Below are 425,627 nucleotides of genomic sequence, written 5' to 3'. Positions count from 1 at the left end.
AGATCTGGAGTACAGTGTGGTACTGATACCAGAGGGAGGGAAAAGTCTCAAGCTGATACCAAAGAAAAGTCAGCTGTGGTAAATCCTTTCTAGCCAGGAAAAGCTGAGCAATGCAGCCCAGGAAAAGTAAGTACCAAGCCCTGGGAGGAAGCAGGGTGGCTCTGAGTGTTGCACAAGCTGTGGTGCTGGCTCAGAGGGCAGATCAGGCTGGCATTGTTGTTTATCCACTATGCACTATGTTTTTTGTTCCCCTTTTGAGATACACAGAAATAATGGGGAACGTTCAAAGAATAAGTGCTTTTAAAATGATATGAGTCCATTCCCTTTGGAGCAGTGTGGGCTTTGTGTGAGCAGGCGAGTGGAGAAAAGGAGCTGGAGAAAAACTGTCAGCAACAGCTGTTTTTGCTGCTCTCTGACCTCTGGGAGCCTGTCCCCTTGCCAAGGTGGCACATCCTCACACTTTGTGCTTTGAGCCTTTCCTGGCCTATGAGGTCAGCACGAGGCTTTGGTCATGTGGCTACCAGCAATAGCGTTGTCACAGAGGCCTGGGTTCACTCATGTTATTCTTTGTGCATTCGATGTTGAGGTTCTTCACCCTTTCTCTGCCTCCTCCTGCTTAATCCACAGACAAGCCCACAGGTGGAGAAGGAAGTGCAAAGTGTCCCTGGACAAGGAGAAAGAAGGTCATGAATGCATGCGTATCTGTAAGTGTTCTGGCAACTTTTGGTGAGAATCTGCATTCAAGGCTGTACACAGACTAAAGCTTTGTGCTGTTTGTGTGGCAGTGCCTGGTGAGTGCTCAGTGAGTGGCAGCAGCATTTTCACCACCTGTGGTTTGGCAGCACAGCCTGAGCATTGTTGCTGCAACACAGGCAGGTGCTCACTGCCCATCTCCCAGCTGGCTGGCTGCCGACAGTGAGTGTGGTGCCCTTCCTCCCCAGACACACCCGTGTGTGAGCAGCTGTTCACTTGGCTGTGCTGCTCTGCCATCCTGAGCCCTGACAGCGATGGCAAGCATCCCAATGCCAGCAATGCTGCCATGTGCCCACACACACACCTGCACATATGTGCTGCCTCACAAGGGCAGGAGCTTGCTTTGCCCTTGGATCTCCGTCCTCAGTGAGGCTACCCAACAGCCCTTCAGGCCACTCTGTAGTGAAGCAGTGTAGCAAGAATGAGTCAGGCAGGGGGAAAACATTTCTGCACGAGGCACCTACCCAGGAACTGGTCTGGCCTGGCAGGGAATGCTGTGACTGAGTTCCAGCAGTCACTGAGGAATCACTATGGTGCCCATAGCCACACTAGGGAAAAGCTCATCAGTCTGCCATGCACTCCCACCCATCGTGGACATGCTGGCTGGAGCAGATTTGGCTCCCTTGGGAAGGATGGAAATGCCATAGGGCCCTGATCCATGTGGTTCTGCCCCTTGCACTGGCTTTTCCCTCACACACCTGTGCTGTATGCCAGTGCTGATCTCTCCAGGAGCCGATGCTTGGTGCTTTGCAGTTCATACATGGGCTGGGCTGGGCTCTCTGCACAGAGCAGGGAGGGCTGCCAGCCTGGGCGGGGCCTTCACACCTGAACAAACTCAGGTGCTGTTCTGCAGTCAGGGGCCACGTGATGGCTTTACTGCTGAGCACTAACTTTGAATACATGACTGTGCTCAGTGCTACAGAACAGCATTACTGCAGCATTCCAGGAGGTTGGCAATGACTGATACTGTCACCACAGCCATCACCACTGACCCCTCTCTTTCCTGCAAGTCCAGCCAGTCAGTGCACTCCCGTACAGCTGCAGGTGGGCAGGAGGTGAGCACACACATGCACAAAGGGAGTTGTCACAGAAGGTCTCCAAGGTCCCTGCAGGCACAGGGTCCCTGTAGAGAGTGCAGTCCACTCATGGTTGGGATATACTTGTGGGAAAGAACTTACCTGTCACAGGCTGAGGAGTGTGCCCATTGCCAAAAGATTCTATGGCCTCTGCTTATTGCAGAAGAAACAGACAGGAAAGCCAGCTTGTATGAAACCCAATTATTCAAATTTATTAACATCAAGAGTTATGCAATGATGCTGTAGATTTTTTTATTAACAAATAGAAAACAGACTGTATACAACAGTGACCCCTACAGCACTATGCATCCACAAGGTAAAAATGAATGTGTCCTCCAACATTACCAACCCTGGATTGCTGATTTCAACGTAGCTTGGATTCTTAACATTCGGAATACATGTGATAATACAATTAGATACCCTTCCACCACCTTTATTCATAACTCAATGCACTCAAAAGAGGGCTGCTCACTCCCCATCTTTAGTGCAAGCGTGATATAATAAGGAGTATTAATATATAGTACCATTAAATTAAGTCCAGTAGTCTTGCCACATTGGTTCATTAGAACATCCTGAAGTAGCGGAAAGTACATATTCTAGTGACTCTTAACATTTGCAGGATAGCAGAAATTACAGATAAACCCAACCTCTGAAGCCATGTGTACTCCCCTCCCCTTCCCTGCAGTACCCTGCTTCCAAAGAGAGCTGGTCCAGCTCTGCTGTGGATCAGCTGGGCTTGTGCTCCTTGCCTTTGTCAATGCTCTGATGCACTCCACTGGTGAGAGGTGACAGGATGGCGCTTGCACGCACAGAACCATGGGATTAACACAAAGGGCCGTGTCTTGCTCTTTCCATCCCCTCCCTGGGGACACCATGGGACCCCCTCGCTACTCCTGCCCCCTTTCCAGCAAGACACACAAAAAGAGGTTCCAATGCCTAGAGCCCGGGATTTCGGGTCTCTCACAAACAAGGCGACGACAACTCACGTCATATCAGGATCTGCCAATACACACGGTCACTGGATTGGTTGAACACGTATTGTAATAGGACTGAACGGTTTCCAGCTGACAAAGGGACGCTTCTTCAGCGACCCCACATGCCCTCCCAAACCCAAACCTACTAAGGAAATAATGGGGGGGGGGAGAAGACTAAAAAAATAATTGGTAGCTTAGGTCCAGTTCCATGAAATTTCATATTCTACAGAGGATTAAAAAGCCTATGGGGAATGGAGATGGGCAGGAACCACAAGCCAGCTGCTGCGAATTACCAAGGAAGCTGCACTAAAATGGGCAGAACCAGCAGTGACTGGGCTGAAATAAACACAGGGCAGTAAAAAATGTAAAAGCAAAAGGAAATTAAAAAAAGAAAAAACCCAACTCCCAAAGGTTTGGCAGGTCCAGTTCTGCTTGGGCAAAACATTAAGACTTGCAAAAAAATAAAAGAAAGAGAAGATTATAAAAACCACTAGTAACTATTTTACATGTTTCAAAAAAAGATCCCATTCCACCCACCTAAAGCCTTGCTGTGAAATGCAGTCGGCATGAGAGAGGGTGAGAGATGCACATGAGCAGAAATTCAGCCAGAGACTGGAAATGCTTTTGGAGTCGGATTCCCTCATTTGGCGCTGGGGCTAAGTTCCTAAATGCCGTGGTCAAAACTGGTTGGCATGGAGGTCTGCTGCCTGGGCAGTACCTCCACCTGTACAGAAGGACTGAGGAATGGGCGGCTCTGGCTCAGAGGGACCCGTCTCCACTCCTAGACATCCCCACCGCAACTGGAGGAAAGCACTGTTACGTTGCATAGTGGTCAAAGCTGCCAAGGTACTCCAGTGCTGCTCTGTAGCACAGCTGGTACTGGTCCTGCAAGGCAACAATGAGGGAAACATGAGCAGCGGGGACATAAGGACAGTGGGCTGTAGGGTCCAACATCCAGAGACATCAGGCCCCTCCCTTCTCCCACAGATCTCCACTGCCATGCAGAACTCACCTCTGTCTGCACCATGGCCGGCCGCTGCGTCCGCAAGGTCTTCACCATCTGGAATATGTCCACCACGCCCTCATAGCGCATCCTCTCCAGCACAATGCTGAGTGTGATGAACACGCCAGTGCGCCCAACCCCAGCACTGCACAGGGAGCAAGAGGGGCCATTATGAGTCCTGCCAGCCCCAGAAAGGCTCTGCAGAGCTCCTAGCAGTGGTGCAAGCTGCTCCTGGAGCACAGGGACCTGCTCACTGGGGAGAGGCTGCAGTCCTCACTTACCTGCAGTGCACCGTGATAGGCCCATCCTGCCCAAACTGCTCCTTGGTCTTGTGCACCTGCCCAATGAAGTCAATGAAACCCTCTCCTGTCTTTGGCACTCCCTGCTCAGGCCAGTCTGTGAACTGGAACTGGCGGATGGTCCGTGACTGGCCGTCCTGCAGGAAGAAGAGTGTTAGATGTGAACCACTGTGAGGGCCTGATCCCACTCCCCTGAGCGCTGAGGGGAGCTCAGTGCTCCGAACTGCTCTCAGATGCCCTGAACCAGACCAAGTGAGAAGGTGCACAGGCCATGGATGAGCCCAGGCAGGTCTTTTGCTGCATGTTTGGGACCTGTCTCTGTTCTCCCATGTTAATCCCAGGGTGGCTGAGCTGAGCAGGGCTTTGGGTCCCTACAGGGTCCATTGGGTCAGCGTTTGGGGTCCAGCTCCAACCTAGGACCATGTTTACTGTAACACAAGGGTCCTGTGTCTGGTCAGATGCTGCACACACAGACTCCAGGTGCAGGGGGACCTGTTTTAAATGCTTGACCAAGTGAGCAGCAGAGGGAGGCAAGGCAGGGTCTGGTGCTGACAGGGATCCCTGAGCTGCTCATGGGGCTGACACAGCTGGCAGGGCAGGAACCTCTGGAGAGAGGAGCAGTAGGCAGTGGGCAGCAGCCCTTTTTGCCTGCAGGGCAAGGCAGCATTTGTTTTCCCACTTCTCCAGGTGCTGTTGCATGCTCCCTTGACTGGCCTGGGTAGGGCAGAAGCATGTGAGACAGAGGAGCTGGCGAGCCAGCAGATGGACTCACCCTGGCATCTGTCACCTTGAACTCCCGGAGGATGTACTGTGGCATGTTGTACTCTGCCATGGGGTCCACCACAAAGTACTGGTACCGGGCAGAGCGCTCTGCAGGCCAGTACTGATGGCACTTCTCCTGTGGATGAGGAGCAGGGCGAGACATTAGCACTGACAAGCTGCTGCTACTCCCTCCCACTCCCTGGGAGCCTATGTGGTTCTGGGGCCACAGTGTCAGCCACCAGACAGTGGGGGGCTCGCCCAGAGCAAGTGGTGCCAAACACAGACTGAGGTGAGCCAAGAGCGCACGCCCACACACGGCAGCCCCATAGCTCCCTTCTCCCCACAGCAGGACTCGTACCCGGCCCATCTCACGCAGCTTTGTCAGCATCACCACAATGGTGGAGTTGTGCTCCCAGAGCATCCGCCAGAAATCCTCCGTGGTCTCGGCCAGTGGTCCCTGTGTGGCGATGTAGGCCTTCTGATGCCTGTGACAAACATAATGGTGCTCAGAGCAGCTTCTCAGAGATGGGCAGCAGCTGCTCCTGGGGACTGGTGGGCTGGATGCAGGGCCCCATGGTACCAGGGAGCAAGGCTGACAATCCAGCTGTAGGAGGCAGGTCTCTAGGATGAGCCATGGGCTCTAGGAGAGAGATGAGCCTGTCCAGCACTTGTCTTCTAAGTGCTCCCCATAAAAACAGTGAGCACAACGCGGAGGATCCAGTAAAGCTCTTAGTCCTTGCTGCAGTGATGGTGTCCCCAGCCCAGCCTCTTGCTGCTGCTTGTCTCCAGTGCTGCTGTTGCACTGAGAGCCCTCTTGGCACCCAGGCCCCCACTAGCAGGCTGACGGCACCCACCTGGGCTGGAAGGAGAGACTGTGCTTGGGGATGATCCCAGCAGCACCCTTGTGTTCCTGCGCTTTTACTTTCTGCAGTAGCCACCGTCCCTCCCATTGCATGGGAAAACACAGAGCAGCTGAACCAGGTCACCTGGATTACACACACTCCAGACAATAATGAGGGCAGTGTGGAAACCACGAATAGAGTTTTGTCTGCTTTTCTAAAGCTTCAGAATTTGTTCCTGGTTCCACTGCCAACCAGAACACCTCCCCTAGTTAGCCCTGTGACCTGCCCCAGACTGTCTCCCACCCTGAAGAAAGCCCCCTCGGTGCTTTGGACTCAGCTCTGGCATGCTGGTACCACGGCTCTCTGAGCTCCCAGCCTGGCACAGCAGAGCCTGGGCTGGCTCCACCACTGCGGGGCGCTGGAGCCCGCGGGACCAGGGCCGGCTTCTTCCATCCTGCCTTCATCCCTCTACTGGTGCTATTTTTAATGGTGCTAAAATTAATGAACGTGCTGCAGGGCAGCTGTAACATGCGGGATGCAGACAAGGGCTGCTTCAAGGTGGATTTATAACATATCGTAAAAAACAGGGAATGGGAATGCACAACGAAGTGCAAAGCTAATAAAGATGCAGCATCAGTGATATCTGCAAGACCTTGGGCCAACTGATTTCTTTAGATAACTAGAAGAATGCTGGTTCAAAGCAAGGCATGGGAAGAGATAACAGAACTTGGGGATGGGGTAAGTAGCACATGAAATGGCACCACCTGCTGTGCTTGGCAGCCCTCACCCTCTCTCCGTAGCATCACCAAGAGGCAAAGCCAGTGTTGCTCTCTATCAGCTCTGGAGCCAGGACAGTGGCTGCAGTTCATTTGTCAGACTCAGGCTGCAGCCAGGCAGCCACCTTAATGAGTGGAGGTGGATGGCTCTGAACCACACAGGCTGGAGGGACTGGAGGCTCCCTTTGCTCTGTGACAGTTTTTCTCCAGCCCCTTCATCCTTCCCCATTACTCTGTCCCACCCTGAGGGAACCTGGTTTGCTGCAGATTTCCTGTGTTGGGATGCTCCCAGGGTTGTTCCCCTTTTGCTCCTTGTCCACTCTTGCCTCCATGTAGCTCTTCTCCCTGGGAACTCTTGCTGGGCTTAGCTGCTGGAGCAGCTACAAGGCACAGAGCTGCTGGCCTGGCTGCACCCACATCTGTTCCCTTTTGCTTCTGGGAGATTACCAGTCCAAAAGAGGCAGGTGGGCAAAGCCAAGCTGGAAGGGACATGTGCCACATCTATCACTGCATCCCCCACTCCAGCACTGATGATGGTGCACATGAGGGATGATCCTACTGTGATGGTGCACAGAGAGATGACAGGAACAGGCCTTTTATGTGCATCATTGTGATTTGGTTTGGATTATTGTCTAGGAATTGGTTGGGAAGGGGATGTGATCACTGGGCTGTTCTTCTCTCCCGGCATTTAGCATCTGACAGTGTCAGCAGACAGATACAGAAAACTTAAGCATTACTGCCCCAGTATTTCTTAATTTGTGCTTTTTAAACTGTGTTCTGGAGAGAGGAACCTGGTGATGGGCTTCCCAGTATCCAGCATCAGCCCTGCCTGAGGATCCGGACTCCTCCCAAAATCAAGACATGGAACAAGCCTTGAGCTGCTGCCAGAGTCAGCCACTCGGTGGAAGCACACTTCCAGTTCTAGTTACTACAAGAGGGGAGGCAGGTTTGAGTTAGGTACTGTAGATATAAAACACAAGCCAAGGGATGCTTACCAGAATATCCCATAAAACCTCCCCAGGAGCCAACACAGCCTGCCACTCCAGCCATATGGGCATCTGTCTACAGCAACACAAGCCAGCCTGGCAGTGCTCACTCACAGGCAGCCTTCACATATTGTAACTACACACATTGCAGTGTCTGAGAAGATGGAAATAGATAAAATGCAACAAAGTGGTCCCTGGCTCACCTCAGGCAGTCAGGACCAGTCCTTGGGAAACAGAAGGCAGCTCTGCCTGGGTTTCTAAGCAAGCAGGACAAGCTGGCACAGTCACCCAAGGTAATCCTTACCTGTAGCCATCTATGAAGCTGGCATTGATGTAGTCAGAGCCCTCGACACCCCGGATGGGCTGCAGGCAGACTCTCGTCAGCTCATACGGCATGATGTTCACGAGGCGATTCTTGAATTTGTTGCATGGGAGGTTGGCACTGATGAAACGTGAGGTATGTGCTTTGGAACTGGCCAGCATCTGAAAGTGAAGGAGACACATCAGATCCCTGCTTGGGGATGCAGCAGTCTGGGGGCAGAATTGAGACCCTGGCGACAGTCATGTAGTGGAGTGGAGACCCACAGCAGCTCTCTGACACACACAGAGCCATGAAGCTTTGTACCTTGCTGAGCCAGGGATGTATGCTTGGTGGCAGCAGGGAAGCAAAGCTTTTCCTCTTCCAACAATGTCTTGCTATTTACTTCTCACCCCAGAAGAACCCAAGAAAATGTGAGAATTGTGACAGTTTTAGGTAAAGAAGATCTATTTTGGGTTACTGTGAGACATTTTATGGCACTCTTTGAGTCCCGTAAACTGGAGTCATGGTAAATGTGTTACTTAGATCTGCTGGCAGATTCAAACAGGAATCACTCTTCCCCCTGCCAGGTTGGGTTTTTTTTTTTTTTTTTTTTTTTTTTTTTTTTTTTTTTTTTTTTTTTTTTTCCCCCCCCCCTTCCCCAAAAGACTCCCTCCAGCATCTCCAGAACCACCCTCCTCTTTATGAGTGGCAGCTGGACCTCAGTAGAGGCTCTGCAGAGGGACAGGGTTGCTCTCTGGGGAGCAGTGCAGCCATGTGAGGCTCTCCTATATCCCGCTCCCCAGGGTTTCCCATGCAGTGGACGCTGCCAGGGCACAGAGAGGAGCAATTTCATTACTGTTCTCAAGAGACCCTTGGAGAAATGAAAGGAAAATAAAATTTTGTCTTTCTTACAACGGAATTGCTTGGGTTGAGCACAATTCTGTGGCTCCCCTGAGGAGTTTCAGGGCAGGTATCACCATGAGACACTCAGGCAGCATGTTTTACTGTCCCAACCCCAGGATACCAGCAGCTCTGATAACCACAGGACAGAGCTTCTCAACTATTCCCAGTTTACACGGAAAGTCAGTATTTTGTCTCTCCTGCTCCTTTGTCACTTGGAGGGAATCCCCAGGGTGAAGGTGTACTGCTGCAGTTCATTTCACAGCCTGCATGGTCTGCTGCCTCCCTGTGTGAGCTATATTCCCCTGCAAGAGTTCACTGGACTAATGCACCTCATCTGAGAATATGGACACTTAACAGAGCTCACTTCCAGCTCCAAGGCTGTAATAAATATCTGCAGTTGGCATACACAGATACAGGCAGAAAAATGTGGGCTTGGCTTCTTAAAAATGGTGTGCCTTAAAACACTGCCTTCACCAATTCTAGACAGTGAGGCTTGGTGTTGAGGTGGTTAAAAGATTACAGAGCTCAGCATTGAAGAAATGAGACCAGAAATGTCTCACATATTTAAACTGGAGCTGTTTCCAGACAAGTTGTTCACAGTAACATCAATTATCACTAACACGATCTGCATCTGATTTAAGATGCAGCTCCTGCCGCACAGTGAACCTAGAGCAGAATGTGCTGCTGGGGACCGCACATCCATCTGCCTTTTATCTCCTCCCCAGAAGCTGCCAATCCAAGGGGGACCGTGGCTGACACAAGCTTTACAATTCAAATGTATTTTAAATCACTGCCTACCTGCTTTAGAAACACACAAAAGAATAACTGTCTGTAATGATCCAAAGCCCTCCTCTCCCAACCCCTGGATGAGTGGCCTGTGGAGTTCTGTGGGCAGAGACAGGGCACTAGAGAAGTGGGATGCTGGGGCTCTGCCACCAACCTTGAATTCCAGCTCCATTGAAGTAACACTCTCGCCTGGTAGCACCTGGCTCAGCTTCTGGATGTGGGCGCAGAGGTTGCGTGCAGGCACCTCAGTAGTGCCACACGTGGAAGCCTCCAGCAAGGCCTCGTGGATGAATATGTACTGGTCCTCTGTCTGCACCATGTAGTTGCGCTGGGAGCGCATGCACGTCACGTGGCCGTAGATGTCCACGGTCTTCTCGTGCTTCATCCGCTCCAGCATGGCATCAATGACAATGAAGCAGCCGGTTCGACCCACACCGGCACTGCGGGAGCAAAGCACATGGTCTGAGATGACACAGTCTCCTACAGATGTCACATGAGCTTTAACAGTGCTTAGGAGATCACCTGGACTTAGGGCACACAAAAGGGGAGTAAAGGCTACTCCCTATGACTGGAGCTCCAAACAAGAAGTGACAGGAGGAGCAAGGGAGAGAATCACTGGAGAATGTGAGAGACTCCTCAGCCTTTCTGCTGTCCCCCTTTCACTGCTGGAGTGAAAAGGACATGGTGCCACCTTGCTGATCCCTGTGGTGGCTGGAAGCCCTTCCCCAAGGGAAGGAGAAATGTATTTAACAGGCAGGAGAGTGACAGCACGTGTGTACGAAGTCAGAAGACATGAAGAGCAGGCTGGGCCCTAATACCAGTGAAGTCTGTAATTTTCAGCCTGCTTGTCCCCTAATCTGGGTCACTGTTTCCTCACCCATAAAATGAGCACAGCCAGCCTGAGAGGGGAAGCAGAAAGCTGAGGTCATGCACAACTGCGCTGAGCCCTTTGCTCAAGCACCAAATGCCTCTCCACAACTGTTGGATGGGGAGTAGCAAACCTCAGGCTACTCACTCTGAGAGCACTCTGAAAACAACAGATTCACTGTTGTGACATGTAAACACAGAGATAGGGAGCTAGGCATTTCCTCATTTATGGTGCAAGTCATATCCTTAACAGGGCTTTAATACAGCTTGTTTGTGTGTTAATTATACCCCACTACCATCTGAAACAGAGCATGAAAGAAGAGCATTAAACACTGCTGGTAAGGCGTATGCTGGAACAGCAATGATGGAGTGGTTTGTTCAGTAACAGTCCCCTCCTGGCTGGTACAAATAAATCTTGACTGGGTTAGATGCTGAGCCTTAGTAGACTAATATTTTGCCTTAAGAGCTGCCTTTCTACCCTGTGAAAGACTGCTGCTGTAAATACTGCATATGATTGTTCGTAGAGGTCACTGCATGCATTTCTGTCAGTGATGTGCCTCTGAAGGTACCACCCTCTTATGGGTACAGATAATTTTTAAATGGCACTTGCAGTTTTGCAGGAAAATGTGTTTTCTGAGGCTCTCCATATAGCAGTGCTGTTTAATCTGATACAGCAGTAGCAATAGAAATGCCACCACTGCATTATCACTGCTGGGCCTGTTCTGCTGCCAGCCCAAGCATGCAGTGCAGGTTATGCCACCATGAAACCTTTCCCGCAAGAAGGGGTGACTACACTTTCAGACAGGTTAAAGCTCCTGCAGCCAAAAGGCCAACACACAGTCCTACCTGCAGTGCACAACCATGGGCCCAGCATCTGTTGGGTTACAGGCCTTGACCCGTCGCAGGAAAGCGAGGATTGGGGTGGGGTATTCTGGGACCCCGTGATCGGGCCAAGCCATGAACTGGAACTGTCGCAGCTCTGTCTTCTCATTGGAGCCATTCTGTTGAAAACAAAGAGAAGTTGTTTTGCAGGAGAACAGACTCATCCCAGTGCAGGAACCTGCTGATGGGGCAACAACAGCAACAGGCAAGCAAAGTTCTGCGTGATGATGCACGTACTGAGCTTTCACCAGTGAAAATCTGGAGGAAAAATGCAGGTTTATTACAAAGCTCCTATAAATACAGATGCTCTGTAGAAAGGCAGTTTTACAGACAACAGACCATCTCTGTAGGAGTGGAGCAGACTGCACGGAAGGTGAAAGACTCTTTTCTGCACAGCACAGGTTCACTACTTGCATACTCACTGCATGTTCAGGGAAAATGGGCACTGGCCATGGAAGGGCTACAGCAGCCAGTTCTCTCCCTGCTTCTCTGCATCATGGTGTCCTTGGGCTGGGCGATCAGCCTGTGTCTGCAGACTGCCCTGCTCCTCTCTGGGCTTTGCTGAGTGATCTATGTAGCAAGTGGTAGGACTGGCTGGCTGATTGCTGGGGCCTTCCTGGGGGCACATTGAGTGTGTCCCCCCTGAGCACTGGGCTCCCAGCCCAGACTCAGTCACGAACAGAAGCAGCTCGCTGCAAAGCCGGTCTGCATTGACATGCTGCTGCTTGCACTGTCCCCATGGATTTCCAAACACTAATGAGGAATGCAGCAGGCAGGAGAGAAGGGTTTGTGGTCACATCAGAAATAACCCCTCCATTTGCATTATTAGTGACAGAAGTGATAAAAATCCACTGCTTCCCATGTTGTCCCTCTGATGGGAAGACAGCTGCCACCTGTACACTCACCAGAAGCAAGAACAGCCCTGCTCTGGGGTCTATCACAGAAAGCACACAGAAGAGCATCAAGTATCCTGGCCAAAGTCCAGTGGTTGGCCAGATGCACAACCTGCAGCTGATTTCCTACTAGAGCCCATCTGTGAGACATGGCTCATGTGTGGACTGGCCACATGGTTGGCCAAGCCAGGTACAGCCAGTGGCCACTGCCTGTGGGCCATGGAGCTCCCTGCAGCTTTGGGAAACATCTCTGCAATACGTGAAGCAGCAACAGCCCAGCCAGCCCCATACCTTGCACAGTGCGAAGGTGCGGACGGTGTAGGTCGCCAGCTCAACTGTATCCAGCAGGGTCACCTGGATCATCCCATAGGTTTCCGCACCCCGGCTTGGCCAGTACTGGTCACACTTTACCTGCAGGGAGGTGAGAAGAACGCGTCAGTAATTGGTTACTGGCTAGGGCATCTGGGATGAGGAACAGGGCTCTGCCCTTCAAAGGGTAAAGACAGAAATGAGTCATTGTGCAGGGGGGGACTCTAAAATCTATACTTCCTTCCCCCAGAGTGTCCCAATTACCAGCAAAAAGGCAGCATCCCCTGGACCTCTTTCTGTATGACTCAGAATCACAAGAATATTCTGAGCTAAAGGGACCCACAAGGATTATCAAGTCCAACTCCCAAGTGAATGGCCCATATGGGAATTGAACCCACAATCTCGGTATTATTAGCACCTGCTCTGACCATCTGAGCTGATCTCAATGAGTGGTTACTCACTGAAAGAGGGATTTTCTTTTTCCCCTGGAGCCACTGGTGGAAGTGGCAAAGGAGGCCAGACCACCAGACAGAGAAGCAAGAGCTACACCAGATACCAAGACAGTGAGCAGAAATTCCTAGCAGTGACTTGTGCCTGCTGTAGTTCTTCTCTGCCTCCTGTTTGGTGATATGGGCATCTCTGGGGCTTTGCTTGAACCACCTCCTGCCTGAGCTCCACCTGGATGAAGAGAAGGTTGGCGGCTGTGTGTTGATAGGAGAAGAACTAGAGCAGCAGGGAATAGGAAATGGTGTCTGTGGGCACAGCTCTACTCAAAGGACAGCTGAGGTGAATGAGATGCAGCCTGTATCCCACCAGCTCCCAGCTATGCCAGCCTGGCATCTTTGACCCACAGCTGTGGCAGGACAGAGCTGAGTCCAGCACGGTGCACAGCAACACAACAACAGGCACTACCTTTCCCGTAGCATCCGTAGCCCCCAGGCTGCCCCTGCCAGCATGGCCTTGGGCAGTAAACCACCCTGGAGACAGGTGGGACACAGCCCATGCTAGAGCTCCAGCCTGGATGCTGTATCCACCCTCTCTGCACTGCTGTAGAGTGCACTGAGCATCACCAAACGACACCAACCTGCCCCTATGGCAGGTGGCACATCCCTGATAGTCTGCACCTCCCAGATGTTTCAAAAGGCTCTACAAGAAACAGATGCCAGCTCAGATACAGACACATCCTGTTCTCCCTCTGCAACTTCTTGCACATGGACTATGGCCAAACTATTCCTTCAGCCCTTTCCTGCAGGCAGCACTGTCTCGTCACGAAAACATCTGCTGCTCCCTGGAAACCTCCTGCCCTGCATCATCCTTATCACACCCTTCCAATTCTGCAACCAGAATTCTTTGGGGGGGAGGAGGGGGGCTACTGGTCACAGCTCTTGTTGCATCCCACTTGGCAGACAGCCAAACACACCCCCAGGGGCCCATGCCTCTGCCCCCTTCACCTCCCTGCACATCCCTCTCTGCTCACATGCTGCTCCTCTCCTCTTCACAGCTCAGTGTTTGCAAACTACTCCTCTGTTTTATTGGTTTTTTTTTTTTCTGTGAAGCCCCAAGGTCCCTATTTAATTGGCACCCTGAGCATCCCTGTTTCATCTGGTACCTGGCTCCCCCACCCTGCAGAGCATCAGTGGCTGTCTGACAGGAAGAAGACTTCATTCCCACCCATGTGCACCACACCGAAAATGGTTTCCCACCCTAGGAGAGAGGAGTGAATGGAAGATCATCTGTGCTTGTCAAGGAATAGTAAACTTAATTATTAGCAGAACGTGTTTACAGAGGAATGTGTGGGAAGGGAAACAATAAGCTTAATTAGGAATCAATGAAGTTCTGCCTTTTAATTGAAACCACTTGCAGCAGGGTGGGGCTTGTGAGAGCTAAGAGCCCTCATCCTGCACTCTGGCTCTGGAGTGCAGCAACCTGGGAGTCAGAGGGATGCATCTCTCCCTGTGTTTTGGGTTCTGCTCTCAGTAAGGCCTGCCCTTGCAGAAGTGCCTGGAGCAAGGCTGCCTGATGGGGTACTGCAGGTGCCTGTACAAGCAGAGCAGCTTTGCTGCCTCCTACCCAGGGTCTCCTGCCATTTGGGCTGCTGTGCTGCCTTAGATCTGTAGCAACGTGGCAGGACCTGCCAAAATCTCAGGATTCCTCTTCCTCACTTGGCACAGAGTGTTTGACGCTGACTGGCTGCAGCACCAGCAACTTGGAGGTCACAAACATTATTTCCCAGCTAAAGTGACCCATCCTCATGAGTGGGTGGCAGCTGCAGGCTGTCTCCACAAGGCCTGAGTTTGTCTTGCCTGCTGTGGAGATGATGTGACCCTCTCTAAGGGAGAGGAGAGCAGCATGGCATCCTGAAAATGCTGGGGACAGCTGCTTGCTGTGGTTTGCAGGGGATGTTTCAGGGGAACAGCACAGCCTGTCCCTGTGCCTACACCTCAGGGACGGCAGTCCCCTCCTGCCACCCACATGCTGCAGGGCTGCGTACTCGAGCACAAAACAAACTTCAGAGGAGTTCCCTGTGTGGGATAATAGCAATGCCTGGGCTGGTAATTGAAAATTATTTATTCATGACCAGATAAGAGTCAGTCACATTTTCTGCCAAATTTACCCATAATGTTTATGCCCTATTTTCAAGCTCTGTAAATTTTATGCTGAAGCCGATGCACTGTGGCACTAAAGCAGATAAGAGATGTTTTCTTCTGGCAGTGCTTGTTTCTCATTAACTTAAGGAGCACAGTAATGTCCTGAACAGCCATTTATTGCAGCATTGCTGAGTGGCTCCTGTCCCTCCCCTTTGATGCCCTGAGCCCAAGAGCAGCCGGGCACCTCTCTTCAGCTTGAGAGCTGTGCTCTGCTCCCGGCCCTGCTCACAAGCTCCAGATGGCATTGCTGTCAGCAAGAGGGCTGGAGCATGATGTGGCTGCCAGGCTTCTCTTCCCCAGGGCCCTTGAGCACCAGCCTCTCAACACCCCTTCCTGGGGACATGAAATGCCAGGGGAGGTCAGACCCCAGGGATGGCTGCTTGGTGCTGTGGGCTGGAACAGAACAAGCCACGGCACTGCTCTGGGAGACCTCGCTCTGCCAGGCTCTTGAGGATAGCCCAGGGTAGGAGAAATCCTGCTTTAATACCTCTCTCCTGGCAACACAGCCCGGCAGGGATGCACCAGGCTTGCAGCTTCAGGAAAGCTAATCTACAATGTGTGTTTCTGAACTGCCACCAAATGATTCTGAAACTGATTGTAAAGCTTTGAAGGCAGCTAAATTGCACAATCCAGCCATTTCTATCCTTTATGTGCTTCTTACTTTGTGAAAACATGAAAAAGGGAGGATGATTTAGACCATCAAGCCAGCTGAAATTGCAGACCATAAAAGCTGATGCTCTTTAAAGATTTCTTTTTTCTCTCTGCAGCTCAGGAACCTTCTAAAGCAGTGTCACCCCCACAGGGCTGCCAAGCTGCTGCTGGTCCCGGTCGGCTTATCACAGCACTGCCAAGGGTGACCTGGGGAGCTCGCCTGGAAAGGCAGCAGAGCCTGCTCTGCACTGGGCAGCACGCCATGAGGCCTTGCTACCCACCCCAGGCTCTGCAGCTGGAGAGACAGTCCTGTGCTTGCACCAAAGCCCCTGGGCAAGGGGACTTTCAAGCAAGGTCACCCTTGGGTAATGCTGTGATGGCATGTGACTGCCTGGAGCAGTGTTGTCCCACAGCAGCATGAGCATCAGCAGGCAGCAATGCTGCAGGGACCCAAGGGGTTACATCAGATGAAGTTCGAAGGCTCTGGAGCAGAATGAACTGCAAAACAGTGACTCATGCTGAAAGTTTGGAGCAATGGGCAATGACTGGGATTAGGATCTTTGCTGGCCCCAAAAAGGTGTGCAGCCAAGAGAGCTCTAGCCATTGCCAGAAGGGCATGAAGAAAAGCAGAGCAGGAAGGTGGCTAAAAGCCATCCTGCCTTGGAAGATGCTGAAAAAGACAACAAAAAACCCCAGAGAAAATCACCTCCTGGAAGTCCACATTGCAGCCCCTCACCAGGGCCCTGCTGTGAGGAAATGCCCTGAGACACCTGTGCAGGGTACAGCAAACACATCCAGGGAAGTCCTTGCTGTGGATCACTAGTTCAACTCAGGAGTGACTAGGCTTCTCCACTGCCTCTCCTGGCAACCTGCCTCTCCCACAGTGCCAGAGAAAACTGCCCACTTCTCTTTAGTGCTGGGGATGTGCCAAAGAGGCAGCAGGACATGGACAGGCACTGCCAGGGAGTGAATGCAGGGGTCTGGGTCTGGTCAGGTCAGCCTACAGCCCCTGGGCAGTGTGCCCAATGAGGCAGGCTGCCTGAGATTCTGTGAGGGCTCTGGTCACTTCCTGCCCATAACAAGGATTCACAATGTCACCAAAAGCCTGACCACATGCACTGTGTTTGGGACAGAAACCAATACTGCAGGATGATAGGATGGGGTGTGCTGGGGGGAGATAACGCACAGCTCAGCAACACAGACATCTCAGGCAAAGACAGGTCCCTCTGGGGTCAAAAGAAGCCTGTTATCTTCAAGAAACACGCACCTTGGAGTGTCTTGCCATAACTAAGAAGCCCAAAAGTGAAGTGAGTCAGGATTCCAGGAATGGATTTATTTGGCAACCCAGAAGGGCTTTTTCTTGTTCTTCAAATATATGCTCCATCATTGAAATGTGAAGGCACAAAAAAGTCCCCATATAACTCTCAGCTGCAGAGCACAGTTTATCAGAAGCTTCTCATCTTGCTTAGCCTGTGTGCCAAGCCCTGAGCCACAGCGCAGGTCAGGATCATTTCCCTGCCTGTTTGGGCTGTGTGGGTGACAGTGACCATTGGACAGAACAGGCAGGGCTCTGCAGCAGAAGGCATAGTGCAAAGCTAGAGCTGGATCTCTAGAGACAGCTCATCTCCAAGGAATACTTTTTCCCTGCAGGCTGTAGGGCATTTGAAGAGGCCAGGGAACCCATCAACAATGCCTGCTATTTTACATTAGGAAAAGCAGATCTGTTTTGCCATGGTGATTGGTGATTCCAGCCACTTCCTCGCAGCCAGGGTGGCTAGGATACCCCTGCGAGCATTTTGGTGCAAAAGCTTTGAAAAGGACAGAAAGCGTGCAGGCAAAAGTTTTAACTAAACCCAAACTTGACCATTTCTGCTTCTAAAGAATGAGCTTATTGGGCTAAAAATAATCAGTGCTTCACAGCTTGAGTGCACAAGCCCCTTCTGCTGTTGGCATGGCAACACTAAAATATTCTGCTAGTACAAATGCTCACCGCTAAAATTTTTCTTTTAGGAACAAACTGAATCATGAGAGGCAGAAGCTGCCTCCTCCTTGGGCAGGATTTGCCCAAAGAGTGCATCTGGGCGCAGGAGCACTTGGTCACAGCTTACAAACTTCTGCTTCAGGGGCTGAGTAAGAACCTCTGTCATGAAAACTGTTTCATCTGCAGTGAGGGCTCCCACTACTTCTCCAACTCACGCCTTCCCCATGGTCTGCAGGCAGTTTTGCATTTATTACATCAGAATATCTAATCCTGGCAGTGTAAGCTGATCATTTATACATGTTGTCATTGGACAAGGCACAAATTAGTCTTGTTAATGCAATGAGACCCTGTCAGCCATTCCCCTGCATTGCCAGAAATGCCAGGGCCCTGTCGGGCTGCTGGATGCTGCCGGTAACCCCCCCAGCTGTTGCAGCTTCTCAGCTTCTGGGATGGTCCACACTCCCCATCTCAGAGCTTTCCTTTCCCCCCTTTGATGTGAGTGATGTGGGCAGGGAAGGATGGGTGCCCATGCAGACATGCAAGCAAAATAGAGGTAAATGAGCAGGACAGCAACAGGAGGTTGTGCCACCCTTTTGCCCCCAAGGGATATGCTTACAAGGCATTTGTTGCTGGGCTGCATGAAGCAGTGAGCCACATCACTGGAACTGCATCTCCCTGGGTGCCCTTATGCTGTGAAGTGCTCCCATTCCTCTCTTCTGCCCCCCAACAGCCCCAGAAAAGACAGAAAGCACACACTATACCCTGGACTTCTCCTCCAGCCTGGTCATCATGACTATAGTTGCTGTTCTCTGTTCCCACACCATCCTCCAGAAGTCGCTGAGGGTTTCTGGCAGTGGTCCCTGCGTGGCGATGTAGGCATTCTGCTTCCGATATCCATCAATGTAATTGGCATTGATGTAATCACTGCCTGGGACTCCTGTAGAGGAGAAAGAGGGCAGGAGTTACTGGGGTTGGCCCACAACCCTGTACCTACTGCTCTGCTGGGCCCCGCAGGCAGGAGAAGAGGCTGGCATGTTCACAAGGCTCTTGATAAGTCTCCTTTATGGGGTGATGTCAGGATCTCTCCCAGGGATCCTGCAAAGGACAGGGATGGTGCCTGAAAAAGAAGAACCCTTTTAACTCCCACATTAATGCAACAAGCAGGCAACACCAAAGCAGAGAGACAGCTGCCACATGCACACAAAGGAAAATTCACAGGCAGGAATATTAAGGAGCTCATTCGGCCCCAAGCAACTGACTGATATAATTGTCTTAAATTCACCAGCAATTTGTTATGGTCCTACAGCACCTTTTAAAAATGAGGCTCCTTTATTAGCTTGTCTCTGTTAGCAAGGATGTCAGGCAGGGATGTCCTCCCATCCTTCCTGCAGGGACAACTATCCCCAAGGAGCTGGAAATCTTCCTCCCACCACCACTGAAACCCTTCAGTATGAGACCCCCCTCTGCTGCCTGCCGGTAGAGGCTGCTCCAGCCCCCACATGGCCTCCACCACTTTAAGGAAAGGAATTTTTCGTATCGGCCTTTAAAATGCAAACACATAGTTACTAAAATAAATTCAGCAGAGCAGAGGCCCGCGGCTGTTTCCAACTGCCCGAGCTGCAGGGAGAGAAAGCAGCAGGAATCTCATTGTCTCTTCGGGAGAGAGCATCTGCATTTCATTAGAGGAAGGAAATAAGGCTGGGGGTCACCCCTCGTCCTTTTGTCCTGGGGAAAATTCTACAGGTCTATTCTACAGGTCTCAGCAGTCTCCAGCAGACACAAAGTGCTGGCAGCTCGGGGGGAGCAGCAGCAGCTGGAGTGCAGTGCTTCGCTCCCTTGGCATGGGCAGCATGGACCTGGCAGGGTGCTTTGGGAACAGTTCCCGGGAAGGCACAGACACTACTTACAGCAACTGAGTCAGGCTGGAAAACAGGGATTCCCCCACGTGCTCACCCCACAGCTGTCTGCGAGGGTTTGCCCATGAGCAGACGTGCCAGGCCTTCACACAGCTGCTACTACTGCTGCTGCTGCTTAACGGGGCTGCTGTCAGGGACTGTTTGGCCTCCTCTCCTCCTCTTGAAGAGGATGAATAAGTGCATTACCATTAGAAAAGGCTTTTCCATCTCCCAAAAAAGGATGCTAGTGACCATAGGGCCACTTGTGTGCAAAGCTAGGTCCCAGTTCCTTCCCCAAGCAGGGGTGCACTGAATTAGCTCTGTCTTCCTCATCCTCCACCATTGGGTTCAGATCTGGGTGTGCAGAGCTGGGTGCTGGTTTATAAAACAAAGGGAATGCGTGAGCCTGGGCTCCAGCTCCTCTGTGTGCAAGACAACTAAAAGCATGTACTAGCCCGAACTCCAGGGATGTGGGGCTGGTTCTTGGAGCCATAGGGGTCAGTGCTATGGAGGACAGGGATGTGTGGAGTCTGATGTACCACGGAAAGGAGCACCCCTAATCCTGTGCTGCTCTGGGCACTTAGTTGGGACCATATAATGACAAGTCCCAGAGAAAGATATTGGCCATACAATTGTGTTGGGACAGAGGGTGGCGGTGGCACTAATAGTGCCATGTTTCACCATGTACTAAGGAAGGCAGCTGAAGTCACACAGACAAGACAGTGGGAAAGGAGGCTGCTGGCACAGACATGTTTGTTGCCAGCAGTACTAAGAAGCAACCACACAGAACACACTGTTCTAAGGACACTGGGAAAGCTCTACAGTGCTCTTTCCCCTCTGGCCAGCCAGAACACAGATTTGATCATGGTGATGCTTGGTGTTTGTCCCTGCTCAGCTTAGAACACAGAAAAAAATGGTCTCCTTGCTACAGTCATGTTCAGCTGCTTGATGGGGTACCCACTCCAGTTACTCTTACCATCAATGGAAGTCAGGATGACACGTGAGTGGTCATAGGCTATCACGTTTGCATAGCGGTTTTTCGGTTTATTCACTTCCAGGTTGGAGTTCTCCCAGGTGAACTGCTGCCCAGGATCAATGGACTGTGGAGAGAAAGAGAAGGAAGGAATTGGCAGCGGTTACAGCACATTGGGGTGCTGCAGCACATGGGTTCAGTCAGGAAATCTGCACTGCCCTGCTGCGCACCTTTCCCCAGGCCAGACACAGCTTCCATGGGTGTCCACGGCAGTAGCGTCAAGCCAGACCACATGGAAAACCAGTTTCCAGTGGGACATGCATCCCATTATCTGCAGGCAAGGAAGTCCCTCACTGGGGCAGCCTGCTGCAGATGAGCCTTCATTTCCTCTGCTGTGTGCTCATCCTTTCCTCTGGAGCTACCCTTCAGCAGAAATTTGGTCTTCTGCCAGGATTCCAGAGAGATCTGACAGCACAGATCTTGACCTAGCCGTTTTATTAGCTGTTGAACTGCAGTCTCTTGAAATACAGCAAGCCCTGGGTGTCTTGTGCCCCAGGAGCTTTTGGTATTAGTGTCCTGCAAGACAGCCTATGAGCTTTTGCCAGGGAATAGTCATGAAAATTAATAGGTTACTATCCACTGCTCCAGCTACTTATGCAATGTAAACACCTCTCGTTTGAGTTAATAGAGTGACAAGAAACTATAAACCTGGAGAAGAGATGTGGTTATAAATCTTGGTCTGCACACTATGCAACTGCCTGAAAAGCACACTTCCCATTGCCACCTGGCCTCACACACCCAGTGCTTTTTCCATGAGCAATGTGCTGGTGTACCCAGACCATGGCTGCTCCATGGCCAGGCAGCCTCTTCCCAAAACCTTTTCTACCATCTCAGTCCATGCACAAAACAATGTGAACATGAACCATCCCCAAAGTACCCTTCTGAGATTGGGATGGTCTTGTTGTCTGAGAGAAACACAGGTAAGACACCTGCCTCATGCAGGGACTTGCTCTGCAGCCCTGGGAAAGTTCAGGGCAAGCAGCTACAGCAGAAATCAGTCATGCCTTCCCCCTGAAATTAACAACATTGTCAAAACCTTCTCAAAATCTTGCTCCAGCACAGGATCTCTGAAACTTTGTTGGTCCACAGACAAAAACACTGGGGAGACAGGCCAAGGAAAGCAATGCACGCTGTGCTCCCTGCAGGCATCCGTGTTCATCGCTAGGCAGAGCCGTGTCAGAAGATTTCTCAGGCAGTGAAATGCCTGTCTGTCAGCTCTGGATCAGCTGTGAGCAAAAGGCTGAGGTAGGAAGCACAGCTCCCTGAGTGGACTGACATGAACAGCTCTCATGGTCCCTCTGCTCAGTTCTCCCAACCACCAGCTGTGCACATAGTGACGCCCATCGATGTCCTCTCTGCTCCTGTGCTGTGGAGCAGGCACTTCCCAAGCAGCCACCACTGGGTGTGGGCACTGGCTTGAGTATGGAGCACAGGCACTGTCTGCATTGCTGCACTAGCCCTGAGGGCCTTGCAGCACATGCAGGGAACGGGCTGGTGCTGTGCCAGGTGGCAGCTGTCTGTCCCCAGGTGTGGCCCAGGCTGCCTGCAGGTAGAGGGGCCAGAGCTGACGAAAATGCACAGGAGGATGTGACATCACAGAGATGCTAATAGGTAGTTTGGGAAATGTAGGATGTAAATAGACATTTCCTACAGAAAACCTGTAATTTTCTCTTATCGGTGTAATAAGCAGGCAGCTGCAGTGCTCAGAGGCACTGCAGCCAGGATGGTGGGAGTGGAGGCTGCAAGCACCACTTCTGGCTGCAAACCCACTGGGCCTGGCTGCCACAGGCCTTGCACTCTCCTCTGCCCAGGCACAGGGACATCTCAGCACAGCTCACAGCTCTCTGGGGCACTTCCTTTCATTCAGGCACCTGTAATTTGCACTCAGAATAGGCTGCTCAGGGGATCAGCTCTTTGGATAGCCCCCACTCTCAGCCGTGTGGCAGGGAAGACTGCTGCCCACCAATGGTGGGCCTGAACTGCACAAGGGAATGCAGAAATGATCAAAGACACGAAAAAGTAAGAAGAATATAATATGAAAGGACTTCATGGTTTGGAGCAGAGGTAAGTAAGAGGGGTTTTGACATCAGTCCGATCAATACGGAGCACACTGAAGGCGAAGCAAAAATAGACAAACTAACAAGGAAAATATGGACTCACCAATGCCTATTAGAAACATAAATAACACCTATTTTTCAAAAAGATGGCCTTAATCTGCACAGACAGCCCACAGAGTCTCAGCTCCACCAGTAGTTGGTGGTAGAGCTGAGACTGGCTCTGAAGGTATCAGTGAGCATCTTCTTGCTGTGAAGTAGCAACCCAAGGAAGCAGCAGCTGTAACTGCACTCTGTGAACACTCTCAGTGGGCACAGGTGGGTGCTGGAGTGAGTCCCACCCCTGCAGCAAAGGCAAGCAGAGCTCAGTGCAGTTACTCATGCTCAATCTATGCTGCCAATCACTGCCAAAAGGCTGCAGGGCTGACCCAGCTGTGGGGTGCAGAGTGCTTTGCACAGCAAGTCTGTGTCCTGCCACAGCAGAGGAAAGGGTTATTTCCTGGGGGAGGACAAGTCTGCCAAAAGCCCCCAGAATGGAGGAGGAGCAGCAAGGTGTTGCCATTAGGGTTAACAGCTTTGATGTGCAATGAGTATGTGCAGAAATGGTCTAATCATCATCAGCCTCTTAAGAGGGCAAACAGGTGAGAAAGTCAGAACTAATACAGCACCTGAGTGCAAAGAGGCTCTAATTAAATACTCCTGCAAATTAGTGACTCATTTAGAAGTAAAATGATTTAATTTAAACTCTGGTGATGAATTAATGTACACCTGTTCCCCCCCTTTAAGGCAAACAAATGAGTAAATAAATGGGAGAATGATGGGCTGCTTGGAGAGAGTTGGAACCCTTACATGGAGTAGTGGTTGGCAAGTCTTGTCCCAGCTCTGTACAATGGTCTGCAGCTCCTGTGTGCAGTAACACTGCCTCATCTCCCCACCTTGCTCCACAACTGCCCTGGCACTAGGAGTCTGCTCCTGTTCCTTTCTGGGGCTCATGGCAATCACTGCTTCATCCCAAAACTTGATCAGAGTAACACTTCCTAGAAAGCAGAAGGGCTGGGAAATTGGAAGGAAATGAGCCAGGAGCAAACTTTAAAAAGCACCATGACTTTTTCTTTGCTTTAAAGTGATAGGGAGATGCTGTAAGACAGCAAGTGCAAATTAAGAAAAAGCCCAATTAGTAAAACTCCTCCTTCCCAGCATGGAAGTGCAAGGAACAATTTCACCAAAGCAGTTCAGGGACCCCTGCTGCTACTGCCATAAAGACAGAGTCAGACCATTGAAAAGGGATTGGAAAAAGGCTCTTTCCTCGACAGACTCTAGAGCACTTTACAAATGCCTTGAAACCGTCCCTCGGTGCCAGTTTGACTCTCAGATACAGTCCACCTCGGACTTGCTGCTTCCCTTTCTTAGTGCAGTTCCAAAATCCCTCTGCATGCTGAGGCCCTGCTGCTGCCTCTGCTGCTGGCAGGCGTGGAGAGCCCAGGCAGGCAGTGCCCTCAGGGAGCTGCACAAGGGCATGGGGACAGGAAGATGCTCAGGCAGTGAGTGCTTCCCGTCCTCCTGTGAAATCAACCACATTAGCAGGAGCATTGACCACTGTCAATCTGCGCCACGCCTCAAATGAGGACATAATGTGCTTCTGAATCAATCCCTGGCAGCACTTCAGCCTTATTATTCTTATTACCGGAACGTGAGCGCCGTGTGCCTGCCAGGCGGCTTCCCAATGAGCCCATTAAACCCACGGCAAGCCCATTAAACCAAGGCTCCCTCCGTGCTACCTGGGCCCAGCACCTCCTGGGCTCACTGGCCCCGGGGACCCAAGCACCTCTCCTGCTACCCAACCTGCCTTGCCAGGGCTGCGGGCATGGGAGATGCAGTATCCTCCGTGGCTTTATGGGAAATGTAAGCGAATACAGGGTTTGGCCAAACCACCAGTGTTTCTCTCCACAGAAAACTGTGAGGAGAGATCTGCAGTCTCCCTACCACACTAGGAAGCAGGAGCACAGCCTAAAAATTACTAAGAACTAATGTGCTAGTCAGTGCCACACTGTCAGGCTCTCACCACATGCTCTGCTCTGCTCCTGGATGTTCATACACTGGATGGACTGGACATGAGGAGCAATAGTCACAAGTTGCAGGTTGGAAAAGAAAAAGGAAAAAATCTTCCCCTGGGAAGGTGATACAGGGTCTAGCAGCACTACAAGAGAGGAGGAACCAGCGCTGGTTGGAGTCAGCCTGTCCTGTGTTTGCTAAGAGCACCAAAGGGAACAGCAATGCTCAGCTTGTTGGATCCCACAGTGAGAGTGTGAGCTGCAGTGCGTGTGTGCCGACCGGTTTGTCCCAGGGCAGGTACTCGTGCAGCACCATGGGCAGGATCCCGCTCCGGGAGCACAGGCTGCAGTGTGGGAAGGTGCCCACAGGAGGAGCTCTAACACAGCGACAGCGCCTGCCACCACCTGCACATCACTCAGGGGGTTCAGCCTTCCTTCTACTTATTTAATTCCGTTAATCCCACACTGTAAATTCGCTGTAACTTTCACTGCACACTAAAAATGAAATACTTCCCTCGTGCAGCCAGGCCAGAAACAGCTGCCAGACCCTTGTGCCCTGCTCCGCAGCTTGCTGCCTGCCTGTACAGTGTGGTGGGGCTGTGCTCTGCCCCACGCCAGAGCAGACGGCAGCTGTGAACTGTGCCTGCAGACGGCTCAGCTCCCAGCAACTGCATTTCAGCCTCTCCTGCCACACCGGGGGTACCAGGAGGTAGAGCTGGGATGGCTCCCAGGTGCCAGGGGTGAAGGCTAACCCACAGCACATGACTGCTCTCACTGCAGCCCACCCATAGCTTGCTCTGTGCTGGCTTTGTCACATGGGCTGCACGGGCACGTGGGCTGGCAAACTGGTGGGAGCAGTATTATTTATCCTCTGACCTGTGGGAATGGAGGTCAGACGGCTGTGAGAAATCTCTGCCACCCTTCCTGCCCCCTTCTCAGGCATGTTGGGAGGTGCTGACAGGTCTTGTTTCATGTCACCTGTGTCTAGGTTACCCTGCTATTGCTTGCACAGCCAAGGCAAGCGCCAGACTGATGGCTCTAGGCCAGCTGGCCTCAATGGTTACAACTGCTGTTAAATATTTGCTCTCTGCCTGTGGTGCCACTGCTCCTGGAATGTGAGCCATCTATAAACAGCCCTGCACCCCACAGAGATGTTAGGCTGACAGGCTGCTCTACAAAAACACTTAAAATGCAACTATTTCAAAGCACAATCAAACAGCAAATGGGCCTTGGGGGTTCACCTGCCATGCCTTCCTCCCTTGTGTCTCCCTGCTCAGCTGTGCTATTCCCATTCTGGCAGCACCACTATGCCATGGGGAACAGGGTCAGGGCCTTCACTTCTCAAAGTGCTGGGTCACCACTCAGCTCTGTGTAAGGTCTGGGGCTCACAGTGTCCCAGGGTGAGCACTGGGACTGTATCAATGATTACTGCAAATGCAAGCATGTGCCGAGGTGTGGTTCCTGTCTCTCAGGCTCCCACAGGGGCCGCACAGCCTGCTCTCCTCCCACCTCTACAATTTCTACATCCACTCTGCAGATTTCCTCAGTCAGCAGCACATGCCATGCCTATCCTGCCCTGCAGACCTCCTATCAAAGGGAACTGTTGCTCTGCCGAACCCACACATACAGGGACCAGGATGAGAGAAGACCCGCTGCTGCAGCAATCCTGCACAGGCAGCTGCTGTTCGCTTCCAACTCAGTCCAGGATTTTTCTCACTGGCATTTCAAATGGGAAATGATTGCATTGATCCCCACATGCCAACAAGGTGCAACCCCTTCTACTTTTGGGTCCATCCTAGTGTCAAACACTGTACAAGCCTGTCATGTTCAGCAATTTCCAGATGATGAGGAGTCAAACACAGCAGAATCCAGGGGAAAAAAATTATGTGCAACAATCAGCTACTTAATAGCTGCTTCAACATGAGAAGTACAACTGATTGGTGCTCTCAACCAGCCATGATATTCTAAAGAAAGAGAAATGAGAAGAGAGAGGCTCATGAAAGTAGCTAAGAGAATTTACTTAATGCTCATTTTTTCAAAAACAGTTCCCACAGCTCAGTATTATGCTGCAGGCTCTATTGAGCACAGGCCTAGTGTGAGGATGGGAGTGCAGAGACACTGGATCCTGCTGACTCCGCACTGTGCAGCAGAGCCACAGCCTGCCTGTAGCTGAGTGGACTGCCCTGCTTAACATTTCAGTTGGACTGGCAACAAAAAGCCCAAGGCAGCCAGATATGACTGCACACTTTGGCTCCACTGGCAGGACATACATGAACACGCAGGTAGCTTCGAGTGAAGCACATTATTCCTTTAAACATTTCCCAAGTTGCAATGTAATGCAGTAGCTCATCTCTCTGGTTCAGACAGTAGATGCAGAGGAATGCCAAGATCCTCCACTTGGCATCCAAAAGCCAAAAAAGAGCTCTGTGCCTTCTTTGGATACACACAGCACACCCTTTGAACTAGCTGGAATTCGTCCCTTACCATCTCAACACAGAGATCTGCTTTCCCTATCCTGGCATATATAATCCTACCTTGTGGGCAAATGCTCTGATCTCATCTCATGAATCAGTGTAGGTACGGTGCAGGAAGGGGTGGCCACAGGCACAGGCAGATAACAATTCAAACAGAAGTGATAACACATGCAAAGAACACTTCCCAAATTTATTCCCTCTCTAATACTAGTGGGGGGTTTATTTACAAGTCCCCTGCAGCTCAAGAGGGCTCTGCATATAAGCACAGCAAAACATCATCCTGCCATTGCTCCTCTTCATGGCTGCAGAGGAACTTTTTCAGTTCAACTTTTAAACAGTTGCAACCTAATCATGCAGCCTGGAGAGCGCCAAAAATGGTGAAGCAGTCCTCAGGTAGGTCAGCCCCTTCCCCTCCACAGGTGTACCCCCTTGGCAAGCTGCTCTCAGGGGAGGACAGGGCTGGAGGGAATTGGGCTGGGAGAGGTGCAGTGGAAGGTTTCACCAAACACCCAGCACATGCCTTTGCATGTGAACAAAGGCAGCATCAGTGGTGGATGCAGACAAGCACCTACTCAGGGGCTCCACCAGAGACATGGATATGGGTGGGAGCATGATCCAGAAATGCAGGCAAGTTTGCAGCTCGTGACTGCAGGTCACGGGCATAGAGAGGTCTGTGCAGGGAGGGGAGCATGGACTACTCTGGGGTAGTGGGACATTAGCACAGTTTCTATGGGCACTTATGCTGAATGGCACAGGCTAATGCCAGCACAGTCCATTGGAGATTAGATGGGGAAAGCAGGAATGAAAACTCAGTGTGTTTGTTGGCATCAGAGGACGGTGCAGAGAGCAAAGCTTTGAACACCGGTGGAAGTGAATGGGCACAGGATACTGCAGACCAAATTACCTCAGCCAACCTGGATGGAGCGCAGCCCTCACAGAGCAGAACAAAGTAATCAGTGACAGTCCAGGCAGGCAGACAAGAGCTCCCATTCACTCCTAAGACCGTAACAATTGTGGTAGCATGGCAGGCTGCTATGCATTCTCCTGCAAGGCCTTCTCCCTGTATCAGCCATGCTATAACTGCTCAAGGCAAGTTCCCACCACTGTAGGGTTGGCAGGGAGAGCTGGCAGGCTCCCAGGGCTGGCGTGGGGACTGGCCACACAGCATTGCTGCAGGGGAAGCACAGCTCAGCTTTCACCAGGCCCTCTCTGCTGGGGTCACGGCCAGCATCACTCAACCCTGCTGCGCGTCCCGCTCCCAGGCTCACCTCGTACTCCTGGGAGAACTTCAGCCCATCGTTGGCCTTGAGCCGTTCGATGTTGTCAGCGAGGTCGGTCACGGGGATGGGGGGGTGGTCACGCATGCCTGCAAGCGAGACAAGGAGGGAGGGAGGGAGAGGAGAATGATTACAGCTCTGCGTGGCCAAGGGAGGCTCAGCAAGAGCATGTGCACAGCAAACCCAGGAGGTGGGTGCAAGGAGGACACGTGTGACTATGTGAAGCGCCGGGCGGGATGGACAGGAAGCTGACGAGCTCACACGGCATGCGGCACACACTCCCAGAGCGGTGAACAGAACACAAAGGTGATGTGCAGAATGTGCATGACCGGGTGAGCATGCTCGGACAGTACAGCCACCGGGCACACAGAGCAGGCCACGCAGCCCCTGGCAGGAACAGGCCAAGGATACACTGTCGCTCTGCTTCCTGGGCTCCCGCTTGGGCTGAAGCTGAACACACTGATCCTCTGGTGCTCTCACCGCCAAGGGCTTAGGCTGATCCTCTTGCTTACCCCTAATAATGGCATTAGCCACAAAGAAACTGCCAGACCTGCAGTGAAACCTCTGCAGTGCATGTGCACAGCTTTTTGGGTAGGCAGATGGGTCACAGTCCCCAGGGTGTTAGAGAAGGATGAGAAGGGCCCCACAGAAGAATGGCTGATCCCCTGGTAGGACACTGCACAACGTTCTGAGAGCTGAGGAGCAGCTCTGCCCACAGCTGCATAACTCCTCAGTGATGCTCCAGAGGCAGAGCCTGCTCCAAGGCCCAAAGTCCAGCTCCTCTGGGCTGGCCCATGCAAGGCACCATGTGCAGCGATGTGCTTTCCAGCAGCTTCTGGGAGGCTGCTGCAAGTTGGGATGCAGCTCAAGCCATGGCAGAAGTCTTGCCCTGGCTAAACCAGGGATGCAACACTATGGCTCGTCCTGGGCACAACTGCTCAGCAGAAAGGCCCAGAGGAGGGGATCCCACAGATCCCACACAGGGGACAGGTACTGTGGGGGCATGCATGTGGGATTGGGAGGAGCCCTCCTGGGGCCCTGGGATTCAGAGCATAACTATCACAACCTCCTTCTCTGATGCTGAGATGTTGAACTGGCAGGAACGTGATTGTGAAACATGTCACCCAAATCCCAAGGCTCGTGACTCCATCAGCTGCTCTGTGGGTTTCCCAGAAACCCCACATGGGTAATGATGATTATTAATAGGCTGAAGCTGTTGACTCACACCCAGGGAGACAGGCTGGAGCACAGCCAGAAGCTTCATAATTGCTCAGAAGGCTGAACACTGCCACAGATGGCAGTGATGGGCCACTGAGGTGATGGAGTGGTCCCCAGGCTGGGTACACGCATTTTACATGGTGATGACAAGTCACAAGGTGATAACATGGAAGTGTTACACCTCAGACCTCTGCATAAAACATCTGACATCACTGCACACAGGCAAGACCCAATCCAACACACACCTGTCCTGCCATTACTCAGCAGTGCAGTGCCATCCAGGATGGCCTGAGAACACACAGATAGGTGGAGAACGAAATACCCCTATTCTGCCTTGTGCTGAGGTCCTCCTGCAAATGGTCCTGTTTGCCACTTCACCCATCAGGATCCCTGAGGTGGCTGAGCAGGCCCTCAAAGGGACAGAGATGATGCTGGTTTCGGCACAGTTTCCTCACTCATGCCAGAACTCCTGGCTGTAGCTCAGGAGCAGCCTTTGCAGAGCTGTCACTGATGAGCAATTGAATGACGACAACAGTGTGGGACCAAGACAGAAGTGTGGGGCAAGAAGGAGAAAGAGATTGGAACACAGTCACAGTATGTGCTTCTTCCAAAACAGTTATGTACAAAGCAGAGCCATGGACCACAGCAGAGCTGCAGACCCTCATCTCTGCTGAGAAACACAAGGTGGTCTCTCCAAACTTGTGTTTTGCCAGCCAGAGAAGTCTTGCAGCAACAAAAGAGCAGCAAGAGCAGGTGGGGAAAAAGAGGGGTTGGAATCTCATTATGGTCAACATGGAAAAACAGCCACTGACAGTGCAGGGCAAGACAAGAGATTTGTACACACTGCCAGGACTTCCACAAGCTCTTCCAATTGCTCTGGCAAGAGGACAGTGAGATCACCATGAGGCTAGAAGAGCTCAGAGGTCTCACAATGCCTGCAGGACACACATGGCAAAGCCCTTGGCTCCGCTCCCAGGGAAGTATTTATGCTACATATTTCACCCTTTCCTGTGTGCATACACAGATGCCTTGTATATCCTAGAGCAGGGTGGCCATGCTTTTATGGTTGTTTGAGGATGAACTTGAAGCTCAGAAGACAAGTGATAAGAGGGCACTTTTATCTGCAGGCTGGTACTACTCCATGCAAGCTGCTAGAGCAGTATGTGCCTCCTTTGTGCCTGGGATTCTGGTACCAACACTGTGAAGCAGACTAAATGCAGGCAGTCCAGAGACCATCATGTGTTCTGTTCTGGCTAGGACAGAGGTGACCCAGCCTAGGGAAACCAGTTTGCCTGAGGTAGGATGAGAGTGTGTTCAACCACTGAAGAGCAAGAGCACCCTTCAATTTGTCCATTTGGGGTTTTTAGCTGGCCACTCCCTCTAGAATGGCCAAGGTCAGCAGTCCTCACGCAGGGCCAGCTGCAGACCTGGCACCATGGCAGAGCCTGGCCTACCACTCTGAGGGGGTCAGAGGCCTGAGAGCAGGGGAAGGGCTGCTGAAGAAGCCTCTTGGCAGCCCATCACTCAGGACCTTCCCTTCTGCATTGTGCTGTGGTGAGCTGCTGTAGTGCCGTGCGAACAGTACCGAGCCTCACCCCACACATCATGTCAGAAAGTGAAATCACTGCCATTTTACAGTCTGCTGTGAGTGAAGGTGATCTTCATGACATTGAAACAAAAAATACAGAGACGAGAGAGAAAGAGAAAGAAAAAGCAAAAGGTGTCGAAAGATAAAAACAGGAGTTAAAACTAACTTGAGATATTCGGGCAACAGGGGACACTGGCACCTGTAAAGAAAAGAAACGGGGCAAGAACAGAAATCCCATTAGCCTTTAGTCATCATTGCAGAGGTTCAGAGATGGAAAGACAACGAGATGAAGATGAAAAGGAAAGCACCATATGCCACAGCACCAGGAGCCTCCCTCCTGCGTAGGACCGACCACCTGGCCCTGGGGGCTGCTCTGCAACTGGCTGTTACACAGTAGGCTGTTGGCTCTGGCCAGTGCCATCCCCTGACACTGGCAAACGTGGAGCTGCAGCTACTTGTAAGGGAGTGAGTCCACAGGCCTCCATGTGACACCAAGAGCTACATTTCTCACTCCACACCACTGGCCCCAGCCCCGTGCCCCAGGGACGCCTGCAGGGGCCAGTAGATGGCAGGTACAAGGAGCATCTGTGCACGGTGGCCAGGGGGACTGCACTCAGCCCCAGCCACTTATGCTCAGTGCCCCTGGGCCTCCAGCTCGCTCACAGCTCATCAGCAGCACAACTCAGTCTCATTTCATGGTGTGTTGGGACACTGCCCGGTCCTGTATCCTCTCAGTGACTTGGCACAGCAGTACATTAGTACAGGGAGGCCAACAGTGGGGAATAACCCTTGTCTGAAGTAAAAACCACAAAAATGAGAGAGCTTAATATTTAATAACAGTAGACCAATTAATTATGCATTAAACAAGTTTTCCCTGCTCAGCAAACTCCATCAGGGAGACCAACTACCAGGGCTGGTGGCCAGCATCTCTTGTCAATGCATCCTCACAGCACTACCTCGACCTTCATCAGGTGACAGGGGCAACAGCTTGGGCCCACTGAGCTTGGTGGATTTCCTGTGCCTCACTGATGAGGACAAGCTCATCAGGAGCTGGAACGGTCACTTCAAGCTGCACGACACCTGCTTCTGCCCCTCAGAGTCTCACAAGGGATGCAGTGGGGAGAAGGGGAGGAGGACAGAGTGCTGTCTCTTGGCAGGGGAGCATTGTCTGGCAGTAACCCAGGGTCCTGCTGCTGTCTGGAGTGAACTAGGCACTTGGGCTTGGTTTTGTCTCTTCAGAGAGCTCTGCAAACTTATCAAATGAGCAGCATCTTTGGCTTATCCTCACTCACAGACAGGAAAAGAAAATTTTCTGGCTCCCTATCTCTCTGATGGCAGCTCTTGAACCTTGCTACAGGTCTAGCAAGGGGCATCCTTGTTGTAAACACTCTGACCTCTCTGAAGATGGGAGCAGATGCAAGCCCGACTTGCCACAATCCTCCACGCAATGCAAACCACAAGCATACAGCAAAGATGGCATTTGTGCACACATGGAGACACGTCACAGAGGCCTGTCCCCATGCACAGCTGTCCTGGAGCAGCTCTGTTTAACACCATGCTCCTCCTCAAGAAGCTGCATGCTGTTGTTGACTGTGTGTGACCCCCCTCCCTAGTGCTGCTCCCGGTGATCTGCCTGTTGAGATGTTCTTGCTCTGCCACACGTGCCTCCCTTGCTCCCCACAGCATTCTCCTCCCATGCTGTGACACCATCCTGTGCTGTGCTGTGACCAATTAATGTGCCAGCTCTGCTGGCAACTACCAGCCTGCTGCTGCTGCCCACACGTGAGATCTGCCACTGGTTCTGCCTGGGAGATGCACTAACTACAGACCCCTGACAGCTGCCCTGGCACAGAAAAAGATGTGCTGGTGTAGCTCACCCCAGGTGCGAGCCAGACTGCTGTGAGTGGCAACAGGAAAGGCTGTTCTTGCCTGCCCCCCCCGACCACCAGACACAGCAGTTTTACATCAGGAAATGGCCCCTTCAAAACTCTCCTGTTAGATGAAAGCTCTTAGATGAATGAGCAGCAGGAGGAAAAGGAAAGTAGGTTAGAGACCAGGAGGAGCTGCAAGTTAGAAGAGAGCTGTATGTGCCTCATTTGCTGCTGAACTGCTCCCTCCATCACAAAAGCCCAAGTGGTCCCTCAGTTCATCTACGACTTGGACTCTCTGAAAGGCTCTGAACGAGTCAGGGCGAGCCTGTCTCTGATCACTACAATGACAGGTACTGTGCTTTCGGTGCCATCAGAGACGTGCAGACACAAAGCAGCAGCACAAGACCTTTCTGCAGTGTGAGGTACAGTTGCCTCCATGAGCTGGCGAAGCTACAGCCTGAGGCATCCCAGGCCAGTGAAAGCAGCATGCAGAGAACGGCATTTACTGAACTATCATCCTCTGAACTGAGACCCCCATGATCAGCAGTCCTTCAGTGGGCCACAGCACTGGCTGCAGAGCACTATTGTCTGCAGGTAGCTCTTCTCCTGACCCTTAGCTGAACAGAGTAGGAGAGTCAGCACACCAAAGATACCAGAATGAAGCTGCTGGGACACCCTCAGCAGTGTAAGAGCTCTGTGAACCTCCTGACTTCCCCAGATGCAGCCCATGTGGCCAACACCGCACCAGTTGTGCTTGGCACTGAAGCTCAGCCAGGGTGAAGCCAGTTCTGCACCTGGGAGCATCCCAGGTATGGACACTCCCAAATGCACGGAGGTTCTTCCCAGCTCAGGACAACTGTAATGAGCTTCACACCGTGTCTGACACACACCACACAACAGGCCAGCCCTATCCAGGTTCCCCAGCCTCATGGCCCTGCAGTGACAGGGCCAGGGAGAAGGATCTGCAGCCCAGAGAACAGACACCTGCACATCCTTGGTCTAAAGCCCACTCTGTGTCACTGTGACTGAGAAGGTGTAGATTTCCTGGAGGGTGGGAAGGACTACAACTCTGCTTCTGGCATGGGGGACATGGAGAAGGGGAACCAGAGGAAGTAGGATTCAAGAGGATGAGCTGTTCCTTACCTGGAGTCTGGTAGTTGAGCCGCCTCATCTCAACTGGGTCAGACGAGTGGGCCAAGAGTGAGTCCTTCAGGCCAATGGAATGCTCATCCTTGGAAGAGGGGGAATGTGCCCTTTTCCTGTGGACAGAGAGGGCAGAGACAAGCAGGTAAGTTCAGGTAGAGACTGGCATGAATCACCCTAGGAAAGAGGCTGGGTCCCTCTGCCTCAGACACCCAGGTCCATCCCAGGGCTCTGGCTAAGTCATACCATCTTCTGTGCTGTCGATTTCCCATCTATGAAACAGCAAAGATTATATACAAGCAATGTCACAGGTTTGATTAGTGAGGCCGTTTTGGGATGTGGTATTCTGCATAGTATTTATTAGAGAAAATGCAGATAGATGCAAGATGCTGTTTCCTCTTACTGTCTCTAGGAACTATTTCCTGTAGTGGAAGGATATAATAAAATTTTTTTCATGTATTAGAAATATTTAAATATAGAATGCTGTAATATAATAGTGTAAAGGCTCTTCAGGGTGTGTTTTATTGGGCCATTAATACATGTCTTGAATGGTTGAAGGCACCCAAGGCGTGAATTAATGGAACAATAAAATACAATGTTGTCTCTTCATGCTATATTTATGCCTAAAGCGATGCCACCACCGCAGGCTCTTGCTGGAACTCAAAGGCAAAGCAGGGACAGATCCAATCAAAAAGTGGACAAGTGAATATTAAGGAAAATATAATACTGCAAGCAGAGTTTCTAGTGAATCTCTAGGTCCCACTTCTAGCTCTAGATTAAAAATATGGTGGGTATACCCAAGGGCTGGAGAAGGGTGCTGGGCAGGAGCAGCACAGCAGTTCTGTCTTCTGAGCTGTGCTGACCCTGGCACTTGGCCAATGCACCCAGCATGCAGAAATACAAAGAGACTTTGTCTTTTGGCTACAGCCCCTAAATGAATTTTGCCTGAACCCTTCTGCTGACCTGATGTTTCCTGGAAGAGAGGGAGCTGCAGAACTGCTGCTCTGCACGAATGCTAGCACATTTACCAGCCTGCAAATGGTAACAGTCAGTCTCTGCTTTGGACCTCCTTGTGAGGCACCTGGAAGCACACGAAGGTTCTGCACAAAGGCAGCTGGATCCCTGGGTGGTGGAGACCCTGAGCCATGCATGATCTCAAATGCTCTCACAGGCACAGGGCACTTTCACTTCCTTCAGAGGCTCAGCATGCTGGACTGCCACTAATGAGAAGCACTTAGAGAAAATTCAGTGCATAAATCATGAGTGAAACCTGAGTGTGTTCCTTGTGTGGCCCAGCCTGTAAGCAAGCTCCATCTGCAGCCTGAGGCTGCAGCAAACACTGGAGTTGCTCAATGGGGAGAACCAGCTTGAGAGTCTTACACTACTCTGAGGCATCTCAGAAACCTTCCAGCTTCCTGGACCAAGACAAAAGAGCTGGGGGACTGAGACCACTGATAGAAAGAATGGAGAATACACAGCCAACAAATAAACCTCCTATCAGGAGCACAGCAGGATGTGCAATGTGCTACTGTGTACCAGTCCTCAAGCAAATGGGGCCATCTTTTTTGGGGAATGGGCACAGCACATAATTAAACTTTATCTCTGTCTCATTAGCCCAGTCAGGGCAACTGTTAAACCATCCTCCAGACCACAAGCTATCCACTGCTGCTCAGCTTCAATTCATTCCCACTACAGACTTGCCATTGGGAATATTACACATAGATACTTTTGGGAAAAAATGCTTCCACGGGGAGGGTGGACAGCCAAAACCACAGCATCACTCTGAGCACATGGGTGGTGCTGGAAGAGGATATGCTGCTCCTCCATGGGCTAGGATGCAGCAGGGACACATGTCAGGTCTGGGCACTGCAGGCTAAGTGCTTCCTGGTGCTCCACCCACATGGCTCCAGGACAATCAAAGCTCAGGCAAGGTGGGAATATCTTCTATGGGGCTCTGGTACAGAAATCCCCTCTCAGGCCATTTTCTCTCATTAAAAGACCAGCAAACATGTTGTTTCTTACAGTTGCCCAGTATTCCCTCAAAGCTTCCTCATTAGAGACTGCACGAATGCACCTGCATTCTTGAGGGAACAGCTCTCAGTCTGAAGTGACTAAGAAAACAAAGGAACCCCTATAACTGCCGTTATTGTTGGGTTTTTTTTTTGATTTTTAATTTAATTGCAAAAGCAATCTGGGAAGTCTTTGTGTTGGAACTTCTCCCTGAGAGCTGTGAGAGGCTGACAACTGCTAGGAGGCTGATACCTTTGAGGAAACAAAGTCTTTGTAAACTCCCAAGGCTGGCATGCTCCACACTCCCAAAAACAAAGATGCCCCTTAGTAGCTTCAGGCTTGGTTTTTAAAAAGGGAAATAGACTTGAAATTTTAGGAAAACAAAAAGATAAAATGGATTCATACCTTTCTTGCTTACTAGATCCAGGGAAAAGCAGGAACAGAAGAAAGGAGATGATCACTGACACAGAAAGGCACTGACTGCACATGCACAGCAGAACTCCATTTAATCAGATAACAAAGGCAGCTCCCTTTCCCAGCTAGAGAGACATATGTAAATAGAGAGCCCAGGAGAAGCAGAACCTCAGAGCTGAGCTGATAGAGAATGACCTACTGTAATTGAACCGGCTACACGAAGACATGCAAATGCAACCCATGGCTCCTGAGGACTAACAATCATCACACGCTAGAGTTACAACTGGAGCAGGACTGCTCTGCCAGGCAAAAGGAGATGTCTGCTCCCACAGGGAGCACAGTGCGAGAGTGGTTCTGATCCAGCAGTCAGTACTGAGAAGCCCTAAGAAGAGAGCTCCACTCTGATTTCAGCCTGTCACATCCATGCCCTGTTCTCACCACCAAGGTCATGTTCTTCAGTCAAAATTCACAGGAGAGGGGGCAGTTGCCACAGATTAAGCAGGTAATTTCTATAGAGAACCAGTACTAGAGAAGTTTCCAAGGCTGCCAATCCAGGTTGTTGTGACCAGAGAGCAGTCAGACTGCAGCTTTAGGGACAAAGCTGCTCTCTTCTGTCCCACTGTTCATATGCTTCCAGAATCCACAGCAGCTGTGTCCTGGGCTGATATTAACTACCTCCTGCTCTCTTACAAAGCAGCCTTCTGCTGTGCGAGGTAGAGACCTTCCTCTTCCCCACGACCACCAAGGACTGTCAAAGCACCCTGTATCTGAAGGTTACAAAGAAGGCCCTGAACGCACCAGCACCTCTAGTGCTCACGCTGTAACTGCCATTTCCCAGACTAGATCTCACCTTTTGAAGAGAAGTATGGCAATGACAATGATGATGATTAGTATCACAGCCAGGACGGGTCCCATCACCCACAGCATCTCTGGCTCATCCTGCTGCTTTGCTGAGGCCACTTCCATCACGATCTCATCCGAGTAGGGGCTGGCTGCGTATCTCTTCTGAACAGCACAGGAGGAGAGGGAGAGAAAAGCAAGCACCCATTATGCTCAAGCAACAGCTACATTCTTGAAATGCTGAGTTTACCCCTGAGGTTACCAACTGAGGCTAGCAGAGAATGGTCATGCTTCTCAAACCTCAGCAACATACCATGAGATACTCCCTCCCTTGGCATCAGTGGAGGTCATACTATGGCAACAGTTTCTGCCTGGCCTGACACATTCAGGGTGCCGGCAACTTCACTGGTGTGAAACAGTTCCAGTGCCAGCAACTTCACGGCTGACAAACCTGACCTGGAGGTGCAAAATGAAGAACCCCAGCTAAGAGCCATTTGCCAGCCCTGGATTCTCTGGGAGCCAAATCACAAGCTTTTGAATCCCAACCAAATGCACAATGGGGCTGGCTGATGATTCTTAAGTGGTTTACAATACCTGCTGTGCTGATATCAACACATCTCTTCAGGATAGAGTTATATTAGGAAAACCCCTGCTGGGAGAGGCGGGTTTTCTTAAAGGAATGAAATGACAGGAACATTTTCTACCTGATGTCTTTGATAAACAGACCTTAGAAAGAGGCTCATTCTCACAGGTTCCTTTCCTTTCTGCAGTGTGGCTGCACAGTGATTTATAACCTGAAGGAACAGCTTTCTAGCCCCACTAGCTAGACGGAATCAGCAGAGACCCAAACCCTTCCTGTAGAAAAATGACATTGCACCTGATGTTTTGCTGCTGTTGCTAAAGCTTATGGAGCTGTGTTGCACCTTCACAGCTCAGTGTTGCTGGGTCAGAAGGGTTAACTGCTGCAAAAACAAATCCTTTCCCCCTATTAGAGAGGGCCGGAGCTGTATCAGTTCCCTGCCTGTGGCTTTTGAGCAGCACCAGCTGCCAGGCATTAAGGAGTCAGAAAGCTCTGCTCCTGCCATAGAAAGTTTCGGTCACAGAAGAGGTGCCTGTGGATCTATAAATCTCCTGCTTTAAGGTTGGAGTTTAAACATGCATTTCATGTCTTCACATATGTGAGGAGAAGAAAGGGATAAATCAAGCCTGCTGGTGTCACACAAATGCACATCTTGATCTACTCTCACAGGTGCCCTTGATCCCAGACAGGCTGGTTTCAAATGTGTGGAGTACAAAAAATGCTCTTATCTGGGACATCCTTCTGGCAGCACGCACTAGTTCAGCATCCTAGCTGCTCTCCTCACATTTATCAGCAGAGGTGCCACTGTCTGGGAAAGAAACGTGGAAGGTGGTTGCCACTCTGTGAAACCTTTCAGCCCTACAAGACCCTTTTTCAATAATTGAAATAGCTGCCAGCTCCTGGTTTAATTCTGTTCTTAGAGGAAGTCTGCACAGGACCACCGCAACTCATCAGACTGTTCCTACACCCCTGTGTCCAGTTCAAACAACAGGGCAAGGAGTCATCTACAGCTCTGAGCATGGCACAGACAAGAATGCCTCTGACTCCCCTTTCTTGGGCAAGTGGCTACTCTGTGAGGGAGGCAAAAAGGCTTTGCCTGCGACTCCCCAGGAAGGCCAAGGTGCATCAGTGGTGGGAGACGGAAGGAACACATGCTGATGTGTGCAGCAAGGTGTGGCCATCTCCAAGGCTTTGTGCAAGGGGCAAAGATTCATATCTTTTCAGACACACTTTGGAGGCACCACCTTCCAAGGGAAGGCAGATGCAGAAGAGATCAGGACTATTATCTCAGTGGCATTTCCAAAGCCAGACTGGGAGGTGCAGGCACCCCTGCTCCCAGAGACAGTGTTTCAACCACAGTCCCTCTGCCTTTGAAGAAGGGCAATGTTACGCTCTCCCGCTGACACTAAAGACACAGCAAGAAATTTCAGAGGAGCTGGGTGCGGGAGATAGCGCACAGCCTCAGACAGAGTGCCTCATGCTCCAAGTGAAAGTGGATGTGATGCAGCAGGGGATGCAGAAAGGTGGTCTGTAGGAGCAGAGTGTACACGAGGTTTGTAGGAGCACTACTGCTGGCTGGTGGCTTACTAGAGGGCTGTGGCACGTCTGTGCTAGTGGGGAGATATTGAGTATAGTTGAGATTGACTAGTTAAGGTCACCTCTTATTGAAAGGGATTGTCAGGATAGTGCATCTCAAGGCCTCTGCATTAGCTTGGTGTTAATCTGTTACTCTTCTTCCCTCACTGGTGTGCACATCTTGCCACAAGAACACATGAGCTGGATGAGCAATGAAGAACTAAACCAGCCCTAATGAGCAAGCAAATGAGGCTGAGGAAGGAAGCCACAGCTTGGAATCCAACCAAAGGATTTGGCGCATCTCTATTTTTTCCATTATTTACACACCGGCCACTGCTACAACTGCCACCACCACTCCTGCCCTGTGTTTACAGCTGGACATTGATGCCCAGGTCTTGCTGTGCTGCTCCCTGCTGATTGCATCAGCCTCTCCCATGCCTAGGCCTCATGTGCTGCTGACTTCTAGCAGGGAGACACGCAGGAGCAAGAATCCCCACACAGCAGGGAAGCGTGCACCTTTGCCCTGCTGATAATCCACTGCAATGGGAGACAGTTTTGTTTCTCCAGATGTCATGCCCAAGTGAAATTCTGGACAGAGGAGTGCCTGTGAGGACAGGTTTGCAGGGGGAACACCCTGTCCACTGCAGAGTCTCAGCAGTCACTGTGCAGGTTAGGATTTTGTGGACTGTTTTCTACAGACATTTACTTGAACCAAAGCAGAATGAGAACCCACCCCAGCCACGTGCCAAGCTCTGCTCTGAGCACAGCCCAGCAAGCCACAACTGAGCTTGTGCAGAATGTGTGTGTTGACACTGTCCTCCACTCTCATCTGTTATGTGGAACACACGGTGCCACTTCCCTCCAAAAACACCATTTATCAAGTCAATTCCCACAGCTGCCTCCGCTCGTTCAGGCCAGCGATGCAGCCTCCCTCCTCCCTTCACAGAAAACTCTGCCATGCTGCCTTGCAGCAACTGCTCACCCCACCTGCACTGAGCCCAGCTCAGCTCTGCTAGGACAGGCTGTGCCCCCCACACAAAGTCCTTACCGTGTCCCCATCCTCCAGCGAGGCCAGCACGAAGCAGCGATAGCTCAGGTCTTGAGACAGAGGCTTGTTGTAGAAACCTTTGTAGTTCTTCTCATCCCCCAGGGTGAAGGTCTCAGGCAGCACATCCACTTGAGCAGCAATGTAGGGCTTGAGTCTGTCTGCCTGGCGTCGCTGCCGCCTGCTCTGACTCCCTTGGCTTATGGCCTCCAGCAGCTGGGGACACACAAGGTGCCATCACTATTGCTGACAGCATGACACAGCCACCTTTCTGGCTGTGGCACTCAGCAGGGGTGGAGGGAAGGGAGAAGATAATTGGGTTTGATTGGTATCTGGTGGTACTAAGGAACCAGAGGCAAGTATTATCCATTTAGGCATTGCTGGGGCATCTGTCTGCAGAAGCTCGCTGCAAGAACCTCCACTAGGTTCTCAACTTTGGAAGGGTCCTGAATCCTGGGAAGCTGATGTGGTAAATGTTAGGGCTGAGACAGCCTAGCTGTGACTGTCCCCCTGAGTTATGTACCCCCGTGGGCTGTGAGGGAAGCAAGCCATGTCCTGTGGCCTAATTATTGATCTGGACGGCAACTCACACTTTCTTATGGACACTGGATGTGAATTACAGCTGACGCCGATGTTTAGGGAGAAAGTGACATTTGCTGTGTCTTTCCCTTCTGTCAGTGCTTCTGTACCTCACCTGCTGCTGTGTTGCAGGCAGAGCTTTGTTTAAACCACACAGAATGGTAACAGATTTCATGGAATGTTCACAGTAAAAACGGCAAATTTCATAGTCACAAATTCATGAAAAAGGATATAATGCACAAAAAATCCAATTGCACTGCTAAGAATGGCTCTCAGATGTTTAAAGATCTTTCTTCCAATGAATAAAAATGAACATCAACTTTGGAAGACAAATTCTAATTCAAAATGAAGAAGAAGGAATGAAATACATTTCACACAGAAAAGTATCAATGCAACATTGTCAGGGCAGACGGGGAACATCAAAGGGCTAGGGACAGTGATGTACACACAAAGTCACACTGCTGAGCTGGGCCTACTCCCCCTGAGGAGGACAAACTGGGTAAGAAACCCCTCACTCTTTTCCCTTCACAGTCAATCCTTGTCCTCTTATCAGTACTCCCATAGAAGCAATTTAGGAAAAGTATACTTTGTCATTATACTATCACCAGGGAAAAAAAAAAAAAAAAAGGTTGGAAAAGTCTTAGTTTCACAAATGTCATTATAATCCCAAGGGGAAAAAGCAGAAAGGTATTTTTTTGGAGTGTGGAGTTTGCTTCCTACACCCATCTCCTGCATCTGGTTGAGATTATAGCTGAGCTCTTTGGGGCAGAAAGTGCAGCTCTATGTGCATGTACACAAAACCACAGGGCTCCAGTTGTGGTTAAGGTTGCTGGAGGCTTCTGCCACTTATACATGCAATACACAGCAAAAGACTGCATCAGAAAACTGCTAGGCCTGCAAAGTTCAGATTCTGAAAAATCAGAAAATTAATATTGCCTGTGCAAAATTAATTCAGCTGTCTTACGTACGTGCGTTCTGCTGCACCCTTGACTGCAGAGTCACAGACTATCTTTTCTCTAAGTTCCCTGCTTTGTTCAATACACAGGACAGACACTGCTTAATCAAAGAGCAGATATTCCACATTTTGTTTTCTTCTTTGCATTATGCAGCCTGAAGCCTTGTTTATTGCTTACTATTCAAATCCAGCTCTGAGGACAAAATTAATAATTTCCTCATGGGCTTTTCTATGGTGCTGATCACTATACTATTACAAGTACTTCACAAACATTAATGATCTTATCTTCCAAACACCCATATGAGTCAAGATAAAAGTGATTATCCCAAATTTACAGATGGAGAACAGAAACACTGCAACATTAATGTAAAAAAAGTCCACTAAACTTAAATGTCAAATTGAAAAGACACCAGCTTGTTTTGTTTTTCAAGAAAATTCAGTATTTTCTTCAGAGCATTGACTTTATCCAGCTATTGACTTTCTCTGCAGCTGCGGATGTTTAGGCTTTGCAAATGAGAGCTCCAGGATCTCAAACTGAGCACTCAAAAAATCATAATATGCAAGACACTGGTGGCTAATGAAATTTTGTCTTAAATCATTTGCCTGAGGCTGGATGAGACAGAAACTAGTTCTTTCGATAGGTTTCAACCATCTAAAGCTGAAAACCAAATCAACCTTCCTCAAGATAGTCTTCTTTTTCTAGTGACATCTGTGATGCTGGAAAACTTCTGCAATGAAAATATGGAGACCTGTGGGTGATGGTTCTCCATCATACAGCTGTACTCCATTTGCAGAACAGAACCACAAATACACATTGTGGAGCTGGAACCTCACAAAAACGACTGTGTGATCATGTAAATAAAGCCAAGGGCTGACTTACCGCTTCTAACCATCTGCCATTTCTGAGTGCTTCAAGCTTGCAACTTTGTTCTCTTAATGGATCTTTCTGTGTGTGATTTCTTGGAAATCTTCCTTTACACTTTGGGGGTGGTGGTGTGCGTGGGGAAGAAAGAGCCCACAAAGCCCTTGTGTGGGAGCCTCCTGACACCTGCACATGTTTCATGCCTCAGGTGCCAGAGCACTCCTGGCACAGAACAAGCCGCATCTTGGGGTAATGGCTGATGAATGCTCAAAGCCTTTAACAAGCAGGCGTGAAGGGAGCTTTGCAGGTTTTGTTAGATACAAGAATGAACTCTTTATCTATACTGCAGGCTTAGGTACTGTCCAGAGAGGAAAAAGCCTCCTGACAAAAAAGCTTAATAAAATGAAACCAGTAATTTTCTCTCCTAGCTTGTTTTCAATATAAGCATGGCCATTTCATCTGGAAAAGGCTGCAAGGACTGCACGACCTGTGACAGGATCTGTCCTGGCCAGAGCTCAGAGACATTCCAGTGTGGTCTCCTAAGGGGGCACATTCTGGGAGGTGGCTCCCCCTTAGCTTGACTCCAGCCTCCTTCCTACATGGTGTCATGAAGAAAGGCTGAGCAGGCACCCATCCCACAGCCCCCATCTCTGATGTGCAGCCTGCACTTGTGTTGCTGCATCCATGCTACTGCCAGGAGGCCTGGGCAAAGTTTGCTGGGCTGCTTGGGAATCACTTCCATCACAGCAACTGCTACAGCTTCCTACCTGGTCCAGCTCCATCTCATCAGGCGTCCGCCACCGAGCCGTCAGGGTGCTGGTGCTCTGGTCTGCTGGCACAACCACGATGTAGTACCACCTGGGAAGAAAGGAAGTGTAAGCACTGGACTCTGAGCCATCTCTCTGGCAGGTCACCAAATAATGTGTGCCATATCACTCAAGGATGACCTACTCCTTTCCCTGCCCTTTAAGTAGCAAAAGGGCTCAGTAAGGAAAAGGCTGGTTTCCAGCTGCACCAGAGAAGCGAATATTGCCATTAGCACTCATTAGGATAATGAAGATCTACAGACTGGGTTCCAGAGGGTGGTGTAGGAGCTGTGAGAAGGACATTTATATAATCGGATTGTAGCAAGAACCCTGGGGAAATTGTGCTTCAGCACAAGGATACCACAGTAAGAATAAGACTTCCATAAACTCGCTTTTTTAATCTCCTTGAGGCTTTAGGCATTATTTATTTAAAGGATATTATACAGTGTCAGAGAAAGTCCCTCCTGATCCTCAACTGTATTTTTGCTGGTAGCATCTGGAGTATACCCACGAGGGTGAGGGCAAACTGTTGGAGAATTGTCTTAATTTTATTACACATCAATATTTGCTCAGAAAGAGCCAAGACCGTGATCCCATGTTACGGGTAAATGCCTGCCTCTGTACCACAGCCTGCTTGGAAATTCACTCCCAGGTTACAAAACCCACATGTTGGCAGAGGTCTGCCCTGCCTTTCTCTCCCCACCCCTAGTCCCCAACCCTGCCTTCTCCACCCGGGCATGGCACCTACCGAACTGGCACAGTGGTCTGCACTTTGGGAAGAGTTAGTGTAAATTTTCCTTCCTGTATGTACTTGTTTGTGGCGATGGGTTTGCTTTGCAAGACATCAGGAGCAGTGCGGATTGAGACGAGGTGCTGGAGACCCCCTGCACTGCTCCCACGGTTCATTAGCACAAAAGAATAGTCCGTGTCTGGCTGGAGGTCACTTATGAGCTTCTTCATCGAGTGGCCATCCACCTCCACACTCTGGCTATTGTACAGAATCTGAAACAGGAAAAGGACATGTTCATGCAGCTGACAGCTGCTGCTGCAAACTCACACTCAAAATAGCAGCGCTTGAGATGACAGTTTGGCTCTGGGCCCTCCCTCAGGTGGTTTGGCTACTGTATGCTTTGTAAACAGCCATAAATCTTTAGCTAAAGAAGGCCAACCCCCAGCAGAGAGGGAGCTGTGCTCCCTGTGCCTCGTAGGGATGGAGCAGAGAGGGGTCATCTCAGCTTGGGCGGCCAGGGCCAGCAGTGAGGCTGGTGGTGCCACATGCACTGCTTCTCAGCACCTACTTGGGGGAGGAATCCAGATGGCTGTGCTTTGTCCCCATGTGGAAGTGAATGGGTCTCTGTTTCTTGTCTCACGAGGCTACAACACGCAGTAGGCTTCTGGTGTAAAATCCTGTCTGCTTTAAATTGGTGTAACTCCCATGCCTACCAGCTGACGCCTGGTTGGATGCTTAATGCAGATCATCCCCCTCCCAGCAAGGTGACCGGGGGGTTACACGCCTCACCAATGATCTGACAAATCTGGCACAGGGCTCACAAATTGGTACCCGGGATGGCGGCTCTGCAGGTGTGACACCCTGTCGTCATGACAACAGATGCTGGCGCCACACAGCCGTGGGCAGGAGGTCGGAGCTGCTTTTCTCTGCCATGCCTGCAGCAAGGGGCTGTGGGCAGGGCAGGGCGGAGCCGCTGGGGGCTGGGGGCAGCCCCCCACGCACGGCTTTCCCCTGTGGACCCCTCAGACAACAACATTTCTCAATGCCCTGTCGTAGATATGCAGAACTCCCACCTCCCCCCAGGCACAGCAGCCATGGGCACTTGCTGGATCAGCTGCACCCAACAGCCCATCTCTCCTGGGAACCTTGATCCTGATCCTGCTGGAACAACTCCTTACCCCAAAACCCTGAGTGCTGCCTCTGCAAAGAAAAAACTCACACAATTCCCAGAGGCAGAGACAAATGGGGTGTAGACAGCTAGAGAGGCCACAGATTGTGTCCCAGCTTTGAAAAATCAGCATCTTTCTTTGCACCGAGGGACTGTCCAGCATGGCAGGGGTGTACTGGATTCCTGACAGTGGTGCAGAGACACAGCATGACAAAAGCTGGCAATGGCAGAGCTGGAGCATGTTAAACCACACCAGTTACTAGGTGTTACAGGCAGAGACCACACAGTAAAATGTGCTTGTTTCAACACTGGCCTTGAAAGAGAGAGAGAGAAGACAGCTCTGTGGAAGACTAATTACTTGAAATAATTTTTCACCAGCTGAGCCCACCATTCAGGCTGACGCTGGCAGCAAGGGAGGGACCAAACTTTCCTTCAGGTCCCCATTTCAGCAGGTGGCTGAAATCTACAGAAAGCTGCCAGCTTTCTAGGACAAGAGCAGCTGATTAGCACGGCTCTAATATTCAGTGTTGAAGCTGGAAGGAGAAGAGAGGTCCTGGAAAGAGATCTGAAAGACAGTGGAGCACAAGGACCTGGCTAGGCCTAGAATTTGCAGTTCAGCTTTTGTGTTATCCAAACAGCAATACCCACAGCATTCTTCAATCCTCTTCATGTCACTTTGCATGGAGGTCAGGATAGGAAAAGAGCTTCAGCTTTTTTTCTGTTGAGAAAAGACTCCCAATAGGTAACACAGCAGCAGAGAGACGCTAGCTATGGAGAAGAGATGCAATAGATCTCATTTGTTGACGTGCTTCAGTTTTCAGGAATGAACTGCAAAAGTAAGCACCAGTAACTAAAGTAACAGGTCTGCAGGGACAAAGGCCCAGCTGCTGCTCCACCTCCAGGAAAGGCTATCAAATGCAGCACAAGAGAACAGCCAGAGGGAATTGTTTTCTGTTGTGACTGCTCTTAATGGTAGTTTCTCCTGGGCTTTAATCCCTTTCTCCAAAGACTTGTACATCAGCTAAGTGGTAAAATGAGTGAAAAATCAAAATGGAGAAATGCTTCTTCCAGCAGCGGAATATCAGGTAAGTAGTTGCTCTGACACAGAAGTAGGCACACCAAAGACAGGACTACGAGACTTCCAACCATCTCAGCAGCTTTGCCGTCTGGAGCAGTACCACCCCTTCCAATGACAATGGCATTGCAATAGTACAGATATACCAGACGCCAGTAAGGCCCAGTCAGGGTGTGTCCTGAGGGAGCAGCCAGACCTCTCCAACATGTGCTCCCACACGGATTTGAACAAAACCAAAGTTCCAACATTAAAACCTATGCTGAAAGGATGAAAAGCCCACAGAGTTCTGGTGCCTCTTGGAAAAGACTTCTCGTTATGAATTCTTCCCTAATAAAGGTATCACCAACTGCTTCTCAGTGTGCTCTAGGGAAGACACCCACCAACTGCCTGCACATGAGCATGTGCTGGGGACAGAGCCATTTTCCTCGAGCAAGAGGAGGCAGAAGAGATGGTTAGCATTTCAGTTCACAGTTTCCCTACACTTGCTCTGCACTGTAACTGGCCAGGACACAGTCTCTGTTTCAGTGCTGACACCAGATGATGATTTTTATTGCCACACACAGTCATTTGCATCCAAAGACAATGAAATTGGCATTTGCAATGCTTTCCTGAAGCATTCTCTACTATCCCTCCTTTTCCCAGCTGCTGCAGCAGTTCCGTGTCCCTTTACCTGCCACAACACATTGTCTTCTCAAATGTTATGCACCATTAGTTAAGGCCTCTACAGAAACCTTACACTAATGTAAGGGCTCGGAAACAGCCATTCATGTGCAGCTGGAAGATGCCCGGAAGCTCAAGCAGGAATGCTATTTAGAGGTTGCCTCATGGCCCACTGGTAACTACCAGAGTCAGCAGCAAATCCGGCCCAAGGGTTCTGAACTGCCAAACAGTGCTGACTAGTCCACAGATTGCTGTAAAATGTCATCTGTGCTGCTCCTACTCACAGGAAAAGATTTGCAAAGCTAGGTGGGTCCAAATGTCACTGCTGAAGGTCTCACGCTTGATTTCAAGGCAGTACAGAATGTATTGAACTAAAAGATGAAAAGACACATAGTGTGCAACACTGGGAAAGATAACAACTCGATGGAGAAGTAGACAAGGCTGGAGTATTTGCAGGCAGAAGTAATTACTACGTTCCATGGGACACACTGTGAGAAAGCACTGCCCACCATTCTCAGGGGTTATTTCCAAACCTGTATCATTATAATTTTCAAAAGGCGCCATTCCTTTTCCCCATTTCTAAAATACCTTGTAATGCTGCCTTTAACCAATATATCCTCTGTCCCACTCTTAAGCTGAAGAATATGTCTCAGTAAAATGCACTTTCCCCAAGGAGAAGGTTGTATCTATCTTGAACTTTCCATGAAAACTCCAGAATAGCTTTCTGCAGGTGGAATAAAAAAAGGAATAGTGCCTCTGCTATACCACAACTGCTGGGCAACATTTTATAAGGAATTTATCTCCTGGACCAGAAGAAGCTGTGAAAATTCCCCAAAGAGATCTCAAAACTTCATTATTGATTTGGCAGCAATGAAAAATCTTAAGGTCTCAGTTCATTCTCTAATAAAAAAGCACCAGTCCTGCCTGTGCCTCACTATTCATTGTCAGAACAATATCTACTTTAATTAAATCTGTTAAAGTAGAATATGACACCCTTTGGGACATAGATTTAGCATGAGACTGTTTATCAAGTGTAGATAATACTAATTGTTCCCATGGAGATTTATCTGCTATGCTAGTTACAGTACTAGGCTCTGGCCTCAGCATCCCATGTGCCTGAATTAGAGGAGAGAGGTGAACCTTGTTTATAAAAACACAAAATCCTGAAGGTTAAGGATTTCTTTCAACTGGCACAACCAACAAGTTAGAGCTGACCCTCTTAAGCTCCTGGCCTTGACTCACGTGTGTCTGCAAGTCCAGGAATATTAATAAAAAGAAGGCACTATTAGAGAAATATCCTTTTAACACTCTGGTTTGCATGACTGCTCTTAAGTTAGCAAGTGGCTAATGCTATCTCCAGTGTCAGCTGAGGGTTAACCCCAAGCCAGGGCAGACCCTGAGTCACCTTGTGATAGCAATCACAGCTATGCAGCTAGGAGAGGAGACAGACAGGGCATCAGCATTACGACCCTGGCTCCTGGCTACCTCCAACCAGTCCACCATCCCTGTGTGGCAGTAATGCTCCAAGGGTCACACTGTCCCTTTTCCAGCACTGCACTGTCAGACAGTGCTGTGGGCTTTGGGCCACAAGGCAAGGCAGAATGAAGCACACTGGCTCTGCAGCAGTGTGCCAAGTAACAGGGCTCTGTGAAGTTCCTTGCAGCCAGATATCTGAACACTGATCCTAATGTGCCCTACATCTGGGAAAGCTTTGAATACCACAAGGTCTTCACAAAAGCCTTGTCTGCTTCAGCTAAACTGTATGTTAACAAGTGCTTGCTATTGATCAAGGTAATTCAGCTTCAGGGTTTAAACAAGGAGAGTTAGTAACAAGGAAGGGGAGGTGCTCACACACTTTGATGTTGATGCAGTTCAAGACCTCCCCTCATTCCCCTGGCCATGGAACCCCCACAGCTCATGCAGGCCTTGTATTTGCACTTTAGGCACAGCACGGCAGGGGGCACATGCAAGGAGAAAGAAAAGTCACACTGCTTCCACCCCGGCACCTTTGCAGAGGCAGCAGATTGGTGCTGACACTGGGAAAATTATCTTCAATGATGTGACATGTTGGTCTTGTTTCTTAAGGGAGAGAAACTGCACTGAGATCTACAGACTCCAGTCTTTTACCCACATAAATGACAAGTACTGGGGGTTAGACAAGAGCAGGAAGTCAGGGTCATCAGTGTTGTCTGCAGGCTGCTGGATGACACCACATCCAGAACTGTACTGGTGAAAAGAGAGCAGCATTCCTAAGAGTTCCCTCTGTACAGACACATTTTGTGCCGCTCACACCTGTAAGACCTTCAGGAAGTTTGATGATGTTTCTTCCCGTCACTGCCCATGGTATGCATCCGCCCTGATGCTCCGAAGTAACCCATGAAGGTGATATAGATGTTTGAGACAGGACATGTTGTGCAAGGAGTTATTCTTCGTTTTATTCACTGGCTGGTTTTCAGATCACTTTGTCCTGCTGATTTCTTGTGATTAAATCGAATCTGTAACTTTTCACACCTCAGCTCCGTGTCAGGCATCAGGACAAGCTTGTGTGACCACCATCATGGAGCTACAGTGGTGAGCCTGACTGATAGGACCCAGTTGATGCTGCTATCCACTGTCCTGCTCACTGCTACAGGTGGAGCTTCCTGTCCTCAAAATCCCACTCTTACCTTAAAAGGCACTGCAGATTTATAGGAGTCAGGCACTTCCCAGCTCAGCAACACAGATGTTTTCATGACGGCATTGACACGGAAGTTCTTAGCAAACACTGAAATGAAAAACAAGATATTTGAGCCCTGTAAAGCCAAGTCAGGAGGGAGCCAGGCACCAGCTCGACTCCAAGTCTCTTTGTCTAACTCAGCAGCAGAGGTCAAAGAGTTCAGCTACAGCAGAGAAGTAAGAAACGAGGAGAAGAAAGCAGCAGCCTTTTACCAAGTCTACCGTCTCCAGAGGAGTTGTGCTTTTTGACTATACTTTTCAGCATCACAGAAAGGAAGTTATAGGCTGAACTGCAGCCCTTCTCTATCCCCACTTCACTCACACTCCCTTGGCCCTTCATCATGATCAAACAGCAGTGTTATTCAGGTACTGGATCTGCAGATGATCCTATTCAGCCACCTGCTCCAGTTCAAGCAAGAGCCTTTCATGTACAGATAAAATATCCAAGTGTGCCTGTGGATGCAATTAAGGCACCATCAACACCCCTCTCCCCCCAAATGGCAACTTTAGAAAATCCTTGCTGAGCTTTCCCTCGCTGAACTAGTTTTAGACTAAGGAGCCACACAGTACCTGATTGCAACAGTCAGAGTAGAGCGAAGCCTCATGAACCAAAGCAAAGGTCCCTGTCCTGGAGGCAGAGCTTCCTGTTAGGGTTTGTTAGAGGGGCACTTACCTTGCTCTACAGGCATGGTCCGGGACTGGATGCTGGGGCTCAGTGGCCCAGCCCCCTTATTGGTGCGGGCCCTCACTTTGATGTCGTAAGTGGTATCAGGTTTCAAATTTGTCAAAGTGATACTCGTGTCCTTGGTGATGTTAACCAGGTCCTGCTGGCTATTTATGTCCCTGTATACCACTGTGTAGTTGACGATCTTGCCGTTCCTTTCTGCCAAGACCGGGGGGTCCCAGGCAACTTCTGTGGTGGAAGTCGTGAGACCCACCACACGCAGGTTCTGTGGGAAGCCGCTTGGCACATCTTCGGCAGTTGTGATCTCCTTCTCAAACTCCTCTCCTGGGCCAGCTCTGTTCTTGGCAGACAATTTGAAGAGGTACGTGGCCCCCTTGTGCAGGTTAGTCACTGTGTAGTGATGGTCTCTCTTCCCGAAGTCTATTGTGTTCATTTTTTCCTCATCCAGACGTCTGTACTGCAGCCGGTAACCCAGCAGCTCCCCTACCATCTCCTTGGGTGGGTGCCACTGGATGAGGGCTGTGTTCATGGCTGTCGTGCTAATCATCATGGTGGGCTTCCCCGGGACTGCAACATAAACACACAATGACCATCTATAGCCTGGGAGGAGGGGAAGGAAGGACCGCTTCCGTGCTGCTCAGTCCGTGAGGATTGAGGAAAGTGGGAAAGTTCAGACAACAGGGTGAAGAGGATGACAGACAATTCACAGGGATAGAAGCAGACTGACCCTAATCCGGTGGCGAAGGAAGCTGGAGCCAGCCAGCTCTTGGTTGCCATTTTCCCATGAGCTGCCATTTAAACCGGAAATAAATTCAGCCATATCCAGCCCCAAAATTCATCCCCTTTTACAGGAAACGTTTAAGTACCTCAAAGCATCATATTTATCTCAGAGAAGATCTGAAGCCCGTCCTCCCAATCAGTGGTCTTCAGACACTCCAGTCAGTGCACAGCACCAGGCCATGCTGGCCCTGATGCACTGTACCACACCAGACACCCTGAAGCCCGATTCCAGCACCCTGGTCTGTCTGGAGGCAGACAAATTTCATCCTGAAACCTTGCAGTTTTACCATCTGCAGAGGCAGCGAGCAGAATTGGGTGGGCTGTTTGCCATCAGAATATATTTTGGTTTAGCTGAGAAGTAGATTCATGATGTCAGTGTCGATGTGAGAGGTGAACACAAGCATTCCACAGGATTTTTGCTTATGCTGTACAAGTCAAGGGGTGTTGCCGTCACTGGTCAGGAACTGATGGCTTTAAATTGATGGCTTAATACCTTGATCTCCTTCAGTTAAAAAAAGGATGCGTCTTCACATCAGCTCAGATTTGTAAACAAATCAACTGATAGGGAAGATACTCAGAATCAAAGGCATGGGGCCACAGATTTGGAAAAAAAAAATAACAAAAAAGCCAGGATTGCAGCCAAACCTAGTTAAATATTCTTGCAGTTTTTTTGAAATGTATGAGCCCACAGTCGAGCAGAAGAGAAAACCGTATTTGCCAGAATTATGCCCACTTTATGCCATCAGAGGGCGACACCAACGCTCCCCGTTGAGGTCATGCCTGCAGTCGAGCCTCTAACAAAGGCCCTGAGGGCAGTTTTGTAGGTATTTAAGAGATACAATTACATTCTCATTGCCAGTGCCATCCTCCTTGCACTTGTAATACAACGTCTAACAGCAGCTAGTATTAAGGGACACAGTATTTTCAAAGCTGATTCCAAATATTAACCTTAAAATGTTCATCATAACATGGGAAGATCCGCTGTGGTTTACAGTACAACACTGGGATGTTTAGGAAGCTCTTCCTGTTTATAGGACAGCTGTAGCAATTTGATGAACAGAAAATACATCATGGCAAGGCACCAGGGAGACAGCATTTGAGATTGTGACAGTGGAAACTACCTCTGGAGCTCCCCATATGCAGTGCAGAGGAGACAGCAAGCTGTTCCTTGTTTAAAAACACCAGGAACAAACGCTCTCAGTTTGCGCAAGCTGCACTCCCATAAAAACAAGTGGTAAAACACTGTTCCTGTGGCTGGTGTGAGGAAGCAGCAGGATTATCGGCTGTAGGACAGGCTAGTGAGTGGACAAGACCATGTCAACTAGTTGCTATCACTGCCAAAGGCAAGCTTGACCACACCTGGAGGGAAGCGCCAGATGACTCCTGGGTGCCCCTGCTCCAGGCGCAGGTACGATCTACTCAGACAGCAGAACCAAGCCGGCTGGGATCACCAGGACCTAGAAGTTGTGTCTGCAGCACTTCTATGGCAGATTTGTTGCATTCCAGGTTTTACCATGGCTCTAGGAGCAGCCAGGCTCAGCTATGTAAGCAGTATCAATGGCAGAGGGGAGCTGAGAAGCACCTCTTAGGAGCCCTCCTTGCCAGAGGCCCTTCCAGGTGGCACTGCAGTCACACAGGAAGCAAGAAATGGCACTTGCCTAAAGGAACAAGGTGAGGACAGGCCAGGACTCCAAAGCTGAGGGAGGGCCTGGACTTTCAGGCTTCCTCTTCCCAGGTCTCTGAACTATGCAGATGAGTTCAGACTCATGAGTTTCACTGCCCTCTCACCAGCCCTGGTAGCATCTCTCCATCAGTTTGCTGCAGTTTGCTCAGGTGATCCAGTGGCAAAGCCTGTTAAGTATGGGCTGGAGATCACAAGAGTTTGTACCTCTGCAGCATCTCCAACCCTCTTGCTTCCTCCTGGCCTTGGCCATACTCTCCACACACCTCTTGGGAGGTCTTACCACCACCCCTACGAGGATGTGACACCTGCTCCCCACACTCACCTGCCCCTGTGGTGGTGATGACTTTGGGCTTGCTGCGGGCACCGTCTCCTTTGGTGGTGTAGGCAGCAACTGTGACGGAGTAGGTGGTTTCTGGCAGCAGGCCTCCAATGACTGTCTCCTGGGAGTGCATTTATGAGGCAGAGAGGAGGCAAACGAGAAGAGCAAATACTTGTTACTGGAGTGAGCCAAGGGAAGGCACCAGGGTCAGTGTCTCCAAAAGCAACACACTGACAACACTCCCTTGGCTCACACTCATGCATCGTGCTCAAACACACACATGTTGCACAGAGCCAGCAAACAACTGCTACCACTCCAACACTCGCCTGCCTCATTTCAATCCCTGCCTTTAACACTTGGCCTTTCCAGGGACCCACCAGCAACCCATGTCAGCAGCTGTGCTCTCCCACGGCTTCTGCCAAGAGGGAGATCTGATCCAGATATGGCTCTGTGTGAAAGCTAAGTAAGAAGACTATGGAGCTGTGAACCAGAGCAAAAGCCAGTTCACCTGGCTATGAGAATCTCTTGGGGGCTAATTCCAGGGTTTTTAAAGTCATCACTTGCAGCAGAGCTGTGGGGAGCACAGGGAGGCAGTGCAGAGGTGGGGGGGCCCCGGGCAGGGAGCACCTGCAGCTCTAAGCATTGTGTTCACCCTCCTTGCCAGGCACTGGGTTGCAGGGATGGGATAGGTCAGTGCAAGGCCCTGGCAAGACCTAGAGGGAAAACCTGCATCGTGGGAGGTCTGGGAGAGGGCAGACTCACAGGGTGCATCCTTGCATGCTCTGGCTTCCTCTGGGCAGGAGGAGGGCATGGCTCCACACTTCAATTTGAGATCAAAGAGAGGAGCAGCACTCCTCCCTCCTGGCCTCCAGCAGCAGCGTGACTGGTGCCAAGCCTGGCTGGCCAGGCCTGCAAACGAGTGAGCACAGCGAGCCCAGCAGCTACCAGCAATTCGGGCAGGTACTCCTGAGCAGTGTTCATCTGTGGGTGCTGTGGGAGTGTCTGGGCCATTAACATTAATAACCCATTGGGACAGGGAGCAAGAGATGAGCAGGCTGGAGAAGGGGCTGGGGAAGCTTTTGGAAAGGCGCAGAGGCGCCACGTTGGTTATGTACCCCTTCAGACAAGGAGAAGAGCAGATATGGAGAGGGTTAAGTTTGAGCTGCTGAGAGCAGGCAGCATGAGCACTGTCAGAAGATGCTCCAGGGGTTTGACCCCTGCCTGGGGGATCCTTGCCAGCTTGAGGGGTGCAAGGGGTGCCTGTGGTTGCTCTCAGAGCGCAGCCACTCTCCCATCACTCACTCGCACAAACACCCACACTACTAAACCTGCTGATTTCCAGTCAGTGCTGCTGGTTCAGGTTACCTGCCCAGGCTTACTCATCAAAATCACCACGTTACCATCGCAGAACCAGCCAGCCCAGAGAAGTATCAACAAGCACCAACAAGAACCCCGCCAAAATCACCGTGTGAACCAGAGTCCAATCCCAACTCCGCCCCTGCAGCAGATCATGTGTGCGGGTGAGTGGACGCACAGTCTGATCGGTGCCAATGGACCCGCGGGGAAGCACTCTCACAAAACCTGCAGACTCTGAACATCCCAAGAGAATTCACTCCTCCCAAACCCATGCAAAGAGAAATTCTCACGCAGAAGCATGCCACCGGGAGCGAAGCAAGCAAGCTGGGAGGAGGGGAGAGAGATGAGGGATGGATGAAAGAAGGTCTGATTGCATAATGCAAACACAGTGCTGTCATGACAAAGCCACTCCGAGCAAGAATGCTCCGTTTAAAGCAGGAGGAGAAACGCATCGTGCTGGGGAAGCTCACAGTAGGGCACGTAATTGAATTGTTGACTCTAAAAAGGTCATTTTCTAGTTTGTTCCTCCAAATTTATATCTCAGAATTATGTGGGGAAAAATTGAATTCAACTGTTTAAATGTGATTGTTTTCTTATTACTATCTGTGTTCCAACCAAAGGTCATGGTTGAGGGTGTAGGTTATTTCTCATGACTACGATCAATGTGGTTTAAAGATGTGTATCTAATTTTACCACATAACTTGGTGGGCCAACTACTGCAGGATGAGCCTCCTGAGTCGATCACTCGAACCTGCCTAAAACTGCACTGCAACAAGCTGGAAATACAGATTATAGGAAATGCCAATTGCTTTTCTGCATTTAGGAGCTATCTAAATGCCAATTTTCTCTGGATTTGCTGCTTGTGGAAGGTTTCACAATGTAACTCTCCAGCCTCATTAAGGGAGTGAAAGGAATGTTTTGACAGTACTGTGTCTACAAAATTCACAAATTGATTTACCAAACCCCTCTCTTCCAACCTGGAATACACACAAGTGGTACTTACATGGTCGACGGAGTCCTCAGCTCTCCACTGACGAGGAAGAAAGGAAGGAGGAGAGAAAAATGGAGACACAGAATTTTAAGGGGCAACGTGTAGGAAAGGGATGACAATGACGACAACAGCAAGGGTTAGCAGAACTGGGTTGGGGGAATTACAACATTTATACACAGAGGGTCACTTGATACAGGCTGTGCCAAGGGAAGAAATGGCATAGAGCAATTTTTGACATGCTGCTAGCCTGCACAATGACTCTGAGATCATTCACACAAACAAAGAGCTTTCTTCTCACTTGGGTGGCGAGGTGCACTTTGCAGCCCTTTCCACTTCTGGCTTTGTTTGCATTTTTCTGCTTTTTCCATGAACAAAAGCAAGAAGGGATAGGTAGCACCAACTAGGCTCTGAGGGTGACTGCTGCCCCACAAGTCACTCACAACAGCTCTGCTGCCTAATCTCCAGTTTCTGTTCTACTGATCCTCCAGCCACCATCTCTTGTTGAGAACCAAAGACTTCAACACACAAAACAGAAGCACTCTCTGCAGGGAAGCATCAATGCACCATTTCTAGAGCTTCTTTTTCTTGTATTATTTGTAAGAAAATACTCTGAGGACTTCAGAAAACCGTAAAGTGTCTGTCATCAACAGTGAAAGAGAAGCTGAGATCTCACACAGAGCTTCACACTAAGCTGCTCCTCTCCAACAGTGGTGCGTGGCTTGGAGAGAGGTTCAAACTTGTGCATGTACTGAGGAAACAGCTTCTCACTCCCAATTACACAACACAAAATGGGCAAACACTCATTTGGCAATAGCAGCCCTGCAGGGAAAGCTTCTACACAACCTACTTCCCACCAAAAGCTCACATGAATTCCTGGCCATGGCCGTTCAATACAGACTCTGAACTCTTCTGGCTGGATTCGGGGTTGTAGTGCATCAAAGCTGCATTGGGGTGGTGAGACAGTAGATCTTGGCTGCTGCCACGCATGCCCACAGCAGCGCTCTTTGTGGTTGGTGCAGCAAAGGAAGGCTTGCAGAGATCACACAGAACTCTCTCAGCCAAGGGGATGCGTTACAGCTCACGTTACTAAATCTGCCTGGAGGAAGCACTGGTCCGTGGGTTCAAGCACAGAGATGAAAGTGAAGATAGGTATTATTGCCCCTGATTCACAGTGTGAGCCCTGGCAAACCTTGCATCTGAGCCTGACCTGCCAGCTGTGAAACTGCTCAGATACCAACTTCCTCAGGACCCTGGGAAGCTCAGCTAACACTGATGGAGTGTTTGGGAACCTTCAAGTGCAACAGAAGCACTAAATGGCATCAAAGATACAAGTTGCCTTTTGAACTCAGGCTATTTGATGCGGCTTGCGAAGGCTGCAGCCTATCACAGCGGCATAGTACTCACCTCAGCAGTAAAATACATGGCATACTTTCAAAATATTCATTATTTTTTTTCTCTAAATTCAGAGAGCTGCAGTTGGAGAAATGTTCCTCTAAGATTTTATTATAGTTCACATATGAGATGCCATAAGACTGCAGTACAATTATCCCCTAAACCATCTTAACAGTAAATTTCAATGAAGAGGTGAAGTTGCCCCTAAATACTTTTTATAAAGCCAAGACCCTCACTAAGTATTATGGTGACTAAAGGCTCTCTACCCACACACACCTCGGTGCCCTTTCTGCTGTTGCACACTTAGCTGAACCCATGTCATTGCTGTTTATGTCCCACCTGTGCCAGCCAGCCCACACCATGGTCAACAGCCACACACTCCGCCCTGCTGATCTAAAAGCTGGCAGAAGTCCTGTCACAGGAAGGATCCGAGGCCTGGTACTCACTTCTCCTACAAAAGCATGTCCCTGGTGGGTGGAAGCCATCTGGCTGGGAACACCCCAGCCTGCCTCCACGTAGCTACAGGAGCAGAATGTGACACCTCACTGCAAGGAACAGCACAGCAGAGCTGGGCTCAGGAGGCCTCTCACTCCACAGCAGGGAGTTTATCATGCCCTAGGATTTTAAACCAAGTGTTTAATGTTCAAACTCTGTTTGCTCTAATGTTTCAGTGGACTTTAATCTTGCATTAGATCAGAGTGCAAAGAAATGCCTTGAGATCTGTGCTGGAGTAACAACTGTGAAAAGCCAGGCCTGCATAAATACCTTCATAGAAATTCAGTTTCATTACGAAAATTTAATCTACAGATCAAAACATTTCCTTCCTTAAACTAGCTCAATTGCTTCTTAACTGTTTAAGGTTGGTCAGTAAGACAAATTGATCTGAAATGCCCAGGAGCAGTCATAAAGAGAACTGAGAGAGGGCTGTGTGCATGAGGCAGGATGGCTCTGGGAAGTGCTAAAGCTAACAGTGTGTATTTATGGCAGCTGCAATGCTTTAATGTTTCATTTTACACTTCAACACAGCATAGTCATGTCTCACCAGGGAATGGCTGTTTTCCCTGACCAAGGTTCCTGCAAAAGACAGATTCAAACCCTCAACAGTCCCAGCTACGGGGAGCCAATATTGGTTTTCCTGCAGGTCTTTCTCTCTGATTCAGTGACTGTGGTGCAACAGTGGAACTCCAGACATAAACTCAGTCAATGAGATGCAGAGGAGTCTGATGGTATCAAAACTTTACCCTGGTCCTTTACTGAAGTGCCTCTTGGACGATGCCTTACAGTTCTGTCCCACTTAGGAAGCAGAGAACATCCCACCTCCATGCCAGACTCCCACCTAGGCAAGTACATATGTATGAGATGTTCCAAGTACATTCAGAGAAAGGTCCTTGACGATCACACAATGAAAGAGGGAGGCTGTAAAATCCTCTGTGTTGTGCCTGGGGTAGGTACTGCTCAGGGAGAATTGAAGTATCTGCTTTCTCCTTTGATCTCAATCCAATAGCTTGAAGTGATTGCCATTTCTTCTTCCTGCTCTTCTGGAGCAAGCTGGTGGGATGTGCACTCAGTTTGCATGCTGGTTGGTGAAGTGCTCCCTGCAGAGACCACACCACCCTCCTGTGAGCCTGCAGCCCTTCTTGAGGGCAGCACATACCTTTCCTGTGCCATGACTCAGTTTGCAGAGCAGGAGGAGAAGGTGGCAGGAGTCTCTTCTCCACAAAGCCTGACCTCTGTATAGCCAGCTGTCCCCAGCCAGCCCTGCAAAGTTGTTTGGGCAGATTGGATCTGCAGGTATGGAGGGGTTCAAGCCCACTGCCCCTCCTAACATGCAGCAGCTAGCCAGAGATTGGAGACCAAGGAAATGAGGTGGGCCCCTGCCTGTCCCTGTCAAGCTTAATGCTTGTGTCCCACGGCCCTGCTATCCCTCGCTCCCTTGAGCTGGCAAGGACTTGATGTAGGGGTGGAGTGTAGCTCCTGCACTGGGCTCCTTTCAAAAGCCCTCTTTTGATGCTTGAATGTGCTTTATGCAAGACCCAGGGCACAGAGATGAATCTTCTGCCATTGCCCACCACGGGACACGGTTGAGCCGTGACAGGCATGGCCAGGGCAAGAGCTGCTGCAGGTACCTGATCCAGCTGTCCAGCTGCACACACCCTGGGAGTTCCTCCACAGGGTAGGGTCACATTTGCTTGTCCATCAGGCTGCCAGTAGGAGGTGAGAGCTCAGACTGGAAAGCACACAGAATCCTGACAGAGGTAATCAGTCACAGGCACAGGCACAGCCACAGAGGGGAGGGAGAGGCCTCAGCTCCATCACAGGACCTTCTTAACAACTGATTACTCTGCCCAGGCAGGAGGCTGTAAAATAAAATGTGATCTCTCCAGCACCAGGGCCCCCACGTCTCTGCTGATGTTTTAGTCTTTTCCGCTCAAACGGCTTTGAAAGCTCAGAATCCATATTATCTGCATAGCTAACATCTCCGTTCCCTTGCCTTTTGCCTTTCATCTTCGTTTACTCTCTTTCCATTTCTCATCTTCAATAAGGAAAAAATCATGAGTCAGCTTTAGTATCGGTGTCTTCACACTGTCTGCAGGAAGCAGATTATGTGGTACATACCTACTCCAATCAGCAGACAGCCTGGCAAGGCAGGAGGAGGGGCTCTGCCTACCTGTCCAGCGATTTTCTTCTCTGACCCCAAGGTTTTTAATCCATTTAATTCTCTCCCTGTGCACTGATATAAACGTTTGTGACTGTTTATGAGTACTGAACTGTGGCCATCTTCATCCTATGACCTCCAGGGGCAGGTTTTCCAGTGTACCTTTCTGTTTTCTTTCATAGGAAATAACTCTTCCAAGACTACTCGTTAAAGTTTCATCTGGCTGTTTGCAAAGACACGCACTGTTGTACTGAAAGATGGCAGCTCTTACAGGGTTCTTCAGCATCTGGAATAGATGTATTTCATCACAAGCACAGGTCATGCCTGGCTTCTCACTCTTTTGGGAAATAGAGATCTCTTCTGCCAAGTCAGTGAAACCTCTTCCCTGCAGGGTCATCATTAGTTTATCCCAAGAGTGACATGACTCTTAAGAATAGTCGCTTCTCTGCAACTATCATTTTCACTTCCACCCAAAAATTACACTGGATGAGTTCGGCACCATACACAGCAGGAAAACAATATCACAGAAATCAAGAACTTTCCCATATAAATGCACCAAATATGGAAGACCGGCAAGGAGCCTGACAGGCCAGGAAACTTCTAGGACCTTGCCTCCTTGTTCAGCACATTCAAACTAATGCAAAATCCAGCACTCCTTCAAAAGTTTCTGGCTCTGGCATCCTCATTCTGCACATCAGCATGGGATTTCTCTCTCTGAAATGTATGAGTAAGGAGTGAAAGCAGAACTGGCTGGGCAAGCATAAAATATTTGAAAACACCAAGAAGAAAAGCATTGCCAGCTTCGCCCACCTACACTTGGGACCAACCCATTAACTCCAAACTCCAGCTGAACAACACAGCCTCAATTGTTCTAACAACACAGAAGATCACATCCTCCTGGCGTAAGTCAAGGGCAGTAAGCAGCTTCTCTAACTATTAAAGCAACATCTGAAACATAAACAGATGTGCCCCAGACAACACTGCAAGGACCCTCAAAGTCTTTTCTCACTTTAAAGTTTCCCCTTCCACATCATTACTGAGTTTTATCCTTTGGAATATGAATGGCGAATAAAGCTGCCTCTGTGCACTGCACACCCCACTGACAAACGCATAAATGATTCACAGCTGCATTCAGGAGACAGATCAATTAATCGCTGCAGCTCTCCAGTATTTATACTGGGCATCATTCAAGCAAGCCAGCTCTGAATCGATTCCTTGTTGCTTCCAACAGCAGCAGATCCTGTTCTTCATTTATACGATTATCTTAGTTGAGAACTAAGCATGGGTCATCCAGGATGAAGGACCCCTGCTCCAAAGAAGAGTTGTATTTCGCTGCACACGGAGCACAAAAAACTTCCCCGGACCTTGGGAAAGAGGCAATTGCGCATTCCTGGGCTGTGCAGAGTGCACAGCCATGCCTGGAGCAGTGCGTGGGAAGAGGGCTGCAGCTCACAGCCAGTGAGGTATCCAGGAGATCGCCTAAGTACGAACAGATTGTTGTAAGGGGACAGCAGAGGACAAAGTCATTTACAGGGGATGTGGGCCTCCACCTTGTTTTCTTTCTTCCTCCCCAGCCTTTCCCGCACTAAGTTGGCTTCACCTACAGTTTTGTTTCAAGAAGCAAAGCAACACCAAGTCCCTGCCTTGCAAAAGCAGGAGGGAGGGGAGGCTTTGCTGAGACAGGAGTGCCTGGCATGCTCTGCCCACGTGCCTCACAAGCAGGCAGTACCCAGGTAGATGCTACCAAGAAAGACACTTTCCCCTGAACATAATCAGCATTACAAAAGAAACAGAGTCAAGGCTTATTTAAAACCTTCTGACCATTTATAAATGGACTGGCAAAGTGCAGTTTGCTCCAGCTGGAGTCTGCACAGGATGTGGCAGGCAGAGAGGTATGCATCAGAGAAGGGGTAAGAGAGGAACATCATCCAACACATCGACTTTTACACAGTAATCCTTTCCTGATTAAACTTTTTACCCATGTTTAAGCCACAGTTTAACGATAAACTGTTTGCCTCGCTCAGGCAGGCTGAGTCCCATGCTCTGGAGCTGCAAGAGGAGGCCAAGAAATACTTGGATCCAGCCAGCCTGCCCTCTGCAGAGAGGGAAGGTGCCATGCCCACCATCTGGTGGTCCCCACACTGTACCTGTGCTTCTGACAGCATGACGTCCTTGATCACTGGCTGCCCTCGGGGCTCGTTGTTTTCCAGCTTCACGTAGGTAACCTGATACCCGCGGATCTGCCCATGCTGCTTGTTGGAGATGGGCAGCTTCCAGCTCACCCGGATGGCAGTCGAATTCACAGACTCCACCTCCACCTTTCGCGGTGGGGCACTGGGCACTGCAACACACACGGGACAATAGTTAGCACCTACCACACAATCACTGTCACTACCTCGCACTCCTTCGCTACCCTTCCCCACTTCACTGCCAGGACGGCCCTACTGGTACAAGCTTCCTGTACCTGCCCAGGACAGCACACTGCGGTCTTTCAGCATGAACACATCCCTGACTACATGACCACATCCCCTTTTGCTACTCTCAGTAGGAAAGCGCGTAACTGTAATACGCAGGAGTACCCCTAATAAAAGTCATTGTGCTGATTTAGACTCAAGGTCCATCTATCCCTCTCATCTCCAGCAGAAGGGGAGCAAGGAAGAATACAAAAATACAGCACAATATAACGAATACCCCCGCAGCTCAGGGTGCCCTGGGGCACAGGCAGAGGTTTTTAATGCCTTCTTTGCATCTTGCCTCTCAGACCCATCTAAACCGAGTCCAGCAGTCCAAGGTAGCATGACTGGGTGCTGAGTCTGCTTTGCAGGGAGCCCAGGTATCTGCCACCCGCCAGAGCACACACCTGCTCCTCCCCTGTGACAGTGAGAGGTTAATGAGGGGGAAAAGCACCATCCTAAAACAATAATCCAGAGCTCAGAGACAGCAGTCACTGAACTCAGCCAGATAAAGGGCCTGTGGGGATTGTGACAGCTCTGGGGACTGTATTTCATGCACGGCTAGCTGAATGCTTTTTGATAATAAAATGAAAAATTACACTGCCCAGAAAATATCAATTTTCTTGCAAGGTGAGGCCCGTTTAAAAAATGTATTTATACCCTATTTACCATTTGGAAAAATTACCTCCTTATTATATTTTGCTCTTGCATTGACTGTGACAAAAATGTCAATTCTAAAAAATTAGCTTCTCAGTTGCTCCTGGAAAGCTCCTTCTGGCTGAAGCAGCTGGGAATAGAGGTGTACACTCTCTGTGGAGGATACTGATGCTACCCAAGTGCCCAGTACCTAGTGAAGGACCTGGGCTTCATCCTAGCACCTCATCTGCAGGACCCCTTTTCACCTTCCACTGCCCTGGGAAAATCCGGAGGTTTGGAACCTCATATGCCCCAATTCTCAACACAGCAAGAAATCAGTATTAGATAATTAGGGATGGATACCTGACAAGCAGACATAATGAGTATTGCTATTTCAACCAACTAAATGGGAAGAAACAGCTACCCAGCAGGTAAGCACAGTTTTTAAGCTGCAGGGCAATTCATTATTTTTCCCCAGATGTCCTTCGTAATTGTAGATAATTTAATAAAATAGAGAAAGGAGGAACGGAGCATTGTAGCACCATGAGGCCAGCTCAAGGTACGGGAATGGAGGGCGCTGTGCTTGAACAGTTACCCCCTTCTGCCTGGAGCTGCCTATGCTGTAATCCACAATTCACTTAGTGCAGTGACCTTGCACAAGCCACAGGGCTCTCCTGCCCTGGCAAGACACCTGCCCACACACAGAGCTGGGAGTCCAAGCGGAAAACAAGATCCTCCCTGAGAACCAGACAGAAGCTGTGTGTCAAGCTCTGCTGCCATGAGAAGGTGGCAGGACATGATATGGGGATGTTGCAGGGACACAAAAAGATGTGAATACGAGCAGACTACAGTGTTTTGAGGAACTCTGTCCTACCCCACTATGGGAAGTATGTGCTGCATCTGAGATCCAAAGAGGGAAAGTTCAATTTGTTTTCAGACTACAGTTTAGCATTTCTCATTCCTTCATCATGGCTATCTACTGAGCGTCAGCATGTCAGAGGAATACAAAATCACTCCTGACAGCTAAGCTGGAATGTCCAACCACGGTGCCCAAAAACTAACTGAGAGAGCTTGTTGCGACATTTCTGGGGTAACAGCTTCCCTTGGGCTACAATTCTGCTGAATGAGAACTGAAGCAAACAATACAGGCAGCAGGACACACACACAGATGTGTTTGCCAGCCCAGGAATGCAGTCAGCAAGCATTCCCAGACGCCACTTTCAGAGCCATGGAGACATAGGGGACAGTGGCAGCCCATTTAGGGAAACTGTAACATGTCTGGTTTCCATTTCCTACACTGATTGGGGAATGCAGAGATCATGCTTTCTTTGCCTGGACACTCCATCTCTTTCTTCTTCCATTAAATCTGCAGCTTTCTTGGGTCAGCATGAAGCCATGGGAGCTCCTACTGTCACCCTGAGCTCTGGCACTTTCAAAGGAAATGGCTTAAATCATGGTGACATAACTGACAGCCCTGCTAATACAAAGCAATTTCTCTTTAAAGCTGTCGTATCCAGTAAAGTGCTCTGTACGTGTGGTATTCTGACTCTTGAGTGGAAGAGCAGCTTTATATAAGCTGTGGCTTGCCTGGAAGCTGGAGGAGGAAGCAGCTTTCCTGCAGGATCTACAACTTTCAAATGGATTGCTTTCCCCCTCTTTAGTTTGCTGGATTTCAGGTCAACAAGTAAACTTTAAGTCCTGATCTCACAAGAGAAGCCTTTGGCTGGGAGAGCTCATTCTACCTTCAAGAAAAAGGAATCCACCACCAGCCACTATAAAACCAGAATGGAAAGCAGAGCACTGCCTCCCTGCATGCACAGGAAGCACTGCTGACGCAAACAGGACTCTGAAGGATCACAATGGGGTATCTGACACAACCTGGAGGCAGAGCAAGGGCCAGCAAAGCAATTCCCCAACCCCACTCCAGGGCAACTGTTGAGATCCGCTCCCAGGAGCTTTGCTCCTGACAGCCTCTGGTCCTGATAGAAAGGCGCTCCCAGGTCAGTGTCCCTGCTCCCTTTCCCCCCCTTTCCAGCAAACACAGTTAGGAGAGTCCTGGTTAACCCACGGCAGCAGCTGAAGGAGCTGTTCAGTAGCACCTACCGTCCTCGTCAGTGCGCACGTGCACGGGGACGCTCTCTGGTCCTGGCCCCACATCCGTGTGAGCCCTTACCCACACCTTGTATTCGGTCCATTTCTCCAGGTCCTTGATCTCCCAGCTGGAATGCTCCCGTCCAATGCCATCCACCACATGCTTGGTGTTGTCATCTCCTTCCACTGCCTGGTAGGCAATGGAGTACTGGGTGATGACCCCATTGCGGCTCTGGGCGGGCGGTGGCACCCAACTTACCCGGATGGTGGTGGAGCTGGTGCTTACACACTCGACTTCTTGGGGTGGGGCGGAGGGGGCTGGGGATAAATAAATGAAGTGGGGAGATGAAGGGAAATGAATGGAAGGACAAACCAAAATGCACAGGGAACTTTTACCCAGCCAACAGAGCAATGAACATACATGTGGACGACTGTCTGCCATCCTCACAGATCATCAAAGATGGCACCAGGGGGGAAATTTGTATTTGAAGGCCAGATGAACAGCGTGGAGACGGAAGTGCTGTTCTGCATCAGAGAACACTTCTTCCCCCAGCAGTTCTGGACACTCACTTTACCAAACACAACAAATGGCAGTAAGGGAAGGGGGGCATGTGGAGGGTGTGAGAGAGGGACTGGTAGGGAGAAGAAAGACACTTTCAGTGAAGATCCGAAGCAGATGGAAACCAGAAGAGGTAGAAAGCTGCAGAAAGCAAGAGTGGCAGAAGGGAAGCTCACACACCAGATTGTAGGAAGGCTTGTGAAAACTCACTCCTAGACAAGCAGAGGAAACGGGAGTGGCAGGTGACTGAGGCTGGAGGTAGTTTGTCCTGGTAGGGTTTAAAATCATGACCATCAGCTGTATGCTGCATCCTAGCCAGGTGGGAGCCAGGCACCATGGGGGAACAGGAGATAACGTGGTTGTGCTGCTTTGCACATGTCCCTGGAATCTGGGACTGACTGCTTTCATGCCTGCCACACTGGTTACCTGCCTCAGTAGCTCCCTGGCCTATGGATTTGTACAGTGGAAGGTAAGCAGGTTTTGCCCCCTCCCAAGCAAAAAAAGCACCTGCAGTTTGCATTAACTTCTAAGCCCTGGCAAGGTTATCTGTCCACAGGAGGAGGAATGGGATCCAGGCAACAGTTGCTTCTCATTGGGATCATTGGGAGAGAAGTCTCTCCACACAGCACAATGGGGAAAAGCAGTAAAACAAATCTGGGCGGGGGGAAGAGAGATCAGGAAAGGAGAGATGATCTGGACAAAGCAAAGCATCCCTAGGACATTTGCCTGGTTCATTCCTTTCTCCAGCCTTGCAGACGCTCTGTCTGGTTGCACCAGGGCTCTGGCAGCATGGAAGCCCTCTCACAGGAGCATCAGCCCCGGCATTTGGCCTCACTGCCCTGGGATGCTGCAGACAGCATGCTTGCACAGAAGGCAAGAGTGGAAGTCTGGAGAAGGAAAGGAGCCCACATAGTCAGGGAAGGAATGAGTGACACGGCTCCATCCATGGGTGCACATGCAGAAGGAAACAGCCCTAAGCAGAGGGGGCAGGGCATCATCACTAAAAAAAATGCACACTGTTGCTCTAAGACTAGCAAGCTGTGTGGCCAAGCAGTAATGGAGTACAAAGTATCTTGCTTTGCCACGGCAGGTGAAAGGCAGCCTCCATACTTCACTGCACCAAGAAACATAGAAATGTCTGAAAAAAACCTGCTGCCCTTCCCCATGCTTCAGTCCTTGCAGACACCAATGCAGCAGAGCCAGCCTTGCAGGGGCACAGGAACAACCCTGCCTGCTCACTGCCTGTGCAAAGGTGAACACAACATACATCACTCCACACGGCAGCAAGGACTTCAGGTAATTCAAGCGTTCAGCAATGGTGCCTTAGCTTTGCTGGGCACAGGTTGGCAGTGGCAGAAGATCTGGGAAAGCAGAGGGCAGCAGGACCTCCCAAAGCCACCGGTGACCTCTGCTTGCTGGGAAGAAGGCCCACTTGCTTGCAAAAACAATTACAGACTGCACGTAACTTTTAATTCCCACTCCTGTGCTCAGAGAACAGGGAACATTCCTGATGCTCAGGCTCAGATGCCTGGAGAGATGGAAGATGGAGGAGAGTAAGTAGTGACAGAGCTGGAAGTGACGATGCCTGAGCAGTCAGGCTGCTGCTATGGGAGCTACATTGGAGGAAAGAGAAGTCAAAACAATGCGTGGAAGCAGACAGCACAGGATCAGCCCTGCCATCTGGTATAGTGAAAAGGACACAGGGGTAAAAAGTGAATCCTCACACTCTTGGTTAATCAGCAGAGAAGTGGCAGGGAAGAGAGTAGGAAGATAAAGCACCAAAGCAACACTTACAATGGAGGGCATAATGTAGACAAAGTGTCTGGTGGCATCCTTCAGACAGGATAGCTGAGATACAAGGGGTTTGGCAAACCTTCCCACTGACACTGTCTGCAGATGCCCTTCACAGAAGAGACGTGCTTTGACAGAACCTCCACATCTTCCCTTGACAAGCAGCAGTGAGCTCCTTCTCCAAAGGCAGCTTTGGATGGCAGTGTGGGCAAGTCAAAAGTAGGCTGTTGACTGGGTAAGAGTCACACATATGATGTGCAAGGCAGAAACTCAGATTAACACTTAAAGAAAGCAAAACAAAACTTGATAACATGATCAGGATCAACTTAAAATGCACAAGGAGTTGAAGTGCCCCTCCTGGGGCTAGCAAAGAGCAGACTGGGTGGCCATCATGCACCCACACATGCAGATGTACCCACACACGCACACTGTTCAAACCTCTGCTGCCTCCAGGCTACTCACGACAGCCTCCCCCGATGGCCCACAGCAACTCTGTGCACCCATCCAACCCACCTGATCCTCAGGCTAAGGAAAAGGCAGACTTAGGACCCACCTCAGTATTTCAAGGGAGAAAAGCATTTTAATGCCGAGGCCTAATGGGCACAGAGCCGATGTTTCTCTCTTGCATCATTCCGCTTGCCTGAGGCACTGCAGACTCCTGGAAAATTCCCCCGTGCTCTTCAGGCCCTCAAAGCAGCACTGCTTGTACTTTTTGCAGGGTGCCCAGCAACTAAGTGAGCAGATTAGCAGGAAAGACAGCCTGGAAAAGCAGCTGCCTGCTCCAACGACGTCTCAGCTGTGCTGCTGAAGGGCTCAAAAGGGCACTGCCTCCCTCTGGCCTTCCCACACAAGCATGCCTACTAACTCCTGCGCAGGGGTGCCACAAGAAAAGCAAGACCAGCATCCTTCTCCAGCCCATTAGTGAGTCATTAGTGATCACAGGCCTCCTACCTTCCCCATGACTGGATTGTCAGGGACAGGAATAGAGACTGAAGAGAGGCTTTTTGGAAAGCAGGAATCTGACTGCCCCTGCAGTTTGTGTCCCACTTGAACATGTCAAGCTCCATGATCTAACAGCCTTTCTCAGGGTAACCAGATGGCAAAGTGCAGGAAGGAGACCAATTTGAAGCTGGGAGCTGTAGTATTTCTAGATTAATAAGTTCTAAGGCCAAAGGAAACCCATCCAACCATCTAATACAAGGTGTTGCTAATTAAAGATCAAAGGATTTCTGACCGGAAGTTGCGCACTCTGCACACAACTTCTCCCAAGGCAAAGCACAGCTTTCTGAAAGACCTACTTGATTTTGAGCCTCCCATTACTCAAGGCTCCACACTGCATTGGGGCTGTTCAGACAGCGGTTTGTCACCCTCACTGAATAACTCAGCAGTAACTGCCAATGGCTTCTGTCATAGAACTGAGTGCCATCAGAAATCTTTTCAAGTAGGAGCCCGTAAACCAAGACCCAGGTCACTTCTTGGATCAGTGTAAGAATTCTTAGATCCTTCAGTGTGAGGAGGGCTTCACTGTTCAAACCAAGGTTCTCCTGTGGCTAAACGCCAAATCTCCTTCAGCCTATGCACATTTCTCTGACTAAACCGATGCCAGAACCAGTCAGCTACTGCACCACTGGCCAGTAGAAGTGACAACCTTAAAAACAGACTGGTGTGAGATGCCTTGTGAGCAGACAACAGGTAGAGTAGGTCATGACAAGATGTCTGCCCTGATGAGTCCATGAAGCAAACGTTTCTCTTACTTGGACTGTTGTGAGACTCTGAAGGACTCATTTATGCATGGAGCTGTCTCTGATTAAGTGTGTTCAAGGATAAGAGCATCTACTGATGGAATTAATTTACATGGTAGGAGAATTACTTCAACCTTTGCCTATCAATACAAAAGCTATCTGACACAGGTATACAAATCCCCATATACAGAATTTGCTCAATGTTCAAATATTTATAACTGCATGATCTGATCTTTCTCCATTTTCATACCTGTCTATTGTGCAGCTCTAAGACATCATTAGCTCACTTAACGAGGTGGAGGAATGCCTGGGACTGGTATGCTAATGAAGCTGAGTTTTCCTCAAAGAGAAGGTCATTCTAAAAGTGAGCAGAGCTGCTCTTCCCTGCCAGAGCTCCCTTTCTAATGGCCATCTCACACTCCTGGTTGCTGTGCATGCTCCCGCCCTCCCTGCAGGGAAGGCTGGCTGCCTGTGCCAACTGCTCACTCCGCAGAGCAAGTAAATCCCAGACAGACGGTGCAAACGGAAATGTCTTTTTTCCCCCTTTTAATGCTCTTTGCATAATGGCAAGCCCAAAAATCGTTAGTGAAAACGAGCTTATCGCAGGGCCCTTTGATAGCCCTAATCTGCTTATGCGCAGCACTTTGAGCTGCCAATCAGAGCAATGCAAACTCCCGCTCTGTGATCACACAGGGCAGAGCCAGGATGAAAGTGATATTGCCTGGGTCACCTCATTATTGAGCCTCTCTATTAACTGAACTGCAGCTTGTTCTGGTTTCCCCTAGCACTGCAGTCCCAGAAGCAGCAGCCACACTTGCTCACACAACCCTGGCAAACAGCCACTTTTCCAAAATGACTCCTCCAGCTGCCTGACAGCCACAGACACACCTGGCCTCACAGGATGCCTCACCTTACAATCAACTGTACAGACCAGGAATGGACTCCTGTGTAAGCAAGGCAGCTGGAACGGGGAGTGAAAGGATGAAAATCCAAAGGTTTGGAGACAGTCACATTTAGAGCCAAATACCCATATGCTGCCTGTCCAGACAGCTTGTCTGCATGGGAGTAAATTCATAGAGATGCACAAACCCACTCAAATCAATCTCTCCAAAGCAATTTCCCAGCCTGTTTTACTCCTCCATCACTTTTTATGAATCTACCCTTAGGGAAAGACAGTATGATCAAAGGGACAGGAAGAAACAACTTACCCCTTGGGTGCACCCACTCTGCCAAAGAGCCCTGATTCAAACCCCAGCTGACTTTTCCCATTACTCCCTTTAGCAAACTGCACGCCAGCATCCCTGCAAACCCACAAGGGCAGAAGCACTGGGCTTCTCTGTGCCCAGGAGATGGAAACTGGACTGCTTTTGATTTGTCTCCAGCAGTGTTGAATGTCAGGCACTTACTGGATTGGGCAGTTCTGGCTTCCACCGTGGGGGTGTAAACTCCTACTCCCAATTCTGAGCGGGCGCCCAGACGGAACTTATACAATGTGTCTGGTTTGAGACCTTCCACAGCGTATGAGGAGGTTGGGTCAAACTCCACCTTTTGCTGCCAAAAAAAAAGGAAACAGATTACTTGGTGTAATTGGAGAATACAGAAAAGCTGTATGCGCAGCCACTCTGGGCCCACAAAAGTCACAGCCATGATGCCAAACCTGCCTGCAGTCCTGCAAGACTCCAAACCATAGAGCTTCCTGGGTGACACACCAGGACTCTGGAGGGAAGCAGACCTGTCACAGCCAGGCTACACTATCTGGTCTTCAGAGTGCACTCACTGGCCTCAGAGCTTTGTGGGAATGCTGGGTCCAGCTACACAAGTTCAGAGAAGGGGCACAGGACACACAAGTTTGTTTTTTCCCAACAGACAGTGTATTGCCTGTGAAAGAGGCAGTAAAGCCCTCATCCTGGAGCAGTCAGGATCTCTAATGCACTGAAACACTGCTGGAAAAGGGTTTGTTTTGTTGACACTTCACCTGAAGGGCACTTACTTTTGGCAGCTCTCATGCCACTATAATAAGAGGAGAGGGAGAGGACCATGGGACACTGTGATGCTGTCATGGCACAATTCTTGCTATGCTGTCTAGAAGCCAGCACAACCTTCGATGTATTTTGAACTGGACTTCCTTTAGGGACCTGCAGTAAATGTGGAAGGCCTCTCTCTAGGCCACCTTCAATCTGCTTTTTACATCTAACCAGTCCTGGGGCCAGAGACACACGTTGGAGGCCATTTCACACCTGCCCAGAAATGCTACTGTTTACAGGCACCAGCAGTAAGCATGCCTCAGGGATGCTGTCATGGCCCTCTGAGCCGTTCCAGTCCCAAAACAGTCACTACTTTTCTGGCATCAACAAGCACCATTGAAGTGGCTTACACAGAAACCAGAACGCCATGCTCCTATTGCATGCCACTGAGGCAGAAGAAACACGAAGAAACGGTACTGTTACCACCCTGGCTCAACCACACACCCTTCCCAAGCTCATAACTTGCCATGTTCAGCCCCAAGAGCTGTCAGGCAGGATCCTCACCTGAGTGCCATCCTCCCCTTCCCAGTACAGCAGCTCATATTTAGTAATGCGTTCCTGAGAGGCAGGCAGCCATGTCAACAGGATGCGGGTATCAGACTCTGCTTCTGCCTGGAAGTCAGCTGGCTGGGCAGGAACTGGGGAACAAACACGTGGTTAGTGCCAGACGAGCCAAGAAGAGCTGCATGACTTAGCAAAGTCAGCATTTCACCTTGTGAGGATCCTCTTTCATTTCTGACAGAACATCCCTTCTCCCCTGTACTGCACTCTTAGAACATCTCAGGCCACAGGCAAGCACCTCTGTCACTCAGGTGGGTGACTCTGGGGATCGTGCTCACTTCCAGACCCTGACTACATCCCAGATCCTTCCTTCCACATGTATACTCAGACCCCAGAAGGGTCCACAGGTACCAACATCCATGTCCAGGCCTTTGTGTCACATTTTTAGCTTCTGTATCTCAGAGAAAACTGTGGGCTGTTACCTGTACAGAGATTGACACCAACTCCCCAGGCCAAGCTGACAGCTTAAATCTGATGGCTGTGGGGTGGGAATGCCCCTCCACTCCCTCTGACATGCAATCATTTGAGCACCAAGTGCAGTTGTGATGCCTGGTGCAGGTCAGACAGCTGAGCCTCACACCGCAGGGCTGGCCATGGAGCCAGGCCGCCTCACTCCACACGTACCTCCTTGCTGTGTTTTGACCTGGATGATGTCCGAGGGGGGTCCGTCGCCCACGGAAGTGAAGGCCAGGACGCGGATGCTGTAGGTGGTGCCTGTGATGAGGCTGCCCACGGTGGTGAGGTGGCTGTCGTCAGTGTTGTGTTTCTGCCACATGCTCAAAGGCAGGTGCGGGTCGGTGGTGTAGTACACGCGGTACCCCCGGATCTGTCCGTTGGGCTCCTCTGGCTGCTCCCACTGGACCAGCATGGTGCTGGCGCTCAGCATCCGTGCCTGGACTTTGAGGGGTGGACTCGAAGGAGCTTGCTCTCCTGTCCGGGCCTCAACCAGTTCGCTGGGGGGACCCCTGCCGATGTTGTTGACTGCGATGACCCGGAACTCATACTCTGAGAAGGGGCTGAGACCACCTATGCTGTAGCGGGTGGTTGCCACACCATCCACCTCCTGGAACTGGCCCTCCAGGGATTTGGGCTTGTACTGGATGACGTAATATGAAATAGGGTCAGAGTTGCCTGAATCCCAGGTGAGGGTCACGCTGGTAGCTGTCGTTTCAGTCACTAATGGCTCTGTTGGAGGTTTTGGCAGTGCTGCAATTGGAAGGCAGAGAGGTGTGATTTAAATAATTCAGTCAGCTCAAACCTTGCAATGTGCACAGGGATAAAAATGGAGCTGCCACCTCCCATTAACATTCTTCTTTAAAAGGCAGAAATCATTTCATACTCTATAACATGCATTTTTATATTACCATATATTGCTTGAAGTGGTTCTTAATGGAAGGATAAACAGAGCAATCATGTTATTAGATGTGCTTGACGCACTTACCAGCAGCAGGCTAAATAAAAGTAATTCAACGGGGATGCAGGAATGTTTCTGTCATGGGGGTTCACCCAGCAGCGGGAAGGTGCTTGCTGGCGTGGGCTGGGCTGGCCGCAGAAGCCAGGTGCACAGCTGATTTACAAAGGGATACAGTAAAGCAATCAGAGCACCAAAGCAATTTGGAGTTATGCTCTTGCTTCCAGAGAGGCAGTATCTTAGGCCACAGGGAGTTCACGGACAATGCTGTTAGAAGGGTTGATGGGGCAATGCTTTGTAAGTATTACAGTACATGCAGGAGAGATACAACCAGAGAAATTACCAACTTTCATATCCACTATTTCACTGCGTGGTGTGTCAAACTGCAACCAGACAATAAACTGTTACACAAGAACTCTGACAATGACACCTCTGAAGTGTCAATGAGAACGTAACTACTGCAAGCAAACGTTTCCAGATTCGCCATTTTACCATAAGAACAAAGAAAAAGAATGAGTGTGTGTGAGAGAGATTTGCAGAGTACACAAATACTTTAGTACAATGACTGAATTGAAGTCTACAGTAAGTTTAAGCCTCCTACAAACCACTCTAAAGTCGTTAATGACTTGTAATGCAGCCATGCTTGACAAGGAACTAGGGAAAATGCTCAGCCCAAATTAGGATCTTCAAGAATTGCATTCTTCGGCAAAGCCATCAGGCTTGTAATTTCCACCTGGTTCAGCTGAGGAAGTCAAGCTCCTTAGCACAGGGCATTCCTGCTCTACGTACCAGAGAGAATGCCCTCTCCAGCGCTACTGCAACATGAATACTGAAAAGATCATCAGGAGCTGAACTGGCATGGGAGGGGAGGGCACACAACCCACAGCCAGACACCCCACCACTACCCATGGAGGACTCAGGGAAGGCAAACCCAGCCTGTACAATAGTATGGCCTGAAGAAACATTTCCTACAGCATCCTAGAAACTGGCAGCCTTCCTCAGGCTTTCAAGAACAGATGAAACTCCTTTTCTTTTAAAGAGCCACAAGTTTGACTCTTGACAGCTGTTGGGTGTGCAGCCTCCATGTGAGCAAGGGCAGGTCTGGTACTTTCAACGTACCTAAGTGCAATCAGTTCCGTGTAATCTTGTTTCTCCTGTCTGAGCTGAAAATGGTCTGCTTGCCAGCAAGCACAGGAGAAGCAACACTGGGTGAAGGAGTTTAGGACAGAGGCAGTAAGATATCTGGAGTAAAGGTGTAGAAAAAGCAGACAAGGACACAGGGAGGAAGGTGAAGGACTAAAGGAGCTGAGGAGATTGCTCCCTGTCCAGGGGCATCACTTCAACCAGTGAGGGAATGAGGCAAAGGCATTCCAGCTATGAAGAGGTAAATGTTGCAAACCAACAGTGCAGTCCCCACCTCTTCCCTCCAAGACCAAGCCACCATCCCATCATGGCCCTTATTTCCCACACACTCCTGGGTATCTACTATAGCAAGGCAACCACTGTGCTCTGTATGAAAAGAGAGGCTGGAAAAGGTACTGACGAGCAGATGTTGTGAGTAAAGGGAGCTGGGTGCGACTAAGGCTAAAAGCATCCTCTGACTAGCCAAGAGAATTTGCTGTTATCTCCAGGTCAGAGAGGGCTAACACTCAATTCTATGATTGTTCAAGCAGGAACTCTCTGCTAAAGGTGGCCTTAGTGCAGGAAGGGGCCTGCGAGAACAGACAGACTCAAAGATGACGCAACTGTGGTAATCTGAGCTACAAATCAACTGCAAGCAGAGAAGGAAAGGGATACTGTGGCTTCCAGACAGGAAAGGCAGGACACCTTCAGCCTTCTGTTATTGGGTGGGCTACCCTACGGTCAGCAATTAGCAGCAATATCCTCTTAGGGGCACAGCTACTTGTGAAATGTCAGCAGAATGTACAGCTGAAGGACAGCAACACAAGCAAAAGAAAGGGAAAGAGGCAGAGCAGTAAGAGAAGACATTTACAGAGGATTTTGTAACAAATTTCAAATGAACACATAGCTCCTCCCTGCAGGGAGGGAGAATGCTCGTTTTTTTGAGGCCCATGGACACTTCATATTGCTGGGATTAACCTTCTTGCCTCACCGTTACTGCAAGAGGACATCTGTGCAAACAGCTCTCTGACTGCACACATCCACAGACCCTGCCCCAAGACAGCCCACGGCCCACCACTGTGCTGAGCTGATCCTGCTCATGCACAGAACAAGCCAGACATTGCTGAGATAAACACAGACTCAGTGATGTTCTCTCATGGCACAGCAAGGACCTGGCCTGACACAAGCTTGTCTACTACGCCACTTGCAGGGAGAGATAAAATGACCTTTAGAGCAAATATCATCATATGTAAGCAGGAAAAAACAAAGTTATGCTTTTGGGAACCTCCTTTGCAAGCTGGAGAAGCCACAGAAGACAGCAGTCAATGGGCTGCAGCCAAGAAACTTTGGCAAAGGGCTACATTGTTGAAACCCAAGTAGGAGCACTACAAGTAATAATTCCTTACCTTTGACAGTGATCTGGGCTGTGGCTTCGATCATGCCAAGGGAAGAGATGGCCACGCAGGTGTAGTTGGCAGATTGCATGATGTTATTCAGCTCCAGGACATTCCTACCAACAGGCATCTCATCTTCTTTGGTCAGCTCCTCCACTCCAGCCATCCACTTCACGTAGGGCATTGGAGCACCTACTGCCACGCACGTGAGGTTCACGCTCCCCCCAGGCATCACCTCGTGGTTGCTCGGAGGGATAGAGAATCGAGGAGCAACACGCCGCACTGAAACAAGGAGGAGACAGCTAGTAGGGTCACAGAACCAGCAGAGAGTACTGTGGGGGCACATGAGGGGCAGTCAACGTTTTTGCCTGTCTATCCCTCAGGACAGATAAAATGAAGTGCAAAAGCTGTTCACTACTTTGCCAAATTGCACACACTTTGCTCTCCTTCCTTAGCCACTGGCATCTTATTTGCAGAACTCATTAAGAGATGGCTCAATCCATTCATAGCCGTTCCCTCCAAACATAGCCTTTTGAAATCATATTACTAACATGAAACATTCCTCCATTTAAATTACATCCTTCTAATTAGAGAGCATGCACAAATGCCAGTCACACACTTCGCGCAGGGCCCACTGAAGCTCTGCAAAATGGAATCACCTGCTCAATTTATTAGCTCTGGAGCCAAGCAGCCCATTCCCTAAACCTCACAGGGTTTGGGCAGGGGCAGCAGAAGCGTTGCTTTTTGAATTAGCACACGTGTGCTGCTAAATAAAATATAATTCCTTTCAAAATGTAACTCAGCTTCTACCTTGGCTCAGAAAAAATAGTCACCCGAGCTGCATGACATTGTCAGGGCCTGAAGAGATCACCTTGCTGGGCAGGAGAGAACTAATCCTGACAGATGTGAGATCATATCCATTTTGACAGAAGAGAGCTGGGCTGGCAGAACCTTTCCCACCTTCGTGGCAGCTCTTTGGGAGATGTATTCCTCCTTATTGCATTGCACAGCTTCTCTTCATATCAATCCCTTGCTGGGTATTTCATTCAAGACTTATTTGTAAGCAACTTTCAGCTACAATAAAGCTCTAAAGCTGCCTGCCATATGCATTCCCGTCAGGAAAATGACACTGAGAAATGAGGTCCCTTCTTCAGGGTTAGTGTTATGGGCCTATTTAAGCAAGGGTAGAGAAACAACTGTGCTCAGTAAGTCTTTGTCTCCTCCGGGCAAACTCATTTTAGTCTGTAGTTAAAAAGGGAAACTGCTTGAATGTGTCTTGCCCAGCAGCTCTGCTCCCCTCTGGCCTGCTCCACTGAAAAGGCAGACCCCGAGCAGCGGCTGGGGTCATGACTGACCGGCTCCAAGGAGCCTTTCCCTGCCAATTATACTCCTCCATCAGTGCACTGGGCTGGTGGGGCAGCGACTGCTGCAGTGCTGGGGACAGGTGGGAATGGGGCAGGAGCCTGAGCGGGGCCAGCTCACAACAGGCCACGGTCACAGCCGGCCCCAGGGGCGATGGGGGCCTGGGGACTCACAGCTCTGCTGGCCTGGCTCCTGCCACCGCGGCATCTCCGCAGACAGTGAAGCTGCTGACAGCCCCGTGAGCCACAGAGGTGTCAGCTCTGCTTGCCAAACTCTACCCAAATCAAATTTCACTAGTGCTCTCTTTGATGATTCATCCCCAAACCATCAGGATTGCAGAAATATACTGAACACAGAAGCCCCCACACTTGCATGTACAGCAGAGCTAAGACTTTGTGATAAATTGGACAATACTGTCAACATCATGTGTGTACTACACATCGCCTCAGTGACAAAACAGGGCTCATTAGCTCCTTACCAACCAGGGTAAGGATAACTTAAGGATAACTTCCTTTTTTTTTTTTTTTTGAGAATATAAATCCAAAGTCTTGCTGGATGCTTCTTTTAATCAATTATTAAATCTGAAATCGATATCTACATGAGCAATCACCAGTGAGGTGTTACCTGACCGATAGGGCAGTGCTCCCCAAATGAGACAGAACTGAAAGTGTACTCAAATGCTATACAGTCATGAGAATACAGACTTAACCTGATGGACATGGCAATGGTTTAACATGATGGCATGTATTTCCAACCAAAGCATCCCAGCACCATTCATTAAGAGTCAGGTTTATTTTCCAATGAACATGGCGTCGAATTATTCCAGGTAGAAGCTGTTCAAATTCTGTCCCCGTCATAGGAGCAAACCCACCCACCCAAGCTGTATTAAAACAGAAAAAAAAAGGCAAACTTTGAGGATAATGCCATGGGTATGCACTGAACACTCACACACATGCACAAGGCAAACAGGCTGGCAGGCACTGGAGGCCACTACAGAGTCAGACAGACAGTGGTGGAACGGCAGGACACGGAGAGGGAAGGCACACAAGTACTCACATACAGGGACCTGGGAAAACAAGACATTGGAGGACACAATGCCATGCAGAAAGGTCAGAGCCCAGCATGCACGAACAGATTTTAACTTCCAGCCCTGTGAGACCAGAGGCAGCACAGCCTGCCACAGATTCCCCTCTACCCCACACTGTGTGCCTATGTCAAGCACCTGCTTTCAGTGTGCTCCTGGGGCTGTGCGAGTCCTATTGGTGCCACGTCACCCTTGATGTGTCCTGCAGAGGCAGGACCTATGGGGGCTGTGCTGTCTCTCCCAAGAGATGTCAGCAGCTGGCCATGGCTTGCTCCCCTGCAGGGAGGGGACAGGCACTTCCTTGGGGCTGGGGGCCCTGCAGCAGCGCTCTGCAGGGTGATGGGAAGTCGCTCTCCCCTGTGCCACACACACGGGAGCAGCAGAGGTGGGTGGTTCCTGTGCCTAAAAAAGGGATGAACGTCAAGGAAAACTCTCCTGTGGATGCAGCAGTACGAGACCCCCTCACCAGCCTCGGCATGGGCTGTGTCTCCCGCACACCACAGGAAATCATGCGGAGCCTCAGCTCTCCAGCCTGGCAACAGATGAGTGGTTAAACAGGCACTTCTCTGGTGCATTTCTGCAACCCAGAATGGCTGAGCCGTCTTCCCCTCATTTGCACACCGGCAGAGCTGCTGAGCTGGGCTTGCTGCTCCGCACCAGAGAGCAGCAGTGCCCACGGCACCCAGCTGCTAAAAATGGATGCCCTGTGTAAGGGTCAGCTCTCTACATGGGAGGTGGGAGGAGGTCAGGGCAGTGCCTTCGGTAAGAGATCTGGCCCAGACAACACTCTGTCAGGCGTATGTGCAAAGGAAGGGACGGGTTCCATCAGCCTCCCATCCTCTTGGGGGATAATTGGCAGCTTCTTGTCCCAGTCAGTTTGGAGGGAGAAGGGGAGATGCTGTCAGTTAGCATTAGCAAAAGCTGGCACAGCTCTTACAGCAGCTTGCAGAGCACCATCAACACATTCCTCAGGCTCAAGCCAGCAATTTAAGTTGCTTGCTTTTCCAGCATAAGAGTTTGGTAATAATTTAAATCAGTGTAAATCCTCAAAAAGCAGCATTCTTAGAACTTCTGTTCAATTTACAAGTCAAATCACATGGGTTAGCACAGTCCATGATTCTACCTTAAGTGCCCCAGAAAATTTTGTTTTTTGCAGCAATGAAATTTTCCTTTTAATTACAATTTTCTTGACTAGAATTTTCAATAATTTTTTTAATCCTCTTTTTGGATAAGGATCAGAAGAAGGTGGTTTGGAGGCTCTGCAAGTACAGCACAGGGAAAACTGCTGTGAATATTAAAACTATTTCAATGGACAATACTATAATTCTAGGGTTTAGTTAAACCTGCAGACTGTCAAAAATGAGATTCATTATAATGCATCCCAAGAACAGGCATTGTCAGAGCTCTGTGCTAGTCCACTATTCCGCCTATCTCCCCATTGAGAGCATTCCTTAGGAAGTGAAGTGAAACTCGGAACAGTGAGCAGTGAGTGCAGTGCAACCTGAGCGCAGGCCCTGGATCTCACAGGACCAGGAGAAAAGACAGTGTGGAATCTGGTTTCCCACTCACAGGGGGAACTGCTGGGGGGGAAGGAGGGGAGCAAGCAACACTAGAGCCACAAAGGTTGAGAAATGTTAATAATTCAGCATGCACTAACATGCACATTCCTTGCCTTGAGAGCAAAGAGCTTCAATCGATTGCCTGGCTCCTTTCAGCACAGGAGTGGCTGTTTCCACACGTCTCAGGTTCCCTCTGAGGGTGAAGTTACCTCTTTGGAGAACCAGGGACACCCTCCTCCCTGCTGCTGTCTGCAAAAGCTGTAGGCTCTAAGCTCAGGGCTCTCAGGCTGATGCTGTTAGTCCCTCTCATGTGCTGAGACACTGCTGGCATCCAGTAGTGCACAAGAGTGCCAGGAGGACTGCCCAGGCTTCCAAAGTCATGCAGTGCTGCTAGGGAAGGGGAAATTTTCCTGCTGGCTGCCTTGGCCACAGTACAGCTTAGCAGATGACAATGCCAACACCGCTCCCTCTGGTTTGCAGAGATCCAGGCACCTCTACTTGCCCGCTCCTGCTTAAGGGATTCCTTTGAACCATGCCTACCTGGCATCTAATTCTGGGCCTCATCTCTCCCCTTCCCGGCACCCCATGGCAGGCTCACTGCGTGCTGCCCCATGGTGATGGAAAACTGTGCTTGTGCTCTGCATGCTTCTCTGCTCTTCTCTAAGGCAAATCCAGCTGCTCAGGTCCTGCACCATTGTCCTGCCATCCTCTCCCCTTTGCTTGTCCTCTGCACGAGGGAACAGCAGCCTGAAGTGAAGTCCCTTCTGCTTTGAAGGAGAGCTAGGACTGCCTGGTTTGCTGCTCCTCCCCAGTGCCAGCACAGAAAAGACAAGGTCAGGGGGCTCTGCTCTAACCTCTTAACTGGGATGAGCAGCAGTGTGTGATGCAGGGGCACATCTTGGAGAGTGTGAGACTGTCCAACATCATTACTCGAGTCAGGCAAGCTGAAGGATCTCTGGTGCACAGGGTGTATTCTTGCCCTCGCCAGACTGGTAACCTGCCAAGACTCCTGCCTTTCTCAGGAACCACCTCCTCCAAGTCAGGAAGGAGTGAATTTAGGAGCTATCCTCAAATATGATCATTGGTCTGCATGGTTTGCTCATGTGTAGACAGCTTTCATCTCTCCTCAATGCTAACACTTTACGAAAGGACTTCAAACAGAAAGGCAGTTGCTGAAGTCTCACAACCTATTGACAGAACCAACAGAAGGAGAGGAAAAATTGGAACCAGAAAAAAATGCATTTACAGTCTAATCTTGTGCTCAAACAATGCTGTACTATTTATGCTCCCAATGTATCCTTGAGTGCTGACATTTTATAGACAATTTCCAAAACAGGGCCTTGCCATTTTTGGATTATATTTCAGCTATAACTTTTAGGTCTAATTATTTGTGCTGACAACCACATATAAAAGAGGATATATCATTACAGTGGTGCAGCACTGGAGACACATCAGCATTCAGCATACTGACACACTAATAGCAAAGTAAGGGAGTGCAAGATTGTGGAGCTCCACAATTTGCATTTGCTCCCAGAAATTTCTCTGATGAAAATAACACAACATTAAGGAGGGGAATAAAAGAAAAGATCCACTGTATCAAGATAAAATAACTTGTTAATAAATAACCTTGCAGCAGTCACAGAGCAATAATTAAATGCATGGGTTAGCAGTACATAGTTTTAAGTAAAGCTGGAAAAATGTACAATGTAATTATCGGTGCCAAACAAATTATAATCATGGCAAATCCCAATGGAATATTTAGAAACTAATTTCTGGCTTCACATTAAATATTTGTGTATGTAGGTTTTTTGGTGGAGTGGGAAGGAAGGGTCGACACAAAGAATGAGAAATTCTCCACCCCTGCTGGTTTACATCCATTCTCAGCTGCCTCCCTTCAGCCAAACCATGTGGCTAAGACATTTAAGTGCCCTGTCAAAGGTTTAGTCTCCAGAGGTGTTTCAGCCATCACAGTAGTGCTCCAAATTCACTGAAATCTGGGAGACTTTGGGCCTTGGCTTTGATTTCTTCTCTTTTCTTCCTTGTTCTCATTTTTCATCATTGTCTTGGGATGAGGTAATTTTATCCTCCACAAAATCTATTTTTAGAAGGTAAACAACAAAGGTCCCGTTCCTCAGTACAATCTAAATGAGAGCATGTTCCAGGGAGAGAAATGGGATTGAACTCAGTGTACTGGAACAACCGCTATGACAATTTGTTAAAACTTGTTCCAGTGATGATTGTAAGAATTCATCCAGCTGCCTGATAGTTTGTGTGAGACAAGCCAGAGTCTCTTCCCCATGTCACCTGGGGAGCAGTGTGAGCATCCCTCACCTCCAGCATGTGTGAAAGGACAGACCCCCACAGAACATGTTCAGTGAAGGAATCATCTCTGGAAACTAAATCCAGACTTCTGCCAGAAATACCAGCTTTCCTCAGCATGAAATCATGAGCGCCTCGAGCTAGGTCTGGAGCTAGATTTAATTTAAAGGCTGGAGTTGCCTTTCACTACTGTCCTTTATTCTCCTCTGGCACTGAGAGCAGCAGGACAGAGCAGAGCAAAGCACCAATCAGGTTCTACTGAATGGCTATGAGCTCCTGGGCATGTCACCATGGTCCTCCCTAAGCCACCTTTGGTATGGCTGGGGCCACTGCCAGAGCTCCCTGCTCTCCTGCCCACAGGAGGAAGACCAGCTCCAGAGAAAGAAGGAGAGGCAGACCTGCTGGTGCAAAGGGCTCTTGTCTCAACATGGACAGAGCATGGAAAATGGGCCACCCCAGAGCAGGGACTGCTCAGGAGCAGGGAAATTGCCTCAGCACAAGGGATCTGGATCTCAGCCAGCTGCCCCTGCTGCCTTGTGGAGGGCAGCATGCTGGGTTCTCCTCCAGCTGAGATCAAAACGTAAGCTTTTTGCCTCTAGAGAAAGTTAAAATTTTTAAAGCTTCAGGAGGAATTAAGGAACCCACACTCTCTAGCAGCTCATGAGGGGACTGACCGTTCTGATCTCAGCTTCCAAAGACTGTTCTTGATCCCCAGCCAGAAAGCAGCAGCACTTTAGAGGTATTACACTTGCACCTAGCACGAATATAGGGTTAGAGAAGGACCCCACACAGAGCAGCATGCACTTCTTCCTACCCTGCCTTTGACCAAACTGCCCTGGCTGGTATTTGCATGCAAAATATATTCTGTGCACTTTAAATCTCAAGCAACAAAGGCATGCAAGCAAAGTATCAATGCCATCACCAGAGTCACAGCAAACAGTAAGCAGATTTCACCAGGCACACTGTGGCTGTGCCTGGAAAGGAGCCAGTCTGCAGGGCCCCCTCCCATTTTGGAGATGGCTCTCCTCTCCCTACTGGAAAAGTCCCATCTGACGAGGCGTACTGTAGATGGATAAGAAGTGAAAAGGACCAACCTTCTCGCTGATCTGAGAGATGAAAGTTTGTTTTGTTTGATGGCAGAGTGCGATGAAGATGAGGAGGGAATAAAAAAAGACAAGGAAAAACACAGAGAGTAAAAACAGGCCAAGCTTCATCTGTCCGCACACCACTGAAACGACAAGACAAGACTACAGAGGTCAGCCATGACTTCCCACCACGCACACACCACTCCACGGCAGGGACAAGAGAGGCCACACTCGCACTGCTCTGGCCCAGAGCAGGGCCAGCCCCTCTGCCTCCCTGACCCGCTCACTACTCCTGGAGGCAAGGCAGAGGGGACTGCACATCCCACACATCCCCACATGGAGGGTGCTTCAGGGACGGCCCTGCTCTGGGCCAGATGCTGGACACACAGACATGTTTACATGTGCAGAACACTCACACAGAGCAAAAGACTCCAGCCATCACACATATGCTCCCACACACCCACTCCAGCTACAGAGATGATGGCAAAGGCACTTTAAACCCATTGACCACACACTGGGAAGACCATACATGTAAATTCGAATTTTATAAAGTATGAAAGAAATGCTGCAAGTGGTGAATCGAGAAATCTTCTATCATGAAGAGCTGCTCCCCCTCTCCAAACAAAGAGCTAAAGGCAGCAGAGAGGTATTAGGCAAGTGACAGACATGCGCAGTCTCAGCTGGGCTCAGTTTTGAGAGCTTTATTGGTATATTGTGCTGCGAGTGAGAGATGGACAAGAAATCAGAAGGACAAAAACACCCAGAGAATTGAGCAGGTCCCAGTTTTTGTTCCTGCGGGAGAGACAGCAGAAGGTTAGTTGCATTTTCCTTATAGACAAAGGAGATCTTATTTCTCTAGCAGGAGTGACCTCACTGCAGCTACAGATCTGTGGCATACCAGCTGTAATCGAACCCTCGCTGAGAGAATACACAAATGGATTTGATAGTTAAAGACTGCTTATGAGTCACATTTTTGATGGGGGAAGGAGAAGGTGGGGGAAGGAATTTGCTTTCCAGCAGAAACACTGCAAATTGGAGAATAGCATGTGGCATTATACAGTGCAACAGTACAGTAAGCCATTTCCAGCAATCAGAGGACAGGATTTTAACCAACACTGACACAGTACAGGCAAGGCAACAAGCTACCAATAACAGCCACTACAGTGGCCTATGAAGTGTAATGGAGCTTGCTGGAGAACAGCAAAACACTGATTTACATTTTTTTAATTGAACTGATACCAGGGAACTTGAACCAGCCAACTCAGAGCTTAACCGGCCCGTAAGTGAGGGCCACATCCAGTGAGGAGCCCCACCAAGATTATCTTTAAAACAAACAGTCCTAAGCTTAAAGTCCAGGTTTCCTCTGTCCTGCTTTCGAAAGGGGATTTACCTCTTGGTCTACAGAACCTTAGCATAAGGCTCATTTGATCCTGTGAGACCCTGTGATGGGAGGGAACCTCTTTATTGCTGCTCCCAAGCCAGCACTTTATTTCCTAATCTAATGGAGTGTATCACATCTGCATGGCTTCAGCAGGCAATGAGGGGCCCCTGCCTTCTGCTCAGCTCTTCCCAACAGGGAGGATTTGTTTCCTGCCCTTGCTCAGGAAGGACAGTGCTTCTGGCAAACCAGGTGTGCCCGTGGAAGGCTGTGTTTCTGGAAATCAGCACTAACATCTCAATAGGGCAACACAAACTCCAAGTGCTGCCAGCGTGGACCAACCTACTGCACCCACTGGGACTGTGAGACTGAAGGGCAAGAGGCTGGTGAAGGGTGCGAGACTGAGGGACAATGCTGGAACAGCTACAGGAGTACCTGCCCTTGCTGCTGAAGCCCTAGAGCCAACCCCTGCCTTGATCTGAGCCATACCAAGGGGACTCACTGTGGTGCCACTTGGCCTGCCTGGGGGCAAGGGGAGGGGTGCTGCTCCAGCTGGGGGACAGCCAGCAGCTTTGTTTTGGGGAATCTGGCAGAGAGACCATGCTGCATCAGTGGGCATGGAGTAGTACAGGAGTAGGTTCCACCAGTGGCTTTCCACAGGTGTTGACACTTCAGATTAGAGCTGGAAAGGTGAGGAGACACACGTGAAACACACTAATTCAAACAGATTACTTTCTGGTTTGTCAAACATGAACAAGTTTAGGACCTGCTATTTGTCATTAATTGCCGGATTATCTCTTAATCTCATTTATATTAGTGTCTTATAAGCAATAAAAACCAGTAGCAGGCTATTTTGGAACAGCTGTAAAGCAGGAGGGAACACATGGGCAGAAAGTTCTCTCTGCTCTTCCCTTAGTTAAGGCTTAAACAGCTGGTGCTTTATCTGAGATAAACCTGATAAATGGTAAATTCAAAGTTTCATCTCCTTACAGGTTCCATTCACATGGTCCCTTATCTCCAGTTCTCTATCCATGTCACTCCTAAGGTAAAAAAACATGTTTTATCAACAGTTTTTCTGCTTTTCTGCAGAACAAATGACTGAGCAGCGATGGTAAATAACATCTGCCTCCCCACCATGCAGGGACAGAGGCAGAGGATTTAAGCCTGGGGTTACCCACAGTATCCCCTGTGCAGAACACCACAGCTCACTAAGCATGCTACTGTGTTCTCACGAACCTGAGCTGCCTGGCAGCTAAGCTGAACACACCAGTCTAAGTGCAAGTTGAGCCACAGCAGAAAAGCCATCAGAGGATAGCAAACTCTAGAAGGTAAAAATGGGGCTCCATTTGAAATCCAAGCTGGAACAGCAAAGAAGCAAAGAGCAAGGCAGTATCAGACATATGTCTGCCAGTCCTGACTGTCAGACAGCTCTCATGCTCTATAGGCAGGAATTCCTATGCCGATTGAACTTGGCTTTTACTCTGCCACTGATGTGCTTGTCTGTGCAGTAGCAGCAATACTCTAACCACAGCAGCTTGTTGCAGAAAGAATGAATCTGGATTTATGGAGGGCTCTGCTTCTGAACAGTCTTGTTCATTAGCTACCTGAAACAAGGCAGGGGACTGTGGCCGGGATATGAATGCGTAGGTCTAAGAGTTTAGATCACTAGCTCAAACAAAGGAACACATTTCCAAAGCTTTTCAAAGTGGGAAGCTAATACTTCCCTAAAAGCATCAAGAAAGTTCATTATCCCAAATGGTATTGCAATTCTACTGGGAACTGCCAGCATCTGTCCCGTGTGAAAACCCTCTGGTGCTATGCAAGGCATTAATATAAAGGCCAACCCAGACACTCTGGAATCCAAAAGACAAAGAGGTTAACAAAAACCGAGAGGGGGATGAACCTGTTCCTGCTTATCTCCAAAAGCACATCTTGTGTCTCAAGGATTCCACATAAATCAAATTTTATCCTTTACAGCTTTTAGTGGTATAGAGGAACAAAAGGACAGATTGTCTTTTTTATGCCAGATTACATGAGAATAAGACAACCTTCCATTATACCCGATGAACAATGTTCTCATGCCACAGTGATAAGTATATTCCATCCTAGAGAGACAGACAGGATGCTCAGGGTGCCCAACCATCCTTTCCCATTCATAGTGCACACACATGCATGCATGAATTCAATTATGAGCAGAAAATCTCAGAGCACCAGAGACTTATTTCTTAGTCCTTTGTGCAAGTGGATATGGAAGGGGAGGAAATGGACATTTAGTTGGCACAGATATGCAGGCCTAATTGTTCCACAGATGTCTGTGCAGGTCTTGTGGGGAGGAGGGGGAAAGAGGTTTTCAAGTACATTTCTGTCTTGCATTATCATACACTGAGCCACCACTCAGTCTCCTTCTATTTTCCATAAAGGTCATTTTATAAATAATAAGACTTGAGCCTTGCAATGCACTTTGAACCATCAAAGGACTTTGCAAGGAATAAAACTGTTAAGCTTATTTAGTTGAGTTCTATAAAGCACATTGGAATCTTTAGACAGAATGTGCTAGTTAAAGGACAAAGAACTATTATTTATTAAACCATGATCATTACAAGTATTACAGCATAGCAGAATGCTCATAGAAACACACTGACAGCGAACACGCTTCCTTGCCAGGAGAAAATACGACAGAAATATTCATAGTAATATTTGGGGAGGAGAAAACTTGGCAGAAGCCTCCATGTGCTTCTCTGGCTCTGAAGCCGGGCAGCTGCGGTGTGAGGACACACAGTGACAGCAGCAGGAGCCACAGCGCCGGTGTCACCTGGCCCGAGCCTGCCCACAACCAGCCGAGGTGCAGCTGCCCGCAGCACAGCTGCTCCGACCTGGTCACAGCAGCCCGGCCACGGCTCCAGCGGGGAGAAGCACCCGGGGGCAGAGGGAATGAAACTAAAATCACTGAAATTCCATGAAAAGGAATGCACTTCCTTCAGCAGTGTCCCTGGTCTCTGCTGCCCTGCAGCGTTATCCCGAGGTCAGGGCTGTGCAGAGCGCACACAGGGACGTCGCGGCCCTTCAGGCCCGCGGCCTCCTCGGCCACGCAGCAGCTGCTGAGGGCTACGCTCTGCGGCCTCCAGCGCCGCCTGCCTTTGCTTCTCCTGGTGGTCCAGGGCAGACATCTGTCCACTGCAGCGGTCAGGGTCAACCGGGCTGATTCAGCTGCTGGTTCATGTTTCCTGTCATCCAGGCATCTCCCCTACAAGTCTCCCCAGCCCCTGCTTGCCTGTGATCACTGCCAGGCCCTCAAACACTGGCAGTGCCCCTCTCTGGTCAAGTGTTGTCACCCTCATCAGGCCTGAGGAGAGGCAGGTTTAACGGAGCACATTGCCAGAAGTGTGCATACAGCTGAGCTGTAAACAAACGTATTCCCTGGTTATTTAGCTGTTTTTCAGACAATCTCCAGTTTTGGTTGCTGACTGTTCAACCACTGTCCTCAGCTTTTACTCTTCTCCTGGCAATAGCCTTGAGCTTTGACTGCTGTTGCTATTTTAGCTGCTTTAATATTACATAAGCAGAAAATGTTCTTTTTAAAGGCGTCAAGTCCTCTTGCTCCAGGCCCATGTCAGTCATTCAGAATTATTATTATTTACACAAGGTCCCTGCTGCAGTAAGTATCATATAGCCACAAGTAGCCATTTCAGTGAGCTCCCTCTGTGTCTGAGCCTAAGCTATTGCCAAATTCTCAAGGGTAAAACCCTGCAGAGGCCAGAGAATTGCTGCTAGGGACAGAGAAGCAATCCAAATTTCATTTTAGGTGATGGCTCCTTGGTGAAATTTGGCAAATAAAATTTCAGACTCCAAGTAGGGTTCCCTGCTGCCAAATGAAATACTAGCCTGGCCTTTCAAAAAGCAGATCAAGAAAGCACAGATTTTTGCAGTAATACTATTTCTATTTACTGCACTCTGATTTACTACTTTGCAATTTGGGGACAAAGCAGATAATTCAATTTTAAATGATCTTTCTTTTTTAAAGTAGCAGTGCAGCTCCTTCTCTACAGTATGTATAGCATTTTGGGCTAGAGAACTCACTGCACTTGCCCCACTGGGCTGTGCCTTGAAGGCCTGAAAAGCAGCACTTAAGAAGAGAAAACTGGGCAGCAGATTTCTCATTTGATGTCAAGTAGGCAGCCAGGGCTCCTGTAAGTACTAGTCTAATAGCACTGGCATTGCTCACTGCTGTAAGTAGCACTGGGCAACACTTCTAGTGAACTCCACAGTTCATACATACATACAGTCTTCCTACCCATCTGCTTCATATGTAGAGAAAGGAAAGGGCAGAAAACCCCTTCATATAGGGAAAGAGGAAAACAATAGTGCATCTATTGTGGGGTGCACCACACAGGCCACCACCTTCACAGGCATTTTGTAGGGCAAGGCTTGTGGCTGAAAATGCATCTCTCCATTTGCCTACAGCTTCAGGGGCATCTGCACCAAAAGTGAAGTGTGTTCCTAAAAACCCGGTATAGGTGAATAACATAGGTGAATCAATGCAATTACACCATACCCCCAGTGAGCATGGCAAAATGACACCACCTTTTTTTTTTTGCTTCCATACCAGGTCCAATCTGCTTTCTACTCTTAAATCAATTTCTTCAATGTCTTGAATCAACGTCTTGGATCTTTTGCTGCTAAATTAGACAGCAAGCTCTCTGGATTAGAGGAATCACATCTTCTGTGTCTCCATTCCCTTCCCTTCTCCCTGCAGCACCATCAAGTCCCAAATCTAATCACTGTTACAATATACTGTGGTGGATGTAACCACAAACGGATGAGTGTTTCTTCATGGTGGTAACGATAACATCCAGACCAGCACTGGCAAACGTGCTTGTGGTGAAAGGCAGGATAGGAATATGCCAGTGTGCTCCCTTCAAAGTCCCTGCTATGGTCCAGATAGCCATCTTGCCCTGGCATGCTCCCTGCTCTTGCTTTCACCCTGTTCTTGCCCCTCTGGTGGTCAGGATGTTTTGTGCCACCCTCCAGCAGTGGGAGGCAATCAGCTCCCAGTGCTGATCCCAGCCCCATCCCAGCTCAGCAGCCAGATAGACCCATCAGTCCAGAAGCAGAAGGCTTATGAGGGTTGCTTTCCAGCACACTTAGTAAGATGAAAATAATAGCTTGAAGGAAAATGCATCCATTTTCCTTTACAAATCCCTGGTGTGGAAATGTTTTAACTTTTAATGAAGTCCATCTGTGCAGAAGTGCTGGCTCTAAAGGATTTACAGAGACAAGACACTGGTGTAGCCTGCTCCTTCCTCCTCCTGTTTTTCCATTGATATAGAAAGCCCTGAGCGGTGCCCAGATACTCCTTCTCAGCACCCAGTCTCTTCCTTTGTTAGCATGAGAATTATAAAGATGCTAATGAGCCTGTGCTTTCTAACACAGCCCACTCACAAAGGATTACCTGGGAGGCTAGGAAAGGGGAGAGAATATGATCAAAAACATAAACCCCAAGAGTCAAGAGACAAACAAACATTTGAACTATTAGAAAAGCAATAGGCTGTAAATGGGAGCAGGCAAAAGCAGTCCCAAGAACCGTACAGACTGGAAATTAGTGCTGCTGCTCAGCACTCAGCCATGCCTCCTGAGAAAGTGGACAACTGCTTGGGTATTCACTACAATGAGGGCAATCATTACAAAACCACCAAGCAATGGCGGTGCAGCCCACAGACTTAATTTTCACCGTAATTCAGCATTAATTAATGTCCTCTCTAGTAAACATGCAGGCACTTTCTAAAGATCCTACTGCAAGTCACTGATGTGTCTAATGACAATACTGTAGGACTATCACAGAGAGAAAAAATCAGGGATTTCTATCCTGTATCCCAGAGCTGAAAAAGCAAGATATTTCTCTTTTTTTCCTTGCATTAAAGAAATAAAATACTGTTCTCAGTTTGAGTAACTTTTTGAAGTCTTTAACTAATGTAGTAACAATAAGACCTTTTTTTTTTTTTTTTGTAGAGCATTTGCTATCAGAAACTGCAAGCAAAACACACCATCTAGAACCTAGTATGCACAGGAAATATCATTTGATAACATCATCATAATTTATGGGGTGTCATGTCTTAAAAATACAGAAGAACTTTATCAGAATCACATAAGATGGAGATTCACATTGTAAATATTATGTGCAAGAAAAAGGCTTGTTCCAAACATTCATGTGTAAAAAAGTGACAGTTAAGAGCAAAACACATGTCAAAGAACATGCTTTTGTCGGTGAACATGAGGATCCTCTCACATGTGCAGACCACCCACAGCCCATGCTCAGCACCAACGGGACATAGGAACCTTGCTGAGCACAAGCCAAGTGTAAAATCCAGTACACTCCTCAGTCCTCTGGGATTCATTTGCTAAACAAAGAATGTTCATTAGTAAGAAATTGTAAAGTTATTAAGAAGAGGCTTTTTCTACCTCTTGAAGCTTTTGTGCCTTTTTCAGCCACATGTCTATAGAAAACAGAACATCGACAGTCTGAGCGTGTCACAGGAGGCAAAAGCATCCCAAATACTGCAGCAATACAGCTGAATGAATATCCACACAAACCTATGCAAGAACAGCCAACCTGGTAACTAGAATCCTTTCTCTGAGAGAGCAAAGGGTCAATCTGGGATGAATTTTAGTACAGCTTGCCTGAAAAATGAAATTGCAAGAATACAGGGAATTTAAAATCATCCATAAATACACTGTGAGAGTGAAATGAGTGATTCCACTGCATAGATATAGCTTCATCTTCTGAATATGCTTAATTGGATACTTCAGTCTTCCAAAGACTCTTATAATCCAAATCAGGCTGCAAAATAAAAAAGGCAGTCCCCCGTAATAAGCAACAAAAACAATGCCAGAAGCCACCCCTAGACGCAAACACACAGCATGTGAAGACTTTATCATTCTCATGTCCTCTTTCCATACTAACCAATGCATATGCAGCTTTAAGACTGTATTTTCTTTCTTTAAATCAGAGGAAGGAAGAAATGAATATGAGATTTTATTATTAGTCTGTTGATTTACTATATGGAAATAAAATCTGGTTCTAACTTCCTAATAAGCAGCAGCACAAGAATGTTCTTTCTTTTCTTGGCAAAACCCATAACTACATTTCCCAGGGGCTCCTGATCAATGACTCTGGTTCTACAGAGTTTCATATGAAGCAGCACATTTTTTTTCTTGCTGAAATTAACAGAAAGTGTATAGGGAATTTAGCATTTGCTTCTCTCCAAGCTATTTCAAACACCTTCAATGTAGACCAACAAAACTGCCAGGAGACTATCCCAATATAAAACCTAGTTATTTTGGTATGTTGAAAAGAGGTTTAAATAGGCAACATAGCATAACCATTAGAAAAATTGCTTTACATGAATTGTGGCTAATTTCCAGCAGGTTCCCAGTGCGAGCCATTAATACCCAGAGGCTCAGTCACTGATGCACATAAGATGGATTGGGACAACTCCAAAAAGCTGTTCAGTTTTTAAAGGTACACATACCAAAGCAGAGGCCTAAATATTGGCTCAGTATGACTGAGCACTTCCGGCTGATCAGAGCATGACCAGTTTTACAACACCCCACCAAAGGTTAGTTTATACTGAAACAATTAAGCACGCCTTGATCCCAGTCAAGATAACTATGACACAGAAGTTAAGGGGCTCAAGAGAGAAAGGAATTCCCATTCTGCTCATGTTTCAGTATTTTACATAACACCATATAAACAGCAAAACCAGATTTGTTTTGTGAGTCAAACACAATGTGGATCAAAGATATCACTGAACTTGCTGGTTTTTGATCAAAAAGCCCCACTGCACAATCCACAGTGTAATCAGGGCATGAAGGCAGGGAATGTTCTCCCCTCACTGAAAGCCAAGGAGATTTTGGGAAGGAGGAGAGTGACCTCCTTGGGTGGAAGCTGCTCTTACCTCGAACATAAAGGTTGGCTGGGGCAGAGTAGCGGGTTCCTGCGCTGTTGGTTGCAACACATTCATATTTGCCTTGGTCTGACTCCTCACTGTTCTCTATTTGCAGAGCTCCTGTACACAAACAAGATGAAAACACACAATTCAGGTTATGGCAAATCTGGTAATCAAACCAACAGCCTCTGAAAAGGAAGGCCATGTCCCACACTTTTAAGGTATCTTCCTGGATAAGTATTTCATGGTGTTCCCTGGACCCACAAGGTACCAGCATGCAGCCAAATGTACCCAGTCTGCTGTTAGAAACTTGTGAAATTGATTATTGTTATTTTTCTAATGTGCAGGGAACCAATTACTGATCTATTTCTAACCATCCCAACCACTTCCATTTTTTTGCTTCAATAAAGGAGGAAAACATACACATACACATATATTAATTACAGCTTCGTATGGGACTCCTGCCTAATAAAAAGGACCTTTAATAAGTCTTTAATCAAAACAGGCAAGCACAAAGCACACTTAACTGCAGCTGTTTCTTATCTGATCCACACAAAGCCTAGCAAACACTCAACAAATTACAACCTTCCTGCAGAAATTGGCAGAGTCCCATCCCTCCCACCTCACCAGTCTTCCTTGGTGATGTCTCAAAAAGACAACTCTTTTTGAGAAAACACTTCGCCTTTCGTCAGCTTTTTCCATGTTAGTGGTCTCTGTATTTTTTCAGATTTCATCATATACAGTATTAAAACATTAGAAAGTTAGTCTGAGACATGAAAGATACACACCAATGCAACACACCCAAATTGCTGCACAGTGCTCAAGTGAAGGCCACCCTCCCTTTGTCCCAGCAGTGCCTGCTCCCCCAGCTTTGGGTCAGGAATAGCTGCTTATCCCAGGCTGCACCTTCCTTGGGACATGACCTGATCCCATCCCCAAAATGCCAAATGCATGGGTGGCACAAGTAAATAATGACAGTAATTGGTCAGGGCACACAGAGTCGCAATTTACATGGGGAACCTGTACAGTACCAGTGATGTGGAAGTGAGCGACGGTCTAAGCCGGTTTTCTCTCATCTACTCAGCACATTCCCCTGGAGTCCCGCAGCACTCAACCTGGCAACCTGGCCTTTCATCCAAATTCTTGCCCAGCACAGGTGACCACACAACTGGTCACACCTAAACTCCCTTAACTGCACTCCACATGCAGACTAGAAGATGGAGATGCAGAGAAAGAAAGAAGCTGGATGCATGTGACAGCAACCTGGCACTCACTGCAGGAGTCTGTGGCCTTTGGCCAGATACTGAAGTGGCTGCTGCTCAGCCTGCTTTCCCCAGGCATTGTGGGAATAATTTTTTAAGTGCCTCCAAGTGCTCAGATTCTGCTGGTTAGTATTGCCTGCAAGAAGGGAACTCTGCTCACAAACCATATACCAAACTAAAAAATGTTAACCCCTTTGCTTATAATGATCTGAACTCATTTCTGCCCACCACGGTTCTAAATGACCACTGAGAGCCGCACTGAGAATAGCTGGTGAAATTGCCTTCTCCCTTCTTGCTAGTTCAAGCTGCAGAGGTCAAACACAGTTTTTCATATCATCAGAACAGAAGAAAAACTAATGTGAATCAACCACTGCCACCTACATTATTTAGAAGGATAAATTGAGACTGTAGCATAAGCCTATATGTCATGGGGAAAAATGAACTTCCCTGGGTTCTGCCATGTAATAAAAATGATGTACAGAGCCCTCCCTATTGTTGCATTAGTGCTGGAAATGAGGCTTCAGCTAGACAGAGAAAGCTCGTTTGCAAACAGTCTTTCCACCTACTAACAAAAGGACCTGCCAGCTTGCCTGGCCACAGCACTCTCTGGACACCCGCAGGCCGAAGCCTACAAAGCTCTGCTGCTTAATTCAGAGAGAACAATGAATTTCTACACCCTGTCTGGGAAAAACATCTTCAAGCAGACAGCAGCATGATAGGCAGTGGAGCAGGACGAAGTTTCCCAGCATTGACAAGATACAGAGAATCAGAGAATCTAGAAATGGAAAAGACCTATTAGGTAACCTCGTGCATCCCTGGGGGCCAGGGCAGGATTGCTCCCTGTTGTAAATGTACTTGTCTTGTGTCCAATCCCATTTTAACTGTGCCAAGTGATAGGTCTTTCACCACTTCCTCAAGGAATTGATGCCACTGCCTGGTTATGCTCTCTGTCACAAAGATTTTCTTGGAACTCACCATATGTTACCCCCCCGCTTTGTAATTTCTGCTCATCATTCCTTGGGCATGCATGTGCTGCAGAGATCATTCCAAGTGCTTCCATCAAGCTTGTCTGGGAAAAGTTGTCTGTTGCAAAATATACCCAAGTTTAACAAAAACCCCAACTGGCTGGACTAGAAGCAGAGCCAGCTTCAAGTGACAGTAGTGTCTGCCTAGAAAAAAAGTAAGACCCCTAGATAATTCTGCCATAAACACAGACCTTTTAATATGACCCTTTTTGCCATTTAATACATACCACTGGTATTTTTTTACCCTTTTATACTCATCATCACCATGCCTCTTAAATGTCAATCAAACTATTTTTCATCTTTAGGGACCTCAGTAGCAGAAAGAAAAAAGAGAATGAAGAAAATAAGGGGAGTCTCAAAAGAAATGCTGTTATTGCTGGTCAATATGGGCTGATTTCTAGAATCATTCTATAAACATGCAACGTGTCAGCAACTGCCTACAAACTGCTCAGGGACATTGGGCAAGGGACTCTGGGTTTGTCTGGGTTGGCACAACTATTCAAACTATGATGTGTCAGGAGGAAGACAAGAACCCAGAGCAGAAGGAAGTTAACACAAACCTCTCCTATGAAACAGAAAAAAAATTAGGTACTGCAATTAATCATTGTTAGACAAACATACAGATCCTGCAGCATAACTGACAGCCAGCAGAAACTAGAAGGATCGTGGTAAACTGATTGCAGTCAGTGGGGCTGTACGGGTTTTCTTGAAGGACAACCTACAACTAAGTGATGGAACCAGTAAAGTGTAGGGTGTCTCAGAGTATAAAGATTTATAAATAAAGTTAAGAAGCTCAGGCATTTCTGGAATCAGAAAGCTGGAGATAGACATGCATGTGAGACTTGGGAAAAAAATTCCTATAAAATGCTCTCAGTCCTAGCTTAATGATCCCAGAGAAAGAAAGACCTCCTCTGTTGGAGGGTTCATGTCTAGGCTGGACAGGACACATGGAGCACGGGAATGTTAAGAGCTGAGTTCCGAGTAGCATCTTTCCCTGAAATTCAAGGAAGATGCATCCAAAGATGCTCAAAAGCGCAGTGAATTCTCTGCCTTGACAAGTGCAAAGGATCTGATTTCTATTCCTAGCCCTGTCAACATCTCATAATCTTCTGCGCCTCTGCAAACCAAGGCTAGGAAGGCTGATTTACTTTTATTCATTACTTTGGGATTTATGTTGCATAAGTCACTGAGTGAGGTCTTGTTCACACAGGATGTTACTGCAGACTTCTCACATGGACTCCCGCAGTGCTCCTGGTGCCAGGTGCCTTGTTCCCATGTATGTGGCCAAGTCCTGATGTGCAATCAGACAGCAGGGCTTTGGTGGATGCATGAGGACCATCTACCACCAGGACTACATGGATACAAGCATACAGAGGAGCAGTGAACCGCTTTTTTGGGATCTTGGCGGGCTCTGTAGCAGCACGTGCACATCAGTGTGAAACCTGTCCCTGCTGAGCACCACCCAACTCTCGCTGCTCCTCTGCAGCAAGGCTCCAGAGGAAGAGGGGAACAATTCCTCACCACACTGCCATGTTACACCAGTCTTGCTTGTGCCTCAGACCTGCTCCTGATAACACATCTCAGCTTATCACAGAGCTGACAGCTCCTGAGAAAAACCCCTGGCTGCTCTCCAGTGCCAGGGAGAACAGTTACAAGGCAGAGTTTTCTACGGCTGAGGGCAGGAGTCAGCCCTGCTGACTGACAAGCATTCCTTATTGTTTATTCCTTATTCCTCTTTACTCTGTGCTGGTATCTCCTTGCCAGCCCCTCCCTTTCCTCTCCTAGCTTTTCTTTTGCTCTTTAACTTGGGCACAGACAACAGCCCCGTTAGCAGCTTTCCAAGATACCTATCTATTCAAATATACTTGTGCTGAGGCAGAATCATTAGTTGCAGTGACAATGGTTAAAAGAAGCATTTAAAAAGTGCCCTGCACAGAGAAAGCATGGGGAAGGCAGATCCTGATAAGGGATGCTTTTTGGCAGTGCTGGGTAGTGTTGTGCCATGGAGGGCTTGTCACTCTCTTCTCCAGGTGACAACCCAAATGTAAAAGGCTCTGAGCTGTCATAGAAATTGATCTCTCTGAAATCCTGCTCCATAGCTCATTGGGAGCTTGTGCTCTCTCCTCCCAGAGAGCACTGCATGGAGCCATACACCACAGGTCCTGGGGCAATGCTTTTCTGTATCAATTTAGGACAGAGCTCCATCCCCAGCAGTGGGAACTGCTCTTTTTCTCTATCAGGGCATTCACAGCCTCAGTCCTCTGAGCTCACAACTGGGGGACTGACTTTTTTTTTCCCTGGTTATAAGAGCAGACATGGAATTAAACACTCCTGTTAAGTACCCAAGAGTCAGAGAAACCAGGCTGCAGACACAGCACTCATCTAAGGAAAGGGCTTGCAATGCAGATGCAATGAACCCAGCTACCTGACCAGGGCCCTTCCTCTCAGCAAAGAGGTAAATGTAGCCCACCTGCACACTAGAGCACATGGCTATCCTAAACCCCTCCCTTTTCCTTCCCCCTGCTTTCCATCAGCTTCCTTCACATAAATACTACCTGACTTCTCCTCCAGCAGTATTCTTAGCACCATCTTCAGCCAGTTCCCTCTTCAACAATTGCTCAGGTCCCAATCCCTTTTCCTAAAAATTCCTTCCTAGGGAAGGAGAATTTCTCTAATAAAATCCAGAGAGCTGTGCAGCAGGGTCAGAGACAATCCCAGAGCAAATAAGGACTCATTAATGTGAATATGGTGGACAAAGAAACAATGTGAAGTCCTGACAATGGAAGAGTTGGACTCTGACATCCTGGCTGCTGCCTGAGATAACAAACACTTGCCGTGGGAGCTGTGAAAAACACCAAACCATGTGAGAGTCACTAAAAATGAAAATAAGCATTTCCCATATTCACTATTTTTGGTAATTTACAACAGCAGCATCTCCCAGCTGTTACAGAGGATTGTACCTAGCCTCCAGAAGCTATTGGCACTGCCAAATATGCAAAACAAGGTAACTACAAATGTATTTTCATTGATAGTGTTCATTATGGTTATTATGCCTGCGAGGATGGGGATTGGCATACAAGGGGCCTGTTCTGGATGGCAGCACTGCTGAGAAATCACTCTCTTAAGCACCAGAGGCAGCTGCTGATAGTACCTGACTGCTGCCAGGAGCTGGACTCAGGCAGAGAGGGAGGAAAGGAGACCCAACATTCTTGGCAGCGTGAGACCTCCCCTAAGACAGGAGAGTTTCAGGATGCTCTGATCTCTCTCTAGCAGGTACAGGGAATCTCAGGGGACTCTGCCTCAGAAGCAGAACTACAGTACTGTCAAAAGAACAGTAACACCTCTGTGTGCTTCTAAAGGGACACGAGTCAATCTGAATGTGACAGTAAGAAACATGGCATTACAAGCATTTCCAGGCACTATCCCACCCAACCTCCCCCTGACACGTCTCCTGCAAGCAGATCTCGTTTTAAAATTGTTTTTCTTTCGCTTTCTTTTGCTGACTGGAAAAGCTCAAGAAACAGGAAGAAAATCCTATAATACACAAAGTACAACCAAATGTACAAACACATACTCAAAAAGAGACAGCAAAATTCTTTTAGCTTCCTCTAATCTCTTTGGATAGCTTTACGCTCCAGCTCGCAGGATAGCGTTGAAATAATGGAGCTATATTTAAACCAGTTCACTTGGGACTGGAAAAGGTTTAGCTACAGCTACACAGAAGTCAGTGCAGGTGTTTACCTGGCTTCCCAGACAGCTTCTGACACCCAAGTGAGCTGATCTAAAGTTAATTCAGACAGACCTCTGCTACGCTGACGTCTGTAAGGAAGAAATACTCTTATGTATAGGAACCTCTGATATTTCCTGTGGTGACAGAAAAGTAACAAATAAATCTGACTGGAAAGGGATAATGCCTGATATGATGATATTTCTTTACCTCCTCATGTGTATCAAATCTAGGGCCTGCTCAGTCCAGTACCCACTAGAAACACAACTGCATTTTGCTCTCTCCCAGAGCCCAGAACAGGAAAATACAGCCAGGTTTCACAAAAAGTTGAGAGAGTTAAATTGCAGAGAAATGCTGGAAATGAGTATCATATACTTTCAAAATATTAATGGGGCAGAACTTGCTTAAACATGGATTTGCTGATACTATCTGTGGGTCAACTTAAGAAGCCAGCTCTTGCCTAATCTGACAGGCATTTGCCAGCTCTCTGTCTTTCTGATGAATGAACAGGGATTTCAAGATTAAATTACTATCTGGGGCAGTCCCAGAGGGGTAAAGAGTGAAGCTACAAATGAAAATTCTGAATTATGGATGGGAGTTCCTCCCATTTCAGGGAAGCCAGAGATGTATTGGACAGAAAGGACCAAATATGTATGGGTATGGTCACACGAGTTTAATGTTTAGAGATAAAAATCTCTTCTTGTTTGGAGGGGTGCATGGTAGAATATCTCAGGTCATCCTCTGTCTAACCAAATGCTGTTCCCTCCAGGTGGGTTTGCCGCTGCTCTGGCAGAAATGTCTTGGATACCAACCCAAGAACTCCAGACACACAACTCCTAGCGACACAGTCATAGCAGCAATGAAATCAAACCAAAACCACCCCTTCCCCCCGAACATTATTACCAAAAGGGTTCATTAAGAGTAATTAGTTCACCCTTCCTTTCAGACCAAATTAATGGATTCCAAAGCATCAAACTTACCTTAATGAGGAACAAGAGTGCAGCTGGGTATAGAACATGGCAGAACAGTCACTTCTACATGGACACAACCTCACCATCATAAAAGCACTTTCATCTAATCTGTCGTTATCTTTAGAAATTCAATGACCTCCATTTTAAATAAAAGGCATCAGGCTGACAGAAATCCTCTAGGAGAAGCCAGAGTGCAGCACGTGGCTTCTGTTTGCTCTCACAGAAATGTCATCTTTGACATTCAAACAGGACACATATATTTTAAATAATGTCAAGAACACTCTCAAAATACCTCATCAGGACTCAAACGGGGGTGGGAAGGGGGTGGGGGGTGTGGGAAACGTATGTTTTATGAGATGGATGGTTCTTTTCACAGAGATGCGATCGGTTCCCAAGCAGGACGTATGGAGCATCCATGTGGTTCTGGTGCTGAGTCACTAATGTCATCAGCTAGGACGGGCGTGCAGCAAAGCGTGAGGGGAGACCCTGGGATGGCTGCACACTCAGCGTGCTCGGCCGGGAGCTCAGAGCGGATGGCGAGTTAACATTCCATCTGTCACTTCATTTTAGCATTTGCAGTAGAAATAGGAGATGAAGAAATAGTTTTAAGGAGTTTGTAACATCACAGCTGTCAATCTCCAGTGTTCCAAAGGGAGGAATGACAGATATGCAAGCCCATTCATACAAAAAGAAGGTTTGCAGTCTTTTTCCCTGACCCAGATTTGCTACAAAGGCAACTTAATGCAAATACGTATCAAACAGCAATTCACATTTACTCTAAAATCACTTAACAGGAGCTGAAAACATTAACCCCCAGCAACAGAACCAGTTCCGAGAGTAAGATTATTAACTTCCAGCAGTGATTCGGGGAAAAGGGGGAGGAAAAGGGAGAAGGGGGAAAACTGAACCAACGAGGCTGTGTTGATTTATAGGTAGTAGTCATTCTGTCAAGAAATTCAGAGGTCAGTCAAGAGGAGTAACCAAAATCACAAGAGAATTCAGAAGGGCCTTAGCACCTAATACTGATTAACATGCTAAAGTTAATCTAAAGAGACAGCTTTGAATGTTTAGGCTGGCAAAAACAACACTCCAATTGGAAAGTCATTACTGGTGCACACAGGCTGTGAAAACTACCCAGGGACTGTGCATCAGACTGGGCTGGGCTGTCAAAGCAGGGGAGGGTTTAATTAATGAGGGCCTAAACAGCCAGATAGGCTTCTGATTTATCTATTTAAAACAAACCTTAATGATGTAAAACAACATCGGAATGCCCAGCTCAGAAAGGGGGGTCTGGGTCAGTGGTTTTCCACTATGCCATCACATTAGAGGGTGAGTGCACTTAAAAGAGAAATATGAGGAACACAAAGGTGCTCCTTATCCCAGAGTCACATTTGCTCAACCTTTCAAGAATTTTTCTCCTTCCATTTCGAGTTTCATGACCATCAACGGCAGCACAGATGAATTTGACTATTCTCTTGTGAAAATGTTACCTCCATACACTTACACCAAAGCAATCCATCTAAAACCCCGGAGACACAAGACCTCAGAAGGTCACAACTGTATGGGAAGTTCAGGGACTTTCAGGAGCTGCAAGAGATGTCAACTCTCCTGTGGGAGCATTTCCCAAACTTTCGCAAACTTTCCGTTGAATAAACCCCTTTCAACAGTGCAAAATTGCAATGGATGAGCCTACAAGAAATCAGGCTAAAACCCAACTGAAATAAACACATTAGTGGAAGAGTGCAGATGAGCGAGAGCACTGGCAGAGTTAGGGCTGAGAGTAAAAGCTGGAGATGAGAAACACCAGAGGAGAAGGGACAAGGCAGACAGGAGATGGAGTGACGTGACAACTGGAGGCACATTTCAGCATTCTTACCTCTGATCGGTGTACCACCTGGTGAGGTAATTTGAATGCAAATAAGATTAGAGAGAAGCATTAGTACAAAGAGGAAAGGAAGAAAATTATAACTAAAAAGCAGAAAGTTTGTTTAAAGCTAGAATTTGTATTAGCGCGACAGGAATAAACAAAAAGAAACTGATGTGCAATAAAAGTCAGAGTGACACTCTCAGGAGGTTAGTAAAGCTTACTGCTTTCAGGAGTGCAGTATCCAGCCCTGCATCTTGCCATTAAAACCCCCACCCTCATGAACAGGGGCCGAACTAAGCTGCCGAGGTGGCACTGCTGGCTGGCCTCACCACTTGCATTCACCCACACCACTGTTCAAGCAGTTGAGATGGAGAACACTTTGGGGAGATGGTGCAGTGCCCCTTCATTCCTCATACAGAACAAGGAGGGTGTGTCCTGGGGCTGTGTGACTGTGAGTGTGCTGGGCAGGAGGGGTGGAAAGCGCATGGTAGCGGGCACTCGGTGCGATTTGGCTTTGAGGTTAGAATGACCAGTGGGACAAAATCTGCTCGCTTAAAGACATTAAACTAAGAGGAAAGTGTAATAAATCAGTTTTGAGTCATTCTCCACATTCTCATAACCCTTGTATCAGGTTCCCTCTGGCAAAGAAATTGGTGTCACGCAGAATTAACTTTACATACAGAAATATTCTGAAATGCAGTGGTTTCTGGTAATGTAACAATGGCATGCTAGCCAGACCTCTGTTGTTCCTGTCTAATTTGGATGTTAGCAGAAGAAAGGGATCCCTACCCTCTTTATAAGGCACTGTAGATAATTTTACATGCTGTAATGAAGAGTATCTTATAAGGAGGGCTTCTCTGGGAGTAAGGTTAAATTATCCTATTGCAACAATCTATAAAGGTTCATTTTATGAGGTCAAGGTATTTAGCAAGTGGAGGCTTCACTGGTCAGCATCTTGAGTTCAGTGTACAATCAATACTGAAGCATGATGGAGAAGCTCCAGCTGGGCAAATTGGCAGGGAACCCTTCTAATCCCCACTTTTGTCCCCTTGGTCTTAATTTGCACATATGAAGGCTGTTAGTATAAGGGAGAGAGATTCATGCAAATTGAATCTGTAGGCAGTTCATGGTATGTGTTGGTTTTATGCAGATTTGTAGGATCTGAATACCAAGCACTTACCAAAGAAAACTGAGGAGTTTAAACAGACAGAAAAATAGGGTTAAACAGGACACAGTGTGTCAAATCATGTTCAGTGTATTGATTAATAAATACCAGTATGCATACAAGAGTGTCGTGTATCTCAGATTTACAGCTCATTCCATTATCCACAACAATGATCACCCAATGGGAAAGAAAGACAGAAAAGAATTTCTGTAAATACAAAGAAGGCATATTTTAAGCACATTTAACTTGCCTCTTAAAAAGTAATTACAATATTTATACTTTTTCTTTTCTAACTACCCTTCCTTTAGGCAGAGTCCCTTTTTTGAAGTAGGAGCGCAATTCAAACTACTCATTTTAGCATTTTCCTCTGCCAAGACGACAATATCCCATCTTAACTTTATGTCTTGTTATATTTTCTGATGTCTTCTATCCAGAGATACTGAAGCACCAGGAAAAATCTTGCAGTGACTGAAGCTGTGGGTAATCTTTCTCTTGGAATAATAATCTGCTGCTTACTTATGTATCTTAGTAACTACTGCTACCCTTAACAGAACAGTTATACCCAGAGATACTTGCATGGAATAGCACAACCATGGAAAACAGGGTTATTTCTCTTTGCCTGTTTGGAAAGTTTGCCAAGTGGTATTTTTGCCCTGTTTGGTCTAGGGCATTCCTGCTCTGGTGTACTGAGTGTCCCCCAACCCATCCCTTCCAATTTTCAGAGTAAAGAAAAGCATCACCACCAAGTGTCACTTCCCATGGGAATGGTGTAATGACTTCGAGCACAAGCCCAAGGGGCTGAAAACATGACTTCCTTATCTCTCATCTGTATCTATCAGAAATAGGGTCTGTTGCTCTGTCCTAGAACTGAAAAGATTTGCAGGATATCTTTTTATCTACTGCCTGCAGAGGCTCAAACCTTTCTCTATTGTGCAGTTGTCTATACAGAGCATTAGAAGCAACTGAAAATTTGAAGCAGATTCCCTAAAATGTTAAATATGGCCAGCTAATCTTTTCATTAGTTAAATCCCAATCCTCCTGGCTTCTGAAAGCAATCCAACCTTTGTGGGAGCAACACAGAGGCTTGCTATATTTACTGCTGTGCTTGTCCCACGTCTCTCTCACCTTTGCCAAGTTAAGACATTCACTTTTCACTCAGAGGACATCATTACAGAGTTTCAGTCGGACCCCAAATTTCCTCACCAAAACGAAAGAACTGAAGTTTCCTTTTATCCATCACATCATAAAATGATTCATCTCTGGCTGTTGTCCTTTTAGGGTGTCCCTCAAAGGGACAAATCACAGCACACAGGCCACAGAGTGCCAACGTAACAGAGTCCATCAAGTGATGGAGGTGTCATCACTCAAATGATTACTGATGCCAACTTGTGCCCTGTGATCACCAAGCTGCTTTATGCAAAGGGCACCCCAAGATCAAACTTCAAACCCAATTCCTTGTGTTTGAAAGGTTTGAAACACTCATAAAGAAGGACAGTTTATTTCCTCTTCATGATAACAGACAGTGAGTAACACCCCATACATTCACCTCAGTCAGGAGCAAGTGCTGATCCTGATACTCTCTGTGTACTGGAAGCTTCCAGATACCCAAAGCAAGGAAAAACATAGGATGATACACTATAAAATCCCCTGAGGTTATTTGTGTCAGTATTTCCCAGCGTGGAGAAGTTCTTTTGGAGAAGGGACTTCACTCTGCTGACAAACTCACCACAGGCTTTACTGACATACCACTTCCTTGTAGGGACTTAAACCACCAAAAAATCACTCCAAAGCAACATCAGAAGAGAAACCAAGGCTAGTGCTAGCTGCAACTGAGCACTAGAGCAGTGCAACACTGAATCCCAGAGAACTCTCAACAGTGCTTTTGGCTACTTCCTAGCATAGGTTATGGGGAAACTCTTATCAAAAGTGGAAGATTATTTGCCACCAGATGCCACAGGGAATGTGAAGGTATTGCACAACTGCTGTGTGCACCTCACAGAGCAAGACCCAGGCGTGCAGTTAGGCTCTTTCAGGAGACAAAACTTCAGATGTCGACTGGCTGTTGTTGGCCACTATATTGCTTCAACGTTTTTGCAGTCAGTCCTTCTGAGAGAGCATCCATCCTCGTGTGGGTTCCCTGATCCTTTTGGATAAAACTACCCAATCTCCATTCTTTCAGGCTGTCCTTACATCTTGTCCCAAGTCAATGCCTATCTGATGTCTGGACTAAAAGCTGATCCTTGCTGACAGCTGAACATCTTCTGGATACTGACTAACTGCTGGGTATTACCAGCGAAACAGGGTATGGATGGACATCATGGCCACTTCACTGGGACAAAGAGGCATGTTAGCTCTGTGCATGTTGGGTATTCCTTTTGTTTCCAAGTAAGCAGTGCTTCTACTGATAGGATCAAACCTAAATGAAAATGCTTGCTGGTAACTCTAAGAGCACAAATGCAGCAAGGTGATATGGTGAGCCAGCTCCCACTGCTTCTGTGTTAGAGGCACCTTCACTTTTCCAGAGAGTGACTCAAGTCACCTGCAGAGTCCTCTCTAATACTTTACTTGCAGTTAATTGTCTGAAAGTTGCACTAGGATCTAGGGCATGGTTCTGTAACTCAGTTAATTGAAAGTGATTAAAAGAGAATGATACTTTTTCTAACACCAGGTTCTCTATTAGATGAAAGATAATGCTTTCTGAATTTCTGAAGTTTCCTTACATGGCAAAGACTTATGTTAACAGTCAGAATAGCTATTTATTCTGATTTGACATTTTGTTCATAGGTTTTCTGAAGAGCAAGGTGGAAGGGCAATTCTTCAGCTATGAAAATTACTGGAGACATTCAAGAGCTTTGAGAGTATGAATTCCAACTGAGTTGCTTTGAAGTCCTCAGGAACTTCTGATCCAAAAGTCTGTACAGAAGAACTGTAAAATATCAGCACAATCTGATCTATACTGAGAAAGCTTCCACCACATCATTAACTGATTTTAAAACACGGTTACAGGTGCAGCATTGACTCTGGCTGCCAGAACTCATGTGTGTCATTACCTGCAATACTACAGTGCCTGGACAGTTTTAAAATCAGTTCGGCCAAACAAATTTTAAACATGTTAGCATGCTGGGGAGGTTTCCCAGCCCAGAGCTGCCCTTAGATCCTATGTCACTGAGAGGCAACGAGTGAAGCTACACATCCCAGGGGGAGAACAGGGAGTTGTCCTGAGTCACTGCACTTGCAGAACAGCAGCCTGCCCACAAGAGGTGGGAAGTATGAGCAAGATGAACAAGGGAGAATTTGCTACAACCAGCATGAGTCAGAGACCTTGCTTTTGCCTTGATCTGGGAAAACAGAGATGAAACCCTGTATTTATTTGTGTTCTCATCTCTATAGCTGTTAGTGTAACATTTACCTGCAAAACTACCCAAGAACTGGACTTAGAATTTAACTTTACTTGGGAAGAAAAACCTAAGCAATGGTGAGAAGTAGTTTAAAAAGCCCTCCAAATATAAAATTATGCTATCAGAGGATGTGATAGGAAAAGTGCACATACACACATATAGATATAATTACTAAATGAGGGAGAGTAGGATACAAGGCAGATTTATAAACTGTCCATTTGCTCTGACAAAGACACCATTTTGCTGGGGTTAAAAAAGCCTATGATGGTGGCTTGGATATCCTAAACCTTGACAGAAAATGAACAGAACTCTAGAAATTGATGTTCAGAGCCCCCTGGGGCACAGGATCTGACTGCATGCAAGTTCAAAGACCTTCCTGAAGCCCTCAGAGCACTGCCAGCCCACATAACTGTGAGTGTCAGAAGAGAGCACCTTTCCCAAACATTCTGCTTCTTTACCACTATTTATACCATACTAGGAGCCTGAAGAAACAGAATCATCCCTCAACTCTCTCTCTAAGTCAGACTCCAAAGCTGCTTTGACCTTCGTGACCTGTATTTCGTACATCTGAATACTAATATATTATTCATTGAAGGTTGGACACTATATACACAGTATTGGGCTCACAATGTGCTGCAGCTATTTTAACTATATTACATCTGTCTCGCTTTTATTGGGTTTTAATTAAACGAAATTAAATGAGCGTATATTTAGATTGAGATAGTATAAACTGACATTCATGCAGATATGCCAGCCTGACTATAAGATATGATCTTAATGGAGCAGAGACTTTGCAAACTATTAAACTCTACCATATAATGAGGCATCTATTTAAATACTCTTTTCTTTGAAAAGCAACTCTGCCCAACTATGGTGTAGTGTTGGAGAGCTCAATTAACACCTTGCAGAACGAATGGGAAACTGCCCAAGCCATCACATTGCTCATACAGGTTGCTGCAGTCACCTCAGTGGGAATCAGGCACTTCAAAGTGCAGGCCTTACTTTATGTCCACTACAAATACAGGAAAAAGCCACAAATGCAAACAGGGGTTGAATCTCTGGCCCATGAGAAGCTACAAACTTCATGCTCCCCACTCATGTCAGGGTGGAGCAGAGCCTTGGTGAATCTTAGCAACATAGCACCAGATCCCCAAAAACAAAACATCAAACTCATATTTGGAAGTCTCTTGCACTGAACTGTAAAAACATTGCATACTACATTAGAGAGCTAATCAATTTCTTTTGTGAGTCTGAGGATGTGTGCTGCTCATTGATTTCTAAAAGGTTCCCTTGACACCTCCCTTGGTAATTACTGTGACTTCTGCAAGCAGCCAGCTCTAGAGTCTGAGTCCCAGGTGAAATATTCAATTGAGATGTTGCTCAAGAACAGTGAATAGGAATCAAAACTTGGACACTGTGACAGGCTTTACTAGTTTGTTTTTAAACTTTCTATCTCACCAAACTTGTGAAGCAGCTGGTAGAGAGGCAGCCAAGTGCCTGTGAAAAGGAGGCTGGAGAACGTACAGCAAGTGCATCAGAGGCTGCCTTGCTGCTCATTTATGGCAATTTCTGATGCTGATTTAGTCAGCTACAAAGTGAAACACATCCATGTGCACTTTCCCATTGCTGCTTCCTAAAGCTTCTCAGAATAATTAACAAGTGTGATATTTTCTTCCAGCACAAACAGATCAAGATTAAATCAAGTTGTGGGGGAGATAAGCTAAAGGTCACTGGGAAATTTCATAAACTATAAATGCATTATATAATTAGCGTTCACTGGTACATCAAGGTGGGATCAGGAGTGTCAGGCTGGGTTCTATTTTTGCTGAGAGTGATGTCTCACTTACCCACTTCTCCAAGTACAAACCTACTTATCATCCAAGCATCATCAAATGTATGCAGAGGGCTCCTGCTATGGGGAAACGTTTCAAGACGTTCACCATGGTTAGAAGAAGATGGTGATTCCCTGGCAGCAGCACTCGTAACAAATGGCTTTTGAGTGCCCAGAAGTAAATGTGGCCAGGCAAGGCAGTCTGCTTCATATTTAAGCATGAGACCTTGCTAGACCAAAAATGTTCCAGCTCTGGTCCCTTCTGTACTTTGTGTAGGGCACTGGGGGCTTTTTCCCCCAGACTAAAGCTGCTGTGTAGTCGTGCTGTGCATTCTCAAACATCCACTCGAATTCACACTGGGGAGCTCCATTGCATCAGTGAATAAAGCAACATTTTATTTTCTTTAATTCTCTAATGGGCCTTACAGTCCTGGGAGACTGAACAGTGCAGTAGAAAAACAAGAATTCCTTGCTAAAATGAGTTCACTCTTAGCCACTCTCAAGAAATAACCATCTGTATTTCAAAAGTTAGTGTTTGGACTGTCAAACAAAAGAATCAAAAAGAAATTGTGTATTTCAAAACTGTGTCCACCTTCCTTTGAAATCCACCGAATTGCTGCGTTTTGGATTTTTCTTTATTTTTGTGGTGTCACATAGTGAGGATGGCAATGACCTCAACAGAGAGCAGGGCACTGTCTTGCAGAGTCTGTATAAAGAGTAAAGTTGCATATGACCACTGACTGTAAAACCTCAACCAGCATCTCATTATCCTGATTTGCACTGTGCTCCCATCAAAAAATAACTGAGACCCACTGAGCTGGTAGTGAAATGTCTGAGCCTACCAAGGATTTGGGGCAGTATCAAGCCAGTCTACTGAAGAAGATATCCAGGTGATGTTCCAAAAGGCACGTTCACTCTAATGTCTCCTTTTAACAAGCCACAATATCCTGCCAGAGAGGATCAGCTCCAAAAACTGTTTTTACATCGTAAAAGAAACAAGCTCAGAGCAAATTGACATTTGGGGTTAGAATTGCATTTCAGGGAAAAAATAACAGCAGCATGTAAAGAGAAAAAGGAGGAAGAGTGAGGAGGCTGGGAAGGCTTACTTGCTTCGCTACCTTACCCGAGCGGAGTTGCTTGATTCGCCCATTGCTGGTTGCAGTGTCGACGGGCAGGAAGTCCTTGAACCAGGAGATTTCAGGGTCAGGGTTACCACTGGCAGCACAGAGCATCGTGGCTGTGCGGGCCTTTTCCACCACCTTCAGCTGTGGGCCCATGTCAATGGTTGGGAAGCCAGCTGGGAGGTGGTCTTCTGCAAGAGAAACAAACACACAAGGTTAAAGAGAAACACTCCAGCCTAGCAATGGGACACAGTTGCAGTGACAGCAGTGCCATGGTACAGCATCTGTGCCTCTGCTGGAAAACAGCAGCCTGACTTCCCTACTGAGAAAGTTATCAAGTCCTTAAAGCACATTAGGCTCTATAATGAGCATTCATTACACCAATAGAAGCTTCCACTAAATTTAACTCCATTTAAATCAATTGCCTTGGGAAACGTCTATAATTTTCATTGATACGTAAGCTCCATCCATTGTTGCTACTAATTCAGTAAAAGCAGGTATTGAGACTTTTTGTGGGAGGACTGAGGTGAAGATAACAGAAAAACACAAAGCTGGATAGTTTGAGGCATCTTGAAAAACAACAACTAAACAATAAAAGCCCTTAGAAAGGTCCAGAGAGGCCCATTTTATCTTTTTTTTTGACTAGCAACATTCTGTCACATTGGTAGAATAGACTGTAAATTTCTTCCTCATGCCTCCAAATCTGATTCCAAAGGCTTTTAGAAACTAATGAATGTAAAGCTAATGAGCCACACTCTGCTCATGAGCCGCCTGGCCAGACTGTGCTGTGGCAAGCTCCTGGTGCATTTTCTGGGCTGTAGAACGCAACAGAGGCATGTGAGAAATGGCCAGTGCATGCTCTGGCATGGCTTACTACAATACTGTGAAACAAGCCCCCCCCTTAACTGCTGAAATCATTCATACAGTAGGTAGAAAAACAGTTAATTGGGTTTCTTGCTGCAGAGCATGCTCAGGTAGGCTGGGTGGAATACATTAGGCAGCCTTCACTGATAAGCCAAGGCAAGCTCCAACATCGTCATTCAATAGCAGCTGCAGAACTGAGCTCATTTATTCATTCTGTGGTAAGATGTACTGTATTCTGCTAAGCCTGAACTGCAATCAAAAGAACACACTTTTGCAGAAGAAAAGAACTTGAAGAACATTAAGAAGCTTTTAAAGCACCAGAAACTCAATTATTTTCAGTATGTTTCTTTTTTCCCAGTTTTAAGTAACCTTAAGCAAACTTCTTCTTTGGCAAATCTGATTCTTCAAGGCTCCCAGCTCACTGCAGCATTTAAACAAACAAGACTTTAGCATCTTCCAAAGTCCCAGAGGAGTCTGAACTTGCTACAATCTGATTTTTCCTGCTATCACTGCACATCTGTACCCCTCGCTCCTCACAGGAAGATACTAGCAATAGGTCACCCCAGGTGCTTCCTTCTACCTCTACTGCCACACCTGCAGCACAAACATGGCCTATGGTAGCTAATCTAGCATATGTCTACCTAAGATCTTGAGAGAATTCCCAAGGCCCTTGACTTGTTTGCAAATCAAGACTGTAGCAGAAAGCAACATCTGCTAGAAACAAAAAAATGCCTGGGAATATCATTTAGATGAGAGTGACTATGAAGCATTCAAAGTTTTCTACAGGAAAAAGGGTTCCTGATGTTTATTAAAAGCACAAACTGTATTTTGTCTCCCAGACTGACCTCCTGAGAAACCTCTCCCATCATGATCAAACATAAATGGGATTATATTTTTTTAAAATGAAAGGTACTATGAAAACTAGTTCTTTTTAAATTTGCTCTCCATTGATTTTCAGAGACAAAAGGTACATAGAGCTTAACTGGAATGACACCAGCACCAGCATTCAATAGCAAGCAACAGAAGCACTCAATACTGAGCAACCACAATGTATACTCCTACATGGCTGAAAAGAAACAAAAGAAGGGTACACACAAAAGTACAACATGCTATAGACTTAAAAGCAGAAGAAGACACATAGAAAAAGCAGTAAATAATAACAGTCTCTTGGATTAAGGCCAGTTTGCCTATAGTGCAGCACCTTGCCATTTAGGGTATTGAAAACAGATGTTTACTCTGGGGAGGCTGAAACCCTGAAGTGATCTAATCTAATCACCACGGTTACCATTGACAATCTTTTCTGGTTTGCACAAGATTTTACAAAGAATGCACTGAGCTAAGTATCACCCAGTTAACTTCCTCCGAAGTCTATGCAGAGGCTTAGCACATAGCTAAAAGCAAACCTGAAACCAGCATTTGTGCAAGAAATTTCTTCCTGTCTGCAATGATCCCTGTCCACAGACAGGAGAGAGACCAAAGAGTCCTTCACAGTGTCTGATCCACAGGTTACATGACCAGTCTGCTGCACTGGAGTGACTGCTCAATCAAAATTAGCAGTTTGTGATGAGCCATAGACCAGTAGAAATTACACCATCTAACCTTGACTTCACTGAGTACCACAGAGAGACACTGACTACAAACACCCAGCAGCAACGCTGCCTCCGCTGTACTAGAACTCTTGGCTCAACCCTTTTCTACACTCTGAAGTTAAATACTGCTGCTCCCTGCAACGTCCACCCCCTGCAAGACCAAGTCATTACAGAGCCCAGGTGAGAACATTGGGCACTTATCAGCTGAACAGAGGGCACAGGCTACCTCTACGTCATGATCCTCAGTACCCACACCCCACGGCATGCTGGACACAGACAAGTACAGCCAGCCATACAAGGTTCATGCAGTGCACAGTCTTTTCCCCCTTAACTGCATACAAACGCCAAAACTATTGTGGCAAATGAAAGTAGTAGAGAAACGGTGCATCCTTCATAGTCGGCCACAGCACATTTCCTGGGCTAGCACTGGTACTGCTACAGACCAGTTTCCATGCATGCCTGGAGATTGAAACCACCAAAACTCCAGCAAGCAGTGCTGGCATGCCTGCATCTACCAAGCAAGGACTTGCTTGTTCCTTTGTCAATCAAACACAGAGGCAGCACTGGTGTTTAAGAGCAGCAGTGTGACTCCAGGAGGCTGCAGTCCCAGGCCACATCATTGCGTGATGAGATGCCTAGGGAAATCTGACAGCTGGTCTCTGACGACACCTCAGACACCCAGAGGTTGGAGTTCACCTGCTGTTAGTTCCATGGTAGCTTCAGGGGACATGCACTGGGGACAAGGTCAGAACATCTGGGGATCCAGCTCAAGAGAAGGACAAGCACCTTCTCCAGAGGTGGTCCAAGGTGTACCTGCACAACCATAAAACTGGGAGTCTCAATCACTCCAGGTCTCCCCTGTATTGTGCGGCTCTGGCAGCCCCCCAAAACCCTCCTGGAAAAGAGTGGCTTTGGAGAAAACCTGAGCTGGTCACACCGCAGAGCACAGCCCAGAACAAGCCCGCGCCTGCCCCGTCAGCAACACTCCTGTAGAGATAACAGGGCTTCCTTCCAGCCGGGCTTGGCACTGCTGACTTCACTGAGACTGCGAGGGATGTGTCTGTGTTCAAACACTACAGACCACGATAGGAGTTCAGAGCTGTTCTTGCCGTGCCTTGCCCCCAGGCAGAAGTCTAATCTAGGTATAATTATGAGGCTCAGTCATGCCTCGGCTCCTTTCAGCCCTTACTCGCTGTACTAACTTGTCTGCACACGGAGCTTGTCAGTAATAGCCAGCCTCCTATTCCAGCCAATACGAGGATACTCTCATTTGAGAAAATGAGATTGTCAGCACTTGGTTTCATTTGAGGACAGCCAGTGTGCCTTCAATGCACATTAGAACAGCCTATGAATCTGCTTTCAAGAGCATACCATCGAAACCAGTTTTTATTTCTGGGTTTCAGGTACTTTCAGAATGTAGACATTAGGTTAGAGCAAGCAAAATCTAGGCACAACAGGATTTTTGGGGGCACTGCAAGCTCTAACTGCCTCCATGGATTAGAGTAGCAGTAGCAGAAATGAAAGATGAAAGCAAGAATAGAGGAGAGAAGCAGGAGGAAAGGAGAGGGAAACAAAAAGAGAAAAGAACAAACGAGTGGGGTTTGCAGTTACAAACTGAAACTTGGAAAATCCTCAACCAGGCTAAGGTCTTGCTAGCAGCAGTCACCAAGGAGACAGGAATGTCCCTCTGGCATCCAGCATGACAGCATGGGCAGAGGATATCTCCTCTCACTTGACAGCTCCCTTTGCTAATCTTCTTTCTGAGGTGACAGAAATCTAACCCCTGCTCTCATACAGCTCTTTTGTGCCACACGTTTCTCATCTTTAAGGGAAAATCCAAGGTAAGAAACCTTTCCCACAGCCCCAAACTGGAGCTGAGACCTCCTTTAGAGCAGCTACAATTACACGGCTTGTTCCCCAGCTCCCCAGACAACTACCTTTCCTGAGGATGCTGCTGTGAGAGACATACCCCTCGGTGTGTCCTTATTTTCTGCATCACTCGAAATATCAAGTGATGATAAGGGACATAGAGGCAATAGCAATTTACGTCTTACAAGCAGCATGGATCAGTCCCAGCACGGAATGGTGTGTAGATAACAGCTGCTTGCAAAAAAAGGCCTGCAGAGGAGTCTGTGGTGAGCACAGCTGTTGACAGCTGAATCCTGCAGGATTACCCCCAGGATTTTGCTGAAAACTTGTAATCTCTCACAGGACAGAAAAGTTGGAGGAGCTGAATATCAAATTGCTACCAGCACAAACACTGTACAGCACTCACTGCTCTTGCAGCCAAGTAGCTGTGTTTTGGGGGGGGTCATATCCTGACTTGGCACCTGTAAAACCTTCCCCCTACCACTGTTTATTTCCTCTGTGTCAACGTAGGAAATGGTATTTTAGAAATGATAGTGCAAACTGTAAACACGTTTATGGAAGTTATTTGTCACATTCTTCTTCCTATAAAAGCCAGGCTTGCTTACTATCATGAGTCCAATTGTTCAGACTGCTGAGGGAGAGTTAAAAAATGATACAAAATATAATTTGAAAATAGGAAAAAGTAGCTTTTCTATACATTACAGCTTACAGCTGCGAGGGTAAATCTCTTACAATCTATCAAAACCACTGCCACACTGGAAGGGGTGTTCTCAACTCCTTTCAAGTGAGATATTGGGCTTTATCCCCATACAGGGCTGGAAATGGCTTATCTGGGCCACCGGCTGCCGCCAGCCTGCATCAGCTGAAGAACTTCCAGATCAACATCAATTTTAGGGTCTCGGTAGGGATGATTAAAACACAAAGCTGCTTTGTTTTCAGTTCTACCAGCTATCTGAAACCACTCAGGAGTGTGTGGTGCTAGGGACAAGCCAGGAAATGGATTGAGGGCAGAGAGATCTCTGATAAGCGTGTCTGACTGTGGTCAGCATTGCACAGGAGCAGGATACACCAACCAAGAGCTATTTCACATGTTCCCTACTCACTCCATGAGGCAGGCTGGGATCACACCCAGTTCACGTCACCAGGGCTGAACTGATCCTGCCCAGATGTGATGGTGTGATGCACTGTAGCACAGGATGTTGCAGGGATAACCCTTGTCTACTGACAAATTCTTGCCTGATGGATCAATGGAATTACGTTGCAAATTTTGCAAGCTTCCAAATCCCCCTTTGCGACACGGAAACGCATTTGCAAACGCAAAATTATCAGTGCAAGGACGATAGCCTGGGTAGTCACCAATATTAACTAATGAAAGATGCAAGCCAGCAACACTGTAAGCACAACCACAAAGCAGGACATCTGTTTGCTGAATAAACAGCCCAGATTCCTTCAGCACAGGTTACACAGCACAGCTATTCAATTACCACAAGACAATCAAAAGCAGTCGAGCAGTCCAGCGGCCCAGAAGAATGGCATCACTTTACATGATAAGAAAACCCTGACATCGCTCTGTTCAGGTTCACCTGAAGCTGCACAAAGAGCATTTTATCAGCCATTTTGAGGCAATGCTCTCTTCCTGCATCCTTCTTACACAAGTCCCTAAAGAGGCGCACCACAAACATTATCCAAATTCATGGTCTACAAAGGCTGCCCAGCGTTGGGCTACCGCCCATGTGGGGAAAGGCGGGCGGCGCGCATTTGTGTGAGCTGGCTGTGGGAGCCAAGTCTAATCCAGGCTAATGAACCCCCCCTCGACATTAGCACCGCCTTGTAATTGCCTCAGGAAAAGGTGGGGCAGTGAAACCAACCTGTTTCAAAGGCAGCACAGCCTTAATTACTGGGTTAGTAAGCATAAAACAGTTTCAGGCAGGCAGAAAATACAAACAGTCATCTATTGATGACAAGGCTGTTAATGACAAATCTGCTGGCTTTGTATGACATCATGCCAACGTGACATGCTGAAGCCGTGTACTGAAAACGGGGAGAAGGGCACAGATGAATGGGTGGGTGTGGAAACAAGCTCCAGAAGGACTTCTCCGTTTCACGGTGTAACCACATGAATTGCCGCACAAGAGCTTACAGTAAACAAAGTATTTGCTATCTCTTAGAAAGATCACAGCACCAGCAAAACAGCTCACAAAAGAAGGAATCTGAGTCAGTTCAAAACAAAGTACTGTAAAGAAAATTCATGAAAATACGAGATGAGACACGGCAGAAGAGGATAAACTGTCAAGCAGATTCCTGCTCCACGGGCTCACAGTGTGGGAGCGCACAGGACCTGCTTGTTCCAGAGCTTATGAGTCCATAAAACACCTGATGGACACAGTGCTACCCTTCCAGTGCCACAAGGGCACTGCTGACATTGTCCTCTCATGTCTGGACAGCAATTATCTTCATTTACACGCGACCAATACTTTCTCAGTAGTGTAGGTGGCCATTTCCAAGCACCTGTTTATCTCAGAGGAGACCAGGATGGCTTTGCAGAGGCAGGTGCTCTCAAGAGAAAGACAGAGCAGCACCTCCCAACTTGCTCTGATGAGGAATCAAGCTGTGCTCCTGCCAAGTCCCTGCGCTGCTTCTCTCCACGCGCGGTGCTAAGGTAACACACAGTCACTGCAGCAACCTGTCCCCTCCCAGGGCTGAGCACTCCACACCTGCCATGTTCACTGGCACCGCTGAACAGGCAATTCCTCTCCCTCCTTCACAGATAACCGTGTGCTTGACAGAGGCAACACAAAGATGATTATCAGCTCCTGAAGCTGACTCAGAGCAGAAGTAAGACACAAACTTGGCCAAATTAAAGGTAAGCACCCACAACCCATTGTTGCAGTTCTCACTGTGTAATAACAACTTCTGCCCTGTACTGTGTCAGCTGTGGAGTCTGCTGCCAACTAGGAGACCTCAACCCATCCTGGAAGAAAACAATTATTTACAGCTTGATCAGATTAGATTGCAACAGTCGGAGGTGGCATTTACAAAACCCCTACTACCACAACATCCTGTCAACCCAGCTACCTCTTCTGGCTTTCCATTCTGGTTTCCCCATAATGGCAGTCAGCCTTGGTCATAAACTCAAGTTTTTCCAAGAGACCAAATATATCTAAAAGAATTTAAAAACTCCAGAAGGAAGATCACAGCAGAAGCTTCTCTGCTCAGGCTAAACAAACTCTATGCCACAGGGCAGAGCTTCTCCAAGCTGATGACACAGCCTCACAGAGTACTGGGAAGTGTGATACAAAGCCTTAGGATGTGAGGAACAGCCTGGACCTCTTGCTCCAGGCCTGCTACTCTGCCACAAGTGTCAAGTAGTGTCCACAAACAACTCAAAGCCGAAGACACATCAAAACAAGCATTTTCCTGAAAGACCAGAGAAACTAGTTGGTCATGTTAGTGAAGTTCTAAAAAGAGCTTACGCTGTATGGCACTGACAGTCATTTAAGGGTTCAGTGTACAGTACAGCAAAAACATCAAGAAATGTCAAAAATGTGGACGAGGAAGAGCTTGCACAGAAATAGAACATGTCTGCAAGACGCCCTGGCTGAGCAAGCACCCTTTTTAAAATCCTTGTTTGGCAAGAAAAAAAAAAAAAATTCCTCCCTCAAAATTACAGCATGATTTCAAGTAGGTAAAAATAGAGTTTTCTGGGTCATATCCAACAGCTGATAAATAAGGCTAGGCTCTTTCAGTAACTACTACAAAAAAACCCCTCATCAGTTGGAAGTATGCATTGAAAAAACTCACAAAAGTTCTTCAAAAGCATGAATTCAGAAGGGTTTTGCAGCCAGCTATTAAGACTCCATAGTAAAGGAACAGTAAAAGTCGACCATGCTGTGCTTTCAGGCAGGACTGTGCCATTTGTTGGTACCAGCTGTTGAATACAACTGCCTGTAGAACTGTTTTCAAAGCATTGTTGCTTTTTAATATTTTCTACTGAGAAATACAACATAACTATTGCTACTGCACATTTCCTTGTGGCAGAATATGTAAACGCACCCCCACTAAAACACACCCAAAACTTCAATCTTTACAGGAAAAAGCATGGCAACAGCTCTTACTCGTAGTCAAAGTCATTTATTCATTCACTGCATTTTTCATACTACCTGCCCTGATGTGAGGTGTTATTAGCATAAAGATTTTCGGTTTCAAGATGTGCAATCAATAATGCATTACCATATGCCATTAAATCCAACATGTGGTTAAATTAATAGAGCGTTTGACTTTTGATCCATGTATGTTTGGTTGCAGTTCAGTGCAGGGAAAAGTGCATGAGAACCGAGTTAATCTGACAGCAGAGCTCTCCCACGCTTTCTAACATCAAGTTTCAGATTAAAGCAAAGCATTCCTGTTGCCACTCAGCTGGAATATTAAATCTGTTCATTTCCACTTCACAGGCCAGAATGCAAGATTTTCGGTCACTTAACTACTACTGAAAGGGCTAGATTGTGCTAAAATCTCATTTACTTCATTTCTGCAGCCTGTTGCATCATTGTCAATCCAGTGGCTTCTCCTTCTCTGGGGAACACTGCAGCCTATCAGAGCACCACTGGCCACCAAGTCTCAAGCAAAAACTTTGATTAAGGATGTGAACAAGTTGTGTGTTTTGACAAAATGTCCTGCTGGAAAAGTCTTCTTTCCCAGCAATTGTTCCAACATAGGAAAGAAAAAGTACTGCTTTTCCTTGCACCTAAGGTATTCAGACAACACGGGTGAGCAACCACTGCTGACTTCTTAAGGAGAGAATGACCTCCCTCTTGTCTTTCACCCTCCCCAGGACCCCAAACAAAGACCCTTGAGGTACCAGGTAACTGGAAGTCAGTAAACAGCGCAGGGATTGAGGGTACCCTGTCAGTTTGCAGACCACACCAGGCTGGGTGGAAGTGTCCATCTACTGGAGGGTAAGAGGGCTCTGAAGAGCGATCAGGATAGGATGGATTGACTGGCAGTGGCCGATACTATGAGGTTCAGCAAGGTCAAGTGTTGGGTCTTGCACTTGGGTCAAAACAATACCATGCACAGCTACAGGCTGGGGACAGAGTGGCTGGAAAGCTGCCCAGCTTGCAAACAGAAACTTTAAGTTGTGCTGGGGAGGAGCTAGAGAGTTGTTAGAAAAAAGCACAAAAATACTCTATCTCTGGCATTCACAACCAGCCAGAGCTTTAAAGGAAAACAAGGATTCCCTCTGCTCTCAAAGAATGTCCTCCTGAAACACCTTTCCGTTCTCTGATCTCAAGGACTAAAACGAAAGTTTTTGGAGTCAACTTCCAAAATTGCCAAGCTATGGGATGGAGCTGCTCTGTGATGCCGTGAGACTTTGAATCCCAGAGCCAGCAATCAAGGTGTGTGGGTGTGGGAAAGGAGGATGAACATGATTCTTACAAAAGCAAGGCTCCTCTGCAAGCCAACAAGCTGAAAAGCATCAGCCCAGGTGCTCAATAGCCTGCTCTGCTGCCTCTCCATATTGCCTCTTCCCTTTCTACACCCTTCCTCCAGCACCATCCCTTCCTGCCTTATCAACAGATTCTCATGCAAGTGGCTGCGTCTGCCATTTCCTTGTAGCAAACTGTGTTTTGAGCAAATGCTCATAAATCATATAAAATAGCTAGCAAAAACAGTACATAGAACCAGTCCCAGTAAAGGCCAATACAGTAAAACACAAATTAAATTTATAGTCCAAAGCATTATTTCTTTATTGTATTCAGAAAAATAGTAACCTTTAAAAATCTTTTAAGAAATATTCACATATTGACATAAGGTAGCTCTGTGATGCTGATAAAGTTTCTCTGGTACCTTTTTTTCAGAGAAATTCTTCAAATGAAACAATGAAAGTGAAGTTTCAGTGGATTTGTTCTGTTGCAGCCAGCTCAGGCACAGGGGGTCTGCAAGCATGGAAATCACTTCAGAACTGTAAAAAGAGCTTTAATTTAACCTCAACACCAAACAGATCAGTGACTTGGCATCACTGCTTTCCATGCAGAAGTTTTAAAATACTCCATCACAGAAAATATCTTGGGTAAATAACTTTATTTATTGGTGGGGTACTGATCTTTATAAAAGGGGAAACACAGCAAGCCTTGACCAGAGCCAAAGACAGAAATATTCTCTTACTATGAGTTTTATGTCTTATGTTAAACCATCACTTTCTAGAAAATCCATTAATTGCACTGTCTCCAACATCACTTTAGATGGAGACTCTGGTTACCCAAACAATCTTTCAGAGACAGTAGAATGTAGAAAGGCCCACAGCCAAAGACCCACAGTAAACCAATGACTACATGCAAACACAAGAAAGACATTGTTGCCAGACAAGTGATGGCTTTTAATGCTGGGATGATGTAATTGCGCAGAGTTTAACAGAGGACATACTCTTCTTTTTACAGATAGCAAGTGTTGCAGAGGCTTCAATATCCTATTTACTGCTTTGCCACAACACCCATCTTTTCAGAAAGATGTGCAATAAAAGGAGTGGCTGACAATTTCAGCCAAGGTTTTAAACAAATCCCCAGTGCAGGCCCTCATGAATTAAAGAGCACACAACAGATAAATGGAAAGCTGGCAGTGAAATCACATCAAGACCAAGTGGATTTAAAAAAAAAAAAAAAAAAAAAAAAGCACCTCTTGGCTCCTGTGGTACTCATCTTAATATAAACAAATGCAGGAAATCAGCTGAAATTCCTTTGCTGTTCAGGGAAAATGCATTCCCTAACTTTAGACATATTTGCTGGTAGTCAAAAGCTCATTTTATCAGATGACTACTACAGAAATTGTGGGTTTCCCCTGCTTTTCCCTGGCAGATGAGGAGGGCTGCACAGTTTAGTGGCATGGAATTCTGACTTGCCAGGTGGATGGTTGTGTTTTCTTTAAATATGATCCCTGCCTTTTCCCCCAACATGTAACATCTGTGAAATACAAACCAAGAAAGTTATACAGATACCTGGATTTCAAGCTTCAGCTTCACTGTGCTGGAAAATTAAATTACGGGAAGCTTTAAAAAGGTTTTTCCCCCTCTCAAAAATGGAAGGATTGTTGGCCTTTTAAGTCTTAAAGACAACCTGCTATTTTGCAACTGCATTGTCATTCCAGCTTTCTTTAGGAGGATCCCTGCACTAGCTCCATACACTAGTGACCGGGAGGAGCAGTTTCCACAGTAGCTATTAATGTTTCCTTAATTCTTATTCTTTTTGATTTGGGAAATCACAAAAGTGGGTAGGGAGGAGGTAGCCACTGTGACATTCTTGGGATGTACTCACGCAATAAAGTCAAGGTTCAGGATAAACAAAATTGAGAACAGCTATAAGGGGATGCTGTACTCCTGCCCTGTCTGAGAATTGTTTCATTCCTGACTGACTGGCAGGCAGCATTTGACAGACAGGGGCTAAAGCTCCACGGGGTTGCAGGTCTCAGAAAACGATTACAGAGGGAATTGAGTGCATGCACTGGTTTGTCTTCCTTGCTCTGAACCATCTTTCCTTCTGCCCCTCACATACACACTAGCTACAACTGCTCCTGCTAGCCCTTTTTCAGTGTTTTGATGGAAGCCACACACAGTCCGGCTTGCAAGAGCTTGCAAGTCCTAAGGACTCTCCAGGCCCACACTTCCTTAAAACCCTCAGATGTTTACACAGGGGTTTACAATAAGGGTGATATTACTCTGGTTTTTTCCATTTCCTGGTGTGTATGAAGTAGCCAGCCCTGTTGTGGGACAGGAGGTGGCCCCTCTGTCCCACTCCTCAGGTACATGCAAGGGTGACTGGCTGGCCATGGCTGGGCATTCCCTCATGCTCTCCCACATTTTCAGCATGGAGGTGTTGCATTTGGAGCCACGCAGTCGCAGTACCTGCTTTTGCTGCTGCTGCTAATTCAGGAAAGTGTTGCTATATCTTTCTTTCAGCCAGCTCAGGTTAGACCAGATTTTCCAGTACAGATAACAATTGCACTATTTACATTTCATACACCTAAAGGGCAGACACCCGGGCTTTGCTGGAGCAGATGTCTTAGGAGGAAGCTCAAAGACCAAAAAAACATGTAAAAGCCACAGCAGCCTCTCTGACCTGCTCCAGCACGGCCCAGGTGATTTTGTCTGCACAGCCTGCCCAAGCAGCTGACACGCAGTGAGCAGCTCACTGCAAGGTGTCAGAAACGATAAAGCAATGGCAGAGTTTGATTTGCTGCCGGGCAAACACGGGCTGGCAGTGACCACACACGGAGGGGTCGGGCAGGGCTGTCCTTTATTAGCATGGCAACCATCGCTGTGCTAACACACTCACGGATTAGACTCCCAAAGCTGGATATGTGAGCATGCTTGGGTATAACTAATTGGAAATAGGCCCTGAATTCCTAATAACTTAAGTTACGGTCCCTGGGATTTATGCCAAATTAAAGACAATTAATTCTCCTCTCTTGATTATTACACACCTTAATAGCTCTGTCCTTGAGTCAGTTCCATCCTTGATGTGCAGAGCCCGTTAGCTCAGTCTCTAAAATCTGATGAGCATGAAGAATGGTTAATAAGAAAATTCTGTATCAAATCCGAGTTACTGTATCAAAATCTCTCATGTTTTACAACAGCAAAAAACACAATTGGATTCAAAGCCGACTTCAGATCCTAGATTATAAAGGCATTTGCTGCATAGCCTCTGCACTGTAGTCTTTAGAGGCCTTAAACAATTCCACGTTTCCCTTTAAGATCTTCTTTTAAAATACCACACAGCAGTATATACAGATAATCAGGACTGTTTTCATTAAATGATTTCAGTGAAGTTCACTGGCTTTATTTGATATACAAAAGACTATTTAACCTTCTCCCAAGACACTCTACTGATGTAATTACAAGCAAGAGATGAGGCATGGCTTTCCCAGCTGCAACCACTAACAGAAAAGAAAACTTTCCGTAAGCAGAGGCCGCTGTAAGTCTTTCCTACAGGATGTCAGAGGCAGGTATCTCCTTGCAGATAAAAATAATGTGAATCCTTATTTCCCCAGCTCACTATACAGTGCATAGGCCACAGGTGTCAGGACAATTCAGCTGGAGGAAAAGTGCTGGCACTTCTGCCTTAGGCATCCTTCATGCACCAAGTAAACAGAGACCGTGTGTCCCTTTTCAGAGTATCAACAGGAAACTCCGCAGGGCAAACTCTACTGCGGCCCTAAAGACATAGATGGGATTTTCAGAGCTAATGGGATGCCAACCTCAAGCTTGCCTGGGACAAGAGGACACCCTTTCCGAGGACAGAAGTGGAACTGGCTGAATCTCAGCTGCTCATTTTTACTGAGCCAACAACAATACAAAATGCCAGGAGGAGACACCCTGCACAAGGAGTCTCTGATGGTGCAGACGATCACGGGGGCCTCAGACTCCTTGGGAAAATACCATCTTTCCTTTCAGACAGCGGTTTTTAGACCCATGACCTGCCTGAGGGAAAACAAAGCAGATCTTCATCCTACCTATGAAAACCAACCCAGTCCCAGTCTTCTCCACACCATGCTCAGCTCCTCATGACCAGACACGTGGTTCAGCATCTGGAGGAAGATCTCAGGGGTTTCTTTAGGAGACAGAAATGGCAGGGAAACCACAAACCCATGCAATCTGACATAACTGCTCTTGAAGCTCCTCAGTGCAGACAGGGCTCTCCAGCAAACAGACAGGCAGCTGTGGGAATTTTCACCACATCTCCTCAACAGCAGACCTGAGGCAGATCTCTACAAAACCCATGCATTCATTCCCCGTGACAAAGCAAGATGGGAATGTCCCAGAAAAAGCCATGAATGTTGCTGTGCGAGAGCTGAAAAACCCAAGTTTCATACTGCCTGTTGAGTCCTTGTCCCAAAGCTAATATGACTGTCCAAAACATTTAATTTCCTAGGTTTCTTCTCTTTCACTCGTTTTTGCTGAACTCTGCTCAGCAACATAACTGATTCCATGCCTTGTGACAGAAACATGCATCCTAAAATAATGGAAAGAGCTAGGGAGAGAAAATCTCTAAGGTAATGTGAGGCAGGGGGAGCAAGAAAGCTCCTCTTCAACTTGTGGCTTATGAACAACCCTGGTTTGTTACAGAATGGCAAATCAACAGTTTGCCTGCCCACACACTCAAGCACCAAGCGAAACCAGAAAACTAAATGAAGCACGTTTCATAAAAAAATACAATTTTTATTTGGTACCAACATTACACTGGATAGTGTAAATTTTTTTTCAGAAAGGTCAGAGAGCCTGCTGATTAAAACACCTGAGAAACCCTGGGTTGGGAAATAGGGTCCTACCAGCCTGGAAAGCTCAGCCACCCAGGCACAAACTTTGGACCCAAACTGTGACACATTGAGCACAAAAGGGTTGATTCTCCCCTGCAAACCACCTGCAAACAGAATAACAGCATCATCTTACATTTACACTGAGAACAGAAATTAAATTAGCAAGTAGATTTTGATCATGAAGTGACCTTTAAAAATGACTGAGAAAAAAACATTAGCCACCATTATTTGTTCTGATACAGATCCTTCCTGAAGGCAGCTTTGTGTGCAAAATATTATTGCTAATTTTATTTCATGTTTTCAAAGTTCTTTTAAGAATCTAAGATAACTCTTATTTTCTCATTTTTTCATAGAAAAGCTTTGCTGTCTTCTTTTTTCATCTAAGCACAAATTGGGAAAAGTGCTGTAGCTGGACTTAAAGAAACCTGGTCAATTTTACAATATTTAATAACATTTGTAGCTATAAAGGCTAAAAACACTAAGGGTAATGAAATCTCACACTCTGGTGCTTAACGTATTCTCTCTCCCTTGTGCCACACGCTGAACCATGGAAACAGTTCATATCAGTATGGGAAGGAGAAAACACACTCTCCTTGGAGAGACACAGAGGGGCTGGCCAAGGCTGGAGGTCAGCCTGGGAGTCACAGCCGGCCAGACTGAGGGCAAGTGGCTACACCCTGCAATCTCCTCTCACTCAGCTGTATTTATGACCACCATCAACACATTCACAATTGCGGCGTTCGTTGCACAAATCTTTACGAGTTTTCCAAATGAAAGTGGGCTTTTCTTTCGTCCTGCCTTAAGCAGGTTTACGGAAAGACTGCCAAAAAATTGCACCTGGTTTATGGCTTTAACAACATCTCTTTTTGGCACCCTCACTGTACTTCTTCCTCACTTACATAAAACTGCAGGGATTATGCAGAATTCAGGTTTGCCTTGTGACAAGCTCTTTGAAAAGTCAATACCATTTGGAATCTGCTTTGACCTTGCATTTAGACAGACATAATATCATGTATAACTCCATCCTGCACACAAACTCCCTTATTCACATGTCAAGAAAGACAAGATTCTGACTGCTAATGCCTTCTTGTGTTTGCATGCGAGCCCAGTTTTGCTTGTATCTCAAATTAGGGCAGGCTTGTGCTTACAAAATTTGGTAAACTCTTAAGGTAGCTACCTTTATTTTAATTTAAAATTTCCCCAAATTAACAGTGTAATCACTGTGCTGTAGACCAAGAACCATTTATGAGCACCATCTCTAAGCCGTTTTGTCCTCGCAAAAGTTTCAGACACTGGATGTCCCCTGGCCACTCATTCTTTTGCCTCCCATATGTGATATTTTAAGTAGTTAAACCTGAACCCTATTATGAGGGATGCCACACAGAACAAGATGACAGGTTGTACCAGATGAAAGAATAATCCTTAATGAATCAACGAACATCTCAGTAGAGATCTGAAGTTCCAGCAGTTTTTCCTATACACCCAGTTTCAATTCTCTGGGGTTCTATTTTTGTTCCACTGCCTAGCTGTATCTAGCCCAAATCTCTTCACTCTATTGGCCCTATGTCCATCTCCACAACAGTTTTGTGAGATTGTGGAATGTCAGTGTGGTCCACTTTTGCTGGGCTGTGTCTCAGGAACACATTCCTGCTTTTTAAACAATCCTGCTCTGAAAGATATTATTTCATCTGCATTTGCACCTTTCTGGACTAGTCCTTCTAGCTATTTATCCAGTCACTTAGCACCAGCTGCATCAAATACCAGCAGCCTGCAATGAAAAAAGGCATTAAAAATACTGTCCAGTCCAAACCATCTGCCTGTAGATCTCACTACAATCCTACAATCATCTCATTGCTGTCTGTATTTCAGTCAACAGACCAAGGACTGAAATCTCATATATTGTCACTACCCCAACCAACAGGAAACACAGTTCCCACATCCATGCACAAGAGGCAGGGAGCAGCCCACAGGAATGTGGAGCTGTTTATCTGGGGCTGTGGATGTGGGGATGGAGAGCACCCATGAGCCCATTTGCCAAACTCAAGAGGGGCTGGAGCCCTTTGGTGGAGTGCAGGTTTCTAGAGCACCTGGAACTAAGGGGTGTAAAGAGAAGTACAAGCAGGTGGGGAAGATTAATTGTCTTGGAGGGTTTGGGGACATCCTGGGAGCAGAGAATGTGCTCCACAGCTCACAGGAGTCAGGCAGGTCACCGTGCACCTCCCAGCTGTGCTGAAAAAAATCTGCTGTTCCTGGTGTGGAGTGGAGAGGTGGCAAACACTACTCTGAATGTTTGGAGCAGGTTGCAACAGGCTGTGGCTCTGGTGGGACAGGTTTGTCAGCAGTGCCTGAGCTGCCTTCCCTGACAGCTCCCCGCAAGGCTGATCTCCTGAATGTGGGGGTGTGGAGATCCGGGAAGGGAGCTGGTCCCCCGCACGCCCTGGGGCTGAGGAGATCAGCAAAGGCAACCAGCTGCAGCATGCCACAACCAGGTGGCTGCCAGCACTTTGTCTTGCCTTGCTTTGTATTAGCATTAGACCAAGTGAGCTGATCAGGTGAATGATGAGCACCATTTGTCAAGCCAACCTGCCAAGCGTGCCGAACCCCCCAGGTATGGAGGTGCTGGAGGCTCTTCCCAGGAGCGTGCTGCAATCCCGCCCTGCTGCTGCTTTGTGAAGAGCTCCTCGTAAACTTGCCCATTTGCAAGCTGCATGCAGCACAAGGCATCGCTGCAAACTCATAATTAAATTCATTACTCCATACAATTTTAAGCCATTCTTCAAATAATTACAGTAATTTGATAAGCAGAAATCACATAAACCTGCTGCAGTTTTATCTCTCCCATTTGCTGTCTGAAGGAAAATGTGAGTAATTAGTCGGATGATAACAGTCCGGGTTATGCAAGCAAAACAAAATTAATATGATCCTTACTCAAAAAACTCTAAAATAAAATGAAACTGATGACTCCTTAGGCAGCGTGGGGTGGGAGCGATGGGAATGGCAGCAGCCAAAGGGGGCAGGAGGATGGCCAAGCTGCATGGCCACACTCCCCACGCCGCTGTGCAGGCGGGATGCTCTCGAGAGGTGCTCGCCGACCTGCAGCTATCGCTCCTCTCTCCCGGGAAAGTCACGTCAGGTAACCTTGGTAACTCGAAGGCAGGGGAGGCAGGAGGCGAAAGCTTCCTGCAATATTCACGGGACCATGACAGAACATTCATTAGCACTCTAATGTCAGGAGGAATCAGCAGCCCGGGTGGCCGTGCCCGCCCCACTCTGCTTCTCACCTTGTTTATGAGGTTCCTGACCTTTCCTGCTACGAAGCAGCAAACTGCAGCTCATGGCACACCGGGGCACAGGGCGGACAGAGCCATGAAAAATTCACACCTGCTGGCATCTCCAGTGTGCTTGAACTCGCAAATCAGGAGCCAGGAGATGTACAGCATGCAGCATCTCTCAGAGGCCCTGGCTATCCCCCTGCGCTCATCTACCTGCCAGGCTGCTGAGGCAAATCCACTGTAGTCATGAACACAGCAAGTGCAGGGACTCACCATGATGTGGCCACAAGGACAGTGCCAGCACCTTTCTTTGCAGCAGGGGAGAAAGGGATAAAAAGAGGTGGAACTGGAGGCTATGAATATGCTGTGATTAGCACAGACCCCAACTCCTTGGGTGGCTTGTGTCCTGCTCTGCCCACACAACCGCAATTCAGAGCTGGAGATGGCTGAAGTCCTCTCAGTACACCCAGACTCTCTGAATCCTACAAGACAATGTCAGGTGACTAAAGAGTTAACAAATCTGAAAATGCCGGGGATGAGTTTCACTAGAGATAAGGAAACGTGGAGTATATACTAGGCTGAAATAGAAATGTGGCCCGGCCGCAAGATCAATAAAGAGGAGAAGGCCAGAGCTGTGGTTACTTGGTGCTTGGATTAAGAGCTTCCTTCATCGGGTTTCTGCAATCAGATCTGATGATCCCACCAAAGGAACAAAAGGAAGGCTCCAGGCCCTCATTTTAGAGAAGTAAACGAAGAGTCATCAATTTTCTGAAAGTGACTTTATGCCTCGTTAAGACCCATCTAAATTATATACAAGATGACTTCCAAGTAATGGAAAAATGAATCTGCAGACAGTTTTTTTTTTTCCTTTTATTTCCTCAAGGATGTGTCTCCAGCCAGCCTGAAACCAAATACTTGTTTTGGGGAGAAAAATTCCCATCCTTACAGGAAGATATTTCAAAATGAGCACTTTAGTTTAAAATGCAGCTGCACCTTTCACACTCCTCTTCTTCCCCTAGAGTTTTTAGCACCCTGGCCAAGAAAAGCGATTCAAGACCTAAGCACCACATATAATGAGCAATTTACAAACTGAAGCAAAATTAGCTTTAAATACCATTCTTTCCGGAAGAATCGATCTCAGTGTGGCAGCCCCATAGATATTTTAGTATCTTTTTTTAAAAAAAAGATATTAAAATGAAAGGAATCTCACCTCCTTAATTTGGAAAAAAAAAAAAAAAAAGAAATTCATGAGTAAACCAGCTCAGTGCAACATCAAAAGGAGAGGAACAATATGCTGGGGCAGAACCTCACATGTTCTTTTAGCCTGTATTTTATCAGCTGCTAAAATTAGAGTCAAATATGAGGACGTGAAAGAAAAACGTATCACAGAGACTGCATCTCCTTCCACCACACAGCCACGGCCCACGACCCGTGACAGGATGCTGGGCCAACTCAATGGCTGTCCAGGCACTGGTGTGGCTCTGCTGCTGCCCTCCATCCCCAGAACCACATAACACCCTGGGGACAGGCATCAAATCCTCCTCAGAAAGCTGAGTCAAAACTGAGTCATCATCAGGAAGGATGATGGATTCACTGCTGCTTAGGGATTTTTCAGAAGAGATTAAAAACAATTACAAAGGGTTCCTTCACTGTTGGAGAAGCTGCATCCCTAGTGCACGTGTGTAAAAGAAGTTTGGGCTCCTGGGCAAGAGTGTGCCACCTGGGCTGTGAAGCCAACACAGCACCTGAGTCACTGAGTGGGCTAGAGGCTTCTCATCAGTTCCTGTAGCCCAGGGCTTCCAACAACTGCTTACCTTGCTCAGGGAGGAATTTTTTTTTGTAGTATGCCCAATATTTTGCTTCCTTCCCAGCTTTCCTTGAAGCAGCAGAGAGAAGCCATAGCTATATCATGGGGCTGGGAGCAGTTGGGGTGGCATCAGGAATGATCCCATGAAACCTGCAGAAAGCTGAGGAATCAGAAATAGTAACAGATCTCTGGGAAGAAAAAGCAGATGGAGCCTGTGGGATAGGAAGGGCTGCTTCCCCACCACAGCAGCCCAGTGCAGCTTACAGGGATAGCATGAGCCCCTTGCAAATACCCCCCTTGCTTCACAGGAACCTTGGTAAGAGCAGCTCCCCTGAGCCTTCCATTCTGCTGCGATAGGTTCCTGCACAACAAGAGGCCTGTGTGTAACACAGGACTATCCGGTGACTGTCTGAGATGTGAAGACATTGGGATAGATGACCTAATCTCCCCTCTGATCTCACGCTACTAAAATCACAAGATTCTGCTGATGCAGTGAAACCAGCAACAAACTCTGCTATTTCAGCTGCGGGTTTCCAGTGGGGTCTGTAATCAATATGAACGAATCAGGCAGCAGGAAACAACTGCTGCCATTTGGGCTGCTTTCACCAGATCTGATCCTGGGTGCCTGGCAGAAAACAGTTAAAAGCCCCAGCCCGGGTGACAGCAGCAAGTCCTGGCAGCCCTGGGACAGCGCCCCACGCTGCTGGCCCTGTCGCTGCTGCTGGGCTGGCAGGGCAGCTGGCAGAGCATTGCAAGCCTGTGGCACCTCAGACATTTGTCACAATTATTAGGGATTTATGAGAGCAGGGATGGTGTCAGTTGTCTGTAATTTCACTCTGAATGATACCCCTCTCCATAGGTGGCACTCTCTGAATTAAGCCACTCTGTAAGGAGACAGGGAGATTGGACATTGAATGCCTCTTTGATAGACACCTCACCTAGAAAAGCTCTTTTATGCCGCTCCCAAATGGTGGCTGGGGACCTTGGAATAAGTCAGTGCCCAGCCCTGCCAGAAGCCTCACAGCCTTGTCATGGGATGGCTGCTGTCACCAAAGACTAAGCCCAGCCTACTGCAAGTGAGCACAAGGCCCCATCTTGGCCATGCTGGGGGTGTGTACAAGTACTAAAGCCAAATGAAGAGCACAGGAATCTGCCCTAGCTGTCTGTCTCTGCCAAGGATTGGCATCTGCAACTACTGGTTGAACAGGAATAGTTGTCCATACAAACCTCCAAGCCAGCAAAAGCAACACCTCCAAAAGCACAGCATAAGGCACTTTGAAGACGAGGGATACCACATGGTAACAGACACATTTAGTTGTGACACTACTTGCAGCTGCCCCATGCACACACAATCCAAAACCCACACTGTCCTGTTTCAATTTGCCTCAAACCAGTCTGTACCACAGCAACACAGCAAGTGCTCAGCTCCCTTTCCTAATTACTAAGACTTAGCTCTTGGAATGATACATGATTGTAGGCAATGATTTTTTGCAAATATAACAGCTCATCTTACCCATATCTGAAACCCTGAAACTCATCCAGAAGGAAGCACTCTGGGGGGAATACATAATGTAGTAGGAGGCATGGCATGCACCTCTTTCTATGAAACTGCAATCCTAAGGCTTCACAGTTCACACAGTTTCATTTATTGCACTATAGAGAGACTTACTGCACTAGCAGAAATCTGGTGCAATTCCTTTCATAATCATCAAAAACCTCTTGATATTGGTGTTTTTAACAGTCGTATTAGATTTTCTAACGTTTTTGTTATATGGCATCACGGTAATTCTTTCTGCAGGGCTACATACTGAGGAACAGAACAGCACTACTATTGCTACTCTTTGGATCATTAAACTCCTGTCTTTTAAAGCAATCAATTCTTGCTGATTCATGTTTAACTTTTCAGAAGTGATTATATGAATTCTTATTACCCATTATTTCATGTGTGTTTTCAACAGTCCTGAGTTTTAAGAGGACATCAGTATTACCATAGCCTCCCATGGGATACTCATTTGAGGACATTAATTTTGAATGTTCTGTATCACCTACAGCAATCTCAAAATTCACAGATTGCATTTCAGTGGTACGTATCTACCCATGGCAACTGGCCAGTGACTGCATATTTATGACTAATTACCAGCACTGTTTTCAAGTGGAAAAATCACCTAGTACAAGGTACTAAGCAGAAATTTTGAAGAGATTCTGAAGTCAAAGAAATACTTATCTTGGAGTTAGAGAGAAGGCTGCAAACTCTCACAGCTTTCCTAGAAAACTATCTCAAAGCATTCTCGTTGAATTTTTCATTTAACAATCTGTATTTGAGTACTTCTAAGAGACTGGCTGTCTATATTTAAAAATATTCCTGACAACTCTTTTTTTTAAACTGAAGGTGCTCCAAAGCATCCCTGGCAGAGAGAGCTTATGAACTGCAGTGAAGACACAGAGAAAGCTTGAAGAGTTCACAGGGCAGGAGAGGGAAAGCTGCTGTGCCAAAGCAGCACATGCAGCTTATTAACCCCTGCACATCCAAAGAGAGTGGGCAGGACTGCCAGCCCTGAGCAATGCACAGCTCTGTATGAACAGGGGTTTAGGACCTAAACTACTACTACTGCCTAACTCAGCTTCCACACATTGCTGCTGTGTGTCTGCAACAACGCTGCTGCCTTCTCCTCACTGAACGTATCCTCAAATGCCCAGGGAAAACAACTGCCCACTATGCAGGCTCATAAGGAAGCTGGGGCTGTGGTTACAGTAGATATTTGCAAGCATGGCTCTCTATAATATAATAAAAAGTAAGTCAGTTAAGTGTGTGCTGTCTTTACTGACAGATTTTCTTCTTCAAATTCTGCTTGAGTGGCACATGGCTCTGTAAAAAGCCCTTCTTTTCTAAGCATCCAGGCTTTGACAGCCATAGCCCAGATTTTAACACTGCACACAATTCAGCCAACACAGAATTTTGTGCTAATGAGGAAATGTGGCACTGAAGTGTATCATTTTAAATGGGAGAAGCAGGGAGAGGAGGGAAGATGCAGGCAAGGCACCAATTGAAAGAAGAACTCGTAGTGACAAGCAGGCTGGGCCAGATGGCTCCTGCAGGCCTGAAGTCCACAAGAGTCGCAAAGATACTCCTCAGCTCAGAAGGCGGAAATGGCCATAGCTGCCAGTTTGCTCCCCACGTTCTCCTCAATGGGAACAGACTGGATGGGAACACAATTGACTGGACTGGTTTGGCAAGTCTTTAAACATCTTTCTAGAGATAAAGAGTCTGACTTAGGCACCAAGCTGAAGTAACTCAGCAGCTACACCATCCCAATGACTATGCACAGATAAGCTGATTGTGATGCCAGCAATGAGGGAGAAAGTCTCACCATGAATGCAACCATCACCAGGCACCCCCCCCCCCCCCCCTCAATTACACTCACCACATCTGATTACCAGAAAGCATTAAGTCATTATGGAAATGCAGACAGAGGTATAAAGTAATAGGGTCCTCACAAGCTGTTTTTTTAATTTTGGTTTGGTTTTCACCTTGGGGGAAAAGGACAAAGACTTATGGTCAGGCAACTTCACAAACACAGTATTTGGAAGAAAGGATTTTCATGTTTCATCTAAACCCCTCTGGGCAGAGCTGGCATTAGGCTCAAGTGAAGTATGCCACATGCCTCAATGGGAAAAAAGCAGATGGTGATAATAAGAGGTGGAATATTTCTGGTTCCCATCTCTGAGTGCTCCATTTACTCTTAACTAGCTGTTTCCTGCTCAGTGCAGCAGATACTGCTCATGCCTGAGCACAGTCAACCGACCTGAAACACTCTGGCAAGTTCCTATCATGGGACCACTGGGGTCTGGGTCTTAGTTCCACCAAGCATGAAAATGACCCTAACATCTTTCTGTGTTATTTTAGCTATAGATACAAGTAATAGGAGACATACAATAATTTGATGGAAATAGCCCAATAGTGAGTAATGACTGCAGGAGACAGGGTGAGCTTTGTGTTCTTAACCTAAAAACAGAACAGTGACATGGTAGTTATGAGCCATTACCAGAGGAAAAAGGGACATATCAAAATCCATACCTGACAAGTGAGGTTACTGACATGCCCAACAAGGCAGCCAGTGTCAGATACCCTGAGAACAACCCTGCTGGCACAGGCTTAGCTTAGCCCACAGCAGAGCTCCTACAGGCCACCTGACTCAGGTGAGCAGCGGTGATTTGCTAACTGGAGCATGACCGGCAGGAGCCAACGAGCAAAGTTAGGCTGCTTGCACCATCTGTTACCTGTCAGGTTTTCCACAGAGTTTGTTCTAGGATAGTGTGTAACCAGCCAAGCTGGAGGATGGATCCTTTAGTTAAACCTTTAGTTTATGCCAGATGTGCTGGCAGCTCTGTGCTATGTTTTCTTTTCCTAACTGACAGTTGGGGAAACTTGACAGCATTTTTTACCAGCTGCAGCATTGCAGCTACACCATTCCTCACTCTCAGGGCTGCCAATTTCTCTCCAGTAACCTTGAAAAAGATTCCTTTTCTGGGAAAATGATGACATGTGAGCCCTGCATACATGTATCCCATCTATCCCTGCTATCCTTTCCTGAATGAGCTGTTTTCAGTTATGTTCCATGTCAACGGGACGAGGATAGAGGTTTATTGTTAGTGGTCAATCTCTGAAAAAACATGGTCTCAAAACTCAGCCCTTCTCTCTACTCTGACTTTACTGGGAAGTCCCAAAGCAGCACTGCACACTGTCTGTTTTACAGAGACCTCCCAGGACCACGGCTGAGCCAGTTCCATGGCTTACTCTCACCTGAAACAGGAACATCCACACTGGATATCCCATCAAGGCTGAGACACGCTGATCCAGCAGCATGAGATTTTAGCACACAGCTACCATCTTTCTGGGACCTCAGAGCAGGGACCTGCACTTTTACTGTTGAGGAATTAAAGTTGCCATCTGATGCAGAGATGAAATTGCATGACGGAAAGACCTAGTTAACCTTGTGATCGAAGCAGTGTGCCTGCAAAGATGGAAAGAAGATTTGCTGCTAATTTGTATGATTGCTTTCTGGTTTTTCTCCATGCCACCCCATCAGACGTTACTTACTGATAAGCACAAATTTAATTTCGTTGACACTTCAAAATAACCCAAGTGAAAATCAGTTCTTTGCTGCTTTCAAGGAGAAGATCTGACGAGAAGCACAAAACTAAGTTAATCCAGAAACTACCTGCTGTATTTTCAGGTAAAGATTACAAGACCAGAAAAAGTATTTGGTCACCTTGCCTGACCCACCATGGCAAATTTCATGCAGCAATCCCTCACACTCGCCTTGTGCTCTATTTCCACGTATGCTGGGCTGAAAGGTCTTGCAGAAATGTGTTCAGCATCAGGTAACATCAAGAGAGAGAAGCCAATACTTCCAGTGGCAAATCAGCCTCACTGTTGGAGATTTGAGCCCCATTTCTGCTTCACTTTCTCTGGTTTCAGCTTACAGTTATTGATTCTTGTTCTGGCTCTGTCTGATAGATTAAACAGCCATTCCTTGCAGCTAGCACCTTTTCTCACTTTAGGCACTCATACTCCACAAATGTTTCACCTCTTGCTCCTCTTTCTGCTAAGTGCAGCACACAGACCTTCAAGTCTTTTGTTGCATTGAATATTTTTTCATTTGCAGATTACTTTTTGTGGCCTTTTACATACTCCATATTGTAGTCAGGGCCTGCATTCCTCATTATCTGAAAAAAGTGTGGGCATGTGAAACATTTGTTACTGCATTTGTCCTTAGGGTAACTTTTGGCAGTGTAACAAAGGATAAGAACCATCTCCGAAATAAGATCTGTACTCCCAGGAAGAATGGCTGACCTCTCACTCTCATTTGTGCTTCCTCCTTTCCCAGCAACAACTTAGCTCTTCTGTCCCCATCTTCTACAGCTCCTACACATACTCAACATGCACTTCATATATAAATGAGGCTCATTCAAAGACTGGGATGGAGAGCAGTCCATGCAGGAAAAATCAATTATAAATCTAGGTCTATTTCTGACAGTTTGGTCTTTCACAGAAAACGTTTAATGAGGGTATTTTTTATGAAATACAACAAATGTCATTCTTCCTACAGCGATTTTGGTTTTTATATTACCAGTCCTGGCAGGATTTCAGGAGTGGCTAGCCATGGCCATGGTGCCAGCTCCTTGTCCTTGTGAGGTGAGGAGTGGCTTGTTCTTGGTTGTCATTACTAGGGCATAATGCTACATTGGTGTAAGTAGCATGAGAGGAGCTCCGTGTTTATCACTAACACCCATCAGGCCCCAGCAATGGCTCAGGTGAGAGGGCAGTCTGACCCTGTTGCCCCCACTGGAGACCAACAAAGCACCCGTGCAAGGAACCCTCGGAAGGTGCTGCTGCGAGGTGGCTCAGCTCCTGCAGTGCTGGTTACAGGGGACATCTAAGCATGGGCATGTTTGAGACACTCATATATAGGAAACTAGCTACAGCCTCTGAAGATTTTCATCCTGTCCCAAAGTTACATCCTGTGAAACATAATGAAACCCCAAACCTCACCCCACGTGACAGTAACACAGCATGCTTAGGAGAAGGAGGGACCGTCCTAAAGCAGTAGGCTTGGTACTTATAGGTTTCAGAGAGAGACAGGAAGGGCACCCCAGGTGTACAGCAAAGTGTAGGGACGTCAGGTAACCTCTGTGCCCATGACACCAAAGCTATAGGCAAGATCTACACCAGTGAACAAGGCAAAGGCTGATTGTACTGGCACAGCCAAAGAACAGTAACTTTTTAAGAAAGTAAAAGAAACAAACTAGTGGAGAGGAGAAGTTGTGTGATACGTTTGAGTGCAGGGCCCAACAGAGCAAACTGCATGAGAAAGATTAAAGAGAACCAGGGCAGGATCTGAGGAGGCACTGATGACCTCCTGACAGCAGGGAAACAAGCCTCTGCTCCAGTGATATCTTGATTATAATGGCAACTTTGACCAAGACAGACTCTTAGTCTCACTTTCACGCACATTTAGCATCTGAAGGAAACACTGATTGCAGAAAGACTTAAAACTGTTCATCTCCTCTCCAACTTCTTCTGTTGAAATTAGCCCCAGGTTCAACAGAGACAATGATGGAGACAACATGCAAAAAGGAAGAAGGAAAACTCTGAGCAAAAGTCTAGCAATCAGGATTATGGTGACAACTTCAGCCAGCAATTAGTAAAATGGAATGTTAATTACTGTTACTCCCCTCTTCCTTTCACCATGGCTCACACAGCTGTTCATAAATTGATAAGCATAGAAATGAGCATGAGCCAAGCCTGGGTAGTTGGTTGGTATTCACACAGTATCAAAAGAACACATTTGCATTCTTTGCCAGAAGAATCAATTTACCTTGATTGATGATTGAACTTCAATAAGTTCTTTAATATTTTGGTCATTAACTGTGATGCCGTAACAGTGTCACCACCAGAGTGCTGTTGTATTTCACACCATAGCTCTTATTAGCTGCACTCTGTAACATGCTTGAACTTCTAACTGAGCCCTTCTAAATATTGATAATCAACGTATCTCAAAGATGAATCTTCAAAACAAAGCTCAGGCTGCCCAGAACACTTTATGAACACAGTGATTCCTGTCACTGCAGAGGCTGGACAGTGCAGGTAGATGCACAGGGTGCTGCTAAAGAAAGCAAAGGCCTCCTTCTTACTGTTGGTTTTGTCATCAGTTCAATTCCCCCCAGTAACACTGAAGCATTGCTTCTGACTACAAACCCTGCTTCTGCTTCAAAATGACCTGCAGTAATTTCATTTTCCCTCTTAGTAACATTTCAAAATGAGCTCAGCAGTAATACCACTCTTTATGCATTGGGCTGAGTGTAGGCAGACCTAAAACAACCTGCCTGATGATAGATACATGCCTGAAATCAAAGAGCTAGAGGCACTTAAAGGTGCTATAAAAGGAAATAAAAGGCAAAAATAAAAGACGTTGTTGGTATTTTGCAGTTGAAAAATGAGCAAAGAAAATAAATAGCAATTAATGCAAACAGCAAAAAGAATCTTCAGGGCACAGGCAGCTCCACTTGAGTTACAACAGCAGCCTCAACACTGGAATCCTGTCCTGTCCTGGCTCTTCCGCTGCTGAGCTCTGACACATGGACTGTTTACTGTCACAAGAAAGCATAAAACTGTTCCTGCTACAGATACGAATGCCAGTGATTCAGAATCTGTCCCAGCAGAACATCTCCTCTTTCTCCTGGCGCAGCATAGCCCAAGTCTATCAAAGCTGAACCAAGGTCTAAAGCCATGGAAGATAGCTCAAGTACACCACTGCTGAACTGGGGTAACTCATAAGGAAGGTAAATTAGCCCACACTTATCTCCACATCATCAAAGCAAGATCCTATTTGAGAGCCAGCAGAGCACCTGCGTACTGAGCCACACCACGAGGTGCAGGTGTATCCTCAGCTTTACAAGGATACAGCCAGCTCGCTTCCAGCCGCACACGAGCATGGCAGGAATATGAAAGACCAAGAGAAAAGCTGATAACATTTCAATGCTGTGTTCAGAGGTGAGACGACTAATGAAACTGAGATAGTACTGCATCTATTAAAGCCAGGGGACAGTGGGAACCTGCACTCTGCTCCTGCTGCAGGAGAACTGTCTCTTGGCTGGCTGTTAAGAATTAAAATTGTGCTGTCAACAGTCTAAGTCTCGCATGATTACACACCTTTAAAGCCAATCAGGAAGAAAATAAATTCAGATGTGTGTGGCAGGAGTTGAATAGGGAAGATACCACAACAAGTTTCCATTACCTTTTAGGAGCTGGTCAAATATTAATCACTATGAAATCTCTTGACAAAACCAGCGGTATAGTGCAGCCTTTCCAGATATGCAGAAATATAGAACATGTATGAGGATCACAGAATCTTCCCATCTGTGCCAGGCAGTGTAACAAAGCACATCTTGCTTCTCCACTGGCAGAGAGTTGATACACTGTCCTCAGCAGAAGTACATCCACTGAATGTGGATCAAGGATTCCCTGGCCTGAGGACCTGCTGCTGAGGTGACTCTCATAGGAGAGCCTCTGCCTTGGCGCTGACCTCCCCAGTCCTGGCAGCCTGCTCACAGTACTCAATGCCTATTGCTATAAGCCAGAAAAAGAAAATTCTCCTATTTTATCTACATTTTCTTCTACCCCTCTGGAATAGTTCTAATTCCTCCCCTACCCAAACCTGCAAGAAGCGATTGATTATTATTTTTTTTTAATGTCTTGTCTGTGGTATTCTCTGATGAAAACGTAAAGATGCAAAGAAATTCTTACCTTTGCATCTTTTGTTTTTGCATCTCTGCATATTAACAGAATATTCAATGAACTCATTTGATACTTCTCAGTGATCTACAAATAATCCTTTGTGGGTTTGAAATGTGGCTATAGGCAAAAAAATGACTGTATCATTTTTTTAACATAACTGTTCTGTTCCCTGTGTGTAATCAGTCATGTCTGCTAAGTATATTTACAAAAATGAAGCTAAACATCTTCCCATCCTATTGTTTTGCAAAATAAATGTAGCTCTAGGAGAGAAGGCTGGCATCTATTCTGGTTCATACATCATTAAAAGAACTGCATGCAAAATCCTGAATTGCTGTACTGCTGAAGTAATATCCCAATTTTACTCCGTTTTTTACGGAGCCTGCAGTGGTGGTAGCAGAGAGACTACCACCAGCAAACTTCTCATTCACACGTCAAAACCTTTCTTCTTCCCTATCTGGAGTGAAAGATGGAAGTAACAAACATCCCCCGCCCTTCCAAATAAGATGAACTCTGTAGAAATATGACAGTAAAAAAGCAAGCTTTCCTAAAGAGCTGGCATGTATGTTCAAGCAAAATGCTTTAAATAGAGCCAATGGATTTAGGGAGATGCACTCCGAATCCAGACACATCTCCAAGCACACTGACATGACAGTTTCTCTGAAGCAGCTTCCTACCAAGGTGTTCTCACACTGAGGCAGCTGCTGGGATGACAGCAAGATGGTTCTTGATTCAGCTTATTTTGGCTGAGCCTGTAGGTGACTTTGACCATATTTTCTCCCAGGTGCTGCTGCATTAACTGTATGAGGAATGCACCATGCACTGAAGCTGACAGAGACTTATAGCTCTGAAACAGAGACAGTTACAGCTGCCCATACATGCTTCCTTTCTTATTAAGGAAGAAAAAAGTGCTGCTGTTCATCCTGTTAGGATCCCTACAGCAATTCCTCAGCCTGAATGTGGAAATGCTGCCTCTGCTGTGTCCTGCCTGGCCCTCTGAGCTGCACCAAACCCAAGCAGCACAGCGAGTGTGCCCTGTCACTGGGCTATAAATTAATCTGGAGAGGTCACGATTGGGTTCCATCTCCTGTATACCTGTGAAACCCTCTGGATTGTCTCCGCATCTCGTGTCCAGTTCTCCTGCAGCTGGTCCCTGGAGAAAATGAGCTTTTCTGTGCTAGGAGGAGGCTCAGCACAGATGCAAAGCCACTGGAAGGGACAAGCTCTGCAGGGCTGTGTTCTGACTGCACAGAGAGGGCAGCCCAACTCCAAGGGACCACCCCAGCAAGGCAGATCAGCTTCAGTAAGCCAGGCAAAGCCAAATGTGAGGAGCAAAGATGCAGAATAAAGAACTGAGTTTTCAAATGTGCCAACAACAGCAGTGACTTGTTGCCAAACAGAACTGTGATTTATGCAGCAAATTTGCTTTTACACAGGCAAACTCAAGCATCTGCACAAACTTTGGCTGAAAACTGGTGGGGGAAAGACCCTTTGGGTCCAGCACGCATATGAGTAGACACATGTGCATGCATGAGTGTGACAGTGAGAAAAACAGCTATACTCACAAGTGAAGATTTTATCCCTGATTCCTTCAGCTGAAATCCACCACCGCTTATTTTCTCTTTTGGTAGCATCAAGCTTGGCATTTTAAAAGCTTGTTTTCTAGTTTGGTGGGTTTGGTTTTTTTTTTTCCTTTTTTCTTTCTTTAAACTCAGTGCTATTTTGAATTGAAGATGAATGTTGCTTTCATTCCCATCCCTGGTTCCTAGACTGCATTTCTGAGCCTCTGCTGCAATTTCACTACGTTTAGCACTTACTAGGCAATTATCACTGAGTCAGGTAGAATGACAGCATTTTTTTCAGTTGAAGCACACAATTCCGTATTTCAGTGAGCTGATTTTTAAACTATTTAAATGTTAATAGCATCCACATAATTGTACAGATCAGAATGTCACCAGCTAATCCTTGTGCCTTCCAGCTGACTTCTGTCAGCTGCTCTTTTGCTTTCGCTATCAATGCCAGGATATATTTTTGATCGCAATTACTAAGGTGAAGTCAGAAACACTTTTATTTGTATTCCTAGGTGCTTGCATCTTTCTGCTCTTAAATCTCACCAGCCCATCATTTCTTACACTAGCAGAATCTCAAAGTACTGCTAAGGCATCACAGGGTGGAATTAGTTTTTACTGCAATCCTCCATTTTCAAAACAACCAGTACATGATTGCTACAGTTCTCAGGGGAAACCAGCTTTAATGTGTGTTCATATTCTCCCCGCATTTCAACTCAAAACGTTTTAGAACATCCAAAATATTGGAGCGCGAGACTAAAGAGGAATGTCCATGTGGGATCACAGAAAATAAACCACCTTCCTCTGCCTCCTCCCAGATTTTCCTTTGTATTTGTTAAAATGGAATTTAGACTTAAAAAACCAGTATGGAAATCTTCAGACAGTTTCAAGGCACATGTAGCTCTGTTACAACACTTTTGCAGTACAAGTAACTGTTTCAGCAGAAGGGTATGAGCAAATCCTTATAAGCTCAAGTATCCTGCTGTAATGGGAAATGATGAGGGAAAATGGTTTCAAGGAAAATCTATTACCATTCCCCTGTGACGGCCAAATAAAAGAGTACATGCTATTGCCACTGAGTCACAAGAAAAGTGAAATTACAGAGAGTTCTGGTAATGTGCAGATTTTGACATGCAGCTCTTCCAAAAGGAAACGGTACAGAAATAGTAACTGTCATACAGTCATTTATTAATAGCTAAATTTGTTATACATATGCTCTGTGTAGACAGATTCTCCCACCAACTCAGCCAGCCTGGTCTGTGGGAACGGGAAGGGCAGCGTGGCTCCACCACAAAACAAGCAGTTAAAAAAATCCCCAAGCATGACAGAAACAACACAGGATCAAAACAAGAAAAAGCAGCACAGTCGAGTCAAGAAAGTGGAAAATCCAGAATGACTTACTGCTGCCATGAAAGTTGTGGGAAATGAGAAGATAGCTGAACTAAGTAACAGAAAAGTAGGTCTGGTAATAAAGGGAGAACAGAGCTTCATTTAGGATTCAAGTGCTTGAGCTGCTCAAGACTTAAAAAAAAAAAAAGGTATAGGAAAGAAAACTCAGCTTTTAGTTTTAATGCCAACATGTTATGGGAATTAGCTAACAAATTTACTACATTAATTGAAACTATTTTAAAATACGTACAGAGGTAAGTCATATGAGAATCCAAAAAGCAAAAGAACATGCTGCAAAAAGAAGGAAAAAGGGTGATCCAGGAACCACTGCCCTGTAATGACAACACTGTAAGAAGAAATGTGAGTGACAAACCTGCCTACCTTGAAGTGCTAGCAGGAATGCAGGACTCATTTGGGATACAAAAACAGCAGGTGAGGAGTCAACCAAGCTTTTCCTTCTGGCTGGATTACAGAGTCAACAGAAGAAAAGTGTGCTATAGCACTTCTTTAAAGCCATCCCAAAACCTGAAGCTGACTGGGATTAAATCCTGGTGGAGATGGCTGAAAACTTACTAAATGTCCATAACTAAAGGGCAAAGATGAATGATAACACGCTACCCCTGAGACTGGTGTTAGGGACAGATCTTATTTAACATTTTAATTAATCTAGGAATAGGGAAATCATTGCTAGTCACATGAGGAAAACCCAAGTGGCAGGTTATAATTAACCACTAACCCACCCAGAGACTAAAGGAGGAGGAGGCACCAGAATCTTCTACGCTGATAACCTCCACACCACTTATATTTTCCTTAGGATTATAAAATGCTTCAGACTATATTGTATTTTCACTCTGCTTGTTCGGATCACAGCTCTGACTTCCACTGTCAAAATACACTGCAGTGAGAAATGAGGCAGCACACATAGCTCACTTTGTGCCTTTAGCTGGCGTGTAGCATTGATACAAGGTCTTAAAAGAATTCACCAAATTGGTCAAACGTCAGGATACAGCAACATTTGTATCTTGGATTTGTGAAGATGCGGGGCTTCTTTTTTGATGAAAAGCACCTGTGAAGTGCAGGGTTATTGTGCTCCCTTTTGCCATTTCTTGGATAAATGTCATCATTTTTAATGCTACCAATCTTCTTCTATAGCCTGCAGGAAAGATTTTCTAAGGCAAAAAATGACTTGTAGGTGCTTAATTCCCATTAAAATCCACTGGGGAGATAAGTACCAAACTGCTATTGGAGCCTTTGGGAAAGTCTTCCTCTAAACCATTGTTACCTACCCTTTCAACACCTGAAATAAGTCACTCATTTAAGATATATTATTAAAACAGGAGATGTTTGAATCTGCAGTGAAATCACTTTGTGGCCTCAGAAGAAGTTTTTTGGCATCCCCATGCAAGTATGAGACAAGATGCCCTCGAATTCTGCTTCTAAAAAGATCTCTGTTTTAGGCAATGTAACGTGAGAAGGAGGATGTGTCATCTATCAGACTCAGCACAATTGTCTCATTTGAAAACTCCACGGCAAGTCTTGACTGGTATTAATGAATAGTTGTATTTGGTTCAGAGGTGAAATCCTGTGTACATTAAAAAAAAAAAAAAAAAAAAAAAGACCATAAAAGAACAAAAGAGCTCTGGACAAGAGATCTGCTATTGCCAATATTCTTGTTGGTTGCCTCTCTTGTGTTTTCAAGGGACCACTTTTTGCCCTGGATGCATGGGCTCTGGCATTGATGATGAAGTACGGATGACTTCAAGAGAAGCTGTTAGCCCCCCCACTCCCCATCCATGGGGAATATGCTCTTTGTCAGGGCATTTCACAAGTGGCTGGTGCTGAGGACCAGATACAAAAAAATGCTAGAAAATACACTAAAAAGGCATGTCATACAGTCTGACCTCTGCACTGCACTGTCTCTACACTCCAGGAATCCCTCCCTACTACCTTCATGTTTCTCCCATGGCACTATTCTTCAGCAGAGCTCAATGGTTTGTAAAAGAGGACGCACCGAAGTCCCCTTTGACAGACCTGAAGCCCTGTGAAAGAAAGTAATTTTCTACAGTCACCTGAAAGATCTCTTGTGGAGCCATGGATACCCTTAATGTCTCTGGGGACCCAACCCCAGAAGAGACAAACAGGGTTTTGTGTCTCAAGCTGTCTGCTGAGTCTGCTGGGGAGACGGCAACTGTGATGGCAACTCTTACACCGCAAAAGGCCGAACCTGCTGGAGCAAACTCAGGTAACAAGTTAATTTCAGACAGCTAATACAGGGAGATTCACTGCTAACTTTTAATCAGCAGCAAGTTAAGACAAATTGGAAGCCATGACCTACAAAGCAAGGCTCTGCAAATCCCCCTGCCAGCCTCCTGAGGATGGCAGCTCCCCCAGTACACAGCTGTGATAAACGGATCCTTTTACAAGGTCTAACTCATTTAATCATCCCCTCTGCTTGCATTAACTACTTCTGCAAGGGTGTCTTTCCCGTGTGGATTGCTTAAGTTAGGTCAAAAACCTGGTCTTGTTTCCAAATCCACATTCATGATGAAAGCCTCCAGTTTAAGACTTCTATTCTTCTGAGACCCTTAGAGTTACAAGCACTGTGAATAATTCTTTTGCTTCTTCTCCCAGCCTGCTATAGGGCTGTCTCCTGAAAGCACAAAACACTTTCCCTTGTTGAATTCTCTCCATGTGTCTCCTCTGTACTCAGTGAAATAGCCTGACATGATGGGCTGGGTCGAGGCATACAATAACCAGTCTCCCTTTGAGCAAGAAGCTTCTGTTCCCAGCAGAAGGGCTGAACCCTGGGTAATCCATTCACTCCCTACCTGGCAAGGGAAGCAGCAAGAGAGTAAGTCACGGCACTTCTGACTGAAAAACTGTCACAGAAGAAGCAATCTCAGATTTGAGCCTTTAACAATGAACTTTAATTTGAAAATGGCACCAAGGTTTGACCTGAAGTGAACAGCTTCTCTTGATGAGGCAGACAATTACGAGAGGAAGGAGCAACCTCCAAGCCTTCACACTGCAGCCAGCCTGAGCCACTCCTTGGCAGTGGCAAAGACTAAGCTGAGGCTTCAACCCCCTGAGATGATCAGCTCCAGGGCAGTCACAGGGCAGAGTCGTGAACCACTGGAGCCTCATGAGCGTGACAAGTTTTGGGTGGCTCGGAAGGCAGAGGCAGAATGATTGTACAGCTCCCTGCATGGCAGGAGCCTGCCTGACTTGCACAAGAGCCAGGCTGGCAGCAGCGCTGCTTTGTGCCTACATGCGCTGTCTCCCCTCTGATCGCACATACCCTTGATTTTGGCAGCATGTCTTCTAACCCTAATGGCCCTTCCTAAATGGAATTTTCAGATGTTTATGTTTCCTTCTTTTCCCCACAGTAATTTTCGGTGCTTTGAATGTTTCAGGGATTCAGCTACATAAATAGATATCCTAATCTTGTAACAACACACTAGATTACATAATTGCGATTAGGATGGGTAATTACACAGTGCCCATGTGAAGCAGACAGCTTTGACACTCCACATCACAACTGTGTCAAAATATTTTATTTACAGAATACCAGAAGTAGTAACTCCACAGGCTACCGTAAAACCTTAATTTTTTTTTCTATCATTATACAAAATAATTAGGAAAGTCCTTCAAGTGCTTCCATTGGGTTTCTATTTTGCTAAGAAAAAACACACTGTTGGGGTTCTCCCTACTACAGAACATTTCAGCAACAAGCCAGTTTTCACAACCCTAGCAAGATTGCTCCTGTTTACTGTAGAAATGTTACATATTAGAGACTACTATAAAGCTATCCTGAAGTAAAGCTCACAGAAGAAGTAAAAAAAAATGACCCATGGTAGATATTTTTGTCAAGGTATTTAGTTCTCATTTTGATCTACTGATGACCTTTTACTTGAGTGAATCACAACTACGTCCTAATGCCAGAGCTTATTCACCAGCTATGAAAACAACCTGGAATTGCATGCAGATTTTATTTTCGTTTTCCGTTATGACCTCAAATTTATACTACTTAGTGCTCCATCACAGAAATGTCAAAAATCACAAAGACCCTCTGTAAGACAGTGAAGCGTGCAGAAAAAGCTCTCTATCGGCGGGAATTACATAGCCAGCATTCCAAGGGAAGAGATGAGGTTAAATAACACTCCAAACATGACCCAGGAAGCCTAAGGAAGGCTTTAGGCACCACAGTCCAATACTGTAAATGTCACAATATACTGCTCCACAGAAAAACACAAAGCAAGTGCTTGGTGACTGCAACTGACCTGAGATGGGGTTAATTGTATGTTTATTTCACATATAGAACAGGTGAGATTAATATTTTCCATATAGCTAACTTGGAACTTTGTTAAATAATCATGAAGCTGCATGAATACTGAAATGGCAATCCTCTAATCACTGTCACATTCAGTGTATCACATGAATTTTTGAATCGACCATGACAAACACACACTAGAGGTTCTCACAGTGAACTGCTATTACGTTAAAATACATTTTTTCAGAGTTTTTATGAAGTTTAATTGCATGGGATGAAACATGACACCTAAGCATTTGATTTATTACTAAGCATGACTCTATATTAGCGAGACTGCAGAGCATACAGTGTTGTGGAATTATTTTTACTCTGTCATGACAGATGGAGTCAGCGTTCGGTAAAGACTGCGTGCAAGTGTGCAGACATGCTGCAGGTGGGATCCTCTCTGCTGCCTCCTCCAAGCCAAGCTGTTATACTTGAAAACAGCACATTTCAGATGACGAAGAAATCATCATCTATGCTTTCAAAATGGCAACACAGATTTTAATCTTCTCTGTATGAAAAAAAAGTCTGCCTTGCCTAGAAAGAATCACAGAGGAGAGAGATGCAAGCCTTAATGATTTGAGGGGATCCATGGAACAAGAACCTTTGAGCATTGGTTATAATCCCGCCCTACGACAGGTTTACATTGCTCATGCTGCAGTGGTGCACACAACTACCCTGTGGTAGCAGTAGATGCAGCGAGGTGACAGACTGTGATTTCAGCTTTCAGCACACTCATGCTTTGCTTTTTGTCCCCTCACCCACGCAGCCGGGGACCTCATTTTACCCTCTGCTCTCTACTCAAAGGACAGCACCCCATGGTGCTTCCACTTCTAGAAGATGTACACACTACAAAAGGTGAGTTTCCCTGCCCAAGCCGGACAGCACAGCTGTCCCATACCAAGGCAGGACTACGCACTGATTTCCACTTTGTGCCTTTAAAGCCGGCACACTGACAGAGCAGCACCCTGCCTGCAAGGGCCCCGAGGAAGAGCCTGGATGTGTCTGCAGGGGGGGGCACAGCTCTACTGACAGCTCCTACTCTACCGATCACCCCACCTACTGCCATCTCCACAGAGAGGATATTTGGCAGCTGCATTTCAATCAGCTTTTCTGTCTTTGTTACGTATTTCTCCCTTATGGAAGATCCTCCGTGACCTCCTCTGCAATGCCCCAGCATGTACTGGTCACACAGTCCCTACAGAGGGGGCAAAACCCAAGTCACCATTTCAAGTAAGCTTTCATTTAAGATTTCTTCAGCATGGCCTGTATATAATAATTTTGAACTGTTACTCCATGATTTATGAGAAAAGTGGGTAATACTTGAAAAATGCTTTAAAAACTGAATTCTCACATGACACTTCAAACATACTGTTGAAAGCCAGCAATACCCTCTTCTCCACATTTCTTTTCCACTAAACTTTCCTACAAAGCTAATTATATCACCACAAAAGGCATCTGACAATGTCCAACAGGCTTAGAAATGGTCTCAATCAAGGCCTCTGGCAGCAAGTTCACATTCTTCTGAAGAGAAACTTTACGTTAAATCTCCTTGACATCAAGTGCTTTGGACTGGCCCCTTTCCAATAGCTCAAGATATCACTGCCCAAACTTAAGGAGTGCTTTGTTCCAGCTGGAAGCAAGCTTACAGCTAGATCAAATGGAGGTGGGAGTAAATCTCTGTATTTCAAGAAAACAAGATGACATCCACTCTAACCCCTACTATTAAGAGAGGCCAAAAAAGGGCATCAATTCAACAGGATCAGAATCAAGCGTTCTATTGGAAAAACTATTGTTAGCTAGGATAGTTCATCCTTGTATTCAGCAGTTTTACCAATTCAGTGTACTCTGGTGTGACTAGAAAAAGCTGTGCTCCCCCAATAACTTGTTTCTGGGCTATTCCGACAGAAGGGGCCTGGCTTTCTGCCTGAAAGCAAAGGTGCAAACTACACCAAGAGCCAGGAAAAACCACTGAAACAAATGCCCATGGTAATCTTTGAAGCCCAAGTAAGCTCTCAAGCTCTCAGGGCATTTCAGATGCTTACTGTTCTTTGTTTAAGTGTTGAGCTCTTTATGGTTTGGCTTTGTGAATGTTTTATACAGACGCTGACAAATACTAAACCAGCATTGTAACATTTCAAGGCTGATTCACTGATAAAATGCTCATTCAGAGGACTCCAGGGGACTAGATGTCATGTTCCCTTTCAAAAATACGGCTGAAGTGAGTATTCTGTAAAAATTCAAAACAGATCTTGGATACAAAGAGCAGTGGAAGATAAGCGGCGCATAAGGGGACACTGAACAGGTCATGGAATCTTCAATAAATATTACTGGAAGTATTGAGGTTCGATTCATAACATCTCTAAGGACATTTATCATTATTACTGGCAGATTACATGCTTTGTTTTAGGGGAAGCTGACAGAGGACTGCTGTTATAACTGTTCCTAATAGCTGATTACACATCATTACGGATACTTCAGCTTTGATTCTGGCCAACTTCTGTTGATTTATAAACACCATTGCCTACTTTAAAGCCTGCAATCAACCACATTATGCACTAGATAATGAATACACTCCCTAACTTCAGGTAATAGGCAGAAACTCCATTAGACAATAGCTGAATGAAAGGGAGTTCTATATATATCTCTGTCTTCCCAAGTGTTCTGGTGTGACATTCCTACTGTATTTCTAAGAATGGGGTTTCCTGCCAATCACTCTGAATACGAGCCTAAGTCCTTGTCCTCCCCTGAGATAGAGCCTGTTCTGTTCACAGCTGCCCAAATCGTGCTACACAGGTGGACAACAGGAAAGCCTTAGTGAACTGCTTCCAAATTCTCTGCACAAATAGATGCTGGGGCAGAGCCATGCCTATACAAAACCAGAGATGAATTAGAAAAAGCTGCAGAAATGCAGCACAAAAACCTCCTCCGCCTTAGTTTGCCATAATTTAAAATAGAGGACAGAATAAAAACAAAGTAATTGAATGGACAGACGAGAAAAGGCAGGTCCTCAAATCTCACTCAGAGTGGCCAGAAAAAGGGAGTCAATAGTAACAATCACACAAAACTAAAGACCTCCACATTTCTCCCTTCTCTGATGTTTTCCTGCACATCCCTAACCTATTAGTTCATCTTGCCAGCAGTCATTCTCCTTTTCGGCGATGTACAAGGCCAAGCACATTACCAGTGCTTAACAAGCTATAATAATGATTGATGATTACGTATGGACAAGACAAAGTTAAGATGAAGAACCACATTAAAACAGCATCAGAATTCCAGGCAACTTTCTCTGATAAGTGCTTAGGAATAAGAAGAGTAAAGAAGAGTAGCTACAAACACCACTAAGGAAACCCTTTTGCATCCATCAAGGAGAAAGAGAGATACACAAAGAGAATTAATAAAAAATGGATAAGACCAAGCACTGTATATCCCCCATAATCCCTCCTGCTATCAGGTTACCTGCAAATCTGTATAGGCATAACATGAGCCAAAGCCTCAAACTACTCTTTGAAGCAAAATATTGTTTAGCCTTAAAACATTGTTTCTCATTTTAAGTCACTACTTCTCAGAGGTTCCACTCCTTTCTATTCAGACTTCTGCATTAAGAAGCAGTGAAATTACACAGTTCCCAGTGGTGTGAAAGCTGCAGGCAACACACCTATGACTCGCCCAGCACAATTCCCTCAGAAGGAACGGAGAACCCATTTCAGTTTACTTACTTGGTTGCTTACACTATAGCTTTCTGGCTGATGGGGTGATATTAAAAGATGACCCTTTTTGGTCAAGGACTTTTTTTAAAGGTACAAAGCAGCCAGTCTTAGTATATTTCACATAATTTCAGGTCTTCCTATGTTAACAATTACTTGATAAGAACTGAATTCCTAAAGATGAAAATCTGTTTCCAAGATGTTTTCTGTCCCAGTGAGCATCATGGGCAAGAACTAGAGCTGTAGGTTTTTGGAGTTTGTAAAGCAAACAGGTCTTGCAAAAGATCCGAGTTTCATTCTGTTGAATCCCGTGTGCATGAAAGGACAAAAATCTCTGCAAAAAATGTAACACTCCATAACGGAACAATTTTCTCTTTTCTGTCCTGTCTTTTCACTCCTCAGTGTTTAACATGAGAGTCGTCTAAATCATGGCAGCATTGTCAAAAAGTCAAAGAGTTAAAGGTTTCATCATACCATTTACAGACTGCCAGATGCTACAAGCTTGTTATATCCAACTTTGATTAGCTGTAAAATGAATCTACAGACAAATTACTGCTGTTTGCCCAGATAACTTTTCCTTTTTTTGCGTTCAGGATTTGTATCTGCCATTTAGCTAAGTAGCAGTCAAGATTACTGGCAGAGTATTCTCTTCATCCCTCGCCCTTTAGTTTCTGATAACTGTGGTGTAAACATATTATAACACTGCAAGATCCCTACTGACTGACAGCCACCATTAGGGGCATTATATGGTGCCATATTTATTCAACACAACGTCTGCAACCCCTTTCAGAAGATACAAACAACATAGCAGGGGAGGCAGAGGGTCTGCGGGAATCTCAAAGTTCTCCCTGCATCACATGGCTGGACTTCCTTCAAAGCCTTTCTTTACAACGCTCTGCCTCGCTGTCACTCAGCATCATCTGATGAAGGCTGAGCAGCCCATCTTTCCCAGTTCTCCTTTTCCTCCTTTCAGTTTTCTTGACAGTTACCAGTATGAGTGCTGTCCCTGTTGTTCTGCCTGAGGCCCCTCTTCCTTGGCCTCCCAGGCTGCTATGCATTTCCTACCCTATATTACATTAAAATCACTCCCTTTTCGTCTCACCTTTGCCCTGTGAAGTTACTGCACTGATTGTCTCCCAAAGAGTACAGTAGCTCCTCTCTTGATCTTCTAAATCCACCCAAGAAACCAGCAACTAATCCTCATCCTTACTGGTTGCTCAGGTTTTTGTGAGCTCTGCTCAAGCTCCTTCCCACAGGAAGCACTGCACCATCTTCTGCTTTTCTTACCCTCACACATTTAAGATCTCCGTATTTTCCTGCAAAGCCCTGCCTAAGGCTGTCACCTGCATATTTCTGTGTGCTGACCTTCCTGAACCTCCTTGAATTGGAAACACTGCCAGATTCACATGGGTTTTTTCCTCCCAGTTTATTCAATATACCAGCCAAGGAACACAAAGAAGAGGTGTATACCCAGATACAAAAAGAGATTTTAAGGTCTTGAGGGAACACGAGATCATCAGTCTGATACCTTGTTTCATCACAGACTGTAAAGCAGCACAGTCTTGCTATTCATACAGAAAATAAATGCTTTAAAATATCTCCAAGAATATCATCCAGGCATCATTAAAGCCACATGGAGATGGAGAATTTGTCACTTCCAGTGCTGGATTGTTCCACCTTGACCACCTTTGTCTGCTAGAGACCTGTGCTTTCCTTCCATTTCAATATGCTGTGATTTAAAGTTTCCAGCTATTAAGTCCTTGTAATATGGGTTTTTTTTTTTTCACTTGATTAAGAAACCCTTAAAAAGTCCTTCTTCTCCCCGTGAAATGATTTATAAGCCATAATCAAATTCCTCATCATCTTCATATTAATAAAGCAAGCAAATTGATCTCCTCCAGTCTACTATTACATCACATTTTTCTCGATCTCAGATTACGTTTGCACCTCTCTTACCTCCACTTTCGTACTCCTTTTAAAACACTGAGAACTAAATGCTCTTTTGATCTTCCCCGTACCAAAGTGAGGTTTTTTCCTCGACTTTTCTGTCTAGGTCCAAGGACACACTGTAGTCCATTTCACCTGGCTGAAATGCTGAGCAAATCACAAGGAAAACCCAGCTGCAGGCACCACATCAAAAAGGGCTGCTTCTGTATGATGGAAAACTGGATTACTCTGTCCAAAGACTGTGCAGCCTTGTGCATGGCTCTGGAAAAGCTTTTAGTTATAAAGCCATGTGAAAACTTTACCCTCTGAACCAATCATCTCCTTACATTTGTCATCCACAAATACTAGATTTATTTCCCATCTCTCTTTGATGGAGGAGTTGCCTAGCATTGGAGTCAGTGCCAGTCCCTGCCAACTCCCACTAGAAAGATCCCTGTTTGGTGACTGTCCAACAAGAACAGCTTCTTAGTTCTGGTAACTGATCAAAGGTGACACACTATCTTTCAACACCACGAGATCCAACCAGGTGCATTAAGTCAAATGCCTTACAAAAGTTAGTATGTCACTACTGCACATTATCTTTATAAATTAAACTTGCAGTGTCAACAGATGGAAACACTTTCCATAAATCTACACTGACTGGAATTGGCTTAGCAGCACCCTGGGTCTTCATAGGAAAAAATCTGTCGCAAAATAAAAAAAATATTTTGATCTAACACAAATATTAGGCTTAATTAATTGGGTCAACCACTTGGGTTTTTTTAACATTAGTCTATCAAGACCTTCCCTAGTATCTTAAGTTTTATGAAACAGGAGCCTCCACTTGTTAGAAGTGTAAAAACGCACAGCCTTTGTATGTGATGTCTACCATCCTTCATTTTAAGAAAACAGCACTGATCAACACTTGCACACAATACAAACCCAGGTCCTCTTGTACCCTTATCAAGAGCAACTGAAACAGTGAGTCAAGATGTTGCAGGCTTTTTGTCCATCACTTTGTACTGTAGTGGGCCCTTCCCATCAGGGCAACCGGGGTATTCAAGCCTAGCTAGTCCAGCCTCACCATTATGTGATAGGAAAAGTGAAATTGTGGGTGAAAAAAGACAACAAAGGCAGCTTTAAGGAGACAGGAGGAGGCCATGACAGATAGACAAAAGCACCAAGATGCAAGCATGAAAGCCTTGAAGGGAAGGATAAGAAGTTCAAGCTTGCTAGGCAAAGACATGAATGTATGAAATGCAGGGACTGGCACACAGTGACAACTGGCTCAGCACACTGGAAAGAGATGTTATCAATATTCTGTGGGTGAACTCACACATGCACATACTTTTCCCAATACGCTTGGGCTTGGCAATTTCTCTCTTCTTCAGTTCTGCCCTTTCCAGAAGTTTGTCACACTGCCATGCCAACAAAGTGTGCCGAAAGTCTCGCTTGGCAGTGCTTTCACAATAAGATCTCCTAGCTGGAGGCTATCCAGACTTCCTTGGCTCCACAAATTAAGTGAATTATCACAGCAGTATCATTTCTCTCTGCAGAAGTACATGATTTAGATGGTTTGAAGATGCCATCAGCAAGCTTCTCTGCCACCATTTTACATTTACCTGCCTGACATCTGCATCCCATCACACAAGCTGAATCACAGATTGAAGAACCAAGAGCTGCATAACAAACATAACATAACATAACATAACATAACATAACATAACATAACATAACATAACATAACATAACATAACATAACATAACATAACATAACATAACATAACATAACATAACATAACATAACATAACATAACATAACATAACATAACATAACATAACATAACATAACATAACATAACATAACATAACATAACATAACATAACATAACATAACATAACATAACATAACATAACATAACGTTTGCTTTTCTGCTAACCTTGGGTTTCTGTCCTCATGTTCTTGTTGCTTGCCATGAATCGCCCTAAAGCCAACACAACTCAAGCTCAGCAATGCCATCACAGGCTCATTTCATCCCAAGCAGGGTACACTTCCCAACTCCTGCTGTCACTTCTCCAGCAACACTCTGGAAAGATAATTTTCCTTTAAGCATCCAAGATCCAATTATTAATTGTCTTAATACAGGTTATCCCTTGAACTGCGCACAGGGCTCCATAGTGAACAGCATGCAAGGGGAAAGCTGCCCCTCCTGAAGTTCAGTGTGGTTGCAATTGCTTAGCTTTCCCCAACAATCTTGTGCTTTTTTCCTAACCTCTGAGTGTGTTGGAGGACCTCTGTCATCTTTGTTTTCAGGAAGAAATTAGTGCTCTAGTTCTTTTTCAGAGTTTTGGGGTCTGCCAGTTTTGAGAGCATGGGCTAATGACATGTAAATCTCTGAGGATATTTGAATGAAAATTATCATTCTTTAGCTTTTAAATAGGAACTGCTATCCCTTGAGAGCTGTTATCCCTCACTGGGTTAAGCATGTGGAGACAAGCTGCCTTGAAAATTTATTTTTGACAAGTGATGATAAAGCTCCCTTCTAAAGCACTAAAATAAAACCTTCTCAAGGTATGTGGGTTCCCAAATTGTCCAAGATGTAGGTGCGCATAGACCACATGATGAATTCAAAACAGAAGAGGATGACAGGACAACACTAGAGTCTTAGGACTCTCTGTCAGCAGAAGCACTGTGGTAGCACAGCTCCTCGTCTTCAGCTCCCACTGAAGGGTAAGTGCTGTGAGGCACAAGCAGATGCCAGGAGACAGGACGAGAAAGACAGGAGAAATTCATCTTCTTTGCATTTGTTTGGTACTAGTTACTAAGCTAAGTGCAGGGCTGGTGTGGATGAGCTCTCAAACATGAGCAGGCACAGCCCTGCAGTAGATGGACTGATGGCCTGATCTGACACGGCAGCTGAGAACAGAGAGTAATGAGAGCAGCACGATCCTACAGCAAACAGCCAAGGGAGAGGAGCAGATGTTACATCTCTTCTAGGGAAAGGCTGAGGAGCAGAAGCCTTCATGAACAGCATTCTCCCCCACCCTGTGTGCTGTTCCTTTAAAGGGTGAGTTTAGGTGATGTAGTATATCAGGATCAAGCTAAAACTGTTCCCCGTATAAAACTGTATGACCCATAACGCACAGACCACACAGCTACTGACCGGGAGGATAAGCCTCAAGCCTTCAGCTACCTCTTCCAGGCACGGGTGTGGTTAACCATTGATGCAGAACATTTTATTAACTACAAGGTTAATATCATCAGGAAAAAGGACCACTTTGCTTTGGCCTACTTCAGACAAATATGCAGACTTACAACATGCAAAACTCACACCTTTGTCAAACAATTCGTCCTGCATGGGACCAGCCTGGCTCGGCCTGCTGTGATCCAAGCACTACTGGAAAGCCCCTGCAAGCACTTCCTACTGCATTCAACAGGGAAATGCAGTGCACTGGTTATTGACTTTCCAAAGCCACACTCACAAACTCCTGTGAGCACCCCTGCTAATTCCACAGAAGCCAATATGGTAAAAAAAAAAAGTCACGGCAATAGGACCACCTCTCCTTGCAGGGAAAACTGATACAGAGCAACACGTATTTGAACCCCAACCTGTCACTCCAAAAGTACCAGTGAAGCCAATTCTTCACCTGGAACACTTCTTCTGCAAGTCAAAGAATTGTTTACAGAACGATCCATAACACAGTTTACAGTGCTTTGTCTGCCTGAGTTCCAACAGCAAGGTCTGGTTGCTGCAACGAAACCAAGGATAGACGTGGTTTTCTGCCTTTAAGCCTGAGTTTGGACTGTGTCTCTTCATCGACCTCAGGGATAGCAAAATTCCCAATTCAACAGTGCTCGAACATGACATGCACCTCACAGCAGGTACAGCACATGCACTATCTGTACACCTGCTAGGAATCCTCAGGAGGAAGAAAGCACTCAAGCTATCCGTGCAGTCAGTCTTCAGTTCCATTCTCCTAGGTCACTGGGCAGTTGTGATGAATCATAAAGCCTGGAAGAACGTTGCTTTTACAGCAGAAGTCCCAGCAGAAGGTTAGGGCCTACCTCTTCCTATGGGCTAGCCTCCAGAAGAAGACAGTGAACACAAGCCTTTATAAAAATTCCTTTACCTTTCCCTTTATTTATTCTTACAATTCTAAATGTATGGCTACTCCGAAGAATTACCCAGGGTTGAGGACTCCTCCTCTGTAGGAGAGGCAGCATGTATGGTGAAGGATAGAAGAGTTATTCCACAGCCTGAGCTACCGTGTGCCATAATACAAATCCAGATTCACAAAAACCCATTCTCTGTCAGTACAACTGTGTTGGGTTATCATGTGATTTTTTGCACCAGAAAAGCTGCTGTTTCTTAGTGGGAATGCAACATGAAAGAGCAGACTGGAACAAAACATGCAACCCACAATCGCTCGATTCATATAATTAAAAATTAAACAGCAGACATCTCCATGTGTCTGTGTGGGTATTCAGTTTTCAACAGAAACATCTGGTGCCTGAATAAGATATTTCATTCAGCAAAATCTGTTGGGTAAAAGTAGTTTCTAAAATATTTGGGTGCCTTGAAAAGCTCTGAACACCTACCAAGAAAGAGTTTTGGAGACTGAGGCATGGTGCCCACCACCAACCTCCCCACATCTCTCACCACAGCCTGCATGAATTGTAACCTATGCAGAAATACTGGCTGGGGAGAGTAGTTCTGGCAGCTATGTGCCTGTAATGCCTCCTGGTTTATACTTAAAGGATAAAACCCTGTATGGAAGGCACTTCGAGTATTGAAGAGCACAGGAGAATCACTGCTATTTACATTTTTTCCCTTTTTAAAACAAAGCCAGGCTTCAGCTGATTGTTTTGTTTACAGTAGAAGTAACAGAAGAGAGTTTTGCTCCTTACAGCCCATTAAACCTGTTTTTCTCCTACTCCTGTTCTCCTCCCCCTCTTCAAGCATTTAACAAGCCACAGGAATACAAATCAGAAAAAAACCCCAAAATCTCTCTGCTGATGAACTGCTTAGAAAAGGTTTCAACTCGGCTGGTATTAACAGTGCAAATTTCCGACCTATTTATATCATGGATAATTGGTGACTAGAAATATTTGCATTGCTAATTTCCCTCCATTAAGAACAAACCCAGGATCCCAATAATACGACTTAATAGCTGCATTTAAGTTACTACCCCTTCCCCCGTCTTCCTTTTTTTTTTCTTTTTTACAAGGAGTTTTTCCCCCTCTCCACACTTGAGTTCCTAAACAAAGAGTTCATTCTTTCTTTGCTGCCATTACTACCAAGTTTGCTGTTACAACAAAAAACTTGACTTTCTCCTACCTAAGTGGAAAACAAAAGAGACAGAGGATGGATAGGACGAATGGTAATTAAAAATCTGTTACTCTCTGTGTTACCATTTCCTTACTACGAATTAAATAAGAATAGTAATAAATAAATCAGCACATTTTTTTCCAACACGTACAAAGCTGAGTTCTTGTGTTAGGTACTTCAATTTTAAATCTGATGCTCTAGAAACACACGAGAGATTTGAACAGAATGGTTAAACCAGGCTTTCATTTCCATTAATAAGGGGCAGCATCACCCTTTAACTGCAGCTCCCCGAAGGCTACAGATGGCCACTCGTGGGGATGGCCCTGCACCCAGAGGGCTCTAGAAGCTGATTAGGAGGCTGATACGGCAGAGTTTGAAGTCTTACAAAAACGCAATCAGCCCAAGTGCCCCCAGGGAGAGGGAGAGCACAGAGCAGAGTGCCTCTGACTTCAACCAGCAGCTCTGTTTCACATAAAGGGACACTGTCAGGTCCCCTTAGAATCACGTTAAAATAGATGAGACAGATTTGAGGGCTAAGAAGAAACTTTTCTTACGGTCCACTGAATCTGTATGCAAAGCTCATTGAAAACATTTGAGATACATACCAAATTAACTGTACCGGGCAACCAGAATTAATTGTGTCCTCGACAGTGTGGCAGCCGATAACATTTGTTATCCTGTGAAGTCACTCAAGCCACAAACAAATCCCTTCTCTGCCATTTAGGCCCACTGTGCTCCCATAAAGCATCCAGAACAGGTACCTACACCTATTAATAACCCTGTCACCGCTGCCACATTACAGAGGAACGTGAGCTATCGTGGTTCGGTGACATTTAGCTGATCCCTTGTCCTGCAAATTCAGCTGACCAATGCCACATTTCAGGAATGAGTTTTGCAGTGGTGAAAAGAGTTATATACTGAAGCAGACAGCAGCCCAGCAAGCAGTGGCTGTGCTGATTTACTGGGGCTGGCGACTGCATTGAATGGCACTGTGGCTGTGCCTTGACAGCCCAGCCTCACGCCATCCTGCTGGAAATAAAGGCTGCTGCCCCCCGCCGCAGCACAGAACTGCGGATGTGAAACGCTTCTGAGCACAGGTAATTCAATCCTTCCTGAAAAACAGAGCCCTTTTCAAAGAAAGCACCTGAATTAACAGCTAATCAGCACAACTATAAAAGGGGAAGACACTCTTCCAACTCAGCCAGGCGGCAGCATAATCCAGAGCTCAGAGAGATAGGTGGCAAACATTTAGCAGTAGTGCCAAAATCCAGAAGGCTGGGAATTCTTTGAGAAAATCAAGAGGAATCCAAGCAAGTAATTCCAGCTGAGCTAAAAATTGTAGGATGACTGCCAGTCGAAAACCAAAACCTAGATAAAGTCACAAAGCCTGCAAGAAGAAACCAGTATGAGAGGAAGAACACAGATTTTTGTGTGTGTGTCACTGCCAATACCACAATATTCCCCACCATATTTATGGAAATATTCTAATCTCCCAAGAAAATCAGTTCTTTCTACAGATATTCTAAACCCAGAAATGACATTCTTTCTTTGCTACAGTCAATAGCAAGCCCCATAAAGTACCTGCATTCTCAAGAGGTGAATATATTTTTCTGGTTTAATACTGATAAAACCTTAGCAGTATATGAATATATATTATAATTTGAATTCTAAGTCCCCTGAACTCAGAAATTACCTTGCTAAAAAGTGACTCCCGTGACCTCTCTGTCCTGCACTGATGTCACACTTCCCTTAACAGAAAAAAAACCCCCTCAAAACTGGAAAGATGCTTTCCAAAAGCATCTCACCAGAAAACACCATCTTTGACTGCAAAGCACCCAAGCAGCAGAGCCAGCAGGGCTGGTGACAACACAGCCACACTTCTCCTGATGCCACAGCTGCCAGGGAGAGGGATCCACCGAGGGCAGGCACCATTGTGGCAATGGGAAAACCATCAGGAGCAAGACACCACGACAGCACAACACTACTGCTTGTGATAATCGAGTTGGCTCCACTCTCTCCCTGTCTGTCCCAGAAGAGCTGCTGTTTATTTCAGTGGGGCCCCATGAGTAGCACTGGTGGAAGCAGAGACCATGAATACCAGCCTCTTAAAATGATTATAGATGGATTTGTTAGTAATACATAACATATAGCTGAGTCCCTCTAAGTGATATAGTGCCAAACACAGAGAAGATTTTGTCCTGATAAAGTCAGACATCTTGAGTACGTAATAAATATGATATTCCCCCTCTGTCTAATGTAGGTTATGTGAAGCTGCTAAGACTGCAATTTTTAGGCTATCACTGTCCTTAAATTATTAAGCAATATAGCATTAGCAAGCTAGACTGAAGGCTGTGCATTGTAGTTTTGTTTTATTTTTTTCAATGTGTGCCTAAATACAAACGGTGACTTTGGAGAAGGCATTGTGGTGCTAGCATGTATCAGGAGGATGCTTGGAGACTGACACTGTGTCAGGTGTCACTGTTGCTTACATTTATATCTTCTTTCCTTTTTAGTGCTTGTGTGGTGAAGAAAAGCACTTTGTAACCCACACTGTAAGAAAGCAAAAATTCTCTGTCTTGGCAATACGTTGTATTAACTGTTTACATATTTTAGCTGGTTTGAAGCCAGCTTGGTAAACATGTCAACATATTTTAGTCACCTAAAAACAAGCCTGTAGTTTGGTTCTAGTTTATTTAAAGCCTGAATCAGAGATCTCCACGATATCAGTATCCTTCCTATGAGAATAATGAAACCAGTATCTAAGAATGCCTCAGCACACCCTGTGGCACCTCTCCATTTGATTCAGCAGGCCCTGGAGGCAGAACATGTAGTTCACATGCATTTCTGTCAAAAGACTTGCGGAAATCCAGACGTTGCAAGTGCTTGTGTGCAGCAGCAAAGTCTGGTCCTTGGTTGTTTTCTCATCTCTCTGTCCCCTGAATGCAAAGGGCTCTGGAAGAAGTCTCATTTCATATCCCATTCCTAATCCCAAAGACACTTGGGCATCCTGTTCCTCCTCCCACTCTGCACCTGAATAATGCTCTCTTCCAGCAAGTTCTTCTGTCCACAGAAGAACTTTTCAAATGACGACAGTAAATTCAGGGCAGCTTCACGTTCCAGGAGATGTGGCTGTCTTTCCTGTACACATAAACTCACTGAGCAGAGACTGTAAAACTCAGGTGCTTAATCCATACTGAGCCTCTTCATTTTTTCCTAATGAAAATGTAGTATCAGCTGCTTTTTACGAAGCTAATGACTCCTATTGCTATCACTGTGTATTATTCAGCCTCCAAGACAGAGATATAGAGTAACCTCGTTAAGTCTGTTCACAAAGAGACAGCATTAATCTGGGAATTACCTCTTTCTCCAAAGGAAAATGAAGTAAAGCTGCAGCAAAAGAAAATGTGGGGGCACTGAGGACTTCTTTATACACCTGTGGTGTAATGGGGTGTTTGTCCCAAAAGCCTCTTGTGGACATGCTATTTCATATGCATTTTGAGACAGTGAGATGCTGTAGGAGAGAGAACCTGACACTACTCTAGAAAGATGGTAGCTTCATTTTTCTTTTGTTGTTTTTACCATGTTTTGAATTCCAAGCAGTCTTTGTTACACAGTGTATTTTAAAGCCTAATTTAACCATTAAAGGCAGAATTGTGGTGGCTGTGTGTGGGGGTGGCCAGGCTTTTGTAGCAGCTGGCTTTTTCATGAAAGGAGCTATGGGCCACTTTTCTCTGGGGTCATTCTGAGACACCTGTAACTGAGGGAGACTGCACACACAGCCTTTCAGACTTTTAGCTTGTATGGCCTGTACTTTCAATCATGCTTTAGGAGCTAGCTGAGAAATTTTACAGTTTCTCATGCTGGCTTGCTGCTTATACGAAGCAGTAAACACACATTCATCTGATGCATGGTCAGAAATGAGCTAGAAATCCTCTGGGAAGAAAAGGGAAGAAATCTAGAGACTTTGCAACATTTATTTTGGGAACAGCTGTCTGCAGAGATGTCCCAGCTAAAGTATATGGTAGCCTTTGCAAAAGACTGGCAATAACAGGGCTACTTGTTTCCAAGGGGCTTCTCCATCAAAACATGATGAGCCCCATGAGTCCTCTTCCCACTACAGCCATATACCACAAAGACAAATACACAATGGTGCCCGTGTTCGTGAGCACACATTCACGTGTATATACCACCTATGCAAGCTGCTCCCAATAAAGAGAAAACTGGATTGAAAGCTAAACATCAAAACACACAAGGGGAGAAAAAAGAAAAGGGATCATTCCCACCCACAGCTCTCAAAACTCTGCTTCCCTGCAGGCCACAGAGGGAAGGAAGTGCGTATGCAGAGAGGCGAGTGGTGCGCAAAGCCCTCGAGGCACCCGTTTATCTGAGCTGCTTCTAAACCTCACTAAATAAGCCTATTAGTTTCTGAAACCTGGCAAATGAGGGAACAGGGCCCAGAAGTATGAACTGAGACAGACTGTACTGTTTCAAGTGCATTTATATGCAGTACCAACTTCTCTGTTGACTGCCCAAAGGTCATCTGACAAACAGTGGTGAGTTTTTTACACCATGTCAATTTTTGATCCAACACCACTTGCATACCAGATGGTTTAAAAATATGTATTCGCTGCCACTGTTTCTGCTCTGTTCAGCAGTGCCTGCCAATGTCTCGAGTTTATGATGTCTGTAGCAAATGTTTTAGTGTTGACATCTTCTGCAATGTGAGTGAAGATAAATTGCATTAAACGCTAAAACATTACTTACAGATGGAAAATAGACTGACTTCCCAGACATTTCCAAGCAGGGCATCTCCAATTACGCTGTGGCAGAGGCTGCAGCAGAGACAACCCAGTTTAATAAGCAAAAATCAATTGGCATTAACCTGGGGAAAAAAGCCACCTTTACCTCCATTCCCACTTTGGGAAGTGCTGCTCTACCAACACAGGGTGCCGGAGAAAGACTGCTCTCTTTGTGTACACAAACAGTGCTGCACAGGAGCAGAGCTGTATTGTGTCGGAATATGCAGCTCTAACACACTGCATCCTGGTGATACTGGAAAGCCACCCCCTGCTCATCCCTACATTTGTGAGAAAACATACTTAAGAAAAATACTGATAAATATTTTCTCCTGTCCCAGTTTTAAGCCTAGCTATTTAGCGTGGAGCACAGAATGGGAACTCCACATCCTGTTACTTCCACCGCATTCCCTATTCCCCTTCCCCATTCCCTTCAGTACAGAGGTTCATGATACAAATGTAATTGCTCTAATTTTTTCCACATCCTTTTGGGAGAGAGAATATTTCTTCTTTTAAAGGGTATTAGTAACCCTCTGGCAATTCCATTTATCTCTTCAGCACAGTGAATCTGAAAGAATCAGCCAGGCTCACTCTTCCTTTCACCCGCTGCCACGGCAGAGCCCAGAGAGCACCTCTGGAGAGGGTGGGAGCTTCACATGTGTGCCACACACACAGTCACAGCACGGATGAGGCCAACACAACAACAACACGACAGCTTCAGAAATAATGAGGGGCAGCTACTCTGTAATAACGACAAATTAAAAACATACATATTTTATTTTTAGAACTGACAGCAAGAGATGTGCTTGTTTATTTGACAAAAGTAAAAGATTTCTGATACTCATGGGGTAGCTGAGCAGGGAAGGAGTTAAAGCCAGGGTTTCAAACGTAAAACAAACAAGGCTAAGCCTCTCTGTTTCTCCAAGGTCTCCCTCCTTCCTTGCCCTCTGCAGCAGCTATAAATAGATTGCAGAAGAATGAAGTATGGGTGGGACCAAACTAGCCAGTCCCTTCTATTCTCCCTAGGGAAGGGGGAAAAAATAAAAACACCATTTGACTCAATTATTCTAGATTATGAAGAAATTAACACCCCATGAAAAATCTAGAAGTGCTACTTCTAACTACAATATGCAGCTTTCTGATTTATCATCCTACTGAATATTTGTCTTTGAATTCTCCTTTCCTTCCTTTGCATCATTTTTGTGCACAGCACACATTTACTGAATCTAGCAGTCACATTTCTTATAGCCCACAGATTGCCTGTAAGGAGGAGAGGTGTGCATAGACAGGGACTGTAGGTGGACAGCATCATCTTTCCAGTGCTCTGCTTTGTTAATTCTGAAAAAAACCCTACCCCACTATCCTACCCCTAAATAAATCTGAAGTTTAAGAAAAATGCATTTTTCCCATCACCCTAAAGCTGAAGTGTCATTTCTCCAGCAGTCTTGTGAATTAAAGGCAAAAGGAAATACTTAACGTACAACCTTGTATGCATCAAGGTAATCCGTCCTGACTTACCTTCCCAAGCTGCCTCTTATAGCATCACCAATTAGCAGAAAAGTTCAAGAAATTAAGTACTATTTGTTCCTATTTCTGTTTATACTTGAACTCAAAAGGGAACTAACTGTTGCCTACCCCCTGAATCTCTTTGAGTGCAAGCTGCTCTTAATGACTGGTGAACACAGCACAGGCACCAACACTAACTTCCACAGGCACCAACTGCTACCTCCAGGCAGGACTGAACTGCTGGGGTGGACTGGCTCCATCTCTATGAAATCAGGGTATGCCCACCTGCAGCTTCCTCAGAGTGGGAGCCATGAGAAAAAGACACCAGGAAACACCATTCAGAAGTTAAAGCTCAGGCTTCAGGTAGTGCATCTGGAGATACCCCTACAATTAATACTAGGGAAATACTTCTACTTAGCACCAATTAGAACCATAGTGAGGGTCAGAGTTTCTGTGAGATTTTAACCCACTAAATTCAAAAAGTGGTTTGAAACAGAGGATGAGTGGAGGTTATCCTTCTTCTTATACTCTTACACAAGGACCCTGCAGTTTGCATTTGCTGAGCATTGTCAGCTGGTTCAAGCCATTCAGCTTTGCAAGAAGGTCTGTCTTTGCAGGTATGTCTTCCTTGGGAGGAAAAACCAAAATGCTCCGGGTAGTCAGCACCTGCATAAGCACTCTTCAGTTGCAGCACTGGAAATCTAATGAGCTGCCTTATACCTCATGCATATAAAGAACACCTAAATGCTAACTTATCCTAAATTTCTTTCTTTTGGAAAAAAATGTTCCATTCTTACACTCTCAGGCTCCCTTTTTTTAGTATTTGGCTTTTTTAAAGCCAGTCACCTCCCTCTAATATCTGCAGGGAAGAGCAGGCATGAGCACCTAATTACAAAAAGGCAGAAGATTCATTACACATGCAGAGAGGAATTTGCATCACCCCTTCCTGGCAGATGTCTGTGCCCTGGGAGGCTGCACGCACCACCCAGTTAGCAGCAGTTCTTGTCACAGACCACCTGAAGCTGGCCCTGGCCTGAGCAGGGGGCTGGGTTTGGTCACCTCCAAAGGTCTCCTCTAACCTGTTTCCTCCTGTCTCCCCCCCCCCCATTCCAGACTTACAACAACAAGCTACAAAAAAGGAAAGCAAACCTGACACCTTTCTCCCAGGAAAGGACCTGTGTGGCAGCAAAACTCCACTTATGGGATCCAGATAAACTAAGCTGCCATCCACAGCCTGTCCTGTCAGAGCACGGAACCCTCATGACAGAGGCAAAAGCAGCCAGGTTAACCATCTCCTGCAAATCCTTATCTTGACTCTCCAAGCTGAGTTTGCATCAAGTTTTCACTGTCCAGTCTCTGTGGGACTAAAGGGGAAGTTAAACAATGCTGGGTTTATGTGAAGCATGAGTACCGTGCACATTATGTTTTTATAATGCTTTGATAATAACTTGTTAACTGCAGAGGAGGCTGTATATAATGAAGGCTACAAGAGCATTTCTCCATGAAAGTTCGATTTTTATAAGCACTCCAATTAATATGAGTTCATTTTTGTTCAGCCACATCACACTCGACCCATGACATCTCTCAAAGATGAAGTTCAAACCAATAGGCATAAACTTGAGTTTTCTGCCCACAGGGAACTGTGCACACATGCACTGACACGTGCAGGCTGCTGGGAAGCCTGGCCACTGCACACATGTTTTGCACTTCAGTCTCTTGTCCACATGTTAGAAGCAGACAGGAAAAAGTGATGGGCACCCATGCAAACAGCCCAACAGACATTACTGCCACAGGCCTGTTCAAGATGTACAGAGCCATATGCACAATTCATTTTGTTCAGAGGTGCTGTGAGGGAGTGAGCCAACATCACAGATAAGCAGGGCCACATGAAAAAGAAGAGAAGGCATTATTATCTTTAAGGTAATATAAATCCCAGTTCCTTCCTCCAGTTCCTTTTTATCATGGTTGTCATGTTTTTCCCACAGGCCACTGTCATAAAGAATGCAACATACTCGCAGAACAAAAGCCCTGAAGGGATGTGGAGAGCAGAAAGCACACCTGGTCCTATCTACCCAACAACACAAAAAATCAGGGAGGCCTAAAAAGGTGGGATTCCTGTTTCTCACATGTGACACTCCCAGTTTCACCCGCTCCTCAGAATATCTACTTACTCACCCGCTGGCTCTAAACTTCCAAACTGGCTCTTCAAGGCAGCAGGGAGAAAGCTGCAGAAGCCAAAATCCCCATGTAACAAAAGTCAGTACTGCTCTGCCCAGCAAAGGACACCATGTATGAGTACCAAGTGCTCAGTGGGAGATAGCAGCCTTTAATTCAGTAACTTCTCTGCCTGATTGTGCCAGGCTTCTCCTCTGCTTTTTATTTCCAGCCCAGGAACAATTTCCCGTAAGTCTTGCATTCACTGCTCCCAGCCTTGTTTAAAGAAAGAGCAGGTGCTGGTCTTGCCAAAAACACCTGCAGGATGGGAGGGATGAGACTGTATCACAACTCACAGAACTGCCTTGCTTGGAGAGGACTGAGAGGCCCGTAAGAGCATCAATATCTACAGCAAGCAGCAGCATCTCCACCTCACCTACAGAGCACAATGGGCCCTGAAAGAAAGGCTGAGTGACTGAACTTTGATTACAGAGCTCAGCAGCACAAGTGCTGCTGTGTCTATAGTCAAATGCAAAGAACACTTTCCCAGGCCAGGGACCAAGGAAAGCAAGCACACACAACGCTGTGAAGAGTCTCAGCTTTGGTCCTTCTACCCTCCTCTGCAGCCTATGCTTATGAGAGACACACTAAGCAATTCTGATGTCTGGAAATCCTTTCGGCTATAAATACGTATAAATACATATTTAGGTAGTTTTGAGAATCTTCAGGATGCAGAACCATGCAATCAGAAAGGAAGTGGAACACAAAAAGGAGGTTGGTTGGTGTGAGATGCTTGAGGGAGAACAGAAAGATTATGAGACAAGAAGTAGAAAAGAGACTAGTTTCAAAGCATCACTTCCATGTAATGTGAAAGTCATGCCAGGAGATACCAGCATAGGAAAAACGTAACATTTGCTCTTGCAATGTTTAGATTTTGAAAGAACAGAATTTTTTTAAAGGAAGTTACCAAGATGTTAGACACTTTCACACAGACTTTTCTTGCATATACTTCAGAGAGACTGGCAGTTTGAGATCCTCTGAGTCAGAAGTCCAAGTGCAGCCTGCCCAGTTCCCAAGATCTCTAGTGAGCGCTGTTTGCTTGCACAGGCAACTGCCCCCTGCATAGAGGGGGCTACTTCGCTGTGTAGCCACTGACCTCGGCTTAAAGCAGCACAACAAACTGCTACAATGCATCAAGCGTCTGCTCCAGAGTGTGAATGTTTGTTGTGTGTCAATATCAGAGACCTCTTTTTTAATCAGGAAGCTCGATGAGGCCAATTTAACTGCAGAGCAAATACAACAGCTGAGTAATTTTCTTTGTGAACTATGGCCTCAAACTTGCAGTTAGCCAGGAATAACCAGCCCTAACTTGTCTGTTCTTTTTGTCTCTCTGGGAAACCAGAACATTTAGCAGGAATCTTCACTCTCATTTACAGGTAGGAAGCCCTGGTACAGAGAGATTAAAGAACACAAAAGCAGGCAAAAGCACTGGCAAAAACCCCTTCAATCCCTTTCCATCCTAATGGCTGAAGTTAATACCGTAGCCTTAAACACCTGCAGTTCTTCTGACATCAAGTACTTCCTAGCTCTTGGTCTTTGACTGAAAACACACACACGAATAGAAGAGGTTGTAGACTTCTGTATAATGATGTTTTAAGCTCACTCTTCAGGTAAACAGCCCCCAAAAATGTATTTCTCTCACTTAGAGCCCTTAATAACCTAACTGCCAACACAATGAAAAAAGCTTAAACTACTCATTTCATTACCTACTGCTCTCCAGATTAATCTCTATTCTGTGCTGCACAATGACAGGGTCACCATAGGGTTTCCATGCCACTGGGGCTGTGTAAGGAAGTATGTGGTCTGTACAAACAAAAGCAGGGGAATTCTTTATTCTTGTTCTTCCTAACCTGTGGTTTAATTCCCTTTCTTTTGTAAAATGAAAACCAGTCTTTTCTCAGAACATAAATGATCAGTGCCAGCTTTCCCAAAGGAAAAGTATTACAACTGTGTACAGCTTCTGCCGAAGTTAAAAACCTTTCCTAGAAGGATCCTGGTTTTAACAGTAAGCTCTAAGTTCTCTGAAATAGTCACACTCAGTCTAAAAACGAGCAGGTGCCTCATGAAATGAAGATTAAGATTTAGAGTCCAAATCTGGTGCCTTTCAGGTAAAAGGATTCCTAAGACAGGAGCTTGTAAAGTGGTTTTTGTTAAGGTTTCATATAAGTACCAAAAGATTGTGTCAAAGACTAAGGAATGCAATTGTAACCCTTATACCTCAAACAGCCCCCACTATTCCCATCTATTCCACGAACCTACCATGCCTTCAAGCAAGCACTTACGAAGAAGCCAACACCACTTGAGTCGTGAGGGATTTATTCAGAACCCTGAGTGGAGAAATCAGGCTGACACTGGGTACAGCACAGCTCAGCAGCCTGGGGCAGCACAGGAGCACAGCTTCTCTCTGCTGGGTCCTGTCTGGGCTGGGGAGCTGGCCATGTATTCCTGGTGCCAAAGGGATTATACTCTACAGGTATGTGCCAGAGGCAAGTCTTCTCCTCGGCCTCTTCCCACCTGAGCAGGGTGACATACAAGCCCATGATCCCAACATGACCTCCAACTCCTCCATGACATGCTGGTCAAGACAGAATCTGAGCATGAACAAACCAGCTGAGCTCAGTGTGGTACTGCTCACCTCTCTCCCACATCTGGGCGTGCACTGCTCCACCTGAATGAGGAGCCCTCGTGGTCCAACCATCCCCTGCTCTGGGGATCTGAGGATGAGAATATGCCACATCTCCCCTGGATGGCTGGGTCCCCTCAAAACTCCTTCAGGGAAGGGCAGATTTCCATGCCCTGTAGCAGGGGATGAGCCTCGCTCCTGCCTCCCAAAGGAAGGGAGGGGAGCAAATCCAACTTCCATTCCTGCTATGGGAAGTGAAACGCAGCAGCACATCAGCCTGCCCCAGGCTGGGCCCATGACAGGCACATAGCACTGGGGCTCCTGGGAAACTCTTCCTACTCCCAGCCTTCCAAAAACTGAGCACTGGAAATGCTAATGGCTTAACCGCCCAAGGATGACAGTGAGCTGCCCGAAAGGCACTGAAACAGAATAGAAGGACCAGACATGCCGTTTTTTTCCTCTCCTCATTGAAATTTATTGCAGCTAGAACCGAATAAAACAACTGAGATCCAGCAATAGAGATAGCATCTGAGATTTCTTGCTGTCCCTGTCAACAACTTGCAGACATTTGAAAGCACAGCCATAATCCCCCTTTCACTGCAGCAGAGAATGAGAGTGAAACACACAGCAGCCATCATTTTCACTAAGAGATCAAATCTGTTCCATCCCAAACCCTCCCTAACCCACAGAGCAAGGCCAGGCAAAACCTTGAGAGCTCACTGAGCCCATCAGTCCCGTGCTGAGGAACTGATGATATTTCCTGGGACCATCCTTCTGCTTAAAACACCAGGCTGATCTGTGATAAAGCTGTGTTAATACATAGTTAATGTAGACGGGCTGGTGGAACTCAGTCCTTCCCAGAATACCTGGTTCAGAGCAACTGTAGTTTGCAAATGAACAAAGTTAATAAACACAGGCAATTTTACTTCTCATTAAGTGTCCTAGCAAATTTCTAGAATTCCCACAATGTCTATGTTAGCTTTCAGACTGACATGCATATAGATACTGTCAAGTCCAGGCAGAACCTGGATCTATAACCCCCCCCATATCCCATCCATCTCCTGCCTTCCTGCAGAGAAACCCCTCGGCTGCACCATCCTGAGGCACCCCAGGTCCCTCTAGGCACAGACTATGCCATTCCCTTGAAAACACACAGACAGCCTGAGCTGTGTGTCCCACCACACAACCACACCTAACCAGCATGACAAGCCCTGCGTTGTTCCTCACGGCTTCCCCTTGCTCAGCCTGGGATCAGCCTCCCCATCACCACAACAGCCAGGATGGGACACACAGAGACGCACGTAGGTTGTGTAGTTTAACGCTTTGTTTCTAGAGGGAACTTGCCATTGCCAGCTTCTCACCAGCAGTTCCTTTTCTGCACCACTGGGTGAGATTGAAGATACTACTTCATCATCCAACACCATGAGGAACCACACTTTCCTGTGAAACTGCAAACTGCTTATGGGGAGATCTCCAGGAAAATAACGGCAGCAATCAAAAAAAGGTGATGGACAAGCAGCACCAGCACGGTACAGAGGCAGCTTCTAGACAGAGACTACAGGCCTGAATGCAGGTTCTCACACTCCTCCTCCAAAGGGAAGGGTTACGACAACTCCACTCATCGCAGAGGAACTGCCTTCAAGGGGAAATAAAAACACATCAACAGAGACCTGTTCAAGCACACACCTACTGTGGAAAGACTGTCCTGACCTGGCCTCTGGTAAAAATATTCCATCTGCTCAGGATCTCACCTATTACAGAAAAAAGGCATGGATGTTTTCACTTCAATATTTCTACACTTATCACCACTGGGAGAGAAAAGAGACAGAGGACTCAAAAACATTTCAAGTGTGAGGTAGCTATGTTATGATTTTCCAGGGCAGCAGCTAGGTGTCTGAAAAGTCACATCTCCATAGGCAATCAGTGACCCAATGATCATCATGCCTTCTGAATATGTTGTGGCATTTACAGCTCTGTCGAGGTTAAAATCAGAGGATGTCAGCTTCTACAGACTGTAACAAAATATGATACAAAACACTTCCATAGGCTTCCTTCAGAAATAGAAGAACTCTTATTCTTAGGTCCCTCTTACTTATTTTCACTGTCAAACCAAGCACATGCTGAGAGGTAAGAATTGCCCCAATCTCTTGCTACATAACCCAGGGGAGTTTCCTCTCATCACCCACAGACTCTTCCACATGATCCTTGCTATTCATGCACTGAAAACAACTAACAGGAAGCCTCACCTGAGAATTCTTGCCTTTTTCACTCCTGCAGAAAAAGCTAGCATAAAGCAAACTAGTCCATCACCTTTCCCTACAGCATATAAATATTCAACACCCACTGACAGCCCTGGCTAATGTTAAAATCACTCACATTCTCACAGGGCAAGCATCTGTTCTTCCCTAATGTAAATCTGATTTGAAAAAATTTGGTGCTCATGAAAAAGACTAGAAATGGAAAGTCTGAGTCCTTCTCTCATTGTGTCTGCTGGAACACCTCTGGCTTTTCCCTTGTGCTTTCTGGAATTAAGTAAACAATACCAAGATTTTTCATGCATTTACGTTTCAGTATCAAAGTTGGAGGTGAATCTCCAGGGTGTGGTGGAGGGGTGTCTGCAGCCCTTCCATTCAGCCCTTTATTCCAAAAGGAGTTTCTGTGAAGAATGGCTCTGAAATTCCTGTGCAAGGGGGCATCTCCTTTGTAGGTATACAAAGTACTGAACAAAACTACAAACCAAAGTCATGGTCCAAGTACTGGTAAGCCTATAAAAACAACAGCCCCCAAGGAACAGAGTTCATCGCGTCATGATGGCCCCAAGAACACCTGAAGAACTACCACCAGTATCCCAAGGCTACCTAAAGGCATAAATACTGGAACAGGCCTTTTTGGAAAATAATCAATCTTAAAATGCCATGCATCGATTATTCCAAATACTGTATTTCTTTTTTTTTATTAATACATGCAAAACAATCAGATTAGAGCTACGGGAGGTAATGAAAAACCAGCTAAGAGATAAGGGCCTTTTTCTGTGTTGTGCTATGCATGTTTAGTTCCTATTTTAAAAGGAGACCTTGAGTCGGCTTTTGCTGTGCTTGGAGTGAATGTCAACTACAGAATTTTCAAGGCAGGGAGAACTCCAATCCTGCAAAAGAAATATCATGATCCCTAAAATAATGCGAACACCTGACACGATGAGCCTCACTGCCAGGCTAAAGGTGGGGCCAGAAGAAGCCTACAGCAAAAGGATAGCATGAAGACTGAAAACAAAGGTCAAAGCATTTGTCACCAGTGTTGGTATAACCCAGCAGCTGAAAAGATGCAAGGAAAGCTAAGTTTGCAGGGGTGGAGGAGGATCTCTTTTGATGAAGGGCCTCACATTCATTTTTTCCATCTGTGTTATCCAGGCTAATAAAAATGTTATCTCTTCCTACAGACGTTGTGTCTGAAAAGCCTCTCTGTGAAAGGGAGCTACATGTTTAACACAACACGTGATGCTGTAACCTGGTCTCCACGGAGAAAACCATAGGAGACGGCTCTGGGCTGCACCCAGACAGTGGCAAGGAGCAGACACACTGCACTGCTTTCTCTGTGTTTGGTACCACTCCCAGAAAGATACTGCCAGCACTGAGGCTAGGGCTGTGAGAACGGTGTAAGTGTGGAGAAACACAGCACTGTATAGTGAAAAGTTCCAGAGTCTCAGTCTGTTCACCTTATCAAAGAGAAGACTGAAAGGTAACAGATCAAAGTGACTAAATGCCACGACAGAAAGAGAAATGTGATTAAACTCTAGAGAAACTTAATAGATAAAAGGCTGAAAGGCCAAACTTTTAACAGGTTCATTAACAACTGAAACAATTTTCCATGAATTGCAGAGGACTGCGCATTGCAGACGACTGTCAAATTATGATGAGATGCATTTCTAAAGTATTTTTTCAAGTTCAAACAGGAATAAATCCAGAGAAAGCCTGCATGAGAGATCATAGCTTTCTGACTTTTATAATCTCCAAATGCAGCAGAGCAGCAGTACTGTATTTCAGGACAGCAAAGCCAAGTCAGTTCAGAAAGGAGAACAGAATAACTTTCTAATATCAACAGGAATATCTGCATGAGCAGGACTCCCCTCACATTGAGGAACATCCAGCCAAGGGGCTTAATTAAAAGTGACAAGCACAGAAAATTAGAAGGAAGAAACCTACAACCTAACAACATTAAGGTAAAGTAGGATGTTTATTTAGGAAGAAAGCTGACATGTCTGAAGCAAGAGGTGGCCAATGGAGCTTTCATACAGACCAAGTGAAGCAGGAGAGAATAAAGAGGTTATAGCGTGTTAGTTTTGTTCTGAGGTAAAAAACCAAGCTCACTATTCTGACTGGCAGATGCCATCAGCTCCTGCTGCAGGCCCTAATGGGAGCGACTGAACCCAGGTGGAGAGCTGGTACCGCATGGAGCCATTGCTTTGTAGACAGTGATACTGTGATGCACATTTTAAATAGTCATTATGTAGTACTGCAAGTTTCCCAGTTTGATTTATGAATCAACAAATCTGAAAAATGTCAAGTACCCATATTCGACCACAGAAAAAGTTTAGGCTGATCATGAAAGAAAAATCCAGGCATTGAACCCTGTTTGCTTTAACACCTACCAGAAAAGTTGCTTACCAAGCAGCCCCCAGGGAACAGTCTGAACTCCAAAAAGAAACATCCTAGGAGACCCAGGACTGAAGGTATTCCCCACTGTCCTCTCATGAGATTTGCAGACCAGATGTTTGGCAATGATATTTCTGTCTGTATCCTCTACCTGTTCTGAAAACAACTGTGGCTTTTTCAATTATCTGGAAGTTGATTTGTTGCTTTAAAAGAAGCAGCTGCCCCATAAGTCTGTCTTTTTCACTGTGCTGCAAACATATGCAAGATGTTTATGATAGCAAACAGCAGGAGTGTAGAGGAGTCTCACCAGCTCTAATTAAAACAGGCTCATCCTACAGTTTTACCCATGTAGAACTGAGCTTGCTTATTTGTATAAGTGCAAGGCTTAGCTTGCAAATACCAAAATACAGGTGTCAATATATGACAACTCTAAGCTGCTGAGACGGGAGTTTTCTGCTAATCCTTTCGAGCAGATGTGTTGCAGCAGATCAAAGAACACAAGCTCCTACAGGCTGGACTGGCACATATCCTGGGGACACAGCAGGGAAACGCTCGTTGCTCCCCTTATCAGGGACAACAACATTAGGATGAGCATGGTAACAGGCACACCTGGTCTCTATCACCACCAGTCCAAGTAAGTGACTTGGGGGACACCAGGATAGGGCTCAGAACAACACAGCCGGTGTCCCACAAAGACTCTGCTCCTTTTCAAGGGAGCAGAAGCTACCATGAGCGTTATGAAAGATGCTTCTGTGGAATGCAGTGCAAAGGAAGGAGACAAATTCAGTCAGGCAATGGACAACCCCTCCCTTGCTACTTGGTGCGGGAAGCGAGCAACAGCGTCTCTTCACATAAGCCCCACAGGTGCATGGATGAGACAGCTCTGCAGGGAAATGGCAAGGATTATAATCACAATTTCACTTTGTTGCTACAGGTGAACAAATATTGCTCTGGTAGGAGTCCAGTGGCACTGCTGCCTATAACTAAGCCCACAGCACACAGGCTGCTTCAGCCAACAGCTGTGTTGTCAGCACAAATAATTACCAAAGGGGGACCACCAAGCAAACAAGCCTTTCCAATGAACCACACATTTCCTGTGTTTGTCAGAAAAAAATGTTCCAACAGTGAGATCTCCAAGCAATACCAAAGCCATCCTCAGGACAGGTACTCCACGTGAAACTCAGCCACAAAGAGAGCTCAGGATAAGGAGTCTCTGTCCCATACAAAACAAAAAGCACCAGAGGTGAGTCCTAATACCAGCCTGTGCACTGTGCAGTGCCTCAAAGATTTGAGCCTTCTTTATAATATTAGAGATAGGGAAGGTGTTTATCTTCCTTCACATTAACATGCTAGTTTTAAGTGCATTTTAAGCAACCTCTCTCTGGAGTCTCTTGAAGGTTCACAGGATGGCAGTGGATGACTTCCAAATTTATGGTCAGTAGTCTCAAAGCTTGCCTTTAAATTTCTCTGACAGGAAACTTGGATGTTTTGAAATGGAGGGCTGAGTCCTGACTGGCTTTCTGCAAAGGACAGATTCTGCAACTACAGCAATGCACTTTCCTTTCATTCCACACTAAAAACGAGACCCAGATGAATGTGCTGGCCGTGAGGAAACAGAAAGGACAATGTGTATTCCAGTTCAGCTTTTTCAGGTTCATGTGTAGTTCAATGACTTCTGTGCTGAAATACTCAATTTTCTAGGGATTTCTCCACCTACTGCAAAAATATTTGAGGGTTTTTTTTCCTCTTCCACAGCCAATACAATCCTTGTTATTTAAGGCCTCTAAATCTTTCCTAAGCCAATACACTCTCACAATGGCTTACCAGTCTCCAACATTTCCCCAGAAATATTTAGACTCGACAGAGAGAGTTTAAGAAATGCAAGCAAATGAGACTTCAGTATGGGGTAGCCAAAATGACACCTGAATGACAGTCTGACAGTGAGGTGGAGATGTGTGAAAACATCCACATTCCTACTCACTGTGCTAAGACTGCACGACGGGCTTGGTAGTGTAAGACAGAGAGGCTGTCTTGGCTGTGCTAACCAGCCATGGGAATGCACCATTTGCACAACAGGGTAGTGAAACTTCTACAAGAAGAAGATAAGAATCTCCAGAAAATGATGAGACTCATTCTTGGAGAAAAGGTAAAGAGCTAGTACAAGCTTTGTTCTGCTCCGAGCAAGCATTTCTACACAGACGTGCTACTCCAGAGTAACAGCCTGTGCTGTTAGACCTCCTACCAACAGTTTGCATGGGGCTTTATGGAGTTAAACATGAAGCATTCCTTCTCCTCAGGGTGCTTGGAGCACAAAGCACACCAATCATGTGGATAAATTAAAACCAGGACTTGGGAAAATGAGAGGTATGAGATAAATGTTTCATTTTATATGATCAGCTACGCATCAGCGTTGTGCTATCAGTAAAGCCAGTGAAACCAATCTTTGTGGTAGCAGAGACTAAATCTCTTGTTTTGCAGAAGGATGGCATACGTGGGCTATGAAGACTGCGAATGGCTCCTCTAGTCTTGGGACAGCATATCGTGAAGGACCTCACTTCCTGCAAGAAATGGCAGTAAGATTTGCAAGCTGCTATTAGGGTTATGTCAAATTAATGAGTCTTAAGGGTACAAAGTTCCTCTCATGAATACAATAAACTGCAGCTATACTGATATAAGCTCTTTCCAGTTCAAATATTGATAGAGGAGCTGTGATCTACACTGGCATTACAATTTATGTCCAGTCTGGAGACATCCCTTGCTTTATAGACATAAGGCTAACAGGTTGGTTAGAGGTCAAAAATGAAGAAACAATTTTCATCATTCTTGATTATCTTTGAGAGATCCTGAAGCAGATGGAAGCTGCTCAGCCATTCAGCCAGTGTTACATATTTCACTCTGACAAGGCTCTGGCACCACGAGCAGAGGGAAACCTGAGCAAGACTATTTCCTCCCATTTAACCTTCTTTATTATTAAACCTTTCAGTCATCAGCAGAGCATTTCTTTGGTGAGTTGAGGGTTTTTTAAAACAAAATACAGAGTTTAAGGTACCTCCTTTTTACATACTCAGATCAGAGTCTTGAGACATGTTCTGGTTTTAATTATTAAGGCTGCTGGATGCTGTGGATCACTGACTGTAAGACAAAACTAATTCCTCTTCAGCCAAGCACTGCTAGTACATAACCCATATATCCCCAGGTATTTGCTAGTGGAATGAAAGCTGGTTACAGCTATCTGGCTCAAAATTAACTTACAGCATCACTGCAGATGCAATTCATGACGAGCTCCATCTTTCAAGTCAATAATAATTTTACTAGATCGCCTGGTTTGCAAGGTAGCCCACCCTGAGCTATGGCCTCATGTCACAACAGACATTTAAATAATAAATGGCAGCTCTGTTTTATTCAGTAAGGCACAGTGGAAGCTTTGCTAAATTTAACCATCCAATTAGCCTAGCAATATTCAGGATTTGGGAGTTTTCAGAGTTCACTACTTCCGAGGAGGAAAGCTCAGTTACACCAATTAACATTCTCCCTCTCATTTGTACAAGCAGCTACTTCCCCAGTCTTCCTGTGGTTCGAGAGGCAATGAGAACAACCGGGAGTCTAGCACCAACTTTTTAAGCTTCTCAGATAAAGAAGATATTCTTCCAGGTAATGCCAACCCCCTGGCTTGCTTTGGGCTCACACACAAAAAAAATTAGACTCTACTCCATTGCTTTACCAGTGCTGAGAAACTCTTGCTGGCAGAAAATAAAACAAAATCATTTTCAAAGACGAGTTAATTCTCTATAAAATTAACTATGATGTCTTAGCCCAAATCTTTTCATTAGCTGCAGCACACAAAACAGTCACCATTTCTTTTTAACCTTAGGCTAATACAAAACACACATATCTCCTGCTGGCATGACTGCACACATTTCTTCTGCAAGCTCAGTGCAAGAGACAGTATGCCTAGAGATGGGCAATGGAAATTCTTCAGGTCACTTCAACCCAACATAAATATACGTCTACAGTATCTGAGCAGCAATCACAGTGAATCCTGTTACATCCAGCTGGCTTTTCCTCTCTATTACACACAAAGCTGTCTTTATAGAAAGAGCTAGCTTGTAGCATCTCTCCTTCTATTTATGCAGATCATACTGAAGAGCACAGGAGTGCTCTGAATATTAAGCTACTGCGTCTAACTTTTAAAAAAATAAATACATAAGCTGAAGAGGAAAATTAGGGGAGACTTGGCAGATGCTACTTGGGTATTTTATTCCAAACCTCTGGTGTATCCTTACTTGTCTTTGAAAGTGGGACAGGAACAAGGCACCTGCCCCTAAGCAGTGGGGTCTGAGCAGTCACTTCCCAGCCAACACAGCTGCAACAAATTCAGAGCTTTTGCCTTTCAATTACCTGTCCCCAAGAACTAAAATACAAAGGCTATCAGACCCTTAAGGCAGCACACAGAAAAACTTTCCCAAATCCTGCTTCAAAATTCTGGGAATTTGCAATGGCTTTTAAAACACATTCATCCCCAGATTTCACAAGGACAGATTCTTTCCTAGACCTCTACAGTTTAATCTCCTTAAGCCTGGAAGTTAAATCTTCATCTAGAGTGAAAACATTTTACCACTGTAATCTAGTTACGACTATTTACACAATTTGCCCCAAATTCTCTCATTACAGCTGCCATTCTCAATTATTCACAGGTAGTGGTACATGCAGTTTCCGTGGAAACCTGCAGATCACAACCAACTGATGTGCAGTCAATTGCGGGCAATGGGCACTCGAGCAGAACTGGTCGGCTGCGTAATTGTGCTTATATTTGACCATTTGAAAGCTATGGGTAGCAAAGGACTGGTTTACATTTCAGTGTCTAAATTTCAAACATCTTAACTATTCCAGGGAGCAACCAAGACCTTGTATCTCCCAAAGCATAATAAACTTGATGAGGAGGCTGTAACTTTTATGACATCGCATTTTCAGCATTTCACTATCATTTTCTGTATTTACCATTGAAAGTAAATGTCAGATTACTCTACCGTAAAACTGGTCATAAGTGATTCACTCCATTACACTTCAGAACCTTCCTTATTTTTAACTAGTGAAACTCTGCCAGTCATTTGCCTGAGACTGTGCTGCCTCTTTTCTCCTTTCCTTCCATTGCTGTTGCTTTATTTTGTTGAAAATGTGAATATTAACATGATAAAATTTCTTGTTCCTTTAAGGTTTTTTTCAGCATTTAACATTCTGAATGTCACGGAGCCTCAAAAGCAGTTATCTTAAAAAGGTTTCAGAAGCTCTTTGGAAATTCTCTTCGGATTACACTTATGCACAACAGAATAAAAGTATATCCTTGTCAGGCAGAGCTGTGAAACTATCCAATATTAAATTGCTGAGGCCTGACCATTCAGTGCGGGCTGTCCTGAGCTCTCTAAGACAACAGACTCCACTATTTTTCTGTTTGAAAGACTAATGCTTCTCCCTGATATACAGCATTTCACTGAGGTGCTGACTCTCACCAGGCACCTGCACTGCTTCATCACCCACACTTCATATTTTCACACAAGCCCCCTCACCATTTTTTCCTGTGCTAAGACAGAGCCCCTTCCGGAGCACATTCACCAAGACACAGGACTACAAACCCTTCTTTTCCAATTGGATCTCTTCAGGATTCGAGCAACAATCATGCTGTAACCAGTGATATTCCAGGCAATCATTTGTTTCTGTGTCATCCCATGTCACATGCACAGGTTTGTGTGCACCCACCTACTGTTCTGTCTCCTCCCTGGACTTTCAGACAGCTGTGCAGAGCTCACTGCAGCACGCTGTGCCTGCATGGCCATGCTGGTACAGGGGCTCTGCTACGAGGCCCCACAGTCCCAGCCTTCATTACTCTAAAGACACAGTCAACAAAGGCACGCCAGATTGCTCTGCCCTCTCTGTGAGCTGAGCCTTCTTCCTCCACTGCCATCCAGGAAACCAACCCAAGTTATACAAGTAAGATGGTGCCAGGCTCACTTTTTTTATCCAAAGCTTTTCCACCTAGCATAGTCTCAGAACTGGAGTAGCAAATTATGTTCCTGGTGTAAATCAAGTACTGAGTTAACCCCAAATGAAGAAAAGTCACCTTGGACATAATTACTCAGGTAGCATCACCCAACTGTACCTAGTTGCTAGAACAAAGAGCACTTCTACAATGGGTGGAAATGCTCAGCACCAAGAAATTAAGCTCTAACTGAAGAAAACAGAATAAAAACATCTGTTGCACCTGCATTATTCAGAATTTAGGGTTTGCCAAATGTAATTTCCAATTTATTTGTTTTGGAAAACACTCAGAGTTGATAGAGGCAACCCTCTACATGTTACTTAAAAAGGCAGACTGGTAAAGCACTTGGAAAGTATCTTTATGAAAAACAACAGATCTATTGAGAAAGCAGCAAGTAGAATGCCTACCCTGTACTGCTGCACAAAGCAGCTGACATGGTAACACACAAATATGTACTGAAAAATGGCACTCAGTATACTTCTGCTTCCCTGAAAAGCATTAGCAGATCATATGCAGACTTATTTTATAAAAATATTATGGTACAGGAATAAACAAAAGCTGCTTTTAATTCTATTGTGGAAGTGAAAGGTTATCATCTAAGGCAGCTGACTGGTGTACTAAAGATAAGCACAGTCAACCTACAGAGCTGCACCACTATTCTAAATAAACTTTGGACTTCTGCATATTCTCTTAAATGCTGCTTACTGGAAATGCAGTAGCACTTAAATTAGAAACAATGTTCACTTCCCCCTCCTAACTGACAATGAAAAATAGCCAGGTGATGGGATGAAACACTGGCAAAACTTCCTACGGTTTAGCCAAAAAATCTACTGAAACTTGTACTTAACTACAGAGCTTCAGTTCTAAAGATCCCAGTCTTCAATGAGTATCTGTCAGGAATGCCAAGAAGATAGAATGGCCTTCTACAAGAAATGCCAAAATAAGTTAAAAAATACTGAAAGGGTCACACTAACAGCACTACACAGTCATTGTTAACTGCATAACTGGAATCTGGGTAATTTCTGCTGGTGAATCTTGTCTGCACCCCTCTATCTGATCCTCCATAGTAGCTGTAAATTAATGCCACAAGGAGAATAAGTTCAAACTCTGTTATTTGGCAGTGAGGTCCAGTTTCCATGAAATTCAGCATGTCATATCTCAAACTGAAAAGTTCATAAAGTAATGAATCACCAGGTTATATCCAGATTCTGCAGACTCATTTTTCAGCCACAGGAAACCAGCACTTGCCAGGCTTAGAATAGCAGCACTGATCCAAAGGCTAACAGTGCTGCTATTCTAAAAAAAAAAAAAATGTATACCATAAAAGAACAGGTTAAGTGATAAGAGAAGGCATTTCAATTCTGTGCTTCAATTAGTGTTAGTGACACAGTCATTAGGAAGGTGGAGAAGATGAGCTGTCAAGTTTTGTGACTTATGTTTCAGACAGTTCTGTTAAACATGCCATTTTTATATTTTTCATGAACACTTTATGTATTTGCCATGGTCAGATAAAGGCCCTACTCGGCAGCACAGGACTAGATGGGACACAGGACACTCCCGAATTCTCTTGCCTGTCTGCATATAAAAGGGGAAGAAAAGATCAAAAGAACCTGCTTTGTCTGACTCAGCTCCATTCCCCAACTTAGTCCAGCATTGCTTAGGACTTGTACACCTCACAAATAACAGCTCAGTTGTGTTAGGCTTAAACATTCTAAGAAAAAAGGGGAAACTGACTTCAATCAAGTGTTGATGGGTGACTGTCATTTACCAACCTTCATTAGCTCAAAATCTTGAACTGGGGATCCTGAATTCACTGATGCAGGGCTGAATTTTTAATGAGGTAGGGAGTGAAAAATTGCCCTAGTACTTGATGGCTTTTGAAATTTGCCTCTGCTGGGTAAAAGCCCTTGGTCAAGTGTGGAGATGGGGAATGTGCATGCTTCTGCTGCCAAAATCGACGCAAGGAAGACCAGGATATAGCCCTCCACAGCTGCTCAGCCCTTGTATTAGAGGGAAACACCCTCACCATAGCTACTGAGGCAAAATGCAAAGCACATCCACCTCCAACCTGCCTCACAATCATGGAGCATCTTGCATTATAAATAACAAAGACAGGCTACTGCTACAAACTGTGCAGGATTAATGAGGCAACATCCAACATATTACATCTGGAGAAAAGAGGGTACAAAGTAATCTGAACACAAAAAAATTGAAAAAAATACCCTGAGTCACTGAGGCAAGTTCCCTCCTCGTGCTCTTCACAAAACCCCTCCTGAAATTTCATCTTTTGTGTAGTCTGACCCTGTACACTGAATCACTTGGACCAAAGGGGCTCCTGGAGTTTTCCAGATGTGTACTCAGTTGCCACAGGAATGAGCAAAACCATATGCTCAACCTGCAAGATGGAAGGAGTACTGGAAGACGGCAACTGAAAGGGCTCCCAATATTCAATTCAATTCAATACTGTGCCAGATAAGGTAAAGCTACTCCACAGGGCTGCCAAGCCGTGTTTCTACCACACAAGGACACATAATTTTGCTGTTGCAAACATAGGTTAAATCATAACTAAATATACCAGCACTTTTCAATATGAAGACACAAGCATGGATGCAGAGAGTCATTAAATCCAGAGTTCCTTCTGTTAATAATAACAACAACACACTACCCCTTCTAATACAAAAACTGCAGGGCATAAATTATAGCAGACATTGAAAGGTAATTTTTTTCCACAGATCACACTGTGAAGCAAGGAAACATCTTGCTATATGCAATATTATATGCATACCAGAAGTTAAAGTTCAAAGCATAACTAGATTCTTCTTTCATTAGTTTGACTAAACCCACTGCCTTTAGTTCAAAAATGCCTGAGGTACACATCAGCACAGAGAAGCACGTACTTGAAGGAATTGTTGCTGCAAGCATGGTCCTTACAGACTTCACTGGCACTCATAATTGACTCCTGGCAAAAAAAAAGGTGGCATAGACTAACCTACAGTTCAAATCATTGCAGCTGTTTCTTACAGCAGCAAAATACAGTGTGAATTGCAATTCATGTACTTCTAGAAAGGCATAAAAACAGCAGAGAGAATTTCAAGATGATCTAAAAAGGAAGCCAGGTGCTAGAAAATAAGCCAAACAACAGGGGCTTACTGAGCTCAAATGTTCAGCCTGTTGAAGAGAATTTAGAGAAGCTTACATGGAAAAAGGGATCTCAGAGACACCAGGCAGAGAAGAGGGTTTATAATCTCAGGAAGAGACAAATGGCTTGGATTGGAGTTGAGATTGTACAGTTTCAACACTAGAATTACGTATAAATTATTGGAATAAACTGACCAGTTAGCGTTGGACTTAACAGTTGCTTTGCACTTTTTTTGGATAGTACAGTATGTAATTTCTTAAAGATAGCCTTTAGCCTGCCTTTAAGAAATGTCTGCATGGCTGAACCAAAGAGGATGCAAGTGAGAGATACCAGACATGGACCCTCTCACCACAGAGCCTGTGATAAACTGGAAGTGGACACAGAGCCAGGTACATCAGCTGGTACGTGTTTGAACAGATGCAGTCTGTTCTCCCTGGGTGCTCCCTGAAAGGCTTGAAGTGAGAGAAGTCTTCAAGGGTTTGGCTGCACTGGAAAGTGGTATTAGAGACAGACTGTAACCACAAGAAAATGCATTAACTACACAACACAGTCATAACCTTACTATGACTTAATAGTGGGTATAGTTTGCTTCATCAATGCAAAGCCACACTCCATTACAGACAACTCCTCAGATTTCTGCTTGGATCAAATGCAAGTCTCTAATAAGGGCCAGTCTGAATAGTGGTTTGAAGTAGGGGAAGAGGCTAGGGATAGGTTTAACAGTTAAGACATTTTACGGTTGCCACACATTCTTGAATTGCTGGTGCCAATCAGCCTTTAAGTCAATACACTGAAAGTTTTTGAGGTCTTCTCAAAAACCAACACCACCTCACACAAACTTTAAAAATTAGAATTGAGAATCCTGGGAAGTCAGTAAACCAGAAAATCCTGGTTTTGAGTTTGATGTATTCCCCATGATTTGGTGCAGGAAATCACTCCAAATGCTGCAAGCAAACACCAGGAGAAAGGAGGTGACAATGAAAAAGGTGGCAGCTTGCAAAGGGACAGACATCAACTTTCATGCTGCAAGGCCAAGGTTGCTGGGAAAATCAAATTCAGCTATCTGAAAAAACTGAGAAAAGTCACAAAGAAAGTACAAGAACCAAAAGACTTTCCCTCTGCCAACCACAACAAATGGCTCAGTAATCCAAAATGTCAGTTGGCACTCGAAGCACAGTGGATGGCCAGAGAGAAAGTGCATTTTTAAATCATTAACACATTGGGAACACACAGATGTGCAGTTCAGCTACATCTGTGCATTGTAATTTCTACAGTAGTCACAACTTAATGAATCATCAATTGTGACAAGATCAATGAACCGAACTGCACTACAAACTAAAGCTAGTAAATTCGTGCCTGGGGCAAGAGCTAAAGGTTTATTTTATTATTTTATGTTAGTACTTCTATAATTTTTAGTGTCTAATTAGTAAAAACATGAATCCTCCATAACCCTTTTATTTTTTCCTCCCTTTTGGAAGTAGTACTGCAAAGGATAAAGATTTCATTCATGTTTGCTAAATTCAAGTCTGGATACTACTCATCTGATCAGCAATTTCTTCCTCAGAACCAGGAACACATGGCAGCAGAAGTTACAATGCTGGGATGTGCACTACATGGCAATCAGGTGGACTCTGATTGAGCCTACCACCTCCAGGCAAAACAACTGCTGTTTTTTCCACAGGGCCAGATTACTCCTGCAGGCAAAGCATCAGCTAAAGTTCTCTGCAATGCTACTTTTTGAAGAGACAAATTCACATCCAAATCAAAGCAACCAAGTAATTTATTTGCAAAGAACACACACAGAGTTTACCCCTGGCCTCAACCGTTCAACAACTTCAATGCTGAGTTTGTCGATGACATGCATAATCCAGACAGGTTTCACATCAGAGATATTCTTACAGAAAAACTGTCCAAATTAACCAGGAGGCAGAAGACAGCACCCCATCTTCTAACAAGGCAAAGTCCATGCAAGCAAAGGCTCTTCCTGCTGACCTCTTCACTCTTCCAGGTAAACCATTTTAATCTCTACCATATGTGAGCTTTCAGTGTATTAATACCTGCCAGGGGTTCAGCTGGACTCTTGTCTCCCTTCCAGACAGGCTCCAGGGAACAACAAGCTCTGCTTAGCCTGGCTTGTTTGTCACACATTCAGAGTGGAGCTCCATCTGGAAGGCACTTCCATGAATTGTAGCACTGCTGGCATGCACTACTCTCCCTCCTAGGACTCAAAGCGAAGGAGATGCAGGCTCTCTTTAGAAAGCTGATTCTGTTCCAGCTCCTGACCTTCTTTATACTGGATGTCTTGTCACCTTGGACTGTGCATTCCCCAATTCATTACCTTCCTCTGCAGCAGCTTTTGTTAATACCACCCTGTGCGCAGCTTATGCATTTTTCATCATTATATTTATCATTTCTGTTCTCTCTCCAAGGACTTTCTCCTCACTGGGCCCAATCATGGCATTGTCTAAATCAAAGAGATACAGAAAAATAAATTCCAGTATTGCCTTGCTTGTAAACAAAACACCATTTTGGAGCTGTAGTACCAAAAAACAGGGCTCGGTGTTTCTATGGTCTCCACCAGGTTAATGTTTCCAACACCTTCCCAGTAATCTCAAAGCTAAAGTATCATAATACCAGTTCCACTGCCTGTAGCACTTTGTGCAGCCAGTTTTACTCGAAGCATTCTGCATCCTGTGCTGACAGGCATTCTTACAGCAAGGAAATTTTCCCCAGTTCCCCCTTGGAACAGCAACACTACAGTGAACATTCACACACTACAGCTGGAAAAAGTTATAGCTCTGATTGCTATTTAGGCTTCCCCACTCAACTCCTAACATCCAAGAACGTGGAAAGGTTTCATCCAGGCTGGACCCTTGTGATAAAAGGATTGAAGGAACAGAGCACAGGATTAGTACGATAAATTAATACATTGCAGTGTTTTCCCATTGCAACATCCAACCTACCTCATCAAGGCACTAGATAATCTTGAAAAGACAGATCTTATTATACCTCACACCTGCTGGTTTCCTTAGGATAAAGGATTTGAAAGAGCTATTCTGGAGCTCTGGGCAGAGAAAATCTGAGCAGGTGGGAGTGCCAGAAAGAGTCACTTACTTTATTATCCAACTGAAATAATCACAAGAATAAACAGCTGTTAGAAAACTCTATGGGGAAGGTGGTATTTTACTACTACAACACTGGGCTTCTAAGACAGCATGTAGAATGCATTTATTTTAGGGTATCTTGCTTGATACCAAACATACTTCAGTCACCAGCAGCTCAAGTTACAAATTAACAATGAATGTTCACAATAATTACTTCTTGCATCCAAAATTAGGGCAAATTATTCCTTTTGCTCATTATCTGGGCACTGCATTTTAATAAGCATCACAACCATAGAGCCTTCCTGACATCAAACTGTATATAAACTACACAAGACCAACCAGAGATCATAAGGATAACCAGATGTGGGACCTGTGAATAAACATCATACACAGAAACCAGATGTTGGAATGATCAATATTAGAGGTTTTCAGTGCAAAGCCTGTTTCGTCTCAGACCAAGACCAAAAGGCAGCCCATCAGCAGCAGTTATATGATTTTCCTTTTTCTACAAGAAAGTTAAAATACCTGTTGAATGTTCTCTTCCACAGGTACAGTAAGAAACAAAAGTGCTCCCTACATGGACATGCTCTCTTCTGAATAGCTGTGCTTGCGCTTGTATTCCAGTTTCACATTTTTCTGGCTTACATTTTAAATTTTTGATTTCTCCAAGAATGACTTAATTACTGCTGTGACTTTATTTTTTTTAGTGAGAGGAAGAAGATAAGACACCAAACATAAGATGGTTGGATGGAACCTCCCCTGCACGCAGAGTTTTTGCTTCTGTAGCGGTAAGCACTGCATTCCCCACAGTCATGGTTATCACATTCTGCACTCTCCAAGCTCCATTTTTCGTTAAAGAACTTACTCTCCAGTTTTATCAAGGGAATATATTCTCCCGCTTTTGCACAAGAAGGAACAGAAGATCACCATCTTAAGTGACTGTGTAAGCCACGGCATGCCAGTAAATGACAACAGGTCACTAGGCTGTCAGCAGTCGCTTGGTTATGAGCAGATCCGAAAGATAATTTCACAAAAATACTTAAGGCCTCAGAAAGGCTTTCCAGACAGTTTGCTCTTGCCCTTCTGTTTTTTCCTTGGAAGAAAAGCAGATAATCCACGTGGCATTATCAAGCAGCATTTCCGACTAATTTCCAGTAGTTAAGCAATGAGTTACTACTTCTTTCAGAAAGCCATAACACAACCTAACAGACTTCAAAGACTCTACAAATACACACCAGCAACAAACTTTATTAGTCAGCAGGAGACAGCAGCAGGACTGACATAGCAGCTACAGAGAGCACATCTGTCAATAACAGGTTGCCACAGACATTCTCAGAACAAGGTATCTTGAAAGAGATCCAGCAATAAGAAAGATCTTTTGAAACATCCGATGATAAAGACCTATTATTTTAGTTTCTGATGGTCACCAGTAGATGTTAAATGTGACAAGAAATGCCTGTGCAGGTTATTCTGACAAAGTTTAGTTACCCAAGTTATCTAAAGGAATTAAGTTCTCATTTACCTGTTCCAAATGAGTTAAATAAATTTCCATTAAATGCCTTTTACAATAAGAAAATTATTAATTTATAATTATGGGGTTTCATGTGTTTTTTTCTCCTTCTCTGAAAGACTTCTAGAACCCTGCACACACAGTTAATTAATAAAATAATTTTCTTCTGGCAGCCAGTCCTCCAAAATAATTTTATCATCTGAGAGTCACCAGGTCCATCCTCAGACTAGTTATTACCAAATAAACATTTGGAGAGCCAAATCAAGGCTCACTGACACCTAATCAACTCCACTCTCTTGTTCGCTATTTTTTTATTAGTTGTGCAATAATGGTCTCTATCAACAAGTTCCTTGAACATCAGTTTTGAAATGATGAGATTCATTAACAGCCTTTGCACAAAAGGTGCGTCTTAAATTGACAGTGCTGTGGAGATGCTGTAAATAAAGGTGACAGTCAAAAAAATCAAGTCAGAAGAGCCAAATCGCCTTAGAGTGACAGGAATGATATGAATAAAGATAAAAACATAATTAGAACTTTTGGAGAGGAGAGGGAGAGGGAGAGTGGGCACATCAGAGAAACGCAGAGAAGTTATGCTAGCCAGTGACCAACTGAATCAAAAAAGCAGCTATGATCCTAGAGTCCATTCAAAGCTCTATCTCCGAAATTCACCAGCGCTTTTGAAAAGGCCTTTCCAAAACTGCTTGTGTGCACATCTCTAGTAGAGTATGTTCATAAAAGTCCCTGAAATCAAACAGGAACAGGTGCAGAATAGGAGGTAGCACTGAGGCCAGGAGAATCAAAAAGAAGACTAGCCCCCATGAAACTCATGCAGGAATTTTACAGCAAGGCAAGGCTTAGTTGGGTACTTTCTGGTTAACTGGGACCTAAACACTCATTTTCCCAACAAAATAATCTGCTTCGAGATTCACAATATTTTAATTACACCTATGTTATTTTTGCCTTTTCTTCCTCCAAAATATCCAGTACAAGAACTTCACAGGACACACATCTCCTCCTTGGCAGCCTTCACTTTTGCTGCTCCATTCTCCTGCCGTTTTCGGGCTACACTCTTTTTAGCCTATGGCATGTTTCCCCCCTGGTTTTACTGCCTACTGACACCATCAAAATCCCAGTGCTGTCAAAGCTTTCCAGACATGGTTGTGGCCATGGGGGGTCGGGGCACATGGGAATGCCAGCCTTTCTGCAGGGACATGAAAGGCAGCACTGGTGGTTGCTGCCTCCCAGCTGGGACTGATGATCTGTTCCAACAGAGAGTCAAAACAGATTAGTTTAAACCACAGACCATTTAATCTAACCTGTCTGATTTCAAACTGGAACAGAGAGGCTGAAGCAGTCATCTGGCCATCCCTGGCCTCAGCTGGGATATGGCAACCCACAGGGACACCTCTCCAGCAAGACAGAAACCTGCCTGCATGAGCACAGCCCTGCCGGAGAGTTAAACTGATCTGCTTGTGCCTCATTTACCTATTGGAATAGGCTGAACGTTTTGACAGCAGAGCGGCACTAGAACAGCCTGACACACTTTTCATGACAATCTCTCAGGAAGCTCCAAGGTAACACAGAGTGAGAAGCAACCTGTCTCAACTCCCTGAGCCCAAGAAAAAAGAGAAAATAATGCCCAAGATTCCATTATTCATTTTCATAACAGACAGAAGATAGCAGTGGGTTGCTACAAGGCTCTGTATAAACATCCACATTTCTGAATATCTTCATGAGGGACTTCAGAAATGGAGCAAATAAAAAGGAGATAACCACTCCTGGCAACAGAATTTTTTAGCTGAACCCAGTACCAAAGTCAGAACTTATAAACTGTAAAATAAAACAGGAATAAATCAATTATGTTAGACAAGAAGCTCTGAGAAGTCTTTTACAGGACATAACTGCACAATTACAACTTCAAGCTACTTGGCAATATAAACCCTGTGTTACAGCTTTTGCAGAATTCTGTAGAATATACTCCTATTCTTGTTTGTTTGACACTTCAAGTTCACTTGTTTTTATCTGGAAAGTCCTTCCCAAATCCCAGGTGCTGCTTTTGGGCACTGAAACCTGCTGCTAAGAATGTGACAACACCCCATACCATTAGAGATGTCATCTCATAGGACCTCATTTGAGAGGTAATATGCAGAAACAGCCATTTGCTGCAAAAGAAAAACGTTCTCAAGATTAAGAGGTCAGTACCTATTCAGACACAAGGTTTTATGGGAGTGCACAGCTCCAAAGGGTTCAGCTTGGCATTAACAATGTGATATTTCATATAAAACTTTTCAAAGGTTGTATTTCTTGCTTCATAAACTTGTGGAATGAACCTGGATGTTAACCTTAGTGCATGGCAGTCTTCTGAGGGAACCTGCTATCACAGATACATTACATGGTTATGTGCCATTAGTTAATCATTTAAACAGAGATAAGAAATGGAAATTATGGCATTTGGGTCTGATACGTTCTAAAGATCTGCTGACTCTCCTGTTTGAAGGAGAGACCAACAACAGTTAAAACTTTTCTTCACCATTCTTTGTCTTTCACTCACAGCTAAGAAAGTCTATCTTGTTAAATATTATAAAAATAAACTCTAAGAGCGGGATTCACGCTGTTACTGAATCTAATCTTTGACAGCAAATAAATATAATATGCATAGAACCAGGAGTTTCACAGCTGGATTAAAATGATAGGTGCCCTATAGATGCCAAAATTTAAGTAGTTGAAACAGTTTTTCAGATACCATGGCAGTCTAAGTTTTGGCAGCACGGCACATAATGGTGATACAAGTAAAACAGCCTCTGTAAATTTTCTTGGTCTAACTGAAACTGATCACAAATTCTCCTCAATCTTCTGTATGCAGTGGATCCAAGAGACCACCTCTAGCCCCTTGGAGGATCCTTTTAGCCACACTGGTCCGTACCTGGGAAATAACTGGAGTTGTTAGCACGATGACAGGACTCCTGAATTGACCCAACCAACACTAGGCAACCTGCTGTTAAGCAGCACAATGCTTCCATGTGAACACTATTTACGCCTTAACAGCACAAGTCCACGTGAGCTCAGATTTAGGTTCTTTTAGGTTACAACCTGAACTTTGCAATGAGGCCACCATGAGCAGCTGGCTTAGTGTTTCTCTTTTCAACAAGCACAGGACATGCCAAGACCCAATGAAAAGCAGAACGACTCAGATTTCTTCACTTCTCTGTGCATCACTGCACGGTAGGACATTTCCCTAAGCAGGGAAGCACGTGGAGTCTCACTTCGCTGGAGCTCTTGGCAAAGTAATAGTTACAGAGGTCCATGAGCTGCCTGCCTCCCACAGGAAGGATGTGCTACTGGGATTGCCTCTGTAGAGAGCTAAAAACAGAAGCAGGACTTCTGCAGTAGGATCACAGCAGTCCTTCTTCCCAGGGAGAGACCAAAAGACGCTGGAACAGATAGTTAACATGAAACACGTAGAAGAAGAAAGACCTGTCCTTCCTTGACCAGAGCCATGAAGAGAATAGCACCAATCCCAGGTGCAGCAGAGCAGAGGGAGCTTTAATTCATTTACACAATCAGAATGGGAACATGCAAATAGATTCAATTTCCATTCTGTAATTGATTCAATTTTACAACAAATTGTAAGAAATTCTTCATAGCAAAAAGATGCAAAAGCATTGAAACCAAAGTACAGTGATCCGACGGATCCTTTCGTAACTAACCAAACATAAACAAGCATTAAACATGGCTAACTTCTGTTTGCTATTCCAATGACAAAAATCACTTTTAGATGGATGTTTACAAAAAGGGCATATCGGTTCAAGCCTTCTGAGATCTAGCTCTCTGCAGAAATCATTTGTAATAGTCAAATGTTTACCATTTACAGCATTTCAAACAGGGTAACCCCAGGAACTGGAATGCAGCTGGCAGATGGTGAAAGAAATTAAGCTCATGACATGGTTCAGTAAACAGCAAATTATGATATGCTAGAAGTGCTTGCCACCCCAGGACAACTGCTGCACTCAGGAACTTTCTAGGTGTGCTAGTTTTGGCTGGGATAGACTTACCTTTCTTCATAGTAGCTTGTACTGGGCTGTGTTTTGGATTTGTGCTGAGTACAGTGTTGATACCACAAGGACGTTTCAGTTCACAGTAAAACACACCAGGGCTGCAGTGAAATGTTCCTAAGCTTCCTCGACTTCTGTGAGCACAAAGCCAGCCAGCAAAACTTAACTTGCCAGGTTACCCTGAAACTGAAACCCACTGTGCAAGCAACTCTTCCTTGGCTGTCTGTCCTCTTCACCAGGAGCTGCTCTCCTGTGGAGCCTGGCAGCACTCTCCAGGCAAATAACTACATGCCACATGATTAGGAGTCTGGGATAGAGGCATAGGGGATTTACATAGAACTAGAATGGAAACTGGAGATGGTATTTTCATTTAACCTACTTAAAAACAAAAGGAAATGAAACTGAATATATTTAATGTCACTTGGATAAGACTGTATGTTCTGGTTTACAAGGGAGTGAAAAAAAACCTGCTTGTACAGCATTAAAGGACCAATTGCAATTAACTGTTTTTCCAGTTCTGGAAACCAAAACTGAATGCCCCAGTTGGAAAGCCCCAGGAGAAGGGACAGATAAAATACTTTGTACTTGAGTTACCTTTCTCTCCCAAAGAATCAATATACTTTCCCCCTGCCCCTTGAAGACCTTGTTTTCCACTGCTTTTCCTTATCTTCCTGTTGGGCGGAAGCTGCTGGAAAACAGACTGAAGGCATCCTTTGGTGAACAGGCTACCAGTGACAAACAGAGTTACCATCACCTTTCCCAACACAGCTGCAATGCAGAGCATACAAGGAGTCTCACAGAAGGACATCACAGACTTCTGCATTCCTGCCACCAGCTTGTGGCTACGTTCTTGCACACTGGCATCCTTCCTACTTATATTTCCTATCACCTCCCTATTTAAAATTGTTCTGTAATTCTCAACATTACCACTGAATAATATATTTATTAATTTGTCAGTGCCACTAACTGTCCCCGAGGCTTTTCTTGAGAATGCGTGTCAGCTTATTGATTCTAGCCTTCCCCCTCCCAGCACTGCTTTCCTCCTCTGCCAAGCAGGAACATACTTCTGTGCTGCTTCAGGTCATAATTGGAAAAAAGATAGAAATGTTCAATATGACTCATACATAATTCAGCTTATCAGCTACCCAGGAGAAATGAGAAGAGAAGGTACACGCATGTCTATTTCTTCTACTATCAACAGGAGAAATAATTTCCAGTTACACAAAGTATACGTAGTTTGGTCACAACAGGATCTGCAGTTAAAAGGGAAAAATGAGAGACATGGAAGCAAAGAATAAAAGGGCAGTAGGGAACCAAACTGTTAAAAGCGATTCACTTATGCGAGAATTCCTGATTCCCCTGGAAGACTGGACTCGTGCTTCTCTCTTAATATTCAGAATTAAATAAGTTGGCAATTAGAAAGGATAACCTGCTTCTGATCTGTAAAACACCGCAGAAATATAAATAAAATAAAGCTCCAGCTTAGTTGGCCACAAAGACATCTAATAGCAGCCTGCTAAATCCTAACTGTGACTTCTGGATTTAATGTTAAGGCCTATGTTCTACAGGCAAATTGTGAAGGAGCATTAAAACTTATTGTTATAAAGGACTTTTAATGTAAAAATCAATACATGCTGTGTATTTAGCAGCATGTAACCACGAGGACGTCTATGATAAGCTTTGTCATGCACCAGGGACTACTGCATTAGTCAAATTCTTGAAAGGAAGTGCAGAATGTCTGTATCATTCAAACTGCCATCTGAGACCAATTACAAAAATTATTTTAACCCCAAAAGCAGAGGGAAAAATCCAATCCTAGTTGACAGTCTTGAGAGTATCAACGGTTCCACATGAAATGTGTAATTTTCAAATACCTCTACAAAACTAATGTTAGAAAAGTGATGGCGTAACAGAGAACGTGGGCACTTATCACTGTTTTTTGGAAGCCATTGAGAGTAAACAACCACAACCAGGGCAGTAGCTACTTTGCCAAAGTGTAAACAAAAGAATATTAATAGTAATTAAAAAAATCATATTCAAAAAATGCAGAAACATCATAATCTCTATCAGACAATGCAGAAGATTAGATAAAATGACTGAAAAATTACAGAACAGTCCATAGAACAGTCTCAGAAAAGGGAAATGCAAAACATTTTCTCTTAAATAGAAATACATCATAACAGAATCCATCTTTGTCAGTTAAGCCAACGTAAAAGGCACATGTAGCTCTTCATCCTTGCAGTCAAGCTCACAGCTCTATATGCATGAGCACATACAGATTGTTAGGCAGCAAATGTTTCTTAATTTTGCCCATTACAAGAGTGCCCAGCAAGGGGTCGATACTCTACAGTTTGAGTGGAAAACACAGCCTCCCCAGCCTGCAGATCGTTTTTGACCTTATGGGATCATGTTCAACTATCATTACTCCCAATTAAACAAATTTTCCAAACAGAAAAGCAGGCTTGGTGCTTGACTGCTACTGACTTTTGCTTCTGCAGCTCTTAAATTGTGTGCCTGCATGTCTTTTCCTGTCTGTGGTGTTTCCTAACATTCCCTATTTATGTGGTGGTCTGCAAGTTTTACCTCATCAGGAAATCAGCAGGAGCACCATGGAGCTAAGAAATACTGTTGTGCTCCTTGATGCAAGGCATGTCTCTGTGGGCCTTTGAACACTTAACACAGAGCAAATAAATTATTAGCGTGTGTCTGCATGTGCATGCATATCCAGGATACTTAAAGGCAACTACAACCAAAGGAAACAGGAATGTGCATGGAAGAGTGGTATTCAGGCATCCAGTATCACAAAAATCCAGTTGCAGGAAGCATTTAAATGCAGACCTGCACATAAACTGCTGAAAGAGCTCCGCTGAGCTTTATGCACTTGCATACGCTGCTGCAAAGTCAAGAAGTAACAAAAAAGAATGTGATTTTTGTCCCCCAATAATTTTCAGGTCTATACCACTTGTTATCCTATTCTTAATAATACTATTACTGGAGAGCAAGCCGATCTTTAAGATGCCCCACCTCCAGAAACAAGATACACAATCACATCAGGTACTGAATGATTTCTATGATTCCCATCACCACGGTGCCTGAGCACATTACAGTTGTTTAATGTATTCTTTGTCACAGAGCAGAAAGGAAAATATGATTACTTCTATGCTATAAATGAGGATGGGAGAACAAGGAACAATAGGCAACTTGTCATGTGTGGCTGGCACACTCACCACTGGGATAACCACTCTCCTCTGATTCAAAATCCTACAACAGTAAACACTTTCCAGTCTAGTTTTTTCATTACTTAGAAGTTTCTGCATCAATCTATAAATAACAAGAAATTTGGCTAAGCCTTTTCCTGCTTGTAAGGGGTAAAAATCCATTCAGCCAAATGCCCCAGATTTGTAATACCTCAGTACATTTACAAAATCCTATATATAAACAAATGATAGAACACATTGATGTGCTGGAAAATCCCCATCTTTCCTTAAAAGCAGAAAATAATTCTGACAATTTAAAATTAAAAAACTCAAGTGTTCACAGGCCTGTTTATATCTAATGAACTGTTTTTCCACAAACATTTGGCAGAAACAACATAGCAAATGAAATAAAACCTGCTTGTATAGCAGACAAGGAGGAAAATCTATTCTTTAACAGGAGAGACAGAATTAAAAGTTGTGAGTTCAGTGAAAAATAAACACAACTAAAATTCACATCAAATTAAAAACCTGAAGAGTAACCTGAAAAATCTATGTGCTGGTTTAATCCAGAAGGTGCAGCAACATAGATTAAGTTTCTGATTGTCAGATACAATAGTTGGAAACCCCGAAGATGGGTATCACATGAAAACAAACAGATGAGAAAAGCATACAAATGTCTCTGTAGATAGCCCTCCAAGTCAGAAATGACACCGCTCAATCAGGCAACAAAAACACTCTAAAGACAATTCAGAATCTGCAATCCTTCCATGATTGTCTCAAAAATATGATGTTCTATTACAGGAGAAATTATAGCAACTACTGCAGAGAAAACACAGCTTTACCAAATCAAGCTAGAATATCACCATGCCATTTAAATGCAGCACATCAACACGTAGCTGCCAAAGCCACATTTCCTGCCACTTAAGGCTTGCAAAAACTTCCCCCTTACCTTCTAACACTGTTAACTTGGCACTCGTGTTTATCTCCCCCACACTGTTGGTGGCTGTGCACTCATAGATCGCTTCATCTCGATGGACACGCAGGGGCTGTATCCGCAGAACTGATCCTGATCCATCATCAAACTCAATAACCTTTGAAAATGAAAAGGAAGCACTTCATTACTGGTATCTTCCGCAACAAACGCTCAAAGTCAAAACAATCCAGGGGTTGAAGAACAAAAGCTAAAACAAAACAAGCCCTGTAAGCTCTAAAATACCAAGCAGTAAGTTAAGTGTTCCAAATCCAGTAGCACAAAAATTTCAGTGTCGAGAACATACTTGTCCTCTGAGGAGGCCAGAACACATGAAGATCCAGTGAGGTTCTTTATGGATCAATTAAGGTTGACAAATTATCAGCCTGGTAATAAAGATGTGAATCTGATGATTTAAAACATCTGAGCCATATTTGCACTAATGATTTTACTAATCATTGATAACAATTTAGTGCCAACTTTCACCTTGATGGAAGAGGAGAATGATATACTCCTGTGGGATTGCCAGGGAAACGGTAACAAAACTTGAATAAAACCTGGAGCACCTACAGCGCATGCTAACTCCAGCAGAGTGAGGGGTTTTAATGTCCCTCAGCACTGGGTACTTTGCAACTCTGGTATAATCAACAATGATGTAATTACACTTCCTTTCCCAGCATAATAAATTAAGTCTTTAATAAATCATTGGCTTTCCATCCATCCTGCTAAGCTGCAAAATGCATTCCTCTGACTTATATGTGGAAGAAAAAGGTATTTATTAGTTTGTAGCTGGATCACTATTTTGTAACAGCAAGGCTGTGAAGGCACAGCCTCAAGCCACTATTAATGCCAAACTCACCCTTCTCCTACTACAGAACACAGGAAAAAATTGGAAATATTACCTGATTTACAGATAGTTACAGCATGAGGGACAGGGAGATGCCACCCACTCCTGTCCCTTGGGAACTGAAGGGGAGATGAAAAGACTTAAAGGATTTTTCATTCCAGACACAGATGTCAACCTAGGACTGCTACCCCAATGCTAAACTTTCACCCTATTTTCAAGGGCCTGTTTAGGAGCACTTCCCACAGCATGAAGATCATAAGAGAGAGAGCAGGAAGAGGGAAAACAATGCACCACAAGACTCTGCAGTGATGGGAGAAATAGGAAGAAATCCAAAGGTAACCAAGACCACTAAAAAATCTGCTATTCCTCATGCTGGAAGGAACAGCCCTTCTCTTTCAAGAAGAAAACCCTAATACAGTCAGGTAAAGAAAGAGAAATACGAATATTGCGATAATACACTTTAAAGAATTAATTTTTTAAAAATACTAATTTTTAAATTAAACATGAAACTGTGACAATATACTAAATCTTTACACAGGACAGAGCTACTGCAACATTTTAAAACAAGACAAAGTCAGCTACAGAGATTAATTCACTTCAGTGATAAGGACTAAAAAGCTAAGAGGTGAAACAGCAGAAAAGCTCCTTTGGCCTCACTATCCTTTGAACAAACACTGTGTCATAGGAAGAGACCTACAACTCCTAAAGGCCAGACAGACACTGAGACCAAAATGTTGTTAATTTGCTAATGATGGATAACTCTTCTGTGTCACAGCTTAGCATGTGTACATCAAATTTGGGTTTTTTCTCCATTTAAACTTACTTCTGAATTTTCCCTAATTAAGACTAATAATGAAGTAAAATTAATAGTTACTTACGAAAAAAAATTATTCACTATCTCCTGACACAAGCTATGCATCCAAACTGATGTGAACAAAGGTATAAAATTGCTCATATAAATGCATATAATAAGGCGTAGCCTTCTGGTCAGCTGCAACAAGCATCAAATTCACTATAAAGGTTGTATCTACTTAGAAATTAGAATGTTTAAATAGCTAGTATACAACAAAACCTTTACCAGGGAAAAATAACAATGTAAAACAAGATTAAAATTGATTACTTTAATCAAGGTTTTCTGCTCACATACGAAATCATGATTAAAATTGGTGACTTGAATCAATCCATTCTGGGCAGCAAAGTCATCTTGTGCTCCAGTCGGGAAAGCAAAAACATCAAAGACAGGGGATTAGAGGAAAGGCAGCTAAATCGTAGAAGGGTCACATTTGCAAGGGCAGTTTTAGAGAAGGAAGCCCAACACCAAAACAGGAAAGCAGAGAAAAAGGTGGAGAAAGTCAGTGAAAATATATTTGTTATGTAAAATATAAACCAAATTGGACCCTTATTCAAAGATGTTTCTGATACCTGCTCTTCGCCCCTCCTTTCTCTCTTTAGCTCACTGGGATGTCAATTAACTCTTCACCATTTCCCTTCCAAGTACCTTTGTGGGAGGGATGGCAGTAGCCATCACTTAGAAAGATTTCCAATAGTGTTTTGGCATCTCACTTTTGAATTCCACTGGGGATTGTAAGTCAGAGAGGTGCCTTATAAATCCTGACAATGAAAACACAAAAATACTGCTAGATCCAGCTCTTATCAGCCATCCAATACTCTGCAAGTCTCAGTCTCCCATCTGAAGGAGGATGTCCTGTTGGTGTGTTTCCAGCATCATGCTCAAAGGACACCACCTGCTCTACAGATTGCACCGCTGCAGGGAAGGAAACTTGCTTTACACTAAAGCTTTACACTCAGTATTGTAATGATGAAGAGATACCCAGGTTGCAGTGATGATTATTGTGCAATTAAGACCTGTGAGGATTAGATTGATTACTAAATTTTTGGGTTGTGGGGGTTTTTTTTGTTTTGGTTTTTTGTTGGTTTTTTTTTTTTTTTTCTTTTGGTAATTACCTCAAACCGCTGAGAACTGACTTTCTTCCCCTTCTTCATCCACGTGATACGAGGTTTGGGCTCTCCTGTAGCCTGACACACAAAAGAGGCCACTCCTCCAGAAATCCCAATCTGATCTTCAGGAGCCTTCATAAACGTTGGCTTGCCTGGAAAAACAACCAAATCACTCCCATGAGGACATAATATCAGATAAGCATGGAATGTGTCATGTTAATCTAAATTATAAGATAACTCGTGCTCTTACTGCAAACCCAGGTTGAATGGCCTCAGCCACACAAATTCAGTGCAGACTGCAACATGACAAGGACAGTTTCTGCTTGAGTACCTTTTTCTTCTAAAATGAATAAAGTCCATCTGGCTTGCCTATAAATGAGGGCAATAGAAGGCTCTCCCCTGCCCCCCCCCAGGGATTCATTCAGGTATATGACGATTTGGAACCATTTTTACGGTTTATTCTTTAATAAATGAATTTTTGCAGATCTATTCCATGGCCATAGCACTGGAAATTACAGAACACCTGACACACCAAACCTGTGAAATGCACCACACCTTGACGTTAGTTTTACTGAAAGCTGTTAACACATCCATAAAAATTAACAGATACAGTTTTAAGTATACAAATAACAATTTTTAGTTTCATTTTAAATGTGGACTGACATAAAAATCCTACAGTTTAAGTATCTGGAAACCTGCAGAGGCTAGCCTATGCTTGTTAAGGAACTAATCACTCGAAGTGCAAGTCAGCAAAGAAACCAAAGTGGCATTCAGACATGAAAGATTCAGAAAATGAAAAAAAAAAACCAACCCCATATAACATTTAAATAATCAATTAAAAATCTCATGAAAGTACAGCTGTGTCTTCAAGATTTGCATAACAGATTCAGATGGATAAAACTATGCATCAAGGCTGAATAGTTGTATTTTTCTTCTGTACTTGCTATATGTGAAAATTTTGCACTATGTGATCTGAGGATCATCTTGAAACACTGCTTTGTCCTCGTGAGAAGTATTTGATGATCCCATATTCCTATAAAGTCCTAAAACGTTTAACTCCACAGGGAGCGTTAACAGAGTCCACTCATGATGCCATTCCACACACCGGTCACACTATGGCTGTGTTTCAAATACAATTCTGATCAACCACCTCAAAGATGAACCTGACCTTTAAACAGGTCAGAGACAGTTGCTGGTACGTAGAAAGGAGCCTGAGTAAAAGAAGAAATCTGTTCAACCCCAAGATAACAAGCCAATGACCCCGGCAGAACTGCTGGTGGTTTCACACCTTCACATTCTAGACATATCTATGAGTGTGTCCTTGAGGGAGAGGAACAAGACATCTGTCAGCCCAGATGCTTTGAACTCTAGACAAACTGAGGGCTGAATTTCTCTGATTTAGGAAGGATACAAATTCAGCGACCCCATAAGAAGACAGCCTTTAAATGCTTTTTTCTAACGTATGAGAGATTTAAATTCTGTGGGCGCAGTTGCAGTTCCAGCTGAGCCAGGCAGGCAGTGGCAACTACTGAAGAGGGCAGGGGCAATGCTCTGCTCCTCATCCCCTCGCTGCCTCCAGACACTGGCACCTGAACCCCTACAAGGAGCTCCAGGGACATCAAAACCTCTGTGAAATCAGATTTGGTCCCCTAATCTGGCAGAAAGATGCTTTTTTCTTCTTTTCCAAGCAGGGCGTGGAAAGCAGTGACTATGGGCAGGATCAGGCAGAGCTCAGGAGACAGTGCCCCTCTCTCAGCAACTGTAATGCACAATTTCACCCCTAAACTGCAGTCCTTGAAGACTTGGCTGAAACTGTGGCACATCCTCAGCCTTAGTTCCACCTTCTGCTTTAGCCCACACTAACTGCTTATGCTGAATCCTGGTCCTGGCAGCGCAGCATGGTGTGACCACACACACGCACAGTCACTCAACCAAGTGAAATACTTCAATCCTCCCTGCTTTTGACAAAGCCCAGAGGCCAGTGCACGTGTCCCAGGCCAGGGAGACTGCCAAAGGCCGAGGATGACGCTTGCTTTTCTCACATGGCACCACTACCCATGAGGGGCATGCTGCAAGATGGCCTTTGTGAAGAGAGGTCAGGGCTGCCTCTGTGCTGGACACAGCAGTCCTACCATGGCCCCACAGCATGGCACAGCCAGGCTTGTCATGGCAGAGCCTCTGTGCTAACAGGTTAAGAAAGGGCCGAACACCTCACAGGTGTGAGGAATGAGGTAAAAAGTGAGAGAAGCAGCCCTGTGAGCACCCAGGCAGAGGGGCATGAGGAGCTCCAGGTGCCTGAGCAGGTATTGCCCTGCAGCCCATGGAGACACCACAGTGAAGCAGCTATTTCCTGGCAGCCCGCAGCCAGGTCTGCGGCTGGCTGAGGTCACCCACTGGTTTCAGAGTGAGGGGACAAGGCCAGACCAGTCATCACCACCTGGAGACCCAACCAGCAGCTGAGGCCACACATGGTGGTCAGCCACTGTGGAGGCAGCAGGACAGCAGAACCCTTCAAAACCTGCAACATCCGATGCTCAACAGGGGCTGCCCTCGTGTGCTGGGGAGCCACCAAGCACCCACGTGGGGACGTGCCAGCCCCAACCCCAGCCAATCTGGAGGTCACGGCTGAGACACCACAATGCAGACCTGGACCTCTGCTACTGCTGCTCGCTCAGCCTGATTTCCGAAAGGCCCTGGCGGACGGCAGATCCACCAAGGGCAGCACTGCCTGCGCAGAAGTGGGTACACATGCCCTGTCCTCAACAAGCTTCTGTGGAGGAGTATCACAGACCTGGCCTCACCACAGGAATTACTCACCAAAGTGTACTGAATTTTGCCGTCCTTGGTGAAGAGAGCCCCAGGACTGTGCTCAAAACCCAGGAAATGTCTTTTAAGACATGATGGCTGCTGTCTAAAGGCTTTGGCACATTGTCCTGACATGAACAGCAAGCAATTATTAAGTCTGCTTGCTTAACTGATGCTGATTCCACATATTTACTCATCTATAATCATGTCTATTTCTACTTCGTTTGTATTTACATATATCTCTGTTTATTCACCTCTCATCTATTCCAGAGAAATGTTAATTTACCATTCAGGCTGCTAGTGATGGCATTGTGATTGACTGTTTTGCTATGCAGTATGCTGAGCTGATGTCTTGTATTGCACTTCAGCAGCTGATTTGGTTTTCTGATTTTCTGTTATTTACTCTGCGATCTTAGTAAAATAGTGTAATTTTTTTTTTCAAATGGCAAATACAGCAGAATCCAGAAACTTTTGTCCTTGAAGAATACAATGCAATTAGATCTCTGACTTATATACTTATTCCTCAGCACATACACTGAGGACTGACTTTACTTTTGTATGCTTAAAAAAAGTCAATACCATTAAGTCCAGAACAAAAGGAAACTGAACGTTCACCTGCAGTAAAACCCAAAAAACCCCGCTGCCTTGATTTTACATTGTTGCAATGAGTCTTTTCCCCCTGCACATTTAATTGAGCGACACTGATTTCTGGAAACCATCTAAATCCTCTGAGACTGGTCACAGAAGTACACCTGTATATAAACCAAATTTCCAGTTTTAGAAAGGGTATTTCTACAAAGACATTTCAAACATTTCTTTGCCCTGAAGTTTTAAAATGGAAGGAAAGTACTAATTAAGCAAACCTATAATCCTGAGTCCTGTCCCCAGGACAATAGAGTTGAGCATGAGCATACATATTTTTATACTGCTTGGTAGCTGTTACAACAAATCCCAAAACTTATCTCAGTGAGAGCTAACACAAGTGCAACAGAGCATCCACTAAACTCTTGGTGTCTGTGAAAAATGCATGTTAAGTGGTCTAGACAACCTCCACATCTCCCCTCCAGCCAACATCTCTGCAACTCTACCACCCAGAGGAAGCTGCCATGAGACTATCACTAGTTATCTCCAAGGGGCAACACTGGGGATAGGGCCAGATCATGGTACAAGCTGTCTTTTTTAGCCCATTTTGAGCATTTGCACCCTTAGGGTACCCCTAGAAACACAGTCAGAAAAAAATAAGGATGTACTGAAAATACAGAAGTAACCTATATGTTGTTTTTTTCCTCCCCTTAAATTCAAAATCACCATAGAGTGTCCACAGAAGATTATGCATGTAGGAAGCTTTAATTTAACTGTTTGTTGCTCAAACACGCTACATATAAATACAAGTAAGTGAAGGGTTTTTTGCAGTGAAAACCTGTCCTTTCCCTGATAACCTATGGACCAAAGCTGAAAAACTACTGTTGAAAGCTTAAGGGGTGGGGGGAAAGGAAAAAGAGCTACTGTATTTCAAAGACAAATCTCTGAAATACCAGCCTGAGAGAACCTCCTGAGTAAGTCTTGGATGACAGCAGGGAGAGGTGCCGGATGGCTGCGTGCCCATCACACCCACCTTCACTTACTCCATCACACAGAGTAACAACTCCAGACTGGCATAGTTCCCCTAAGTCCAAACTACTCCAGACTTTCTCTCCCTAGCCTCTCTGCTCAGTGACAGATCCCTGGACCACATTCAGGCTGAGCCCTCTGAACTAATTCTTGCTCCTCACTTCAAAACCAAGATCGTATTACTCCAGGAGAAGAAGTCACTGCTCTCATTTCTATTCACTCATAAGCTTCAGGCAGGAGAATGGGAAAACTTTCACCTTCTTGGCTGAAATTTTCCCTGTTTGGTCTTTGCTCAAAACCAAATCATTCTGGAAAGCTTACGGGAACAACACAGTTCTGAGGAGGAAGACTGTAAAAAATAGAGTATTTGTTTCTCTTGTAAGAAACTGGCTTCATTTTATTTGGCTTGGGGCAGAAAAATAACAACTCGCTCAGACATGCTCTCCATTGAGAAATTAAAATAAAACCAAAAAGCAACATTTCAGAAGAAAAGGACTTTCACATTTGGTAGTGTTAAAAAGCCACTTTGCAAGCAAGCACAGATTTGTGGATAATCCCATAAAGTGAATCCCAAGGAGAGCCTCATGGCACACACGAGATGCTTGCAGAGATTTAGGCACACACTGCTCTACTGAACTATTCTGAAAAAATAGCACAAAACTCATGCAGTGTCCTGAGCTGGGTGTGTGACATGTCCAAAACAAAAACTCCTCTGAATTATATTTTTAAAGGTCAGCAAGAACATGCAAAAAAAGCCAGAGACAGTCAGCTATGCTCTAACCAATATGGCTGTTGTCAGCCGTTCCCGGCAAAGCAAAGTGTGGTGGATTTGGGAGGGGAACCTGAAGCCCTCAAAGACAGAACCTCAGGTTTCCTGGAGAGCCACTGACCACTATCCTGCAGGGCACCTCAGAGCCAGGCACAGCCATGAAGATGCCTCTCTCGCCTGTATGTTATATGTAAAATCACTGTTGCTCCCTGCTATTCTGGAAAATTTGTTGTCAAACAATTCTTATAAATCATCAAACCATCTCAGCACTGTTTTAAAATCTGCCCTACCAAACATCTGTAGCAGAACAGGAAAATTTCAGTTCCCTTTTCCAGGTTTTCCTTTCTTTACCAGTGTCACTTCATCACATGCGCTGTTTTTAGACTCTGCATCTTCTTAGTGAACCCAAAGGACTTTCTCAGGGAGAAAAGTATCTCTTGTCAGATTTCCTTCAAGGCTGAGAACAGAGGTGTAGCCTCCCTCTAACTTGGCAAGGTGTCTTTTGTAAGAACCATGGTCTTTGAGGAGTAACATACGATCTGCATTACCTGACTTGAATTTGAGCCAGATCCTTGTAAAATAATGCTGGGTCCTGCATATTTAGCACAGATGCTTGCATTTTGATAAGCTTTAAGCACACAATTGTCACATAAAATATCTTTTCTTGTAATTCTGTAAGAGCCAAAATTTTTAAGTGGCTGAAACCTAATATTTGCCGATATAAATATACGTAATATAACAAATGTTAACTTGTTTCATTTCAAAGACTTGTTTTATCTCTTTATTTTTAAGACCATTTTCTTAAAATAAACGGGAAAATTAAATGGAAGCCTGATGCATTATCAGTATTTACTACCCACATCAAATATTCCTCATCCAAAAATTTTAATTCAAGGACTGGCAACATAATGTGTCTTCTGTTCTTGCAGATGCCATTTTTCCAAAGGGTCACACAAAGGTTTGAGGAAAAATGCATTACTGAACATGTCTGCAATTAAGTGCTCTATGAACACCCACCTGCTGTGAGAGATTTTAAAGGAAAAAATCTCTGTCCTCATGGTACAAGTTCTCACTACTCTAAATAGACGGGCAGCCAAAAATAAGACTTGTGTTGTAGGAGAGGGAAGTTTATATTTTTATCCAAAAGCTTTTACAACTTGAGCTAAATTAAGATTCGAAGTAGACTCCTCTGTGAACAAAAAAATTACAGTTGCAATATAAGATGAACTGGATAAGGACATACAATAGGCATGGGCAATCTTATTTAGGTGCCTGGGCTAAATGAATAAAAAGAAATTATTGACACCGGAATGAACAAGACCACAATGAAATCAGCTCCTGAGCCTGGGAATTGTGAAATGCAGGTTTAAATCCCTGCCTTTAACCTTCCCTGTCAAATACACAAAGGCACGACTGTGCCTCACCTTCCTCTGTAAAACTAACCTGCTGTTCTCACATGGCTGCTGTCAGGACAAATATGCGAAAAATGATGATGTGGCTCAGTTATAACACTGGGAAGAAACCAACCACGACACAGACTTTCTCATGTTCATGACTAACTTTGAAGTGGAAATAAAGTGGTCTAGAAGACAGAGGTGGCCCATGCTTTTATGTACAACTAAAGTATTTCTCAGTTTCCTCTGTGATCCTGGATGATTGAAATCTGCACATGGGTGGATGCCTACTGGAAGGATATTCTGGAGAAAGCTCATTGGTGATTCTTCTCCTAAGCATCCATTGCAGGGCAGGGGACAAGTCAGGGGGCTCTCCAGCTATCCTTATGTTTAGTATCCTTATGCTGCCCTTGCAATATACCCACCATTGTTTAAACGTAATTCCTGCCCCTTTGTGATTAGCAGGAATGCCGTTTGGCAAAATACATTTTTTTAGACTTGCACATTTTATTCTTGGATAATTTATACGTAGGAAGAGCCTGTTTGAGCCTTGTAATAACATTTCTTTAAGAATAGCTTAGTAAAGCCTCTGTGGGTCTCAGTGAGCACAATGCTAATTCATTCCTTATTTCTCCTGTTTTGGTTTTATTTCACGAAGATGATAGCACTTTGTAAATGAAACTTTTGTCCTTTATTGTTTGGTGCAAAGTACTGATTAAATAAATGCAAATGTATGTGGTTGGGTGTTGCATGCTTAGATACTTACACGATTTTCATTTTATCCAGGGTATGGATCATAACCCTTTCTCCTATCCACTTAAAAAACCCCACTTAACAGCACCCCAATCACAGAAAATGACACTCCAAATTCAACATATTCCTCAGATCAATCTGAATTACAGGTTACCTCATGCTACCTGCATATTTCCTCTTTTTTATGGTCTTATTTTATTATGTTTTAATGCTTAAGAGATTCCCAACAGCTAGGACAAATGATTCTGCTATTTCAATCCAATTTTAGTGGTTGGGTTTTCCAGCTTCAAGTGTGAATGTCCATGATAATCAAATCTATAAACATTATCTCAGAGCAAGTTGCATTTCTCCTCGCCGCCTTCTCCTGACTTCCATGAAGTTACTCAGAGATAACTTCTGAGTTTGTACAAAATGAAATCAAATAAAGTGAATGATTAATATCCAAAATTCCAAGAAGCAGATCTTCTAACATGTTCAGTGACCTCTGTAACTTTCGGTAAAACAATTACATTACAAAAATAACAAAAGCAGTCATCCAGCAGAAGCTGTGCTTCTCCCTAAACACCAGCAGGAAACACGGTGAACTAAGATTCAAGGCATTCATTTCAGCAGGCAAGACCAACTGTGCTTTGTTTGTCTGGAGTAAGCTTAACTAAAGAAGAATGCAAGGGTACATGTAAGGTTAAGCATATACTTTTATCAGCATTTGTAATGACTTAAGCTCAGAAATTCTGGCAATCTTCAGCTCTTTATTCTTCACCATCTTGGCAAAGAGGGTATTTCCTGAGCATAAGCCCAGTCTAAAGGCAAAGCCTTTGACAGGGCTGAGGTGACTCTGCAGACACACAGCAGGAACTTCCACACCCAGACAGGCATTTTCAAGCCCTCTTTCCCCTTTTGCCAACACAGGATTTATACTCACAAGTTTAAGTCGAAATCAAGTATTTTAACATTTCTTCTTGAAGAAACATCTTAGAACCTCCTGTGTCCTGTGTACTTCCAGTTCCAGTCTGGACAGTTACACATAAATCTACCCCCTACCGGCAGAAACTCAGCCTTCCCTGTTAAATGCTGATGTTTGGATAAACCTGCTTATTCCACAGCAATATGGGTTAAAAGCCGTTAGCTCACTCAAGTGTTAAGGCCACGATTACTGGATACTAATAAACTACAGCAACAGCCTGTCATCATAGTATTGCACTTGAGTAAATTTCTAATTCTGTCTCTTTTGAATCATGGAAATCGTTGACAAACTTTAAACGCCTAAAATTAACTGACGATACTGAACCAGAATTGTCTCAGACAGCCATCACACGAGGATGCTGTGCGAGGCACATTCCGGGTGCTGATTTATTTGTGGAGTTTTATGCAGACAACTCAGACCTTAACACAGTGGGGAGGTGGTTTTCCTCCATATCACATCTGCAGGGGGCCTACAGATTTTGCACACAGGGTGGCAAATTTTCTCCGTTATTTTTCCAGGCTGTTGTAATTGCAATGTCTTTCTCAAAGTGCCTGGCTCCTATCAGTGTGAGCTGCTTTACATCTTAGTAAGAAAATCCCTAACTCTGGCTAATCCCTGGGCCTTGACTGACTCTCGTCCATGGGAAGGGGGTGGGGGGGGCAGTAAATCCATCCCTCTACTATGACATCATTGTTACTTGCTTCTAATACCTGAAATAACACGTAACCAAAAAAAGAAAAAAATTCCAAGAACCATAAAGCAGTCCTGCATACAACTGAAGAATACTGATTAAAAACAAAGCAGAAAAACAGCCCAGTAAAACATCCTTCTAGAACCTGAGGTTGCCTTCATTTCCCGTCTTCTGCTTTTACGTTTCCCTAGAGCACTCACAGCTTGTGTGTGCAGCCTGTTACGTATTTTGGGGAAAAGCCAGAACTATATATGGGTTCAGCTTTAACTTCCCAGCATTTATACTAAGCATTACACAGAGTAGAAAAACAAAGGAGAGCAGAGAAGCGCTGCTCTAACTGCAGACCTTCCAGCAGCCTCACAGAATGGTTTTCTGCTTCAATTTAAAACTGAAACCTGAAGTCAAATTTCCACCTGGTAATAGCTTAAAGGCACTTCCAATTAACTTGGTAATACACACTTTCTGAGTTAATAAATTTTTCAGCCTCTGTGTTTAATACAATTAAGCATTTGGGCCTTTGGCCTTAGACCTTATTCAGCTTGAGAAAGGATTGCAGGGAGACAGCCTCCAATTATCACCATTTACATAACATTCACTTAAGGGCTTTCAAATGCATACATATAGAACATCCATTTAATCATACACAAAATTCAGTACCTGAATTCAGGCTGCCTCTCTCTTGCATACAATATGTACAAGGGACAAGAGAATAAAACCCCCAAATAAGGGACTCTAAAATCAAGTCATCACCACACTGCCTAATGCACCACAGAACAGCTGTGCCTGCTCCTAGCAACTTATTTTTCCCTTGCATATCTGCATTTTGTTATTTGTAAATTTCTTCAAAACTTCAAAGCTAATAAAGCATATTGCATAGTGTAAAGAACCCGCTAAGATATGCAGAACCAGGAAACAGACAAAACTGAAATCTTGTGCTTGAAAAAACATGAAAATTAATTTTGCCAGCATGCCTACCACATTAAATATAAACTTTTTTTTTCCACACAAAAGGATTAAAAGATTTTAATCCTTTTTTGCAGGCAGCTAGTTCTCGATTCAGCAGTTCGAAAGCCTTTGCCACGTTCAGGTTTTTCCTCTGCTTTTAAGAATTAAAAGCGAATGCAAACCTTATTTTGTAAACAGATATCATAGTACAATGATTCTAACAGAACTGGGAGGCAGAATAAGTGACCTCTTCAGAATATTCGTTACTAAAGTAAAGGCATTCTGGGCTCCCAGGAAGGGACCTGCATTTCATTTTAATGCCACTGTATGTTGCTCTGTCCTCCTCCTATAGTAATGAACCAAATTCCTGCCTCATCTACTGGTAAAGAGGAAGACTTTCTGCTTAATGATAGCAAGTGCATGCTGGCACTTCTGTAATACAGTAATTTCTTTTTTCTATTTGTGTCAACTGTTTTATCATGCAGCAGCTGTAGTACAGTCTGCAGAAAACCAAGAAATATAATTTTCACATTTAAATGTTTACCAGAGCACAGAGCTAGGTACCCAAGCAGAATACTCTCAAGTGGAGGAAAGAAAAAAGAAGTAGATCACAGAATGTTCTGAGCTGAAAGGGACCCACAAGGATCATCAAGTCCAACTCTTAAGTGAATGGCCCGCAGAGGTATTAAACCATAACCCTGGTGTTATCAGCACCATGCTCTAACCAACTAAGCTAATCCCAGGGTCCCAGTCATTTTGACTCAGTCTTTCCTGAAATTCCCTGAAAAACAGGTCTATTTCCCCATTAAAAGGCTTCCTCCAAATCAGACTCCTTGGAAGCTTGGATAGAGGTTCAAAAATGAAGGTTTGAACACTTCTGGGAGACACCATCGAACATTTTTTACCCAGTAATGACGTACTTTTGCAATGGCCAAACGAAGGCACAGAGCCTCCTGCAACTGAAAAGCCCTTTGAGCAGATGTCCTTTTTTGATGTCAGGCCCACCCCCTCCACCTGGCAGCCAGACTGTGCTGACAGGGGGCTGCTGAGCAATTCCAACCCTCCACATCAGAAAGACAAGAACTACTCAGAGTGTCACAGCCACGCTGCACAGTGCCCAGAGGCTGCAGGGAGACAGAGATGTGGTAAAGCCAGGAAAACTCCAGAAACCACTGTGTCCTGTCCAGGCACCACCCCTGAATTCTTCCAAAATGGCTCCATATGTGCGTGGAAAACCTCTGATTTCATATAACCTGATGGATGGCCAAACCCCACAGTAAAGAGAACCAGTGACAGACACAAGAGATTTAGAGTTTTACAGCTGCCACAACCCAGCTCTGCCCTGTGCAAAGAGCAGGGCGGGTGCTTCACCCCAGGAGGTGCCCAGTTCCCTCCACCACCTAGGGCTTTCTGTTTCAGAAAGGACTGAGTTCTAGAAAAGCATCAAAATTAATCACCTTCATGTTAGCTGCATTCTTGATTTAATTTTTCTAGCATCCATTCCTTGCTGTGTTATGAATTTAACAGATAAAATGAAAACCTCTTTTCACTTCTATAACATTTCTTTGTGCAGACAATCAGCTCAACCTCTGCTTCTAAACTGAGTTTCTTAAATCTCCAGCTACCAGGCATGGTTCCAGATTTTATTTTTCTGTGGCCTTTTACTTGCAGCAAACTTTAACATGATTTCACCCAATTATGCACAGAGCTGCAAGAAATGTAGAAAGCCAAAGTCCACATGGAGAAGTTTCCATTTGCCACGCTGTAAAAAGTTGCTGTGGCCACCAGGTTTATCCCGAAGCCTAGCAGATCATGTAATGGGACCACATGGTGCTGAGTCTGAACTACCAGAGCTGGCTGAGGATGCGTGTACAGGTTGGAGGGTGTGCTGCAGAGGAAAAGCTGCACACAGGACCTGTGGGAGCCACCCCAGCGGGTGGCACTGGGGCTGCTGGGGAGCCCAGCTATGCCACGGGCTCCACAGCAGCACACGGCTCGGCAGGGACTGCTCTGCCTAAAGGAGAAAAATCTTCTATGTCATGAATTATCTCTTTTTCAGCACCTCTGACAATATCTGTATCTCTGGGAAAAGGGAAAACCAGTTAACATCACCAGTGCAGTAGGTATCTTGGCAAGGCAGCACATATATTCCATCAAGGAGGGGGTATTTCAGACAGTGTACTTCATTCTCACCAAGCCAGAACACTGCTTGCTACCCAGAAACAAACTTCCCTAGTTAAAAACATGAGAAGTATAATCCTCATTTGTTTAAGAGTACAGGTTCCTTGCTCACCATGGAGTCCTCCAGCAAGTCACAGACCTCACTGTGACACCAACTCCCGCAGTACCAATTCCTAGGACATTAGCAGACCCAAATCCAACAAAGCGGTGGCAGGAAGTTACAGCATATGACTAAACTCAGAGAAACTGGCATTCCTGACATGACCTTCCAGGCTGGGTACCCTTCAGTAACTGCTTTCCCTAAGAAAACCTTACTGCTCTGATTGCACTCAGAGCCGTGTCAGCCGGCAGAGTGCCTGAAGAATAACGTACACCGAGCAGGAGCTCAGTACGAAGACTGGAATGTCTGTGAACAATGAAGAGCATCCAGTAGCTCCTGCCTTTTTTTGGTTTGCATTCTCTCATGCACTGTAGCTCATTTTTATATTTTTAGCCATAACCTACTTGCAGGTAGTATTCCATTTTCCCTCAACCCAGACCTCCAGCATCTTCCACATTTCTCATGTCAGCAGTAACTCCCAGTTTTGTGCATGATTCTCATGATCACAGAAGGCTGCCATGCATTATGAGAGGTTGACTCCTTGCCATACATTCAGCAGGGTAAATACATCAGCGAGAAGCCAGAACTGAGAATACCAGCTCTCACACTGACTTCTGCAGCCTGGAAAGATATTTGTGCGTCTCAGGTTTAGGGATGAACATGTGGAAGGTTGCACATGCCATGAGAGCCAGAAGACAAGTATGCTGCTTATAGAGATTTGCCATATTTGTATTTGCCAGAAGTGTATTTGCCTACACTACTTAATTTCATTCTCACTGCCGGCCAAAACTATCACATGCTACACACTTATGGGAAACACACATGGATATCAAAACTGCAAGGTTCAGCTTGTTTTTAAGCTCTTTGTGGAGATTACAGAGGATATATCTAGAAAACAGATTTGTCTCCTGGCGTGCTGTGTCTAAGTCTCCCTCAACCATCACTGCTTTGTTGACTGAGTCCCAAGATTCCTGGCTTTACACTCAATTTGCTGAACTAAAATCCAGACCAGCAAAGAGGAGGACAAGCTACCTCAGAGCAAGTCCACTGCACCTCTCAGGCTTTACATGCAAGAGAAAGAAGTTTCATCTCGGGGATACGGCATCCCCGTATGTTTTGTGAAGGACATACACTGGGGTAAAACACAGATCTCCGTGTGAATCTAAGGCTTGAAAGAACGTCAGCCTTTCTCACCTACTGCAAGTCAGCACATTGCTAAACCATAATGCAGCCCAGAAAGAACAGGATGAGATGAAAGAGCCTGTCCAATTATGCCTGCCTCAAGTGAATTTTATTAGTCGCTCAGGTCTATTAACAGTGAGGACAGCATACCTTTATATAGGCAAATGGATCTTGCTTAAGAATCACCCATGCAGGAATAATCCCCTGCCTATCACCAATCGTTGATTTTCATGTTGTGTTTTAAAGTCTGACTTGAAGGTAGGTGCCTGCCAACTCTGCTTGTGCTCTCCAAGAATAAATGTTTATCAAAGGGGGGCTCCCCATTTGCTGAGCTGGAATTAGTTACACCAACAGGTATCAAATGGGTTGTTGCCTGTCACTGCTATCAAAGAGGAATTTGAAATACAAACACTAAGCAGCAGCAACTGAGCACTGAAGCTTGTCAGAGCAAGCGTGATATGGGACAGCCAAAATGTACAGACACAGAGGGCTGGAAGAGGCTCTCAAACACAGTCCTGTCCCACGGCCTCCCCAGGGTTGCAGTGCACAACCTCTTCTGTAAAGGGATCATGAATCAGCTTAAAATAGGTTTGAATTTCAGCCACACTTCTCACTGGAAACCTGTTCCAAAATTATGGTCATGGAAACGTTCTGGGCAAACAGACTGATTTTTAAAGTCATTTGTTGTCACTCATATTCACTTGTTTGTGTACTGAACACAATCCTTTAGCTGAAAAAGGTTATGTTCCATCTCTGTGCCTTTTCTTCCCTTCCCCCAAAATGTACCTCAGATCCATTTTTACACCCTTCTTAAAACAGTAAAATGTTTCTGTCTCACATAACCCCTGAGACTACATACACTAAAGATCTCATTTTAAAGAAAGAACCAAACAACAAAAACAAAAGAGGAAAAGATACTGTGTGCTGATTCTTGCAGAATTCTTTGAATTTGCTTCATACTTCCTTCTCACAGAATCCATAATACTTCATTCACCATCATCTTATTAAAAACATGCATTTGGGGTTGGGCATCTCGAGATCACCATTTATCATCTTACCACCACCTTTTTTCCTCACTCCCTCTTTTATTCTTTTTTTTTGAAATTAACTCATGCAGCTGGATGTCGCATCTGTTAATTGTTTTGTACAACTTAAACTGAACCAAGAATCCTTCAGTCTTAGTTTAATTTATAAAATCACATTTACAATGTCCTCATGAAACACCATTCCAAGCTTCAAGAAAACTTGCAGTTCTGCTGATCATGTGCAAGACGTGTTTGTTAACAAGACTACCTAGAAACCCACCCTGGCACTTCCATATTCTAGTACATGTCCAGATCTCCATTTTAACCATGGTTATGGAACAAAAAAAATTATTCATGACTCGCTAGCAGCCTCAAAGGCATGGTTACTGTGCAAATTCAAAACTATGCTGTCGAGTCATACAGAACATGTAATTCAGCATTGTTAGAGTATAATATCAGATAATTAAACGTGAGATAAAGGTAGAAAAACAGATGAACAGTAATCTGGGAGAACAAGGCCAACAGCACAAGAGCAGCTGCCCACGTTCTCTGTGCTTAGACCATAAAACCAAGGCTGACAACATGACTTGCAAAATGAAGAAATCACCCAAATGCACCAGTCATAATCTGAGATGCACATTTCCTTCAGCCAAGCATTTTACCACTGTTACTAGTGATAAAGCTGGCACATGAATTAAAGGCTTGAGAAAGGATGATGACAGTATGGAAATTAATCACACATTAATTTAAAACTTCTGACTGTCTTGTTGTGAAGTCATCACACTGCCACATCCCAGAGAGAAGTAACGCACCGGTCCACTACCCTAATGAAACAAAGTCTCCTATTCCAGGCATCTTAAAATCTATTCAGTGTTTTCACTGAGTTGCACCAAATCGTTTTGGCGGGTGATGTTTCCACTTTTGTTTTGCTAATTTGGCGCTCCACCTATGAATAACTGAACTGCACAAAATTACACAGAGCAATATTAGTGCTGTTCTTACTGTATTGACAGGCACCCATGTATGTAATTCATGCAGAGTGGTTTCCAACTATATCCACACTGCCCATGATGCCATTAGGCACTGATAGGCTGGCTTGCAACCAAGCTCACCCTTCGTGGAATCCCTTCTGGATAGCAGAACAGCTCAATGGTTAGGGAACTTAGGGCAGAAGGACAGCAGCTCTTTAACACCGACCTTGGAACTCCAGAAAAACTCAGGAGGTGCCCTTCTGACTCTCATCTCCTTCTTGGATGCAGAGATCTGGTGTCTTTTTTTCCTTCTTGGAATAATGAATCTTGAATATATCAATCAGAACGCTGACTGCTAAAATTAAAACAGCTTAAATTGAATGCAGGACTGTCACACATTGTGAAGTGTGCTACAGAAAGGAAGGAGGACAGAAACAGCTCCATCGCTGCTTCATTGCTGCCCAAGTGTCAGTTTGCAGTTGCACAGGAAGGAGAAACCTGACTTTAAGACTTGACAAGCAGGATTAAGGAGAAATGCATATTCTTTTTACACCCCTTCTCTCCTCCAATTCTTTGCTCATCGTTTTATTGAGGAATCAGATCTCAACTGTTCGGGACATCTGCTCTGTAATTCCTCTTTCAGAATTCTGAACTTTCCTTAAAATCCAAGTTTGTTGCCGTTTCGGCACAATTTAAGAGACTGAATGTACCAAAATGACTCAAGAGTACTGCAAACCTTTTGTGTTTCATTGTGTTGTGGTTTTTTCTTTAACACTGAGAAGACCATTCCATTTATGAAAGAAACAAGGAAAGTCCTGCATTATGAGTCTTAAAAGGGCTGATATCTGGAGGAAGCCACAGCAAAGCAGTAGTAGTTCACACACTTCCTAAAACTTGCTTTTTTCTATCCTTCTACTAACTTTCTATATAAAATCATAGAAAATTATATTATTAACATCTTAGCCAGTATATTCTAAGTAAATACTAGATGCTTGCTATTGGATTTTCAAGTTTCTTCATATCAGGAATTTAAGAGGAGACAAGTGGGTTTTTTCTATCTTTCATTAACTTTGGGTGACAAACAGCCAAGACCATGCAGCTGAGATAAATGCTCCCTGAAGGGGCAAAATATTCACTGCTCCAAGAGCAGCTCAGCTCTTGCCATTCACCACCAAGAATCCAGAATGTATTCTCCTTGCCAAAAGTGACAACCTGAACCCTAATGTCCAGTGCTATAGGCCAGGCTGAAAAACAGAGCAAATGTTGAAACAAACTTGACTGTATTTCCTCTCACCTAAGCAAGTGACAGTTCCTAAAATATTCTTGCCCTAGTACTTGAGAAAACTGTGTGTTTTCAGATACTTTCTGACCGGTGCACCTGCAAAGGGTGGAAAAATATGCAGCATAAATAAAAGTTGGATCAGATATAACTGTCTTCATGGAGCCAGGAACCACTTCTGCAAAAATATAGGTGAGAAAGGTGAACTATTTTCTTCCATTCTTTATAGAAAAGACTCCATGCAGTCATAAAACCATAGCTGGGAAGGGACCTCAAGAGGTCTCCAGTATAACCTCTTGTTCTAAGTGGAACCGTCACCAACACTAGGTCATTTGAGCGGTGGCGATGTCCAGCTGAACCTCTGGAAGCTCTGAGGAATGAGAACAGACCACCTCGTTAAACAGCCTCCTCCAGTCTGCTCTGCCCTCCAAGAGGAAAAGCGTAATTCAATTATTAATAGTGAACTTCAATACAATCTCCTCTGTCTCTCCACCTCATCTCTGCTAAACTCATCTATTACGACAGATATTGAGCAACCGGATGACTAAAGATGGCAGACACTCTGACTGCATGCATCCATCAGAGCCCACGTTTAAATAAACAAACCCACTGTTTTCAAACATGGCTAATCACCACATCAATAGACTTATTAATTGGATTCCTTGACATGGTTGGATGCATGTTGCAGCAGCAGGGACTGGTTTCAACACACACTGAGCTCTACTCCATCTGTATGTCTCATAGATAAAAGAAAAATTGGAGTGCAATCAAATGCAGTGGATTAAATAACAGAAGAAATTAAACAAAATGGACATTGAATTTGTTTCATCGTATACATTCTGTGCACACACACACATCCCCCCCGCCACAGTTTTGAGCGTGTCAAGAGCTTATGATTCATACACCAATTTGGTTTGGAAGGGACTTTTGGAGGTCATAATTTCCAAACATCCACTCAAAGCAGTGCCAACTTCAAAGCTGGACTCAACCCTGAAGCTGGATCAGGTTTCCTGGGGCCCCATTCAGTCAAGCTTGGAGTATTTTCAACGGTGGACATTCCAAAACATTCCTGGGGCTTTGGTATGATGCGCGGCCATCTTCATGGCAGTGAAATTTAAAAAAAAATATAGTTATTACAGCTTATCACCATTTCCCATGCTGGAGCTTATGTCTCTGTTGGCTCTCATCATATCACCATAAAGCTGCCAGAAGAGCCTGACTACTCCTGCTCTGCACCCTCTGCTCCAACCCCTCCCATCAGGCAGCTGAAGAGAACAGTGAGGTCCCATTTCCATCCATCTCATCCTAAGGCAAAACAAACCCATCTCCTCCCATCTTGCCTGGCACATCTGGTGCTCCAAAATCCCCTCAACCAAGCTGGTACCACTGTACTGTGTGCCCAGACAGCAGTCCATGATGCTGCATTCCTTTTCTCATCAGAAGACAGAATTTTTTGCTACCTGCCTTTAGCAGGAAGGGCTACTTTTAGGAGTCATTCCACCTCTCCAATGTTTCAGTGTGTTCAGAATCATATACAAGCTCTCAACTCTAAGCATAAAGTATGACCATTGCTAATGAAAGATGACTTCTTACAATAACTCCAAGACCAGATGAACAGTGCAGGTTATCAACCTGCAAATTTATCTCTCTTACACAGAAATATTACTTGACTTGAAGCTACATTCCTTCCAAATAAACTTCACTTACAATTATTTCCAATGTATTCACATCTTGCGACCCCAGCTCAAGGAACGGCAAGCCCCCTGAAGATTATCATCAGGTATCCCTGAACAGTGTTATTCCCTGGTGTTTCTCATATTCCACACACCTTTGGCAAGACAACACATCTTCTATTTATTTTTAATCAGATTTCTGCTATTTACTTTCTCCACTCTACTGGCTGCAAGACAAACAATTCTTCTGCCGTACTTCCCCACACTCACCACAAAATGTGCACCACAGAATGTGCACCACAAAATGGGGTTACAATTGTTAAAATTTCAGAATCCTTGTATGCTGGCACTGCAAAGGAAAAGTGGTTCAATGAGGCTCCCATTGCACAGGACTGCTACACACACTACTAACATTAAAACACTTGAAAAGACACTTCCCACTTCTGTTTCAACACATCACCTCCATTTACGTCCAGTTATTATGTTAACTCTATGCACCAAATGAATCCCAGTTGCAACTTCCACTAAGTAATCAAGTAACTGAGCATTTTAGAGCCACAAACAATAGATTTTGCCTTTTTTGGATATACTAAACAGCCCTTTGTCACTGCAAAAAGAGAGGTTGACATCTGAGATATAAAATGCTCAAAAGAAGGCTGTATCAGTTAATCAAAAGTGAATGATGACTGCAACAAACTTTATCAATTCTGACATGAAAAAATGAAAGCAGGAGACCACTACCCCAGACTGGCAATTCCATTAACTCTTTGCATCTGTGTGTTTTTATTTATTTTTGACTGTTCATAGACCATCAATAGCCATGTGGTGAGTAAAGAGCAGCAGCATACAGAGGCCGGTGCTGCCAAGCCTCCATTTTCAGGAAACTGCTTTTAGCAGCTCCCCAGCCCACTTAATGTGACCATGGAAATAGGGAAAGACCAGGTTCCGCTGCCAGCAGCAATCACAGCAGACAGCCTTTTCCCTCTAACATGAGAATTACTTTAATTTTGCCCATGAGAAACTAAACTATTTAGACTCTGGCACCATCACAAGCATTAAATGCAATAGGAAATACATTGTATACGTTTTTCATATACAGAGATCTTTCGTCTTGATTTCTCAAGTGCTCTTTCATTTCCCATTGTATCCAGCTCTTACAGACATTTCTAATTCTCACTCACACTCAGGTTCAAGAGCTAATTCATGGACACCAAGGAGTGAACTTTCAACACCACATTTTTTACCACCAGATCTCTTAGTGTCAATCAACAAAGCAAGTGAGCAATGACAAGCAGTTGCTGGTTTCTCACTCTTTTATACACAGGGCATGCGATGTTCTTGCCAGTTTAACAAGTAATGGTGTTGCTGGCCTGCTAACCCCAGTATGGGGGAGATTCTAGAGAAACATTTGGAGGAGGATGCACTGATGGGGGTTTTCAGACTGCATCAACAAAAGCAAAGCATCATTCCATCTTTTTTTTCTCCCTGCCTTTGAAGAAACTGCATTAAATGGTCAGGACTCTAAAGTTCTCCCTGGAGAAGCTGAGCTATTAATACTTTTCTACTTGGTAATGCCACTTTGTTTTGCATGGCAGAATGGGAAAGTTTAGCAGTTTGTGTCACACACAGTACGGTACAATGGGATCTTTATGGAAGTTTGTGTACAAGTCAGCAGACAATGATTAGACTGACAAGGACTCAAGTCTGAGCACTGACAAGAGAAACTGTCAATGTGTAACCACCACCTGTTCTAAGAACTCTGACTTTTTCCTGGCAGTTCTGCAATCCTCCGATGTTAACAAGAGGCAGAATTCATCAAGTCTGTCATTTGTGGAAGGGTCCTCCTTGATTAGCCATCCATCAGGGTGTACAGACAAGGGTATTTGCTGTCCTCTCGTAATGGCTAGCTCCTTGCTCTTTGGAACATGGAAGGGGTTCTGCAGAGACAGCAGAAGTGCCCATCTGCAATCTCCAGGTAATAACCTACAGGCTGGAGGAGGATGTATGTGCCTTGCTTGTCTGGATTCTTAAGACAACCTGCTTTGTGTGGTGCAAGTGAAGAGGTTATTAAATCTTTCAGGTAGGGAGAAATGTTACTGAGACTAGCACAGCAGCTAAGACTTAACGTCTTTGAAGCTCAGTCTGGGAGCTCAGACTGAGAACCAGCTGGCTGGAGAGGGAGCTGATGAATGTGTTCAGGCTGGGCAAATCCTTTTATTCTAGTACTTAAACACCCAGGACATGGCATAAAAAAGGGGCCTTTCTCACCTGCTGCATCCTCCTGGAGAAGGAATGATCAACTGTCAAGAAATATGCCCTCTCAAAAGAAAAATACTAACTGTAGAAGCAGCATAATAGCTTCACTGGAAAGTCTGGGAAATGAGGGGGACTGTTCCTACCAATAGCCACAGCAATACAACCTCTGCACTGAGGAAGTACCCACCATGACAAGTGATTCCATCTAGCTATAAGGTCAGCCACTAGAGAAAGGCTGCCCACAGGATGCAGCTAAATACAGCAACTAACATCCATTAGCAGAAGAGCACAGAGCAGCAAGGCAGCAGACTCTGAAGGTGGGAGGGATGAGCAGCCAGGCTGGGCCCGCTGGCCCTCCTGCAGCTCTGTGGAGGAGGGAGCAGGTGTGCAGTAACAACTCCAGACAGGTAAGAGTCATGGACTGTCACCTTTATGCAAAAGGAAATGAACAACATCTCAAGGTGCATAACTGGCATAGCCCTCTGAATTATTTCCTATCAAGTCAGTTGTTATCTTCCTGTTTTTTCCCTGTTTCTAATGAAATTCAGTGTCTCCAACAGTAAATTGCATCATACTGACTGCAAGCACACATGGTTTTCAGGAATACTACTAGGAACTGTCACAAACCCTGTGTATTGCTGGGAACCTTGGCTACTCTGAGAAAGCAAATGAGGAGAACAAAAACCACCCAACAACTCCAGCTGAGTGGGAGACAGCTCATGTGAACCATGGGTGAAAGAACCAGAGAGGAGACTGTCACCGAGAGTCTCAGCAGTCAGGAAAGGCTGGAGGAGAATGGAGGAAAACAAGGTGACAACAATGATGGAAGTTTATCTTGCTTACAAAAAGAAAGAATGAGTAGTGGCCGCAGGGAGGATGAAATAGCCTTCAAGGATCTGGAAAGAAACCACAAGATGAAAAAAATCTTTTTTGCTTTTTGTTTTGCATGTCATGCAAATGGTCAACAATTCATAGCCACAAAGCTGCTGAAAGGGAGTTTAAGGTTAGGATGTTTGGGGTAAACTTCTATACCATACTCCCAAGGTATAAATATACTGACAGTTAGACACTGGAACAGCTTGCTGAAGAAATGGTGGGCTCTTCTCTCACCAGAAGTTTTTAAGGACATGCTAGACAAACATCTGTTGTGAACAGCTTAGAGCAATCCTGTCTGAGCAGAAAAAGGCAGGATGAAATTCCCTTCAGCCACTATTTGCTGCAAGTAGAAATCTTCTATTCCTTTTTGAAGTTCAACAAACTTAGGGTTTTTTTCAAATTCTGCAGAAAATCTCAGTCGTGGTCACAGCTGTAACCTCTGGGCTGCAATATACCTGGCAGGAGGACAGCTGAAGACAAGCAGGTTCAGGTTCCTGCAGCTACAGCACTGCCAGGTACTCCCACATCCCTCTGCTCCACAGCAATGAAAATATTTGGCACTGACAAATGGTAACCTCATATTATCAAGTATTCCTTTACTGTAGACATATTTTACCTGCTCCAGAAGACAAGAGAGCCCCAGCCTGGAACCAGGCAAGCCCACTGAGCACATAGGCATGGTCTGCAGGCAGCCCACCTCCTTCTCCTAACTTAACCAGATTGCAGCCAAAACCACCTCAGATATATACCAGATTACAGGAATGGTTTATGAATTCATAGCTCTGCATCAGACTACTAAATCTATAAACAATACAGGGAAAACTCCTGAGTAGCATAAGGGATTACTGAGCTAGAGGGGAAAAATTTCTAATGCAAGGAATCCCATTAAGTCTTCCATGTATTTAAAAAAAAACCCAAAACATTTAAACAGTAATATTTTGAACTACTCATTTAATAACTACATTAATTCTAAAGTTATTTATAATTTTAGCTTGAAACCAGCAATAACCTAAACTTTTAAGGTGCAGGAAACTGGACTTTATACAAGCTTACCACCACCAGTTTCTTAACAGTCTTGTGTTCAACACAGGGGCTACTGAAAAGATCCTCCTTTAAAGATATTTAGAAACAAAACTTTGCACAAACTTTGTTTAGGTGTACGCCGTATGTCTGAAGAACATTCACAGCATAAGTCTCAAAGTTTAGGGGTTTTTGTTGTTTGGTTGATTTATTACTTTAGTAGTATAGCTGTTCTTCAAAGCAATCATGGAAATCTTTGTTAAAGAAATAAATTATTGAGTGTCAGTTTTCTTCACTAATCTGTTTTAGACAAGACAGCAGCTTAAAAACCCCCCAAAAATCCCAAACAGCCCAACAAAGGACTTGGCTCTCCTAGCAGCTCCTCCTGTTTGAGCCCCAGCAGCATTAGTTCCTGTTGTGTGCTGCATGACACAGCACTGGTTGCTGACACTGCGGCTCTGCCCGGCCCCTGGGAAGCCCTGCAAGGCTCCTGCAGACAACAGGAAAACCATCTGAGGAAGTCTTAACCATAATGGTTGGCAGCAACACATGATGAACACCACCCATAGGAAGTGACAATGCCCACATCAGTGCTTGTTTTCAAGGCTGCCAAGGCATAATCTCAGCCTCTGCACTGATTTGGGCACTTGGGCACAAACTTGGGCACTATGACCTGGGTGAACCACTGGCAGTTTCCCACGGCAGTGAGCAGCCAAGGCTCGTTGTCATCTGAAGCTGCCAGGACAAAACTCCCTCCCACTGGTGCCTAAGGGTTCCCCTCTGACAGACCTGAGACCCCTGCAAAAGGCACAGCAACATCTGTTTCTTGTAATGATGTAAGAGTAGCCATTTTCTCTGAGCAGTATTTCCACAAGGCTAACTCAGGGCCTGTTTGCTGCTTGGTGAAATTCCCAGTACAATTTGATCTACTTAATTTTTTTAGCACCGCAAAAAAACCAGCACTGTAGAATCCCAAATTCTGACCTGAGACCAGAACTTATTACTCAGTTAGGAAAAGTGGATGAGCACAAGCCAGTTCTCCAAGATGGAACTAAATCAGAAACATAACAAAGTAGTGTGTAACCCATGTAACGAACTGCATAAATGGTCAACGAAGGCGGATGAAGGTCAGCATTGTCTAATTTAAGGTAACATGTTTTGTAGAGAACAATTTAAACCAACCAAACACTTTCTTGGATTCTAAACTAACTGTAACCATTCACAAAGGCACTGGATATAAGTGCATAACCTAGATGGTTTCAGTGAGCCGCTCTGTGCAGTTGTGGTCATGAAGGTACAAAGAGCATAGACATGGACTTGGAAGAAGACAAAACTACATTATTGCAAAAAAGTGAGAGAATTTTTAAGGCAGAATATTCTAATACCTACATCAACTGTGACTTGCCCTTGGACAGCAGGGTTGACAAAACTTTAGAGAACTGTCTGCGAGAAAAGACTGAGATGGGTGATCCCATTTCATACTTGCAGAAGAAACAGTAATTCAGCTGAACGTAAAAGTGATAAATTTGAAACAGTAAGTCTTTTGTTTTAATAGCCACACAACAGATAATTAACCTCGAGTCAGTGAGGTGCCCCAGAGCAGCAGCAGAAGCAGGAGGCTTGGAGAATCCCCTTACAGGACAACGGCTTAGGGCACGAATGGCATTAATCAATGACCTCACTGTACTCTATACTATAATAGATGCATATTAATATTCATAGATTTTTAGGACTGAATGGTCTACTCTATCATCCAGCCTGACCTCCATTCTGACACAGGACATGCTTTAGCCATCTCCTCCAGCCTCTGGTTCCTGTTAGGCTTTTCTCTGCTAGGTCAAAAGAGACTGCTTGTAATACAGAGGCTCTAAGGAGGTTGTAATGCAAATTTTGGCTCAGCAAGATCTGGTGATAAAGTACTGAGCTGAGATCCAAGTGTCAGGAATTAAATAAACCCTACAGTTGTGTCAAATAATCCAAGAAGCAGGAAATGGAAAATGATACCTGAGTGTGTGCAGTAGGTGAGGAAAGCACATTCCCAGCCCCTCTCCAGACCCCTTTCAGGGTGTGGCTGCACCTTTAGGAGCCCACCCACAAATGCAGTGTGGGGCTTTCCGTGATGTACGTCAGCAATATTTTTATGTTACAGATGATGGAATCACACTATTCCCCCTTAGCTAATGTTTTTGGGACAGCAGTATGTTCAGGTCAAACATACATTTGTTTTTAAGCAATTCTGGACCAAAAGTACCCTGGAAGCAAACATTTTTTTTTCTTTTTTTTTTCTTTTTTTTTTCTTTTTTTTTTTAGATTATTCTCACCTCTCTGACACTGAAAGAAAAAAAGGAGGATTTGTATTCCTAATTTTAGAAGGGTTCAGCTTTTGGGTGACCCCTTCATGGAAAAGGTTAATTCTTATGAACTGCATAGCTTAAATACGTTTCAATACAAGCATTAAGATCCACCCAAAAGGGAACCTTTCAGAAAATAAGAACCTAAAACTTAGTGGTTTATTTTTTTAATCTATATAGCTTCCAAGACTTTCTAACTCACTATGGGTTTTATGGAAATGAAGAGCAATAATTTCTACCCAGACGCACTTTCCTTCAGACTGATACCTCTGTGACAGAAACTGTCAAAAAATAAAAAAGGTCTCCTTACCTGTCTAAGAATCAAGGAGTAACTGAATCCCCTACAGTGAAATCCAGGAAGGGAGGAAAGAGAGGAGGAGACTCATTCCTGTATCACAACCCCAGAGCTGCAGAGAATGTGCGCCTGCTCTGCTGCTCCTGTGTCCAGCCATGGTGGAGACCACACACGGGGACATCCATCACTTTTACACCTCTTGGTCAAGAACAAAAGCAGCCACATTGTCATTTGTCAAAGCAAAGCTCCTGCCACACCAGCAGCAACTGCACCCTCAGATATTGATGACAGCTGACAGACAAATACAGAAGAAAAGTATACTGCTTCAAAATGCTAGCGCCCCTCTGGTGCCTGATCCATACGTCTGCCTGGCATTCCCTGAGCCAAAGCATGGAAAACCTCACTGGAACCTGACAGGACACAAGTCCAGTAAAAGCACTTGGTGACTACAATGTACAACCAAGTGATTGCACTGCTCCACTTGTACCCCTACATATGCCTTGTTGATGGAAAAACTAAGTGTCAATGGGCACAGGCAAAAAATTTGGTTCCAAGGAGCTTGGAACAGATCAAGTCTGATCTCTGAAGCAGGAACTGAGTCCTGCTGATCAGGGCAGGGCATGTCCCTCCTCTCCACTCTGTTGCCTCTGAAATGCTGAACTTCCTCTCCAGCTCATTATACACTTCTGTAAGGAAGGGCCTCAGCACTTACTGCCAGTTCAGGAATATATTACCAGTATTGGAAACCCTTTTCATCAACAACAACCATCTGTCCCCAGAATTACAGATGCTCAAAAATGCAGTTCAATTTAAAGGGCAGCCACTTAGGTCAGAGATCTGTGGTGTGGAGATGAGTCTTGGCACTGTGAAGGGACAAAAGAGCAAACACCAGCAATCCATAACAGTGGGGTTTCCTACAGAAACTGCAGGCTGGACTAGCTGAAGTGTTTAAATAAATATGTATGGGGTATGTGCATCATGAAGTGCCACTTGCACCTTGTGTGGAGAGGTCCTGAGTATGAAACTTGTGTCCTCGTTCAGGAGATCACACTAGGCTTGCTGATTTTTCTCCTACTGCTCTTACACAATGAAGGTGTTCATAGACATGGGTAAAAAAAGCTCCAATGCTGGAGGCACCATGACTGGAAACCCCTGACAGCATTAGGAAGTCCATAAATCCAGTACTTTTTCTACCCAGAGCCTTCCACTACTTTTTTCTTTTGAGGCCTCATTTCCAAGTGTTCACTACTCTGTTTAAGCCCCACAAAGACATGCCTAAGGCTACAAGGGAAAAAGAAGAAAAGGATCCTCACACCTGTGAGAGACACTGAAGTTTCTTCTATGCCGGCAGAAGTCAGCACAGACAGGCAAGATGCTGCTGCTGCTCCAAGAGAACCTGCATCAGTCTGTACTCAGGACTCATAGAACTAGAGCCTGACACCAGCACAGGACTTCTCCTTCCGCTCTAGAAAGCACTGAGGCTTTAGCAAAGGGCTAGACAGTCAGTTCAGGCTCTCTACACAACTGGAAAAAACTAACAAACTCTAAGATCCTATGAAAGACTGCAAACAATTTAAGTTACATCCACCAACACAAAGCTGGCATCATTTCAAGGGGAGATGACAGCAGGTAACGTCTGTTTAATAGCAGTGCTCCTCCTCCCAGCAATCCACACTGGGTTTATCTGAGCATTATCATGAATTACCAACACTGGTAAGCTTTCTCCCACTTCAGACAAGTCTGCAGCAAATGTGGGGCTCTGTGTCATGGTTGCACAGAGGGCAGAAGTAGGTAGTACAGGATACATTCAGCAAAGCTTTCCGGTTAAAAACCATTTACCAGTACAAACAGGGCTTTTGCAACTTTGGACTCTGGTAGCCAAAACTTTTTTAAAAACACAGTTTCAATCTGCGTAGAGATCTAAGCTATATTAAGAGCATGACATACTTCTTCAAAAATGAAAAAAAAAAGCAAAGGTATTTTATATAGAAGGAATAGCGTTCTAAATACTCTCACTGCATGTGCTGGATGTGCTTCAAAAATACATAGTGCTGCCATACTGATTCTTCTTACAGTCACTTAAACAACTTTTTTCAGGCTGAGAAGTGCTGTGCTGAGTTTCAGTACATGGCATGTTGCAGACAAGTCAAACATGCCAACACCTCCAATTTCTGCAGTCACAGAGTGGATTTTTTAAATTTCTCTTATCTCTCATCTCCACTCATTTCCTTCTTCCCATCAAACACACTTTAGAACTGAGCTCGGTCACAGCACACCAGCAGACTCGTCCCAGTCCTACTCTCTGTGACATCTTTATAGCCACGTCCAATAATGCTGGCAGCCCACACCAGGGCTTTCCAGGCTGGAGGAGTCAGGGAGACAGGTCCAACTGCCATTTCCAAACTGCCCAAGCCACCTGCACTGTTCCTGGAAACCCAAGAGCCTCTGTCTCACAAGTGAGCAACAGGAACTTGTGTCAAAGAAAAAACTGCAGTAAAAAACTTAAAACATGGACCAAGGACAGATCCTCAGGCCTATCATCCAAGCTAATTCCTTTTAGCTGACTTTATCTTCACACACACACTGACTGCGCAAAGCTGTAATAGAAATTGCCAGAACAAGCACACGCTGGACTCAAGTGCAGGAGCAGCGAGACGCAGCTGCAGCCTCCGAGCGACCTCCACCAGCCCCCCACAGAAACCACAAGGACCAGCAAAGCTGACACCCAGGGGCTCAGAAGGGAATCAGATATTTAGCAAGATTATGCTATCTGCTAATCTGATTAGCCCCAGAGACTGCAGATAAACATAACAAAGAACAGCCGGACACCAGCTGTAAAACCCATCCAGTCAAGCAAATAACACAGCTGCCCAGAAAAGCTCAGCATCTGGGACCTGTCGCGTGTAATGCTTTTAGGGAAATGACAGACTCGCTGCTCTCACGTTAGACATGGGAAAATGTGTTAATCTGTTTACCTTAAATGGATTTAACCTCAATCTGAAAAAGAGAGGACTGACTCGGATTCACACAGCCAAGACACTCGGGCAGCAAGGCACAGTGAGCAGGAGGCAGCAATCCTCAACACCACTTACATGGGTTCAAAGGATCAGGCATGACACAGGTCAAACAAGAAACGTTAAGAGATTAAACAAGGACATTTGTAATTAGGTGTAATGTTGATTGTCTTCTGCCCCTGAAATGATAATCAGGTCCCACATCTAATCACTGCAGACACCTGAGCTTTAGGCTGATGGTGATAAGTCTCTGTAGCCAGCCCCTTCCCAACACAAAAAACACGCAGGGCTAGGGACTTGGGCTGGAGGTGGGGACAGGGATTTTAAAATGAATACTATATTCTTATATGAATACAATAATAGCAGAGAACTACCAGAGAAGTTCTCATGCCTTCCTTATAGGAAATGGGCTGCTGAAAGACCAAAAGCCACCCAATTCACTCGCCATACAGTAGCTGCTACTTTCACAACTGCAGAAGGGAAGGCAAGGGCATTATTTAACATGTCCACTTGACGTTTTTAAACACAGGAAAACCAAAAGCAACTCACTCAAGGACTGTATTCATCACTGCCTGCCAATTACAGAAACAAAACTGATCAGTCAGGAGGACACAAGTGGCACAACGACTCAGCTCAGCGCCATGGAAGCACAAGCACTCTGAAGTGTTCCGTCACAACAACGGGCATTATGGATCTCCAGAGGCAGGTCAGCAGCTTTTCAGTCACTCTTTAGCAAAGCACTTCCCTTCTTTTCTGATTAGCAAACACTGCAGTAACCTCAACCTTCCCTACAGCTCTCACTTGAACTGTTGGGTTATCATGTCAGATCACTTTTTTCACAAATTTGCTCCAAGATTCTCCAAGACTGAATTCTTACACACATTCACCTATGCTGAAAGAATCAGACCAGCATGAAAGAGGAAAACCTCTATTTCAGGGTGACTCAAATGAGAGCAGAAATACCGGGGCCAGATGACTCCCCCACCACTGGAAGCAGTGTCAGCTCCGTGGTATTGCCACAAAACCTGGCACCAGAGCCAGGAGAAAGCACCAGATCACCAAAGACAAGGATCCCCAAGAGGGCACAGTATTTCACAATGATTTTGAGATGTAGGACAAGAAACAACACTTTTGGGGCCAGCTCAAGGCCATGGGTATCCCGACAGTGCTGGAAGCTAACTCGGGAAAGCAGCTATCACTTCAGTGCAGACTGGGGAGAAGTTGGGGTCTAGCTAAGTTCAGAATGACAGGGACACCCAAAGAAAAAAGATGAAACACTTCTAAAGAAATTGTCTAAAATATGCATTTTCTATTTTTATGGCAAACATGACTAGTTGCTAGTATTCAAATGCAATTATGTAGAGGCTGATCTATAAATAATGCAAAACCCAGAAAGGAGAGATCCAAACTCATTTACAGCACACCCCATGCTGTACTGAATAATGTTATGCCCCAGCTTTCAACATCCCCATAAAACAGAAATGCAGTCAAAAAGCTGAGAAAGAAGAGAACCATCTCCCCTGCTCCCCAGCCAAAAAGGAAGACAACATCTGAACCAAGGTAAAATTTAAGGTCATTCTATTCAGTACTACCTTCATAGATAGAAAGCTTTATTTCTGCATTTCTAGTTCACCTGCTCTTTCAACACCAGTGTCCCCAGAAGCTGCAAACAAGTTATCATGGAAATACATCACCCCTCACCCCTCTCCAAAATGCTCTGAGTAGATCCATACAGAAGCTCACAGCATCAACGAAGTTGTGTCCCAAATTTCTTAAATGAACTCTCCTGCACAAAGTAGTGAATAATTTAAGTTGGAAGGGACATGTGCAGATCAGCTACTCTAACCTCCTGCTCAGAGAAATACTAATTTTAAAGCAGTGTTTAAAGTTTAAAAAAGGTATCTCAGGACCTTGTCCTGTTAAGCTTTGAATAACCCCACAAATGAAGACTCCCAAGCCTCTACTGTTCCTTGTTCCAACTGATAACCACTCTCATCATGAAAAAGTTTCTCTGTGTATTTTGTAACATCTGGCTGCAAACTGTGATTTTTTGACACTTGTTTTTCAGTATGCACCTCTAGGATCAGAAGCATTTCCAGTTCCTCCTCAAAAAAATTACTTCTTGATTGCAACTACTGAATTTCAAAACAGTTCTTTAATTTTTTTTTAAATTTATTCATCTAATATTCTTACAGCAACAATACCTTCCCACACATCCTCTCTGCACAACCGAATTTATGCCATTTACATTGAAAACCAAGGGGTTTTTTTCTCTACTTATAGCTCAGTTAGCTTTGTTATAATGCAGTTTATAAAATTGCATTTAATGGAGAAGGGAGCAGGTAATTTGTTTATTTCTGAACTGTGATGGCTAATGGATGGGGTGGGAATAATGACGGAATATATATTATGTTATGGTCGAACAATACAAGGAGAGAATGAATGACCTGACAATTTTTACCCTTCATTAAATGGTCTGTTGAGCTGCTTTTCTCCATATCAGCTTTTAAAGTGGAAAAAACCACTGCAAAAAATAACATGTTACTTCAAATCACAAGATTACTCTTAATTAAAGCAAAAATTACTCATCTGTTTCTTAAATTCATTAGCAATAGCTGAAAACACACCTAAAAATAAACAAATCAGCATAAGGAGACTAACTGTAACTAGCCTTGTTAACTACCTTCCCCCATAAATGCTGAGGCATTTTAATTCCCATGTCTGGAAGGACAAATAAAGTCTGTGCCACTCCGAGCATCCTTGCCAAGTCCTTCCTCCAACCAGCAAGCCAAAAGCAGAGTGTGAAGCAGAATCCAAAGCTGTCTGCACATCCAGATGGAGAAGTGTCACCTAAGCTACATCTGCTTTCAGAGGCTCTTTGTGGCTTTTCCAAGAAGAAAAGGGGTCTTTACAAAGACATATCATTTGAACTGACAGTCCTGGTTTTCATTTACTTTTTTCAAAGAAGAAAATAGATGCGCTACCAAGGGTTTATCTGTGTTTGATACAAGGAGCTGTAATGCACCATGAGCATGTGCCTCGAGCCCTGCCTAGGAAAGAGCAATGAGGGAAGAAGTTACAAGGACATATGGAGAAGGGTTCCCCACCACGCAGTCCTCTGGAAGGGGAATCCCAACCAAAACAGAACAGCTTCTGAGACTGATGGGTTGAACCAAGTTTTTGGGAAAGTCACCAGTGTGTAAAAATCCACAGGAAACAAACAGGTTTGCAGGTTATGATAAAACCCAAGCTGTATGGCACGCCAGTAGTCTCAAGTGCAAAGTAACACATGATGGAAATATGGATATAAGGGAGCATGATGAAGCAAACCCGATTAGGTCCCCAGCCTAATGATGGAACACTTTCATTTCCTGTAGGGAAAATGCCTGATATTGGTCAGCATCAACTGATAAAGGGCTGGCTGTTATGGGTTTCAAGGGAACTTTGATCTGCATCTCACATCCCATTAATAGAGACAACCATGACACAACATGCAGAAATAAAGCTCACATGTTCAAATGAGACAGAGCGTCTTGATGAGTAAGGGTGCTAAAACATCAGCAACACTTCAAAACCACTCAAGTTCATTCCAAAAGAGCAAAAATTAATACCACTGAAAGGACACGCATTCAGTTTTGAAGAAGTCACTAAAAGAGAGAATTTCTTCCCTAAGAAGTCCCCTTGTATTCAAGTTCCTTCTATCTTTGCCAAGTATGCTCATATGGCAACTGAAAAAAAAGCATTTGTGGCATTTGATTCTCAAAGTCCATATGCATAAAGAAAAGTTTTCCCAGAAAGTGCTTAGATAAAAGTCCGTTTCTGTGATTTAAGCAGGAACACCACTAGTCAAACTGAAAACATGGAGCTGGCTGATGTGCAAAGAACCAGCACTTTGAAGCACTGCAGAGGTCACATTGTGGCAGAGAAATCCTGCTTCATAAAGCTTTGATGTAGAGCAGCTCATAGAAATATCTTCGTTATTTCAGTGGAGTACATTGCTGCTAAAGTCTCTTTCTTACTCAGTGTTAAATAAGCTGGTATTGTTCTTTAATATTAAAAAAGAACATTAGTTTCTCTGTCAGCATTTCAGGCAAATAAGCAACAGGCAATAAGGAAGGTCCTAGGAGAGTCTAAATTGAGTTTGTGTTCAATAGTACCTCACTGACTTCCAAACAAAAATCCCCAGTCAAAACCAGCATAAGTTCAGCTCAGTCACACCTTCCACAGCAGCAGCACAAAGCTGGGGTAAGGCGCCCAGCACCCAGAGATCAGGCAGTGATGTGGAGGGACAGCAGCTCACCTTTACACTTCACCACCGTTTGCTTTTGACTAAAAAAGCTTTCTCTTTATAGTGTAAATGGTGCAATTTATATGTCCAGAAACACACACTGGGGTGGTTTTTTACATGGTGTCTCTAGTGAAGGTTAAACATTGGCACGAAAGTCTTGTTTTGGTTTTAAAATACTGTGGAGATCCCCATAAAAGAGTTTCTGAAGAACGCCACTGCAGTGGTTTGAATATCCTGAATGCTCAGAGTTAAGAAGGAAGAACATCTGCACGCATTTTTATGGTCCACTCAAACCTTAAGTGCTTCCAAACACACAACAGCTACAACAATGCCTTCGATTTAAAAGACAGAAGCCTATAAACAGCCCACATTATGAACTCCTCAATTTATCTAAAATTTCCTCCACTTGAATTTACCTCATCCAGTTACAACAACATACCCTTCAATTTTCCAGTCTCTTCCACCCTCCATGAGAACAAAAGCAGCCAAAGAACTAAAACCCTACCAAAACCTGGAATAATCATTTGAAATGAGTATGTCCTAATCCTGACTGGTTGCCAGCACAGAGCCGCCGAACACCACCTGTCCAAACCAGCCAGATTCCACCCTGCTCCCTTAAACTCCTCTGGCTCATTCTTGATTTTGTTTCTTTTCACTGAACTTGTACAGCTGCAAATGCACTCCTATAATGTGATGGCTGAAATAAGATCAGGAGAGGTTTCCTGAAACATGAAGGAAGTTGGTGGGGGCACAGGAGCTGCACCAGCTGCCCATCAATATTCAATGCATGCAGCTGCTCTCAGTGGCATCCTTGGAATTCAGCTTGGCTGGGGAAAAAACAACCGTCACTGCTTTTTTTTCTGAAATTTCACCTAACTGTTGTAACATGCCTGTGTAGTTCTGCCCAAATTCTTACATGTGTTTTAAACACTTCAATGAAACAGTTAAAGCCCAGTGTTTATATTGCAGGAGTGCCTTGTTTGTACCTTTCCCTTTGTTGCCATCTGTCAGACCTCCTCATTGAAGCTTCTCAAAAGGAAAACATCAGGAATGGCAAAACAGCAGGAATTTCAGCAGCCAGCTACTTCCTCCTCCAGCCCTTAAAAGGTTTGATGTTTGTGTCTGTGGAATTTTAATAGAGATCCCTTTTTGCTCCAACACAGCCACACAGACTGAGCACAGCATCAGCCAGAACCAAATGGTGCCAGTACTTCAATACCCCACCTTGCACTTTTTTCCCCTAACCAGTCTAAAGCTGCTTCCATTTTCCACTTCCTTCTAATCACCTACCCAGAACCCCCATGGCTGAAGGAAGAACGTGAAATCCAGTGCTACAAGCCCAGCTGGTCAAGCAGAATGCCCTGAATCATACGGGATTGCAGGGAGCACCCTGTTCCCACATATGTACAAACATTAGTAGACTCATGAACTCCCCTGACTGCCCATAAATGTGCTTAGGAGAAAATAAAGGGGTTAAGAGCATGTGTTACCTCAGCTTCTTCTCTGATTCAGTATCAGTAAATGGCCCCTGCCTCCGTCTCCCTGTTTTGGAGCCAATCCTGCAGACCAGCCTCATACACCATTTCAGCACAGTCCACCACAGCTCTTTCCCTCTTTTTTTTTTCTTTTTTTTTTTTTTTTAATGGAGAGACTTTGAGTAGGACTGCCTGTGTTACAACTTTTCTGAAGTGCTAAGCACTTCACTTGAGCTATGAATCATCAACTGTGACAGTAGCAGAAACATCTTGTCATAAGCAATGAAGAAACTTCAAATTAAGTATCCCACCAAATAATTTATGAAGATTGCTTATCCACAGTCAAGAGGGTTTGCTTATAAAAATACTTTATAATTTGATAATTATTACAGAGACAAAAATGTAACTACCCAAAGAACTTCAAAAATGTTAAATGACAAGAAGCAAAGGGGGAGGAGGGAAGTGAAGACAGGAGATGAGCATCTCTCAAGCACTTTTCAGGGCTCTAAAATGCAAATCTTTCTCACATACCTATAAGGTGATCCATCTACAAACATGTTGAGTAAAGGTATTTAAGTTTCCCCAAGCAAATGCAGTTTTTCCCTCCTGCCCACCCTTTTTGCAGCTTAAAAACTTGATGCTCACAGCCTAGTCTCAAACTTTCCATAATTGTAATCAACTCTCAGGACAGAATGAAGCCCTTCACTGTTCTTCCAAAGGGACTTGCAATATACACCTCAGCACTAACATTCACACGACAGCAAGCACTGGAGACAATCTGGAACTCCTTGTAATCCAAAAACTGATGCAGTTTTGTTCTGCTAGTAAATGCTCTCCTGGTGTAAGATGAATAGCACTATCTTCTGCATTTAGGTTACATTTAATTACTTTTTTAAAAAAATTACTGCTCTTTGACAATTACAGGCAGGTCCATGCTTTCTGAAATTCAAACCTCTGAGATATCAAAACTGCTTTAAATATGAGACTTTTCCCTCCCAGAGTCCCCAACACACTCTTTCCAGCTTCTTCAGCTAGAAAAACTGGCAATTCAGAGCACCTGTGTCCTTCCCTGCACACAGACCATTCACTGCCAAAGCCCTTCGGTCTCAAACACTGAATTAGATAGGTATTACCCACAAAAAGGAGCTGCTATCACATACTTATTGTTCTCAGATTGTTCAAAAAATACAATTAAGCTTAAAATATGTTGGCTTCCTTGATTTCACTGCAGCCAGCTTACACACATATCCAGACAATGCATTCTACATAATTAAAAATAATTTTCTATACACATATCTTGCTGCCTCCGGCTATAATCCAAAACCAGATGTTGATATGCTGACTATTTCAGACCCAATAAAAGTATCCCTCTGGTTTCTGAGCCCTTTCACCTACTTTCAAACCTCCACAAAAATCTTGCTCCTGCTGGTTTTGCCCTCATCACCTCCCAGGAAAACATAAAAACCCACCTGTGTACGGTCCTGGAACTTGAATCCTTGTAAAAAATGTTACGTCTTGAGAGAAATATTTTATTCACTATTCAAAAGATACAGTTTTATTTTTTAGTAACACTTGCAGGTGTAGCAGGTGCTAAAAGGCAGCAGAATAAATTATTTTAGGCATGTGGGTGTGCATGCACACTGACCTTCTGGTACACAGCCTAATGAAGATCAGAAACCATCAAGTGCACCGATACAAATAACCTAGATTCTCATATGTATGCTTAGTAAAGCATTCAAGTGACTTCAAAGACCTCTATCAATACAGAAAAGAGCTGCATTAAAATTCTGAGCCTCCAAATCTATTAAGCATTTCCAAACACAGGAGAACGAGTACCAGGATTTGTTCAGCTGCCCTCCCTGCGTTGTTCTCATGGAAGGAATCTGGGCTCAGTCAGACAGCATGCAGTGACTCAGCTCCCTTCCATCAGCTCAGCAATTTAGAAGCCAGTAAATCTAACCTGTGTTTTCAATCTCACTTGTAAAAACACTGTTTTAGCTTGGTGAAGGCCAATGAGTTACACTTCTGAGGGGCACCAGCACTGAATGGATCCTTCCCCAAATGATACTCCCCCAAAATGCAACCCTGCACTTTGATGCTGGACACGGCAGAGCCAGGAGAACGTCACGCAGCTCCCGGGATGCACCAGCAGTGGTAGGGATATCCAAGGCAAGCTCTGGCTTCTGCACTGGGGTCGTGACCCACCCAAGGTGGTGAAAGTCCCACCCTCACCATGGTGGCTCACGGTCCCAGGCAGAGCTGCCAGCAATGCATGGTGTGTTCAAGCAAGGGCTGTCCGGGATGACAGAGCTCAGCAAAGGGGAGCAGTGAACAGACATCCAGTGTGTTCAAATGGGATTCATTAATCAGGCTCCAACTGCTCCACTTCACTAGACGGAAGCTCTTTATAGACACTGCCTCATTTATTTATTTTTTGAATGCCCACATTAGTTTAGTGTGAAGCTGTTGAGAGATATAATTTGTCTGAGCAGATCATCTATAGATCACCAAATGAACAGTAAACAGGCTCTTGCTGTCCACAGAAAAAACACACTGTGCACTCTCCCATGGCTGCAGCACAGGAAAGGTGAACCCTTTTTTGCTGAAATTTAGCCCCCAGAAGTCTGAAGGTTAAAGAGCTGGCACTTATTCCAACACGCTCAGCCCTGACTGAGGACAGAGCTGCAGCTTCTGCCTACAAAGAGCAGGACCCTCAAATCAGAGGGAAATCAGCAAGTGATAACTAACCTGGCATTATGCTGGAGATAGGCTTTTCTCACACAAACAGCCTTTTCTGTTCACATCTGTGAATATATGCATATTTAAAAAATAAATTATCTTTCATTCAGATTAGTTACTAGAATATCTCTTTCCCTGCTGAAGCAGATTTGTTCCTATGGTTGTATCTACTGCTATTCTGGGACTTGGTATTGTTTTCCCACTATTGCTGCAGAAAATGTTCAGCAGCTAATTGCACAGTCAAGTCCTTTCACATAATTTTCACTTTGACAAGAGTAATTAAAAAGCTAAACGGCTCAAGAACCAATTGATTAGGTCTGGAAGCAAAGCTCTGTTTAGGCAATCCTGAGATGCACGTGTACAGAACAGCAAGCGTTTGCAAAACACAATCAGGAGCGTGTTCCTCAGTGCTGATGGTTTAGTGTGATTCCTGCAAGATCTCCTTGCCCAATTTGTATGAAATGTTAGATTCATGTATGTGCTGCACATAGACCATGCTTTCAAGAGTCAGGAAAATTAACCTTACAGGACAAGTTACAGAGTATTTTCCTTCCATCACCTGTATCTGCAATCACCAAATAGCCAAAGTTTGCAAATAGATTAAAACACCTCCCATCACAGGAATGAACTACACAAGGCTATTATATCACTAAATTTCATTTGCTCACCTTAAAATTGCTCTGAATTCTCTATAATAGGACTTCTAATATCATTACGTTTCAAACTACATAACTGAAATTATAAAGTAAAGGGCTCCAAAATTACTACATATGTTTCAAAATAATGAACTTATGAACAGTAATAAATGGAAACTCTCGAAAGCCTGAGGTTACACAAAAACCTAAGAGATGCTCCCCATAACTTTTATAATAAAGCTAATATTTCTATTCTTGAAGGAGAAGTTGAAAGCATGTTTAAACCACTTTCTTCTCAGTGAATTTTGGTCAGTCGCTGACTGCCTATTTGAAAAATTGTCATGAAACCTGCAAGGTTTAAAGGTATTGGGAACTCGGAGCAGCACTAATGAGAAACTCCCTCTATGCATGCAGAGAGCAATCAAACACCAGGCTCCTCCTGTGTCACTTGATGACCAAGAAAGTGCTGGTGCTCCTCAAAGCCAACAGCTCTGACCTCTGTGTCAGTGTGGGACATTCAATACAGGTTAGAGAACAGGTTCACGGCACAGGCCACCAACACACACCAATAAACCTTTGAATAAAGCTACAGCAGCATCTGAAAGAGAGCTGGGTGCACGTGTGACTGCCTGCAGAGGGGTTTCAAACAATGGAAACCCAGTGCCAGCAGATGGGCCTTGGGTCACACTCTCTGCAGCAGCACTGCACACCATTACTCCAAGCACAGCAATACCTCCAGGACACGAAACACAAACCCCAAACCTCCTTCTTTGGTACAGAAAGCCAAAGGTTGACCTCAATTCTTCTGCACAAGTAAAATGTCAAATCTTTTCAGGGAAATCAAAGACAAAGAGAATTATGTCATTACGTAAGCAGATATGCTGAAAGAAGCCATAGAAGGTTCCACACATTCACAAATGTGATAATTTAGATGACAAATGTAGCAAATTAAATCCAACTTGTTAGCTAATAGAATATTTAACTATGTACTATGAACGATCACTTGCATATCTGGGAATTTAAACAATTATTTCTGAAAGGGGGGGAACAATTCTGAGAACAAGGGGGTTTTAGCATCTGAGAGCTTTTCTACTGCATTGCCTTCCACCTTACCCTGTTTATAGCTCTATTCAGTAATAGTTTTAACTTGTTTCCTCGATGTCTTAATTTCCTGCAATAATACATCTGCCATGAATAATTAAGCAATGCATTTGCTGCTTGCTGAAAGCTGAACAAGTGCTATAAATCAGTTCTGGGACCCTCTGCCAGCACAGACACAATCAGAGATCTGCTAATGTTGGCATTTCTTTCTGCAGGTGAGAGGAATGGAGCACAGAAACACTCAAGGAACTGCTCGGCAGTGCCAGGCCCCCTCACCCTGGAACTGGCATTTCGGGAATGCTTGTATGCATTTTTTCCCAAGCATCAGGACTTCAAAGACTGTTTTGATGCAGAACAGTAAACCTAAATGTTCTATATTCTTTACATTTACTTCTTCCTCATATTCCTAGGTTGTTCCCTCTTACTCTCCCACTCCACAGTCAGCAGAAGGAGAGCAGAACATGTCCTGAGTGTGCATTATTCCCTTCACAGCACCAAAACGATGGACTGCTGTTCTTTGCGGTATTTCCACCTTATTTCTCCTGCTGCTTGTGGTTCAAACCAGGACACTACCAGATGGTAGTGAAGAGCTGAATGATCATCTCTAGTCAGGCCCATTACAGCCAGTGAAGGTTTATCTTGGCGAGTCACACTTGCTCTCAGACAGCTGGGCAGGCCGCATTTCTCACTTTTTTGTATATGAAGATGGAAGATAACAAGCTACAAAAGCAACAGCGATAACGCTTCCCTTCAACACTTCCACTCACATCCATATCAGGGGAGAGGAACAGTAAAACAACTTTCCACTACCAGAGCAGGATTCACCTTTTAATTGGATGAGGTTTACAGTGCAATCACTTCGAGCACAGCTGTGCAGTGTATGAGCCTCTCCAGCTTGGCAGTGCAGGTACACTAGAAAACTGACCAAGACCAGGTATCGAGCCAGGCCTAGGAAATGTCAGGGTGACCATCAGAATTCCACACGTCTTAATTTGAGCATCTCCCCAATTCGCTAGAAGGTGCAGAGACTCAAAAAAAATTTAAAGGTCAAACTGTAGAACAATTCATCACTAAATTTCCCTACAAAACAAACCATGTAATGTTCCTGGTTTTAATTCTGTTGACAACAGATTGCACATATTTTAAAAATGTAACGTTTAGCAGCTGTGCTGCCAGTCTGCAGAGTTTGCATATATAGCTGTGATATTACCATACTCTATTATTCATAACAGGCAACAGACTTCATTCTTCATCTTGCGAAAAATAATTGCAGTTTGAAGTCAAAGTCTGATGGCAAAGAAACACCCAACATAATGGCTAGAGTTTCCAGAATTCAGGAACTTAGATAATGGCCTGCATTTTGATTTAAATCAATTCATTAAAAAGACAAATCTCTTCTGATCTGTACTTCTTCAGCAAGAAGTACACGGCTCTTTTATGAAACCCAGGAAAGCAAAAGTCTAGGTGGGTAAATAGCTTTTTCTTATCCACAACAAGCATGCAATAAATTAACCCTAATCTTTTAACATGAAGCATGAGATATTCCCATCTCATACAGCCCTGGGACCTCACTCAGACAGAAATTCATGAGTTGATGTATAGCTATTCATAGCAAGAACGACTACTGGAAGGAGAAGGTTAAAAACCTTACCCATCTTCCCTTCCACTACCATTTCATTAAGTGTTCTATACAAATACACGCTTTTAATACATTTTCCCTTTCATACACATAAATAAGCATTTAAACATATTTTAATCAAAAGGTCTTGCAAGACCTACACCATCCTTTGCAATTGTTTCTCAAAGCATTCTGTGCTGCCAGAAGCTGTTTCAATCCCCCCCCAAGAGCTGCTGGTCAGTGCTGCTCTGGACAGCAAAGCAGCATTGTTCGCCTAGAGTGGTCCACACGCAGACCCTCCAACCTGCTCTGCGTGCTGTGTTCTACGGGCTGGCACAACCACACTGCCTTTCTTAGGAATATCTGACAGTCAGTGATTATACCTACAGATACCTACAGTATTATACCTACAGATAAATATGTAACATGTACTGAGAGGAAAAAACAAACAGAGAATTACCTGCTACAATATGCAGAGCTCAGTTAACTGTGCAGCTTTAGAAGATGAGCCACACATTAGAACAGGCAGCTGACCTTTTGTCATGCACAGACGTGAGCAAAAAGATAGTAAATCTACAAGGGTGCATGAGAAAACTAGTGGATCTTTACAAGTCTCATATTCTCTGATTTTCACCCACTAGCACCTTCAGAGCAGAGCTACTAAGTCAGAGAAGGGTACTGAAGAGGACTAAGAGCCAGGAAAACACTTTCACACAAAGCTACGTAGTCAGAGGAAAGACAGTGATTGTCACTTGAAAGGAGGATAAAAAAGGACAGGATAAAAATACAAGAGTTATTAGGTGACCTAGAGAAGACAGGCTACGAGACTGCACCTTTCCTGGTTCATAAATAAAGACAAAGAAACGTTCATTTAAAAAGATCGCACTGCCTATTCTGATCATATCTCAGGGAACACTTTCTGTTTGCATACAAAATTCCAGAAATTCTCTGGATATTCAATTCCACACCCAGCAATGCTGCATGTCTGTGAGCGTTGCCTAGTGCCTGACCTGAACTTCCCAGCTGCAGTTCAAGCACATTATTTTTTCTCCTAGTAGTGAGCAGGAACGACTGGCCTCCCCCAGTTAATCCTTCCATTCTGGCAGTGGGATGCTCAAGATGAGATGTTTCACCGGAGCCCTTACCCATGTGAGCAGAGCAGAAAGACTATCAAATGTGTCTTCAGGATGGTATTCTCATTTTTGCCTGTCACTGTGATATCTGCCCCCTTCAAAAAAGCACTGCTCTGTCGGCTCCTGTATGGCTTATGATCCATTAGCACTGCAAGACCTTTTCTGTATACCAGCTGTCTAGGCAGTTGTCTCTCATTCTGTATTTATGTAGCTGATTACTCCTATTTTCAAACATCTATCCCCATTTTTCCTTATTGACATGCATCCTCTCAGACAGTTTTGCCAATTTGTAAAGATAATTTTGAATTCTAATGGTGTCCTCCAACATGCTTGCCTCTCTTCCCAGCTTGTTGTTGCCTGCAAATTTAATAAGCATGTTCTCTATTCTATCAGAGAGATCATTACTGCAAATGCTGAATGCTACCAAACTGCCAAATACCCACCCTATGAGCAGATGTTTCACAGGAAAAAGTCTCATGAGGGAGCACTGAAAGCTTTACTAAAGATAAATGACATCTACTGCTTCTCCATTCACAAAGCCTGTTAGCCTGTCATTAAAGGAAATTAGATTGATCTGACCTTGACAAACGTACATTGGGTATTAGTCCTTTGCCCATGTGGGTAAAACAATATTTAGAGTTATTGCAATTAATAAAGCTCTACAGAAGGAGTAATACAAGTCCAGTTTCTGAGAACAACTTCTAAATTTACATAGGAAATGGGAACTAATGTGGGTGGGGAGAAAAGGCAAGAAGATGAGATGATCTTTTTTGTACCTCCTTAAAGCATCTAGCTAGCATTTGTTGGCCATCACTGGAGGTTTATGTTGGGATAATTTTGGTATAAATGGACCTAGAGTTTGACACCATCCTGCAATTATTGTAACACAGAATAATTCTGCAATTTGACATAAACTTGGAAAACACCACATAGTATACTGCGTGTAACTCTTTATATGTTAAGTGGGGTTTCTTAAATTCCACAAAATTACACAGGAAGCTCTTCTCACACATAACACTGCAGATGATAGACAATGCCAGAGTATCAGAGCTAAATTTGCCTCCAAAATAACCCTTTATCTGCAACAGAAGGCTGAGTGTCTAATGGAAAAGATGTTGAGCACTGCATAGATGCTGACTGAACAATATAGGGGTTTTGTCTTAATGTGTAAAAAAACCCCAAATCATACTCTGCTCCTAAAATAGGGCACATAGCTCTACAGACAGTGATGTATTTTAGCATTGGGGGGGGGGGGGGGGACACGACCACCAAAACCAACAAAAATTTGGCAGTTAAAGCTGTTAAATGCTCCATGCCTTTACTAAGAGAGAATAAAGGTTCAACAGGCATTGCCAAGAAATACAAAACCAAGCCCCTGTGGCCTCTGTACAGCCACAGAGCAACTTCAACAAAAAAAAACCCCTCTCTATTTCCACAACTGTCTCAAGAAATAGATGCACTAGAAGAGAAACCTCGTGGTGTTGGTGCGAATTACTTCTCTCTGCCCACGTCCCAGGCTGGGCGCTAGAGGACCTGGAGGACGCCTCTGCTGTGCACCTCAGGCTCTCGGGAAGGCTGAGATCACAGCAGCCCTGGCTACAGGCACAGAATGAATACACAGGCAATTTAGTTACACACCAGCTCACACAGCATCTTTTACACAGTGATCCAGCATGAAAATTCCCTTTATATTATTCGGCAGTTTGTTTTTCTATGGGTCACTCCTTCCACAAACCAGGTTCCATTCTCTCTGGATGTTACTACAGACGTGCTTTGGTGGTCAAATGTTTCCATAGACATTTTAGACTATAGATCTATAAATACTACCACTGTGAGCTTTAAGGGAACAAAAGTATTTTTCCACTCTTTTTGTTTTTAAGAGCATTCAAAGACAACTTTTGCAGAAAGAACCAAAAACAAATGTCCAACTCATAAAATACAGTCCCTCAACTTGAACTTTGCCTGAAGATCAAGCAGGGCAGATTTCAGCCATGAAACAAACTCATAAAAAGCTGAAAAGAACAGGTTATAACTAAGGAACTTCATGGTAACCCCTGATAAACTGTGTGTAATGGAGCATAAAAAAGGATATTAGATGTTAGATACAGCAAGTATAAATGACAAGTCAGCAACCAGGACCATCACCTGTTACATCAAACAAGAGTAAAGGGAGCCTTTCCAGGTCTTGGACTACCCTCATCATCCTCCTGAGAGCCATACTAAACTCTGTACTCAGCATGCCAAGACTGAGAACACTGTGTCAGAACCAGGCAACCCAGACCTTTAAACAGGAATATGAAAGTATTTGCTTATGAGGTAAGTTTGCTTCTCTAAGGGTATTCCTGTGCCCTGGAAAAACTGAAAGCTTCTGCTTGATCCTAAATAGGATTAAAATACATAGTCATCATCATTGGATCAGTATTTTAACCATTTTTAGCATATAACAAGAATCTCACTACTCATCATTCTGTTCTTTCAATGAATCTTCCCTTTCGCAAAACACTCTGTAAGTACAATACACTATAGCTGCCTTACTTCCAAAATGTCTTTTTCCCCCAAACGCAGAGATTCAAACTCTTTCAGAAATCAACGCATGGTAACTCTTGCACTTACGTCAAAAGACAGAATTTCTGTTTCAGGTTTGAAAACCAAGGCGATGCCCTGTCTTAGGAACAATGCCAAAGGTGGAGCTTTGCAACTCTGTCTCCGACTTGCACAAGTCCCCAACTTTTGACAAGTGGGTAAAAAGGAACAGCTCCACCTGCTAGGCACAGCTGTGCTAATGCTGAGGCTCAAAATGGTTATTACAAGTGGAGTTTTTCAGGGGCAAAATCCCTACATGTGTAAGGCTGTTGAGTATTTCCTGGCCTCTTTAAAACCCCTTTTCAAAACAACCTTTAACAGAAATAATACAACAGTGGAAGTAGATTTGGCTAAAAATAAACACAAAGGAAACACATAGGTGTTCCTCACCCTTGTAATAAAGAGCGGAGGCTCAACAGTCACTGTCTTCTCCCTGTGTGACAATCAACTGCCGAGGGCTTGTATCACTCACCTCTGAGGTGAGCCAACAAAGTTATCAATGTAGACAGTTTGTAAAAAAAAATTTAAAACTATTTGCAAGAATAGCAGCAAAAACAAGCAAGAATTCTGAGTGATTCCTTTTAAATCTGCAGTATGTACCAGTGCTAACAGTGGACTGATGATGGTCCTTTTTGTGAGACCCCGGTTACTTACAGAGAATCTACTATCAGCTCAAGTAGAATAACCTTATGTAGCAAAGACAAACCAACTCCAAACCTGTTCCTAACACGTTGACTTTATTTAAAACACCAACTCAGAACAGTCATCCCTGGTGCAATGAATGTCTGTTGGAAAATGGTGGAATTTCCATTTATTTTAAGATTTGACTAGGTACTACCTATAGATCTCAGTCCCATCTTACAAAATACAAATTTCCTGGAAATTCTACCATTAATTACTGGGGGGGGGGGGGAAGAGGGGAGAAACATGAATAATATACGCAGTGAAGGGGCATCTGAAAAGCACAGCAGGACTGCAAAGTCATTCCAGTCCATACTACATAAAATGGAATATATTCTGTAATTATTTTTTTTCATGCCATGTCAATGCCCCGTATTGTGATGGCCTAACGTACGATGCAAGAGAAAAAGACAAAACTAAGCTCTAGCATTGCAGGCTACAGTTCGTATACAAATGTAAAGCCATCATCCACTATAAAAAGTGCTTTGATTTAATTCAGTGATCATATGTCAGTAAAGTGTGCAAGGCAAAAGACATTTCTATGACTTAAAAGTTTCAGTAAGCACCCTACAGTGTTTTCACACCAACAAAATAAATGAGATTTGTCTCTGGCACAGACAAAGCACTGATTCTCACAAGGGACTAAACAGAGCATTCAATTAAGAGTACACCACTGCTTCTCAGCTCCTGATACATAAAGATAGACAACTTACCAGAGAAAAAGCACCCATGAACAGATGCTTTTTTCCCACTCCTTTTTAAACCAGGCATGTTCAACATCAAAAAAGATTGACTAACATTTTGAGCAAACAAATTTCATACTCTTGGTTGTTCACAAAAATGAGCTTGATCATCTTATATTACAGTATCATTCTAAAGCACCAGTATAATGAAGAGATAATCAAAGAAACCAAAAAAAGCATTCCTATTACCACATCATTGCTTTTTAGAACTACTCAGCTAAAACACTGAAAGCTCCAGCAGATCTTGTACGTTTTCCCTTTCTGACATCAGTACTGGTAATAGCCACAAGCATCACGACAAACCATATTATTTTATCGGTTTCTTGGCACTCCTTTCCATCTGCAAAGAATGTTACCATCACCACTATAGGGTATTTAAAATATCTCCTTAAAACAGGCATAGCAGCCTCTGCAAATAGCCACAACTGATTAACATCTGTGAATGAAGTGCGACTAACTTGCAATTAGATTCAGAAAGTAAAGGGTAAGCTTTACCAAGATTGGTAGTCAGCTACAAACAGAAAGGGAAAATTACCTTAAAGAATTACTCAGATGACTAAATGAGCTGGGATCCAGCAAAACACATTTTAATGTACCTAGGGACAGATATTCATGAGCAAAAAGCCAAGTCACACTAATGAAATACAAGTTTGCATCCTGGGAATCAGAGGTCCAGAAAGGAATTCAGAGGTCACAGTGGAGGACCACTTTCCCAGCTGAATGCTGTGGGTAAAAAAGCTTAAGTGCCATTGTACTGTTGGAAAATGCAGCCACTTACTTGTCTTGGTCCTGGTCCCTTGACTTTAAAAAACTGAAAATTTAAAATATTCAAAAGTCTGGAGGATTAGTGAAGAACTATAAAAATTGTATCTGGTCAGTAAAAAACAAGACAAGTCCACTTCTCTACAACAAAAAGGACAAATTTCAGGTTCTCTAACTCCGCCACTTCAAGTTGCTTCTCCAGAAGACTGCATTACGTAGTAGAAGTCTCCAGCCTCACTGGATATTCTAATATCCAGTGTCTAAACCCTAAAAATGCATAAAGGTAGTTTGAAATAAACACACATTTGGAGAAGTAATGATTACTTGCAATTTTTACAGATCATATAGGAGATGGGTAAATTCTCTGTCATTCAGTTTTCAAATCATGATTGGACAGCCTCCCAAAAGCTACATGTTAGCTCATCCACAGCTGTTAAAAGTAGATGCAGAAAATACTACTGAAATTATACAGCCTGTGCTACATAGGTCAAAGACTGCTCTGATCTGATTTCTGGCCTTAAAATCTATGAATCTACACTGAAGATAAAACTGTAAGCAGGTAGTTTTATCAGTTTTCTGTATCACCAAGCCAATAAGCGCAGGCGCTCTCAAAGAACAAGCATTAAATACATCATCCCCTCAACATTTGTCAGTGTGCTGGATAATTTACATGGATGCTTAATCACAGGAAGCCCCTTGTGAAGGCAGGAGAGGAACTCTGGCTGCACAACCGAGTCCAAATGGTGCAAACGGCGAGTGGGGATGCTCAGCCCTGCACAGCAGCAGTGAGGGGCTTAAACAACAACCTGTGGATTAGAGGCAACAGTCAGAGCCTACACCTTGGTCTCTACGCAAGCCACTGCCTCCCAGATGTCCCTGCAGACTGACCACATGCTCAGAGCTGCCTGAGAGCAAAACCCAAAGTAAGCTTGGCTACAGTTACTACAGCACCTCTCTGGGTTCAGGAGCCACCACTCACTGAGGCCTCCAAGAAGACAACAGGAAGAGATCACTATATATTTATTCTGCTTTTACATCCTCCATTGGTCTTCATACTGACCACTACTGGATGAGGGATTTGGGGCTAAGGAGACCTTTGACCTGCCAGATGGCATTGACGAATGCTGGTGGCTTTAACAATACATAAAAAAAACCCCAAATCACCATGCTGTGATTTGTTGTGGGTAGCAACCCAAACAAATTCACAGTCACTGCAAGTGCTAGAGCTAAAAAGGCTATAAACGCAGAAAAAGATCTGTTGTCTACTCTGTACATGGTGTTTGTCCTCACTGCATCCCTTCTACCTTGATGTCTGCAACACTTACCTACAAGCAGGCAGCATTTAGGTATTTTACACAAAAGTGCAGAATCCATTCCTACCTAAATCTATATATTTATATATATCATGAGTAAGGATACCAAAAATAAACACTGCACAATAACTGTGGTTAATATTTCAACCCAGCCCTAAATGACGCCACCTCAATGCCTCAGGTACAGGGGTTTTCCTAAACAGTATTTTCCATGTTCTTTTTGCTGATGGAATATGTCAAGCTAGTCAAGGTAGAATTGCAGAAAATTAGTATTTACCTGTGCTGCAATACCTGGATCCAATCGCATCAATTACACATAATCACTAGATGCAGTGTTTGGGGACAGACATGCAAACAGGAAACCTGGAAACAGAAACTGATGCAAGGCTGTAGTGGAGAAGCCTCATGTCCAGCTTTTGGAAAGGAATCCTGCCGCCTAGCCCTGCAAAGTGGCCATTTTCCAAGCTTGCACAACAGCAAGTCTGTCCTACAGCGTGGCCTGGAGCAGCTGTATTTGGGGTTGAGCTGTTGTTGACGAATCATTCAGGTTATGAAGCAAAGGTAGCAGAGCTGAATCAGGGGGTCAAAATGAGCCAAGCTGGTCTTGGGAGCACAAAACAGTAAGGGCAGACAGCAGAGTTAGGGGACAAGGAGAAACTAGTGTCATAACAAATGCTCCCTCCAGTGCTCTTCTACCCAAAATCTCTGGACAGCACATCAGGTACACTGCAAAATCCCTGGCAAAACAGAGCTCTCCTGAAGCTAGAAAGGCCATCTTACCATTCTTAGACTCTGAGACATCACCATATCTAGAAAAGCCATCTTAGTACTCTTTCTTTTCCCAACCTTCACAAGCATCAGCATCCTATCTTTTTATTTTCTTTTTTTTAATGTGTCTTCTCAATTCAATTAGCAACCAAGAAACATTGCTTGGAAAAAAAAAAGCCACCAAAAAACCAACAATACCACAACACCCCCACACCCCACAATGTACGACAGGCACATTGAGATAGAAAGTAACTCTATTTCAGAGGCAGGGCAGCCTTGAGACACTTCATAGTTGCGGTTCCTTCTGGCCAGGGGTGGTGGGAGCCCGAGCTCTGCCTTAACCACAGCAGCTCACTGAGGAACGTTTCATCTACCTCCGGAAAGAAAAGGCAAGTTTGCTCTACCTCTAGAAATCAAAAGGTGCAAATTGTTTGTTTACCACGTATCAATTCACAGGTAGTTGGCCTAATTCTGCCTTAGTTCTTTCCCTCTACAAGGTCACTTTTGAAGTGGTTTTATTCCTTAAGCCCTCTGAAATTCTGTGCAAGACAAACCAAAATATACTACGGTTAAAAAAAGCCTAGGATGGGTCACCTAGTCTCTTCCTTTGGCTAATGGAACCTGTGCCCAGGACTTCAAAAACAAAGCCTAATTTTTCAAAACCCAAGACAACAAAAAAAGACGTTGCTGATGATTTCTCATGACAGTATTGATTCTTCCCCATTTTCTCTGCATTTTGTTTAGAGAGGGGATTTTTTGGGAGTTTTTTTTTTATTTTATTAGAACAAATGATGCATTTTCAAAAGCGGAAAAAAGCATCTTTTAGTTGACAATTGCACTGAACATTAACTGAAATCTGCAAAGCCATTTTTCCCATGCACAATCAAAAGCTGACAGACAGGGAAGCACAGAGTGTATAAAAAAACCCACACAAGCAAGCTGAGAGAGAATGGGTAAATCAGCCATCCTGAATCAGCTCCGAGCTGCTCTAATGGAATTAGGGTCACCCTGACAGAAACACAGTCAGATCACAGAGAAAATTTAATAGTTTCTTATTGCAGTCTGTAAAAGCTGGGGAGGATTTGAAATAGCTGTCTGCCAAATTAGCACATCTGTATCCACTTCTGTTCGTGCGCATGTGCCCCTTCCCACTCACCTTCTCCTCCCAGCACCCCACCAGAGCAGCCAGGAAACCACCACTCTCCCCCTGCTGCCAGGGAGGCACCCAGAGAGCCCCTCTCTTTCTGACACTCTGCCACTCCGTTTAACCTTTGGATGCCCTTTCAACTCCTCATCGCTGACATTCTTCACAGCTCCCGTGAACTCGATTCCAGGGAAGGCACCGGCACTGCCCGGTGCTAATTCCACCAGGCAATGCACACTAAATCTGCTTTATCTCAGGCGTTAACATCCAGCTTTCTGCCGGCTGCCTTAGCTGTCAGGAAGCTACAGCAGCGACACTGAGCTGTGTTACAACAGCAGGTGGGGAAGGTAGGGAAGACCCAGCCACGGCTCCTCCCTGAGCACCCAACCACAAGCCACGCTACTGCCAGGAGCGCATCTCCAGCAGTCCTTTCCTGCCCCTATAAAAAGCAATTTGGGGACTGACTCCAGAAAATCCGGGGATAACTCTGCTCCCACTATCCTGCTGTTCTTAGTGGGGGAAATGCAGGAATGCTTTGCACATACAGAGCCTGCCCATCCCTTCACTGACTCCAAGCAGCACTGCAATGGGGAGAAGGAAGAATCAGTGATTTCTTGGGAACAGCCATAACCAGTGCAAATAAATGCTCTTTCACCGAAGCCAACAGGATGCTATGGGGACTAAAAAATGGAGAAGAGTGCACATGGGGTGCTCCTTTCACAGCATCCCTCTCTAGCTTCTTCTGGAAGCTCCAGTGTACTTATATTGTCGTATCTTCCCCTTGCCCTTCACAACTGTCCTGAATCAGGACTCTCCAATGCCAGACTCACGACTGCATCACCTGTCTGCATCACTGAAGGCACGTCCCATAAAATGCAGGGTTTGGGGCTGACATTTTACCCCTGCAGAGGTACAGAGCAGACAGGTCCTATCACACAGCTCCCAGCCTCTGAGGGTCGGTGGCAAGGTTCAGTGGGTAAGATGATAGAAAAACTCTAAGTTGTTAAAATACACAGAGCAACACTTTCCATCCTAGGAAACCCTTGATTAATCCATGGTGGCTGTGGTGGTTAAAAGGTCGGTGCCCTCCAGAGCTGCCTTCCAGATTAGGAAAAAGCAATTCTGAGTCAGTCTGCACCAGAGAAAAAGACATACATACAGATAAACCTGCTGCTGAACACAGAAATATTCCACATCTGAGACACCACACAGAAATGGAGCCAATTTTGTGAAATCTAAGACTGTGGAAGTATTCCACAAAATTAGCAAACTACCTCCACAACAAGTTATCCTCAGGCCAAGAACTGTCCTAGGACATCCCAAGCTCCACCAGCTTCTGCACATCTGCGATGTCAGTGATGCTTCTCTTCTTTGCAGGAGCCAATATGAAGATAAAAAATTTCCGGGAATTTTTATACACCCCAAACACTAAACCAATACTTCTCTATGCCAGATTCCAAATGGGCTACAGTGCTCAGACAAAGTGATCTGCATAAGCACATTTCAACAGCACCAGCAGACAGCCAAGTAAGCTGAGGAAGGAGACAGCTGCTGCCTCCAGTTTACCTGGGCAGCTCAGACTCATACAGACCCATATTAATCTGCTGCCTGTGCAAGTCATCCCTAATGACAACAAAAGAACTGAATTTGTATGTTTCTTCATATCCCTCCTTCACTCTTCTGTATAGCTTCTCTAAATTTAGGTCTTTCTTTCAGTCAAGGACATTTAGGACCCCCTATCCCCCTATCCCCCCCCCAAGTCTGTTTCCTACATTCAGCCAGGCTCCTACCAACATGAATCAAGATCTCCTTCAACTTTCACAAAACAACATCTAATTATAAGCCTGGTGACTAAAGCTGCAGTGAGAAAGAGATGACTGCTGGCAGCTCAGGAGGTGCATCATGGTAACCTCAGCTCCAACTCAAGCATCCCAGGAGCCCTGGGTACTTTCAGAGGCAAGAATATTCACAACTGCCGTAGTCTGTGATGAATGTGCAGACATTTAGACACTGAGTATCTGGGTACAGGTTTTTAAAAAAAGGGAGGGGGTCTGCACAAATACTTGAGGATTGTTTAACAAATACACAACCCAAGATTATGCAAAAAAGCCATGAGGTTTCCTGTTCTCTGCATAACCCACTTCATAAAGACATTTCCACTAGAAGGTGTTTTTAGTAGGCTACCATTAGCCATGTTTTTCTCCTCTTGTCTGTCCAAACAGCATTTTGTGCACGTATTTCCCCTTGGCTGGACAGGGCTAATTAAAGCCAGTCACAACAACTCTGTGGGACTACCAGGACAACAGAGAGGACACAGCAGCTGAAAGTATGACCACAAGGAAACACCGTACCCAAATTCTGCCAAAATATAGGTGTAGGAGAGCTACACCAGAAGGTAAGAACTTGCACCCGCTTCCACTACAGCTTTCTCCAACAGCAACTGCCTGCTGACTCAGGAGAGATGTCTCAGTGCTACACAAATTACGAGAGCTGGCAAAAGAACAAGGAAAAAGTAACAGGGATTACTGTGACCCCAATACTTCTTTCTTCCTCCGCCCCCAATTTTCTTTACTCATCTGTGCGTGTTAGAAATCAAACTGTCAGGTTTTGATCTTGCAGCTACTACAGAAATTTCTTCTGCACTTGAATAAATTTTGTCAGTCTTTTTAGTTCTACTTGTGCCCCTTCTCACACACCCTGTTTATCTGCAATGCGCACATTGGGAAAAAAGAAGACTGGAGAGGGGGAGTTGTCTCTTAGCCCTCAGTTTCCAGTACAAAGAAAGTTTAATATTTCTGGAAGGAAATTTTGCAAGACATTCAAGCTTTCCAAAACCAAATGTTACTTACTGTCTGCTCCCGCTAAAGGCAGCATCAAGCAGCAGAGAATGGCTGCTGGCACAGTGAGTACTGGGATGCAGAAGTTAGGCACCATATTCCAAAGTAGAGCAAGTCCTCTTCAGTCTGAGGCAAGTGGTCAGTACATCCAGTGTTACAGACACAGACTTACTCCTGCAAACCAAAAGAGGAAGAAAAAGAAAATTATTATGACACACAGATTAACTGCCAGTACACCAAACTGCATTGCAAAGACATCATTATAGATACTCTTGAAGAGAAATTTACCTATCTTCCCTGCATGAGCAGTAGAGCACCACACCTGCCTCTGAATTCAATAAGCTGATTTCAAGGGTCAGCAGGTATAAACGCATGTGTCTCCGAGTTTACCTTCATCTACAGTCTGGTTTATGGCGCATTAATGCATCCTTTAGTTGCTGTTGTTCACAACAAATAGTTCTGAAGCTGCACATTACATACAAGAAACAGTCTTAAGCTCTTGTAACTCTCCTTCCATGTGCACTAGGACAGATGTGGTTGACAGCATATGTAGGGAGGGTTTGCGATCAAATTGCATGTGAAGCACAGCTTGGACCATCCAGCTGGGATGGTGCACACCAGACAAGTCTCAGCAGGTTCAAGCAGAAGAAACAGAGGCTGAGTTGGATCAGCTGACAGTTCAGGGCCACCAGAGTTCCAGTAGAATATTATTAAGGAAAGAGTCTATGAAGAGAAGCTCTACCCAAAGCAAACACCTCAGCTCCAAACTCCCCAAAATGGAGGCAATGACTACCTAAAAGGATTCATGATTGGATATTCCCTCTCCTAAACAAAGCAAATTATCTTGCAAATTGCCTTAACTTGTGCATCTGCTTGAATACTGAAATACAGAAAATTCTTGGAAAACCAACAAAAAAAAAAAAAGGCAAGTATTTAAAATGAATACAATTTCTGTCTATCTGCCTTCTTTATCTTTTAATGAGAATATACTCATTGTACTTCCATCTCAAAGTCTAAGATCTAACCATTAAAACAGACTTTAAAAGAGCTAGTAATCGCTCACACTTTCAGTGCCAGGCATCACAGTGCAAGCCCAAAGGTTATTTAAAAGTAGATGTGATTTTCCACTATACTGCAGAAGTTACCAAACTTGCCAACACAGCATTATTACTGAAAAACTCTCATGCTGGCAGATGCCAGCCGGAGTGGACCCCGTAAGTATCCCTGAAGCAAAGTACCTGCAAATGTGCACACTGCTCATGGCCCAACATGCCACTCTTACTCATGTAGGCAGACATTTCAAAAACATCTTCAAGAGTGCTCTAACAAAGATATTTCTGAATTTTGCTAGGTTTGGTAGTGTATTGCTTTTCTGGAAACTGCTGAGCTTTTGATGGAAGTATCACAAGTTACAAACACATCTACTTCTGACAAAAACACGGTGCTCAAAGAATGCCAGCAATGATCGTGCCTAGGGAAATCCACAAGAAATCTCAAGAGAATCTACCTTGGCAAATATTTACAGTGCATAGTACTAACAAATAGGAGATCATGATTCTTCTCCATTCTGTTACTGTATTTGCACAGTAAATCTTTTCACATGTTATAATATTGCACAACACAGAGAAATCTTTATTTATGCAACATCTTCTGCAGCCAAGACATCTGAAAATACTTTACAAAATAACCTAGTTCTAACCTAGATGCAGAGAGAATACTGATCATCTCATCCTGCTTTTATTGTCTCAATAAGGAGGCATAAATCGAACTAAGTTCAGCAGCAACATTTTGAATACTGCAGAAGAGGCTCTTTGTACCAGCCACACACTCAGTTATCTTTGCTGCCTTCCAACCTCCCCATCCTCACTCAACTCTCACCAAAGGATTACTAAAAGTACCATGTACATGTCTTACATAGCAAAGACAGAAACAAATAGTTGCATCTTTATAGCTGCATAAGCTCTATTCCAACGACAGAACAGTTCGGTCTCCGAGCAGTTGGCCCAGTGTTAGCCAGCTCCCCAGATATGGCCCACACAGGAATGGGAAGAAATGTCTGGATTGAGAATGATGATTATGTTTCTAAATTCTGCATGTACAGAGGTACTTTGGGCTGCTTGGAGAAGGGAATCCACTGAAGCACTTTAAGCAGCATTATATCTGGCTCAACAGCCACCAGAACCCTATGAGGCTACTCTTCCCGGGGAGGGGGTGGGAAACACCAAGGGTTGAAATTACTGTGTCAAAACTAATGATGTGTGTCAAGCTCCATAAGATTAGGACAGAAAAGGAGTTTTACAGGTGGTGCTGAAACATCTTAGGTATTTGTCAGACCACATTGGGAATGAATAGCTTTCGGAGAGCTTTTCCTCTTTCATTCACTTCCATTAACAACAAAAGTGTCTCGTCTAACGGTGTATCTTGAGCACAGATTGCTCGGAGTCTTGTCAATGGCACCTCCACAGCCTTCATTCAGAAGTAACTCTCAGAAACACAAAAAACTCAGTTAAAGAATAGGTCTGTCTTTTGATTTCTCTCTTTTTTCAGTAAATGTGATCAAGTTTCTATCCAGTTTCAACAGATTTATAACTTTCCTCTCTAGCTCACGAGATACATACCCCATGCACTGTGAAAACTGATGAATTGTCAGATACCCTACCAGATGCCTCATAGACTTGATCTTTTTCAACTGTTTAGTGCTCTAAATAATTTACCACCAGGTAGAAAAGCCAGATTTTCTTATGCCAGACTGCTGTCTGTCCCTCCAAAGTTAATAGACCACCTTTGGCCTTTAACAGGATCAAAATTTCCCAGTTCCTCTTTCCATGGTTGCTCTGGCTATGGAAAAGTTGTCTGCATTCAATAATTAAAGAGCTTTAAATTGGAATGTTTTAAAATTTTATAAATCTCAGTAGCTGTTATCCTCTTTTGAAAGTGAAAATATTAAAAGCTTCTCCCAGTGGTTCAGCTTTCACATTTTTTAGAAGGGACAACGCTCTCTCCCAACTAGACAACACAATACTCAAAGCAAGGGTGTCAGCTGAAGCTCAGTTAACCCTTAGAAGGGCCAGTGTTACTCTGACAGTGTTAAAGAGCAATTCTGAACCAATGCTAAAGGCTTCCTTTCCTGGGACAGAAGGCAGCCTAGGATGGAAAGGAGCTAAAAAACACATAAACAAAGACAAAGTCGGTACTGCTTTGGCAAAATCAAGTACAACAGCAACTGACCAAATAATGCTCTTACAATTCTTAATGTGTCTTGTCCCCAGCAACCGCGTGCCTCTTCAGGCTGCTCTCTCTTGTTTCTGGACTAATTTTCTGAGCACCAGATGATCTCAGTCCCTTCATTCGAAGGCCTCCTTTAATCTCACTGCTTTGGCCAGCATCTCACAACCAATATTGCATTTGGGAGCCCAGACACAGTACAAGAAGGTTTTTCAAAAACACACGTACATTCTCATTTCTTCTTCTGCATCTGGTCCTGGCAGTATTATAAACTCTAGACTACATAACCCAAAATTAGGCGGAGGCTAAGCACTCCAGATGGCTTTGTAAAAACAGCTTTGAGTTTAGCAAGCTAAACTCCTGCCTCTGCTCCAAACCCAGTGTTAGAGCTAGCGAGATCTAGTTTGGCAGAAAACTACAAAGCAGGAAAGCACAACAGAAAACTAGCAATATTCATTTAAATATATCAGTTTTTTGCTGCAGGGCAGGTGGATAGAAAAGAAGTGGTCTTGAGGACATTTTTTGAAACCTACACGGTTAGATTCTTTCAGACAGGCAGAAAAAGTTGGACTCATTTAAACAGAGCCAAGAATACCAACAGCTCATATGGTACTAAGAAATTCTGGCAATGAGTACGTCTCACAGGAGATTGCAAAGAGATTAGAAAAAGCAGTCAACTTTAAAGAGTCAAGAGGAATTTCAAACCAGCACTGAACAGTTTATGTCCTCTATGAACTCTTCTGTAAGATAAACTGAACTGAAACAAGCGTCACGTGGGTCACCAGCCAAGACTGGCACAGTGAAGAAAAGCATCACCAAAGCAACTCTGCCCATTCCATACCAGGAACAAAAATACTGCACTAAAATCGCTTTTTAGGTTAAGCTACTTTGCAACTCAAAGAATCTAAAAAGTCAGCACAAAAAAGTTCCCCCCAGGAACCCCTGTACATCCACGGAACTGCCAGGTTTTGTTGTGTGTGTGAGTACTGACACTGCCTTTGCTGTGAAACATTGTTAAGAGACTGGAGAAACTTACAGGGTGGGAAGGTGAGCCCAGTGCACAAGCAATGTCCTTATCTGACCTGGGGATGTAACAGTGTCTTTTCAAAAAGGAACCTGAAACAACTGAAACTTCCTGAGCATTCTCAAGGTGAGCCCAAGGATGCAGGTCAGAAAATACCAACAGGGCACACCCAGATTTTGGTAAAGACAAGGCTGAAACTACATCAGCTTCTCCCAGTGCTACTGCAGGTGCAACACAATCAAGTTTTCCTTCTGGACCCCTTCCTCTATATTTTACACAAGTACCTGAAGGGAAACCAGTGCTCCAGAGGGCCCCAATCAACACAATACCGCCTGGTCAACTGTGGGGTGTCACATCTGCAATGGCGACCATGTACCACACAGAGCAATAAGGCAGCTCTTTATTCTCTTAGAAGTGAGAACAATAACTGGCTACAGCTCAGCTGCTTTGCTCGGTACATAATGCCTCATCTGTGCCCAGAAGGAGGGAACAGGAAAACCATGACACACCATATAACTCAAGATCATCATATTGCACACATTAAAAGTTGTGGAAGCAGTTACACACAAGCTAATGACTTTTCAATGTTTCACTTCGCTACATCAGTATTCCTTTAGCATAGATTTCTTTGTGCCTTTCTGTGAGAAATATAATATAAAGAGACTTGGGGAGTACAGCAATATGGCCAAAAAAGACAAAATGAGTCTCATTTCACTCCGAACTCCCACATGCAGGGAATGTATTAGAGAGATTCAGTGGGGAGATATATGACGATGGCGACAATGGCAACACTAGAATAGATTTAGGGAGGAACTTCCTATGAGCCTGCAATACAATAAAAAGGCCAAGAGCTAAAGAAATCGCCACATGAGCAAAGGTACCACCTCTGGGACCCAGGTGTGAGCAGGCCCAGAGCATCATTCTGGTGCTCTCAGCTGCAAGACTCTCAAACCGTCTGGAGAAGAGGGATGAGCGAAGCAATGCAAGAACGAGGAAGGATAAAAATCTCTGTCGAGTCATAAGCACTAGACAGATTGGCTAAGGATTTGGTAGCTATCTGTAAGTACAAGAAGGTTTTAAAACACCAAGAAAGGAGTGGAGAAGTGTAACTAGCCATGGGCACAAAATTGTGAGAATGAGAAAAAGCAAACAGAAGTCTATGCTGAATATTCTCAGTCAGTAGTCAAAAAAAAAAAAAAAAAAAAAAAAAAAAAAAAAAAAAAAAAAAAAAAAAAAAAGAGGTAAACACACCCCTCCCCAGAAGTATTTTTCCCAGCAGGAAAATGTTCCATCATCTGTTTGTAAAAAAAAAAAAAAAAAAAAAAAAAAAAGGGTAGGAAGAAACAAAAAGAAAACCCCAAAATATCCCATAATCTGGGGAAAAAGCCCAAACCAACAAACTAATACAGGCAGATTAGTATGAAGCACTGTATGTAACAGCAAGAACAACCCAGAAGTACTTTAAAAAGATTCCCCTTATTTTGATAAAGCACAAAAAAGTGGGAAGTGTTTAGGCATAAGCTAGCTCAGCTACAGGTCACAGTGATCCTGAACATGCAATCCCAATTTGACCCAAGGAGAGGAGCAGAGCCACTTTTAAGCAGAATACAAGCACAACTTGAATACTCCTGGCAGCTTTATTGGCTACATTTGGTCCTGAAGACATTAATTTCTGAAGGTGTCATTGCCCGCAGACAATACTAGATAAGAAAGAGGAATTTTTCCACTGGAACAAGGATTATGAAGGACCACGTTAAATAACTATGGAGATAAGTTAAAACATCCACTTAAAATATAGATCAGCCTTGAGCCTCAGAAGCCCAGCTATCACTCACAGCGAGCACTAAGCACAGACTGCTGTAGATCACCATACCCAAGTGTAAAGGCTCCTAATGCCTGTTGTAAAGTCTCCTTAAAAGAAGTAAACTATTGAATATCGGCCTTTCAACAGAGGTCTCTTATTTACAGAATAGGTCCAGCATTGCATCCAGATACATGAATTACAGATCCAGGGCAGCAGAAAGTCCCACAGAAAATGAAACTAAATTCACCTATTCCTTAACTATCAGCAAACTCCACTAAAGTGAAGAAACATGCTCATGAGTCAGACATTCCCACAAAGCAAGAATTTCCGTGCTTCTTCTACAAATTACTGTACATGTGACAATATACTCCTAATAAAAACGACTGCACTATAACAGGCTTAAATGAATTCAGCACAACAGAAAACAGTGCAAAGACTAAAATCACTAGGCACTCTCCTCTAAACCCAATGCCAAGGCATTAACTTCTGCACGGGCAGGGTGCAGACAGGTGATTTTAAACTAAAGAGAGGGAGAGCAGAGAAACACAGTTCTGGGCTTGCTGCTTACAACACACCACAGCTGAGTGCCATTGACTGTACAGCTGTGGTCCTGTTATTCCTGCACCTGGCTCCAGCAGTGCCAAACACGCTGGGTTCTGCATCTCTCAGACTGACAAAACACGCAGGGCAGGGCAGACCTAAGATCCACTGAGCACCAGAACTAATTTTAACCAAAATGGCAAGAATGCAAATGATTTACCAGATGAGAGATAATCTGTCCTTCCATCCCTTCAAGGATTTGCATGATGCCTAACAGCTTGAAGCCAAACTAAATTCTAAATCAATTCTAATTCAAAATAAAAATCAGTTTCCTCTTTGCAAGAATGCTTTTACTCTATCCACATATCTACTCAGCTTCTTTAGAGGCCCTGGTGTCAAAATTTTTCAGAGATCTCTCAGAATCTGAACAAACCCTTTCTCTGGCTTGGAGATTTTGAGCAACTTTAGAAATTTTCCTTTTTGCAGAGTCCATCAAAGTTGGACGCTGTGAGAACATGACCTTCAGGTATTGTGTTATTTTTGCAGTAATTTTTGCTTCAACTAGAGTACAAAGTACATAAAGAACTTTTTTGGGGGGGGAGGGGGAAAGTTGTTCTTTTTACCAAAAAATACCTTACTTTTGCTGGAGGTTCAGTTATATTTTATGTAACATAGCATACTACCGGGGTCTGCTCACTTAATGCCTTTCAGATTAACAGCTTATTCTAAATCTGCTTTTGCCAAGACCTCAATTTCTGGAATTTGCTTAGCTTTTATATTTAGAATTACTGGGCACAATACTAGTACAAAGTCTTCTACAATATTTTCAGCGGTTAAAAACTGATGCAAAGTAATAATTTTCCTCTTTGGCAGCACACTCCTCTTCCTTAACTGCGTTCCTTAACCTCCCATTACCCACCAAGACAAATGTTCACACAAGACAATGGCACTGATTTGCCTAAATTATTTATCTTCTTTGTATAGTCAGCAGTTCTTCAAAGTCCACCTTGGATCTTTCAATTTTCCTTTTATACTCATTTTACTTAATACATTCTTGTACTGATAAATGGGAGTTGGGTTTCCAAATTTTCATCTCAAACAGCTTCTCAAGCCTGCCACCTACCTAGAGTGAATTACTCCCAGTTAACTGCTTGCTAATTTAACTGCTTTTCCCAGTTTGCTTTCTTATGTTCCTCTATTGATTTCGAACCACTTCAAGGAACTGACTCACTCCCACCTTGCACGCTCCCTTTTTCTTTTCTACTCTTACTTTTCCCCACTATGCTGTTAGGGAAGTTTTGACTAACTTGTTCACTTTCTTGTAAGTTAGCCTTTCTAAAGTTTACTATCATTCACAACATTTTCACCTTCTTCGCCCCTCTGAGCTCAATGATATATTCATTCCCTTCTTTCACCACAACCATGACCACTCATGAAGACATATGTGAGGAGCCCACAAACACCTTCAACCTTACTGATGCTGCAGCATCTTGACAATTGATTAAATAATTAAATACTCCTGAGCAACTCCTTGTGTCTGCAGCTATTTTAAGCCAGGCCCTGGAAAGAATGCACACGCTGGTGACAAACCCCCCACCCAATGTCTCGCAGCCACTGTCACACATGGAATGGGGTAAAAAAGGACTTACTGCTTTGATCCTGCTCACAGAGACAATAATCCTTTTCCACAGGCCCACCAAGCACACACAAAGTGCCAAGTTCCCAGATACAGCTTAGCTGCCATCCTTTCTAGACGTGAGCATCACCAGCTGAGGAGCAGCACGGCTCCACCAGACGGGATCCCCGCCTGTCCCAGCCACCCCTGTCAGCCAGCACTAACCCATGCAGGAGAAGACAGCAGCAGGCTGCCACAGGGCTGGCTTCTTCCTAATGCCATCATTTAGCAGACAACTTACGCCCTACTGGAGGGTTTATGTATCCAATTAAACTTCCTGTAATTCTGATCCTGTGAAACTATGAACATTTTCAATGCTAGATTTTGGAATTATTCTCTCCCAAAGGGCTTTGAAGTTAATTATATCATAGTTGTTATTACTGTCTCAAGCACAGATACTGCTTGAACCCCATTATTGTGTATGTTACTGAGGGCTAAAATAAGAATAGCTGCTGTTTCCGTGTGCTCTGGAGCTAGCCTTTCCTGCAAACTGCTTCTATAACCTTTGCCCAAACATTATGTATGCTCGGTTTATATGCAGGTAGTTAACAGAGCCCAGTAGGGTAAATGGACTTATTACATTTATCAAACTGAATTCTCTCCATGCAGAACGCCCCCAGAATCCTGCAGTTCGCTGGCTCTGGAGGCATTTTGGCATTTGGAAGACAGCACCCAGAAATTCCCTCCACAACTAATAAGCAAGAACTATGAAAGCACAAGTTTCATGCAATTGCCTTCTGTATGAAAAATGAAAACTGTTTCTGTAACCTCTAAAGAAACCAAGATGCAATCAAGCTTATTGTAATAAGATGCTAAATTTATGATTATTCCTTTTTATATTTTCCTTCTAGTAAGGGCTCCTAGCTTTGCTGAAAGAAAACAGCATCTGAGGTGGCACATATGACATAGCACCTAAGCCATATTAAAGAGATAGAAATAAATAAAAAGCCCTAGGTGTAACAGAATGCTTACTGAAGATGAAGCAGCTAAAGGTCTGCAAATTGTCAAATCCTGATTTAATGGTAGCAAGTCAATCTTAACTCTTAGTACAAGAATTTCTATTCCTAAGTTTTTATTCCAAACGACTTCTCCCCTTCAATAGCACCTCAAGCTAAAAATTTAATTCAGGTTTTTTGCATCACATTCTGTACAGTAAGGCACACAGAACATATACACATCAGATTTTGTCTCACTCAGATCTGAGGCTGTGTGCTCAAAACTGTTTGATGAAAGAAAATCAATTAATATATTTTACAAGTCTTCTTTGTTTGTCAGATCAAAGCAGCAGTTTCCTAGTTACTTTCTGTCCAGAGGGACTGAGGTAACAGCTGCATTAAGGCTGCAGCAAATCCAACACTTTCTGGACAGACCAGCCATCTTCCATCTTTCATGCCACAAACCAAATGCCAGGACTCTTCAAACAGGCCCCAAATCCGCTTCCACACACACATTCTGCAAGTCAGTTCTTATGTGGGGACCACACACAAGTGGCTGAGCACTTACAGGCAGCAGACAGGAAGGCTCCACATAGCTGTGGATCCGTGCTGCCTGACACCTTATCAAGGATGCACAACACTCACCTGTTTCGGATTAGAAAGATGAGAAAAGATGGGAAGGCTAACAATATTCTGCACATGTTAATGAACCTGTAATGATTGCCTCTGCCGACCTCAGAAAGAAAACCAAAACATAAAGCAAAGGTAAACATGACTACCCCTCAGGTAGGTAGGGTACATCACCACCCCTACACAGCACCTACTGCTCCTCTGCATCTTGCGTGAACCTGAACCTCCCACGGACCCTCCTCATCCACCATAAAATCCACACTAAATTTATCACAGATCATGTGTGACTTTGCTTTTTATATCCAGCAATTTTCTGACTCCTAGAAAAGGCATGCTTTGCTAACCAAGGGTATTCAGTGCATGGCAGTTATGTAGCTACTTCCAGTGGCTTTTTTTATTTCTGCACTGGAGAGGCACCAGGAGAGACCAGTTCTCTTATTCATCACAGCACACACGTGGCACAGACAGAGACATATGGGACATTATTCACCTCTTGGTGGTCCTCCATTACATCCTATGGCTCCAAAAAAATTAAGTTTTGCAATTCAACCTCAAGTGAAGTATTCAAAGTAAAAATGGGAAACAAATTTCACCACCACAACACATCTGGTTCCACAACACAGTAGCTTGCTTTTGATTTTTATAATTCAGTCTTAAAAAGCTCCTCTTCCTCAGACTTTGAGAGCATTTCCTATGTAACTCAGGTCTTATAACTTCTGTGCATTCTGTCTACCAGGAGAATGGTCCCATGCTAACAGTCTGAAACCTGAATTCTAATATAAGATCAACCTGAAAAATAAATAAATTATGTACCTCACACAAAACTGCCCTTTTCTAATGGAGACCTCTGCCAATAGCAGATGGAAAGACCTTTGAAAAATAAGACATCCCATATGCCATCTGCAGCAACTTTGAGCTTTCCTATTGAAATTATTCACTCTTTCCTTCCAGGCGTCCACCTTTACATGACCTTGAGCAACACATAAAGAGGATAATACATAATGTGTAGCTTCTTGGGATGCTATTCAGTAAAACCTAAGGAAAGAAAATTACTGCTAGCTGTTTTTTCAATCCATTCGTGCATTAGTGTGCTGAAACGCATACTTGGCGCCGTTGAAATCAGATTCAATGTACGTTTTAGCGTACTTAGGAGGAAAGCTATTTTAATTTGTTAGTTGCCAGAATGTTAAATCCTGAAGAGAAAAAAGCTTCCAGCAGAAAAACAGAACAGATCTTAAAGGGGAAAGATATTACCTAGCTTAATGAAAAACAAAGGAAAGCTTAAGATGGACCAGGTTATGTATAGCTCCAAGAAATGGAACAGCCCCTTCTTCCTCCACATGGTTGATGCTGGTGTGGGGCTAACAACACTTAATGCAGCCCCCTGTTCATCAACACCAAACATATTAAAGTAACAGCAGCACAGCAACTCCTCAGCTGCCGAGAAACAATGGCTCTGAAGCTCTTTCTGACGTATGGGGAACATGCTCCAAGTTTTAAGCATTTATTTTGGATATGCAATGCCACCAGACGCCCAAGCTTTTTCTTACCTGCAGACTAACACATCAAAGTGGCTTTGATGACATTCCCTCTGAAAGCTTGTGTGCTCCAAGTCTGCAGCTCTGTGTCCATCACTTCTAGATGTGTGCCCAGCCCATTAAAGTGGACCTGAGCCAGGCATGAGCAGAGGGGTGGTTTAACCCAACCAGCAAGAGCACACAGCACCACGTTCACACCAGTTCTATGTTTAGTCAGGCTACAGAAAAGCAGGACAAAGTCATCCAATGCCAGAGCTCATATCCCTGGCTGCCTGACCTCCAGGCAGTGCATGGATTCTGCATCACTCAAACCTGCTTTGGTTTTACCCTTGTGGGTTTTAATAATTATGCACATACACAGAGAGCTTGCAATCAGTGTACTCTGAATTAAATTTTAACCAATAAATGAAGTATTAAAAGCCACAAAAAATTTTATAACATTTTAATTGTGTATTACAGAACTCATCTGGTAACACCTAATTATAATTCTAAATGAGCAGCAATTAACAAGCTATTTTACGGTGCCTAAGTCCAAAATAAACAAGGTCAGGACAGTCCTGCAGAAGGAGCTGCTAGTATGCACACTGCAGAAGGGAGGCCAGTCTATGCTTGGAATATACTCATTCCCCAGTTTCTGCATCCAAGCATTAAATTTTAGAAAGTGTAGGGAATATCACCCATCATGTACAGGACATCCTGTATCACTGGATCCTTGTCAAGAAATGGACAGCTCTGCTCCTCACATACCACCCACAACGCCAGTGTTATGTTCATGTGAAGTGACACACGCCAACACTGTGTCACAGATGGGGAAGGTCGGGGCAGGTGCAGTGGAATCAAGTGTTCTCATCCACCTCATGTAGCAAAGACCCCAAAATGGGATGGCTTGAGGACAGAGCAATGAGGAAGTGTCTCTTCTTCACACAGAAGCCATAACACCCCCTGTAGTAAAGCAGCCCACCTATTGCTTGAAAAAATTAGCTAATCATTCAGAATCATCCAACACTTCCAAGCAGGAGAAAGGTAGATACTGTAGACAGAGCCACAGATTTCATGTTAGAAATTCTAGACATTTCCCACTGACCTGATGCTCTCTCAGAAACTTCTTGGAAGAGTCTTGCTTCTTTACTCCATAGCTAGTAAGCCAAGTCTTTCTACCTGGTAAGCATCCACGAAGTGTTCCAGAAAGAGCTACAGCAGAGAAGTATCCCACTAGCAGCATTTTAGGGGTCAACCAGCAAAAGTTCAAAGCCCAGAGGCTTTATTTCAGAATGCATTACCCTTTACTGACAGGTAGGGTTTAAATTTTATTTTTGTATTTTATCCTTTAAAAAGAAACATTCTTTGAGAGTTGAAGTGTGAGGAAAAAACCTCAGCCTAAATAATATGCAACGTACAAGGTAATTTTTATGTTTTCAGAGGGTAGACAAGGTTTCTGAAAAGGGCTTTGAGACAGACTCATGCATCTGTCTTTTGGTTTTTCCTTTGCCACTTTTTCCAGGTCTTCTAAAGAAAATGAATCTCAAATCTCTTCCACAAAGAACAGGGGCCATTCCTGACTCTCAGGGAGGGGGCAACAGAACAGGAACCTGATGCAGCTGGTATCCTCTCTTTCTGTAGGAGCAATGCATTAGATATTCTCAACTAACATTAAAGACATGGAAACATTTGGAAAAGTATTAATGATCAGCTTCTTAAGCAAAAGAACAAAGTACCCAAGGCACTGTCAGGGCTAGATCAGCAATCCAACTCTAGGAGATGCTGGCAACAGAAAATGTGCTTTATGAATGCAGGTGGTTTATGAGAAATAATTTGTGTACAACCCTTTAAAAAAGAATACATAAAGGAAATTGACTAGTTATCCCTCATGAAGCAGTGCAGTTCAGAATAAAGCTTATTCTGTTCTCCAGGCTCACAGACAACATAATTCCTGACAGATTAACCTCCTGGGTCACACTGAGGACACCAGCAGTATAAGTCTGCTTAAGGTGCTGCAGATTCCCCACCGCTCTGGTGCGCTTCTGTCCTACCCCCAGAAGCATTAAAGCCTCACACCAGATGGGTCATAGTGGTGTAGATCTCTGTGAGAAAATACACTGGGCTTACTCTTCCACCAAGACTTACAGGCTTCAGACAGTCAGATGAACCTGCATTTGCCCAAATGAGTGTGCCTGAGACCTGGCATCTCCTAAGGAAGCCAGGCTGATTTGTTGCCCAATAGAATTATTAAAAATAAAAAATAAAAGTATGTCTCTCCCTTGACAGTATCCATTAAAATCCAATTAAGACTCAGAGCTCCCTGAACCAAAGTGACCATCCCTGGCAAACAGGACCCTTTCAGAGCAAAGGCAAGATGAGAGCTCCCAAGGGCTGAAATAAACAGTCAGAGCTTTACACATGCAAGCATCCCTCTTGTACCTTTCTTTGTCAGCAAAAATGGAAAATCCTTATCCTTTGATTACATGACACAGCTTTCGGATATACTGTGATGTCTATCACATAAAAGTCCACCACTGACCACCAGACATTTAACCATTGCCACATGCCTGCCCCGACAACCTTCCCCAGGAAGGGATCCACAGCAGAACTGGGCCCCAAGTCCTGTTTCGTGTGCAGCTACAAGATCAATCCTGACTCTGTACCATGGCTGGGAGGAGGGCACCCTTTCAAGGGCCTGGCAAACTCCATCTCACAACCTGCAAGCACCTGACCCACAGCCTCCTCCAGAGCCTTCGCTGCCCAGCAGCACCAGCACTACAAGCGGAGCCAGCAGGACTTCATTTTTCAGCTGTGCAAACAGGAAAGGGAAAGCTGATCAAACCACTGCCTGAAGGGAGGATGCACAGGAAGGCAAGTGAAACTACAGGCACAGCAGACACAGAGGCAGTGGCCATCGTTAAGACCAAGACTAAGTAACAATTGACAGTCCTTTGCATGAACCAGACAAAGCTGATTATTTTTTTCCAGCAGACCAACTACCCTGGGAAAGCCCACCATCCCCAAAACCTTTTCCATCAACTGTCCAAGAGAGTTGCTTGCAAATTACTGGAGGCACAAAAGCTGCAGACACTTGGCTCTTCATCTTCGAAAGCATGCCACTTGAATTTATCACACTACATGCAAGCCAAACTTTATTTTAGCTGAACAAGAATCCTATAAGCCCCCTTTTCCTCACCAGAGAGTGAGAACAAGCAGAACAGCTAGTGCCTTCTTGCTTTACTGAATTCATTATATTAAACCGAAAGCAATGTCATCTTAACTTGAAAGGACTTTTAAAAGAGCTTGAAGCAATTCTGCTGCTCTAGCATTTTTATATTTTGGATTAACTACAAGCCCTCTTAACCCCTCTAAGTTTGTAACAGCACGTACTCATATCCTCCCAAGCTTTCAGTGCAGCCAGCAATCTCTGAGCTGTTAGCAAGCTGAGAGTTAAAGCACACACCATGTACAACTATTGTAATTTGACTCCTCTACAAGTTAAAGAAGTCCAACTTTTAGGTATTTTTGTCCACAAGAAAGGACCTGCAGAATCTGGTAAATTATCTCAGACATTCCTCATGTCTCATGTGCAATTTCCCTGATTAATAACCCAGGCTCACAGGGGCAATGAAAAGGTCAAAATCCTACTACAGGAGACAGTGCTAAAATATTACTAAATGTTACCTTTAAAACATTTCCAATTAGCATTAATATAGAAAGATTTCTATCAAGAGATGTTCTGTAATTTCATGATTATCATCACTGACTTTTTAAACTGTTTTTCAAACAGGATTTTTTTACTTGGGTTTTTTTTTTTGGCCGATAGAGTGTATCAGAAGCTATAGAAAACACCTTAGCAGCAACTTTCTTGAAATTAAATATTAAAAAAAACACCCTGCTACCAATAACTGGTTCTGTTTGATGTAGTTTGTCATTTTTCTGGACAGCTGAGAGCCTTAGGCAAATGTGCAGGGAAAAACAGTGAACCGTCTCATCCATCTTTTGTTTATTAAACCCTGAGTTTATTCAAGTGGCTTTGAATCCTGAACTACACAAAGTCTTCTGAACCATTTCACGCTCAGCAATTGAATCTAGGGGGCAGAGAGAATGCTAAATGTTCTTTAGGTTTATTAACTTCTGGAGAAAGCATCAGATAACAAACCCTTTCATCTCAGCTCACACAGCTGAAGAACAGTGAGGAAACAACAATGGCCACAACACGACCCACTCCAGCATGGTGCTACCAGAAAATCCTCGTCAGGTGCTGATATAATCCCTGCTGAGAGCACCTCTGTCACTCCTGGGCACTCTTACCCGGCCTGTGGGGGAAACCATTTACAAAAAAACCAAAGAACCATTAATAAGCACTCTCAAGCTTTTTGCTGACTCTGCTCTCTTTTCAGAGCAATGGCTGCATCTCAGGGACAGCCATACGTGTGCTGGAGATGAAAGGTTGCCAAGCAGTGCCAAGTTATCTCAGACTAATCGTATCTAGGAGATGGATGGAGTGACAAGATCAAACTGCAAACACTCCCAGTTCAACACTAGTTTGAAAAGTGCCATCTTTACTCTGTCCATTCACAAAAACATGGGGAAGAGAAAAAGCATTTTTATATACAAAATCGTATTACAAGAGTGCCCTAGAGGCCACTGTATCATTCATTTTCATACTAAATTCAATAAAAATACACTGTTCTAATTTAGATTAAACAGGTGCAGCACCAAGGGGTCTCGCAGCAGCATTTAAGACCTTGTTGAGAGCATGGCCTGCCCTAATCGAGGCAACCAGCCTAATCAGGAAGCCGACATGGGCAATTTGACTGCAGTAGGTCTAGCCCCAGAGGTCCCATACATCACTGCCTATGTCTGCATTTCCCCTCCCTTTGCTCTCTTTCCTCACGCATTTCCTAATGCTTCAGTGTATACCAAGACAGTTGAGAGGATGCAATTTGTAATCTCAATTAGGCACAACATGAGGTAGCCAAGTTGATTAAGAAAGAAGGGGCCTAAATTAGCTTACTGCCCCTTCACAAGAATTAATTTCTATTCCAGCAGTGCCTATGGCGGTGTGTCCAGTCCAAACACATAACAAAGTAAACAGATGCACTCAAGAGAGACTGACGTTTTTCATGTGGCTTGGCAGGGGAGCTGTGTGCCTGTGAGGGTGCATGCACTTCAGCCTACCTGATCCATTAGCGCTTGCTCAATGACAAGGAAAGTACAGCCTTTCCTTCCCTTAAGTAAGACACTTATCTATTACAACCGTACAAGCCAGGGTAATTAATCAAAAGTCTATCATACCATATAAAATGAAAATGGCTCAAAGATGTGCCTGTTCACATCAATTAATTATTAAAGGAGCATTAGTTGAAGCTTTTCACCTGCCATTTAAAAGCTCAGGCTAACATGATATGACACGCATACAACCACTAGAGCACAGTGGACACCTCCATTCACCCACCCAGCTAGCCCAGTTGGGCCTGTACCTGCTCTGGTTCTGCAGACTGGTTCCAGCAGCCCCCCAAGAGCAACCACAGCCTGCCAGCTAGGATGCTCAGTATGTACAGCTGGGGAAGAGTCAGCAGGTAGCCCCTCCAAACGGCAATCACAACAAGCATTTGCTCATGTTTGCCTGACATTTCCTCTTCTGTTTCAAAATAAAGTCCTCAAGCAACAAGGCAAGGGTTCGGTAAAGGTAGCGCAAGCATTCCTAGAAACCACCAACCGTGTTGTTTTCAGCTGTGTTCATGCTGCTGTAATCAATGGAAGCACTTAGCAGTGATGAGCACATACCAGCACGAAAAAACAACCCATCCTTTATGCCATGGTTGTTATCTTCTTCCAGACCAACCAATGAATCAAGATCACTGACTGCACTAGGAGGCGAAGCACTGGGAGGGCTGGTGCTTAATTAAGGTGAAGTAAATACACGCTGGCTCAGGAGCAGGCTAGAATCACCTCTGCAGCACATAAACCAAGAGCAGACAAAAGCATAGCAGCATCAGACCTGCTCATATTTCTACCACTTAGGACCCAAGCTTTATTCTAATTGTAGAAATGGAAGAATGATTGTCAGTTGTGTGGACATTAACTGCCCTGCTGATGTAACCAAAACAGATTTGCATTATTCGGAACGATTACATAAGGCCATAGCTGTGAAACTAGAATGAATCAAAACAGAAATATACATTAAAAACACAAAGCATCACCCCATAAACGAGGGGGATAGCCAAAAGGCCTAAGTAATAATTTAAAAGCCACACTCTAACATCATGCTTTCTAAAACTGGAGATGAAGGCATCTTTTTCATGAAACACCATAAATCTACTACAGTGGTGCTCTCATCCTTTACAATCTCTAAAATTTACTTTTATGGATATAAATACTAATAAAATTCACCACACCCGTGTTTTGCACCAGGCTTCTATGTAAGACTGCATATCCAATTTTGTGATAAATTTGTATTTCTGCTGAGAAGTGTTATGCGCAACTCAAGATCAGCAGAAATACTGGGTCAAGTTGGACATCAGCTTCCATGAGCCGTGGGAAGTGAGTGGTAAGTGCAACTCCGACAGACCACAGCTGCCTGTGCTGAAACAACTTTACAGTACGCTCCTGAATAAACTACCAAACAGGCACCAGCACTCCTGGTGTCATTTGGAAATTAAATAGTAAGATACAACTTGAAACATTTTTGCCTCACCTCCCATTTCTCACAGATGCTCCTCTTCACAGCTTATCTCCAAGTGGAATGGTGAGAAAAGAGGGGACCCCAGACTGGCTGCCAGCCAGCCTTTTCAGGCTTCATTTTTAATACCATTACCTATGAATACATTATATTACTTGGCCTCCACTCACCTCATTAACCCTGGCACCAAAGCAAGTAACAAATACAACTAACAATATCTACTTGGTAAGAAAGCCTCACATTTTTCCTTTGCGCTCCATCTGAAAAGATGAATCTCGGGAGGTAAGTTTGCAGATGTTAACCAGCTATTTCCCTCTTCCCACAGTGGAAGAAATAGTGTTTTTCTCTGACAGCAGCAATATATGATAGTACTGTCATTACAGCTGTTTTATAACAGCTTTAAACTGCACTTGTGTTTCACAATTACCTGCCAGAGCCTTTGTTCAAAACTTTCAATATATTGTTTCAACTGTCCAAGTCATCAAGTATACAAAAGAATAAGCATACTTAAAAGGCAGAGGATACAAACCTGTTCACTGTATTCAAAATACAATTTGCAAGCTCCTTCCCTGGGCCCTTTCCAGACTGGATGACCAGATTTTGTCCATGCTATGAGACAGCAGCACAGGGCTATAAAATCCCAGAAAAGGCTCCCTAAAAGCAGGGATGAGCCAGTGCACAAGATCTTATCAGGTTTCCTCTGCACTGAGATAGCAGCCTCAGATGCTGTGACCCCCCAGATTTTACTTAACCAGAAGATCTCACTTATTCTACTTGACTCCGATAGAGATCTTCTAAGAGTTTCTTTCCAAAGGAATTTTAAACATGATGTGAACACACATTCACACATCATTTGTTTGTATTGTACATCTGTATGCATATATTTCTATAAAAATGACACCATGCATTTATTTTATGGCGAATGCATTGTAATCTTCTTTTGAAAATCTCCAACACCCCTGTGTGCTTTGCTTTTCCATCTGATACAGTGGAGCAGAGTGCCTGTTTTCACAGAAGCCAGGCAGATCCAGAGCTCCAAACCCTGCTTTCAAGTGCAAGGACTCTCACAGTCTTGTCAAGAGCCTTCATCTCTGCATCTTGCACTCCCCAACTATAAAGTGATAACACTCTGCCTCCCTGACACTATTTAGTGATAGCAGATTTTAAAAACCAGAAAAATAAACAAACAAAATCCACTATGAAACTCTGAAGAGCAAATACTGCTATCCTGAAAACATAGATGCTTGCTCCAGTTACCAGGCTTCTATAAAAACAAAATTACCCTGCAAACATTTTCTGGACTAATTTTAATCTTAAAATTCCACTAAACCTTTAGTTTTAAGTGCAACAATTTATACCACCACTTTGGAGAGAAAGGCTGCAAACCATTTGAATTCTGGTCTTCTACCTTGAGAAAAGCCTAAAAATATATTTTCTCTCTTCTAATCCTGTAGCAACAAGAGGTTTTACTCTACCAGAACAATGAGATACAAAATCAAAATAGTCATCTATCCACTGATAGTGCATAAACACTGTATTTATTAGCACTTCCACATACTGATTTTAGACTAACCTCTTTCTCACAACCGTAACAGCATAAATGACCATTTCAAGAACACTGTCATCCAAATGTCACAAAACAAAAGAGAACAAATGATACATCTACTTCCCCGTGTCTCCTCTGGCATTTAGAAGCTGGCACGTGAGGAGAATAATCCAGCTCCTGTGCCTCATCTCACCCTTCAATGCCAAGGCAGGCTCTGGGATGGAGTGAGCATGGGAGCTGCACCAGGAGGTCCTGCCAGTACTCCCCATCTCTGCAGCAGTTCCTCCATGTTGCAGAACAGGGTCCACTCAGCACTTATCCTCCAAATTATGCACCAACAATTAGCTGGAATCTCGTTGGACTGAGCATGTCACCTGTTAACAGGGCCCTGTGAAAAAGGGCTAAAACTGGATGTGGCAGATGGAGCTATATATCCTCTCCATCTCTGGAGAGCAGATTTGTAATGCAAAACACTGAATTCAAGATGAGACCCATGGATACATGGAAGTAATCAGAACCAAACTGATTAAACAAGACCCAGGTCTCAGCACAGTAGATAGAATTCTAAACAGAAACAAAGATACCTCAGAGAGGAAAACAAACCATGCATCGAGTCACACACCAGCCTAATCTTCCCTGAACCACATGGCTCCCTCTTCAGAAAAATCAGACCATTCTCCTAAAAACTCACCAAGGCCAGAAACATCCACATCCCAGTCATTCCATTTCAGGTCCACACCGAGGAAAACCTCGGTTTCTTGAGTTGCCTGATTTATAATGGGGAAGTCCAGGGCAGTGCTGCTGTGATCCACATGGCCAAAGACAAGTATGCTTGTTGCACAGCCCTCCAGTTCAGATTTACAGTGCCCCAAGTCAGAAGACTAGTCTGGACTATTAGCCCAGCCTCTCACAGCTTTGGGCACATAACATTTCATGCAACTACCGCTCTCCTGAACCCAAATCCTTTTTGACTTGAGCAAATCTGGACTCCATGTCTTAAAAGAGCAACAACTAATTTGGTTTTTTTTAATCTTGTCTTTTTTGGGCTCTTTTAAGTACTCTTTTAAGACTCCCAGTATGGGAGGAATCCGGACTGATGCCCAGCACAGACATCACAACATGGAAGGGATGCACTACTCTGTATCTGCCCTGTCCTCAAGAGATGTGCTTTGATTCCAGCCCAAGTACTGCTGGCTCCCACACCCAGTCACACCTTCTTGCTCAGCTTTTCATGCAGTACTAAAGAGAGTTTTTAAATCTTTGCATTGGGAACTGTGTTTTCCCTCATCAACACTGATCTGGCTTCACAGACCTCCCACTCGTTTTGCTTCATGGGCTAATGGAAGAGAAGAAAGAACTAAACAGACCTCTGAGCTCCTGCAGCCGCTCTCTTACAAATACTCCACTGACACACACACATTTCTCAGCAATACCCTTGCTCAAAAGAGTGCTCTCAGCAACACCCTTGCTTTTCCATCAGGAGAAGTGTAATTTAGACTTTTAACACTTTCTCCAATGAAGCACAAAAAAAAACCAGCCACCCTTAAAGCTGGTTTTGTTTCGCTTTCTCTCAGCAAAATGCTTACCCCTCTCTGCTGCAAACAACCTCATACACTATTCTGCTGTCTTACACCTCCCTGCTAAGTGGATGATGTCACACAGCTACACAAGAATAAACCTATTCCGACACTCACCAAAAATGAACCAACTAAGCCATAAGCAAAGACTGTTTACGTGATGCTTCGCAGGCACCTTTACACTGCCTGGGCCTCACAGCCAGTTTTGTTTTGAGCTTGTTTTTAACCCAAGATTTAGAAAGCAGAAAAAAAACTTTCAAATGCCAGCACAATGCTTGCCCACTGACTTGGCAAAGCACATACTGCCAAGCTGCTGCACAGCTTGAATGCCTCAGTGACCAAGCACTTTTGGAAAGTTCTTGTTATATGCACACAGACACACACAAAAGAGCAATCTAATCATCAAAATATTCAGAGACACGTTATTCAGAGACACTCATATGGCCTCTAGAAGCACACTTCTTGATCTGCATGAACTGACTTCAAATGTAAAAAGATTCTGCGCCTCCACTTCTCCTCTCCTCCCCTGCAAATCTCCTCAGGTTTTGGGGGTTTCATTTTTTATTTATTGCCTTTCTCTTAGCTTCACAGAAAGTTTGTTATTCCACCAGATTTCATCCCTTTCTGTTTGGCAAACGTTGATTCTCCCCCATCCTCCTACGTGTCTTACATGAAACTGCTTCAGCCACCTTTGTGCAAGCAAAAAATATTTTTCTTAAATTGTGTACCTTTATCTAAACCCAAAATCTGCTTGTTCAACAACATCAGCACTGCCTGGCCATTAGAGTTCAGCGTCTAAGTGAACCAAGGAAGCTGCAGCCCACTGTTCCTCACAAACCAAGGTGCAGCAGAGCCCACCTCCGTCGGCTGTGCTGGTGCTGAGAGCGTGACAGAGCCCCAGGTCCAGGGGCTGGGAGCGATGGCCTCGTGCCCACCCCAAGCACATCACTGCTCCCACACCACGTACAGAATTTGAAACTGATGCCCCTACAAGCTCTTGGCTGAGGTGATTGTAGGGGCATATAACAACACAGCCTTAAAATATCTGACAGGCTCCCCCTGCATCTAATGAAGGGGAAAATGAAGGAAAAGCAACAATAATTCTGCTCATGACCTGCAAACACTAATGCCTAATCTTTCTCTCAGAGGGATGGAGCAACAGCATGGAGAAGAGAAGACAGGCATTGGTGGTGGTATCTTTACTCCACAGGTTTCTCCCAAGTAAAGCATCATGCCTTTGTGCCAGGCACTGCCTCAACACTACAACCCCAAACAAGACAAGATTTTAAAAAAAAAAAAAAAAATATATATATATATATATATATATATATATATATATATAAATATATATATATATATAAAATTAGTTGATTAGTTGTTGCTCTTTTAAGACATTCCTTAATACTGAACATGCTGCTCCACTTCCGCATTCCAGAGCTCTGCTACCTGTAAACAAGAGTTAGGACCAGGACTGTGCAATGCCAAGTTCAGATCTTTGGGTGGAACGTAAAAACGTAAAAAGCAAAGTAATATTACACAGTACAGCATGATATCTCTCATATAAATAAGTTAAAAATCACCATTTAATGATAAATCTTGTCATCAGGAGCATCAAGCACAACATGACTGTGCCGAGGGAGTGGGGAGCTGATGAAGGTAAGATATCTTCTCTTTCTTGAAATTTTTAATAAAAATGTAGCAATGACACTGAGTTTATTTTTGGAAGGAAATCTGCAGAATAAAATGATTACTATTACTATATCCAGACGCTTTACACATGTATGAGTCTAGTCACTTGAGATTCAGCATAGATCTACTCTTGAAGTTAAAAAAGCATGTACCTACTTCTTCTTCAAGAGAGAGCACAATCAGCCAGCTTCCAGTTAATATGGACAAATATGACTTCAGCTTTATTCATCACTCCAATTTCAATAATGAAATGAAAATTATTCCGCAAGCTAAAAGTTTAAAAATCTAACTACCTCCCATTACTTTCTAGTCCTCTAGAAGTTGATGTCCTCCAAGAGATTTAACGGACAACAAAACACTCTTCACAGCCCATCTCAAAACATTAAGGCACTATTCCTGTAATGACCAGTTGTCTCCTTGGACAACACTGACAGCAAGATGCAAATGTAGCCACCAGTGTATACACTTTCTGGAAAAAGTACCTGCAAGATCTCCAAGTTGAAAATTTTATCAATCACAAGCCTTCACTGCAGAGCCTGTATATCAATCTGTTTTGAGGTTACATCTTTCATACTTCAAATATTTTGAACAAAAACCTAGAGTTCCTTCAAAAAAAAGAGCTTTAAGCGATTGTATCACTGGCAAACCACTGAGAACATTACTGAAAGCCAACTGCCCAATATCTACAAAGGAGACGGGGAAAACAAAAAAAAATTTTTTGAGACTTGACTTCATGGTGTCAAAATCCTTCAGTAAGATAGGTTAGTACTAGCATTGATACCTTTGAGAGTTCAAACAGTAGCTTTCAGATAGTTTAACTTTTACTTCAGTGCTTTCAAAACCCATAGCAGGTTTCTTTAAGAGAAACAGAGGACTCTTGGACGTCAACAAGGCTCACTGCTACCAGGGCACATAGTCCCCAAGCTTTCACAACAGTCTCTAGTGTAACAGCATATTCATCTCTTGTAATGGAGGCAATAATTTGCCAAACACATCTTTCAGCAACACTGAGGGCTTAAGCAGTAACAGTGCCTGAGTCCAGTCACCTCCCCAACTGCATCAACAGTTTTGTGCCATGGACAGGATCGGGGAACCAGTCCAAATTAAAAATAAATAAGAGGGAGAAACAGAACACAATTCTCTTTGACCTGAAGCATTACTATTATCCTGACTTATTATCCTGCTGCTAGTGACAAAACAGGTTTAGAGTAAGCAGGAGGAAATGGGCAGAGATTGGTGAAGCCCGGATCATCTCTGCAAGAAAGGTTCTATCTACCACCGCAGCCCAATTACTACATACTGTAAAACCTGTAAAAAAGTATTTCAAGGCAGTGTTTTGATTGATTTTCCTTTGCAAAACAATCTTCCACCTAGGGTCTATGGTTACGTTTCAATAACATCAGAAAAAATAATTTAAAAACCATGTCCCTCTGCAGAAAACAACCTTTAAGGAAAACCCCAGCACTCTTCCACAGCTAGAACAATGCTCTTTCCTCATCATCAACACTGCCAGGAGGTTACAGCCTTTGCCAGCTTTTCAGAGGGAGAATCTTCTGGTGAGTGTTGTGTTCCAGCAAATCACTTTCTAGTTCTCTTTCAGACCAGAGTCGCTGCCACATGCCTCCTTACCTTATATGAGAAACTTAATAGAGACTGCAGTTTTCAGAATTCACAGCTCACCAGGACCAAGTTCCTTCAAGCAGCACATATGATAAAGGTCTATAAAAGATACCTTTGAGGATTTGTCTCCTTTCTCAGTCAGACCAAAGGCTGTGTCTGTGCAATGTCCTTTGACCCAGGAATCACAACTGATGGCAGTGCAGAGGCAAGACAGGACCTGTAGTTCCCTAACAACTGGGAAAAACACGGAGAACAACCCACAGGGAGTGGATTATACTCTCAAAAGTTCTTAAGACATTTTCCCATTTATTCTGGGAAGTGGTTCACAGTAAACTGTTCATCAGAAAACTCTGACAAGAACAACACCAGGTAGCACGTAATTCACATCTGATGCTTAGATGCTGCTTTCTAGACAAGTGTTCAAGGCAACAAGGCCACACCCTACCAAAATGCTCACTTTTACAAACCTTAAATAAAATGTTAAGTCATGATAATTAGGGCTCCTATCCCATTCTCAGAGCCTACAAATTGCTGGTCAACATGCAAAAAAAAAAAAAGTATTTTTTAAACTAAATAATCTGGAGAATATTTTATTCCTCTCTTCCTTTACCACATTATTAAATAGAGAGATCAAAGGCTCAGATTTCAGCAACAGATGTTTTATTTTGAAGTCTTAATTCTTCCTGGCAAAACTGGTATTCTACAAGATTGGCTTATTGACCAAAACAAGGATATGTATCCCAGGTAACTTTTGCTTTGAAATAATGAGATTGCAATCTGACTTGCAACATAGCTGTTACTCCTGTATCACCAATGAGCACAGTCTTTTATCATCAGCTTCTGAAATCCTCAGCACAATCTGGTTCTTCATCACTGTGTGGTTTGCACTCACAGTGGCACCAAAGTGTCTCCTCCTAAAATGCCATTCCCAGTTCAAAACTGTTGCAATGTATTTAAAAACTATTCAAGGAAAAGAAAGTGAGTTGCACTGTAAAGCTTTCTTGCAGTCCATAATTGACTTAACAATTTCCATAAACCCCAGTGAGAAGTCACCGGTTTGTCAATCTGTACTCTTCCACACAGCAGGTTTTGGGAAAATGCTTTGAAAAGCCTGATTTACTAATTCTGCCCTAGCTACCACTTCAGTAGCAGATGTCATCTAGCCCAAGAGAATCATCTCATTTAGAAGAGCAAAATGCAGCTACAAAGCTCGTCTAAAATTAGATCCACCACCAAGGAAGGAACATTTATGAGGACATGGGAAAGTTTGTGTTTCTGGTATGGATGAAACCCAAATATCTCATCTACACCAACATGAGTTGCTACTAGGTGTAAAATAAAATACTGAATTACAGATATACACAGAGCCTACTATATCTTGGTATGATTGCTAGAAACTCCATTAAGGTCATAAATAGAGAGATAATTGACAAGAAGCTCAACAGGAGGATAGATGTTCTCCCAGTAGGAGAAACTGCTCTTAACAACTACCTGTGGGATTATGAAAATAGGCTACTTAAGTATCTGCTGCTATTAGTGATGCTGTTCTGCCTGCCAGATCTGTGAGTTTTCATTTTGAATGCATGCTTGGAATGCTGCTTCTTTTATCAAGGGAACACAAACACCAGTCTTTGAGGAGGACAAAGCAAGCATCTCCCCAGCATGGACAGCAGACACACTCACAAGACGAGAAAGAGCATTTGTGGTGTCAGCATGTTAAAGAGGACACAGTCACTAAATCACTACAATTGTCACTTGTGAGTGCAAGTGGCCTGGACAGGGGTGTCTGAATACAAAGGCATCTCCAATCCTGGGACTTCTCCAACCACACAAAGAAAAGGAGATTAAACGTCCGGGGAAGCAATGAAGGAGTCCTGCTAACACCACTGCTGAAGGTGCTCAAAGAAAGAAAATTCTGCCTAACCATCACGTGATTCTTTTCCCTAAAATTACACATTTTTCTTGTATTTGTACACTAATTTGACTTTTTTTTTCCTCCTTTACTTGTGAAGGAACTACTATAATCAAGTGTTTACAGAACTTACCATTTTCCTCACTCTTTCACCCCTGGCATGTCACTTTCATAAAACTCCCTTTTGATTCCAAAAACACTTTATACAACCTTGTTGGGTTCACATGAAGACTTTGAGGACCATCAATAAGATAAAGGAGCGCAAGACACATCCACTACACCATAATTACAGACTGCATCTTAGGTTTCTAGAAAACAAAGGTTTGAGCGATTAACACGTAATGATTTCTAAAATTAAATAATTGCAGAGAAACAGTGCTGCTTAAAGAAACCGAGAATTCCATGCTAACAAAAATTAGAGGTAATTATAATGTGTATGTAAAGGGCACAGCATTCTGAGTGTTAAATCACCTTTAATTATGTTTTCTGGATTTGTAACACTGACATTTGAATTCCTAACACCGCATTGATACACCACGTTAAATCAAACATGCCAACAGCTCTATTCTGAATCACCTTGAAGGCTTGCAAAACAGAGCTGTGTTTGAACACATTTATCTTTTTCCTTACACTCTTTCAGCTATTGAGTGAGACCACAATGTATACTTCTGGAGTCATAATTGGTCACCAAAGCAACAGCTTGGATGCCAAAAAGCAGGATTTCAACTCGACTGCACAGGGTGGTGGAAAGAGAAAGGTGATCACAATACCTCCATTGTAGCCTTGATCCTGTGACTCAGACCCCCGGTGAACTACAAGTCATTCATGCGCTGAATCCAAAATGAATAACTGAGAAAGCAACTGAAAACAAGACTTTGTTTTCTTTTAACTTCTGTTCCTTGTACTAATGGCCTTTAAAGGGTCTGGGCATTAATCCTGGACCGCAACAAGAGAGATGAGAAAGATTCCTGGCTAGATTTTCTTCCAAGTGGGCCAAAAAAAAAGTATAAAAAAAACTATTTCCTCTTTAATAAGTTCTCTGGAGGGAAGTTGTCCATTTTCTATTTATTACCAGCCCTTAGAAATGGAGGTCTGCACCATAGTTAGTGCACGGCACTGACAGTAGATCTGGAGCTCTCTTACCACAAGTGAAACCCAACATTTACACACCAAAGGCCTTTTCTCATGTTGTCTGCAAACTGTGGCTATATGGATGGTGAAAAAATACCCACTTCTCATAATGTTATTGCTTTACCTCTTACAAAGAGCTTAGGTTTCTTTCCAGCTCATATTCTGCTGTAAGAGGACTGAGATGGGATATTTGTTTTCGAGTCTTTTCCCCCTTCTTAGTGATTCCCTTTTCCTCCCATATGCTAAGGCAGCTGTTTAGCGAGTTTCACAATCCAGCTAAAAGAGGCTAAATAAAGAAATTTACTCTGCTTGCCTCCTCTGTTTTAAAGGTGCTACATTACTCCCTTTGCAGTTTGTGGTTCAAGAACTGCAGCTGTTAGAAAAAAATATATTTATGCACATAAACACATTATTGAAAATATTTATGTTAATTAAATTGTGAAACAGAACCCTGTCCAGCTAGATCCCTGGTCACTATGTCTCAACTGTTGCAGAGCTAGCAAGCCCAGGGCTGAGGATGGGGAATGCTTCACCAGCACTTTTCCTGTGTGCCCATCCTGCCAAAGCACCAGCACACTTGAACCACGCCAAGTGCCTGAGCAGCAGCGAATATCCTTCTCCATCAACCCATCCATACGCTCTGCTGCTGCTGCTGTTAGGGAGTAAGGAAGGATGAAGGGAGACAGCACTGCGAGGGCAAAGCGTCCCTCCAGGCACAGGTCAGCAGCAAACTGGGCATGCAGAAAGACAAGAGCAGCAGGGCTGGGCAGGGAGCTCCAGCAGCAGAGAGGCCCTGCCAGCCCCGGTGCCCTGCTGCCCGTGTTCATCACCGCCCCGGGGTACTGAAAGCCTTCCTGTGGACCTCAGGCTGACAGCACAGCTTTGTGAAAGGTGTCTAGCACATCAGGTTTGCACTTCCAAAACCTCCTAGCAACTCCCAGCTGCTCCTTTCAAACCTGCCACGTGGCATAGATTTCCTCTGTTTCCCACCTAAGAAGAGGGCTGCAGACACAGCATCAAACACACCAGCAGCAAAAAAGCCCTTGCTGTAACTCAAAACAACAGAGTAAGAAAGATGGTTTGTCAACAAAGTGACCAGTGTTAACCCCGACTGCCACAGAAATTTCAGGCATTGAGGAATGATACGAAGAATTAAAAGTCTATCTTTAGGGATTTCAGAAGTGAATTGCCCACAGCTTTTTCTCTCTGAGGTTTTTCACATGTTGAAAGCACACAGCCTTTACTGGCACTCAGCCTTAACCAGAACAAGACAAAAAAGCAAAACCTACTAAATATCTCCATAACAAATCTGCAAGAGTCATGGCAAAAGGCAGGTTAGGCCGGGATTTCTCAGTTTTCACTTTGTGATGACCTAAAAAAGATCAGAGTTTTACCTATATAGATAAGACAACAGGCAATTACCTCACTCGTATGAATAACACTTAATAAAGATTTGATTTGACCTCATTTTAGCTGCATTGGAGAAAGGCATCTCAACGTCAATAATAGCAGAACAGTTAACACCAGCACTCACTGAAATCTTCTGTGTCTGTCAACCTAAATACCTTACAGTCTGCAAATGGGATGGTTTTATTGTTTTTAAGTACACATAGGCATGTATTTCTTAATTATACTTTAAACCAAGAACAAAGGTCGCACATATGCTCTAGGAAGAGACAGCTATCCACTCACTATGTTCCGTAAACAACTCCCATCACTTCAACCATTACCAGTAGACCTTTAGACTTGTGCATCTCTTGGCCCCTTTCATATTGGAAAAACATCATTAAAATAGATTAAAACTGCTATTTCAGTCAGACTGCTTACCTAAAGCTTGAAGAAAATGTGTACCTGCAATGCTCTCCTTCAAAACAAATTATAAAATCGACTGTTATTTCAGACTCTTAATCTTGGAGAAAATATTCTCTCTAATCAGACACTACTAAATCTACTCTCTCTTCTGTTAAAACTATGTATTTACATAATCACAGAACTGCTTCAAAGATACATTTTTAGAATGGATACACAGAGCCCTCATATGTGTTCATATGTGCTGAATTAGATTAAATAACTTCAATAAGAAAAGAGTGTACATAAAGTACGGGTTTACAATTAACATCTGCTTTATCTCTTTTTTGTAAGATGACATTTAAGCTATAAGCATGTATCAGAGCCCTTTATCTCACAATGCCATTTTCCCCCAGAGCATTCATGTCTCACTTCAATAAAATATCAGCACGCACGAGCTTGAAACTGGCTTTACCTGCAGCAGAGACAATTCCCAGACTATCAATTTGTAAAAGCATTGGAAAAGCAGTAAGAACAATATTGACAGATGGGCTCTCCCACACTTTCCCTGCAAAAGCCTCTGCTCTGGAGCCACCTTCCCCACAAATTAGTCTTTGGAGAGTTAATAAGATAACCATCCATTTCAGTCTTTGAGACTTTAAAAAAGTGGGCATGGGGTATTTCGGGTTTTGAGGTAGGTTTTGTTGTTGTTGTTCCCCCCATCCCCCTCTCCCTAAAGTAAATTAAACTTAGAACCATGCTTTCAGGAAAAGGTAAACTCAGCCACCAGCGAAATTCGTTTCTTTCTCTGGAACTGCATTTACATTCAGGGTTTTTACTCTATGTGTAAGATGATATCCAGAACTGTTTCCAGAAGTCTGAAGATACAACCCCTGGGCAACGCTCATCCACAACCAGCACCTCGGGTGTTTGCCAAGTCTGGGGACCTCATCATCACCAAGCCTACACTTCTGGTTTAAATTACTTTCATCTCATTTGCTTTCCCTCTTCATATCTGAAGGAACAGACATAGCTTTAGGTCTTCTTGCAAAAAGGTCCTGCTGTAGCACTACAAAATTAAGGACAAAAGAATACCAAGTCAGTTCAACAGGACAGTATCTATCCTACTTACAATTCTCAGGAGGAAGCCAGAGATGTACTCGGGGAATGGAGCTGTCCACTCCCACCTTATCTGTGGACTGTGGTTTTAACCTTGAGCCTATATTTAAATTGAGGGCTCATATTAAGCAGCAATGAGCACTCCCAACCTCAGGACATCAGTGTCCTCGGCAGCAGAAGGTACAGCATGTCTGTTGTCATTACCAGGTGTGCTTTAATTACTGCTATTACCGGCAGCCAGGGAAGGGCTGCAAGGCAGCTACTCTTCAAAGAGAAAAGGCAGAGCAGGGCACAGAGATTACTCCAGCAACTGTAAATACTTTGCCATCTGCAGAGTCACTGGAATTAAATAACAATTTTGAAAATGCTCACTTATTCCGTGGCCACAGCATGCAAACAGGCACCTATGCTGACCATACTCCCATGGTATCCTCAGCATCTCCACACCTGCCTAATCCATGGGCCACACAAAGTAAATACAAAGAAATGTAAGCAGAGGCATACCCATGGGTGGAGCAAAGGCTCATCCATACATAAAAACAAACAATACTTCAACCAGCTGTTATTTTTTATCTGTATGCAAACAGAATCCCACAGAGAAAGTAAATCTTCTACCTTGTTCTTTGCTGTAAGACTAGGAGAAGAGAATTATCTAGTATGGCAAAGGAAAGTAAATATCTTAAAAGCCGAGCTGAAAATCCAAGTCCTGCACAGAAGGTGAGCTGAAGCACACCAGAGCGTAAGATACCCAGCCACAGAAAGGGCTTCTGCAGATACAATGATTTCCAATCAATTAGGCCATTGTATAATGGATACAGCTGCCAGTGTCTGCTCTGATGCCAGGAAGCAGTATAGAGTTCGGAATCAACACCAGATCTCTAGGCAGTGCTAGGGACTGCACTGAAAATGCACATGGCTTTCAAAAAAAAGGTTTATGAATTTCTGAAAAATTCTACAGTACGGTACCAGGATTAACAAATTCAAAGAGAAAAAGTCAGGACAATTCAGTATTTTGGAAAAAAATTCCACTTTAGTCTCTGTCCTGGCAGTGGAACAAAAGAGAGCAATGCCAAGTGCTGTCTGCCAGGCCAGGAGATGCATGACAACCCTTCCCTACTTCATGCTTGAGGGCAGCAGGAACCTGAAACGAGCAGGAGCTGGGGAAGAAGGTGCCATGGCCAGGGCAGCTCCAGGGACATCCAGAGGGGCAAGAGCTCCTGGACCTTTAAGGGAAGCCTTGCTTTTGTCACCAAAATTAGTACATGTTAGAAAATGGCAATTCAGAGACTCTCTCCTGTTTCAGAGCAGGGATCAGGGGTTTTTCTCTTTACTGGACACATGACTTGCTCTGATCTGATTCAGCTTTTGGAAGATAGTGAAAAGCCCCGACTTTCAAACAAGTAAGTTTAATAGATCTTCTGTGCTTTAACATAGGTGGGTTAAGCTACAAAGAATTATTCATTCTCCATAGTTACCGGCTACTGCCATTCCTTTAACAATGGAATATCCATCTAACACATACAGACATCAATATACATAATTTAATCCACAAGTCCTCTGCCCCTGGATAAAAGGTCAACTTTAACCCTACGCTACTGCTGGAAGGACAAGAAAGACTCTGGAGGAGCAATGGAAAGAACTTGTTCTCCACCTGAAAGCACCCATAATTAGGAAGTGATGGATGTCGCCACTAAAAGTGAGTGATGTTTTTCAGGAGGTCTCTCATCTGTAACGGCACTGTTTTCAGATAAAATAACCCTTTCTGTCAGGCAGTGTCAGGAATGTCTACAGCCGATCAGTCACTGCTATCCAAAAAAAAATATGACATTTTTGCCATAATATCTGTAGTGTACATTGTATCAGCCTTTCTTCATTGTGTGCCTCATCAGTCAGGGTCTCTTCCCTGGAGAAATTTTCAAAAACCTCAATCCCACTGCATGTGTTACAGAACTCCTTTTGAACAAAACACCTTTTGCCAGAGCATAAAATCATATTTGCCATCTGGAGTTAATGACTATCAAGTAAAACTCAGGAGAAAGACCTGCTTGCCACTCCTGCATGCTGGCCTACAAAGCAGAACCACCACAAGAAATAGCTTGGAAGGAAGTCAACAAGATAAGCGGGATCATTTCCAACTCGGACACCATAAAATTTCACACTGCAACAGCTTCATTTACAAGACTTTGACAAACATTAAACAAGGAGAACAAATATCTAACACAACTGAGATTACACATATGGCCTAAAGTCTCTGTGCCACTGTGCAAGTGCCAGGAGAGACTGTCCCAACCAGGAAAATGGGGCAGCTCTGTAACTACATGACCCTACAGACTCTAACAGTATCACAGAAAATAGTCCCTGGACTGACACAGCCTTGAACAAGGTGGCCATGTCAGCCTCAAAATCAAAACAAAACTAAAAACCCCATTAACATGATTAAGGAAATGGGACAGATGAGCTAGACAGACCCTGAGCCTTTGGGAATTCTTTATGTGATCCCTGTCAAGTCGCCTGGCTACGTTTTCAACTGATTAACTCAGACCTTGATAGAAACCTTAAGTGTTAATTTCTCAATATTCTAATAACTCCATGCAATTCTTGCTAAGGTTCATGCAACAGATGTCCACTCTGATGACAACACACCTCCTTTCTACTGGCCACTTTACAAAATTCAATGGAGCTAACGTTTCATTACCTAAAAAACCATTCTTTATCTTTGAACACAGCCAATGCATATTAATATTTAACCACTGCATGTTAGAGATTACATATCACTATTACAAGCTCACAGCTATTACTTTTGCAAAACACTAAGAAAAAAATAGATGCTGATGTCACTGATCACATGTTTTCTATTTATTGTGATGGGAAATAACCAGCTTCTCTGATTAGGTACATGTTTATTATATTATAAGGCAAGAACTTCCTTCAAGCACCCTATCCAATCCACGTGCTTGACACAAACGTTTCTTAAAGGCTACGAATTTGAACACCTGTGTCCTAGAAAATACACTGGTGCTTCTAACAAAGGAAGTGCCGAAGCATAGAAGAAATTTAAACATTTGATTACTTGTTTCCTCTTGACACCTGATTAAGAAAACAAACATTTTATGTTATTAAGAGACACTAAGGGAACCAATCCCAGTAGTATCTGGCTGTTCTGAACCACTGATTACCTGGAGAAGCACTGCCACTCACCTGAGACACATATCATTCAAAAATTTCATCCTCTAAAGATAAGGAGGAAGAAAGTAGCTTATTAAAACTCTGAATAAAGCAGGTGGGAAAGGACCTCGGCACATCCAAATCCACGTTCAAAACAGGAGTAACTCTGAAGTCAGATCGTGCTTTCCAGAGCTTTGCCCAGTTGATTTTTGAATGCCTTCTAAAATGGAAGCACTACAAGCTCTCTGGACTCTTGCTCAATGTTCTTTCACTCTGAAGCTGAGTTGTAGGAACTTTCCTTCCTGCACCCCATGCACTTTCCCTCTTTTCCTTTCACCATAATCCCCCTGGAAAACCTGGACACTATCATCACACCACCCACCTGCCCGGGGTGGATGATCATGCTCAGACCCTCCCTCCCCCATGCTTGGGAAGCACTGCTCCTCTGGACCCCACTCACACATCTCCTGCTCCAGTCCCCAGCCACCCACAGTCTTCTGCCGGATTCACATGGTTTTGGCACCTTGCTTGGCTTGCCTTGCTCATACTTGTGACCACCAGTGGGATTCAAGCTTCCCCAGACGCTAGGACCACCTCTTGTCCGTCCCTTGGCTGAGATGGCAACTGACCACTTGATCTCCTTATCCACAGGCTGGTCAGACCCAGCTCCAACAATACCCACTTCCCATCCTAGTCCCCAGCCTACAGGCAACCCACGTTCCCTGATGCACCCTCCTTGCAGCTGGACACAGCACCACGTCTGGGGCCTCAGCAGCACTGGCAGCAGCACCATTACCTTTAATTACAGTCCTGGGCACACACTCCAGACACAGCTTGTTCTCTCTGCAACTGTCAGCCTGTGCACAGGTGGTGATCCAATGCCTGTCCCAAAGCAGTCTTCCTGTGCTGTGCAGCCCTGCCACGTCCTCACCACTTTGTATTTCCTCATTTCAACTCATTAAGTTGTAAGCTGCAGATTTCCACATGCCTTTTCAATCTACCATAGCCATTTAACTCTGAACTATGCTTCGCAGTGCTTGAGCACCTCTCAGTCTGGACTTACTTGCAGATTTAGTTAGTATTCCCTTGTCCACACGAGTAAAGAGAACAGCAAATAAAGCTCAGCCCAAGACAAACATGGGTGTATTCACACAATTCCTCGTGCCATCTCCCTTCTTTCCCTGATTTTCACAGAAAATTATGTGTAACTACACTTCAAACATGGTCCTTAAACAATTATTTGTTTACCATATTATTAAATACATGTATTTCCTTATTCCACAGAAATGTCACGAGGTTTTACCAGAAATTACTGATAAAAGTAAGGTAACATCACAGGTACTGCTATCCCCAAGTCCTCATTTTTTTTATCCTCCAGATTCCTAGAAACTGATTAAAAATTTTGTTCCAATTCTCTAAGCACTGCAGTTAGACTAACTAGTCTGTAATTCCCTGGATCTCCCTTATTCAAACTGAGGTAATGCCATTGCCCTTTTCAGTCCTCCAGGACCTCTCCTGGCCTTCCCAATTTCTAAAAGATAATTGTAAATGGTTCAAAGGTTGCTTGGCTAGTTGCTGATGTACCCTAGGGCAAATTTCATCAGGCTCTGCCTATTTGAATACACCTATCTTATCTCCTTTTTCTGATCTATCCTTTTTCTACTCTGCACTTTACTCCTATCACCTTGTTTAAATTAATTTGAATTAATGTGAAGACACACTCAAGTAAAACAACAGCTACATGATACCCATTTCATATTTTGTCTTCCACCTATAACATTAGGAAAAAAACAACTCCACACTATTCATGTACTATGACTATGGCCTTTTGGAAATACAGAAGAACATTAAGAAAGATAAGTCTGAGCTAGACTGAAGACTGCAAACGGTTTAGACCAATCCTCAAGCTGGGGTGTCTGAAGGGAAAACAGTAAGAAATGTCAATAAACTCCTTGTCTGTGCAAGAAGATACAAAGAGAAATTTTAACTGTATTTTAGAAGGGACTCTTTCAATTACTAAATCAGCCTGGTTTGGTTTTATAAGTTAAAAGAAAGAAAAATAATCCAACACTTCCACAGTAGATAAAACATTTGATAACCAATAGCACAATTTCCTGTTGATTGCCTAAGTTATCCACCACTGATCATTGCCAGGGGTAGTGTACTGAATTAGACTGACCACTCGTCCAATCCGGCACAGCAAGTCCCACTCCTCCACGGACACTGACAGGTATCTTGGAGCATATAAGAGTTTAGTGCATCCACCTGTTCAAGCCATAATTTACCTTTCATCAGCTGGAAATTACCATCCTCATGGCTGAAATGTGGCAAGATGCTACAGGATCACTGCTAGTCTGCTTCTACGCAAAACAAAACAGACAGCCTTAGATCATCCTCTGTGATTTCTATTTTGTTTTTCAGCAAAATGAACTAGACATGGTTGTGTGCTGTTACCACATTTCAGCTGAAGCACAGTAACTTCTTAAACTGCTTCCTTTCCATCCTCAAACAAAAATCAAGGCTCTGTTCCGTGATCCCCTAGGCAGAAGATGCAGTGTTAATGGAGATTCTGTCACTTTTTAAAAGCAGTTAGTGATTTGAATGCCTCAATTTCTAGTGTATGCAGCTTGCTGTATTTTACAAAGTCCAATTTTCAAGAAACAGTGAACACTCAAGAACTGCTGGCTGGAGGTTTCCACCCCACTTGGTGTTTAAATCCAGAATCCATTTTACCTGGTACTTCTACCTAGAAAATCCTTTTGCAAGACTAAAACCCTAGTACAAGTCAAAAGAAGGGAGAAAATAATTTTCTTTTGCTAGCTGTGATGAAAATGCAACAAATCCATGCATTCTTCCAGTTACACAAAGTACAGCAGCCTACCCTTGAATATGGATCTGTGAGTATTTTCTTCCAGAGTGATACACTGAAAACTTTCTCTCACAAAATACTATAATCAGCTTTCAGTGAAACCTGCTTTACTGGACATAATATAAAGCTCGATTTCCAACACTGTCAGGACAGAAAAACCACCCCATATTTCCCATCCATATATTGCTGATACTTGTCCCTACCGCAAATGCCACCATCAGTAATCCCTGTCTTGCTGTCTGCCTCCCCTGAAAAACATATCATAATTAGCAGAACCCCTGGATCTCATCTTGGAGTTAATGATGAATAAAAACAAGGTACGAATAGAGAGAACAGTCAGAACAGGAAAATACTGGTAATCTCTGCTGCTGTTCCTTATTCCACTAGCAGAAAAATTCAGACTCTATTTTAGTCAGAGGAGTTTGGTGTCATGCAATTGCTCAGCCACAGCTCAACAAACCTCATTATTTCAGGCGTCCTTAGAAATCCAGAGTTTTGCCCGAGAGTACGATGGGATGCGCATCCGTTTGCTGTGGCACTGTGCCCCAGGAATGGCACAGCTGGTGCTCATGCCCAGCAGAGCCCCAGGAGCTGGCACAGGCACAGGGAACCCCAGCACAGTCACAACTCCGTGCTTTTTAATCCATCACCCCGCTGGGCTCTACTTCAAACCCACAGTTTAACCAATACTGGCTGGTTTCAGCCAAGCCTGTGCTGATAGTAGACGGAACGAAACCAAGTTAATTAGAGTTAAATGTAGCCTCAAAGGAGATCTCAGCACCAAAACTCCTTATGCACATTAACTTATATAGCATGTATTTTTAATGAGTTCAGCACTTGTCTCGAGTTTAGGAAACACACACATGGGGTGGCAGCTATTCAAAGCCGTTGCGCCAGAGCATGAGCAAGTGCTGACTCTGCAAGATGACAAGGTTATGTTGCCAGTTATGGAGATTCTACCTTTATTGCACAACCCTCAGATACCTAAATTTAAATTAAACAGGTGAAGTGACAACACAAAAGCCACCTACCAATACGCTCATCGTAAAATACAAAAGGAAATGAAAAAGACCAGTGGGCTAAAGCTCGCATTCAATTTTGCAAATATGTTTAAATCTTGTAACATCTCCGGCATCTCCTGAGCCTCTTTTTCATAAATAAACTTCTGAAAATATGTATCCCTGTAGACAGCTAAAGCAAACACCTTCAAAGCAGAAGGGAATTTTACAAGTGCAAATTTGGAGCTTTAAACCCCACCCTTCCATCTCCTCATGCATTCTCCAACACTCATCATATGAAGCCTGGTAAATGGCCAGTAGTTGTGCCCTTTGGGTTCCAAAATATATTAAAGCAATCTACTTATTTGTGAGATAAAAGGACTTGCAAAGACTCCTAAGTCCAAAAAATACATAGTCATATATAAATAAAGCTGAATTACACCAGCAAATTCTGCCAATGCCCTTTTGAGCCTGTCATTTAAGTATAGCCAGAAAACACTGTTCACTGGATTACAGTGAAAAGTAAGGGGCAACTCACTGTTTTGCATTAATTATAAGTATGTTCCAGCCAATATGGCATTAACATGCAATTAAATCACTTTGAATCAAGTAAGTTTTGTGCCAGCATTTTGTAGAAATATGTAACCTCTATTACAGAAAACAACCCTTCAATTAGAATACGGTATGGCAACACATTTTCCAAAATGTAAATAAACTAAAGAATAAAAATGTTCAAAGTATTATAAGAGGACAGAGTGACCCAATGACAACAGTTTTACACTTTAAAGTCAGAATGAAACAAACTAATTGTGTAGAAGTCTCAGCTTCAACTGCAATTCCAGTAGTAATGCTGCTTGTATAAAAATCCCGAAAACCCTAACCACATAGATATACAGTATTTCCTCAGCAATAGCCAGTTCAGATGAAAAATCTTAACTTTGTTTTTCTTTTAATCTTTTCAACCAGTATTCACTTTAATAAATTTCTTAACTTCATGACTGTAACATTCAAATAAATAGGTACTTTTGTATATCCTTGAAAATGCAACCATACAACAATTTTAGTTTAAATGAATGACAAAAGACTGCTTCAGGACACAGTGCTGTCTCAAAACTCCTGAAAACTTAATCTGTATTCTGCTAATCTAGGTTACAGTTTATCTTCAGGGGTTCTCCTGCAACATCATTCCTTGATGCTTTAGATTCAGCCTGACATGATTGAAAAGGCTTCCTTTTCTCTTTTCTCCCATTCATCCACTTTGTTCCCAGGTTCCCCTGTTGCCTCCCCCAAATAATTATTAGGGAAATTATTTTAAAAGAAAACCCCACAGATAAAGCATGACCTAGAACAGGGATATTCTGCCCAATTTATGTTCCAGAAAGTTGATTTACTTTAAAAGATATAATTGCATGCCACTCAAACTGTACTTTCAGCCACACTTTTTATTGACTGAGTCTGTCATCTTTTCTTTCCTAAAACCTGAGTTTACTTTAAGAATGACAGAAGACTTTCTCAGGGTCAGCTGAAACCATTCATAACTACACATACCAGAAACGAAGTGCTATAAAACTGAGAAGCCCTCAAGGACAGCTGTTTAGCTGAGGAGCTGCATCAACCAAGCTGCTGCCTCAGCTCCCGTGTAATGTCACTTCTGGTTCACTTCTGTCACCACGTAGTGCCCTCCCAGGGGGGTGGCCATCTCCAAACTAAGACTGCTCTACAGTGCTTCCAAACACAATACAAAACAAAATGCAGATGATTAGTTAAGAAATGTGAACCTAAGATGACAGATGCTATCATAATTCAGATACTGTCCAGGTTTGCAGCTCACCAAGGCTGCCCATCACAGGGATATACTCGGCCCTGCTGGCCACTGCCAGCCAGCCTGGCTTCAAGCTGACAGCTCCATGGGACAGGTGAGCCTGCAAGGAAGCTACTGGGGAACAGGGAATCTGACCTGTCTGCACCTCTGCAGACTCAGCACCTGTTCATGTCCCATCTCCTGAGCTAAGGGAGAAAAGGCATCCAGTATTCAAACTCTGTTCTTCAGTGGGCACAGCAGCCCAGAGCCTTCCTGCTCACCCTCCTGCCTGCGCCCAAACGCAATCACGCCAGCCCGGGCTCACCTCTGAGGAAAACCAAGCATGCCATACACCACACCAACACATCCTTCCCTGCCCTGCTGCTGCTGTGAAACACAAGGGCTCTGAACCCTCCCACTGTGCTGCCTCTGCATAACCTCTGGGGCAGCACATCCCAAACCCTGAGCACCACCTCCAGCTGTGCCTGCCACTGCCCAACCCAGCACCAGGTGCTGGCAGGATCTGCTCCACAAGGCTCTGAGCCCAAAAGACCTGGAGCAGCTTTCTCCCCGCCCCAGGGCCACATCAGCAGTACTTTCAAACACACATACACGGACATACCTACCACATGCGCTTCTATCTCCACTTAAGCAGCAACACCAGTTCTGATGTTAGAGAAATGTTGCTTGTTTCAAGCATCAGCATCTTAGCTAATGAATTTTTGCTACTCTTCTACACTCAACAAATACTGGGCTGAGTAACATATAGCCTAATTGACTGTTAAGGTCACTGGCCAGCTCTTTAATCTTATTTAGTACACTTTGAGACAGTTGGTGAGTCATTAGGGCCTTATTCTTGGGGACACAAGGACATGTAATACACACTAATAAAGGGCATAAATGTGATCGAGTATGTGTATCTTACAGATTGTGAAATTAGAAAGATGGCATTAAATATTCCTTTGCAATGTTATATTTTCAATAATTTTGATGATTTTACATACAATAAAAATATTGATCAGAGCCTCTTAGTGCATTCCTAACTTATAACACTGCTGTAACTCTAAGAAAATTCTTCAAGTAATAAAAGTCACACTTTAAATACCATCTTGAAGAGAAGAAAGGGCTCAAGGGAGACCTAACTTAAAAATTCCTCACTTAAAAGGGGAAAAGAAAAGAGACATTTTTCAAGCTGTTATTCATGATATTTGATTCTATGATCTAAATTGTAATTCAGTGCACACACGTGTCAGGAACTTTGCAATACTTTTGAAAGGGATCAGCATCACTAATCAGGCACTGAAATCCAATTTCTGGGAGAATCTGGGAGCTCAAAGCTGCACATTTTAGCTGGCTTGGAAAGATCTTTGAAAAATAAAGTTAAACAGTAATTATATATAAGTGTGCTTGAGAAACTTTACACCTGTCTTGACATGAACCAGATCTTTGCATGGATGATGAAATTCTTGGCATTGCTTTAGGTGATTGGGAAGGCATTAGCTTAGGGAGGGTAGAAATTCAAGAGCCACAAGCCTAGACAGGTAGGATAAAGGAGTTACTGACTCAAAAAGGCAGGGCAGCTTATCTGTGGAAGCCTAAACATGCTAATAATTCAACATAAACAGATCTGCCGATATTTTTAGAAAGGAATTTTAACTCATAAGTAACAATGTTAAAAAAAGAACACCAGTATCCCTAATCATATTTTCCACAGGTCCTCCCAGCTCCTTGCAGATTATTGCTACTAAAACTCAGACGAGACACAAAAAGAAAAAACAAATAAGTAAAAAGAGGAAGAAAGAAAATATGCCAGAGATAGGTGGCTGGGTATAGGATTAGGACAATAATGAACTTGTTGGCAATCAGTGTTTGACTGCTGGCTATGCTACAACACTACTGCAACCTTTGTCTCCCTCTGTCTCAGTTCCCAGTCTGTAAAACCAAGTGATAATATTTCCTTACCTCACAGGAACGTTCTCAGAATAAATCCATAAATGCCTGGAAGACACTGAGACACCACTGTGACAGAGGCCATAAAAATACCTAGGGGAAAAACAAACAACATAAGAATAAGTGTCATAAGTGACCAAAACAGCAGAGACATTCACAGATTAAAGGTAGAGCAAAGATTAAAACTTTGCTTAATGACATGAATTCTCCACCCTGGGGAAGAAACAGTTCAGTTGAGCACGTATTCCCATAGAGCACTTCTAAAACCATGACAGCGACGGACAATTTCCCCTTTTCTCCTTGCACATGACACAATCATGATAATCCACCACCAAGCAAGCAGGAAAGATGTTTACAGATCATTAGCTTAGCCCTCCATGACAGATATCACATCCAAGAACCCAAATCACAGCAACAGAGCCTCACATACTGACAGTGCTCTTCCTCAGCCTCCACATCCAATTCTAACTGCAGAGCTGAGCTCCTCCAGTAGTTAAAAAACTTTCAGCCTAACACTTATTCCTGAACAGCTTTTATCCATTTGTTTTCATGCCAACATTGATCCAGCAGCTTAAACAGCTTTTCCCTATCCCTTAAGTTTATTTCCCTGACAATAAAAAATGAATTATACCACCTCCCTGTCAGGGCTCATTTGCCCACCCAAATCAAGCAAGATCTTGGAGTTTGCTCACTGGTGACTCCCCATCTTTGGTATTACCTGTCTCCTGTATCACCCACAGCAGCATCTTCTGCCCAACCCCATCCTTGTGCCCCGCTGTCACCTTGCAACTGCCCGAAGATGTGTTTCTCCAGCATTTTCAGCTGGTAACCCCCTCCATCCCAAGTGCAGAGCAGAAGCTTATCTCCTAATGCCTTCCAAGGTTATGACGCAGCATGCCATCACCATGGAGATATGCCCCAATTCGACTGCTCTGGGTCTCAAGCTCTTTCTGAAAGACACCCTGACCTTTCACAGCACTGACCTTGCCTCCTACCTGTCTCACCTCTGAGTCCCCAGGACACTGCTCCGTGATGCCAGGAACATCACAGGGAACATGTGTGGTCTTCCTAAAAACATACCTCCTATCTTCAGTGTCAGCTCAACCCACAGCTGGTGGCTTGAGCTCAACTACTCCACTAAGCATACTTTAACATGAGCCAAATGACTACAGCCCTCTGAAGGATAAGTGATTCAAAATTATGCAAATGCACAGAATACATTATTTAGTCTTTATCATTTACAAAGTACGCATTTTGTAAACAGTTTCAGCTCTCTTACGGAGAGTGTGACAGTGCCCTGAAATTTGGGTGTCTGATGGTTGCCGCATCATGCACTGACCATCATATCCCTGGTGGGAGAGGGAGAGGGTCTGCTCCGATTCTGAGGTGGGACATGAGGCTTGAACAGCCTACCTGCCCAGTGTCCCCTGTGCTCAGAGATACCTCCACCTACCCCCTCATACACACACCCCCTGGAACTCCTCTCTCATGCCCTCAACAACTCAGCTGACCAGGACAGTAAAAATCCCCCCAATTTTTTCCATTTCTGAGGGGAGAGGGCAGTTCCTTTGCTCCTGGCACTTTGTGTGGAACCAGCTCAGGAGCTGCTCAGACAAGCACTGGAGCTGGTAGGAGGGGAAGAGCAACCTCCCCCTTCTTGCTGGCAGTTTGCCCCCAGATCAGACTGGGACATATTGGAAACCTCAGCCCAGAGAACCAGAATATACTCACCTTTCCAAGGACTTGCAGCCATTTAAAACTGTGCTCTAATAACCTTCACAAACAAATATATTATGCAATTTATGTTATGCAGCATTGACTTCAATGACTCTGTAGCAGTGCTTACACTACTATATTTACTTCTGGCATACACTGGCAGCCTTGGCTGTAATTATTCTGAGCGTGCTCCTGTTCTAAACCCGGAGGTCTTACCCTGCCAATATCTATGCACAATGCTCCTCAGTAGGTTTTCTATAACTTTCACCACACTGTCCTTCTTTCTTCTATCCCTGCAAGCCCCTTTGTCTAGAACATGTTGTAAGTTTCTCCTCCTTTCACACAGGGTCCCAGTTTTATAACCCAGTACCTCTCCCTCACTATCAGATCACCAACTTCCACCTTCAGCTGTCCTACACTGTTGGTCCCCATCCCTCAGGAGAGAATTTTAGACAAGTACCCTGGCACCTCCTGCCAGGCTCTCTGAAATTTGAAGAAAGCCCTCTTTTAGGCATGTACACATCCACCTTGATGCCCATGGCACAGATCAGCATACTAAATAAACAGAAGAGAGATTACATAGATTTGTTTTCTCCCTTCCCCCAGACTAATAGTATGACCATTTCAGTACTGGCTCTTTCCACTTTCTTTAACAGTCTTTTCTGCAGGAATGGCAGTTGCATCAGAGTGGAATCCATCCAGCAGTAAGTGGTTTGTTAATTCCCAGGACATGTTGCATCCAGACAACGACACTTAAGCTACTTAAAAAGCAACCCTTTATTAAATGCATAAAAATGCTTGAAATTTCTGTAAGCCAACACTTTAAATTAATGACTTCATTTAAATATATCAGTCTCTGCTGCTAATTGTTATACTGCTTTTTAGGCATTCTTTTAAACATATTCCTTGGAAACCTTATGAATCTGTTATAGTTCTAACACACAGTTGCAGTCATTCATGGCACATACTCATCTATTTCACTAGAAACTTCTTTCTCCCAAAAGCTTAAGCAGCTTTTTACATTTGTGTAACAGGGGCAGTTCAAGTCAACTATTCTCTGCTACACCACAGTGACACTATTGCTAGAAAAGGAAGTGGAAACATGTCACTAAAAAAAAACCCCCCAAAAAACAAAAAACAACAACAAACCACCAAAAAACCCACCAAACCACCTCTTCTACATTGAAAATACTAAGACTCAGCAACGAATTTTAAGATGAGGTTAGAAAATAATCTCTGTCATATTAAGCACTGTTTAATAAGCAATTGAAGATTCCTGGAAATCCCTGCCACAAGAGGACCTGTGCACACCCAAATTCTGCTCTGAATTTCTTTGCATCTGTTCATCTGACAGATACATTTAAAGTTTTACACTGATTCAGCTTTGGATGTCTTAACTGACTTTACAAAGGAAATGTTCTGCTTTTACAGGGAAAGGGCATATAAACATTAGGTATTTGCTGCTGAGGATTAAATATTAACAAAAAAAATTAATCAGCAGTGACGAAAGTGGTGATGGCATTCACTGGAGATAACCCCCTCCATGCAGCATGCTGCAGTCTCCATCTGATAATTTAGGCTGCTGGAGGCCTCGAGTGACGAAAGAGAGACCATAACAACAGGATTTTAGCACACTGAAGTAGACACAGCTCCCCCACTCCCACAAGTTAAACTCAAGGCCATCAGGAGCAGTGGGGAAGCTGCCAGGAGTGAGTGCCATGCTGCACGTCCCCTGCAGCACTCTGAACAAGAGCCCAGCACCTCCAGCTGCACCTGGACATTTCTGCTGCTGAAAACATGAGCACTACACCTCAGTGGGTTTTGCCAGTTTCCATGTGCCAAGCCAGGAATATTTTCTGGAACTCTTCAAGGCTGAGTTTTCAATCTATGAGACAGTGCTTACTGAACAGACAACACCAGCAGCTATGAGCTTTCTCTGCAGCATTCACAACAGCAAGGAATTCCTCATCTCTTGGTGAGCTCCCATGCTGGCTGACGCTGCAAGAGGCACTGCAAGGGGCCAAGAAAAGCCACAGCTCAACACAAGAAAATGGCAAATTGTGAAAAACCTGCATCACAAGGTTACCTGCCTAGGCACAGCTCCAACAGAGCTCCATAAATACCTCCGTCTAACACTGACAGAGGTTAAAAACCTATTATCTTTCCCAAATGACAGTGTGAACACATGTTCAGTGGAACACCCCGCCTCACCAAGCTACAAAGTAGATTCTGCTCTTTCAGTTCAACAAATACAAACCACAGGGAGCTTTTTAAATGAAAGCATTATGAAGATTACATTAGGCAAGTTTGATCTACTGTAAAACACTCGCATACAACATTAAGAGGTAGAACAACCTTTAACACCTGCTTTTTCTTCAAACATAGCACTACCTCTGTGCATGGTTTAGCTCTTAATGGGACGAAATCTCAAGCTAATTTGTATGGCTTACTCCATCAGCAAAGAATACTTCAAATGTTTGGGATCTAGCGTTCCACTAACGCTGAACTGATGAGAGCATTCTTTCAAGAGTGTGTACTCCACAGTGCTGCTCAGCCGGCTGTTGCCCTGTGGGACGGATCCGCGCAGCGGAGAATATTTTCACCCTGGTGTGAAATGTTGTGACACAAGAGGAGGTGCAGCAGCTGGAAAAGCACTGCATGATCCAAGCAGTGTTGAAAGTCATCATCATAAATATTCACAAGCAGACTGAATTGTTTTCTTACTAACAGCACATTGCTATTCACAAATATTAATTAGTTTCTAAATACCAACTGTTACTCAGCCCTCCCCCTGCCATGTGACATGGGCTGCATGGCTGGCTTGCAGACCATCCACACTGCTCAGAGATTTAATGATGTTTCAACTTCCAGAGCTCACTCAGCTGCTGAGAAGAGAGGAAGAGAATAATTACTTACTTATGTCTTTCTCTGCTGACCTCTCTGGCAGATGAAACGAGCAGCTTTAATGGCCTCTGAAGAGAGGCTGGTCCAGTCCTTAGATGGGAAGGACGACAATTGCACTAGTAGGTCTTTGGAATGGAGAATGATTTTAAAGATCCAACTTCAAAGATCTCAGTGAGGGGAGAGTTCAAACTCAAAACTTCTCCCCAATGGAGGGAAGAAAGCAGTAATGCAATCACTCGTGTTTCCAGCGATCACTCACACTTCAGACAGAGCTGAGGCACCAGGAATTGCCTGTCACATCCTACAGTATAAATAAACCACAGACTGCCAGGAGGAAAGCTGTTACAAACCTTGGCAATTTTCTTTGGATTTCTTAAGATCACTTCTTCAAAGGATCTCTCTGTAGTAAGAGTATAGGTGCAGACAGACAGACAATATGGGATTCCTTTTCCTCCCCACCAGCAACAACCTCCTCCTAATTATGAGTATCACCGACAACACGACAAAGTCGGGCAGAGCACTGATGGAACCAGGCAGAGCACGGATAAAATGCACAAGTTAGTAGTACTCTTAAGGTTGAAGTGACACAGATGAATGATGAAGCACTGTCTTGGTTCTCTACAAACCCTGGATGGAAGATCCCTCAGACCTTTCAAACACACTCCTCCCACTCAGTGTCCAGCAGAGACAGCCAGGGAGGACTAACTTATCTTGAAGAATTCAAATTAATACAAAAAAAGAATGGGACTATTTTGAGCCTGGGCTCACACGTAGCCTCGCTGAAAGAGATGAACCTGAAGCATTCTCCTCACAGATGCCAGCTGAAAGACACAAGCTCCGAAAAGCAGCATTTGGCATTTCCATCATCTCGGGAAGCAGTGCTGCCTTTTCAGTGCAAATGCAGCACGAAGGTTGTTATCCCACAGCTGCCAGACTCAATACCAAGGCACAGACATAAGCTTATAAGTTTGCCAGGGAGGAGACACAACCTATTCTATACACATTCCCGTAACATCAGATTTTTCTTACCAGCATGATTTCACTGGTACATCCCAATCTGAATACCTCTTAACATTTTTTTTAAGATCTTGTGCATCAGGCTATAAGCTCTACGGAACGACTAGAATAGAACAGCTAATAAATTCCAGATTTTAGATGGAAAGTCAGAGCAGTTTTTGCTGGAAAACATAACTGCAGGACAACTTAACCTTGTTTTTGCTAAATATGGAATGGGGAATGCAGTCAGGGCTTGATATCCTCAAACTCCTAAGAGAAAAAAAATTCTGCCATAGTTCCTGCAGACAGCAGTAACCCAGGACTACGAGGATTTTCTCAGAGTTTGGACAGCCTCACATTCAAGTCCCTAAGATTATAAAACTGGAAAGTGGGAGGGCAAGGAGCACACGCACACGAAGTCGTTTTTCCAGTGACTGACAAACACAGTACTCAATTTCTTAGGGAATTGAATGGCTGGAGCTGAAGTTAAGCTTCACTAGAGCTATATTTAGTTCTGCACAAATACAAATTAGGAAACCCTTTCTTCCCAGTTACTAATGCAGTGTGACAGGAAACAATTATTTGCTCAGTGTCTAATGTTACCTTTGGTGAATATCTAGTTCACAGAAATTGTATATTGTATAATAAAGAACCAAGCTTATATTCTGCAAATCAGTGAGAAAACTTATTTAAGATGATGAAGAAGCATTTGATTTGAACACATCTGAGCTACACTGGTCTTAGCTATGCAGATAGAGTTAGTGCTAAGGCATCTTCTGCTTTGATAATTAACAAAGTCAGTTTGTTTTCCAAATTCTACATTAATTTATTCAAGAACTCTGCAGATATCCTAAGAATATCATGGCTCCCCCAAAGTGTAGAACAGAGCTGGGCACACGGACAGAACAATTAAAATAAAAATAAAATCCATCTTTTATGATTTCAAGTGCCAGTTTCTCTCTATGAAAAATGCAATTCTGTGTCACAAGGGAGCTCTCAGCTCAGCAATTGCTTCAGTCTTCAATCTCTACAAAACACAAAAGACAACAAAATGCATGATTCACATGAAGGGCTAGATAGACCTTGGAGAACCAAGCCATGATTGTATAGAGAAGTCCCACGTGCTTTAGACAGGCTCAAAAGGCTGCACTCAAAAAATCCTAGGCATGTGGCTGAGAAGAAACCCTGCTCCTGCCTACTACTGCAATAATGTTGACTAACAGGGTTGGAGTTTCTAAGCCATCCAACACAGCACCCTGACACACTAAGGAAGTTAGAAAGAATACAACACTACTCCACAAATCTGTCCTTTCTTCTGGCACCACCGGGCCAATACTTGCCAGGCCCTTTGCTATAGTCACATGAGTATTTCTAGAGCTGAAGGAGCTGACATTTCATGTTTGGCTTAATTAAGACCCAGGATAACCAGAGAGATGCACTGAGTATCAGTGCTCTGATGAACTTTTTAGCTGCAGAACCCTTTGATATAGAAGGCAGATGAGCCCTTGACACCATCCAAACAACCATCAGCAGCCCAGGTTTCTTCAGCCAAAGCTGGACTACAGAATTATATGCATGTCTTTGCCTAACTATTCACAGATTTCTTCGGGGGGGGGGGGACCAAGGGAGCTGATAAACATTTGGTTTCTTGGTATTGTCTTTTTAAACATTATCAGTTATTTTGATAGTATGTTCTTGGAGCAGGTCAAACATGGAAATATGAGAGTTCTGGGCACAAAGCAAACAAAACTCTCAACATAAGGCAAAATAATTTCCTGAGAGATTCTGAACAATCTCTCTTACCTACAAGTGCCAGGTATGACTAAGTTTGATGAATAAGTTACAAGGATTTCCAGGGAGAAATGACACCACTACTCCCACTTGTACAAAATCTAGAAACATTGCTTATGTGCTCTATCTTCTTTGAGGATCCTGTGGCACCGGGGAAAATTCATGCTCCACCCTGGGCATCTCAAGGTTTGACCAGGATTTTACTTCAGATGCCCATAAGGTCCCCGCCTATGTTTTACTTGCTAAACGTTTACTGTAACAAGGTAATTCCTACAGGGCTCCCTATATTGATCAGCAAAACCCATGCAGAGTCAAAGACTTATCTTACCTATACTGCTGCAGGGAGGGGGGCTAAATTTTTTCAGATACATCCAACTGACACATTACTATTTTATCCAAGCTCAGCTGTACATCTCTCCCCAATTTCCAATAGCGTCTAAGGAGTGGGAACAATCACAGATATGCATCACTTGGGTAGAGGTGCACATCAATATTCAGCCCACAGATCTTGCTAGTAGCAAAGGGCAGCAGCCACGTCATCTCGTTCCAAGGCGTACCAGATTACAGACTTTCCTCTAGTTCAGCAGTACCGACACAGCCAAGCTGGCAGACCAACACATGCACGAGCCTGAAAAAACAAGAAGTGGTTGGAGCTCTTCACGGAGCTGATGCAAGGTAAGTGCATTTTCTCATTACTCGTGTAACTCGTGTAAGCACTACAGAGCAACACTCTCCATGACTAAACAGGAATAGTTGCTGTCAATGTTTGAAGCAAACAGATTGGACTTTCACGGCATCAAGCACACGTAGGCCATGTTCACCTTCTAGTTTCCTGGAATCTTTTAAGTCATTATATGACTCTATACTGCTCCTTGACTGTTCTCTCAAAAGAGAGGATGCAAAGCCAAACAAGGCTCTAGCTTGGAACAAGATGAACAATTACACTGGAAGAGACTCATTTTCACTAGAAATCTCATTTCATTTCACACCTTTTCTCACTCCTCCAAAGAGTCATCCACTTGTTCTCTTCATCACAGTGCTAAAATAATCAGGAGAAAAAGTAGGAATGTCCTTTCTGATACACTTTCCCATGTTGTACCTCCTCTCCCCTCCTCAGAGTATCGAGCTTTTTTAGACAAATGTATAATATGAATGGCATCATGAAGAACTTTACAGAGGTTCATGTTATGAGGAAACATGGATGACTGGCATACAAATTATTATTAGCTACTAAGTAATCAAAGGGATAAAGACACGTTTCAAGAATTATGAGTAGCTAATTATTAGCAATTAGGATTAGAGTTACTCTTTTTAAGAAATTTGCTACTATACATCAGCCTACTGTATCTTTTCATGCATATAGAATAAGAGGTGGATCTCTTTTCATCCGAAGTATCCATTCCCCAAACACTCACCCAACCTTGGAATCTGAGTAACCCAGAAGGAGTATTTCATTCCATACACAAGATCTCAAAATCTCAGCTCTGTACATCATATAAGCCACAGTTATACTGTTGTTCCAGAAAAACCTGTGCTGATTCCCAGCTAGCTTGGAAAAGAGAAAAAAAACAGAACGTGGTTACTGCCTCTTTGACCAGGATGGGCTAGAAAGGAGCACTCTCCAAGCACTGCTCCATGGTTTCCCACCTCCTCTTTTGCAAGGTTTTAATTCCACATCAAGCAGGCTCCTGCACAGAACTGACTTTAAGGGACTCTAGAGAACTTTGAAGGGTTTAAGAACAAACTAGAGAAAAGCACACAGGTATCTTGTCAACACCGGAAGAGCAGAACAGCTCTAGCACTAGGGTGCAGAAATGAAGAGATCTGAACAACTAGATTACAAACTCCTAAGAGTAACACCAACAGGACAGACAACATGAAGTCAGGACTAGGACTGTTCTTTCAAGGATTAACAGCTCTCAGCCTTCTTTGCTTACCCAGTGGCATACCTCCACAGGACAGCAAATTCCTGCTGTAATGAAAAAAACCCTTGTGTTATAAGAAATGTTATAAAATTAATGCAATACAGTGTAATGGCTTGATTGGTTTTAAGCTCAGTCCAAGCTCACGTGAGTATTGCCGGAAGTGTTCCTCCATTGCAGCGAAGAGCTGATATTTATTTGTCTCTCTACAAGGCTTTTGACACAAAGCCTGCAGACCCAAAGAATGCATTAACACTCAAGAATCAGCAGCAATGTCCAAACTGATAAACTGCTACCAGCAAACCCCACTCTACTTATAACCAGTCTTTAACACCTTCATGTAACATACTAGGGTTTTTTATTTCTACCTTCTCTAACAGGGTAACTAAAACTAGAAATAGCATCAGTCTGCACAAACCAAACATGTTTTCCTTTCAGAGCAGCAATGCTACCATCCCAGACAAGAGCTGGAATTCCAACAGTCATCACACTGGAACATCCAACCCCCACCAAAGGTGAGATGCAGCTTAAAATTGAAATACAGGTGGCCTAAAGTGAACACAGATTGATACATTTACTCTATCACACACTCATTACTATAGAGCATCTATTATAGATGCATATTAAATGTGGATGAATATACTCATGAAGTCTAGACAGGCATATTTTCAATTAATAAACAGCCTTCCCCACTCCCAAACCAAAATTATCATAAATTATAATCCCCAATGAGTGATCTCCTACAACAGAAAGTATTAAAATAAAGAGCACTTTATAAAGTTATTTACAATACAAACATTCCAGTTTATGCTTAGTAAAATAAGCCAAAATTCTGTCTCAGAAACCCTTGTATTTCTATTATATACATGAGAATAAAACACCAAAATTTGAATGTACTGATAACAGTAAAATAAATGCATCACACATCTATTTTGCCCTACAATTTCACATCTATACCATCACGAACTGAAATGCAAACACTACAGCATGGATTCTCACACTACTTGTAACAGCTGCATCACCACTACATACTCAGAGAGAGGATAAACAGTACCAATACAATAACAATGGCCACCTTTGGATAGTCACACTTATTATTTCTTGTAATCACAAATAAAAGAACTCCTAATTTCTTTTGATCCTTATGCTTATCCACATGCTCATATAAGTGACACAGTATAGAAGAAACTCTCAGATACATTAATTTCTCTTTTCACATGGTTAAGGATTTTTCCTTGAGAAGCAAAATAAACGTTTATTTTAAACGTATACTTAAATAATGTCCTAACGTACTTAATATAAATTAGGTTTATGTTTCTAAAGCATTACAATGCATTTTATATATTTGTAAATAGGCATAAAATTAAAATTAATTTATGTATAAAAGGTATTCAAATTTAATATATGTTTAAAAATGCTACATCTGCTTGCCATGTCTTCAAGAAAGGCAAATCAGCAGGTTAAACAACTGAAAGTAATGCACTAAACCAACTCTAAATAACGATTGACCTTTTGACTGATGCAGAAACAGCTTTTTTCCTAATTTCAGTTTATCCAGTTAATTCAATTCAAATACTTGTTTTGCTCAAAAGAAGAAATCAATTAAGAAATAACATAGCATGAAGCTTTGTTTTCGTTCTCCAATCTAGGTATAAACATTTAGAGCAAGAGGATTAAATCTACCATTTACAAAATTCTCTGGGGCCAAAACTGTTTTCCAGTCACTATCTAGAATTAATACCCATAACTATTTCAAAACTTGAAAGCCCTCCCTTACCAATCCAAAAATCAGAATGCACTGTTGCTTTTCATTTATGTACCAAATAAATTTAAGAAAAACTTAGTTAACTATTCAATATTGTTTATTGCATTTTAACTGAATGCAAATGATGACAGCAATACAACTATATATTCAGCACTCAATATATGTAAACAACGATTTAACTACCAAAAATATGAAGTACTAGGATGCTTATTTGGCATAGCCAGACAATTATAACATATGTTTAGAAGGCTGACAAAAGGTGCTACCTTACTCTAAAAGCTGTACTTCGCAGTAAAAATCAAGGCAATCTAATAATTTCCAAACTACTAATAATTAACCTCCCCTTTGAGAAATGTAACAAATTAAGATCAAAGGAACTGATTTACTTCAAAGTTTCTGCTTGATTTACATCATTATTTAAATCATGTTTCAGACAATGACATATTTATTACAAAGTAGCAAAATTTTTTAAAAAAAAAGGAGTAGAAAGATTTAATGAACTCTGACAATGTTTTCTATTTTTAGTATCATACCAAAATCACCATGTATTTGACAGAAATACTCCTGAAGGTCCTTGAGCTATCCTACTGGTTTTGTAGCTGATAGTCTTTAATTTCAGAATACTCAGATGGGATAACACTCAAGAGTGAGTTATTTTACAATTACTTGGGAGCTGGGAAGGCTGGGGTGCTTGAACAGATTTCAGCATATCCCTAACCATGCTGGGATTGTGCTCCTGCTGGTGAATTGAAGCCTTCTAAGTATCTCCTCATCCTGCACCAACAAGGAACAACTGAATGATACTACAGAGCCCACAGTGGGATTAAGCAAAATATCCCAGAGCTCCAACACAATCTTTTACTGATGAGGGAGAGAACGGAGGGGGGCACAACTTCTTATCACTGTCATGGTATTTTTCCTTTATTACAAGAATTAAAGAATTATGAGAAATGTACAAAGTTAATGCAGACAAATGATTTCTTTTTATCTCGCTAGTATTTTAATTAAAACCTTTTGTCATCTCTGCTAAGCAAGTTCAAAGTATTGCAGTGCACTAGCAATGGTAATGCAGAAGTCTTGTTAAGCTTGGGGAAAAGAAATGTTTTCAACTTTTACCAAATCAGCGACTGTAATTGCTAGAGGAATAAATCAAATTTATAGCAGGCAAACACAGGATATAATATTTTTTTTTGTGCAGCCATAAATGAGTCTGTTTTTGTTGCAATGCGATAAAGTTTAACATTTTCCGCATGTCAGACAGACTATTTTGATAATATTCTTTACATTTCCTCCTTATTAAAGAGATGAAGAATTTGCTATTAAGATATTCAAGTCATCACAATACATCTTGTTACTGGATAAGCTTTAACAAAACCTTAAAGTACTTTTTCCTAACTACATTAACACAATAAATGTGTAGCCAGAATTCTTACTTCAGTATTAGACAATATTTTGTTCTTGCAAAATAACAAGTTGTGGAAGTCAGCAAATCATGGCAAATCAGTTGTTTGGTTTTTTGTTTGTTTGGTTTTTTTTAATTCTGTTCAGACTGCTGCAACACAGGAGACAAAAGCAGTTTTGTTTCATTATATCCACAGATTTTTTTCAATTTAACTGAACTCCAGACAAAAAAGTTTGCTTTTTTTTTAATCATGCCATACACTATCTCTGCTCTTTAAAAGTGTTTTCACACCTCCACTTTCACTACTGGCCTTTTGTGAAGAACAATTTCTGATTGCTAGGCTATTTTCCATTTGCCTACCTCTATTCACAAAAAGAAGGAACCACGTAAAATGGCAGATTTGATAGACTTTAAAAGCTTGAATAGTTTACCTATGTAAACTGATTATGGTTTGCAAAACCTGAAAGTAACGTTATCAGAACATGGGCTTGCTTCGGCAAACAATGGCACTGCTAACCACGGAAAAGCTCCAGCACTCACTGGCATCAAACCACAGTAGCACACTGTGAACACAAGTGATTTGTTCTTTGCTTAAATGTCAGTTTAGAAGAGTAAATATTGTACATGCACACACACGTGTATGCATCTGAGCACATATCCAAAGGTGGCTCATAACCAAATAAACCTGTAGCTCCTAACTGAAAAAAAGCAGTTTTTGAGAGTGCCTAGCTCAAGTCAGCAAAATAGTTTGCACCAAGTCATCCAAGACGTCTTCATTTACAAATTTCAGTTTCTCCTTGATGTGGTCTGAAAAATTGCAACCGAAAGATACAGTTAGACTGCAGGTAGACTGTCACCTCCGGTGAGAGACAGCAGAGCGATGCCACCACAACGGGAAGGATGGCTCCGAAAAGGTTTCTGCAGGATCGCTGTGGAAAGACCTTTATCAGCTAGTGACTATAAATTTATTTTCTGCAAAGGAACCTTCTGGCGTAATGTGCACAGAAAGGACATAAAAGGCAATCTGTCTGCCAATGAAACTTAAAAGTAAACGTGAAGGCAGGAGAGGCAGCGTAATGTTGTTGAAATATGTAGATGTGCCACTTAGATCTCAATGCGCGCTACCTCCTGACACCAAAGGGTAAAATGTTCTGATCTCTGGTGACAATATTTATACTGAGAAAGCCTCCAATATTTCATTCAAATTTCCTAAATGCCTATCATTTTTTCTCCAGAAGCAAGGGAGTTGGGTGAGAGTCCTCTGCAGGACTTTGCATTGAGCCTCTGGACCATCTCACCAGCATCACTCGTTTCCACCTCAGCAGCACTCACCAGTCTAGTTCCAGAAGACAACTGAGGACCAGAGAAACCAAATTCACTTTGTAATCTACAGTAAAAAAATAGATCAAATCCCTCAGCAGGGACCACTGCAGCCTGCAGCGCTAGCTGGGCAGGAGGCCAGCATCACCTGCACTGCTGGCCAAGGCACACAAAGGCCACGACTCTACTTCTGCCTGCAGACAGCTTAAGCAATCAAATCGTTCAGAAAGTTTTGTTTTCTCGTTTCTTCTCACTTCTGTCAGATGATTCCCGTAACTTGTAATTTTAAATAAAAGAATAGCCACCATGTCCTTTAGGAACAGGTTTTCTTTGAAAGTAACAAAATACCCACCACCCTCTAATCCAATTAAGCCCTTAAACAAAACCAGTAACATTCCATCAAATGCACATGCAGAACTATAGCCCAAGTTCATCAGATGCATCCACAGAAAAAAATCATAGTACCTCTGTAACACAACCCAGTTTTCTACAAGGCAATATAAAATATAATTATCTAAATATTTTAAAATGTATATACAAAGATTAAGTAATATTGAAAGACAGCACAGGACCTAAAGGGCAATGGATCTAAAGATACCCTTTTAAATATTCAAGCCAGTTTTTCCCCTGAATTTTTATCATCCTATTAACATAAGTTTATACATTTTGTATAATACATTTGTGCATTACAATGTTTTTTCAATTGTTTAATCTTCCTATTCCTATTTTTTAAACATCCAGCAATTGCTCAAGCCTCCGGGTGTATTTATTTTAATTAAATACAACAAAACCAAGTGAAAAGCTTTTGCATTTTCTGAAAGAGGAGACCACTCAGAATTTTCCTCCATGTGTCGCAATAGAGATCTGTCAGATACATCCCCAGAGTAACCCCGCGAAGACAATAGCTGTGCCAGCAGCAATTTGTCTGCATTGTGCAGGCACACATTTAACAAACAAAATAAAACAAAGACTAATTTAATATTTGTATTGTGTTTGCACAAAGAAGTGCTGATCAGAACGAATACTGAATGCCCGGGGTAGCACCTTGCTCCCTGTACCCGTACGAGGGCACACACCCAGACCCCAGATGCAATGGGGGACAGACAAGGTCTGGGACAGACTAACACTCCAGCTGTATACACTTCAACTTTATTTCTCTTTAAGCAATTAAAAGTATCTGTTTTTATTCCACAAAGATGGATATTGACATATTTTGACAGAAGGCCTGTCAAATGCCAAGCAAGACTGCACACCAGGTCTCCTCATCCACATGCTGTCCAGTCCTCACTCGACCAGTGGGTTGGCAAAAGCATCACTTCTTTCTTCAACAATTCCCACTGGCATACCTGTGTATGAGCCTCAACTCCACACAGCATTCACCAGCCTTCTGGGTTTTTACTTTTTGGAAAAAAAGTAAAAAGTATGGTCAAACCTTTGGTGAAACTATATTATAGATCCAGAGATCAGTCTATGTTCACCTGAAAGCAGGTAATACCAAGTTCTGCCTCCTCTTTACCCACCACTGTTTACTCCCACTATCAGAAGAGTGCAGTTCAAAACACCAAAGGTAAATAGAAAGATTTAAAAAAGGCTTCCTCCCAGTATCCAGCCAGAAAGGTATCTTCTCAATATTTATGCCTTTTCACTGCAACCAATTTCTTCGATATCAAGAGGCTGCCTTTGAGGTAAACTCCTTGCACTGCATTAGGTAACAAACTCCAGTAGCACTACAGATGCTGCTAGAAAAGGTTTAAAATCCTGGATAGATATGCTGGAACTGCACATGTAACGAAGAAAACTGGATCTCTGTCTTTTACCCCACCAGGATGACAGTGTACAAATTCAATGTAGAAAAAGGCAGACAACACACAAAACGTGACCGCTTTTGAATGTTATTTCATATTATTAGTAATTACAGAACTGCACAGTGGTACTTGTCAAAGTTTGGGGTTTTTTTTTAAATAAGCCTATACCAATGAGAAGTTTCTCACCAAAGCCACTGTTTTATCAAAAAGGCAAATGCAAATTCAAAATAAATTGCAAGGCAGCATTTTAGGGAGGCTACTTATGTTCACATTTATGGATTTACTTACTGATACAAGCAAAGTTTAACAACAGGAGTAGCAAATGAACGATTTCACATCATAAAATTGCCCTGTACTTTTTGGAAATAACCTAGAAGTCTACTGCACCAGACTTTTGACTACTTAGAAATTACTTGTCTTCAAAGTCTGAACAAAACTGAGAGACAAGCAGTACTCTTCTTCTCAAACATAGTTACCCAAGTGGTGTTCCTGAAACTCACAAAGTATTCTCTTTCCCCTCTCTCCTTTACACAACTTTCAAGTTATATTTGCTTTAACTCTATTGCTTCTATGCTAACAGAAAGCCTTTCTGGATATTAGGTTTCAGCCTCAATTTCACATCTTTATATGTTTCACCTAATTCTCAGTCTTCCCCTCACCAATTTCAGAGATCTGGAGAAGTAATTTCCCAGAGTGAATTACTTATTAAAAAGTAAACATAGCAATGAAAGAGCCCAAACTAGGCTCTGTGTGAGGCCAAAGTAATAATTTCAGCCCTGTGATCTCTCCCAGATAGCCAACAAAGGGGCAATTACACAGTAACACCAAGACACAGAGCACATTTTGGGAGGATTTCACCCAGAAACATGCTGCTAATATTCACATTTAAGACCTCCCAGGGCCCTATTGCTTCTTTCTTTTTCAATAACATACTGGATTTCTCTGGCATTCAAAACAAAATCAAACCTTAACAATACATGTTTTCCCAAAATTTGCTTCCTTTTAATTGTGATAATACAAAAATTCATGCTAAACTATTCAGCTATCCACCTGGCCAATTTTATAGCTGTATTCACAACCTGGGTGAATCACATTTAGAAAATTATATATAAACATGGTGTAACATTCTGTCAAGTTATCTTTAATTATGTAATTCCATCCTTTAAAAAGACCTGAAGATAGCTTATAGAGTCATTTGGAAATTTAATCCTGGGATAGATGGCTAAACTGTGCCAGAGAAACAGCATGATCATCTGAAAGCTTCCAAGGGGGTTACAGTTCCTCACTCCCCTAAACCTCAATATATTACATCTTTATTACCTTTGTTTTATGGCTATCCCTTATTATCCACTTGCTTTCATCCATTCCCAAACTTCCAGAAGAAAGTAGTATTTAAAAAAGAAAAACAAATTAACAAGTATTGAAAACCTCAGTAGGGTGAATAAAAATTGCAAAGTATTAACTCAACAAAGTACACCTGGCACGACAGTGGCGCACACCAAGGCCAGAGGACTGTCTTGCCTTCAGGTACCCCAAACTCCCACCCAAAGGGCCCTTCTTTCTCAAAGTTTCCCATCAAGCAAAAACAAAAGAAAACAAAACAAACAAACAAAACCAAAACCAAAACCAAAAAACCAAAACACCACCACACAAAAAAAAGAACCACCAGCAAACCCCTAGCTCAGCTTTCTCCTCGGATAAATGCCCAGTAGGCAAAGGCGACCTCTGTCTCAAATTCAAATTCTCACCCCAAAACATCCTCATTCCTGCCACTAGGTATGTCTGAAGCTCCACCACAGCAAGGAATCACCCACACGACTCACTGCCTCACTCCAGGTTTATTTGATAACAACCCTACCTGCTCCCCCAGTATTAAAACTCAGCAACTGATCTCTAAACCAATCAGGCTGGCCGTAAGGACACACTTAGTGCTGCAAGAACAAATTGTGATGTAGCAACACTGGCCATTTTACAGAACTTTAAATTAAATTTCACATAAAAAGTCTGCTTCAGATCTCCCTTATTATGTCTCCTGTTCATGACTTTACACAACCCTACCCTACATACAAATTTGTCAAACACAATAATTTCTTAAGTAACATTCAGTGCACCCAACATTTCCTCATTCAAGTCAAAGGATGACCCAACTCCTCCCACAGGAAAGCCAACAGAACACTTTTAATACCCGTTTTTTCCAACAGTTCAGTTAACCTTAACCTTGTTTCTCTTCCATTTCCAGTTAGATGGCTTCCTCAGCTGAAAAATTTAATTCCCGATAAGACAACCTATCAACCAACAGAAAATGGTTTTGAGTAAGGACAACCAGCTGCACCAGTGGAGGTTGTTCAATTCTATTTAGATGGGTTTTTTTCATTGTCCTCATAATCGCCACAAGATCAGTGGACACAGAAATGAATTAAAGTGGAAAAAAATCCTGATGTGTCTTGATTCCACTGGTGCTGGCAGCAGGCTCAGCCTGGAACCCCCTGTGCTCCCATGGAAGAGGCACAGGCAGCTGCACGGAGAGGCTCCATGCCAGGCACATCTATTCCGAAGGTAACTTACCAACCCATCAATGTGCCTTATAGACAGCTGTAAATTTGCAGCATTACAGCACTTTATGATGTTAAATAATGCATTGCATGTAGCACAGGTATTTTATTGTACATTTTTCCACTTTGAAGACTTTTGAGGATCGTATACAAATTGCATACAGCTGTCTGTTACTAGTAGTTGACAAGTTATTAAAAATTACATTATCTGATCATTTGAGAAACAGAATGCAACAGTGCCGCTGTTTACTACGCTTTAACATGTGCATAAAGCGGAATGTTGTGGTCCAATTTTTAAGTCCTACCCTTACGAAGAAATTATTTTTTTAAATAAAGCTCTACTGCTTTTACAGAGTCTGAATGTGAACTACTACATACTCTGCACATTAAAAAAAATCCCACTGTGAAGAGCTGCACTACAGTGAAGAAACTGCCACTGGAAATATTGGAATTCTCTGGGTTTCCTGAAACTAAAATCCCCAAATAAATACTGTATTAGCATACCTGTTTGTGCTTCATTTGCTGATAACAGAGCTTGATTAAAACTCGAAAAGCAGGTAAATTACAAAGCAAGAACTGTAAGTCAGGATAGTCAGTTTCCGACTTGTTTGGACTTGACTGTATATTGCTAAGCTCAAGCAGAATGTAAACTGCTGCCCTGTAACAGTTTAGATCACATGTTAAGCAGCTTTCAAGCATAGTTATTTGCATTTAAATATTGCCTGCAGGTCCTAAACCAAGATCATACCCCATGATCTTGGATTTTCCACCATACAGTTCCTGTCTTGAAGACATTATGATCTAATATAGACAAGATGCAACAAAGAAATACAATGAGCAATCAAGGCAAGAGTGAGAAGTCCTCAAGTTAAAGACACAGTTAGTTAGTTCTCTAACTACTGAAAAATCCCTCTAGGCAGGGAGCAAATAAAGAGAAATTGTAGCTACCACAGGAGCTCCCTCCTTTAAGGAGCAAATGCTTAAATAGTTCTGAGAAGCAGCTATATGCTTTGAAACACGAACCCTAATTAGCATTATGTAATATAATTTATAATCTTCAACATTAACAATTTGTGGCAGAGGAATAATAAACCATCTACCTTCTTACTATTTTCTAGACAATTGAAAAAGAATTGTTACAAGTGATCAAGTAGCAAGAAATCATACAACCCCCTTCAAATCCTCTTGGTTTGTTTAGCCATTCCCACATTGCCAAAACACAAAGGAACTTCATTAAAGGCAGGCAGGATACAGCTACTCGAGAAAAGGGGGAATTACAGCCACTCACTTTCACTGCATTTTCAACAAGAACTACAGTCACCAAGGCTTCTCCCTGCCTTAACCAAAGGCCACCTGCCTCTAAACCAAACCAGTCTAAGGAACCACAGATTTCTGTGAGCATCCTTGACCACTCACCTTATTCCTCCTCTGTATATTTAAACCACCAAATTAAATGTGTAGATTTTTATTTGCAAGACTCATTTCTTATCACCACCAACAGTTTTGTAAGCCTAGTGAGATACTCTTCTGTATTAAGAGAACACTGGGAGAAGAGATCTTCCATTTTGGATACTACCTCAATAAAAATTAAGTAAAATCCCCTCAATTTCATATATTCAGTGCAGTATGACACTCAGCAATATAACTTTTAACTCTCCAAGCATGCAAGAAACAAACAAACAAAACTAACCACAAGTTCAAGTTGTTTTCCATGACCACATTCATCTTTCCAGGAGGCACACTTCACTGTGACTGATTTGTTCTTCCAGAATAAGACAGCTGTTTAAGGACTAGTAATGGCCTTTGTCACATGTTACAGTGGAGGATGGAAGGAACCAGATCCTATAAATCCAAGCTGAAATCTTGTCCAGGGCTGACACTGCAGTGTAGAACCTGTCTCCAAGATGAGTAAGGTCACCACCAAAAGAAAACCACCAACAGTGACAATAAAACTTGACACTGCAACATCACAGGTGGAGAGAAAAGAACCCCACAACCTACTAAATAACGACCAAGCACCAAGACCTGAAGCTAAAAGGACTATGCATACAGTCTCTCTTCTAGAATCTTTTTATTACTGAATGATCATCCTCCAAAAAATATCATCTGTAATACACTGAATCTGGAGTTCTGAGCAAAATAAACATAATATGGCACCCAGCCAAATACTACTGATTATACCACTATCTCAAAAGTCTGCTGGCAAGGTATGCCTTGTTTCAAAATAAATCCTGGAGCCTTCATTCTTTATGAAAATAAAGTGTTATTTCTCGCTTATCTTGAGTTACCAAATATTTACTTCCCTGGACAAGGAGAAAGACCTTCTTGGGTCCTTTATTCCCACTGATTTGCCATGAACATGAATATGCATAGCAGTACAAAAGAATATAAAAATAGAAAGATAGATAACATGAAAAAAAACCCACTACTATCAATATTTGAATAATGAGGCAGCTTTATCTTCATCAGTATATCAATTTATTCACATGGGGTGACAAGAATATATTAAAGCTATTCTGAAGTTGGGTCATTAAATTGCTTAGACAACCTGTTAACCAGTGCTGCTATTAGGAATTCTCACTGGAGGCCTTCTGTAGAGCCGTGCTTCAAAGGTTCAATGTGCTGTACATCAACTTACCAAGAAACACCCTGAGAACTGCTCCTCGGTCATGTAAGCTCAGTGCCGCCAACTAATTAAGCCTGCAGTTCATATTCTGAAGATGTCAATGTCCTCCTGCCAGTTTAGCATCTGAACAACCATGGGAAAGGTAGCTCAGATCAAAAAAGCAGCCAGGCTACACTAATGAATGCCAGGTTGGCTAAAAACATCCTCTATCCCTAAATAAGTTCTGCAGCACATTTGGACTGAAGTGTTTTGATTTCAGGCTCCTGCAGCATGCATGATTTTGTACAGGCACTCATGTATGCACATGTACATGCTTGCAAGGCAAGTTTACTTGTTACTCTTCTATTAAGAGGAAACTTGGCATTTCTCTAGCACAAAGCTGCAAAAGTTCTCTGGAATGCTGATCCTAATCACCAGTGAAAAACTTGTTGAAAGAAGGGTTCCACACCTTGCTGCAAATAGAGCTGTTCCACCGAGACTGGGGGAACACGCACGAAACTCAAATAAAAATGGAGAAGAGCACTCAGAACAAGCAGCCCAAGAACAAAATGGCAACTGCCAAGGTTTCAGTTTCTTTTGCATTAAGGGGATGGACTAAAAATGGTTTGTTCTCAAGCCCTACGAGCAAACTGGAAGAAAACTGTGTTGTTCAATGCATGGATGAATTATCCAAAACCACCTGGATGGCTTACATCAGCCTTCAGTGACTGCAACAGTGATGAGAGGGGGGGATGAAAGCAGAATGCTGAAGGCACTCAGGGAATTACTGTAACCAGAGGGTAAGCCCAGCTCTACAACTCTCAATGCACTGCACATCTGGGACCCAGAAAAAGCCTTTCAAACATTCACATGGGGTGTGATTACTGCAGGTCTGATAGCAAATACATCAAGCTAGACTGGTACCAGAGGATTACAGAACAGCAAATGCAAATGTCTGTTTAAAAAAACTGAAAAACTAATTTTGTTATCTAAATGTTGGTTGATTTGATCTCAGGAGTAATGAAATGTTTTAAAACATTTCAAGAGACAGATAATTAGAGACTACAGGAAAGGGGAAAAAAAAAACAGGATAAGACATAACTTGGGTTACCCAGCAGTAATTCATGCCACATTTTCCCAGTATGTTTTGCAAATAAAACACAGTATTTTCTAAACATAATGGGGCAGGTCTTGTTTACGCTGCAATGTTATGTAGGAAATAAACAATTTAGTGGGGGGAGAAAAAAAAAAGAATTCTAAGACAAATGAAGAGGACTAAAGTTAAAAGGTCAAACTCACAAGAAAAGAGAGGTTGTAGTGGTTACTTACAGATTTTTTTCCCCAAGAGGTTATCCTGAGACACATTAAAATTCGCTATATATACACATATATATACAAAAATAAAAACAACGTGAAGACAAAAACAAAACACTACTCAGGTTTGCTAAATGTCAGTGTAGAGAATAATACCTGTCACACACTAAGTAAATTTAAGGACAAATAACAAATAATAGGCTTAAATACTTAGTACTACACAAAAAACTTTGCACTTGAGAAGGAAACAAGAAGAATTTTGAGGTAGAAAATTATTAAGAAAGTAAACATTTGCTATATTAGATAGAGAACAGGTAAGTTACACAGTTCAGAGAAAAGCCCCAGAGAAGCATTTTTGCTGCTTGCACTACGCAAGGCTCAGTATAGCCCTGGCCACTCACATACACAAAACCTTACTTCAAAACAAGACCTTACAGATGAAGGATCCTTGAAAACATTTAGGCTAAGAATTGGGCCCTTTTTTATATTCTTGTATTTTCACGTTTTTTTAAATTTATTGTGAATGCTTTACCCATTCAGTAAGCAACAGTGCACCAGACCATACAGTCACCCCAGGACAAACAGCCATCACAAATAATTTTTTTAAGTGGTACTTGATTCAATGACAAGGAGGGCTTTGATGCAAATGCCTGCAAAAGCAGTGGACCAGATGTGACATGTATTGGTAAAAGGGAAAAAAATAGGGAAAATTCTGAAGTGGCATTGCTTTTCTCTTTAAAAGCTTCTTCAGCACATACCTCAGTGAAAGAAAAATGGTGCTGGTAAACTGGGAATGCCAGTGAAGGAACCAGATCATAAAGAAAGCAGGTAAGTGAATACACAGTTCTCTACATCCCTTTCTCTTCCTAAAATATCAATGAAACTGCTGTTCAGACACCAGTTCAATTTTAAAAGAAGGTTTGTGACAAGAGGCAGAGCAGGGTGATAGGAATAGCAAGAGATTTGTTTCACTTTGTCGGCCAAAAGTAAAAAAAAGACCTGCAGTGTCACTCAGTGCCTTCTGCAAACATGAAAGGTCAAAAGTATTTTTTAATTCCCTAATAAATTCTCCCAGAATGTTTTTCTTCAGTCAAATTCTAGCTCCTGACATTGACCTCAACATCATTTTTCTATCTTCACTACAGGCACTTCAATAACATGAAGATGAGGGCACAAGGAATGATGCATTTTACTTTATGGCTAAATTATTTTTTTTTTGTAATTTAGAAACAAATTTTCAAATCCAATGGAGAGACTTCCCCTAGATCAACCTAATGCCAGAGGCAAGTGCTCCAACAGATAACTGATTTGAGGAATAACCATTACAGTAGCATTGCCTCACTCAGACTGCTGTAATAACCCCCAGATAATGCAACCAAATATCTCCCTTGCACAAGAAAACTCACACGTTAACAGCTGGGAACACCAGGGCAGCCTGGATGGTGTATTCAGCACATGCGGATTCCTGACAATTCACTGCTTTTTGCTTTATTTTTTTGCTGATGAAAATAAGATAATAAACTCAACAGCATCCCACTAGTAAAACAAGAGCTATTTAGCCCCTACGAGCCTCCACAACTCCTATGAGGAATTAAAATGCATTTGTAAAATTTGTAAAGGACTAAAATCCAGCTAGTACAGTCTCATTTAAGGAGGGGAGAGAAGATGACCTTGTGCACGTGTGCAAGCCCTGCTGGAGTGGCCAAGGCCACAGCAAGCAGGCTGGCCCCACTAAGTGCCCCTAAACATAACACCAAGGAACAGGGCATGCTAGTGAGCAGAAAATATCAGACAGTGAGAACAACAGCTTCTGATCCCTCAAACAAGCAATCCTGTATTCTGCCGAAATAAAAGCTGCCTAAGATTATTCTGTGTTGCAGATCTGTTACTGTTGGTAAACATATCGTTATATTTTGATCGGGTTGGCATCTCTTGTGGTAGGAGGGAAAAAAATTAAATCTTTCCTGCAGCAAATTCCAGAAATGATTACTATGTAAATATTTTCTTATTAATTCTACAGCATGTCAGTCAACACACTCTGTAAAAATAATGATATATATAAAAATTATTTCCAGTTCTCTTTTCCTTATTTTAACTACTGCAAGTTCTCCTCCTATTCAGAAATAACCCTAATTGAAGTTCCACACATGAAAAGGAAAAGCAAACCCCTTAAAATGAGCTATTAAGTCTTTTGTATCTCAACCTGAGAAACGCAAAAGATGCATCATTTTTGTGCAGAAGAGAATGACATGCATTTCCAGTACAAAAATAGTGAAGTCCTTACACCGCATATAAACAAAAAAAGTAATGATCTACATTAATTGCCATTTATTGAACAATTTCCCTGAACATTTTTTTTAAATCCAGAAGCCATCCCAGGCTCAGCCAGCTTGATAAAGAGCATAAAGGTGGAGTCAGGAGCAAGAAAATGAGGGAAAAAAGCTCCACCACAACCTGTGTTGATACGGACCATTCAAGGTAAGGTTGCTTTCTATACAGACTTGCACGCATTCAGTCCCTGAAGCCTTTTATAAGCTGCAGACACCATGATGAAACACTTTTCATTTTGTAAACACACTCCTGCTTTTCGGGAGTTTTTCTTCTAACAAAAGCAAATATACGCTGCCAGAAATACTAAGTAAGAGTGGTCCTATAGGAGCTGCTAAATTCCATCACAAACCTCAAGTGAAAGTGCTGCTGAATGGTAATAAACACTCCAGCATTTGCAGTCCCTCTTCTGCACACCAGTATAGGAATAACAACATGGGTAACACCCCTCCCGTGCAACGTGAACAACACATGCATCTGAAGGAACTGCTCTATGCCCAATACAGTGATTATCAAAAGCAACGTATCAACCGTAACAAGAAGCAAGGGAAAGAAGCCAGGACATCCAGTGCCTAAAATACAGCATTAAATAGACAGCTAGTGCCAGAACATCCAAAAAGGTTTTGGACAGGCGGCTCAAACCCATTTTCACTTCTTCACACCAAGAAAATAGCTAAGCTCAGGAATGTGAATTCCTAATCTTGAGCATGCCATCTTTGTTTCTTCTACTCTCTGCACCCTCTGAACAGTTTTACTTTAAACCTCATAAATGTGGCAGAAAAAAAGGAATAATTTCAACAAGCTAGATGTTCATTATCTTGTCATAATGCTCAGGATTCACATGCTCTAAAAGGCTTCTATTCTTTCCTTTAAATATTTTTATTCAAATAACCTCAAGCGCTGTAGAACCTGAAGTTAAGACTACAATACCCAGAGGGGAACCTATATGTTCTCTTTTCCACCCCGAGAAGAAAATAGGTATTCATATATCTGCATGCCACAGAAGTACAACCCACTGTGCTCTCCTGTAATGCTGCTGTATTAACTGAGTTGTTGCCAGCAAAAGCCAGTCAGAATCATCTGGTGGCCACACCAGATCCAAAAGCACAGCTAAACCCCCTGCTCTCAAAGTGGCCTACAGCAAGTGAACTGTGAAAATGGTAGCAGTATCAAAAAATCTCTCTGCATCAGTTTTAACAATTGTCAGTTATGGATTTTTCATGTTACAGGATCTAACAGGCACTAGCCACCCTCCTTTAGTTCTCCCTCCTTGAACATATGACTGCTCTGAGTTTTAAAGTATTCCTACCAGCACATTCAAACCCCTGTCTGAGAACCCCAGTGTCAGTACAGGAGTCAGAGACAAGTTTCCTAGTCAGAAAACTACTAGAAATCATGTTTTCCTTACCCTTTTTGTCCCTATTTGTCTCAACTGCACAGAGCTTATACTTCACTGGTGACTGGTCAAGCAGAGGCTCTACCTGGAAGTTCTGCAATATTAAGTGATTTTAGCAAGGGACCTTCTGGTAACCTTCCTGGAAAGCTGCATCTGCCGTGCCAGCTTGTTCACCTACACCCACATACTCACAGGCTCCTTCAAACAACTTTCCTCTCTCAGAGCTAATATTGACTCTTCCCCACGTTCTCATTAAGTCTATTCTTTATTACAGTTTCTATCAATATGCCCTGTACATTTACTGTCTGCATCTCCTTGCAGTACTCATCAAGCTCTGAAGAAAAAGAGAAAAGACGAAAAAAGGGGAAAAAATCCTGGCATCCCATTTGTAATCTTCTGTTCTTCGTCATCAAGGCCAGCTTCAGTAATAGGTTACACACCAGAGTCAGCGGCTCATCAAGTTCACATTCAAATGCTTTTAGAAACCTTGATTTAATACCATCTGGTCCTGATGATTTGTTACAGTTCCTTTCATGAATTAATTATAAATCCTATTCCACTGGCACTTCAATTTGAGACAGTTCCTCAGAGAAGTCTTCTTTAAGAAAAAGGGTCTAAGGTATACAATCATTCTGCAATCCTCTCACATGCAAAGAAACAGTTTAGTTTCAATATTTTCCTTCCCATCTTTATTAAATGCTCCTTTTACACCTGGAAGCCAATCTATCTGGAAAAGTTTTCAATCGTGATTTTTTCTTACATACGTTAATAAGCTGATCTTTAATCTCAGAAGCAGACTTTTCTATTTTAGCCTCACATTCAACTTCCCAGAATTCATGTCCTTTCCAAGTATCCTTGTTTTATGATGGCTTCCTCTTTCTGAGAGGTGCCTTTTTATTTTAGTAACCATATTTGGTTTGGCAATATTGGATTTTCCCTTCAAAAACCACTTTTTTATTGGTGGCAAGTATAAGCCTCTTTACACACTGCCATTACACAGTCACCATGCATCCTGCAGCCAATTGAACCTCCGTTAATACTGTTTCCTTTATAACGGAAAGGAGTGAAAGAATTCTCATCTTCAAAATCTTCATGTCACTCTCATTACATAAGTTGCCAGTGACAGTGATGGGGGATTTATTGCTCTAAAACCAAGTACAAGACAGCCACTGTCACAGCGGCTTTACTCTACTTCCACCACAAAACAACTGCACCAAGATGTGATTCTCCTCTCAGGGACTCTCCACTGAGCTGCTCTACAGAATGGTCGCTCACAACATTTCATGCATAATCCCTGCGTAAAACTTGTCTCGACATGAAGGAGGCCCTCATAAGGGTATAACAGACTGAGTTTTTAGTTCCTACAAGCTTTGTAATCTTTTCACTGTATATAGTAACTGCTCCTGATGTGTCAAAATAATTGTACTAATTCAATTGAAAATGATCACTATTAGATATATCCAGACATATCCCCAGCAAGTATGAAAAAAATTCAGTTTCCATCCGCTACATCCAGAGAGGTGGGATGCCCTACAGTAATTATGCAAGGATCTTCTATTGATTAACCCCAAGTATCACCTTTGGTTTCACCCAAAACACTTTAACGGAGGAAGGCTGAACAATTGGCCCACAGCTACAAGATTAGTAGTACAGGAACATCACCAAAACCTCCAGCTGAGATTGGAGCCGACAGTAAAAAGAAGATACTTCACAAACAGACAGGAATATTACCCACTCCATACATTTCAGCTTCAAAAAGCCTACAAATAATAGTGAGATTTGTAGCTGCATTGTCCCAAAGACAGGCTGCATGAGAATTACATGATCAGCACTCTATTCTTTCACTTATTTTTGCCTAAGAACAAACCATAAAGCTATAGTAATAAAAAAATGAAAAATTACTGCTTCCAGAAACTTATGGGCTTTGGTGACTTTATTTGAATTTTTTTGTCTGAGCTAGAAGATTAAAAAATTCCAAAAGCTAAAAGCAGAAGAAACCCATAAGGTTACCCTGTCCCAGATTGCTCCCACCACATATTTCCTAATACAATCATTTACTCCCAGGTTACAAAGCCCTGTAAAAAAAAGTCAGGCTAGAAATCAAGTGAGCGCAGTTTCTGTAAAATGCTTCCTCAACTCATTAGAAACCTTTGCAAGTTATACCAAAACAGACAGGAAAAACCAAACCAGTCAGTAATTTCAGCGGAACAGCACAAGGAAATTAATGAATTTATGATAAGGCAACCTCACCAGGGACAGCAGAAAGGTATGAGATAAAAAAAAAACTTCCACTGTGGAGTGGAATATGATTACAAAATGAGAACGCAAAGCTGGATCAGTTTTAAAGCCTAATTCTTAGAAGGCTGCTCCTGAAAAGCAGGATTCATCAATATGCCTTGCTGTAAAATTATGGCAAAGCAGGCAAATAGCAACCTAGCAAAATCACTAATGTGATTTGTATGGTCAGTAGAGATTGCTTTAAATATCACACTGTGTCAGTAGAAGCTGTTTTTCAATTCTGCATTTAAAGAACAACTTTTGAACACTGTTAATACTCACTGTCAAATTAGGGTTCACGTTTCTCCTCCAAATTACTCACACAAAGAAAAATATCTCTATTTAAGTAGTATGCCAAAAGCTGAATAAGTAATAAACACAACTGTGCACGGATGTCAGGTAAGAAAGACGACAGCAAGAGAAGAAGAATCACGTGAAACACGTGCGATCCAGAGGTCTGAAGTAGTCACTAAATTTGATGAGAAGTATCCACTGCCAAAAACAAGATCTGGGTCTTGGGAGAAAGCGCAGCCTCTCCCCTGGAAGGCTAAAGACAGTGGGCACAAAGGTTTTTCTTCACTTCAGTAGACAAAAAACAGGACAGGTAAGGAGGAAGAGAGAAAGACCCCAGCAAAGGAAGCAGGAGATCTGAGAGTACATCTTGCCCAGAGCAGACTGGACCTGTCACACCACAGACACAGGAACAGCAGCAAAGCAACATTTTGAACAGCCTTTGCCCATCTAAAAGGCAATCAAAGCTGGAGAGAAGTCTAATTTACAGTAGGAATCTCCACCCATTTTCTGTTTAATCTATTTCTTGTTTGAAAGGCTTTGAAAATACTAGAGGAAATTATTTTCAGCACCACTGCTATGCAAGCCAACTGCTTATGCACTTCCATTGACAGTCTTCCAGCAGACACACTGCGAACTGTCCAGAGTCACTGCCACAAGTACAATACATCAAAATTAATCTGGCACCTGCGTAAAATTTGGCAGTCATACTCAATAAACCGTTTCAACCATGACGCAGCAGTGACTGACAACTCAAACGGAGTGAGCCGGGTACAAAGCTCCTCTCCATGCCTCATTACAGGGCCTCACCAGTCAATATAAGCACCACTGCAACTATTGCTATGAGGGCCATTACTCATTACAGTAGCCTACAAAGACACCAAATGCCCTCTGGAATCTCAGAGAGTGCAATTTGCCTGTAAAATGATGGCAGTAAATGCCATATTAAGAGGAGAGTCCTTAAAAGAGAACAGGAGCAGGGCTGCTGACATCACCCATGGGTTGCACCTTACCCAACAACGGGTGACTGAACATAGAGGAGAGAACTCAATTTAAATTCAGAGAATAAGCACATCTGTAACCAAAGCACCATCATGTAACCATGAAATATCACACAGACATCTCATCGCCGTTTTACATTCTTGACATCGTTGTGTTTCGCAGTGCATTGCCTTGCCAGCAGTGCTTATCAAAAACCTGAGCACTAGTGGAGAACAAGTCCTGTACCTCCTGCCTGTCCACGGGCATTCTGCAGTCACAAAAATATGTCTTATCTCGGTAACTCATTGTTCTTCTTTTGTACTGTACAGCATTTAACAAGGTTGTGCATAATCATTTGAAGGCATGCAAATCATTTTTATTTTGTGTATTACCTAGGAAATTAAGTGCTGCCTTCTTCTTTTATCTTGTTAGTACAAGTCATTACATCTTTTTCATGTGCCAAGATAAATTTAACACATATTCATTGGTTTCTAAGGAAAAAGAAACTGTAGGCATCAAATTACACCTAAAATGCATTTAATTTCCTCTGCTCTTTTAATTGTATGTAAAGAGCCTGATTCTACCCTGGTACAAACTTCAGCTCCCCAAAGCTTACTACTAAAACGTTATTTTCCTGTCAATACCACCTGCTTCCCATTTTATTTTTTGAAAAAGCTAACTACCTTTAAAAGATGCCACCTTTTTTATTGACATACTATTTCCAAATTATAGCTCTATCTCTGTTAGTAAAAACTTATGCGACCACTGAATACAAAATGGGTTTCCTGGCCCAAACCACCTTTTCCTTTCTGACTCAGTGAGGTCTCTCCTGCTTTAATTTTAATGAAGCTCCTGCTCCAGCGTTCATACTTCGTGGGCACACATCCATCACTGCTCCCCAGGGGAGCAAAGCACTAATCCATGCCGCTGAGCCAGCAGAGGGAGCACAGAACGTATTTAGACCAAGACTCATAATTGGTTCTTTAAAAAAAAAAAAAAAAAGGAAAGAAAAGAAAAAGAAAGTTGGTCAGAGTCGCTAAAATTGCTTTGGATTTAAGCAACATCTTCAGACTGCAGGAGAGCAGGCTGTTAAATACAGAGCTAAAGCCCTGTAATATCATCTCTTCTAGCACCACGAAGTACCAACCAAGCCTTAGATAATAATGTATTTTCAATTATTAAATGAGCAAAATATGTTTTGGTTTTGGAGCCACGTTGAACAGCCACAAGGGTATTCTCTTTGGGCACTCAGCAGAGTAATGAATTGATCAGCTGCAAAGGCTGGCAGAGGGACAGCGGTGCCTGCAAGCACCACCTCTTCCAAGGGCTCCGCGATCTGTCAAGGTCTCAAGGGTTCAGCGGACATCCGTGCCAAAAATAGATCCTGGCAAACTCATCTAAAATAGGCTACACAAGCCTCCACCAGAATAGGAAACATCTTGCCTTGAGTTTTATTTAAGGAAAGCATGTTGTAAGAAGGACAGCAGGCCCCAGTTTTACTTTCCAATAAAAGTTAAAAAATTAGTAAAAAGAGAAAGCAATTTATTTCTTCACTATCCAAGGTCTGGGTACTCATTAGAGCATATAATGATACATTTCGTGATGACAATTTTTGTACCAAGCTTACTTAATGTACTTTGTCTTTCAATAACACAGTACTCCTTTTCACAAAAAACGGACACGGTGAGAGAAAACACACACATAGCACACACATGGAAATTAAGAAATTCAGAGATGTAAAAGTATGCTGTGGGCTTGGTACAAAGAATGAAGCTTCAATTTACTTGTTTTAGTCTAAAACATTAGAGTATTCTTCCTATTAACTCCACTATCAACACTTTCTTAAATCAGTACACCCAGAGCAGCAAGGGTAATCCAAGAGGAAAAGGAAGGAAAAAGACTTGGAACTGCTAGATGACCAGGAATATTTTGGTGTACAAGAGTATATAATAATATATAACATCCAAATGATAGGAACAAAGGTCAAGACCCTCCCATCAGATGGATGCCTCTGCCAAGAGTCACAGGAGCCACAGAGGATTCAGGGAGTATCAGAGCTAATGCAGATGAATCAGTAATTATGGTTCACAAGGTCACTTGCACTTCAAGCACCCTTCCCCTGCCTTCATCATTACAACTTCATACTCTGGAGTGAAGGGCAGATTCTGACACATTCCTATCTCACACATTCCCATGGCAGAGGCGGATGCTGCCCAAGACCCAGAGCTGCACTGGCCCAGCTTGCACCAGCCAGCATCTACACAAGCGCTCCTCCACCCTGCACTGCTCCCAGCATGTCCTTAGGGGTGTGTTCCATACTTGAGGTTGGTTTGTTTTGGTTCTTTTCTCCTTTCAATTGAAGAGACAGTGGTGGCCAAGAAGGGTAGGTCCCCTCAAACCTCAGCACAGCATGCTCCGTGCAATTTACAAAAAGGTAGTATTTTTGAGTGTGAGTGAAGCTGTTCCAAAAACTATATAAAAAGCCACGAATCCTTTGCAGGAGACACCAGGGCTGAACTCAAATTTTTGATTTCTTTTTTAACTCTGTTTTATATACATTTTTGAACAGGCAGCTTAGTAACTGATGCAGGAGACTTCTCTTTTCCCAATCCGAAATCACGGAAAAAAACAAGTTTTCATCCTTGTTTTCACCTCCTTACAGATACAATGATTTAAAAGCTTTTCTCTCTTTGCTGGCTAAAGACTGGACAACTGCGATTTTCAGGAGAAAAAAGTCCTCACTCTTCTGGTCTCATATCTGGAGGGAACAAGGCATCTCCCTGGCTTGCCCGGTGCTCCTCAGGACATACCAGGAGAGGGTACAGCAGCAGTGCTGCCATCCTTAAGTATTTCCAAGCAGCAAAACAAAGCTGGGATCCTCCACACAATTTGGGTTTTCTTCCTTTCTTTCTTCCAGAACTAACAGCTGCCAGAACTAACAAGTACTGGTGACTCCACAGTCCTGTGCACGGCACAGCTGCCTCCCCCAGCGTGACACCGGGGACATCCTCTCTCGAAACAGAGCATCATCATCGTCAATGTCACTCCGCTCAAAACCATCACTCTGTCACGGCGATCCCTAAGGCGCTTTTGTATTCACCTGAAATAACAAGCAGCAGCAACTTTTCTCCTTAAATAGCTCATTCTATTGGCACAGTGTTAAGACACCTCTTCTAACAGCAGCTAAATGTCCATGTTTTCTGTATCCATCAACAGTTCTCCAGAGTACCCGCACAGCAAAGCGTTTTGTATAATCCATTCCCCACAGTTACGGCTTTTAGTGATGCATTTTACCTAATGGCTATTGCCAGAGGCTTTAAAACACCGGGAAGTGGTGGACAGCATTGCCTGGGGTCTCCAAACAGTGTGAAAGCTGTGTGAGTATGTAAATTACAGATTTCAGGTGTCACTGCTTGAAAAAGAACGGTGACTCTAATCAAATTAGGGCTGATGCCGGACACCTCCGAGACCCAGAAAAAGGAGCACTACTTCAACTCCACACCTACAGCCTTTGCAGCATCTGTCAACACCAAAGTAAACAATGAAATAAATCTATGATGTTTCACACCTAAGGAAAATGTGCCTTTGCATTTCTGACTATGTTGCAAACATAGTTTAGATGTGCCTGTCTCTCAGAGCAGACTTAAATTTCAAAACTTATAAACCATACATTGCGTTCCACACAACACCACATCTATATCCTCTTAAAACACAGCAGAAACAAGCCAATTGTAAAACGGGGGACTTCTCCCCTTCTGCCTGCACGCACACTATACATGCTACAGGCACTTGCTGAAGGTGCCATTCCTTCATGCACTTAACGGTTCCTGTGATCTACTTTGCTGTGAAAAATTCTAAACCATACTCATCTCTTTCATACAACAGAAAACTGTTAAATAGTTTCCACCATAGGGCACTTGAGGGGTTTCCATATCTCTACAGTGCTCAATTGCATAGAGAAAAGTGAAACAGACATATGGAAACTAAAGCATACCAATACACAGATTTCTGCTGGAGCCTTCCATCTCTTTACATTACCTCCACCACATTTGCCAGCCAGCCTGCAGATGCTGAAGCTCAGATTCTCCCAGTCACCCCAAAAAGCATGTCTGCACACTCCAGGGCTTCTTACCATCACTCTAAGTTTGCAAAAAGTTCAAATGGAAGTACCTTTCCATCAAAAATATGAACCATTTTTCCAGTAAATACTTTAGTATTTCTTCACTTTTCTGCATTAAATCAAAAGCCCCCAGAAATCTCACAACCACCCAGTAAGAGTAAATTATTCATTACTGTTGTGAACAGTGACAGAAACACAAACCTCCCAAAATGCAGCTTCATGGACAGCCCAGCATGCTATCAGACTTCAGTGGACAAGGCAACAGAATTTTAAAAAGACTCAAAAGACTTTTTCTCTAGTGAAGACATCATACATTTAAAATTTTATAAGTGTGCTAGTAGACTCATCATCACAGCCAGAGGTATTTGGACTAATATAAGAGCTGCATAATTAACTTGCTCTATCAATTTTGTTCTGCAATGATCTCACATCTAATGATGTAAGCACTATCTTTTTTGACTGATGGCCTATGAGCTGGATGATGCATTGTCACCTGCTGTCCTACTATTTGGCCACACAGCACATGCTTCCAATCTAGATAGAAAAGACTCTCTTTAATGGCAAGAGGTCTGAACTCAGAAACCAGCCAGTGTAACCAAGATTATCAGTAAATAAATTCATACCATCCATTAACTTCCAACCTCTCTACGTACCACTCTTCGCAGGAAGGCTCTGCTGTGCACATCTGCACCTATGAACTGATGCCAAGAAAGCACAACTCTGCAACTCTGCTCTTATGGGGGGAGGAGGAGGAAAAGAGTCTGGTTGTGCCCAAACACTGCAGCCAACAAAACCCTGTGCAGGGGGCAGCTCTCCCTTCCTGGCACTGGCAAGTTTTTAATTTCCTAGTACCTCTGTGTTTCTAAACCCCTAAAGAATTTCCTGAGTGAGCCTTGAGGAGCTCCAAGCTGCTCCCAAACAGCCTCAATCGTCCTCCTTGACCTGCCCAGATGCTCCCCACCTAAGCCAAATACACAGTATCAAGAGGGTTGGCCAAGATTTTCATCAAACTTGCCTTTAGGAAAAACACAACATTGTTCCCTGTAATTATGGAGAAAACGGAGGATGAGATCACAATACTGGGCTGGGAATCAGCACCCAGCAAGGCTCATGGAGATAAAGGAAGAGTTGACTCTGCAGGAGATAATGCTTCGTTGGCATTCATACATTGTGTTATCTCTCCACGATGGAAAAGGGCAGAGTTCTCCTTCAGAGACCACTTTTCTCCCTGCTGCCCTCTTCCCCAAAGGGAAAGGCTGTGTCAGAGCCACCTTCTACTGAGGTGCCACATGAGCCAACCTGAACACCAGGACAGAACTGGGCTACCCAGCTGCACTACTCTTGACAGCCCTAGGCATGTTGTACCAGCATAGCATATCCTTTGGGGTAAGGAACTACAGATCTTTCCATTATTGATTTGACTTTTAGGGCTAATAGCAAATGCAGGTTTAGAGCTCCACATACTGAGTTTTATGAGGCTTAATGTTACAGCAAGCAGCGAATTAACCAGGTGGCTGGGTCAGCTTGAAGAGAACTGAAGAGAAATTACACTTCTACAAACTGAATTTCTTCAAAGCTAAGAGAAGTCAAAAGGTGTGTGAGGACGAGAAATCAGTATTTGAGCTGTCAAGCTGGCAGCACAGAAGGGACTAGAGCAGATCCCTCCCCACAAAGCACACAAATTTCAGCTCAAATCTCACCCAAGACAATAAAATCCAGCACACACTCTACCATGCAAATTTCTTTCCCTCCCAACCATAAGGCTCAAAAACCATTCCCTGTGCCACCCTGTTTTATACAACATACACCTGTTCTACAAGCAAATGGAGGATTATCTTTGCTATCTCAACTCTGCACTGAATTTTATTGAGCAATGTTTCTAAAAGTTCCTGCTAGAGGGCTGATGTTCATTCAAACAGCGTAAACTGCATCTGACATGTTGGCGTTGGTGAGCAAAGCAACTCAAGTGAAAATCCACCACTGCCCTGAGCTGTATTACATGGAGACCGGGGTCTCATACATCTTCATAACTATACAGGTGACAACAGGATAGCAGGATTTGCTGGGGCCAGCAGAGGTAGGCTGGAGACATTATTGGCTGGGGATAATTCCCCCAGCTTCCTCATGCACAAAGCTCCAGTAAAGAAAAAAAAGAAAAATGTATTATTTTTCGTTGTGGAAACAGCAGCACATCTGATACCCTTTAGCAGCAGCAGCACTAGAGCTTTGGCAGAAGCAGCTCTTTCTACCATTAATAACCATTAATTCATGATGGTAATTGAAATTGCACCTATGTAAACTTCATTATTCTACTCTATAGCTGAGGTTCCTTTTTAGATACATATTAAAATTTAATAAATAAGCTTTTTTGACTCAACTGTTTACCCACTGTTTTCCTCGCTATCAGACAGCACCTACATGCAAAATACATAGGAAAAAACGGCAGAGTGCAGACAAATATTTGATGTGAACAGACTGGCCCCACTTCGTTCAGCTCACAGTATACCTAGCAAACACAGAACGAAAGAATAATTATTCTGCAAATACCAGATTAACAAAACACTTCCTTCAGATCGTAACATTTATTTAAGCGCCTGACAAGTTCACAACTAAATTTGTCTCTTTTTCACATCAAATTATTTGTAGATACCACCTAAAACATTACCTACAGAAACAAAGTACTATTTGGGACAATCCCAGGAAGTCTGATGCCCTGAGCTGCATTTCCCTAGTTTCACTTGCAGAGAATAGTTTGGACATACAAAGTATCATCAGTGGTTCTTGAAACACCTGGAAACTCTGTGGATAAAAAAACTTTATAAAGTATGTGCTACAGCACTAAGGCACGTCCTCCCTGGTTCAGAAAGATAATGTTTTTGCTCTACCCTGTACATCACAGTGCCACCACTGAAGACGAAAGTTTGGGTCAATAAACTTATGTATCAAGCCCTGTCACACCTCACCATCCCTTGAGGGATGATGTATCTGCACAGCTTCACCATGGACAAGGGGTTATCAAAGTCAGATGAGTAAAGGTATGCTTCAGGCTTAGCCAACATATGGAAGCAATCAACAAATGAAATTACAAGGGAAGATTCCAATTACATTTCATACACTGCTAGCAAAGACTTTTACCTCCAAATCAGCAAGCTCCAGTATTTGCGGGTGACCAGAAGTTAGAAACCCAAGTTATCTGCTGTCCTCAAGCAGCTATCTGTAAAGTGCTGATGGACAAAACCCAAAATAACAAAGGGGGAGTTTCTTGCATGGCAGTTGCTAGATCCCAGCTCTTGACAATTTTCAGCAGCAGAAATATACTGTCCTACTGGGACCAAGGAAAATCCTCTCAATAAACACTACAAACTCTCATCTTAATTTCAGTATAGAAGACAGAGTACCAGGGCACTACAGGTATAATGAGTCAGCAACCCAGTTGTTTTCACTAAAGAAAAAAATGAAATTAAGGCTGTGAGTGGAATTACATTAGGAAAACAAAACCAGCTTCATACCCATCTTTTACACAATGGTATTTTGAATTAAGAAATTTCCTTTAAATGTGCTTAGAGGAAGTTTCCTCATATGGAAGTAGATGAACACATCCACATACTGTGACTTTATCAAAATGTCACCACTATGAACCTCAGCAATGACTAACAACGAAGTGTAATTCAAAAAACAGTAACTACAAAATTTGCATTTACACATAAGCTCCATGCAACTGAGACAGATAATGACTAGCAAAAGAAGCTGGCAACAGGGCTTTTTTACCCCTTTCTTCAAAATGTGGGAAGTAGTTTTGTAATATAAGACACAGCTCATCATTTGTATGTATCAAGAAAGGACAGACGAAAACACTCAGTTGAAGGTTTAACAGTGAAGATAGGAAAACAGGTGTCTTAACTCTCTCCCAAAATATCCCAATATAAATCCTTTCTCAGGGTTGGTCTTTCATTTACACAAAGGACATGCTCTCCAGACACCACTACTAGCTCAGTCCTTCTGACTGCACAAACAGCTCCCCTTCCAAAATAATGAGTATCAAATACATTTTCTTCAATCCAGCAATTTGTTCCACTAAGACATTTTCAAGACCAGCTTTCTCTAAATACCCCCCCAACAAAAAAAAGGGGGGGGCGCCTTCTCAACAATCAAACTACAATAAACTGCTTGCTAGAAAACATACCCTCTTAAAATTATCTTACGCATCATTCAATACACTATTTGAAGGAAAAAAGCTTCAAGTTAGAAACAGAGCATTTAACTGGATTAACTAGAAGTTGACAAATTCTAGTACCTGCATATAATTTCTTATATTCAGTATTAATACTGTGTCTTGACTGAAGGGCAGAACAAAGAAGACATCTTCAGCAAACTCTCTGACACTTTAACATTAATATCTAATCAGAAAGTTTATATCCATAAATAACCATATGTACACAGCACATTATCTAAAACATGTGTTTTGAAATATATCAAGGCTAAACCATTGCTCAAAATAATGATGCAAAGTGTTGACTTAAAGCATGCATTATTTACAAGAACAAGCACCAGCTTCAGAATTTTGAATTTTCACTAGATACTATCTAAATTGCATTAAAAGCACATATATTGTGCTAACCAATAAAACAATTCTTCAGAACATTCATTTTAACCTGCCTTTTTTATATATCTAAAAAATACATTCATGTAAAAAAAGTATTTTCTGCTGATGAGATAGTAAAAATAAGTGAATCGGACTGCATTTGAATGAATTTTCAATATGAAATATATAAAATTATGCTGCCTCTATAGCTCAGAGGAAGAAGGGGAAAAAATATAACACCACTGAATTAGGTATTTCACGGACTTTATTTTTTCCTAAACAGAAGTAGATTTCACAATAAAACACTATTCTGCACTGCTGTCTGGCAACTCTAATCTGGAATGAAGTTTGCAAGCACATGCTAAGTTTTCTTTAAAAATGCTTTACAGGAAGGAATCCTGTTAAACCACCAGTCATCCTTCTAGCAGAGGATACATTATTAACCAAAAAGTGCAAATAGCAGCATAATGTTCAAACCTCGAGATCACATGAACTCATCATCCCTTCACCCGCTTTAAATCAAATTGTAATCCAAACTAATTAAAAACTAAACCCAGAGCTGAGAAGAGAGCTTTTGTTTTGAAGAGAGCTGAGAAGCTTCATTAACCTCTTCTCTTCTACCAGCTCTCCACATTACAAAATTACTCCTATGCAGTGACAGCCCCCTGCACCCACACAGAGTTAGGGACTGCAGCCTCAACAAGAAAGCGATTTTTTGGCAGAAGGAGGATGCAGGTATGTGTTACACCATTACCCTCATCTGCAGAAGTCATGGGCCAACAGGCACCCAAGCTGTGATAAATTCTAGCAACTTGTATTTTCAAATGAAATGCAGAAATACACATCCCAGACGTTTTTGTCTCTTTCAGGAGCTATTCCACAAGCATCAGTCTGACGGGAAGGCTAGTTATGTCCAGAGCATCAACACACCCTGAGCTCCAGAACAGGCATCACACCAGCAGGCTGGAGCACCTGGGAGCACTGGGCTCCCCAGCAGCACCCATCTGCCTTGGAAGAGCAATAAAACCACACACCCACTTTTCATGGTGTCACCTCCCCCACTTCTTACCTTGCGTCCATCAACCTCCAGCTCATGACAGAAATCATACCAATTCAGAGATTGATTTACTAAAGTCAACACAGTCCATTTCTACAGGTGTGCACACAACTTCTTTACAAATGGCTAAAATTAATTTAAAACATCGCCATTACTATAATGCCACAGGTATCACAGCAGTATGTGTGGGGCTTTACAAGAAATAGCAAGGATGAAAGCTAGGCTCTTAAGAAAACATTCCCAAACTCGAGGTACTTCTACAATCAGAAGTTCATTTTCCTCTTCTAAAGAACAATTACAGAGATACAATAAACCATCTCAAAGAAAGGGCATGACTCCTGTAGAGTAAATCTGTATTCTGTTCTCACACAGTGAGTAAATTCAAACAGCCATGTTAGCAATAGCATATGAAAATGAACTGCTTTCTAGTATCTGCTGTATTTTGTAGTTTTTATGTCAAGAAATTTGGATTCGTTCATAGCCAACAGACCACTCACACTGGTTGGGAACACATTTTTCCTCTTGTGTTAAATTAAGTAAGTTTGGTGATTTACCTCTTCCTGGAAAAAACAGAAAGCTGTGCTTTAGAATTTGAAGTATTAAATAATTCTCCATTACTGGAAGTTTCAAAAGATTTTGAGATGGGAATCAACTAGGCTAATGATCTCCTGCAATGTTCGTATTTCAGCTAAGAACTACCCATCTACGTTGGCCATTACTATCATGGCTCAGTAGCCAATCCCAAGCTTCTACTGAACTACTTATTTGGACAACCGAGATACTAATGGGATGGAATTTAGTGTTTTATTTAATATATATATAAGGCCCACATCCCAAAAAGTGAAAGCATCAAGTGCAGAGTCTATCTCAGCAAGCCCAGGGAGCACAGTCAGACCTACAGCAACAGCTCTCCACTCTGTTCACCAACTCCTTATGCTTCCTTACTCTGCAGGATCAGTTAGTTCCAGCACCCAGGAAAAGAGTATTTTAACCAGACCATCACAATTCCTTGACATTTAATCTAGAATAGCCACTCTGGAGATTTCTCTGTGCTTGGCAAGTTTTCTTGCAAGAGCTTGAAAAGTAAGTTCTTCATCCCAAAAGAATAATTTATCAGTAAGTAACCAGCAGGATCCCCAAAATTTATGGATTTAAGGTTATGAAACCCATAGTATCTCTGAAACAAAGCTCATAAAACTCAGACCAGGTCTGCAAGCAAAGAAAACCCTTCAAACCCCCTCCTCTTCAGCAATGTTCAGCCTGAAAAAAAAACAGTTAAGAATAAGATACCACAAGGCTGTAATCCTGCATCTCCCATATCACATGTCTGTGAAGAAGTAGGAGTTGCCCACCCTCTCCCTAGATGACTAACTCTGCAAATATTTCACTGGGATATTTGGAAAGCAAAGTGCATAACAACAGTCTTAAATTTATCCATTTCACAGCATCTGCTGAAAACACAGAATTAATCCACTGACTGGGAAGCACAATCATCGGGATCACTCCTTCAACCAGTGACCTCCCCGCCTCTGGCTTTGGCAGGTTGCTCCAGGCCTCTGGAAATGCAGGTGCACAAACAACTGAGATAAACCCATGCAGCACTGCCACTAAAGAGCACTGTCCCAGTTCTCAATTCTCATTGCACTTGGTCCCTCCTTTACGCCAGCACCCACAGCACTTGCGTTTAGCTTCTGCAAAGAGCTAAAAGCTCCTGTAATTTTTGCTGCTAATGAAGCACTGTTAGTGACTCCCCACCAACCATCACACCAAACACATGCTGACACTGGGACTGCACAAGAGGAGCAGGGGCTGGCAGCAAGAACAAGACCTCCCCCAGTATCAACAGCACTTGTTTCCTTGGCTGTAACACTGAAGAACAACAGATAAAAGCAATGACCTGGGACAATAAAAGCCTGAAGCACCACTAGAAGGACACTGGTGAAAGAGAGGTGGATGTTTTAATAAACTTTTCAGCTTCAGGAAGTCCAAAGCACGCTGTGATAAAATTGGTAACTACAAATTTTTAGGTGAAAAGCTGCTAAAGCCACCACATCTTTGATCTACTAAGTCTCTTAAAAAATTGCATCAACTGCTAATTACCTCCTGTAAACACGTTTTCTATGTTCTCTGCAAACTGTCTTGCTTCAGCTATCAATTTGGCTTTTCCTGTAGCTTTCTTCTTTCCTTTTCTTCTAAATTGATCTCTTTCTCTTACTTAAGTATTTCTAAGCAACAGCAATGTCACCTTTTCACCTTCTCTTCAATGAACAGTCTGAGCTTTAAATCACTCACTAAAATGCTTCCCAAACTTGAATCATTCTTGAAGATTTTACTGAAAACACTCAAAAGTGAATGCTTTTAGAAATTTGAACATTAACACAGGACATGTTTATTCCTACAGCAAACACATCACTACCAAATGCTAAGACAGGACCACCTTAGTATATTCAGACAATATTTTTCCCAACTTTAAAACTCAAGAACTTGTTAGGCCTTTAACCACAAAATCAGTGACAGATGCCTTAAAAATCAGATAATCAGATACAGTAGGTAGTACCCTTATCGACCACCAGTAAATGCAACTCAGTGTAGGGCAGAAGAAGCAGAAAAAAAAAAAGTCTCGTGTAAAACAACATGAGAAACTTTGGATTCATATATCTGAGAGGTAAGCTGCAATTAGGCAAAGATCGTCACAAAAAATTTCCAACTCTCCACTTTTATCACCCTATCACTCTACTCTAAGCAGTCTTTTGCTCCTCCTTATACTCAAAATAGACCAAAAGAAAATTCAAAGTAATAACATCAGATAAAACATGAGATTTTTTTTGCTGCCTCCACCACAATAAACAACAGAGATGCCATTTATGAAAGTATAAAGCAACCCAAGGATGGTAAAGGAAAAATATAAAATATGCATTTACACATAAATATTTTACATGGGTGAGATAAGGCCTTTATAGTCAAACTGGGGGTGTTTTCAGGCACAATTTATTACATTTCATGCAACCTGCAGAAGGTTTTCTATTTCATGTAAATCCCTGAAGTACCATCTTTATGAATGCAAGTGAAACACATCCCTTCAAGTCAATTTTATTTGCCTTAAATTCTGGGTTTGGACACTTTCAAATCAAAATCAATGTTATACTTAATATACTTTGCAAAAAACAAACATCTTTCTTCATGACTGCTAATAGTAACTTTTATAAGCTTTAACATATGAAGTTGGGCTTAATGAAGTCCTAATGATTGATTTTCCTAATGTAAACTGACACTGCTCAAGGATGATTCCACTTCAGAAGGGATCCTCGCCTGTCTGCTGAGCAGGGCAGTACAAGCCTTCTCCATAAATTACACAAAATGGGAATCACTGTGTTTCCTAAAAGCTCTTTCTCCAAGAGGACCACCACTGCAGCACCAGCCAAAATTTCCCCCTCGACAGTTCTGGGAGATTTGTAAAAAGCCTCTCTTTAGATCATGGGTCTGCAGTGAATCAGTGACTAAGCAGAACTAAGCCAACCAAGCAGGCTTCTCCACCACCTTAAAACCCCTTTCCTCTCCCACTCTCCTTGCCTCAGCTTCTTTGCCTGAAGCTGAGCAGTTCAGCCTCCCACGGCCAAGCTCTGCGCACGCTGCCTGCCAATAACAATGCAACAAGGGTGACAGGCACCTGTCCTGTGCTGCTGGCAGCAAACATCCTTCCAGCAGCACAGAAAAGCGTGCCCTGCATTGCAAATTTGTTCTACGAACGTTTACAAATCTGCCAGAGGAACAGGATACTGGGTCACAAAGCAGGTCACCTGAAAACTCAGCGTTATGCAAAACATGAGCTGTATGCCTTTAAAAGACATCCAAATTACTTTACTTTTACATAGGGGCAATTCTCCTGGGGAGAAAAAAAAAATCCCCTGGTTAAAATAATGCAAGCTGCTTGAAACTATTTCATCTGTTTCAGGTCTACTGAAGTAAGCTACACTCTTCCTTTCAATACAACGTATCTGCGGGCCAGAAGCACTGCAGTACAGGAAAATCTGTACTTATAGCATCCAAAGGACAAATATCCAGCTATAACATACTGAGCATCCCACCTGGAGTTGTCAGTTGTCTCTGACACCTCCCATATTTCAGAAGCTTTGTTTTACAGCACAGGTTGAGCCAAGAAGGGCTCACCAAGCTGCAGCAGCGCTGGCAGGCATGTGCTTTGTATCTGCCTGCAGACACAAGGAGTATCTGCAGTTACTGGCCACGTAGGCAGGACTCAGATATTTATACAGCTGCATCACAGAAGAGTTTGAGCTGAGATAGGCAAAGTGAAGACAAGAGTTGTGTCAACACATCCATTCACAGCACGGCAAACACCACCCTGCAAAGTGGAGAGGGCTGCTGCGGCAAGGTGCCCGCCGGCACAATCAGCAGCAGCCATGCACACTCCCTCCAGTGACTCCAGAATGGGCATCCTGGAACTGGCACCAGCACCACCTGGCTGGATGGTGTGGGGTTCGTTTGTTTGTTTAACAGAGAACAGGCTGTCTGTTGCTTACTAAAGCCTCCATCATTCACTCCCGTGCAGGGCAAGGTTAATGACGATGAGTAAGATCCTTTCCAAACCGTGTGCCAGGCACAAAGTAAGAAAATATCAGCAGAGCAGGAAAACATAACTTAGCAAAGTCAGCAATGGGATCTTACCAAAAGCTCTTTCTCAGGTGCCCAGATCTGCAGCTGTGGGAGGGTTTTGGTAGAACACCACTGTTTCTCTGAGGGCTGTGGGCAGGGTGCACAGAGGTGTTCAGGACCTCCTTTGCTCCTCCTGACCCTGCTTTAGAGTGCAGGGTAGACCTGTGATGGGTGTGCTCCTTCCACAGTCCAGCTGGTCACTGAGCCCAACAACAACAATGCAGAATCCTAAGGACACACTGGAAAGCCACTTTGGATGACTTCCGACAATGCTTCCTTACGCATTTTAAAATACGTAAAGCATAAACACTTAATTCAGTCTTAATTTAAATATTCTTTAGTAGTGCTGTTCCACACTGGCTGAGAAAGCTTCTTGCACTGTATTAAAGACATGTTTTATCTTCTATTATTTATATCACCCGATGTCCATACAGTGTTTTTGCAATTCATTACATAAAGATAACTACTAATTTGTCAGCAGTACAGATATTTTAAGATACTGACAAGAAAGGCTTTTTTTGCAAGCAAGGACAGTTTATTTTAGCAAGTATCAATACTGTTTCAAGCTCTGCTGTAAAAATCAAAACTGACCCAAAAATGTACATTCTAACCCAGCTCACTAAATTCCATGGAACATGCTGAAATCCACAGCTGTTTATAGCTGCAGCATTATGCATTTGACAGTTTTATTTGTGTAAGAGTTTATGCTTTCATTATATTCTGTCACTTGCTACATGGAATTTGTGTTTAAGAGGATTCCACTGTATCATATCTAAGAGGTTTACAACAAAATCCAAATAGCTGAACTCATGGATACACCACGTCACCAGATTTAAGGGTTCACAGTAACTCCTTCTACATTAGCCATCATTTTTTGAGTAGACTCATCTACAAACAATACACAATGCTACAGAAAAGTTACCTTCAAGACTGATTAAACGAAAAATCAATACACAGTATTATTACACCTACCTTCCCATCCTTCTGTCATATATAAAAACCATAAGAAAACCAGTTTTCACATATTTACTCTCAGGTCTTAAAAAAGAACACAGAAGCACATTTCCTTCCAAGCCCACCAGTTAATTAAGTGTGCCAGGAGCTGAACAAGCGGCAGAACTACAGTTGCCAGCAAAACCATGTAAACAACTAGTGACTGAGGAGCCAAGAACTAGAGTAAACAAGATTCACAATACAGACAGGATCTCCTGCACACACCACCATGGGGACTATTTAAATCTTATAAAAAGGGAAGGGGCAGAAAGTAGGCTAAACATAGAACATGTCAAGAGCAGCAAGGCTCACAGGCTATGGCAAACCAAACTGCATGGTTGCATCTAGCAAATCTACTCCCTGTGGCTAGGGAGTCTTCTTTACCACTGTACACATGTCCTCCACATGAGGCTTCTACTTCCAATGCAGCAGCTGGGAGAAGCCACCATCTTCAGGAGTACATAGAGTGATTATGTTCAGTCACCCTCACTCAGTCATCCTGACTGCAAGTATCTCTTCCTTGGGCAAGGGTATTTATGACCTATAACTTTTCTTTTTTTATCTTTTTTTTTTTTCTCCAACTGACCTTATCATTCATTCTGCTGCTAAATTAAACATCTCTCCACCAGAAATGCCCCACTACTCCTGTGGATAGTTGCATGCCGGTGGTAACTCAGCTATCTCTGAACCTTCTTGGAAATAAGGCACCAAGAGTACAGAAGCTCAGGCAAGACAGGCTCTTTAGACCTCAGTGCCATACTGCACTTCTTGAAATCTCTTTCAGATTTTTAACACATTTTCCAAGAATAAGTACAAGAACCCCAGCGCATTAAAAGAAGGCGCTCTTGCAACAGCCCCCTTTCAGGTAACACCACCACCTCTTTTAACCTGCATCTACCTCACAGTGCTCACAGGAGGTAATCAGGGCTGTCAAGGTGGAGATGCAGGCTCAGCTGACAGCTCGCCATATGTCCTGATCCAGTGGAGTAAGTGCTGGGCTTTACACCACTCCCCAGGCTCTAATCGCACTCCACTCTCTGCAAATCCACTTGACAGAAAGCTTCTCTTAACTACAGATGATTTCAGTAATGAGTTACTTCATTCATGTAACCGTGATCTGTGATGGAAAAGTCAAGCCAAGCTTATGCCACAGCTTGTGTTAATTTCTGCTAATGAGAATCCCAACAGTTGCAATAAATGGACCCATCCATAAACTGAGAAATAAAATACTGGAATTACTTCCATGGAAACAATCTTCGAAGTATTAGAGAAAGAAAGTCTGCAATCCACAAAATAAAGGCTGTCCTCCAGCAGACACAAATTTCACACAAGAACATGGGCATCCATCAGTTCCACAATGGACATCAAAATATCAGAATAGTCTGGGAAATTGAAGTTTCAAAAGATTCACCTTGTGCACTACAGAGATGCTTGGAGAGGTATGGAAAACTTTTCTATTTAACTAGGAAGGACCAGTTAGCCTCTACATTGAGGGAGATCCTACCATAAAATAGATGTTGAACATTATGTTCTGGGCTTAACAAGCATGAAATCTCCAGGGATCTATCTAAGGGAAAGAGAGGTAGAAACTTGTGTCTCCAGCCACGAAGTCTTTTATTTGACCTCCACCTAGGCAGTTCCTCACTGGCTTCAGACAGTACACACAGCTGACACACATTTCCCAGCACATGGCTGCCATGGAGTTCTGTGTCAAAGTCAGAGCCCTGGACCACAGCAAGTTGCATGATTGCCACCCCCACAGTACCCATCTATTTCACCTCCTCACCTTCTCCACTGTCTCACCACACAGAAGGACCAGCTGAACTGGGAGCCTACACCAAGAAGCCTCAGGAGGTTACAAAACACGACAGCACTCTCCAGTCCAGCTGCGAGGTGCAACGCTGCGAGGAATGATGATGTTAATGAGAACCTGGAGGAACCAAAGTTCATCCATGATTTGTTGCCTGCTCAAGTGTGACCATAAAATGAAACCCTCACACATCAAAAGACTGACCTCACTGTATACTATGTTCAACTAAATGAGGTATGAGGTTCAAGATACTGTAAGGAAAACCTGTTCCGCAGAGGTGGGAGATATAGGCTAAATATAGACAGAGAAAGTGATGTTTTTTTACTGCATCTCTGTGCAAGGAGTAAATAGTCTCAGTATGCTAGCTAGCAGTCATGATCTTCACTAGTGAACTTCTACCCACTTCAGCTGATGGGAGTTGCATTACAAAACAAAATACTCCTGGAAAAGGTGTGGATCTGTAAAAGTCAACCACTTCAGTGTTATTAAATATTCATAAGGCAAGATTCAGTGGATGAGACTGTTCAGTGGAAGAGACTGTTCACGTACTTCAAATGTGCAATATGTATGGCAATTGGGATTTGGCACACGCCATGCAAGGCTCCAGCAAATTTTTGCACTTTTGCAAATTCCATCCTCAGAAATCGTGTATAAAGTTTAAGACGCAGAAAGAGCAATAAAGCTAGTAACTGAATTTGCAGAGCAGTATATGTGATCTAACCTTCATGTCAAAGGCACAGGCTTTCCAAAGCATACTCTCTTCAGTCTGAAGCTTCCCAGTATTACTTCTATGCCTTTACTTTGCTCTATTTTGTTAAATTTAAGCAAAGTCAAGATCTGATGATTTAGGGAAAAAAAAGCTCAGAGTGAAGCCTGAAAAATTTTTTAAGAATTTTGTCCTGGTTCTTTCCTCATGTGGGTAGGGATCTCGATGACAATCTTACCTGCATTACCAATACTTGATTTAGCTGTCAGAAGCCTGCTATTTCTTTCTCCTGCATTCTTCTTGTAGCATAATCATCTAAAAAGCCTTTTAAATATTCACCTATTGATCTGCTCCACTCATTTATTTCATTAACGACATACTTGTACAAGTTTTTCACTTTTACAAATAAACAGGTATCTGGCATTTTAAAAGCACCAGTACCATATTTCCTGGAGTATGCAGCCTAATTCAGGAGTTTTGCTGAGCCCTTTTAGAGGGGGTTTTTTTTTGTTGGCTTTTTTTTTTTTTTGTATTCAAGAATTACGGGTTCCTTGTATCAATGCCAAAACTGGGTCACCTAAAAGCACTTATGAAGCATTTAGCAAGCACTACCAAGCGGAATTACATCCAACCCATGCTGTTTCATGAGTAATTGAAACAGTTAGGTAGCTTAAACATATAACATTTCATCAGACTGTTGTTGAAAAGACATTAATACTCATTTTTCCCTCAGTGGTCATGTCATTTCTTCCCCTTTACTTCATCTTCATAAATCCACTAGAGTCTAAATACAGAAGAGTTGATTTAATCAGATAGCCAGCAAGGCACAATTAACTTTTCTCTGTGTCACTTCATGATTTAGTGACATAATGCCGTGAGTGGCAGAAGTGAAAAAGAGAGAGAATGTGGAAGCAGGGGAGTAGCTGCTTTGTTTTAAATAAAGACAAAAAAATTTCTCACCTCGGCAATAAATTCAGCAGCTGAGGCTCCAGTTTCTAAAACTGTTTTCACAACAATTCTTTCTGTAATACAAATCACTACCAAGGTGTTACCCAGACTTGTTTATGGCGCTTCTAAATGCTGATACAAATGAGTAAGAGAAATGATTCAATAACCCCTTCTGCCAAGGTCACACTGCAGAACAGATAATTTCTTCACGCTCCTCAATGAAACATTGGCATGAGACATCAGTCAAAGTTGGGAATCTTCTCCAGTTAACACCAAGACTTCTCCAGCTTATCTTCCTCTTCCAAACACTTCAAAATAGTTTCAACCAAGATTTTGTTCAAATTTTAGGAGGATTTATAGAGTCTCAGTTAAAAAACAAGTGTGCACAGAGCATACACTTGGAAGATTTAGGAAAGGTGACATTTGCCTCTTGCAAAATTCTGTTTCATACAACATGATGCCAGCTACTGCCATCAACAGAAATCTGGGAATTGTCATGCACCTTTTCTTGACATTTGAGAGTCACCTGGTGGCTGACAATAAAATGCTGATTTGTGATCTGTAGACTTATATTTATTGGAGGGCAAAACTCCCCTTAGGCAAACACTGAGACAGCATAGCATACTTGTAATCTTCTGTAGTCTCTTGAGAAAGCATATTCTAGAAGTTGCAAAAGCAAATCTATGCAGGCTTTGCACTCTCATATGCAATTCTCATTTAAACTAAGATTATAAAAGATAATAACATGCCATTTTAAAAGCTTGGTGTTTTCCCTAACAAATGGATGCCACTTTATTACAGAAACTACATTTTTTCTGTGGTTATAAGACGAAAATTAAGCACAAATGCCTGCTGAGTCTCCCATCACTTTGGTGCCCTTCTAAGAAAACTGAGTTATTGATAAAACAGATGTGCTGGTTTTAACTCATAGAAATTTCATTTTCTTCACAGTAGCTCGAATGGGGCAGTGTTTTGGATTTGTGCCATCTTGATAACTTGGGGGTGTTTCAGTTACTGCTGGGCAGGGCAATGACTAGTGTCAGAGCCTTTTCTGCTTCTCACATCACCCCACCATGTCAGGGGTCTGGGGGGGCGCAAGAGTTGGGAGGAGACACAGCCAGGACAGCTGACCCCTACTGACCACTGGGATATCCCATGCCATCTTCAGCCTATAAAGCTGAGGGAAGACGGAAATCAGGGTGTTTGGACTGACAATGTTTGTCTTCACAAGCCAGTTATGCATGGCAGAGCCCTGCTGAACACCAGCCTGCCCATAGAGAGGGGTGAGGAATTCCCTGTTTTGTTCTGTTGGCACGTGCACTTTCTGCATAACCTATTAAACTCTCTTTATCTCAACCCACGTATTTTCTCACTTTAACTCTTCCAATTCTCCTCCCATCCCTCCACTAGGGAGTGAGCAAGCAGTTCTGTGGGGCTTAGTTGCCAGCTGGAGTTAAACCACAACAGCAGCACTGACAGCAGGATTTGCAACACCGGAAAATTTTACTGAGCTTCTGAGCAAAGAAGTGTCTTCTCATTGTAATAAAAAGCTTTGAGGTGTGAATGTTTGAAAGGATGCTGTGAAACAAGTTGTATAATTGTTAAGTATTTCCAGGAAAAAAATCCACCTCAAAATATTAAATTCTGTCTCTGGAAACTGAATACACAATCTAAGTGAAATTCTCCATGGTAGTGATTTTGCAATTTCATAATAAGGATCATTTAAATCTCTCAAAATATCCTTTTCTTCTGGAAGAAGAACAGTCTGCTACATGTAAAAATTATTGACTCAATGCAACCTACCTCAATTACACAATTAAAGTCAAATGCCTCTTAAACAGAGATAAAATAATGTGAGTGGCCTTTTTCAACTTCAAACCTAGATGGCAAAGCTCAGTTGAATTCTTCAGAACTGCAGTTTCTTAGGTCAGTGCTGTGACCAGATTGAGTCCTGCTTTGCATGCCATGTCAGAGCTTGTTATTACATCCCAAAAGCCACTACTCCATGTCTCCCACTGATACACCTACCCGACTGCACGTCTCATCTAGATAAACGGAACTGCCCTGTGTTTTAGTAGATCCTTTCACCATTTAGTAGATCTCTCCTACCTCTCAGAAACCCCAGTGGACACCAGGAATGAAGATACCTCTCTCCCTGTTACTTCTGTCCCCTAGATCTTCAGATTCAGGTAGACTCACAAGAAGGGGGTACAGGAGGTGGTGACCTGAGCTGAACACAGGTGGGAGGGCAGATGATGTGGACAGTCAAGAGCAGAAGACAAGAGAGGGATAACAGCAAGAAAGAACTGAAAGACGAAGTGAGAGCCACTAAAAACAAATTCAACATTGATGAATCTCATTACCCCTGAGCTGCTCAGCAAACAACTGAGAACACTGACCCAAGTGGAACATGATTTATTATCACCTGATAATATGACTGGAAAGTAAACATTACAAAATACTACGAGAAACTATGTCACCTACATTACAAGCTCACTAAAAAAACCTTAAAATGCAGCTGTGGACCAGGGAGAGCAATGTTTCTTCTTTATCAAAAAGTCAGCAAAGGTGACTTGGTTACAATATCCAAGCAGTAAGAGGTTCAAGTCAGCTACATACAGGAGAAAACTTCAAGCAGAAACCACAACCAGATGCTGAAGCTAGTCCAGATGAAATCAGAAAAAACAAGTTTTGCCTTTCTAATACTCTCAGTGGTAGATTAACTAACTGAACAGGATTTTCCTCCTCTCTACAACTTCACCTTGAGCTACAGATCTTTTAGGAAATTTTGTCTTAACAAAATCAGAGTTAACACCCCAGAGCAGATGAAATTTATTGGTTTACAACAGACAGAAAAATCAGATAAGGCATGTAACACCATCCCACCTCAAAGCCCATGGTTGAAGGATAGGAATCTACGAATGCTGTTAGTTACTCTTTGTTCAAGCTCGTTCAATGAACTGTGAACGGCTCTGATTCAACCCTGATGACAACCTGCACAAGATATAGTGTATTTACTTGTAGAAGAACTATTGCTTTTCCTCCAAACTTACTTTCTCTGTAAATCAAGAATTACAAAGCATTATTCCTTATATTACATGGAAAATATATTTAAAATAGGAAAAAAATTCAAAGGCAAACAAGAAAAAAAGACACATTATGGAATTAAAATTGTCCAGCTTTTTTCCGGACATTTCCTGACCTAAACGCACTTCTAGGCACAATTTCTTTCAAAAAACTGTACTACAGTCAGTTAATAAAACAGATTAAACTTGTGCTTAAGTTCTTAGTGCTTGAACTGAATACTTGAATTTTCAACCCCGGTGCTCTGTTAACATAACTGGTTTACAAAATTTGCAGAGTGGCGTTATATCATCTGGGGAAGAAGAAAGGTGAAGCACAAAGATACAGTTCTCCAAACTAACTAGGAGCCTGAAATCAATAATAAATCCGTTACTTGACAAAGATGATTAAACGATACTCTGCAAATTAGGAGTAGCATTCCTCTTCCAAATACAATCTGGTGATAGTGGCATGATATGACAACACTGATGGATGCTCAAATGCTCTTTGTTAAAAAAACATGCATTTCACAGCTTAAACTACACTTAGGATGAAGCATTTAATCTTAAACCTGATGGTGATCTGTCCTTTTGTGAGGAAGGGAAAAAAAGCGTCTCCATTGTTTACCCTTCTGTGACGACTTCTTTTAGCTCTCTGTTAGGACTCAGTCAAGTTTAACGTGATCTCCCTTTCCTCCCGGTTCTCCAGTAGAAGATCTGGGAAGACAGCTGGTCCTCCTTGCTGCATTCTCTGAAATTTTCTTTCCCTCAATGGAAAACTAAGAACTAACCATCATTCAGAGCACAAGACTCACCACAGACTAAGACAAAAATGCAATTATGCCTCTGTTTTCTTTTCATCTCTTAGTAAATAATAAAATTGTTTTCTTTTTTGACCACTGCTGACCACACTGTGCAAAGACACTGAATACTTATCACTTTCATCATATAAAACTGAGTCTGGAAAAACAGAGAAGAATCCACTTGAGCAAGTATTTTAAAAGGAGTCCTGGATTAATACAGTTTTGCTGTCAATAGATACAATCTTGGTGAGATAATTATGTCTAAATTACACTTAAAAGGTAGCTTAAATGCTACTGGACCAGAGTTCTTGGCAGACTAAATAGAGAGCAATGCAAAAACGTATTTGAAGGTAGCTGGTGCTACTAAGTATCAAACATAAAAGTGGAATGCTGTGAGGTAAATGCTTTGAGGCAAGGTAATGAGCAGTCTACTCCTCGTTGGGCTTTGAGGATGAAGCAGTGCTAAATGCTGCCTAGGCAAGGGCTGTCTCCTTGATGAACAGAGGTAATTTCTGCCCAAACTAGTAGCACCAGATGCAGAACAAGGGATGAAAAGAAAGCTCCATCCATATTTTGAAAGTTTATTTTGAAAAAAGTTAGTGCTGACTCCCTGCCACACACCTCGAAATTTCTACAGTGAAGTCTGAGTGTGTTTATTTTTTTCCACAGTACAACTCTCAGTTTTCCTACACTTACAAAAAAGAAAAAAAAAAAAATGAAGTCTTGCTTACAAATGTATTTCATCTTTTCCACACGTGAATGGTTTTGGAAAGAAAAGTCCAAGGAGACTAAAGTATCCTCCAGCACAGAGCTCAGTGAAGCAGCTGCGACGCTATTACTCACTGTCCTGCCTGTGGTGAAAACAATGCCACAGCTATGCCTCAGTGGGCAACAAAGGAGTTCATTCTTCAGGGGTTATTCAATTCTTTGTCCCTTGGCTCAGTCTGCAAACTCAGAAAGCAGGAGACGAGTTAATGCTCACCAGGACAGCTGAGACGTAACATCGATAGGTGTCCTGTTCAAGAACTGGACCAAGTGCTACTTAGATTTGTCTCTCAATCCACTGCATGGTCATTTAAAGAGAGAAAGCAGAAGAGTGGACGGAGTAGGAGCTGAGCAAAGAGTGCTTCTCCAAGTGCCAGAAATTTCTGACTCACAGATCACTCCGCAGAGATCTAAGGATTTTTCTTCCCTAGTCATCCCACGGTCATAAACAGATCTTTCTTCATTAAAAAATATGCCAGGTTCAGACGTTTTGCTGCTCCAATTCAAAGCCCTTACCCAAGTAACATTCTGAGCTCCTAATCTCTTCTCACCTCACTAGTTTTCCTTTTATTTTATTGTCCACCCATCACTGCATTTCTCAGAAACTGTAGACTTCCTGTTTAATATCTCACTTAAAATGACAATTGAAGAAATAATTTATTTCTATTCCCTATTTATAAGCTGCCCAGAAGCAAAGTCAAAGCAACTCCGCAGACATTTGCTCACACTGAATGCAGTAAAAACACAGCAGCTACACTGCCTGAGAAACCACAGAACTGGTCTTCTGAAGTTCCTTTGCTCCAGTCACTCCATACCCAGAAGGACAGAAGATGTCTCAAGACAGACTTCCTTACTTACACAGTAATGTCAATGCATATGGATTTCATATATTTATGGCAAAACACATCCTGAAATTTAGAAGGGAGACAGAAAAAAGCCAAGACAGCAAACATGAGATAGAGAGCTCTCTGACACCCCCTTCTCGCTTGGAGAAGTGGGGAGTAGCTGTCACTTCCCCAAGGAGTGCCAAGATCTACCAAACCACTTAAACCTGTGGCTCAGAAATCATCATTGAGGCATCAAGGGGGTGAATGAAAATTAGCTGTCGTCCCACCTACAAGCCACAACTGATTACCAAGCTCAACTCTTCCCTAAGCTATGAAGAGGCAATAGGGGAACTACCTTTACACGAGAGGATAAAAAAGAGTCAATGTAGAGTCCACCCTGTGCTCACCATAGATACAAGAGCCAAGCTGGAGCAGCTTTCTCATCCCCCTACACCCTAAAAGTAACTCTGCATAATCCCTCCTGGCCAGCTATGCTTTCTTTCAGAGACCAAAATACAACCTAGCACACAGTTCTTCTCATTACTTGTCCTCTTCTCAAGCTTTTGGGAGACCAGTGGAGGAGTGGTCGGATTGCTCAAGTAGGTACATTTAAGAAGACATCACCTATAATACCTGTGACATCCCATCTTGTCTGTACTCAGAATAGGATGGGAGAGGAAAGGGAGGTGGTTCTCAATTTCACCTTTCCAGACAGTCCAAGGAGCAGGAAGTGCTACTCTCAGATGCACAGAAACTGACATTTACACATGATGACCAAAGGTGCTTGGGCTTTTAGCACCAGAGCAAATGTCATAACTACATACCAGATAACACAGCAGTATAACCAGATTATTTTCAGGTTCCAGATACCCAATTCTCTTATTTTTGCTCAGTCAGACACGCAGGGTTATTGCTTCTCTCATGTGTCCCCTACCATCACTAAGCAAAGACTGAGGAAGAGCAAAAACACTATGTTCAAGATGATGATATAAAAAGGCTAAGCTCACTGGTAATCACCAGTTAAGAAAAACCGAGATACAGTGCCTAGACTTGTCATTTCTCTTTGCTGTCTACTTAGTAGGTATGCTCTAATTTATCAGCAGTCTGTTTAGACTGTCTTGTGCATACCAGTCTTCATCTATTAAGTAGCCATCCAAGCCACATTCTGCCAATTTTCACAATTTGCTTATGTCGCCCACTCTTCTTGCACAGGCAGCTGCTAAATCCTCAGCATCAACTCAGCTGAAAATTACAAACTCCTTCTGGATAGCACTGCAGGTCATTTAGAATTATTCTTTGACTGTAAGAGCAGTCTTATAAAGGAGGAATTGAAAATAATTCAATGTTTTGTCATTCAAGTTTATTCTCACATTTCTGTGGTAACCCTTCTTGAATTTACTTAAAATATACGGTAATTTTTAACTACAGGTTTGGACAACAAAAAAGCAGGATGAATCATTCCGGGTATTTAAAGCCTACAATCAGACAGCTTGAGTCTCCCTTGTATTTTACCACAGTTCTCAAGCCAAAGTTTTATTTCCTACTTATCAGCAGGAACACTTTCACAGGGAGCATTAATTCATTTGAACATGCAAAACACTTGAAGATTTGGGAATCTTTTATATACTACAAAGCTTTAGAGGTCCATGTTCTTCCTCTACACTGATTTTTGCTTCCTTTGTAACTGCATACTCAGAATTAGAGGGCATTAGAGCTAAACTGGGAAGATAGCACATGTGTATAAATATATCATGCAAAAATAAAACTGGGCAGATGCATAGAAAACACCCTGCAGCATGGATTACCCTTGTTTTCCTCATCACTGCATGGGCAACACATGTCTACTGGTACAGTACTTCAGAAGCCAGGACTGCTCTCAGGGATAAACATGGGCCATAATGTTGGAAAGAAGATGCTGTGGGCAAGTGGTCCTTTCACTGTAGCTGCTCTCCAGTAAGCCACCAGCAGTCCTATGTTGGAGCAATGCAGAAAGTAGCTTTTAATTTGTACTGCCTATAACTCACAAGATGACACAGTTACAAAATACTCAGTTTGTATAAACAGCCTTAGATCAAGCAAAGCTTGCTGGAGAGTTGTCTCAGGTTGGATAAATCCATGATAGCAATCCATGTTTCCTGCTGTTTGTTGTTTCCTTTTTTTTTTCAGCATAGCTTTGAAAAATATTACAGTAGTAGCAACTTAAACACACATAACACTCCAGATTTCTGTTAACACTCAAGTTGTTGCTTTATTATGCTCCACAAAATGAACTTCTCAAAGAATTCAAGACATTACTTACTGTACACACAGGAACAATAGCAGCCAGGTAACAGTTACATAAGAGCAGAATTCCAACCATGTCGTCAAGTGGTCCAGTCTATCGCAATGTATCTTACAAAAGCCAAGCCCACAACTCTCACATCCCATCAGAACAATTCATGTTGATCTAACACAGTCACGTCAACTAGTCAGCAACAATCAACAGTCTCCATTGATTTAAACAATTTAAACTGAACTGCACATCTCCACTTTGTGAGTTCGACACCAAAATCCAACTCAAATATGAAATCCTAAATGCAAACATTAATGATACATCCCAAAGAAATCCCGAAGTGCTGCTCCTGAATTTTACAACCACGTTACTGGACTTCCCTTTACTCCTCCCATACCGAACAGCTGCAACTTCACTTGTCTTCCTCTTCTACAGCCAGCTCAGAACAGCTGGTGATGGCCCCCTCTGAACGCACTATTTAACACCTACCTGCCAGGTGACAGGTCCAACAATGCAAAGTTAGTACAGTGAGGCCCTTTTACAGGGAAGCAAAGTCACGGTCAGCCAAGTAGAGCATCAATAGCTGTGCCCAGGCTTACCAAAGCCCTTACCTTACATGTGTGCATCTGCACCTTTCACACATGCATAAACCTTTATGTTAAGGGCTTCTGGAGGATATATCTATCCTCCTATAGCAGCAATAGATGCATGCCTGGGCAAACAGGCTGTCAGAGGATGATCCACCTCCTGGGCAGCCCGACATCTTCAGGTAAGGATGCTGAATTCTCAACAGCAGCATCACATGAACCTCTTCAAGACCTGCTGCTTTCACTCCGGCAAATACATGCCTGAAAGATATTTAAGAGTCTTTTGAGAGAACTAAGGGCATAGAAAAATCCTATCTGGGATAACAAGTCATGAAGTAGAAAGTAAAAACCAAGATTATACAAAGCATCATCCAAAGAGCAGGTATCTGGATCTGCCAGGCTAAGATCAGCACAAATCAACACAGCATCTATAGACAAACACTACACAAGCATTTTCCCTTAACTTCAATCCAACACAGAATAATTCCTACCTGGAGTTACTTATCACCCTGACACAGACTGACTCATGGCCCCAAGGAGTCTCTAGAGGTACTACAGAACAAAGAAGGATGCAAAGAGCAATGGTGAGGAATAGAATCAATTTTCTTTCTCTTCCACTTCGACTTCTTGAACATTAACAAATAAAAGTCAGCTAAGCCTGCTTGTTATTCAGTTCAGCAGTCATTATCTGATTCTCTGTTATCGGTCACTACACTACACCTACATTTCTTGCCCCACTCAAGATATCTTCTCAAATCTCATCTTCCAGCAACTATAACACATGTGATGTACCCCGTAGGTTGAGCAAGGCCTTCCTCTAAAGAGTTAAACACAGGATGAAAGACAAGCAGAGACTTCTTTCACTAAAACTTGGCAGATGAAGACAGTAAAAATCATCCTCTGAAGTTCAATATGGCTATGACCTTACTGTTTTCTAAATCAGTGCCAACAAAGTAGCTGTTGAAACAAAGACACTCACCTAAAGCTGAAAAAAAACCAACCCAGGAGTCCATGACTTTAACCTTTTCCATCCAGGCTGCCCTTCTCCATCACTCTGTATAGGCTTCTTCACTTCCGTGTCACAAGACCCCAGACTTCATGATGTTTTATGCTTTGCTGGTCATGCATTCCCCCAGTTATCTCCTACTAGCCAAACGAAAACTGGAGAACCTGTACTGTGAAAAACGATGTCACCAGAGCATCTGTAGGATCTCAACTCTCCAAAATTACTTCTTTACATTAGTCTCCTGTTTACCTAAGGCCTTCTGTGAATACAAAATTACAGTATGAGCTGCCTAAAGATCTGGACTTCCAGCTTCTTCCGGTATCAAACTGGCTTCTCCGCACTCCTTAAAATGTAATGTCAGCATGAAAAAATATTACACAGGACAAGCTGTACTCTTTCATAAAGGAAACTTTTGCTTTCAATTGTGCTACCACAGTGAAAATATGCAATTAGTAACACATCCTGTAGATACTCTTAAGATGTGTGGTAGTGAAAAGAAAATTCAGTTTGACACAGTAGTCCACAGCAGAGAAGACTGCAGGAAAAACACTGTACCTCCACCTCAGCAACCTATAAGGTCTCTGGACAGGCTTTTGCCCCAAGAAGTGTGCTGGAAAAAACTGGGCCTACTGCTCCAGCAGACACACTGTTCCACAGTGAGGGTTGGTTTTACCAACTCTGTTCTGCAAGCATGCTGATTATCCCACATGAAGAACAGTTACCACAGGGCTATACCAGAAACTCCCATCAACACAGACAAGTCTTAACCCTGGTTCAGCCTCAAAACTGGAATGGAAACCCAGGAACCTAACTTGCCTGAGGAGCAGAGGGAACTTATTCCTTATATAAAAAAGGTTTCCTGTAACCCATGTAAAATCCTCAGCTGTATTTGGGAATCACACAAAAAAAACGTTGAAAGCTCTCACAATGCAATTTTCATTCCACACCTGAGACACTAAACCTCCTAGATTTTCCAGAGACACCAGCATCACACCAAGCACTGCCCACAAGACAGGGCTCCTTCCAAGCAGAACATCCGCACAGCAAAAACCATTCCATTCACACATAAGCTGCCACTGATCCTGGTGCATAGACATCATTGGAAATATTTTGCAGGATTTTGTAAGAACAAACCGCTATGTAGTATTTCCTAGCTGTAATCTTTTACATTATACAAGGGCTCCTCAAACGGGCCTTTTTTCCTGTATTATAAAGGGTGCTGTCATGAACTGCTTAAGTGATCAAACAAGCACTAAAGACTACAAGCAAACCGACCACAGCATGAAGAAGCAATGCCCACTTCAGAACACAGAAGCAAGGCATTCACTTATCCCTGATGAATTACGAATTGCTTTACACTTACAGAATGTTTCCTGAAAATTTTTAACATTAAAATACAACACATCAGTTTTATTCTCCCCACTATACAGACAGTCAAAGACTGAAGTAAAACATTTCGGGTCAATCAGTTCCTGTGGCAAGGGACACCACTAAAATTTAGGACCACCATGTGCAACCCATGGTAACTGACATTCAACGCTGCTCCTCGTGTTGCTCATGAGATGGGCAGAGGGGCTGCTTTTGCCTGGCACAAGTATCATAATGCCACACTGTAATCCTAAATGCCAAAGAAGCCAAACCTGCAGAGGCAAGAGGTAGCAAGCCAGCAAGGCCCAGGCTTGTTTCAATTCTGGCTTTGCTCTAGGAAACATCAGGCACTCGACCAGAAGAATGGTGGGATCCTGTAGAACCGCTCATCTTGCTTTTTTTTCAGTCCATCAGTTCCACAAGTCTTATGGCTATTCCACCAGAGACAGATTTGACCTCTCACTCCCAGGGTTCAGGAAACCAGGGAAGTAGTAATGTATAATGTACTAATATCCAAGTGTTTTATCTGCCTATGTTTGGACATCCAAATAGCCCATTCCTCTCCCTTTTTAATTTCCATTTTCCTTCTGCTGCCATAGGGATGGTCTTAGGTTGCATCCCAGCAACTGTTGTGCGTTACACCTCACGACTTCAGACCAGCCCAGGACACCTCTGTGAGAGGCTCTAATTTATGTGTCAGTGGAGGTTCTTGTGGATGTCCCACATACCAGATTGACACCACACTCAAATTAGCAGACCTGACAGCAAATCTTAATGCAAGAAAATACTGAGAGGAAGAAGTTTTTTGTCAGGATATTTTTGTTTGTGATTTGGCACTTTTTTGAACAGACATTTTATACACCTCATCAGCCAACCACGCACAGAGGATGTTCTCCTGCTCCATGCAGTGGCTGCAGACACATTTAGGAAAGGACCTTCATATGCTCATTCAAACCATCCAATTTTCTGCAAATCACCCGTGGCCTTCCCTGTTTTAAATCAGATCTTTTCCGAACTATGCCAAAAAAAGTCCAAAATGGATGTATCTACACCAGCACGTTGTATTACATTAATTAGTACAAGGTACCATACCTAATACCAGGCAGTGACTTAAGATATCTTGGTTTTATTCTCGGCTCAGCTGAAACCTCAATGTCAAGTTATTTAATCTACCAGATTTCCTGTTTCTGCATATAAGAAGTGGGGCTTTTACAGTCCTATTTTCACAGGAATTTATTGAGGATAAAAATCCATCAATAGCTACACATCTGCAATAACAGCCTGTATTGCTGCTGTATGCAGGTATGCTGTCTGCATGGACACCTGGCCAGACAAGGACTAGTGCAACATCTTCATGGGAAAGCAACAATTGCACATCTTTTAATACATCAGAAGGGGCTGTTTCTGCGCTGCAAAATTCCACCCAGAGACAAGACGTTGGCTACACTGAACAACAAGTGAGACAAGGAAAATAACTTCCTAACAAACAGCAACATTAACTCAAATTTCAGATGATCTCACTAGCCCAGGACAATACCAAGGGACAGAAAACAGCTGGAAAGTCTCCTCAGTTTTCAGAAAATGGATTACGTGTAGAGCTGCTGTAGGGTTTCACTACGGCAACTACAAAATGCAGGCTTTTCTCCCTTGCAACACTCGATGTCATCCCACACAAAATGGAGTCCTTTAGATTCTGTTAATGCCTTGCTCATACAACAGCAGTGGAGCACCACACCTCCCAGGCTTGGGACACATCACCTGACAAATGTGAGAATAACTGGCAAGCCTCTGTTCCAGTGACTTGTGGCCACTGATCCCCTGAGACTGTCTGACCACTTGTTGGACCAGCCAGTCCAGCAGACAGGTCAAAGGACCAAGGGCAAGAAAAGAAACCCCACGTTCTTTTTCCCCAGCTTCAGTAACCAGGACCTTCCCGCTCACACAACAGCTCTTTATTAAAGCCACGAGTGGGCAGTTTTCTGTAATGGGTGCCATTTCAAAGAGGATATGCTAACCAGAAACAAGACACTCTTGTTTCAGAGAAAGAATTTCTGCACATTTAATTAATCAGAAATGACTACTGTGCTTACATCCTACCTTAATCTGCATACACTTCAAGCATAAACAAGACCCAGCTTTCCAGATTAGCACAGGCACGCATGGCAACCATCTCTGGACATCAGTTTCTTGAAAATACTTGCCCAGCTCACCACAAGGATATTATGAGTCTAAACTAGTCTGTAATATGCACCTAGATCTTTTGATAAAACCTGCTTCAGAAGTTATATTAAAAATAATAACCAGCAACTTTAATAATCATCCAGACCAACTCAGATCTTCCTAAAGGATCTTCCTTTCCACTGTGAATTTTAACTATGTATATTTCTTGCTTATTCTTTTACTTAGTAATTTTCAAAGCCAAAGAAATTAGAGACTACCATGATGTTCTTAGTTTTCACAGATACAGCACCACACACAGCATGTACCATAGCACACTTAAACGCATTAACAACATAAATCTCTGACACCCACCCAGAATAAATGACCAAAATCTTAAGTTCTGTAACAGCAAAAAAAGTACCAACAACATGAATTATAGCAATCATGGCTACAGGGTTTTTTTGGTATGTATTTCAAATTACTTTGATTTATATACACACTTACCTTAATTTTATTAAAAAAAAACAAAGAAAAAAGAAGTCAAAATAATGTCATGTTTGTGCAAGACCTCTATTTTCTTGCCAGCACAATTTCTATTCTTATCAGCTGTCAAGTGGATTAACAGTTACTATATACTCACTTTTCTTACCATTGCTGTCGGAGAGCCATGCCTGTTGTAAATAACCACCAGCCAGAGCCTTTGTATTTTATCTTTAATCATGCATATTACCATTTTTATAAAATATTATTTGCCTAAACACTGAAATATTTCAAGTTTGTTCCCTTCTGTGAGAAGGCAAATTAAGTGTACGCTTGGTGGAGGAAAAGGACATTTAATAAACATCTGATTTGCTGCTGGATGGTGTTTCAGATTATATTTAAAACACATCATGTTTTGTTGACACCTCCGTGCACACTTGCTGGTAGAAAGCCCAGCAAGAATGTGACTATGGCAACCGCAATAGGATATTTATATATCTATGCATAAGCGTGCATGTGTATGCTCACATAAACACACACACTCACACACACACAACCCCGAACTGATTTAATTGACCATCAACAACATTTTCTCAGCTCTCATTTTCACAGGAACAGGTAACCATGTCTAAACAAATGGGCTGAGGAGGCAGCATTAACTTTTATATGATGAAAATATTCCAACAGAAAACCTGTAAACCTACCAACATTTACAGAGTGTACACAAACACATGCTCACTTCAGAATGCTTTAGCTATAAGCAAAAAGAAATCAAAACGTCTGCAGGCACCAATTCAGTGACACCATCAAAATAAAAGGCATTCTGTTTCCAGGATATTTTTTCTTTATTTAACTGGGCTTTTTAGCCATAGAACTAGATCCTCACTGGAGCGTGCCGGCTATTTTTCAAGAGATCCAGACTCTCCTCTTTTTCACCAACAGTCCCATGTCCCATTCCTCCTCCTCTTTGAATACAGAACGTGCAAAAGCTCTTTAGTCTGCAAATTAAATAGCTACACACTGAGCTCAAATTGTTATTTCTGGTATTAATTTCTGTCTCCTGACAGATCCTGATAGGTGATGCAGGAAATTCGAGGTAACAAAGGCCTCTGTTTGCAGCAATAACGGACTCTCAGCTAGGGGGGAATAAAGGGATCAGAAGAAAAGGCGAATATATGGAGCCTACATACACTACAGAATATCTGTGTTGAGTCCAGCAAGCAAAAAGTCTAGCAGATTCAAAGCAGCATTAAGAAGTGTTAATCCTTTTACCTCTGAGCTATTCATGAGCAATATGCAAAGCTGTTCTTATGGCGTCGCGTTTGCAATGCTCCAGTTATGCTTGCATCAGCATTTCCATTGTAAACCCTGCTTTCAGAGATCTTCTACTTTGCCAAGTTTTAGTCTGGAACAATTTTACTACAAGCCTGTGAGATTTTAGTCCAGGATTAGGATTTAAGTCTGGTGAAGAAACGTTTGGACAAAATCTGCTTGGCTGTTTTATTTATTAGAGTGCAAAGTTAATCCTTCCAAGTTATTAGACCGGAAAAAAACCTCAAAACTATAATTTTTTCCAGCTTAAAAAAGAAAAGAGAATATTTACCCTCCCCAAGAATTCCTTGTCCCCAAATATCTACAATCACAGAACAGATGAAGGTTACAGACCACAAAACTAAGGTACAATTGAAACATGCCATCCTTTGCCTTCACTGAAGCAACATGGTGGCCAGGAATATGAGGAAGGAAGAAGCATCTCACTGTGGGCTGCAGGTGGAAGAGGGACACAAACCACAAGCTGCACATAAGCAAGTGTAAGAAAAAATACATTTTGTACTCCAGAAATCGTGCTACTTTCCTAAACAATATAAATTACAAACTTTAAATATCACTACATAACTTGCCAGGTAAATTACGTTCTTTCACAGAGTTGGAGGGCACATGGATATAGGCAATTGGCTGTGCTACAAAAATTCACACAAAAATCAACATAGCATGTATTTTAAGAGAGATGAGCCATCTAGACCAGACAATGTTTGCAGTGTCCTTACCACTCTCCCAAAGCTCAGTTCTCAAACCCTGGGACTTGCTGACAGGGCTCAGAGCCACTTCCAAACGTCATGTTCTGTAACAGGCGTGACAACCACGCACCAGCGTGTGTGCAAGCCCCAGTAACACGCAACCACCATGTCTCTGCAGGCCCTCAGCAGTGTGCAGGGCCGGGGCCTGTGCCCACACTGACCCCCAGACGGTGCTTCAGCCATGCCTCAGCATCTGCTCCACCAACACAACCACATGGCCCAGCCAGCTGAAGCTCCCATTCCTGCAAAACTTGACAACACAGACTGATGACTGCAGGAAAGCCCTTCTCAATGCAGCTGAACAACAGCTGTAGTCCAGGGGAAAGCCCCAGTTAATTAAAACCAAGGCAACATTTCCAAACGCTGTCCTTTTGTGAACTTTTCCAGAAAGCACCCACCCCACAACCCCCCCAGTAATCATAATGGAATCAACGCTTGGAGCTTCTCTCTGAAAAGCCTACATGGTATGGTCCTGAATACATTATATGCATCTTCATTCAAGCAGAGAGCTAAATGTTTTCAGGCAATGTAGCTTGCTTCCATATCAAAATCTCCCTTACAAACCAAGCTTCACAGTAAGACTGTCTGCCATGCCTAAATCACCTCTCCCACCTGGGCTGTATGACTGTGCAAGCTACCTATTGTAAACTCATGCACAGATTATCTAAAAGCAAAGGATGGAGAACATATTTATGAGTGATAAGACATAAAACATAATCCTACTTTCAGGGATCTCACCTGATCTGTTCTTCATCTTTTGATCAGATTTTGTATACCACACACCTACTAAAATATTACCACTCAATTTTTAATATCATTCACTTTAACAATATATATATGGCTGGGTTTTTGAAAGAGTAAAAGAATTTATTTCCTTCTCACAATTTGCAGAAGCAGCTTGTATTTTTGTCTGCTTTTGTGTTTTCCAGCTATTTTCTAGAGAAATGCTGTTTCTTATTGATCACTTGATACTAGTGAACATTAATTTGCGTCCAAAACTATGCTCCAGACTTCAAAAAAGTAGTTATATGGTAAAGTATCCATATAAATTGTACTGCCTGTTTGAGCGTGTGTACATGTACATGTGTATGCACACACACTTTTCAATTTTAGTTCTACATCTGACACCAAGCTTTATTTCCCTTTCTTACTGATCTTTTTTCTATTTGTTCCAGTTGAATTTGGACAGAAACTGATCTCAAAAGTATGCAACAGTGACTCTTAAAAGACTTAAGTGTTTCAAAGAGTTCACATGAAATGGACAAGGTCTATCTGTACACATTTTTCTGTAGCTTAAACCTGATGGATTTAGCATAGATCTATCTACCACACGTCAAAACAGTCTCATCATCTTTCCAGAATATGCTATTCATATGCAATAAAAAATGAACTTTCCATCTTGTACAAGAAATATAAATCTTTCATTGCCTAACTGTTTATGAATGAGGCCACAAATGGAATTCATTATGTAAACCAGGGCAATACTGTTTTGTCTGCAGATGTAGGGTGAACTACAGGTGATTTAACAATTCTACTAACTCCAAATCCAGGTGGTATACAAATACCTTCCTAAGTTCAGCAAATTTGATTTTTTTTTAAGTACTGAAAGCAAATATATAGTGCTTGGGAAAAAAAAAATTATGTTTACAGGCCTTAATGCAAGGCACAATTTTCCACACAGAATTAGTCTGAGATCCATTGCATTTAACTGTAAATTTCCTTTTTCCTCTCTTCTTGAACAAAAATTGGTAATTCTTATTTCTTCTTAAAAGAGGGAAGGAAGTTCAGGTTCCAAGCTTCCCCTGGGCACAGCAGGTCAGTGCCACTGCAGTTTGTGCATCCTCAGGTAGCAGAAGCAATACAGCCTTACCCCATCTATCACAACCCCTTCTTTTGTCACTTCTCTATTTTCATGACTGCATAGTGTTTTTTCTTAAAAGGAAAACCAACCACCAAAAGAGGTTAACTATGAACAGCAGAACGCTCCCGGTCATTTTTAGTATATAAGGTCAGCCAGAAAATGCCTGGGGGCTGCATGTTGGCCCAAAGAAACCAGAAGTTTTTAACTCCAGGCTACCAAGCTCAGCACTTCACACACACATACACAAAAACCCCACAAAGCAAGAAAATTTTGAACCTGTATGTTCACTGTCATGCAGAAGTGGGTATCAACATATATAAGTACTCCTTAAAATAGGCAGGGACAAAGGGAGAGAATCTCTTCCCAAAAACATAGCTCCAAAGCAGCACGACTGTAACTACCAAGCCCATGATGTGGTTTGAAGAATGGCTGAAGGACTAAAATAGTTAGCTATGCTACACACTGATGAATATGTTCAGTACATTGCCACAGGGATTAGAATTTTGTCTGGCTGTATTAAGTATCTTATTTAATATAAAGATGGGAATAAACCTTGCAATTACATTTTCTGGGACAGTCTACAAAACAAAAAGCTACCATCACAGACTACGAGACTATATATTATGGCAGGAAAGAAAAAAAAAATCAGTTTCAACCATAAAAACACAAGCAGAAAAAAAATAAGCCAACACCTGTATCTAATAAAAGGTAGTAACCCAGAAAGCAGCAGAACTGAGAGAGTTGATACAAACGAGAATTGCAATGAAATATATTATGACTAAGCAAGACTACAGCACTTAGCTATCAAAAGAAAATCTGAGCTACAAAGGACAAGGTGAAGCAGTTCTACCCAACTACAAAGGAATAAAAACTAGACACTGAGGAAGGCTGCTTTAAGGAAAGAATGCAAGAGAAAAAGCAAGGCATGAGCACCAGGGAGAAGAAAGGAGCAAGAGTACCAGGGCTCCTAAAAGGCCCCTGGCCTGGGTGATGGGAGATGACAAAACATTCCTGGCCCAAACAAGAGAACACCCACAGCACAACACTCTACCAGAAGGTCTTCCATTAGATTGGCTTCTTTTTGTTTAACGCACATACGCGTAAATTAGGCAGCAACAGCCCACAAAGCACAGCAAACAGACCTATGAGAGAGCTCCCAAGAAGGGAAACTTCCCGCCAACAACAGTAAGTTATGATGCTGCAAGAAAATGCAAGTTTTAGTGGTAAATAATTATACAGATTTGGCACACAGGTGAACTGGGAACTCCCACTTAAGGTATCCATCAGAGTCCTAGAGTTTCATTTGAGGAACAAAAGCCATGTGGCATTCAAAGAAGAATAATGTCTGGTTGAAGAAAGGATTAAGAGTGTGAAGGTGGAAGAAAGAATTTAGAAACCACATTCGAAATTCTAATACAACCTAGTACATTCTAATACAACCTTGTGATATATTCAAAATAACCTGGAAGTACAGGAAGTCCAGTCCTTCTCAGAGGCAAGGATACAAGAACCAAGATGTGATCAATGTGGCTTCCATCCACCAGGAGGGGAGACTACCAGATTTGTGTCCCAGTAAGGGAGGGGGAGGACACCCTAACAAGAATTACAAAGCCAGTTACTGCCTGCAGGGAAAGATAAGCACAGCATAAAACCCAAAACGAGCTAATGCTTTGTGGCCATTACAAGGATAGTCTGGGCCATTAATAAATGATGATGGAGGAGGTATTAAAACCCAAGTAGCTGGCCACACTGACCACCTTTTAAAATCTAAAAGGGAAAATAAAGGAAAGGCTAAACAATTAGAATGTAATTATGACTTATAAAACATTTTTATATATATACCCACACACAGATACTTTGCTGCGGCAGATATGAACAGTACCACAGAAACTCAAAATTTGAGACATCTTCAGTGAGAAACATACAAAAAACCCAGAGAAATTGAAACTATGACAGACAGCTCTTCTCAGCAAGCACTCCTGGCAATACCCACTACTGCAGTTCCACGCTTTTATCTGTATTACCTCAGTAAAGTACCAATTGACAGCCATTACAAATGGGCATTAATAATTACAAATAAATGCCTTAGGAAATGTAGACATACACATCAGGGCCACACCTTGGAATAAATGATACTATGGAGTTGAGCCATTGAAGACAAATCAGTAAAGAAGCTTAGTAGATATAGCCACTAATTCCTTTATGGAGCATCTATAGATGAAAAACATATTTAGACCTCAAATTCACAGAAGAAAAACTCAAGGAAATTATATAAAGAAGCAAATTCTACTTCTCCAAACATAATAGTTTTATTAAGTTAGGAGAAACGAAGCCCCTGAGACTCCTCAAAGATTATTATCTTCTCGCAACCAAAATGAGAAATGGGGCTTATAGAATATGTGCAAAATCTGATGCAGCCCATCACTTTAATAGAGAATTGTAGTTCACAGCAAGCACAGAGTGGAAAAAATATGCCTGGATGTCAGTAAACCACTTGACTGTATCGTATTATACAGTTTAAAAATTATTTAAGAAACCAGTTTTGATGTGGACAGAACATTGTACAAAAAAACCCCAAACTTCAAGAGAAAATGAAAATCATATACCAAAACTTTGAAAGCATCTCTCAAGGATGCAAGGAATTTTCTTACACATTCTCTTAAAAATCTTAGCTAATCATGCAGAACAGGAGTATAACGTGTGTTCTTGAAATCTGTGGATGATGCTAAATTTAGGAGCTGCAAGCCCCAGCGAGGACAGAGAAAGTTGAGAAGCAGGCAATTAAAAATAAGGTTCTCCTTGGGAAAGTGCAGCGAAGACATCCAACAGGAAAATAATCTGAAAGAAATATTCAGTGGGAGTGACAAACTGAGGAGCCAAGAAATTCTTACAAGGTTTGCAGTGTGATCTGGTAGCAAGAAAGATTAATGAAAACTTGGCTGCACATGCAAAAAAAAAAAAAAAAAGCCACATCAAGTAAGACGGATGCAACAGCTAAATATGCCCACTTTGGGTAGCAAGCAATATATTCAGACAAGTCTGCAGTAAAAAAATGAATGCAAATACCACTGGGATAAGACAAGCCTTATTTAGACTAGTATGTGGTAGTACAAGGACATGTTTAAAAAGGAAAACAGGGGTTAGTGTCTGAATGCTTTCTCCTAACAGCCTTTCCAAAGCCTGAATATTACAAGCAGACTCACAAGAGAGACTTAAACGACCACTTAAGAAGAGTTTGCTCCCACAAACGAGATTAGTAGCAGAAAGCTGAAGATGTGTTTAAGGGTCTCCCACAGAAAACACCATGAGCTTGTTCTGCAAACACCTCTGCACGGACCTGGCAAGGTTAGAATATACAGGTAGTGCAAAGCAACTCAATACTGGACCAGACAATGAGTCCAGGTAGCTCTCAAGTTGGCTGAAGGTCATTAATTTCTTAGCATATGATTAGGTAAATATTTGCTTTCTTCTAAGCACAACTTCCATAACACAACAATATTGAGGAAAAGGAAGGTAAAACCTTCTGTTTGCAGAGACGTGACCAGCAAACACATACACATTATTAAAATTTGACATTTTTTCTTTTTTTTCATGTCAACTGCTTTATCTTAACACAGCATGTATTTCTAGCTTTCTTTAAAAAAAGCAAAGCAACAGGAGTGTAATGGCATTGCATGTCCCTCACCACTGGGACAGAGGCTGAAAAAACACCAGGCACAAAACTCGATCCCTCCCACAGTGTCAAGGATCAGCCCTTCCCACGAATCTTCCTTGAACACTGATATACATCAATAAACATGAATGCCAAACAACTGGTCAAAACAGAAGAATACCACCCTAGCACTTGGTACAGGCATGTCACAAGACTTTGAATACCTAGTTATAAGCTCCACAGGGCAAGAGCTCTGGTTTTCTTTCACTGCTGCAGCATACAAACTTCAGTCAAGTGCCTTAAAGGAAAAATGCAATATAACTAAAAGCTGAATTGCAGCATCTGCTTTGTTTTCCCATTCCTTTCCACAGTGCTTGACTAGCCCAGCCATGTAGAGCCAGCCTGTCTCCCCACAGCACAGATCACTTCACACGCATGCATTATTCAAAGAACACTGCAAGTGCATTTAACACTGAGATTTTAGAACTCACAAACACTACAACTTTTAAACAACTTTGCCAAGTGATGTTTATTGAACACTTCTATTGCAACACAACAGAGGTTGTGCCATCGGTTTGGCACAGACAGTTCTGCGGTCCTGTGATCTTATAGCTGGTGCTTTTTTCAAATACAAGATGGTTTTCAGGTTACTTCTGCACAGAGAGGAAGAACGAACATAAGGGTGGCAACGTTGCCAGAAATATTCCAATTTCCACTGCGAATTTTTTGGATGCTAGTTCTAAATATATTATTTTGAACTGTGGATTAGACAAAATATTTTAAAGAAATACATATTCTCCCCAGCAATGTACCCATTTAAAGACCAAGTTGCTTCTCTACAATCACAAAAATGACAGATTTTTTGCCATCAAACTTTTCAAAAGCTGCAGGTAAATAAAATCTGTACAACTCTGTTTTGTCATTTGAGGACAGAGGACACTAATTATCTGACATGTGGGTTTTCAAGACGAACATAACAATGCATCAACTGCATGGATTTCAAGTCCTGTGTTTTCTCCTGTCCTTTCTATTCAATCACCACTTGCTCTGACAGTTTCTATCAGGGTAACTGCAACCTCAGTTCTGCCTGGCACACTGAATTTTTGCCATCACATTTCCCAAGGTTAAACTTCAAGGTTTAGAAACAGTTTTTATCTCTGACATGACCTTCAGCAATCGCCCCAGTTCTAAGAAATGAATGAAGTGTTCCCAAAACAAAGCAAATTTTAGTAGTAACCTATAGCTAAAAAGAACACATAGGTATGTGACCTGCTTTAGGGACAGAGACTGCTAAAAATACTCCTGTCTGGGCAAGACTTTTGGACAGACTTTTGGGATCATGGTAATTGGGTAATTCCTTCTGGATTAACTATATACAAGATTTCTGCTTACCATTTAACATTTTTTGATTCAACGGTATGAAACCACCAAATAAGGTAACACTGGATATAGGGCTGTTTTTAAGGGATCTGACCTCTGTCCTCAGAAGTCAGCGGTAAACTCTGCACCAACTCAGCAGAAATCACACCAGATACCAATATTAATGTACATATTAAAATCCATGACAGTTATACCCACAGATAAAAAGCCAATCAAATAGTTGACACAATCTGTCAGTTTTCCACAGGAACGTTATGTCCTCCAACTCATTTTTACTTACATAGCAGTCTAAGAGGTGCACTTTGCTGATCTCACAGAGGTGCACAAGATGTCCAGCCTCAGAGGACACTACACGCAAGGCAGGATCAACCTTGAAGCCCACCCAGCCACCACCAACCTGTTACTGAGGCACTACAGGGCATGGGGGAAGATGCAGGAACCTCCAACAGAGGTTCAGTTTAAGCTTCATCCTAGTGTTTTAACAGGGATTGCTCAAACAAAAGTCAAGTACAGCCTTTAAATGTCACCACAAATCCCAGTACCTGTATAAATATCTAACCTTCTGAACTTCAAAAACTCACTTCCCATACAAGTGCCTACTACGGTCTTCTTGAACACATCACAAGCAGGATTTTCGTCTCACCCATCTCAAACTGACCAGTCTCAAACTGTTTCAGATTTCCTTTTTATCTACCTGACAACTCAAAAACAGCCTGCTGACCTAGATCCCCTAAATAATTTATTACATTCTAGACTTTTTATGCCCCTTCTGATTTGTCTTTTTTTTTATCCAAGAGCTCAGCTTCTCTTTATGTGAAATCTTCCAAGACACAGATGATCACTGTCCACCTTTCCAGCAACTCTTTTAATTCGTTTGGCAAAGTTCCTACATAAAATTCAAATAGTGCTTTATTATTTACTTACAGAATTTTACTGGGGTTTGAGATCTGAAGAACTTCTGTTTCAAATGAAGCATTTTGGCAAATTTGGAGGTATATCAAATAATATTTTTATTATTTTAGAAATTACTAAGACTGAACTACACTGAGTCATCCTTCTGTATTGATAAGATCAAAAACTTATATTGGGATCAGTTTCATATAGATTAAAATGCTTCACATGGCTTAAGACAATGCTTATACTGTTGTCTGCAACTAGTATTTTCAAACATTTTGCAACATGTTATGAATAACTCAGACGCTGTTTTCCTAGCTAAAATAAAGAAATATATAAGTGGGTAATGTTTCACTTTTCACAACACCCTTTGCAGCAAATCATTGGCAGCTACAAATAGTCAGGACTGAGCAATACAGGTGGAAAGTGGCAGCCGTGAAATCCTGTGTTAAGCACTGCAGCTGCAACTCCCTGGAACAAGGAAAAGAGCAAACCTGGTGAAGAACCAGTGAGTGAGAATGCAGCTGTCGAGCCAAGGTACCAGAGCTCTGCGCACCAGGACAGCCAGCCTTGAGGTTCACCCACAGGGTCTGGTTGCCTGGCCAAGCAAAGCCCTCCTGAGACCCCCGAGGGCTTCTGCTCTGAAGCACAAGGTACACAAATGAAAACAGGTTGATTACCCTGTTCCAACAAAAGTCAGGCCTGACCTCAAGGGGAGAGAGGCTTGGGACAACTGATCTGTAAAAAAACTGCCTCTCTTGTAGGCGCAGACCTCTCTCAGGCTCACAGCTAAGGAGCTTGCTGCCTGAGCCCAAAGTCTCCATGGGGTCACCCAAAGCAGGAGAATTCAGAGACACAGCATGACAAAAGTCACACCCCACCAGCATGAACAGGAGAGTGCCTTTAACCATATCCAGTGGGAACGGAGGACAATGGAGAGAGCACAGACCCACATAAAGATTCCTGGCAGGCTGATAACCACCGCCAGGCAAACTGTCACCAAGCTCAAGGAAATGGCAGTTTCTTCCTTGCACCCAGGAAAAACGGGACTGAAGACCGTTACACATGTTTGGAAAACATCCAAAAAACCACAATGATCCTGAAAGAACAAAGATCTCACCAGATCTCTGTTCAAATCTGCCCTCAATAAAATCCTGTTAAAGGCTTGGATTTAATTGTTATTTCTGGCAGTGCACCAAGGAGTAAAATAAAGAGCTCTATCAGGCAACGTGGAAGAAGTTACTGTATTGCAAATCACTCAACACACACGAGTTCCCTAAATGATGAAACAATCCAGTAGAAATCTCAGGCTAAAATCAAGTTGAGGACCCAAAACTGGTGACTAAGCACACCATGACTCCAGGCCATATCCCCTGCAAAGAAAGTGGCTGAGGGAGAAATTTAGGGAGCAATTTTCCCGCAAAAGAAATGGTTGTCAGAGTCACAGTACAACCCACTCCCTTTACTAAACAGTTTAAATTTTGAAAGCTTTTGTGACTATGATCAAAATAATTCAAAAAAGATGCGCATCAAGATGTTTTCATTTTTCACCACTCTAAACACCTTTCCACTTTATGTAGCCTGTTTTACCTACCTTAATATCCACAATCCTAACACATACACTCTAAGACATAAACAAAATCGGCTACTTTTCTTCAGTTATTATCTACCACCACTCCTGCCTATATTCATATTGATGCTTTCACAATCTATCTTAAAAGTTATACGTTCCTCCCATAAGAAATCATTTTCCTCCATGAACTATGCACTAATTGAATTAATCTTAAAAAAAAAGAAATTAGATTAAGATTTCAAGCAACATTTCAGCAAAGATTTTAAAAGCTAAGCCACCAGAAAAAAAAAAAAAAAAAAAAAAACAGTTGAGGAAAATAAGTGAACTATTTAATAGGATCACCCCAGAAGGAACTTTACTGCATAACTGTACTAAATAGAGAAGCTATTAATGATCTTCAGCTAGTTAGACACACTGAATTAGCACTGCTTTAAAAATGAATTGTAGAGCTTTCTAAACAATACAAAATCTAAGTTTGTGAGAATCTAAAACACTACAGAAGTGTTGAAAAGTAGCCCACAGATATGACTATTTACACAGCCTTGCAAAAGCAGAGAAATTTTCTAGTCCTGTATAAAGTGCTGCTGACCTGCCTGTACCAAAATGATAATGGAAAAAAAAGTCTACATGACATTTTTCTGGCCTGTCCACGAAAGAAAAATTATTTTGACATGTAGCACTAGATAGAAGCAGTAGAGCAAATCTCTTTTGGAATAAGTAATGTAGAACAATCTAACTAGAAAGATGAAGATCCTTGCAGAATAGTGGGAAGTTATTAATATTGTAATATATTTTTTAAAAGTAAATACATTTTTTCCATCAGTCTCAACTGTTAGTTCTCATAGAAGAATTCAAACACAAATCTTTAGCCTACACTGTTAGGGCTCATAGGGGTCTGTGACGTTCACGAGGTAACTCCCATCAACTAAGAGCAGGTATCTTTCATTTTGGATAGCAGCCTTTTTTTGCTACTTATCCAATGAAATAAAAGGTCCTGAAGATCACAGCCTTTGGTGGGGAGGGGGGAGGTCTGATGTCAAAAGGAGGAGGCATAAGGCATGATCCATCTGTTTTTAAAACAAGTGGGCACATTTGCAAACACTGGTCCTTTGCACACATTAATAATGTGTTGAGACCTTGATCAGCATTTTGTACACAAAAGCACTCATTCCAGCAGAACAGAAAACAATCCACTTTCACAGAAGCAGAAAAACTAGCTTTGTGCTACTCCCTGGGCAAGCAACATCTCCACCCTGTCACTTGCAGACACTACAGAAGAAGCTCTGCTCCAGATGTAACTCACACCACCTTCCCTTTTCCAAGTTGTTTTTGGGAAACTTCCTCAGTGCAAAAGTGAGTAAATAACTTCTGCCCCCCTGCACACTTTGGTAGGCTCTCTTCATTCCAGAGCACTCCAAGGTTCCAGGGAGAGGTATAAGAGCCCCTTTTACATGTTCTGGAGAGGAAAAAGCATTGCAGTCTCCACCACACTGTGGGAGGCAGATCCACCCTTCCATCAGCAGCAGTCTGGTTCTGCAAGGGAGGTTACCACCACTGCAGAAAGGACTGCTCATGCCTGTTCGGGCACTGCTGCCATCGGGCACATACTGGCATGGAGCCCTACTCAAGCACCATTTGTGATCCACTTAAGCTTGCTGAAAACTTAAGGGGCAGCAACAGAATTGGAGAGTTTTCTTTTGTCTTACTGAGCTGTAGCCTTCCACAAGTTAGCTTAACAATCACCAAAGTCAGCATAATCATGGGAAGACTGTGCATCTAGGAGAGAGGGGTGGACTGATGCTACATCCAAATTATCTCATGTTTTACTAATGGTAAAAAGGAAAATATCTTGCTGCCTTCTCTGGGGCTGTGCAGTCCCATCCCCTTCAGCAGTTACTGTATCTCTGAACTACTTTAATCCACTAACCAGCAGAAAGCTATTAAGCTCTTCCCCTTCCCCCTGAAGTTAATTTTTTGCTGCTTCAGTGAAATGGCACTGACACCAAAATAGCATAAAGTAAGCCACAGCAACTGGGAGCGCAAATGGGAAAGTAGCAACTCCCCCTCCCTGCGTTCAGCCTCTGCCAGCTGCAGCTTAACTATTCACTGCTATTGCTCAAGAAAGTAAGTTCCAGAGAAAAGGCTTTACTGCAGAGGGCTTGCCCTATGTTAAGCAAACTGAGGACAAAGCAAACTAAGGACACAAAGTTCATGGAGTTCAAGACAAAGCACAGGACACAAACATGAAGACATGCTGGGTCACACCACAGGCCCTGTTATCCCAGTAGCCTGTCTCCAACACAGCCTCTAAACACAGCGCTGGAGAAGAGCAAGGACAGGATGAGCACATCTGCACTTCCCCCTCAGCACATCCTTGGCCTTCAATACTTTCACTGGAAGAGATTTTCTTACACTTGCATTTGTCCACCAAGCAGTCCCCAGAAGACCTTTTCCAAGAATCCTCCAGGCTGTTTTGGTTTAGGGTAAATTTGGGAGGAAGTTTTTGAATGGGGCTTTTTTTTGGAGAGTAAATTTAAATTTTTTTTTTTTTCAGATGGTCTGATTTACTTGCTCGTTGTTTTGGTGTTTTTTATTAGCTTTGTTCTTGGGGACATGGGTATTTACATGGTGGACTTCTACAGGTAGTTTTTTACGCCGGTAACGATTTTTTTTTTACTCTTCAGCAGCTTAAATTGTGGGGGTTTTTTACGTTGGTAATTAGCTTTATTTTTACTTTTCCAACTATTTCTACAGAGTATTGGTTACTATCTATGAATTAGTGTAGACGTAGAGCTTTGGTTACTTTTTTTTTAGCAATGTTCAGGGCTAATTGAATAGTTTTGAGTTCAGCGAGTTGGCTCAATTTACTTTTTTTCCAGTAGTTTGTGTGACTTGTGTGGGGCCTTACAAGCCTGTTTTTTACTTTTGGTTTATTTTTATGATGCGACAGGAACTGTCAGTGAAAAGAGCGTAGCATGTTTCTTCTGCTGGCAGTTGGTTATACAGTGGAGCTTTTTTAGTACATGTCACTCGCTTTAGTTTTTTTTATTAGTAAGACTGAAGCTTTTATTTTTAGGTTAATTTGTAATTTTTAAAAAAATTTTAGGGTGATTTAGATTTTTCATATGGGCGTGCTGTGTGATGAGAGCAATCCACTTACTTCACGTGGTATTGGTGGCATGGTGGGCAGAGGGAACTTCTGTTTTGAACATCTATCCCAGCACTGGTAGTCGGGGCGCTAGGAGTTGTGTTTTAGTGCTCATTACTTTTGAGGCAGCTCAGACTTTTTTATAGGCTGCTAATTTTTGTTGTTATTGTTGTTGTTGTTAGAGTGTAGTTGGCTTTAGACTTTTTATAGTTTTGATTTTAGAATTTAGTGGTTGGTTTTGAGTTTTATTAGGTATTTTTTGCTAAAGGCTTTAGGATAGATTATGGCTCCTGGCTGCAGAGTAGAGTATGTTTTTTATATTTGGTTTTGTTTTGACTGGGTTAAGGACTACTGTAGAAGCGATTTCTTCCTTGATTTGGGTAAAGGTGTGTTGCTGTTTAGGGTTCCATTGGAAAGTGTTTTTTGCAGGTAACTAGGTAGAAAGGGTTTACAATTGGGCAATACTTAGGAATATGTATTCTTTAAAAGCTTATGGCGCTTAGGAAAACTTGTGGGGTTTTTTGTTGATTGGTGGAGACATTGCTGTGATTTTGTTCATGACATCAGTGGGAATTGGATGTCGTTTATTTTTTTTATTTTATTTTTAGAAACTGGATTTCTTGAGGTCTCTTAATTTTGTTCTTTTTGATAGTGAAACTAGCTTTCAGGAGAATTTGGATGACTTTTTTTTTAACACTTCAGCTGCAGTGTTTTTTTACACAGTGATGTTATTGATGTACTGCAGATGTTTTGGAGCTTTACCTTTTTTTAGTGCAGTCTGAATTAGTCTATCGCAGATGATGGGGCTGAGTTTTTATTTCTGGGGCAGTTGGTTTTAGGTATACTGCACGCTTTTTTAGGTGAAAGCAAACTGAGGCCTGTATTTTGCTGTCAAAGGAATGGAGAAAAATGCACTGGCAATGTTAATAGCGGCATATCACTTCACTGCCTTGGACTTCAGCTTGTACTGAAGCTTTAACATGTTTGACACAGCAGCGCCCAATGGTGGAGTCACTTTATTCCAAGTTTGATAGTTTACAGTCAATTTCTACTTTTTGTCAGACTTGTGCACAGGCTAGATGGGGCTGTTGAACGGTGAGTGTGTTTTGCTGACTACTCTTTGACTCTTTAGCTCACAGATCATCTTGTGGATGGGAGTTACAGTATTTCGAGTTGTTTAGCACGGTTGGTGATGCACTGTTGATGTGGCAATTGGCACTTGTTGCTCTTTCTCTTTCAGAAGTTTTACAGCAGATGGGTTTTTTGATAGTCCAGGCAAGGTGTTCAATTGCTTTACACTTTCTGTTTTTACAGCTGCTATCTTAAACGTTTATTTGAGTTTTTTTTTGTTTTTGAAATACTCATTTTGGAGGAAGTCTGTGCTTAAAATGCATGGGGCTTCTGAGCTAGTTACAATAGGGTGCGTCTTTTACGCATTTTCAGTCAGACTTACATTAGCTTCTACTAAAGTAAAATCCCATTATACTTTCGTTACATTAGCAATAGAAACAGATTCTTCTCCCACATCTTGATGGGAATAATGTTCGCTGTGCACCAGTGTCAACCAAGGTTTAATATTTTTGTGGTTCTAATGTGCTAGGCTAATGAATCTACACAGTCTAAAAAGCACAGGTTTCCTTAGACTCTACCCGGCTAGAGGCACAGGGCCTCTCTAAACTTGGTTATCTGTCTTTTTCTGGATAACTGGAGCTACTTCTTTCTCAGTGGAACATTTTTTTGAGTTTTGCTGTCCAATAATTCACACAGCTGTTGTATCAGATTATTAGCAGATTTTTTATCTTATGTTTTCTTTAGTCACGCAGGAGGGACTACAGCTTACTTTGTGGGATGCTTTTTTTTTTTTTCTATTTGGGAAACATTTGCATTTGGTGCTAGAACTTCTGATCTGTACTGCCGAGATTTGGAGAAAGTTCTCTTTTATTTCTTTAATCTTGTTTCTGAGTGTATGGTGATTCTCTTCTATTTTGTTTTTTAATTTCTGTAGATGGAATTCTACAGCTGCAATTCTTGCATGTGTTGGACCATGCACGGCATCTGCATATGCTCAGAGCTTTTTCGCTATATTTAGTACGGTCTCTTCTGTACTATCTTGCTTTATTACTGTTAAAGCAGAAGAGCATTTTTGTGGCCCAAGTTGTACAAGTTTTGCTACATTATGGGTGTACATGGTACATGGAGAAAAGTGGAAAAAAACTATTTATTTGATAAACAAAATGCTTACAAGCATAAGGAATTAATACTATGAAACAATAAAACTTCTTGCTGCTCTGAAGAGAGATGGCAAAACTGAGAGAAGTCTTTGCTGTGAGTCATCTCTCTCAGTTTCTTATCAGTTTTAGCCTTTTCAGCGCTGGAAAATGCCGAGGTCCAGGCCCCAGTGGGCCACAGGTGCCAGCTCCCTGGTGCTTTTCTGGGTTTCTTCAGTTCAGAGCAGGTTTAAACAGTCTTAAGGAAAAGAAAAAAAAAAAAAAAAAAAAAAGAAGAAGAAAAAAACAGTCCAGGAAACTTCTTTGCCTCAGCTAGTTAAACTAACTAAAAGCAAATAAAGGTCTTCTCCCTGGCCACTGTCTGTACCTCTTACAAAGCAAAGAATGTGTAGGAGTGAACACTGTTTTCTCAAAACAAGCTGCGCGCTTCTTTTTCTGCTTTGTTCTCAGAACCAGTCTTAAAGGTACAGAATACAACATACAGCACACACAGAACAGACAATTGGGGATACAAGCATCATAGTCACTCTAGGACAGGCCTACCTGCCTGAATGCAGAATGTTCTAGGTGCATGAAGAATGACATGCCTGCCGGGATGAACCTGACTCCTTCAAAGTTTGTCTGACTTTTTCTTGGCTTTTACGCACTGGCAGATGAAAGAGCCAAACTCTCTTCAAGCCAGTCACAATGTCACGGACCTCTGTGACATCATTCCTCAACCACACCTTTCCTAGTCACATGGAAGCCATTCCAGGTCTCTAATTACTAGTGTCACTTTTCCCCGCAGCTCCTCTAGCTGTCCTGTATTTTGATATGAAAGAGAGATGAAACAGTATCTAATGCATGGACAAACCACAGATTTAGACATGACATAATAATGTTCTGTATCTTGTTCTTTACTTTTTTCATAGCATTTCATAGGGCTTGATACGCTCTCTTTAACCACTCTTAAGCACAGAGCTGATGACTTGACAGAAGTACTGTGGGTCTCAAGATCCCATGAGCAGTGACAGTTAACCTGGAGTCCATAACTGTACAAAAAGTTCAGACAGTTTCCTGCTACCCGTGCAAATTTCACATTTATCTATATCAAATGCAGATATCTCATACCTGACTTTTAAGCAGTATCAGGAATCTAGGAGAGTTGTCATAAATTCTTTGAGTTAAAATCTCCAAGTTATATGAATTACTGAAAACGAGACTGCAATAATAAGAAATCTACTTGGGACAAAAAGCTGCTGAAGCACTGTCCTGCAGAGAGCACGCAGGACAGAGAAGTCCTACAAATGGGACAGCACATGTAACAAGGAGTTCCTTTAGGCTTTGATCTGCTAGTTATTTGAAACCACACAATGGCTGACTGAAAAAGGTACAAGATCCCAAAGGAATCAGATTCCCTGCTTCTCTTGCAGCAATCTTCTAAAGTTCCCTTTTTATAACCACCTTCACCAAAACAAATAAATCACTTCTAAGTAAAAAAAAAAAAAAAAAGTAAACCAAGGCATTTCCACACAATTCCTTTCATGTCTTTCCACTGCCTCATCTACAGTCACATGCTCAGTCCTGACCTTTCCAGATTCTCCTCTCTGCCTCACCACACTTATTCAGACTATCAAATTCATTTAGTGAAACCATCCTATCCTTTCACACTTGACTCTTTTCACAGACAAGCAGTTCATTTTCATGCAGACCCACTTTTAACTTCAAAAGGTTGCTTTGTATCTCAGCTTCTGATGTCCCTTGTTTAAAACACTTTCAAATAAGGATCTGAAAAGCGTTGTAGCTGGGAACTCTCAGCTGCGTCTCTGTCCCTCATCAAAAAAGAAAAAAATCCACTATTAAACAAAGCAAGACGCCATGCGTCCATCCAGGATTCCTGTAACTTGTCAACAGCTCTCACAGTTCACCCATGCACATCCAAGGTCATGGCCAGAGCTCAGAAAACTGAGCCCACAGCTGTGGTGGGCCTGCATCAGTCTCGTGGAGTTACCTTCACAGTGACACCTGCTTTACCTTAGGCCTCCGGTAAAGTCATTCATTTCCACTTATCCGTAGCTGGTCAGAACTAGCCAACCCTTCTGAGCAGCGTCAGAAGGCGGTGACAACCTGACAGACACCTGGTGTCACCCCCTCCCACAAGGCAAGAGCACAAACCCGCATCACACCATTAGCAGAGAAAGCCACTCTGCAAACACATCTGTTCCTCATGCCAATGCACACAAAAAGCAGCACTGCAAAACTGAGCTGTGCAAGTTATTTCGTACCACACCAAATAATTCTGCTTTCCTTTCCAATGGCTCAGACAACTGCATTGCCCCAGGCAGGCACTGCCCCCCTCTAATAACAGCACCCAACACCCTCCACACAACTGATACCAAACCATGAACACTTGGGTCCACAAAGAGCACTTTTTACCTATTCTGAGATGCTTCAGCAATCATGCAAGAACAATTGAATTAACAAGATTATATGCAAACTCATAAGGCAATTCGGTGAAAAGACAGGGCATAAACTTTGCCAAACTTACATCTTTTAAGCACACCTAGAAACTAAATTTGTGTCGCAGCAAACTACCATAAAAACTAATGCACTGGCTCTATTAATCAAAGCATTTTTCACTTTGAGACCAAAAATACAGGAGAATACTTGTTCATAGCTCATTTCAGAACCATTTTCCATTTAAAATATTTATAACTCAGTAATTTCAGGTGAGAAAACCGTACTGAAAAGAGCAGTACATTACACTACATTTCTCATTAATTTCCCTGTGAAACATTTGAGTCTCCAAAAATCTGACTTTTAAGTTAATTATGCACAATTTGGACACTCCAAAGTCAGGAATTCAGAGCTGAACCCCATCTCGTCACTCACAAAACCTTTATAATGAAAACATATTATAATCATACTCTTTTCTTGCTAGAACAGACAAAAAGGCACTATCGTAATTTTTAAAACCACATTTGAATCCCAATGGGGTTTGTTTGGGTTTTTTTGTACTAGGTTTTTCTCCCATAGACTTACTAGGTATATTTCTATCAGAACACCTTCAGCAATGCATCCAGAAATGCACTGAGTTAAAATGCAGCTGTTTCCTACTTACTTTCCTCATATTTTAAGTACGGAAATTTAACCTAGCTCTAATACAGAGAATTACAGATCTTTAGAAAAAGGGGAAGACAGAGTGCTTCAGCATAAACATCTGCTCCCATCCCCCTAAATCTAAATGGAAACACAATGATTAAAAGCGTCACTGGTTTTAAATAAATTTTACTTTTTTACATTAGACACTGCATCAAAACCACAGCAGTTAAAAAGTCAAACAATTTTCCAGCTGGCTGCTACATACATTGAAAAACAAGACCAGTTCAAGATAATAACACGTCCTTCGTATTAAAATACCGGTCAAGCTGCTGACAAGGAGACAAATGAGTTTTTAAACCATTAGTATACACTCAGATAAAATTAAAAACAGTTCCATGGAAGGAAATTTGGATAACCGTGATACGCCTCTTCTAGCACAATACTTCCCTTTGATTTTTTGAGAAGTTATTAAAATTGGACTATCTCAGCATGCTGGAAATTCATTTATCCATTATTACAATATACAGTTAATGCAGGAGATTAGATTAGGTTTTGACAAGTCTTTAACACTTCTCAGGGCAGCACTGCTATTTCTGCCTAGGTTGGTAACTTTATCTACCAGCTAACATTTACGGTGTTGACAATGTGCAATTAACAACTTTTTTCCTTGCTCCTAATTCCCATCCCACTGCAGATGATGCTGTTGCAGTGACACACATCCCAGCTCCTCCTGGCAGCCTGGTCCAGCAACAGCCCCAAAAGCACCTCCATGCCCCCACACATGGCTCCCTTTCAAGATCTCACAAGACTTGGCAACGGCAGCAAAACAGAGCAGCCTCGAAATGGAGGAGGCCATCACCTAATGAAACATGACTAACAGGACTGCTGACTGTCCAAATATTTAACTGCTCTCCAATGCTGCAGGTCAGATGGGTTAATCAAATAAACTTGCATATCCGGAGGGATTGCCCACTAGTTGTGTTTTCTTAAAGTCCTAACCTGACTTTAGATTCCGAGAAACTACTAAGCTGTGAGCAACTGTGAATATCTGCACATAAAACCTAACAAAGAGACACCAGGGCTCTCCATCGTGAGCTGAAAACATGCAAGAGTTCTTATAAAAAAAGCAGTTTTGCTGAATAATATGACAACTCTTTTCAGCACACAAAAGCAGCACATGCTGATGGGAACTGACAACACCTACACTAGGTACCTGGAAATATAACCCATGTCACAGCCCAAAACTGCACTGCAAGTGGGACTCCAACACACATCTCTCCTAGACTTAACCATTAAAACTCATCAGAACAAAAAAACGCCAAAATGGACAGACAAAGTAGATGCAAAGTGTTTTCAGTGTATGACAATGGAAATGAAAATAAATCTAGGATTAAAATATAGCTTAGTTTCACTGATTCCTAATAGCATTTGTCTCCATTCAACAAGAATTTATGCACCATTTCAACCTGATAAGAATTTAATTTTAGGTAATAAAGCTTTACAAATTGAATTCAAAGGGAAAAAAAAAACCCCAGCATTTCCCAATTATTTCCAGAGCTCCACAACTACAGACTTCAACTAAAGGAACAGGGAAAGTTGTCACTATAAAAGCAGAGCTAACATGTGACTTCTGGATACAGTGGCACGAGCAAGCAGCTATAATAAAAATCAATATTAATTACACACACTTCTGTTTTGAAAATACAGCAATGAAATTCCCTCACATCCACCTGCCAAAGACATACAACTCAGACCAACTTAGTCAAAGAGGATTTTTAAAGTCTTTCTACGGGCATGTAATGGATTCCACGACTGAACGTGCACTGAATGTTCAGTGAACCAAATAATTTTTAATAGGTTCCTCAGGGGAGGTTTTTTTTATATTTTTTAAATCACTCTAAGACCTTGGAAGAACAACCTGATTCAGAGGCAAAGAAAGGCTGTTCATGGGGTGGGGTATTGTGTTTCTTCTGGGTTTTGCCCGAAAGAATCACAGTCATGTCTGTTATGTGTACTTACTATGTACTTGAGAAATGTCTTCATTTCTACAAACTTTTAACTTTTCAAATTGCTTTTGAAAGCATATATTCAGGAATTTTACAGTTCCTCCCTGCAGAAATACTACACAGCAAGTAGAGAAAGTTGATCCAGCAGAAAGGTGGGAGGAACTGAAAGGTGCAATGAGGCAGCTCCCCTCCTTCGGCCACAGTTGCAAAGACGTAGGTGATAAACAGCAGTAACAAAACCATCAGGCCCATATATAAAAAACCCAAATGTAGCACAAATTAGTTCAGTTTTCACATTTCAGATTAATGACCTCCCCCTCCTCAGGCCCCTCAAACTAATGCCCACCTTAACAGCAAGGCCCCTATGACATGACGGCCGATCCCGCACAAGAAGCAACCATCCCTTGAAAGAGGGAATTTCCCCAGCTGTATGATTAAGTACGCAGGAAAACAAGACAAGGAGCCTCGAGCACTGCCGTTGTTAGTGTGATTTCAGCAGGATTAGGGAGAGCACGATGGACGAAAAGCCTCAGACAATGAGTCCTTTCATACGCCAGAAACAAAAACCACCGTTAATCACGCCCGCGATTCAGTTTCTTCCACTAATTCCTAATCAGACATCAACAAATAAAGCAAAACACTTATTCTTGTTTGAATTCTATGAAATCAAAACAAATGAAAGGAAGTGATCAGCCCGTGCTGTAAAAATGTCGTTGCCTCTCCACCTCCTGATGGACGGGGAGCTGAGACAGGCATGAATGGTTGGGAAAGGAGCTTTTCCTTGAAGCCGGTCCACAGAGAAGTCCCTAGGAGAAGAGTGCTGCATAAACAAGCAGGAGAAACTTCAAAAACCAAGAGACAAACTCAGTCAAAACCCTCCTCTGTAAAAAAAAAAAAAGACCCCGCACCACAGTCCTTAGGAAAAAAAAACATCTGGTGCACCACTTCGATTTTCTACATCAGTTAGTGGACAGAAACAAAGAATCTTTTTTTTTTTCCCGAAAGCAGTAAATAATTGCAAATCCACTTCTACACCTAACCTATCATTTATCACCTCATCAGCGACTGCTTGAGCCTGACAGAATTAAACACTCAAGTCAGGCGTTTCTGTTAAAAGCAATAATTACATCGTTACTACAATATACAATAAAAATATAAACAAATCTTCCTGGCAATATTTTTATGCACTCTCACTGAAATATCACTAGACTAGTAACAGGCAACATTATAATAACAATTACATGGAAAAAAAAAAAGAAAAAAAAAGAAGAAAAACACACCACACCCCCACCAAAAAAAAAAAATCCACTTCCATTGAAGTATAGCTAATTCCAAAATACAACTTCACCTGCAGGCAAAAACACATAAATGATTAGCATTATAGTGTTCATTTTAATTACACTGTGCAACAAAAATCCAAGAGCATGATAACTCCCTTCAGAAACTAAGAAAGCCAATATTCCAGAGCTTATAACCTACACAGTTATGTCAGCCCATCCTATTACTCAAATGCCAAAGCCAGAAAGTCTGCATTTCTTGTTGCGTCTAAAACCAACACGCAAGTATCAGCTCAAAGAAAATCATGGGGGAAAACAAAACAAAAAAAAAAACAAAAAAAAAAAAAAAAAAAAAAACAAAAAAAAACAAAAAAAAAAAAAAAAGGCAAAACAGGAGGTCAGGAGATCCCTCACCTGCCCGTTGTAAATAACATTTAAGAGCACTGAAAATTCACTGGTCTTCAAAGCTCAACTCTTCAAAGTTTAATAGGGAAAAAAAAAACATGTCTTTAATTCATGCTTACATTTACAAATGCTTTCCAGCAACCTAACTGCTGTGCAACGTATTCTTTAACACCGTACAACTCATGGTGCCTGCCCTGAACACTCAATGATCTAAGCAAACAAAACACAATTCATGATTTCTAGTGTGCTAAAGACGTTTTTCGTCACTGCAGTCAAGCTGCTGATCCCTGCAACTCTGTGCAAGTCATTTTAAAACAAACGTCTGCCCATCCACCTTGATGGTTCTGGCCAGCGAAGAAGCCTTTGATCACTCTTCAGCAAATACTGCTGTGTCTTCAAGGATGCCCAGCTTTCTGACAGCAGGATGGGGGATCACTAGAAGAGCATGACAGCCGGCTGCCATGCAACCTTCAGAACTCTTCCTTTTCATAATTAATTATGCTCCTTATTGCTTCCACAGGCATAAGAAAGACATAGGCACGGAGGTAAGTTGTAGCAGCACACTTTATTATTACCTTGTTTACAAAGCAGCTGCTTCAGGTAAGAGCCATGGTAGGAGCCAAGCACAGTTACCAGCAGTATCAGCCTGCTCCCAGAGAGCTGCTGGGGTTTTATCGTGGAGGTGCACAAGCTACACCTTCTGTGGATTTCTCCTGGGCACAGGTGAGAGGTGCCCCGGCCACCACAGCCTTGGCCAGACAGCCGGCCAGCCGGGGAAATCAGCAGCAAAGAAAGCAAAGCAAAGCGAGATGCTCACTGCCAGGAGGAGGCAACACCTCCGTGCTAAGGACACCAGCGTGGGGGCAAGGAGAGCCCACACTCACTTCAGTCTCATCCAATATCCAGCTGCGAGTAACAGAGACTTACACTTTGCAACCACCCAAAAACAGCTGCTGAAATCACAGCCATGTTACAGGCTTCTGCAAGCTCTCCCTATCTTGGCCTGGCTGAGTGAAGTGGGATCCAGCACTTGCTGTTCTGTGTTAAAATGAGCCCTCTGCAATGGGACAGACCCCAGGAAATTAGGCTAATTGACAGCCTGCTCTAAAATGACTTCTCTTTTTTCGAGCCAAAAGGCCTCAAATGAGTACATTACCTTAACCAAAAGCATAAAGTTTAGTTTTACAGGATCCAGACATAGTAGAATCCAGAAAAAACACAAACCAACAAGAAGCGTTAGCCAGACTCCCATCACACAAGTATACTAAAGGAGAAAAACTGTCCTGCAAAAGTTTATAATGCTACCTCTGTGTCAAGAGGCAGAATTGAAGCAGTAACATCATAAAATCTGCTGAAATACTTGTGTCCCCAAGTGTAATTCTTCGAATCTGCATTTTATTAATGGGTACCTACTCACAAACAAGGCTAAAAGTGAGGAGACATTCAATATCTAAAATTCATGTTCAAAAATACATGCTTCATCCTGAGGTTAAGTACAAGTTTACAAGTACATTTTTTTTACCACATAACACAGGCGTTAGCATACACAGACTGTAAAGGAATTTTGGTGGTGCCAAAGTAGTCTCAAAAAAACCACCGAGAATATATATTACAAAATTAGTTCCACGCCTTCTAGTTCATAGGTTTAAGAGGCCAGTTTTCTTTGTTTATGGTAATTACGTTTCATATTTCACTGAACTTTGACATGATAAATGTATTATTGGATTTTGTGTGCATCTTGTAGTCAATTTGTGTAATCTTGCAAATTTTGTAGTACAAGTAGTTAAAATACAATGGACAGTACATTCATAAATTACAGATTTTTCCTTAAGGTAAGAGAATTATTATTGATTCTGCAGCAACTAAACCTTTGATCAAATTTGGTGAAACAAATGTCACTTAATAAGATATAAACAAACATAACTCCTTTGCATTTGAAGAAAACAGTAATTTGTAAAAAGGAAAAAACTCCATCTAAAAACAAGGTCACTTTTTTTCTCCTTTGCCCCCATCTCACATCTTTGGAGTATGTAACACCTCAACACATCACTGTCCCCAAAAGGCTTCTTTACCACTTCTATGGTTATTCTTCAAGAAAAAAGATCAGACGTACAGTATTTCCCAGGTAAAATACATATTTTTTAAAAAATATGCAGACTAAAATCTAAACACTAGACTAGCCTTTTTCATACTTCTCAGATCTAATTTATCTTCCTAATTAACCATCCTATTAAAATACATCTAGGGAGAAGAAAATCTAACACATCAATATAACAATTACCAAAACTACTCCAGAAAAACAGATGCAGATCATCCTCCAAAACACTGTAAGGTCTAATTTTGTGAGGAAATCTAACAGAAGAATCAAGTACCATCCCATGAATAACTTCCTGCTCCTACAGAGAGAAAAGATATTACAAAGCTCAAGTGCCTGGCTGCCTTCAGCAGCAAGGATGACACATGAGAGAAGAATCCATACACAGGAGGGATAGAAAACCAACCCTGCTCTGTGGATCTCATAAAACAGAACAGATGTTATTCTTCTTATACACACATGCAATTCAGTGTTAAACACAGCACCTGCAGGAGAAAAAAAAAATGAAGAGAGGCCTATGGTCAAGCACATGCATGCTTTGTTTGATTTCGAGTGATGACCAGATTTCCAGCACTGCTTTTGAAAGAACAATGCCACATGCCTGGCTTTCATGTTTTTTCTCCTTTCAATTTCATGTGACAACTCCAAACTATAAACTTCTTGTGCCAACCTAAATAATTCCTCTTTCTCAGTAATGCTGGAAGAAAGTACTTACCCACTTGCCAGCTGCAGCTGAAATTTTGTGCCAAGAAATAAATGTCATTTGGACAGGTTGTAAACTGGAAGCTTGTACTTCTGCTTAAGGACAAGAATAAGAATGGGACCATCCTATTCCTCCCCAGATTAATGGTATTGCTCTATTTCATCTACACAGTAGATTGCACTTGATGAAAGCGTCCAAACAGAGCTTCCTCTGAGTACAGTGCCCAGATATTAGGAGATACTTTTGTCAATTTTGATCTCAACCAGGCTTTTTATAAACATTGCTTCCATTCTCTGCTCCAAAAACCCTAACTTATCTCTGCATTTCCCATCTTTAGAATAAAGTTCTCAGATAATAGAGTCCTTGAAGAAGCAAGACCTGTTTCACCCTTTTTTTCTGCTAAGGCACAGGTGTATAAACATTGTGTGCACACTGACATTAAACAGCAAGTGCTCCAGCTTCCCCTGCTTGGCCTCTTTTCACAGTCCCAGGAGACTACGACCTTCCTACAGACAGCAAACACTTGCAGGCACTGATCACTAAGCTCCCATGATCAACATAAGGCAAAGACCAAGGCGTCTTTCCCACTGCCCAGAAAGATGATAATTAACAGAGAGCAAAAGGGAAAGCAGAAGGCTTTGTGGCAGAATGGCTAAATTAGAAATTAAAAGAAGAGATTGTGAATAGTTTAAAGTCCTCTGTCTAGGGCCAAGTCAATACTGGGATTCTCTTCCTCCTAGTGTTGAGTGGTTACTGGATTCCTCAGCTTTGCAGGCTGGGATTCCCCACACGTTCCATGAGGTGCCCCAGCATCCACAGGAGATACAGACACACACCAGTGTGACACACAGTCTAGGAGCTCACAACCCTGATACCTACACTTCACTCTTCCTTGTCCTTCTCCCAGCGCACAAAGGCTTCCCAAGTACAGGATGTTACTGCCTCTTAACATATTCTGATTTTTAGGGGGGCTCTCCAAAGCTTCTCACAATGACAGTGTCAAAGGCATGAATAAAACCTGTGTTGTTGCAGTGGAAAGTGGCCTTTTCCTCCTTAACCTACAAGCATGGGCCCCTTTCCCATGCTGACCATTATAACATTTTCATTTTGGCAGTGACCTGAATTTTATGTTCACAAAAATGCTGCCAAAATGCCAGTTAAAAAATTCAACTAATATGAATATGTAAAGATGAACACATATACAGCCAAAAAGCCAAGTACTCTGTCCCACAGAAAACAAAAATAAAACCAACGTTAGTAAATGCACATAAACAAATGATGATGCGGTACATTAAAAGAAATACACGTCTCAAAATAAGCATCAATACCATGAACTTCATTTTAATGTAAGAGTACAGAGTTACATCTATCACCTTCACAAATAGAGCCAGCAGTGCTTGTTCCCCTTGCTCATTAAACTCTACAACTGGTACCTCCTGTATGCCCACATGCACCATTTCATTAAGCTCACTTGACATTAGATGAAGAAAGAGTACAAGAAAATTGCATATTCCCTGCCTAAAGTAAACTTGTCATTTAAACCTTGTGCACAGATAGAATTTGATATAGCACTGGTGAGTGAGTCATTCGTCAGTTTTAGAGTTTGTACGACAGTATTCTTACATATGTTTTGCAATACTTTCCAGTTCGCTACCACCCCATGTAATTACAAGTTTTTACTGGAAAGGAAGCATATATTTTGGGTTTGAACACTGCACTAAAGTCTGTAGAAACAATGCTTACTTTTATGGTCAGATTTTGAGCAGAATTAAATCCGCAGAAGGAACCCTGACATACCATATGAAAGATGAAAGTCAAAGCATTGCTTTTAAAGGAGAGCAAGCAATGATGGAGAGCATCACAAATATTTCTCAATGAATTACTCCAAACATAAACATAAGCAAGTCTCCTGTCAGTTTCCTTCAGAAGCTGTTTCTTAGCTATGTAAGTTAAAACTGCATTCATTCAGAACACTATATAAAACAACCAGTTGCTACTATAGGTGCTTTACTTGAAAATAAGAGATGATTTCACATCCTTCTGTACTGGGGCAAGATGCCACATTAAAAATCTTCCCTACTGTCTTACCTTCACCTTTTAAGTTGCAAAACAGACATGAGTAATTTAACTCAATGGTGGTTTCTAAGAAGCACTAAAAAAACACTGAAACCAAAAGATTTGTCCTGATTAATACTACTAACAAGATCAGCTCAGACTATCATGTGGTGGCATCCAGTTCACTCCCACACTTCACAAGAAAGTTCGCAATTCTTCAACAGGCACATGTTCCATTCTTAATTTGCACACAGACACAGGTTTACCATTCAGGTAAACGTCTTCAGTCTCTTAAAGCTGGTTTTTATTAGTATTCCTTTCCGCTATCTAAATTCACATCAAATGGATCTATTGAATTGTACATCTCCTGCTATCTGATAAAAAGCTGGAGAGAAAAAGCACCCTTTGCCCAATTAGAGTCACCTGGTTAAGATTCAAGAACGGGCAGCAACAACTCGGGGTTTTTTTCCTCCCAAGTGCATATACTATGACCTACAAGAAACATTTTCTACTAAAAAGTAATGCTTAAATGGAGATCTATGGCTGAACATTATCACAAGGATTGCACTTACTTGACAGTCTGCTATTAGCCAACTCCATTATCGCTATTTGCAGTTTTTAAATGTACAGATTCAGAAGTAACTGTACAAAGCCTCCATTACAAGTGGATTTATGGAAAGCCACAGCAATAATCATCTTCATTAGGCATATCTTCCCACAGCCCTGCATTATGTGGACACAAAGAGGAAAACATTTCTTCTCCGTTACCCACAAGCTTAGATCTTTCTCTTTATAATCACAAGCTTTGACTGTCTTCGCTGCTTTTGCCAATGACAATTATCTCACATTCCCAAAAGCAGGACTTAGTTTTAAAAAATAAAATTAAAAATACCTGCATACCTCTCAGCCCACAACCAACATACAATGTAGGATGGCTTCTACTTTGATTTTCCAGAAACTGACACTTTCACGGGCAACATGAATGAGAATAAAATGTTGTCTGTGGCTTCTACTATTTTGCTAATGGCCCCAACCAGTATGCAACCAAGACATGCATGGACATGCACATGTAAAAAAAAAAAAGGCTGATGGCAATATTTGTAACTAAACTGAATATAAAAATCCCTTGATCTGAAGTTATGCGTTAACTTTTTGGCCATAAGCTGTTTTAACCCCTTCACATACGTGGTCGTGTTGCATACTATTTCAAAAGCTAGACACAGGCTAAGAAACTTGCACATTAAGATGGTTGGTTAAAGGCAGAAACTGAGAACTTAAATAATTCAACACTGTCACCCACCACACATTCAGATCACAAACTGGCTGCTTTGCCACACAGATTTTACTCTTTGCTTTCGAAGTTCAGATTGCTGATCATGCGCTTCACAGTACGGATATCTATTACTCCTACGTCCTCAGTCTCACAGCAAACCACCATAGAAGAAATAATAAAATCAGGATTAAAGTACACTTGTTCCTTCCATAAAACCAACCTCGTGAGCTACGCATTTCCTGCATTATCCTAATGAATGCAATGGACTTGATTTAAAAATCTGCTTTCAAAGCCTAACTGGCAGCCTTGGAACAATCACCCAGCAACCAGACACGGAGATAAGTCATTTGCAGCACAGGACCTTAGTAATCTTAAATTAAATTTGTCATTTCCCTAGCGTTTACCTTGAAAAACAAACAAAGGTGGTTACAGAAGCAACATAAGGAAACTCTATTTGCTCACTGTCCCTGCACAAGTTAGCTGCCTTCAGAGATCTCTAAACCAACAAATATTCAACTGAAGCTTTGATTATCCAGTTATCGTCAGCCCAAATCACTTTTTACAGCTCAGTTCTAAACTTGACAAGAGAATATTGTATTTGATACTGACAATACTGCTTTATTTGGTTACACATGAAATAAACACGAAACTCCAAAACGCTTCAGGACAGCTGCCCCAGTCAGTCTCCTGGAAACAGACCACATCTTTCCCACACAAGAGGTTCGCGGGAACAGACCTTTAACAGCGCGGAAATATTTTCTTTCATTGAATTTAATTTACGCCAGCTATCTGAACTGCTTGAAGTTGGGTCTTAACAGTTTGTGGGCGCAGAAACCACCGGGAAGGCAAACGCACCCGCCCACTGCCTGCGCCTCCCGCTCGCCCCGGGCTGCCTGCGCCCACCCCGCGCCGCTCCACGCCAGCCCGCCCGCCCCCCCGGGTGTCCCGCGGGGGAACACTGCCCGCCCCACCGGCACCCCCGATCAGGCAGGCGGCACAACAGGTTGCGGAGGCGGCTGCGGGGCAGGAGTTGGCCCCACGGAGGCTGCAGCCGCACTCCCCAGGGAGGGCGAACGGGTGGGAGACCGGGATGAACACCCCCACCCCGATCTGGGGAGCAGGCATCCCGGGAGCAGCGGCGGAGCTCCTGCCCGCTCCCGCCGGGGGCCCTTTGTTCTCGCCACCCAAGACGCCGCCGCCCGGCAGCCCCGCGCTCTCCCAGGCGGCGGCTCGCCCCACCGGGGGGGAAAGGCGCGGTCTGTCGCCCCCCGCTGCAGCGCCCTCCCTCGCTCCCTCCTCCCGCCGTAGAAACGGCCGGCGCCAGCCGCGGGAAACGCTTCGGGCCACTGCCGATCGCCCGGCGCCTCTCACACGGCAGAGGCACCCCGCCCGGGACGCCCCGGGGCGCGACCCCTCTCCCCCGAGCCCACCGCCAGAAGTCCGCCCGCCGGGGCTGCCCCGAGCGCCGCAGCCCGCTCGGGAAGGTCACGCCGCGGCGGCAACCCCCGCGCCCCCGGCACCGCCGCGCCGGCAGGTGCCTCGCTGCCCCCCGCCGACCCGGGGAGGCTCCGCGGGGCGCAGCCGGTGGCCGCCGGAAAACCGCGTGGCGGCCCCAGCGGACGGCAGGGGGGCTCCGGTACCGCACGGCGGCCCCCACGGGGCACCCGGGGCGGCGGCGGGGCCGAAGCGGGCGGCGGGGCCATCGCTCGGGGGCCGCGATCCGCGGGGCTCAACAGGCGGCGGAGTTTGGCGGCTCCCGGCGAGACGATCCCGCCGTGTCGGGAGCCGGACACGGGGCTGACGAGGGCGAGGCGACGCACCCGAACCACTTACCGGGGCTCCGGGGCTCCGCCGTCCGCATGCTGCCTCCGGGCGCCGCGCGAGAACCCGCTCCGCTCCCCGCCGGCAGCTCCGCTCCGCTCGCTCCTTCAGCCGCCGCCGCCGCCGCGCGGGACCGCGCTCCGCGCGCGCCGCCGCCAGCCCGCCCACGCCGGGGCCGCGCGCCGCTCCCGCCCCGCCGCCAGCCCAGCCCAGCCCAGCCCAGCCCAGCCCAGCCCAGCCCGCCCCGCCGCCGCCACCTGCCGCCCGCGGGCTCACCTGGCCTGCGCTGCGCTGGGCCCCCGCTGCCGCGCTGGGCCCCGCGGCGAGGCGAGGCGCTGCTGCCGGCCGAGTCCCGCTCCGCTCTACCGCGGCCTGCGCTGCGCTGCCGCCCGCCTTGCCCGCCGAGTCGGCCCGCAGCCGGCGGGCAGGGCCCGCCCCGGCCAGGTGTGGGCGGGGGAGGGCGGGGGGCGGCCCGGTGGGGCGGGCGAGGGCGCGGCCGCGGCCCGGGGCGGGCGCTCTGGAGGCGCCGCCGGAAGGAGCCGGACTGGCAGCTGGGGGGCCGTTCGCCGCCCTACTCGGCCGGCCGCCGGGGAAGGGGCTGCAGCCCCACCGTGCCTTGGGGTGGGCCCCTGTGCCCGCGCCCGCTGCCTCCGCTCTTAACCCCGGCTCGCAGAGCGGGTCAGACCCGAGATGGCGGGGGTGGCCCCAGGAGGTGCGAGGAGCGACGGACGGGTTTTAGAACGGAGCCCTCCTCGCTCCCCGCGGGTCCCCTCGGCGGCAGCGGGTGAGCGCCGCGCTGGGACCTGTTGCGGGCTGTGATGGTTTGGCCGTGGCGTGGCTGTTTGCGATGTTTCAGCCCGTGCGCTCGCCCAGCGCGCTGCTGCTCGTTTACTTCGTCCAGCCCTTCCTGCTCCCCCGTCCAGAGCCCTGAATTGAGAAATGGAAAAACTGAGACCTATTTTCTGCTGGCTGTTGAGACGGTGGAAGGGTTAAATCAGGCAGGCCCTTGCACCGGGCGTGTTGGTGCTCTTTGGCTCCTTGCCCAACCCTTTCTAAGAGCCGGGGTTGCGTCAGCGCGGGCAGCACCGCAGTGTTAGGCAGTTTCGCCCTGCTGCCGTTCTCTGCGCACCGTGCTGGGGTCACTGAGGCATTTCCCACGGCATATTGATTTTTTTTTTCCCCCTCCGTGGTCTCCAGGATTTCTCGTTGTGTGTGGTAATTGTGTTCCTTTGTGGATCTTTGGCCGTTATCATCTCGTCTCCTCCAGCCAGGGTGCTGGTAGGAGGCAAATAGTTTGTATAGGTTCTTCCTCTGTCCCGGCATTGTTGCCTCAAGCACTCTTAGGAGCGCTGGACTTCACTGGACTGAGTGAATGCCTGGCCCCTCATGCATCTCTTGCCTTGGCCCTAAACTGAGAACCTAGAGCCAGTTTTGCACCCCTGCCACACCACAGGAAGCTCTGGCACCAAAAGCCTTTGGTTCTGGGGATATTTTCCTACACGGTATCCAAATATTGCTGCAAAAACAGCTCTTCTGTGCATTACACAGTGAGGCCACGGAGCTTAGAGTAAGTGGTACTGGCTGAGTGCCACGTAGCACTGCCAAAGTGCCCATGGGCTCCAGTCTCTGCGTTAAAATTTGGATCTGCTTCAGGATGCTCTGGAGCACAAGACCATGGGGAAGGCGGGGGATCCCTACTCCAGAGAAGGGATTCACAGAGCTGCCAGAGCCCCAGCTCATGTAGCAGCCATGTTGGCAAGTTTAAGTGGGGTCATGTCTACTCAACCCCCGTTCATTTTATAAATAAGCAACAGGTTACTGAAGTTTGCTAGAAAAATGGAAAATGCGTGGCTTCTTGTTCCTTTATTAATATTGTCAGATGTTTAAGAGTTTTTTGAGCAGAGACACTGAAATGTCTCCCCAATCTACGGGATACATTTTCAAGATCTTTTTAGACACCTAAAGATGCAGGTTTCTAAACACCTTCACCAATGTGGATTCATGTGACTGACACAGAGCTGCCTCATAAACTTTTGATGCCCTGAAGCTTCTAGCCAAGACTTGCAGGTAAATGATTGTCCCATGGGCGTAAGCCATTAATCATCTGAATCATGAAACAAAGAGTTTTCTTATACAGCTACCACCCTAAACTCTTTGTTACTCCCCCATGCACTCTATGCCTGCACAATGTAAAAACGTGGAAAGCTATGAATAGTGTAAGCCCACTAGACACTGGTGGTTTACTCCCACTTGATATGGGGTGGCCGATTTGTCACCCCTTTACTTCTCTGAGGACTTCACAGTTATAGGGCACTGTTCCTCAAAGCAGAGGCATCTTCTTCAGGGGCTTGTATAGTACACGACACAGTGGCATGTTGTCACCAGAGCTGTATTCTTTAGGGAGCTGGTACAAGAGTCCTAAAGCCCTGAGAATGATCCACCAGTTCACACATGGCACCCAAGTGTATCATCTCAGTAGCTTTCATGCCTCCCACCTGCTCAGCCATTTCAGTGGTAAGCTTTTTGGAAGGCAAAGTCTCTGTGTGTATTTACAGTGTTCAGTTTGGAGGTCACTGCTCCTGGTAGCTCTTCCTTCCCTTTGATCCAGCTCTTCAGAGTAAATAGCCAGCTAGTGTGTAGATACAGTGGAGTTTGCCGTTAACATAATATATTGGTATAAAATCAAAAGACCAGGGTGCTGATTTTCTTGAGACTTGTCAGAACAACTTCCCTCCTTGTTTCAGATGTTGCGAAACTTGCTAAGTGTTCTGGATTCTATCTGTAAGCTGCAGAGCTTGTCAGAAGCTTGTCCTCTCTCCAACTGTTGGGCTTTTTTGAGGGAGTATTCTTGCTGCTGACTGTTTCTCACCTGATTTTACAGTAATTGTCAATTGTATTGTCAGGTCTACTGGTCTGATTCACAAGTGCCTGGTGCAATGCTCCACTTGGTGCTCATGTAAGATAATACATCTCCATCTGTAGATCTGCTTGACAGCACAGCTTGAGGACCATATGGCCATGACTCTGACTGCCCACCATTTTTTCAATATTACCCCCAAGACTCTTTCATTTCCTCTGTAAGACAGGATTATTAGAATACTGTTTTGCTCTAAATAATAAAAAAAAACAATCTGTGTTGCCCACTCCTGTTATTCTCCAATTGAAGGAACTGAAGCCTTAGAGGCAGCCCTGATGTTTCCTCATCCATAGCACTAAATTGTCTGGGTTGAAAAATCATAAGGAGGAGGTTAACAACTTCCCCGTAATTTTGCCTAATTATACGTTGTACTTTTGAAGAAATGAAAGTCAGTGTTATAATAATAGTACAATCACAATGCTGAAGTATTTCCTTCTGTTTCCTGGCCAGGGCCCGTAAGTTCCTCATGTATCTTTCTAAAAAGTACGTTCAAGTGTCTTTCCCTTTCTGCATTGGTTGTCTCAGCTGGCTGATCAGTTCTGGTCAGGATATGTTCTCTCTCTTACTGTAGCTTTGCACAGAGCTTAGCACAATGGAGTTCCCCACTTGACTGATGCCTTTAGAGGTCCTATAAAGCACAAAAACATGAGTAACAATCCTCATAGTTTGTTTACTTCCTGCTCCTCACACCAAAGCAGAAAGCTAAGATCATTGGGGGAAAAAAGCAAACAAACCAAAATCAAGCACCACTAGAAAATTTGATCCTGGTGTATAGATATATTTTGGGCATTATTAAATGGGAAATGTTTTGCGCTCCTGACTGAATAAAATGTGCTAGAAGAAGACCCTGGAGATGCTGGTCACCAAGACAAAAATTGAAATGACCTCCTGCTAAGGGCTCAATTCCAGAGTACTAATAGCAGTTGGCTTATGGAAAACTCTTCTAAAATGTAACCACTTACTCAGAAAAGTAATACTTCGAATGAGTATTTGTAGCATGGTCTGCATGTGTTCATGCCCCGGTAATATCAGCTTGGTATTCTTTTCTAACCCTAAATGAATGGCAATGGAAAGACTAAAATACATCATGTACACATAAGTCAAAGCAAACACTACACAAAATACAGTGACTTTGCTGCTGGAATGGTCTCTGCTCCCCGCTGGGTTTACTGCCAAAGTTTGCTTCTCCTCCATTCTTGTCAGTTCCCTGAGAAGGTGTGTTTTTCTGGCTTTCATTGTGAAGATGTCTGTGCTCAGCCAGCCCAAGAGTTGATCTGGTGGTCTTCAGCTCCAATCCTTCATGGTTTGGCAGACCACAGGCTTCCAGGCTACAAAATACAGGCTGCCAAAGAGATGGAGAGGAGCACTGATCACACTGGTATTTGAGCACTTCCTAAGCTAATGTATTTATCTTCACAGGATTTCTGTGAGATAGGAAATTACTACTGTCTCCCTTTTAGAGGTGAAAAACAGATGCCAGAGGAAGCTAATTGACTTAGCTAATGTTGCACAGGAGCTAGTGGCACAGCAGAGAAATGAGATCAGCTGCCAGCCCCGTTGCCATGTGCCAGAGGACAGGTTGACTCAGTTTTGAAAGCCCTGTTGGTGCCCACAGACTTTTACAGCCCCTTGCAAAGGCAAGGCACGACCTTTCAGAGCATGGCAGCCCACAGCAGAAAACTGAAAGCTCATGCTTTCAGATCAAGGCAACCTAGGAAGGAAGAGAGAGGTTTTTACTGAGATCCAAGGCAGGTGGCTGCAGAAACACCAGCCTGGCCCAGGTTTGCAGAGGGACTGGGCTTTTAGACTTGGTTTTTGTTTTTCCTTGACTACTGTTGAGCAGCGATTCCTGGTATTGGATCAAAGCTCTCTGTCTGATTTCAGCCTTGCCAGATAATCTGTCTGGGGGCTGAGAACGCCCTTCCTCACTTTCACACCAGTGAAAGTAGGAGCTTCTGGAAATGTAATTTAAATCCAATCCTTTTTTTTTTTTCCTCCTATTAATTTTGAGTCCTGCCTACTTTTATATTCAGTTTTCAGACCACGTTGAAAGCATTTTAAGAGAAGCCATGAAGCAGTTAAGAAAATACTGCAGTCTATGTTCAGACACCTTAAAAAAACAATTCTCTTTTGAAAGTTCATGTTGGGTTGTAAGTATGAAACAAATAATGGTACTAATATAGCTCATGTGTACAGAAGTGGGTTTTGATTAAAGCTTTGAGACAGGGAGTGGCATTGTCTTATCCTTGCAGCAGACTTATAGACCTTATTAGCAAGGTTCAACTTTCGTGCTGACTAAACTTTTCCACACTCTCTTTTTGCCATAAAAATCCACCTCAAATTTTCATCTCACAGCCAAGTTGCAGGTGAAGTCATGCCGAATGTTTCACATTAAAGCAAGTATCCCAAAATACTGTTCCCAGTGCCAGAAATTATTCTGCCCAAATGGCTTCTGCTTCCTCAGAGAACTCCACCTCTTATCAATTTCTAGTATTTTATAGGAGTGCACAGCTGCTGCTTTCTTTTTGACCATATCATCAACTTCAGGTCTGACTGCAGGATGGATTCTGCCCTTGGTTCTGCATTCAGCAGCATCCACTGACAGCAGCCACCTAAGATATAAAGGTAAGTCAGAGAGTAGATACAGCAAAAGTAACTGGGAGAAGGATCACCCTGACCAGAACTCTGCTGCAACAGATGACAGGCAAACAGGACAAATATATTGGATTGACATTTATATTCCAAAAGGAGCTGACACAATTGCTGTCTATGAAATTTTCTTTTTAACTTGAAAGACCTGAAATTTTCCTGATGCACTAAAATATTCTCTACCTTAGTGTTTGAGAACTGTTGTCCTGAAAAAGTGATAAGAATAAAGTATTGCCCTCCATCAGATATTCTCAGCTTTTCATGTGTGAATGGCAAGAGGATGTCAGGAGCCCTTTGACACAGGATGGTTACCATAGCTCTGCTCCACAGCTGAGATCTGGGAAGAAGGCAAGGAGAAGCATTTGGGTGCTCCATTCCCCTACAGTAAAGGCACATAAGGAGGGGTTTGGGTCCTGCCCAGCTGTGTATGTGAAAGCTGGGATCTCCTAGCTGAAATACTACAGGCACCAGATCTGGCTTGGAGTGCGACAGGCAGCCATGAACTTGGCAGAGTAGAATTTCACAGCTGACTTGTACTTATTCCTCTTACAGCCAACAGTGAGTTCCCTCAGTGCAAAGCTTCACATGGAGCTCTGGGCAGTGACCAGGCTGCAGCGGCCAGTTGGTGTGAACAGCATGAGAATGTCACGGTGCCAGGGAAGGTAACAGTGCTGCAAGGTGTGACTGTGATGTAACAAACACCAGCAGTGGCAGGTACAAGAATCAGTCCTCCTCTGGTCTTCAGGACTAATCCTCACAGTGCTCACAGGGCAGGATTCACACCCAGGAAGAGGCCAGAATGAGAGCTATATGATGCTTAATCTCATAAGCTTGATCAGGACTTAAATGCTTCCCAGAATTTTGCAGAACGGTCTTGTATTATAGAAGTAAACTAAAATGATCCCCTAATGATTTTTTTTCTTCAATTATTTCCTTCTGCTACCCCAAAGGAAAAAAAAAAAAAAACACAAAAAAACCTAGCAGGGACCAGCTGTCTTGACAGGTCATTTAACACTGTTTTTGTAAAAATAGATTTGTATTTTATAGCTTAATATTTTAGAGGCTGGTGACTGGTTAAACTTCTTTCAGCACCAGCACCTCTTGCTTTGGGCTTCAGCTTTCAAATAAGTCACCGGTTGTCATGATTTACTGTGTATACTATGGGACAAGTGCAAGATTTTGACAAGAAAAGATATTTGGGTGTTATTTGAGGAGACATGGGGAAAGTCACTTAACTCAGTGTTTATATAGAATGGCTTTCTTGTTCAGAGGTCACCTCTGTTGAAATAACAGGTGCAGGCTTCAGACATCAGCTGCAAGGGCTGTTTTGTGCATCAGGGTGGTTATAGCTTTTCCTATTAAAGATGGTTGGAATTTCAGGGAATATATTTTGTTCGAATTTAAGTAACCTTTCTGTCATGATTCTAGGAGAAAGGTGCAGCCTGTTAGCATACAATTGCTTCAGTGGTGATAATACCAGTGTCATTTCTCAGCATTGTTCCCAATAAGGTATTCAGAGTAACGGATGTGGAAAATGTGTCCCAACTTTGAAAATGTCTCTCTGCAAGTTTAAATAAGAGCAATAAACTGGGTGAGGAGAAGGATATAAACAGGGTAGAGACTTAGTTAAAATTTAGGAATAAAGGATCTGCAAAAATCCTTTAAAGTGCTGTTCTGTGGAACTATGCTATCAAAGTGGGGAAGAGTTAGCTCCCATAGTCACTCTGCAAATATTAGAATGGTGTTTGTGTTTGTTTTTGAAAGCACCTTGAGGTGGCAGTTCTCCAAAACTGAAGGGTTAGGTGTGTTCAGCAAATGGGCTGGCTGGGCATTCCTGACCATCTCTTGCCTGAATCCTGGCCCTTACTGAAAGCTGCAAGACTTCCTCCTCATCCTGCCTCTAAACCAAACTTCACCTGCCTGTTCCCATGTGCTGTCCCTCGTTTTAGCAGCTCTCTGGGCTTGTCTATGTCTTTCTTCTCTTTCCAGCTCTGTTCCCTCCTGCACACACACACAGATACACACACACACACCCCCCCCAAAGCACTCTGCACTGAGCGCTTGCAGAGTAGAGTGACTGCCCTGGGGCCTGGCCATCTCTGTACCTCCAAGTTCTTCTTGCTCAGACTGCCTCTACATCAAACTCCAAAACAGAGGTGCTGAACTCGCCCACACTTTTATTTCTCTACCCCATATTCTTCTGTCTCCATGTCTTTTTAACAGTTTTACCATGTCACTTGCCTTATTTTTTTGAATAGGTTCTTGGCCTGGGCTTGTGGCTGTAGTATCTGAGCACCTTTCAGTCATGCATGAACTGATGTGACTCATGTCAGGCTTGGGTGATTTGTTCTCTCTCCCCATTCTCTCCCAGTTCTCTCCCAAGAAGGAGGGCTGCACATGCTGTGCTGGAGGCTTTGTTTTGCTTGGGTAAAGTTTCAGTTTGTGAGATTTTCCTGTGAGCGAGAGGCAGGGGGTGTCACCCTCAATCTTCATTCTTTCATCCCTTCAATGTATTCTCCTGGTATGTTGAAGATTTTCACAATTTTTATGTTATCTCTGTGCTACATTCCTCTGATACCAAGAATATTTGGCACTGTATTTAATGGCTAAAACCATCCTGAAGTATTCTGTCTTCTGTTTTTTGTGCAAGTCAGTCTTTAACTATTAGAGGTCAGTGAAGATGCTGAGAATAAAGCAATCCACGCATGTCCTGTCAGTTTTTAAACCTTCCCCTGCATTAACCACTGCTGGTCATAGCAGGGCATGGGGCTACATGGGTGTCTGGGCTGGATAGGCTGGACTGGTCTGAACAGTTCTGTGTCCTGTTTCCCAAAAATCTTGGTTGATGCTCTTCAAGGTACACCCCCACAATCCACAAACCCAGGAAAACTGTAGTCTTATATAATTTTTTCTACTTTTCGTTCCGTGGGATATTAGCAGGAAGATAACTTCTAGGAGGTGGGTTTAGTTACGGTAAGAACTCTACTTTGGAAAAGATATTGAAATAAAATAGTGTGATCATCAGATTCATATTTGGTTTAGGTGATGGTCTCAGTTTTTGCTCCCCCTATCCTCCAGCCATTTCTGAGTGAAAAAGAAAATGAACAGCTGAGTTCAGGAGGAGAGGTGTAATGAACCAGGTGATTTTTTAAAAGTAGGTAAAGAACCCTAAATTCTCAAACAATTCATCTTGGTGATCATTAAATAGAACTGCCACTCAAAATCTCACTTACATAAGATACAAAATGATCTGTGAAAATGGTTGTACAAATAAGTTCCCTTGGGCATTCCTGTGGCTCACTGTAGCATCATATACTGTCTTAGGGATTGATTTAGAGCAATCGAAACTAATAAAAATGAGACTGCAAAGAAGAGGAGACAAGCCATCTTCAGCTACTCTGGTTGGGTATGGATTTGCTTTAGGCAGCTGGAAGGAAGATGAGTCCATTCTCTTCCATGTCTTCTTCCCACCCACTACTGCCATCCCCATCATCAGGGACAGAGCAGAGCTGCCACTGAGATGAGCCCTTCCCCATTTTCCCAATGGGAGGCATCTCCATGTGTGGCCAGAGACACTCAGTATTTTAAGAGCTGACCTTCACATTCAGCTAAATCCAGAAAAAAATGGTGCTGCCACCAAGAGAAGTATCCATGTCATCTTATTCCCACTTGATACCACATTTTCCATTACATTAACAGAAGCGACTGCAGTATCAATCAAATCAGGGGTCAGTTCTGGATTAAAACTAATCAGGGGGAGAGGAACAACAACAACAACAAAAAACATCACAAAAAACCACCCCCCCCCAAAAAAAAAAAGCCCAAAAAACCCCATTAAAACCAACAAAACAAAAGGAAAAAAAAAAAAAACACAAAGAAGCAGGCAAGTTTTAATGATGTGCTTTCCCTAGCAGCCTTGCTTATGCTGGCAGCAGCACAAGGTGAAGGGCTGGGCTGAGAGCTTGTGGCAGGGGGAAGGCAGGGATGCTTTCCACACCAGGACTCCTTCATGCTTTTTTTGTTGGACAACTGACACTTCCTTCTGCAGCATAAAATATATATACAATTATAGCCTAATGTAAAGGGTATTGCTTTGTGCCTGCTTTGATTTTAAAAGGTTTCCCTATGTTAAAGTATATATCAGTACTTCTGTCTGTAGGCACAAAGGCTCTTCGTGCTTGGGGCGCCGTGTTCTGTGCTGGCTGTGTAGAGCAGCTATAAATTCAGGAGGCTGTTTTGCATGACCATTGGGACACAATGCAGCCCGCACTGGGGTAAATCAGGGACATACTTCATCTTTTTATATGTTGCATCTGAGAGACGAAAGGAGAGAGAACCTCCGTGCCAGAGAGCGAATCATCTCCACCCTCTGGTTTTTTCAGCTCTGAGCAGGGAGGCTGCCCCTCACGGTAGCAACAGTTGCAATCCCCCCAGCCCAACCCTGGCAACAAACACCCTCTTCTCCTGTTTCCGAACTGAGTCTCTACCCCAAATTCCCAGCAGGATGACGAGCCTGAGGCTTCCCTTCCACAGCTGGAGGTTTTGACATGCTGGAGAAGAGCTGGTGGAAGAAGGAGCTGCTTGAAGAGGAGCATGGAGACTATAGGGGAAAGGGGACAGCTAAAGAATTTGGGAGAGGGTGGGCTGTAGGATGTGACTTGAGGATAGAGAAAGATGTAGGAGGTGGTCACAGGGATACAGAAGTTGGCAGCTCTGCCCCAAGAAACCTCCCTCCAGGTGGTTGTGTGACACCTCCAGCCTGCTGCTCACTGTGTCTCCACAATCCCACATCCCTCTCCAGCCTCCTGCTCCAGCACAGAACTTCCTGGAGCCCAGTTGCTCTCTCCAAGCCACCCTTCATTCCACCTGTGATTCCGACTGCTGGCACAGCTGCCGTGCATTCGGTGGGCTCTGGCTTCAGGCATCCTATTACATCCCTTTGGAAGCTGTTTAACTCTATTGTGGTTTAAAATGTGTATCTTAATTTCTAGTTTGAATTTGTCCAGTTTCGTCTTTATCAGCTTTTATTATCCTGCTCTTATCTGCTGTAGAGTCCTTTAATATTGAAAGGCTGCAGACAGCCAGAATCCTCATAAGAGCTGGGTTCTTGCTCCAGGAACTGCAGCATATGCTCCTTGTGGAAAAACCATTTTTCTAGTCTTCCTCTTATACAAACATCCAAATGAAGGTTTATATCTGAGCTTTTTTTTTTTCTCGTTGAGGGGCAGTTGTGTTGCTGAAACTTGGGTGTCTCACTGACATTTCTCCAGGTGCAGGATTTTTGCAGAGGTTTCCGAATTGTCAAAACTGGGCAAACGGGGTGGAGCTTGAACCTCAGCTCTGTAGACAGGATCCAGATATCCAGGCTGGGAGTAGAAACATCGTTTTTGGGTGGGGAATTCAGACAACACTGCAGAGTGTGTGGGCAGTGGTGTGTGTATGTCCCCATGCTATGCCTTCCTACAGAACCCTGGCAGGTGAGGAAGGCTTTGAGAAAAGGCCTGCCATGAAGGTGATGTCCTTCAGAGTCTTGGGGTGTTTCCTCATGCAAGTCATCATTCACATCTTATTTATGCTTCCCTAGTGCATGAGCAGACATACTGTGAGTCTCCGTATGAAAATGCTATAAAATAGAAGAGTTTTTATTTCACCAGCTTAAAGACTGCATCAGTCTTTCAAATGGCATTTAGTATTGCCACTTTGACTCCATAGATACAGCTCTGTCACGCTGCCATCATAAACTTCAACTTACAGCTTTGACCACAAGGCTGCACTTGGCAGTGACAGCCCAGCGAAGGAGGACGGAATCCTTTCCCAAGCTGAAGATACATAATCCCTTGGAAGATAATTTGTCTGCGAAAAAACACACATTAGTGGGATTTGTTGTTTGTATAACCCAAGAATGGTTTTAATTAAACAATAAATCTAAGAAGCAATTAGGCAAAAAGGAGTTGAGGCAAAATTGGTATTTTGAGAGAAAGCTGAGATATTGCACTTTAAAAATCAGATGGGCTGCATGTTCAGCAAGTATCTGCTACAGCACCTGTGGAAGAGCCACAGTGTGGTGTTGCATAAATAGATGCCTATCAGGCGAGAAGCTCCATGGGTAGATATGTAATTATACAACTTAAAAAAAAAAAGGCATAATATTTATACTGCAGCCTGGATTGGCTTCAATCATGTGCATAATACATTTATTTGAAAACATCCTAATTATGTGTTTACCTGACAGAAGGAGCCATTACAATCACCCTGACACGTAAACCCATTTTATAAATCTGCCTGCTTTTGCCTTTACCCAAGAGACATACACCAACTGCACATTTATGATTATTTATTTTAATCTGTGAAATATATAAATAGTAGTATTCTTAAAGGATATCATTAAAACATTCTGGATTTCTTTATGTCTTCTTTCTATATTGCTGGGCTTTTTTCTTAGAGCTTTTCTGAGCAGGGATGTTGCATTTCATATGCAGGGAAAAAATGCATTCTTAACACTCTAGAAATAATAACAAACCCCTTGAAAGATTTAAATTAGTTTGTTCCCTGAATTAAATGTCCCATCTGCTTCCCTTCCCTCCCCAAACCTCTTCTCCCCACCCTCTGGTGTGCGTGCACATGGGTTTGTGGTTTGTTTTTTTTCTGGCATTGCTTCTGAATTCCATCAAATGCACAGCTATTCCAGCCTGCTGAGGTTGTGCCTTGAAAACCAGGTTTGGAGTTTGTGCTGGGTGTTGAGTGCAGGGATTGAACCCCCTGCTCAGGGGCGGCACAGTCTGGGGTGGGAACGGGTGTGCTTGTGGCTGCTGGAGTGAGAAAAACACCCGGGCTTGGGTTGTGTGTTTGGTTTAAACTAAGAGCATTGGAGCATTTTGTAGGGAGGAAAGTGAATATTAAGAATCCTAACAAGTTTGCAAATAGTCGTAAGGGGGAAGGGCAGTGAGGTGGGAGCTCAGCAACCTTGACAATATCTTTCTGAATAATTCCAGTTGTCTAATGTACTCGCAAGCTAAAGGAAATTCTAATTTAAGACTGACTTCCTTCTGTACTCACAGCGCTCTCTCTCAGTCTCTGTTTCTCTCTTCCCCACCCTCTCCCTCTCTTCTTTCCCACTTTGCAGAGAGAATACTTCAGTCATATTAGAGAATGGCCTGGCAGCCTTAACTGTGCATCATCTCCCTCATTAGAGATGAAATAGAACATGTAAATATTTTCAAACATGATGTTTTGTTGACTCTTTTCTTGTAACTCATGCTGATCATTAGCTTGTATTTTGGGCATTTATAATGAAAATGCATTCTTTCAAATTTATCCATGTTTTTGGGAAATATCTGATTTTAAATTTAAGAAAAAGGGCAGTAGACATGGTTCTTCTTGCTAGCTGCATGTCCTGCCAGTCTGATTAAACAATCTGTTATAATTATGCTGAGCTCTGCAGACCTTTGGGGAGCCAAGTTATACAGTAGAATGACTGCTAATTGCTAGGGGTAAAACCTTGGGCCCATTGAAGTCAATAGCAAAATTTCTACTAATTTCATAGAGAGTATTTCTAAGACCATCTTCAGAATGATAAACATCAATATTATTTAATGTACTAACTTAAATGAAAGAAAACCCAAATCTATCATTAATATTATAAGGAGGCTAATGAACTCAATTTCTTGAACACTTAAGTTACATGAAATTTAAAAATCTTTAGGTCATCATTATTGAGGAAAACAGAGTTTCTTAATTTAAACTGACCAAGATAATTCCTTTTAATGCAATTTGTTATGCCTCTGCAAAATTTATGATGGAAAGCTCTATGTCTGTGTGGTTTTTATGCCTGGGCAAAATGCAAAATGGCAGGATGGATTTGCTGAAAGACTTAAAAACGCAATCTCAGACAGGATTCAACATCCAACAGATTTAGTTAAAGGCAATTACAAACTCTTGAAGTGGGTGAATGAGGTGTAAAATGTATTTCAATGACAGCAGCTGTCTTCCATTTGCCATAGTGAGGGATAGCACTGTACTTTTGGGATACTTGGGACGTGTGGCTGATGCCCAGCTCCCACCTCCTCAGATAGCCATGGTCCACCTCCACCCCTTCCAGCATCTCCTGGCCATGCCCATCTGCCTCCATCCCACTGCTGAGCTCCTGTATGGATGTATTTCCAATGTGTGCCATACCCCTCCTGCATGACCTCCTGTGACTAAATTCACCCTTCCCCAAACTGACTTACAGAGCTGACTGATGAATTTATTAAACTTCATAGACACTTTCTAATCAGGTAGGGAGAATTTTACGGAGGAATTGAAAATCAGAGCCATGCTCAGAAGTGGGAGAAAGCTCTCACCAGTACCGACCCATTTGCCATCTTTCTTCCAGTTCTTATTTATTTCAAATTATCATGTTAGTTGGCATCGAGCACTATTTTTTGTTGCTGGAACATAACATTAAGCCAAAATAATTTAAGAATCAACATAGAAGATTCCATGTTCATAGAAGAACATGAAATCCTGACTAATCTTCATCATTTTTTAAAAAGAGAATCAGTCAGGATGAAACTGTAAAGCTGTGCCTAAGATAATTAATTTTTAAAACCTTTTTTTGGTAAGTGTATTTGGAATGAAAACAATCCTAATGGTAATATTGGTCTATTACTAGAAATGATGAAATTGTAAAAGCACAATTTTTTATAAAACATCATCCTCTGTCTTCAGAGGAAAAGATAGATCACATTGTCATGTTAAATGATGGTGGGACATAATTAACTGTCGTTGATCATGGAAGGCAATGCGCAGCACCATTTTTAAATCAGTAGCTTAGATAATTTGCATGAAGTATCTTTTAGCAGCCAGTCAGGAAGCTGTCTGGATGATTACCATTGGTTTTCAAGAGGTTTTGGAACTAAGGAAAGTTCAGGATCTATTAAAAAATGAATATTGTTTGAGTAATTAGGAAAATACAGAGTTGTAGGCCCTTCATCTTGACAACTAACCACAGCAAAAGAATTAAATGCAGCACTTTGGTGAAGAATTAAAACTGGCTAATATAACTCACACTCACTGAATTTATGGAAAATACCAAGCTAATTTGATGTATTTTTGAATAGCTGACAAATTCAATTTTAAAAAGCAATAGTCTATTAATACCATCTACAGCTAGACTTCTAATTGCCTAATACCAAACATTCTTGTTAATAAATTAGAAACTTGCAAGCAAACATGCTAAAGATTAAATGAGTCTGAGGGTGGCTCCTCAACAGTACTGGCACATGTTTGGCACTGTAATGGCAGATGAGGAATGCTCACAGGAGATGTGACTAAAGAGCCCAAAGCAATCAGTTCCTGGCCATGCACATTTTGAACGTTTTAGCAGTGAAGAAAACAGAAAATATAAATTGTTAATCATTAGTTTGTCGATGGCACAAAAATTGTGGAAGTATTGAAGTGCAGGAAGCCGTGATAGAAGATGAAAGAAGACAGTCTGCACCAAAGGCTTATCTTGGCAACATGCCTTCTTCACAGTATGCCCTAAAATAGTATTTTCATTCTCCATCAAAGGCTAAGAATATACCAGAAACCATAAGCTTACACTTAATACTTTTTATAATATGTATGCAGAACATTATAGAGTTTATAGAAACCTAAGAACATGTATTCAGCCACTCAGGTCAGGGAGGAATTATCTAGAGCTGTAAGATATTGCCACTTTTCAGTTTCTAAAAGAAAATTTGCAACCACAGGATTGTGTTTCATAGCCACAAATGTGCCTATCCTTCATGAATTTGTCTAATCCCATTCTAAGCCCATTTATACTCTGCAGTATCTCGTGACAATGAATTCCACAAATTTATATATATATATATCTTGTGTGGAAAAGTGCTTCCTTTTGTTGGTTTTACACCTGTGACCCATTTCAGCTGGGAGCTTGCCAGTTCCTGTGTAGTGAGAAAGAATGAGTAGTTTATTTTGGATCACTTTCTCCACATCATTTTTGATTTTACAGACTTCTATGGCATCTCCTCAGCTCTGTCTTTTACAGGGTGCATGATCCTAATTGTTCCTTGCACAGGCATTGTTCCATGACTTGCTGCCCTCAGAGGCCTTGAGAAAGCTACAGGGAAACAAACCAAAAGATTGTGGAGACCCAGCAGGGGATGACAGCAGCTTGTACCTTCCTGATCTATTCTCCCTCATCCCACCATTCACAACTCAGGCTTTTCCTAATCCAGAAAAGATAAGCATTACTCCACTCAGTTGCTTCTTGAATCCCGTGACCCTTCATCATGCTCAGCATCCTCTGGCAGCAAAGTTCCTCACCTCATTTGCTTCTGCCCTGAAGGGGCACCTCCTCTGCTTGGTTTTGAACCTCCATCTGGTTGCTTGGCTTGTGCCCCAACCTCTGGTATTGAAAAAGCCATTGGAGGGTAAATTCCAATTCATCTTTCTGGCCTGTTAAGGACCTTATAAACATTCAGCATGGTTTGTGTCAGTTCAGGTCAGGAGTCCTCATCTGTTCAGCCATTCTGGTATCCCTGTGTGCTTGGGGTTCTGAACTACCCTTGGTACTCTATTCCCATCTTTTCCAGCTCTGCTTTCTGCTTTTCCCAACGTGGAACCAGAGCTGCACCTAGCATCGGTAGTGCTGCTGACCTGCTGCTGTTAAGTGGTTTGGTCTGTACTCCTTTCTCAGTTATTCTATTGCTTCTCTGATCTCTGCTGAACACTGTGATGACATTTCCAGGCATTTCTCTGTGATAACCTCAAAATCTTTTCTCTGTGTGGTAACAATCAACTCACAGACCAACACATGTACTTGAAATTAGATTTGTATATTCTCGTTACAGCACTTTGCAGATACCTACATTGGTTTTAGTGACATTTTATTGTCCAGTCATTTTGAATTGTAAGATCCTTCTAATCTCTTCCTGGTAAATTCTTGTCCTTTAACCTTGAATAACTGCTGTCAACAAATTTTTTCACTGTTCAACCTTTCTTTTCCAAATGTCTGGTGATTCTGCTGATAGCAAGGCTTTTGTACCTTTCCCATGATCTTGAAGTATGGAGGGAAGAAGAAATAAAAAGCAGGAATCAGTTCTGGTTGCAGATTTTAAAACATGGCTGTAAGGTGGATTTGTCTGTAAGGCAGACTTAGAGAATAACAGTGATTTTCTGTGCTTTGTTCTCTAAATAATTAATAATCTCAGATTTACTTTTTAGACTGGTGCTGAGCAGTGAGGTATTGTTTTCATGGAGCCATCTGCAGTGAACTCCACAGCCCCTTTCATAGTACAAACAGCTCATTCAGGGCCCATGATTTTGTATGTTGAGTTAAAGTTGCATTTTCCCTGTGTATTATTTTGCAGCTACAAACACTGAATTTAATTTTTAAACTCACTGACTCAATATTATGAGATCACTCTCCACTCCTTGCCATCAGCTTTGGTTGTGCTTAGCTTCATTTCAGTAACCTGAATAATCTTGTACCATCTTCAGGCTGTGTCACCTCACTACTCACCCTCGGCTTCCAGACTCCTCCGAAGATTTCTCAAGAAACCTGTGTGCCTGCAACAAAGTGAGGGAACCCAACAAATGGTGTTTGCCAGCCTGCCTGGGGTAAGTGGGTGGTGAAGGAGGAAAGTGAGTGCTCGTGTTGCCGGTTTCCTGCTTTGGGAAAGAAGGTCCCTCCAACTGGCATGAACTGCTGTGCTGCCTGCCAGGAGTGGTGGCTGCTACACCACAGCTACTCTTCCAGGCGTCACAGGTGAGGAACAGCAAAGAGACATTTACTGAGCACGCCAGAACGCAGTGTAGAACACAGGAGAAGGCAAACAGTATCTGTTTCAGTACAGGCAATAATTTATCTAAAGACAAAGAAGGATGCCTACAAATAAGGAATGAGGACTTTGGAAGCGGTGACTCTGAGAAGGACTCATGGGTCTTGGCAGGGAATCACTTGCAGATGAGCTGCCAGTGTGGTTTGGGGCCAAAAGAGCAAGGGAAACTCGGGTATATAGAAATAGAGCAAGCAAGTTCTGGCCAGGAGTTCCCACTGTCTCTGTGCTTGGCCGTGGTGTGGCCCCTTTATTGCTATATATAATAATATCTACATTGCTTTATTATATAAAGCTTACATTATTAATACATACTACATAAAACTTTATTCTTTTCCTTGATATTATTATTCCTTTTGGTCAAATTTCATAGCCCCTGGATGATGCGCTCAACTAAATCTCAGCTTTTGTCATACCTCAAAAGTTAATTGAGGCTGGTGGAACGGGGTAAGTGGGAGGCCAGCAGGGTGAATGATGAGGAACAGTAAACTATGGCCTGCAGATTACATGGAGCTTCCAGCAGGTTGCCACTGGCTTAGTACTTAGGCAAAGTATTAATTAACTTCTATAGTAATGATCTGCAATGGACTATTAATCACACACTGTGCGCATGCAGATCATCCCAAAGCTGGGAGTGTTGTACACACAGTGAAAAAAAAAATACAAAAGGATCATGAACCTCTGCAGTACAGACAGGAGCTACCACAATGATCTATACCTTGGAAAGACAGGGGTGAGTGGTTCAGACCATGAGGAAATGGGGTCCTGCTTTTGATCCATCCCTGTTCAATGTTTCAAAGCTGAATAGAATCTGCCTGGTCAAGACATCCTGTTTTAAAGGTAAATCTTTGCAGGGTCAGTGTTCCTGTTGGTGGGCTCTGAGCCATGCAAGGAGGTGTGTCTTGCACACCTGGATATCTGGGGAGTTTTCCTTGGCTTCTTTCTGCATATTTGAGTACCAGCATTTAAAAAACCCACTTTATGAACCTGCTGTGTTGGTACAGAATCATTTTTCAGGGTCACCGCCAAAGCAGAACAAATAGTTAAGCTCTGAATCTGTGAAGTCTGTAGAGTCCAACATGGGAAGCTGTTTGGTTTGGATGATGTAAAGATATAAACAGGAATTCTGGGCTGAAATTGAATGGAAAAAAAATTCATAACATGGTGATATAACTACAATGAAGATCCCCCAATACCAATGCTGGAAAGGAAGGCATGCCTTTGGGAGCACCTTGCAGGGAATCATATCCACAGGGGAAGAGTTGAGTTGGGCACCAAAGAGTTTTAAATTTGGCCTAAGCCTGCAAGCCCTTGTCAGCACCTGCCCAGACGTCCCCTGAGCCCAACCTAGAGTTGCCTCAGGCTCCAACCAAAATTCCTCCATGAGGTGGTTTTGCAGATGTTACTTTCTGAAATGCCTCTTCACCACTGTGTGGCAGCACTGGATACTGGATTTCTCCTCACCTACCACCTAGCCAGACTATGCCCTGGATTTATGGAAGCGGCCGTAGGACTCAACCCTCCAAGCAGCTGCTCTGACACACTCATGGGGATGGATGGCAATGCTCGCAGGTCTTGCTGGAGCGTCTGTCCTGCCTTCTACCCCAGCTGGAGTGGGAAGGTACCCTGTGTGGTCAGCACCCACCCTGGCAGCTCCTCGAGGAGTGGCTGCTCTGCAAATGAAACACTGGCCCAACCCACGTGTCCCAGTGGGACCCTGGAACCCTGTGCCATTGCTCCCTTGGCATGGGACAGGAGAGAGATCCCCCTCCAGGCCCAGCAGAGCTTCTTGCTACAACAAACACACAAACCCTCTAACTCACATTGTGTCTCGGCTCTGCCAGATATTATTTTGTTGGTGAACCAGAGCTTCAAACTTCTTTCTTACTTTTATCTGCCAGCCATTAGCAGTGGGCGAGGAGCAGGCATGTGGGCTGCTCCTTGCCATCATCCTGCTGCTGCATCACTCCAGCCTCCTGTGCCACAGAGTCCCCTGCCTGGGAATGCTCACTGCTGAGAAAATCTTACATCCAGCCTCAGCTTCTCCTTTTTAACTTCAGGCTCCTTGTCCTACCATCTTCTGAGACTCTGAACTAATTCCCTTCCTTCATTTATATTGTTACCTTGAAGGTATTTATAGAGCAAGACTGCATCCCCTCTGACTCTTCACACTGCTAATTTATAAAACCTTGGTTCCTTCAGTCTTTCATAACCATGTGCCTTAATCCTGGCATTATTCCTATTACTTCTGTTTCTCATGGTGGAGGGACATTTTTTCTATTTTAAACTTGGAAAACCTGCATCCAGGCAAGTGGACATGCACTGTGACAGCCTGCCCACCCTGCAGCCACTTGGGTTCTTCTCCCTATGGGGAGTCAGACGAGAACAGCCCAGTGCAAAGGGGTCCATCCCCGGGTGTGGTGCACAGCTGGCAAGCACTCAAATGTGGCTGGCATAAAGGATTGGGGTGAGGGACCACACTGGCCTTGGTGCCGAGCTGCAATACTGGAGCAGGCACTGGCATGGCAGGTAGCATACAGCACTCTTCCCAAACCTCCATCCTCAACTGGCACCAGCTCTCTTCAAGGCTGTTAAACTGCAGGATTATACAGCGTTAGCCTGGTTCTCACCCATTAGCCTTGATCTCACTGCTTCCCAGTACTGAGCCATTCCCTGTACTGGGTTTGCATGGCCAGGTTTGGGTAGTGGGGCGGGCTACAGGAGTGACTTCTGTGAGAAGCTCTGGGATGCTTCCTCCACATGTGACAAAGCCAAGATGGACCACTGGCCAAGGCTGAGCTTATCAGAGACAGTGGTAGCATCTCTGGGATAACAAATTCAAGACGGGGAAGAAACCCCTGGCAGCTGCAGCCAGAGAAAGGAATGAGAGTGTGTGAGAGAAACTGCTGTGCTGACACCAAGGCCAGTGAAGGAGGAGGGGAGGAGGTGCTCCGGGTGCCAGAACAGAGACTCCCCTGCAGCCCGTGGTGCTGCCCACGGTGAGGCAGCTGTGCCCCTGCAGCCTTTGGAGCAGAGATCCACCTGCAGCTCATGGGTGACCCAACACCAGAGCAGGGGATGTCTGAAGGAGGCTGTGACCCCATGGGAGTCCTGAGCTGGAGAAGGCTCCTGGCAGGACCTGTGAACCCGTGAAGAGGGAGCCCACCCTGGAGCAGCTTTGCTGGCAGGGCTTGTGACCATGGGGAATCCACACTAGAGCAGGGAAGAGTGTGAGGAGTCTCCTCTCTGTAGAGGAAGGAGGAGCAGAGACAACATATGATTTAATTGACCACAACCCCCATTCCCTGTCGCCCTGTGCCACTGCAGGGGAGGAGGAAGAGGAAATCAGGAGTAAAGTTAAGTCTAGGAAGCAGGAATGGGTGGAGGGAAAGTGTTTTAAGATTTAGCTGTATTTCTCATTATCCAATTCTGATTTAATTGTTAGCAAATTAAGCTAATTTCCCCAAGTCAAGCCTGTTTTGCTGAGATGGTAACTGGTGAGTTATCTCTCCCTGTTGCTACCTCAACCAATGAGGCTTTTGTTCTATTTTATCTCCCCTGTCCAGCTGAGTAGGGGAGTGATGGAGCAAGTTTTTTGGGCTCCTGGTGTCCAGCCAGGGCCAACCCATCACATCCCTCTCTCTATGAGGTTCCAGATTGCTGTGTGTTAGTGCTGGATCTTGTCTTGTCACACTCAGCCCTTGGATGTAATGTTCCCAGACAGATTTGGATGCATCCCAGGCTGTACTGGGTGCCCACTGGTGATGCTGATATAAATGGTGCTACCTCATTCTCTGTTTAATGAAACTTTAAAATGCAAGTACCGGTCCTGTCTCTGGTAGTAACGTCACTAAAATTGTTCCCAATTTTGAAGTCTCATTTTTATGGTTACTATCTGAGTCTATGACTCATCAACCAATTTCTAGCCCACACCAGATTCTTTACTGAATTTTCATTCAGTCTTTAAGAAAACTCAGTTATAGCACTACAAGAGAAATTCTGAGAGGACTGGCCACAGAGGGAACGGAGGAGCAGGTTGCTAATGAGGGCAATCAGTTCAGGTAGAGAAGGAAATTAGTTGTAGGACATAGGGATGGAGGGGGGTGCAGGCAGTGCAGTCCCACCTCCGGATGGCCCTGTGGGTTGAAGGGGGCATGTGGCTGGGTCCCAGGCAGTAACTCATTGCAAAGCAGCTTCATTTACTGCAGAGCTCCCAAACCCACGAGCTACTCGAAGGGCTCAAGGTGCATCCCACATCACCTTCCTCGTTACCACTGTTAAGTGCACTCGGCTGGAGAGCTTTGTGATTCATCTGGGGTGTGAGCTGTGTGCTAGGAAGAGCTGGGTGAAGGGCAGATTCCCCAGCCTCAAGAAACTCCATACCACTCTCATACCAGCTCTCTCACATCTTAGTCCTTTCCCAAAACGTGAAAGAGCTGGGGAGGAGAGCAGAACATCTGCTTCCCTGTGAGGGAGAGATGTGTGGCTGCTCAGCAGGTTATCTGAGAATAGAGGTTATTGAAATTCTTATTTTCCAGGGACTGCACTTAAAAAGGCTGTTGGTTATGTGAACTGCTGGACTTTGAAAATAAGATATAGAGTTAGCTTTCCCTCCCCACTGACATTCAGTTCCCTTCGGGTTTTGGAAAAAATGTCTCCATGTGCAAAAGCAAAGGCAGAGTGCAAACATTCCTCTCCTGCCACATGGGAAGGACTGAAACAAGGAAGGCTGTGTACACAGGCAAGAGGTGAGCCCTGCAGGCAGGCTGCCTCACCTCCAAGCTCCCAGCTGTGCTGTGGAGCCCTGGGCAGAGGCTGTAGGTTAGGTAAAGCAGTAACAAGGAGTAGCAGGAAAGAAGATGGAGAGATGAAACCCAGTTTGAAACCCTCCTGCCAGAGAGCTGCAGGCAAGAAGGCAAGAGATTCTGCTCCTGTCTTCTCAACCTTTTTTGTAATGGGATGCACATTGTTCTCTCCCAGGGCCCAGATAACCCCTCTGATGAAGGGAAGATTATTTTCCAAGATTGTCTTCAGAGATTTATTTTAAAATTCTCAGGTGCACTGTGTCTGGACCTACAGTTTACAATATGTAGGCTGAGTTTTGTCAGATACTCTTTTACCATCTCTGTGTTTATCCTTTGCTCTTGGCCTCTCCAGCTGCTCTCTCATATATTCTCTGCTTCCTGCAGAAGAATCCCCAATTTCTTCATTATCATTACTGAAGGTAGGTGAGCCCAGTTTTCTCCACCCCAAACCACTCTGGAATCAGCCCAACTCAGTCTTCAGTGGCTGAAAGACTTGGATTTATTCCCTAATTCCTCTGTCCTTCTGTTCTTGCTTTTGAATTAAAAACATTAATATACAAACACCACAGTGTGACTAGAGTGAAGCTGTCCACATGGAGGATGTTTAAAATGCACAGTTAAAGCATATGCTGCTACAGGTATACATCATTTGGGCACTTGCTCACCTTCACATGGATCTAGTGTGTTCATATATTTGATAGATTAAATGAGTAGGTCACAGCTCTGCCCACGTGTATGGGCTGTTTTCTTATTTCTTGTTTCCTAACCATCTTCTGTAACTCTGTTGCTGTTTTCTGTGCTTTCCTAGCTATGCATTTCTTGTCTGACATTTTTATACCTGTGGATTATCTTTTAATTGCTCCTCTCACCACTCACACTGCAATTCTCCCTGCTCACTGCAATCTTCCCTGCTCCTGGCTGTCATTGCCCATGGGTGGCAGAACCATCCATCAGCCACTTTACACAGAGACAGGGCCAAGGCCCTGGCACCAACGCACTAGCTCTGTCTAGTGAGCGGACTCATGGAAGTGCAGCAGCATCTCTAGGGATAGCCTGGAAACTGGGTAAGTTATTGTCAAGCACCTGTGCTGCCCCTCTGCCTTTGGGAGGTGTGGGGCTCACCATCTCCATTTGCTCCCACTCATCAGCAAAGTGATGGTGAAAACTCTGGATGACTCCAATCTGCTACAGACCAAAGGCACTGCAGGACATGAGGAAAGGATATTCAACCTGGAGCTTCATGTTAGTAGCCATTTCCTTTTGATCACCATGGGCGTGATTCTGTGAGATGCTGAGCATTGGAACATGAATGCAGCAAGTGCATCTGACACATCCACACATCCAAATTATGTGTGTCAGGACTCCAGAGCTGTTTAAGACACTTGCCTGTTGTGTTTTGCTTGGTGCTTAGCACTTCCTGGGGCTGAGCATTTCAAGTGAACCCCCATGTGTGACATGCTTCCTTACGGCACTTGGTAGCCCAAATTTAGATGCTAACAACAGCAGTTGTATATTAGTGAAAGAAAAAGACCAGTCTGGGCATCCCACACTCCCACAGAACCAGAGCAAGGCTCTTCCCCCAGGATCCTTGGCTGCCCCTCTGGGATTTAAGCAATTGCAGCCTTTTCTAAGGAAGGAATAGTCTGCAGCCTATTTTAATCCTTTTTGCTGTGGTGGAGCTGGCAGGACAAGGCTCCGCAAAGCCTCCTCCTTCTGTTCCAGACCCTGGATGGGTTTGTGTTTAGCCATGGCCAAGCGTTCCTAGTGCAGGCTGACATCCTGGGTGGCACAGGTTGGTGGGGGGGCAGGAACCTGCTACAGAGCCTGCTGCCCTTCCTTTGTAGGAAATGCAGTCCTGGAGACCTGCCAGGGGGCACCGGGGAGAGACCCCCGAGGGGCTCCAGCAATGACAGTGCCATGCCGAACGCCTGCCTGGCTGTCACAGGGCAAGCCCAGGAACGCCTCACTGGGGCCCCTGCCCTGCCCTGCCCTGCCCTCGGGCAGGCAGCAAAGGGCAGGCCAGACCCCGCGGCACGGGAAAGGCTCTCCATCACACTCCTTTAGCCTTCCCAGCACTCCCTTCCCTGCCTGCCCAATGCCAGGCAATTTCAGACTGCAGCACTTCTCTCCTGGGGAAATACTGGCCATAGATTTAGGAATAGATATTGCCAAATAGTATATTGTTTTCATAAATCTCTGTAGATCCGCTTTATATCCTAGAGGCTAGACATTCTAATTATTGCTTCTATTTTATCTAAATTGGCAACAAAGCCATCATAGCTCAGCTCAGAGACAGTGCAGGTAATTCTGCTAGACCAAATTTTGACCTTTTAAAGTTCATTCTGAAGTGTCTTCTCCGCTCTCTCCGGTTTTTGCCTGGGTCTTCGGTTCTGCTTTTTTAGAACCATCGCCCAATTTAAAATAGCAATCACCATAGCTTCAATACATTGTACCTTAAAGATGTAGGCAATTACTGTGTGAAATATCTCAGAAGCAGGACTAATATCAAAGGGCATTCTCATACCCTTACGCCATCCAAATAGCATATTAAAGATCTTGTTGAAGTTAGATTTAAGCTTGTCTCTTCACAGTTTATTTGCTGAAGTAAATGCCCTTCATTTCACAGTGATTTTTCCCCCTTTTGCTGGGAACCTGCCTGTCATACCATGGTTTCACAGAACAGTGTTCATGTGTTGCAGCTGCATTTAAATAATGTAAACCAAAGCATCTCCCTCCTTAAGCTGCCTCAGCAGTGACAGATACAGAATTAGCTCCATCTGAAATTTTTTTCTTCTTTCAACAGCTCCCAGATTTTCTATATGATGTTGTATTTTTGCTTCACCCTTTAAGAGTGGGGAGTTTTTTGGGTTTTTTTGGTTTGGAGAGATCATTGAAGTAACCGACCTTTGGAGTTTAATGTGGTATTCCCTTTCCAGACAGCCTCAGTCCAACCAGATATCTGAGAATCCTCCCGGGCTAAGCCTATTATAGCAAATGTTTCTCCTTCTTTGCAGATGATTTTTTTTTTTTTAATGTAAATGACATTCTGTGCACCAGCTTTTAAACTAAAGTGGGACTCGACTGCCACAAAAAGTCTGGAGTGGCACAGGGTGAATATCTCCCTATATGTCATCTTGTGGCATTTATAATAAAAATATTTCTAAGTTCACAATTAGGAGAGGTTCTCAAGTGGTGCCTCTGGATAGAGTTGTTGGAAATGCATTATTTGGTGCTTCTTTAAAGACAAACAGTGTTGTGTGTTATTCTTCTTTTTTATATTCTAAATGCAAAGCAGTCTTTGTTATAGACTCTTGATTAATTCCCATTACTGTAGCACCCTGTACTGCTTTCGAACAGTGATTTCCAAGGTGGCTTTGAGCCTTTCCCCAGTCTCAAGGGAGGTGCCTGCTGCGTCCCCTTCAGAAGGCTCTGAGCCCATCACCCCACGCCCATCAACCACTGCCCTCACCTGTGCCTCAGGGCAGGGCTGGCTCAGCACAGCATTGCCCAGGGCTCCTCTTGCAAGGATACTTCCATAAGCCCATCTATTCCTCAGTTCTGGACAATTTATTTTATCTTGTAGGGGAGGGAAATAAGTTAATATCCCACAAAGCTTCAGAGAAGGGCATTGAAACCTGATGCAACTGCCTTCTCAGAAGCTGGATGACAAATAATGCCAAATATGTGATATTTTGGGTGGATGGAGGCAAGGGTTTTAGTGCTTGGCAACATTGCCAACTTCTGGTGGCTGCACACCTGCTTCTCATTCTTTTTGCTGTAAGGTTTGACCACTCACTTGAACATATTTGCCCCTGTGCAAGGGTCTGCTCTGCTGACATCCACCGCATGTGCAATCTTGTCTCTACCTTCTATGCCAGAAAGCACCCTGGCACAACACTGGCACTACCACAGAGAATTATTTTCTGCATCATTTGTGACATATTTGACTAAACATGATATGATTTTCACCTTGTGCTTCCAACAAAACCGAGCAAGCAGGGACTCCCACCTGTCAGAAAATGTCTTATTCCTTCTTTCTTTTCTTCACTTTTAGCCTTTTGTTTTGGAAACGATGCAGCATGAATAGCTGCTTATTCTGCAGAGAGGGATTTAGAGCCCTGCTGGTGCCTGCCAGGCTTTTCCCCCCATGTCTAGGCAAGAGCAGCATACAGCCCAGCAGCTGACCTGCTGCCCATGCTGAATTTCACCCCAAAAGCCTCTGGCTGAGGTTCAGGTTATTGCAGTTTCTCACAGCCTTCTGTAACTCATTTACTTAATGATCCTCTCCATACAAGTCTGTCTGTTATTAATGAGTCACTAAGTTTTCAACAGTCCTATGTTTGAGCTTTAAGGTTTAAGCCCATCACATGTGCATCCACTAATCTGCATTGCAATTAATTATGAATAAAAATTAGCTTTATTTCTAAACAACGTCACAGCCTCCCATGTGCCCTGTGATCAGCACCAAGGCTCCATCCTGGTGTAAAAGGGCTGCATGGCTGCAATGGTAGCAGCTGCCTTTGCTGTCTTCCCCAGGATTCTGCTAATTCCCCCTCTCAGGCATGCCTGCTTGGAGGGCTGGCAGGCCAGTGCTACTCCCTGTGGTTCCTCTGCACAATGTCCCACCGGTATTTCAGTCACATACCCTCCCCCCAGACCTCTGCAATGCCAGCCAAATCACAATTGACTTCATGCATGAGAACTTCTCATTCCTCCTGCCTATTCCCTTGGTTTCCAGCCTCAATGCAGAGACAGCTCTGACATATTTTGCTTATTCCCTCTCTAATTCTCCCTCTAAGTTTCCAAATCTCATCACAGCCACATTTTCTTGGCTGGGCAGACTCAGAAATCCACTCACAGACATGGGGAGAGACACTTCCTTTGGGCCCCTCAAACCCTCTTCTTGCTTAGGGCTGCCTGGTGCAGGGGCTCTCCGGGAGATGTTCTTAGCAGAGGACATCAGCTCCTTCCCTGAAGGGATGCAACTGTGACCCTGACAGGGGTCTAGCTGTTGCCCAAAGAGAGAAAAATGGAAAAGCAAATTAATGAAAAGTCTTATTTCTGTTTTGCTTGGCTCCTGTGAAATCTTTTCCTTAATTTGTTTCTGTTTTCAAAATCTGACACCTCTGTGCACCCTCCCTCATTTGTGTAATTTTTTTTCCACCTGTGTGTTTATGGATTTCACTTTACCCACTCTCATTTTCTTCTTTAGGAAAAAACCCAACCCACCCCAAACCCATTTTTCTTATTCTGCCATTTCAGATCACCAAAATTAGTGCTTCTTTTTTTTGTTTCTCCCTTGTCACTTTTCCAAAGTTGAAGAAGTTTGGCCCTGTTCCAGCCAGAAAGGGAAAAGTCATAAGGCAGTCCCCACCCACTATCCTTCTGCTCCACTCCAGAGCAGGAACAACTAACGGGAAAGAGATGGGAGAAGTGGCAAGGGAAATAAAATAACACATCAAACTTCCAAACTTTTTATTTCAAAGAAATAGATATATTTTCGTAATTAAAAAAAAAAAATCCTACCCAAAATCACTAAGGAAGAGACATTGCTTTATATCCACAGCATCTTTCCCCCAAATGAGACACTTCTATCTTTCAGAGAGGAGCAGGATCCTTGCAGAGGTGCTTTGGTAGGGGCACTCACAAAGTGTGCTGCCATGGGCTCAAGGCTCAGCTCAGCACAGGGTGATGCCTCTGCAGGGCATCCAACCCCTGTGTCCCGAGAGCTGCCCAGCCCTGCTGAGCCGGGCTCAATATCCTGAGAAAGAAGGGAGAGGGGGAAACAAAATCAGTCCTGAGCCACCTCCTGCCCCTATGGCACGCAGACCATGAACATGTCAAGGCCAGCACGGGACGTCCTGGTGTCCCTGGGACAGCTGAGGCACCCCTGGGTACAGAAGGGCTTGTGTACAACAAAGCTATGGAGACTCCCCAGAATCTGGACTTACCTATCTCACATACAGGAATTGGTTGTAAAATTGGTAAAACTGCTGCCTTCTGGGTAGCTGATCCAACATCTCTTGCCCTCCTGCCAGCATCCTGTATTTGCTTTCCAGACTGAATTTTTCTAACTGCTGCTTCAGCCTTCAGATCTTGTTGCTCCTCTGTGAGACGGAGACTGCTGACCTGTCAGGAACACTTCTGGCTGAGGTTGGAGCATACCTCAATCTTCTTTCCAGCAAACTGAGCTGGAAAGAAGTTTGTACCATTCCACTCTTGCACCAGAGCTTGTTTTCTGATGCCTGGATAATATGTATGGCTTTCCTTTCCTGAACTTTGGTGACCTTTTTAATTCTAGACACCCAAGTTGCCAATAACATCCACAGTAATCATTTCAGCAGTAATGTGAAGAGTCTAGATGCTCCTTTGCTTTTGTTTGATATTCTCCTGCTATATATTCAAGGAAGATGTTGGATGCTTTCAGCATGCTGTTGAAGTGAGAGCTCATGTGGAGTCAGTTACCTGAAATCATTCCTGAGCTGCCTTCTGTCACAGCTTTCCAAGCCCCATCCTGGAGATAAAGGCTGCAATCTTTGTTTCCAGTTGTCTTCGCTTGCATGCACCCGTATTAAAATGCATTTAGTTGGATTATGGCCGTTTTACCAGGCAATTTAGAAGATACTAGAGCAGCAACATGGCCTGCTTGTTATTAACATCCCTACCAGTCACTGCATCACCTGCAGACTTCACGTCACAGCTTTTTTATGGTCCAGTTGACCATGGGATAAAAACATACACATTGTTGCAACAAGAACAGATTCCCCCAGGAGACTTCATTGAGGACACCTCCATCCTCTGGAGTCTCCCCAGCAGCCACCACATGGTGAGTTCTGAGACGGGTTTTAGTCCACTTAGTTTGTGCCCTGATAATTCCTTCTGTAGTGTGGGTTTTTGCATTTCAAATGTTGTGTAGTAATAGGCAAAATGCTTTGAGGAATTCCAGTTTGCTATAATGGTACACTTGTCTTTCCCAATCAGACCTATAAGGCTGCCCAGAAAAAGACCCCACAAAAAGACATGAACAAACCAGCTCATGTGCAGCTCTCTGGGCTGGGCCTTTAAATTTTTCTAAACACTGGAACTACATTGACATTTCTCTAGTCTTTTGGAATTTGACCATTTTTCTAAGATCTGTTAAGCTGTGGTGTTGGCTTGAGCTAGTTCCTTCTAGACTCTTGAGCATCAGCTGTCTGGATGATCTGCAAATGCTGAATTTGAGGAGATCATGCCTCACATCCCCCATTGTTACAGATGGCAAGATTTATATTCCATCCACAGTATCATCTGGAGATGAATATATCCTCCTGCTTCATTCCAAATACGGAACAGAAATATCTACTAAACATTTCTGCCTTTCTGCACCGGCCACCATCTGGCACGAGCAGGGAAGAGGCAGCGCTCCGAGCCAAGCTCCAGCGGTCCCGCCAGGAGCCTGGTGCCGTGAGCACGCCTCACACACCCCGGCGTGCTGGGGGGGCCTTGGGGCTCCCCACAGCCGCTGCCAGGGCTCTCCCCGTGCCTTCCCCTGCCTTCAGCAGCCTGATTCCCTGCTGACTCTTGCTGCTGGCACGGTGCTGGGGCAGACCCCTGGCCCCTGCCCTCTGCCTCAAGGCCAAGCCGGCAGTCTGGCTCCAGTGAAATTCCCCATCTGACCCTGGGCTGAAGAGGCCATTACCATGTAAATCACTGAGCCTGGAAGGCAGAGAATGTGGAGCAGCCTTGATGGAGAGGGATGAGATAAGGGGGTTTTATTGAAATTCAGAAATCTTCTATTCTTTTCCCACCAGCCACTCAAACAGCAGCTAAAAGCCTAACTGGGGCTTGTATGAGACTTGTTAGAGGAAAACAAACAAGCCAACAGTGCTTTGGATGTGTGTCTTAGAGTGGAAGTCACCTCTCGTGCCTCTCCAAGTCACCCCTCTCCTCTAGTTCCATCTGGCCTGGAGTGGCATCCCCAGGCTGTTACACCAGCCGGGCTTGGTGGTGCTTTCCTGGCTCTCTCTGGTTCCTCCTGGCTGCAGCATCAAAGGCTTAGAGCAGGCAGCCCCTCAGCCCTGTAAACCACACATTCAGGGAACACCAGAGTCCCGGGGCTGGTGTGAATGAGATTGTGGAGAAAGGATTCCCAGCCTTTCCCTTGATCTTTTTTTTTTTTTTTTTTTTTCATCAGTGTTCTTTATTTACTCCTTATTGCATATGGCAAAGCCAGGAGGAGAGAAGAAGAGAAAAAAGGCACAAGTCTGCAGGGGAGAAAAAAGAGGCGTTATTGTGAACGTGTGTTGTCCCTGGCTGGTGGCACAGCAATTCTGTGGGATGTGGGATTCCCTGCTCCAAGGGCTGCCTTGCTGCTATGTCACAGTCAGTGGGGGCTGCTGCAGGAAAGGCTGTGCTTGGGTTGGAGGATGACTTCTGGCAGCAGTCGCTGCACAGAGCGGCGGTGCTGGGCCAGCCTGGCTGTGTCCCCCCCAGCAGCAACACGGACTCGGTTAATAATTAACCAGGTGCGGAGACAGGCGTCCGGTGTGTAATGGCATCGCAGACATCTGACACTGCTAATGGCCCCCTCACTCTGCCTCCCACAGCAGGGCTGCCAGCTGATCCTCTGCCACCGCTCCTGAAGGTCATCCCGGCAGTGCCATCCCCCCCCCAAGGGCTGTGGCACACCCCTGCTGCCTGCATGCCTCACCCCACGTCCTGCCTCCAGGCGCTGCTGCCCAGGGCCACAGCTTCACCCCGGGATGGCTCTGGAGGAGCCACTTTCTCCGCAGCCCCCATTCCATGCAGGAAGTCAAGGCCAAACCAAGCTGGGATCCACCAACCAACCTTACTGCTGGGATTTCTGGCATCCTACCTTTCACCCAAATTTGTTTTTCCAGCTGGGAGAAGCCCTCTTGCACAGGCCAGGGATCCCTGTGCCAGGGCTATGATGTGCTGCATCAGCACCAATGCAGGTACTGGCTTTGCAAACCCACACCCGTGTTGCTGCAAGGGGATGCATCCTTGTGGCTCCCTGAGTGCTCTCAAGCTGCCAGAACATGTCTGAGGTTGGGTGTAACATTGGGCACAGCAGGTCATGGGGAGGCAGAAAACAAACCCATGGGGAGGGAAAGCCTTTGGCCACAGCTCAAGCATCACTGCAAATGCTGGGGCTGTGCTGGGACTTGGGCACACAGCCCTGTCCCCCTGTGCCAGAGAGAAACATCTGCAGTGGTGTCAACACTGGCTCTGGCCCTTACAAAAGTGACTGCTGGAGGCACCAAACTTCAGGGGGTCCCTCTGAAGAGACCACCCTGCTGTGATAAGGCACCAAAGTCCCTGGAAAATGAAGGCAAAGGTTCAGGTAGGGGATTAGCAGGTAGGATTAAAGGCTCAGCAGCTCTTGAAGTGGATCTGAATCACACTCTAAAGCAGCCCACCCCAGCTCTGCAGTGAGGAATTGCTCCTTGTCTGGCTTAATTACATTTCAGAGCAATTCTTCACGTGCTGTCTGTGCTCATCTTTCCCAGGGGTCACAGTGAGGGTGCCCTGTGCATCCCCAAAGGCAGCTTGGCCATCACCAAGTTTGAGGCTGACACACGGTGAGGGTAAGGAGGCCAGTGGCAGAGCTGCCACCAAAAAAATCACTTGGAAATGTGGAGAAATGCCTTTCATCCATCAAATTTCAGTCACCAGCAAAGAGATTTAATTTTAAGCATCATTTGATTTTAAAAAAACCCAGAATCCATGGTCACCAGTGACTCCCACCTTTTCCAAAGGCAGACCTGAGAGCTGGTGGTGCCACTGGGCTGATCCCCTGTACCTGAGCACCCAGGCCCCTCCAGCATCAGTGTTGGCAGCTGAAAAATTGATGTCTGATGTGCCCAACAATGTTTGTGACCTACTTCTTTGATGCCTTGTGAATGCTCCCAAATGCCAGTGGTGGATGCTGTGGGGATGCTTGCGCCTACCCAGAACCCCCAAACATTGGCAGTGCGGGACAGGGGGGATTTTCACTGTGCAGTGACATTTCACAGTCAGGAAAACTCTCACATTTCCAAAGACAAGTGGGGGGATTGAAGGGGCTTTGTCCAACTGTGCCCATATCCCACAGGTAACCCTGGGAAAAGGGCTGACCTGTAACTGGGTCTGGTGGGGGATACATAAAAAAGTGTGGATGGGAAAGTAGCAAAATGGGGCTGGATGAAGCCAGCGGGCACTGCCAGTGCTGTCACACACAGAGAAAGAGCCAGCAGAGGGGAGGTGGGGATCCCCTTCTGCCCCCACCAGACCCACGAGTCTGCAATTTAAATCTGTGGCATGAAAATGTATTTCCTTGATTTTGAAAATGCCAACTCAACTAATTTGGGTGCTCTCCTTGTTTTGAGAGACACGGTAAATATTGAGGATTTTCAGTCTACTGAATTTCTTCTTAACCAAAACTCACAGCTTGTCACCTCACCTGGACGGTGCTCAGCTCCTAACTGAGCCAGGATAGCCAACAGCTGCACTGCTCATCCCATGGCTCTGCTGCACCAGCACCCCTGGAGTGGTTTCTATATTTTCCAGTGTCCATCCATCCCTCTCCTTGTAGTTTTTGTGAGCATCACTGGCCCTGCAGAGAGGAGCCCACAGGGACATCTGAGTCTCCTATCCAAAAGGCAGTTGAAAGCCCTGCATTGTCTGAGAATGCTGGGATGATTTTTCCACTGTGTGCAGCATTTTGCATCATCTGACTGTATTTCAGCCCCTCAACCATGAGTTTTGTGGCCCCCAGGGACCATGCTGGCTGGGTTTCACTGCAGGGCTCCAGGGAACGCCAGGTACGGAGGGGACCGGGAGCGATGCAGAGGCAAGCAGGACAGGCACTCTCCCGTGCAGGGTTGCCATATCAACAGGTTCTCTGGGAGTCTCTCACTGCAGATGCAGCATTCTGGGATGCTGTGATGCGAGCTCGAGCACTCCTGGCTTCTGTGGCCCCGCATCCCTTCAAGTGCCCTCTCCTCTCTGCTTCCCAGGGCTCTCCCCTGCATGTCCCCGGGTGCATTTTGCTTCTCTCGGCGCTGCCAATGTGCAGCCTGCTGCAGGCATCCCTGCCTGCATCCCTGCCGAGCAACGGCCCCAGGTCATGATCACAAGGCAGCAGCTAGAACAGCTGCAGCTGGTGCTGAGGGGGGCGGGAGGGACACCGAGCCCACAGACAGGTGAGAAAGGAAGCAGTGGGTTCCAGTGGTTCCTCCCAGCACCCTGCAGCATCCCCCAGGGTTGCAGCAGGGCTGCCCCCCAGCCCACAAAATGCAGTCAGGGAGCAAACAGCAGCTGCATTTACTAATTTCAGAGTGGGGAGGAGAGTTTTATTGTCTGATGTCAGCCAAAGCACCAGGCAGTGATGCGGAGTGCCCCATACTGGGGTGCCCTGAAACACCCTGAGCCTCTTGCAAGGCCTCCGTTTCCTCAGCATGGTTGTTCTCCAGCTCCTAAAATTGGTGAGAAATGCTGAAATCAGTGAGAAATGCTCTTTGACTGCTGGCAGGGTCCCACGGCAGAGATATTTCATCTGGCAAAACTGGTCTGAGCAGGAGGCTGAGGCTGCCAGAGCAGGGGGGGACCACCACCACCCTTCATCCTTCTGGAGGAACGGGGTGACGGTGTGAGGTGGTCCAGAAAGCTCCCAGGGAGCCTGGGAAGTGTCAGGTAGAGGTGAAGGGGGCAAACAGGTGTGTGGGTGAATGAAAATGGGGGGGTGGCAGGACAGCAAGAGGTGGACATGTCTCTGCAGATCTTGAGGCCCCCACAGTTGATGCAGGAGGCAGAGCGGGAGGAATTTGCTCTGGAGGCATTTGCTACTTCAGATAGCTGGGATGCCGGAGCTGGGAGGGTGTTTACATTCCCTCCCTTATCTGCACATAGGCACTGTGGGGCCCCTTTCCTGCTGAACAGGTTCTCCTCGGCGGGGGAGAAGCCGGAGCTCGGCACCAGTGCTTACCCTGCACGGTCTTTGGTTGCCAAGGCTGCCTGCAGGGACAGGAGGTGGGATGGGGCAGCCATGTGCCCTGTTGAACTTCTGTCTGCATGGGGTGGGTGGGCTGGGCACCCCCCAGAGCAGGCCTCACCTCTCCTCCTGTGTATGCACCTCTCTGGACACCTCATCTGGGGGTGTGTGTGACTCAGAGTCACCCATCATGTTCCTGCTTGTGTGGCTTGGCGTTGCCTGTCAGAGTGTAATTCCTCCTTTGCATCTGGGAGCCACCTGTGCAAAAGGGTCCTATGGAGGATCTGGGGCTCATGGCATCCCTAGGTGTGTCCCCTCACCGTCGTGCCGTGGGCAGACAGAGGTGTGCCCTGAGCCTGGGGGTTCTGCTCCATGGGCAGCAGCTCTGGGTGCTGAGCCTCTCCCCCCTGGACACTGCCAGGGCAGAGCGTGATTCCAGGGATGAGACAGCACTGCTGGCACACAGCACTGCCAGCCTGTCTGCTCGCTAAACTGACCCTCAACCATCTCCCCAGGAAATGGCCAGTCCTGTCAGCAGCTCAGGAGAAGCTGGATGCTGCTGATGCTGCTGTGCCGGGGCGTGCCCCAAGTGCCAGCCCAGCTGGGCAGGCAAGGCAGCAGTGCTGCAGCTGGGCCCAGCAGGGCTGCCATGACCTGCCTGCCCACACACCGCACCTCCCACGTGCAACAGCCTCTAACCCTCCTAGAGCTTCCACATCATGTCTCTCAAAGTGCTGCTTCTTCTCCCTGGACACCCCACAGATATGTTAAGTGACACAGGGCCATGGCAGAGCCTGCAAGCCCCCGCAGCTGCCCTGTGCTGGGATGACAACTGCCCGTTTATTCCTCCTCTGTTTTCTCTCTCTTGGTGAGCCTTTCATCCATGGCAATACTTTGCCTCTCGCTCCACGACAACTTAATTTCTATAGTAACCTCCTGTGCTGGATCTTGTCAAAAGGCTTTTTGAAAATCTGAATAAACCGTCGAGTGGTTTTTCCTCTACTCACTCTTTACTGAAGTATTAGAAGAACTCTAATACAAGAAATAAGGCTGGATAGTCCAGGCTCTAGCCAAACATGTTGCAATTATCTGGCCATTCAGGTTTTGATAATCGTCTCTTCCAACTAGCCAAACACAGAGGATTTTTCCTTGCAATGCTCCCACGGCACCAGCAAGGCTACCCCTGCCATGGTGGGCCCTGGGGACAGCCAGGGGAAATGAGAACCCCAGCCCTGCCCCAGGCCAGTCACGAGGGGGATTGCCACAAACCACTTCAGCTTGTTACAAAATTTTAATTAATCTATGAAAATTTCCAGTCTGCAAATAATTCAGACCTTACGAAATTCCAATAAAACCATTTATCACAGCTGGCAATTTGATGCTGGCAGCGGAGCTCTTGGACGCTTGGGGAGTAATTGATAGCCTAATATAATTTTAAATTAGGGTTTGTGTTATTAATTTCAGCCTTCTGAAAACACCTCTTTGTTCGGAGTAAGCCCCACTTCTCTGGCGACACTGCAGGCAGCGGGCACACACCCAGGGCTGCCCGTGGGCAGCAGCCCTGCCTGTTCCTGCTGCCCTGCCTGCAGCAGGGCCAGGGACACCAGGAGCAGGGCTGGCTGGTGACATGGCTGTGCATCCCTTGGCAGCAGGGATGGCTCCCGAGGCAGGAGGGCTGGGGAGGAGCAGCAGAGCTGAGAGCAGCGTGTACCCACAGTGGGGGCTGAGCACGACCCTCATGCCCCAGCTCACCACTTGTGCAGTTAAATACTCGGATCGAGTAATTTACACTTACGCATCCGTCACCTTTCAGGGGCGTGGGATCCTTCTCCCCCTGCTGAGTAACATCCCTGCATGTTGCTAAACAGCTATTACACCCTGTTGCAGGGTGACTGAGTTTTGGAGGTGGGAGAAGGAAAATGATCCCTGTACTTACGTGGTCTCAATTCTGTAACATGCCTAAAAGCTTGAAAAAGATACTGAGTAACGAAAATGTAATGTCAGCCGAAATGTGACAGTCTTACCATCCCTCCACTACAGCGCCCACCAGTAATCCCAGTGACAACGGGAGCAGCAAGGGACAGGACAGGGGGATGTCATGGGACACTGTGGGCACCCCAAAGCCGCACCGGGGCTGTCTGTCCAGGCCAAGGCTTCCACCACAGAGCCCCAGGCTGGGAAGGGGTTGTTGGTGACATGCCAGGGGACCTGGGAAGGGTTGGGGACAGCAGGGAAAGCAAGACCAGGAAAGATGCAAGGCGAGAGCGTGTTTGATGTGATTCATTAATTAATGTGCACACTGGGCCTTGAAAGTGCAAAGCATTAAAGAGGTGCAAAGGATTTCATGTTTTAAATTATTTATCCGTTTTTTTCTCTCTTTTTCTAACTAGACACTGTGAGGAGCAGCCTATGCGTGGCCAATTGGGAGCAATGTGGCTGTGCCAAGGCTGCTGGGAGAGAAACTAATGCAGGACTGGTCTTAATCTGCTGCTGCCCAGCCCTGGGATTAGCACCAGGAGCAAGATCCATGGGGCAGGGGCCACATGTGAGGCAGCGTAGGCAGCATTCCCCAGCCAGGAATCACTGGGGACCCTGTGAGGCTACTGCCACAAAAGGGCAGCTCTGGGGACCCTGGGCCATCGTGATGGGGTTCCCATAAACAACCCCTTATCCTCCCCACCTCGGCCCCCTGAGCACAGCAGAGTGCAGCTGTTTAACCCTTTCTTGGGGACCATCAGGACACTGAGCCAGAGGCATAATTGAGCGGGGGAGCGATTATCACGTTAAAAATCTGGACACAACCCCATAACAAGATTTGCAATTTGTACCAGGCAGGCAGGCAGGCTGCAGGGTACTTTCCCTATTAGGGGCCACATGCTGTTAGCAATCACATTAGTGGGGCTGGGATTTAGCATCAGGAAATCAAAGTGGTCCCTGCAGACCCCAGCCTATTGCCAAACGAGCCAGGCAGCCAAGGGGCAGGGAGGGGCCGCTCGTCCCCGCAGCTCCCTGCTCACAGCTGGACCAAGCTATGCTGAGGTCCTCGTTGCTCCTGCCAGCACTGGGAGCCACAGGGTCCTCCCACGTGGTGACCTGCTGGCTGATCCCCCTTGGATGTCAGAACACAATTTGCTCTTCTCCCAGCTGTGCTGAAGCCCCAGCAGAGTCCCAGCCCTTGCAGCCACGCTGCTCTCATTTACTATTTTATTCTTCGGATCTATTGGTTAAACAGATTTTAATCCACACAGTCTGGAGCGATTGATACCATGCCGTGCTAATTTGTTAGCTGGCTGTCAAGTAAATGAAGTGAAATGCCAAATATTAAATGAAATGTATTGTGTGAAACGGGCCAGTGCCAAGTTCCCCATTTCCCATGTGGCATTCTGCTCCCACGCAGGGCTCAGGGAGATTTATAGGTCTCATGGGCTTGGACTCTGGGCAATGGGTGCTCTTGGGGTGTACACTGGCGTGTGGGATACCTGCAGGGCTCCCCTGGCCCCGTGGCTTTGGAGGGTCCAGGAGCTATGCTAATCTGCGCAAGAGCTGGGACTTGTAGCTGTCTACAGCCAGTCCTTGGTGTCCACCCCTCTGCCCTCAGCGGGGAGGACTGCACTGCTTCATCCCAGCACCCGTGACACCCCTCAGCTCACTGGGCACCCTCTCTTCCCCTCAGTGTGTGCTCTGAGGGGTCGTGCCAGCCCCCAAGGGATGGTGGAGGATGCTCTGTGCTGGGCCAGCTGCGTGAGTGCAAGGGGGCACCTGCTCCCTGAGTGCTGCGCCTGGGAGATTATTTATTTGGTGAGTTATGACTTTGTTTTCCCCTGTGTAAATATCTGGGAAGCACAGCTAATGTTCTGTGCACAGCTGAGGCAATTACAACCCTCAGCACTGCTCTGCACCCCTGGCCCCCTCAGCACAGCCATGCCCCTGCCCTGTGCAAAGGGAGAAATTCCCATTAAACCACCCCAGTGAAACGTGGCCAGCTCTGCCCACAGCCCTCAGAAACCCCACTCTGGGCCCTTGGAACTGGATGTGCTTTGGGCAGCCCCACAAGGGCCAGCTGTGCTGAGATTACCCTTCCAGCTGTACCCTGGGTGGTTTTTACAGCTGTTCCAGGGGCTGAAGATGTGCAGAGGTGATTTTTCAGCTGTGCCTGTGGTGCCTCTCCAGCTGTGCAGGGGTGGAAGAGGGCTTCAGCTGAGGAGGGCTAGCTTTTCCAGCTGTTGCAAGGAGATTTCAAGCTGCCCTCAAAAAATGTTGGGGAAGAGCCCCATAGCCCCACAGCCCCCCACACAGACCAGGTACAGCCCCAGATGATCCTCCTGCAGACAAGAGCGGGGCTGATGCTCCCAAGGGCTTCTCATTTCACTAAAGAGGGCAGGTGCCTGGGCCATGGACCCTGGGCAGCAGCTGTCCCCCAGGTCCTGGCCCCTCAACGACAGGCAGCCCCCGAATCAGCTTCATTAAGAACCATTGATCTGTTTCCTGCTTAATATATTTTTCATTTCCAAATGTTTTTTTCCAGGCTCCACAGCGTTTGCAGCTTGTACCAATTAAGGCAGCACAGAATGAGTGCTGCAGCCCATTAATTAAACTTACAGGGGGAGATTAAGTGCCCACTCCATTCTCCCTGGCAGGTCTCTCTGAGCAACAGGCGTGCTGGGGAGAGGAGCAAGGCTGAGCACTCACATGCTGGTCACCCTCTGTCCCTCCCTGCCCGTCACATTCCCAGCTGGCCATGAAGCCCCTGCCACACTCAGCTCCAGCCTGAGGCCCCTGGATGCCCACCCTGGGCACAGTGTGGGCTGCAGAATCGCAGGAGCAGAAGGAGTGGGAGCTGTCAGGCCCCCATGGACCAGGGTTAGAGCTGGCTCCTCCTGGCTCTGCTCAGAAGAGGGGTGCTGTGCTCAGTGTCTGCATGTCTGTGCCTTCACTTGGGAAAGGGGGCAGGGCACATGGGGATGCTGCATTGTCCTGTGCCTGCCAGGGACAGGAGCTCAAGCTGATGGCAGAGCTGTGGCACTCACTTTGTTGTCGTGCTCCTGAGTGGCTTCTGCCCTCACTGCAGAGCAAGGGGCCCTGGGCAAAGGGATCCCTGGTTCCATATGCCTCTGTTGAGCCAGCTGTGGGTTTGCTCAGGTGGATCTCAGGCTCATGGCAGCCCTTTGCACCCTGCCATCAGCAGAAGGCGCCCATGCTGTGCTCCTGCCTCCAGGAGAGCACACTCACAGGCCACCAGAGCTCCAGGCACCAGCACCAACACCGTGGAGCAGCAAACGGTGCTTGTGCTGTCATGTACTGTTGCCATGGAAATTACCACACTGTCACATGCTGACATCCTCCCACCCAGGGCACCTATGCAGCCCCTCTGGCACTCACTTGGGTGCTGATAATGCCAATGGGCAGGTGACCCACCGCCCTGCAGCAGGAGGGAATGTGGCAAGCAGGTGCAGCAGGGGCAGGTCTGTGGGTGCAGGTAGATCACTCCATTGCAGAGGGGTCTTGTTGATGAGTCCTCCAGACATTAATTTACATAAAGGAGGGGAAAATAGAGCCATGCCCAAAACTCGAGCATGGGGCCAAACCCCATGTTGGAGGCAGAGCCGCTTTCCCCTGGAAAAGGATGGCAAAGAAAAAGGGATGGTCCAAAAAGCAAAGACCGAGTGGGGAGATGTTGAACTCAGTGAAATGATGGAGGGTTCATCTGGGGTCATGTCAAAGAGCCAGGAGGGAACCCACTTATGTCCCCCCTCAGCTCTGTACAACAGACCCACTGACTCTTTGGGCAGGAGCAGAGTCTCGCAGGCACAGACGGCTTCACCAGCAGAGCACCACGGATTTCTCTTCAGCATTCCACTTATTGCCACATGACATTTTGATTAAAAACTTGTTTTATGAGGAATTAAGAGGACACAGTAGATGGATTAAAAACCTGCCCATGGACAGATTCCCTACCTGGTCTTGTTAATGGGGAAACATCAGAGAAAGGCTCTGCCAAGGAGAGACCCTGGGGACTAAAATTATTTACTGTTTGCAGCAACAGGTAATGTGAGATTGCAAGAACTTCCCTGGTGTGCGAAAGATTTGAGAAATGATAGTGAGGAAGAAGATGGTTTGCTGCAGCATCACAGCCTGAGATGCCAGGAAAAGCATCAAGCACAGCAGAGCAAGCTGCAACATGAGGTGATGTGCTTAGGTATAGGTTTAAGGAGAAATGGAGTGTCTTCCTGACACACATTTCAACACAACTCTGTGGACAGGGCACATTAGCCTCTGAGTTTTCTATTTGTTTCGGGTTTTTGCCTTCCTGTGAGCAGTTTGTTCTGTGGAAAACCAGCCCCCCATCCCTGCTTTGGGACACCCAGTCTGGCCATGGGCTCTCCACTCACCTGTGAACACAGGGCAAGGGGAGGATGCACAGGCCTGCTGGGGGTTAGTGGGGCTGAGGAAACCTGCAGCAGGTGGTGGGCTTGGAGCAGGTGAAAAGGAATAAATCCAGCCTTGCTAGACCCTCCTGCCCATGAGCTGCAGGGAATTGCATTGTGTGAAGCAGGGGGAGGGTATGATGCTGCTTGCTGGCCCCCATGGGCTCAGCTGCATCCAGCTTGGGGCACCCACCAAGTCTGTCCCCAGCAGTGAGGCTGGAAATGCCACAGGAGGCTGTAGGATGTTGTTGGGGTGTGCCAGGGCAGGACCAGCACCCCCTGCCTACACTGACACCAGTGGCACCTGCAGCATCACTTGGTGTTTCCCTGCCTCATTGCTTTCGATTTAGCAGTTGCTAGAGAAACTAAAAGTTGTCAGTTTGGGGAGCATCTGCATTTTAATTAGTAATTACCAACAGTGCTGCTCCGGCCCAGCTGTTGCCTGCAGGGTCCCTGCTGCCTCTTGGGGCTGCCCTGCTGGGATAGCCAGAGATGCCCTCAGCCTGCCCTGCCCTGCCCTGCCCTCCTCCCTGTGCCAGCAGGAGAGCAGAGGGTTTGGCATTGATGGTCCCCAGCCTCCAGGGAGGAAGACTTGCTGAGCAGGGCTCTGTGCAAATGCGTGGGGGTCCCAGTGTCCCAGCTGCAGCCCTGAGGGAGGAGAGCATCACTGTGGCATCTGCGGCCACAGCTGTCTCGGTTTGTGCTGCAGCAGCTCCCTCTGCTAATGCCTGCACTTGTCCCTGTTCCTCCACCTGATTAATTCCTCATGTGGCCCCATAAATGCTTCCATGATGCCCAGAGCAGGGAGATCTGCATATCCCCTCTGCCTGAGAAGAGCAGCTTGTCCAGGAGAGAGCCTGAGGGAGCATCCCCAGGCACTGTGATCACCTTCCTTGCTCCCCTCCTCCATGGGGTGATTCCTGCCATCCCCATGCCAGGTCCCCCTGACTCGTAGCTCCAGGACCTGTGAGGTGGGTGCAGAGGCCAAGGGCAGGATCCCCCTGCAGAGCTCTGCTCCTGGTTGCTTCCATCCCCTCCCCGGCTCACTGGGCCAGTGGTTCATTTTAACAAGGCTTTTAGGCTTAAGTGCTGCTTGACATGACTGGGAGAAATTGATATTTTGAGAATGAGCTTGTGAGGGGCCATGAATAATTCACGCTGGGGCGGTTCCGTTCCCATAAACAGGCTGCTAAAAAAGCCAAACCCAGCTCTTAACAGGGAAACAAATTCCCATCCTCCAAAGCTCTAGACCCCAGTTGAGCCTCTGCTGAATTTTTCATCTCCTGAAAGGGGTTCCTACATGGCAGTGGCAGGGAGGGAAGCTGGCCCCTGTGCCCTTTCTGGAGCATCCTGTGATGATATCTGCTCCTCATGCCAGGATGAGCAGCACAGCCCTGGTTAACCCTGCTGGAGTCACTGGTGGCAGTGGCACTGAGGCCATGCTGCCGGCAGTCAGCAGCATGTCACCAGCCCCATGGGCCTGGTTTGACACCTTTATTTCATTAGGTCCCTTGTTAAAGGCTACCTGTGGGGCTGAGGGCCGTGAACCCCCACTGCAATGAGCACAAGTGATGAAGCCTGTCACACCGGAGTGGCTCTGGGAACAGGGTACATACACCTCAAACTGCCAGGGCAGGCAGCAGGGCACAACCTGGGGACATGGAGCAAGGGCACAGGACAAGGAGCTGTGGAGGGAAACTGGGCTCAGGCCCCCTGCAAGCATCCAGCTGTCTACCTGAGGGTATCCCCATGGAGACCTCCAGGACCTGGAGGGCATAGGCTCTCTCCCTCTGAGCACACATGAGGATGAGCATGCAGGAGGGCACAGCACTGCCAGGCTGGAGCACAGCATTGGGAT

The 425,627-nt window shown here is 44.1% G+C and overlaps 2 protein-coding genes and 1 long non-coding RNA gene across 16 annotated transcripts; 2 read left to right on the top strand and 1 right to left on the bottom strand.

Annotated features, from left to right (window-relative positions):
- Positions 1–2,015: 2,015 nt before the first annotated feature.
- PTPRF (protein tyrosine phosphatase receptor type F) lies at positions 2,016–383,504 on the bottom strand. Of its 14 annotated transcripts, none has more exons than XM_066192652.1 (35): positions 383,454–383,504; positions 290,078–290,158; positions 248,875–249,036; positions 196,894–197,039; positions 194,061–194,202; positions 109,057–109,245; positions 92,697–92,807; positions 75,970–76,239; positions 72,655–73,236; positions 71,974–72,107; positions 70,852–70,996; positions 65,366–65,671; positions 62,321–62,514; positions 56,138–56,164; positions 53,782–53,899; positions 50,984–51,562; positions 50,262–50,359; positions 44,711–44,964; positions 43,924–44,014; positions 40,764–40,976; positions 37,571–37,725; positions 34,297–34,412; positions 31,449–31,481; positions 28,468–28,565; positions 20,564–20,687; positions 18,454–18,629; positions 12,395–12,514; positions 11,175–11,329; positions 9,616–9,901; positions 7,776–7,954; positions 5,226–5,352; positions 4,878–5,003; positions 4,088–4,242; positions 3,816–3,951; positions 2,016–3,688 (listed from the first exon to the last, which is right to left on the bottom strand). In XM_066192652.1, exons 3-35 carry the CDS (start codon positions 248,957–248,959, stop codon positions 3,620–3,622), a joined length of 5,739 nt encoding a protein of 1,912 aa, XP_066048749.1. In that variant the 5' UTR covers positions 248,960–249,036; positions 290,078–290,158; positions 383,454–383,504; the 3' UTR covers positions 2,016–3,619. The 14 variants fall into 14 exon arrangements, with proteins under 14 accessions (XP_066048749.1, XP_066048748.1, XP_066048750.1 ...); XM_066192651.1 differs by lacking the exon at positions 383,454–383,504 and adding an exon at positions 383,190–383,282; XM_066192653.1 differs by lacking the exon at positions 383,454–383,504 and adding an exon at positions 297,801–297,819.
- Positions 194,616–195,818, top strand: LOC136294944 (uncharacterized). Its single transcript, XR_010722546.1, has 3 exons — positions 194,616–194,852; positions 195,148–195,350; positions 195,467–195,818. It is a non-coding gene; the product is annotated as an uncharacterized lncRNA (long non-coding RNA).
- On the top strand, positions 382,447–383,965 carry LOC136294313 (basic salivary proline-rich protein 1-like). The gene is made up of 2 exons (XM_066191949.1): positions 382,447–382,612; positions 382,665–383,965. The coding sequence occupies exons 1-2, from the start codon at positions 382,447–382,449 to the stop codon at positions 383,963–383,965; spliced, it is 1,467 nt and encodes a 488-aa protein (XP_066048046.1).
- Positions 383,966–425,627: the final 41,662 nt, after the last annotated feature.

Source organism: Chamaea fasciata, unplaced genomic scaffold (genome assembly GCF_029207755.1).
Source record: "Chamaea fasciata isolate MVZ Bird 193981 ecotype frontalis unplaced genomic scaffold, bChaFas1.0.hap1 SCAF_10, whole genome shotgun sequence".
NCBI lineage: Eukaryota > Metazoa > Chordata > Aves > Passeriformes > Sylviidae > Chamaea > Chamaea fasciata.
This window is presented reverse-complemented; position numbering and strand designations above follow the sequence as displayed.

What these genes read in the sequence shown, in the direction of transcription:
- PTPRF (XM_066192652.1), bottom strand. Translation starts at nt 248,959, where the DNA reads ATGGTGCCTAACTTCTGCATCCCAGTACTCACTGTGCCAGCAGCCATT. An exon ending in GCTCAACTACCAGACTCCAG is followed by an intron (nt 31,482 to 34,296) that starts GTAAGGAACAGC and finishes TTTTCTTTACAG; the next exon opens with GTGCCAGTGTCCCCTGTTGC. An exon ending in CTGTTGCCCGAATATCTCAA is followed by an intron (nt 28,566 to 31,448) that starts GTTAGTTTTAAC and finishes TCTCGCTTGCAG; the next exon opens with GCATGCGTGACCACCCCCCC.
- LOC136294313 (XM_066191949.1), top strand. Translation starts at nt 382,447, where the DNA reads ATGAACACCCCCACCCCGATCTGGGGAGCAGGCATCCCGGGAGCAGCG. An exon ending in CACCGGGGGGGAAAGGCGCG is followed by an intron (nt 382,613 to 382,664) that starts GTCTGTCGCCCC and finishes CTCCCGCCGTAG; the next exon opens with AAACGGCCGGCGCCAGCCGC.